This window comes from Ambystoma mexicanum, chromosome 1p, assembly GCF_040938575.1.
Source record: "Ambystoma mexicanum isolate Mex_15411 chromosome 1p, UKY_AmexF1_1, whole genome shotgun sequence".
NCBI lineage: Eukaryota > Metazoa > Chordata > Amphibia > Caudata > Ambystomatidae > Ambystoma > Ambystoma mexicanum.
Window position 1 is genome coordinate 713018876 of NC_090921.1, and position 576716 is coordinate 713595591.

At 46.7% G+C, this 576716-nt stretch overlaps 2 protein-coding genes and 1 long non-coding RNA gene across 5 annotated transcripts; 2 read left to right on the forward strand and 1 right to left on the reverse strand.

Annotated features, from left to right (window-relative positions):
• Positions 1-50577: 50577 nt before the first annotated feature.
• TRIM46 (tripartite motif containing 46) lies at positions 50578-292957 on the reverse strand. Of its 2 annotated transcripts, none has more exons than XM_069650138.1 (10): positions 292725-292957; positions 126123-126378; positions 123726-124069; positions 123432-123575; positions 117627-117722; positions 113934-114187; positions 94463-94587; positions 72716-73015; positions 70961-71258; positions 50578-58363 (listed from the first exon to the last, which is right to left on the reverse strand). In XM_069650138.1, exons 1-10 carry the CDS (start codon positions 292785-292787, stop codon positions 57988-57990), a joined length of 2256 nt encoding a protein of 751 aa, XP_069506239.1. In that variant the 5' UTR covers positions 292788-292957; the 3' UTR covers positions 50578-57987. The 2 variants fall into 2 exon arrangements, with proteins under 2 accessions (XP_069506239.1, XP_069506240.1); XM_069650139.1 differs by lacking the exon at positions 292725-292957 and adding an exon at positions 288148-288224.
• Positions 292958-534246: 241289 nt separating this feature from the next.
• On the forward strand, positions 534247-562183 carry KRTCAP2 (keratinocyte associated protein 2). Of its 2 annotated transcripts, none has more exons than XM_069650141.1 (5): positions 534247-534397; positions 534999-535153; positions 557894-557957; positions 560374-560440; positions 561938-562183. In XM_069650141.1, the coding sequence occupies exons 1-5, from the start codon at positions 534394-534396 to the stop codon at positions 562056-562058; spliced, it is 411 nt and encodes a 136-aa protein (XP_069506242.1). In that variant the 5' UTR covers positions 534247-534393; the 3' UTR covers positions 562059-562183. The 2 variants fall into 2 exon arrangements, with proteins under 2 accessions (XP_069506242.1, XP_069506245.1); XM_069650144.1 differs by having other exon boundaries at positions 534392-534473.
• Positions 535160-549094, forward strand: LOC138579921 (uncharacterized). The gene is made up of 3 exons (XR_011304157.1): positions 535160-541818; positions 541909-542022; positions 542110-549094. It is a non-coding gene; the product is annotated as an uncharacterized lncRNA (long non-coding RNA).
• Positions 562184-576716: the final 14533 nt, after the last annotated feature.

Sequence of the window (576716 nt, forward strand, 5' to 3'; positions counted from 1 at the left end):
ATATAAGAACCCTTTGTCCAATTTTGGTAACGTGGACGGAACGGCAGGCTTATCTCTGCAAGGTCATGGATCATTGGTTAGATGCAACACAACGAAAATACAATTATTACCCAATGATAAAAGGGACTGCCCAGTCAAGGTTGTATACAAATATCTACTTTATTATTACTACAACAGACAGTTCTAGTACACTACAAATATGACCCACCCTGAAAAGGAACACAAAGCACAGACAGTTTCATAAGGGAAAGGGTTGCACTCTGGATACTGACAAGAGGGTAGCTGGTAAAGTAATCAGTCTTACTGTTCAAGGTTATTCTGTTTCAGCTTCAAGGGGGCAAAGGGTGATAATTGGCTCTAGGAGCCTTCACAGAAGGACCGGGGGGCAGAACCACAATGTACCTGGTGCTGAAAATGTTCTTGGTGCTCAAGAGTTTCGAGGAGGTTCCAGGGCACTTTGCAGCCCTTGAGACAGACTTTGTGGTGAGAGACAGCTGCGGGTACCAGGCGGCAGGTAGTTCGGCAAGCAAGGCTGAACGAACGTCTGCAGGCTGTCCGGTGTGGCAGCTTGGGCCAAAAATCACTGTCTCTGTACTGGTTGGCGGATCTGGAACGCTGGTTAAGATGCCTCAGACGGCTCTGGTGAATGCAGCGTGACAACAGTCAGCGGTGTAGCCAGATGCGGTTCGAGGACTCGACTGTCTCGAAAATGTCCTTAAAAGATGTATGCTGGATGATGCTTATGTGGCATCCCTTCTAGCTTCTTCTCAGGGCTCATGTTCTTTCAAGGCAGACAGCCAAAAACTCAGGAGAGTTATTGCAGGCAACGGCCTTGTCCTTAGTTCAGATACTCTCTGGCACTTCCCACCTAGGAACCTAGCAGGGCACGTTGTGTGCTGGCTGGGTGCCAGTTCTGGAGCTGCTGGACAGGTCCTCTGAGTCCGGTATCTCCCTCTGTTGCCTGGGAGATGTTTAGGGGAGGGATCTTGCTCTTGGAACTCCTGGCCTTCCTTCACCGGTGGAAGATAGGTGGAAGATGTAAGGTAGACTGTACCTTCAGCTCAGGTCCAAATGAGTCCTTCTTCTTACTCCTTTTGAAGTCTTCAGATGATCTGCTAAGTGAGGGGTTCAGCCCTCTTTTAAAGCCATATGGGCCCCAGTGATTGGTGCAGGCTAAGCCCACCTCATTGTCCGCACCAACAATGTTCTGTTATGCATGATGCCAGGACCAGAGTGCTCTGCAACAGGACAGACAAGGGGGTGACAACAGATACCTAAGTCCCACCCATCTCTGTTGTAGATCAAAGTGTCTCACTGGTTAACCAAGCCCTCTGTGACTCTTGATTAAAGTGCAGGGTTCCCTTGAAGATTGTGTTAGGAGCAGACTTCCTATCCCCCCAAACCACATACTTCTCCCCTCTGAAAGGGGGCAACTCTGCAGGGGTTTGCCTATGGTAAATAGTGGACCCAGACATGCATTTCATGGCCTTTCATATAGAGGGGTGTGAACTAGGTTCAAGTTGACACATTGCATACCAACGGGGTGTTAGTCTGGCCTTCCTGTTGTCTGTCTGGCAACCAAACCCCTTTAGGCTTGCTTCAATTATCTCTCAGTTAGTATGCACTGCCACCAGCCGGAGGGCAAATGAAAGCAGATCCATGGGGCCTTTGATATTTAAATTAGGCTGCCCATGCTGGAGGAAGGTCTGCCTTCCCCTTCCTTTAGATGCTTTCATGTACCTGGGGCTGTCACATTCCAGCTGAATATGACAGGGGAAGGTGGTGCCTGTAGGCTGTGTCTTCCCGGAGTACATGTAACTGTGCATTTTGTGCAGGTAGCAGATGGACTGTGTGTAGAATGGCCTTACACAGTCCTTGGAGGTTGGTCTCCCATCATTCCTTTTCATTATTAAAAAATCAAAAAATCCCAGGCGAGCGCACTCTCCCCGTCCGGATGGTCGAATTCCTCATATAAACTGAGTCCGATGGAAGCAATGTATCTGGGCATACAGGGCAACGTATTCCATGTCATAGGAACCCAAAGATTAAAGCTAGCACCGCCCATACTCATCAAGGAGAACCGGGGTTGTGTCAGTAAGCTGTCTTTATTTGAGCGCAGGGTGATTCTGCAGGGGCAGTACACCAAGAAATGACTTCAGGACTCAGCGCCATCAAATACGTATATGTTTGGTTTTAATGATCAACCAGACAAACTCACACCAAAGCCATTTTTTGCAACTGATTCTGCAGGGGGTTCTCGTGATCCCAGTGAAATTAATTTAAAAAAAAACTAAGAAAGAGGAGAAATCTCCAATTGCATTTAGTGTTTAGTGTTTAACCTTATTTATTCATGACAAGCAGGCTCAAAATTTAATTAAACAAGTACCCAATAAAGAATTGTAAACATATACACATATATGTATCCAGTTTTCCCTTTCTAAAAAAATATATATTTATAACCCAATAAGTTCAAAAGATGTTAGAAGCCAGGGACTGAGAACGTTTTTACATGCTATTTATTTTTCCCGGAAACCTTGTGGTCACTGTACCACACTCCCTGCACACAAACGAAACACTCAAATCCCTTAACAGGACATCATCATGTGTTTCACACCAAAAGCATCAAAAGCCAGAGAAGACAGGCCCGATTAGGGCCTGCTCCTCATTCATCTCTCCTAAAAGTCCTCGATTGGCAAAAAGGACATCTGCCAAAGCTTGCCACAGCCAATACATGGGTTACCGCTCATTGTATTTCCCTCTTGAGAGGCCCATCTGCCCCCAGTAGGTCATGTAATCACAGCATGAGAATGTCTGGATCGTATCTTGGCGGTCCCCTTCCTGGTTATCCCCAAGAGTTCTAAAGGAACCCCCCCCCTCCTAGTCCTGGAACATAGCTCTGCTCCACCTACCTCTGCTCACAACATGCTCCATTGACAAAATCCATCAGGGCCTTATCTTAGAGTCCCAACTGTCAAACTACAGTCTCCAACCCACCTCTCTTGTAGGTTATTTTTCTTGTCACGCAAGTTGGGTCCTCCCAGGTTACATGCACTTCCCAGCACAGCATTGCCCCCTCAGGTGGAGAATGTGTCACCACAGTAGGCAGCAGCTGACAAATGGACTGTAAAGATGGTACTGCTCAAATCAGGAAGAGAGAGAAATGAAACCCTTTGCTCTCCAGCAACAGCTCACTGGGGAAAATGCATAGAGAAACTGTCATAGCCAAGGGATCAACAGACAAGAGACACAACCAAGGTCTGAGGTTCAAGAATCTTTAATACACCATCAGAAAACTAAACTACTAGGTTTGCTGAGGTCATGTAGTGGGACATTCAAGAAACTTAAACTGTTAAGAAGCAGCTCCCATCCTTCTTAGGTTGACATGAAAGGTTTATTACATGCTTCTTAGGATCATTACAGGCAGTCACTTAGGATACATTTGAGTTACATATATAGGACAATAACACTGGCAGCCCATCGCCCAGGCTTCAGGCTGACTAACTGACCTACGTGGAACATTCATACAGCATTCACACATCAACACTCCACATGACATCACAACATTCCTTCTGCAAAGCCTTCTCCATAACCAAGCCATACACAACACATCTCCTCCCCTTACATTGCAAATCAAACACAGCAGAGCATTACACAACACATTTCCCCTCTTCTGACAACAGGACAAGACATTTCACAACACACCTCCACCCACACCAACATACAGACCATTCACACCGACTCACATCATCGGGAAAATCACACAAACCATGCTATGGCACTCAAACACTCGCCTATTACCTGATGCACTGGCCAGGCACACCGGGACCAACAACAATTTTAATAGTTACGAACCGGACCCTGATGAAGATGGAAAGAGTCGGAATTGTGCACACAGAACAGCCAAAAACAGCTGTCCGTGTGCAAGAAAACAAAATAGAAATGGTGTAAAACCACTACGAACAAAGCACGTGTTTGAACCTGCATGACTGATACCCACAGTCACAGCCACACCATACCCAGGGTGCTTCCAACCAGCACACACACACTTTGTTTTATCATGCATGACTTCAACTGCAGTCACACCCCGACTCTGACTGGAGCGCTACCGCCCAGAAATAATAACCATTAGCCCTGCGTGACTCATATAACAGTCACACCCGCACTGAACTGGTGACGCTACCACCACAAACAAATATGCGTAGGCTAACCATGCATGACTTTTACCACTGTCACGCCCATACCCAACTGCTGTCGCTACCACCACAAACAAATATACGTAGGCTAACCATGCGTGACTTTTACCACTGTCACGCCCATACCCAACTGGTGGCGCTACCACCACAAACAAATATACGTAGGCTAACCATGCGTGACTTTTACCACAGTCACGCCCATACCCAACTGGTGGCGCTACCACCACAAACAAATATACATAGGCTAATCATGCTTCACTTACCACTGTCACGCCCATACCCAACTGATGGCGCTACCACCACAAACAATCGTACGCGGTTTAACCATGCGTGACTTCAACTGCAGTCACACCCCGACTCTAACTGGGGGCGCTACCATCCAGAACCATCATACACCTGCAATGCCTAAGATACTGACCTGGCAATCTCATACCATCTGCCAAATCAAACCCACAAATTAGGCATAGACTACTCCCAGGCACACAAATACATTGGAGGCTCTACCTCCACAAGAACCTTATGATATATCCACTCACACACAATTCAGATCTGAAGGCGCTACCCCCAATCTGACTTCTCTCCCACAATACAATGGAGATCCATACTTCATAGCGCACAACACAGACCTCTTCCAATACACTCATATAATAATAATATGCGCTACATTTTCCAGTTAATGCCTATTGACAAACAATGCTCCAATCCCAGCACATAATTTTTTTAACTTAAGTGCCCATGTTGCATCCTTACAACATCGCTTGGAAAGTCTCACAAGTGTCCTTTAAGCGTCCTTGCAACTTCCCTGCAAATCCTCGAAATAGTTAGACTACTTGCATATTTAACCATGCCTCCTGCAATCACTTTGCACACTACCAAACATTTTATTCGCTGCTAGGAGTCTATTCGCGCTGGCGCGACCTAAAAGCTGTGAACAAACAAATAGATTTTAAAATAGCCTTCAGATATGAGACACATGACCCTAAAACATCCATCCAGTCTAAAGCAAGCAAATCGTTACCCGCAGTGCTAATGAAACAATTACTTAAATTACCACGTCCACCTAGATGTTGAATGTCCCATGTTCCTGCAAACTCTCATGCTTGTTACTCCCTACAACTATATGGCTGACAAATTTACACCCATGTCCCCATGAATAAAGGATACAAGTATTGTATGTTCCATGTTCGACCAGCACCATGAAGTCCTCATTGTCCAGCCCGCAGCTCGTAATATCTTCTCCTCAGGCAACAATCCATATTCCGCCAGCACCATGAAGTCCTCATTGTCCAGCCCGCAGCTCGTAATATCTTCTCCACGGGCAACAACGGATCTGTCCCACGTCGGATACAAACAACTTAATGATCACCCCGCCTCACCAGTCTCCCATTTCGAACCTAGACTTGTCGCAAACCGGCATTCTGCAATTAGACGCCGCAACTCCATATAGACCCAGATCACGGTGAACCGCAGCTTGTTTCCCCGTTAGCAACAACCGAGCTACCGCGGCACTGGGTTGGCTGCCCTATGCTTCCTGATTACGTGGTACATAGTAAGGTCCTTTATTCACATAGCCCTGGCACCCCTTCCTTTGCTGCTAATACAAACGTCCTCCATATTAATGGATCGCCAATGGTGATACGTTATTTTCTTTTGAAGCACTTTGAGCATTCCACAGCATCGCCAGCTTCCTGCACCATCATAGTGACATCATCACTTCACTCAGAGCACGACACAGTGCAGAGCTCTGGGATCAACCATCGGTTCGTGCCCCTGCTGGTACTTTTACTCACTTTCCGGATGTCTGTGCTGAATTTACACGCACCTAACATCGTGACAAAGTCCAGCTTACACATTCCTTCCCACATTCACAATTTCTATGCTCCACATCCAGCACTGCCCTACCGGGATGTCAATACACGCGATTTAGCAACTTCCATAGAGTCACGTATTAAGTGTAGCTGTAACCGGCTCTCTCCAGCCCCTTCAATGCTTTCCTGTCAGTGGGCACTAATCATGATGGTGCTTGACTCCGGACTATGTACAGTACCTTCCCCTTCTCCTTCTTACAGGGATTATAACCTTATGGGAGCACTTCCCTTTCCGCTCTGAGATTAGTGCATACATATGGGGCTATGTCTTTCTCCTTCCCCCTTCCCGCCCTGGGTAATGGGCCATACTTGATGTGGGGGCAGTGTTGTCCTTCTCCGTCCTCCTGCACCCCCTGCAGCAGGTTCACCAGCTTTCCTTGAGCAGATTCTTCTTTGTAAGACCGACTCGTCGCCATTGTTAAGAAGCAGCTCCCAGCCTTCTTGGGTTGACATGCCAGGTTTATTACATGCTTCTTAGGATCATTACAGGCAGTCACTTAGAATACATTTGAGTTACATATATAGGACAATAACACGGGCAGCCCATCACCCAGGCTTCAGGCTGAATAACTGACCTACGTGGAACATTCATACAGCATTCACACATCAACACTCCACATGACATCACAACATTCCTTCTGCACAGCCTTCTCCATAACCAAGCCATACACAACATAAACAAATCAGGATTTTCCTCTCTCCCTTAGATGCAAAAAGAAAAAAATGATTTGTTTTTTAGGAACAATTTGATGACTAGATGATTTGCTTAAATAGGCTTAAATAGGCTTTCTCTCTCTTTCATCCATTTTTGTCTTGTCCTGTTTCTGTCCTGTCTCTATGTAGCACCCTGATGCCTGTGGGCTTTGGCGCTCAACAAATATAGATAGATAGATAGATAGATAGATAGATAGATAGATAGATAGATAGATAGATAGATAGATAGATAGATAGATAGATAGATAGACACCACTTACCTTATAGGTACAAAAAGCACAAAGTCTTTGGGGTTTAAGTAACTCAGCAATCCTTTCTTGCCTCTTGAAGTTGGTTGCTTGAATTTTGTAGCAGCTGTCCGGACTTCACTCTCCTCTTGTAGCAGAATTGGCACCCAAATGCATGGGGACATCTAAACATGGTCCAAGTGCCAGACTATTTATGATCTTATCAAAGATTGCAGTGAGGCATGGTGTTATCATGCTTGTCTCCCTTTGGTGTGGCCACAACCTTCCCAGATACTGATTGATTCTCCCTGATGTTTGAAGTCTTTCCAGACAATTGTGTCTCAACCTTCCTCCTCAATTATAGCTCCTTGTATTTGGTGCCTCTTCCTTATCTCTTCCCTCTTTCTCCCCTCTAGCCTTCTCCTCCTTTCACCTCCCCTGCTGTTTCTTCTCCTCTTTGATCCATCAAATCTGCTCTCCTCTTTCTCCATACCTGCCTCACCCTCCTTTTTGTCTTCTCCTCCTCTTTCCTCTCTTGAATACCCATCTTCTCTCTATTTGGACTTGCCTGCTTCTCTTTAGTACTCTGTGTCCCTGCTTCACCTTTTGCCCCTCTCTCTTTAATGTTCTTACCTTTTCCTTTTTGCTGCTTCTCTTAACATTCACCTCTACACATCCCTCTATCTTTGATGATGTTGTCGCCATCACCTTCTTGCTGTTCCTCTCAACCACCTCCTTACTCCTCCTGACACCTTTTAACTCTGCTTTTTCTTACCCAGTTCCTTAGCAGCAGTTCTCCAACCATGTAAGTAAGGCCTCTCCTCTCCTGATGCCAGGGCTGTCTGGAATGACACAGACCAGACTGGTAAAAGGGAGGAAGGACCCAAAGAAAACCTCCCGTAAGAGTAAAAGAAAACCTGGCAGCAACAGAGCTCCTTGCAGAGTGGACACTGGGTGGAAGTCAGCTTGCAGAATCAAACGTGAGCGATCTGAATTAGCCCATGAACTACAGGATATATGTCAGGTAGCAGCTCAAGGTCCACACAGATCGAAAGGTACAGGCAGAGGTAAGCAGAGCAAAGGTAAGCAAGAGAAACAGAGCAGCATGGAAGCAAAGGAAGAACACAGGAGAGCGTTACTGGCAACAGGAGTCACAACGCAAAGCACTGTTGTCAGCTGGCAGTTTTTAATGCAAGTGAGTGGAGGCTCCTCCTTCAGATGCGAAGGGTGACGTATCTAACGTGGCGCCAAGTTGGAACTGGAAGTGCTGCGTTAGGTTCTCGAAAGGCAGGGATAAGGAAACAGCGTCTTGTGGCTGACGTTGCGTTCTGCTCCTGGTTGGCAAACAGAGTGAGGGTCCATGTTGTGGTTAGCGGGACGCATACCACCTGTCCAGTGATGACCAGGCACGGATCTGCATGCTAACACTTTGCTTCTTCCTCTATCCTTGCTATCTCCACCTCCTCCTTGTTGCTTCTTCTAACCTCCTCCTCACTCCTCTTATTTTCCTTCTCCTTATTGATTCTCTCAGCATTCGCCACCTGTTTATACTCTTAACAGGTTTACTGTGGCGCTTGTAATTGTGTACTTGACTTCATATTTGATTTCACATGGTTGTGCATTGTAAATTAGCACTGTGGTTGGAGCGCTTTCTGGAGAATTGCAAATGCCCCAGCTGTCATCATTTGCTGTTAGTGTCCTTGCACGGCTCCATGACCCGTGACTGCAACTGTGTGGACCTCTGTCCTGCAAGCTATCCTTGATATGCGGCGGGTCATTAATAGCTCCATCATGCTGTGCTAGCCTCTGCAGACGCCAACAGTTTGGGTTTGCAGTCACATGACAGATTGACGACTGCCATTGAACGTCTCCTTCTGTCAAGCCACTCTGCCAGTGCCTCGTTCTTTGGTTCAAAGAGACCCACTGTAATGGGTCTGTGGGCTGGTGAGACTGGAGGTTAACACTTCTTTTTAGACAGTTCTTTCACATGTATATGAATGGCAATACCCCCTTGAATGGTACAACTGGCCTTTTTTTAAATCAAGGAAAGTAACATGCTGTTTCCTACCATTAATAAGGGTCTCTGCCTTAGTATGCTCAAACATCGTCCATGACATAAGGGATGGGTTTCTCTATGAAGCCCGGGGTTTCTGGGGTGCTCAAGCAAAGCAGGGTAGGGGCCGTGTACCACCTGGAGGAAATAGGGCCAGGGCTGAGTTTCTAACCTTGACAGGGTATTAGAGGGAGTGTGTAGGGGCTTTCAGTGTCACAGCTGGAACATGCAAGTTATTCTCCTTTCTACCCATCCCTTGTCTCTTTGGCAAAGTTCCCATTGGGGAATCATTCACTTAAATGGTCGCATTTTGTCTAGCACTACCGACCAAGGGGTTGGCACGCTTCTTGGAGGGGTCTCTGAACCTAAGACTGGTGAGGAACTGTGGAGGGCAGGTGGTTCCCCATTTATGTTCTCCTGGGCCTGTATCACAGTGTGGGGTTTTGCTCCCAGCCCCAAAGATAATCCCAATCCAATCACCTAACCTCCATCATGGGATTTCAGAGTACCGAGCAAATTAACCTTGGCAATATAATCCGTTTTTACACTATTTTATGGGTCCCTGCACATCAGTGGCAAACCAACCTATTTGACTTGCTTAAAACAGACAAATACCACCAGCATAAATTAATAGGGAGCAGAAATACTCCCAACAGATAATAGGAAACAACGGACACGTAGAGGGCATCGCCTACTTGCACTCACACTGCTCCATGGATATTTTCAGATCAGTGGTACCAGCAGGGCAGTGCCAAGGAAAGAAAATCAATTATTAATGCCTGATCTGACGATAACAATGAAACGCAATAAGGCTTCTTTTAATGTGCATGAAATACTGGTTGTAAAATATGTTCTACAACAGATATTGGTTAGAGTTGAAATATGTTTTACTAGCCTTACAAATACCCCCATTGGGATTGGGAAACCATTTTGTACTCCCAAAAATGCTTGTACTCCCATCTTAAAAAAGTAGGCATAAAAAGTCTCCCTCGCGCTCTGAGTCCTGCGGTTGGTGGCACTGTCACCCTTAACATGAGGAAATAATACCTACTTGCCCTCTAACCTTTTTCCTACCAAAACTCACTAGCATGCTATGTACATGTCCCCAAAACTTCTAACTCAACCGTCTCAATTCAGAGAGCAACCTCTAAATACTTGTCATTAATATGAAGGTGACGAAGGGGGGGTGGGGAGAAGCAACAAGACCCTTAAGGTAACCCATCTTACAATAACGGCTGCATAACACTACCATGGCAGATTTAGGCAAAGGGCCAAGTGGGCAAAGATGACAGAGGGCCCCAGTTGGACGGGTCATGGAGGCGAAGCCTACAGTTGGCAGAGTTGCACAATGATGAACCTTAGGGACAAATGCTTAATTGTATTTAAATTGTGTTTTTTTTTTTTTACAGATTTCTGTGTTTGGGGTCTGACTGTAGCTGGAAACAACTGGGCCTCCTGGCCAGGTTTAGCTGTCAATGGTGGTAATATTGAAGGATCAAGCCTGGAGCTAATGTTGGAAATGATAGGGTTCAAGGCAATGGACAAAGGGAAGGGACAGTACAGGAGGTGACATCACAGGATAATTCCTACAGCATGAAGAACCATTTAGTGCATGTTCCCAGTGTTCTTACCCCACACACTTGAAATGTCATTGAACATCAGAGACTTAAAGGAGTTAACCTTTTAATCTCAAAAGATACCATGGATTACATGTTTTTGTGGGTGTTGCTTGTGGTACTTGAAATACCCCTTAACGCCAGCCCACCACCTCCATAGCTCCTTCAGCTCCTCAGGGTCCTGCTGCAATGGAGAGGGAATAAGGGTAGGGTAGTCAGGGAGAAAAGTAGAGATGGTGCAGGTGACATGAACGTGGAGGGGACAGGAGAGTGGAAAATGAAGAAGGGCAGAAGTGTGAGGGAGAGATTGAGAGTGAAGGAAGGCAGGAGATAAGGTGAGAGAAAGGAGCCAGGTGCAGGTAAAAGGGTGAATGGCTTCAGATGGTGAACAAGGGCAGGAGCATCAGGCAAAAGTTAATGAGGCACAAGAGTGGGGGAAATGCAGGGTAAAGAGGATTAAAGGGAGGGGAAATGCAGAGCAGGGGGTTCAGGAGTGTAAGGAGAATGAGGAACAATGACAGTGGCCCTCATTACGACCCAGGCGGAATCCGCGGTGCTAAATGCACCGCGGAGCATGGCGGAAAGCCGCCGATAGCGCCATGGGGGTTGGCGGATTTACCACCCCATGCCGACCTTGGCGGAGCGGTAAATCCCCAATCCCCATTTTACCCTTCCCCATTCCCATTCTTGCCCCATAGGGTATAATGGGAGTGGGGAAGGAGTTAATTACGCCGCCGAAAAGTACGGCGGCGTAATTAACAACGAGGTCCCTTAGCGCCATGGTTTTCTCCGCCCGGTAAAACCAGGCGGAGAAAACCTCCATGGCGCTAAGGGAACTCGTAGTACGGCGGACGGGTCCGCCGCGATTAGCGCTGGCGGAAACCCACTCTGCCAGGGTCCTAATGAGGGCCAGTCTAAAGAATCAAAGAGTCAGGGAGAAGTGAAGAATAAGGGAGGGCAGTAGAAAGGGACGTGACTGAGGAACGGAGAGTGGAGGTGCAGCAATGTAAAAGCAAATGGTGTGTGATGTGGGTAAATGAGGGAGCGGAATCTTGAGTGAAGGAAGGCAGGTTAGTATCCAAATAGCAGCAACATGAGGAAGAGAGTGGGATCTTTATAACAAAGAACATTTGGCAGAACTGGAGAAAAAAAGGCAGGAGAATTAGGGGGGTGAGGCAAGAACAGGGGATGACATAGTGTTCAAAAAGAGCAGGAAAGAACAGGATGTTAGAGAGGAAATGGCTGGTAAGGAAAAAAGAGGGGGGACAAAAAGAATGCTATATAGAAGAAAAAGGAAGCAGGAGGGAAAGGAGTAAAATGGGAGCACGTTTGTGATATGGGGTGAGCACATGCTTGGCCTAGCTGCCCACCTATATGCAATCACTATCTGCAATCACAGCTGCAACAGATAAATGAACAGGGAAACAATTGAAATACAGCCACTTAGATAAGGTTATATTGAAATGGGTTAAATAGATCCACATGGATGGTGAAAATCTCCTTTGTGTGAGTTCTCCGTGTTCACCTTATATCTAGTTGGCAGCTAAACAAGCCCAGATGAAACCCAAGTTCAGGAAACAGGGTAGGGTGTGTCTGTAGGGTGGCCAAACATCCTGCATTCTGCAGGACTATCCCAATTTCATAGGCTATGTCCCGTGTCTTGCAGACAGACAGCTCAGGACAGGAATAAGGCCTATCTTTTCTCCCCTGAAGCAGGATCAGCTGTTCAAAGTCTTCCCAGGTCACACTTTTCATGTGACAGTTAAAAGCAGAGGGAAGCACAGCATCATTCCCACTGCTCCCCCAGGATCAGCGTTGTGTCAACCTGATTTCAATAAATCCATTAGAGTTTCATGACCTAAACACAGGGGAGCCTGGGTAAAGACTGTTGTCCCTTAAAAGGCGAAATTGGTGGGTGAAAATAAATGGAAGGGTGTATAATGTTGCATGCTGTGTAAAATAATGGCTCAAGCAGATGACCTTATATTGAATTCTCTTTCACTGTGAATACCTTTTTTAAAACCAAATGAGATTGTTTTAGGTATACATTCCTTTGCAGGCTGCTACTACAGTCGTGTATTCAGGAGTGGTGAATATAATGTTCTACGTGTCTTTTTGTTTGACCTTGTAGAGGAGGTCCCAAATAAAGCCTGCTCTCCCATCACCCATTTTGAAGTACCAGGAACAAGTACCAGGAACATTCACACTAAAATATGTGATGTATGGTGAACAAATAAATCAGCAGAGAGCCTCAGTAGGGCTCTGCCCAGTACCCATCAGAAGAGCAACACCTAGTGAAGTACCAATAACCAGACAACTATGGACAGTAAGGTATCCATTGCGAAAACCCTACCAACAAATGAGACGAAATGAAGATTGCCTAAATACCATCCCGGAAGAAACCAGAAAGGTCTTAATGGAAGACGAATGGTGACATCACGAGAGCCCGGACGGACTCACAGATAGAACAAATGATGAAACAAGAATGACACAAGGAGACGAAACACCATGAGAAAAGAGATTGTGATCTTATAGTGATAGGAAGCTATTAAAATATAAGAGAGTTAAGCTGTAAGCAAAATGACTACAGTCGATCAGTTTACGCCTGTACATATGCTTGAAACACAAGAAAGCTAAGAAAACAGTACAGCTTGCTATGCTTAGTAGAAGAATAACGCGGCAAGCGCCATGTTTACATAATTTACCTCAAAACGAAGCAAGCATTATAAGTGTGAGTCCACTTTACATGAAAAATAAAATCAACTTAGGTTACTAGAGGCCAAACATGACAAGATTCATATTCTAGCAAAATAAGAAGAGATGCCTGAATCGAAACTCAGCAGATGCAACTCATGCCAAAGGAGCCAAAGTCATACCAATAGAAGGAACGAACAGTAGCTATGTCTAATTGAAACTTAAGAACAGAATATCCTGCCTCTGAAAGGTCAAGATAAGGAAGTGTAGGCAGGTGGCAAGCTGAATAAGAGTTAAATGCACAAATTGAGAGAAACTAGGCAAATTCACGGTGTCTGCATCACGTGGCTAGCCAAGCGAGGAGAAGCACAAGTACACACCTACATGTGGCATCCGCCCAAGCTAGAGATATCAGAACTTTTGCAGACAGAAGATGCAGTTTCGAGGCCAACCACAGTAACATAATTGACATATTGTTGCTGAAGTGATGATTGATTGTAACCTTAATTGGAGGATGGCTGGGTAGCTGAGGAGGCACCCTGCACCTGGCTCTCCATTCTGCGTGCTGCTAAGCAAAGAAGAAATTTATGCATGGGGTTGGTGCCAACCCAATCACAATGGACCAAATAATCTAGGGTCCTATAGTTAGAAGAGCCAATGTGACGTCGTACTTTTGGTGACGTCCACAATGGTCATTTTCAAGGAAGGGCTTAGACGCCCACCTGACAGTGTTTTACCCAATCCCTCACTCCATTACCATACACAGATATAGCACCTATATTAAAGTTACCTTTTCCTAACCAATAGAAATGCTTATTAACTTTTTAGTGTTACACATCACTTATGATGAATTTTCAGTATAAATGATGTGTTTTGTATGAAGTTCAGTGGAGCTGAAGCGAGACGGACGATCGCATCACTGCTGATTGCCGTGATTCCCCGTTTTTTGTACTTGTCATTAAACGGACTCCCTTTGCCAAACCATTGAGTTGTCCTTATTGATTGGTGTTGGAGTAATAAATCTGCACCCTCATCCATCTCAAGGTGCAGCTATCTCATTTTATAGTACTTTTGGAGCAAACCCCAACTCTATGGGCCAGCCGGGGGTCTCCTCTGTACACCTGGTGGTTATCGATTATCGATTATTGATTTGAATAAGACACCTATTGACCGTCGACATAAAGTAACTCTAGGTCTTCGGCAATATCACGAGTCCTTTGCCATTCGGCCAAGTAGACCGTGAAGCTCCCGTAGACAGTGGTAGATTAAAGAGAAGTACTGCAGACGTGAGCCTGAAGGGACCCGTGTTCCCCATGCATCGCTTCCCATTCCTACGTTCCTACGGGCAGCTGAGCAGGTGAAAAGTCAAAGAAGGCGGTAACAAAGGCGGTGATCCCGAGGGTCCAGAGAGGAACCATGCGAACAGTGAGTGAAAAAGACTAATGTTCTGGCAAAAGTGCATGCTTTAGAACAAGTAACAGGAAAAGGTAACGGAGGGAGGCGGGAAAAAACTAAATATAGTTAAAAGTAGAGAATACTGTATATATATATATATAAAGGGATAATGACTAGAGAGTAATGAAAGTAAACAAAAGATTACCGGGGAAGACACCCAAGAAGAGAGAGGATACCGGGGCTAACACCCGAGAAGAGAGACGATAACGGGGCAGACACCCAAGAAGTGAGAGGATTCACCTTATACCTACGCTTTTAATACAAGCGGGTAGAAGAAACATGTACCCATAGTCCCACATAATAGGGAACAGATAGACTACCACAATGTTTAAAGACGTCGTGAAAGGGGTACGTTTACACCCCAGGAAGGGGTAATAATTAGAGGCAGAGATATCTATGTCCAGCTGGTGTCTGTCAAGTCTGTCAAGCGTCTGTCATACATGTTTTGTTGTGACGTCATATGTAAAAAAAAAAATGTAAGAAAACAGTTTTGAATTTTGTGCGATTGGATAGCTGAGATAAAATCGCATATGAATTGATGTTTTTAAATACATTTGGATTGGAGCTTGTGGTGTTTGTGGTGTTTGGTGCTCGCTCGTATTGTTAGAAGTTGGTTAAACCACACAGAAAGGTTGATAAGTATTATATAAGAAGAAAGGGAACGATTTAAGCATGGAAGACTTGACTCCATTGGCACACTTATGCAAGCAGTTGCCAAAACACGCACCCAAGCTAAAGAAATACAATACTGAGTGGGTTAAGGGTACTGCCCACAAGATGTTTATGCCATGGCCACAAAATTCGTCTTTATCTAAAGCCGTCTTACAACATATGAGGACGTATTTGCATGCCACATATACAGGCAAGAAGTTAGAAAAACACCTTGCTGTTCTCGAGTTGTGGAAAATGTATGACCAGGGAATGGAGGAAGAGCCACCAACAGATTGGATACATATTGTATGCACAGAGGTGGGTGAGACACCTACCGCGCCACCTGCCCCACCCGAAACAAAATGTTGAAGAAAGTAAGGAAGAGGGGTTATACCCGCTAAGAGAGCTTAAAGCAATCACGGGGTATAGCAACCCCGCATATGAGTCACCTACACATACTAGTGACGAAAATCAAGAGAAGGCTAAGGATAAGAATATTACCTCTGCAGTCCCAAGGGACAAGGAGAGACGTGATGACCAAAGAAGAGATCAGGCACAGACAAACGCATCTCTCGACAAAGAGAGAGGAGGGAAGCAATGGAAGGGAAGCAAAGATAGAACTGATGAGATAGCATTCGCAAAAGACGAATGGATGGGAGGAAACATTTTGTTGAAAGTCGATGGCAAAGGGATTCATGACGCGAACCCAAAGGAGAGGTTAGATGAGACACGAAGAAAGGGGAAAGAGAGGAGGTTAAGAGATGAAAAGATAAGAAAGAAAGACAGACAGAGGCGAGAAAAGTTATATCGCGAAGAGCAAGAGAGACAGCTCGATTGCAACCCAAGAGCAGCCAATGAACAAGACATACAGAAACCACAAAGGTTAGAGGAAGAGCAAAGGATACGTGAGAAAAGAATTAAAAGAAAAGAGATGAGGAAATGTGGAGGGCAGATGAACGTAGAAATGAAAAGAAAAAGGAAGAAGGTAGCGTCAGAGAGGAGGCGAGGAAACGCAAAGAATTTGATGACAACGTGGAACGCAAGCGAAGATAGAGAGCACCCGATCTTGAATATTTGGGGAAAGATGTTAAAAAAACGCTCCAGTTGTAGACTGGGAAGACATCAAAGAATTATTTCCTGAGTACGATTCAGTACCAGGCACGTCTAGGGCAAATATTAACGATGACTTCGACACCAGGAGCATCGGAGAAATGATCGATAGAATATATGATGAAATGGGGCTAGAACAAATACCCCAAGGAGAGGGGGATGACGAGCGCTTAGAGAGCACTCAGCTGTATGACGCGGAGGATGTCTCCTGAAGTAGTGGGAACAGGGAGCTATCCCTGGATAGATTAGAAATAAGTAGGAACAAAGAGGACACGAGAAGTCACATTAGTTGGTACAGACAATGTCTGACTCCGAAAGGGAGGAGAGCGAAGAAAATGAGGAAGAGGGAAGGGACAAAAGACTACTCCCGAGGGAAAAAGGAATAAGGTGGTGAGACAATAGCGAATCTGCACCAAGAGCATCAGAGTCCGCCACACAGCCTGACTGATATGAAGGAGTATCTCAAGGTCCGAGTGGGGTGTCTTCGTCGCCCTATGTGGACAGACTAAGGGCATTACTAGGTAGACGGCGATGCAGGAATATTACCCCTGCAATAGACAGGAGAACAATGAGAGAAGAGAGAGAGGGCTGCACGTTCCAATTTCCGTTGCTCGAGAAGGGGGGAGTAAGACCGCAATATATACCATGGCCACACATGGATTGAGAACATTTGAAAAACAGGCTTCCAATTCTGACATCAGAAGCTGGAAAGTGGATACATGAGTTAGAAAAAATGACAGGAGGAAACAAATTAGCTATAGGGGATATCAAAGGTCTCTTAATCACCATACTTGGTAAGAGAGCAGATGACGTCTGGGCACGAGCAGGTTAACCTGGTGTAACCACAATTAATACCACGCATGACATAGCTCCATTTAACAATTGTAGAGACGCTGTATAGAAAGCGCTATGAGTGCTTTACCAGACACTTCTGATATGGGAGCTGTAATGACGCAAAAGATGAAGGAGTCTGAAGATCCGTTAATTTACATACAGAATTTTCAAGACGCATGGGCGCTCGAGACTCATGAATCTTGGACGAAATCTATACATGTGTTTTACCATATATTGTACCAAGTGTTGCCAGAGCCGATACAGAAACAACTCAAGAAATTGAAGCCAAGCCTTGAGCTGAAATACAGTTGAACATTGCACATTATTGTAGACTGCAGGAAAAGAATCACAAAAAGGAAGCAACTCGAAAGGGTGAGGAAGCGAAACTGGTGCAAAGGAAATTGTCAAAGTATGCTCTTGAGGGAGCCATGATAACTAGCGCATTTGAAACAAGCATGCAGCAGGTGGCTAGTCCACAGCAAAATAATCAAGGCAATATGAGGTTTTTTCCCAGGTGAAGAGGATTTAGGGGAAGGGGATGGCAGAGCAATCAGGGAGGTTTCCAAAACAATCAAGGAGGTTTTCAAATATACGCAAAATGGTAACCAAGATATGGCAAATGGGCAAATGATCCGACCACCGCCAGTATGTTGACTGTGTGGAATGACAGGGCATTTGGCGGGCACATGCAGAAATCAAGGCATGATGCAGAACGGAAAAAGGAACAGGAACAGGCATGGCAAATCCACCTGTAGTTTTACAGCAGGGTGGTGCACAGAATCACACTGTACAGCAACAAGCGCCAGGAGCACAACAAGGTGTGCAACCGCAAAGCATGGGGAATTTTTCACATGGACAATCCTAACAGGCACTGCTGCAACTATCGCAGACGATGAGCACAGGGCAGACCATGCACCCTGAAATGGGGGGTAACAGTGGGAATGGGGGAAATGCACCAGCACATGGTGGGCCAAAGCTGTATATGGACTAGGACAGCTCACTGGGAACCCTGATGTGTTCTAGCCTATCAGTGACACCAGACCCTCACAGGGAACCTAGGGTGGATGTCATTATAGGGGATAAAGAATATTCCTTCTTAGTTGACACGGGTGCAACACGCTCGTGCATACGTGAAGGCAAGTTTTCCTTGTCCAGCGAGGCTATAAATACTCAGAGTTACACAGGTGCGAAGAGCCGTGGTCCCTTTACAAATGCACCCCTAGTCTCTATAGGAGAGTGCGAAATGAACGTGCCCTTATTATACTCGCGTCAGACACCAGTAAACATTTTGGGTCGAGACTTGATGATGAAGTTAAACATGACAATCTCATTTACGAAGGAGGGCATAGTATGTTCAACACCAGGAATGCACTATTCAAACGTGTGCGAGATAAACAGAGCATACGCGGGACATCCAGCCATGAGGGCTATAGCACTAGAGCCAGAAATATTCGCATATGGTATGCGTGTGCTTATGGCAGGGCTGCCAGACCTTGCAGACAGAATCATGAGAACCCCTGTTGATTTCCCATTTAGACCAAGAATACCCATGCACGAGGAGGAGGGACAAGTATTTCCCTTGATGATACACACGGCTGCAGTGAAAAGGAGATTGGCCTTGATTGATGATTATGACGACGATGGCCGACAATGGTGCGCAGTAATTGCCATCGAAGAGGGATATCGATTGACTGACGTCACCGATGATGAGCTGTTTGAAGAACAAACAGAAATGGGAGAGACAAGGGTGGAAGTGAGTCTCACCTTTTGGGTAAAGATGATTAAAAGAGAAGTACTTCAGAGAATGATGTTGGCACAAACCCGTCCTTTTGATGACGGTAGGACCAAGGTGCCTGTTCCAGTATGGACTACAGGACCCTATGACGTAGGCCTTGTGAAGGGGGTTGGAGAAGTGAAGATTAGGCTGAAACCGGGAGCAATTTTACCCAAAGCACGACAATATCCCATGTCCAGAGAAGCAGATGAGGATATTTTTAAGACAATTTCTGCAATGATAGAGCAAGTCATTTTAGTGATGTCAGAGTCGTCATGTAATACGTCAGAGTACCCTGTCAAAAAAAGTAAAGGGGATTCATGGAAGCTAATTCAAGACCTTAGGCCAATAAACAATATTGTTGAGGCCGAGTTCCCTCTAGTCCCGAACCCGACTACAATTCTATGTAATATACCTGTTGAGGGAAAATATTTCACGGTGATTGACCTGAAAAATGAATTTTTCTCAATCCTGTTGCACCGTGACTCACAAGATCTGACGTCATTCACATTCAGACAAATGCGTCTGAAAAGCACGAGGCTGCCACAGGGGTACTGTGAGACTCATTCTATCTTTAACAGATTCCTGCAGATGGACTTCAGCAATATTGCACTAGAAAGTGTCGTCCTGCAATACGTGGATGATATCTTAATTTGCAGCACCACAGAAGAGCAATGTAGGCACAATTCTGTTCAGCTATTGACTATACTGGCTGAGAAGGGATACAAAGTTGACAAGGAAAAGTTACAATATTGTCAACAAGAAGTGCTGTACATAGGCCAGTTGATCTCACATGAAGGAAAGAAACTGACTGCAGAAAGGGCTGAAGCCATATTTAACACAGCCAAGCCACACACGATAAAGCAGATGCAGAGCTTTTTAGGCCTATGCAACTATGTCAGGGCATGGGTCTTCGACTACAGCTCTTACACCAAGCCTTTACTTCAAGCCCTAAAGAAGGCCCAAGTGACGAAGGAAAAGATCGAATGGTCTGAGACCATGGAGAAAGGGTTTATGGAAATCAAAAAAGCCATCTGCACAGCACCAGTTCTAGGGATCCCCAATTATGCAAAGGAATTTTACCTGTTTTCACACACAAATGGCAGCGTCATAACAGCAGTGCTCACTCAAAAAACCTTGTTCGGCTACAAACCCCTGGCATATTACAGCGGAATATGGACTCAGTGATGAGAGGACACTTCCTGTGCGAACAAAGTTCAGCTGCAGCAGCGTTCGCCATAGAGAAGGCGATAACCATTGTTATGGGATGCTCAATGACGTTGTACGTCGAGCACTCACTATTTGCCATTCTAGAGAAACCAAAGGACACATTGACATCTCAGAGAGCTTCTGCTTATGAAGTGATCATATCAAATCCATCGATTAAAATAGTTCGATGTTAGATAGTGAACCCAGCTATGTTTATAGCAGAGCCAGTCACTGAAGGAGAGCCCATACATGATTGCACAAATTATGAAGAATTCTATGATGAAATCCCCAGGGTAATAGAAAATGCTTTGGAAGGAGGAGAGATCATCTTTATCGCCGGGTTTTCGAGAATCGACCAAAATGATGGGCAAAGATACACAGGCGTTGCTGTAATGAAACACACAACAAATGGAGAGTTTTGAGTGCTTCTTATTGCACGAATACCATCTCAGTATTCAGCACAGGCTGCAGAATTATTGGCGTTGATACTCGCCATTGAGAATCACGCAGACCAGGAAGTAACGGTGTACAGTGACTCCGCCTATGTGACGTCAACAGTGCACGAGGCTTAGCGCACTGGAAAAGGAGGGGCTACCTCCGAGCAGACAGCACGACAGGACAGGATGATCAAGGCACTACAACTCCCAGTGGGCCTTACATGAACTGCACCTGAAAGTTACAGTGATTTGGGGCAAACACAGCTAATGGAACTCCAAGGGGAGGCACCGCAGGAAGAGAAGAATATGTGGAAACGTCGAGGGTGTTCTTTAAACCCCTCTGACAGCTTGTGGCGACAAGGCAACACTGGTAAACCAGTAATGCCTGTAGCCGTATTAAAAATAGCACTGGAGCAGTTACATTACCCGGCGCACATGACAAAACAGAACCTAGCAGCAACACTCACAGAAGACTGCTTTAAACCGAATTTAACCGAGCATGTTGCATTCTTTATAGTGAACTGTATAATTTGCCATCAATTTACAGCGGGGCACACATTAAAAGTAATGAGAGGAATCATCCCAAGGCCAAATGGGCCTTTTCAACACTTGCATGTCCATTACGTCGACATGATTCAAGTATGTAACGGGTACAGATACTTAATTGTTGTGGCGTGTCTGTTCTATAGATGGATTGAGGCAGGTCCATGTACACACCCAGACTCTACGAGTATGCGAGGACCTGTGAGAAGCTCAACGGCTTGTTAAAGGAAAGGATAACCAAGTTGAAGCTTACTCTAAAGAAGGGATGGTTGCACTGCCTTCCACTGGCACTGTGTGCTCTTCGGATCCAGCCTGGGTCCAACCATCATCTTACGGCACACGAGATAGATACAGGAAGGAGAATGAGAACTCCTCTGACACTCCTCTGACACCCCGAAATAGAATTAGATGTGTTGCCCAGTGAACAGGAGAGGTTTTATGGTCTGAAGTGCAAAACTATCTGAACTGCATGACATCTTGCCTTACTGTAATTTCAGACCATCTGCAGCGATGACAAAAAGGGTGCAGTGCAGCACAGAACACAGAAGGAGACACTACAACAGACCAAGTTCAAGGTCTACATGTTCCACCAGCCTTCCCTGGAGATGCCATCCTTGTAAGGAATCACACAAGGAAAAAGTGGGACGAGCCAAGTTTCAACGGTCCTTTTACAGGACTGCACTCTGTCCGCATTGAAACTGCAAGGCAGGAGAGCTTGGATTTTTCTTGGTGATATAAAACCCTACATCGGAGTAGGCCCCATGCCTGCACCCCAATGAGAGGAATCATCGAGCGATGGGGAAGAACCACAGCATGTGCAGACGAGATCCATGATGCGGAAGAAGGACACATGACCAGCCAGACAAAGACAAGCTTTTATTGGACGTTTCCTCTAAGAAAAAAAAGGGGCTAAGGACATAAAAAACCAGACACTCTGTGCATCCGAGTCGCAGGGTGGTGACGAAAATTGCACACACAACCCAGTCGGATGACTTTGAACTTTGGACTAAGGTACACTTAAGCCTTGAGAAAAGAGTATGCCAAATTTTGACTGAGGACACTTACATTGGAAGCAAATACAGTATCCCGACTCGTTTAATACTGAGACACTCTTCGAAATCACTTATGGTGTCCCACAGTAGAGACATCACGAAGGACATAATAATTTACCTTGATCTAGTGTTAAGATCATACCCGTCATTGGTAGGGAGGCTCACCAGTGTCACTGACTTCCTAAAAGATCATAAAAATGAAAAGACAATAAGAGAACTCCACTCTGTCATTGCCGAACAATTTATCCTACTCCCTAAGTACAGTGAAAAAGAATCAATTGATCCCAACACAGGCGGAAATAGATGAGCTCATCAACACACTGTTCTTTCGCATAATCGAAGACGCATAATCGAAGACTGTCCAACTCTTGTCGGAAGAACAACAGACACACTCACCTTTCTTCGAGATCCAGCAAATACAGAACATTTAAGCCATCTCTTAAATAAGATAATCATTCTGGTTGCACTCCATGTGACCGAACAGTGCAGACATTGTTCACATTTGGGAGACAACAAATAATCCTGAACCTCAGCAGGGCAGGACGGATGTCCCTGTCACCAGAAGAGACCAGGTTGGCCCATAATGTTCTCTTTCGCCTAGTCACTGACTTTCCAGAGCTAGTGGGGAGACCAATCGATGTTGACGTCCTCACTTTCATCAGAAACCCAGCTAATATTGGACAGATGGGAATGCTCTTACACGGAATCGTACTCCAAGTGGAACTTTCTAACCATCAGAGGAGCTATCTGAGGAGATTCTGAGAACCTTACGCTGAGGGACAGATCAAGGAAGCGGTGCCAAGAACTCCACGTGTCACATTTGTTGTTATTTTTGTCCCTAATCCTTCGTATTGACCGGCATACACCATGTCATCAGGATTGAAGCAAATAAGGGGAGTGGATTGGGAGCTTACCTATTTTGAACATGCACAGTAAAAGGACTCACTAAAATGTTATTTGAAGTTTGATTTTTCCCATAGTCTAGCAAAGGAACTTTATCCTGATAAAAAGAGACAATTTGAAACTCACGAGAGGAGGGACAATTGTGAAGTACTGAACACTCTTAAAACACAAAAACAATAAACACTGACATTTGTTGAATGATCGAGATAGGGGTCCAGAACAGCAATCTGGTTTTCCCACAAGAAGAGAGGCAACCCCGCTTCTCTGGAAGAAAATGCTGTCGCCTGACCTACAGGGGCATAATGTACTGTCGAAAGAGAAAGTATATCGTGCCTCCTATTGTAATAAATATATTAATATTGGCCTACGCCAAGCTGCTCGAAAGTCGCTTGCGAAAGAGATCCGTGTTGCAAGGTCCTGACCTTAAATCCATGTAAGCCGCCATTATAGGTCAAACGGCCATTTTAGGATTCGCTGTGTAAAAGTCACCCTGTGAGTTAAAATGGTGGACAATGTCATTCCAGAATACAACATGGCTGTCTTGACCTCTGTACATAGCTAATGTGTAACTTGCCTGCAGGCCACTTGTTGAGGTCGTGAACTGAGACCTTGTCCTTCGTTGACCTATGTGTAGAAGGATTACTCGTGCAATGAAACTAATCCACAAGCATATGTTGAGACAACATATTCAAATACTGAACGAAGAACATCTGTTTAACTACATTGTATTAATGTTTAAGAAGGCCTGCATGGAAAATCTTAGAATACACAGTTATTGCATAGGCTTGTTGATACATGTATTAAAGGCAAACCAGTTATATGTGGTTGTTTGAGACTTGGCACGAACCCTAGATCGGTGATGTATTAAAAGGAATATTAACCCGAAGTGGGGCTGGACATTGTGCCCACCAAATGTATAAAAAGCGAATGCATTCTAATGTAAAATGTCTCTCACTGAACACACTGAACCACGCCGGAGTTCGTTGTGTTGTGCTGAGGGCCGAGAGCTATCTGATTTTGCTCTGTTTTTCTAACTGGATTCAGTATAAAATAAAGTACTTTGTATGCTCCTTTGTAACCCGTGTTCGGTGTATTTCCTTTTGGGGTACTCAGCCTCAATATTTTGATTCTGGTTTCACAGTTGGCGCCCGAATAGGGACCCTCAAGATTGATCCCGGATTGTTGAAGGTTGACGCACGCTATCGGACCGGGATCGGACGGTGTGACATAAGGGGCCCCCTGAACGAGACGCGACACCTCAGCAGCTCTGCACAACCCGATCCTTGGACGATAAGCGTGTGGTCCGAGATGGCATCTTGACGAGGGTCCACTTATCGAGGCGGGCAGATTTGTTGAAATCACCATACACGAGGTAAGATTAGTTAGGTAAGATTCTTAGAAATCCGATTGGACTTCCTTAGGTTTGGTCAGGTGAGTCGTGACCCGATTCTTAATTTAACCCTGACAATTTGAATTTTGGCGCATTGTATCTGCAGACACAATTATTGACCAGGTAACACCAAGAAGAGATATGCCTGGGAAATTGTCTACCTGCTTTAGGGCATTATTCCGCAGTGATAGACAATCTTTAGAATTTAGCCATCCTGCACCACAGGAGGGGTCGTCGGCATCTACTATGTACTCTAAGCATGGCATTGGAAGTATAGTATTTAATGACATTTGGCACAGACAAACCAGACATGCGTCCGAAACTCCAGTGGCCAATCAATGGTAGTTTTGAAATCCCTCGTATTGAGTATTTAGAGTCAATTCTATTAAAGAAAAAGGCTAGACCTCCAGCATTTGAAGTTTTGCAAAAATGGAAAAAAGATGCGTTGCAACAGCTTAAAAGTAGAGAGAAACATGCACGCCATCATAAAACGAACGCTGAAAAAGCATTGTTATATGATTAGGACAAACAGTCTGAGGCGACTAAAAATATGGATAGGGCTTTCTCACTCGGTATTCAGAAAATCTATCCTTCTAGGGATCTTCATATTTCTGATGAGTTTATTGACAAAATATGAAATGAACGAAGGCCTGGTGCCTCTGCGCCACCTCCGTATGTTCCTCTTCCTGCAGCTTTGCCTCTTCCTCCTGTTATTCCTGCTCCACCTGTTGTTGTTCCCGTTGTTCTTGCTTCGCCTAATGTTCCCCTTCCTCCAGCTCCCCCACATCTTTTTATCGCACCAGTTATAGTACCTCCATCAAATATGCCTGCTCCCTCTCTTCCAAGTGGTCTTGAGCTGCTTGTAATCGATTGAGGTATAGGAACAAAGGTTGTCACTCGCAATACTGTACCGCCGGAGAAGAAACGTGAGTTAATTGCATGGGCTAAGCATTGTATGAAGAAGGATGATCAAGCTAGCGTTTTTGCCACACTTTGTAATACGGATAATTTTCCTGATAAAAATGTTTTTATTGAAGGTTTAGGGATTCAGTTATGCATAATATGGGGAAGATTAAATAATGCGGATCTTCCGCAAAGGTTAAGGGATCTAAATACTCTAGCACTTTCTAGAGACACTGTGGAGAAGGTAAATGAGCATGTCGAGAGGTTATTTGGGTATAGAAAGGAGTTAGAAAAGTTACAGAATGAGGATGATGAGGAGGAAAATATGTATGTACAGAAACGGTTCCTTCCGTGTCGTAAATCGATATCTGAGGAAACGCGAATTTGTAAGAAAGACTCGATTAGATGGATTTCAGACATATCGATAACTCCAGTTGAGGTATATGACACCCTCATTACAACTCAGGCGTTAAGGGTTAACGCCGTCGTTAACCCTTAACGCCTGATTCCAATTTTAACGGCTGCTTTTAGCAGGCGTTAAAATCCATGGCGCTAAACCGCCTTGGTGCTAATTACGGCACTGTAATTAGCGCCTTCCCCACTCCCATTATGCCCTATGGGGCAAAAATGGGAATGGGGAAGGGTAAATGGGAAATGGGGATTTACCGCCCCACTCACCTTGGAATGGGGCGGTAAATCCGCCATCCACCATGGTGTAAACATAGTTTACACCATGGTGGTAAAGTTGGTGTACTTACCGCCTGGGTCGTAATGACCATAGTCAATATACGCTAGAAATGCAGAGGAAAGTGATACAGGTAATGGTAGAGTACCTGCAGGATGAGTGTGTAAAAAGGAAGATTAGTTGTCCCACAGAGTTATTGAGCCTTTATAAGAGAGCTTTTTCACTTGACACTTCTTCGACTGCTTTAGCGCTCGACTTGGCTCTGTTGCTTAGTAAGCGTTCGGAGTCACCTACTTCTCAGTTGCCTACGACAGAGGTTCCTCCGACATTTGACCTGAAGGTTGAGATTGCGGCTGATCCTGCACATAATATAGTCGCTGTGAACATTCCTGCACATTTCACAGTTTGTTCACATCCCGTTTTCACGGCAGGAAGTGAACACCATTAGACAGTTTATTCCTGACATTAGGAAAAATCCGACAGGGTTCTATAAAGAGATAGAGTCCATTTTGCAATCCTCAGTGTTCACCATAGGGGACATTGATTTTTTGTTTCCCGTACTCTTGCCCGTAGATTTATGGAAACAAGTTAGAACTATTGATGACATACCCGGGTTGGGAGATACATGGGTGAATATAACTAGACTCGATGGGGAAAGGCCAGCTCTGGAAAGACCGCCTCAGGTGATATTAACTTTGCCTGACAGAAGCGTTGCTAAACTAAAAACCATAATTCCCGAAAAGAGAATTATTTGGGGCAAGCTTACGGCCTGTGTCCAAGGAAAATCTGAGGGTGCTACTGAGTTCTTTAATCGGTTCGAATAGGTATTCTCGGATTTCAGTGGACAAGACTTAGACACAGAGTATGGGAAAAGGTTATTTGTGGACACATTTGTACGTGGATTGCTGCCTGACATCCAGTCACAAATGATGTCTTCTGAGAGCGCCCGGGCGAAATCACAATCAGAAGAACTGCACATGGCTCAGTACTACGAGAACCGTGTCAATAATGAAAAAGATAGGATTGAAAAACAGAAAAGGCGATTTAAGAACTAAAGTGCTATTGCACCAAATTGTTAGGGGCCCCATAGGGGGTAGTTCTCAGGTTAGAGGTCAGTATGTCCCACAGGGGAATGTGCCCTTGGGCCCTGTGAACATTAACCAGTGCGCTTATTGTCGTCGAGAGGGTCATTGGCGAGCACAATGCCCCGTCCTTCAACAAAGGTCAAATAATACATTTGGGAATATGGGTAGGCGATCCAGTGGTCGCCCGGGCGTAGGGGGCCCTGGTAGAGGTCAGTTTACACAGGACCCTCAGCAACCTTTCTCGCAGAACAATCAGGCTCCGAGTGTGGACACCAGGAACATATTTGATCATCCTTCCGCTGCATATTTTTCTGAAGAGCTTCCTTTTGATGATATTCTGTTTCGTTAGGATTGCCCGAATCAGGGTTTGGAACCTACACCTATTCCCTTCAATCAGAAAGGTCCCTACGTTGAAATGGTGGTGGGAAATAGGAAACATCAGTTTTTGATAGACACTGGAGCACAGAAGTGTTCCATTGATCATTCATGGGTTCCAAACATTCCACTGTCAGGGCAAACCAATGTTTCTGTAGGGTTTTCTGGTACACCAGTTGTTTGTCTGGTTTCTATGCCGGTACCTATTTCTTTGGGTCCCTTTACGGACCGTTGTCCATTTCTTTTGACTTCGGATTGCGGAGAGAACTTGCTGGGGTTGAATCTGTTAAAATAATTAAATTCAGTGATTTATTGTTCTTCTGATGGAGTGCTTTCTTGAATTCTTGACTAGACCTTTGCCTCCAGAATTCATTGATGTACCAGAGAGCTTGTGGGCTGTCGACGACAATGATGTCGGTGTTTTACAGATTGAGCCTGTCAAAATAGTTTTGAAACATGTAATTGAGCTGCCACTCATTCCCCAGTATAAGATTTCGGTTGAGGGCGAGCGAGCTTTGAAATGTATTGTTACCGATTTTGGGCATCGTGGGGTGATTGAAGAAATTTCAGGAAGTTTGTGTAACAGTCCGATCTTACCCGTGTACAAGAAAGGCAATAATGCAATTCCATTCCGTTTCATAATTGATTTACGTGCCATTAATAAAGTTGTGGCACCACAATTTCCAATTGTGCCTGATGTAACAACAATCCTAACCATGATTCCAGCTACATCTACTGATGTGGACCTGAAGAATGCTTTCTTTAGTATTCCTATACACAAGGATAGTAGATATTTATTTGCGTTCACCTTAGGGGACGTCCGTTCACATTTACTTGTGCACCTCAAGGGTACACAGAGAGTCGTAGCATTTACAGTAGTGCTTTGAAAGAACAGCTTGATACCCATGAATTGCCCTCTACCTCTATTTTGCTTCAGTACGTTGATGATTTGCTTCTAGCTGCTGACTCTGACAGTGCCTGTAAGGAGGGCACTGTGTCATTACTTATTCATTTAGCTAAGCATGGTCACAAAGCTTCGCTTAAAAAATTTCAATATTGTTGTCAGGAGGTCGCCTATTTAGGCTATCTCCTGTCAAAGGAGGGCAGAAGATTGACACCTGAAAGAATAAAACACATTTCTGGCATGTCTGTCCCAAATACACAGAGGGAAGTTAGGGCCTTGATAGGTATGGCTTCTTACTGTAGGTTGTGGATCCCACATTTTTCACTAGTGATCAAACCGATGTTGGCTTTGACGAAGAAGGGCATTTCTTTGCCATTGCCATGGAACACGATACACCAGCAGTCGTTTGACTTGCTTAAGAATGCATTATGCTCTGCACCACTTTTGGGCACACCAAACTATGAAAAGGCCTTTGTGTTGTTTGTGCATGAATGTGATGGATGTGCTTTGGCTGTATTAATGCAGGAACATGGAGGGAATAAGAGGCCGTGCGGTTACTTTTCTTCCACCCTTGATCCTGTAGCATGCGCTTTGCCAAGATGTTTGCGCGCTGTCGCTGCTGCTGCCGCATCTGTAAAACAGAGTGAGGGAATGGTCTTAGGCCATGATCTAACCCTGATGTTGCCTCACTCTGTAGATGTTCTACTGAACCGAACTCAACGCAACACCTCACTTCTGCACGGTTGACAAGATATGAATTGATCTTGTTTGCTCCTCACATTCAAATTAAGAGGTGTTGTGTTCTTAATCCGGCTGAACTCCTACCTTTCCCGCAAGATACTACTTGCGGCGATGAAGTGCCACATGATTGTTTGTATATGACCGAACAAGAGACAAAGGGTAGAATTGATTTGAAAGATACTCCCTTGGATAATCCGCAAGGAGAACTGTTTTGTGACGGCTCCTGCTTCAAACTTCGGATGGTACATCCACAGCTGCTTATGCGATCACTACATTGAGCACGGTTGTGGAAACTAAGAGAATCACGCATAATTCTGCGCAGGCCGCAGAGATTATAGCATTGACCCGAGCTTGTGAACTTTCTGAAGGGCTCCCAGTAAATATATATACTGATAGTCAGTATGCCTTTGGGGTGGTCCACAACTTTGGGAGACTTTGGTCAGAGAGAGGGTTCCTAACTTCGCATGGCACCAAAATTCAACATGGCTCCCTAATAGTACAACTACTCTCAGCGCTTGCGCTCCCTACTCAGTTAGCAGTTATGAAATGTGCAGCACATCAAAAGATTACAGATGATATAGGGAAAGGGAATGCTTTCGCTATCAGATAGCTATGCAAACTGCTACTGATCTCCTTACGGAGATGAATGTTTCAAGGGAATCTGTAGATGCTTATGCAATAGATGAGGGTGTTGGGTCTGTACGGGATATCCAAGCTGATGCCACGTTAGAAGAATCCAAAAGGTGGGCTGAAGGCTTGGGGAAACTTGATGATGACGGATGTTGGGTGGACATAGTAGAAGGGAAAGGGCTACTCCCTGACGCGTACGCCATGATGATGGTCATAATGGCCCATGGCCCTACGCATGTATGTGCCCAGAAAATGACAAAAATGTTAGAAAAAGTTTGGGTAAATGACAAAATTTCGAAAATTGCCCAACGCTACATCCGGGAGTGCATGATTTGCCTGTAACACAACGTGGGAAAGGGGACAGTAACTCCAAGGGGTAGTTTTGGGCCACCCTCTCTCCCCTTTGAAGTGATCCACTTTGATTTCATTGAAATGGAACAATGCGATAATAAGAAATATGTACTGGTGGTTATCTGTGCTTTTAGTAAATGGGTTGAGGCTTTCCCTGTTAAAGATGCTACAGCTATGACTACTGCAAAAATCATGTTAAAAGAATACTTCCCACGGTCCGGTTTGCCAAGAGTTATCTGGTCGGACAATGGCCCACATTTTGTCACCGCTGTAATTCTGCAGATATGTACAGCATTACGAATTGACAAACGGTTCCCTTCGGCCAGACATGCTCAGAGCGCCGGACTAGTAGAAAGACACAACGGTATCATCAAGAACAAGCTTGTTAAGGCGTGTGCCGGCACCAAACTAAAATGGCCGGACGCCTTACCGATCATGTTGTTATCTATGCGCACACACCCTCAAACTAAGACTGGGCTCTCTCCATTTGAGGTGGTAATGGGGAGACCTGACAATATTTGGAACCTTCCTAAATGTAACTCATTACGAAATGTCGAAAATGTACTACTTTCAGATTATTGTAGCCAATTGACTAAAAATCTGTATTTGATTTATCACCAGGTATGAGATGCTTTACCTGTGCGATACGAGGTCCCGGGCCACAGCATACGGCCTGGAAGTTGGGTGCTCATCAAATCGTTTGAACACTCCTCTTGCCTTGCGCCTCGCTGGCGTGGGCCATTCCAAGTCCTGTTGGTCACCCAGACAGCGGCGCGGGTCGCTGGGTGAACGAACTGGATACACGCGTCCCACATCAAGAAACTTCCTCACCCTGTGCCACACGTTACAGAAGAAACAGAACCCCTTGCTGACACTGCAACCAATGATCCCAAAGCAGTAAGTGTCATTGAGAGTGTGTCGGAGAATTTCTCTGCGCCTGTGAGGCTTGGGGAAGCTGCCATTTTGTCTCCACACTTTCCACAAATTTTGCATCCGGAAACTGCTATTTCGAATTCAGTACCTTCACTTGCTTCCGACACGTTGCTTGTGATGACATCTTGTTTCTGGATCAATCAGTACGATATAATCTACGACCACGAGATAGACTTACTGCACGGTTTTGCTGTGCATTTGATAGACTTACGGCACGGTTTTGCTGTGCATCTGATAGACTTACGGCACGGTTCGGCTGTGCATTCGGAGAAGGAAAAGAGCCATTGAGAGCTTACTTTTGCCCAAATTTGAGAAAGGGGATTCTGTTGGCTAGGGTTGTGGAAGGACTAAGAAGTCGCTTGACCGGGAGGTCGCCAGCAACAAACTTTGGAGTATCCGTTTGAAGACTACAATGCCCACTACCGCTCGTATGGGACTTGTAAATAAGGGGGTGGCCAACCGGGACAATGGACAAAATGCCTGGGCCCCAAAAATGTATTGCTGTATTTTGATAATGATATTTGGGTTTTTAATAGTCGCTGCCTTAGGATGGTGGTACCTCGAGGAAACTCACTCTTTATAACTTTTGTTGCCTACTGAAAGTGCACCCATTGTCCCTACTCCCTTTCTACATTTGCATACTCTATCCCCTCGGGATTCCCAGCACAGACAAAGGTACCCCAATAACACTTTACTGCTTATCGTGAATGCTACACATGCCATTTTTAATAAATCTAACTGTTGGGTCTGCTCACATTTACCGCAACACGGGGATAAGGGGCTAGGTTGGTATATTCATCCTTTACCATTGACAACTACTTGCTATGCTTCTCTTAGAGCACTGTTTTTAGGCCGATGGAATGATAGCATCTCAGGGAACTTTGATGACACCAATTTGAATAGTTTTGAGAAACATGTTTTGACTTCCCTGCGATGCTCGCTTTTTGCAAATAGGAGTAAACCGAATGTCGCTTCTATTAGGCCTTATGATAAACTGTCTCGTCCTTTCCAATCTTTGATTTCCTTTAAAATGGCTCCAATAGGCAATAAGGATGCCATGCCTCCTTCTTACACTGTTAACCATAGCCCCGATTCAGTTTCTTTTTGCATACAGAGGAATGGAACTCAGTCAATGGGAAATTTTCTAGGTTGTGCCAACGTTGCAAATTTGACTGGGGAAAACAGACCTTTGTATGTAGGCGAACCTGTCTACTTTGTCTGCGGTAATGTAGCATTCCCATGGTTGCCCAGGGATTGGCAGGGAACCTGTTATTTAGGGATCCTGTTACCTGGGGTTTTTATAGCTAGTACAAAAGAAGTTTCGAAGGCTCGTCCACGGCGGGACGAGAATAGTGACACCCCAGCACAAATCTTGGGAGATATAGCTAAATCAGTTGTGCCATTTTGGGGGCAGATAGCGAATTCAGAAGATATCAGAAAATTAGTGAGAGTACTGGAGAGAACCATCAACCGGACCACGGACATACTCTATAATATGACGTTAGAACAAAAGGCGATAAGATTAGTAGCACTTCAAAACTGAATGGCATTAGATGTCATTCTAGCTGAGCGTGGTGGAGTGTGCAAATTAGTGGGGTCTGCTTGCTGTGTTTTCTTACCAGATTCCTCCCCAACTATCTTCAAGGCAATACAGAATCTGCACGTCCTTAGTTTCGAAGTGCATGTTCCCGAGGGAAACTGGGATCTAAGCGCTTGGTTCTGGGACTTCTTGCGATCTTGGGGTTGGAAGGTACTTTCGGTCTTATTAATTATTTTGGGAATCCTGTTGTTTCTTTGTTGCTGTATTCAGTGTCTACCTGGTATGTGTTCGATGCTAGGGGGATGTTGCGCACAAGTGATAGGTTCGATAGGACATAAAGTGTATGCCCCGAATAAAACTTCCAAAGAATATGTGTTGAAAAATATTGTAGCAAATGACCTAATGGCAATAGATATTTCCGATAGTGATTTAGGGTGCATGGACGATGATGCATGGAGTTATTTGCAAGGAGATCCAAAGTAGTTTTTAGCACTTGACATAGGCCAAAAGGAGGGTTTGTCAAAAGAGAAAGTATATTGTGCCTCCTATTGTAATAAATATATTAATATTGGCCTACGCCAAGCTGCTCGAAAGTCGCTTGCGAAAGAGATCAGTGTTGCAAGGTCCTGACCTTAAATCCATGTAAGCCGCCATTTTAGGTCAAACCGCCATTTTAGGATTCGCTGTGTAAAAGTCACCCTGTGAGTTAAAATGGTGGACGATGTCATTCCAGAATACAACATGGCCGTCTTGACCTCTGTACATAACTAATGTGTAACTTGCCTGCAGGCCACTTGTTGAGGTCGTGAACTGAGACCTTGTCCTTCGTTGACCTATGTGTAGAAGGATTACTCGTGCAATGAAACTAATCCAAGAGCATATGTTGAGACAATGTATTCAAATACTGAACGAAGAACATCTGTTTAACTACATTGTATTAATGTTTAAGAAGGCCTGCATGGAAAATCTTAGAATACACAGTTATTGCATAGGCTTGTTGATACATGTATTAAAGGCAAACCAGTTATATGTGGTTGTTTGAGACTTGGCACGAACCCTAGATCGGTGATGTATTAAAAGGAATATTAATCCGAAGTGGGGCTGGACATTGTGCCCACCAAATGTATAAAAAGCGAATGCATTCTAATGTAAAAAGTCTCTCACTGAACACACTAAACCACGCTAGTGTTCGTTGTCTTGTACTGAGGGCTGATAGCTATCTGATTTTGCTCTGTTTTTGTAACTGGATTCAGTATAAAATAAAGTACTTTTTATGTTCCTTTGTAACCCGTGTTCGGTGTATTTCCTTTTGGGGTACTCAGCCTTGATATTTTGATTCTGTTTTCACAGTACCTATGCATCGTATTCATTATTGTTTTACTGTCATTAATGATCAGAACTGCATTCTTTATTGGTGCACAAAGCGTTCCAATTTCAGTACACTCACTTAATGATGCACACATAAAACCCACAAAGGCACCCAAACCTTATATAGTCATTCCAGTCCCTAGAACATCTGACGGTGGAGTGAATGAACTTGAAATGGATGTGATTAGCAATGATACACACACACTTGTGGTAACGAACAAAAGAAAAAGCCAAGAGACAGGGCCGGCAAGGGATGAATGAAGTAACATTATTGACAACTACACACACGCAAACACTGAATGCACACAAAACAGGCCTAGTGTCAATGACTGCAGAACCACAAGCCGAAACAGTGGAAAATAAGAGATTATTTGCCACAAGAAACTCCACAACAGACATTGTGGAAAGACAAGAGGAATCGGAAAAGAAACCAAGAGAAATGATAATGATAAACTAGAGGAATTGAAGAATAAAACCCCAGAGACAGTAGTTACAAATATATATGTTCCAACACAAGGGACAAGTACAAGTTCTACAACACAACCATACACCGGACCAGCATCGGGATGGTTGGAATGGGTTATTTGTAACCAGCAGGAGAAGGATGCATGAAGAGAGGGAAAGAGCTGCCAGATGTTTGTCCACTCAAATGGCGCAGATGATGAAGCCTGCACCATGGACCAGGATACCTGAGAATCCTCCAGTAAGAAAGAGCCATACAGATGCATTTAGGGATGTAGTTATAGCAAACTGCAGGAGAACACTAAGAATCAAGACTAGCATACATGGAGATGACAATGAACTTAACGACTACCTGGACAGCACAGCAATTCCGGGAAACAACATTTGGTACCAGCACATGAAAGAAGTTGTAAGACGAAGTTCGGATGGGGAATGCTTTGTTTGCGCACTCCTACCATACAGCATGATCCAAATGAAGACAATTATGTCCAGGACATAAAGACAAGAAACAATGGAAAGATGAAACACATTGTGATAAGATATGAGAAGCCTGGAGTTAAAGGAGCAGAGATTAGAAGAGAAGCAGATCAGAAGCTAAATGTCCAAAGAAAAACTCCAGAAGAAGCTCGGAGATGGAAGAATAGAGGCCAAATGCAAATTTGGGGAACAGTGCTTTCACCAGACGGTTGGGAAAAAGGAGTAGTGATTAGCAGAGCATGGATGGTCTTCGGTCACTACGAGCCAAACATCAACATAGTACTAAACAGATGCAAGCCATTATGGCCAAAACTTGCAAAACTACTGATATGGGTCTAAGACAGAGGAGGACCCTTGCAGATAGTGCCACTAGAAAGTTCAAAGTTTTGCTTTAGGAACAATGGCACAAGGAAAATGGGAGAGAATCATAACTGTGGACGAGTTTTTGACACTCCAGGAATGGTACATGGAACTGCAGTAAATATGGATCATCATTTGGCGTGTGGATCCAAAGCATACATCAGACTGCCAAGAGGCTGGGGAGGCATATGCATAATAGTGAACGTCCATGTTCCAGCATTGGTGATCCCGAAAAGTGACCTGAATATTGACAGCTTCCCAAAAGCAGATGCTCACCTGAGGAAGAAGAGATCTCTGGAACTGATAACTCAAATGAAGAGAGAGAACTACTTCTCTGCCAAATCAGAAGAAGCTTTTCATGCAATCCCATATGAACACACGCTGTTCAGCCTCACCTCATCAGTGTTCACAACAATTTTCATGCCAAGATTCCAAGTTGGAGCAAATACTAAATGGTTACAGATAACCAGATGGGAGTTACTGCAGACCATCAATATGACAATAAAAGGATTCAATGCAATTAAGGAAGAATTAAGAGCCATCCGACTGATGACTCTCCAGAACAGATATGCGCTTGACATGATCACAGCTATGGATGGAGGAGTTTGTGCAAAAATAGGAGAATCATGTTGCACATTCATACCCTCTCACGACGAGGAAAATGGAACCTTAACAGAAGCCATAGGGATGCTGATGAAGCTGCAGAACCAGATGACCGACGAAACTGACGAGGTTGATGATGACAGCTAGTTTGGAAAATGATTCTCTTGGATCCCACAATGGATGGTAGATATATTCAAGTTTCTAGGAGCCCTACTAGTGATAATATTACTTTGTCAAGGTCAGCAGGCACGCGCCAGAAGGTACAAAGTTTCTCTATCCCAGGAAGCACAGAAACTATGTGGGAAGATGGGTTTATTGTAGCCCAAATGGACTATGCCAACTAATGACATGGAATAAAGATGAACATGTAAGACAGCAGGAAGCCTGAAAGGAGTAATAAAGATATGGACTCCAAAGAAACACTTCTTCAAACTATCATGTATAGATCCAGAAGATGAAGAAGGAATAAACCCAGGTGATGAAGTGAAGATAAATATAGAAGAATCGAGTGAAGTGCATCCAAAAGAGGAGGTGAAAGTGGTCGATGAATCGCCCAAAGGGGGGAGTGTACAGGAGGTCCCAAATAAAGGTTGTACTCCCTTCACCCATTTTGAAGTTCCAGGAACATTCACACCAAAATATGTGACGTATGATGAACAAATAAATCAGCAGAGAGTGCAGTAGGGCACTGCCCAGTTCCCATCAGAAGAGCAACACCTAGTGAAGTACCAATAACCAGACAGCCATGGACAGCAAGGTATCCATTGAGAAAACCCTACCAACAAATGAGACGAAATGAAGATTGCCTAAGTACCGTCCCAGAAGAAACCAAAAAGGTTGTAATGGAAGACGAATGGTGATGGACTCACAGATAGAACAAATGATGAACCAAGAATGACACAAGGAGACGAAACAGCATGAGAAAATAGATTGTGAGCTTATAGTGATCGGAAGCTATTAAAATATAAGAGAGTTAAGTTGTCAGCAAAATGACTACAGTCAATCAGTTTACGCCTGTACATATGCTTGAAATGCAAGAAAGCTAGGAAAACAGTACGGCTTGCTATGCTTAGTAGAAGAATAGCGCAGCAAGCACCATGTTTACATAATTTACCTCAAAATGAAGCACAGTATTATAAGTGTGAGTCCACTTGACATGAAAAACAGAATCATTTTAGGTTACTAGAGGCCAAACAAGACAAGATTCATATTCTAGCACAATAAGAAAAGACGACTGGATCGAAACTCAGCAGATGCAACTCATGCCAAAGGAGCCAAGGTCATACCAATAGAAGGAACGAACACTAGCTATGTCTAATTGAAACTTAAGAACAGAATATCCTGCCTCTGAAAGGTCAAGATAAGGAAGCGTAGGCAGGTAGCAAGCCGAACAAGAATTAAATGCACAATGTCTGCATCATGTGACCAGCCGAGTGAGGAGAAGCACAAGTTCACACCTATGCGTGGCTTCCACCCAAGCAACAGATATCAGAACTTTTCCAGACTAAGATGCAGTTTTGAGGCCAACCACAGTAACATAATTGACATAGTGTTGCTGAAGTGATGATTGATTGTAACTTTAATTGGAGGATGGCTGGGTAGCTGAGGGGGCACCCTGCACCTGGCTCTCCATTCTGCGTGCTGCTAAGCAAAGAGGAAATTTATGCATGGGGTTGGTGCCAACCCAATCACAATGGACCAAATAATCTAGGGTCCTAGAGTTAGTAGAGCCAATGAGACGTTGTACTTTTGATGACGTCCACAATAGTCATTTTGAAGGAAGGACTTAGACGCCCACCTGACAGTATTTTACCCAATCCCCCACTCCATTACCATATACAGATATAGCACCTATATTAAAGTTACCTTTTCATAACCAATACAAATGCTTATTAACTTTTGAGTATTACATGTCACTTATGACGAATTTTCAGTATAAATGATGTGTTTTGTATGAAGTTCAGTGGAGTTGAAGCGAGACGGACGATCGCATCACTGCTGATTGCCATGACTCCCCGTTTTTTGTACTTGTCATTAAACGGACTCCCTTTGCCAAACCATTGAGTTGTCCTTATTGATTGGTGTTGGAGTAATAAATCTGCACGCTCATCCATCTCAAGGTGCAGCTATCTCATCTTAAAGTACCTTTGGAGCAAACCACGACTCTATGGGCCGGCCAGGGGTCTCCTCGGTACAACCTATTTCTATAACAATGCATATAATGCCAGGTTGATTTCTTTTGCAAATTTTGTACTTTTCAAGGCATTGATAGAAATACTAATGTTTTGTTATTGGAAAGCAAACCTTTAAAAATATGTGGGACTTATCACTGGGAAGCTATGTAGTCAAGTGCTTAAATCGCAGCCTGAGTCCATATACTGATTTCACCACTTTAACTAAATGTGTGACCCTGGGCAAATCTTTTAATCTCACTGTGCCTGATCAACTGACATTGCATGTCACTAGAAGTGATTTAGTTTGCTATTTTTCCTATGAAGAAAAACCCTCATGGTTTAGTAAACTATTGAGTTGTTGCAAATGAATAATAGTGAAAATGTACATATTGCACAGCACATTATTCTCCTGACTTACACTTGAAAACCTATGTTAATGTCTTTACCAATGGTGTCCTAGAGTACTCAAGACTGATGCCACTGAGTTTATTGTTATTTACTGTGATGCTGCTTCTGATCATGTCAAACCATATTGTGAAAATTAGGGTTCTGCATATCTTGCTGGACAGGTCCGGAAGAAATTAGAACAGTACACAGTGATTTTATCACTGAACAAAATATCGAGGGGCACTCAAAATGTTTAACCCACTTACCCAAAATATTCTAGGACTTAAGTTTGCTTATATAATTGCATCAGTCCTAAATTATGTTGGGAAGGGTGTTTAGTGGATTATCAAAAATATCAAGTACCCCTCAATGTTTTATCCCAGCGATGAAATCACATATAACCATTAGAACATGTTGGTGCCTTGTATGCCTAACAGTCCCACAGTGTGTGGTTTTGTTGTTCTGTTTGTGTTCAAGAGACTCAGGGGAAGAAGGGGGACAAGCAGCTGCCCCAATTTTGGCTACTACACAGAAACATATTTCTTACTTCAATGGCACTAAATGTGCACTTTGCCTTCTGTGCACCTTACAGGGTGCCCCTTGCCACCTGCTGTCACCTTAACTGAAGACTTTAAATGTGCGCTTTGCAGAAAGTTACAGACTGACTTTGATAGCACCCAGCAACCATCAGTGTTATCACCTCTTTTACTCTTCGTTTCATCTGTGTTAGCACCTTGCTGTCAGAGCAATTACAAACTTGTTTTAGTGGCAGTTTAGTGTTTCAACTCCACTCTGGCTGCCTACCCCTTGAGATCAAAGAACATAAGGAACCCAAGGGTTCTACACACTGTGTCCACCCTCCACCTGTAAGCAAGGGGGGCCCCATTCATAGTGCAATGGGCCCCCACTAAAGCTGGTCTCTGCTATTCCAATGTGCTTGACTGCCAGCAAGGAGGGAAGAGGGTGTGTGTGTTGTGGCTAGTGTGAATAGATTTGGCTGGTGTCACCAGGACACGACAGGGCCCACTCGCTCTTTGTCTGTCCTATAAGTGCTAAATCCACCTCGGCGTGCCTGTAATTCTTGAGACATGCAGCCAAACTAAAACCTCGAAAAATGACTCTGGGGGTAGGGATTGCTGCATCAAATCAGTGTTCATCCCACCATGTCCCGGTTGGGCCCCTTTCAGGGATCTCACCCAGAACCATCTCTCTTGCCGCCCCGCAGTGAGGCATCCTCTGGTGAAAACCATGGTCCATGTCCCCAATGCCCACCCCTTAGTTGATCGTTTACATGGTCATGGAAAGTGACACTTATGTGGGAAAACCAACATTCTGCATCCGTACCATTTCGGAGCATGAAGAGAAACACATAGCAGGAAATGTGGTACAGGTGTTTCTCTACTCCATGATGGCAATCCATCAGTGGCACCTCCTGCATCACAATTTTGATAGTGGCAGAGGCAGGGTCCATGGACACTCTGCCCGCTCTTTTTCGTGTGCAAAACGCAGACACACTCTGCAGGGATCTACTGTAATGGGGGTCTACCTTTACCCATCAGTGGTGTGTGTGTTGTCATATACCCATGCACCGCCCAGATTCCCATGCCTAAATTCATTCAAAACGGATCATCAGGAGAATCCGTCTTAGTGGATGGTGGATGAGCGCCAGGATCATTTCGCTGAATCTTTTCAGGTGAGAGCAAACCGAGGCTGTTATTCATGCGCCCGATGAATGGCAGGTAACCCCATGTCACCACAGGTACAAGCAGTCTTAGGTCAGACAGAAAGAAAAGTGATGAGATAGGTGGAGAGAGCAAAGTTGAGAGGAAGCATGGATAGAGGCACCCTTGGTCAAAAAACAGTAAAAATATGGGAGAATTTATAACAGACACAATTACTGTAGCACTGCAATTTATTGGTATAAACCATGAAAATACATTTATTTTACAGGATCCCTAAGGAAAAACTACATTAGATGATCGTTCAAGCTGGCGCCGGAGTGGAGGCCACCGCACCTGACAGGACAGTTTTTTTGGCACATCAAAGAAAGGTATAAAACATGTTTTTGTTATTTTGTGTCTGCATTTACAGTTTTACATTCTTCAGTAAGTTACCATAAAAAATGTGCAGGTCATGAATGAGAAGTGCTGAACTCGCAACAAAGTGTGCGGCTCACTCAATAGGTTTGGCACGCAAGCTTGAGTATGCAGCCCGGCACTCCGCTCAGGAGCCCGCGCTGGGAAAGGAACTGCTACTTGTGACTTAGTTGGCCGATGTGGTGGGATTCTAGCTTAAGCTTAATGAATGGTTGGTTTGTGTTGGACCAGTGCAGTCAATATTCTAGCATGAGTAATAAAGTAGATTGCTGTAGGTTTTAACAAAAATGCACTCTAAACATGCCATGACGAATGCGCTGGGATAATGTACTCTCTTATAGAAAGCTTGCAGCAAGCCTCCATAAGTGTTCCTTTTGATTATGCATGCTACTAACAATATTTTTTCTGCAAACTTGCAGGAGACATGCTCACTATGCATTTGCTCCACCTGCAAGCATGTTGACAGTGCAATTGTTTTTTTAGCATGATTGCACCAAGCATGTTGCTGTTGCCGTTAACTTCCTAAATCATGCTGATAAAATAAGCATGCTCTCTGCACACTAGCAGCAAGCACACCTTGATTACAAAGATGCGGTCTGCATGCTAGCAGGTAGCCTGCTTATAATGTAAACATAATTTCTGCAAACCAGCCACAAGCGTGCCTGTAATGTAAACGTTCTGTACTTTTTCACTAAGCATTGTTGATATATAAATATAATCTTGATGTCTTGCAGCAACCCTGAAGATAATGTCAGCATTCCTTCTGCAGGCTTGCAGCAACCATGCAGATAAATGTAAACATCTATTCCTTAGGCTTGCAGCAATCATGTTTATTGTTAAAGCTTGTGTCCTACAAGCTTTCGGGAGGTATGCAAATATGGTAAACCTGTCTTCTGCAAGCTTGCAGTGAGCATGCTGAAAGTATAAATATGTATTCTGCAGGGCTGCAACAAATTTGCAGATAATCATAACATTTGTTCTCCAAGCTTGAACCAAGCACGCTGACAACTAAAACATTTAATTTGCAAGCTTGGAACAAGGACACTGAATATTCTAACTGTTCTCTATGCAAAAGTGTGCATTCAACCTACACAGAGACTGCCTCTTCAAAAACTACCTGTGCACATTTTTTTGTGAGTACTCTTACGTAATCAATTTTGAAAGCTTACTTTCAACTCTAAATCCTTTTTGACAGCTTGCTGCAAGTGGGCCACAGACCAATAGGGGATAGAAGTGTGTCCTTTCATTAAGAGGAAAACCCGTCACGGGACCCCTATTGGAATTCTATCTAAACAGAGTAGTTGTTGCAATTGTTGCATTTGTGGCGACATAGATCCCATTGTAGTGAGTATACACAAAATATCTGTAACATCATTTGATTCTTTTCTTCACCTGTAACATTACAGACCCATAGCCCCTCCATGCAATAGCATACACATACAACATCGACACTTCTCTAACCATACTATACCATAGTAATAAAATTGCAGCAAAAAAGTTGTCTGCAAAAATAAATCGCTGCAAAAATGCTGTGGTTTGACCTGGTAAAGGTGTACCCGTTATACCATTTAAGGGGAGCGGAGGTTGCGGCAGTTTCCCCGATCCCCTAAAATGGTATAATGGGCCTGGGGGTAGCACGGTTGTCCCCCACATCCATTACATGGATTGCGCTGCAAAACCATATCCTTTTTGAAGCGTTTTTTTGTGTAAACAGCAATTTTTGCTGCGATTTTAACACATCGAACCCCCTCAGGTTGGTCACTGTAAAACCTTTTATTACAGCTCATAGAAGTGTGAGGAATTCGACTTGACTTGCGCTAGAAAAACAGGATATTACTGTAAGCAGTGTGCGAGGAAGCTTGCTGACAATTTCAAAGCTTGCTGAGCATCCTGGGAAAGAGCTTGCAAGCTTGATTCCTCATTAAAGGACCCATTGCATTAAGTGGGATAAGAAATGCGTTGTGTGCAATATTTGGGGGTGGGACCTAAAAAGAGTATTGCACAGTCTCAAATCCCAAGTAGCTAATAAAGTTTTAAAAGAGAAGTGGCCAGTGTAATTAAAAGAGTGACCTAACAGAACCAATCAAGTTTAATTATGTGCAATGAAAGGGCAAACATTCTGGTTTAAAAGATGTATTTAAATAAGGTTAATGTGTGTACAAATGTTGACCAAAATAAATATATTAAAATATGAAACAGAACATCAAATCAAAAGGGGTCAGTATACTATGCAAATCCACAGTTTTTCTAAAAGAAATCCATTGTTCATACATACTAATCAAAGGCATTCTAATGATACTTTATTTTAATACAATGTGTGGCAAAATCAATGTTTTCTCTTATAATTTCCATTTTCTGTTTGAAAAGTACCTCATTTCAAATGTCTTTAACTGACGTTTTGATTCTAAACATTACTGGAGGTGATATCTACTGGCAAAGAGCAGTATTGCCACTCATATTTTTAAAGATGTTTGGTAAGGAAGGTCAGTTCGGAGAACCCTAGCAGTGCCCTAGCTCAAGAGCAATATTTGAAGACTGCCAGGTCTGAGCCCTGGCTAGCCCTGGCCCACTTAAAGCCTTGCCAGGAGGACTTGGTGGTTCATCATATTGTATACAGTGTAGATGTCAAGGAGGGTTAGGGCTAATTTCTTTGGGGCTTCACTAATGTGGGTAACATAGACGTTTTCTATTTCACAGACATTTTTGCAATTGCGATATTGAAATTTGTCAAGGATCTCGGTCAGGTAGGGAAGGATGGAGATGGGCCAAAGGCTGGTGATGGTCCCAGGGCCGCCGTTTGCTTTTCTCATAAGTGGTGTGAGTGATGCAGGAGAGAGGCATTGCATAGGTTTGTGTTTCTTGGGGCTAGGGATTCTCTGTTGGCTTGCAGGGATTTCACCACTTTGATGTTTTTGGGTGTTTTAATGGGTTAAAAGATCGCACATGCCATGTCTGTCTTCGGTGGTGCTTGCTGATTGAAGTGGATGGTCGCAAGAGTACATCTCAGTTTGAATAGCATGGATTTTGATGTGGAAATAAGTGGCAATTTTCTCAACGTAATCTGCCGCGTCTTGGGCATCTGTAGCTTCTTTGAGCCCATAAGCACAAATTCAAAGGAGACCTAAAGAAACCACCAGGTCTGTGTTAAAGTCTAAGTCAGCTGTTGGGTTTCAGCCTAAGTTGCCTGGAGAGGAAACAGCTGCGCTCCTTTTGGGACAGGGGAGTAAATCCCCCCCAAACCGCTTGCAGGTGAGTATGTTCTTTGTGTATTTCAGCATAAAGACACTGTATAAGTTGTGATGTTTGCTTTCTCGACAGATAGACTCTTGTTAAAATGTATGTTACAAAAGTATCCCCAAATGGTCTTGAAACCTAGAACAGTACGAAATGTAATTGAAGATCATTGAGGTATGGAATGGTCAGTGAATTATAAGGTGTACTGTGAGATTGCCACCCTCCTGGAACTTCTGGGAAGGGTTTGTGGTCTCTGTGGGCCAGGAGCTGTGGACAATCACTCAGAGACTGCTCAGTCAGCAATGACCACTGACAGAGGTACAGTTTACCTCAAAAAGTCAATATTTGACGTGCAACATCAGCAAACTTTCGATGATTACTAGTCGGACTGGGGGGTGGGAGGTGTGTGGGTGTGTGTGTGTGTGAGAGAGAGGGAGAGAGAGAGAGAGAGCGAGAGACAGAGAGAGAGAGAGAGAGAGAGAGAGAGAGAGAGTCATTACAAGGAATTAACATTTTATTTATAATCACTTGTTTGCAATCTGCTTTTCATGGTTCTGTCTGTAGAGAGGCTTCAGAGGTGATCAGAGTATTACAAGGTTGATATCAATCGGTTGAAGCTAGATGCATCATCCCCAAAAGCTCGTGCCTAGTATACGGAGAGGCGAAAGCAGGTTGGATGGATTATCTGGGTTACTTGCCATGCTGATTGCAGGTGTTGGCAAGATAATGTGATGGTTGGCAGGGCTGTGGTCCGGGAACAGAGTGTCTTGCTTTGGTTTCTACTTTTGCTGGACTGTGTTGCGCTGACCACATCTATCTGGAAGGTGTGCGATGGAATATACGTGGTCGTTAGAAAAGCAATACTTTCACCTTTGGAAGGTCAATGGGGGAATTGTGGTTCCAAGTCTTAGAAACTGATAGCAAGACTGTTGTTATTTAGGGAAGGATTTTGCAAGGTAGAATCTTCTGGTGAATAAATTAGTTCCGCCACGTGGCACGTGAAGTAATTCACAGGCCAGCTGATATATATTTTTAGAATGCAAAAGCAGCATTTTTTCTGAGGAAGGTTTCTCAGGATCTTCTATAGGTGGCAGGTAAGAGCAGTGGTCGAAGTGGGTGGAAGTGGATGGGAGCAGTGCTCCTCTACTTTATTAAATTGAGTTTTACTGTTCCTATACTTTTATTTTAAAAATAAACCGTTCTGGAATGGTTTACTTTTAAAATAAAAGTGTAGGAAGAAGTTGAAACTTGCACTTCAGTGCACTGCACTGAAAAGTCCCTAAAACGGCAGGCTTAGAGGAGCAGCTGGGTGCCTCTGCAGGAATCCCTGGCCTCCCTCCCCCCCATATGTTGGAGATCTAAGATTGTGCCGTGTGTGACCCCAGCAGTTGTGCCAATACTGCAGCGTGTGTTTGAAAGAAGATACCCATTGTGACAAACCCTATCAAATGTATACCCGATGTGGTGACAACCTATGGGAGGAACTCCCTGAAGGAATATGAAAAAGAGCAAGGAAAGAAGCTGGTGCTGTCACAAGAAAAATAAAACAACGCCCTGAGATACTAGCTGAAGAGGATGTATGGATCCTACAGAAACTAATTACAAAGTAAAGAATCAAGTATGAAAAAGAAGATTACATGCGCACGCAAAGAATTAGCCGTTCAATAATTGTACAGATGCTGAAACACAAGGTAGACTAAGTCATCATAGAAGCTGGCTATACGTAGTAAATAGAATGCAGACATAGCCGCCATTATATAGGAGCTGGACATCAGTATTGTGTATTTAGTAAGCCAGGACCCATGAAGAGGAAAGGGAAAATTGTGTTGCAGCAAGAACAACCTGAATCGTGGAGCTGCATGGCAAGGCTGTCTGGCCTGAAGTCAAGATTGAATCAGCCAAGGTCAGTTATCTATTCTGGAAAGGTGCAAATGTGTGAAGTATGAATCATCTTGTTAAGGTGCAGATAAAGAACACCAAGAGTGCTAAGTTTTATTCATTTGGAGCATTTAAAACCTGCAAAATGGACCAAATTGTGGTGTCCTGTCACGTAGGCCAAGGATGGAAATATAGAGTTTGTACTTGGAGTCCCATAGCACAATAGTGAGCGCTTGCACTCACATGTATTCTGAAGACAAGTATACGTTTGCAAGGCCAAGTTCAAAGACAATCTTCATGGCAGAAGGCATGGGTGATGAGAGATACTGGGCTAGTTGGCTGCGGAGGTAGTGTCATGCCTCATCTCCCTGCACCTTGGTCTGGGCTTACATGCTGCTAAGTGAACTGAATGCTCCAGACCTGGCACAAGCGTGCCAACCAATTTAAGTGGTCCATATAACGAAGGACCTTATAGTTTGAAAACCATTAGAAACCTTGTATGTACTTTCTCTGAAGATTATATGTTTTAGAGGTATGCATATACTGTCCACCTTTGTGGGCAGCCAATCACAATCCTAGTCCCTATAGATAATATACTTAGATGTCTCCCGTTAGCCAATCCCAATACTTAGTAGGTTTTCTATTATTTTCCACATAGTATGGCGTCACCTCTGACGTATTTTTGATATATCACCTTTGTTTTGGGAAAAGATTGCTGCGAGAGAAATCGAGCGTACGTCTGTTGATGTCTGTTGTAACTCCCTGTTTTAGATAATTGTTAATAAAACAGTACTTTGCCATCTCCCTGAGTTGGTTCGGTTATTTGGACTCAGAGTTATTCTGTATCAACCCATCCATTGCATGCACGTTCCTAAGGGGCCCTAAGCTCACAGGTGTGTTTGGGGGTTTGGATTGCACATGGGAGGGGGCGGGCCAGCAGGGAACATATTTCCACTACTTCTTTACCTACACTTTGACCACTGGGTAAGAGGAAAATGTTTAGTTCAAATAGAAGCAGAGGATTGTCCCAATGCACTTCCTTTCCCACGCTGTTTATTTTGAAAAGGTATCCCTGAATTTTCCTAGACCAAATTTGAGAGTGGAGGCAGAGGACCACTGTGGTTAAACACCCTACTCGTAATAAAGAAGTCATAACGTTGAAAAACACAAGATGGCAGGACAAGAAAAGGTCGTCTCCAGACCGCTGCTGAGTTCTTAAAGTATTGGGATGTGTGAGGTGGCACCATGAGCTTTTGCGCATGCTGAGCAGTTGCCTAATTAGAGAAGAATTCCTACACTACAAAGTGGGGATTGTCTCGTTGTTGGGGCCTACATGGTGTTTTTTTTTTGTTTGATCTCATTGCACTTCCTTTTTATTTTCAATGATAAAGAAGCCAGGCTCTGGTTGGCAATATTTTAAATCGTAATTAACAAAACAGCGTCTGTGCATACAGCAGCGGAATAGGTGCAGCATCCAGTCTAAAGGGCACATGTGGAGCACGGCGTCCATCCAGAGGAGCAGTGTTGGGTCCTTGACGTAGACAGAAGAGTTGATTTGGTAATAAGGACTTGGATCTGTAAGTCTGTGTCATCGTTGGCTAGTGCCAGCTAGTGACACACATCGCTTAGCCATTGTGAGCTAATGACTGTTACCCGGGACTCAAGGGGTTAACGCTCGTGAGCCCCCTCCGTTGTAAAGGCGGAGTTTGACTGGGCAAGGGGGTTATGGGGCACGTGCGCTGCGAGTGCCAGTTCCAGTTTGGTTGTGAAAGAATAAAGAAGTTCCTCTTATCTCTCCGTGTGTGCGTCCTTCATTTGGGCCTAGATCCCTAGGCAACATTTGGCGACGAGGATCTCTCCCGCGCACCGGAGTCCTCCTCCTACGGCAGTCCGCCTGTGGTGGCCGATCCAGCGAGCCCCCTCCTCCTGCTCCACCTCCGCGCAACACGGCACTCCGCCGAATCCGCCTTGCCGGACCTCCTCCGTCGAACCTCCGCGGAAGCGACCCCGCCCGCGCACCCGTGGGCCTTCTCTCCCAGGCGCCATGAGCACCTCCAACCCGGGGTCCAGCCAGGGCTCGCCTCAACTGCCACGGGTGGCGAAGTCGATTCAACTACGACTGCCCCCGCCGTTCACTATGACTCCTCAGGCCACCAAAGGCCCCAGATGGACCGACTGGATGGACGATTTTCGACACTTCGTGAGAGGTTCCGGCGACGGGGACTCCCCCAATATGAGAGACATTTTCCTTAACCTGGTAGGGGGAGAGATCAAAACGGTCGTCAAGGCCATTCCGCCCACAGACCAGGACACTTTTCCCAAGCTGATCGGCGCTTTGGACAAACTGCTTATCATCGAAGTCAATCGGGACTATGAAAGATACCTGTTCAATCAATGCACCCAACTCCCGCAAGAGACCGTCGACGAATTCATCACACGTCTACGGGTGAAAGGGGCGAACTGCCAATTTGATGCGTTCTCGTTAGAGGAAGCTATCCGGCTGAGGGTGATCGAGGGATGCCTCTCCCCCGCACTCAAGAAACAGCTCCTCAAGAAACCGCTCACCATGCCCGAGGTCAGTGAACTCGCCCGCATCCACGAGAGGGTGGATGCGCAGGCCTCAGCCATGGGCCATTCCAACAACGCGAAAGTGGACTCAGGGGAATTCGTGGCCGCCATACTGCCCCCCCGTCAAGGCGACAGGGGCCCTCAGCCATATAGACCACCGATTGCCCCGTCGATGTCAACCCCGCGTCTGCAAAGACAGTGCTACCGCTGCGGGATGTCCTTCCCCCACTCAGGGTCTTGCCCAGCCCTGTCCCAGCGATGTACCAACTGCGGGAGAGAAGGACACTTTCACTCCGTTTGCAGGGAGGGCGTACCATTTCCACCGATGCGGCCCCAGGCGGCCCCCAGAATGCCGTTCCGCCCGCAACCCCTGCAATACAGCCAGCCGAGACCATATCAACAGGGCCTCGGCCAGAGGCGTTACGTTCGTGCGATGGACGAATACCTAGCGGCAGGATATGCCCCTCCGTATGACCAGGCCGAACAGCCCAGACATTTCACAGACGAATACGACAACCCGCCTGCAGAATACAGGCCGGAAACCCTCTGCCAAGACGACCAGGCGGCGGCCTACTACGCGCCGCAGGACCACTACGACCAGGATGAGTTCGTGAACCTCATCCTCGACAACAAAGAGGCCAGGGAGGCCCCGCAGATCCCGCTCAAGATGGCGAATTGCCAATTTCAATTTATGATCGACTCTGGGGCCACAGTGAACATCATGGGTGAACAAGACTACGCCAGGATACCATGCCCGCCACAGCTCAGTCCGTCTCGCTCCAGAATCTTCCAGTGGGGTGCCGCCACCCCGCTCCAAAGCTAGGGGGTATCCTTATTCGGAGCCAGAGGCAGCCTGAGTCTCAGCCTATAGATGCCAGAGACACCCTCCTTCTCATCTGCCATGAGCTAGGGAGAGCCTCCATTACCGCCAGTGTTAAGATAGCTTGGGGTAATGCAGGACAGACGATGTGAGTCAGCAAAGTCCAGAGTCAAGTCACATCAGAGTGCACAGAAACGACCAATCTCAGATAGAGACCTTCCATATGCCCATTGTGGGACAGAGACATCCTCCATTGAATCCAGGATGAAATGGGCATCCCCAGTCCGAGGTACTCTGAGGTCAAGGCGCTGAAGGTATGGACTACACAGACTGCATCATGCCATGGATGAGGTGAATAAAACCTTCCATTTCGCCGAGTCCGAGTCTGTGTGAGATGGAAAAGCCTTTAGACCTGACCTAGTGTCAGCTAGAGACACCCTGCAGCCTAAACCAGCACAAGCCCGCCTGAGGGACCTTCATCCTGACTTGCTTGCCTAAAGTAGGATATTGTGAGTACCTGACGTCCCCAGACTCACTCAGTGTATGCCACAGACACCCTGTATCCCAGCCAGGGTTGGACAGTCGGAGGAACCCCAGGTCAGCCCATGCAGATCTAAAACACAACAATCCAGAATGAAAGCATTCCTAGTCAGATCCAGAGTCAGGCATTGCAGGGGCCTCACATTGTAATTGGGTAGGCACCTGCATAATGAAGGCAGAGCCGGTGCAAGGACTTATGCTACCAAAAGCGAGGTGCTATTTTGGGGTGCTCACCCCATCTCATTCAAATCTAGCTGCATTTGATGCTTTAGGACCAAGCTCCCCTTGTTGTAGCATTCCTAGAGACTTCTTAAAAATTGCTCTGAAGGTAGGGCGAGGGTAAGTGAACGCGTTGGGCCTGTTTAATGCACCCCCAAGCAAGGAGGGGTTCGTGGTAATCTATGCATTCAGGGCCATGCAGAGCTCCATCCCTAAGGCCAGGGGAAGCATTTACTCTGCATTCTAGATCTGGGAATAGCCTAATCTAATTACCATTCACATGGCGGGGGGGGCGGGGGGGAGGAGAGAGAGAGAGAGAGAGAGAGAGAGAGAGAGAGAGAGAGAGAGAGAGAGAGAGAGAGAGAGAGAGAGAGAGAGAGAGAGAGAGAGAGAGAGAGAGAGAGAGAGAGAGAGAGAGAGAGAGAGAGAGAGAGAGAGAGAGAGAGAGAGAGAGAGAGAGAGAGAGAGAGAGAGAGAGAGAGAGAGAGAGAGAGAGAGAGAGAGAGAGAGAGAGAGAGAGAGAGAGAGAGAGAGAGAGAGAGAGAGAGAGAGAGAGAGAGAGAGAGAGAAAAAGTCTGGATGAGCTCAAACAAGATTTGAGGGCAAGAAGAGAAGGGGAGGAGGGCAGGGGTTCCCGGTCAGGCAAGTCTACCTTTTTTGAAGTGAGTCATCCTCTTATTTTGCTTATAATCTTCCCATTTCACATTTTTCATCAAATCCTTCTTTGAGTATCCATCACTCCTGATTTCCTTTTCTCTATCACCCCTTCTGTGTTCCATTCTAAGCCTTGTTCCTGTACTCCCTGCCATTAAAACAGCTTCATTCCAGCACGAGTGCTGTGCAAGAGGCCAAACTGATATGTGCATGCACACACATTTGGTTGTGTGTGTATAGCCATGTTTTTGTGTTCTCTGACTGTATGGGCGTGCACTTTCTGTGTATTCTGTGCATATGTACATAAGGATTGTGTTTGTATATGGTCTGAATATATGTGTAAGAGTTCTGACTGTGTGTGTGTGTGCTATGGTTCTGTACAGAATGTGTGTGTGTCTGCATTCTCTGAGTCTGTGCACTTGTGTGTATTCTCTGACAAAGTATGTACACCTGTGATGAATCCTTGGATGTTGTCACTTCTCTCAAAGGGGGAGCCCCTTCCCATGAGGTCAAGTAGGTTAGTCCGCTACCCAATAGCCCCCCTGGGGGTGTTACTCAGCGGGAGATCCCATGGGGAGGGAACCCCCTTTTGGGATTATGGACAAATATACAGGGAGAACGCAGTATACTTCCCATCAATCCCCCTGACCTAACCCTCTTTGCCTTGCTATCCCATGTACATGTGTCATGTACATAGTAGTAGCAGTACTGAGAAGAAGAAGAGTCAGTCACGCCTTAGAGAGAGCTCTAAGGGAAATACTGGGATGAGCATGTGGTGCAAAGGTATGAAGAGCGATCAGCAAAACACTATGGCGCAGTCTCGTGTTTCAAAAGTTCTGATTGGCCAAAGTCAATAAAAAATAAAAGAAGAACAACCAAGCAAGGTGTCAAACCCTCCCAGAAGGATCCACTAGCCTGGAGGATGTTCAGTGTGGAGCAGAGAGGAAGCTGCTCACCGGACGCGAGCACAGGAGAAGAGGCATCCCTACCCAGGCTGCAGATGCCCCAATGTCCAAGCTGCTGAAGGGGACATAAAATGAGCTTGAGAAGAAAGGACACATAGAAGTGGACCCAGCAAGCGGCTCAGGGCATGGCAGGCTAGAGAGTGAAGTGGAGAGCACTGTAAGAAGAGGAGAAGGCAGCAGGGGTGGGGTTTAGAACCTGAGAATTAGACACTTTGGTAAGATGATCCTTGGTAGGTGACCCCAAAGTGGTAAGATAGTTACAGAGATGTAAGCTCTCGCCTTGGATCGGTTTGTGCAACCTGCAGTCACATGTTTCAATCCAGGAAGGCAGGCTAAGCCCTTCATTACTCCAACACTGATTCCGAGTACCTCTAAACGGGGTAAAAACAGGAATTACTAGCGTGTTTCAAAACAGGAGGAATCCGCATGAAACACCAAAGAAAAACCTAATGTTTTTAAGCTGAAGACTGTGAAACCCAAAGACCAAAGTTCTGATCAATACTTCCCCCACGTGACGACACAGGATGTTCTCAGACAAATGATCTGATCTCCTTTGCCTCATCTCCGGTGTCTGTGTAAATTGAGGGAATCCTAGTTTTATAAAAATACGAAATGCGTCAATTATATTATCATTTAAGACAACGCACATTAAACCCATCGAGGAAGGAATACATAGTAAAGCTGGTGATGGGAAGGATCCCGCGAACATTCAAAATGGAAAAAGGGAAGCTGCTCAACCTAGTTGCTGGAAAACACAACACGGTGGTGGTATCAGATACCAAAGTATCACTCAGGAGCAGCGTACCCAGAGAGCAAAAAGTTGCCTGGAGAAGATAGTTGGTTCCAAATTGGGCACCCCCACTCCAGCCTTTTATTTCTAGCAGGGAAGAGAGTCATGCATCCATAGCTGGAGCCAAAGAGGGCCCCTTGAGTCAAAGCTCCTAGGAGTCTGGGAAGGTTTGCATGCCACCGTCCCATACGAGCTGGAGCTGAAAGAATGGAACTGGAAGTGGCATGAGGCGAGGTCTTTTAAGGTTGGACATAGAAAGATCGAGCTACATAGAGCTCGCAGCCGAAGAAGGCCGAGAGACGACGAATATGAGTGTGTAACAAGGACACGACTAAGTTCTCCAAAACGAGGAGCTGGGTCATGACTCAGGAGAGAAAAATACTAGACTTCCAAGATCAGAAAGCGGGAGACGGGCCGAAAGCTTGCTCTCCGGCCAGGCCAATACAAAGAGGGACAGATGATCTAGACGGTACTCACTTATTCAGTTATGGATTACTATGGGGGCTCCGCAGACTTACATATACTCTCCGTATGTTTGAAAGACAGTGTATGAAAGACAATCTGCGAGTGTCCGCCATCATCGGTTACTAGTTTTTCCATCGAATTTTTTTCATTGAATAGATTTTCCATCAAATGTTTTCCACCACATTTCTTTTTCATCTAATGTGGTTTAATACCACTTTCCATCGAAAACCTGTATAACAATTTTTTTTTTAATTGGGGGTTCCCCCGAAAACCACGTTTTTGCCATTGAAAACACCCATTCCCAAAGAATGATTATTATTATTTTTTTATTGGGGTTCTCCCCCCAAAACCCTGCTGTCCAGATGTAACCATTTCACCCTTTAACCAGCAGTAGCAAATGTTAGACCAGTGATGGAAGCGCAGCCTTGTTAATGGCCGGGCAGAAGTCAACCAGATAGTGCTATTTGAGCAATTTTACTGGGTTTTAAACCATCAAATTTGGAGGAAGATTCAGAATTTTGACTCTCAGATCGAATAAGAGACTGCCAAGATGGCATAATGCTATGGAAACCCACGGATATTGTCAAAAAGAGTGCCCGAAAGGGTGATACTGAGAAGAGCCAGGTCATGGACTGCCTGCCCTTCACTGGCCTATAGGGCAATGCTGGAAGTGGACGGCCAAGATGCACGTGTGGGACAGTTTTTTCGTCACATTGGTCACGTTTGTTGAGTTACTTGACGAGGCAGCTAGAGGTTTAGATCAGTGCTACTGCGACTGTGGGACACTTTTTAATTGGTGCCAACGCCAATTTGAATCCCCAGTCCGACCCTGTTCATTGCTTATGGCTTTGCATAGCCCTGCTGCCTGGGGGGCGGGGAGGGTAGACTGCAGAACCAGCAGGAGCCACAAACAGTGTCCTACTGTCCCCATTCTCTTTCCGTCTCCCCAGTGCTGCTACCTTTCGCAGAAAAGCACAGTATGCAAATTTGGCACGCTAACAGCAGAGACGTTGTGCTTGTTAGCCGGCGTGATGCCTCTCAGACAGGGCGACTGGCAGCAACAAGGCAAAGTGGGTAAAGGTTCTGTGCCTCATTCTCATTTCGGTGGCCATTTTGTGAGGCTCTCCAATTTAACAGTTTCAAAACTCTGTTGAGACCCGGGCACCAAGAGAATACTCTGATGCATTCTAGAATCTGTATCTCTATAAAACAAGCCATTGCTCCCTCTTGGTGGTGCTACAACAGACTGCATGCTCGACCGGTTTCACCTGGCATAGTGACTACACAATAAAGAAATAACAAACGGCTTCAAGCTGGGGCACATTTTTGTACAGGCACATGACAAAACAGAAGTCACCAGGGCATAGTGGTGGTTTTGGTTTACAATTGCCCATTATGCGCTCGAAATGTCCACTGCCATGTTCCGAAGACAGGTGAAGCCGATTTAACAAAGGACTGGGCGTTATACAGAGACTTGCCTGCGTGACAACTCAGTGCACGGTCACTTCATGGACGGTGACTTCTATCACATGACAAATGTCCTAAGGCACGTTCTTCTATCAGGAACCATAATATAAGCAGGAAAATGTTAACTAGTAGCAGGGGGGGTCATAGACCGATGACAAATATTGACAAATGATACCTCTGCCTAGTGCAGGCTAAAGAAAACCCCTCACTTAATGGTGTACAGGAAAGGGGCTTAATGGCCACAGGTATTACAGAATGCCCAACTGAGAGACCTAAACAGGAATGGTACACTGCCGATGACAAATAGGAAGAGTTGCACCCAAGAGACCTTCAAAGGTAGCCTAATTGGCAAATCATAGCCCTAGTGATCTTCAATATAAAAATGGATGCCTCAGTTCTAGGGCTAGGCACAGTATTCCGACAGTTGCAGAAAGAAAAACAATGTAAGGGGATCCCCAGGAAGTGTACTTGGCTAGAATTCATTGGGTAGTGAAGACTGTAATCGGGGGTGGACTGGGAACCAAAAGAGGCCCTGGAACTCATTTTCAAAGTGGCCCCATATTACACATGTTCAGTAAGACCAAGCCTTTTCCTATGGGAACATTGGGAAATGCCACACAAAAGAGGTCCAGAGTGCAGAGGCCTACCGGGAAATCTCCAGAGTTCCCTATAGGTCAGTCCACCGCTGACTGTAATGCATTTGTGGAAAACGTTCTTCGCAGCTGTTGAAAGCTGCACCTCTAACAGTGCACTCCCCAGGTGGACCACGCCCTGCGTGTATTTCACATGGCTGTCACTCAACGGGGATGTAGATGGTCTGCCCCACCAGAATGCGAGCAATTGTGTTATGGACGACAGTGGCTGATTATTAAGTGCCCATCCTTTCGTCTAAACATCACATGGAAAGGTGAAGACAAACACCTTTTGGACTCATAAACTGGTTTCAAGCTGGAGGAGAGAGAAGCCACCCTTAAGTTCCAAGCCAGAGAGAATTTGCCCTACCAGAAGGTAAGCCATCAAGTTGCCAATGATGGTAGATAGGTTTGCGGTAGAGGGTCCGTTCCTAGACGGGATGCTGCGAGAGAAATGGATGATGGACCCAGCCAGAGAAGAGTTAATTTCCTAAATAAGGATTCTACGAAAGGTTGGTTACTTGTTCATCTGAGCAAATCCGTGGCTGCTAGAGGAATTGCCTTCACCATTCTCTCAGTTTAAACAAAGCAATACAATCCCTTACCTTGATATAAATGCTACTCTGCTTCTCCCCAAAACACTCCCTAAGGGTTTATTCAGCTATAGGACCTGTGATCCCCGACATTATAAGTTCAATCAAAGACATTCCACCTTCAGATTCCAGGAGACTTTAGATGCAGATAAGGAATCTGAAGAGATGCTTGCAATGGTACATCGCTGCATTTTGAGGTTCTATATCTAGGAGCAGGATTGTGCATGGATAGTGTGGCTACGCAGACAACTGCCAAATCTCCAGGAATCTTGAATGTCGGTGTCGCAGAAGAGTTTGTGCTTAAAGCTACTGAAGGCCTTTATCTCCAATACAGGTAACCAGCTATTGCAAGTATGTTGAGTACCTTTCCTAACTACATGACTCATACGGTACCCAGTCAGTATATCGAAAACGGTATGCAGTAATAAAATCGTGTCAAAAAATATCACCTTTACAAAAAATGGCGGCAAAAATGCTGTGGTTTGACCTGGTAAAGGTGTACCCCATTATACCATTTAATGGGAGCGGGGGCTGTAGGGGTGTCCCCCGCATCCTTTACATGGAATGTGGTGGCAAAACCACAGCCTTTGTGCAGCAATTCTTTGTCTAAATTGCCATTTTTGCCACGATTTTAACACATGGAACCTCGAAACATTACCGAGTGGTACATAAATAACAGAGTGGACTCTAACACCGGAAAACACTGAAAGCATTAAATAAATATATAAAGGGTAGTGGGGTAAAGGGTTCAAATGTTTCGGGATGGGGTTGGGGTGGATTTATAAGGGTGGAAAATTAGACAGTTTGGGGGGAGGACCCCCACCAATTAAAAAGAAACCTGTGTTTTTCAGTGTTTTGACCGCAATGAAAAGCAACGCTCTGTAATGTCCGTCAGTGAAATCACATATTAGCGATTCATACGTATCAGTACCAGTTAACTGCAAGAGGGACACTACAACATAACTCTAGAGTGTGGCACGTCGTTGCCAGACCGGAAATCAAGCTTTAACATTATAGGATGTGGCTAATTGTGAAGACACACTTGTCCATCATAATTTGACTACTGCATTGTGTTCAGCTTCTGGAATCCAGACTAGTAAAGCACAGAAATCTCATGTTATCTGCAGAATGTCTGACATCTGCCCCTGGGGGTAAGATTACCATGCAATTGCTAATCAGAAGTAGGGTGACATCTCCTAGCTGAGAAGGTCCGGGATTGTCCAGCTAGTGCACAGGAGGGTTTGTGAAATCTAGCCACGTTCCAAGTCTTCGGGATTGGTTGTCAACATGCTACAATGTGTTGTCTGATACTTAGGTTGCACGAGTATTATCTGGTTGTGTTTGTGCATATCTATTCGGTCACCCCGCTCTCTGTCTCTATGTTTGTGAGTGTATTTTTCAAATCAATGCATAATGTAGCTTTCTTGTAATATGTATATAAATTCCTTGGCTCTTTTTGTTCTTTGATTGTGTGTACATTCTCCAAGTGTAAGTGTGTGTGTGTGTCTGTGTGTGCGCGTGCACGTGCGTTCTCCGTGCGTGGTCTCTGATTGCATGTGTTTTCACGTGTGCTCTCATTCATAACAAAATGTGACATACAACAAGACACCAAGACTTTGCCTAACACACACATTCTGAATTGGACATAGACCTGTCACACTGGTGGATGAAGGTCAAAGGATGAGATACCTCTTCTCTGTGACGAGTGGCCTCGAGGGTATGTGCAAGTGCCATGTTGGAGGTCTGTGGGGACGAGGGAAAGGCCTCATGAAGAGGAGTATCTTTGAAGGCTCTGAGGTAGGATTCCAGCCCTCGCGATAGAATTCAGTCCCATGAAATCGCCTGGCCCTCTCACGGGCCATGGGTAGCTTTTTCAACACCCCAGGAGCAGGCCACGCATCTTAACCGAGAACCCTACGGTAGCCCAATATTAGGTGACATACCAGTGGGCAGCATACAGTAACCATCCACTGTTGTTCTCCCATGAACACTTTCATCCTCATTCCTGTGTATTATGTACGTGGGCAGGTGCAGGGCATTCTGCTCTGGAGTAGAATGAGATTGTCATCTATGTGTATTTCCTTATGCCACCCTGATCTCAGGAAGCTCCTCCCCCATGTTGGAGGCCAGGCCCATAAATGCAAAGTTCCAGCTTTGACAGAGTTCCATCTGCATCCTTTTCTATCACAAGTGACATGTGCAAAGGTAGCTCGGAACCACTAACTCTGCTCCAGCACCACGGATGCCCTCTGGTCTCTCCGCTAGTCCAATGGTCCTTCATTTTCTTGCACCTGCAAGCCTCTGAACCAGCGAGTCTGCATGAGAGGTGTCACCTTCCAATCTAGTTGGTGAACTGAGGGGTGGGTCAGTCCGTTTTGGAAAATCCCCCTATAGTCACTCTGCGCTCCTGTTTGTTGGTCACCAGCTCCTGCAGGTGCAGTGCCCCTCCCCCGATGAAGCAAAAGGCAGGACAGACTGGCCCGGAGCAGTCCACGCTGCTCTCCCACAGACTACGGAAGGACACTGCATCGTAGAAGCTGACTTTGCTGCGCTCATAGTCCAGGCAGATGCCAATACGGGGAGGCAGAGGAACGGTGCAACCATTCGGGTCGCGTGAGGTGAAGGACGACCCATGCGACAGGAGGATCTTGCCCATGCCTATGGTTAGGAAGGAGTATGGGGGTGATGTGTCAACTGTGGCATCTTCGGCTCCGCTGTCGTGTCCACTGTCGGGGTCACACCTACAAATAAAGGAGACAGATCAGCAGTCAAGCAGACACCAACCGTATTCAAACCAAATAGATCCTTTCACGACAAGAAGCGGCGAAGAATCACTAAACAGAAAAGCTTTTCCAAAGGATGACGAGCTTGCAAACCACCACCCAAAACTCCCAAACCCTATGCATAGACCTCAGAAACATCTTCTTTTAGAAATTGCAGGCCAAGTGCCCAGAAAAAACCAACAATATGTGCCCTCCCGACCACAACACTCCCTCCAATCCTATTCTACTTCAATGTGCATTCTCACAGAAGAGGTAATGCACTTCTTTTCCATGCCCACACTGCTCAGGTCCACATCGATGCTATCTGAGGCAACCTAACTAAGGCCAGGGCTGACCAAGTAACACCACCTATCAGGAAAACCTCCATCTCTTCTGAAGTATTCCCCAAGTCCAATGGGGAGTCTGCGCTAAATGGTAGACACAAATCACTCCATTGTTGCCTTTCAAAACTCTTGGTATCGGTTTAAAACAACATAGTTCCCATTACTCATTTTACATTCCCAGCAGGTGCCATCATAAGCAAGATGTTTTTGCAACCAATTGCGTATATTTTATTCAGTGTTGCCCATCTCAGGTCTAACAATCAATTTATGTATAAGACCTATCTCACTTTCTCCCATTCCTCTACCTTCAGCTTCAAACAAAAACATGTATAACTCGAGTACAAATAAAAACAAATACAAAAATTATGCTTTCTCAAATTTGCGAGAGCACTTTTGAATTCAAACCCATCTGAGTGTATTTAAAATTATCCCAACCTGTTTCAGTCCTATGCAAATTGACAGATCTTCAAGGAGAATGCTTCAATGAAGGTGGAGATGCAGAGCCCTTGGATTTGCATTTGTAAATTGTTCCAAATGAATGTGATGTGTACATTTTCGGACAAACGCTCTACCGTCACTGCCCTTTTCCCAAAACAGATTTAGCGCATGCCGGGTAAGCACGTGTAGAAGTAGGGTGGTACTGGTAGCACAGGCACCCAAAAGAGTGAGTTAAGTAGGAAGGGGGGCAGGTGAGAAAAGCACAGGAGGATGAGGCGAGGGGAGGCACACGGAAGGGAGACAGAGCTGCACGAGTTAACAGAGAGGACAATGCTAAGAGACCGGAGATTGTGGACATGCCCCCCATTTCAGAAAATGGAGGTGGGGGGGTTGCAGTGATTACAGGTGTAATGAGGTTTCCCCTCATTGGAGGAGAACGTGGAGGGGGAGCGGGCGCAAGAATGTTGTTCTCCTGCAGCGCCATAGCCAGGTCAGAGAAAACAGGCTTTGGCAAAACCAGACTATGGGAAAACATATTAGATCCATCCTCTACATCAGGGGTGACCTGTTCTTGTAGGAACTGGTCTTATGGTTATATCCCTTTTTTCTTGTGGTGCTGTGTCTGTGCCACTTTTGGGGGGCATGCAGGTTGGTCTTTTCTATGCCCCTTATTTCAGAATCAAAGCTGTTCGTAATTAGGTAAGATGCATGCTTTAGAGTCTTGGGTGAAACTCTAATGTTTATGTTAAAAAAATAGCTACTCACCCCAAAGTATATGGCCCAGGAGATCCTATATAGCATATGCAAGTGGGAAACTCAATGGTTGCACAGCTCCATCAATTAACACCACAACCTTGATACAAACATATCAGCATTCTGAACTAGACACAATACCAAACAATAGTGATCACACTCTGGGAAACATCCAAGCACAAGATATCACAAGACTGATAATTCTGAGCCTGTCTGAGGGGTCATGCAGTTCTGAGTCTCACTCTTATTATCAGATGTCAAAAGACCACAGGGAGATGAAGACCCTCAATTGAAAGGTCCAGGCCCTCCCTCAATGACAGAGGGCAGCGATACAAGCTGGAAACCATGGTCCATGAAATCACAAAAAACACACTATTTAGTGCTAAAACGCACTGTGCCAATTTACTGCACTCAATCCTCCTAGAATGACAACATATCCATATCCTGAAGGTCCAGATCTCTGCCTGGACACCCTATGTGTGTCAAAGAAAAGAGACACTATCACATTAATACTAAGACCCAGCTAGTTAGGGCGTGGTGTTCTGTCTCACTAACAAATGCTTCTCTGACACAGCCTCCCCCTCCTCCCCCTGCAAGATTCCAGCCAGTTTCCACAGCACAGAACCTCTTAGATGTGCCACAGCCCTGAAACCCAGCACTGCTATATCCAATCACATAACCTGAGAAGAATGGTGGGTCTCCCTCCAGGCTTCCAACTCTGGAACACCCACACACCAAAATACCCTTCGCGTCCCATGGGACATTGCTATTTGCTCATACCTGGTAAACCAGAAACAAAATCACGTCCAGTTAAAAATGGCCTTGGAATTGAGACTTACTAAGAGATTATTTGGTTCCTAATGTGTGCACTTTAAATCACTTAAAATGAATAGTATACAGACTATCACCTTTTAATTAGGAGAATAAGTCTTAGTTGCATTTACTATACTTCTCTGCAATTAGATTTTGTGAATACCTAAGAGGGACAACTGCAATCTATTGTAGTAAATGCAAGTGGAATACAGATTTGCACAATCCTCAAGTCTAATGTTCATACAGAGAGGCAATATGCACTAGCCGTCTCCTCTCCAGTATTGTTTTATTAAATTAGATCCTTGGACGGATCAAGCACATAAATTGCTCTTCATGAACCCAGTCCCACGTGAACTGCTTGAAAGAGTATGGGAACACACATCCCAAATGTTTTTTTACTACTCTTTTTATTACCATTTGCATAGCTAGTAATGATAACCTGTATCAAATCCATTGTAGTAGTCGGGTCAGTTTACCTCTTCCTATCCCTCTCAGATAGGCGTTGCAACAGCGCTACCTAGGACAGGTAACCTCATGAAGGGAAATGGTGTTCTTTTTGCTAGAGTGAGTGTTATACAGTCAATAACAGTGTGTACAAAAATGATTTGCATAACTGAAGCCTTACCTGTCCTTTGTTTTCTGTGACATACCCCATTAGAGGTGTAACTACATGCAATAATTCACATCCCTGTAATGGTTGTAGCATACACATGAGCAACATAATGTAGATAGTTCTGCATCATACACTGAGATAAGAAGAAAGAATGCAATCAGCACAGACCTTGTGCACACAAGGATGATTTTGGGCACAAGCAACACAAAGAACCCCCTCAGCAGGTGTTCATTCTTATACCTTTGTGGCCATGCATTGGTTGAACTGCTCGTACCATGCACTGGATAAACAATTGTTACCAGAATCCTGTTGGTCTCTTTTCATTATAAACCGGCTGAACTGATCCATTCTATACTTTTGCATCTTCTACCCCAGATCCATTTACCTCTGTTTGGCGTCTCTTTTTTCTATGGCCCTGTATCGACTGATTCCTTTGCATGTGATCACCTAGTCCCCATTTAAAGGGCATTTATGGACCGGCGTTCCATTTGGCGTTTCACTGAACTTTGCTGGTTGGAATAATATACCGGCCCTTTAACGTGAGGAGCTGGCTGACTGCACCCCTACCACGGTAGCGGAGCAGAAGTGGTGCACAAGTGTTGTTTCCTTGTGTTCCTGGGGGTTTGCGGTTGTTCACGCACCACAGGAGCTGCACGACGCTGAAGATGGGGACGATCGATCTAAACCCCGCCCAGGGAGAGTTGATAAAGGAAATGGCGGGTACTAGAATTCGTAACTAAGGCAAAGATTATATTCAATGCTGACGCTGGCTCCAGCTGTCCCCCCTGTCCTTCCTGCTTGTTCAAAACTGCTCAAGCAGTCACGGCTGTTGTTCCCAACCCATGAACATTCTAGTGCGGGTGAGCTGAAGCACCGGAAGCCGCAGGGCTTGTTGCCCCTGGAGGCTCAAGCCGGTAAAACGAGGGTCGATAGAAATATGGAGCCTCAAAGTAGAGAGGCAGTGGGATCATCGGATGACTCTGTATTTATCATGCCAGATTCTGAATGTGAATGTACCAAGTTGGCGCACATGAAAGCGATTAAAATGACAAAAACACCAGTGACTGTAAATGTAGTTGGGAACACATCTGGCCTGGCAAATATTGAAGCAAACACATCAGATGCTCTGCTTCTCTGCCAAACAAGTGGAGCTCTCTTCCTGGGGAATCAAACCCTCCTGATGGGCAAGGGTTGGAAGAGCTTATAAAGGATCAAAGTAAACAAGATCAACTGCTTCTGCAAAACCCATTGATTGAAAACATTGGAAAGAACATTACGACTGATATGCAAACATAAAAAGAAAACGAGCAAGTGCGACCAATACAGAAGGTGATATCATCTGCACCATACATTGCTCCTCCCATGACTCCCCCTGAATGGAAAATCCATGAGCTGGAAGATGGGAAGTAAAATAAGTGCAATGTAGACAACCTAAAAGTAGGGTGCCCTCTCAAGAGCCGACAGTAAATCAGTAGGGAAAGGTCTGGGACTGCCCAAATGGGACAATCTGCCCTGGGTCGTGTACCACGGTCTCGAACAGCAGTGAGACTGGTTGTCCGTCTTGGCAACACCTAAATGCAACAGGTACGGAGTTAGTTGATGAAACTAGGTCTTCCCCTCAAAACGGTCTGGCTCCCCTCTCGGATTTAGAAGCCCTGTATGCAAAGGACGAGAGGGCTTGTGCAGCGCACTCTCAAAATGACATGTTATTTGATTTGGAGGAGCAAGGTGGAAATGACCAAAATAAAGACTTCAACATATTTGAAACTCAGTTAAATAACAAAGTACTGGGAAGGATACCAAATTCAACATTGGTGGAAAAACTACTGCAAGACATAACTGCCCTAAATGGGAAAATAGCCAGAGAAAAATGTCAGAGTCTATCATTTATTACAGAAAAAATTGCGGCATTAGATGGTCAAATCATGACATCCTCCCCCATGAGAGTTGAGACGAGATGGGGAGGGGGGTATTACAAGTTGGTCCGCCGACCCCCAGGTTGTTAACCCCAGGTGTAACAATACCAGCAAGAAAGCTCTATACAAACAAGTCAACCAGGACTCAAGGGAGGGCTTTCAATAGCCAAAATCAGGACAACAACAATACAAATAAAGACCAAGATCCCAGAGGTGAAGACGCATTAAATAAGAACCAAAACAACAATATTGTGCATGTGCATAGCACAATGATGGCAGCATTAGCAATATCCATGGCCCCATTTCTAAAAGTCTATGAGAGTATACATTCGTCACTTCAGGACCTCCAATCGGGAAATGTAATGGCCACGGCAAAATTGCAAGAAGTAGAATGCTTCATGAAGACCTTGGAGCAACGCTTAGACAAAGAAGCAGAACTGACAAACACATGGCAAAATCGGCTGTGTGATTTGGCCAGGAGTGAATGGAATGACAAGAACTCTCTAATTGAGGCAGACGTAGAAGACTGTAAGTGGATGAGACATTGTCTCAAAAAGCTGATCTAAGTCATCTGCAGACTGGTCAGGTAGAGAAGATAGCTGCAGGACATTCTCAGCCGGAAATTGATCTAACAAAGGAGAAGGAGACAATTCAAGCCCCTCCTTTAGATCCTGTAATATAAAAATTGCCAAGAGGGTGTCCTGAAATACTGGGCATAGACCCGGCAAATCAAAAGGGGAAAGTCTCCCAGACTCCATCTAGCTTTTCAATTTTCCAAGGTGCAGGAAAGACGAAGTTACCAAATAAAAATATTAAAGATCAAGGTCAGGTCGGCCTGACCAAGTTAAAAGATCTGAAAAAATCTAAAAATATGAAACAGCCAGCTAAAAGGAAATTAAATGGCACAAGGGTCTTTTTAAGGAATATGAAGTCTCTGTTAACTACAGAACCTATACACTGTGCAACGAAAGCTCATACTGAAATACAAGGAAAGCCATGTAAAATAAAGCTTGTGATGAATGACACTCTGATTTAGACGACTGTGAAGCTGATCTGAGTCACCTAGTACAGCTGATAGAAGACAATAAAGCTGAAGAAGACTGGAGTAATTTAAGTGACTCAGAATGGGAGAAAATAGAGGAAAAAGTCCATAACATGATGACCAAAGGACAGATGTCCGATCTCAAAGCAAAGAATAAAAGGAAACAAAATTATGAAGTACATGACTGTTACAAAGAGAAGGAGAAAATAAAGGTACCAAATAAGAGGTCCGACAAGGCGGTCCAGTTTAAAACTTTTTGAAAAAAAAGGAAGATCTGTAGAAAGAGCCCTGAACACACTCAAGAACAAAAAACAAAACATAGGATACAAACAAAGAACAAAGCCTGTCCGGGAAATAGGCAGTTGAGTAACCAAAAGGAAACCCGACCCCACTTGAAAAGGAAAGGTCTGGAGATAAGAAATGAGGGAACTAGATTTATGATAAACTTGGAAAGAACAGTGCGAGAACCTAAAAGACTAATTCTGAACAGAGAGCAGGTGATAACATTTTTCCAACAAATCCCTGCGACTAGGTTCATACTCTCAGAAGACATAAAGATAGTTGAATTTGTAACTGAGGATAGAATGGACTGGGCCACGTTGCATTTGGAATCACAGGTGATTAAAGAAACATTGATGGAAGCTCGAGGGAAAATAGCCCTATTAGGTTATACCCTGAGAGACGAGAATAGTAGGGATAATCCTAGGGAAATCGGAAAAAGAGCAGCAGTGAGAATGGGTGAGACTGACCTTAGAAGATCAAATGAGGACTACGACATTCCAGATGATGGCAAGTGTGGAAAGGATAAATGGCTAAATCCTGAAAAAATATCTAAGGAAAGGATAAAAGTTCTTAAATCCTCTGGTAAATCGAGAAGCGGTGACTTCCAAAAGGAAAAACAACTGGAAGATGAAGCTTACAAGAAAGAGGGTAGAGACCTTAATTTCACAATTGACAATTCAAGAAACCAATTGAAATCACTGAAAACTAAACAGCAGGCCAGAGAGAAGCTGTATGATTGGTCCTGGATGGCTGAAGCTTTGGCAGGAAACAAACAATAGACTGCGTTGAATGAACAGGGAGAGACACTGGGCCTCATTAAGAGTATGGAGGTAGCCATGGTGCTATTAGCGCCATGGTTACCCCCATACTGCATACCGGGTCTGGGTTCTCGGTATGGGGACTTACCGGTCATTCCTACCTTGGTGGACCCGATAAGTCCCCATTCTGGAAACCATTCCCCATTCCCATTTGAGTCCCCATAGGGCTCAATGGGAATAGGGAAGGAGCTAAAAACGGGCCCGCAAATAGCTGAGAGACCTAAAGCGTTGGGCAAGCTCAGTTGGTATATTAGATCCAAGGCAAACGGCCTTCCTCCTGGGTGTGGACACAGCCCTGAATATTTTCATATTGAATCTGCTGAAACAGAGGTCAATCGATACTAAATCACAAACCTACTTATGTTTTATTGACCTTGAGCAGGCTTTTGATGCCGTCTGCCGCAATCGTCTATAGAGAAAACTTGAATTATGGGATTGCCCAAAAACATTGATGGAAGCAATGCAAGCACTATATATGGACACTTCAATTCAGATCTGTTTAACAAGAGAAGGTTTTCTTTCAAGCAAGATCCCTACATATTGTGGTATTAAGCAGGGTTGTGTGCTAGCACCTCTGCTGTTTGTCCTGCATATGATAGACATGGGAGAGTCCCAAAAACAAACACAAGCTTTTCCACCAAAAATGAATGAAAGAAGTGTCCCGTAGATATTATACATGGACGATTTGGTCTTTATTGACCAGACACTGATTGTCTCACAAAGACGTTTGAACACATTTCAATGCTTTCTGGAAGAAAATCTTATGAAGGCGAATGTTAAGAAATCAAAAATATTGATCATGGAGTCAGCTTGTGTTACTAAGAAGAGGGCCGAACCGAATGCATGGTTTCTGAATAACCAAAAGCTGGAAATAGTCAACTCAATTATCTACCTGGGAGTAAAAATAAATAAAAATGTAAATGAGTCAGGCCATTACCAGCTAATGAGAGATAAGCTGGTTAGGCTTGCAAACCAGGGAAGAGCAATACATAACCGATAAAGGACTTACTCTATGATGCCCATCCTAACGTTCTATAAGCAAAAGGTGGTGGCAGTCCTTGCTTACGGAGCTGAGGGTCTGATAAATCTGTCCTGGAAGGTGTGGGGTGTTTGCGAAGGTTATTTTTGGAGAAAGGTCCTGAGGCTGCCAAACTCTCTCCCGAGATGTAGGATTAGATTTGTATTGAGATTGTATTCTCTGCTATCTTCAGTGATGTGGAAAACTATTTCCATATATCGGAAATGTATAATGGATTGCCCTCCGATACCCTTTGTCATTCTAAATAATCCATCCAGGGGCCATGACAAATATTTAAATGATTGGAAAGAATGATGTAATACTTTTTTGACAGAAACATTTATTGAAGAGGAGATGTTGAAGACAAACCCCCTTAAAATGAAGAAGTCATTTCAGATTGGCTGTCAAGATACCATGGATCAAAGAAATAAATACCAATTGTGCAATAACTTCATCTGGGAAATAAAGAAACCGAATGTGTTGTTAAACTATCAAAAAAAAATGTCCATCGGCCTATTTTTGAGATTTACTTATAAGAACTAGACTCAATATCCTCCCTACTGGAGAGGTTAGACTGATGAGAAAACAAATTGATGGGAAAGAAGTCAGATGCCGACACTGTGGGTGTAATGATAGTGTGGAGATGATTAAGCATCTAATGATCTCATGTCCAGCTTTAAGAGATGTGCGGGGGAGGCTTTTGGGTGCTTATTAGCAATGCTATTACCCAATATCAGATGAGATGTGGTGGGAGGGGATAATGTCATCAGAGAACTTTGGTGTAACAATTGCGGCCATTAAATTATTGGAAGATGCAACTTTGGGAAACCAGTAGATAATTGCAATACTCTGGGCTTTGAGTGTATATGAGTGAAGTGTACTTTTTAGTACTTGATGGAATAATGTTAAAGGTTTATACTGTATTAACCAATAAAACATTTAAATAAAATACAAACATATATGGACTGTACATCCTGGTAAAATGTCTGATTTACTGTTGTTTTGAATTGTCAGAGCGGTAGCTCTATTTTCTATAGATCAGACTGATCATGTATATCAGTCCATCTTACTTGGCTCCGTTAGTATTGGCGAGTGGGGATGTCCATTCAACGAATATAGCTGGATATGCGTTTCTCTTTTTCTTTGGATTCTCTTGGCCTGTACTCATCTGTTGTTATGCACTATGGTCATCTTTGACAAGAATGGACCTTTTGGTTGGCATTGGTGGATCCTGTTCATTTCACCTATGTGTCCTTGATTGGTTGGTAAGCCTGCTCAATTTTCTGCAGTGGAATACCTGAAAAGTTATTGTTGTGCATCGATTGGCCTGGATTGCTTTGTCAACATATTTGTAGAGCATTGCGACCTTAACTGATTGCTCTCCCAGTTTCAGTTTCAAGTGGAGATTCAATACATTCTCATTATTGACCTCAGTTTTTTCCCCTGTTCACTTATGTGGAAATTGTCAATATCTTTGCTCATCCACCAGTGAATCAGCTTGGATACTTGCTGGACATGATTAACCCTGGTTCTTATCTGTAATTGGTCAGCGTGTCTTGGCTGACCTTGGTCTCTCTTCTTTTATTAGGAAATGAATGCTCTGTGTTCTCTTGTCTGGAAGTGGTTGGTGCCTCTCCTCTTTGCTGGAAATGGTTGGGCCCTCTGGGCTACTTTAGGATTGTACGTGTTTGTGCAACTATTTGGAAGGGATTTGTCTCTCTGTTGTTAGTTAAAAAGATGGTGGTTTATCTGCTCTTGGTTAATCAAGGATGGTCTCCCAGCTCATGTGCGGGGTGTTTGCCTCTTTCTCATCTAGAACAGGTTGTCTACATTGCACTTAGCAGGAAGTGGATGCTCTACCAACTGTCAGCCAGAAGAACTTGGTCCCTGCTCTCCCCTGAAAATGTTTTTTTTCACTCTGAAAATTGGCATGTGGTTGGTGAACCTGCTTTTGGATATACGTGGGTGGCCTCTGCTCTTGGATGGAAGTGATTGGACACTTTTCTTGGCTAGAAGTGGTTGATCTCTTCTTTATTGTATGGACGTTTTTGATAGGCAAATTTTGTCCGGGCTGAGTTGATTTCTCGATGTCTGAATGCGTTGGTTTCCTTCTCTGCTTTGAGTACAGTTGGTCTTTTTTCTCCTCTTGGCTAGAAGTCATTGTTTCTTTGCTATTGGCATGGAAGTAGTTGGCCTCCCGGCGTTTGACTGCAAGTAGCTTGTGTATTTTCCAGATGGCTGATTCTTCTATTCCTGTATGAAAGTAATGTCCTGTTTAGGGTGAAAGTTTTTGATAACTTAGGCATTGGTTGAAAGTTGCTGTCTTGGTTGGCTGTTAGTCTAAAAGCCCTAGTCCAAAGGGTTAAGCCCAAGTCTTATATGATCTACTTTATCCTGGAGTACCATCAGTGTACATCAACGAGCGGCTGCTAGAAGGGATGTTCCCTTCACTGCTTTTTACTGGGCTTCATGAAGAAATGCCTCTCACCTGGAATCCTTCAAGCTCAACACAACAGAATGAGGTTGGGAGAATGCATCTTGGTGTTTACTCAAACAGTAAAAGGGTCTTTCTAAAGGACTTCCTAGCCTTGTCAGAGTTCTCTAATCTAACAAAGAGTCTTGAGAGATGTATAGTGTTCAACTCATCTTTTGGTGCAAGACTTAAAGGGATAGAGCACTGATCACTCTTCCTCATCCCCAGTCCCTGGGATTTAGCACCCAGTGCCTGACTTGTGAATCCAAGGGATGTGGTGCCATGCTTGATTCTTGCCATTCTCCCAACAGCAGATATTTCCTCTCCCCTTGCATAGGATATAACCTTGGACACAACTCCTCCCTCTTGCTTTAGAGTGTTACCTTGACACACGCCTGCCTACAAGCAAGTATTTCTTCTGCCTTGCGTAGGGTATTTGTAAGACTGTGATTCTCATCCACAAGCTTCAAGTCATTATCCTGGGCCATGGTATTCAGCCTTGTAGGTGTGTAGCTTTCCTTACAGTTCTCTGGGTCCGGCCAGGCTCTGAGATATAGCCCTCAGCAGAGTTGCAACACTTTCCTCTCCTTTGTCCCTGGTCTTAGCCAGTGTCTGAGAAACAGGCGTGCTGCTTTCTCTCATGCTCTTGTCATGGCCCCGTCTTATCTCATCTTGCTTCCAGGTCTGAGGCCTGAACTGTATGTATCTGAGCATTCGGCTGTGGTGTTATATAGTACTCATGATTATCCTGCCCACCCACTCAGTAAGCCCCCTGATTGGTGTCTCTTCAGCCTCTCTCTGTTTAGATCTTGGATTGGCTAGGCCTCATTTCTATGTGATTATTATCCGATGTACCTGGCTTTCCCCTTTTGACTCCCCAGGTGGTAATGTCAGTTTCCCTTACAGAGTAACAGGATTCAATTACCCTTTTTACTAAATAGCCCAGGGATACAAAAAAAACCTTGACCACAGTAATGTTGAAGCCACATGGCCCACAGAACAATTCCTGACTCAGGGTGTGGAGTTCCTCTTGTGCCATGTGTCAATTGCAGTTTAGTGAGTATTGAAAGATTCTCCTCCTGGCCTGGAGTGGGGACCTGTGAGAATCTGCATGTGCCATGTACATGTAATGTTTTTGTGCAAACACTTGCTCTTCGGGTCTCTGACTTTCAATCACTGCTAAACTGCATTAATGAATGCTGGACCTCTTCTGTGACCTGATTGGGGTCTTCTAGGATGGTTTCTCCAGCCAAAGGAAACAAATGAGGCATGCAATACTTTATTTGTCTGACTAGCACTGTATTAATGCTGTTCAACGCTCACCTTGGAAAGGAGAAAATAGTATCATGGGTGAGTGGTAGAGTACAACCCTACGTGGCCATAGGAGAGGTTGGGCATCCCAGGGACCCCATCCGGACTCCAATTTCCCTAACTGGGGAATAAAGGTTGCATATCATTCGTACCTGTTCTCAAAAGCCATATCGGGTTGGCAAGTGTGAGGAGGATTCCGGGGGAATCCCCTGTATACTGCTTCCTCCACTTAGTGTGTGGGCATGCCTGACCCCCAAAGTCACACTCAATCCTAATTGTAGCCCAGACAATGTGACATTTTCACCATCCTTGAAAGTTGACTTTCCTCACATTATCTATTTGGATCTTGTACAACTCATAGGTGGCCAACACATTGCAGCAGATTTCCCACATTCTTCGGGCATTTGTATGGGTCGCAAGCCCTTCATAATTTCCCATCCTTTACCCAAGCACCCCTAGAAAAGGGGAAGAAAAATATACCCTAACTTCGCACCACCTAAAAATTCTGTGAAAAAATTTGCCAAAACGACCACGATGAGTTGCTCCATATGCGTGAGGTCAGTACCGATCTGTTTTACAAACTCAGTAATGCTCCTGTCTATTTATTGATTTATTTCACAATGGTTCTTTGCATTGTTTTATGTTTACAGTGTGCAGAAGGGCACCGGTATGCATATGACTCTATATAAAACTCATGAACAAGCAGACAAGAATACTTTTAAGTGTATATCACAGATTGAGTTGGGCTCCCTTACCTAGGGCTGACCACATCTTGAGGAGTCTGAAACCATTCCTGCAGCTTATTCTCCAATCCAACACCAACCTTCACCAAGTAGGAGCTGGGGTCCACCGAGCATGCCCAGTAATGCTTGCCTTGGGTTATGGCCACATCTCCGATGACAAGGTCGATGGACAGGTGGCAGGTAGACATGAGTCGCTCTGCGGCAAATAGCATGGGGATGCCAGGAACACTCCGAACAGCCCGCTGGTCCTTGCTGATGGCAAGGCGATCCCTGTTGAAGCCCCATCTGTTGTCGAGGAAGAAGTTGAGTACTAAGGAGTAGAAGAAAGTAGACTGAGGTTTCACAGCATGGAGGGAAAGCAAACCACGTGGCTCTTCACTCTGTGTCCCTAACTCAGATTTGTATGAATCTATATCACATCGGATCTAGCCGGCCCTGTGCCAGAATGATCTCACCACTGCTATTTATTACCTTGACCTTCTTGTACACCCCTGGCCGAATATTGTATTCTCTCTGTATTCACTATCGCTATATATTATAGCCTAATACTGTACCCTCTTTGTTTGTATTCATTATCACTATGTGTGCTTGTTGACTATTCTGTAACCTGGTCAACAAGTCGCTGTCACCCTTTACTTCTATGTACCTGTAACAAATAGTGTATGCTCAAGCGCCCAGATTCCTCAGGGTTCGGTGCTCTCTACAAATAATAAACTAAACTAAACTAAAAATCAACTCGTACCTTCACAAAAGTCTGAGTTTATTAACATGAGTAGAACAGATGATGCCCTGGAGAAGCTATTGTCTGTGAAGCAGCAACACACTTTAATATAATTTCTACCTGTTCCCCCTTTATTTTATGTTCTCTAGCCACCCCCATGCCTGATAGCTTCGGGCAGCACAGTGCAGGCTTGATGTAATTAAGTTAATTGCAAAGGGTTTTTCTATACAAAGTACTTTGACCCTCACCCCACTTGAGCCAACTGATTACCTTGAGAGTGAGTGACAAAATGAGTCGAGGGTGGCATATGGAGAACATCCTTATGTGACCAACAAAGGGGGGGGGCACACAGATGTAAGCTCGTTGATATCTGTCATAAGTCAGGAAGCATTGATCTCAAGCCACCAGGTCTAAGGAGGTATGAAGGAAGATGTTATCTTACAAAAGGGGCCATCTTCCACGGTTCCACATTTTGGAACCTTCGGCATCGAGCTGGCCAATGCCTTTTTTCCAACTGCCCAGCCAAACATTCTTGGTACTTTATTGCACCGGCTACCAGCGCAAATCTCAGACGGATGCATTGGAGAGTTTGGTCCAATGTCCAACCTGTGACCAATTTAGCAATGAAGCACCCTCCAATGTTTTACTATTGTGTGGAATTTATATTGAATGATACGGTTTACTCAAATCTTTTTCATTCTAAGATCTTTGTAAACCAACATCCCAATGATACATTTGTAAAGTCTGCATCAACCCCTTATTACTAAATAATGGTCACTTTAAAGATACTTTGTAATCATTCTGATGTGAAAAAGGGAGTAGTGTGTGTGCTTCATTCTTGTCAAATCGAATCCTTCTCTTTTTACCGTGGCTCATATTACATTTTAGTTATTTGGCCTAAGCTAGATTGTGTCTTTTGTACATGGAATCAGGCCCAAAAAGCTAGATATTAATATATTATTGCGCAAATATTTGTGGAGTTATCTAACTGGCCACTGCAAGTTTGGGTATGTAAATGAGACGGATAGGGGTGGTAGTAGACTTACCTGGCGCAGGAGGGGTGTGCAGGTAGATGTCCTCACTGTATTCTCCAAAGCCGGCTTTGTTGTAGCCCTTCACCCTCAGCACGTAAATGCTGTCTGTGTCGAGATACTCCACCAGGGCACTGACACCCTTCACATCTTCCCGTCTCTGCCACAGTTTCAGGGCCTTGGCCTTCATGTCGGTTTTGCGGTACTCCACTGTGTAGTGCCAGGCAGGCGGTGAGTCCTGTGGCAAGCGCCAGCAAAGAAAGATCTGGTCATAGGCGTAGGTACGTTGGGTGTCGATGACGGGCGCCTCGGGCACTGCAGAAGAACAGGGGAGGGAAACATTCAGGACACAACTAAGGACTAGACATTGGGCCAGAGGACAAAGATAAATCGGGGAGAAAGAAGATGGCAGACGCAAGGAAACACATTCACCCACCTCCCCGAAAGGATGGCAGGCTCAAGCAGGGGCCTGGAGTGGTATCAGGGCACAGACAGAGGACAGCGAGGCCCTGCAAATGCAGATCTCAACTGGGGGGGGGGAAGAGGGATAAATCAATGGAAGCCAAACTACACCTTTGGGTCCTCGGTAAGGGCAAGACCAAAATAGGAAGGACATTTTGGGAGACCAATGAACGGCAAGAGTAGGGAGAGAGAGATACGAGAGGGAGAGAAGGCAGAAATATATGTACTGTATCTATATATGTATTTATATTTCATATGGGAGAAAGGATTTAAGACAATGCACATGCAGAGAATGTCAGTGGGTATTAACAGAAGTGGAGGAAAGACTGATGGATGGCATGGCTGAAGTAATTCAACTTAGAAAAAAAAATATTTTATAATGTATCTCAAGCTCAATGAGGTTTGGGGTGAGGCACACGATGGGATAATGCTGAGGGTAATGAGGATTGGTGTATTAGGAGAACTAGGAGGAAAAGAAGGAGAATGAGAAGGATTTCCAGAAAAATGAGAGGAAAGAACATGATTGGTGGAGGAATAGATGAAGAAGGGAGGTGAAAACATTGTTTGAACATGCAAGCAAGCAGGTGAAGGGTCTGGCAAGGCAGGGTATGGGAGTAGGTGACATGGGATAATGTGGAAGTTAGTAGGCAGTCCAGGAAACAATGCAAAACAGGAGGGAATATGACAACAGTGAGAGAGAGCGAGAAAGAGAGTGAGACAGAGTGAGAGAGAAAGAGAGAAGGGAGACGAAGGGAGAGGAGCTCTTGCTTGGAGGTAGAGTAAGTGACTTGCCTCTTTAATGCTACGTCTGGGGTGCTTCAGCAGCAGCCACTGCCTCCTATAAACAAGCAGAGGTAGAGTACAGCTGTAACGTGTGAATATTCAGCCCCGGGTGGGGCTTCAACCAAGGCTCTGCAGGTGGGTGTTCGGCGGTGCTGTCCCTGCTGCTGGGATGGGCACTGTTGCTGTGTTGTGTGCCGAAGGCCACATCTTTGGCTCCATCACTGGTGCTTGTGTTTGGATCAGGGTGGTGGGTGTTTCGCAGTGCCATGTCTCCTGATGAGATGGGACTTTTTCGCTGTGTTTTGTGTTGCAGGCCAGGTCACTGGCTCCATTATTGGAACACCATTGAGTGTGCCTGTGTTTGGAACATGGTGGGTAGATGTTTGGTGGTACCAGCTTTGCTGATGAGATGGTAATAGGTGAAAAAATACTTTTAAAAATATAGATAACAAAAAAAAAGATTGATTTAGAAAGACTGCTCTGTGACCGTGCAGAATGGTCTTTCGAAATCGAACTGTCAGCCCCTGCAACACACACGAGTGCATGCAGGGGCTGATAGGCACGGCGAGAGCCAGCGAAGGAGCTGCGGCAGTGTGAGGTGAGTGAGAGAGAAAGCAAGAGAGAGAGAGTGTGAGAGAGAGAGAGAGAGAGAGAGAGAGTGTGTGTGTGTGAAAGTGCACGCGCACACGCGCGCGACGAGAGTGAGAAAACAAATGTTTGAGAAGAGGAAGGGCGTGGGGAAGTGAAAGTGTTTGTGCGTTCGTGTGTGTATGTGGTGGGGTTGGGGGAGCAGGGTACCAAGGAGGAAAGGAGGTTTGGTCGGGGGAAACCCTCGAATACAAAATACTCAGCCATGCCCTTTATCGGCTTTTTGAGGGCCGCACAAAATCGACTGAAATAAATCGGTCTTCTTTATGTGTAGCCTTGAGAAAGCAGAGCAATTACATAGACCCTTTGAGATGGGGCCCTGTTGCTGTGTTTTGTGCTGCAGGCCACTTCATTGGCTCCATCACTGGATCTCCATTGAGTGTGTCTTTGGGTCAGGGCCTTTGTAGTGTCTGAGAAAGGACCTTACAGTTGAACCCTTAATGTTTAATTTTACTGTTCAACCATGCACTCCATCTACGCCATCAGTGCTTTAAATTGTATGGACAATTTAACATATGAAGGGTTTCATAACTCATTGTTGACCTCCTTCATATTATTTTGGTACTATTATGATGGTAGAAATGTCGGGAGTCCCTTTTTTTCAAAGTAGCAGGGATTTTCCAGGGAATTAATTTGTAAATAAATGTCCGTTTTATTTTATACAATATTTTTGCCAGTAAGGAAGGTTCACTTATTGAAAGTGGGCCAGGGGCCTTCAAAGCTATACCGGCCTTGGCTTGAAAATGGGTCACAGATATAGTCCATTACTCTACCATACCCAGTGTATGCCTGTGGCGCCTATGACCACAGAGTTTCAGGTTGTCGACCAGGGCTCTACCATAACGAAGGGAATGCACGCAGGGCCAATTACTCTAGGTCACACAGAGGTCACAGACATAGTCATAGTGCATTGTCCCACCATACCTACTGGTCACTTTTCATAGTTTTCTACAGTGCATAAGGGTTGCTAGCAGGACTCATTGATCTCTCTCAAACAGATGTCACTGGAATCACCCATTACTCCATTTCATGAAGGGGTTGCAAGCTTGGTTCATTCATCTATTTGACACAGATGTCGCAGGAACGTCCCATGGTCCCAATGCGTTCTCCAACATGAGAAGACCAAGGGCATTGCCCACTGTTTGATCTCATTCAGGGGTCATATGCAAGAGCACCCAGTCGTCTATTTAACATAGTGGCTAAAGCAATGGTCTATTTCTCCATCTCATGCTGGCATCTCAGACATGCTCTACACACATACCGTTGCACAATGATCCCAGCATTCCATCTTGCGCCTGGGTCGCAAGCGTGGCCCATTGTCCTGTCTCCCACAGCAGTCAGAGGCGTGGTTCATAGCCCTTTTCATTGCAAGACTGCGGGGTACAGAAACAGGCTCCAGTTCTCTCTTACACATGGCTCTGATCAATGGACCATTACTCCGGGTCTTCCAGGGGCCCATTCCTCTGAAGCGATCATGGTCATAGTTCATTTCATTATCCCATGCAGGGGTCAGATGATCCACTGATTAGTTTTAGACAGGGGCTGATGCAATCGTTATTTGTTCTTGTGCAGACAGGGGACATCGTGAGTGTCCTTGTCTCCATGTCAAGCCATCATGAATAGGAGTGGTCCATTGTTCCATTCCGCACATGGTTCACATACATGCTTCATTGATGTATCTCAAGAGGAGGGCAGGGGAAAAGTATATTTCTTTTTCCAAAGAGGGGAGTTAGTTTGGGTTCAGTGGCATAGTCCATGGCTCTTTATCATACAGGGCTTAAGGTACTGGTCAGATGCTCCACATCACGAGGTGATGTATCCAGAGTTTCATGATAGGGTGGACCTGCATGCACTGTGTACACTTGGGCCTACGGGAGGGGTTACCTGTGTGTAGTGCCGGTGCTGCCAGAATGGCAAGTAGGTCCTGAGGAACAAAGGAAGGGCCATGTTCCTCAGGCAACATGCTCTCTATGCCTCTGCGAGGAGCTGTAGGAATGGTCCGTTCATCTATTATGCAGGAGATATGGCAGCGGTAGAAGTGTCAGAAAAGAATGGTGGAACTGTGTGACCCTGAGGTGGTGGAAGCACAGAGCAACACATGTATTAGAGGGTTGGGGTTTCAGAGACCTGTAGGTAGGATGGGCAGAATAAGGTTGCTCCTCCTGATATGTTTAATTTTATTCTCTTTGATCATCACATATTCCTATGGGGGTGTTTACTTCCTGAAAATTCTAGAAAACATGGCGGAGAGGTGGCTATTTAGGTGAACCTTTTGTTGTTCGCCCAGAGATGACATTTGGTATTATTGTACCACAGTTCCACACTCTTTCAATCTATAATAGTTCCAGTGATGAATCAAACTAGTGGTACAGTGGTCTCTGTGTTTTCCGAAACAATAAATATAATGGCAACAGGGAAAGCCCTGACCGTAATATAGCTCACTATTTATTTTAAAAAGCTGTCTCTGTCTCTGTTATTGATAAGTCCCCTTAAAGGTCCAGGAGTAGATGCGCTTATGAGAACACTAAATACACATATGCAAATGCGCACGTGCACAAGATCACACGCGCTCCCACTCTCTCGCAAGAAAAAGGAGAAAAAACACAGCTAAATACTTTCGCAAACAATCAATGCTGAGGTTGACAGTCCTTGAGAGCTAGGATGTCACACTCCAGTGTTGCCAGACATGCTTTCAAAGTAAGGCAACATTCAATCCGATAACATTAATAACGAAAGAATACATAGATTCAAGAACTTGCCTCTTTGTTTTGGGCAAAAGAACAAAGTAGATTCACAATGTGCTGAATGTGTCCTTCTCCACTTGTATAGCATACTTCCAAACATTTGCCTCTTCAAGCAGAGCAAGTCCTCCATACAATTAGTGCCACAAGAACGTGTTCAATGTTTGATTACCTTCAAAGATCAGATTAAGTAAAATGCTGCAACTGTGAAAAGTACTGTTCGGAACATGGCTATAGAAAGTAGAGAGCCTATGAAAGAGCAAAATAAAAGAAGTGGATCTCAGTTCCCCTTAGCTCCCGCTCACTTAGATCTTTGTGTTTTGGGCATGGGCTCAGCTGGCGGGAAAAGCTTTTGACAAAGTCAGCCCTGGGGACTGCTGATAGGGAAAGGTTTGTCACAAGCCAGGCTCCTACTCATGAGGCAATTGAGTCCCATTCGTGGTGCAGTGAATGGGAAATAATGCAGAGAGACATAGCTACATCCAGTAATCCTCCTGTGTCGGGGGACAGAACACTTCATTTCAGTTGTGTTGCAAGGAGTCAGTGCTGTTATTCATCATTGTGCTGAACCCCTCTATGCTCCGACAGCAACCCGCTAAACCTTAGTTTACATGGGGCTTTTTAATGTCAACAAAAGCCATCTAAATGCATGCCCGCTTGCAGCCATTTCAATGAAAGACACCCAAATTAAAAGTTTTTTTTTTTGCCATTTAGCCCTACTGTATATCACCACATTTTGGGGTGCGGTTTTTCCTTTTCTTTAGGATAACCACATGCCACCATTATGTTTGCCCCTAATGACCTCACCCTCCCATGACGTCACTCCTTCTTTTTACAGTTTCTTGCATTGCTTCTTATTTCCTCTTTCTGTGCCCGAATGCTATTTAAATGTTACAGTTCATTTGTATCAAAATTTCAGTGAGTGGCTCCCTTCTCCAGGTATATGGTTCTCAATGTCCTCACAGAGCCCGGGAATGACTCCTTCTGCAGGCCTTCTTTTGACTGGTTTCACAATACCCAATCTTCTGGGAAGACACCGGGATGTATTGTTTCCTTCTCCTGTGATCTCCTTGCTTTCCATTTTACAAGGGCTGGGCAGAATGACTCCCTTCCCATAAACCCTTCCCAGACTTTCACATTTCACACTTAATACACAATCTTCTGGGAAGACACCAGGGGGTATTGTTTCCTTCTCCTGTGATCTCCTTGCTTTCCATTTTACAAGGGCTGGGCAGAATGACTCCCTTCCCATAAACCCTTCCCAGACTTTCACAATTCACACTTAATACACAATCTTCTGGGAAGACACCAGGGGGTATTGTTTCCTTCTCCTGTGATCTCCTTGCTTTCCATTTTACAAGGGCTGGGCAGAATGACCCCCTTCCCACAAGTCTTTCCCAGACTTTCACAACTCACACTTTATACACAATTTTCAGGGAGGAATACCTTCCTTCCTCTGGTTTGCTTTGCACTTGAAACGTTCTTATTTCACATGAGTTCCCAATCTTATGTATGCGTGTGTTCCTCCTGACTGGGTGCAGTAGTCCTGGTTACTATGCTGCCAGGTACTGTGACTATGAAGATGACTGGGCTTAATCTTCATAAGAAGATGTGGGTGCCAGACCCGTGGGATTCTTCGTTTTTGGTGCTGCAGACCTGGTTCACTATCCTGCCTGGTACTGTGATTATGAAGATGACATAGGTTACTCTTCATAGAAGGATGCAGTTGGTCCCAGGCCCATGGAAGTCTCTCCCCTTGGTGTTGCAGTTCCATTTTGCTAGTGCTCTTAGCTTGTACCCCAGGGGCTTCCCTTAGGCCCCAATATTATAGCTCCACCGTCTGACAGTGCCTTCTGGTACCCATTCCAGCTGCCCCGGCAACCCTTGTACCTTTACGGTCTCTGTCATCTCGGCCCGGTCTCTGGGCATCTCTGCTCATCCGATTTGCTGCAGCGTCTCCGCAGCACTCGCACATTCTCAGCGGGTGCACCTTTCTGCTTGACTGGCCAAGACATCCGCTGCTCTGATTTGTTGGGTGGTCCTTCCATGTCAGACCAGTTACAGTGACTCTTTGCCTGTCCAGTAAGCTCTCCTGCAACTGCTTGACTCCTTTGCTGAGCCGAGCGTTCTCCATGCTTGCGGTTCCTCCAGGGAGGGCCTCTCTCCCCTTCCTGATTTCCTGCTTCAGCTTTGAATGGGTCTTGCCGAATTAGCTTTCGGGAACAACTAGACTGTTTATTCAGGTTCTAATGAGTTCTCTCTATGCTTCTGCACTGCTTCTTCATCCCAGTTCTGATCTTTAGATCTTCCAGTGAGTCAACTGGTCTCTCCATCATCTCAGTACTTAAGGGATACATGCTCCTTGAGGAGTCCACACTCTTCCTCGTCCCAGTACTTCCTATATTGGTGGCATGACAAAATCATATAGGAACACTAGGGAAAGTTGGTGGGGGTGAGGGGGTAGGAAGGTGTGTTTGTTTTAGGTGGACTAATGGGATATCACGTGTCCCCGGCTTGTCACTAATCCCATGGGGGTCTTCCCATTCCTAGAGATCCACCCACTTAGTACCACTCCTGGGGAGGCTTTCAGGTAGGGGCTCCACCTTGCTGGCCTTATGGGAAGGGGCTCCCCCTAGGGGAGAAGTGACAACATCCGGGGATTTGTAACAGGACATATTTTTGGGCACTAGCAGCATAACAGTGTTTTAACCTGGCACTAATGACATATAATGTGAACATCAGGATCATTGAACACTCTACAATGGCAATGATGACATATACTGTGGCCACCAGCATCATGAAAGTGTTTTAAGTGGCAACAATGACATACAGGAGTACCAGAATCATGGTTATGCCTTACAATGACAATGATGATATATACTGTGGGCATCATCACCATGAAAATGTTTTACAGTGGCAATGATGACATATACTTTGTGCACTAGCATAATCTTTCTTTGTTCATTGATATTTGTAGTTTTGATAGCACCAACTGTGATCACAGCCTTTTCATAGCACCTCTAACGTAGGGAATGGGGAATAGAGAAATAAATTGATCTTTCACAAACCTTGGAAGCATTCACATCAGTAAGTGGAAGGGGCAGAAGGCAATTTGACTAGGTTTCTGAGAGCAGTAGAGGTGGGGGAAGAGTAAGAGGGGCAAAAAGTGACAACAGAAATAATTCCCAGGGTATAAGCATAAGGAAGCTGAGCCGGGGGAGTTGGAAAACTGAGCATTCATAAAATAAGTGCTTGGATCAAGAAGAGGAGATTAGGGAAGGGAAAGGCAGATGAAGGATGAAGGGATGGAGTGCCAAGTCAGAGTGGGAAATTATTAGGTTAAAGAAGGCAGACATCTATACAGATTAGCTGACAAGCTATTGAAGGAAGAGTATGGTTCAGAAGGGAATAGGTCCAGGAGACAGGAGATATCAGAAGAATACAGCTAGATACATTATTGACAATTCAGATTAAGACCTCAGCATAAATTAGTTTATAAATAGACATTTATTATGACTCTTCGTTAAGAATAAGTCATTTTCTCCCATTCTGATGTCCAGTGTTAGGTTGTTCCAAAGGGCTGTACCAAATACCTCCAAAGTCCTACTTCCAAACTTCTTCTGAAGGTTGCAACAGCAATATTCCTCACCGATGGATCTAAGCAGCCTTGGTGGTCTGTGGATCTTAATATTCTGCTTCAGGTGGGAAGGTCTTCATTCCTATAGGTTTTATGAATGATGTGCAACGTTTTGAAGTTGATGTGAACTATATTAGGGAGCTTATTAAGGCTGGGGTGATGCGTTTGAGTGGTTTTAGACATGGTATTAGCCTGGCTGCTTTGCTCTTGATGGCCGGAAGCTGATGGATTAAGCGCTTGTGGAGCCAAAAGGAACAAACTGTTGCAGAAGTCCATTGTTGCGATTACCAAAGCAATTGCAACCTGCACTCTTTGCAAAAGGCTCTGCAAAAAGAGGATGTGTTTCAAAACATGTTACTAGAAATGTGATCTTCTGGTAATTTTCCTGGATTTGGGGTGAGAACGGAATGCTGTAAAAGATCACACCTGGATTTTGTGCCCAGTGATTCAGTCAGAAAGAGTGTCTATGGCACAAGGCCATGAGAAGGGCAGGGGTGGCCCGATGGCGGGCCAAAGAAAATGGTTTACGTTTTAGTAGCATTGAGCCAGAGGCACTTGTCAGCCATGAAATCTCGTATCTGTACCAGGCAGGAAACAATACTATAGGTGCCAATGGAAGGGCCATTGAGACCGACGGCAATGATGACCAGCATCATGAACGTGTCCTATAGAGCCACTGGTGACATACACCGTGGGCACCAGTGTCATAAACGAGTTTTAAAGTGGCAATGATGACAAAACGTGTGGGCACCAGCATGATGACAGTGTTACAGTAGGATCGATGATATAGACTGTGGGATCCAGTGGCATGATAATGTTTTACAATGACAATGATAACATATGCCATGGGCATCAGCACTGTGAAAGTGTTTTACCGTGGCTGTGATGACATATAGTATGGGCAGAAGCATTAAGAGAATGCGATGAAAAATGCAACTGCGCACCATTGATGACCTGGCATGGTATCCGCAAAAATAATCTAATGAGAACATTTCGAAGGAGAAATTACCAAATTTATTTGGTCGAATCTTTACGAATTTTGTAAAATTTGTAAGTATAAATAGATGGGGTTTGGGGTAAGGGTATAACTAAAGGTGGAGGAAGTGTGGGGAGGAAGGTTCCTGCATTATTAAAAATAAAGTGCAAAAACACAAAAGTAATTTTAGTTTTTCGACCCAAAAATAATGTTGTTTTATTGACCCCAAAAAATAGGTAATTTCACCATTCGAAATTGATTGTAAATTGTATGTCATTTTCATGAATTTTTACAAATAATTTGTTCTAAAAATACACCCTTTTAGCTCATTACTTTAAAAAGTGTCCTGGCTGGGATCCTCTGTGAAGTCCCAATGATTGGTTACTTGCGTCATTTTAGAGGAAATATTTATGACCCTCCAATGAAAAAATTAATCAGCCACCACTCATACACTGGTAGCATGCATGGTCCATATCCCTCTTTGCTAGGGCTGAGCTATGTCACTTTTGTGAATAATTAAATGCGGTCCGGTGTTTAGGATGGCTAGATGGGTCATATATGAGACAAATGTGCATAAGAGTATTTTTTGGGATGATTCTTTGCTGATGCCCACGGGCTGTGGCGCGTTAGAAATAGATAAATAATAATTGACTGTCATGATGAAAGCACGAATGGGTTTAACTAATTAGTGGACCACCAAGCCCAGCCCTCCCTTACGCAAGGTTCACAGGACAGTGCATGTCTTGATTTCATACAAAGGTGATAACGACGCACCATTATGTCACAGGAATGTGCTAGTACTCTGTCTCAAGCAGGGGTCATAAGAATGGTCATAGGAATGGTCCATTGATTTGTCTTACACAGGGATCTGATGAACTCAAAAGAGCGACAACTGTAGTCCCTCAAGATGGCTGAGATCGCAGAATTACAGTCATTCCTGATAGGAATGAGAGGGCGAGGGGCCCAGAGGAGGGAACTAAACATGGGGAACTGTTGATAGCTAGAAACACCTGTTGCAGGAGTATGGTAGCAGCACTGGAAAAACACCATCCCAGGTAGGAGGAATGCCCTACTCCTCCACACAATGTTTTAAGCAGCAATGTGAGGGAAAGACTAAACATTGCAGGCAGTGGATCCTTCACTAAGCGACCAATACATGAATGGTGCTATCTGCATAACATATCCATGGTAGTAACCCTGGTGCTGGCGAAAGGCTCTTCGAGGATTCTCCATTCTTGAGACCTGACTATGGATGAACGATCATGGGTCCCAGTGGACAATTTCATTCGAGCATTCCAGAATAGTAAGCAAAGAGCAAATGTTAGGAAGTAGATTATGCTTCCACAGGCTCTTACTAGCCAGGAGCATCGCGGTTTACAGGTACCAGCGTGGAGTGGACGGGGAATGCAGTCCCTGCAACTCAACATTCCTTCAAGGAGCAGAACGGGTTCTGTAAAAACAAAGATACAAGATGGCGGGCCGACCTGAAAAGTGTTGTCCACAGCAGCCAGCTGAAATTTAAAACCAGGTCATCCAATCCCCACACTTGGGTAGTTCTACTGGCCAGCTGAACTTAATGTCCCAATTACTGATCCAGCGTGGGAACCAGCCAAAAAATAAAAGCACACATGTCACCGGGGGAAGTGTGGGGGATTAGAAGTTGGAAGCTTGTATAGAAGCAGAGGAGAAGAGTTGAAGGAAGGGAACACTCGAAAGGAGGTAACATCAAAAAGAGAAGAGGAAAAAAGGGAAAAGAGGCAAAAGTGAAGATAGGGAGAGAAGAGGAGGGATGGGGAGTTGGAAGACATCATGAGAGAAATGAAGGTGTATAGTTGTATATATACAACTGACAAGGAGACAGAGGAGGATACAAGTAGGTGGAGTAAAGGAAAGCTAAGTAATTGAGATTGAAAGGAAGAAGGAAAAGTCATCAGAGTTGAAGGGGGGAAAGAGCTAAACCAGGAGGAGGAGGTGCCTGATGCCAGGGAAAAGCCCTCATGAAAGGATGATCACCTACGTGCTGGTGGAGGTTTTGGCAGAGTGAAGGAATCACGCTACCAGGAATGTGGTAAACAGTAACAGATGTGAATTGGTAGCACTGGACAGGCACCATCAACTAGGATCAAATGGCAAAGCCAGTGTCCTCATATTAATCTTCATTAGGCGTCTCACCCTTCAACATCCTTTGTGACATCATTTGTAATTCAGCATGCATTTTGATTTCACAGCAGCATTTGTCACCTGCTCCACTGGCCTTGGACCTTCAGCACTTCCTTGAGGGGGAGAGTTTACAGCAAGTCAGAGCTGATTGGTCAAAGGCCTATTTGGTTGTTGTACTTCATCCGATCCTCGCAGCTGTCTCTCCTGCCAAACTGTGAAAAGATGGATCCTGTGAAGAATCCTGATGTTCTGAGGCCTTCCCTGTTGTAAAGGAAGCCCCAGGCATGATTTGCACCCCAGCCCCTCCTTTTGAGGTACCTGGAAGGTAATCGCCAAGGTACATGACGTATGAAGAGCAAGTTAACCAGCAGAGAGTTGCACTGGGACTTTGCCCAGTGTACATTAGAAGATCTGTACCTGTTGAAGCGCCCATAACCAGACAACCCTGGGCAACACAGTACTCTATCAGACAGCCATACCAGCCGCTGATACAAAATGAGGAGTACCTACAGACGGTCCACAAAGAGACCCCAAGAGTCCTAATACAAGGCCAGTGGAAATGACACAAGGGCTTGAATAGACTCATAAATGAACAAAAGCCACTATCGAAAATAGCACGCCGGTGTAAGTGATTACGAAAATAAATGTAATGTATACAAAGACGAGACAATGTTAAAACGTGAGAGAACGGTGCTACAGGACAAGATGGAAGCAACCGACCTGTTAACCGTGTGTAAATAGGCTTGGAACGCAAGATGCTAAGAAATCAATACTGCTTGCAGTGCTTAGTAGAAGATAGGGCGGCAAGCGCCAACTATATCTACCTCAAATAAGGCACATTATACAAGTGCGACTCCATTTTGTGAAGCAGAAATGGGCCCAGGCTGCCAGAGGCCTGGCAGGCTAAGTTTCACAACTCAAACAGAACAGAAGGAAGAGCGGAATCGAAACTCAACAGAGAGCGGCTCTCGCTTGGGAAATCGAGGTCACCAGAGAAGGGGAGGGGAGCGTCAGCTCACAAGAACCGAACTTCAGAGCATACCAGCTCACCCATGAAGGTCAAGATCAGAGAGGCCCAGGCAGGTGATAGGGCCGAATCAGAATTAAATATAACAAAAGGCTAGAAACTGAAGCAGATTCACGGTGAACCAACACGTGACCAGCCAGGTGCGAGGAGGTACCACCGCCTGATGTCATCCAGAACCCGAGGATGCCATAACTTTTCCTGATAAGAGGCTACAGTTCCGAGACCATATTCAGCCAACTAATTGACACATAGCCCTAAAACACTGATTGATGGAAAGGAGGAAGGGTGAATCTTGGGGCACTAGGCAACTGGGTGTCTATTCTGCATGCTGCTAATTAAAAGTGGAGATTTATGTTTAGGGGTGTAACTTACCCAATCACAATGGACCATGTAATCTGAGGTCCTATAGACACTGTAGCCAATGAGACGTCGTACTCATAGTGACGTCAATCACGTGTGTTGTAGAGGATGGGCGTAGACGCCCACCCGATAAGAGTTATCCAATCCGCATGCTCCATTATCATATACAGATATAGCACCTATACTTAAGTTACCTTTCCTAACCAATTATATTGCATGATGAGTTTTGTAGAATTAGATGTCAATTATGACAAGATTTGCCTATAAAAGTTACTGTTCAACAGAAGTTTGAGGAAGTCGGAATGAGACAGGAGATCGCACAACAGCTGATTCCCATTTGTTTCCCTGTTTGATGGATGTATCATTAAACGGACTTGCCTTTGCCAAACTACTGAGTCCTTGTTATTGAGTCGTGTCGGAGTAAGTGAATCCTGCACCCCCTGTCCTCCCATGGTGCAGCTATCTTGTTGTACAAGTTCTAGAGGATGAGTGCTGACCAATGGGCCCGTCAGCAATTTCCTCTCCTCCAGAACACTGTTCATTAAGTTGGTAGACTTGGAGATTGCCCAACTGATGATCTGCGAGGAAAGGCTGAGACTCTGACTTGTCGTTGAGCTTGTTCCTGCCCCTAAGATGCAGACCAAAACACACTCATCTGGCTGTAGTGCAGCAAACTTCGCAGTGGCATCACAGAAGCATGTTTGATTCTGCGCCGTCTTCTTTTCAGCTTCCGGGGTGAGGTGGTGGGCTTGCTTAAACTAGCGATGGAGCAGCCTCATCTAGCTGGTGTCGTTCTGACTGCCTGTTATGTCAGGCTTCTGGTAACTCTGGGGATCCACCAGGAAACTAGGAGTGGCCATGTGTACTGCCACAGAATGGGGAGCCTGTCCACTGCCCCACCTGGGTCCTATCAGCTTAATGTTCAAGGACTGCAACCTTCTTCTGCTGCGCACATAGCCACGGGGGAGGTAGATGGTCTGATGAGAATGTCCATGCTCTAGTCACAGGTGGGACAAACAGCTCTTCTAATGCCACATGTCTGACTTCCTGTCTGCTTGTGGCTTCACTTAACTGAGGCCTGCAGCTCTCCTGATGCTGCATGATAGACAGTGTCATAATAGGAGGCTTCCCGCAATGGAGGTGTGCAAATCTCAAGATGTCACACACACCACTGAATTTGAGCGGCTGCGTCGCCCAAGGGTGATACCCCCTTTACCCAGATTTCACCCTTGCTCTATCTAAATAGATAACCTGGCCCACAATAAGGGCCAGTGGCACAGAAATTGTCTTTCATTTGGCCACCTCCCCACGGTGTTAAGGGGATAGTGTGGCAGGACAAATAGGGAGGGGCCTACGACAAAATGTTCCTAACTGAAGATGCAGTGAACCACCATCTGCCACCTTCCAGGCTGGCTGATGAAGTTTGCCTTCTGATAGTCACGCTGCTAGTAGCTCCCCCTCCTAAACAGGGATCTGTTACACAGTCCTTGCTCCTGAAACCTCCTTGGGTGGCACAGGGTCACACTGGCTGTTGGGTGCAGTAACGCCAGGCATGGATCTTGGTTCTATCTCCTGACAGGCTAACAGGAATACTACATTCCTCTGTCTGGGTTGGGTGGTGTCACAGGAAATGTGTTCCTCCCTTCTGCGTGTGAGACCACTGGTGAGGTTGGTGGCATTAGAAGAGTGTGTCTGCTTTAGTTGCTGGTAGGGACATGCAGCTCTTCTAATGTCACAACATCCGACCTCCTTCACTGAGGCACATGGTTGTCCTGACGCCACGTGCCAGACTCCACCACAATGAGAGGCTTCCCTCAATGGAGGTGCACCACCCTCTAGATGCCATGCTCTCAAATGAATTTGAGGGGTTGAGTTGCCCGAGCATGGTGCCCCACACCCAGCTCTGCACTCCTGCGTCATCCTAATACGTGCCATTGTCTGGCCACCTACTGTCTGACCCACCACCTAGAACACATCCAGTCCTGGTGCCTCTTGATATAAAAGCATGTTATGAAATTGGCGGATGTAGGGTCCACCTGCATCATGACATAACAATACATATGCAATGAATAAAAGACTAAACCCAGACTACTACATAGAGTCTGGCAATGATACCAACGGCTCTATGTTTGCCAATCCATGATATGAGGGCCTTGCAAAACAGAGGCAATGGAGAGGCCTACAGAGGAGAGCGACATTCTGACGAAAGACCAAGATTGTCCTCGACAAAATCCAAGAGATAAGTGATGAGCCACATAAACCTCAAAGACTGTGAGTGACTTTCTTTGACCACTGGCAGGCGCAGCATAAAGAAGATAAGGAAGGTCTGACAGACTAGGGCTCCTTAGCAAGTTGGTTTTGTTTATAGGTTTCCCATTACCCTGTTTCTATGTCATCTTAATCCCTTGTAACATTTTCATTGTACAAAGAAAACGCTTAAATGTAATAATCTGGCAACCGAGTTGTCTGTTGCTTCCTGGGCCCTGAAAAGTCACAGGGCTTACCTATTATACTCTCAAACTTACTGTAGGGAGTCACATGCATGTGTATCTCCTGTTTCCCACCCCTGGTCCGTGCGGGATGGCTCTCTTCCCTTCCCCGGAGCAAGGACAGCTCCCATGGAACACCACCACCCCCGCTCCCCAGTCCACTGGGTAGGGAGGGGCGCTGCACCTGCTAAATACATTTGCTGTTAACAGGAGATGGGCTACACCCTGAGTACTTAGATGACTAATGGACACACACACACCAGTTTGAATTTTATCGGGATCCCAAGGGGGACCCCTCTTTATTAAACACCCTTAATCTTTACAACCTTTACTCTAGGATTCCAATGGCATGAGCTCCATCTAAGTGGGTACCGGCTACGTCAGCTCACCCTTCCTTGGAGGGGTCTCAAGGACCCTTAGGATGAGCCAGCCGCAACCAATCTCCTTCCTAACCTCAGGCACCACCCACATGGAGTGTGAGGCCAGAGGATGGCCTCCGTGGGTGGTCCCATCTTGCTAGGAAGCAGGCAGGCTGCCAACCTATCCCGCAACCTCACGCCTCAGTAGCTCTCATATAATGGCCATCCAACCATTCTAACATACTTAGCATTTACCCTACTTAACATACCCCCTAATAATTACCCCAACTCCCTAACACCTTCCACTTAACATTTAACCTACATAACAATGCTTAAATAAAAGTACACAAAACTATACATACATATATACATAGACTCACGACATGTATAAAACATAAAGCGCTATGCCACAATGGGGTGACTGCTGCAGTCAGTCACCCCTTCACAGTACCTTGCAGCTCTGTCCTTGTGGCTCTGTCCAGGGCAAGTGGGTGCAGGTCTGAGAAGTGCTGATTTCAGGCTGGGGTTTGGTCCTGTGGACTCCTGGTGGTAGATCTTGTAGGGGGCCTGGCGCCTCTTCTGTCTTCAGGGATGGCCCTGTACGCCACATGGGGCCACCTGCACTCAATGGCAGCCCGCGCTCTTGATGGCACCTACCTGGGTGGCCCCCTGCGCGTCTGGAGGCAAAACCACACTTCACCACCGCACCTGCAGTATAACCAATATTCTGGGTTGGCCCCATTGGCTGGGGGGCCCACCGCACATCACTGCTGAAACCCAGGTGACATTTGGGGTTTGTTGGGGGTCCCTGTTGCTATGGGGATGCTGCCATGCTCAGTGTCACTCCCGCGACCTATCAGATCTGGCTTTCTTCAGCCTGGCCGCCCAACGGAGCAACCTGGGACTTCACCTCCTACCTGTCACCCAGGCTGGCCGCCGAGTCCAACCCAGGACTGATTTCTTCACTGCTCCACCCTTTGGGCTGGACCGGGCTTGCTGCTTCTTCTCCGCTTTATCTCCTGTGCTGCTTCTTGCAAATGCAGCCCAGGAGGACTTTGATGATAACGGCCCACCTCACCACGAGGCAGGCCTTTCACAGACAGCCTGGTCTGGGCCGCCCCCCACACAAAGGTCTGGCCTGGCTGTTCTTTGTGGGCCCAGGAAGCCCTGCCACACTGCCTGCACCCTGAATTTCACTGGGCCTGTCCAGTCTGGACACTGTATGAACCAACAGGTGCCTGGGGTGGCCACGCTGCCCCAGGCATAGCATCTGAACCCCCTTGGAATCAGTCCTCGGGGGTGGAGTCCCCTTGTGCCGCCTCGCACTACTTTAAGGATAAAGGCCCCAGGGGGCCGCTCGAGGAAGGGCGCCCCCCCATCAGTCTCTCTGCCTCCCTTCTTTAACTGTCTTTTTCAACTGTTCTCTTTTCAAATCCTCCTGTCCAGCTCATTCTTGGACAGGGGAGTTCTTTTATATTGTTTCTTTCTTTTTTTCTCCTTCAGAATTCCATCCAGCTCCATGGTGGGCTGGATGGTTCAGCCCGAAGCACAAACACACACGGAACACATAAGTAAACACACACTACACTTTTTAAATAAACCTTTAGTATCCTGGTATCTGGGTCTTCTTTCTATGTCCCTACACATGGTTCGTTGACTATCTCACCTAAGGATCAGGTCAATGGTCCACTGTTTATCTAATACAAGAATAGCATAAAATACCCATTCATATACCTCATGCAGGAGCCACACACATGTTGCTCTAACTAACTTAGTGGTGAATTAATGCCCCATTTCTCTATCTCACACAAGTGTCGCACCTCTACTATTTTGCTATTGCTGCCTTACACTGGGGTCATCAGCGTGCTCCACTGTTCTAGATGATAGGGTGACCACAGGAAGGTTCCCATGTGTCTTTCTCGTGTTCTGCATCACACACGGGTCATAGGGAGGGGTCTTTGGTATGTCTCCTCATAGGCTGGCAGAAATACTATATTCCTCTCTCTGGGATTTGCGGTGTCACTGGAAATGTCCTGTGATTAGGGTGAGGTCACTAGAATGGTCTGCTGTTGTCTCGCATAGATATCCAATGCATTTCCCATTGCATGAGCTCACACAGGAGTTACACGCATGATCCATTGTTGTACTGAATGAAGAAGTCACAGAGAGGCTCTCTTGCCTTGTACTTATTGGGGGTCACAGAAATGTCCCATTGTTATAATTAAAACAGGGTTAACAGGGATGATCTGCCACCCTATCTCATGCATAGGTCTTAGGAATGGTCCATCTCATTGCAGGTATCCCAAGCATTGCGCATTGCTTTACCTCATGCATGGGTTTGAACCATGGCCCATTGTACAAACACCCACACGAGCTAAGGAAATGGACAATTGCTCTATCTCACGGGCGAAACCCATGCAGTTCCCATTGATCTATCTCAGTGTCACGCAGGGTTCTTGGACATGGTCCCTTCCTCTGCCACATGGAGGGGTAATAGAAATGGTCCATTCTTCTATATCACACCGAATTGACAAGCATGATCCATTGTTCGATCACACGAGGAGGGCAGAGGAATAGTCCATTGCTCTAACTGAAGGGGTGTTTACAGGCATGGTCGATGGCTCTTATCATGCAGATGCCACAGAGATGGGCCATGTATCGGTCTCACACCAGCGTTATTGAAGGCTAGTTTATTGCTGGGATCACAGGAATGGTTCTATCACACAAGGGGTCGTAGGAATTGCCTAATCAACCGTTTCTTGTAGTAGTCAGAGATATGGTTAATTGCTTTCTTGAACACACATGGTCCACAAACATGGTCCATTTCTATATCTCATACAGGCGTCACAAGAGAATCCATTGCTGTACAAAGTACCATTGTCCATCGAGATGGCTGCTGAAGATGGACAGCCCCAAAAAGCATGCAACAGACATCTGCTCGCTGGGACTGACCCTCGGGAGGTCTAATGAATTAGGCAGGTTTCAGGAACTGGATCCTAATGCCCGGCCCTCGGCTCCTCGAGAAAGCTGCTTTGAAAGGTCTTCCACAGAGATCTGCACACCAGGCTGCTCGTCGTGCTACCCCTGGGGACGGAGCTGGGGACGGATGTGCCAAGTTGCAAGGCTCCTGCTCATGAGGCGATGACATTGACCTAGTTTTCTGGAGCAGCGATTCGAACATAAGGCGGAGAGATACATGTGCTTCCATTAACCCCTTGATGCCTGAGGACAGTGTGCTTTCCGTTCTACCATTCTACCCACTGGAAATTGCAGTGTTTCCCACCAACCTTATGCTCAGCAAACCTGCAACCCCAGGCCTCATTACAAGTCTGGCAGTATTAGCTTTGCGAATACTGCCAAACTGAATTACTGTTACCATATATGTAGTGGTGACTCATTTTATTTTGAACTTATTGATATTTTTTTAATGATCATGGTGTTTTTCTTGTATGATATTTTATGTCGAAATAAAGAATTGATTGATCGGTTAACATATAGGTCAGTAATTTACCACCTGATTCAAGGTTACTATTACACCCCAATTCAGAGCCCTATAGGACTTCATAGGGAATAGGAGTAATAACTTCATATATTAATTCTCCCTGGGTTATTTCCGCTATTGTAAGAGCCTCCACTTTAAACCTGGTGTTTTTCTTCTATATGGATGGTTGAACCCAAATTGTGAAGAGTGGTAAAATAAATGATATTCAAAAATACTGGCTGTTTTACGGGTACTACATAACTTTCCGTGTCACTAAGCCTGTGTCCCTTCATCTTTCTGAAATAGTACACTAAAGCACCCTATTCTTATAATTTGGGATGCTCAGGGACTGAGCCTTGTACTAAGGAACTTTTGTCCAATTCAAGGTCAAGTAAATGTCTCAGGGTCATCCACATTTTCTGACAATGCGTGCCGTTTCTCTATATTTCAGTAGTATCTTATTTTCTGCTCCGTTAAACATGTAGAGTGAGTTTACGGATGACTGTATTAATATATACATTAAACATTCCTCTGATGTAGGTTTGAAATATCAGAAGGGGGTGATAACCCTTCCCCTTAGTGCTTCCAGGCCACGTCCAATCACGCTTGTGTATCTGCTAACTCCATGCAAAATCTCAGTGTGCTTCAACCTCAATGGTTCCCAGTTATGCTCCTCCACCCCAAATCAGCTTTGCACTTATCCTAGGACACTGAGGAAGCTCAGCTGGTTTATCCACTTCCTACACTGAGGATTGATCTGATATTCCAGGTGTGATAGAATGCCATCTGTGAGGGCACACTAGCCAGAGATTTTTTGTTTTGTAATATAAAATGATGCAGGTAGTGTTTCCAAAAGTGTGGTCTGCTCATCAGACCCCCTTTTTCATAATGCTCCATGCTAAAAAGCATGGTTCAAATATGTAACGCTGCTGAGCCTGTCTACTTGCACCTCTCAGCAGCTACCTTATGGTTTGGCAAGGTGGCAGTCACAAAGTGACATGTATATTCCTGCCAACAGCTGATGGAACCAAAATTCCTGCAGTCAGGTGCTACCTTTAACCATGGGTATTCCTGACCCTAAATTGAATTATATAATTGTGAGCCCCAGAAAATGGCGACAGGTGAGAATCTAAATATAAGCCATGTCCAGCTTTGACATGGTAGCCTCCTGGAAGATACAGCTATAATGGCAAAACCTATGCTTCGAAGGCATTCCCTGTCTGGTCAACAGAGAGCTTTGATGTAGGTAGATAGCAGAGGTGTTGCTAGGGGTGTGTGAGGGGGCTATAGCCCCGGGCCATTTGGCTGTAGGCCCAGATAAAAGCTCAGGGGCTATAACCAAAAGACTAGCTAGCCCCGAGTCCTGACAGTCCCTACAATAGCATAGTCCCAGATCTTTTCCAGACCTAGCAAAACCCCTGGTAGATAGGAGAAGGGAGCGGAGTAGAGGATCCCAGGAGATGACTTTCTAGCAAGAGCTTGTAATTTCCTAAGTCTTACAAACTTCCAGTGCCCCCTATCCATTTCGGACAGACAGAGCACTCCTGTTATGACATCAGGCAGATGATTCTGAACACAGCAGCCAGGAATGGACCCCTTACAGAAGGCTACAAGTCCCCTTAGCAGATTGCCTTTTTAAAGGGGTGAGACCAACACCCCTGGTGAATCATTTATGGACTAATGAAGAAGAAAGATTACACCTGGAGTACAGTCTACTCCAATATACTCTTCCATACAGTTGAAGATAAAGGCTTCCAAAAAGGACCAGCCTTTTCTATCAACCATCCCAGGGGAACATTTGGGGTCACCCCGGACAGGTCCTACTGTAAACTGACCACTGGTGCCACCAGACACCACATGCTACCAGTAACGTTTGACTGCCCAGGCCAACTGGTGCCGTACAAAGATACTGATATGCCAGTGCCTCTGTGTACTTGGGAACGTGTATAAAGAAGCATTAAAAACATCTAGAAGACATTTACATCATTATGCAAAGTCGAAAAAGCTCAAGTTTGCATCTCATGTGGCAGTTAGTTGTGTTGCTCACCTTGTGCTACCTCCTAGTTCCTCAGCGGCAGCTCCTGCCTGCTGGGTCCTGCCCAATACCCAGGAGCTGGTTTAAGATCCTGATCATGGAATCATAATATCGATCCCTGCAGTATTACGACCCTTCTAGTTAATTCTCACACAGTAGGACATGGCTACCACATGATAATCCAGAATCCCATTGAACAGTTTGAGGGAATTGTCTGCTGTCCCACCATTTCATCACCGGCTCAATGGCATACACTCCCTCCACTCATACCTTCCCAATTCCCAGCTGGGTGTAGATCCTGACACAGCCACACCCTTTCACCTAAATAACACAGTGACCATTGAGCATTGATATCAGGGCGGCGCTCACAGTTTCGTGGAGATGTTAAGGGAGGCAATATGCATATTCACTTAGTTAGGATGTTGGCCTTCAATTCCCTGACAGGCATTTTGTGCAACTTGCTGAAGGACATGTTTCGGGTTCAATTAGGCCCAATCTAGCCAATGATCTCTTGGGAGTACCTGGGTGCACAGACAGAACCTGCAAGGTAGGTAGTTTGGTAAGTCCAGAGGCAGATCATGCTTGCCTCCTAAGCAATACTCACCCCTGGCGAAGGTGAGGTCTCGGAGTAGTCGCATCTCCCGGCCCACGTCCACTTGAAAGCAACTGAAGGAGGCGCTGGAGGAGGATGGTCGAAAGCTCTGCAGCGACTCGGTGGCCCTTACGATCCTGCGGAAGTGTGATCAAGTCAGAGAATGCAAGAGTGAAGACAGCGTTCAGGCATCTTTCATGCACTTTGCGCATATGCAAGCATTCTTATTAATATGTAATGTACTTCATTATTTGATATTATGAGGTATGTTGTCCTACATTGTATGGCACAGTGTTGTATGGATTTGTTTGGTATTCATATAGCATTGTATGGTAGAGTTGTGTACAGCAGGAGGCACAGTTTGGTACTTTTCACACTGCTACACTACTGTACTGTATTTTATTAGACTGCCTTCCAATATATGGCATTGATCTCTAGAACAGTGCACTTTGCATTATGATAGGTTATTTATAACGTGCTTAATACCTGGCGGTTTCTAAGCGCGGACCCGGGGATCGAACCTGTGATGCTCCTTGTCGTTTGCTTCCAAGGCAATCACGTTGCCGCTGAGCTATTCTCCCGAGGCACCATTATGTTTGGCATGGGTGCTATTGTATGGCATGGTGCTGTACAAGGGAAGACACACTGGAATGGGTGCAACTGATAAGCAGTCTACTGATTCAAACGTGCCAACCCCAAGCACTGTTCGAAGATCAAGAGGGTTAGGGCGCAGCCATTTCTTTTTCCTGCAATTCCCCAGAGGTTACTGCTTTGGAAGAAAGTCCCTGAGGACCAGTGTTGGGTCGGGCGTCAAGCAATTGTATTCTCTTTGCTTTGACTGCTCTTTGAGAAAGGGCAGGATTCCCTACTCCATTAAATAGGGCCTGGTCAAAACATAATCTTGATCCCCAGGTCCTAGGAAACTATCGTCCCCTTTATTGGCCACATTGATAGAGAAGGCCTTTTTCATTTGTTTACCGGATTTTCTGGAGTCATTTGAGCTGCTGTGGGCTCTTTCATCAGACCGAAAATCCGGCCATGAGACAGAAACTGCTATGGGTTCAGTTTTGGACACTCTGACCATCACAGATTTTGGCAGTATCTGCATTGGACATCTCGGCCACACTCAACATGGTCGACCATTCAGTCTTATTATCAGGGGTGGACTGAGAACCAAAAGAGGCTGTCACGCTCACCTGGTCTCCACGGGGGCATAATGTGTCTGCACTGGCGTTGCGCGGTTTAAATGAAGATGCTAGCCCGCGTGTTCCCTTCGATCTCCTCTCAGGAGGCATTTTCCTGCAAAGTCAAAGCAATATATTAGCCAACTGAATGGAGCTGGTTTTGGCTTCACCTCCTTCCGATTTCCCTCTCTTCCTCTGGCTCACCTTGGGTTTCTTAAAAGTGAGCACTCTGTCCTGCACACTCTGGCAGGGGCACGGTTTGTACAGTCTGTCCAAAGATCTAGTTACTTCACTGATCCGATGGAGGTTGCTGATTTGGAAGAACTTGAGTAAGCAGGTAAGTCTCTATTCCAATAGCTTCTTGGAATAGCTGCATAAAATCTTTCTCGCTCAAGTTTAACTAATGTTCGTTCTTTTCTTTCAGGCGCGGTGTTGAGCGGGTTTTCGGATAATGGACTGACTCTCCTTACAATGATGAGCAGGATTCCTGCAGGCGAGTATGGCGCTGTGCGGGGCGCTCTAAATGTTCTTTTGAATAGCTTTCCTTTGTTGTGCGTGACTAACCTGCTGTGTCTTTTCTGTTCAGCAGGTGCGGCACAATTCCAGGAAGAAGATGGAAGAACCGCTCGATGGAGTTCCTGGATGATGTCGAGGTGCGGTGCAATTCAGGATGATGCAAGAAACGCTTAATGGAGTTCCTGGATGATGTCGAGGTGCGGCGCAATTCAGGATGATGGAAGAATCACTCGATGGAGTTCCTGGAGGATGCCGACCCCAGCTGAGTGTAGCTACCCACGTGTGTACCTTCTTTTCTTCTTCTGCAGATGCGGCGGTCCGTGAATAAACGGAAGGCGAGGCAGGGATGTTAGACTGCAGGTAAGGCCTTTGATGCTTTAATAACTCCTGTTCTTCTCTTTTCACAGGTGTCAATGGACGGGAAACTCTGGACGGGCGTGGCAGAAGAGGTGCAAGAGCTGAACAGACACGGTGAGTGTTACGCTGCAGGAGTGCAGAATAACGCGAAGCGTGTTCTGTTTGCAGGGTGCGTTTTAAATAGCCTTGCAAGTAGTTCCAGGCAAGTAAACCTCTTAACCGTATCCTGCCTCTCCAGGTAAAGTAGTCCCAAGCCACATCCTGCACTGAAAGGCTCAGCCTCCCTAAGCTGAGAATATAGTCCCATGAAGTCAACACCTACTATGAGCCTGGCGCCAGCGGCGCCAGGTGTGAGTCCAGGAGAGTCTATTTGAGGCTTGATAAGCCCTTAAGGATGCCAGTGTCAGGGATGGGCTCACCAGTTTCAGGGGTTTGGGAGCATGCACCATGACAGAGGCCCTGGAAATAATGTTCAAAGTGGCTCCATATTACACATTTTCAGCAAGCCCAACCCTTTTCCTATGAGAACATTTGGAAATAAAATAGGTTACCACACAAAAGTGGCCCAGGGTGCAGAGGCTTACTGGGAAATCTCCAGAGTTCCCTATAGGCCAGTCCACCCCTGCTTATTATCATGCTTGTCCCAGATGTCACAGGGCAGGTGTTGGTCTGGGAAGAAGCAGGTGGGCCCAAAGTGTTTTGAGTGATAGGCTGCAGCCTGTGGCCTTTGGCCCATTCAGTTCTTCTTCAGCTGCAGTCTTATGTGGCACCTTATGTTTCCTAGGTGATGTTTAATGCATGCGTATCCCCTCTGATCTCTCCATTGACAATAGCTTAGGGTGGTAAGAAGTTTAGACTTGTCCTACTATCCCTACTTGGTAGATTGTGAAGTGCCATGCCCACAGTCTTAGGTGTTGTCAATGACCTTGATAACCTCTGGCAGAAGCCCCCCTCCACTTTGTCATTGAGAAACTGATGATGTGGGGGAGTTTCAAGGGACTGTGTTACTTCGAGCATGACAGTGAGGACTGTGCAGGGGCTCTTTTCTGTACAGGAGTACTTCAAAGTCTAATCAACTCACTGTTGGAAGCTTCATATCAAAGGGTTTTGGTTGACAGTCCAATGTGAATGACACACATTTCGCCATTACGCTTAATGGTGAGCCGACATGCTATGAAGTCTTGCCTTTGACCCTGCTGCTGGTGGAGAAGCGGTGTAGCTTAACAGGTCTACGGCAGAGGTCATCCTGTTTAGTACCTGACACAAACTCACCACTCACCATCGGTGAAGCCAATACCACAGTTCTTCATTAAAAAAAACTGGTGCTGGTGAAAGATAAAGTGAACAGGCGCTGGCAAAGCTGGTAGGTTTAAGCAGCTATGTGTACAGTGCAGTCTCAAAAGCTCCAAAAACATCAGGCCCAAACTAAAGGACGTTGCTAAAGATCACAGCATTGCACATGTTGCTATTTATAGCACAAAACAGGCCCACGCTTCAATGGAAAAGAGCAGTGCGAATAAGACCCTGACATCTGGGATTGTTTCCATTTAACTGCGAGCACAGGCAACCAATTGCAACTCAGGCACACACAGTGACTCTCACTGAGTTCCACAAAGAAATGTCCATAGAATGAGCTTCTTACAGATAGAATCTCAGGGGCTACAACCAAAAGGCTAGCTAGCCCTGAGTCCCGACAGTCCCGACATTAGCATAGCCCCAGATCTTTTCCAGACCTGGCAACACCCGTCATAAAGTGCTAGTGTTGAGGTTGTTAGGTAGCCAAATTCGGGAATTTGCAAATAAACTATCGAGGATCCTATCCCTATTTCGCCAATGGACAATAAAATCATCCTGGAGACATCATTTTATGGCAGTGCATAGCAGTGTGCTGTTTTCTATGACTAGGTTGGCCTGCTGACGTGCTGGTGACATTATTTAGCGCATTGTCTGCTCTTTATTCCTATGGAGGGAATTCGCATGGAGGAGATGATGGAGAGAAGCGATCCAACCCAATGCCCCATCTCTGGTAAGCTTATGTTCAGGTCTGCTTATTTAACAAAAGCCAGTATGCCTCTTTGTACATTTTAAAACATTCTTTTTCACTTCATTAATAACAATCTGCAAGTCTCCATGTTGGGTGTTTTAAAGCTTTAAAATACCATAGAAAAAACCCAGATGAGATTTGTTAGGCTCATACCAATTAGTCTTCATTACCTGTATGCTTGCCATGATGATGGAAAAAACGAAACTAAAGTTCTTCCTTTGCATAAAGTGCTTCTATAAAACTTATTTTAAAAATATTGTCATGTTGAATTACTATGCAATTTATGTTCTTTACACCTCATATTGACAAAACTGTATTATTTTAGTTCAAGAAAGTCAAACATTCACAAATAATTGCACTTTGCTGACATCGATAACTGGGAAACAAGAAAAAGAGGGGGCTCAAATCCCAGCTTCACCTCTTAACCAAAGTGTATAATCCTGAACAGCTCATTTAACCAGAAAGTTCCTAACTTGTCAAAATTGCCAGTCCCTAAGGGTTTCAAAATGTCCACCCACTTCATTTAGTACACAGGTTATGGTTTAAAATAAAAAGGTCACTCAGTTTAAATTGCTATAGTGCTACTTTCTGTATAATAATAGGGACTATTGAGATAGTGCAAACCTGAAAGTCATTTGTGTCTTTGCTTACTAATGGCAACACCGTTTGCAGAATTGGCCCATTTCTGATCTCAGTCTACACTGAGATATTGGCAGCTTTCCTGGGAGCTATACAACCGGGTCCGTTATCTATGGTATGGTATCTGCGCCTTCTTGGTAGCATACAGGGTTGTCCAACTCCGGGCCTTGAGGGCCTGCAGCCTGACAGGTTTTCAAGATATTCTCCATTAATATTCATGAGGAAAAATGTGCACACATTGGGAATCATTGTATGCAAATTTATCTCATGATTAATAATGAGGGGAATCCTGAACACCCAGCATGGATCCAGCCCTGGAGGCCTGGAGTTGGACAATCCTGGACCATGTCCACTATCTATGCTATCATGGCATGTGCACATTCCTGTTGCTTCGTATTCGTTTCCTGCATCCATGCTTGAGCCAGGGCCGTCACGAGGGGAGTGCAGGGGGGGCAAACTGCCCCAGGCCTCGCGCTCAGGGGGAGCCTCGCAGCCATCTGGATGACATTTCATCTTGCGAGCTGCGAGGTCATTAAGATTGAGAAAAAAAGGATTTAAAAAAAAAATGTTACACGCCACACACAGCATGGAGGGCAGGGCGGGCCATGGCCCACTGGGGATATAGTGGGCACTGTGAAGGCGGAGCCGGCGCCACTGTACAATGTAAGAGAGGATATTTTCATTGAATAATGTTTTTGAAAATGTTAAAAGGTGTGCCCGATTTAAACTCCAAAACCAATACAAATGTTTTCCCTGGAGTTTGCAGCACTGAAATGGGACATTTCACCTTTAGGTGTTCGTTACTTTTCATCAGCTTTTATAGTGCAGTGGTGAAGTGACCGACCTACAAACCTGATGACATAAATTCAAAGAGGACATTCAATGTTTCTCATTTTAGATGGGGGGACTGAGTCCACCCTCTGAAAAAAGTGGGTGGACTCCGTCCACCCGCGTGTACCCTCGACTTGAGCCCTGGGTGAATCAATCGCAACCCGTGTGTGTGTGGTCAGCACCATCAGCGTGTAAACTATTAGTCCCAGAATGCAACACAAAGAGAGATATGCATATTCGTTATCCCAAACTTCCAGCTGATAGTTGCATAGCACTCAACCTTACCAAGGTGGGTGAAAACACCAGATTTCATTTTTTTGGATGAGGTGAGAGCCCAATGAAGTGAATCGGCGTATAGGGGGCTTGGCTAGTGAGGCAGTGGATTGTAAGGAGGGTGACACCCTGCAAAAGCGTGTCAGTTGAGACCTATGATAACGCCAATGCATCCTTCTGTTTTTCAAATACATTGGGTTGGTATGTACTAGATTTTGCTCGCGTTTAATACCTCTTTCAGTTTATCGACTATAAGATCATTAGTTTCACTTTTCTCATAATATGTACAATTGTGTGGATCCGTCACGTGCACAGATGCTCTGCTGCCAGCTGAAAACCACCACTCAGAACCTAGAAGGCCCACTTTTAGGCATTCCTATGGTGGAAATGAAACAAACAGCATATCTAGGTGTGCACCATCAAGCTGCAATTGATGGACCCCTTCCAGCTTTCACTTCCCTGGGGTACATAGAAGTGTTATCATCTTGTTGCCTTTTGACACCAGTTCCTCCTCATCATCGACTTGCTGACAAAGTAGTATTTAAAGATTTTCAGTGGGCATTTAGTGTTTCAGCTCCCTGCTAGCTGGCTGTCTCACCAGGGCCTTTCAGCTCTTTCAGTTGAACGTGGCTTCGGGGGACCCCAGCAAATGCCCCAATGTTGCCAGTCGGCAGTTTTGTAACATGGCAATATATTCCTTTCTATATTCCTTTCATTCTGGGGCTTGAAATGAGCGCTTTCAAACGCTTGTTTTACAGCTGTGTTTGCTGGAGGCCTTTCAGCGTTCACTTCCCTGAGGTATACAGAATTGTTATCACCACATCGCCTTTTAACACCGGTTCCCCACATCAGCCAACTTCTGACAAAGAGGGATTTTAAGATTTTCAGTGGGCGTTTAGTGTTTCAGCTCCCTGCTGGCTGGCCGTTTTGTGATAATCAGTGGCTATTAACTCTTGGCTGTTCTTCTTTGTCTCCATTATAATGTATGCACCCAACGGTGGCCTGAGACTGTTTTCAGCTGTAAGCAATGGGGGCCCCCAACCGTCATGTTGAATTGGGCCCCGACTCATCTTCAGCCAGGCCTAGGTAAAGAAAACATAAGTGTTACAATTTGGCTAGACTGGCCTACATTAAATATTGGCCAGTCTAGCCAGCAATAACACTTATGGTGCACAGCTGGTCTGTATGTTCAGTGGCATGTTTTTTTTTTACTGGCTGAGTCATTATATGGTAATGGCGGTCCAGATGCCTTTGGGTTCGGCGCGCTTTACAAATGCCAAATAAATAATTAAATCAAATATATTGATGCAGCCTGCATGGATATGTTTTCATACTGGCATATGATGTGGGCAAAGGCAGCATTAAACGCAATGGAAAATGCTCCTGTGCATGTTTCGTGACTTACATCTACTGGGTTTGTCCGTGGGCTACCATACAAACCAATCGCAAACTCTATGGCTTTTCACCCTAATTTATAAACAAAGTGCTGTAAAACGCACAATTTTAATTTGCTTCAAAACAATTTTGGGGGCGGGAAACCTTCTCAAGCATCCCTTGTTTGGGCTCCCTCACTGTGCTCCGTCAGTCCCACATAATAGGTGCACACATTTAAGCTTCTCCAGTTCATAAATTCATCAGCTATCACTGAACATCATCTACCTGTCACTGTGTATGATGTGTGTTTTAATGCGCACGAAGGGGCAAGGCGCTCCTCCCTAAAGCTGGCATCACGCACCACCCGCCGTCATGCCATCCTATATATATTTATGCATATGGCAAAATTGTTAATCTGGAGTGAACTTGTCTTCAGTACAGAAACATAACTTTGCTGTAGTTGATTTACTGTCATAATAATGAACCATATTTGGGTTCCTCCACACAAACTCAATGGGAGATTTCTTGCGTCTCCTGTTTGCGGCGGCAACGCTGGCCCAGTGCAAAAAATTATAAGGGGGCCTCACCAAACGTTTTGCCCCAGGCCTCACCACACGTTGTGACAGCCCTGGCTTGAGCACCCTTACATTGTTCCAGGGGTGTTCCAGAAGTCATTGATCACAAGAAGAAGTCAGGTGATGCAAGCAGGAGCAGAGCTCTTCAGGGCACTGACGAGAAAGTCGCCATGCTTCCGACAGATCTTTCTAGATGGCCCTCGCCCCTGCGCCCGGCCTGCGACAGTGGAGAGCGGCGCAGGCCTGCTATTGGTCAAAATCCATCCGTTGGTGACTCGGGATGCGCCTGGACCTGGGACAGACCAGCCCCTGCTCAGGCTTCTTCCAGAACGCATGTGTGTGTTACGGTCACAGGGCACATGCACGTGGAGAAAACGTTTCTGAGTCCACCTCATGGCTCATCTGCCTCCAAGCACATGTTTTACAAGCTGTAGTGCACAATGCTTGTCAAAGCTCTCCCTCCTCCAGACCCTATCTTTAATGGAAACACATAAATAAAATGTAAGCTCCAAAACGAACTTAAAAAATGTTGTGGCATAACCCTAACTTCAACACTTTTTGTTTTCAAATATAGATTAGCTGTGTTTCAATGATTGCATTAATTAGAGAATAGCAACACTAAATATGTTACCATTATGTTAACGTTTCTCCTACTTACTAACTGTTGGGGAAATACACGGACATCACTTTTCTTCATAATACCTTCGTCAGTCTGGGTTTCTACATAATTGTTTCTTTGAAATAACACAACTCCGAACGAATCTAATGTTTTTAGTCTGCAGAGTTAGCTCTAGCGCCAAGAATCATCTTCAAAGGTCTCCACGCATTCAGTGAACATAACTTTATTTTGTGGTTGCTTGTTTTTGTTTCATAAGCGACTTTCAGTCTGTGGTTTTTCGTTCCATTTATTTGAGTGTATTTAGTTCAATAGAGCGCCAACACTTTTTCGATTTTAAGAAGACAGCCTACACAAACGTAGGTTGAAAGTGTAGCTTGTCTGACGCACTAAAGCCGCACCAATCCAGGCGTTGGTAGAGATAAACAAACCACCCGGGCTTATTTGATGTGGCATACGCTGCAATTACATTCAGCGCCATGCCAGTAATTGCCTCTAATAACATGTTTATCAGGCCTTAAATTACTGGATTATGAAGTCCTCGTTGTGTGTTTATATTTTTGCCAAACTGACTTATAAATTATTCGAATGAACTTTTCTCCTATTGCGTCACTTCGGTCCTATCAGTCTATATCTAGGACTGTTACTGTGATTTTGATTGACGTCCGCCAGTGTAGTGTTCAAATATACAAAAGTCTGGGATTGGCACAAACTGCACCACGCTAAGGAGCATTCACTCATGCACAAATTAAAATATGCTGTTCTTGGATGATGTACATTGTGCTGTGTGTAGACTTTTGTATTTGTGTCTAAAGTAAATCTGGTATTTGTATGCATATACACATGCCAGTGAAAAAACTTAGTTAAAAGACATTCAAGGTGAGACAGTTCAGTGCACTGCATGGCATATTGCATTTGTGCTAGAATGCACTCTATGGGCCCGATTCATGGAATCATTTGCGCAGAAAATAGGGAACTTGTGATCCAAACTGCGTGCGTAATCCCATTCGTCGATCCATGGAATCGAACATGCAGGATTTTCCTTGAACGTGTGTGGATTTCGTAGCGGCCCAGCACGCCACTGCGAGCGGCCAAGTGCCTTGTGCGAGGCACCACGCAGAGCATGGGCGTGGCTTGCGCAGAGGTCCGGAAAAGGGACAGAACATCAAAAATGTGGAAGAACATGCAAAAAAGTGGGCGTTACATTACATGGGATGACACGCAGGCAGTTCATTGCACGTCCACTAATGCGTGGAACAATATGTATTCAGGGATCTGACAGTGCAACCTCCCGGCAGGGAAGTGTGGCCATGCAAAGCCCGCATACTATCCGTCACCCGAAGACAGGCGTACAGACAGCTGCACATAGGAATCACAGCGCTGAGGTAAAATCGGGTGTCGGATTTATAGGTGCATGCACACAGCCGGGGTACCGATCTAATTTAGGGGTGCTCGTATGCAGTGTAGCAGGGTGCAGGAACTGTTTACAGGGGTTCGCACGCAGATTTTCTGAGTTTTACCTGAGTTTCGATAAATGTTCTGAGGGTGCATGTACTCGCGCCTGGGGAGCATGCAAAGCTGGCTGTTTCTGGCTGCTTATGATTTGCCTGCGGGTGCTCTGGGGCGTTCCGGCCACGACTTGCGTATACGGTTTCTTTGCGCAGACAATTCCAAAAATATGCAGAGCATGCAGAAAAACTTCGGCACGCAGGCTTGTGCAGTGATTTTCTTGGCACATGGGCATTGCGGGATTCCTGTGCGCTTTTCTATGAATCAGGCCCTATATCTTCAAAAAGGTTTCCCTACAGTAAGGTAATTGTGACTTCGAATATGATGTCGTCACTGATAGCATCTGACATGTTCAAATTAATGTAATATGTGATGTCAACAGTGATGTCATTTGTGATGCCGTTATTGTGATTTGGGGCTGCACAATGGGCACCTCATGGTTAAGGTGGCATAGATTTCAAAGCCTGCCAAATTTCAGGGGTTTGTTGCATTATATCAGCACTTCAACTAAAGTTTTTTCACTGTATTTCACGGGCTTTGTTGCACTGAACCTATTCACATTAACTGTCCTCAACTAAAGGGTTTTCATTGAATTTAAAGGTTCTGTTATGCTATACCTCCCACCACCTGTAATTTGATTTTTTTTTCTGATAACTTAACTGATGATATATCATTTGTTATCAATATCTGTTCTTCAATTATGCAACATTGGGTTTAGCACATTTTTTCATGTCCACTAGATAAGAATGGATTACTAAGGGTTTACTGGGACGACAAATAAGAATGTGGCAGTAAAGGAAAGACTACTATTGAGTACTGGGATGGGGAACAGAGATGTGGGGGTAAAGATAAGATTACCATTGGGTACTGGGAAGAGGAAGAGGGATGCGTGGGTAATGACATGGATTACTATTGAATACCGGGGTGAGGTAGTTGGTGGTGACAGTAAAGGTAGGATTAATAATTTGGTACTGGGACGAGGAAGGGGGATGTGGGGGTAATGCTAGTGATTACTATAACAAGGAAGATTGAGGTGTTTGTAGTGGGAGACTGTGACAAGGAAGAGTGAGGTGGGAGTAGTGGGTACTGTAATGAGGAACAGTAAGATGGGGTTACTGGGCAACTGTGACAAGGAAGGGTGAGGTGGGTAGCGGGGACTGCAGGAAGATTGAGGTGATGGTAGTGAGGGACTATGACAAGGAAGGGTGAGGTGGGTAGCGGGGACTGCAGGAAGATTGAGGTGATGGTAGTGAGGGACTATGACAAGGAAGAGTGAGGTGGGTTTAATTGGGGACTATGAGGTGGAAGAGGGTATTGAGGGACTGACAAGTAAGAAAGAGTTGGGGATAGTGGCGTGCGGTGATGAGGAAGAGTGGGGTGGGGATAGCAGGGGTCTGTGACAAGGAAGAGTGAGGTGGAGTAGTGTGGGACTGTGAGGAGGAAGATTGATGTGGGGTAGTTGGGGACTGTGACTAGGAAAATTTAGGTGGGGTAGTGGGTGACTGATGAGGAAGAGGAATGTGGGAGTAAAGGTAAGACTAATCTTGGGTAGCAAGGTAGCGAAGATGGATATGGGGTAAGGGTAAGATTACCACTGGGTACTGGGACAAAGAAGAGGGTTGTGGAGGTAATTATGTTGACCACTTTTTGGTACTGGGACGAGGAAGAGGGAGGCATCAGTAAAGGTAGGATTATTAATTAGGTACTGGGATGAGGAAGAAGGATATGGGGATATGCTAGTGATTACGATTATGGTACTGTGATGAGGAAGAGTGAGGTGGGGCAGTGGGGGACTGTGATGAGAGAATTGTGATGGGAGAATTAAGTGGTGTAGTAGGGGAGTGATGAGGAAGGTGATGGAAAAAGGGAGGTGGGAGTTGTGGGGCACAGTGACGAGGAAGAGTGAGGTGGAGTAATGGGGGACTCTGACTATGAAGAGTAAGGTGAGATTAGTGGGGACTATGACAAGGAAGAGTGAGCTGGGGTAGCAGGGACTTTGATGAGGAAGAGTGAGGTAAGGTAGTGGGGGACGGAGGCAAGGAAGAGTTTGGTGGGGTAGTGATGGACTGATGAGGAAGAGGGAGGTGGGGGTACTGGATGACTGATGAGGAAGAGTGAGGTGGGGTTAATAGGGGACTATGGTGAAGAAGAGAGTTGGGTAGTGGGGGACTGTGATGAGGAAGAGTGGGATGGGCATATTGGGGGACTGTGAGGAGGAATAGAGAGTTGGGTAGTGGGGGACTGTGAAAAGGAAGAGTGAGATGGGGATAGTGGGGCACTATGACAAGGAAGACTGAGGTAGGGTTAGTGGAGGACTGTAATGACGAAGAGTGAGCATTAGGGTAATGAGGAATGTGATGAGGAAAAGGGGTGTGGGGGTAAAGGAAAGAATACTATTGGCTACTGGGATGGGGAATAGGGATTCGTAAATCATACTAACATTTAAAAACCAATTGTTTTCATTTTGCAGTTTCCAATAGTGCTTGTATTTTTTGCCACATATGGTATACTGTAAAATTCAAAACCGTTGCATTCCCTGATAATATTAGTGCTCATGATTCATCCGAGGTATAATGAGCCAGTTCATAGCTCAGGTTAAGATAGCCCTTTTTATGTATGTCTCCCAGCTTGTCACAGTTTTTGTTAATACCTGTCTCGAGGTCTCAATTTCTATGTTACAAAATCAACACAGCCTTTTTGTGTATAGGATGTCATTACATGCCCCAGTTCTTGAATAGGTTGGGAGCAACTCCAATCTGAGCATCATCATAAATCTAAGGGGTAAGATAAGATAAAGGTTTAAAGGTAAGATTGCCATTGAGTACTGGGAAGAGGAAGAGGGATGTGTGGATAAAGGTAAGATTACCATTGGGTACTGGGATGAGGAATAGGGATGCACAAGTAATGACACGGATTACTATTGGGTACTGGGATAAGGAAGTGGGAGGTGATGGAAAAGGTATGATCAATAATTAAGTATTGGTACGAGGAAGAGGTGTGTGGGGGTAATGCTAGTGATTACTATTGGTGTACTGTGACGAGGAAGATTGAGGTGTGTGCAGTGGGAGACTGATGAGGAAGAGTGAGGTGGGGCTACTGGGGGACTGTGATAAGGAAGAGTGAGGTGGGCTAGCGGTGGACTGATGAGGAAGAGTGCAGTGACAAGGAAGAGAAGTGAGGTTAATAGGGGACTCTGACGAGGAAGGGGAAGAATGGAGGAGTGAACCCGAACTACTAAAAATTGCAAAAGCTTTATTCACAATTTGCAGCTCCATTTTTAAAGAGCAACAAACACTGAAAGAAGGCTTTACTAAATTGATGGACATGATATTAGATATGTCAAAACTTCACCCTATAATGGTTGAGGCCCAGGTAAACATAGCAAATGACTATCAGGTGAACACAGATTGTTCAAATGGCTGCAGTTTAAATGCAGATGATTCTATATTGAAAGTACATGATGAGATAGATGTTTCCACAAATAGGGACACAATTTAGGCACACTATAATGTACCTAATTCTCCCAATATGCAGCCAATAACTAACAAGATGGCCAAAAAAAGGAGCCAGACAACCACTAGAAATAAAAAGAGAAATAATATTGGGAATACAGCGTTGCAATCCCTGACGAAATCAACTCAGAATACAGTAAAATGTATAGAATCAAAGACAACTTTGAATTGGTGGAAGATGAAATGCGTAATAAGACAGGTAAGCCCTATCAAAATAAAGGTAAAAGTAGGAAGTCTCCCCAAAGAAATGTAAACAGAAGCAAAGTGGGAACTACACGAGGGACAATAGAAACATAGTTATGCAATGAGAGCCTCAGCAGACTCGGGCGAACAAGGTTAGATTTTCCGAATTGGGAGGAGAGGACGAGGAACAGTCAATAGATGAGAAGGTTTATGAAACTGATGAGTTTGAAGACTGCAAATCTCACATAGATTTAGATAAGATTGCTATTAAGACCACAGGTTCCGCTATGAGTAAAACAAAAAAGATTACAATTGTTGATATGCATGCCTCCTCTCATAGCCCATTCTTAAACAGAACAAATGCTCTGGAATTGTTACACTAAGTATCTGACCTGATAGTCATTGCCTCACAAGAGACCACACTTGTGGAAATCCCTAAAACAGCATGTGAACCGAATTGGGCTATAGTACACCTGGTGTCCCCATAGTCTGTGAGTGTATAATGGCTTATGCTATACAACTTAAAGAGATGAGATACGAGTTGTTAAAAATTGCTGTAAAGATGAATATGGTACATGGTGCTAAACCAAAACAACCCAAAGTGACAAAATGGAACATGAGAGGATGGAGTATGGAGAATCTGGTACATCAAATTGTGGAGGAACTTAATGCTGATGGTTTGTATACCCCCAACATAAATAATGAGCTATCAACTATTGGAGAGTGTGAGGATATTGATTGACAGAAGGATGTATATAAGGAGGATTTAAGCTTTATAATGTGGAATTCCAGGGGTTTTCTATCATTCCTTTGCCACCAAAATGGAGGGAATGTCCATCCTACTGGGCGCAGATGTTTTTGCTATTCAAGAGACTTGCCTATGTTATGATTTCATTTTGAATGATTACAAAATAATACAAAAAAAGACAAATACTTGCAGTAGGGAGGGCCGACTGGCAGCCTCATAATAGGTGCCAAGAATCATCTAATTTTAACAGAATATAACAAGTCTGTTCCTCACCCATGTATATTGGTGCCCCCCCCCCTTTATCTTAAGATCAATGAGTTGATACAAACAATACTTGTGATCAATGTATATAACCCACCCAATGACATCACTACAGGGTCAGTCATAAAAGAATTGGGTAACATCATTGATGAATGGACCAATCAAGATATTGGGGCGCTATGTGGGAGACTTCAATTATACAAGATTCACAAACCCTAGGAGAGAAATCCGAGAGAGCCTATTTATAACTGTGAATCACTGGGGAGCCACCATTATACAAGAGAGAGAGATTAATGTTGAACAAATGTATGGGAATCTTTTATATATGCCAATGGTTTGTGCCAACTCTATATAGATATACTGCAGGAGGAAAAGTGTTCATACACATGGTACGCTAGCGGCATATATTCATGGATAGGTTCTATATTTATGTCCAACTCAATTACGGTACTTATGGGCCAGCTATCCCTTCACCCCACACACCTAAGCAATCACATAGACCAGAAATCTAGTATTCAATCTGCAACAACAAAAAATATTGGTCTCCTAGATGGATGCATAGTTAAACAAGGTGGCAATAGAATTACCTGGTCAACTAGGAACATAGAGAGATACATGTCTTTTTTCGATAATTTATTGAAGGAACATCACCTGGAAGATAATTTTGGGCCAGAAATGTTTAGCTCAATCTCAAATAGTGCTGAACAGTTTAGACAGTGCCTAGAAACTAGATATGGGGACAAAACTATAGTAAACAGGAAATCATATAATGTAGTGATTGCAAAGGAAAAAAAGATACATAAGAAAGAAATAAAGAGTGCAATGAGGAGGGATAGCAGATAACATTGCTACTCTAAAGGAAACTTACCTAGATACAGATATAACTCTGGATCTCTCAAAGGAAAATATTTAGAAATTGATAATCAAACTGAAACCATCGCGATGGGTTCCCAAATCAGCTATATAAGCATAGACCTCAGTATTGGTCCAGCATACTCTCAGGGCTGTTCATTTCACTTCACATGCTATCACAGGAATAATACCAATGAGCTGGAAAGCATCAATTGTGATACCAATCTTCAAAAAGGGGGCAAGAGATACCCCCAATAACTATAGATTGCTAGCCATGTCAGATGCTTGTTCTAAAATGTTTGCACAAACTCTATTATCGGAACTAAATCTATGGATTAATAAGAATAATATACTACCTAGACAGAAAATGGGATTCAGACGTGGGAGGGGAAGCTGTCCAATATTTGGACACTTATGTATTTATTACGCCAGAGCATAAATCAGAGAGGTAAATCTTTGTACATTTGTTTCATAGACTATTAAGGAGAATTTGATACTGTGGATAGGCACATTTTATGGGCAAAGATGAGAGAAAGAAAGCCGAGACTTATCATATTGTACTTCATCCAAGAATTGTACTGTGATAATGTGGTGCAGGTTCGACTCAGTCTGGAGAGTTACCCAAGTGAGGAAATAACTACAAACACTGGATTAAAGCAAGGTTGTCCAATTGCGCCCACATTGTACAATATATATGTGTCAGATATGAATGACAACCTTAGCCAAGCCCAAACCTTCCACCAAAAGTGGGTGACACCCTCATAAGTTGGTTAGCCTATGCGGACGATACCATTCTGGTAGATCAAACTCCGAGTGGGTTACAGCAAAGCATTAACAAACTCTGCGAATTCTCCAAAAACAACAAACTAAGTATCAATTATAATAAAAACAAAATTATGAGGAACTGCCCACACACAAAAAAGGCCCAAAAATATAATTGGAAGATGGATAATGTGAATATTGAGGTGGTGCACAGTTATATATATTTGGAATTGTTTATCTCAGACAGAATGAATGATACTAGGTTGGAGAATTTCACATGCCAGAAAATTGAAAAAAGGTTTCAGGTAATTACGAATGTTATCAAACATAAAAATAATCTATCTATTGAAGGTTTTGTGAAACTGTGTAAATCATGTTTAATACCATGCCTAGCATATGAATTGGAGGCATTCACCGTAAAGGAAATAAGGTAGGTTAATAAATTGGAAGGGAAATTATGGCAGAGTGCTGGGACTACATAGAAATGCCTCAGTGGAGGCGACAGACTGCGTTCTAGGCCTGACATCATGGGCTACACAAATGAAAATAAGGATGGCCATTTTTTATACCCTCATGCTGCTTAAGACAGACAAGGAATCTCTGTTCTCAGTCTTCAGCGGCTTGCTGGAGGAGAATGACCCGGGAGGTAGTTTGAAAGGATGGAAAAATTACGTCATGCTGTTCTTTGATGAGATTGGTTTTAAGGTTGAGAAAGAAACCCTGGTAATGGTAATGGAAAGGAAAACAAAAAATATGGAAATGGTCTGGGATTGTGATACAAATATCACGAAACTGGGAAAAATGAAAAAATATGGGGTCAAACAGAGCTTCCTGGTCGATAAACCATGTACTTACCTCACAAACCACTATGACATAAAAGATAGAAGATTTATGATGATGCTCAGATTGGAGTTACTTTTAACCTATTCAAGAACTGGAGCATGGAATGGCATCCTCTACGCAAAAAAGGCTGTGTCGATTTTGTAACATAGAAATTGAGACAGGTATTAACAAACTGCGACAAGCTGGGAGACATACATAAAAAGGGCGATCTTAACCTGAGCTATGAACTGGCTCATTATACCTCGGATGAATCATGAGCACCAGGGCTGGACTGGGAACTAAAAGTGGCCCTGGAAATAATTACTGGGGACCAAAAGAGGCCCTGGAAATAAAGTTCAAAGTGGCCCTGTATGACACCTTTTCAGCAAGCCCAATGCTTTTCCTATGAGAACATTTGGAAATACCACATAAAAGAGGCCCAGGGTGCAGAGGCCCACCGGGAAATCTCCAGAGTTCCCTATGGGCCAGTCCACACCTGATGAGCACTAACATTATCAGGGAATGCAACGGTTTAGAATTTGACAGTATAGCATATGTGGCAAAAAATACAAGTACTATTGGAAGCTGCTAAATGAAATCAGTTGGTTTTTAAAGGTTAGTATGAATAATATACAAGGAGCATACTAGCTATTGCTCGAGATTATATATCTAATAGAGATGTATGGAAAGTATGTTATACACAGAATGAAGATACAGTGAGAGGAAGGAAGGAAGGAAGGAAGGAAGGAAGGAAGGAAGGAAGGAAGGAAGGAAGGAAGGAAGGAAGGAAGGAAGGAAGGAAGGAAGGAAGGAAGGAAGGAAGGAAGGAAGGAAGGAAGGAAGGAAGGAAGGAAGGAAGGAAGGAAGGGAGGGAGGGAGGGAGGGAGGGAGGGAGGAGTAAGGGAAGGAAAGAAGGAAAGAAGGAAGGAAGGAAGGAAGGAAGGAAGGAAGGAAGGAAGGAAGGAAGGAAGGAAGGAAGGAAGGAAGGAAGGAAGGAAGGAAGGAAGGAAGGAAGGAAGGAAGGAAGGAAGGAAGGAAGGAAGGAAGGAAGGAAGGAAGGAAGGAAGGAAGGAAGGGAAGGAAGGAATTGTAAGGAAGGGTAAGGATTCCTTTCGTACTCTGTCCTGACTACTGCACTGGCAGCAGACTCCCGAATTGGCATATGTGGGACTAGATCCCCCTCACTGGCCGCCGCAGACCAGGCCGATCATGGAAGTGCCTCCACCAGCTGCACTTCATCAGATTGTTGGCCCTGTACCTGATTGCCCCTGAACAGGTTGTGCAGTTGTGCCAAAGTTGTGTCATTGGACACGTCTTCCTGTGTATCCATGGTCCACTGCAGCTGTAGGTCCCTGCGCCTGTAAGCTTTGCCAATGTGTTGCAGCTTCAACCCATTAACTGAATGTTGATCCAGGGTTGGACTGAGATAGGCCCGGTCACCTAAAAAAAATTGGCCCACCCCTCGCCTCAAAAAAGTGGGCCACCCCTCGCATCATGACCCTTGACCTCTGATGACATCACCAGAAGTGATGTCATTTGACCCCACCTCAAATTGACATCCAGGGAAGCAATGAAACACGACCTTTCACCCCTTGACAAAACAGGAAGTGCCATCAAATAGCATTGTCCCTAAGTACACTAAATTACTGTGAATCCAAGCAGACGTCCAAGGCCAAATGATATGTTATTGTATAGCACTTACGCTTAAGCTCTTTTCTTCCAAAACGGCCCAGGCATGGCCAGAAACTGGGCCACTCCCCAGGGACGATTTCGCCCGGCCACGGGCCGAAAGGCTGAGGGGCCATCCAACCCTGTTTTGGTCACAGTGTGTTTCAGTATGAATTTAGCACTGTATGGCAGAAGCCTGGCTACCCCCTGCACCCTATACCAGTTGTGCTGCAGTGCCACCGTGAATGAGTGTTGATCATCGTATGTTTTGGGCAGCACTGGCGATTATATCTTTTGTCTCCTGTACTAGTTGTGCAACTGCATCATTGAAAGTGCATGCAGGTCTTGTGAGTGCTGGTCATGGTGTGTTTTGGGCGGCAGAAGTCCCTATACCCCTTGCCGCCTGTAACAGTTGTGTAATGGCCTCATTGTAAGTGATGGTCATGGTCAGGGGTGGACTAGGAACCAAAAGAGGCCCTGGAAATAATTTTCAAAGTGGCCCCATATTACACATTTTCGGCAAGCCCAACCCTTTTACTATGTGAACATTTGGAAATACCACACAAAAGAGACCCAGAGTTCCCTATAGGCCAATCCACCCCTGGTCATGGTGTGTTTTTGGCAGCAGAATCTTCTATACCCCGTTTCGTCTATAACAGTTGTGTAATGGCAGCATTGTATGTGAGTGCTGGTCTTTTGAGTGCTGGTCATGGTGTGTTTTGGGCAGCAGAAACCCCGGTAACCGCTGGCCCGGTACCTGTTATGCAGCTGCTTGGCCACCTGCACGAAGCAGGGGTGGTCGGTCTCCTTGAGCACTTCGTGGCTGTAGCCCACCATGCCCGAGTTCTCCAGCATGCTCCTGTGCTCCTGGATCTGGGCGTTCAGGTTGGAGAGCCGTTCCTGCTGGCACTCCTCGATGGCCTGCAGCAGCGTGGCCTGCTTCTCCTCCAGAACCGCACACAAGCTTCGGATCAGGTGCGTCACCTCGTCCTTGGCCTTCGCGCCATTCACCTACCAAAGGAAACATAGACATGATTAATGATGGCCTTGTCACCCAAAACAAGAGGTAGCCCACACCAATGGGGGCTGTGAAGATTGAAGGAGCAGGGTCAAGCATCTTTGTCAGCAAGGCAGGAGTTCAGCATCCATTGAGGGGTTTCTCAGTGCCAGATCTGCTTCCGGGGGTACCCAGTCATTTTACCGAAAATAAAACAGAGTCTCAAGTAAATACCGAAAAAATAACTAAAATGTTAATTAAATATATATGGTAGCGGGGTAAGGGGTTAAAATGGGTGGAGATGGGGTTGGCGTGGGGTTGAAAGGATAGAAAAATAAGGAGGTTGTGGGGGGGGGAAGCCCCGCAAATAAAATAAAAAATAAAACAATTTGGTATTTTTTCAGTATTTTGGCCACTCTGAAATTTACCACTCTGATTTTACCTTTGGAAAAATCAGATATAACCCTCCCAGGTTGATATGTGGCATAATAAGGCACTTCTCTATGAATCTCCTTTGTGGGTTCCCATATTCCATAGAAAATACCCTAATGAGTTTGAGGGTGAACTGGAGTACAGCCTCATGCTTATATTAGACAGACCGTCAGCCAAAGTTCAGATATTTGGCATTATCTGAATATATTACCTTAAAATATTATATTAAAAAAGAAATGAATGTTCCATTGCCTGCCAGTCTTGCACTTGGTATTTCAGAGGACACGCGTATGCATGTATTTCCCCGTCCCATTTGTTTCTGCAACATCGCTAAAAGCCTTGGCGTGGCATCGCAACTCACACATGTATGCTCATTTGAACCATTTTGCACTTTATTACATGCCCAATATATGCATTATGTTCCCCTAGCCAGGAAATGCAGAGGTATACAGCCCTAGTTCGCTATTTTACTCTGATCGCAGGGCAGGGTCCCCCTTTTTAGAATGACACCATCACTGCCGTCACTGCAGACGTAAGCATGCTTGTTATGGGTATAATACAAATAAATGTCTATCTTTATTTGAATATCTTTGGTGGACATTCAATTTATATCAAAATTATCCAGACAGTGTCAATTACATGTATCTATGATGTGAGGTGAGGGCTCTGAGATGTGAGGAATTGTTCATTTTTTGTGCTGTTAACACTCAATGGACATTTGAAACCTGAAATATGAGGAATGCTCTTCTGGCCCTATGGATGGATGGCCATCGCCCCGCCTCCTCGGCACATCTGTCAGGGTCGCCTTCCAAGGCAACATCCCTCTGCCTCTCACGCCCGCTCTTCTTGCATGAATTCCCCAACCCCATTTTCTATTCTATTCTAAAGGGTTCTCATAAAGCGCCACACACCCGAAGGCCTCAGGGCGCTCACACAAACAGAACAGACAAAAAACATGCAAGGGGCAACGCTACATATCTCAGAGCACCTAATCATACACAGGTGGCAGCAGTAGATGTCTGAGAGCGATTATTTCCCCCCCAAACGGTTAAAAGCTCTGTCATGGCGTTGCATCTCACAGATGTTTGTGCTCATTTTAACAGTTTTGTAAATTAAAAACCAAATAAAAATTGATGTAGGTAACCACCGCATTCAGTGAAACAATTACTGTGCAGATGGAAAGTAAATGGGCCTCATTACAAGTTTGCCGGTCCGGTAACAACGGTGCCGCTAAGCTACCGGCACCATTGTTACCGGACTGGGAAACTTGTCACCAGACTGGCAAACTTGTTACCGGACCGGCAAACTACGAGTTCCGCGAGCGGGTGGCTTTCTGGCCGCCAGGTCTGACCTGGTGTGCGGAACGGCAACCGCTCACAGACCTTGACGGATGCACTGGCACCATTCATGAATGGTACCCGGAAATGGGCAATTACCGGGTCCGCTGGGGCTGTAATGCACCAGTAATTGTCCATTCCCGGGTGCCAAAAAAATCATGACTGCGGCGGCAGCCGTGCCGGTATTTATCAGCATGGCTACCGCCAAAGTCATAATGACCCCCAATGTCATTGATACTTTTGCATTCCACATGTTAAACCGAAGATTTGTGGCGCGGAATGAACACAGACTAAAAGAAACGAGTAGACGCGCTTTCATAAGAGGGCTTTTTACAGTGTGTTACTCAGATTGTCCATGTTAGATATAACAAGAAAGAACTATTTGGCTTTGATCGAATATTCAACACCCTAATGTGCCACATCCTTAAATATGTGGTGTTATTATTTTGTATATAACTGTGCAATCCAACATTTGCAATTTCCACGCTACATAAATTAAAGAACTGTTCTTCGTGTGATGCTTTGCAGTAAAACGCCCCACATTAATACACAACTCGATCTCAAGATTACAATAGCCTGATTCATGGAATTTTTTGCACGGTGCAAAGTCCCTTTTCACTGCACTGCCAACAAAACACCCTGATTCATGGAACAGTGCAACCTGTCTTTTTGCTGTGTAAAGTCACTTTGCACAGTTGTGGCAGTGCAAAGACACCTTTTAGCAGTGCAAAGTCACTTTGAACCGTGCAAATAAATCCATGAATCGGGTCCACTATGACTATGACATTGTCGCAGAGAGACATAAAAACCTCTGCAATTTTACAGCCAATTAGTTATAGTGGAGAAGGTGGCTAATTTGCGGCCTTTATAAGTGCCACATCTGTCACACATCTCAGTGACATTATCTTCCGGCGTCCACTCCTGGCACCGAGCATTCTGTGGCTTTCTTAAGCTCTTTCTATTGTGGCAGTTTCTACCCTTCCCTGTTCCAGGGCTTAACGTGCCAGCTACAAACACTCCTTAACATTGCCTACCCCAGGAATATCCTTGGCCCATTTCAATGCACATAGGAGCTTCAGATATAACATAGCATTGGCCCTGTGGAACACCAACACCGTTCTGAAGTGACAATAAGGCAGCACATATGTCAAATTTGCTTTAACAATTATTTAGCATATCATTTAAAATGAGAAGCAATTAACATTAGATGGTTGCCAGCGCAGCAATGGGTGAGTCATTGGCACTGTGCATAGTCTTTAGTACGTCCCTGGCAGGGTATGAATGTTGAGTGATTTGAAATGAGAGGGGTGCAAGAAACTCTGTATACTGTGTGAAACAATGACTCCAAGCAGGTGAATAGATCCGGCATCTCTTCATCATGTTTCTTTAAATATTGATTGTACAGTTGTAAAACCCAGGGGAGATGTTTTACAAGTCTATCACTTGCCTGCCATACCTCTACCCCGATCCTCATCCCTTAGCCCTGCTCCCAATGCCCCAGTCACAGTCACACACAACCGCATGCCCACAGGAGGTAGGTTTCCAGACTACATTTCAAGCATTGTGGATGGGTAAGATGACAGAACAAAGCAACCCTTTATTTGATCTGAGTGGCAATTGCTGTGCTACTCACAAACCATTGGCAGAAATCATTGTACTGCTACCTCTAATGCCACCATCTCACCTCAGTGTGTTTGACCGCATCCTCCAGCTCACTAATCTGGTTGTGCACAGTGTCTTGGTTGGAAAGTATGTAGGTGAGGCTCCGCGTCAGCTTTTCCTGCAAGTGATGAAAATATAGATTAGAAAACTATGGATTAATGTAGGGGTGATCAGCACTGTGAGACTATGTTCTGGTATGTTATTATCGGTTAGGCAGTGTGCTCTATGAAGTGATCAAAGCTAAATAGTGTACTGTGCTTATGATATGATAGGTTATTTATAACGTGCTTCATACCCAGAGATTTCTAAAAGCGGACCCGGGGATCGAACCTGTGTTGCTCTGTGTTGTCTTGCTTCCAAGATGAGCATGTTGCCCCTGAGCTATCCTCCTGAGATCCTCCCTTAAGCCATTAGCAGGGGAGAACGAAGACACAATGTTGCTTACATAATGCATCCTGCATTGGCCCCATGGGTAGGCCGGCGAGAGCAAGCACAAGTAAGCCTTATGCTTAAACATGGTCAATGAGAAGTATCACTGTAGCATGCTGGAGCCAGCTCATGGAAAGCATATACTTTAAGGTGTGTTTTTAAAATTATTTTTCGTTTTTGATTCTTGAAAAAAATAGTCTAATGGGTGGCGCCCCAAATAAGTCTGTATACAAACTTGCACAGAGAGCATTTTCGTAAATCTTGTGATTTAATTGGAATTAGTTTCAAGCTCTAACTAGAAGGAAGTCTTTACTGTTTTGACAGTTCAGCTAATTTTATTCAGGAATCCTTTCAACAGCTTAATAAAATCCCGTGGCAGGTCCTTTGGGAAATATGTTTTCACCCTTCCATGAAGCTAAACCCTTTATTACTATGGAAGCATCCTTTATTGAGTGGGGAAGGAGCAGAGCTCTAGACATGCAATGCTCATCTGAGTATGATGTAAAAAAGTACAAACTACATGGAGACCGGCCCTCTGGTGAAGTGGATTACGGTCCCTTAAAACCACAGCTAAGAGAAAGGCAGATATTACAACAGTTCAACTGCAAGCAGTCATACGTCAGTGGGAGTAAATGATTTCTGAGATTTGTCATTAAGTATGTATACGCATTGTAAAGTGTGTGGACTGCACAACTTCCGCGAATATCACAGTGGTCCGATTAAAGGGTTGGCATCCCTGAAATCCTTTGCAGAGGTTTCCCATATATAATACTAAGCTGTGGGCTACTAACTTTGAACACTCTTTGTGCTACAAGCCCCTTGATAAGCTATGAAATGGTTGTTTGACTAAATCTCTGCCATAACTTATGGCTAACTTCAGATCAGAAACACTTCCTTTCTGATACTCGTGGATGGTGAGGGAGTCTTTGTGGGGTGTAATCAAAGGCCCCACGCAAACAGAACTGAAGGGACCACTGGAAAACTGACCTACCACCATTCATAATAAGTTAACAAAGCCTGCATGCTGAAAACGGCCTCTTAAGGCAGACTGTAGGGTTTCTGCAAGTAACACAAGGAATGGCCATGTGAAAAAGGCCTACCTGTCATTTTGGTTCACAAGTTGCAGAAGAAATTCAAAGGTCTCTTTCACGTGAAAAACAGGAGTTTCAAACATTGACACCAAAAGAAGTTTTGCATGTGTGTTTGCAATTTAAAGCAAGACATGAGAAACATGTTCCCCGGCCAATATAAAGATGTCAGGGAATAGACTTGGTGTGCATTGGCAAGATGAAATGTATCTTATGCGTCACATGCAAAATACCAGCAACAAGTGAAAAGAAAAACTGTTCCATGGTTCACATGAACATTTCCTGTAGGCCAGAGGCAGACCTTTTTGCTTGTTGTTGGGCAAACTTCACAAAGGACTCCCCCACTGAAAGCCTGGATTGCATCCCAGCTGTTTACACCTGCAATAAAGTGTGGCTGCTCACGGTGTTGAAAACAAACTTTCCTCAGACTTGGTGGCTCTGAATGCGCATTTATGTGCAGGGCAGATGGCCTAGCCAGTACATGTCCAGAATGCAGTGGGAGGTGTGCAAACAGGGGCTGCAATCAAGGCTGAATTCTGAATAAAATACTGTAAAATAGAAGCTTTCCAGATCAAAATGGTGGTCTACTTGTGAAAAGAGGACAGGGTGCCAGATATTTGCAGTGGGGGATCTCTGTGTTGGCCGGTGCATCCCAAGTATTTACAATCTGCCGTTTACACTTCAAACAACAAAGAGACTAATAAAAAATAAACTCTAGTCACAGGCTATCCCAGGCTGGCCAAGAATGGCAAATGACCTGGAGACCAGAGAGCTATAATTTGCATAACATGAAGATTCAAATTTAATTTAAAAGGACTATTATCACTTAGCCATTTTTCTCAGCAACCATAAGTAATACTGCCTTCATTTATCAGATAATTCACAGACGATTTTGTAGAAATAAAATTCATCCACCTGCGACTTAGGGAATTGTAATGGGCAGCTAAAAGGTGTTCTTGGCTGCACTGAACATGCCCCAATTTTTTTTTAATTGGAATGATGGTGGAGTGTAAAATTAGGAATGTGGGGAGTAAATTGCATGTGCATACCTAATATACATTTTTGTAAAAATTGTGGGAAATTGCCAAACGCCTGTGCAATATAATAATAATAATAAATAATAAAATAATAATTAGGCTTTTATATAGCACTACAAACCCTCAGGTATCCGAGCGCTGCTTATTATTACCCACGGTGTGTGGTGCTCATTTATCGACCTCGGAAGGATGAAAGGCTGAGTTTGGCCCCGCCGGGATTCGAACCTGCGTTAACAGGCTCTGCACGGGTGTCAAAGCGAGCGCTCTACTCGCTGTGCCACTTGACCGGCTGATTAGCTGAATCAGAAATCATATACATTATGGCAGTTACTAGTAAATCAAAAAGTTTGGAACATAACTATTTTTTGCTAAAAAGTTAACATAAGAAAAATAGGGGAATTTCAAAGCGGAATTACCATATGTCTGCTCTAGACTCCTAAACCAATCGGGTAGGTCAACCTCATATAATATAAGGCAGATATTCATTCTCTTGCATCTTTTAAGGCCCAATCAACAGGCAGTGGCAGTATTTCTTGATGCAGAGAAGACCCTTGTTTCCATTGTGAGCCCTTCATGTTCACAATTCATTGAGAAATAGGGATGGAACATGAGTTTATATTGATGGTTCAGTTGCTGTATACTAATCCCACCACTAGAATAATGGTGCATGGAGCCATGTCAAGGGTGCTGCACATGGACAGAGGTGCACAGCAGGGATATCCTCTTTCCTGTTGTTATTTGCCATTGCTTCCATTCTGATAGTCATACATATGCATAAAGATTCAATCTATATTATCATAAAATGGTAGTTTCACTTTATTTGGATGATATGATGCTGTATACCAAAACCTCACAGTAATGGAGGACATCCAAAAATTCAATGAGTGCTTAGCACTATGCAAAAAACCGACAAAATCAATCTATTTCCCCTCACTTAAGGGATGAAAAGATCTGATGACTATTATGGTTTCATCTGGCAGCTTAGTAAAGTAAAATACTTAGGTATGTGGAAATCACATAATTTGGATATCTTATGACCAGATAATTATGGGGTAGCGTTAGAAGCTCTTAGCCAAACAGTGGTGAAATCAAAAAGTTTCCCTCTCTCGTTGAGTGGAAGGATGTTCCTAATAGTTGTGCTTTCTAAGTTTCTGTGTTTATCTCTTAACATGCTGATTATTCTCCCCCGGAAACTCTTTAAATCCTTAGGGAGTACTCTCTTGGGTTTAATGTGGGCTGGTAAAAATACCCAAATAAGCTGGAACAGACTTACAGCACCGGAAAAAGGAGGCCTGGCTTTGATGGATTTAAAGAGTCTTATTTGCTTGGCAAAGGCAAAGAATGTATCCTTCTGGTATGCAATCACTCCTATTAGGCCACATGTTGAGGTTGAAAGGTTGAACAGTCATACTGGGGGACTCGGCTGCTGTATGTGGGGAAGTTAATATGGTAGCCTGTACTCATCGTGCTTAGATGATTTTAGAAATGAGAGGCAGTATGGAGCAAAGGTATTCCTTGCTCTTTCTGTTGAAAAATGTGTCGAGACTGGATATATCCTCTGAAAAACTTGATGTAAACGCCATGTCAAAATTACATATACGTATGTTTAGGGATCTGTTTTCTAAAGGTCAGTTTCTTTCCCATGTTACCTCTTCCCTGGAAATATTTTAGTTTTTTGGGTTTGAAACTCTCTTAAAGATTGTTTTTCAGTATTCCCGGCTCAGCTTAGACTGATTGAGGTGTTACATGAGGCGAATATGATGCACGGAGAAGGGGGCCTTGTTTCAGCACTATATAAAAGGGTTATTAAAGAGAAGGTATGGTGTGCCAGTAGCAGACGGATAAACTGGGAACTTTGGTTTCAAATGTCCATAACTGATGAGGCGTGGGAGTACATTTGCAGGTAGACGAAGCTTGTTTCTTTAAATACTAATTTTATGTTAATACATTTAAATGTATACATCAGTTGTTCTTTACACCAACCTGCTTACAAAATATGTCCCCAAATATCTCCTGAATGTGAAAGGGGTCATGCGGATAATGCTAATTCTTTGCACTTAGCCTGGATAGGCACTTAGGGAGCAGGTCTTCAGTGTGATAAGTGAAATATTGGGGGAAAGCATTGAACCTTTGCCTATGGTTGAGCTATAAGAGTACACTAAGAATGTAGCAGGCCACCTACGGAGGCTGGTGGAATTAATGCTGGTCCTGGCTCAACGCAGAGTAGCAGTAACGTGGGCGAAAGTCCCTTCACCAATGGTGAGGGCTTGGATGCAGGACCTGTTCTATTGGTATGATTCTGAAGAATTCCATATAAGAACACCGGCATCATCTGCAAGAGCCAATGACATTTGGATTCTATGGCGTCAATCCCCCGTTGCAATGGCTGGAATGGGGGATCACGGCTCGGCAGCCAAAATTAATGGCCCAAGCTAAGCAAGAGCAGATATCAAGGGCTTTGGGCTGTTATCCTCCAGTCCAGCCATTGGTACAGGGGATTAAGGCTATTAGCAAAGCGGTAACCTGGAGTGCTACGAAAAAAGGGTTTTCATTTGTACAAAGGAACACGCGCGTCGTCCTTTCGTGCAAAGCAAAAGCCTTTTCCAAGATGGTCACAATGGAAAGGAAAACGCGGCTCCTTGTGGAGCCCCTCTTCTCTTTCCATGACAGCCTGCGAGGGATGAGGGGAAGGAGCGGATGCAGAGGTGACACTCGCCGCAGTAAAAATAAGGTAAGTAGGCGGGTGGGGGGAAACAACAAGTGGATGGAGGGTGGGAGAAGATGGGGCAAGGGGGAGCCAGCCGTCAGGCGGTTTGGAACAATGGCTTGCACTGGCAGTTAAAACCTGCATTCCTAGCCATCTGATTGGCTGGCTCTCCCGCCATGGTGCTAATATATTGGAACTACCTCCTGACTAGGCCGAGTGATAGTGAGTCAGAGAAAAAACAATTCTCTGGACTTGCAACCAACAGTATCGACATCAGGAACTGGTCGATGATCTGGAATTATTTTAGTACAAAAGAGTAATCTATGAGGCATGGGCACTGTGATTATTTTCAAATGGTAAATGTATGCTCTCTTGAAGACTAGGGGCTGAGGCCACCGCATGACCGCACATATTATGATGGCGGTTTTACATGTATCAATGATGCTGCTGCAAATGACGCCATGGCAGGTAGTTTACATGTGACGTATTGACACTCACCTTTGAATTAGCAGGCTTGTGCACAAGGACGAATGTTAATGCATGCTCTGGCAGAAGTATGACCTTACCTTTAGTGCTTGGTAGGCACTGATGACTGGTGTGATTTTGTGCCCAGTGTGCGTCCTTCGGACTTTGCAGAGCTGGCATACCAACCGTTGGCAAGTCTTACAGTAGTGTGAAACCTCTTCCTTGTGCTCTGGGCAGGTTAACCCCTGTATCAGAGAAGGATATCAAGGGATTAGAAGTTGGTGGGAGACAATATCTTGTAACAATTGTTACTACAGGGGATTATTGGGGTTTAAGATGGTGCAAGTGGCACTGAATCGATAATTAATCCCCTTGCATTGGAAGGCGTCAAATACCTTTGGTCTGAATGTGAGGGTGGGAGGCGTGGGTTCGTGCTGGGCCTTTTGGGTGCCCCAGGGGTGGTATAACTTGAAGCACTCATTGCAGAAGCTGGAGCGGCATTCGGTGCAGCCCTTGGTGGCTTCCAGTTGGGGGGGCTTGCAGAATTGACACACTATGGCTGTGTTAATATTGACTGTCTGCCGGTATCTCTCAACAATGCGCTCCAAAGTCAGATTGCGGAAGAGGTTGCCCAGGCCACGCTCCCCCAGGTCTACGTCTCGCTGGCAGGCTGGGCATGGGAAGATCACCGTCTGGGTCTGGGTGGCGCCCCTCTTCCTGCCGGGGTAAGTCCCAAACCCTGCCAAAGGAAAGATTATCATGAAATGTTATGCATGGGGAACTAAGATTTGACTTGTGAGATAGTTGCTTGGAGGAAATGAAGGGTGGATGGCTGCATTGATGGTCTGATGGATGAACATTTTCACAGTTGTTTTCAGGGATGAGTTGATGGATCAATAGAAGGGCGACTGACCAGATATATGGTTTGGTACAATAGTGGGTGTAGGGTGTGAATGTGTTTATTGGTGGTAAGTAGTGTGTTTGCATATTTGGATAGAAGACTGAGTGCCTCATCATGAGTTGGGCAGCAGCACTTAAATGCGGTGGTAAAGGGGTTACCGCCACACTTAAAGGTCTGCCCAATCATGAGTATGTCATGGTAAACACCCCCGAAAATTGCCAATTTTCAGCACAATTACTGCACGTTAATACCACCAGTAGTAATTGTGCCGGAAATTCCCCATTGGGTCAACCCAATGGAGAATAAAATGTACAACCCTACCCGTGATCCAGCAATAATACCACCGGACGGGTGGGCGGTAACGCAAATAAATTTGGGCGGTATCCCATTGGGATATCACCCAACTCGTGATGAGTCCCTCAGTTTGCTCATTGGTCAGTGATCAAACGTGGATAGACATTTGGGGTGCAAGGCAGTTTGTGATTTAGTGGGTAGATGGCTGAGTTTGCGGTAGAGTGATTAAGCAAGCTGGTGAGTGCTTGTATAAACAACAGGATGAATGGGTTTATAGTTGCCTAAGAGGTATGTAAATAATTGTGTTCGTGAATCGATTGAGTAATTGATTGTTTGGTTGGGGTTATGGCTGAACAGATCGCTTGATGGATTAATGAATGAAGGGATGACTGGATGATTTAATAGATTATGCTAGATATATGACTCGAACAAATGGAAGCAATAACAGATATATGCACTTATGGAAGGAGGTCTTGGACGCTCTATGGTCCAACAAAAGTGATTGGATTTGTTGATGCGTGACTAAAGAAATTGGATGAGGCTATATGGGTGGGTGTAAAATTAACAGCCCTAAAATGGTTTAACATCTGATGAAAACATTTTGTAGCAATGCAAAGATTTCAAGTTTATAGCAATGTCAGGTGCAAGTAGTTCCCCAGTCCTAGTTTTGGCTTTGTATTCTGATACATGTCGCTTTTCATCTTTGTAAATGCAGAACTACAGTTCCCAGAATTCAAGGCAAAGAATGTGACTGGATAAACTATTATGATTTGACATGGAACATCTCTTTCCATAATAAACGAACATGCACAAGCTGTTGTTAAGAAAAGAAAATCTCATTTAACATCACTGACCTTTTGTCTTCAGGGATTTACAGAAGTTCCTGATATTGTCACAATCATAAAGTAATTTCAACTTGTGAGCTAGCGGCATACTCTCAAAGCTGTTCAATAATCACTGACATTCCTCACCCTCTTTGGTGTGTGCCAGCATTATGTAGTCGAAATGCTATGAGAGTTATGCAAGTTGGTGGGGACTAATGTCAAACAGCATAGCACAGAAAGGCATAAGTGAAAAAGATGGGGCAAGCCAGAGCGAATCAGGGAGTTAAGAGGGGTTAGCGTAGAACATGGGTGAATGTGATGGTTTTTCAATATAGAAGGGCGGAGGGGAGTCAGAACTTTGATGGAAGTTCATTTCAGAATCTATGGGTATATTTTGGGATTTAGATTTGGGACAGAGTTTGGCTCAAGGCAACTTAGCAAACAACTGGCAACTGAATTTTTAGTTTCATGGACATAATGCAGGAGAATGTTGTAGCTATTCAGTTCCATGCCCACACTGACAGACATCACCCTATTGCATCTTACCAGTCAGTATTCCTGGTCCCTTAGGCAACACTGAATCAGCCACAATAAGAGGGACGGATCCTGCCCCCAAAAAATACCAAAAGACTGCAGCCCAGTGACAAGGATGACCTATTAAATGTGTTTCTTGACCTGAATTTCTGCACCAGACCTGAATTTCTTTACCCGAGGACCAATGACCCCACCACAATTGTTTCTTGATTGCCGGCGTCAGCTGCAGTTATTCTTACCTGACTTGATAAGGCGGTCAAGGCGATCAGGCTTGGGCACCACACGTCGACCTAAGCGTGGACTGCGTGTGGCAGGTGTGGAGGCGGGAGAGGTGGGTTCAGAGTTTGGGTCACAGCAGATGTAACCATGTTGAACCAGAATCTCACTGGCACACAGATGGCACACATTGTGCAGGCAGGGCAAGATCAGGGGCTGCTTGTACATCTCCTTGCACACAGGGCATGTCAGCTCGGGCTCCATGTTCTTCATACTGGTCTGTGGAGAGAGGGAGAGAGAAAGATCAAAGGGTCATATAGAACCACACGACTTATAGTTATTGTTATATAGTGTGAAATACTCCCCCTGATGCATTGAAATGTTCCACAGAGTTTCAATGTGGATTTTATTATCAAGCGGTCGTGTTCCATATTTTCAGGAAGAATTAACGCCGGAATCGAGTCAATCCACAGGAGCCATGACTTTAAACATGGGGCCTGTGTGTTGCACATACCTTCCTGATGTACGAGAACTAACCCACTGACTCACTGAGCTGTCTTACCCTGCACAGTGTGAGGTGACAGACAGAACTAAGAGGGCACCAGGTAGGATGAGTGAGACTCACAAAAATGTATTGATGTCCACTATTTAGTTGTTGCTTAAAAACAAAGAAGACCCTGCTTTTCTCCATTTCGTAAACCTATCCTTAATAGCACTGCATTGCTAATTTATTTATTTCTTTTATGTATTTAGTAATTTATACAGTGCACCTAGTCCGAGGGCACCTGGGCGCTTTTCTTGACAGACAACGAGCATAGCGAGTTGCAAAGGTTACAAAGTTTGCATGATTGTTATAGTCATTAATGCAGTACAATACAATAGTTAATGAACATAACAAGTCAGGTATAGTAGATACAAAACAGTGCATAGTGATTATGCTAAGTCAATTTCCACTTTACAAGCTACTGGTGGAACAGGTAGATTCTAGTCATTACAGCTATATAATACAAGTCAGGTGTAGTTGATACAATAGGTATTGTACCAAAATGTCACCCTCATTTGTGCGCCCCCGCAGTCACTGCGACTTTGGAGGCGCAAAAAATGAGGGCGACATTTACTGCACCCAAGCATAGTGGGGGTTGCGGGGGTGTCCCCTGCTCTACTCGGGTCCAGTAATGGGGGTCAGGGTTGTGGGGTTGTCCCCTGCTTACCATTTCAGAAAGAAGAAAAATAAAAGCACCCTGCGGCGTCAGCTCCAACCCACGTTCGTGGGAGAAGCTGACACCGCAGGGATCGCAGAGTGCGGGCAGCACACACAGAAGTGTGCCGCTCTAAATGTAAGCGGAGTTGGGGGGTTGGGAGGGGTAAGGCAGGCTGGGGGAAGTGGGCACAGTGATTGATATATGCATATGTAAGCACATTTTCTTTGTTTCTCTTTCCTTTTTTCTGTGATGATGTAGAATACACATAGTTCAATAACAACACTTCCTCCTGAATAGGATGTGTGTCTAAGCAGTGAATGATGTGCTCAGATATGTTGAGGAAATGGTTCTTTTGATAAAAATCCAATAGGGAATATCCAAAAAATAATAACACCATAACACAATTTCAAAATCAAGGATCTGCATCCTGAAGTCCATTTGTCTGTAATTCAATGGTTTGTAACTAGTGCAATTTGCAACCACATAATTAAACCCCTTCTATGCAAAGATTCATTCAATTAGCATATGCACGAAGTTTAAGAGGGATGCCGGCATTGATTACAAAACACACATTAAGAGCTTTCTGAAGGTGACGCAATAGAATGGACTGTGGGGCTAAAATTAGTCAGTTAACGCCACAGAAATCTGGCAAAAGCGTCTTCTCTCTGGAATATAGCTTTGTCACTTATTCTGGTGTATTGGTTAGATGTAAATTCTCCTCTGCACATCGGTTTATATGAAATCATTGTTGTGTTGTTCTTGGCCTGACCTACTGTGCCCATACAGTACATACTTGTCTGTACCTTCGAGTACTTTTTTTCTCCCTCAGGACCTATCAATGTTCCTTACATGTTATATTTGTGTGAAATTAGTTCACAGCTACATTTATATGATGTTGGTGGGGAGTAGCCATTTTTAACAGGATTGGCTTACCACAAGTTACGAGCCAGCCACTCTTGGGGTCTCAAATGATGAACACCTCCATCACATCTATTTAAAAAAAATTGTTTTCCTTATTTACCCCTCAACTTGTAACACCAATTTACAGGCCTAAAAGAGCTCACGCTGAAGTGCAACCTTGGACTGGCCGTTGTGGACACCTTTTTGCACTTTGCTTTCACCCTATGCCCTCTCTCTCTCTCCAAGTTCACTGTTTCTGACTTCCCTTTTTGAAGTGGAGGCTCCAGATTGAATGCATGCAATCTGGGGGCGAAACTTTGCTGTTAGCTAAGATGTACTGTCATGGGGCAAGTCAGCCATATACACCTGCAAGTCTTTGACGCCATGATTCCAGCCCTCACTGATGCCCTCGACAGCCTCTGAAACCATCATAATTTGATAGAAGACAATCAACTCAACAAAAGGCCCCTACTAGACCCCTATGAGGAGGACACCAGAGGAAGGCCACCTTTTCTTCTCTGATCCCTCTATCACCAGTTAAGAATCTCAAACCTAAGCTAAGCCTCAATGTAGGAATGATTTACTCAAGGTCCACCACTAAACATGCTGCCAAAATCCATGTTCTCCTTGAGGACATTGGCATCCACAGACTTTCCATCAATGAGACCTGGTTCACCTCCAACTGCACCCGGTCCCTTGATATTCTCATTCCAGGTACAAGAACCTCCTGCACCAAAGAGTAAATCACATTGGGGTTGAGTGGCAGTCCCCCAGTCATTTTACTGCCTCGTTCTAAAGTCTAGTGTTCAAGTGCTCCCTTAACCCAAACACTTGTATCCTCATAGGAGTTCTTTACATACCTATGCACAGACGTCATCCTTCTGGATAAAATGGATTGATTTTGTCACCAGCATACGGTCAATCTCAAATAAAATTATGCTTTGAGACCTGAATAGTTGGCTGGACTGCCCACTGAACCCCACCACAATCTAATTCTTTGACTGTGTCGAAATCTTGAACCTCACGCTCATTTCTAAACCCGATCCCCATGCTGGTGGCCATGCTTTGGTTGACATCTTACCCTTATTGATCTCCCCTTTGTGCAACACAGTTACCACTCTTCCCTGGATAGACCACTACATTATCTCCATCAAATTACCAAGAAACATAACAAAGGTTGAGCCAACCACTAAAAATGGAACAGATCCCATTCCACTCTAACATATGAAATGGATCATTGTCATAAACGTAATGCCCTTTGTGGAGGCATGCCTCTATAACATTAAAGAAGACATGATTAAGGTTCTGGACACCATGGCAAAGTCATCTAAAAAAACTCTAACCTCATTCACCAGATCCCAAAATAAGTTGGATGATGGCGAACAGGCGCTCCTAAAAGGACCAAGTGGAAACTTGAACACAAATGGCGTAAATATAGAGACCTAATAAATAAAGCAGACTACATTAGGCCCCAAAGAGCAGGGGTGTTGCTAGGTCTGGAAAAAAATCCGGAGCTACACTAATTTTGGGAATGGGGGCTAGCTAGCCTTTTTGGTTGTAACCCCTGAGCTTCTATTCGGGGCTACAACCAAAAGGCTCCCTCATCCCCCCCCTAGCAACACTTCTCCCGAAGAGGATACTGCTATACCACCTTCCGGAAAAAAGACATCCCTGCCCTGAAACCGCATTTCTTTGGCCTGAATCAAAGCATCTGAGATCTTCAAGATCCGTAAAGATTTGAGAACGCCTACCCAATGTTGTTCTATCATTCTCCCATCCCAAAGGACTTGCAGAACATAGGGAAACTTTCATTCAAGAAAGGTGAATTAAATCCCCAACAATATTGCACCCCAGACTGGACTGATGACCCAGTACAGCTATGCCCTGCAACAGTACCTTTAGCTCAGGTTTATCTCCTCCAAAGACCTAATTTAGACAGTTACTGGTATGAATGCCTCATTTCAGCAGACTTAATCTTGCCCAGCCACCAAGATCCAGGAGAACATCTCTGCGTTGCCTCCAGCACTAACAACATTCATAAACTGCTCTCTCATCCACATTGAAATTCCAAATAGTCTTAAGATGGTCACCATATCCCCTATGTTAAAGACGCCATCTTGTATTCTTACAAACATCTGCTCCATCATAAATAGCCCACCACAGGTTTATACTAAAATACTAGAGAACGCAGCTCCAAAACAAATCAGGGACGTAAATGCAAATAAATTGATGTATGACAAACAATTAAGACCTTTATGAATATTCATTAAGAGTAATATAGATTTAGATTCAGAATGGCTAACATTGGATGATCAGATGAAACACCTGAAGGATCTTTTATTAATACCACCAGCACAGTTGCTTAATCTATAAGTGACTTAATAAGAGGGATGTGCCTGCAACACCTGGATGATAAACCTCGACTATTAATATTCACTAGATGACACTAGGTTTGAATGCCATCACCAGGAGTGGAACCTCTCTTTCCTCTTTGACAATAAGATGGCCCTCAGCAGACAGACCTCTCAAATCATGAGACAAAAACCACAGGACAAAATCACCCGAGCATTGATAGCATTCTACGGACACTGCAAACGAAAAGCGAGACATCATATCACTGTTTCAAGTACAGGGCCTTCACTGCTACCGCCCTAAATACCTCAAACTCTACATAATGAGGAATAGTCCTTTGTGCGGGCTTAGATCTACAACTTCATGAAGACTACCCCCTTCCACTTGCAACAAATGGAGACTAGTGCTTAGTTCCATTGGATTGGGGCCTTTTGATCTGGAACAATACTGTCGAGCATCAAGTTGGAGGTAACCACTTGGAAACTGAGAAAGCTGTTTAAAACTTGTTTCTTCTGATTAGTGTATCACCTTCAAACCGCTATCCTTTAGGTGAGCCAATCCTGGTGCCAAATAAATAAATTGAAGCTTGGCCCTGATTGTGACAGGTCAGCACCTCGGTCTATTCTTGCGTCACATGTCTGCCTCAAACACCCTGTTCACTTTTGAAAGTTCACCTATTCTAGCTCTGGAATCTCCGTCAGTCACCAACAAGATGGCTCCTGTTGCTTGCCATCCACGTCTTCGCTTGCCTTTCTCCTTTTCATGTCAGTCTCCTAGCACACTGTATAGAATGGCATACTTTCCTGCACTTATTCTCCTTCACACTTCCATTGTATTGTATTGCATACTGTATACCTTATGCATGTCAAAATAAATAAATAAAGTACATCTCATGCACTCACATTTATGTAACCCAATGTAGTAGGTATTTGTTAATCGACCTATGAAAGATAAACGGCAGTACTGGCCCTATGTGGATCCACGCCTCCGACCCGGAAGTGGCTCCCCAACGCCTGCAGCAAGCACATTCATGGACTGCCATTCTTCTCGCCTACCTGCATTATGGTGGATTTGTAATTTTACCAATGTAAGCAGGGCGTGGAGGAGTAGAGGGACTAAAATGCTGACCCTTCAGAAAGCCCGCTAACATTAATCATCCGCGAGTCAAAAGCTTGCGCTCTGACAACGCGTTCCCGGCCATCTCCTGCACAGCACAGCACAGCACGTGCTGTTTCCCCTGCCGGGGAGAGAGAGGAAGGGAAGTGTATCTTTGACGCAAATGAAAGCCCTAGGGAAAATGGGAAGCAAAAGCGGTCACGTGCAGTGCTGTTTCCATGACTGTGTCTTTCGTCCATTCATGCGCAGAGGCACGGGTGCCTAGACTCCTCTGCTCAGGGTGGGGACAACATCTGCAGTGCTGGCCCAACCATGTCAGATATGACACATGCAGGGTAATTCATAGAATTTCGCAGAAAAGTGTCGCAAGCGGCTGGCGCAGAGTGTCCGCGTGCGATTGACTGCGCCAGGCACGTGCGCTAAAACCGATTTCCGCGCACAGCGTATTCATGGATTTTAGGCTCCCAAACCAGCCGTGGCGCAGAGAATCGCAGCGACCCTGCAGCAGCGCCAGTTACGCCCCCAAGAACGCCCTCGCGCAAGGAAAAGCCATCAAAATCGCTAAATCATCGCAAAGGGCTGCGCTAACCCTGGACCAGTTCACCGGGCTGGCAAACAGCAAACGCCAAGCGGGGAACGTGTATTTCAGGGGTGCGCGGGAAGTTCCACACGCGATTGGCCCAGTGCGAGCAAGGTATGTGTATTTCAGGGGTGCGCGGGAAGTTCTACACGCGATCGGGCCTGGGGGAGCGGGCTACGTGTGTTACAGGGGTTCGCGTGAACTTACTCACGCGATCGGGCCTGGGGGAGCGGGCTACGTGTATTTCAGGGGTTCGCGTGAAGTCTCTCACGCGATCGGGCCTGGGGGAGCGGGCTACGTGTATTTCAGGGGTTCGCGTGAAGTTTCTCACGCGATCGGGCCTGGGGGAGCGGGCTACGTGTATTTCAGGGGTTCGCGTGAAGTTCCTCACACGATCGGGCCTGGGGGAGCGGGCTACGTGTATTACAGGGGTTCGCGTGAACTTTCTCACGCGATCGGGCCGGGGGAGCGGGCTACGTGTATTTCAGGGGTTCGCGTGAAGTCTCTCACGTGATTGGCCCCATGCAAGCAGGGTACGTGTATTCCAGGGGTGCGCGGGAAGTTCCACACGCGATTGGCCCAGTGCGAGCAAGGGATGTGTATTTCAGGGGTGCGCGGGAAGTTCCACACGCGATCGGGCCTGGGGGAGCGGGCTACGTGTATTACAGGGGTTCGCGTGAACTTACTCACGCGATCGGGCCTGTGGGAGCGGGCTACGTGTATTACAGGGGTTCGCGTGAACTTTCTCACGCGATCGGGCCGGGGGAGCGGGCTACGTGTATTTCAGGGGTTCGTGTGAAGTCTCTCACGTGATTGGCCCCGTGCAAGCAGGGTACGTGTATTCCAGGGGTGCGCGGGAAGTTCCACACGCGATTGGCCCAGTGCGAGCAAGGGATGTGTATTTCAGGGGTGCGCGGGAAGTTCCACACGCGATCGGGCCTGGGGGAGCGGGCTACGTGTATTACAGGGGTTCGCGTGAACTTTTTCACGCGATCGGGCCTGGGGGAGCGGGCTACGTGTATTGCAGGGGTTCGCGTGAACTTTCTCACGCGATCGGGCCGGGGGAGCGGGCTACGTGTATTTCAGGGGTTCGCGTGAAGTCTCTCACGTGATTGGCCCCGTGCAAGCAGGGTACGTGTATTCCAGGGGTGCGCGGGAAGTTCCACACGCGATTGGCCCAGTGCGAGCAAGGGATGTGTATTTCAGGGGTGCGCGGGAAGTTCCACACGCGATTTCAGCAGGGTATGTGTATTCCAGGGGTGCGCGGGAAGTTCCACACGCGATTTCTGCAGGGTATGTGTATTTCAGGGGTTCTGGGGAGTACTACACGTGAATTGGCCGTGTGGGTCCTCCCAGGTGTATGCTCCACAACCTCCACGGCCCCTGCAGGCAGCCCACACCACGGGGGACTACCCTGCACCCCTGCTCATGTCCCGCAGGCAGCCCATCCACCATGGGCATGCCCCCCAGCCAACCCACATGTCACCTTGCACTGCTGATCAACAATGCATGTCTCCCACCACCCCCACCCCCCAGCAGTGCAGGGGCAGCCTCCACCAGGCCCCCACTCATGTCTCCCACCACCCCCACCCCCCAGCCAACAGGGGCACCCTCCACCAGACCCCCACTCATGTCGACCACCACCCCCACCCCCCAGCCACCAGGGGCATCCTCCACCAGGCCCCCACTAATGTCTCCCACCACCCCCACACCCCAGCCACCAGGGGCACCCTCCACCAGGCCCCCACCCATGTCTCCCACCACCCCCACCCCCCAGCCACCAGGGGCAGCCTCTACCAGGCCCCCACCCATGTCCCCCTGCACCACCACCCCCCAGCAGTGCATGGGCACCCTCCACCAGGCCCCCACTCATGTCTCCCACCACCCCCACCCCCCAGCCACCAGGGGCACCCTCCACCAGGCCCCCACTCATGTCTCCCACCACCCCCACCCCCCAGCCACCAGGGGCACCCTCCACCAGACCCCCACTCATGTCTCCCACCACCCCCACCCCCCAGCCACCAGGGGCATCCTCCACCAGGCCCCTACTAATGTCTCCCACCACCCCCACCCCCCAGCCACCAGGGGCACCCTCCACCAGGCCCCCACCCATGTCTCCCACCACCCCCACCCCCCAGCCACCAGGGGCAGCCTCTACCAGGCCCCGACCCATGTCCCCCTGCACCACCACCCCCCAGCAGTGCATGGGCACCCTCCACCAGGCCCCCACTCATGTCTCCCACCACCCCCACCCCCCAGCCACCAGGGGCACCCTCCACCAGGCCCCCACTCATGTCTCCCACCACCCCCACCCCCCAGCCACCAGGGGCACCCTCCACCAGGCCCCCACTCATGTCTCCCACCACCCCCACCCCCCAGCCACCAGGGGCATCCTCCACCAGGCCCCCACTAATGTCTCCCACCACCCCCACCCCCCAGCCACCAGGGGCACCCTCCACCAGGCCCCCACCCATGTCTCCCACCACCCCCACCCCCCAGCCACCAGGGGCAGCCTCTACCAGGCCCCCACCCATGTCCCCCTGCACCACCACCCCCCAGCAGTGCATGGGCACCCTCCACCAGGCCCCCACTCATGTCTCCCACCACCCCCACCCCCCAGCCACCAGGGGCACCCTCCACCAGGCCCCCACTCATGTCTCCCACCACCCCCACCCCCCAGCCACCAGGGGCATCCTCCACCAGGCCCCCACTAATGTCTCCCACCACCCCCACCCCCCAGCCACCAGGGGCATCCTCCACCAGGCCCCCACTAATGTCTCCCATCACCCCCACACCCCAGCAGTGCAGGGTCACCCTCCACCAGGCCCCCACTCATGTCTCCCACCACCCCCACCCCCCAGCATCCAGGGTCACCCTCCACCAGGCCCCCACTCATGTCCCCCTGCACCCCCACCCTCCAGCAGTGCAGGGGCACCCTCCACCAGGCCCCCACTCATGTCTCCCACCACCCCCACCCCCCAGCCACCAGGGGCATCCTCCACCAGGCCCCCAATCATGTCTCCCACCACCCCCCACCGCCCTGCCACCATGGGCAGCCCCCACCAGGTCCTCACAATCCCCAATCATGTGCGTAATGGTCAGCCTCCACAGCCAAAAAGCCCTACCAAGTAACCCATTCACCCACATGGAAATGGAAATCACATGTTACACCCCCAATGTTCATGAAGCTAATGAAGCCATGTCCGTCACACACAATGGTTGCAATTGAATGGGAAAACACACAACATGACATGCATGAAACCAATGAGATGATACCACACAGTGAAGTATGCAAACAAAATTGTATTGAAAAAAAATAAGAATGCTAAAGAAAGAAAACTAACTACAATGTGAATGAGAAAAAAGTAAGCTGCATGTCCGTATGAAAAAATGAAACTTGAAATCCAAATAGAAAAAAATTTTGTCCAAAGTCAAATGTAAAAAAATCTCCATGCAATAAAGAACTATGTACAAAAATAACAAGGGTCCATGAGCCCAACTGAACAAAGGAAACCTACTAAAAAATCTACCTAAAAATCAACTATATACAAAAAGTGGAGCAGTGTCCGTCGACTCCAAATCATAATACGAAAGAAAGGAAACCTAAAACTAAAGAACTATATACAAAGGCGGCGGGCATGTCCAGCGGCTCACTCTGTGGTGTCCCGGGCCAGGGCATCATCGAACTCCTGTTCGATGTCCCGGAGGCGGTCCAGTTCCATGGCCCCGAGGGTCCGCAGGGACGACGCTGTGTCCTCCTCCAACCCCCTGCGGATTGCCTCGAGACACTCGGCCCGCCTCAGGGCCCTCCGCATGGAGTTCTCCGCCCTGACCATTGTGAGCCGCGCCTCTTCCGCCCGCCGCCGCTCCGCACCTATGGCGTGGCCCAACCGCTGCCACACGGAAGACACTCTCTGTCCTGGGTCCCCCTGCCCTCCGGCCGATGCCTGCCCCTCCGATGTCGAAAGCCCCGAGCCTTCATGGCTCCCACCATGTTGCTGCTGCTGCTGCTCTGCCTCTGCCCGTGCACTGCCTCCTGCTGCCTGCACATCCTCCGCCGGCTGGGGTGCACTTGTTGATGTGGCCACCCCTGCTGGACCACCGACTCCCGACTGTGGCAGGGATGCCTCCTCCACCAGCCTGGCCGCACCGTCAGAGGCAGCTCCACAGGGCACCCAGGTGACTGATGGGTGGGAAGATGGCACAGAGGACGACTGGCGCGTAGGGGGTCCAGTTGAGGAGGGGGTCGGAGCAAGCCCCATCAGACGGAGGAATCCGGCCTGGGTGACCTGTCCCAGCAGGCTGACGTGGTCAACGAGCCATTCGAGATGACGTGCAGTCTCTCCATGAAAAGACTGCAGGTCACCTCGCATGGCCCGTTGACGCAACGCGACACCAGCCAGGACAGGCTCAACCCGGACCTGGATAGCCAGGTCCGCAGGCAGAGGAAGGCCAGTTGACGTCAGCTCATCCCCTGCCTGGAAACGGGTCTGGACGTAGGCATCCCTGCTGGTGCAAGATGATGCAGGGACAGGATCGGGGACAGGATTGCACACAGGCACCTCCGCGGCGGCCTGTGCTGCCTCCTGTCCCTGGTCCTGGACTGCACCACTAGCACCAGTGGGATCCCCACCTCCAGACCCCGTCTCTGGTGCTTGCACGGCCTCCTCCTCCACCAGACCCCCCACCAACCTGGGTGACTCCGTGCCATCTTCCCCTGTTGGGCCCTGTGGGGTCCCAGCTGCCCCTTCTGCTGCCGAGGAGTCCAACTCCAACCTCCGCCTCTTGGACCTCCCCCCGGCAGCTGCGGCCTGGGACGCGGCACCGGACTCCTCACTCCCCGACGAGATGACAACACGGGAGGGGAGCCGGGCCTTGCGTCTCGGGCTGGCGGTCGGATCCCCGCCGCTGTGCTCCACAGCACCTTCTCCGCCCTCTTCATCAGTTGACGCTGCAGACAGGGAGAAACAAATCACAGGCATCAGGGCACTGTACAATGGACACATACACACATGACAGTTGCACATGAGTGGCATTGGCAAACCTCAGACATGTCATCACAATCCCCAACACACATGTCATTGCAACTCGCACACATGAGCCATACCACAGCCATATCGCAACTGCCACCACCATCCATACACATACAACAGCATGAGCAGCCAAAGTTGACCCAGACATCACATGCAACACAGGAAGTGCACCACACATGTACACACACCACCACACTTGCATGCATGTGTACACCTCGGCCAAGTGTCGCACTGTTCAGACGGGCATCCATGTCACATCTGCCAATCAGGCTTACACATACCGCAGTCACATGCATCCATGTTGCATCACTGTTGCACCCTTGTCAAATACACACACATGCACATGTACACAGTGCTCATACATGCAGCCCAATACAACATACATGCGTGACATCACGGACATGTCTACTTACATACACATACATACAAACATGTGTGCACGCACAACTGCATTTGCCATGCAAGCCTACACACACAAGCACCATCCATGTCTCACACATTACAGCCCTCGCATGTGTCAGCCCCACGGCCATGTACACCCCCACCCATACTCGACCCCATACAAACAGATGTGCAACCTGCACAATACCGAATAATCAACACACGCACTGCTCACAATCAGGATGCATGTACACTCACCGCTCGACTCCAGACGGGTCTGCTTCTCCAGGACCTGGACGTGGAGCGCTGGGGATATGCGTTCCAGGACCCCCATCTGTTCTTCCGACAAGTGGCCCCGGCGCCCCTTGGCATCCGCTGCCTTCAAGAGGCGCCGGGCCTTGTTCAGGGTCCTGGACCTGAAGTCCTCCCAGCGCTTCCTGACATGTTGTAAGTCCCGGACTGCCACCCCCTCCGCGTTTATGGCAGTCACGATGTCAGTCCAGATCCGAGTCCGTCCTTCCTTGTCGGCGCGGGAACTTCCGAAGAGGGCATCATACTGCCCCAGGACTTGCTCCACCAGGACACCAACTTCGGTGGCACTGAAGCTGGTGCCCCTCTGCCTCTCTGGCCGGGGGTTGTCAGTGGTCACAGATGGTGTTTGCCCCGACATGACAACCCCAGAGGCAGGAGTGGGTGGGCAACTGGGTCCTGGGGCTGGGCTGTGGAGCGATGGAATTCCAGTCGGGAGTCTTCGGTACCAGCAGGGGTGGTCACAGCAACAGCACCCCTGGCTGATGTGCAGGCAGCAAATGGCAGTGCACGTGGGCAGCAGGCAGTCAGGCAGCAGCAGATGGTAGGTGGGAGCGTGCTCGGGGCTCTGGGGGGCAGTAGTTCGGCCTTCTGGGCAGGAGCGTGGTCTTCCGTGTGCTTATGCGTGGCCAGCTTGGTACGGAGTGATTTGGCACGTGAAAATCCTGCACGTCAGCGTGAAAATCGAGGAAAGGCCCTTAGCGCGTAAGCGCGTCAGCACGCATACGCGATTCTATTGGACCAAAGGCCCTCAGCGCGTAAGCCCGTCTGTGACGTGACCCGCACGGGTGTTTCCCACACAGCACGTGATGACAGAGCACACGTGGAAAGACTGCACGTCAGAGTCTCATCGCGTGTGATTGGTGGAAATGGCCCTACACGCAGAAGTGACAAAGCGTGTAATAGGAGGAAATGTCCCTACACGCAGAAGTGACAAAGCGTGTAATTGGAGGAAATGTCCCTACACGCAGAAGTGACAAAGCGTGTAATTGGAGGAAATGTCCGTACACGCAGAAGTGACAAAGCGTGTAATTGGAGGAAATGGCCGTACACCCAGAAGTGACAAAGCGTGTAATTGGAGGAAATGGCCCTAGCGCGTACACGCCGCGTAAGTGACGCTGGACGTGTGGGCCTGTATAAAAGGTACGCGTAGAACACCACTTCCTTGTACGTGCTTTTCGTGGAGAGCGAGTGGGTGAATTCTGTACTTCTTGTCGTTTCACACGCGATTTACTTCACGGCGTTTCAAGTTCGTATTCCCTGTTACCTCTGACAGATTTTTCTCTTCTTTCGCTTTTACTGGTTTACCTGGGCCTGTTCCCTCAAACAGTGTTCCCTTCTACTGTTGTCCTGTCTCCTCAGACAGCGTACAAATCTTCTTTTGGCGGGGGTGTTGCCAACCAAACGTGCTCCTTTTACACGCTCGTTTACCAGGCAGACGGTGAGTCACGCACGTATCTAACATCTGTGCTTGCCCCGTGTGTAGCCTACCCCTTCAGAGGTCATTCTAGGCTGCGTGTGACACGCATACGTTCATTCTTGTGTTTCTGGGTGCCACAGCGTAGTGCAGGTTTTTCTTTCTGCACACGTGGTCTAGGAGGGGTTGCGTGCACGTCATCTCCCTTTTTTGGGCCTCCTGTGCGTTGCGTGACCCGTCATCTTTCCCCAGGGGTTACATTCAGCCTTGCTAGAGCACTAGGGTACAATTACCATCTGGTACCCAACCCCTTTGACCCCCAATTGCCCAGGACAATAGTCTACATCCACTCCCATACGCACATTAACATCAGTGCCATGGCTGGGAGGCGAGGATTCCGTAAGGGTGGCAAAGGTGGAAGAGCCACAAGTGGTGGCCGTGGTGGATCCGGTAGGGGACGTGGTCGTAACTTGCAGGGTGAGCCTGTCCCCCCATGTGTGGAGGACCAGTCACGGGCACCCATAATCCCCCCCCTTCCCCCCTCCCATTGAGGCTGATGTGGCTGACACCATCCATGCTCAGCCCTTGTTGGACCAGCCCATTGTGGCACCAGACCTGGCTGACTCCATGGCTGACTTCCAGGTCAGCAGGGCTACGACACGTGCGCTGGTGCACGTTGATGCCATCATGCCACGTGGATCTGGGGCAGCAAGGTCATCTGCTGCACCAAGGAGGCAGGGCGGAGAGGCTGCAGGGGCAGCTGCGGCTCCATCCACCCCAGCCCTCACACACCCAGCCAGGACAGTGTCGGTCCTAGTCCATGCTGCTGACATTCCCCCTGACACCATCACACTAGACCCAATGCCTGCATCAACTCCCATGCTGAGTGTGCAATCCCACACTCCTGATACAGAGTCCACCAGGGCTCCTGCCCCTAGTGTCCAGAGCGGCGCAGGACACTCAGGATCACCACCACCTTCCAAGCGGAAGAGGAAGAGTGCTCGTCCGGCACAGGCTGATGCCCCAGACACTGCTACACAGTCTGGCCCGTCCAGGAAGCCCAGCTTCACGGATGACGAACTGAATGCACTTGTCGAGTATGTGTCCGGACATGACAACGAGATGGTCATTGTTGCAGGATCCAAGACCACACCTGCACAATGCCAGGCACACTGGCAGACCGTTGCGGACATCGTAAGTGCCCTTGGAATATTGAGGCGCACAGCCAATGATTGCTATAAGCGCTGGAATGACCGAAAGCGCAGGGCAAAGAGTAAGCTGGCCTCAAGTCATGCCGCAACTCTAGTGACTGGAGGTGGGTCTCCAGTAGTAGACATGGAACTCACTCCACATGAGTCAGTCGCTGGGACCTACGTCACGGAGGAACAGATCCAAGGCGTGGGAGATCTGGCTGATTACGAGGCATTGTCCGGTGAGTGCACATGCATGTGTGTGTCATCCATGTGCATGGTGTGTGTGTGAGGGCTTCTGTTTGTGTGCCAGGTGAGAGTGTGTGCGCCTGAGTCGTATGGGTCAGCCATGTGCTTCATGCAATCCTTCCTGCGCAGCTGCATTTGGCCATAGCAGTATCCCTTCTGCCAACAGTAGACATCTAGGCCAACTGCACGCCAGTTGCCCTTGAAGTGTCACCTTGCCACAACATATTTGCTTATTTTTCACTGTTCATTCAGTCAGTTTGTTTGCATTCCACCACTTTCACTAGGCATGTCGCTGTCCACTAGTCACATGTCTGACATGGGTATGGTAAAGTGGAGTGACTTTGTTACCTGGATATCATTTGTACACACATGTCCCTGTGCAATTGGACCATTTCAGACTGGCAGCTCCAGGTGAAAAATCTGACCTGTTAGAATTAGAAAAGCAATTACATGCGGGAACTGGACTGAATGAATAGGTGCTGCCCTCCTCTCCATCTTCACTCAATTGCAATGGTACATGCCATCTGTGTGATGGCATGTGTGTTTCACCTGGCAATCACAGGCCAATGTGTGATGCCACTGCCAGGCAGCATGCAGAAAATGTGTTCATCTTCCATCTTGGTGTCATCAGTGTGTGCCTTTTGCCTGCACTTCATACGCAGTGAGGGTGCATGCATGGGAGGGTTTTAGTCATGTGGGACATGTGTCAATCAAGTACTGGTTCTCTTGCTTCTCAGCCCTCATTGTGTGCCATGGTGCTAATGCCTGTTTCCATTTCTTTGTTTTCATGTCTTTGCAGGGGAAGACGCACCTGATACTGCTGGGGTTGTGGAGATGGTGCAGACCCAGGAGGGGTCCGAGGGCCGACCAACCACCAGTGAGGGACGTGGTGTGGTGGTGGGGGAGAACCCACAAGTGCTGCAGGTCGTGCTCTCAAGGGGTGTCTCTGGCTGCACCTCCCCCGAGCTGTACTCAGGTGTTGATTCGGATGAGACCTACGTGCCGTCGCAGGTGAGTGTTCCAGGGAGGGATTCTGTTCTGTCTCACCCACCTGCACCAGGGTCAGGACCCTCCATGGGGATGTCAGTGTTGGCAGCTACGCCTTCGGTGGTTACGGATGCAGGGTCACACTCCGCGACATCTGATCCTGTTCCTGGGCCAGCAGATCAGAGGGGGAATGCAGTCCTGCAGCCTCAGGCAGTGCCGGCACAGCAAGGCGCAGTTCGCCTTGCCCCAGACAGGTGTGGTGCCCGCCGACGTGGTGGCCGTACGCCACCCGGCAATACCGCATGGGAGCAATCCATTTACGGTATGGCAACCCAACAGGCTGCATCATCCGAGATGATGGCTCAGGCCATGGATAGGGTGGCCACTTCCATTGTCCCCCCAGAAAGGCTGATGGAGCGACTAGAGCAGGCAACCGACTCCATCTGCCAGTCACACAGGGAGGACATGTTGGGGTCCAACAGGGACAGGCGGGCGGCACTGGCGACTCTGCAGGAGGCCATCTCCATTGAGTCCCAGGGTCACAGGGAAGCCCTGAGGCAGGAGCTCCTTCACCTCAGGACGACTCTTGTTGAGCTTGAGGCTTCTACACACCAAAGGACAGAACAGCAGCTGGAGCGTCTCACCCGTACGCTCTCAGCTGAGATGCAGGCAACAAGGGCGGAGGTCCGGGCATCCCGTGAGTTGTTGCATGGGGACCTCCGCACACTCATCCTCCAGAACCAGACCTACCACACCCGCATGCTTGCAGCCATGGAGGAGCAGACTAGGGCCTTGCGTGGGCTGCCTCCCATAGTGCAACCACCTCCGGATGCAGCTGCACAGGGTGATAATAGCGACAGCAGTGATACTCCCACAATAGGGTAGCCGTGTGGGCCATGAGCCCATGGAGGTGTTTTATCTTCCCAGGATCCACGCAGGTGGGTTCTGGTGTGCATCCTGTCCTCGGACCTCCTGGGTGGCCTCCCCAACCCCCCCGGGCCCATCAATGGCCATTTTTGATTGTTTCTTATTTTTATTTTTATTTTGAATTCTTTTATTCCCAATTTTTTTGGGACGATCTGTTGGCTTCGATCTGTTGGCTTCCGTGGTTCCTGTGGGCATACGCTGCATTGTGGCTGGGCACATGCAGGCTTGTAATGTATTTGGTTCAGATGCTTGGGTTTGAGTCACACACACCCCTCCTGCTTCCCGTTTCCATGGGCTTGCAAAGGGTGTGCCCAAGTGACAGTGAATTACACAGTGACGTTGGACTCCCATGAGCTGTGTGGCCAGTCTGTAGTCAATACTGTGTATACATTCATAGTGCATATTGCTGTTGTGTTGTACACTGCATGTTGCATTGATGTGTAACTCTTCTTCTGTGTCTACCTCCCAATTTGCAGGTCCCTTCCTCATGTCCACACAAGGACCTCTAGTCTGGAGATGGGGACCATGTTGGCAGCAGTGCACCTACAACTCTACATGGCGACAACACTGCACAGTTGGTAGTGGTGGGAGTGCAGGCATTTCCAGGTGGTGAGACTACTAATATGTAACATTTGTGATGTCATGTTAATGGTACTACGTGCTCAAGTATGTTGTTGGTCCGGCATTGCTGTGAGCATTTCAGGTGTTGCAGGTTTATAATAGTGCCACTGTACATAGTGAGACTGATGTCATGTTGTGGGGATTACTTTGTTTACCTGCAATTAGCATGACATGGCACGGTGTGTCGTGTGGCGGTGCTGGGGTTGGGTTGGCTGACATGGCACTGTCCTCTTGTTGCATTTTGCAAGTGGGTATTCATTTTAGCTGCTTCCATGTGTAACTTCACAAAACTGCATTGGTGGTGTCTGTGTGGGTAGGGATGCACACATTGTGACACTTCCAGGTGAACAATCTCAGGCTGACATGGTATTCCCGGTTCATTCTCCAGACATTCAGGATCAGTGTCAGGTTGAGTCATCATTGATTGTCAGATGGAATGTGCCAGGCCAGTGTGCACTCCACAGGGGTGTGATTTCTACGTGAAGTAATTAGCCACTAGCTGTGTACGGGCTGCCTCCCCCCGTGCCCTTTCCCCTCCCATGCGCAGCGGCTGTGCATGTGGTTGGGGATGTGGGGCTACCACCATGTCCACGGCCAGGCCCCGGCATGTTGCAACGTTGTGCAGGACACATGCTGCCACTCTGATCCTGCACACTACTGGGGGAGCGTACAACAGCTGCCCGCCAGAACGGTCAAGGGAGCGAAAGCGTGACTTTAGCACTCCGAATGTGCGCTCCACTATGCCCCTGGTTGTAATGTGGGCTGTGTTATATCTTACCTGGGGTGGCGTGGTGGGGTTCCGAATTGGCGTCATCATGTGGGGGCTGAGAGGGTAGGCACTGTCCCCTGTGGAGGTGGTGATTGGTATCATTGGTGGGGTTGTGACCTTGCTCAGTATCCAACATGCATGCATGTGCAGTGGCATACATACTCACCAAGCAGCCATGTATCGCCATGCCGCCCAGCTTCTAGGTCCCGGCTTAGGGTGGACATTCGGTAAATGAAGCTGTCGTGGGTGGAGCCGGGATAGTTGGCATATACTGAGGTGATGATTCCCTTGGCATTACATGCTACCTGCACGTTGATGGAATGCCAGTGCTTGCGGTTCCTATAGATGTGCTCAGATGCCCTGGGGGGACGTAGAGCCACATGGGTGCAGTCGATGGCACCTAGCACTTTGGGGAATCGTGCCACAGCGTAAAAATCCAGGGCGGCAGCATGCCTTTCTGCAGGTGTTCTGGGCAGGTATATGTGCCTGCGGACTGATGGGCGTGCAGTGATGATGTTCAAGATCTGGTGTAGGCAGCGTGACTGGGTGGCCTGTGACACCCCACCCACTATGGCACTTATCCGCTGAAATGATCCAGTGGCTAAGAAGTGAAGTACATTGAGGACCTTCTCCAGGGGGCTGAGTGCTTGGGAGCACAGGGTGGGTGATGTGAGGTCATCCTCCCACTCACTCACCAGGTCCAGTATGATGTGTGGTGGAAACCTGTACCTCCCATACACCTGGTCATCAGGCATCCCGAAAAGGCTGGTTCTGGGTGTGAATATTCTGGCCCTGACTATCCTCCTCCTCCTCCTTTGGTAGCCCACTGCCACTGCTGCTAGGAACGGTATGTTCATCCTGCCGTCTGAGCTTGTTATTGTTAAAGTCCGCAAATTTATGCTTTGCGCGTGTTCTAGGCGAGCGTGTGACCCGCGCACCCCTGGAATCCAGTTCCAAGTCCAATAGCGTGTGGAAATTCACACGCACCACGGGATACAGCGTGTGACCCGCGCACCCCTGGAATCCAGTTCCCAGTCCAATAGCGTGTGGAAATTCACACGCACCACGGGATACAGGTTCGCTGACGTACTTGCGTGTGTGAGTGCCCGCGCACCCATTAAATACACGTACATAGGCCAATCGCGTGTACGCGCACTTTTGTCCAATTACACGCGATGACACTCTGACGTGCAGTATCTCCACGTGTGCCCCGTCATCACGTGCTGAGTGGGGAACACCCGTGCGGGTCACGTCACAGACGCGCTTACGCGCTGAGGGACTCTGGTCCAATAGAATCGCGTATGCGTGCTGACGCGCTTACGCGCTAAGGGCCTTTCCTCGGATTTCACGCTGACGTGCAGGATTTTCACGTGCCAAATCACTCCGTATCAAGCTGGCCACGCGAAAACACACGGAAGCCCACGCTCCTGCCCAGAAGGCCGAGTTACTGCCCCCCAGTGCCCCGAGCAGCCTCCCACGTGCCATCTGCTGCTGCCTGCCTGCCTGCTGCCACCGTGCCCTGCCATTTGGTGCCTGCACATCAGCCATCTGCAGGGGTCCAGTTGCTGTGTCCACCCCTGCTGGAACTGAAGACTCCCGACTGGGATTACATCGCTCCACAGCCCAGCCCCAGGACCCAGTTGCCCACCCACACCTGCCTCTGGGGTTGCCATGTCGGGACTTCCACATCTGGCACCAGTGGCAACCCCAGGCCAGAGGGGCAGAGGGGCACCAGCTTCACTGTCACCGAAGTTGGTGTCCTGGTGGAGCATGTCCTGGGGCAGTATGATGCCCTCTTTGGATCGTCCCGCGCCAGCAAGGAAGGACGGCAGAGGATCTGGGCCGACTGTGTGGTTGCCATCAACGCGGAGGGGGTGGCAACCCGCGACGTCCTGAAGATCAAGAAGCGCTGGGAGGACTTGAGGTCCAGGACCCTTGTGAAGGCCCGGCGCCTCGTGGAGGGGGGCCGGGGCCGCATGAGTTCCATCCAGATGAGGGTCCTGGAACGCGTACGCCCAGCGCTCCACGCCCAGATCCTTGAGAGGGAGGCCCGTCTGGAGTTGAGCGGTAAGTGTCCATGCATTACTGTGTGAGACAGGGCATGTTGCGGTGTGCTGGTTCTATGATACTTGCCTGTATGTGTGCCATAGGCCATGTATGCATGTATGTGTGCAGGGACATCATGGTAATGCATGTGCGACCAGTGATGTGTGATGCACATGGTTGTTGCATGTGTTGAAATGCCGCATGGGGAGCCCTATGCAGATTTTGAACATGAGAGCATGCCAGTCTCTGTACCTGGACATGGGTGGGGGTGAGGGATGGGTGCTGATGCCAGGTACATATATGGTAGCCATGTCTGTGTGCCTGACCTGCGTGTCTGTGACTTGTGCATGCCATGGATGCATGACACATGTGTGTGACAATGCACAGATTCAGTAAAGCAGCCAAATTACCCTTGTATCCGCTGTGTTTGGTGTGTTTGGGGCCAGATGGATGTGACTGAGGTGAAGTGTGTGCATGTGATGGGCATGAGCCATGATGCATGTGAGTTACATATCATTGAATGTTTCAAGAGTCCATTGGACATGCATGGAAATGTCCATGGCATGCACCATGCCTGTTACTGTGTGTGTTTTGCCTGGACTGACCCATGTGTTGTGGAGGGACATGATGGAAGTGTACTTTGAAAGTGGTGCTCATCTGCTATTGCTTCCTGTCTAGGGGACCATTGTACAGTGCCCTGATGCTTGTGTTCTTTGTCTCCCTCTACGCAGCGGCTAGTGAAGAAGAGGGCGGAGACGGCGCTGTGGAGCAAGGCGGCGGGGATGCCCCCACGGCTGCAGCGGAAGGGGTGGGTGAGCCCCCACAGGGGCCTGCTACGGTGGGAGACGGTGAGGAGCCATCCAGGTTGGTGGTTTGCACAGAGGAGGAGGAGGCCGCCACTGGGGCACACATGGGGCCTGGTGGGGGCATCCCTGCTGGTGCAAGTGGTGCAGTCCAGGGCCAGGGGCAGGAGGCAGCACAGGTCACCGTGGAGGGGCCTGTGCATGTCGCTGTCCCTGACCCTGTGAGTGCACCACCATGCACCAGCAGGGATGCCCCGTCCCAGGCCTGTCCGCAGGTAGAGGGGATGTCCATGTCACCTGACTCCCCTCCACCTGCGGACGTGGGAACCCCTGGCCGTGCGGAGAAGGTCCTGATTGGGGTCGCGATGCGCACGGCTGTGATTCGTGATGCCGTGCGTGCTTCCCGGGAGGAGCACGCACGTCATCACGAAGTGCACCGTGCCGACGTGGCCCAATTGGGATCGGCCATGTTCGGGGGTTTCCTGCATGTGTTGGCCAATGTGGCGGCCCTCTCCTCCTCTGTGCAGGCTATCCACCAGTCGTTCTCCTTGCCGTCTTCCAGCCCAGATGCCACCAGGGCCCCCTGTGGACCTGCCCCGACCAATGCAGCCAGCTCGGTGGGGATCCCATCCCTGCCACAGTCGGGAGTCGGAGATCCAGCAGGGGTGGACACCAGAGCAACTGGACCCCAGCAGATGGAGGATGTGACGGCATCATCGGGCAGGGCACGTGCACGACGGCGTCAGTGGTTTCCATCAGCCTGGATGCCGTCGTGCTGGCACAGGCAGTTGCGTCGGAGGCAGCAGCAGGCTCAACGTGGGAGGCATCATGGCTCGGGGCCATCAACAACAGGGGTGCAGGCATCGGCCGGAGGGCAGGAGAACCCTGGAATGGGAGTGGCTTCCGTGTGGGAGCGGTTGTGCCAGCGGATAGGTGCGGAGCGGCAGCGGGCAGAGGAGGAACGGCTCACGATGGTCAGGGCAGAGGACTCCATGCGGAGGGCGCTGAGGCGGGCTGAGTGCCTCGAGGGTCTTCGCAGGGAGTTTGAGCTTGACACTGCGTTATCCCTGCGGGACCTCGGGGCCAGGGAACATGCCCGCCTCCAAGCCATTGACCAGGAGTTCGATGATGCCCTGGCCCATGACAACAACCAGTGAGCCGTCCGAATAGCCCGCTGCCTTTGTATATAGTTGTATAGTTAGGGTTAGGTTTCCTTTGTTTTTTTGATTTTTCTTTTGGTTGCGATTGGACAATGCACCACTTTTTGTATATAGTTCAGTTTTTAGTTAGTAGTCATAGTTAGGTTTAATTTGGTTGGGCTCATGGACCCAGGATGATCTTCTTCATGGTTCTTCATTGGCTTATTTTAATTTTTCAGATTATTTTCTTGGACATTCATCTTGTTTTGTTTGATTTGCTTTGTGTTTTTTCTTATTTCATTTCCATTCTACTTGCTGTTCAATACATATTATTATTTTAATCTTCAATGTGTCGTATCATCTCATTGCTTTCAGGCATGTCATGTTGGGTGTTTTGTCATTCACTTGCAGCCATTGTGTGTGACAGACATGTGTTGAATTGCATTATTTAAATTGGGGTTGTAACATGTAATTGCCTTTGATATGTGGGTGGGTGTGATAGTTGGTTGGGCCTTTTGGCAGGGGAGGATGGGCATTACGGACATGATTGGGGAATGTTGGGACCCAGGTGCAGGGGGGCATGGATTGGACATGGGTGGAGGCCTGCTGGCAGGTGCCCCACAGTGCTGGGGGGGTGGGGGTGGTGGGAGACATGAGTGGGGGCCTGGTGGAGGGTGCCCCTGGTGGCTGGGGTGTGGGGGTGGTGGGAGACATGAGTGGGGGCCTGGTGGAGGCTGCCCCTGCACTGCTGGGGTGTGGGGGTGGTGGGTGACATGAGTGGGGGCCTGGTGGAGGGTGCCCCTGGTGGCTGGGGGGTGGGGGTGGTGGGAGACATGAGTGGGGGCCTGGTGGAGGGTCACCCTGCACTGCTGGGGTGTGGGGGTGATGGGAGACATGAGTGGGGGCCTGGTGGAGGGTCACCCTGCACTGCTGGGGTGTGGGGGTGATGGGAGACATGAGTGGGGGCCTGGTGGAGGGTGCCCCTGGTGGCTGGGGGGTGGGGGTGGTGGGAGACATGAGTGGGGGCCTGGTGGAGGGTGCCCCTGCACTGCTGGGGTGTGGGGGTGATGGGAGACATGAGTGGGGGCCTGGTGGAGGGTGCCCCTGGTGGCTGGGGGGTGGGGGTGGTGGGAGACATGAGTGGGGGCCTGGTGGAGGGTGGCCCTGGTGGCTGGGGGGTGGGGGTGGTGGGAGACATGAGTTGGACATGGGTGGGGGCCTGCTGGCAGGTGCCCCACAGTGCTGGGGGGTGGGGGTGGTGGGGGACATGAGTTGGACATGGGTGGGGGCCTGCTGGCAGGTGCCCCACAGTGCTGGGGGGTGGGGGTGCAAGGGGACATGAGTTGGTGGTCATTACTTCAAGGAGACATGTGCCTTTGCTGGGGGGCATGCCCATGGTGGGTGGGCTGCCTGCGGGACATGACCAGGGATGCAGGGTAGTCCCCTGTGGTGTGGGCTGCCTGCAGGGGCTGTGGAGGGTGTACAGGGTACACCTGGGAGGACCCACACTGTCAAATCACATGTGGAACTTCCCGCGCACCCCTGATATACACGCGCCCAGGCTATTCGCGTGTGGAACTTCCCGCGCACCCCTTAAATACACGCGCCCAGGCTATTCGCGTGTGGAACTTCCCGCGCACCCCTGGAATACACGCGCCCCCAGGCTATTCGCGTGTGGAACTTCCCGCGCACCCCTGAAATACACGCGCCCAGCCTATTCGCGTGTGGAACTTCCCGCGCACCCCTGAAATACACGCGCCCAGGCTATTCGCGTGTGGAACTTCCCGCGCACCCCTGAAATACACGCGCCCAGGATATTCGCGTGTGGAACTTCCCGCGCACCCCTGAAATACACGCGCCCAGGCTATTCGCGTGTGGAACTTCCCGCGCACCCCTGAAATACACGCGCCCAGGCTATTCGCGTGTGGAACTTCCCGCGCACCCCTGAAATACACGCGCCCAGGCTATTCGCGTGTGGAACTTCCCGCGCACCCCTGGAATACACGCGCCCCCAGGCTATTCGCGTGTGGAACTTCCCGCGCACCCCTGAAATACACGCGCCCAGGCTATTCGCGTGTGGAACTTCCCGCGCACCCCTGGAATACACGCGCCCCCAGGCTATTCGCGTGTGGAACTTCCCGCGCACCCCTGGAATACACGTAGCCCGCTCCCCCAGGCCCGATCGCGTGAGGAACTTCACGCGAAACCCTGTAATACACGTAGCCCGCTACCCCAGGGCCGATCGCGTGAGGAACTTCACGCGAACCCCTGTAATACACGTAGCCCGCTCCCCCAGGCCCGATCGCGTGTGAAACTTCACGCGAACCCCTGATATACACGTAGCCCGCTCCCCCAGGCCCGATCGCGTGAGGAACTTCACGCGAACCCCTGTAATACACGTAGCCCGCTCCCCCAGGCCCGATCGCGTGTGAAACTTCACGCGAACCCCTGATATACACGTAGCACGCTCCCCCAGGCCCGATCGCGTGAGGAACTTCACGCGAACCCCTGATATACACGTAGCCCGCTACCCCAGGGCCGATCGCGTGAGGAACTTCACACGAACCCCTGTAATACACGTAGCCCGCTCCCCAGGCCCGATCGCGTGTGAAACTTCACGCGAACCCCTGATATACACGTAGCACGCTCCCCCTGGCCCGATCGCGTGAGGAACTTCACGCGAACCCCTGTAATACACGTAGCCCACTCCACCAGACCCGATCGCGTGCGAAACTTCACGCGAACCCCTGAAATACACGTAGCCTGCTCCCCCAGGCCCGATCGCGTGAATAACTTCACGCGAGCCCCTGTGATGCACGTACCCTGCTGAAATCGCGTGTTAGACTTCCCGCGCACCCCGGTATACACGCACACGTATTTTTTGTCAGCGGGTGTCCGTGTTTGTGGGTACCCCTTTGCACGTCATTTTTCCTGGAGGGCCACAGTATGGGACATTCATCATGGCAGTATATAGGTGCTATTTGTTGGCGCACCTTTTGGCGCACATTTCTTACAGCCGCAGAGACGCTACCGCCTGCTTTCTTGTGGCGGTCGTGTTTGTGCCTGTGCGCTGGTTTGAGCGTGCACTTTTTTGCCCTATTCTATTCCATGAATACATGTTGTAGGCGAGCGTGTGGGCGTTCCGCGCACTTGTGCCCTGTACTTCCCCCGTGACGCCCACGTTTTGGCAAGTTGTTCCCCATTCCGAGTGTTACGCCCGTGTTCCGCCTACTTTTGTTGCGTGCGCCGCGCTATGTGCGAATTTCGCTGTGGCCTGTGCGATTTTCGCTGTGACCTGGCGCACGCTGTTAGATGGCCTGTGCGCCAACGTGCGCCGCGCACTTGTTTATCGCACATCCGCTGGTTTTCTCGCGCACGGCCTTCCATGAATCGACGTGCGCTGCTTTTCGTGCGATTTTCGCAATTGCACTGCGATTTTCGCTATTCCACTGCGATTCGAACGTTTTTGCCCACTTGCGCCGCGCTAATTATTCCATGAATCGGCCTGTAAGGATTTAAGTGAACCAGGGCTGCCAGGGGCCAAACAGTGCCCTCAAGGCAGGGATCTGTGGGGCTGCCCAGCCTGATATCTCTGTACAAAAAGCCAATAAAAAGATGAGTGACAATATTGATTTTTAATTAGTTGGTGTTTTATATATTGAACTTGGTGCAGACAAACTTTTACTAGGCGCTGTGATAATCTGTGTCATTACTACCCACTGGTTGCCCCATCCATTCAAAACCCAGTAGATGTCACAATCACCCCTGATTTTTCAGTTTCAGGAATTTGGGGTTAGATTATTTGTTTTTCAATACTTTGAAGAAATAATATACAATAGAGAATAATTTTTCATGTTTATTATAATGAAGTCTTGACATAAGAATGATTAGATAAAATGAAAACATAAGAATCCTGGGTTTTCTTCAATTAAATAATGAATTCATCTTGTATAGCGTGCTTAATACCAGAGCCAGTCTTTAAGCATCGGAATGGGGTTTGAACCTGTGTTGCTCTGTGTTGTCTTGCTCCAAGACAAAAGCGTTGGCCCTGAGCTATCCTTCGGCCCCTAAAAAGAACTATTATTAAATATGTCATTTTTTTTTTATTTTAGCCATTTGTTCGACTGCTGATTTATCATTTTATATTAATCACGCCTTTACAATGATTTTTGCTCCCTTTCATGCCGAGCGTGAAGCCTGGATAGCATCTGCAAGGCCACTCCTTTAGTTTGAAAGGCCACACATCTAAGTTCCCTTAGCTATTTGCGATTCTGAAGACAGTGCTTGCGCTTCTTAGACCCTCCTCAAATATCATTTCGAAACTTGCCAGGGCTCCCCTCGATTATCTAAGGCATGTGCAGCCTAAAGGGGCAAATCACCAGGTCAAGGCAGGAAACCTGTCCCCAAAAGCAGCCTCGGATGGGTAAATAGGGCACTGCCCGAAGGGGCAGCACAACAGGACAGTGTGGGCAGCTTTCTGGTCCACTGTGGGCCATGTTACTCTCTTACTACACTGTGCAGTCAGCATTTAGAATTTTAGAACTAACGTTGCTGGCCCAATGTGCTTTGGAATGTAGTTTCCCACAAATGTACTCTATATACTGCTCATGTGAATTGTTGTGAAATATCGCATATGAATGTGGTCTACATATTTTCTTCTTTTGACTATTTTATGTCCCAGTCTATCGCTGCCGTGGCAAAACAAGGTGCTGTGTTTTCACTTTAGCACCTGGGGCGTATTCACCTTTAAACCCAGGGATGTAATTTAGGGTTAAGCGAAGAGTAGTGGGTGCAACCTCTGGCTTCTGCTTTGGTACCACAAGCACTGCACTTGTTAACCTGGCTCTGCCTGGGACAGAAAACAGACAGTGTATTGTGTGAATGCTTCTGACCTCTCACAAGTTAAACGCCAATGGAAACTGCGCTATTATCAATCTGGGATGACCTAAAGACCAATGCAGACTCCAACACTAACTCTACACTAGTACTACTCGCTCTCTCAGCAGCCTTCAACACAGTCAACTATGACACTCTAATCAGGAGAATAGAAAACATTGAAATCATCAAAACCGATCTCCTCTGGTTAAAGTCCTTCCTGACAGAAAGAACAGAGACAATCTGGCTGCGGCCATTCAAATCAGCACCTTGGGAAACAACATATGGAGTCCCACAGGGCTCATCGCTTTCACTGTTACTCTGACATCTATACGACTCCACTGATCAGCCTCATCAAAAAACATGGCCTCGCCTGCTACACCTATGCAGATGACACCGAAATCATCCATAAAATCAATGCCAGTGAAGAGTAAAACCCAACACTAACCAACTGCTTCACTGATTTAAACCAATGGATGAGCACCAACAGCATTAAACTCAACTCGGACAAGACCAAAATCATGATCAGAGTCAACGGACTGTCAAACAACCAGCACATTTCATGGCCTGCTGAACTAGGCACCTCACCATACCCCTCCAATATAGTCAAAAATCTTGGAGCTAACACTAGAACCACAAGTAAACAAAGTAGTTAAGAAATGCTTCTTCCACCTAAACACAACAAAGAAAATATTTCCCTACTTCTCCTTCACACAGAGGATGCTCCATCATCTCTCTCGTCATGTCAAGAATAAACTATCCCAACAGCATCTGCATCGGAATGCCAGAATACGGCTGAGGCAGTTACAACAAATACAGAACGCAGCTGCACGACTGCTCCTTAAACTCACTAGAGGAGAACACATCACACCAGCAGTGAGAACAGTGCACTGGCTGCCAGTCAAAAAATAAATCTTATTCAAAACGCTCTGCATAACACACAGAGCGATAAACGGCCAAGGAGCAGAATGCATAGAGGAGAAAATCACCATTTACCAACCCACATGAACTCTGAGATACAGTAATGACATCCGCCTCGAACACAAACAATACTCAAAACAAAACAAATGGGGGATCAGTATTTTCCATAGCGGTGAAACTCTGGAACTCGCTCCCAGGGGAACCCCTGAAGTTTATTTTTTAATACTTTATTATTCATTTTGCAACAGCAACCAAGACAAACAAGGAGTCCAAACCAAACTGTGACCCACCCTGAGCATGACATAGCATATATCGGCAATGTTCATTATACGGAAACCTGTCCACAATTCCATACAACATGCTTATTCGACTGCTGTAATCAGATACTGCGCATACGGTGCCCACACCTCTGGTGGCCAGGCATGTAACGGTAAAGTCTGAATAAATGTTATTTCTGTATCATGACAGTACGCCACATACTGCAGCAACACCTGCATGGTGTCCCGATGGGCCTTACCCCAGGACATAGCTACCCTTCTGCGAGCCACCAACAGGAGCAGGCCATCCAGGCACATAATCGTGTCAGGGACCTTGTGCATCCCAGGAGCGCCACCACAGGATCAGTCTCTGACTGTTCCCCAATAATCAAAGGGACTTTTGCCAGAACGTCCACCCAAAATCGCGATACCTGTGTGCACTCCCTGGCAAAGTGAAGAAACCCTGCTGGGCCATCCCCACATCTTGCACACAAATCTGCAGTAGCAGGGAAGTGGATGTGGAGCCTGAACAGAGTGCTATGAACCTGATGTAGGAAATTAAAGTGTATTAGCTTAAATGTGGATTTCAGGGACACTTTCTGGGTTTGACGTAGCACATACTTCCAATCCTCATCCGATATACCCCTGCCAGGAACCTTTACCCATTGCCACCTCAGCGCGTCCTTCTCCCATGAAATATATCTGTCATAAGGCTGCTATATATTCGTAAGCCCAGATGGCCCTCACCCTGCAACTGAATCACCCCCTGCAGCAGTGCTCACATGGGGAGTTTTCAAGGAAACCAGGGGAGCATTGCCCTAAAAACATGCCACACCCGGAAGTATAATAAAATATCCACAGTGGTGCTCCCTCTATCCTTTGCCTGTTGCAGTGAAAACAACACATCATCAATGAAAACATCCCTGAAGGTGTCCCTTAGGTGCAATTTTCCCTCGATTTGTGAACCCCCCAAATTGTTTGTTTTTTTCTGTAGTACCTAACCTGACTTTCTCCAGTGGAGCACAGCCTTCAGCTGCATTCTCGTGGGCTTTCGCTCATTTGTTATGGGGAAACCGACACGTCTTTCAGGCTGTCAGTACTGGGAAACTATGACTTTGTTGCCATTTCTTGTTAACTTTTTACCTATGTGGCAAGTACCTTACAGTACCGCGGACAGGGGTTGTTTTGTTTTATGGCCCTAGCCAGCCTCTAAGGATTTTATGGTGTTTGTACAAGTGTGTCTAGGACGAACTGGTGGCCACAGTTTACTTTTCAAGTATTTTTACTTCGTTTTTATGGATCATACCATGTTTACCGTGTTTGGGCCAAGACTGCAGCCAGTGCTGAAAATGGCCATGCCACGAAACCTTTTGTTCTGTTCTTTGGCCATTTTGTCCCTTTTCCTTGCCCCTGATCGAGAGGTATTCATTATTTGGGCATGGAGCCTCCCACAAAAACCGCAACTTTCGTGGGCTCTGGCATATCACGTGTGCTAGTGCCCAGGAAGAGGGCTGGGACTGTCTGCTCCCAATCCACACTACTGGTGCCAGTATATCTGGTAGCCATGGGTGACTGGAACCACTGTGGGCCACGATTGGCCCAAGCCTGGAATGCATGCAAGAGAGTAGATCTTCCAATGGCTATTTGAGATTTGAGCACAAACCGAATCTTGGATAAGAGAAGGGGCTCTGCATCCATTCCAGGTTGATCTACTGAGGTTCACAGTGAACCTCATAAGGAGCCAAGTATCCTTAACCAGAAATCAGACTCAAGGAACTTCTGGTGATGTGCTAGGAAGGTTTGGCACCCTGACCCGGCTGTTGTCTCGTCAGACCCCTGTTTCTTCATCGAACCAAGAATCCCTGCAAGGGCGCTTCACCCCTTTGAAGCAGTGGGAACAACTACTCTTGGCTTCTCCTACTTACTCTCACAAAGAGCCCCTTCGGAAGTGTTCCTGCAGCTGTCCCGAGTTGAGACTCGAGACTTAGGGAATCGCTAGCTTGTGGTCCTGGGCCCTTTCCTGCCAAAACTTGTTGTCCTAGCTCCTCTGAGTTGAGATTTATGAGAGTGCACCACGATGTGAGCATTTGCGATCCTTGTGTCGCCCCCCCTGTGGTGACCATAGCTGAAAGTGCCTGTAGGTCTTACCTAGCATGTCTTGAGATGTGCTGCACCAGAATTATCCTTCTTCCTTCGATGACTGAAAAAAGCAAATGATCCGACACAGACGATTGTACCGTACTGCGGCCACTGAGAGCCGGAGCATCCTGAAACTGCATGTTTAACATGTACAGGCGAATTGGGCTAGAATGCCAAAGTTTGGTCCAGACTGTGTCGAGGGTCAGTGAGTACTTTCCCAATTTACCGGTGGCCCTCTGGCACATTAATTCATTTTTACGCACAAGTGTCCCTCAAAAGATACTAACCTTGGCTGGGATGGCCTGCACTCCCCAGGTATTCCTGAATTCCGAAAGTCACTCTACTTGCTAGGGTAAACCCTCTTCTAGGAATAGGAACTTATTCTTCATTGCCTCAAGCCACTTCCTGAGCAGCTACAGCCCCTTGAAGAGAACCAGGTTTTTCGTTTACGCACGCCCCAGCGTTGTTAACCCACAACTGTATTTTGAGTGCTAGGATCCTCTCTTTGTGTGGCTGGACTATGTAAGTTAGGGATTCTTGATGAAGGATGGCCTAAACTGAGATTTGTGTTGATTTAACCCCTTTCTGTTCCAAGTCGTGGTTATTTTCTCACCCCCATCATCAGTGTTAGGCTATTTGCAGGATTGTATATATGGTCGATAGTGAATGATCATGGGTGATATTGTTTCTTCATAACTGTGTTTTAATTATAAAGGCATATAGTAAATGTATTTGAATATACATCTGTCTAAAAGTGATCTGTGGAGTTTTACTGTCACCCCTCCTGAGACTTAGTCTTGACCGCCTGCCAAGCTACCATAGATTGGGCTGGTATGTCCAGAAGGTTCCCCTGTTTCTCTAAACTAGGGTGGCCTCCTAAACTTCTGCCCACCAGGTCAGAGTTTAGAAATCCATCGTAACAGTGACGACACCCAGATTTTCCACCCACTGCAGGTAGGCTCTCTCTCCTGTTATGGCCATCCACACCATGTACCCAGCATGAAGGAGGGGTGACTATAGGGTGCTGACGCCTATCCTACCTGCTACCTTCCTAAAGATTGCACAGGTGATCTTTACTATGTTCAGGGGGCTGGGCGCCACCCCTGAAGCCTCATGCACCACTGAGCACAGCAGATCAGGGGCATCCAGCACCCTCTCCACCTACACATGAGGCCGGAAGAACTGAGTGGTGTCCCAATGCTCTCGGTAGAGTACCTGCTCCGCCCAGTAGTAGCATACCAAATCCGGCAGGGCCAAGCCCCCCTCTCATATAACTACATATTTGTGGCGTACGCCACCCTCACCGGCTTCCCGGGCCAGAGAAAATCAAGAATAAGCACCCACAGCCGTAAGAAAAATCCACCGGCTAGGAGCAATGGGATGTTAAGAAAGAGGTATAGGAAGTTAGGGAGCACAATCATTTTTACAATCAAGATTCGACCCAGCAGCATAAGTGGGAGCATCCAACACCTCACCACCGCATCCTGGAGAAACTCAATTGCCGGGTCATAATTATCTCAAAAACAGTGCCTCACGATTACGCAACACCTCCACCCCCAGGTACGGGATCCCAGAAGACTCCCAGTTGAGGCCAAACTCGTCTTCAAACTCTCTTGTCCCATCCATAAGGCGGAAGACCACCGATCTACTGTGGTTAATCCTCAGGCCCGAGAATTTCCCAAACCTGAGCACCTCCCACATCACCGCGACCAGGTTGTGTAACAGGTCACTGAGAAAAAGCACCACATCATCCGCATACAAGAAGATAATCAGCCTATGTGGCTCCAACTGTAGCCTCCGTTGGATGTGCCTTTCCCTCAGGTTGGAGGCCTTTGGCTCCATCTCTAGAGCAAATAGGAGTGGGGATAGTGGGCAGCCCTGCCGCGTCCCCCGCCCCATATCAAAGCTCTCAAACAGCGTAGGCCCAACCACGATCCTCGCCGTCGGGTTAAAATATAGGAGGGACACCAGAGAGGCAAAGCGAGGACCAAGCCCAAGTTTATGGAGAACTGCAAATAAGTAAGACCATTCAACAGAGTCGAATGCCTTTTTGACATCCAACAAAACCGCCACCACCTGTGTCTCCGGCTCAAGCGCCGCCGAAACCCCCGAAAATCAGCACAGGCCATAGGTCATGTTCGTCCCAGGCACAAATCCGGCCTGATCTGCCAGCACAAGTCCGGGCATCAAAAGGGAGAATTTGATTAGCCAGCACCTTGGAGAAAATCTTATATCCACGTTGATTCAAGAGATTGGCCGGTAGGATGCACACTCCTCGGCCGGCTTCCCCTTCTTATGCTATTCGCCTGTAGCAAGGGGGGGGAGCGCCCCGAGGCGATTGACTCAGTGTATACTCGCAACAAGAAGGGGGCCACGATGGGGCATATGCCTTAGAAAACTACCCCGACAGGCCATTGGGCCCAGGGAACTTGGACCCCGGAGCTCTTTAATCACTGCCAAGACCTCCCAGAGCCGGGATACCACCCAGTACAACTCCACCTCCTCTAAATAGCGCTGAAGGCTCTCTGCATCCTGTGGGTACCTGGACCCATAGAGGCACCCATATAAAGTGCAGAATTCAGCTGCTATGTCTTCCTCTGCACACACGGGAGTCCCTAATGCAGTCTATCTGTGGAGGCCTCTTGTCTGCCGCCAGCAGCTGGGCCACCAAGGCCCGGGCTTCTGCCCCTCCCCATACTGCTGCACTAGGGCCACCTAGAGATCTATCCAGCAGGGTCTCCGTCACCAAGTTAAGGTCCCCGCCCCACACTATGGTGGCATCCCGACACCCTGCCAACTGAACCATCACTGAATCAAAGGAAGTACTCAGACTCCAGACAAATACAAACCCCCCTCAACTTTACCCTCCTGCCCCCCAACACCACTCCCACCCCAATGGGCCCCTCACCACCCACCTCCATGGGCAACCCACAACCCTCCCAAAAATCCCCCCTGCTCACCCAACCAAACAACATAAACAATGCTGCACTCAAGGCGCTAGTGCCCATCCAGGCATGTGTCGTCTTGGCCACCTGGGGGTAGCAATTAACACAATCCCAAGGTGGGCCAAACCACTGGATAGTTAGCCCGGCATCACGTGGTCAGTCATCAAGCATCCAGACTGTCTCTCCCCCCACTCCTCCACAGTGGTTGCATGTGTTAAAATCATGGCAAAAATGGCTGTTTACATAAAAAATTGCGGCAAAAAGGCTGTGGTGTTGCCGCCGCAATCCATGTAAAGGATGCAGGGGACACCCAGACCCATCATACCATTTAAGGGGATCGGGGGACACCCCCACAACCTCCACTCCCCTTAAATGGTATAATGGGGTACACCTTTACGGGGTCAAACCACGGCATTTTTGCCACAATCTTTTGTAAAGGCGACATTTTTGAAGCAATATTATTACTGCATACCTCCACAGCTGTGTCCTCCGCCTTCAGGGGTCTTCCTGGCTCTCCCAGCCTTGATTCCTGGCCCCATTTTGGTGTCTTGAGTGATTGGGGCGATGCAACCTGCTGATCCACTCCAGGAAGGAGCTTGCTGACTCTGGGGACATGAAAAACAGAGCTGTCCCCTCACATTTAATGCGTAACTTTGTGGGGAACAACATGGAATACTGGATATTGTTGTCTCTAAGGCAGCACTTAACCACCACAAAGTACCTCCTCGATGCTTGCACCACCTCCAAAAAGTCTGGGAAGACCTGAAATGTATCGCAGTAGTATTGAAGTTCCCCCTTCTGTCTGGGCAAACAAAGGATCAGGTCCCAGTCCCTGTAATTCAATATGCGGGCTATGATGGGACATAGTGGTGCCCCTGGCACAGGCCACGCCGCTGGGATACGGTGTGCCCTCTCAATTACAGGAGGAAAGCTCTGTCACCAAAAATGTCTCTGCAAATGGATTTGACAAACTCCTCCATCTTTGTCTGCCCCCGACTCTCCCTGATCCCAAACAGCCTGATGTTATTCCTGCAGGCCCAATCCTTCAGCACCTTGTTCTTGGTGGATACTGACTTGAGTTAAACGTTCAGTGCTGACAACCTAGCCGTAAGTGCCACTGATCCATCCTCCAGTCCGGACACTCTTTGCTCCACCTCATCCAACCGGTCCCTATGCTTATCCAGCCGGTGTTGTAACATGTCTACCTTAGAGGAGAGCAAGTCCAGCTTGGAGTCCAGAACACCGATGCCCGCCTTGAGGTCTAAAAGTATCTCCCTGATGTCCACCTACGGCACCGGGCGGCTCCACTGGAAGCTGACTCCATTGTTTCCACCTCCCCGGCCTGGGATTGGACCTGGGGCATTTTCAAAGAGAGGACCCCCTTCGAATGTCAGCTTCCACTGAAGCGCATCAGTTTTTGCCAGGGTGGAGCCCAGCAATCTCTGACACAACTCCGACCGAAGGACCAAACAAGGGAGAAAAAGGTGTGGGGACTGTGAGGGTCAGCTATTGAATGTAGTCCACAGGCTCAGTCTTCTTCTCCCCACAGTCACCACCGTGGGCCACACCACCAGGCTAGCAGACCTCCCAACAGGACAGGATTTTTCCCCTCAGTGTCTCACAGCCACTTCCCCTGTCCAATGCTGCAGGCCTCCGGATCCTCTCTACCAAAGGCCGGTCCCCAGGAACAAGGCCTGCAGGCCACTCAGAGCAGCCTTCGCGCTATGGACAGAGTAGGGGAACACCACCCTCTCTTCAGTTCAGGACAACTCCACTGCACTTCCCAGGAGTCGCCAACCCCAAGCCAGCATCACATTCCACCGCTGGGACCCAACCACTTCACCACTGGCTCCAGCAGGAAACCAATCAGGCCACGCAGTGGGTGCCACACCAAGGATGAAAGGTGATCAACAGCCTCAGTACCCCAATAGCAGGTCTCCTACAAAGAATGGCCACCACCAAGGGAAGTCATTGACGGGCTCCAAACCACCTCTGCCTCTGGGCCACTGCAACACTCTCTGCTCACCAAGGTGGGCCGCTCCGGGGCTCACCAGATGTCCAGTCCGCTGCCCATCAATCAAGCAGGGGGCCCGCTCTCCAAGTCCTGCGCCACAGCCCACCCTATCGCCAGCAGGCCAAGGCCACCACTGCACTCCCGCACCAGGGCCTCCCGCCAGAGCACCATGGGTCCCAGCAAGGGCGCAATCCAGCCCGGCACCGGCCGCCTCACTCGTGGACTGCAGGATAGGCTGTGGACCCCCTGCAGCCACCACGATAAACAGGCCAGGATTGGTGCACTCACCTGCTGCACCGAGAAGAAGCTGCTGGCAGGCTTCAGAATGCCTCCTCCCTCCTGGCTTCCGCGGCCCTCAGCACCTGTCAGGCTGGCCTCTCCTGCCGCACAAAAGCCTGCTCTCCCCCGTGCCTTGCCATGTGCACCATCCATGGCTGCCGCACACCTCCGGCCGTTGTTTGGGGTAACCACCCTGTTGCTGTCCACTGAGGCCGGCCCGGCTCCACCTCCGTTCTGCTGTCCATGCTCAACTGGCAAGCGACCTGCTCCCGGACAGGCATGCTCAGGCGGCGGCTTCACTGAGTGCCTCAATGATGATGGGGTTCAAACTGGGACCCGATCAGTTCTAGGAAGGCTGCTGCATCGGAGCAGCGGCTCTGCTTCAGGGGCATGTTTGTACTGGGCACTCTCCAGCACTGCCAGGCCAGCAATTGCACACAGCGCGGGTCAGTCCGCCTTCAGACCCATGCAATCATTGGTAAATCACAACGAGCCACCGCTATGTTGCCGTTTGTCAGTATATTCGTAAGCCAACACATGGAGTTCATCGAGAGTCCGCCATTCCTGGACAAGCTCTCTAGCGCCACCACAAGGGGATCACCTCAACATAAGGACACTATTAAAAACATGGCTCTTCAACACTCCAAGCTGAAGAAAACTTCGGAGTGACAAATATTCCACCGCTACAACGTGAGAGAACTCCACGAGAATCGACAACCCAAATGTCAACCATCAACACACCAGGAACAAGATTAAGATTAAGTGGGAAAGCAAACCCCTCCCAACAAACCCAAAGAGCCCCTACCAACCCTGATAATAACTCTCTTATTCTAATCCTCTAACACTCAGCATATCCACCACTCATTACATAACTGACTTGCACACACCTCAGACACGATAAACCAAAACCAATAAACTCTACCTTCTTACACAACACCCTACACCCTATACACCCTGAAAACGTCTACATACAACACACAAATGCTAATATATAACATCATACCAGCACACAGTGACCACTTTTTCCGAACTGAAACTACCAACAGCACATCAAAGCTCTCTTGTACGTTTTCCTCTCAACCCACTAACCTTCACAACCACCCTTTTTTCAGATCTGCCCGACTGCCTGGAGACCATGAAAAATGGTGGCGGTGAATGGTACAAGTCCCAATAACATGACATAACATATATTAGCATAAGGTACTTGAGGCTGCCCTTGCCATATGGTAGTAGCAGGTTTGGATGTGAGGCTGCAGCTTTCTACTGGTGACTGCAGAAAGCATACAGTCGAGGTGCATGGGTCAACATGCTAAGTGATCACTCCTCCAAAACAAATGAGGTGGTGGCTGGAAGGTTTAGAATGAATCTTAACCTCTGGCACCACTCTGTGCAACCCTCCAGACCATTGTTCTTCGCCTGCCAAGCCATTACAAAAGGGGAAAGGCCATATGCAAATCAGGCTTGGTCCCACCCCAAAAGGGGCAGTCCAGCCTGAAATGCTAGGTCACAACCCTTCTGCACAAGACCACAAGCATCCCCAAACATGTCTGGGTTTGCTTGTGTTACCGTGCAGAGGGGACCTGGCCTAGCAGTTCGGGCTGGGCTGCTCCCATTGGTGGCAGTACCTGACTGATTTGCATATGGCTGTACCCCTTTTGCAATGGTGCAGACGGGCTAAAAAATGGTGGTGTGGAAGTTTGCCCAGAGCAGTGCCTGTGGTTCAGATTAATTTAAAACTTTCCACCCATCACTTTTTTGTTTAAAGTGATCACTTCTGACATGGGTCTAGTATGCACTTCAAAAGTTTGAAACTTAACAGGACCAAACTCAGCCTTTAATCTTTCAAAGTTTGATCAATTTGGTACCATTAAATTGTGTAATTATAACCAATATTGTTACAAAGCTTAGAAGCCGGGGCAACTGACATGAAGCACTTTTGTTATCTGGCATTGCGTGGCATTACAGAGGCAATTGAGGCAGCAGTCTGCATATGTCCGTAACAACTGGACATGTGAGGTTGTGTCCTCCATGTGATTATACTAGACAACCCATATTTGAAGGCATTTTTGAGGCATTTGATACTGTGGTTTGCATTATGATGGCAGTACCTGCATTTGTAAGTCTGTATCTTACATATAGTCATTTTGCAAGTCACAAGAAGCCTTTTCTGGCATTAGATGCGATTGCAGGGGAACTCCAGGCGCACTCGGTGTGAAATGGCAGCCCTTAAACATAGGAGACTGAACCTTGCATATGATGACCGTACCATGCATAGGAGGCATTAACTGGCATTAGATTGCATGTATGAAGGTTGTGAGGATGCACTTGGCTTATGATGGCAGAACCTTCACATGTGGCACTACACCTTATATATGTTGATTTTAGGAAAGATTTTCTTTTTGCTGCTTTCCCTCCATAGACATATATAGAAACCCCCAAATGTCTGCTGTTTCTTTGCACCTGCCCTGACTTCTGGAGGCAAGTTAAGCATCTTTACTTCACTTACCTGCTAAGCTCCTCTGTTCTGGGGGCACTGATCAGTCCCTATAACTATCAATGCAGGGAACATCTGTTCTACATTAATCTGTTTGTTTTAAACTGCTCTCTTCACCTTACAGTGAGGTCCAGTAGGGATACTTTGTGTCCCTTTAAGTTTGTTTTTAGTACATTTGTGGTTACTTGCGTGATGTGTCCAAGACGAGCTTGTGGTAATCGATTTTTTTTTACCATATTTCTTTCTATTCCTGCGTGCACTTTTGCATTTTACATATACTCTAAAATGTCTGTGCCATTAGATTTTCACCTGACCTTTGGTCATCTTGTATTTTGTCCTTCCTACTGCCTGGTAGGGCCTGGATTTGCCATATATGGTAAGCCTTTTTCCAGACAAAGCATCAGCTTTTGCAGTAAAAATGGCAGCGTGTCTGTGGCGGCTACGGGGGCTGGGACTGTCTCGTCCCAGTCCACATCCATGCAAAAGTGTGTCGTTGCTGGGCATATGTGGTGGCCACGGGCTGTCAAGCATTGGACTGCCCCTGCTAGTGTGAATGGATCCTTACCATGGGTGTACTGGGCGATGACTCCAGCTTGAATACTGGGTAAAAGGAGGACTTTTGCAGCCATTCATCAGATTGTCACTCGAGCCAAGGCACCTCCGAAGAGGAGCATTCCTCTGAAGATCCAGAACTCATTGGTACAGCCATCCAGACATGTCTTGATCAACTGTCCCAGAAAAGCCCTGCTCCTTTGCTGATCTCCAGAAGTCCTTCATCAGCGCTTCAACCCCTGGACTAGTGGGAACTATTACCGACCGCTTCTTGAGGATCCTTCCATCAGAAGTCTTCGGAAGTGTTGCTGAAGCATCCTTGGACTGACCAGTTTCCTCAAGGGGTACTTCGCTGCATCGGTCACTGTCCTGAGTTCAGACTTGGGACTTTGCATACCCACGACTTGTGAAATAAGAGGCCTTCCTTTGGAGTTGGATACTCTCCAGCATAATGAGCATTCTTACAGGACCAGTTTCTATGTTTCCACCATGCGGGTCGACTTCTCCCTTTTCTTTAGAGTGGCCATCGCTGACCTCCACCTGCATCGTATCCTTGGTTCCCATGAGGGCAGCAACAATTTGGTGGTCCTTTCTTCAGTCAGGGTTTGTTCAGCTGTCCTTTGGCTGGAACTGTCTTGTTTTGGCATGGAATCACTGACTAGTTGGATCTAGCGCGTGACGCTGAAAGTGACTTCTGTACCATAGACCCCTTCTGGCGGTAAGAAGATTCGAGACATGGAGACCAAGTGATTTCAGGTACCCTAGAAGTAGTCCCTGAGTGAATCAGTGTACAAGAGGTGAGTAAAAATATCTGTTTGTACCCCCTACCTCTTTAGTGTTTAACAGCTGTAAAGCGCGTGCCCTACATCTCCCTTATATGGCTGTGATTGGTGGTGTTCTGGTTAACGATCTTCCCCAGGGCTTCCTCAAAGATGGTTAGATTGGCAGAGGGCCTGCTTAGAACTTTCCTCCACTTGTTCTTCAACTTTGAAACACTCTTAACTGCCTGTTTGTTTTTCCAGCACATGCTCAGACTCCTTGCCTCATGAAAAGAGTTGTATTGGCACCTGTGACTCTTAGGCTACTCAGGCCTATCTTTTCTAGCCAGGGAAGGACTTTTCAATTGTAGCGCCTTATTTTTATAAGGCTTTGCATTGTGTTTTAAACTCCTTTCTTTCTTACCTATTAGTTCTCTAATGTTGTTCTTACACACCTTGTTCTTAATTCACTTGTTTTGCTACACTATAGTTGCCAAGATTGCTTGAACTGTGTTCAAAAGTAAAATATTGGTGCTCTGCAGCCAGAGCGCTCAAAAAAGTGAAGGTGCATAATACAGTAGTATGTGTTTAGTGTGATATGTACCTGTGGTTTTAATTGTTAAAAGTTGTCAAAGTACTAAATAAATAACTGCATATGTATACATTCTGTCTAAGTTAGTTGTCTTAACATTTGTTATTAAGAGTGCTCTGTGTGTGCTTAACTGAACCCTTCGCCACTCTAACACTCTCCTAAATCCAAGCCTTACTGCTCAGTCACAGAAACTAGTGTATTTCCCTGTTCACCAGGACCGATTCTGAAAATCCCTCTAAGCATTGACCACATCAGGCATATTAGACATTAAGTGGCATTAGATGGCATATCTGAGGAATTGAAGACTGCAATTTTACATGTTGGGCTGTTCCTTATATATGACATACCAGCTATGTGACACTGCAACAGGCGTAGGTTGTCACTATATACATACAGTAGACTACAGTCGGCAGGTCTCACTGGGAGCAGAACCGGACTAGTTTGAGTGAGGTTTGAGAAAGTATCCATACTGCCATCGAACATTCTGATAAAAGTAAAGTGAGAGCCTGAGCTTTCCAGATCTCTGGCAGCTGTTCTCTGAGCCTACACGCTGAGCCTCCTATAACCCACAACACTCTGCTTATGACAAATGAGTGGAGCCTCCAGACTACCTTCTGCCCTCATCTGCCAATTCCTACATCATTGTTGTACACAGGGGTGGACTGGGAACTAAAAGAGGCCCTGGAAATAATTACTGGGGACCAACAGAGGCCCTGGAAATAATGTTCAAGTGGCCCCATATGACACATTTTCAGCAAGCCCAATGCTTTTCCTATGAGAACATTTGGAAATACCACACAAAAGAGGCCCAGGGTGCAGAGGCCCACCGGGAAATCTCCAGAGTTCCCTATAGGCCAGTCCACCCCTGGTTGTACACAATGTATCCATTTGAAAGAAAGAGAAAGAGACCAACAATGGAAAGTGAAATTATAGCTGTCTGCAGAGTCCAGTCGTAGGAAGGTGGGGAAGAAGGAGACCTGGCTGCTTTGCCATGTTAAGTCTTTACGTGCTTTGCTATGACTTCCGATGCTGTGGTATGCCTTGACATGCCCGTGCCATGCCTTGCTAGGCCATGTTATGCCATATGGGGCTCTATTGCACCCCTTGCTATCTTGCTCTACATTCTACTATCTACCAGTGCCGGCCCCAGGTGTCCTGGCGCCCTGTGCAAAATGTTTGGGTGTGCCTCCCATGCCCGCTGAGAAAACGGGGGCTGACACTGCGGCTCACCCCCCCCCCCATTCGCGCCCCATGAAGCTGTGTGGGAGTTCACCACCAGGGGCTCCCCAGCACAAATTTATACATACATACACAAACAACAAAAATCATTTTTTTCACTTTCCTGCTCAGTCTCTGCTCTTCGCCTGCAAGGCCTCCACTGCAGTCTGCAACGGACTCTTTCTACCGTGCTCAGCCGACTCCCGCTTCCACAATGCAGACAGGAAACCAGGATGCAGGGAGCACTTCCTGGTTTCTTATGATGCACAGTGGGGCCAGAATGAAAGTAACGTTCTAATTGCAGGGCGACACGCGCTGTGCTGAACTAGAATTCTGAGCGCATGCACTCTGACTTCAGAAAGAAGTCAGATCATTTCTTTCTGGAGTTGGAGCGCATACACTCTGACTTCAGAAAGCTTGCTTTGTCAGCTTAACGAGCGAAGGAGCGATGCAGTGTGCCCCCTGATGTGCTTGGCACCCCTGTGTGGCCGCACCGCTCGATCTCCCCTTGATCCGGCCCTGTTTCTAACTTATAGTGTACTGTTCATAGGTACTCCACTGTGATTGTTCCCATTGAGATTTGCTCCCAGGTGTCCTACTGTCATTTTGCAATTTTCTCATTTACAGTCTAGATGCCGCATCCCTGGAAGCCAAGGACACAAAAGGGTTATGCACAAAAGCATGGCATGCTCTGTGTCGGGCTCCTGGGGACACAGCATCCAAAGATCTCACACAGAGCAGGAAGCAGGCAGCCAGAGCCCGCAGCAAGTAAGCGGGGCAAGGGACAGGAGCAGGGTGGGTGGGTGCAGAGGATGCAGCATAGCGGTTGGAGGTTCAAGGGCAGAACCCCTGACAGGGACCAGGAGAGGGACGGTTACAAAAGCTGCACCTGCGGAATGCAACCTTTTGTGCTTGAATCCACAGGTGCAGCTTTTTGTACGTGGCCTACGGACATAGATTACATTTTTTCCCTCTGAGGTTTGACTCCTATGTGTCTCACTGTGATTTTACCCAATGCACTTAGTACCCTATTGTGTTTTTCTGTCTCCAATGTCCAATTTAATTTGTGTATCTGGCGCCCAGATAGCACACCTTTACCTCTTAGCATTCATAGGGACCCCACCAGGACTCTGTCCTTTAGAATGCCTACTGTGAACTTCACCTAGGAACTATTCTCACCAATTGTTTACTTGGTACCGACTGTTGCATGCTCCCTATGGCTTCCACTCCTCACTGCATTCCCTGCTCTTATGTAGGGGCAGCCGCCGCTACCCACTATCCACTGCCAGGGACAACAGCCCACTCAAGAGACTCAGAAGATATCCTCAAAAGTACAGAACCTGATGGGCAAAACTACCTATTTTCCGATCCAAGGGATACACCTAATGATCCGGCACCATAGCCACACGGACGGTTTCTACGAGTTTCCCACCTGACTCTCCATATACATTCCTGTGCAACCACACCACTCAAATATGGCAATTGAATATTTCTTTGTTCATGGTAGATTTACAAGGTACCACCTGTGAATCTCAGTCCCTTTAAGGTGCTATGATAGCCTCCCCGAACAGATATCAAACAACAGAATACTGCACATCTGCAATTAACCTTCACATCACAGTTCCGGCCAATGAATCTTAGCACCACAGGCACGCAAGGTTCTCCTCTAGACACAAACAGCTATGTGCTCTTGTCACATGAAACAAACACGCATGCAGAGCTTAGGGTACTTTCGGTTTCCTTGCATCAGCAGAACGTCAAAACGTTCATGCATTTTCCCTCTCTCCACGCTGACCTAACCCACTCTCTTCTCTTTCAGAACTGCAAAGGGAACAGTGTGTGAATCTCAATAACATAACATATTATGACAGTTCCTGGGAGTGTGGGCTGCATTAAGCATTTAATGGCTTCACCTGCAGTGTGAGGCTATAACTACCATCATATGAAAGTAACTCACCTTATGAAACTTTACTGTCCTAGTAAGGTAGTGCCCCTGGCCTACGTTGACTACACCCCTGACATATTAACCCAAGTATGGCTAGCAAGGCAGCACCCAAGGTAAAATATAGTTGGTAACCAAATTAGTCTTTTGTCTGCTTTAGCAACTGTTATTATGTTAGCATAAGCCTGTTTTGTCTTTACATGGGGCTGCAGGGTGCAGCGTGAAATACAGGTTTCCTCATAGGGCACCAAAGAACATTTGGAAGCACAGCGAGCAGGGTGGGGAGTGTGGCGGGCCCCCATCTAGGCAGGGACAGTTTGTTTGTGTGGGGCACGCAGTTCGGAATTCGGCTGGCCTCATATGGTGGGCTGAACCACCCCAGAAGAACAGACTGGAGCACACGGGGGCATCACAAAGCCATTGGGGCAGACCCCCTCAAACACCAAGGACAGCACCGGGGACCAGGTACTGAGAAGGGGTGGCTGACTGCAGAAGTCATCCCTATGTAATATAATGTTTTTGTATTTTAGCCCCGGCTTGCAGTAGGTAAATCCCCTGGATCTGTGACCCTTTTCTTTGTAATTTTGCTCGCTTTTGTTCGTTTTAGCAGCATTTCTGCACACCTTTAAGCCCTTCTGGCAGTCGCTTCGAGCCCGCTTCCTCATTGGTCGTGTCCCCTCCTCCCTCCCTCCCAGTCCCTAATTGGGCCTAGTAGCCTTGTGAACACCATCAATGGTCTTTCCCCCTCAATGCCTGGTAAGGAAGGCACTTTAGCTACGGCTTGCAGCACGTAATTTTGCTGAGTCTGCGACCCTTTCTTTTGTAATTTTTCTCACTTTTGTGCATTTTATCAGCATTTCTGCACGCCTCTAAGCCCTCCTAGTGGTCGCTTTGAGCCCACTTACTCATTGGACGTTTTCCCTCCTCACTCCTGCTCACCCACTCCCTCATTGGGCCTAGCAGCCCTGTTAGGACATCCTTCAAGGGCCGCCTCTGACTTTGCAGCCACCGGCTAAGGACCACAAGGCAAAGGGCAGCTCTAGAAGAAGCATCTCCAGTCTGTGTTTGCCTGTGTTCCCCTGGGAAGCCTGCCTCAGTCAACCAGCAGCGACTGACAAGGTAAGTGTGATTGGGGTGGGGAGTGCAGCCATTACTGTACTCCATTAAAGCCCCACCACTTTTATTACCAACCAGAACATAAACCAATTGTGTTAGTCAGCCATATCTTGCATTTAGCCCACCTGTCTTAGCCTTATCCTTATCTTGGTGAGCTATATCTAGCATGGACAGACCTCGGGGCACATGGGACCCATCACCCCTGGAGGAACCCTTGGGGATAGTAATTGCTACACACGAGAATGTACGGCAGGGGAAGAGATATGGGCCGCATTTAGTCAAAATATTGGGGGTAGGAAGGGTACTGCCAACAAGTAACCCTACTAAAAACACACCCTTCTGCATACACCTCCCAAACTTTGAACTAAACACAACCATATCTCTACAGCACAATAAACCACACACACTTCTCAACATCACAACAACAAAACAAACCACACATAGTCTTGTCCAACACCACATGGTGGCTACAAACCGAAAATCACACCTACGCTCAGTAAACAGTGTCACGAACTTAAGCTGCCAACAGCACATGACAGCTCTCTTGCTCCGTTTCCTGCTCAGTCTTACTAACTTATCTGTCTCCCCATTGCTTTACAGATCCGCCAGAGCACCAAAAGACCACATAGGTGGCAACAGTGCGCAGTATAAGAACCTTTAACATAACTATGTTAATGTATGTTTAGATGTATATTTAGGTGCATGTTTATATCTATAGTTATGTAGTATAATAGATATGAGTTATGGTATAGTGCATGTTAGTATTTAAGTAAAGAGTTCAATAGTGGAATGTTTCACCTGTTACGTAGTTGTGTATAGAAGGGGCAGCGGATTGGAAAATTAGAATGTTATGTGCCCTGAGTAGGATCCCTAAAAAATCCACCTTGGTGGCTGTGTCCCATTGGAATGGAGCAAGGTAAGAACTCAGGCCAATCTCCTGTTTAACAGCGATTTTATTTGCAGATTGAACTGTGCCCTTTCCTTCCCAGCTGCTCTGGGAGATGGGGCTGGTTTGTTTCCTGTGGGGACTGCCCATGGTCTGGGGTGAGGGAGGTGCACGCCCTTTGCCTGGACCAGGGCCAGAAATTAGAGGCCACATGTGGTACTTGCTAGCCCTGCCACTCATGGTTACATGGTACAGAGAACTTTCCATGTGGCCGTGTACCTCCTGTAAGGAACAGCTAAAGCTGAACCTTTACTCTATGTTCATACTGGTCTGAGGGAAACATAAAGCATCTCACTTCAGAGGCCGCTGCCATCTTTCTTCTGTCTGGCGGGCCTTTAAAAATTCCAGAGGGACACCAGTTCCCTTAGACAGCACAATTTGTAACCCATTTCCCGAGACTATTCCTTGTCTTTATCTGACCTGACCCATTCCTGTTGCATGAATAATTTAGAAAATTCCACATTTAGGGTATTCTGGAGTTTGTTTTTAATGAGAAAAGCTTGTATTAAAACATACTGGTTTTATTTTGACGTTGTATCGGGATAAGACTTGCTTACCATCTACAGACTTATTTTCAGTTAAGAAAATGACATTTTTAGCTTCTTTCCTTTTATACTGATGTTATTTGCAGGGTTTTTGTACCGTTCCTTTTAGGCAAAAAAATTTGTTTTAATATTGAAACATGGGGTTGTACACAATAAGAGCTTTTACTGCCTAGTGGGGTCAAAGATCAAATATTTTGGTCAGGTTTTTTGATGTGGGTGACAGTGAAGCGAGGCACGTTCAGGTCCCGGGTTTAGGTTCTGGGAGAGGTCTCCGTGGCGTGTTCAATTAGCTCCAGCAATTGGAACAAAGTAAACAGGTAAAACGGGCTTATAATACATTTTGTAAAGGCCATCAAGCAATGATATTGCAGAAAAATGCCGAGCTAATGCTTTGTGTCCTGTTAAGAAGAGACTCTGGAGCCTTCTGGGAAACCATGAATGCCTAAGAGGGAGATGTTTCCACAGCTCAATTAAATGCATTTTCCGAAGATTAAAGGGTACATTTTTAAGAACTTTGCACATGTTGGGGGGGACCCCAATAGGACCTAACGATAGGTTATATAAACTGGATGGCGTATGGAAGCCTGTAATTGATACTGAATTGGTAGCTGATTTGAGTAGGCATAGTAAGCCCTCCGGGCCCCAGACCACTATGGTCTGACCAATTATATCTTGAAGTGAAATCCTCTGCTATGGGCACTTATGCTAATCCTTCTTTTTAAGAATAGGCGGTCAAGTGATCATTTTCCTGAATCTTGGTGAACGGGTCTGGTAGTACCAATATTTAAAAGGGGCTCGAGGACCAACCCCAAGAATTATCGTCCTATTACGTTGCTTGACGTGGACAATAAAGTATTTGAGTCCCTTTTATTAACATATCTGCAGGAGTGGGTACAGTCCGTTGGGAGAGTAAGTAAGCTGCAAATCGGCTTTCGGACGAACCACTCCACAAACATAAATCGCCTCGGCAGACAAATTAGGCTGTACTTATGCTGCCTCAATAGACCTGTTGGCAGCCTTCAGCAGAGTGGATACAGTTGGATTATGGGCAAAATTAGCAGGTTGGGGGCTGCAAACTGGTCTATTGAAACTGATAGTTGGGTTGCACGAATGGTTCGGAATTAAAGTGTGTTTTGAATAAAGACAGAGATCTGTCACAAAGCATTAGCACTGAATCAGGTCTTAGACAGGGTGAGGTTCGGCTCCTTGTCGTTTTAACTTATATTTATCTGATGTCAGTGAGTTTTAAAAAAGACTTTGTTTTTATATCTCCAAAGCTGGGTACTCTGAGAATTCCCTGGATTGCTTACGCTGATGACTTTTTAATATTTGATAACACTATAATAGGTCTTCAGCGTCTTTTATCAGCTTTTAGTGAATATTTGAAACTGAACGTTCTTATAACCAATCCAGGGAAAACCAGAATACTACAGTTCTCAAAGAAGAAAAAACTGTGTTCAACTAAGTGGGTTTTGGAAAATAATATTCCAAAGACCACTCAGGTTTGGAACATTTCAGATGTGGCCCTAGTATCACCTATTTGGGTTTTCACATAACTGCCCAGCAGGGATTTGCGAACGTGTGTTCAGCCTTAAATAAGAAAGTTTCTCCCTTGACAAACCAATTATTAAAAATGTACAGGAAATTTGGATGTTTTTCTGTGAAACCAGCCATTCATTTTTACAAAGGTAAAATTATACCAAAAATTATATGTGGGCTGAAATTGTGGAATAATGTATCTTTTAGTTTGTTAGATAAATATGAGAAATAGATTTGGAGGCAAACCCTGAAAGTGCTGAATGTTGTTCCATTGGTCGCAATCCGCTACGAGTGAGTCCTAATGTTAATTAAGGTTTGTGTCCAGTGGAGATTACTGGCTCTCATCCACAGATTAATTACTGCACCTAAGGGCTTGCTGTTTTATGATTCAAATGTGTATATGGAAATGCAGCTCACTCAAGGAAATTCTCAGTGCCTAATGGGAAGGTTAGCAGTCTACTGCACCAATCTCTTGAAAGAGATCGACTCTGACATTTGAAAGGTAATCCTGGGAAAGTGAAGCTGCTTTGTATGATGGGGATTGGTTCGCCCCAATTGATAATTCAGAGGAGCAGCTGAATGTCTCTGCAGGAAGTCCCGCCCCCCTCCTTCTGATATGTTGGGAGCCTGAAACTGCACCATGCTTGACACCAATAGTTGTGACCACACTGCGACGGGTGTTTGAGAAAAGGTATTCACTGAGAAGACCATACCAGATGTATGCCTGAAGAGATTACAATCTGAGGGAGGAACTCCCCGAAGGAATATGAGAAAGAGAGAAAGAGGAGTTAGCGACGTCACAAGAGATGAGAAGTGACAAACTAAGAAGGTCAGCTGAAGAGAATGTATGGATCATATTGAAACTGATGACAGAATTAAAAATCAAGTGAACATCCATATGCAGAGAAGATTGCACGTATGCAAATCTTTGAAGAAAATGCAAGTCGTTCAATACCTGTACAGATGCAGCAACGCAAGTAGATTAAGTGATCATAAAAGCTAGCTATATGTAGTGAATAGACTGATGGACATCAGTGTCACATATTAGTAAACTCAAAAGCACGGAAAAAGAAGGATCGAGAGCTCTGCCACAGGAAAGAATTAGCTGAGAATGCGGTCTTGATGGGTAAAGTTTCCTGGCTTGGTATCAAAGTTAAAGCAAGCCAAGGCTAGTTATCTATTCTCAAGGCAGCAGACGTGAGAAGCTGAATACCCCTTGTCAAGGTGCAAAGATAGAACACCATCAGTGCCAGGTTTTATTCATTTAAGACAATTAAATGCTGCAAACCAAGCCAAAGTACGGTCTCCTGTCACATGAGCCGAGGATGAAAATAGCGTTGGGCATTCAGTTCTAGAACTATGATAAGAGTGTGCTCCCACTCCCTTATATCCCCAGAGACGAGGATACTTTGCAAGGTCAAGTTCAAAGACAATCTTCATGGCAGGAGGCATGGGTGATGAGAAACCTTGGGATAATTGGGTGGGGAGGTACAGTCAAGTCCACCTCTTGGCACCTGGGGTATGAGCTTACGTGCTGCTAGAGAGCCAAATGTTCCAGACATGGCACGAGTATTCCACCCAATTGTAGAGGGACGTATAATGAAGGGGCCTATAGTTTGAGAGCCAATGATGTACCGTGTATCTAATAATTGTTGAAGAGGACTTGCACTAGGAGTGGGCATGAGTGTCCACCTGATTACAGATACCCAATCACAACCCATCCCCATATAGAAAGTATACTTAGACGTTCCCCTTGAGCCTATCATAAACCCTGTAGGTTTTTCTTATTTGCTACGTAGTATGGCGTCACTTATGACAATGTTTTAATATAAAAGAATGTGTTATGTGATTTGCGTTGACAGATGCTGTGCGACGTCCTTTGATGTCCGTTATAACTCCCTGTTTTAGACAATTGATAATAAAACAGTAAATTGGACTTTGCCATCTTCCTGAGTTGGTTTGATTATTTTGTGTAAGAGTTATTCCTCCTCCCATCCACTGCATGGCATGTTAACCACAAAGCACCATAAGTTCAATCAGTTTCACAGTTAACCCTCACTTTCCCATTTGTCTCACGAATATAAGAAACATGGCCTTGTAGCCCCATATCTGCTTTTATTTCCTAACCGTTTTTCCAGGCAACTTCTTCTGCACTTGAAATGGAATCTATTGCCAACTGGGGAGGTGTGGTTAAGAAGCAAACTGATTAGTGTTGGAGAAGACAGTTGTCGATTTTGTAATGACAAAATGATCATTGAAACAAGTAAACATTTCTTTTTGGAGTGCCCTGCACAATCACTACAGAGGACGGCATAATTTAGGAAAATGTGTGTTAATCCAGTGGGCAGACATTCAGATTTTAGGAAAAAGCTGATTGAGCCCCATGTCTACAGCTGTGGGAATCCCCGTAGCTGGATTTCTTAATTCCCTGAAGCTGCCGTATTTTAAAGATATTGGAGCTTAATTAGGGTGAGATAAAGAAGATAAGTGAAATTGGTGACTAAATGACTCATAACATTAAATGTTTTTTGCTCGGAGGAGATGGAATAAGAGGAGATTAGGTATTCATTGATTTGAAAAAGAAAAGGTTTCTCTTTTGAATCAAATTTTAGGATTTTGATAGGTGTGTTTTTGTAAAGATATGAATTTGAATACTATAATTAAGGGTACAGTAAGCAAAGCTACTGGTTTTAATCTGTGCTTAACCTGTATTTGTATCTGTTTTTACCTGTATTTCTTGTCAGCATGAATTTTTGCCTTGTATTTAATGAGATGAATTGTAAAGGTTTATTTTAATCATACACTGTAAAAAGAAATGTTTTAAAAATCGATGCAGCAAGTGATGAACACCCTAAGAAGCTGTGAAAAGAGCACCACTTTTCAAATACATGCGTGGGGTTAGCTTACGGAGGCCCACCGGTGTACAGAAGAAGCACCAAATGGGGAACAGGCACGGCTACCACCCTTTCATGAACTGAGTCAAAGGAGTTCAAGTTACATTTTTATCTCTAGAAATAAAAAGTAGAGCGCCTAGGAATCGGACTTCAGTTAGCATTTGAACCCCAAAGTGTTATTGACACATAGCTACCCGAATTTCCATTTGATTCACAGCCAAATTAAATTAATTTGTGGAAGAAATCAGGTGTCAGTTGCAGCGTGCCGGAGAGCTTAAAGGAATAGTGTGCTCCAAAATATTATTGTCCCAAAAGATGGGCAATAATCAAGAACATACATTATACATAATTTTAAAGAAAGTTCCTATGTAAACCTTTGAGCAAACAAGGCTCAAAGCGTTTACATGGGAGCATCCATTTTGCCATTTCTGGCAGCCTCCTTAGCTCATGTTAAGCTCTGCCCTGGCTTCACTAAACAAGCAGCAAAAAGCCCCTAATGGGAGCTGTTGCTTACTGCAGCCAGAGCAGAGCTGTACATGGAGGAGGCTACCTTCACTTTCATTTTACGTTTTCGGTGCTCCCCAAGCCCAGGGAAGCACAAAAAACGTAAAATGAAAGGCAAAAAGCAAAAGCGCGGCAATAATAATTACAAGGTTGTTGTATTTCTGATTGCCGTGGTTACAAAACCACAGAAATCATAAATACAACAATGTTGTATTTCTGACTGCGGCGGCTTTTGCTTTGAGTCTCCTGGGCTCCCCCAGGTCAGGGAAGCCCAGGAGACTCAAAGCGAAAGATACTGCAGTCAGAAATACAACGTTATTGTATTTGGAAATAATGCAGAAAGAAAACCGGTCTATTAAAATGGTCTGGGATGATGCAAATAATAGCACCTTATTTTCAGCAGGCAAAAAATCCAAGTGTGCGAGCACCCGCAATGGGCAGAAAGCTGTATCCAATCTGCAGGTCACAGGTTTGACTCTTGGTTCGACAATTGAATTATCTCTAAGCGCTTCCATAATAACTTAACATTCCCAAATTAATGTTACCCATTTTATCAACTTCGGGAAGAAGAAATGAGAAGTCATCCATATCAGATGCAAAACGGTGTCCTGCTAGTTACAGAGACGTTAAAAAGAGGCATGTCAACCCACTAAAGAACAGTTCAGAAGGCAGGGGTCAGGGACATTGCTCATTTATACACTGCACACCTCAAAATAGTTTGCCTTGTTATCAATAGGTGTCATGAGTCATCATTGTATTGACCAATGGAAAATATAAGCATGAGTCTGCCTCTTCTGGAATGAGGCCTCTCCTGCTTTCAGGTGTCTGGAGCAGGACAATAACATAACTAAATGTCACAATGGGATGTAGAAAAGGATCTGTTGTTTACCCACATGCCTGCGTGTCTAGTGTCTTAACCCATTGAGCTTTCTTACTGGGATTAGAAACGTTCAGATCTCTCCCAGGACTCTGCACTAGTTACCTTAAAGAAATAGGCTATCTTTCTGTATTACGTGCAGTTAAATAGCAGTCTCTGCATCAGGGACGTTCAAGAGTTATACTCCATAGGTTTGAATCTGTGACCTGTAGTTTGCACACCGAGTTTTTACAGCGGCCAAATTAATTCATGTATATCTCTTACTATATGTTACCAGCAGACAGTTGAAGAGTGGTGTGTGTGTTGCTCTGTTGCTTCTTCTCTGTCTCTTAAAGGCATGAGCCTGTCACGAAATGTAGAGATTCCCTGACAGGGCATTGCCTAGAAAGGCTGGTGTGGCTATAACATTTTTCACGCAATTCTGTCCTGAAAGTGAGATCTGCTAGTCAAACCCACTTTCATAACTCTCCATGCCTAAAAGCATAATGCAACCGTACCTTGTCGTTAGAGCCTGCTGACGATCCAAGCCCACATGTGCAGTCCCAAACACAACTGCTGGAAGCAAAAGTTCCAACAGACAGAGGTGGCTGTGAAACTGTATGAACCACTGGCTGGAAATGTCATAATTCTGTACCAAAGCAGCCTGGTAGCAGTTGTTAATATCTAAATATAAGCCATGTATACTTTTGACATGGATGTTACTAGAGTGACACAATTATACAGCAAACATTTTATGTCATTTATTGTCAGCTTGTTGAACAGTGACTCATTCATGACAGGGCATGGTGAGCATTAAGCTGTCTGGGCTGGGTGTACCCACAACAGCCCTGTGAATCCAGCCCAGAAAGCCTTTTCTTTGGTCTCCCTGGGAAGGGTTGTCACCTTCATCCAGAGACCACCTACACTCCCTGTGAGGTCCCCAGGGAACCAGTGCTCCAAAGACAGCCCTGTCATTACAATGGCCATCTCACACCAAGGTGCTGATTACTGAGGATCTGTTGATGTATGCTTACTGTGATGAATTGAGGGAATCTATCCCTTCTCCCCAAAGGGGAGCCCCCCCTGTGAGGCTAGAGAGGTGAGCCCATTGTGCAACACCGTCCCAAGGGGTCGAGGCAAGTGGGACTTCACCAGGAGAGACTCCCCCTTAGGGGACAAAGAATCCCATTCCCATGAGGAACTACCTGATGGACCGCAAGTGATGGCCTCTATGGATTTATATAATAACTCAGAAGGTTATCAGTCTCATGAAGATAATGTGAATCTATATTGTATTGTAAATTTGATGGGGGGTTATTTTCAGGAGGTCAACTTCTTTGGCCCCGCAACCTTTTAATTGATTGGTCTGGGGGTGATGCGTGTGTGTGAAAAAGTTTTGCGGAGGAACCACTAACCCACCTCCGAGGTTTGCAAATGGATTTGGTACTTTCACACATGAACTGCGCCATACACATTTTGGTTTGGTTTCAAATTCTGAATTTTTTTGTTGGTTTGTGATCACCGATCTCCCGAAGGAGAGCCCTTGTTGCAAGTGCATGAGACTTGTAAGGTGTTCAGCTGGCCCGAATTTGTCATATTGAGAACCCACCTGTTTTGCCTACCAAAAGAGTAACAATCTAAGGAATTTACTAGTTGATACGCATAGGAAGCAAAAAGACAAACAGAGAATGCAAGATAAGCATCCGGGTACATACCCGTGCATGAGCTGTGGAAACTGCAATAACATAATGAAAGGACCACTCATATCCCACCCTCGAACAGGAGAGCAGATTAAGTTGAAATATCATGCAACATGCCTGTCAGAGAACGTTATATATGCCATCAAGTGCCCTTGTGCCCAGTATTATGTAGGAGAAACCGCACGCAAAGTACGGGTTCGCATTAATGAACATAAATCACGTATCAGACTCAACAACAGAGCATCATCAGTAGCAAGACATTTTCATGACAGTGAAAACACTGTCGCTCAACTCAAGTTTGCAGTTCTGGAAGTTATACCAACCAAAGGCCAAAACAGAAACATGAAGAAATTGAGAGCCCAGAAAGAGGCGCAATGGATAGAAAGGATGGGGTCGATCGCTCCAGATGGAATGAACGAGGAGCTTGATCTGAGCTGTTTTTTATGAACAATTCTATTGTGTTTTATGGTTGAGTAACACCGAAATGTAAATATTTGGGCACATTAGTATGAATACAGGAAGGGAAATGCTTTTTGCATTTTGATGGATCTTTGAGCTTTATTTTCGTTTATTCTGTCGATTCCCAGTGTGATACATTTCATGTCCCAACAATCCATCTAAGTGTGATAGAATTCCTAACCCCAACAATCCATCTCAGTGTGACACATTACATACCCCCAACAATCCATCTAAGTGTGATACAATCCCTACCCACAACAATCCATCTAAGTGTGATACATTTCCTACCCCCAAATATCCATCCCAGTGTGACACATTTCACACCCCCAACAATCCATCTAAGTGTGATACAATTCCTACCCCCAACAAGCCATCTAAGTTTGATACAATTCCTACCCACAGCAATGCATCTAAGTGTGATACAATTCCTACCTCCAACAAGCCATCTAAGTGTGATACAATTCCTTCCCCCAACAATCCATCTAAGTGTGATACAATTCCTACCCCCCACAATCCATCTAAGTGTGATAGCTTTCATGTCCCCAACAATCTATGTAAGTGCCATACATTATATGGTCAACAACAAGACGTTGAGGATGTCCCTTTAAATGAGAGTCTCCAATGGACTGCACCGAGGAGGCTGAAAAGGGTTGAGAGATCAAAGAACCAACGAGACAGGCCAGCAAGCGGATAGAGAGTGCAAGGCCAAGAGAAGCACGGAAACCCCCTGTGCATAGCAGAACGGAAGAAGGCGTGGATATTGCCAAACGCAGATCCTACGTAAGCCAGATCAGTGCCGACATGGCTCGAGAAACGCTGTGTGAAACCAGAGGTAATTCCAAACCGGTTGAATAGAGAGGTCAGTGGTGACCACAAATCAGACATGGTGGGCAGCTCAATGGATTCCTGAGTAAGCAACTCCCGATTTGAGTCACAGCACTGGTAACATCAAGAGAGAAAGAATAATTATATTATAATAATAATAATTTTGATAAACATTTAGCGCTTTTATCCAAAGCACTTTACATAGCACAAATTAAAATACAATATTATTATTATTACCCAAGTAAAATTGGTACTCACTTTATCGCCCTCGGAAAGATGAAAGGATGAGTCAACTGAGCAGGGATTTGAACCTGTAACCTGCTGATCAAACACAGATCACAGCAACAAGCGCTTAGCCTGCTGAGCCATCTTACAGGTGAAAAGAAGAGAACAGAACACAAAAGAAAAAGACACCTCTGGAAGTAAGCCACAGAGCTACAAGGAAGCTGAGAGAAAGTCCTTCAGGTACCAACAACATTATCCCTGAAAATAGAAGCTAATACAGGGAACGGGAATATTGGGAAGTCAGCAGAAACTCATTAAACGTTCAATGAAACCTGTCCCAGTATTAATGTGACAAGGATTGAAGGGAATTTGTTGAAACAGAACTATAATAATGAGATAAAGAGAAATAAGCAAAATACAGAAGGGGAGAGACTAAGGTCCCTGTATGTGCCTGTCTGTGCTGGAGGAGCTGGGAGCTCAAGGGAACAGCCTGCTGGAAACCCAAATAAAAGGCTGTATACATTCCTGCTAACAACAGTAAGGAGAACCTGCCTGCCTTGTCCAGCTTCCTCCTGACATCCCTATCCCAGCTACGCCCCTCCTCATAGACTGTTAAACACTAAGCCTACACGAGTTCTCCCTTGGAGCCAGACACCTCTAGCTGTGAACTATACCTAGCCGAACTAAGACTACAGAATCCGCTATGCACCCTCCCTCAATTACATTATGCTGTTTCCCTCAAATTATCTGTACCTGCTGTACCCTGCATGTTTGCCCCTACTAGTGCCTATAGGAATTGCAAGTGTGTGGTAACCCCTGTTGTATTGCACATTGATGTGCCACATTCATTACCAGCACCCAGCATTACCAATGTGTTATCGCTCCTGAGTTGCATCCCTTGCTGATCTGTATCTTACAGAGTTAAAGGTAGGATGCCAGGACCGGCGGGAGCCATTACAGAATGCCGGGATCGGCGAGGACTAAGGCAGGACGCTGGGGTAGGTGAGGACTATGGCAGGGCGCCGGGATCAGCGAGGAATATTGTAGGATGCCGCGATCGGTGAGGACTATTGCAGGACGCTGGGATCGGTGAGGACTTTTGCAGGACGCCGGGATTGGCAGGAGTCATCATAGGACACTGGGATCGGTGGGAGTCATCACAGGACGCCGGGATCGGCGGGAGTCGTCACAGGATGCCGGGATTGGCGGGAGTCATCACAGGGAGCCGGGATCGGCGGGAGGTACAACAGGATGCGGGGATCGGCTAGAGACGTCATAGGACTCTCCCGGACTCCCGCGGACATGTGCGGGTACATTTCCCCTCGTCGCCATTTGTTAGGCCCATGTCGGATTGGGCCGCATAACCCATGGATGGATGATACAGTTTCATTATAACAGATGGGACGGAGCCATTTTAAGTTGCAACCTCTCTTTATTATCCTCTACAACTTACTGCTGATTCCCGGGCTCTACTAGCCCTTCATCTTCCTCCCATGACGTCCCCTTCCTGTCCCTGTCCTTTAAGGGCGTACCTCACTTAAGGTAGTTCCCTGTTGCTTCGCCTGCAACAGCTAGAGGCTACTATAAGTACCTGGGAGCTACGACTTTGGTGTGGCCCCCCTCATTCAGCAGCTGAATACACATAAGCTCTGTATCCCTTGTGTAGCCATGCCAGTATTCCATGTGGCGATTACAAAATATGTACCTAGATGCACCTACATGATACCTAAATGCTTATAAGACTGCCACGTCCTGTCGTGTATTAGCAATCTGCTCTCCAAAATGCCTATAGGCAGCCAAACACTCACAAAATCGGTGTCCCCACTGTATGTTTTCATACTAGTTTTCTGCATTTTTCCAAGCCAACCACAGAGTGTGCCTCCCACTTTTAATCACTATGCCGACCCCATCAACAAAGCTGGCCACTGCCATTTCCAGCCTCCAGGGTGTACCAATGCAAACCATTGCCCGCAGGGATACCGCACACCAAGGTAAGCCGAATGTACTGAACTGTACTGGTGCCTATGTGCAGGTCGGAAACGGCCTTCCTCGCCTTTATTGCGAGCGCCACCTCCTTAGCCCATGCACAACACCCTTCCTCCCAAAGTATCACCATTCGTACTGCCCTTCACTCCGCTATCTGATGATCAAATAACAGCTTTTAAGCAGCACATTCAAAAATCCACCCGTATAACACACCCATCTCCCTAGCAGTTGATCAACACACTAACCCTACACCATTACTCACACACAACCCTTACTACAGTACAGTTAGGACCCACCATTCAATACACAGGCACAACTCGTCTTGCACGCCTCAGCACTAGAACACCAGCAACCCCCCAACATTCCAACCTACCTGCACGAGGGCCAGGCAGACAAGCTAGACTCTCATCACGCACACGCCAGAACTACCACCATATTTTCTCAACCTGCCCCTTCCAACACATTATTAACACCATATTGGCGTGTACACCCGCTTCCATAGCCCAAGGTGATTCCCCCCACTCCACAGCAGAAGCAGGGGATGACAACACACATGGATTCTAGCCCCACCGATCCCAGCACCCTGTATACGACACCGTTCCCCACTTAGTAGCCAATAACACTAGTCTTAAAGGTGCCATGATTAATGCTCATTCATTAGGAGCTCATGCCATTGAAATCCACGATCTACTACTGGAACAACAACTAAACTTCCTCACCATCACTGAATCATGGTTACACCCAGCGTCGGGTCCTTCTCTGGCATTACCCATCCAACCTGATTACACAATCCTCAGGGCAGACTGCCAGGAAAGCATAGGGGGTGGAGTAGCAGTAATCTCCAAAACTACTATGCAGTTGAGATCATGCCCTACAGACCCTGGTCCAGGTTATTAACTCCTGCTCTTGAAGCTCACTACTGACCAAAAACCACATTTAACCTCCTCCTTATCTACAGACCACCCAATAACACCAACACTCCTGATCTAGACATCCCTTTGCTCATCACCCCTCTCCTGAAACCATGCACCAAATTAATTATCTTAGGACATATCAACCTCCCCACCCACTAGTTATAGCTCTATCTCTATTAGAAACACCCGTAAAATCACCACAGAAAATCTCATCCCTATACTTGCAGACAAGTTCAAGGCTCACTCAACTTCAAACACTAACCCGGACAGTATTTCTACTCTTTATCACACATGCCTGAAATCCACTCTTGACACAGTAGCCCCAATCACCTCTAAAATACCTCACAAATCAAAGCGTGGTAACTTCTGGTTTGATGAAAAACTCATATTCCTACACCGCAAAAAAAGAACATTGGAGCACATTGACAAAGAGAACCCTTCCACCAACACAATGAATGCGCTTATAGCAGCCGATAGAATTTACAAATCAACAGTGGTAGCTCACAAAGCAAACTCCCTCAACACCTGCATTACCAATGGGTCTTCAAATACAAAAGAACTATTCTCTATAATTAAAGAATTAGAAACACCCATACAGACAGCAGCCCTGACCCAAACATACAAAACCTGGTGTACTACCATTCAAAATGCACTGGCTCACAAAATCAAGAGAAAATAACTAACAAGAGAAAACTACTAGCTGGCAAAAGTATGCCTTCATACCTACGTAGTGCTAATGCCGATACCACTGCGTCCTAATTCAAATTCAGTAAAGTATCCCAAGATCAGGTCCTGGTCACCATCTCTACCCTTAAACCCTCCAACTGCAAAGGCGACAGCTTCCCCGCCCGGTTGGTCAAACTCTGTGCACCAGCCTTAGAGCCCATTATCACCAACTTTATTAATGCTTCTTTTACCACCAACTCAGTCCCGTCCTGCATCAAATCCTCTTGGGTAACCCCACTACTCAAGAAACCCTCCCTCGATCCTACCACCCCTACCAACTGTCGCCCCATCTCTACCATTCCATTCCTACTGAAGATAATTGACCGAGTAGCCTACAATCAAATCCAACATTACTTGGAAAGCAACCAACTGCTAGGCGCCAGACTCGACAACACTTTTCACTAAACTACTATTTGCAGCACTTGACACCATGGGTGTCATCTACACCAATTTTGCAGATGACTCCCAGATACTGATTCCTATCACTGGGGACCACAAACAAGACACTGCCTCTATTAACAAGATATATGCAATCATCCAGAACTGGATGACCACCCATAGCCTATGCCTAAATGATGAGAAAACAGAGATCCTCATTGTAGGCTCTCCCGCCCGCCTAAAATCCCTAGATGATAGCTACACCACCATAAATATTGATGGTACATCCATCCCAGTCTTACAACAAGTAAAAACATTTGGCCTCTACCTAGATGCTAATCTCTCCATGACCAAGCACATTAACGACCTGTCTTCCTCCACTGCCTATACTACAAAATGTATCTCACTCAGCCGACAATACCTCACACCTCAGAACTGGGTTACACTTGCACAAGCCCTCATCCTCTCAAAACTAGATTACTGAAACATCCTGTTACTGGGCACCATGACAACAAACGTAGCCAAATTGCAACTACTCCAGAATAAAGCATTACGTGCCGCCTTTGGCCTAAAACGCAATGATCACATCTCCCACATCAGAAGTCCACTGGCTTCCTGTCAAAAATCCTCTTTAAGACCCTGATCACTGCCCACAAATGTATCCTTAATGATGCCCCCTCCTATTTGAACAACAGCATAACCCAAAAGGTTTCAGCTAGGCCCTTAAGATCCTCTACCAGTACTTACCTGAATGTTCCCCGCTACAAGAGCAAAAGGGCGGCAGGGGCTAGATTCCCAGTAGCAGCACCAAGGCTCTGGAAAACTCTACCGGCACACATTAGAATTGAGCAATCACACCTGAAATTCAAGTCAATGATCAAAACCTGGCTCTTTGACAAGTTTGATTAAGGCCTCAACTACCACTGGCAATGTTCCTAACATGTTGTAACTGATTCTTGAATGTAACCAGAATCCTAATCCTTGTAACTGTATATATGTATGCAACCAGAATCCTAAGTCTTTAACAAGTGAAGTAACAAATGCTGTAATACCTGTGGGTTTGGGCGTGTAACAAATGCTATAAATTAAAATAAATATATATATAAATAAATAGATAGATAAATAAATAAATAGAGATGAAAGCTCGTCACCTTGGGAAAAGGGGAAGTTCAACCCACATCCCAATAATAAGAGACAATATAAGCAAGCCAAAGACGTGGGGAATACAAACCTGTGCGATCACTAAGAAAAGATTCATACACAAAACAGCACTGTGGAAAGGGCTATATAGTAATTGGAAGTTGAACTACCAAAGAGGCTCTAAGAAAGAGAGACCATTGAGGTCACAGATCTTTGAAGTCAGAGAGAAATCCTTCCGACATGAAACAGCACCTTAGGAAAAGGGGAAAAGGGGAAAGTTAACACATATCCTGAGGATAAGAAACAGACTGTACAAAAGAGAGAGACATTTTGGGAGTGCCAACCTGCAAACGCAGGAATAAGAGACTCATACCTAAATCAGCATTCTGGAAATGGGTGAATTATAATTGGAAGCAAAGCTGCCAAGACATCCTAGATCAGTGTAATAAAATAAGGAGTCTGAAGCCCTGCGGAAGAGAAAGAAGGAACCTGCACAAAAGCAAAAGAATCCCTAAAGAGGAGGCAAGGGAAACTATTGGTCCCATAGAAGAACTTCAGAACTCGATCCAGCAGATAACAAAAGACTGTCTGCGCATATGATATTGAGGGGATCATAATAATCAAGACAATCCCTGTGATAAAACACAGCAACCAGGAGAAAGGAGTCATTCTCTGGCCCTTAGTTAGTTATACTAGTGGTAGGGTCAGATAGGTTAGATTTGGAGAGCGAACAGACTTGTTTTTGGACATTCACACGGAGGGATGAGCATCTTAGTTATAAAATAGGCAGGGAACACCCCATAGTTATAAGCAGAGATAGTCCTTATTTCGTGTTAAATAAACGTTGTAGTCAAAATCTCTATACAGCGTTTTTGTCCTTCTTCTGTTACTCCATATTACATAATAAGGGTGCAGGGTTAGGGTAACCCATAAGAGAGCTTCAGTCCTTGGAAGGGTCTCACCATATTGAATTTTGCTAGTGCTAAAACTTCCTGTCACACTCCCCATTTCCTGCAGACAAAGCACTCCGACTATGACATCAGCAAGCAAAGGACACTTTTTACAGCAGCCTGGATTGGACCCCTAACAACAGGCTTGCTGTGGACCAATCTGCAGTAGAATTCTGACTATTTGGGGGGCCCTCTTCTCACTCTATTCAACCTTGGGCACCTCTTGAAGAATGATTCACTGGAAGCTGAATTGGGAGTACCGCCTCCTCCAAAGTCATCTACCAAAGAAGTGAAGACCAGGAGCCTCAAGGCAGAAGAAAGCTCTTCTCCATAACCATCCCAAGAGCCTTTTGGGGGTGTCCAGCTGGCTAGAGAAGGCTTACTGCAACTGAGACCCTGCAAGTGACAGAACCCTGCAAGTGCTCTCTACAAACCTTTCTATTTGATAAGTGCAGAAAAAGGACTTGCCTTTCCCCTCAGACCTTAGATTGGGTCTCCCAGTAACCTCAGAACCAAGGAAGCGACCCCCAGCTCTCCTTGCATCTCTGAACCGCTTTGATGACAGTATGGGCACTTAAATCACGACCAAGCTGCTGCAAGGGAATCACCCGATGCTGAAGCTCCACTGTCTCTGGCTCTGAGACCTGCTGAGTCTTCTAGTGTCCCCAACTCTACACCACCTGCTTGGTTACCAGCTTCTTTGAGCATAAAGCTGACATGCTGCAGTACCCCCTCCAACATGTCGAGCTAGCCAAGTCCACTTTCCAATAAAAGCCGATCTCTGCTTCTCCACGCCGCAGGCTTCCGAATCTTCCAGCAACGCCGGCCCAACACCACATGCCATCTTCAGCATTTATAACCCGCGGGCTCTCACTGCTGATGAACAGTGCTGCATCGTTGGAACCCCGTGCAACCACTCCTCGACCTGGCGCCAAAAGCATCCAGACTCCCAGGCTGATGCTGAAAGGCCTAGCTCCACACTCTTGAGCCCTGGAAGATAACAATGAAAACTATTTGAAGCTGCCCTGTCCCCTTGCTCCACTTTAAAGGACCCTTATGACTTTTAAGCCTCCGTCTTTATGTTTTTCAAGACATCTTCATAAACATAGACATTTTGCTGCTGAAATCTTTGCCTATCCCTCCCTTGCCTTCAAACACAGAGTGCCCCTTTTTTCTTGTCTACTTTCATTTCGTTTTCCCTAAAAAGGGTGTGCCAGTGGTGTGTTTGCATTTTTATAAGTTAATTAAAGATCCTATTTGTATACAACCTTTAATGGAGTTTGTTTTATTTTAGTACGCCAGTTCTACTGTTTGTGTTTCTTTTGTGCCAGCTCAAACCCCTCCTAAAAAGTATAACGCCTAGATGCCTACGGGCGATGCACGCTATACAAATGACAGACAAACAAATAAATAAATAAATAAATAAATAAATAAATAAATAGCCTGCCCTCTGCATGTGCTACCCCAAACGGCAAAGGATGTATTCCTCCCTGGCTGTGCCTGTTTCAGCTTTATAATTTGGATTACTGCTGCTTTAGCAGGAGTGTGGGGCTGAGTAGGCCACAACTCATCCCTGTACTCCTGAGGATCTGGAGCCATTTAGTCACAGTCAGCCACATGTTCAAGGCCATCTCTGAAAGGCTGTTTCAGGCACGCATCACATGTGACTTCCTCTGCCCACCTTCCTAAGGCCTAGCCATCAATAACCCCATTGTCTGTTCACACTCTTTAGCTCATGTTATCATCCTCGCATGCATGAAAGGCTAGGCCATGAACAGTGGCAGAAAAGCGGCTCTAAGATGAGAAGGGGTCAAATATGTGGGACAAAGTGCATTTCACCTATGTGCATCTGAACAAGACCGATACAATATTAAGGGTCGATGTGCTTGTTGCAAGCAGGGGGAGCATTGCAATGTGTGAGGGTGTGTGTCCGTCAATTAAGGTTATACTGATGGTAAAACATATGATGTAAAGAGTAAATAGGAGCTTTCAAAAAGATGAAACATTAACACCATAGGGCACTGCACCACAGAATCCTGTTGGCTGGAATGCGGGCCGGATTTGCTGGTATAAACCTGTGTAGCCCCCTGCAAAATTGAGATGTACAAACCATCCATCTGCAACACAGAGGGAGTGATCTGTGGAGCCCCAGACCCCGACAGGCTGGTCACACCGTGATGTGCCAGTACAGAAAGTCTGAAACATCATTCAGGCAAGACCTGCCCAAAGAGCAGGCGACAAAGGAACCATGTGTGCGGCAATAGCAGCGTTCACACATTAGAAGCTTGCTGGAGAGGAGCGCCTGCTACCTTTTTTGAAATATTTGCAAGGAACTTGGGGCTGGTCACCCTGAGTTACCTGGGGGCCCCCAGACGTGAACTCCCTGCTCACTGTGCTCAGAGAGATACAGCTCCACCTCACTGATAAGGCCCAACAAGGCTGAAACACGTGTATGGGGTTGCTGTTGGTACTCTTGTTCAGAAGGGACTTTCCATAGCATTTCGGTGCTGGCCTGCCCATATGGGCGGGACAAAGACTGATATGCAAATGGATATTTCCCATCTGTGAAAGGTACAGTGAGCAAAAAAGCGTTTGCTGCAAACTCTCATCTCAAAGTGGGAAAAACCACAGAACAGGTTAGGTTATAATGCCATGTACTTTCTGGAGAGGAGCGCCTGCTACCTTTTTTGAAATACTTGCTGAGAAATAGTGTGCTTTAACGGTACGTTGAACTATAGTCACAGCCACATCTTTGAATGGAAGCAATGTGTCCTATCCTACACCCAGACTTGACTGCTGCTGTTGTGACTCAGCCGAGATAGCTGTGTCCCCTGCACCTTGGACTGTGAGAGAGCTGCCCCAGTTCCAAAGCCTGAGAACCAGAGAAGAGTGAGGGAGAAGACCCGCTACACTGCCTCTACTGCTGTCAGACCTGTGAAATGGAGTCCTGTGGCCCCAGTAACGGTGAAGAGAAGGAGGGTTGCTGTGGCTGCCCCTCACCACACCTGGCTATGATCAAAGAGCGAAGGAGAAAGAAAGGGTATCCTGATCGCTGGGAGCATGGTCAGCACTTTCTCCACTCTGCGGGAAGAAGTACAGTAGAGCTCTGCTCTCTGCTGCTATATAGTCCTTATAACGAAAATGTTGTGTAGACATGCACATATACCAAATCTTTCACAACGACAAAACAAAACGAAAATGTGTGTGGGGGTGGGGTAAAGGGTTAAATCGTGTAGGGGAATGTTTGGGTGGGTTTTTAGGGGTGGGAAACAGAGGTTTTGAGGGGAACCCCCCAAAGAAATTGTTATGTTTTTCATTGTAAAATGTTCAGTATAAGTGCATTCTACATCAAACGTGTCATTATAAAGACATTTAACCCTCCCAGCTATACTGCTCCCCCAAAACTAACCCATGGCGGAACCCCTTAAGCTCTTGACACGGCCAATGTTCATTCCCCCTCATGTACTATTTGGATAATGTCATATCTCTCTAAAAATCAGGGAAGTTACTGCAAATAAGCTCCGGGTGCTGTACTTCAGAAATTGTAGGTGAATAATAAGAGGTTATTGCGGGTGGGTCCACTCATTGCCTTCTTGTTTTGGAAGAGTATGGGGTTAATATGATCCCCAGCATAGTTGCTCTTAGGTTTATACTTTTGGAAGCTGAAGCTGTGTTATTCCTGTGTTTTCGTGTGTTAAACATATGAAGTATGTTATAGTTAATGGTGACACATAGTGACCGTTTCAAGAAATACAGTGTGCTATTCTATGAAATATCTCATGGGCAAAGTTAAAATCTATAATATTTCATGAGGACATTTTCAGCTGCTTCTGCTACGATATGGCATTTATAACGCGCCTATAAACAAGTGTTTCAAGGCGCGAGTACACAGAATATCCCCTGTGTATATTGCATGTATTCTGCTTGTGTAATGTTGAACCTGATGTGCAGTTTTGCCCTTTGAACTGAGTTAATACTACTGTCATATCATCTTACCCATGTCATATCAAGCTGCTGTTATCATGATTTGATGTATATCATTTGCATTTAACTTGCATGTTACTCTATCATGCTGTATATTATTTGCATTTACTTTGCATTGTAGAGGGGCGTGGCTAACCGCCATGTAAGCAGGACTCTCTCCTTGTAGCTCCGCATGATATGCCCTTGATCCTGCTGCCGAACTGCGACTTCACCCCACCACTGCCGCTACAATTCGCTACGACCGGAGCTGAGCACCCAGAGCGCCTGCACACCAAGTCCGGAGACGCCACGACCTTCAGGAAGGAAGATATTCGATCAATACTGGATCGCGTCGGCACCAGGAAAATGGCGCCCACCTAGCCGAGGACACTGCACGGGAGACACGATACGCACGAACCGAAGCGCCGAGGACGAGCGTTGCCTGCTGCGCCCGGGGGAAAGCTGTGCACCCCCCCCGCGGAGTCGCCCTGTGCTCCGGTGCCCCCCCCCGAGCCCCAAGGAGACCTTGTGGGGCCCCGACGTAGAGTGGCAAAGCGACCAGCGACACACCCGGGAGGACAAAGAGGCGCGAACGGCCCCATCGAGCCAGCCCACGAAGAAAAGATCATCAATTCAGGGCTGCTGGCGAGGGCAAGGCAAGGCGAGGGCAGGGCGAGAGAAGGGAGACCAGATAGCAATCCGGCCCCGGGCGGCCCGAGACGTATCGCTGGAGCCCCCAGGGACCGGGCCTGCCCCGGGGAGGAAGCTGAGCACCGGACCAGCACCTGAGAGGAAAGCCGCACACCCTCCGCGGCGACGTCCTGTGCACTGGTGCCCCCCCCTGAATCCACGGGAGGCCCCGACGCAGTGAGGCCGGCGGCGCGTCGCGGGGCCCCCGGGAGCTGCTGGCGAAGGCGAGGAAACCGGACTGCAATCTAGCCCCGGGTGGCCCGGGACGAGCCGCCGGAGCCCCCGGGGACCGGACCTGCACCAGAGTGGAAAGCTGCGCACCGGACCGGCACCCGAGAGGAAGCTGCGCACCCTCCGCGGCAGCGTCCTGTGCTCCGGTGCCCCCCCTGAATCCCCGGGGGGCCCCAACGCAGAGAGGCCGACGACGCGTTGCAGGACCCCCGGGGGCAGCTGGCGAGGGCAAGGAAACCGGACAGCAATCCGGCCTAGGCGGCCCAAGACGAGCCACCAGAGCTTCCAGGACCGGACCAGCACCAGTGGAAGCGAGCGCGGAGAGGTCCGCCCAACAAACGGGGTAAGGAGAGGGCGGAAAAGGGGATCCCAACCACCACCACCAGCACCCCACAAGAATAAGCGCCCCCGCCTCCCCCCCGCATAAGCGCCCCAGCTTGCTACACCACATCAACCACAGAGACTACCGAGGCCCGCACAGCACCATCAAGAACCTGCCCCCGGGTTAACGCACCGAGAGGAGTGCCCACTGCGAGCGGTGGCCAACCCTTGACCCACCTTGCCGCTGACCTACGATCGCAGCTACTGTCCGGGGCACGTACGCCAAGTCCAGAGACACAGAGATACCAGGCGCGCCCCTTCTCCACCGAGCCAAAAGACACAACACCCATAGACTAAGGGCGTCACAGCCAAAACGCTCCACCGGCCCCACGGCGCGCAGCGGCCTGCCTGGCCTGGCCGGTCGAAATGTCAGCAAGAGGCAACAACAAAAATAAACAACGACAGACAACTATGGAATCATATGCGGCCTGCGGCCCAGCCAACCAGGACACCGACACTACCGACATAGCAACGCCACAGGAAAAGACCCTGGAACCAGCAAACTCACAGCTACTGGAAGCCATTAAAGCCCTGCAGAAGACCATGGAGACCAAAATCGATGCCGTAGCAATCGACCTGAACCTACTACGACAAGATGTCCGTGCCTTAGCTAATCGCACCGAAGCACTGGAGACCCAGGTCCGCGAAAACACGGAGGCAAAAACCCAGATGCTTAAGAACATGGACGCATTGGAGCAAAAAGTAAAAAATCTAGAAAACAGGGCAGAGGAAGCCGAAGGGAGGGCGCGCAGAAACAACGTCAGACTCCTCGGACTTCCTGAGGGTATTGAGGGGAATGACCCTACGAACTATATTGAGAACCTCTTGCTACAGGAAATTGGAGCCGGCAAGCTGTCACAGGGCTTCACCATTGAACGGGCGCACCGCTCCCTCACCAAGCGACCACCCCCCGGGGCCCCACCCAGGCCTGTAATAGCCAAGGTACTCAATTACAGAGATAGGGAGGCGATCCTCGCATTCTCAAGAGCGGGGGGCCGCATACAAAGGGACTCAGCCAAAGTGGCCATATACCCGGACTACACATTCCAAGTCCAAATGGCTAGAGCCCAATTCATTACTACCAAGGCGCGACTGAAAAACGCAGGCCTACGCTATATGCTACTTTACCCGGCCAGGTTGAAGGTGCTACACAACAGCAAAGCGCTACTGTTCGATACAACAATGGAAGCCAGCGAATGGATGGATAGGGTGCAGATCCCAGATATCGAACCCAAAGAACACAAGCCGCGGAAGCAACGCCCCAGGTGACACAGGCCGCCCAACCCTGAGACTAAACTGGCATGAAAATCAAGACACACCGCACCGCAGCAACATCGATACCCATAGGAGCGACATGGGATTCCTAACTCCCCACAAGGAAACAACTGGAGAGTTCCTGTTGAAGTACCCCTAGTATTTTGGGTGCATTAAACCCACCCGTAGGGCACCTGAAGACCTTGGTCAATGGTGCGGAAACGGGAAAGTCAGAACGAGGGAAACCTCGCTAGACGTGTTAAGTTAAAGGGAAGTTTAAGTTTGTTGGGAAGGGAAACCCAGTTTAAGGGACCTAGTTGGAATTTAGCGAACAATCAAACCGGAGTCCGGTCTAGAAGGAAGTTGGTAGTTACTGTTCACGGGGAAGGGTATCCCAGAAGAGGTACCCAGTTAAGGTTACATGGGTTACAGACCGAGTCCATCCGCTGCAGGAACACCTCGGGGTTTGCCGAGGCCACCCACGATCCCACCCAAAAACCACCCACAAGCCCACAACAATGCTTAGACCATGGCTGACAAAATTAGAATAATGTCCTGGAATGTCAGGGGTCTGAACAGTTATGTCAAGCAACACCGCATCCTTTCCTTCATGAAGCGCCACAAAGTTGGTATCGCCCTCCTACAAGAGACACATCTTAACGCACCCAAACTCGCCGCACTGGCCAAAGCCTGGAGAGGAACCTGTGTGGGCACCACGTTCTCCACATATGCAAGAGGAGTCTTGATTTGGATTGCACCTTCTGTCCCCATTACCCTATCACACACCAAAACAGATAACGAGGGCAGAATGGCCCTGATACAAGGCACCATAGAAGGAAAAGATCTGTGCCTAATCTGCACTTACGCCCCCAACCACAACGCCACCGTCTTCTTTCGTTCTCTATACGCTCGCCTGAGCCCTTATAGGGAAGACCTAATACTATGGGGAGGTGATCACAATTGCACCCTAGATCCGCGCATAGATAGAGCAGATAGCAAACACTCCCATCCCTCCCCTCCAGCCAAAGTACTAAATACCCTAACACAGCAACTCGCCCTGAAAGATCTGTGGAGATCACAACACCCTGACGCCAGAGCCTACTCCTTTTACTCCCCACCGCACAACGTACACACTAGAATCGACACCCTCTTTGTCAGCGAGGAACACTTGCCCCACTTTGAACACACACAATACTTGGCTAGGGTGCTTTCAGATCACTCACCGCTGATCACCACATGGTCCCTGACAACCCCCAGGCCCTCCGTCCCAACATGGAGGCTTAGAAGCGAAGCGCTCCTCGACAAATCCTTTAACGAACAGATTCGACAAGGCACAACCGACTACTGGCAAACTAACATTGACAGTGTCCAACATATAAGCACAGCGTGGGAGGCATACAAAGTAGTAATAAGGGGCGAAATGATAGCCGCTACAGGAGGGGCCCAAAAGCACATCACATCCCTACTCGAGCGCACTGAAACAGAGTTGAGGGACCTGGAATCTGCACCATCCCCTGACCCCTCCCACTTGCATAATATGATTGAACTCAAACAGGCGTGTCTAAAACACTGGGAGACACTGGGAAAGCTAAGCCATGCAAAATATACCGAAAGGAACCACGCTCTAGGTGACAAGCCCGGCAAACTACTAGCGTGGCTATACAAACGTGAGATCCCTAAAACGCCCATCTGCCTACTCCGGGGCGAGGAAGGCCAGAATATTCACACGCAAGCCGAGATTAACCTAGTGTTCAAAAAGTACTACCAAGCCCTATATTCCGACCCCACCCCCCCTAGAGATACGGACATAGAAGATGCCCTCGACAGTATCAGGCTACCACACCTAGACAAACACGTAACCGAGGCCCTAGACAGCCCCATCACGCCTGAAGAGGTCATGGCCACTATTAGATCAATATCCTCTGGGAAAACACCAGGACCCGACGGACTCCCGGGGGAGTTTTATAAGAACTACGAAGACATATTGGCCCCCCTGCTATCCCAGGTATACAACGAGGCATACGAAGTGGGCCACCTCCCCGACACCATGAACGAAGCGGTCATCATCCCCCTACTGAAGCCCAACAAAGACAGCCGGGACTGCGGTGCATACAGGCCCTTGTCCATGCTCAATGTGGACTATAAGATATTAACAGCACTGCTAGCTAGGAGACTACAGACGGCCATCCCACATCTGATACACAAAGACCAAACCGGGTACGTGCACGGACGTTCCATAACTGAAAACCTGCGGAAACTACACCACGTCATACACAGCACAGACAACAAACCCGATAGGAGCGCGGTGGTGTCCCTCGACGCCTCTAAAGCGTTCGACTCGGTCAGGTGGAAATGGCTCTATGCCACCATGACCAAGATGGGAATCGGGCCCACCTTCCTAAACTGGGTCAAGCTCACCTATGCACATCCCACTGCCAGAGTCCGAACCAACAACACCTACTCAGATAAATGGAGCCTCTCCAGAGGAACCCGGCAGGGGTGCCCCCTATCCCCCTTACTCTACATCCTAGCCATCGAGCCAGTAGCTGCATACCTGAGGCTCGAATATGGCGATGGAGGCATAACAATAAACGGGGTATCCCACTTGGTATCCATGTACGCGGACGATATGCTCCTCTACCTGAAAGACCCCGAACACATACTACCATACATACTTGAAACCCTAGATGGATTTTCCAGATGCACGGGGATCCTAATTAACCACGATAAATCCTGCCTATACCCCTTAGCAGCCCTAAGCAACACCAGGAAAGAAAATCTCCCCCCATTAGCACTTCGGTGGGAACCCACCACATTCAAATACCTGGGCATCAATATCCACCGTGACCCCAGAACAGAGCATATAATAAACACAGTACGGGCTAGGGAAGGCCTATCCAAATCAATCGGCTTCTGGAGCAAACTGCCCCTTTCGGTGGCCGGCAGAGCAGGACTGCTCAAAATGGTGGCACTACCGCGACTGCTGTACTACTTTACCAATGTCCCGTTCTACATCCCGCCACAATTCTTCAAAGAACTTAACAAACTCTGCCGGAAATTCCTATGGCACGGGGGAAGATGCAGAGTAGCCCTAGAAACCACACAAAGACCATATGACAAGGGGGGCCTCAAAATCCCCAACTTTGAGCTCTATTATTTGGCGGGCCAACTGAAACATGTGATACAGTGGATGGCGGACGATGCCACTACAGATACTCACTTACTACAGCCCAGGAACTCCCCATGGCTGCTCAGAGACTTACTTTGGACTGAGTTGAAGAGGAATCACCGAAACTCATACCTAATTTACCTGGGCATCCGTACCTGGAAGAGGGCCTGCAGAGTCGCCAACCTGGTGGACCCCTACTCCCCACAAATCCCGATAGCCACAATGATGTCGCACAGACCAGAAGATCAGAAAGTGATCAGAAGCGTATGGGAACCCCTGGGCATAGCCACCCTGGGAGACCTGGTGGACGACCAAGGCATCCTCAGTTTCACTGAACTGCAAGAAACTACGGGAATACCGCCCGGTCAATTCCTCCTACACGGGGCAGTAGCGAACAAACTCACAAAACGATGGCCAGAGATGGAGACCCTTGACACCGGCCATGAAGCCATCGAGAATCTACTATGTGCGGCGGAGGGAGGCCACGAAACCTCAAGGCTCTACGAAACCCTACTAAACTGCGCCACGCAACAAAACCTCAAGAGTAGGGATAAGTGGGAACTTGAACTTGGTGAGAGGTTCGAAGACAAAGAGTGGGATGCAGTGATGCGCTACCACAAGAAAGTATCCCGGAACTCACGGTTCCAGCTCATACAATTTTACATTATCCATAGGGCTTACCTCACCCCACGCGTCATCTCCAGATTCAACAACACGAACGCCGCGACATGTCCCAAATGCCTGGATACCTCGGCGGGAATGACCCACATGTTCTGGGGATGCCCGACAGTCCAAACCTTCTGGTCACAGATCCAAACCAAAGCAGCCAATGCGGACATTACGCTAGACGTGCAATCCCCCAAAGCCTGCATCTTGGGCCGATACCCCAGGAACAAAAAGAACAGGGCACTGAACAAACTCAAAGACCTTATGTACATCTTGGCAAAAGAAGAATTGCCATGGCCTGGAAAAGCCCCAAGGCACCCGATGCGGCAACATGGTGGGAGGACCTACGCAGATGGACCACAGCCGAGACGGGAGCATGGGAACTGGCACAAAGACACCAGAAAATCGACACCTCAGACGACCTACTACAGTGGGTGGCCCTTACGGTATCCTTATTCCACCCTACGGAAGGCAGCTCCACCGATGGAGACATAGACTGCACAAACTAACCTAGAGGCGCAAGACTGCAGCGCGCGGTTGTATACTCGGTCTTGGGGGGTGGAGGGAGGGAAAAGGAGTCGATACCAAGCCCCCATTGGCTTGGGGGACACTATGTTTGTATGTTTTTATTGTTATGAAAATAATAAAAAAAATTTAAAAAAAAAAAAATACTTTGCATTGTATTCTGCCAATTCATGTTTACTAAAGTTAAGTTCTTGCCAGCATCCATGGTGTCAGTAATCATTTCCTTGGGGCTGCTGTTGTTCTAGTATGCGCATTAAGTCTCTCATTATCTCACTTCATTGAGAATGTTTTTCATTTTCTATAGTTATTTCACTTTGGTTCTTCATTGCCCATGGTGTTCCTGTTGTGAACCAAGTTCCCAGTCCGCCAGTCCAGCAACTCCCCTCTTCTAGATGACGCTATTGGTGAGGTTTTCACAGTAGCTATCCCATCTGCACTGTTACGAATTCAATAACATTTAACGAGTTACCCCTTTTTCATTCACTAATTTTGTGGAGGCACTCCCCAGTAAGAACCCTGGTTGGTCCAGGACCTCGCCCAGCGAAGGCCCTTTGAGTAAGCTGCACTCCTTTGCTGCACCTGCATTAACACTGCAGGCTGCCAGTGCCACTCCTCAGTCCGTCATTATTCCTTCTGGGCCCCTCTTCTTTCCTCCTCCATTTTGTCACCCAGACCCACCAAGCCCCGCATAACTGCCTCCCTCTCCCCGACCCATCTCCTCCCATGTTGCCCCATGTACCTGGAGGTCACTTTCCCTGGTCCCAAGATGGCCATCTTGGTTTGTGTTTTTTTTTTTATTATTATTAGGAAATTGGGTTAACGCCGTAAGCGTGGACCAGATTTCCTTTAAAAAATACAAATATGAGCACCCTGGAAGAGCCCCGGGATGCGAATCATCTTAATCCATTTGGAGGCGGGATTGGCTGGTAATGGCCCTAAGCCTTACTATGGCGGAGTCTAGTTGACAGGTACCAATCAAGCCGATCCTGCCAACGCGTTGATTAACGCTACATTAAGCCACATACTCAATGGTTGAGAGGCCATAGAAGACAGAGATGCAAGTTAGGCACATGAGATCTATTTCACAAAGATGTTTACTGGAGTAAATGAGGCCACAGCAGCACTTGATTTCTTATATAGGATTCAAAAACAGTACAATTGCAGAAAATCCGGGAATTCTCATGTTCAGCGCCATTCCCAAAGTGCACAATGCTTCAGGCATCAACAGATATGCTTTGTGTTCGTCTAAAAACTGTTGAGGTACATGACTGTGCAAGTACTAAAATAGTAAAGAACTACTCAAATGTTGAAGCATATAAAGTGTCATACAAAGGATGGGGCAATATGCTTCATATCACAATTGGCAGGGCTTTTCAACTTGATATATTTACCATGTAGTCTTGCCTAATTTCATGTCTTTTCATTGTGTCGACACGGACTAATTGGAATTCCCCTTTCTCACATATCTACACTGTTTGCCTTTGTTGGTAATGGAATGCTGGCATGGGATGGAATGTTGATAACAATAGTAAGACATGATATCCACCATAATAAGGCAGACATCAAGGATCAACAGTGCTTTATTATGTATAGCTGGGAAAGGTACTTCAATTGGGTGGAAAACAAGTATTTTATTTATTTAGCGCCACGGACCCTCAGGCATCTGAGCGCTGCTAATTACCCACGGTGTGTGGTGCTCATTTATGAACCTCGGAAGGATGAAAGGCTGAGTTGGGCCCTGCTGGAATTCGAACCTGCGTTGGCAGGCTCTGTACGGATGTCAAAGCGAGCGCTCTACTCGCTGGGCTATCTGACTAGCAATGTGTCACTTAAGCAATACCGCCAGGGCATGCAGGAAACCAACACCTTCCTCTGTCGAGCAGATGAAATGTCTCCTTCACCCAGGACAGGTGGCAGATTGTGAGACCCCTCTTATAGAAGAGGACATTGGAGCCCTGCTATAATCAAAACGAGAGTATCTATGCGCACAACTGATAGGTCAACTCAGATTTGTTTTCAACACAGCAGACGTGGTCTCGCCACTAGTCACTGGCTAGTGACATTTTACTCGTGGCGAATAAGAACTAGTGTGCTGTGTGTATATGTATATAATTGTGGTGCAGAGGGACGTTTTATGGCTGGCTAGTAGCTTGCAACCACACCGTTTGCCCCTACATGGTGTGTACTGAAGGGGGTCAGTTATCTGGAACTCTCCCATTCATAAGGACCCGGATGTGGCAGATTACATTGTTGCTAGTGGTTGATCTCTGACCTTTTCTTTGACTATATCCCATATTAACATAAGGACAGCTGCAACATCTAAATGCCACAGATCTATTCCTTCTGCAAAAGTTATTCCTGTAAGTTTCAGTTTGTAACTTGCTCAGGTTTGGATAAATAGACAGTAGGTTTGCTACTTTTTCTGAAATACCTTTACTACCACTAACCAGGAATTTTAACTGGACAAACTGTCACCCGATACAGTCTTACAGTTAATATGCAGCATTAAGCATTCACAAAGCAGTATGGTCAAGAATATTTTCTTGACTATGCACTGCCTGACATACATAATAACATCCCATCAAATATGCCAGGAGTTATGTGGCAATCACTCTGTAAGAATCAACTAATTGAAGTGATTTATAAAAAATGCACAAGACTCACAGTTTAAGTGGTTGGCAAAGCAGCCGAGAGAAAAAATGAGTAGAGAATGTAGACTTGCTAATTGTTAAAACATTACCAATTATCATTATAATAGTTTAAGCGAGTGCTTGTCCTAATATTTACAGCTATACCAGTGTTACCTACAAACAGATCAGAATCCTGAAAAATGATGAGCTGCCGCATAAAGCTAGAGGCTGAGAGATAAATGTGTCTCTCCTTCGACTCATGTGGTGATGGCGCTGAGAGAGAAATGTGTCTCTCCTTCGACTCATGTGGTGATGGCGCTGAGAGATAAATGTGTCTCTCCTTCGACTCATGTGGTGATGGTGCTGAGAGATAAATGTCTCCTTCGACTCATGTAGTGATGGCCTGTGTCTGCTCTGCTGGCCAACTATATTGGGTGAAATTGGTATTTAGGAGGTATGCAGTTGTGGGTCAATGGATTGGAGATGTGGCCCTGGGTACCGAGCCTGGGATTGGGGTTCAGTGCTTTGGCTGGTGGATGCAGCCGCAGCTTAGATCAGGCCTTTGCAGGTTTGTTTACCATTCCAAAATTTAGGCTGAATTTCATAACATTGGTTTTCCTCTCTAAATATATCCATAACGAAGTTCAGGTCATTATGGTCAACTTGCATGTACTTCATGTCAGGTCACAAAATGACATAAAAAAGGGATATTAGCAGGAAGGAAGTTGTATTGCAACTCTTCTCGTTCTTCGCCTACATGGATATTCAGTTATGGTTATCTTATTGGTCGCTGCTGAAACAGTGTTTGCCAGACGGTTGTACTATAAACAGAGGGTTGCACAGCTGAAAGGGGTACCCCTGGAGCTAGAAGTGCCTCAAATGATTTCCTCAAATTACTTGAGTGGAATATTTACCTTCGTGGATTACCATGTATAGATTTCTTGAGCAAGGATTTTATTGCATTTCAAGATTTTGGGCACTGTGTGTATAGCTATGAGACTTTATTAAGCCATGTCTGCTGAATACCACCTACAGGCCAATGGGTAGAAGGAAAGGCTAAATCATACATTGAAGCAGTATTTGCAATGTTTTGTGGTTGCTCCGCAGTCCAATTGCAAGTCTTAATTGACCCTAGCAGCGTTTTTAATTAAAAATAAATGCTTTGCATCCTGCTACACAGGTGCTGCATTTGTGCTGCCTGAACAACTTACATCCCCCCAGGTTCTTCTCAAAGTTACTCCCCAACACACGATATTCCCTAGATATAAGACATTTTTGGATTAACTGTATAAAGTAGGTAACACATTGATGCTTACGGTGAAAGCTCTGGCTTATGCGATTGATGAGAAGGTGTAGATGTTGGACAGATTTGTACTTTGCCAGTTAGTGTCAGTCATACATTCCCCTCAAATGTTTAGTTCTTTCTGGGCGGATTGGATCAATAATCCTGTGGCTATTCATTTGCTTTTTTTTTTTTTTAAATTTGTTTTTTATTGACAATATACAAGCCAGGGTGGGCCAAGTGGCACATCACCTCAACAATAAATGCACAAGAAATCACATTGTCAGGAACATTTTCTGATTAACTCCCTACCCCTATTCCCCCCTCCCCCCGAACAATTGTCACGCCAGCTTTGGGGAAGATGCAACTACATTAAGCATAGGGAAGAACATTCGTATAGCACTCGACAAATAAAAGTGATCCTTGAGACAGTGGGGTAAGACCATGAAGCGATTGGGCCAGGGCAAGACCAACCCTCTGAGGAGTGTGGGGACGCGCGCCTTGCAACCAACAGTTTACACACTTGTTCAATCGCCCCTCTACAATCGCATAGTAATACAGTCATTGTGCAGCAGCACTGCTGTCCATTCTTGGACAAAGTCAGACATGGTATCGTTTGCTATTGCCGAGAATTTTTCATAGCTGAAAATCACCCTGAGCTTGCAGAGCCATTCCTCTTTGGAGGGGGCCAGGACACTCTTCCATTTTTGCGCAAGCGCCAATCTCCCTGCCCGCAGCATGGCGCCGATGACCTTGGGGAAGGCATTCACCTCTGACTCAGGCATGGGGGAGCCCAGTAGGATTTCCAGCGGGTGCAGCGATGGACCATAACCCTCGATGTCCTTGATCCAGCTAAGAAGCTCCGTCCAGTATACCTGTATGGACGGGCAGCTCCACCACATATGAAACCAGGTTCCCCGTTGGTGACATCCTCTGGGGCAGAGGGGGGAAACATCTCGGTACATTCTAGACAATAGAGCCGGGGGGCGGTGCCATGAATGAAGGATCTTAAAGCTATGTTCCATAGCTGCTGTGTATAGGGAGCCCGTGAAGATGCACTTGAAAACCGCCCTCCAGGTGTGATCATCTATTGACATTCCCATCCTCTCTTCCCATATGCGCTTAAAGGGTTGTCTGCCTTCTAGGTCCGCTGTAATCAGCACACTATAGAGCTTAGATAGCGAACCTTTGCGGGATCTACTTTTGGCCAGAATAAGTTTGAATGGGGTGAGGGGACGAGTAAGCTGCTCGGACCACCTTGGTTGGGTGAGTATCCCTTTCATCCGCAGGAATTCGAAAATCGTGGGGGGCCTATCCACCAGAGCCTCTGTCAAACTGTCGTATTCAATAAAGCCCTCCTCTTGTGTAAGCTGGGAGACTCTTTCCAGTCCCATGTCAGACCATGCCTGCGTGTCCCGAAAACCTCTCATGTCCAGATCGATGGGCGGGCCCCAGAGAGATGACAGGGGAGAAGGCCATGTAGATAACAAATTGTTGGCTTTGCTGGGTTTCCATAGCGTCCAGAGGACTGCTAGGGTAGGATGTGTCTTGAGTTGTGGGGGGATTGACCTGGGAGAGGCCCAGAGATAGTCCCTAACCTTCCTCGGATGTGCATGGGTGTCTTCGACATACGTCCAAAATGTACGCATATCGTCCCGCATGTGCTCCAACATCACCCTGAGCTGAGCTGCTTTATAGTAAAGCCGGAAATCGGGGAGTCCAAAGCCACCATGGGATTTTGGGAGGGTCAGAGTGGAAGTTTTAACCCTGGGCCTTTTGCCATTCCAAATGAAGTGGAGGACACGGGACTGGAGCGCCTCGAAGAAGGCCTCAGGTATCACAACGGGGAGAGCTGAAAAGAGATAGAGAAGGCGTGGTAGAACGTTCATCTTAACCGAAACCATGCGTCCAAGCCAGGAAAGTGTGAGGGGGGCCCATCTTTTGAGATCGCTACTGACCCGGGCAAGGATTCCAGGGAAATTCCATTGATATAGTTGTGACAGGTCTCTGGGGATGATGGTGCCCAGATATCTTGTGGATTCTCGCTCGATTCTAACCCCCTGAATGTCGGTTTTATTCTCAATATCTTGTTCCCCTGGGCCCATTGGCATGATGCTTGATTTGGATGTGTTTACTCTCAACCCCGAACAGGAGCCAAATAAGTGTATGAGATCAAACAGCCTCGGTAGGGATTTTGGAATGCTGGTCAGGTATCCTAGTATATCATCTGCGAATAGGGAGAGCTTAAACTCGCACTCACCACATCGTATACCCATAATTTCCGGGTCGTTCCTAACCGCTATAGCCAGGGGCTCCATGGCCAGGGCATATAGGAGAGGTGACAGGGGACAACCTTGCCGGGTGCCTCGGGAAAGGGAAAAAGACTCAGATCTACCCCCATTAACTAATACTCTCGCCGAGGGCGAGTTGTATAGTGCTGCGACCCACCTGCAGAAGTTAACTCCCAATCCCATTTTCCTAAGAACCTTGATCATGTAAGGCCACTCGACCCGGTCGAAGGCTTTCTCCGAGTCGAGTGAAAGGAGGTACCCCTCCACTCCCTGCTTGGTTGCCTCATGCATCAGGTCGAGGGTTTTTCTGATGTTATCTGACCCCTGGCGCCCGGGATAAAGCCCACTTGATCTCCATGAACCAGGGTAGGGAGGAAATTTGCCAATCTGTTCGCCAGAAGTTTCGCCAGAATTTTGACGTCAGTGTTTAGAAGCGATATGGGGCGGTATGACTGGCATAAGGTTGGGTCCTTGCCCTCCTTAGGTAAGACCACTATTAGGGCTGACATCATTGTGGGTGGGAGGGACCCTTGGCTAAGCGCACTGTTGAACAGGTTGGCCAGAAAGGGGGCGAGTGTGGATCTATAGGTCTTATAGAATTTGACTGAGAAGCCGTCGTCCCCCGGGGCCGTACCACTTTTTAAGGAGGAGATAGTGTCGATTACTTCTTCCGGGGAAATGGGGATTTCCAGAGTGTCGGCTTTGTCCGGTAGTAGGCCCGGGATAGGGAGGGAATCCAGGAATCTATCAACGTCTATCCCATCCCCCTTGTATTCTGAGCAGTATAATTTTTCATAATATAGCCTGAATTGTTCCGCTATCTTGGAGTCCCTTGCAGTCGAGTTACCATCCGCAGAGTGGTAGAATTCACTCTTCTGTTGTTCCTAAGTTCGCGAAGTCTCCAGGCCAGTATCTTGTCGGCCTTTTCCCCTTTTTCCATATATTTTTGTTTCAGAAAAGAGAGCTTCCTTTCCATTTGCCCTACTTGAAGGTGAGCCAGTCTAGTACGCAGCTTCTGCAATTCCTCCCACTGCCCGGGGAACATCTGTGTTTTCAGCTTACCACCCGGTTGTATGGCCCCTATCTTGGATTTCAGGTCTTTCTCTTCCCGGTCCCTCTCCCTTATTTTCCCTGCCCCTATGCCAATCAAGGTACCTCTAATGGTTGCCTTAAACGCCTCCCATACTCCCATAGTGCCTACCTCCCCGTTGTCGTTCAGGGCGAAATAATCTTCTATGGCTGTCAGAAGAGTTTGGCGCGTCTCCTTGTCATGCAGAAGGAGGTCGTTACAACTCCAGCGGGAGCTGGTTGCAGGGGTAGGGGGGAGGCCAATCCTAATCTTAACCATGTCATAGTCCGTCCAGGGGACGGTTTCCACCCCCGCGCTGGAGACCTCTCCTTGCATAGTTGAGTCTACCAGAATGTAGTCTATGCGCGAGAAGACATCATGAGGCTTAGAGTAAAAAGTGTAGTCGGGGTTTAGGCCTTTCCTGGGTGTACTCGTGTCACACAATCCCAATTCCCCATTCACTTCCTGGAAGGTTGATGCCAATTTTATGTGGAGACGGATGTTGGGGCAAGGGTTCACAGCTTTTCTATCCCTCTCGGGACACAGCACCATATTAAAGTCCCCTCCCACCAGGAGGGTACCCTCCGTGAATGCCATTATCGTCCCCTTCATGCCTTCCCAGAAGACGTCCTGCGACTCATTTGGGGCGTATATGCAGACCAAGGTGAACAAACGACCCCGCACATCCCCTTTTACCATGAGATACCGACCCTCAGGGTCAGTTTGTGCCACCTTGAACCCAAAATGAGCCCCGGGGGACACCAGCAGAGCTACTCCCCTCTTCTTGGACTGGGTAGAGGCTGAGAATACCTGATCTATGTTCTTAGCCTTGAGCTTGGGCTCCTTCCCCCGAACCCAGTGGGTCTCTTGCACAAAGTGGAACTGTAGTTTCATCCTCGTGAATTCCCGCATGAGCAGCGACCTCTTGGTGGGTGAGTTGAGCCCCCGAACATTTAGAGACCCCACTGACAAGGATTGGAGTGTGTCATCCATTAGGACGCGTTTTGAAGCACATAACTCCAATTTCAAGGATGCAAGTGCCGTTTCTCCCTAGTTGTTTCAATACCTCGCAGGGGGCTAGTAACGACCCCCAGGGTGTGATCAAATCCCCAAACTTGGGCGTGACATAACAAATCCCCCAACATCCCAACTTCCCCTCTTCTCTCCCCCCATCCCCCTCCCCCCAGATCGCCTGGTTGTGTTGAGGCATCGTCACGAGGACACACAACCGGCCAACCATGTCATCCCCCTCCGGGCTCGTTACCTCATTATACAAACCCAATCGAGCCCCCCCCTCTACGGGATGAATGCAAGGAAGTAAAATCTAGCAACATCCCCCCTTTGCATAGTCAAGTGGATAACATTTTCATCGGTTTCCAGTAGTTTGATTCAGCCGTTCTGAGGGTCCGGCGACGCTGGTGCCACTCTCCTGAATTTCCTTTGGCCTCGTACTCTGCGCCTCTCCTTCGGAGCGTTGCTCTTTTTTGGGCCCTTCGGGGCGCGCTCCGGATCTCGGTCTCCCGGTTCCAGACCCGAACTATCTAGGAGTTCGCCCGTCACTCTTTGGATGTCATCTTCGGTGATCAGGGTATACTTATATCCTTCGAGTTCGAAAGAAAGTGAAAAAGGATACCCCCACCTGTATCGGACTCCCTTGGCTTGGAGCATTTTCGTCAGAGGGGAACACAGGCGGCGTCTTGCCAGAGTGAAAGCCGACAGATCCTGGTATACCGAGATCTGGGTCCCCTCCCATTCCACCGGGCCCTTCCTGCGAGCCAGTTCGAGGATCCTGCTTTTCTCTGAGAAGTAATGGAAGCGGACTAGGACGGATCTGGGGCCTCTGGAGGCTGCCCCTGCTCTATGGGCCCTGTCAATAGTGGGTTCGTTAGTGTTAGCCCCGTCGAAAAGGACTCTCACCACCGCGTTGACTGCCTTGACAATGTCTGCCTGAGTTTCACCATCTTGTTCCGGGAAGCCTAGGAAACGTAGGTTGCAGCGCCTTTCCCTGTTTTCCAAATCGTCCATTTTTAATGAGCATTTCTCTTCTCTTCTCTCAAGCTCCGACAGGCGCATGTCAAATTGTGTCTCGAAAATGTCACTCGAGGTTGTAGTGTTCTCCAATGCCTGCACCCTGTCTTCTATATTGTCCACCTTTTTGTCTAGGGTGTCCAGCCTAAGGGTGATATCTGCACAGAATCCTCTAATTTCATCCAGCAGGGCCGCCATACCCCTGGAGACTGAATTGGCATCTGTCGCTTCTTGTTGCGTTTGGGCGGCCATTTCAGGGGCTGTAGGGGGCTCAAGGGACGAGCGCCGAAACCTCTGCAGTGTTTCCCTCCAGGTCATAGGCCTTCCCTGGGCGCTCTTGCTCCCCGGTGTCTACCACCGAGTGATTGAGGCCAACGGGGCCTACTCGTCTCCTTTGCGTCCTGGGGGGAGCGGGGGCCCCTGGTAGCTCTGCGGCCGAGGGTGGGGACAAGGTTGTGGGGGGGCTGGAGCCCCAGTCAATTCCCCTGTCGAGGGCGGTGGTTTCCCTTTCTCCGATTTTCCCCGCTGTTTTATCCCCGTAGTTGGGGGCCGTGACCTGTTGCGTTTTTGCAGGCTGTCCTTTTGCGGCATTTGCGGGGGGTGGGTGCCTCCGATTGAGCTCCGTGCCCCTCTCAGTCTCAGGGAGCATCCGGGGCTTGTGTGGGCAGTCCCTGGCTTCTCTCCTCCTTCCCCCTTATGGATTTTGTTTCCCCCGGTGGGTGCCCAGCCCCGGGGTGGGTCTCCTTACCTCGGGGGGGTCACTCCCCCACCGCTCGTGGGGTGCTGTTCCGTTGCTGTCTCCCCGCTGGGGGGGTTCCTTGACCTGTTGCGGTGCCTCCTTCTCCCGCTCCTTGGGCCACCTCCTGGGCCTCGATCGCCTGGGCCTTTGCAAGTTTTCTTCGGGCCCGGGCTCGACGCTGCTTTCCGCGGAGCCGCAGGGCCGCAGGGGGGAGGGGCCTCGCGCCCTCGAAGTTCGCAGGCTCAGAGCTCCGGCTCTGGTCCACACTCGGCTTTCACACGGGGGGGGGGTGTCGCCGTCTCGCTCCGGGGGGGTCGGGGGGGGCTCAGGTCCCTCGATCAGCGCCCTGTTGGGGAGACGAGCGGAGATGCTTCAACACATCTCAGCGCCCCCTGGTGGATCCCTTCATTTGCTTTTGAATAAGACTTGAAAGGTCCATGTGTTTTTTTGCATCTCCCAGGTGAATATTTGTGAGGTGTTTTCTTATGGTAATCCTTTGGGAACACAATCACTCTTTATGGTCAGTGGCAATGGAAATATAAAGAGGGGTAGGTGTCTGATTCTTACATTTGCCACAAAACCCCTCAAATGCTGAACTAAAAACAACCACATCTCTACAGCTGAATAAACTGCATGCACTCACCACACTGCAACAACGAAACAAACCTCACATAGCATCGCACAACAGCACATAACGGCTACCAACCGAAAAACACACATACTCTCAGCGAATGGTGTAAACCGAAAAGAAGCTGCCGGCAGCACATCACAGCTCCCTTGTTCTGTCTCCCGCTCAGTCCTGCTAACTTACACCCCCCTTACCTCTTGATTTACAGATGCACCAGAGCGCCCAGGGACCACACAGGTGGTGACAGTGCGCGGTATAAAAAAACCTTAAACATAACATAACATGAAAAGTTGCAGCATTTAGATGGATTTAAGTATTATGTTGCTATTTATTGGACTTGGTAGTCTGTATCCACATCCAATATACATTCAGCATTGTTAGTGCAGCAGTATGGCAATACTGTGATTTCCATGACAGCCACACAGCGTAAGGCCTTGTGATAGCATTCATAAGATTTACAGGCATCAGCATTCGAAATGTGACCTTTGGTGTTGGGTCAGGATGAGGCTATATTTGAGTTTGTGATCATGACTGGCGGGTGGGTGTCATGGTGGCATGAATTAGGACTCTCACCTTGAATGCTTGTTTATCATTCAAAGATTATGTTGTGTGGGGGAACGTTGAGGTTCCTCAAGGTGGGTATCTGGGAATGAGTCAACATTTTGGCCAACATTTACTAATTATCTTTAGGAAATTTGCTGCGCATATAAAGGGCCTCCCTGCAGAACTGAGGTCACATTGTAACTCTTGCTACTTTTCGCCTTCTTGGCTTTCGTTTTATGGTTTTCTGCTTAGCCTCTTCTTGAATGGTACTGTGAGTGCAAGCTGATGGTGCCTAAGGATTTGAGTTTTTTTTATGCCTTGTGCTTTTTCCTCCACACAGTGATCTCACCTTAGGGTCACTTTGAAAACCTCTGTGTTTAGTCTGGAGGCTGTAGAGTGGCTTCAACCAAGAAGATCCCCTTGATCCTGACAGATTGAATTGGACAGCCACCTTAAGTAACTGGATGACCTAATAATGGAAATAGCAAGTCGATTTAGATTTTTTAACGAGTTAAGGATCCTACTTTTACAAATGATGGTCATGCCAAAATTATGGTACAAAGACTCAGTCGAAGCATGACAAAATGTAATGTCTACAAATGTTGGGATTGCCGATGTTAAGGTACAAACACTCAGTCCAAATTTACTAACTGTTCAAAACACTACAAAATATAACCTTAACGTACACTGTTTTTCCCCGCTGATTTGCCCCCTTTTTTAAATGTATTTGTTTAACTCTTCATTCCATGAGTATGGTATGTGCGTGTTCTATTTATTATATTTAACGAGGAAGAACAGGGTGTCATTTCTAACAGAAATTACTTACAAAGTAGGCAATTCAAGTGAATGGATGCACTCCTTGCAAAGGGTGCCGGTGCCACTACATAAAAGCATTGTTTTATTGGGTTATGTGTACCAGGTTATGAAAGGGAAAGAGTGGGAACATCCTGGGGCAGGGACATGAGAACATATCAATATTTTGTACATTGACAACCAGAGGTCAGGATTTACACAATTCCAAATTACATGGTGGTCCAGAAAGCAGAATGCAGGAGAGGTGGGTTGGGTAGTTAGTTTGAACAGCAGAGTGGCTCCTTCTTCCATCAGGAGGGGGTGTTTGAGCTGCATTTTGAAGACTTCCACTGAAGAGACAGCTTTGATGGTCGGCCATGGGGAAAGTTGAGGTGGCATGTTGGGGACAGGGGACTGAGAGGATGTAAGACCATGTATGGGTTCATAGATGAGTAGAACGAATTTAAAGACAGAACGATTTTAGCATGGAAGCCATCTAGTGGTTTGATGGTCCCTTAAGGTGTAGAATCTGGATCGGTTGAAAGGGATGCATGAAGCAAAGTTGAGGTCTCTGGTGAAGGAAGCAAAAGAGTAGTGGTGTGGACCAAGCGGCAGACTTGCACAGTAGTTCAGTTTGCTGAGCACAAGAGTAGAGATACGCATTTTGTTGAGAGGTGTGGAACGATTTTCCTAATTCTTTGGAGGTTGAGTCCCTCTGCTATGGCAGTTTGTTTGATGGATTGGAAAAGTTTCCGGTCACTGCCAAAGATAACCCAAGGTTTGCGAGCCATGTTTGAGGGAATGAGGAGGCCAGGAAGGAAAGAGATGGGAGTGAAGAGAGTAGGGTTGGTGTTGAAGGCCAAGAGAAAGAAGACTTCTGTCTTTGAGGAGTTGAGCATGGTATAGCCATCCAGTGTTGGATGGGAGTTAGGGAATTGGTAATGCAGCCATAGATTGTCGTAATGATGGAGGGGAAAGAGAAGAAGAACTGAGTATCATCAGCAAAGAGGTGATAAGTAAAGCCAGAGAAGGAGATTTGTTTGCCGATGGAGGAGGTTTATATGGTGAAAAGAAGAGTTCCCATGTCTGATCCTTAATGAACGCCCCTTGGGAGGGTTGTCGGGGACGAGGTGCTGGAGTCCCATGAAATGGGGAAGGAGCAGACTGAGAGATAATAGGACACCTAGTTGAGTGCAGTGCCCTTGAAGCCAAGGAGGCAAAGAGTTTGAAGAAGGGAAATGAGCCACAGTGTCAAAAGCAGTGGAACGTTCCAAATGGATGAGAAGGGAGGAGAATGGTGAGAATGGTGAGCAATTGATGAGGGCTTTCTCAGTGAAGTGTATGGACCGGAATCCAGATCAGAGAGGGTTAGTAAGTGACTGTAACTTGAGGTAGTTGAACCTGCGATAGAAGAGAAAAAACTCTCATGGATTTTAGAGTGGTAGGGAAGAGAAAGACAGGTCTGCAGAATGAGGGTTTCTTGGTATCAGCACTTGTTTTTTAAGAGAGATATGACCGTGGCTGTTTTACAACAGGGTAAAAAGATATCAATTGAGGGAGAGGGAGAGGTTGAACACAGTGGAGAGGTGAACGCAGGTGACTGGCAAGTTCCTTATTTTGTTGTGCAGAGGGATCAATTGGGGCACAGAATGGGTTGGGAGAGCAATTTATTTGTGCCCTTTATGCCCCCCTTTAATCCATGTGGAGTCTGTCTCAATTAGGGGTGTACTGAATAGCAGATTTAGGAATCAACCAAATACTAGCTTGCTAAGTATTCTGCCAAAGCCGAATAGTTGTTTTATTTAAACTCTGTACTGTGCCGCGCTGCTCTCGAGCTATGTCTGCGCTTTAAACAATAAAATAAAAAATCATATTCATACTTGAAAAATACAATTTTTCTTAAATTACGAAAGCACTATTTGAAACACGTGTTCCTATTTATATTTGTATTTCTCTTTATTTGAATCAACATCTCATCCTTATTTAACACCCAGCAGCCAGAAAATAACTGATTAACAAAAAACAGGAGCCATATGTATGAAAGGATGTTGCATGCGCAAAACCAGTGCAGGCTTCATGAATGCACAGTGTTAAATTGCAATGAGCAAAATGGATTCTGCAGCTTGCAAATGCTTTTGCAATTCACACACATTCTATCTCTTGCGGGTTGAACGGTAGTGTGACGAGGCCAGTAGACTGGCCTCGTCAAGAGGGGGCAGGAACCCCTCTCAACCAAAGATGAGAGGCCTACCAAGAAGAGATGCAGAGCCAGTCCTAGTGATGAGGGGGACGGAGGCAGTTGAGAGGGCCCACATTCCTGTCCCCCCTCTTGTGCCAGCATGCTACTGTGCAGGGCAGTTTTTCCTCAGTCACGCCCCCTTGACAAGATGCTTTCCAGTCTTTTTTCTATCTTTCCTAAATATACAACAACAATGCAAGAAATCAACATGAAGCATCACAGCGAGATCCTGTGTCAAGCTCCCCTCAGTAGCAACAGACAACCCCCAACCAGACGCCAACCAGCAGTTCCTCAATCTCCCGCAAGGTCAGCCTGACATGAGAGAAATCAATGAAGACAGAGGAAGAACCCACAGCACCTGTGTCTGACAGCAAAAACAGCTGTGAAGTTCAGTGGCTTGTGGGTGGATTAAATCCCCTCAGCCACTGGGAACTTAGCAGCACAGCCCCCTGACTGGGGCACTCTAACACGCACAGGGACATTGGACATTGGAAAAATCTCGCCATGCAAAAATATCGCAGAAAAATGGCCGTTTTTTGTGGCGACATTATAGCATGGAACATATGGGGGACACCCACTCAACCCCCAAACTTTTTTTTTTCATATATAAGGGGATAATATTACCTGATACCCATTGGAATTCCCAGGCCGAGATGGACCTTCCGCGGCGGACCTGCACAATGAAAGTGGACTGGACTTATCCCACTGTTTCTAACTTCACAGAGCACATCAAAGCCCCAGGTGGAGAAAACAGAGAAAGATTGGCCAGGGAAAGAGGACCGATCGCAGGAGGGAGGGGAGAACATAATGGAGCAACAGGAAGCAGGAAGTGTGGGTTACCCTGGTGAGGTCAGAGGAGGACGTGAACGGTCGAGAGACCAGCAGCAGGGCAGAAGGAGCGGTGGAGTAGGGAGGTGATTTTGGAAGAAGGGGAGGTATTGGCTTGTAAGTGAAAGTGGTACAGCTTTGCGAGTATTCGTGCTTGTGTGCCGATTGTGGTTAGATAGATAAGTCTGGAAGTGGATGTTACTGAGGGAAAGGAGGGTGTTTAAGTAGTGTGGAGAATGGAGTAGTAGTGCAGAGCAGGGAGCAGTAGTATCATCACGTTTGTTTTGTTTGAATAATTTTTCATAAAACATAAAAATCCAATTTCATAGAACACTTAACCCAGTACAACACGATGCTAAAATAAAACCATAAAACCAATGTACATATAACACAAAGACAGTTGCAAGAAGAGAATTACATTAAAACTCATAAGCCCTGAGAAGTTAAACATAGTGTATGTCCCAAATACTAGACAAATGTATACTGCCCGAGTACGCTCGCATTCTCTTAATGTATGTGACAGAGGGTACAGTACCAGCAGGGCTCTAATCCTTAACATGACAGGACTGTGCTCCAGGGACCAGCAAACTCTATAATCATGGGCCAACAATAAATAATGACATGCTTCGCTACATTGTCGAAAACCTAATAATTTCATGAGGGGGATTAGATATTTGCAACGAGGGTACTCATACCAGGGTAAAAGAACAGGGCATGCATGTTTGTTTCCTGTGAAACATTATCGACGCAACTCATGGGGTCGACTTGCTGTTTCCACTTTTTTTTGCAGCAAACGGGAGCTGCTTCAATTGCAGCCTTGTTATTAATGTTCTCGTCCCTGTATTGTAAACACAAGATATGATATGATATGATATGATATGATATATGATATGGCATTTATAACGCACCTGTACACAAGTGTTTCTAGGCGCCACAAGACAAGGAGGGGGAAACAGAGGGAGGACAAAACAACGATCTTACTGGGTCTTGTGTCCCTCAGATCACGCAAGTGCAGGGAAGTGGAAGGGGAGAAGTGCCGATGGGGAGGAGAAGTGCAGGTAACTCAATAAGTGCAGCCAGCGAGTGGCTCATAAGACCAGAGAGAAGGGACTGTAGGATTGCAAATAGAGACCATAAGAGTTTGGGGAGCCCGGAGGCAGTGAAAGGGCAACTGGACATGTAGAAGCCTGGGCCCGAGTTCAGAGGGTAGCCAGGTGACCAGTGCGTGGAGCAGGTAAGATAGGTAAAGTTACTTACTAAAATGAAATGCATAAATGGAAAATGCACCCTTACCTCTGGCTTCTGAACTCCATTCCATGTTGCCTGAATTGACTGCTCCCTTTTCAACAGGTCAATTATATTTGTTTATGGATGGGTAAAACAGAGCGATGATTTGTGGCCAGGTCAGAAGAGCCATGGGTAAATGAGAGGTTTTAATTCTAGAATTAGCCCACATGGATCTCAGTTGCTTCTCGAGGCCACTTAATATAAAAGGTCACTTAATATAATTTTATATAGAAAACCCATGTCATTATTGGAAATTGAAATCTATAATGACAGGGGACACATTTTTGAGTAGTTTGCCCACGTAAGTAATTCCATGTTCTAAATGGAGGAGTTCTACTGTTGTAGATGGGGAAATGCCCAGTAGGGTGAGCAAATATGTGTGTTCCCTCTGTGCAGTACTTGACGATGGTAAACCCCCAGATGCCAGCACAACAATGGGCGAGCCCCCCTAGATATGCCTTGAGAGTAGGAAGAGCTGCGCCTGCACCAAAATTAGCAGAATAATGCAGTAAACCAGCATTTCCTTGATTACAGAGAACTGCTATTTTTGCCACATGTGACGACCAGGTATTCATTTAATAAAATCTAACACCTATGCAATGAAACACCTTAAATCTTTTAAACGTTTCCTTACCTAAGAGAATATTTGAATTCACCTTTCTGTGTCTGTTAAAAACCATAAGAACCGATTTTGAGCTATTCACATTTATATCTCTAAAATTTATTTATTTATTTATGTATTTATTTATCTTGCGCTTAAGCCCGCAGGCGTCATGAAATCGGCTTAAGAATGTACTAACAATTTGAGGGCTTTGGGCGTTCTCCCCATTAATATCAAGTGATCAGGATATGCAATGCAGGGGGTTTTGTAACCAGAAAAGGAGGGAACTTTGACCACAGAAATCAAAATAAATGTTTTGACCCATCAACATATGAATTAAAGAGTACAGGGGCCATAACAGATCCCTGGTGGACTCTGCTAGGTAGTTTTAACAAGCTGGTCTGCTCCCCAGTCGGCCTATAGGTTACAAATGCAGTAGTGCTGGAATAAAGCTGCATAATAATGTCTGAAAGGCCACTGTCGTTTCCCAAGTCACAGAGAGTTGACCAAAGCAAAGTCCTATTTACCCTGTTAAAGGTCTTAAGTGGTCCATGACAACCAAGCACACGGCTCCCCTTTTAACCTCAATATATGTATCTATAGTGAAGGAATGGTTTGTTCGAGGGTTCCCAAGAACTTATGTAACCATAACCGCAAATCAGACATATTTTTATTTTACTTCAACCAGGCTTGGACTCTGTCTACCAAACCCCTTCCCAATAGTTTCAGTGAGATATCAATGAAGGCTATAGGCCTGTAGCGGCAGGGATCTGTTTGTTTGCCCTTTTTAAATAGAGGGATAATGTTCAACATGAACCATGTGGTAGGCAACCTCCTGGTGGTGAGGAGAATCCCAAATGATATAAACAATTAGGGTGATCTCCAGGCACCTCGTCAGGCCCAGGCATCTTATACGAATGAAAGCCCATGAATTGGCTTATCAACATCTGTTAGGCATATATTGCTTGATATTGCTCTTACCGGCCGACTGAAAAAATCCGACAGGTCCAGAGTCTTGACACAGGAACACCCATAAATACTAGCATAAAGAGTAAACCATTGGGCATTTTCTGCCTTTTTCACCATGCACGACCTCTCGTTCTTGATGCCAGTGGCTACTCATTTCCAACATTGCCTGGTCTCTCTAGAGGAGCATGCTTCCCACGTCAGGTTCCAGGAGTGTTGAACCCATAGGCTCTTTGCCTCTAGCAAACTGCGCATATAGTCACTTCGCGCAACCCTTCTATCCGATACAGCAACATCTAGATTCTTGACAGACTTTAATAGACCTTGTTTTGCGTCTCTGTTCCTCGCATTAAACCAGATTGGCTGTCATCTGGCCAAGCCCACAGGTTTCTTAGAGACAAAAAGGCCACTAATAATTCCATTAACAGAATTACAACAAAGCACCATGATTGAATCATCAAAATTAGCCATAATGTAGTTCTCTATCAATTCAAGGCAGGATTTAACAATTCCCATTTGAGCCCCCCCTCCCCCATGAATTGGGTGTTTTTTACTAAAAGCAATAATCACATTTTTAGGTTTCTTTCGCTTGAGTATACAATGTTAAAATAACTGGATAATGACCGCTTTCCACGTGCATCATAACCACCTCATCAGGTATGTGCCACCAACCCCCATGCCATATCATAAAATAATGAATCGAACCTTTTGTGGCTCTTACACATGTACATTTTGTAGGAGTGTCATAAAGAATACGCCCATTGACTATAGAAAGGAAATTATCTACCAAGAGTTGCAGCAAGATATTTCTTGGTTTCTGTTAAATTCCACTCCTTGAACCATGTACGGGATACCCCACAATGTTGCCTCATTAAGGTCGGCAAAATCCTCCTCGTGAGCTGGAGCATACCATACCCTCAAATTCCTGTCCCGACCAATCGACACAAACGTGTCTGTGTCGCTCAAAAACCATGGGTTCTGCTGGAGTGCATGTAGAATTGCATAGTACTATACATTAAATAATACTCCCTGATTCTTATTGTTGGTACTAATTATAAATAATTGATTGTTAGGATTTGACATAATCCATGGTAAGGGCGCAGTGGAATACCATGTTATATAAGGCCACCATTTTATCTGCCCCGTAATGATGATATTGCAGGTGTGAATATACTTGAAAAACGTGGCATAAAAAGGGGTCTATGGCCCATTCTTCTTGGAGCAACACATTGTCAACGGTGGAAGTACATAAACATCACACCGGATCACTCATTTTAGCAGACACACCAGGTATATCCCAAGAAAGAATCCCCAGGTGGCTGTGGGCACATGAGGAATGTCCATCCATGGTTACAGGTGAGGAACAGACAGTAGACTAAAGTTAGAAGTAACCACATAAGCACATGACCCCACTCAGTACACTTCATCAAAAACTCAGAAGATCAAAGCTGTTTATAAGAGCGACGTGATTAGCTTGAAAAGTGACATTGCTTTGAGATTGTCACTTCCTGGTCATTTCCACAGGTTTCCTTGTTGCCACACCATAGGCCTCAACAGATCCAGAGAGTGACCCATACCCACATGAAAAGCATGGTTTAAAAATGTTGCAGCAAAAGAGTTTGAAAAGAACCCCAGGGGAAAGACTCTGATCCCAAACCGTGTGTTTCCTATGGGGGACATCCTCGACAATATATTGGCTACTATAGATGGGTTTTTACAGGTGATAGCCACCAGTCTATGGGCCTCATCAGGAGTTTGGCAGAATCCCGACTGGGATACCACCCAACTTTATTTGTGTTAGCGGCCACCCGTCCTGCGGTATTATTGCCGGATCACGGGTTGGGTGCTAAACATTACTCTGCATTCCCCATTGGGTCAATGGACCAAATGGTGAATTTTAGGTGCACTTATAATACCGCCAACAGTAATTGTGCCAAAAAAGGTCATTTTTCTGGCATGTTTACCCCCAGCTTTTAGCTGAGGGTAAACACGCCGAACTCGAGATTGGGTGTAGTGGTAAATATGCGGTAACACCATTAGTGTTGCATTTAAGGGCTACCGCCCAACTTGTGATGAGACCCTATGTCTTAGGGCCTTTTCCAACCCATCCAACTGCTTCCCATAATGATGTGGCGAATGGCTTTCACAGCTAACTCCGTTTTAGAATTAATATAGTGGATTGACTTTACAATTAAAGAGGCTGCTGACTCAGGCTTACCTGGACTTGGCACTGGTACCTGGGTAAGAATGGCCACTAGTGGTGCTGTAGCATGGAGGGGAGGTTTGGGTGGGAGGCAGAGCGTGGAACTATGGGAGTATTGACAAACCCTCTGCTCACCCCATTTCATGGGATCGATATGGCTAGCCCTGCCTGCCTGGGATCTAATCTCAGGGGGCTTGCTAAATATATTAAATATACTAGACTAAAATGATGTATCAGGAGAGTTGCATGAGTTTGTTGATGTATGAGGATCCATGTTAACCTCCCTAGTCAAGTCTAACTTTGACACCCGCCAAAGTTGACGAATAAGGCATTGTGTAATCCCGCAGAGGGTCCTTAGGCAGTTATTGGGATCACTATTGGTATCTCCATCCTTTCCTTTTCTAAAGGGAGTGAGAGACGTTGCTGAATAGCCTACAGCAGTCGCCATGTGCATGGTCATCTGAGGGCTCAAAGGACTATTTAGCTAAGGCTGGGATAGAATGTTGAACAACCACTATCAGCGATTCAACCTTGACTTTGACTTCTAGTGATTTAATCCTCGAATTTGCAGCATTCAAAGATTCTTTCAGCGGATCAATGACCATCCCATCATTTGCAATTAATTTGCACAGGGGCCCCCAGCTTTCAAAACAAACCTTGTCATGTGGGAAACCAAAGGGTGTCTCACCTGCTAGTCCCCAGGAATCTCTCTCTCAGTTGGCCAGGGCACGGCCATAGCCTTTGGATCCAGACCTTGGGGGCGGACCAGTGCGGTAGGATCACCTGGGTGAGGGGTCTTCAGGGAATGGGGGTGAGGCAGCCGATGGTGAGATGCGGCATTACCTCTTTTTTTGTACATCCAACCCCTCCTATTTTGTAGGATCCAATGTCCCAGCTCTGCCTCCCCTTTCCGCACAAACACTAGGCCGAGGAAGAGGGCGACTGAGAGTAACAAGTCTAACTCTAATACATCGTACTGGACATGTTCTGCTAATCGGGTCAGGCAAAGTCAGCCACTTGACTTCAAGTCCATACACCTGATTCCAATTAGCTCTCCTCACATGGATAAAAGGCGGAACCTAGTGACACACTCTGAGCAAGGTGGAACACGGGTACGAGCAGAATTTCCAGGACGAAGGCGAACCCACGGGAGCAGAGCGATGGGCCAAGGGGCAAGAGCAGCAGGTCAAAAACCCTAAGAGTTCCCTACAGGAGGTTGTTGCCTCCACAAGGGCGCAAAGGACACGTGGAGAAGACCAGATCCCAATATCAAAGACTGCATTGTGTTTTAAGGATGGCAGTGACCCTCCCAGGTGAACGACAGAGTTGGGGAGGCGAGGCCAAGCCTGTGGTACTAACTTGGACTTGTGATTTGGAAATCGGAAAAGCAATAAAGAATGGCACACAGCCGGTGAGTTGGCAAGCGACCTGAGAGACCGGTGTATACTAAGAAAGATTGAAGTTTGCAACAATATACCACAAGTGAAGAGTGCACATGTGTGGATGAGACGTGAGGAAAGGCAGGCCTGTGAATGAACTTTAAAGTACAGACAGCTGGGGAATTAGTGTTACTAAGTAATGGATTGGTCCAGCGAAAAGGAGTAGCCCACTCGGAAGTCTCTGTGAAAGGTGCATTGTTTGAGGCGATAAAAGTGAATGAACTGTAAAAGTAAAAGTGAACACAGTTAACCCAGAGAGAAGGGGAGAGGAAAAGCTGAATGTTGAAACTGAGTCGAAGTAGTCCTGCGTTTGTCTGAAAAGGAAGCCCTGCACATTCAAAAGTCTTCAACATTTCGAAAAGCCCGACTGAGGGAGACTCAAAGTGTTAAAGGCATGTGGAAGGGAGCCCGGGCAAGTGTTGTTGAACTGTGAAAGGTCTGAGCCCAGCAGAGGGGGACCAATGATGAATGGTGAACGGTCTGAGCCTGGCAGAGGGGACCAACATTGAGCTGTGAAAGGCCCTAGCTCGGCAGAGGGGGACCAACGTTGAACTGTGCAAGGTCTGAGCCCGACAGAGAGAGACCAGTGTGCACTATTTGTTTCATTATTTAGAGAAGACTGGAACAAGAGCCTTTAACACGGAAGGCCAGGCAGGCCTCGATCCACGTTCCGAACTGTTTCAGTGTTAAAGCCCGAGCCAGAGTGTGTCAGAGTCTGCCTATAGAGACTGCCCTATTCTGTGCTGTCTAAACATGGGGAGAACTGACTCAGCCATATTTATTCTTTGTAGAACACTGATTTTCATTTTATATACATACCTCCTTTAAACACTTTTTGTACAAGAGATAGGGCAGGCATTAGGTTTTGTTAGCATAGGCAATTTTGATTTGACAGACACGACTAAGACTGTTTTCTTTATTATTTGATGGTCGAGAAGACTCCAATCATAGTTATAGGGCAAAGTAGGAGTTATTCCAAACCCTATGAAGTTAATAAAGGTTTTACAAATTGTATCTTTTGTGTCAGTGTCATACTTGTAATACCATGCCTCCCCTACAGTGGGAAGTATTGATGTAACTGGGTGCATCTCCTGCAACATCTCCCACAGCATAATATGGCCCATCATCACTCTTGCCTTTTCAACTTTACTATTAGAACCAGAGTGACATGAATCTGGGGACCACTTGACAATCCGTGAAGGCGTAGATGCTAGAGCAGCCAATTTGGGCAAAGACAGCCTTTCTGAGCACAGGTACTCACTTATCAGAGAGCCCAAAATTAAAGCAGGTATGATCCGTAGAGATTGAGAAGGCTGCCATATCCAAGGCTGATACTGCTTGATTGGAGTGGTGGGTTTACACAGTCACAAGACACTTCTGCCCACCCTCTTGAACACAACGTTTTGGAAGCTCTTCAAAGTCTGTTCACTGGCAAGTGGGGGTACTGTTTGCTGGCCAAACGTTCTGTTGAGGCTGGATAGATTAGGTGAACTAGGTAGACTAATCCCATGCAAAGTTAACCCAGGGCCTTGAAGAATGGTACCTACCTTAGCCTGTTTATTACTGAAGTCTCCGCCACCACATTGCTCCTAGGGTTTGTTTGGCCCCTTAGAAAGGGAAATGGCAGTTTTAACTTCCTGCCTCATCAGGGCTTTGTTAGAGTGAGTAACAAGCCCAGAGTTTCAGGTTTCCCTAGATTTGTGGGGGATATGGAGGACGTTCTAACCAACAGAGGATTTGTTATCCCCTAGGTTGCCATTTTTTAGTTCTGGGGTTGTGGACAAGTGTATAAGAGGTCTATGCCTTTAAGCCACCTCCCACCGGCAGGAGCCTTGAACCACATGGATTTCCATTTTTGCATTAATCGCTGCCTAATCAAAGATCAGTCTAAAGCCAGTCCAAAACCGAGCAGTTCAATAAACCCAACCTCCTCCTCTTTGAACGGCACTTGCTGTCCCACGTCAACTTCCTTCCCACAACTGTTACTCCTTCCTCCATTCTCTCTCTGTCCCACCCTCCTCCGACTGGTGTACCATGCCCCTATACCCCTCATCGAAAAACCTTCAAAGGCAGTGACCTCTTGCATCTAGCCATGCTTAACGCATGTTCTGCTACCAAACGACCTGCAACATCTGTCTCCTGCTTGAAGACTTGACCTCGATATCCTCGCTCTTACCGAGACGTGGTTCAATGCCAGCTCAGTCAACACTTTTGACTCCCTTCTCCGAGATGGCTATAAGATCATCTCCAAGTCCCACCCTAACCGGGTTGGTGGTGGAGTTGCCCTGATCCTGCCTGAGTGTGTCCCCTCTTCTCTCATACCCACCCAGCCATACTCTTCCTTTGAGAGCTGGTCATCTCTCCCACTTCCTCCCTGAACATTACCACTATCTACAGTACACCTGGATCTACCACCCTGTTCCTCTCTGAATGGGCTGATTTATCCTCCTCTCTCCTCACAGCCACCTCTAAACTCCTTCTCCGGTGTGACTTCAACATCTACCTCGACTCCTCAATCACGGCATCCACTCTCTTCCGTGACCCCTGCACTTCACTCTCCCTCTCCATTCTGTCCTCCGGTTCTACTCATTCAGCTGGACACACTCTTGATGCTGTCATCCACACTGATTGTTTGCTCTCCTCTCCACTCATCACCCCATTCTCCTGGTCAGAACATTCTCTCCTCTCCTGTCATCTGGGTCCGCTCTGCTATCTGACCGCTCCTCCCCCAGCCCTACCAACCTCGTTCACGAACATCTGTCTGATGAAACGAGTGTCAGCTGCTGAATTTGCATCTACCACCATCTCCCCCTTCTCCCCACTGCAGACTCTACCTCTGACTCCGCTCTCTGCAACCTCCATCTTGCCATGATTTAAAAATATGTTTATTGTTATTTGTAGTTTGGTTTACAAACTTGTACAACATTCCTTAAAATTATGGCATTTTCAACAATAAAAACATTTTTTTGATTTTTCAGAACAATTTACAATTTACAAACATATTTCAAAATAGGTCAATACATTTCACCATAACTGACATTATTAACACTCTTGTCCCAGCCTGAAACATGCTTCCAAGTGTAACACCTGGTATGACTCCGAACTTGCATCCCTGAAGCGTAGGTGCAGAGCTGCGGAATTGAAGTGGCAGACCTCAGGCTCACCCTCTGACAAACTGGCCTGTCGCCTACTCCAAAGGCAGTACCGACTCTCTGTTCACTTCAAGAAAAGGGCCCACATCCAGGATTGCACCACTGGTGCATCCAACAACACGGCTGAACTCTTAAAAATCTGCAAGGAACTAGCCAACCTTACCGCAGTCTCCACCTCACCTCTTCCCTTCCAGGCCCTCTGTAATGCACTGGCCATACACTTCACTGCAAAAACTCAGGACATCTTGAGCACCCTTGCTTACCTTTTCCCCTCCCCTTCCTGCACACCCCTGCCTCCCATGGCCTCCCACCACCCCCCTCTGCCTCTCTCTCCTCCTTCTCTCCTATCACACCTGATGATGTCACCAGAGTTGTCCGCTCCATGAAGGTTTCCTCCAAACAGGTCTCAACTTCTGCAGGCCCTTCTTGTCTGGCTAACTACCATCCCATCTCTATCTTGCCCTTCTTTGGGAAACTCTTGGAGAAGCTGGTCTTCCCCCAACAGACCGAGCACACTAAGCCTTTTGGGTGCCTGCACAACCATCTATCTGGGTTCTGAGCACGGAAACTGCTCTTCTAAACACATGTGAAGAACTTCTCACATCTCTTTACTTCAACTCTCCAGCTGTTCTCATTCTACTTGAACTCTCCTCTGTATTTCACATGGTCAACCACTCCATCCTTATCAAACGGCTCCACAATACCCGAGGTATCTCGGAGCGGGCATTGTACTGGCTGACCTCCTTCATCAATGACCTTCCATCCCAGGTCATTCTGGGCTCCTTTTCCTTCCCCATCTCTATCTCCAACTGTGCCGTCACCCAGGGCTCTTTAACATCTATCTTGCTCCGCTTGTACACCTAATTTCCACCTTCTCCCCTAACTTCCAGTGTTATGCAGATGACACACAACTCTTCTTCAAACTTCCCTCTGATCCTATCCTTACTTTCTCCATCATTCCTGACTGCATATCAGCCATCCAGTCCTGGTGTGCCTCCAATGATCTCTCCCTCAATGCCAGCAGGACTAAGATCCCTCCCATTGGGGCTCCTGCTCCCTCTTTCTTCCCCTCACCCCGGCCACCCTATATGGGCTCTCCCCCTTCTCCTCAACCTGAAGCCAGAAACCTTGGAGTCACCTTCGACTCCTCTCTCTCCTTCTTCCCTCACAGTCAGGACCTTGCAAAGAAGGTCCACTTTCAACTCCACCTCCTCAAAGGAATCGTTCCTTTCCTCACTTTCCATCATAGCTCAATGTCTCTAGAGCCCTGGTTCTCTCAAGGCTAGACTACTGCAATAGCCTCTTCCTTAATATAGCCTCTTCTTCTCTATGACCCCTCCAGCTAATCCAGAACAGAGCTGCAAGACTTATCCTTGGCCTCAAGTCGAGGGACCGCATCTCTCCAGCCCTGAAATCACTTCACTGGTTCCCGTTTGACGCAAGGATCAAATTAAAATCCCTCTGCATCATCCATAAGGCTGTCTGGCAACTGACTCTCACCAAATTCTCTCCCGCTAGATCTTCACGCTCCTCCGGTATCAATTCTCTGTGTGTCAAGCACTTCGATAAACAGCGAGATGGTGCTCGATCTCTTTCCTCAGCTGGCTCCCTCCTATGGAACAGCCTCCCCCCTCCTCTTTGCCTTGAGCTGGATCTCCTCAGATTTCAGAAGCTCCTCAGGACCTTTCTTTTCACCTCCTCTTTCCCTTCCTCCCACCTCTGCTAAATCCCACTGTTTGTGAGATTGGTGATCAGGGCCGTTCTGTGTCCACCTGGGTTCTGGCCTCACACACCCAATTGCCTCAGCCTCCGTGCGCTCCCAGCACTTGCCTTGGCACCCACTGGCCTGTGCTATCAAAGGCCACACTTATCTATTTATTGGCAGTTATAACCACTCTCTTCAAGTCACTTAACAGCTGCCTGTCCCCTGCCCTAGCACTTCCCCCATGGTACCCCTAGCACGTACCCCTTCCCTCTTGCCTTCTCTCTGGTTGCACTTGCACATTTTGAATGCTCACAAGGCCTTGTAGGATTGTCTCTATCTTTCATTGTTATATTTGCATCTCACTCCCATGTTACCTCCCTGTTCTTCTGTGGGTGCTTTGAAACACAATTTGCTTGCTGTATAAGCGCCTTACAAATGCACAAAAAAAGAAAAATTAAACCCACCAAACCAGGCTGAGACCAGGTGGAGCATGTGCCAAAATCGCAAGCACCCCAGACTTCCCCCGCAACGATGCCACAGACAACTTAAGGTCTCTCAGTTAGGTATAGGGCTTCATAATTAAGTATGGAGATAACATGCCTTTGTATACATTATAGGTAACACTGTGCTCCCTGTTATGTTTTCTATGGAGAGTTTGAGCTGAGTGGTCATTAAGGCAAGGGATAGAGGCATCCTCCAGCCATCCAGCCAATAAATGAACCCCGCTGCCAGACTCCACACCAAACTACGCATCCTGGAACACTGATAATGCTACCCACCGCAGCTCACAGTGCTGGCTGGTATTAGAGGCGGGTACCTGCTCCATACTGCTGTTGAACAGTCAAGTCACACCAGACCTACGGACAGCCATTTCCGACTGCTCGTAATCTCATTCCACTGAATGTGAGATGAAGTAGTAGTGCACAGGAGGGAGTAGTTGTCTGGAAGAGGGTGTAGTAGTAGTGTGGATGAGGGGGTAGTCATGTGGAGGAAGGAGTAGGAGTTTGAAGGAGGGAATAGGGGTGTGGAGGAGGGAGTACTAGAGCAATGGAAGGAGGATTAACATCAAGGAGTGGAGGCATGGCCTAGAGGGAGTGAGAAACATCAGAGGAATAGATGACAGGAGGGAGGAGTGAACCCAATGGAGTAAGAAGAGTAGGAAAGGGAGAGGTGAGAGTGAGCAGGACAGAGGAAGGGCTCATCCAACAAGGTATCTGTAAGGTAGCATCTCTGTATCCCGATAGAACACTAAACACTGGATAGAATAGGGAAAGTTAGGAAGTCCCGGAGTGGATGTAGAGCGATAAGGCATTCTGCCTTTAAGTCCTACCCAACTAGCCAAAACAGAACAAGGTGTAGAGGAGCAGATGTATACATCTGCAGGAGATCCCACCCCCTACTTCCCCTGTATTGGAGACATGAGACCGTGCCTTGCTTGACACCAGCTATCGTACCAATCGTGCAGCGAGTATTTGGAAGGAGATACCCTTGAGACAACCTTATCGAATGTACTCCAGAAGTGATGACTACCTGCAGGAGGAACTACCTGAAGGAATATGAAACAGAGCTAAGTAAATGAACTGATGACGTCATAAGAAAGTGTGCCCGACATCCCAAGATACTTCATGAAGACAATGTATAGATCCTTAAGGACAAATGACTAAGAAATAAATCGAGTGAACTATCAACGTAGAAAAGGAGATTACATGTTACCAAAGTGCTGTAGACAACACAATCTCAATAAATGTACAGATGCTGAAACACAAGGTAGATCCAGTTATCATAAAGGCCAGCTATTAGTAGTGAATAGAATGCAGGCGAAACTGCCATTGTACAGAAACTGGACATTGGTATCATGAAATAAGTAAGCCAGAAGCCATGAAGGGAGATTGGAAAGTTGTGTCGCAGCCGAATAGCAGGATCATGGAGCTATGTGGCGGGGCTGTCTGGCCTGAAGTCAAGATCCTAGAAATCGAGGTCAACTATCTACTCTAAAGTAGAAATAGTGTGTGGAAGATGAATCTTCTGACATTAAGGTGCAAGAAACAACACATAGGATGCCAAGTTTGAATTCATTTAAAGCCTTTAAAAGCTGAAAAATGGACCAGATTGTGGTCTCCTGTCACATGAGCCAAGGATGGAAATAGAGTTTGAACTTGGAGTTCCAGACATGAGAGCGAGTTCCTCTCTCCCATCAATTCCCAAAGACAAGAATACTCTGCAACGCCAAGTACAAACACCATTTCATGGCAGAAGGCATGGGTGATGATAGATGCTCAGCTAATTGGGTGGTGATGTAGCCAATCTGGGCTTGCGTGCTGCTAACTGAACCAAAGGTTCCGGACATGGCACAAGCATGCCAACCAATTCTATTAGACCGTATAATGAAGGACCTTATAGATTGTAAAACCAATGAAAAACTGTTTCTGAAACTAAGGGCCTCATTACACGGTAGGCAGTAAACCATGGCGCTATTAGCGCCATGGTTCATGCTGGTAATTTACCGGTACCGCCTTGGAGGAAAGGGGAATTACCGCCCTATTCCAAGATTGGTGGGGCGGTAATTCCCCCTTCCCCCATTGCCCTTCCCCATTCCCATTTTTGCCCCATATGGCATAATGGGAATGGGGAAGGCGCTAATTGCGGTACCGTAATTAGCACCCTGGTCCCTTTGCGGGTTGGATTTTTAATGCCTGCAAAAAGCAGGCGTTAAAATCCCCAACCCGCAAAGGGACCTCGTAGTAATGCGGTAAGGATTTACCGGTACTGGTAAAATACCGGTACCGGTAAACCCTTACCGCCTACCATGTAATGAGGCCCTCAATGTTTTAAGAGGTAGGCATAAATTGTCCATCTGATATCGGACAGCAATTAGCAATCCTAGCTCCTATACAAGTGTATATCTAAATGTTTACCATAACCAATCCCAACCCTTGACAGGTTTCTCACTATTGCCACATAGTATGACATCACTGTGATGCATTATTGAGTATACAATTTGTATTATTGTGGAGATCATTGTGAGACTGAGCGTACGTCTGTTGAGGTTCGTTGTAACTTCCCTGTTTTAGACAATTGTTAATAAAACAGTGACTTTCCATCTTCTTGGGTTTGCTCGGTTTTTTGGACTCAGAATTATTCTGGTGTAATCCCATCCATTGTATATGCATGTTCCAAAGGGCCATAAACTCAAAGGAAGTATACCTGAGTTAGGGGGGAAGTTCAACACAAGATGAAAGAGCGATGGATGTCCAGAAGGCCTTCACAGATTTCAATAAAAAATTTTGACCTGCCTCTAAGATTTGGAGGGATCGTGTGCCCTCTGTGGCAGTAGTTTATGTGGATAGTGAATTTCAAATCCTCCTTCCTGCTCACACAGAAATATATCAATGCTTTCTATCTGCTCATGCACAACACAAGTCAAGGAGACATCCAAAATGATTGTACTCTATCTCCCTACTAATTTTAAAGAGGGGACTCACTCCGCTGTGCACCAAACATGGGAGCAGATGCTCCCAGAGAAGACGCTCCCAGAGAAGAAAATAGGGTTGGAGAAGAGGTAATCACACATAGGTCAAGCTCTAAAAATGTGCTTTCCTGTTGGGCAGTCGTTCAATTCCACCAAATCTCAATCCACAACCACTTACCCCAGTAGAGGATGCAAGGTTTTATGGCTTTTTCTATTATTCTCACTTTTCACCCATCCATCCCACAGCTCCAGTAGATACAGTGCTTCTCATCTCCTAGTGTCTACAGAGAAAGGTTCCCTCGTCTTTCACACCATTCCCATTGGACAGACAGGCCTGTTATATTATTAAAGCGACTTCCCAATAAGCAAGTTCTCCGAACAGGCCAAAAGGGGTTAGGAAATGCTGGTTGCATTTTGTACTGCCTGAGGTGCAACTGACTTGTCCCCAGCACGATTGACCTAGAAGAGGCAGCCTTCCTGTTGGGAAGACTTGTGATTTCCAAATAGCCCGCCTTGTAACCAATTTCACCAACAGATTGCTACGTCCCAACCAGAGTCCCAACACTGAATTCTTTACACTCCCTCTGGCCTACTTCCTACAAGGGGATGCGGAGAGATTTTCCAGCATGAAGTTTCCCTAAACTCTCCTAGGCATGGGAATGTCACTCTTCCTGACAAAAACTGGTTATCTCAGCCATGCTGGCCTCGACTACCTGTTATGAATTCAAGTTTCTCCATAGGCATTTCCCATAGGAAGAAACCATGCTCCCCTCTCTCTTCCTCATCACACCACTCCAATATACAAACATATGCACCTTGTTTTTATACTTAATAAGTAATGCTTTTAGAAAATGTTTATTTCCATCCCTTTTTGCAATCTGCAATATATCTATGCCTCTGAGTAGTTGCACTGTATTAAAATAGGAAGGCGTAGTATTCGGCCGAATAGTACACAATTATTTGGCCCGGAGCTGAATAGCTACTTTTCTGCCAGAAATAGGCCGATTGTTTACTCGAAGCCGAAGTTCGTTACACCCGTAGTCTCAATATATTCATCCCATGGATGCCAGTCCTGAGTATCGTTCCCTGTATGCGCATCTATACGATTGTCTGTTCATTCAGCAGTGATCCTTATTACATGTGGTTGACCGTAATATTGCTCCCCTATGGTGGGTGCATAGGTTTGTTTTGACTGTGTTCTTGTTGTTGACATCTCTCTTCTGGGTATGTGCATACAAGCATATGTGCTTCCCATTGCGTGCTTGTGGGGGTGTTCATTTCCGCCATTCATTCTTCAGTTTGGTGTTATTTTCCAGTTCATCTTATATGATATGATATGATATGGCATTTGTAACGCGCCTATACACAAGTGTTTCAAGGCGCGACGAGGCAGGGAGGGGGGAGCAAAGGGAGACAGACAACGATCCTACTAGGCCAGGTGTCATTCAGATCGCGCAAGTGCAAGGTTAAGGGGACGGGAAAAGTGCAAGGCGGTAAAGGAGAGGGGAAAGTGCAGTACACGGTTAGTAACGAACAAGATAAATAATAAGGGCCAGCTGGTGGCAAGTGCAAGATAAGTGCAGACAAGTGCTGGGAAGAGGGGCTGTAGGGATACAGAGACAGTCCCACAGTGCAGGGGTTGCCGGGAAGGCAGTGCAGGGGAGAGTGGCTGGGCCAAGGACCGAGATTGGAGAGTGGCCCAGTTGCTGATTTAGTACAATTTCAGTGATTTAGCAGGGGAGAGAGGGAGAGAAAGCAGAAGCAAAGAGGAGGGTTTCGAGGCGCTTCCGGAACCGGAGATGGTTCTCCTCAAGTTTTAGAGAGGCAGGGAGGCTGTTCCAGAGGGAGGCCCCTGCAGCAGAGAGAGATCTCCCACCAACTCATTGCTTAGAGAAGCGGCTGACCCTGAGGGCGTTGGAGGCGGATGAGCGAAGTGCGCGAGAAGGAAGATATTTAGGAAGGGAGAGTTGAAGGTATTTTGGCCCCAGAAGGCCTTGTGGACAATCCAGAGGGTGTCGAAATGTCTTTGTGTGTTTGTGATATTTTCATGGTTCATTCTCTCTTTGGTGTGTTGTTCCATTTCATTCAACGAATGTCTTCATGTATTTGTGGTGTTGGTATCCATTCATTTCACACGTTGGTGTTTTGCGCTGTGAGTGCATGCAAGTGCCATTCCGGATCTGTGGTGCTTTCACCTGTTCAGTGTGCACTTCCTTTTCACTTAGTTTAATATCACTTGAGTACTATTGCACAACTACAGATGAACTTAAACACCTTTATTTCAATAAAGAAATGAATATCTTGAGATTGGCTGATTAGATTTTTGTAAATTGTGCACCATGCACACTTCGTGGTAAGGGCTAGGTGTCTATCAGCGGACCTTGTCTTGCAAATAAAACAGCCCTTTTTTTCATCTGAGGGTGGAATGACCCCAGAGGGGTCAAAACCTGTTTGAATCCTTTCAAACCTGCAAAACCAGCTTGAACTCGCAGACCAGGTAGTCTCTGGTCCTACTATAGACAATGGGGGAAATGCCCCTAGCAAAGTGGCAACTAGGCATGGTCACAGGACACATGATCACATGTCATGCCCAGCGGGTGTCTTGGGGTGCCCAGGACATGCATGCTATCTTGTGGGCACTGTAACCCCCTAATGGATGTCTGTTACTTCTACCAATGTACAGCTCTCCATTGCTTCCTGAAGCTACGTTCCCACTCAATAAACCCCCAAAATAAATAAAAATACATATTATTCCATTCCTCTGGCACAGTGGCCACTGAGCAGAGCAGAGCCTCTGGTCATGTCCAGTGTCCATAGTGGGTGCCTTGACGGTGCCCTGGGCATGTCCTTTGGCACAGCAGTTCAATGTCTGCAGCAGTTGGCTTGGAAGTGTTCAGTGCCCACCACGGTTGATTTTGAGGGTGCCCTGGGAACAGTGACCACTGCCATGCCCAGTGGCAATAATGAGTCGCTTGGGATTACCCAAACCAACAGCGAATGGCATCGCACGGCGGAAGACAAAGCCGAAGGACACTTCCCTAGCAAATTGGCCACTGGCCATGGATGCAGTTAGAATGAGGCAACCGGATTAAGAAGTTGAAAATAGCCAGTCTGATTGGGTGCATTGATTTGGGGGCCGATAAAATGTTCCATGGGACTGCGATCCTTGCTCATGGATTTTTTGCATTTCCGGGAGGTGTGTTGCAGCTACTGCCATTTTGACTGATAACCATACTCCATCCATCTGAGGCCCACATTACCCTCCATTTTGTGGGCAGGGGACCTCCACTGAATTTGAACTGTGGTGAAACCTGCTGGAATTCACAGACCTGGCACAAATATGCTTACTAGGTCTGTGGGGATAGTGCTATAGGCATGGTTGTAGGCCATGTGGTAGCCCATAGATCCTGCAATGGGTGTGCCTACTGTTCCGGAGATGGCGTGCTTGTCCTATTCCAACATTGTCCACACCCGGATCCCTAAGAAATGGATTGACCAACTACAGAGTGTGCATAGCCAGGGTGCTGGCAGAGTCTGTCTGAGGCTCCAGGAATCAGATACAATGAAACCTGTGCAGAAAGCACTCCACTGGCTCCTCAGGTAATCTAGCATTGACCAGGATATGTATAGGCACGACATCCTGGCATGGACTGTGCGGTCATCGAATTCTAATCTGATCCGCTGACAGGTTTTCAAACTGCAAACACATTGAGGCAGGGCAATACCTCTGAAATAATGTCCTGAGTCCTAGTCTGGAGGCATATGCCAACCATTACCGCCTTTGAAAACCTTTGAAGACTGAAATGTGCAGGCTTGCTATTGACTAAAAACCTTGGTTGCAAACGCTAGTGACTGAGGAATACTTAAGATGGACTCCACCCTCGCCTCGGACACTGACTACCCTCAAATCAGTGTTTTCTTAATTCTAGGGAAGAGGAAAAAAAGAATGAAACAAAAAAAGAAAGAAAGGGAAGGGAAAAAGAAAAAGAAAGAAAGGAAGAAAGAAAGAAAGAAAGAAAAGGGAAGTAATGAAGGAGAGGGCAGAAGGAGGGGAGGGAGGGAAGGGAGCAGGGAGGGAGGAAAGACAGGAAGGAGAGTAAGAAGCTAGCAATTAAGACAGGAGTGGGAGTGAGGGATGGATAGAGGGAGGAAGGATAGGAGAGGGGGATGAGGAAAGCAAAGAAGATAAGGAATGGGTGTGGAGGGAAAGAAAGGAGAAGGGGAAAGGAAGTATGGGGTTGCTAAATATGTGCTTTGAAACTGGTGAATTCAGTTTGTGAGCCTCCTCTTTTGTTCTGTGCACCCTCTCTCCCCCGAGACCGTGGTAAGCACTATACGAGATATTCATATTCCTCTCTCTCTCTCTCTCTCTCTCTCTCTCTCTCTCTCTCTCTCTCTCTCTCTCTCTCTCTCTCTCTCTCTCTCTCTCTCTCTCTCTCTCTCTCTCTCTCTCTCTCTCTCTCTCTCTCTCTCTCTCTCTCTCTCTCTCTCTCTCTCTCTCTCTCTCTCTCTCTCTCTCTCTCTCTCTCTCTCTCTCTCTCTCTCTCTCTCTCTCTCTCTCTCTCTCTCTCTCTCTCTCTCTCTCTCTCTCTCTCTCTCTCTCTCTCTCTCTCTCCCTTCTTTTCTCTGTGCATATCACTCTCCCAGAGAGTTTCATTCTCGCAGATCCATGTGAGAAGACAAAAGATGCACTTCTGGCCGCATATTGCAAGGGTAATCAGCACTTTAAAGGTGTCAAGGACTTTAAGGGCTCGTGCTAATTAGGCCACCTAATGATCCGGACTGAAACCATGTTGTGCACATCTCACACATTGATTGAAGCCTGGGCAATAGCGCCCACCTGCGTGATAAGTCACAGTTGGTGGTGAGCTCCAGTACAGCTGGCCTGGCTACGCCAATGTTCGCTATGCCTCCGATTCCGCAGGAAGCTCTAAATCAGGGTTGTCCAACTCCAGGCCTCGAGGGCCGGAGGCCTGACGAGTTTTTAGAATATCCCTCATTAATATTCCTGAGACAAAATGTGCATACATTTAGAGTCTGTGTATGCAAATTTCTTCCGTGAATATTAGTGAGGGTTATCCTGAAAACCTGTCAAGATTCTGACCCTTGAGGCCTGGAGTTGGAGTCTACTCATGTGAAAAGCGCTTCCTAACTCTCATCTCTTCACCATAGATATTAGTACCTCAACGCCCTCATGAAGGGTGTAATATCGCATTTGTGTATGGTGCTTCATGCCACCTTCTTTTGTATACTTAAAAGCCCCGTAATTCATTGTGTGTTTCAATGGTGCATCATTTATTGAACTCAGACGAATAAAAGGCACAGTGGGCACTGCCTGGGTTGCCAGAGGTCAGAGGTGAGCACTTACATTGCTGAGCTATCTTTCTAGCAATGAAGGCATGACAGGCTGCCAAAACCTCAGACAGAAAAGGACAAATTATGACAGGCTGCCAACACCCACCGGAGGTGCAAGGGGCCTGTCACTGTAAAGTGCCTTAGAAACGTGCTCCTGCTTGAGGCATAGAAATCTAGTGGGATAGCAGTGGTTTATACCGCTGCTGTTCCACGATAAATAAACGCATGAAGGGGTTCAAAATGACCCAGTCATGCAACATTCACCCACCGGTGCGTGTTCCAAACAGGTGCAGGGATGTGCCTTTGTTCTGTGCACGTTTTATAGCGAACCCCACTTGTGAACGTGCGATGCACTTCAAAAAGTGCAGGTATGCCATGCTTTGCGCACCCACAAGCCTAAGTGTTCTGATACTTCTACAGAGGTGATTTGGCATGGTGTCAAAGCATATTAACGTAACATAACATATACGCGCACAGGGGAAAAAAATTGAATGCGCACGTTGAAGTGCCCTTTGTTATCTGGGCGCATCACTTGCACCAAAATCTCTTTGAGGAACTCGTCCACGAACTTCGCTTTGAATGGCAGACATTTCTCACAGGACTTGGAGCTCCCAATTCACAGAGGAAAGGGACCAGAAGATGCACTGTTTCCATTGTCAACCTGGAAAAGGAATTCCTGTCACCAAAGCCACTGACTTTCCTCTGTTGTTGTGTTGCCATGCCCCTGATTTGGCGAGGTGGAATGCAGCCACTTCTAAAATGTCATCGAGATATCGACAATTTATAACCCTGCATCAACTGCACATGGAATATTGTTTTAGCTTATGCCTCCTGGATCATGCCACCATAACAATTAGAAACAGACCCATATGGAAAAGTCACAGACCCAATAATTACAACGGACACACCTTCCTTCTAAAAACACAAACACATCACCTCTCTGCCATCCCTTATTTCAACACGGAGGGCACTCAAACATGCACAGGCTTATTTGTATTGTTTTTCACCCACCCCACCCCCATCTGAATCCTTAAAACATCTTGTGATGCGGCTGAACGGGAGGGAGGGAAGGAGAGAGGATTGGGCGGCGACTCTACAACCAAAAGATATCTCGGCACGCATACTGAAAAAATGAAACGAGTATAAGCGAGGTTCCCAAAAGAAGAAAAGGATTATATAGGCCAGGGGCTCCTTACAAGTTGGGTGGTATTCCGGCAGTAAATCTGTCGAAATACCGTCCAACAGAATTATCGTTACGGCCACTTGGTCTGCCGAAATTACCGCTTGATTACAAGTGGTGGTGGCAGAATTAATCCTGATTTTTTATTAGAGTCTGTTGGACTCTATATGGCATTTTTGGCAGAATTACCGCCGGCGGAATTACTGCCATGGTCATTTCCACCGATTTTGTCAATTTTTGGGGTAAGTGGGAGGATTTACCTCAAGCATGATGGTGGAGGTAAATCCCCCACTCCAGGGCCATACTCATATTGTGGCAGAGCGGTAATTCCTTTACAGCCGCCACTTTTTTCCCCCACTGCCATACTTGAAATGAGCCCCAAAGTTACCCAATCAGAGAGCCATCAAGCTTACAGAACAAAAATGTCTTAATACATTTTTCGAAAAAATGTAAACATGGATTTGGCGTAAATTTGAGAATGGCCAAGAGCTCTGGTGCGAAGGAAACACAGACAAGTCCTGGCATGTCGGCTTGATGCTCTTTGGGGCCTCAGGGAATTGTGCTAGTGCAGATGTCTTTCAGCTAAGTTGGAGTTTTGTCGAATAAAGCTTTATGTGCGAGGGTTAGGATCTTAAAGGAGATTTTGGCCTATGTGGGAAGCCAATGCAATGCTTTTCATTCTGGTGGGATGTGCGCATGCACAGGAAGAGGTTCCCAGCAATGAATGGGTGCTTGGATGGCTCCAGCATATGAAGCACCCCAATAGTCCAGTGGCAGGAGATGCCCTTATGCTAGCAATACTCTGAGAACATCAACTTGAAACATAGTAAAGTAGCAACACATTATCCCTTCCTCTCGCCCATCACCCAGCACTGGCATTACTCATTAACACCCTAGTAGACCTAATCCTCATTCTGCACACACAACCCAAGGACATCACACAACCACCTGCAATTACCCACAAGCAGCCACCTTTCCCGGTCTAGATTCCAATTAGGAGAACACAGCCAATTTTTAATTTGATATTGTGCTTGCTATTTTTAGCCATAAAAGGTATCAGCAAATAGAAGGAAAGTGCTTGGTATGTTCATTCACAGAGCGGTGTTAAGTGTGATAACAAAGAGCATGTCCGGTTCAGCATCTCCTGCATTTATTGTGTCAGACTCTGTTTGATTATGATGTGATGTGATGTTTTGGCAACTTTATTATTTTAACGTTGTCAGTCATAGTCCCACAACAAGCAAAAACTGTGTGTAATGTCTAGGGACTCTGCATCCTGGGCACGGTCCTTGTTATTCACGACCCTGATGACTGGGCACTGGTAGTTATTCTTTTATAACAATGAGTTGGTGGGTGAAAACACTGGGTGCTTGTGTTGGCTCTTAGCACATATTCTTCCAGTCAGCCCGCGTGGTATTGGTGCACCTTCACTGCTGTGATAACCAGAAGCACCGCCAAAGCAGGGTGAGTTCACAACAACAGGAGTCACCAGCCATCGGCACCACAAATGAGGAAATGCCAGGGAAAATGCCAATGTTGAAGAGAAGAAGTGTCTCTCATTCGTGACAGGGCCTCATTACGACGACTGCGGCGCCGTTAACCCATTAGCGCCTGATTACGAGGTCCCTTTGTGGGACCCGACCTTAACGGCTGGTCTACACAGCCGTTAAAGTAGGGACCCGCAAAGGGACCTTGGTGCTAAGTATGGTACCGCAATTTGCGGTACCGTACTTAGCGCCTTCCCCATTCCCATAGAGCCCTATGGGGCGAAAATGGGAATGGGGAAGGGCTATGGTTCAATGGGGAATTAACGCCCCGCCAACCTTGGAATGGGGTGGTAATTCCCCCTTGAACCAAGGCGGACCCGTTACAACTCCGGCACCAACCATGGTGCTAATAGCGCCATTGGTTACCGCCGGTGTTGTAATGAGGGCCTCTTATTAGAACATATCATCGCAGTGTTTACGAGGCAGGTTCATTAGTTCAGAAAGGATTTTTCCTGCATGTATTTGTCTATCAATTTGCCATAGGGGCAAAGCATGTTGTGGATGGACGGTCAATAAGTTCCATTTGTCACCTATACAATTAAAGCAAAATGTTAATGAAGATGATGTGTTTAAAAAAGTGCTTAAACGTTTCTCTTATTTCAAGGCACAGCCGGTATATTGTGCCATTTGATATTAGGTTGATTGGTATCTGTAAATCACACATCTGCCCGGTAGTGCATTTATCACCCCCAATTAGCCGTTGGGAGTTTCTGCTTTCACCCCAAATATGCCCACACTGTGGGGAGCGGCCATGGGTGGTAGAAAGTGAGTGTGGGGAGCTGCCTGCCCCAAACTGTCACAGGCATGCTACAAAATGTTTGAGCCCTGCTACTTATTTATTTTACAAATTAAGCACTGTTGGGTGAGCTGCTTTTAGCTCATGATTACAGTTTTCCTTTTTGCATGCAGATGACATCAATGTGAGCCAGGGGTGCTGCTAGGTCTCGAAAAGATCAGGGACTAAGCCAATGTTGGGACTGACAGGATTCGGGGCTAGCTATAGCCTTTTGGCTGTAGTCCCTGAGCTTCTATCCGGGGCTACAACCAAAAGACCCGGGCTATAGCCCCCTCAGCTCCCCCCTAGCAATGCCTCGGATGTGAGCTTAAGCTAATGCTGTGGAGAGGGGAGGGCGGCATCTAGGCACTAATACATATCTGCGCATGCACGTTGCTAACCTTGCAGCCCATCACACTCGTGTCATACTATCATTTGTTGTGGTTGCATGTCATTGTATTGCATGTGTTAGGCATTTTGTATTGGCCAATTCAGTTGTCACTCCTTGATTATTGGGTTTCAGTTTTGTGGAAGAGTTCATTGTTACATTTCACTCAGTGGTGCTCGCACATTGCACTCCTTTCTACCTACCCGACATGGCCGCCCACCTCACACTGACCAGTCTGCCCGCGGACAGGATTAGCATCTCAGGCACAGTTATCAAGTGTGTCTCATCGTAACTCTGGGAAAGGCACCGGCCATCCAGATGGTAACTTCAAGTCAGACTGCGACCAGGTCACCTGTGGAATCCCACAAGACTCAATGCTCTCCCCATACTTCTTTTATCTGTACGCAGAGCTGTTGGGATCACATCCCAATGCCTAGGACATCGCACAGCACCAGTGCATGGAGGATGCCCAATTACACCTAAAAGCCATTCGTACCCTGTTCTTCTCATGCCTTAGGAATTGTCTCGCCTCCATCCAAGCCCGGATGTCAAACACATACACCTGAAGCTCAATCGCATGAAGATGGACGTCATCTTACTCGGTCACTCATTTAAGCAGAATACCTCTCACGGTGGCTAAACGATATGCACCTTGATGGCTTCAAACTTCACGTGCACGGACATCCCAATCACTCATAATCACTATGCACAACACCCCTTCCTTCCAACAACCTATAAACAATAAGGCGCGCATACCTATAAACAATAAGGCGCGCATAGCCTGGTTCCAGCTCACCCTCCTCTGGGAGAGAAAACACTTCCTTCCACCCGAGCACTTCAGAACCACAGTCCAGGTCCTGGTGATGCCCCACATTGACGGGGGAGTGCCCTTCTTACCGGCAACAGCTTGGCCCCACTTAAGGCTGCTTAACATACCGCGGCACAATTAGTAATGGGATACAAGAAGTTCAAACATATTTCTCCCATCCTAAGGGAGGTTCACTGGCTTCCCATCCCAGCAAGAGGGTTTTTAAGACTGCATCCATTGCCTGAAAGACAACCACTACTTTCAGGCTTGCACACATGGGCATAGCCCATGGAGGATACAGGGAACAAATCCCCCCCACAATTTTAAGCGGGGGGATATAATGTAATTTATCCCCCCCCCCAGAATCTCTGAGGTGTGAATTGTGCAGTGCCACTGCTGCTGCATATTCCTGGCTAGAGACAGTTACCACCATGTACATGACGCCAGTTCTACTAGCAGTGCGCGCTTCAGCGCCTGCGCATTTGTTGCGGGCACCGCTCAGCCCGGGGAACAAACTGCACATGCCCTGCTCAGTGCACTGCAGCGCAGCCCGGGCGCATCCCGAGTATGCTGCTGACTGACTCGTCATCGTCGACATTCGTCACAGAGGCTGAGAGCAGGAGCAGGCAGCAACACGTGCTCTGTGCTCAGTCAGAGTCAGGCTGGCCTTATATTTGCAGCAATCAAAATTCAAGTGGTCGCTGGCTGGCAATGGCTGCTGAAGATTCTCTTGAGTCGCGTTTGTCTGATTTAGAGAGACTCAGACGGAGACGAGCTAAATGTTAGTAGTAGTGTGGGAAAAAACATATATAATATGCTACTGCGTGTGCAAGGTACTAGGTGGGTTAAACGCACCGCACTGTCCGAGGAGAGTATCTTTGTTTCGCTATAATCGCAGCCCCCTGATTTATGGGTGGCTGAAAAGGAGAATGCTCCTACCCCCATGAATTCCCCAAATTGGCTGCTGAGGCTAAGCATATGGAGCACTGGTGTGTGCATGCCTATAAGAACTTTTAAAAGCCAAAGACAGGCTAGATTATTTCTACTTGCGGCTAACTCCTAAATACCAAACGTGGTTTTTCGGGATTACATTTTTTGTATATTCCCTCAAGAAAGCTCCGCAGTGAGGTTTTTCCCAGCTTCCAGGCGTCCTCATTTAAGCTTGCTGTCTGTAGTCGACTGCATCTCCCCTGGAAAGGACTTCAAATCGTGCTGAGACTGTCTTTGCTGCAAGCAGGATCCTGAGACTGTCTTTGCTGCAAGCAGGATCCTGAGACTGACTTTGCTGCAAGCAGGATCCTGAGACTGACTTTGCTGCAAGCAGGATCCTGAGACTGACTTTGCTGCAAGCAGGATCCTGAGACTGTCTTTGCTGCAAGCAGGATCCTGAGACTGACTTTGCTGCAAGCAGGATCCTGAGACAAACTTTGCTGCAAGCAGGATCCTGAGAATGACTTTGCTGCAAGCAGGATCCTTCCGCACCACATGCTTTGCGATTGCGCCACACAGAACCAACCATCTCTAGGAGGGAGTCGTTACGACTTGTGTGTATTTGCATATACATGTTAGCAGCTGATCCCATTCCTTTGTAAAACTTAAATCCAGGACTGAACTGGTTGAGTGTTGGTGACACGGGTGGGTTCATTTTATCAGCCACACCTTCTAGCAATTGACTCTGAAATGTTTCTTAATTGAGAAACCATCACCGCCACAAAAAGCAACACCGTTCCGAGAGGAATCTCCCTTTGGCATCTCCAGCATTTTTTCACCCCTTTTCCACTTGTCACAATGAGTTGCAACAGAGCCCTCAAATAGTTGCAAGATTATTGTGCTTTCTGTATACATTTTAATACATTGTTTGACATGCAGGTACAGTCATTCTAGCGTGTGTGATGATAAAGTGCTGTTTACGCGCTAGGCCACAATTCCTGTTTGGGCTCTTGAACAGTTTTCTGGGGGCGTGCGTTTATTTTCAGAACCCCACTCTTCAGATTCTGCAGACTGCAGCACTGGCCAAGAAAATGTCAATGTCATCTACAATTTTGTACAACAAAACAACATTCACATCCTACCCTCGCATATTCTTCCCTTGTTACCTGAAAATGTAGGAATTATAAAATGCGGTTCAATAGAAGTGTGTTTAGTGTGTAATCATTCCATTGTGCATCGCTGACACAAGTCAATACGTGAATATGCATTTTTCTAAATGAATTATCTGGCAGTCATTGCCAGATTGTTTACACATCACTCCACGCCTCAAAGTTGAAGGCTCGGTTTGGCGCATAATGTCACTAGTAAACATCTAATGGTGTTCCTTCTTTGTCTTTCTGGGATCATAATTTTAAAACCTTGGTAAGTATTTAAGCTGCAGAGCCTAACTCAATAAAAGATTGCACCTCACTGAGGCTCTTTAACTGAGACTAATTTGGCAAGAGACAGAGAAATTCTGCCAATCGTAGGTCGAATGCTCTTTTCTCAGGCATTTTAATCCATTTCCATTCACAGAGTAGTGTAAGGGGACGCGGTGAATTAACGTTTTTGCGTATAAGCCCATCAGGGTAATGTTTTTTTTTTGCGGTGAACATGCAGAGGACGTAGTGGGAAATGCAAATAGAAAAAGCAATCTTTTTGGCTGCATATTATTACATCGTCACACACAGGTTCCTTCCATTTTGATAACAGTGGCTTGGAGTAGCTTTTTTGCGTTGCCAGTCTGTTAATGTCCCCAGTAGTTGCTATAATCTCGAGCATTGTGCAAATTGACCAGGTTGCAGTGCAGTCAATAACATGCTGTTAAATGTGTCAGTGTCAGGAGTCCTGCTCCCTACAGTCATGGTATTCTCAAATAAACTAGTATGTGTTACCTACCATCCTACATTGTTCAGCACTCTTTGGGCCTGATTTTCAAAGTGTTTTTTAATGGGATTGCTCCATTGTAAAACGCGTAAAGCCCTTTCTTTCTAGAGCCAGAGATGTAACATTACAATATATTTCTGAGAGATCGCATGTACCTGTTGCAGTGTTGGGCAAGTCTCAGGTGATAGAAAGCTAGTAATTGCAATATGCATGTTCCAAAACTTTACAAATAAATATGTTGTACTGTGCGCATCATAACATTGTGTTTCATTTGTCTTTAGTTCAAAAAGGAACTTTGAAGTGAAACAGTGCAACTCATGTGCAGGTAGAAAGCAGAAGCAGAGCTGATTTTCAATTACTTGCAGCAACTAAACCTCACACAGGAAAGTCGACAGATTACACGGCATATTAAGTGAGTAAAGGTGATTAACAGACTTTGTGATGTGTACCGAAAGCCGCAAAAAATATTAGTTTCTTTGAACAAATGTGCATGACAATCACTCACAAAATAAAAATGACAGTTTTTACTCCGTGGTTCGTTTGTGTCTGTAGACAAGTCCCCAAGGTGACCCCTGCCCCCCCAGATTGTATGTGTCTCCTATGCCCCTGCCTGCACACTAAGCTGCAAACATCTGTAGCTCAGGTGGGTTATGTTCCTGCAGGAGCCTGGCTATTTCTAGGTATGTGTCAAAACTGGAGCATAAGGAATAAATCAAGACAAACGCCTCTCGATTTCCCCTGCCTACTGGAGCAGCGTCCCAATGGCCATCACCTTCCCTAGATTCCCCTGCCTACTGGAGCAATGTCCCGATGGCAATCACCTTCCCTAGATTCCCCCTGCCTACTGGAGCAGCGTCCCGATGGCACTCACCTTCCCTAGATTCTCCCTGCCTAATGGAGCAGCGTCCCGATAGCAATCTCCCTGCCTACTAGAGCAGCGTCCCAATGACAATCACCTTCCCCAGATTTCCCCTGCCTACTGGAGCAGCGCCCCAATGGCAATAACCTTCCCCAGATTTCCCCTGCCTACTGGAGCAGCGTCCCAATGGCAATCTCCTTCCCCAGATTCCCTCTGCCTACTGGAGCAGCGTCCCGATGGCAATCACCTTCCCCAGATTTCCCCTGCCTACTGGAGCAGCGTCCCAATGGCAATCTCCTTCCCCAGATTCCCTCTGCCTACTGGAGCAATGTCCCGATGGCAATCGCCTTCCCTAGATTCTCCCTGCCTACTGGAGCAGCGTCCCAATGGCCATCACCTTCCCTAGATTCCCCTGCCTACTGGAGCAATGTCCCGATGGCAATCGCCTTCCCTAGATTCTCCCTGCCTACTGGAGCAGCGTCCCAATGGCCATCACCTTCCCTAGATTCCCCTGCCTACTGGAGCAATGTCCCGATGGCAATCACCTTCCCTAGATTCCCCCTGCCTACTGGAGCAGCGTCCCGATGCCACTCACCTTCCCTAGATTCTCCCTGCCTACTTGAGCAGCGTCCCGATGGCAATCACCTTCCCCAGATTCCCCCTGCCTAATGGAGCAGCGTCCCGATAGCAATCTCCCTGCATACTAGAGCAGCGTCCCAATGACAATCACCTTCCCCAGATTTCCCCTGCCTACTGGAGCAGCGCCCCAATGGCAATAACCTTCCCCAGATTTCCCCTGCCTACTGGAGCAGCGTCCCGATGTCAATCTCCTTCCCCAGATTCCCTCTGCCTACTGGAGCAGCGTCCCGATGGCAATCACCTTCCCCAGATTTCCCCTGCCTACTGGAGCAGCGTCCCAATGTCAATCGCCTTCCCTAGATTTCCCCTGCCTACTGGAGCAGCATCCCAATGGCAATCACCTTCCCTAGATTTCCCCTGCCTACTGGAGCAGCATCCCAATGGCAATCACCTTCCCTAGATTCCCCCTGCCTACTGGAGCAGCGTCCCGATGGCAATCAGCTCTGGCAGGTCATTATGGATCTCAAAACATTATCTCCAGTCAATGCCCAGGTGCCACCTGGCCTCCTTGCGTTCCTGCATCACATTCCACTCCCGTGGCCGAAGCATCCCATGCCACATATTGTATCCCTCCTCCTTACCTCGTATGTTACCCTCAACGACATGTACAGCGCTCTGTTGCTTCCTAACTAAGTTCTCACTTTATAAAACCCCAAATACAAATACGAAAATACAAATAATTAGTCCGTCCCGCACACATACCTTCGCGGAATGCATTGCTTTCATTATTAAGAGTTGTAGTCTGTATTTATTTTGGGTGAAAACATAGCCTAGACTGTGTTTTTACCCAAAATAAATACAGACTACAACTCTTAACTTGCCAACTTTTTTGGCGCCGTGTGGCCGGGATACTTTGCTTTTTCTGTTTCCTACAGTGGTAGTATATTGGCAGCATAGCCACACCTCCCAGACACCCGCAGCCCTGTGCCACCAATTCCATTTCGTACAAGTGCTGTGGACAATTGACTTACTCTGCCAATAGTTGTCTCTAATTGCTTTCATTATTGCCTCATGATTTTCGTGCAAATGTTTCCTTTTCGTTTCTCTGGACTGCATGTACTCAAGCAAAACGAGCATTTTGTAACTAACTCTTGCTGCTATTTCATTAGTTGTAAGTATGGATATTTCTGTGTGATGCTCAGCTAGAATTGCAAATGCTCCACTGCCACTAGGATCTGCAGTTCAGTCTAGTCCCCACATTCCCATTAAAAGAGTACAATACAGTAAAGTACTTCACAGTACGGTATAGTACAGTATTAACAAGCCGCACAGTACTGTGCAATTGGCAGCAGTACTGCCCTACAGAACACTTTCAGTATACTCATTACAGTACTGTGTCAGTACTAACAGCAGTACGGTTACATGTGTGTCTCCATGACTGTGCGCAATGTGCATTCTACTCAGCTTTTCTGTCTTCTGGGGTTGATAATTTGTCTTGAGTAATCATATATATTCATCTTTCTGAGGTTAACCCATTAATTATATAAATTAGATATGTTACATTTTTAAATCAAACTTCAAGAATGAATTCTCCTCCTTCAGCTGTCACACATCTAATAAAATACAAGGACTGGAATCTCTAATAGGATGAATAGGAATGGTCCACATCATCATGTCCGCCCAACATACAATAGCCGAAATCAACTCAAAGGTGCAGCCCTGCCCAAATTTCACACACCAGCTGTCAAATACATGAATTCACATACGTTAGTAGGTACGTTACTGAGAGTGCATGGTGCAGATTGCTGACCACATCCGGCAGGAGAGATTGGGGACACCAGTGACCTCACATCAGGGCATTGGAACTGAAGGCAGAGGTCATACAGGGAAGATAGTGAGCATCTGATTCGAGGTGCCCTCACCAAGATGAAGGGGGCTCCACATGTGCCTGGGAAATCATAGGGTGGAGATCTGTTGGTGGTAAATGGTCAAGAGCTCGCAAACGAGGCCAAGGGAGCTCCTGAGAGGGGAGGGAGAGTTTTGTCAAAGCAACCAGCCAAGCAGAAGTGGAACCTTTCTGGAGACATCAAGACCATGATGCAGGGGCAGGAAGGCTCTAAACGCAACCAACCAACAGACGGCGGTGCAGATCTATTCCCCTCACACCCCTGAACCCGCACCTGGAACTGGAGGATCCGCCTACGAGGAGATCAGATCTGCAGGAGATGTTGGTGGAGATCAAAAAAGAAATAAAGGACAGTGCTGACAGCATGAACAAATCGATCGCTGATCTCAATAAGCATGTGCAGGCAGTAGAGAAGCGGTTGGACGAGGCAGAAATGGCCTTGTGCGAGCAGCGTTATGAGCAGGACGAATTGGCCATGCAAATGGGCAGCCTGGATCAACAACTGGAGCTGTTTGCGAGTAGGTAAGAAGATGTCAAAAACAGATCCCAGAGAAATAATATTAGGTTGCAGGGGATACCCAATGCTGTCACAGACTCTGAGCTGGGTGATTACGTTTTAGCACTCTTCCAGCACTTACTGAATGCCCCTCCAGATGAAGACATAGTGCTGGACTGGATGCATCGGGTATACATGTCCTTCCAACAGAGTAAAATCTGATTCCGGGCCTCCTTAAAAGGGTCCACTTTTATCACATGAAAGAAAAGATCATGAGGGAGGCAACAAAGCAAGAAGCAATAAGGTCCCGGCACTCTGCTATCTTACTGTTTCAGGATTTAGTGCAAGCAACTTTATTGACAAGGAAGTGTCTGTGAATGGTAACCAACTGGCTAGAGGCCAAGGGGATCCACTATAGATGGACATTTCCATGTGACTTGAGATTCGAGATTCAAGGAAAGGCATGCAATATCTCTAAGAAAGAAGAGATGGAGGGCAAAATTGGAAATGTAGAGGCCCCACAATCTACAAGATTCTATCCAGTGTGCACTACGTTTGCCACAAAGGGAAGGATGGAAGTTGGGGCATTTACATCCTATGGGGAGGGGTGGAGGGTCCCGTAATGAAACCGTCACCCGAATCGAGGTGGAGCCCTGCTGAACTGATCGAGAGAGTTTTGGGTGTTTGGGGGGCTGGTGATTTAGAGGGTCTGGGGTGGAACTAGGAGATTGTGGATTTTGATAAAGGTTGTGGTTCATCCAAGGCCTGTGTGTCTAACGGGTTGTGTTGGATTACATCACAGGTCTGAAAAGGGGGTTGAGGGGGGTAACATGGGGCGTCAGAAACTGGCCCCGTGAAACTCAGGCGCTATTCAGGTCCCAGAGTGTATGTGTGCTGAAATGTTGGGGAGCTGGGTTTCACTGAAAATTTTGGGGGGTGGGGGAGTTATGTTTTGGGGTTTTATTGGTGGCCTGATGTTTGATCCATGGGCTGCTCGAAGGAAGAAAGGGTTCGGGGAAGGCACAGAACCTGGGATAGGGGAATCTGGCGAATGGGAGATGGCTGAGCTAAAAATGATTTCCCTGAATGTTCACGGTCTAAATTCCCCTGTTGAGGGACATTCTATTCTGAGGTGTTTGGTGGAATTGAAGGTCTCGGTCATCTTACTGCAGGCGATGCATTTACTGCCAAGGGACGAAATCCGTATGAAACACAGAGGGCCTGATTCTCATGCAGGTGTTAAGTACCGAAAAGGATGTTAAAAGGCTTAACGACCTTTTTGGTACTTAAGACCTATTCTGAAGGCGGCGCATTCTTCCAAAGTTGGAAGGAATGCACCACCTTCAGAATACATGTGGCGGTTGCTAGGATGGGTTGGAAGCCTATTCTTGTGGCACACCTCCAGTTTAATATGTGCGCTAAAGTAGCGCACATTTACGGTACCCTTTTGGTGAGATTTCGGTATATCCAAGTAAGGCATTGGATCACATAGAGGGCACTTAAAAAGGCGGCTATAAGTACCCCACTGGGCTTTGAAATGATGATGCGGGAGGGGCTGCTATGGAAGAGCATATCACTGGATAGGACATTAACGGAAGATGAACTTCCATATATGAGCAGATGGGAAAGGGATCTGGGAGTCACAATCACAGAAGAGGAACAGGGCCAGATCTGGGGGAGGGCCCGTAAGGCTTCAAAGTGAACAGCCATCCAGGAATCAGCCTATAAAGTACGCTTCCGATGGTACTCGACCCCGCGGCGGATTCACAAGATGAACAATAGATGTTCCCACTGGTGCTGGACGAATTGTGGGGAGGTGGGAGACCTGGGCCACATGTGGGCCACATGTGGTGGTGCTGTCCAAAGGCTCAGATTTTCTGGAAAGAGATCGAAGGACACATCAGATATATAGTGGGAGTGCAGCTGCCTGATACCTCGAAGACATATATGCGGCGAGTGGGCCCGGGCGACCCTCCTTATGCACTTGCTGGCGGCAGAGAGAATGGCTCTCGCCCGGCCAGAGGTGGAAAAAGGAGGAGGGCCCAGTGGTGGCCCTATGGTGGGTTAAAATGTGGGGGTTGATAGCGATGGGGTAGAAAGTGGGGGCCTTGACGACTGGAACTTATCGGAGGTTCCCTAAGGTGTGGCTTCCCTTTTTTACGAGCAAGCCAATGATAGTGAACCCCACTTCCACAAACCATTGCTGCTGAAATGATTGTCGATACTCTGAAGGTTGAAAGTAGGGAACCCCGAAGGGATAAATGTTTTAAGGACAGAAATGCCAACGACTAATGTTGTGCCATAATTGTTATACGATGTTTCGGAAGTTTGGAGGGGTTGAAATTGGTTTAATGGTAAAACGGTGTCATTGTTCCTGAATTATTGCATGAAGACATGAGCAAATGTCAACTGCAACCACGGACAGGCTTATATATGTTGGAAAGATATGGTTAATGCTTTCGGAGACAATGTACAAATAAATGAAGCTTTTTTAAAAAAATGAAAGTTTGTCCCTGTGGTTCGCTGCCCCAATCTTGAAAGCACTTATCAACTAAACTAAATGTCTTGCCACTCCCCCACGACAACGCATAATAGCAGAGCAGCTGCATGCACAGCTTGGATAAGGATTGGAAAATAAAGGTCTTGTGGATCTCCGGGGAAAGTAGCTCAGCGAGTTAAGGACTTGCCTCTGACATCCATCAAAGTGCAACATACCATTGCACAATGTAATCCATGCAGAATCCCCTCAGGACTTTCTTGCAAGATTAATATGTGTAGTTTCATTCATTTGTGTACATATGTTACATATTTACATTTGACAGAAATAATGTGCATGTTATATGAGTACCTGGCATATAATGACAGTCTCTTTGCTTACCTGGCCATCACTTTTGACAATGCAACATTCACACAGCAAGTCAATGCTCTAACAGAAATATGCACTTTCAAATTCACACTAGTAAGCAAAACACTTCCCACTTCTAACCACAGACTAAAAGAAAGAATTATTTTGGTACCCGGTTCTATGCAAATTACACGTTTGCAACACCCCTAAATAGACCTAGCCAAACAGCTTCAGACACACAGAAGAACAGAATTGAGCAGCCATGCTGATGTTTGGTCTTAGCAAATTTGACCACATAGCCCCCTGATTAAGACCTCTCACATGGTTGCTGGGGGAGAGGATGCATATCAAACGCAAAGCACCATCTAAAAGTGTTCTGAAAGAAAAGGCTCCAGTATCTCGCCCACGGCCTCAAACAGTACATCCCAAGGGCACTTCCGTGCCCTCGACATAAATGAAAACAGAACACGTCATTCTCAAAAATGAAGCCCAACCAACCCATACCCCACGGCTCCGGGACAAACCCTGGGAAACGGCAGCAGAGCAGAACTTAGATTCGGACAAACCCCCAGCGGCTTCGAGGGAGAGCACGGGGAAGAGAAAAGCTCAGGACAAGCCAGACCACAGCCTGTATTCTGCATTAACCTGAACCCCGACAAACATTTCCAGTACTGTTGCCCAAATGCATGCACTTAGCATGCACATTGCACATAGCATGCACCCTATGCATTCCCCTGTGTGCTTCAATGTATGATGAACACGATGGCACTCTTTACATGGCAATGTCATGTCAAGTATAACTCCTCAGCTGTCTTTTATGCGAGTGCCCTGAAGCGAATGGATGCAAAAATACAGTCTCGTCTTCCATCTCATGTCTCCAAGAGTGACAGTCTTTCCTTGTTTCCCAAAGCGCTACTGATTCTGCGCGTTAGCTCTGGAGCTATCGACGAGGTCGAGCGCTGCAATACCTTCTCTCCACATGAAAAAGAAAATAGAACTACAATCTTCTTTGAGTGTGGCGTACATATAAATCACACCATGCATTGGTAAATGATAAGCATCCGATGCAGGGATGCGCGCATTTCATTGAGGTATGTGGGCATTTGATGCAGCATGCCATCTGAGTATCTGGGTGTAGTGTGTCACCCATCCTGGGAGCATGTTTCCCACCAGGGCTCGTGCAGATGTCTCGTGGCATTGACCACGTGACTGGATTGAATAATGGTCTGTGTCGTTGGTCTGTGTCGTTATTGCCATGCTGGGCAGCTGGCTAAGGGCCTGCCCTGCAGGGCCCTCCAACAAGACAGTGTTCCAGCCGGGCAATACTGTCCCTCATGAATATCCCCCACGCTTGTAGAGGCCTTGCTGGGCAACTCTGCTTATGGAAGCCTGTGCCCCTGCTGGGCAACGGCGGCGCTGTTTGCTGGTGGAGGCCTGGGTGCCCCCAGGCCATGCAGGAACCCATATGCTCATGGGCTCATGGGCCGGAGATGTCCGCTGGGTGCCCCCAGCATTGGTGTCACTTCGGATAGTCCCGACGTAGGCAGGGTGACCCCTTGCCTCCCATCCGTCTGCGTGATCGCAGTCTTAATGTCTGCTGGGTGCCCCCCAGCTTCGGTTCGCCTGCCTGGTTGCCCCCGGGCCAGGACATCACACTGGGCAATGTATGTTTTATCACGTACCGCACTACGTTGGAATGCACAGTTTTCCTATGTGATGATTTGCCAACCATCTGTAATGTCATTCACTGCACATGACTCAGTGGGTGGGAGCCTTGCACTGTTGGTCTGTCTGGAAAGAAAGGTTTTGTGTAAGGCTAGCTCTCTGGGTACCTGGGATCCCATTTTTCTGGGGCAATATCCTGGTTTCTCACTGATGAATGGTCCAACTTCTTTTAATTGACAAATAGCCTTTAGGATTGCATCTCCCTAGCAGAGGCATTGCTAGGGGGGGAGCTGAGGAGGCTATGTCTTTTGGTTGTAGGCCCGGATAGAAGCTTAGGGGCTACAACCAAAATGCTAGCTAGTCCCGGGTCCCGATGATCCAGACATTAGCGTAGTCCTAGATCTTCGCCAGAACTAGCCACATCCCTGCTACCCAGTATCCAAGACGTTTCTATAATCGCCAAATTTCTCTGGCAATTGCTGAAGCTCCAATTACTTCGGGGGTAGAGCCAATCTAGACAAAACCTCTGCATCTTACCCTAACACCTCCGAGTCACTGTACGCAACGTATATGTTGTGAAGGTTTTACAGCGACGAATCAGCCATTAATGTAAAACTCATACAATGTACTAACCGGCCAAGATTGCAATATCTGGTAGGCCGGAAACCAGTATTGTGTACCATGCAGTGCCGGAAATGGGTCATATTTCCTTGGATTCAGAACCGGGGGAAAATGATCCCCTCACGTTCCAAATCTGGTGAAACGGAACGATTAATGGTCATTACAGCCATAGACGCCTCAACACATTCGAGTTACCGTCCTTGCCTCGTGGGCATGAACCAGGACAGTGTTAGGACCCTGCAGGAATCAGGCAGTGCGCTGCAGCTGACACCGTGGGCGCGCACCTTATAAAGATTTGTTGTAGTGATTCAGCACCACACCTTTCAAACAAAAGTTGAGGCAGGCGCAGTGAATGAATGCTTCAAAAAGTGCCCACCTCTCCAGCTGAGCTGAGCCCCTGGAGTGGGTGTTCCCTTAAGTCACCTGATCGAGTCTCTGTGCATTTCAATCAAGGCGTGAAGGAGTAGCCCTACATTTCACAGAAAGGGCAATGCGTTATGGGGAACGTAAGTTAACATGATTTCCCAATAGGATATGTAGCACCACATACAGTGACGTGTTTACAGTAATGCTGAGTAAGGTCAAGGCAGAGTTCAATAGAGCAGCATATTTTCATTGGCATTCATTATTTCTTAACTCATTTTCAATGGATGGATTCGGATTTTTGTTCATGGCAATATTAATTCTCGGAGTTGGCCCACTGTCAGCTGTGAAAAAACCTTGGCTGGTCTAGTACGTGGCACCGCACGTGTCGTGTATTACACCTGCCAGGTGGCATTGCTTGTGATCTGCAGGCAGCAGAAGGTTCAGTATAGCCAGTGGGGTGGAAGCAAACGACCGGCAGGCTTATGGGCGCAAAACAAACAACACCAAAAAGAGGGGCGTCCTAAAGGAATATCAAAAACTCATCAGGCTCGCAGTGCCATGGTTGAGGATTCTGAGAGGCCCTCTATGGATAGCCGTGTCTTCAGTTTCTGCTTGCATGATTCCATAGTTTTCTCCTCTCTCAGATCGGGTGGAATAGCATTGCAGGCTTTAGGGGCTGCAGCAAAAAAGGCGCACTTGTTAACCTGTGTGAGAACACATCTGGGGTCCGTAGTGTTGGATCTAAGAGTTCTTATGTTAGATGTGTTCGATAGTGGCTGAGATAGGTAACTGGGCTTGTGCCAGCTAGGCGTTTATGAGTGATTACAAGCAGCCGGAAGTCAGTCCTGGTCCCGATTGGTAACCAGTGGAGTTCATGTATTGCCTTGGTAACATGATCTATCCGTCCCAGGTCAGCAATGACCCTAGCAGCACCATCCTGTATCACTTGTAATCTATTGTATTCTGACATATTAATACCTAGTAAAAGGCTGCTGCAATAGTCAATTGCGGACCCAATAATAGCTCTCGCCACTGTCTCACAGTTAGCCTTGCAGATATGGGACGTATTTGGGCGAGCAGCTTAATGTAATAGGCAGACGAGGAAACCAGGCAGTTCACTTGGGGGTTCATAGTCAGATTTGGATCCCCAAGGGTTTTACCTTCTTCTTTGTCGCCATCTCACAACTGGCCAATTGAAATGTCCTGTACCCTTCTCCTCACTTAAGGATTTTATTTGATGTTCCCACAACCATTCATTCAGTTTTTTCTTTATTCAGTGCAAGGTCATTTTCGACCATCCAGATCTGAATTATATCATAGACATCATTAACGTTTTTTAACATCCTGCTCGTAATTGCCACTTAGCGGGATGCCACATTGGGTGTCATCAGCATAGTTTGTGAACTTAATGCCCTTCTCCTCCCACAAGTTAAAAAGGGGGACTGTAAACATTTTGTAAAGAGAGGGCGAGAGGCATGCCCCTTGGGGATCCCCGAACTGCAAAAGTGCAGGTACTGCCTCAGCGATCTCACTACACACCCTACAGTCCTGAACCTGCCTTATCGTTTCGGCCCCCTGCGCTCCAGTTAGAAGTCTGGATTGGGTGCGTGATGTCGAGGAACCCAGAATTGCTCAAATGCGTGTGTGTCAGCGGGTCAGGCATCTCAATTATTTATTCATTTATAACTTATATTGCGCGGCCACTGACCCAGAGGCTTAAGGGCGATAGACAGACAAGACACAAATAGATAAGTAACACCTCTTAATAGCAGTAGCAGTAACACAGAAAGCTCTCGGAATCAGGCTGGGCATTAGTTAAACAGAAGGGGTTTTTAAACCCTTTCTGAAAACTCTAATGGAGGTCTCCACTCTAAGATTAACAGGCAGACCGTTCCACAAGGCAGGAGCGGCAGAAAAGAAGGCTCAATTTTTCACTTGTGTTAGCTTGCATGAAGGGATTTTTAGCTGAGAGCGATTGATGGATCTCAGACTGTACTTACTTACTTTTGGGATCAGGGATTTAAGTAAGAGGCACCAGAGTTTTTCAGACAATTGAAAGTAATCACCATTAGCCGGAAAGAGATCCTTTCATTGATAGAGAGCCAGTGTAGATCTCTTCTGGCATCTGATATGTGATCTCTACTCTTCCGGTCAGTAATAACTCTCACTGCATTATTCTGCTTGACTTGCAGTCTATTGGTTTCGCCTTTCGATAGACCTATCAAAAGACTACTACACTAGTCTATTCTAGAGCTTATTAGAGTGCAAGCAAGAGTTTTGTGACTTGTTCTTGAGAGGAAATGTGAATGAAGTGTAATATAATATATGGAGGATGCAACAAGGCTGCTAACCTATGCCTTCATGTTCAGGTTGCAATCCAAAAAGACCCCTAGTGTTTTTACCTTCTTTTGACATCTATAGTACAATCTCCAATTTGGATTTGTGTATATTGACCATGCATTTTACACATTTTTGGTTGTGTCCCTACTAGTATTAACTCTGTTTTGCTTGTATTAAGTGACAGACCATTGGCACACATCCATTTGTGGATAAGCTCATAGATTCTGTTAATGTTAGCTTCATCCTCTGAGAAGACTCCAGTGAAGGGGATGACACATTGGGTGTCATCAGCATAATTCGTAAATTCGATCCTCCAGAAAATCTAGGAACGGAACAGTAAAAATATTGTAAAATATGGGGGAGAGGCGAGCTCCCTGTGACACTCCCTGAGCCAGTTCATTCGGAGTAGCATCCGCTATGTCACTGCTTACTCTCCAGAAACGTCCCTCTAAGAACAATTTGACCCACTGAGCTGCCGACGATGAGAATCTCACTACCTCCTCCAACCTGGTGATCAATGCACTATGGTCCACCAGGGCGAAGGCGGCAGATAGATCCAACAACATCAGCATACTCGATTTTCCCTGCTCCATGTGTCGTAAAATCCTAGATTTTAAATCCAGCATGGCCGTTTCTGTCCCATGTTTTTCTCTAAAGCCAGACTGCCTTTGGTACAAAATATTGACAGATCTTAGGTGGGCAAGAACTTGTGTATAAGCCACTCTATCTAAGATCTTCAGCAAAGATGGCGCATTAGAGATTGGGCGGTATTTTAGCGGATCGGCAGGAGAGAAGCTGGGTCTCTTCAGCAGAGGTGTAACCCACAATTGCCCCACGATTGCTTAATGCAAGCCGGCACCGAACAATCTCTAAAAGATGCATTTATAAACCTACACAGAATGGGTACCATCGAGGTGAAGCATGCTTTGATAGCTAATGCGGGACAAATATCGCCCTTGCATCTTGATGGTTTACGTTTTTCTATGATCACCTTGAGGTCAGCTTCACTTATTCGTTTAAAAGAGAACAAATCTTCTGATTTCATGATTTTAGGATTAGGCAACATAACGTTTTGTTTGTTTGGTAGGTCCATGTTGTTGGATAGTAAGATTCCATCTTTGATTTTGCGATTATAGAAATCTCATTTTGTTTTAAAAATATATATATTTCTGCAAGGTCGATTGAAACCATGTACGTTGCTGCTTATATGTCACTGGTAGATACCCCTATGCTATCTGCATCTAATTCTGATTTGGGTTGCGTAAAGCCTTCTAACAGTTGGCAGGTGATCGTCATGAGAAACCCAGCTTCAGCACACTCCACTCTCTCAATTCCAATTGCTAGACGTCATTTCCCTTGCAACCACTTGGGGAACCTCCCTGACTCAAATGACAGGGAAAGCATCACAGAAGAGAAGCTTATACATGAGAAAAAAAGAAGACGACTAAAGAAAATGGTAAACCTCAATCAGGCGAGTGCTTGTAAGGACCAACGTAGTTTTGGGTGTTTAATGTCAAGATGTATGCTGCAAGAATCTGTAGTAGAGCCCGAGTTAGAGACGTCCATCACTGGAGGTGCTTGGCTTCAGCATTTTAGCAAACTGCTTAGAGTAGATGGTTGTGATCCTAAAAATACACGTAACACTCCCTTTAATCACTCAGTGCCACTCATTATGACCAAAATAGAGGTTTGGACAGCTCTAAACTTCCAACAAAGGGCAAAGTGTCTGGTGTCGAAAAAGGACCAATTGATATTTTCAAAGAAGAGCCCTCTACCTGGTGACCTTTCCTACCTGTAGTCTTTTAGTATAATGAACAGGACAGGAGATATGCCCCAAAGTTGGAAACTGGGCAGAAACCGTCCCCATATTTAAGAAAGGGAACATGCTACTACCAAGTAATTATAGGTCGACTTTACTTATTAACCGCTTATCAAAGGTGAATGAAAAGATTATTTGTGAGTGCCTAGAGAGTTGTGCTGAGGAAGAAATAGAATCTCTGACGTCCAAGCAGACTTTCAAAAGAAGGTTAGCACAAATGATTAGGTTTTTTGTCTATTCTGTGTTATAAGCAAGTTTCTGTTTTTATCGAAAGCAACACTGTATATTGCTTTTAAAGATTTTAAAACTGCTTTCAATTGTGTAGATCATAAAGTACTCTGGGAAGTTTATGCTGATTTTATTTATAGGGTATTTATAATGCGCCTATACAGCAAAAGGTATCAAGGCACCACAAGACTGGGGGGGGGGGGGGTCATGGAAGAAGAAAACAAAATGGCTCTATTAGGCCTTGTGTCATTCGGATCATGCAAGTGCAGGGAGGGTGGGGTGTGGAGGAGGAATTTGCCGGTAGAGCGGAATGCGCTAATGCTAAGGAGGGAAAGGAAGTGCAGGTCGGAGTGGCGAGTGCGCAAGTGCTGGGAGGGAAGGAAGTGGGAATGGGGGCCCATGGGTTAGGCGAGCGCTAAGGGGAGGCCAGGTGGACAAGTGCCAGGGGAATTGTACAGAATGCAGGGCAAGAAGGCCCACGTGTTAAGTCTGAGGATGGATGGGTTCAATAGGGGTGCAAGCCCAGCCATGCTAGTGCAAGGTGAGCCCAGATGGGGAAAGAGTGCAGATTGGAGGGGTCAGGGGAGACAAAGAGCGGGGTAGACTGATTGTGGTGGGCCTTGTGCCCTGTAAGAATCAGAAGGAACCAAGCAGCCAGTCAAATGAGGCAGAGGGGGACATTAGCAAGGGAGTATGAGCGGGAAGGAAAAAGAGAAAAGGAGAGTCTTGATAAGATTCCAGAATTTAAGGAGATCCGGCTCAAGTCTGAGAGGGGGAGGTAGGCCATTCCAGAGGGAAGCACCTGCGGAAGAGAGAGATCTGCCCCCCCCCCACTCTCTGCTTGGGAACACGTCTGATCTGCAGAGAGTTGAAGCTAGTAGACCAAAGGGCTCTAGCATGGAGGTATTTATGGACGGAGAGTTGGATGTAGCGGGGTCCCAGGCCCCAGAAAGCCTTGTGGATGATGCAGAGGGTCTTGAACCTGATCCTCGCAGTAACCCGGGAGCCAGTGGAGAGATTTTAGGGCTAGAGAGATGCAGTCCCTGGGCTATTGGCCAAAGATAAGTCTTGCAGTCCTATTTCGGATTAATTGAAAGGGGTGAAGGGAGGACTTGGGTAGACTGAGGAAAAAGCTGTTGCAGTAGTACAGCCTAAAGAGGACCAGAGCTCTGGAGACATTGTATTTCTGGGGGAAGGTGAGTAAAGGTAGAATGTCTCTGAGGAGGTGCAGCTGGAAGTGGGCCTTCTTGGCAAGGTCTGTGATGTGAGGAGAGAAGGAGAGAGAGGTATCAAAGATGACACCAAGGGTTTTTGCCTCACAAGAGGGTAAGGGGAGGGGGCCCATGGAGGGCAGCCAGAGAGTAGGAGGGAAGGAGGGAGCTGGGATCCCAATGAGAAGAATCTCAATCTTACTGGCATTAAGGCAGAGACTGTTAGCAGTGCACCATGCCGGAATCGCAGTCAGACAGTCAGGAATGAGGAAGAAGATGAGGCAGTGGAGGGAAGCTTGAAGGAGAACTGCATGTCATCCGCATAACACTCAAAGTGAGGAGAGAAGGTGGAGATGAAATGGGCTAGAGGGGCAAGGTAGATGTTAAAGAGGAATGGCGAGAGGATAGAGCAATGAGGGACACCACAAGTGGAGAGTGTGATGGAGGAGAGAAAAGAGCCCAGTTGAACCCTGGGATGGTTGTTTAGAGAGGAAGGAGATTAACCAGTCCAGTGCCAGGTCTGTGATGCCAAGGGTATCACAGAGCCGGTTTATAGGGGTGGCATGATTGACCACATCAAAGGCAGATGAAAAATCAAGAAGTGTGAGAACAGAAGGAGAGTTGGATTCGAGATTAGAGAGCAAGTGTTCACAGGTGTTCAGGCATGCAGTTTCCATGCCTCTGGCTGCTCTGAAGCCAGACTGGTGGCCGTGGAGACAATCAACAGTTTTAGTGTGGTGGAACAGCTGGGAGATGATCAAAGATGTTTTACATTTATATATATAGATGTATTTCCATTGGCAGAACTGACATCAAATTAGATATAGTTGAATATAGTTGAATTGTATGAGCACTTTATGTTTAGATGACATTAGATATTCAGCTATCAGGAAGACAGGACTGGTTATGATTTTGTATACATTTTCTAAGAGGGAGTTGAAGAAGGCATCAGCATTATACAAATGTATATTATCACCTGATGTTGTTTTTGCAAAAGCCAGTTTTATTAATAATGGTAATGCATGCTGTTGCAGAAGAAGAAATAAGAGCTATGTTGCCATCAATGTATCCTAAAATGTTCACATGATTTTTGGGGAATTATTAATTTCTTTTTATGGTCTTATGTTTTAATGATGTGCTCATTTTTTAAGAACTGTTATTTATAATTGAATTGTTTGATTCTGCGAGATGGTTTCATATTTTCCAGAATTTTGTATAATTTCCCTTTTTTGGGCTTTGAATCCGAAATATTGTTTTAGTGACTAACAGGCACAGAATGATTTACATGCCCTCTACACTTTCCTTTTGTGACACTGTGAGCTAGTACTGGATTTTAACGGTTAATTCTTACACTTGTAGGCCCCTAGTACTGGATTTTAACTGTTAATTCTTACACTGGTAGGCCCATACTTACAATGGGAAAATTAAACTAAAAGTCCCAACATGCAATGGGAAAAAACCACTAGCTCAAGGTGTCACGTATTAAACAAAGGGCATCTTGACAGCTACATAGTCTTATGTCAGGCGCGGTCTCAGACGTGACTCAACAGGCATCTATTTAGAAAAGAACACTTCGAAACTGCTATTAACACTATGTTGATATACAGGGAAAGTTTTTGCACTGGAATGGCTGAGAGTCTATGGATACGGGCTACAGGGTTTGACTACAGTGTCTCCTAGTACTTTGGTTAAGTTTGAGGAAAAATGGGATTCACAGTACAGTTGTGTATCTAGGTAAACTGAAAACGTTCCTCTTTGAAAAAATCCCTTCCTGCTCTTAATCCTGCTGGAGCTCTTGGTGTCTTGTCCGCTTTGTGTCTGTCTCACTTGTGTCTATGTTGGTGTGCGCTAATGCCAAATAAATAAATAATAATAAACTGCAGTTAACATAGCGAAAACAGAAACGTTTTCTATTGTTTAATATGTATTCAAATACAAAAAACACAATTCTTGATTCCTCTTATGTTAATCTGACTACAGATGAGCACTTTTACCAGCTTTTCAAGTTAGTATTTATGTCACATATTTAACAGCTGTTTTTACTGTTTGCTCAATAGCAACTCAGGGTTTTAAGGTGTCTCTGGGCCTCATTCTGAGTGTGGCGGTCCGGAAACAAGGGTACCGGTAAGCTTATCGGCACCCTTGTTTCTGGACCGCCACACTATGAGTCTGCCTGCAGGAGCCGTTGCACCCGGCAGGGTCAGACCTGCTGGGCGCAACTGCCCATGCAGGCAGACTTTTCACAGGACTGCACGGGAATGGGGAGTTACCGGATCTGCAGCCTGGTTTCCTGCGCTGCAGGCACTTGTAATGTCCCTGTGTCACTGGGAAGTCTGGCAGCGGATTCAGTGTTTTCGGGTCGGCAGCAGCCTCGGAATGAGGTCTCCGTATTGGATACGGACCGTGGCATTCCTGATGGTGTGGACTCGGTGCGTGTGAGAGAACATTCTTCAGCACGTCTCGCAGGCTGATATTGCGTGGACATAAAGGGGACACATGTCACAGTTGGGTGGGGTAGGTAAAGACCTGAACCCCTTTCATTATTTAGTTACCCACTCGGAGGGAGCAAACTCCATTAGCTCACATATTTTTATAATGTTACTTGATGGTGTATTAGCAGTAAATACCATGGCCAGCATTGGGTTCTGTGAGGTGAGTATGGAGAAAGCTCTTTGTTAAAGCAATGAAAGATGTGTGAATGCCCAGTAACACCAGATGAAGCCTTGGTGTGCCCTTCGTGCTCAGATTGAGTGTCTGTCACCCATGTACTGATTCAGCCAATGTGTGTGCCTGGCGTCCTACTATGCTTTACTGACATGCGCATTCATTCCCCCTGAAAATCTGGGAGATCATCGTTTAGAGCGACCTGAAGCTATTAAACCAACAGTAAAAAGTAACAAACGGAAAACTTACAAAGGACGGGGATGAGAAACACATCAAAAGTGAAGGGGAGTACAAGCGTATTACTATTTCTGTTTTCATGTCTTTAAGATACGCAGGGACGAGGGGGGTGGGGTCTGGAGAACAGTCAGAGTAGAGTGGGAGAGACACATGTACTTCATTGGGCCTAGAACAGCAGGAAGCCTAAATAGGCCACGGGCTGCATAACATGAACGCTATGATTTAGTCTGTAATCTGATTTGTCATTATTTGTTGTGCAAGGGAAATGCGACATATTTTGACCTCAGGTAAAAACACCAGCTACGGTCCCAGAAAACATGATTGGTGCGATGTGTAAACTGGTCAGTGTTTTTGTGGGAAGGGGGTGGGAGAATTTTGGTCAGGTAAAAACACCAGTTTAAATAAAAGATAGTAAAATGCAGTGTGAGTGTTGACCAAACGCATGGGTGGTTTGGGCCCGCCTTCAATAACCCATATGTTGCAACAAGTCTACGGCTGACAAAGAGGAGCTACAGTTTTACTCAGTGCTGGAATCTCGATTTAAAGGGGCATTAAAAATGAACAAAGTCTACACTCCTGCTCGGAGAATGTGTTAGGGAAAAGTAATGCTGAGGGTAAGGCTCGCCCAGGAACGTAGGCACACAGGGAGGCAGCATCTGACCCATCCAGGGCACCACAGGGAGCAGAATTGCAGAAAGGATGAATTATAGTGCATTCAGGGCACACAGGGAGGTGCATCCACTTCCCTCAGCTTCTCACTTGCCTGACAGGTCCCTCCCTCTAGCTACAGCCTCACCCCTTCGCTCCTCCCTGGCACACAGGCCACACACCCACCTCCAGAGGAGGTGGACTCCCAGAGTGGTTTATTTCCCCATTTCAATCACTGTTACCATGAGGAATGTGAACCAACTCGGCCTGTTGAAACGTATGCACCAGTGGCACAACACCTCCCACAAAAGTGACACTCACTGCAAGACCTGCCCATTCCAGCATTAAATGCGGACTATGAAGATAAGGGCCATTAAAGTGCATGCACGCTTCCGCGTTTAAGGCTATTAAACTCTAGGAACCGCAGGGCTACATTTTAATGTAGGGTACATGAATCCTTATGGGGTGCTGTGAATTCATAACATTTTAACCCTTACAACAGGAAAGTGGAACCTGGGGCTCACCAGATGTTCTGGACTAGGACTCCCTGAGCCTTCCCCATTGACTATGCTGGCTGGGGATGATGGAAGCTGCAGTTCAAAACATCTGGAGAGCCAACGTTTGCAGACACTAAACAGTGATAGAGGTTTCATGATGCGCCTTGACATTTGCTTTATCTTGCACAACTTGGCAGAACAACTGGTAGAATGGGGGAATTCAGTTCCCAAAACATATCGGCTATTCTTGCCTAGCTCACACTTTATGTTTTGCACTAGTCTACTAGTTGTTAGATTGTGTCCCAAGAATAAGAAGGGTACATGGGTGTGGCTCCCTTAAAAGCGTTGTACTACCTTGTACATATTACACTTTCTAATGAACATGGCATTTTTTATTCACCTGAAACACTTGTGTACGAGCGCGATATAAATTCATTATCATATCATATCACCTTGTAGCTACTGGCGTGGATTGCAGTGTCCCTGTTGCTCTGTAAGATCCCACATTCCCCTAATACTTCTCTCACTAGAGACCTGTCCTTGGTGTGGGCTGTGAAGGTATAGGTGTGTGAGCCAGAAATCCTTCTGCTCGCAGGGGATCCTTCACACCTCCTTGCCTTACACATGTCAAAGCAAAGGCCTGGTTAGATGCAGCAGCGCTGGTTTAGTTCATCGCTGCCTCCTGCTTCAATGTCATGTGTTCTTCTCTGTTGCAAATGCTCACCTCCGAAGATCGCCCCTATGTGGGCTTCAACGGTCTACTCATTCTGAGGTTCAGCTGTAACATATATCATACTCGAAAGATCCCCAATTCACATGGGAGATGCGGCTGGTTTGCCGTGTCAGGATCGACACTTTAATTTCAGCTGAAAATCATTATTATAGACGCTGCGCGAAATTTGGATTGTTAATTGAATGTAAATCTGCTAATGCCCCAAGATAAACCCATGTAAATCCACACACTCAGTCGCGGCAAAACTCTTATCATATCCCGTGCGCTCTCCATTCATGTGTGCAAAGTGCTCTAATGCCCGGATCCGGGTTTGCTTTTTGCTGTGGCCACACATGGAAGTAGGTCACATTAAACCGTCATGAAATGCAATGTAAAGTGGCCTTATATAGCGCCACTCTGCCAATGATGTTGTGCGTGGCTCTGTAAGAAAGGACGGCATGGTGTGTTAGTCGGATAGTGGGAAGGCAGATACAGAAAAACTTAGTGTGGATAGATGCAGGTCAGACGTCCCTGCTACCTGTATGTCGATAGGAAATACTCTGTGTTCGTGGTTGGTACCGACCAGGCAGGTTAGCCATATGGGCAGCCCCCTGATTCTGGAGTACAAAACAATTAACAGCATGGTTGTTGAAAGAAGATGGATAGGGGTTGACTCTGTTAAGAACACTAGACTGAGGAGGTCTAGTAGACTGGAAAATGTGTGGATCTCACCCAGATACATTAATATAATATGATCCAGCCATGCTCGCCAAACAACTCCCCGTCCTTCTCTGAGAAGAACCTTAGCAGCTACGTGATGAAGCTGATGAAGCTGATGAATCCAAAGGTCAATGGGTGCAGGCCTCAAGCCCCTGGTGCTCACCTCCCCATGACACACCTTCAGCAAAATCTGTGTGCTGATTGCCACCAACAAGAATTGGTTTGTCAAGAACCCGGGAGACTGTGCAGGGCTTGGCCTCTGAAGGTTGTGTGGGGTGGGTAGAATCAGTCACATGGCAGGCCTGATTGCATCTGAAAGTCCTATCGGTTGGGGAGAGAGATAGGCACACGTGACTGACCAGTCCCCATCAGCCTATCAGAGGCACCAATCTGTCAGCAGATGTGTCTGCTCTTTGGAGCTAAAGGGGCAAGATTTCACAAAATGAGAGTGCTTGCTTCGGTGTAAGGTAACATGGGCAAAGGACGACTATTCAATGTGCTATATGTGTATGCAATGCTACGCATGATGGAAGGGTGCTGGGAGAAGACTGCAGACACTGTAAGACAGACAGTTAGAAGCTGTACAGGGCCCTGCCTCCGTATGACTCTCTGCAATGTTTAGTTGAGCTGTGGTCAAGTAAACGTAGCCTCTGGAGATAGGGCTACATTTATAGGGCGCAATATATGGCATGACTGCCGAAAGGGTTTCTCTAAAACTAAGTGGGCATGACATTTAAATTGGATCTCTTTCTCTGTGGAGAGTAGCTCTGTAGGCGTGCACCTGTGACGCTGGTTGGTGACGGCTTTTTCCTGTATTTGTGGGAGGTGAGCCTTTTGTTTTTCGATTCCGGGAGGAATCCCTCTTCAAAGCTGTTAGAAAAGTACTTCTGGCTGTAACAAGGAAACAAGAGCCCTGTTCCCATTGGGTAATCGTATCTGCATGTATGTGTTTGCCTGGCTCGAAGTACGCTGAAGAGAGCAAACTCGGGGTCAACAGCCTTGTTCCCAAAGTCTAACCGTATCTACATGTATGTGTTTGCCCGGCTCGAAGTACGCTGAAGAGAGCAAACTCAGGGTCAAGAGCCCTGTTCCCAACTGGTAACCATATCTACATGTATGTGTTTGCCTGGCTCGAAGTACGCTGCAGAGAGCAAACTCAGGGTCAAGAGCCCTGTTCCCAAAATGTAACCGTATCTACATGTATGTGTTTGCCTGGGTTGAAGTACGCTGAAGAGAGCAAACTCGGGGTCAAGAGCCCTGTTCCCAATGTGTAACAGTATCTACATGTATTAGTTTGCCTGGCTCGAAGAGCGCTGGAGAGAGCAAACTCGGGGTCAAGAGCCCTGTTCCCAATGTGTAACAGTATCTGCATGTATGTGTTTGCCTGGCTGGAAGTACGCTGAAGAGAGCAAACTCGGGGTCAACAGCCCTGTTCCAAAAGTGTAACCGTATCTACATGTATGTGTTTGCCTGGCTCGCAGTACGCTGCAGAGAGCAAACTCGGGGTTAAGAGCCCTGTTCCCAAAGTGTAACCGTATCTACATGTATGTGTTTGCCTGGCTTGAAGTACGCTGAAGAGAGCAAACTCTGGGTCAAGAGCCCTGTTCCCAATGGGTAACCGTATCTACATGTATGTGTTTGCCTGGCTCGAAGTACGCTGAAGAGAGCGAACTCGGGTCAAGAGCTTTGTTCCCAATGGGTAACCGTATCTACATGTATGTGTTTGCCTGGTTTAAAGTACGCTGAAGAGAGTGTACTCGGGGTCAAGAGCCTTGTTCCCAGTGGGTAACCGTATCTACATGTATGTGCTTGCCTGGCTCGAAGTACGCTGAAGAGAGGACTCTGGGTTAGAGCAGTTATCTATTCTAGAAAAAGCTTCTTTATTTGGACAACGGACTCCCACAACACAAAGGGCACCACATAATGCCGTCCTCCATCCCCACACCACCAGGGAAATATTTGTTTGCGTGTGTGATCATGCAAGGAAGTGTTGACCCCTTTGCAAATATGCTCCCATCAGGCACCACAAGGGGCTATAGTGTTGCCAAACCAGGTTTTGTAGCTAGAAGCTGAACAAACACTGCAATAACAAAACCGACATCCCATAATACTTTGACCATAATATTCATCCCATAATCTGAACATGCCCTTCAGACAGTTTGTCTGTTTGTTTGCCTGTCTGACATCACTACTTAAAATACCTTGTCATCTTGTAGGGTGTGTGTTTGCGCGTGTGTGCGTGTGTGTTTTCCGTTTCCTGGTTCACAGCCCTTAATTTGAACTTAGTTTTAGGTCCTGCAAAATAACATGCCACTTCAGCAGATGAGGCTGTGGAACTTACAGTATTGTGCTAAGCTTTGCCAGTTGTCTGACTACGCGGAATAATCAGCATGAACTTGGGAACAAAGGACATCATGCTTCTTCAACCTGTCTGCTTTCCCAGAAAATACTCTCTACGGATTCTTTGAGTCTGATTGCTTTCCTTTCAGAGCCAAAGTTTGCTTCTTTCACTCATCAAATGTCCTTGATTCACAAAACCTTTCTACCATATGGAAGGGTTTGGAGCTACTTTCTGGCAAACCTCGTCCACACCTCATTTGCGCTTTCAGACCCCATTATGAACAACAATAATCTCCACAGAGAAGCTCCTGGGTTGGGTCTGCCATGCTGAGTGACATGCCTGCATCTCCTGGTGTGAATCAGCTCAAGGATTTACTGCGTGGAGAAGCACTGTGCTTCCCCCAGGAGGATGCTGAGAATCCAAATCAATATGTCCTGGAGGACCAGGAGCATTCTGGACCACCCACTCCGGAAATGTAGGAACTGCTTGGATAGCTGACCAGTCAAAACTCTTTACTCCCGATCTAGGTTCAGAAATGTATTAAGATCAAATTAAACATCTAGGTTAAAATTGTGGATTGGTCTAACCAGCACAACCCTTCATTGGTTCTAGTTCAGAACATTTAATGGAACCACAAGGGTACTAGCACCAAAGCCATGCATCATTAGATCACAATCCACACTTCATTGCTTTTCAGAGGGTATTTCTGCCCCTGATAGATTTCTGTCTTTGAGAGGCTGGACATTACCTGCAGTAGTGGCTAAATAGTTCTGGTTTTCTGGTCTGCTGTAGACTGACGAGAATATTGGTAGCGGCACTACCAAGTGGGAGTGTGCAATCATTTCTCCCTACTTGAGAGACCTGTGTTAGTTCCACAGACACTCCACCGCAGGCAGATCCCGTCGTGTCCATGAAATTAGTGGCTGACTATTCGGCATAATATTTAGGATTCCTTGATGAAGTCGTGGATTCAATAATTCCAATAAGTCAAAACCAGTCGCAAACCGAAGATTGTTGGAGACAAGATCAAATTAATTTTGTAAAAATGATTAACCAGATCCACTCCAATATTTGATGACATGTTCTTAAATTGCTGCTTTATATGAAATTTGTTTCAAAATACTTTCATGTTGTCACCTGAATGCCCTTTTTACATATAGATGAAACCTTTGTGTAGATATTTTTGTATTTTTGTATGTGTATGTGCGAATGAAAATGTATGTTGATGAATGATTGAATTGCTCACTGCGGAAATGAGTTTGGCGATCTGCATTGTTTTTTCAATTCTGTTTTTCCTTGACTTAAATGTGTTTTAGAGTGTTGATTTATACATGATTGACTCATTTTTGTAAATTTCGTATCAAGTGAAATAAATAATTTTGAACATAATATTTGAATAGAGTCCTCTGGATGCTTTTTCAGTTTCCTCTGGTATGGTAATGCCCTGGTCAAGAGCGTTGGGTCTCCCTGCTTTTTTCAGTATAGTAATACCATTTAGTGACATTGCTGATTTACTGACTTTGATGTTGCTTTGTTATAGTGTATGACACTCCGCTAAAAGTGCCTTGTGTAGAGCTTGACCTGGTTGTAGGACTAGTAAGGAAGCAGTGCTGTTTTTCCTGATGACTATTGCAACTGTGACCCCAGTACTACATGATAGCCTTTGGGACTTTCTACGTCTTCCATGTCGGAATGCACCAGGGAAACCCAGATGTTGTTGCCAGATGGAGAGTCTCTCCAATAGAAAATAAAATGTGCCATTTTACTAGAATCACAGTAAAGAAAATGAACAGCTTGGAGACATGGCACGAATGTTAAAGCAGCACAATATTAGAACTCCCTTCCCCCTGCTCTAAGGGAAGATCTCCCCTACTGGCAATTCAGATCCAATCTGATTCAACGGCTAAAAGATCATGATGCCTAACTTCACCCTAATGTCATCTGGGATCTCATGTATATTTTGTATATTTGACCTGCTTTATTTATATGTTACACCTGTATTCTTGTAAACGTATTGTATATATTTCTGTGATTCCCTGACATCACATGTCTACAGCATTGTAACCGTAGCTGTACCAACATGTCCAATCTTCAACCTGTAACCTAAGCTGAACAACCCTCTTGCTGCCTTCGCGCCCGAATACCCCTGGGTCTGGTGCGCTATATAAATAATAAAACAAACAAACAAACAAACAAACAAACGAATGGGTGGGACACTTGATGTTTGCTTGCTCCCAGTCTGGAAGGTCACAGGTGTGAGGGGTGTGTGCTCCTCAAAAGGGTAAGCCATAGTGAACATAAGCTTATTTGACCATAGTCAATTGCTGGGTGACCCAGAAACCTACAAGTTGATGGATAGTTGGAACATTTTCATACCCTCTAGGTTAGTCAGACAGTCACTGGTAGCCCACATACAGCCTAGTAATAATTATGTAAATATGATGTTTTATAGTTTCGCTCTCAGGCATAGCAATGACACATGTCCTATTTTTAACAGAACAAATTACTAATACTTAACATTTTGCAATGCCTTTTTGATATGGGCTAGTTGCCTCACTGTCTCAACAATAAATGCATTTCAATAATTCAATTGTTACAATTTCTGATACAATCCTCTAGGTGAGCCAGACCAGTTCTGGGTACCCCCCTCCTTGAAGCTAACAAGAATGTTTCCTACAATTTAGTATTAATGCTGTCAACTATCGCCTGATCTCTTAATGCAGCTTATTCCATATTTTTCACTCATGAAATAGAGTTTCCAAACACAATCTGAACTTTCACATCCTTTCTCTGTGCTTAACAAACTAGCAGGCTGTCTTTATAGGAGCCCCATGCTGCTCAAAACCATGCTTATATTTTCTGGCCATGGGTCTTTGGAGTTTGCATATATCTCATGTCTCTCTATTTTAAATATCACTGTAAAATAAATCAATAACTCCAGTGTCTTTAAAAATAAAATCCCTTTTAAACTTTAAAAAAATTACTGAATTGCCATTTGGCACCAATAGTTCCACCATGTATACTCTACACTCCTTGTGCCTCTTAAGCTTTGTCTAAAGCATGCAAAATCAAAATGTTTATTCATACCTCAAAGTCTTAAGCTTAAAAGTTCATGTATCCAATATAATGCTTTGCTCTTCAATCGTGAAATCCGATTTCTCCATGTACTGTGTGTTCACGCGTTCCAGTACTTAAAACTTGAATTATTCAACATTGTGTGCAATGATTATTTTAAATGTTTCACAGCAGGTGATTTTAGATTTCCTTGATGTACATTAGAGTTCAGTAATAAGTTCTTTAAACATTGGAGAAGTTTCCCTACGTAGTCTGTGAAATGAGCATGTTATCGCTTATACAACATATATTAATAAACATGTTGTAAAGTATTGAGACTTGAACCCCTTGCTCACTGCTCATAGAGAGGCACAGCTACCACCCTACTGATGAGGCACAAACAGGCCGAAACACGTGTCTGGGGTTGCTGTTGGTACTCTTGTTCACAGAAGAATTGCCCAGCATTTCGATGCTGGACTGCCCCAGGGCAGGACAAAGACTGATATGATATTTCTCCTCCGTGAAAGAGCAAGTGAGCTGAAGAATCTGGCTAAGACTCTCAAAATCGGGACTAATGGCTAGCAGAGGGACTCCCAGAACCCCCCTTCTGTTTGCATAATTAAAGTAACTCACCCTGAGTTACTAGGGTAATCCAGATGTGGACCCCTTGCTCACTGCTCATAGAGAGGCACAGCTACTTCCCTATCTATGAGGCCCAACCAGGCCAAAACACATGTCTGGGGTTGCTGTCGGTATTCTTGTTCAGAGGAGAATTGCCTAGCATTTTGGTGCTGGACTGTCGCAGGACAGGACAAAGACTGATATGCTATGGATATTTCTCCTCTGTGAAAAAGATATTGAGCGTAATAATCTAGCTAAGACTCTCAAAACTGGGACTAATGGCCAGCAGAGGGACTCCCAGAATCCCACTTGTGCTTGCATAGTTAAAGTAACTCACCCTGAGTTACTAGAGTAATCCAGATGTGGACCCCTTGCTCACTGCTCATAGAGAGTCACAGCTACCACCCTAATGATGAGGCCCAACCAGTTTGAAACACGTGTCTGGGGTTGCTGTTGGTACTCTTGTTCAGAGGAGAATTGCCTAGCATTTTCGGTGCTGGACTGTCACAGGGCAGGACAATACTGAAATGTTATGGATATTTCTCCTGTGTGAAAGAGATAGTGAGCTAAAGAATCTAGCTAAAGGGCTCAAAATTGGGAATAAGGGCTGCCAGAGGGACTCCCAGAACCCCTCTTGTGTTTGTATAATTAAAGCAACTCACTCTGAGTTACTAGGGTAATCCAGACATGGACCCCTTGCTCACTGCTCATAGAGAGGCACATCTACCACCCTACGGATGAGGCCCAACCAGGCCGCAACACATGTCTATGATTGCTGTTCGTACTCTCGTAATTGCCTAGAATTTCGGTGCTGGACTGCCACTGGGCAGGACAAAGACTGATATGCAGGGATATTTCTCCTCTGTAAAAGCGATACTGAGCTAAAGAATCTGGATAAGACTCTCAAAACCAGGGCTAGTGGCTGGGAGAGGGACTCCCAGAACCTCCCCTTGTGTTTGTATAGTACATTGATTAAATATTTAAGAAACTAGTGCAATTTAAACATTGGTAAGTGCCTCATATGGTCAGTAAAAATCTTTGCTGTGCATCTCTGCTAGAAATTATGTTCACTTTTAGCATCATCTAGCAGAAAGGTTGATTGCATTTATATGGTATTCTTAGTAACGTATTAGAAATATTATTTTCGAATTATTTTGCTGTACTTATTATTGATACTAAATTATTAATTTCATAGTTAATAGTTGATTGGTAAGCACGTGGTTTATGATCATGTGCCTACTGGTCTTTTCAACTGTTGTAGGTTTTCTATAGATTGCTGATTTTCTATGTTTACAACTCTAATCAGTTTATTTCTGGTGTACCGCTGGAAATAATTGGTGTATACTGTCATCTGTTTTTTTTTTAACAATGTCAATCACTTTAGCTGTTTCACAATTCTGAATTGGGTAATGACTTGTTGGTGCCATAAGGATGATCTGAAGTATAGCTTAATTATGTGTTTCCATATGTGTCTTGGTTTTACAGTGTGATCATGAATGTTCCATCCTTAAACGTTGCCATGACATCCAAAGAATGTACTTGTTTATGACTTATGGCCACACTAAATTTAATGTGTGTTTGAATTTCATTTAGCCAAGTTTAGAATCCATTTGATCAGTGTATCCTTGCCCAATGCCAATAATATCACACATGTATCAACCCAGATGGCTCAGTAACGTTTCCATTTCTCTGTGTTCAGAATCTTCCCCTGTACAGCTCATGACTTGTAGATATCGTCAAAATATGCAGCACATTTTGATCCCATGGATGCTATAGGATTTTGTCTGAAGAATATGTTGCCACATGTGAAAAGGTTATTTGTTAATGAAAAGGCTAATAGCCAAATCAAGAAATCATAGTCAACTTTTTATAAAGATTCTTGATGCAAAAGGGGGGCCCTAGCGGGAACACAAAGCATTTCCCCCCAGGGTGCTTTTGGGCGCTGCACAGGCGCTGGCCTGCGCATAGAGCACTGCAGGTAATATAAAAGGGGGCAGGGAAGGTTCGGGAGCAAGCGACAGTTGGGACGAGAGTTTGTCCACACCCTCCTTCCCCTTGTTTCTGGCCAACATTGTGGGGTGGGGGGTTCGGTCCTTAATTAGAATTTTGTTTTTCCCCCCATTTTCAGGACAGGTCTTTTGTGAAGGGTTAGAAAGGGACAGAGGGGCTGGTAGTTTTGTGTGACAGGCTGGGGCATTAAACAGGGCGATGTGATGTTAGGTTCATTGTTGCTGCTGTGGCAGGTCAGCCTGGCTGCAGGTCATAGAAAGGAGGAGATTGCTGTAGAGGGGAGTTTACGGGGGTAAGAAGTGGTTGGATGCTGGGACATGGCCCTTTGGAGGAGGAGGGGAGCACAATGGGGTACTAGAGTGGTAAAGCAAGGGGTTAGTGCTGTTTGCACGAATGGGAAACCCCGGGAGTACAAAGGGGGGGAACAGGTATTGAAGAAGGAGGGGCATGGTCTCAGAGAGAAGATGGGAGAAAGCAGGAATGAAGGTTGAGAGGATTTTGAGGAGACGGAAGGGAGCAAGGGATAGGAACTGAGGAATTTGAAATTATTTAATTATTTAATCATGGGGGAATGAAAACTGTTTATTTATTTAATTGATTGGCGATTTGATGAAAACGGTTATGTTAGTCTGTAAGACGCCAGGTTAGCGTTTCTTTGTGAGCTTTGGCCTGTCACATTAAAGCAACCTTTTCCACTTTAAAGTGAGTCTGGGTACTTTTGTGCAATAAGCCCAAACTCTTCCTACAGTTCACCTAAAAAAGGGTGTGTAGCCCACCACGGTGTGGCTCAGAAAGCAGGGTTTAAGAAAAATGTAACGGAAAGAGTGAAGTGTATTTAATGCTAGGGCAGTGAGGACACTAGCCATAGCACAACAGGAAAACACAAAATTCTTATAAATAAATGGCATATCTCAAATAAGGAATGTGCATTAAATCTGGTTGTGCAAAACAGAGGGGGTTCTGGAAGTCTCTCTACCGGCACGAACACAGCACATTGACCTGTTCTTGGGTGGATGGCCCCCGGGAGAGTCTCAACCAAATCTCTAGCTCACTGTCCCTTTCACAGAGGAGAAATATCCCTGCATATCAGTCTTTGTCCTGTCCAGGGGCAGTCCAGCACCGAAATGCTAGGCAATTCTCCTCTCAACAAGAGTACCCACAGCAACCCCAGACACGTGTTTCAGCCTTGCTGGGCATCATCAGTGAGGTGGAGCTGTGCCTCTCTGAGAACATTGAGCAAGACGGAGTATTGACTATTACAAATGTGTTTTTTAAAAATTACTGCTGATATACTCCCTGTTTAGGGTGATGTGCTACTGCCAACCAGTTAATAGAGCGCTGAGACCTTATAACTGATTCAGTTCACACATGCAGGATGGCTGCCTGCACAAATCAAATCCCAAGACTGCTTGGCTTGTCTTCCTCTGACTCTGACTTTTGCTTTCAAGCACATGCAAAATGAGCTGGACATCAGACTCACCGAATGATAGACCACCAACAATTGTTCAAATTGAAGCTGAGCTAGGAAAGGAATGAGCAAAATACCCAGTGTTTTGAGCAAGCGCAGTAGCATGCTGGATTAGGAAAAAACATCAAATCTGCATCCACTGCCAGAACCACCTCCTGAGGTCCTGAAGCTAAACTCTGAAAGGGAAATCATGATTATGTGACCGCAAGAATGACCTAATGCATTTTTTATTTAATGTACTCCAATTACATTTGCAGAATTTCTCAACCCTGTAATACCCCACATCATTCATATTGTCCACAGGAATCCTGGCCTTCAGGCTGGCTGGTGATTTCAACACCACTTACTGTTCCAGCACACGATGGACCATCTTAAGACCTTAAGCTGAGAGCCAATTGGAAAAACATCATCAGATGCCTACCCTTTGTTCACATCCACAGCTCGTTCAGGATAGTTTTGCCTGGGCAAACAAAGAAAAGGGCAAGTGCTGTGGTGCTAAAGGATAGGGACTGTCAATCAACTGCAATATATTAACGGATTAAATATAATGCCTCATATTAATTGATATGAGGTCAGAAAGGGATTCCACATTGAAACAGAAGTTACGATCAACATACAAAACAGAGTACAATGAAATTCACCAGTCACTCTTCTCAAAGAAAGGTATTCTGTTTAAAGTGTTCAAAGCTGGTGAAAAGCAAGGGCTTCTGTAAGATAAGTATTCTAATGTTCAATTTCTATACATGCAAGCAAAGTAAAGAATGTTATTATTTATTTTGTACATGTTTAGTTGTTGTCTGAAAATATTTGGTGTAGTGTTAGTGCAGTTTAAAAATTCAAATGCAGCCGTTTGCAATAATAATGTGGCTACATTTAGAAGCAGCAGGATTCAATCAATTGTAGTGTGGCTAAATTCAGAGCAGTGTTAACTAACTCAGTACAATTCTAGTGCTGCTGAATTCAGAAGCAGCGTTAACTAACTCAGTATAATTATAGTGTGGTCAAATTCAAAAGCAGCAAGTGACAATTCTCGTGTGGCTAAATTGAAAAGCAGTGGGTTGCAATTGTAGTGTGGCTAAATTCAAAAGCAGCAAGTAACAATTCTATTGTGGCAAAATTGAAAAGCAGTGGGTTGCAATTCTAGTGTGGCTAAATTCAAAAGCAGTAGGTTACAATTCTAATGTAGCGAAATTCAAAAGTATCGTCAACTAACTCAGCACAATTCTAGTGTGACTAAATTCAAAAGCAGTGTTAACCAACTCAGTTCAATTTTAGTGTGGCTAAATTCAAAAGCAGGGTTATTCAACTCTGTTCAATTCTAGTGTGGCTAAATCCAAAAGCACCGAGTTGCCATCCCAGTGTCGTGGAATTCAGATGCAGCATTAAATAACTCCATACAATTCTAGTGTGGCTAAATGCAAAATCAGTGGGTTGCAATTCTAGTGTAACTAAATTCAAAAGCAGCATTAACCAATTCAGTTCAATTCGAGTGTGGTTGAATTCAGAAGCAGCATTAACCAACTCAGTACAATTCTAGTGTGGCTGAATTCACATGCAACATTAACTATATGAGAACAATTCTAGTGTGGCTAAATGCGAAAACAGTGGGTTGCAATTATAGTGTGGCTAAATTCAAAAGCAGCGTTAACCAATTCAGTTCAAGTCTAGTGCGGTTGAATTCAGAAGCAGCATTAACTAACTCAGTACAATTCTAGTGTGGCTGAATTCACAAGCAGCATTCACTATCTCAGTACAATTCTAGTGTGGCTAAATGCAAAAACAGTGGGTTGTAATTCTAGTGTGGCTAAATTCAAAAGCAGCGTTAACCAATTCAGTTCAAGTCTAATGCAGCTGAATTCAGAAGCATAGCTAACTAACTCAGTACAATTCTAGTGTGGCTAAATGCAAAAACAGTTGTTTGCAATTCTAGTGTGGCTAAATTCAAAAGCAGCGTTAACCAATTCAGTTCAATGCTAGTGCAGCTGAATTCAAAAGCTACAGTAACTAACTCAGTACAATTCTCATGTGGCTAAATTCAAAAGCAGCAGGTTACAATTCTAGTGTGGCTAAATTCAAAAGCAGCATTAACCAATTCAGTTAAATTCTAGTGCGGCTGAATTCAAAAGCAGCGGGTTGCAATTGTAGTGTGGCTAAATTCAAAAGCAGTGGGTTGCAATTTTAGTGTGGCTAAATTCAAAAGCAGCATTAACCAATTCAGTTAAATTCTAGTGCGGCTGAAATCAGAAGCAGCGTTAACTAACTCTGTACAATTCTAGTGTGGCTGAATTCAAAATGGAGAGAGACTATTTTAGGGGCGCTTCGGAGCTGAGGCGAAGGAGGATGAGGTTCTGTATGTAGCAGCAGTGTATCATGTTCTGAAGGCCTTCATATGCAGCACATTCACTGTGCTCATAGACATCTGGACACAGGGGTATTTGTGGATGCATGGAGGATTTGCTTTCAGAGAGCCCAGACAGAAGGGGCTGTGCGTCAGGAGTGCGCAGAATTCCAGAGGGCTGAGCTCTGTGCACTGCGAGAGCCATGTGAGTTGGTCACGTGGTCCTAGATGTGAGGGAGTGGAGGTGGTTGCAGCGTCAGTCTCTGGGTGCTCTTTTGTTTTCCACATTTTATGGAGCACCGTTTTGGCCCTAGATCCATCCGTAGTTGGCTAGGCCCCTCAATCCACGGATGCCTGCTGTTCACTATGGGATTTTTGGCTGGCACGGAGCTGGAGGGCTCACATGGGCACTTGCGTATCGCCAAAGTCTAAGGGGATCGGTATCAGTCAATCACTGAACCACAGAAAATTTCGAAGACGAAAATACAAAATTTCAAAATACCATTTTCCCTGCAATCATATGTGGGTGGGGTTTAGGGTAAATAACAATATGAGGGTAGTATTGTGGATCAGCGGGCGGTCTCTCCCTGCATATAATTGCAGAGAAATGTGGGGGGGGAATTGGGTATTTTTGTTTTCGATTTTCTTTTTCGAAGTGATCACATAGATCCAGGGGATCAGGTGTGGGGGTCCATGCAGGCATATTTTTGCACTGGGACAGTGTGGATTGAATAGACTGTGACCATCTCATTAGGATTTCTCTCCTTAGTTTGGGAGAAATCTTGCGATTTATGAAAAATACAGATAAATAGAATTCTCACATTTCCCCGCAATCATATGAGGGGGGGAGACCTGCCACACCCCCACCAATACTCCCCTTATATTGCTTATCACCCTGTACCTCCACACATAATTGCAGGCAAATGTGTTTTTTTGAAATTCTGTATTTTCATCTTCGAAATGTTCTGTGGCTCAGTAATTGACTGATACCAATATATTGTGGAAATCTCTCCTCTTGGTTTGAGAGAGATCTTCTGATCTCTAGTTGATTTATGTTTGGGCCTGGGGAGCTACCGTTTGTTGTGGAGAACTATATGACTGCTTGATTCTGCATGTGGGGTTGGTGCTTATGCAGGAGTCCTGGTGCTGTGCAAAAACTTTGGAGAGGAGTGTGGCGACCAGACTATAAGTGGGGGCTGGATGCCACACACACACACCATGGATCTAGAGAGAGCCGAACGATTTTTCACATTATGGATGATTTTTAGGGACACGTTTCTGTAGTGTAGATATAGTCTTTGGTAGGATCTTGGAGTGAGACTCTTTTTTACAGGGGCTAGTTGGGCTAAACAAACCCAAACTAAAATTATTGAAGATAGGGGTAGCCATAACGGAGGGAGCCCCTAAGTGTTTGGCAGGCCATAAAAAGGGAGAGCATGTTTGTACAGAGGGCACCCTTGCAGACTGCAGAATGGAGCACCAGGATGGAGGTCCTGCATAGCCAACAGGCTAGCTAGGGTATCCACGTAGGCCTAAATTATGCAAGGACGTGTTATATTGTCTTACATTGTGCTGTGTTATCTTGCATTATTCTTTAATACTACCTTGCAGTGTCGTTTCGTAATGCAAGACACTGAACACAATTATTACCTTGACTTCATCATAAATGTGACATAGATGTGCTTATGCAAAAAATATTCTGGTGAGAACCATACATTTACTTAGTGCTTACCAAGATTTGGGAGCTCCAGTGGTTTCACACAATCTCTTGTTTGTGCTTGGTGTTCATGGGTACTTTCTTTTTGGTGCATACCTGATTTATACAGTGGGCGCCTTTGTATAGTTTCTTTCTTTTGACAGCTCTAAACATGGAAGTAGTTTAGCAGTTGCCATCATCTAACCTTGTACTGCTTTTGTAATGCAAGCCAATCATTAAGATTAGTACAAATCCTTCCACCCATCACTTTTTTTGTGTATAGCTTGAAATACATACTGCAGCCATGCCATTGTTGCATATGTCTGCATCATCTAAACTAGCTGTGTACACAGTTGGAGTTTCCCTGGATGGAACATAGAGAAGTTCGGAGTTACATGGCACTCAGATTTAAAAGTCTATACCCAGATACTGCTTTACATTTTTCCCAGCTCCTAACATTGGTCACATAATCGCATCCCTTCTCAAGTGGCCAAGCTGGTATGGCTCTTGGGTGATCAAGGCTAACCCTTCATTCCCTTCAGTCTTTCCTCTTTTTGTTCACCTTCATCCTGCCAACTCCTTATATGTACAGTTTGGAGGTTAGGACAGGAATTCGTACTTGAAAGACTCTCAAGGGGAAAGGTTTGATTCTGCCAGTCTGCCAACTATGCACGCAATGTACCTTTTGACATGCATTGCCATCTAATTGATCGTGTGTGAATGGCATGTTTACCAAACGTTCATATAGTGTGCATGTCAATACTGGAGAGCCCTTGGTCAGTTGCTGTATGGATAGATAGATCGTCCTGGTGGGTGGAGCTGCTTTCTCGACTCAGATGCACACTGTGGGGGTCTGTGGGGTGGAGTTGAGCATCAAACTGCTATGCTTGGGTTTGAAGAGGTCACAGTGGGTAGTTGTGTGATGACTTGAGCTTAGGGTGATCGGATTTTCAAGACAGAAAACTGGGACAGCCAACAACATAAAAGAGGGACAACAACACTCCCTTCCCACACGCCTCTGCACCCCTTCTTTAACCCGACCCACCTCACCCCCATTTCAAAGTATCTGGACATAAACGGCAAGGTTTTGTCTGTGGTTGTAAGCACGCTACTAACAAATGGAGCTGTTGCTCCGTTTGACGTTACACGTCTTGATATACTCGCTCAATTTGCAGCCAGTCTGTGTGTCATAGGCAGCAGATGCATGTGGATAGTACCTGGAAGGTTGGACGTTCAAGCCCATCCTCAGATGGCAAAATGTGAAAATATTATGGTGTATATTTAGTTTACAACTGTTGGCGACATTCGCCCATGCGCAAAACTGGGACGTGGTATTGTTTTTTAAACTCTTGGGACGGGAGGACAGAGGGCCCAATTCCGGGACAGTCCTGGCAAAAACGGGCTGTCTGGTCACTCTACTTGAGCTGGACGAGCAGAGGGAACAAAATGGAGTGTAGGACTTCAGGCACATTGTCAGGGCAGTGCCTGAGTATGGGTCTGCATGGGAGGAAGCAGGTGCCTAACTCGGGATTCCTGGTCTCTGCATGGAAACTGAGGAACTGATCTTGTCACTGTCCTGGCGTGGGTATGTCTGGCGGTGGGGTAATTTGTTCTGTTTTTGGCACAGGCTAATTGGGCAATCTTAAGTGCAGTCTACCAGGAGATGCCTGATGGTCTCCAGGTTATCCAAGTTTTTACAAAATCTGCAGCATCTTTGTTGAGTGCCATGCTGCTCTAATGCCCAAAACCTAACTGCACAAGAGCTCTCCTAAAGTTCTTGTCAGGATATTTCTGGAAATACTGTGTTATATGATTCAAAGTCTTTGCTTCATCCTTAAAGTTTTTAAACACTTTATAAGCTGTACAATGATCAAAAGACAAACCAGTCCTGCGAGGCGAGATCATATCATGGACTTCCGCTAAGAAAAAGATGCAACGTGAAATGATCACTGAAGCCGAAAGAGAAGTTAAAAATCTACATAATCTGTCATTAGATTGTGCCAAAAAAGCACACAGTGCCATGAAAACACGGCTATATGAAACAGGGGAAAAAGCAGGCAAGATGCTCGCATGGTTAGAAAAACGTGATGAAGGGCAGCGTACAGTAAACAACATTAAGACAAGAGATGCAAAAATAGTCTCCACCGAACCAGAAATAGCAGAATGCTTTGCTGACTTCTACGAAGGACTCTATGCGCCTCCCATTCACACAGCAGACAGCTCCATGTTGGATAACACTAATCTTCCAATCCTCACCACGGAACAATCTGATGCACTAGACAGTAAAATAACAGAAGAAGAAATCTCAACAGCCATTGCACAACTCCAAGTAGGCAAGACCCTGGGCCCCAATGGCTTCCCAATCGACATTTGGAAAAAACTAAGCCATCTAGACATACCCACACACCTACTCAATCTGTTCGAACATTCCTTAATAAAAGGTGAGCTCCCGCCAGACATTCGCAAAGCCACAATAATAGTAATTCCCAAAAAAGGCAAACCCACAGAGGAGTGTAGCTCCTACAGGCCCATATCACTGATCAACAGCGAAGCGAAAATACTGGCCAAGGTGTTAGCGAATAGACTCCAAACGGTCATCACGGCATTGATCCACCCGGACCAATGCGGCTGTATGCCCCAAAGATCAACAAGAATGAACATCCGCAGGCTACATCTCGCATTGGAGAGAGCACCCACACTACAGCAGTCAGTAGCGTTGTTAGCCATAGATTTTGAAAAAGCCTTTGATTCGGTGTATTGGGAGGCTCTATGGGCAATCATGAGAAAGATGAATTTCGGTGAACCATTCATAAAATGGGTCCAGCTCCTCTACAACAACCCGCTGGCAGAGGTGAGAGTGAACGGGCGGCCTTCACGCATCTTTCAACTGAGGAAATGCACCAGGCAAGGATGTCCCCTCTCGGCAATGCTGTTCGCCTTAATAATTGAGCCAATGGCAGTCATTCTGCGAGACGCAACTACATGGATAGGTTTCCGCTAGAACTCGGAATGGGAGGATAGGATATCACTATATGCGGATGACCTCCTGATATACCTAGGTGACCCGGCAATCTCAGGCCTCATAGTCACTGAAATCGTAATAAAATATGGAGCCTTCAGCGGCCTCAGGATGAACTGGCCCAAATCCGTGCTCTTCCTGGTGAAGGGTGTAGACTGCATACCATCACAGGGCTCCCTATATGAAATTGAACTCACACAGTTCCGGTATCTAGGCATCGTAATCACCAATACACTCGATACCTACATATTCCAAAATCTTCACTAATCAAGAAATCCGCCCAAGATGTGGTCCATTGGGAAGCATTACCATTGACACCACTAGGCAGAGCAGCACTCTTCAAGATGTTGGCTTTACCCCGGTTCCTGTACATCCTTCGAAACGCCGCTCTCCACATCCCCACTGAGGAATTCCGTAAAATAGAGAAAACAACACGTAAACTGCTATGGGGAGGGAAACATCTGAGGATAGCTCTCAAAACCCTCCAACGTTCAGTCTGGGAGGGAGGAATAGGTCTCCCCAACATCCAAGTCTACTATTGGGCGACCCAAATGGTGACAGTCAACGATATACTTCATGGCAATCCGAAACTCCCCCACATACAGGTGGAAATAGCTGCACGATACAACATGTCCCCAATCGAAAGCCTTTACGGAAAGAAGTGTCGCCCTCCCGAGTGCTCGATAGTGGCGCAGACAGCCCAAATATGGAAAGAGGCACACAAACATATCGGCTGGAATAACAGAATCAGCTCCGTCCAGCCCATCTGGAACAACGCCCATCTCACAGGACTCAGTAAACTCCCCAAATGGCCTAACTGGACATCAGCCAGTATACAAACTTTACAACAAATATATATGACTAACCAGCTTATACCATTTGCCGAGATCTCCGTCAAATATGGCCTCGCAGCCACCGAGTGCTACCACTATGGACAGCTGCATCATGCACTCTCAGTACAAAGGGACAATTTTGGCAGACATGCCGGAATGTACACCAATAGAAAGAAATATAGTCGTAGACAGTGTGGAGAACAAAGTCACATCCACCATGTATAACGCCATCTCCTCATTCGCCACGCCCGAACTATTGAGCCTGAAGCTGAAATGAGAAGGAGATGTAGGACCATTAGTACCCGAAGAATGGATTTCGGCCCTAATGTATCCCAGAGACATTGCAATCTCGGCCAGAATCAGGCTCATCCAACTGAAGATCCTCCACAGAATATACTACCCACGATTAATGATGTACAACTGGGGAAAAGCGACTGACCCCAACTGCTTACGCTGTAAACAGGAAGAAGGAACCTTCTACCACATCCTATGGCAATGCACACAAGTACAGCACTTTTGGCGACAATGCAGTGAAAGACTCTCGAGGGTCATGGGCCGCCCGATACCAACTGACCCCAAACTCCTCCTCCTGGGGATCGAAGAAGAAGGAGAACTGTCGCGTTTCGAAAAACTGCTACTCTCAACGTCCACAGGAATTGCCAAAAAAAACATTGCACAACTGTGGGGATCAGAAACAACCCCAAACTATGACCAATGGACTACGGATGTAGATGCTGTCATCCTAATGGAACGCCAAATATATCAAGCACGTGGCTGCCCAGGCAAGGCGGATAAAATATGGGGAAAATGGGAACAAATATCATAAGCATGCAGAGATCGTGCGAATATGCTTCAACGCGCATCCTCGCCACCATTTCAGGACACATGTCAACTACCTGTTAACATCCGGCTGTGAGAATTAAGAATGTGCCGTAACTGGCCTTGTATATGTATAATCCTTCTCTATATATGTATATATATATATATACACACACACACCAACTATTCATAATGCTCTTTCATACGTATGCACAGTTATATTTCTTTTGTTTGGTTGGATATTGAATGTTTTGTATGTACGAACAAAATTCAATAAAAAATGTGTTATAAAAATTATTATTTTTTAAAAAGTCCTGATCCAGCCAGTCCTCCACATTTTTGTTTTTACCTGTTGAGGGTTTGAGATTAGACCTGTTTCATCATAGCCTGCTTCCCTTAAAGTCTCCTTACCGTCCTCTCTCCATTTCATCGGGTGAATGCTATCTCCTCTCTCTAGGGACTCAGTAATGTTAAAGAACAAAGAGGAGTCATTAGCCAACAAGCACTTTCTATAAAGATTTAAGTGTTTCCACCTCACCACTGCTTGCAAGGACAGCAACCCCAACTCGTATGTCATAGTTTTGATAGGGACGCTATTACATAGACCCAATCAGGGGGATGTTATTTGGAGTTCGCCCTTGTAACCACTAAAGATATGTTTTTATTTGTATTTTTTACATTGAAGCTCCTAGGCTGTGGCCAGTGCCATGTGACTCTTTGTTTTTGGAGTGGCTGGAATTTCTGTTGCGGCAGGGGCGTTCCACAAGTCTAACACTTTGAGCCGTGACCCGAAATAAGAAAGAATAGGAATAACAAATAATTTGTCTTTCTGGAATTCTATACAATAATTGCTAGACTCATTAAAGGGGTAAAAGGGCATATTCTATCTCTTCCCATGATGGCACTTTGGGGTGCAGTCAAATTACATCACCTCCTGTGATGTCATCAGAGGTCAAGGGTCATATGATGCAACGTTAGCTACCCCTGGCATTTTGATGAAATTACATCCCTGCTCCCAATACTTTCTTCCAGAAAATCCCTTCAAGTCTATTCCAGTTTATGGGTGTTGAAGATAGGAGCATATCTGCTCCATAAAAAATGATAGGGACATATTTTAATATGTAATATTGTTTCACCGGAAGTAAGGTATATTTCCCAAATGTTGTTAATATAAGTAGCCCTTGTGAGGCTAGTGACTACAATTTAGATCTTAATATAGAGGCACAGACAGCTTCTCCTGTTTCGTTATTGAAATTATAGCCCAAATAACGATGGACATTAACTCTGGTCATTGGTGTGTTTGAAATAACCCAGGTGAAGTTTTCTTTTTTCTGTTTTTCTTTGGTGCAATTACCATAATGTTTGATTTTTCAATATATACTTTTAGGTGGTTACACCCACTGTAACCTTCAAGGGCTTTCAGAGACCTTTGCAGTACAATTAGTGTTTGATCTAATACCACCAGATCGTCTGCGCACAATAGCCACTGGATTTGGTGACCTCTAATTGTAGGTGGAAAAGCCATGGGCCTAGCCATGTCTACTTTTATATCTAATACAAATAAGTTGAACAGAGCCGGAAACATGCTTGTTTGAGGCCTCTATAGTCGGAATTTGTCTTGACAGTGTACCCTGTTTATTTAACCGGACATAGATTGAAGTGTTGTTGTTTAATTGAATAATGATGTCTAAGAGGTCCAGAGGACAGCCCCATTCTTTTAGTTTATCCCATAAGAGAGTACTGTTGACAGTACTGAAGGCACTGGCAAAGTCAATGAAAGCCAAATAAATAGAAGATACAGCTTTCAAGGCTTTCTTTTTCAGAAAGTTTCAAAGAAAGCCGTTCAATGGAGTACCAGTCACTCGGACGAAACCCGACAGGTTTCTGTCATAATGGTGGGACCTAACAACCCAATCTCTGAGGTCCCTCAACACTAACAAGGCAAATAAGTTGCCTGGCGCATATAAGAGCGCTGTGGGGGTAGTTATACGTTCACGTTCTGATCCCCTTCTTAAACGTGGGAATCGCAACCACTTTCTTCCAGGAAGTAGGTATTGTTTTAGATCTTATAATACTATTATATTTTTTTGAAATTATAATCGCCCAGGTAGCCGGAGCTGCCTTTAAGACAAAATTTGAAAGCCGGTCTAATCCCGGGGCTCCAGAACTACTACTTTTCCATATGAGTCTACTGATATCTTCCTTATCAAAAGCCAAAGCCCATGGCTCTTTACTTGGTAACCTCTCGAGCATATCGTTGGGATTAAGGCTATCAAATATTTTCACAAATTTGCTGCCCAGATATCCTCGGCAATTGGATTTACTACAGGGGCACTTTGTGGGCTGTCAAGATTTTTTAACAGCTTCGAGATATCTGATGTATTCCCATTAGCCATTACACTTAGCATAGCTTCTGCATAATTTTGAAAGAGGGCTGATGTATATGCCCAGAGATAGTTTTTTAATCTTTGCTTCAGTTTCCTTACTGTAATAGTTGTAACTAACCCCGTTCTCAGTTCTCTCTTTTTTTTTATCCTTAAGTCAAAACTATGCGGTTTTTAAATGGGTCTACCTATACTATAATCACAGGTCACAAATAAATCAAAGACAGCTCTATATTCCTCCTCCTGTCCTTGTGTGCTTGTGGCCTATCTAGCCAGTACCCCATCGCTAGTCATTTCTCTGTCCATCATATCCTATTCTGACCACCATTAATTTCAATTACAGGGTTATATACCTAGTCCCTTTCCTCCATTTTAGGAAAATTCCAACAAATGTGTATAATATTGTGCTCACTATTAATGGTAGTGACTATGTTCATTTCCACTGCATGTATTTGTATGTTATTTGAAATAAATAAATAATCAAGGACAGCCTGTTGATTTAATCTAGCCCAAGTGGCCTTTGCTGGTATGTCACCCCACACAGCTCCCTTCAACATGTTAAGACCTCTGATCTCAATCGTGTCACGCCGTGTATTGCCCCGTTTTCTAGTAGGGCTCTGTGTGGTTAGCTGCCTGAGAAACTGATGATCCAATTCCTTACAAGTAATATTTAAGTCACCACAATGATCAAGGTCACATATGTAGCAGAGAGGGCTTTGTCAATTAGATTTGGTACAATATTAAAACTTTGTAACATAACATAACATAACTTATTCTATGCTATTAAAATACACTAGATCAAATAGAAAGAGCAGAATTCTGAGCAGGAAAAGCAGCCTGACCAAAGGGAGTGGAGCGCCCATGAGGTTAGGCCATGAACTCATAAGGAGGGTCAGATGAATTAAAGGTCTTTATGGTTGTTAATAGTTAATGGTTTTCTTCGGCACATTCTCTTTCTAAAAGCTCTCGGGTTTTCAGTGATATAAAATATTTGCTGTGCAATATAGGGCAATGCGAGGAATGCTGAGACAGCCTTGAGACGCTATGCAGCTTGTTTTCGTTAGGTTCTATTTTTGGAAACCATCTTTGTCTTTTCAAGGGAGACATAGACATTTAAAGGCAATGGATGTTGGTATGCAGAAGAAAGGGTTCATGTAGTTGGTGATTATAGTGTCTCGAACATTCTGAACCCTAATCTCATGTAAACGCCATTCGCAGTGATTCACTGAGCACAATAACGACTCAGAATCAGTCACGGGAGAAAGGTTTGTTTTCTTCTTGTGAATGTTGAATAGAAAATTGGGTTGAAAATCCCATTAATGTGCAATTTTTTCTGGTGGATATAGATAAACGAATAGCAAATCCCTTTTGAAATAGCAAATCCATTCATTTCTGTGACAGATTCGTTATTATTGTTTCCATTATTAATTTGTCTTTTTAAAAGAATCAATTATTTTTTACACACTGATTAGATTCTGGAAAGAATTAACTTGGTTTTAATGAATGGTCTAGTTGTTCATGGAAATGATCTGTTTTTGCATGTTTGTCCATGTGATATGCAGGCATAATTCATGTGATGCACATCTTGCATCGACCTGTGTTTTCGGTTAAAGTGCCTCACATTTTCTTTTTCGGTAAATGTAATTCATTTTAATACAAATCTTGAAATCTAGAAACAAGTGGGGAAAATGTTATGGCCCTGATTGACATGGGGGTTTCCTACGGGATTGTGCCATTATAAAACACTTCTGTGAATTAGGCCCCTATGTGTTTACATTTTTTATGGTGAAACTCTGTTTTCATTCAGTAGATAAAATATCTCACGATTGATTATTTTAAAAGAATAACTCTTCTGTTTCCAGATTCTCAGTGAAGTGCAAGAGAAAGCTGTCACTTGCTGACATAATTGGGCCTCTTCAACAGAATGTTCTGGAAAATGCCCAATGTGGCCCTTTTATTAGCTGTTTCAATAAGCTGACAAAAGTCTGCCAAGTCGCATTTGAATTGTGTAACTTGGTGAAAGTAAATTATTTTTTTTCCACTTTAAGACACAGGACAACTCAATTGATTGTTCGGCAGTCCGGCAAAATAGGAGATAATGCCCACCGACTAATGCAGTCGACATTATAGGGCCAAAAGCTAAGCATGGCATACATCCTGCAGTTTCAGAATCAGTCACCAACATGGCCCCCAGTTTTCAATGCAGTACCCTCTCCTTGGTGGGGCATGCAGATCTCAGAATAGGGCCCTGCATTCAGTGTGGCATCCCGCTGGGAAAGCACTGACTAGTGCTGCCAATCATGGCATGTAGCCTGCGGTGCAAAGACCAGTTCTTAACATGCCATGTAACGTTCAGTGCATGGACGTGTGTGCTGCAGGCATGCACCCTGCATTGTGGGCCCAGTGCCCTGCATGGCATGCAGCCTGCATTGAAATGAGCAGCCTTAGGATACCATGCAGTCTGCAGTACAAGTCACAGGTCCAAGAATAGCATGTAACTGTGAAGACTCCCCTAAGGGCCAGCTTAGCAAGCAGTTTATGGAGTCTGCAGTACATGTCACAGGCCCAAGAATAGCATGCAACTGTGAAGACTCCCCTAAGGGCCAGCTTAGCAAGCAGTTTATGGAGTCTGCAGTGCAAGTCACAGGCCCATGAATAGCATGCAACTGTGAAGACTCCCCTAAGGGCCAGTTTAGCAAGCAGTTTATGGAGTCTGCAGTACATGTCACAGTCCCAAGAATAGCATGCAACTGTGAAGACTCCCCTAAGGGCCAGTTTAGCAAGCAGTTTATGGAGTCTGCAGTACAAGTCACAGGCCCAAGAATAGCATGCAACTGTGAAGACTCCCCTAAGGGCCAGTTTAGCAAGCAGTTTATGGAGTCTGCAGTGCAAATCACAGGCCCAAGAATAGCATGCAACTGTGAAGACTCCCCTAAGGGCCAGTTTAGCAAGCAGTTTATGGAGTCTGCAGTACAAGTCACAGGCCCAAAAATAGAATGCAACTGTGAAGACCCGCCTAAGGGCCAGTTTAGCAAGCAGTTTATGGAGTCTGCAGTACAAGTCACAGGCCCAAAAATAGAATGCAACTGTGAAGACCCGCCTAAGGGCCAGCTTAGAAAGCAGTTTATGGAGCCTGCAGTACAAGTCACAGGCCCGAGAATAGCATGCAACTGTGAAGACTCCCCTAAGGGCCAGCTTAGCAAGCAGCTTATGGAGCCTGCAGTACAAGACACAGGCCCAAGAATAGAATGCAACTGTGAAGACCCGCCTAAGGGCCAGCTTAGAAAGCAGTTTATGGAGCCTGCAGTACAAGTCACAAGCCCGAGAATAGCATGCAACTGTGAAGACTCCCCTAAGGGCCAGTTTTGCAAGCAGCGTATGGAGTCTGCAGTACAAGTCACACGTCACAGGCCCAAGAATAGAATGCAACTGTGAAGACTCGCCTAAGGGCCAGCTTCGAAAGCAGCTGATGGAGCCTGCAGTACAAGTCACATATCCAAGAATAGCATGCAACTGTGAAGACTCCCCTAAGGGCCAGTTTAGCAAGCAGCTTGTAGCATTCTACCCAGTCCCACAAATGGCATTCAAGCTCACAGTGCCGCTCCAGCAGTGTCCATGTCACCTACATTGCTGGGCCTTCAACGCAGGTTCCACTGCTCATCACAGTATGCGGCCTGTAACTCGTGGCCTGGGTGCTAGGGATGCCGTGCAGCTTCAAAGCAGGCTGCAGTTGCTGGCAGGGCATGGCAAGGACCATGTGTCAGGTTGGTATGCAGATTTCCGTGAAGAGCCAGTGCCCCTCAGCAAGACCTTCAGTAAAGGGTCCAGTCAACAACAATATGCCACCAATCCCTTAGTTCAGGGCCCAGTACCCCTTTGCAGTGAGCATAGCCGGTATTGCAAGACCCTTGGAGGTGCATGACTTTCAGCCAGTAGTGCAGGACCTAACGCCCCTTGGCATGGCACGCAATCTGCAGTGCAGTGGCTCTCGTGCATTTGGCATACAGCCTCCGTCCAGTTCAGGAACCTGACCCCAGGGTGGTATGAAGCATACCATGGCCTCCCCAGTCTTCAGAATGACATGAAGCCTGCAGTACCCCTCCCAGCCACTCATATGGCATGTACCCTGCAGAGTAGGGACCAGTGCTCATGTGGACATGCCAGTGCCTAGGCAGTCTTGGCATGCCACCTGCACCAATGAGCCCAGTCTTCAGCCTGAAACACGGGGCATCGGACCTTAGCAAGAAATGCCGCCAGCAAGCAGGACACAGAGCTTGGCCTGGCATGCAGCGCGTTAGAGGACCTGGAGAAAGCCTGAAATGTAGAGCTGAGTGCATCAGCATGGCAATAACCCCACAATACAAGTCACAGATTTTCCTGCAGCTTGAAATGCAGGTCCCAACCCCCAGACTGGAGCACAGCCTGCAGTGCCTCTCTCAGACCTCAGCGAGGCAAGTAGGCCACAGGAGAGGACCCGCTGCCCGTCATCAATACATGCATCCTCCACTTCAGAGCCCCGATATCAGCATGCATGCGGTCTACATTACCGGCCCCAATCATCAGCATGAAATGCGGGGTGTAGTGCATGTGCCAGTTTGCAACATTCCATGCCCTTTGCAGTGGATCTCTCAGGCATCAGCAAGGCAAGTAGCCCGCGGGAGAGGACCCGCTGCCCGTCATCAGTACATGCACCCTCCACTTCGGAGCCCCGATATCAGCATTCATGCGGTCTGCATTACCGGGACCAATTATCAGCAGGAAATGCAGGGTGTAGTGCATGTGCCAGTTTGCAACATTCCATACACTTTGCAGTGGATCTCTCAGACCTCAGCGAGGCAAGTAGCCCGTGAGAGAGGGCCCACTGCCCATCATCAATGTATGCATCCTCCACTTCAGAGCCCCGATATCAGCATGCATGCGGTCTACATTACCGGGCCCAATCATCAGCATGAAATGTGGGGTTTAGTGCATGTGCCAGTTTGCAACATTCCATGCACTTTGCAGTGCATCTCTCTGGCCTCAGCAAGGCAGGTAGCCCGCGGGAGAGGGCCCACTGCCCGTCATCAATGCATGCATCCTCCACTTCAGAGCCCCGATATCAGCATGCATGCGGTCTGCATTACCAAGCCCAATAATCAGCATGAAATGCGAGGTGTAGTGCATGTGCCAGTTTGCAACATTCCATGCACTTTGCAGGGCACATCTCAGTCCTCAGCATCGCACCCAGCCCATCTGTTCTAGTCCCTTAGTGGCATCAAACATGCAGACATGGAGCAAGTCCTTGCATGACATGCAGACTCCAGCACAGATGCTTAGCATGGCATGCAGCTTATGCTTTAGTGTCCTGTTTTGAGCACAGCATGCAGTCTGCAGTGCAGTGGCTACTCCTCAACATGGAATGTACCTTGAAGGACAGGCTCTCCTTATTGCATGCCAACTGCAGTGCTGGGCCAAGTTCTCAACACGGCGTAGGCCTGCAATGACGACAAGCCCTTGGCATGCTGTGCAGGGCCAGCTTAGCAGGGCTGAGTCCTCATAATGGCAATCAATGCATGAATGCATGCACTGCAAGACATGCAACTTGCAGCAGCTGAGGCTGCCTGCGTCGTGTGTACAGCCTCAATGGTTGAGCAAAGCATGCGGCCTGTTCTGCTGGGCCCAGCCCCCTGCAGCACAGCCTGCAGTGCAGTGGTCAGCTTTCCGTGTGGCATGCACACTTCTGTGCAGGGCCGAGTCTCGAAGAACAGCATAAACCCTGGAGTGCAGTGTTTATCTTTTAGCATAGCCTGCAACCTGTCTAGTGCAGGCCCATTCCTCTTAATGGCATCAACCTACATCGCCGAGCGCAGCCCCATGAGAGGCCTGAAACAAGCAGTGCAGAACAGTAGTGCTCCACGGTACCGCCCGCAGCGAAGGAGCCAGGATAGAGCAAGCGAGCCCAGCAAAAGCCACCCACCCCTGCCGCGCGCCCATGTGTGTGCGGGGTCAGATGGTTTGCAGCAGGACGCCGAGCTCCAGCCTCCTCCAGGCCGTGGTACAGATCACCCTGCTGTCCGCTCTTTCAGCTTAGCCCCCAGCCCCGCAATAGCCTAGCCTGCCCTGCTAGTTACGTCACCCCTGCACTAACCTTGCCTGCTCCCTTACCTCTTTTGTATTCACAGTTCCTGCTCTCTCGTCGTCGCCCCCCCCCTCCTTTGCACTCAGCCACTCTGTCAGACCCCCCTGTTCCCGTCACACCAATGCACCCGCCTCGCCAGGGCTACGCGCTCCAGCTCCCGTGCACTCACCTTGCCCGATGCACGTTCTCTCGCGCCTTCTCCCCCTCGCCATGCCCTCTTCGAGTTCCCATCCTTCCGCTTCGCCCTCTTTGGCGGCTCTGCTGCCGGCTGATCTCCTCTGCGCCCATCCATCTCACCCGTTCTGCTTTCTGCCACTTCTCTGTGCCTATGAGATCTTGCTGCACTCAACTTGCCTGCCCCCCTACCTCCTTCATTTCACTGCACTCACCTTGCCTGCCCCCCTGCCCCTCACCACCTTGCTTGCTCGCCCTGACCCGCCTTGCCTGCTCTGCGGCCTCCCTCCCCTGCACTCGCCTTGCCTGCTCACGGCCGCCCTCCCCTGCGCTCACCTTGCCTGCTCACGGCCTCCCTCCCCTGCACTCACCTTGCCCGCTCTCCTAGCTGCCATCTCTCTCCCCGCGCCGGATGATGGAGGGAGGAGGAGATAGCAGAAAGCTCTTGTTCTAGAGGAAGGGAGGAGGGAGAACAGGCTGGAAATATTCCCTCGCAGACTACCCCGCACACCCACCGCCACCCCGCCATCTCCTGCACGCTCCTGCCTCCAGTAGCCATGGAAACCGCTGGATCCGCAGTGATGCCCAGTGTGTCAATCACAGATAGGGCAGGTCTCCAGATTCTGTTTGTCCTTCTCTTTCCGAACGTAAAATTAGCATCTTGGAAATATGAGGGGAGTGCTGTTTCCCTGTGTGTGTGTGTGTGGGGGGGGGGGGGGTGTACAAACCCCTGCCCAGTAGCCCCTCCCTCGTCCGTGTTTATCTTCAGACACTTGTAGGGTAGCTGCGATCCCAAACCACGGAGACAAAGGCAGGGACAAGGGGCTCTAGCAGGTGACCGTGTGGCTCGCATTCCCACAAATTCCCTACAAGAAGAATTATAACTCGTCGCCAGCATCTCCTTTTCTAGAACATCTTGTGGTATTTCCACAAATCTCGCCTCTTTAACAACACACTGCATACAAATATCCACAGACAAAGTATATACATCCCTTACTCATGCGTACATGTGGGCATGCATACAGTGATGATCCTATGCATTCGTATAGGCAGCATGACGCTTTTATACACATGTAAACATAAATGTACAGACATGGGCACATGTGTGGGTTTCCATCAAACACATATGCACTTAATACACACCCGAGGGCGTGTGAGGTTCTTGGGACATGAAGATGAAACACGAGGCTCACGGCAGAGAGGTGTGTAAGTGTCATCAGCCCAGACAGATGACGTCATTGGAACACAATACACATATTAACGGTGGCGCATTTTTGATACCATATGAAAAAATCCTGTGGTTCCCTTGGTTGATATCAAGTGAGGTAATTCCTGTGAATTGTAGCAGCTGCCTCACAGTTATGCCACCATTTCAGTGAAGGGTGGTGAATGCAAGCCCTGCTGTCTGTGAAATGACAATAGCCACGTGTGTGCATAACATGCTCTCCAAGCAAGCTACAAATACACATACGCTGTAAGCCACGCCTGTGAGCACTGCCCCCTAGATCCCCCCTACCTTATCAGTACCTACTTCTACTAAGGGAGGGACAAGGGTCCTCCCCTGAACTCTTTGTGAATAGTGAAGTGCCCTTTCCCCTGAATCTAACCACCCGAGCAGTACCTGAATGGTTCCCTCTCCCTGTACCTCTTTTTTTTCTAGAAATGAATCCCACGTTACTCTCTTCCTCATATCTAGGCTCTCTCCTCCTGGACATTTCCTACTCAATAATTCATAAGCCTTTACCTTCTTACGGGTCTCCTCTAGGGCAAGACACATGACATATTCCTAAAATGTGTAGCCCTTTCTCCTCGAAAATCTCTCCTCCCAAAAAATCCCATTGTCGCCTAACATGGCTCCTCTCTCAAAATGTACAGAGAGGTATCCTCCATAATCGTTCTCCTCTGGCAATGAAAGTTCTCCCACATAATGCAGAGCGAGCTAAACTTCAATCTTTTCCCAGGCAACCTTGAAAGGGCTTATCGCCCCCAAACCCTTCCAGACAAGGTGGAGGGGGTTACACCCCAAATCCCATGAGCCACAACATCAGCAGAATGGAAACAAAAAACTTCAAGAGGGAAAAATATAGTGACCTTTCCTGTTACACACCCTGTCTCTGGAACAAATGACCAATGAACATAAGACTGGCCCCCACCTTTATAGACTTCAGGAGCGATCTGAAGACCCTACTCCTTAAAGGGCATCTCGGCAATCAGTGATCACGCCACTCAACCCTACTGCTTCCCCTTCTGAACTACCCTTCTCCTGATCACCCTAACCAACCCAGTTCCTCTGCTACCGCAACATCTTTACTATTAACTCCCAGGGGTGGGGGTTCCCTATGTTCACCGCCCCATTGCTTCCCAGCTAGGTTTGTGCTCTATAAATCCTGTGCATGCAGACTTGCAAAGCCTTCACAGACAATGCGGAAGGGGTTAGCCCCAATGGCCGCCCAGACACTGTGGAGGGCTTTATCCCCCAAAGCCTTCACAGACAATCTGAAAGGGGTTAGTTAGTTAGTCCCATGCCGTCCCTGACACTGGAGGGGTTAGCCCCAAAGCCTTCACAGACAATGTGGAAGGGATTTACCCCCAAAGCTCTCACAGACAATGTGGAAGGGGTAAGCCCAATGCCCGCCCAGACACTGTGGAGGGCTTTATCCCCCAAAGCCTTCACAGATAATGTGTAAGGGGTTAGCTCCAATGTCTTCCAAGATACTGTTGACGGGTTGATCCCCAAAGCCTTCACAGACAATGTGGAAAGGGTTAGTCCCAAGGCCCTCCCTGACACTGTGGAGGGGTTAGCCCCAAAGCCTCCACACACAATGTGGAAAGGATTTACCCACAACGCTCTCACAGACAAAATGGAAGGGCTAAGCCCCAATGCCCGCCCAGACACTGTGGAGGGCTTTATCCCCCAAAGCCTTCACAGACAATGTGGAAGGAGTTAGCCCCAATGTCTTCCCAGACACTCTGAAGGGGTTTATCCCACAAAGACCTTCCAAACACTATGGAAGAGTTTATCCCCCAAAGCTCTCACAGACAATGAGGAAGAGGTTAGCCCCAAGGCCCTACCGGATAGTGTCAAAGGGTTTACCCAAAAAAAATCCCTCACAATGTGGAATGGGTTAGCCCCAAGTCCATCACAGACAATGTGAGGGGTTTAGCCAAAATGCCCTCACAGACACTGTGGAATGGTTTATCCCCAAAAGCCCTCCCAGACATCGTGAAAGGGGTTAGCCCCAAAGCCTCCCAGACACGGTCGAAAGGTTTATCCCCCAAAGCCCTCATAGACAATGTGGAAGGGGTTAGCCCCAAGGCCCTCACAGACAATGTGGAAGGGATTGGCCCCAAGGCACCCCCACACACTGTGGAAGGGTTTATCCCCCAAAGCCCTCCCAGACATCGTGAAAGGGGTTAGCCCCAAAGCCTCCCAGGCACGGTCGAAAGGTTTATCCCCCAAAGCCCTCATAGACAATGTGGAAGGGGTTAGCCCCAAGGCCCTCACAGACAATGTTGAAGGGATTGGCCCCAGACACCCCCAGACACTGTGGAAGGGTTTATCCCCCAAAGCCCTCACAGACACTGTGTAAAGTGTTAGCCCCTAGGGCCTCCCTGACACTGTCAAAGCGTTTATCCCCCAAAGCCCTTACAGACAATGTGAAAGAGATTAGCCCCAAGGCCGTCACAGACAATGTGGAAGGGTTTATCCCCCAACGTCCTCACAGGCATTGTGTAAGGGGTTATCCTCAAGGCCCTTTCAGACAATGTTGGGGGGTTATCCCCAAAAACCCCTATAGTCAATGCAGAGGGTGTGACCCTCAAAGCCCTTCAATACGATATTTTTTGGGTTATTCTCGAAGTCCTTTCAGACAAAGCGGGGGCCGGGTGGGGGCATTCCACAAATACTTCCCAGGTAACATAGTGGAAAGTTCCCCAAAAGCCTTCTAGTAAGTGCAGAGCACCGTATCCCCAAATCCCTCACAAAGAATGTAGAGGGGGAGGGGCTGGGGGTATCTCATAAAGTCATCGCAAACGGTGTGGATGGGCTTATTCCTCAAAGACCCTCACCCACATTATGCCCCCAGACAATGTAGAGAAGCTACCTCCTAAAATCTAGACTCCCAAATAATTGAGAAGACGTCATCGATTAAAATATATATTTTAGTGGTTTATCCCGTGAAATGTTCGTCCCAGAAAATGCAAACCGGATTTTCTCGCCTGGGACGAGTGCCCTCAGACAGCATGCTGCGGTTTATCCGCCAAAATGTCCTCTCACGTTTAATTCAGAGGTGTTTACCACTGTAAAACGATTCTCCAAACAGTGTGCGTAGTCCGTTCCTTAACATACTCTTTCCAGAAAATGTATTTACAGTTTATTGCACCCTAATTCCCGAAGGCCTCCTCACAGGAACGTGACGTGTGTTTACACTCTCCTCGCGCTCTCCGCAGGCGCCCCCAGCAGCGCTAAGCCTGGGCGTCGGGGAAGGCGGGGGTGTGTGAGCGCGGGTAAAGGGTATAGGAGATCATACAGATACACGAGGGCACATTCCAAGGCACCCCCACACATAAAGCCTCCCCGACTCCCACCCTTCATCCCGCCTGACATAACCCCGCCACAGCCCGTCCCGCAATCGCCCCCTCCCCACACCCGGCTTTTTCAGGTGAGTCGGCTGAAGGAAGCACTTGGACTCTGTCGAGCAAGCGTGTCCACGGGGAGCGGGGGAGGCAAATGGCGTTATCATTCCCAGAAGGCCCCGAAAGAGGCATCCCCACCTGATGTCCCAGCCCCTCCCTTTCCAGGTGAGACGCGCTAATGTCATTCATTCCAATCAGGATTAGGGTGTCCACTCTGAAGGGCAATAGCTGAATCACCCCGGCCCTAAACCCATCGGATGTTCCAGATGACATCCCCAGGCCCCCCATCGCACTCCCCGGGAGATGGACTTACACTGATCCGAACCAGGGCGTCCATGATGGAGGTGAATGTCTGCAGTTCCTCCCCCTCTGCCATCTCACCCAGGGCCACGCTGACGCTGCTGCTGCCACCCCTGCCGGGAGGGCGTGTTGGCGGCTGGGTACCTCTGGTGCTGGGGTCGCTCCTCGGCAGCCGCCGGGGTCTTCAGGTGGCAAGCGCTGGGGGTCTACGGCAGGGAGATGCTCTGTATCCGTCACGGGAGAAGGGGGATGGAGAGGATGCACGGAGCATGCGCAATGGGCCGGCGGTACCCAGCGGCACTGCTGAGGAGGGTTCGGGAATGTGAGATATTGATAAGGAGCTCGCGCTGCCCCAGTTAGAGCCGCTGCCGCGTTGCTCAGGACGCTTAAAACCAACGCATGTCCCAATTCCTCCTTGTGTTCAGTAATCTGTTGCTTTTTGTTAGAATTCCTTTCCTGCATTTTTTTTCAGTACGTTTCCCATTAGCATCCCATGACCCAAATGTGGATGTTTATATGTACGTCACCTTCTTTTAATCCCGTTAACAGGGCTTATAATACTTTAATTTTCAAATAGTGTTTTCTGCCACTCTCTTGCAACTGCAAAGCGTTGTCAGCAGCAGGTGTTACGGTCGTCCAACCAAATGGTGATCCTTTTGCTCATCTCATAATGATGAAAGGCTGAGCTAGCGGCAGCGCTGCCTGGATTTCAATCAAGGACTTGCAGTTGGCTGACCCTCTGGGCTATCTCCTGTGCAGATGGAAGTAGGACTCATGGTTTTCTGTCGTTTAATTTGCTTCTTTGAATTCCAGGTGCTTACTGCCCCATTAGTTTGTTTGTGTTGCTTGTCTGATATAGCTCACTGTTCTAGCAACTGAACGCATAGCGAATGAGACTGGACTGTCACAAATTTAGATATTTAGATGAGGCTGGGGCCAAAAATTTGGCAAGGCCTCATTCATATTTTTTTGCTGCACTGGCTCCGTGGCGTTGCGGCGCAACGAAAAGGAGACACATGAACCCTCCTTTGGGTTTTTGGATGGAGGAACGCAAATTCGTTTGTCATTATGACTGACAATAAAAGCAAGCAAAGCCATAGTCAAGCCACTGATCAAGGGACAGGCTACTAGCTTCAAAGAAAGGACAACCAATTGCCACCACCAGACTCCAGAAAACACAGATCGCCAACTCGTCATTTGGTTCCATAATAGTGCAGAAGAGGACCAAAAACCAAAAGGCCACCAAACGGAAACCAATAAAAACCAGTGGTTGGCCTGAAATGACACAAAGGTAAAAGAGAAGGCCAGCCTCTTCAATAGAGGTTCACTTAAGAGCCTTAAGTAGTCAATTATTGCTTGCACCCCTTAATGGTTGCCCTAGAAGTGGCATATTTATTTGCACCCAAATATCCATACCCTGGACTCTTAAGCGCCCTTGATTTGTTTTTAGCAGATGCTTTTGCACCATATGACACAGCCATTTAATATGATTAAAAATACTGACTCTAGACATTAAGCTTCCTCAGAATAGGTAAGGATTGGTCGCCCAATGTTAATAGTGGATTCCTGTAATTGGCGTCCTTATTCCTGCTGGAGCAGTTCACTGACATGCTTGGAATCCTCAGATATGGTGTTCAGGGTCGCATATGTAAATGTGCATATGTTCTAACCAAAATCTCGCTGCATACAGGTTGCCCAAGTCTCCCATAATTGCAAGGAGTCTCTGTGATTGTCTAGCAGTCTCTCTGATCCTAGTGTTGTTGCCAAGCTTTCCTGAAATGGAGCCAGGTGACAACATCACTCCTAAACGGTTCCATATAAACACCTACTTGAAACACTTGTGTACAGGCGCATTATAAATGAACAATAAATAAACAAATACAGTTGATACAACCTTGTTAAACCTTTCCCTTGGTCATCTCCAAATGGTTTCTACTGGATCCGTTTTCAGTGTATGGGGTTTTGACATTGAGCAAAGACTCAAAAAAGAGGAAGTCTTTAAGCATAAAATCATATATATGTGCTCAGTCTATGATTAACAAAGTGTGAATGCTAAATGTTGCAAAAACACCTTTTGTGATAGTGGGTAAGAAGGGTGACTATTTATTTTACACCATGTGTTTAGGATATCTGATGGTCCAATAAAGTATATTTTAGCAACTGGATTCTGTAGAAGCTAACTGATAAAACCCAGAATTGCTGTGAGTGGGCTCAGATCTCTCATGCTTTTCACCTGAAACCAGGATGCGCAGGTATAAATTCCAGTTAATTGTTTCCAAATGGTTTCTCTTTGGATCCAGTTGCTTACAGATGGATGCCTGTACATCTTCCCAGTGGAAGCCCTCATGCAAGACCTCGACAACTTCCACCTCAAATTGATTGATCTACTTCAGTTGAAACAGGACTGGGACTAGCTTCTACAAGAACTCAACACCACCCTCACAACCAACACCAACCACCATGCCCCGGTGAAACAATGCACCCACAAGCCTAAACCTTCCACACTCTGGTACACGCAAGAACAAAACCTCAAGAAAAGAACCACCAGAAAACAAGAAAAGACTTGATGACAATCCCACAGTGCATCTGACCTCACCGCACCTTTCTCAAAGAGCTCTGTGCTGCACGCAGAGACATCTTTATGTTAAATGTTAAATGTTAAAGGTATTTGTACCGCGCACCGTCACCAACGGAATTGGTCCCCAGGCGCTCAGGCGGATCTGCAAACGATAAAGGTGGGATGGGTTAGTAGGTTGAAGAAGGGAGTAGGATAGTGAGAGAAGTGGTGTGCTGTTGGCAGCTTCAACTCAGTATACACCGGGTGCTGAGCTTTGGTGCAGGTATCGGATTGGAGTCAGTCCACGTGTGCTGTTGTTCCGGTTTATGTGTTGTTGCAGTGTTGTGAAGTGCGTGCGGTTTGTTGTGCGAGAGATGGTTGTGTGAGTTTTTGAGTGAGATAAGTATGCAGAGTTTGAGCTTATTGGTTAGTGGGTTACCTGACCTTTACCAATGCTAGTACTCGCGGTTCTGGGGAGAGTGGCACTTGTTGGCCCTCGCATTCCCATCTAGGCGCGGCGCAGGCCAATGATTGGGGCTCCATACTGGTGTGATCATGCCAACATTCACACTTTTATCTGGTCGCGGCGCAGGCTAGTGTTTAGAGATCGGTCCAGGAGTGGGCAAGCTAGCGTTCACAACTCCATCCGAACGCCACTCAGGTTGGTGTTCATGGCTTTGATTGTGGCATAAGCTAGCATTCACGTTTCCTAGGCGCGGGCGTGTTATCCTTCGAACAGCGGGCAATAGCGGCAGGTGCACGGGCCACCGCTGTGTGTGGCAGGGGGGTACATGACTGCCTCATTGAAAGCAGTCAGTACCAATTTATTTATAAAACTAAAATAACACACACCAATAAGTTTTATGGTGCATTGCTGGGACGCCAAACTTTCTGCCAGACTCTTGCTGACAAGTACATTCTGCTTTGATAAATTAATTCTATGTTTTTTGTGTTCACTGTAGTACACACATTTTTTCCATTCACAATATCACAAATCCAGTAGCCCTGTCGCCCTTCTGTGTGGAAAATGTAGATCATGTGTCAAACTGAAAGTTGAAATGGATATTGATACATTTGAGTGCCATTATTGCTCAGAAGATAGCTCAGTTTGTTAAGCACTCATTACAGAGATTTGTGTTTATATGCCCGATCATCGTATTAAATTCCAGCAAGTTCGACTCAGCCTTTCCTTTGTCTGAGGTGGATAACTATATATATATATATATATATATATATATATATATATATATATATATATATTATTTTTTTTTTTTTTTATATCACTGAAAAAACTTTTGTTAAAGTTTTGCTTAGTTGCCCAAATTTATTGCAACAAAACCCCTGAAATTCAGCCCATTTAGGAATACTGGCTTAACTTTGCACGTTCTCGTTGATGTCCCCCATAATGCCATTTTGTATTTCATTATGAATCCATTCTCCTATAATATGTATGTACCAATGGGCTTGCATTGGGAACGCGAGTTAAGCCGGCCATGACTTCCCAAATGCGCTGATTTTCAGGGGTTTTGTTGCGATAACTTGCAGATTGGCTCAAATCTCAGCTTCATGTCCTAACCAGCATGTGTGATCGTCGGCAACACATTTAATCTCATTGATCCTGTAATGTCTCTGGTTCAGAGGGGGGCCCCAAAGGAATCTGTGCCCCAGGCTCCAGAATTCATTAAGATGGCCCTGGCTACATGCAGAAGACTCATCACCACTGCCAAGGCCAACTACTACCAGAACACCATAGCCAAGTCAAATAACAAAAACGGAGCATTCTTCAAAGAGATTAAGCATTTCATCAACCCTCTGCCCAACCCACCCGCACTGCACTCCATAGAAAAACCTATCACCATCAACTCTTTCTTTCTTTATTTTATTTATTGGAAATTTGAAAGGTTCCTATAAACAAGTGGTGTTTCAAGGTGCCACATGACAAAAAAGGGTGGGGTCGGGGGCGGACAACAGAGTAGATAACAATAGCGGCCCTACATGAACTTCTAGTTAGAGGGCATGACTGTATTTGGGGAGAGTATCAGAGTAAGAGAGTGTATAATGGTGCTGCTGCTCAGATGATGATTCCCGGATTTCCCTTGACTGTATATAAACCACTAATAATACCTGAAAAGCAATACTATATTGTGTGCTGTGTTTCTGTGAGCGGAAGGTGAAGGAGCTGCCCTGAAAAGCAAGTCTTTTTTTGCTTTTATTGGCTTGCTGGAGGAGGAGACTTAAATACACAAACCGGCGCGGAGCGCGCAGGGTGCGCAGTGTGTTTCTGTGAACTGAAGGTGAAGGAGCTGCCCTGCAAATCAAGTCTTTTTTTGCTCTTATTGGTCTGCTGAAGGAGTAGCCTTAAATACCGACACCGGCGCAGAGCATGCGTGTGTGCAGTGTGTTTCTGTGTTCCGGTGGGATGGGGGGTGGGCGCAGGACGCTCTTCCCGTCACATTAGTGGGAGGACTACCTTGATTTAGCTGTGGATGCTATAAAGGTACTTTCTCTGCTCTACGCTGATCAGACTATTGTGATAGCAAGTGTGTGCCTGTTTTAATCAAACCAAATTATCTCTTAAATAGCACCCAAGGGGGGCCACAGTGATCTCTATTCATTGTGCCATTTTGCCGTTAGTGGAGCCCGTTGGGGTGACTTTGCTTGAAGAGTCAGCTGTTGTCTGAGTCGTAAAGCTAAGTTCTTGGGGCCCCCATCTGCTTCAGCTGACAACAAATTGACTCTCACTGGGGGACATCCTCTTTTTTTCTTTGCGGAATGCGGCAGAAGTATGCTGGGTAAAGTAGTGAAGAAAGTCCACGATTATAACCTATGTAAAGGGAAACCAAAACAGAATGCAGAATCTCGTAAGAAAACAGCAGTACAGGTGCCAATGGATACTGTATATGTAAACACGACAACAGGGGCTCCAGATGCTAATGACCATTCAAAGGTTCACCAATTGGTGAAAATCACTGGTTTCTATTTGCCCCAATAAGCAGACATTACTATGATAAACGTGTCAATGGAGGGTGGCCCAGACAGGGTCGAAATACAAGCGATTCAATCTCAGACTTTGGGGATATAGACAATAATTCCTTGTTAGAACTGTGTTATTCCATCAGGTACACCATCTCGGGGGGCTTGGGAAATGCCCCGACTGAAGTCAAAGCAGTTAAAGGAACTCCCATTCAAGATGTTGTACAGTCTTCGAGGGGCAAAATCCTGAAGCTACCCTGGGAGAGTGACAACGTTGATCTGCCTCTCCAAATTTGTATCAGGATTTTAGTGAAGGAGATTTAACCGGAAGAGCGTGTATGCGCAACAATTCAGTCAGCAATGTTGCCACGGGCACGATTGGCATGTCTAAACCAGCGTCCAGGGTAGTACTTTGCTGTGAAAATCCCATGGAAACTACGTGGAATTATATTGAAGAGGTACAAAGCACAGAGGGGCAGTCGCTGCCTTGGACCGTAGGCTGCAGTGTATGACAGACCTAGGTCTTGGCACGTCTGCAGCGGCACCTGAGGAAATTGTGGTCTCGGTAAATGGTGAAAAGAGTCTTTCTGAAGCCACCACAATGCCGGAGTGTCAAGTGGTGGAGGTTTCCAATCCAGACCTCTCAATTTATATGACCAGAGGTGAGAGACGAGCGAGTAAAAGGGGTGTCTTGGCCCCCAGTAAAACCTTGGCAGTGCCAGGCCTTTCCCCTCCCCATTCCACACCTGAACCACTTAACTGCACCACTAACAAAGTGCAACCACTTAAAACTAAGAAAATCAAAAAGGAAGCCACCAGATGCCAAAAGCGCCTGTGTAGGTCCACCGGCACTTTCACTAGTTGGCTTATGAAAGATGATAACGTGCGAACCTTGGAGAACAAAGTTGACAATCAAGCTTCTGAGCCACCAGCAGAGGGTGGACTAGAGAAGGGGCTTTTAAGTCGGGATGGTCCCATCTCTACTACTGAATTAACAGCTAATCAAGTGGTATTGAACCAAGGATCTCATGATGTAGACCCACTTGTTTTCACAATTGTCTGAGTGCCATTGACCTACTCAGAAAACCCGATTTAACAGATCCAATTTAATGTCTTTGTGCCAAGAAGTGTTGCCTTGAAGAGTGCTATCCTCCAGTGATTTTAGTTTTGTTAAGCCTGTGAAACAAAGGGGGCTACATTGTATAGCCCCTGAGGTGCCCCAACTTATATGTGCCCATCAGGCTGATTTAGTAAATTTAGGATGTAAGATTGATAGCTCGACCCACGTATGCAACTAGCTAGTATAAAGTCCCCTTCACCTGGACAGGCTAAAAGGGGTAAAGACCCAGTAAAGCCATTAAAAGCCCCCTTACTGGATGCCCAGGGATGGTAATGGTTAAAAAGATTCTTGGTTAAACAATTTACAGAAAATAAATGAATTGATAAGATCACTAGCTGGAATATGAGGGGCCATAAACACTTCCTGGGGGGAGAAGGGTCTTTGCGCATGTTGATGGAATATGATATCTAATTTCTTCAAGAAACATGGCTTACCTCGCCCATACATTTGGAGTATACATTGTTCCAAGGTCTGGCCGAAAAAGCCACTAAAGGTAGGCTGTACAGTGGCCTAATTACTGGGATAAAGCAAACGTTTCATACACATAGCTCGAGACTTACTACTAGTAACAAAAATGTGCTGGCTACAGAGGTTTGTGTTGTTGGTGAAGGGATAACAGTGGTGATGCTGCTGATAAACGTGTATGCCCCCCCCCTCCCCACACCCAGGACCTGGATAGCATTTGCGAGTGTATTGATTTGTGTACCAACTATAGGTATGTTAAATCCAACAGTACTATGGTCAAAAAGAGGGGTAATTCTAAGGGTGACCAGTGGGTTAACATCTTTAGGGAATGGGACTTGACTATGTTCAATGGGAGAACCCCAGGAGATTGCCCAGGGCAAACTACGTGGCGCCTAGGTAGTAAGAAAGCTACCCTTGATTACTTCTTTGGGAGTAACTTAGGTGCAGAACTAGTCCAGTCTCCGAATGTGAGTGATACAGACTTTAGTGACCCTTCCATACTTGTGTTGGTACTATCACTGCCTAATGTTCTTCACAGGTGTATAGGTGGGGTAGGCATGGAAGTTAAACACGCGGGTAACTCCCTGCGTTGGACGCAGAGGAATATACCACAGGCTACTTATATTGCCAGTCAACCCAAGGGGAGGCCCTTAAACTGTGGAAAAACCAAAGAGGGCAGCATAAAATTAGAAAACAGTAGGGTGTGGTTTTTCCCCGTAATCAATTACAACATACTGTTGATACTAAGATCAAGAGTATGTTGTAATTGATTACGTGGAAAAACCAGACCCTACTGTTTTCTTACTTATAAAGACAGGAAGATCTCCGCATGTGGGCAATTATTTTTTGGCCAGAAAACTGGTAACGAGATGGAAAGGCGATTAATGCAGTTGACAAGTGGAGTGGGGAAGTGGACCCTGGGTCATGCACTTATCTCAGTAAAACATGTGCATTCATTTGCTATTGTGATTGGTGATGCAAAACGAGAGCTGAGAAGTAGCATAAGGAAGGTAAAAGTCTCCAGGGGCTCCTTGGGAGCCAGGGAAGCAGAGACTAGGAAGTTAAAACAGGCCTTCAGACAGTGGCGGAAGCGGCACAGGCTATTGAGCAGAACTGTGCAGTGGTAGCAGATTTTTGCTGCGCTTTGCGGCGATGAGCCTTGGACTATGTGGTGGATGCTCTCTCCTGCTAAAGGCGACAGAAGAAAACATTTAGTCAATCCTATTCGTAAGCAGGGGTGGCTTGACTACCTGCGGGAACCGACCAGTACCGCACCGGTTTTTGCGGGAGGAATAGCAAAAAGGCATAGTTTGCCAATAAGTATTTGCTTAAATGAGATCTTTGGCCAAACTACAGTTAAAAAATTCCAGGGCCCTAGGGCCAAATGGGTTAGAAAAGGCAGTTTTGAAGGCGGACCCAGGGCGTTGGTCTAAAATATTAAAAACCTTACTTGACAAAGTCTGCCAAGAAATGGTAAAACCCGAGTCTTGGCAAGAAGCAATATTACTCGCTGTATATAAGAATGGAGAAAGGGAGTTACCTGCTAACTACAGATTGCTTCTATCATCTAGATGTATCAGGTAAACTATTCGCCACTTTTGTACTGGCTGCTTTGCAGAAATGGGTGGCTGAGAAAAGCATCTCGGACTCAATGCAAATTGTTTTTTGGCCAGGTTCTGCCACTGCGCACAACATCAGGCTGATGGACATTGATAAGGGAGTCAGGGGTTAGAGGCAGCCCCATCCTGTATCTGATCTACGTTGATATTAGTGGGGCGTTTGATTCAGTGAATCGATCCATTTTGCAGCAGAAACTGAAAGGGCTGTACTACCCGGACTGGCTGCGTATGATTCTAGTGGGCCACATACTGATATGGGTGCTAGAGTGTGATTGAAGGGGTGGGCACACTATCAGAGGTGGTGAGGTTGAGCAGGGGAGTCAAGCAAGGTTGTTTGATGGCTCCCCTGCTGTTTAATCTCTACCTGGAAGACCTACTGAAACTATTGATCACCGCTGGGCACCCAGTTAGATTGGGGACCAATCCTATATCTTGTGTACTTTATGTGGACGATCTGGTTCTTATGGATCGAACCATTTGGGGTGCCCGAGCTAAATTCCAGGCCTTGTTAGATCATGCCCAGAGCACGATTTGCTCATAAACATGAGTTGAACTAAAGCAATGGTAGTTGTGGGACATACAATAAATCTGGTGCCACTGGACACCCAAATTGGTAAGATCGAGTGTGTAGAGCACTACGCTTATCTGGGCCTGAAACTGAAAGTGAAAGGTGACTATAATAGCATCAGAGACAGTAAGCAAAGTAAAGCCCACCAATTGACACATTTGATTTATAAGGTTGCAAAGCAACCAGCAGGCTTTTCCATTGAAGGAATCCTTAGGCTTTATAATCGGTGTGTTTGCCCAACAATTTTGTATGGGTCAGAGGCTCTGGCAATGAGGGACCTGAAGTGGTTAAATGTGCTGAAAGGCAATCTCTGGAGGACGATATTGACATTGCCCCCCTCGACTCCTATGGCACATATCCACTTGGAAGTAGATTTGGTTTCTCTTGGGAGTCCGGTGTGGATACGTAGAGTGTTGTTATATATCAAATCTCAAACTCAACCTCTGTGTCCATTACTTACATTGTTGGCAGACAGGTATGATTCCGAACCTTTCTGCCCCACTGGTTTTGTGCAACTAAATAAAGAATGGTTTGCCTGTACTGTGACCCCAGACTTCAAAAGCAGTACCAGTTACGACACTTTGAAGAGTATGTTTTAGAATAGGGTTGAACGCTAAGACTGGATTTGTATTTATGAACATCTGTATCGTTTACAGAACTTTAAATATGTGAGTTGTGTTACTCGCACATACCTTAAAACACAACCATACTTATTGCGCAGTGCCAGTCCCGCTGTCTGTGACTTAATACTTCGGCTACGGATAAACAAGCTACCTTTATTGGTAAAACAGGGTGCATATACTAAAATTCATTTATAATCCCCAAATTGTTGCATATGAAGATTGCCAGACACGTTAGAGATAGCCTGGCATGTGTTTACTGAATGCACTGGGCTCCATCTACATGTGTGCGTTGGGTAAATTTGTGAGTCAACATGACTCCCTCAAGGCAATTGAATTCTGGGATTATTGTCTGAATACAGATTCCGAGTCTATGCACATAGCACTTTTCTGCCCGTGGAACCAAATTACTAAGCACCTTAAAGCCTGAGGGTCAAATTTGATAAAGAAACTTAAGGTATCTCTGTGCACAAGCCAGTTGTTTTTGTCCTGTTTGCTCTAGGACGGAAGCTATACCGTGTGAATGTTGCAGTGAAACTGATTGTTTTATCTGTATTGTACTCGTATTGTATTTGAATTGTATTAGATATATGAATTTTATCTGTAAATCGCAATTGATGTTTTAGAGGTTAAATATTTAATAATTATTGGGTGTTGTATTTTATAGAACGAAATTGAAATTAATTAGTTTTAATGTTTTGAAAAAGTTCTTTTGAACGAAAAACAAATAAATAAATAATAATGGTCCTAATAGGCCTTGTGACATTCGGATTCTGCAAATGCAGTAACAAGAAGTGCGTGGTGGGGGTGCAGGCTTGCGCAAATGCAAAGAGCTAGAGTGGGAAGTGAAGTGCAGGGCAAAGAGGAGAGTGTGCAAGTGAAAGGGGGGAGGAGGAGGTGTTAGGGCCACAGGGGCTAGGCGAGTGCTAAGGGGTGGCCAGGTGGGCAAGTGCAAGGGAATGCATGAGGTGCAGGCGTGAGAGTCCACAGTCTAAGTGCGAGGAAGGGGGTGGACTGGACGGGGGATCTGGTGCCCTGCAGAACTCAGGGAGAACCAGGTAGCCAGTCAGTGAAGCACAAGGGGGCTTTTGCAGGGGAGGGGGAGAAGGAGGAAGAGAAAAGAGTCTTGAGGTGCTTCTGGAATTTAAGGAGATCCGGCTCAAGCCTGGGAGGGTGAGGGAGACCATTCTAGAGGGAGGCTGTGCTTAGAAAAGAGTCTGATCTACAGAGAGTTGGAGATAGAAGACCGAAGGGCTCTAGCAGGAAAGTATTTAGAGAGGCGGAGTTCGATGTAGCGGGGTCCTAGGCCCCAGAAAGCCTTGTGGATGATGCAGAGGGTATTCAACTTGATTCTAGCAGCAACCGGAAGCCAGTGGAGAGAATTTAGGGCTGGAGAGGCCAAGGATAACTCTTGCAGGGAAGAAAAAGAAAAATTGAGGAAGAGGCTGTTGCAGTAGTCCAGCCAGTGGAGTAACTTTGCTGAAAATGTTGGGGGGGACATGACATCTGAAAAAAGGTGCCCCAGCCAAATGAATGGGCACAAAATAGTGTGCCATGAAAGTTGGGGGGGGCAAACACCCCTGTCCCCCCCTAAAATTACGCCCATGAGTCCAGCCTAGAGAGGACCAGAGCTCTGGCGACATTGAGTTTCTATAGTAAGTTGAGGAAAGGGAGAATGCCTCTGAGGCGGTGCAGCTGATAGTGGGCCTTCTTGGCAAGGTCTGCAATGTGAGGAGAGAGGGAGACAGAGGAGTTAAAAATTACACAAAGGTTTCTTGCCTCACAAGAGGGTGAGGGGAAGAGACCCATAGAGGGCAGCCGGAGGGTAGGATGGAAGAAGGGAGCTGTGGTCCCAGTGAAAAGGATCTCAGTCTTACTGGCATTAAAACAGAACTCTTTGACAGCACACCATGCCTGAATAGTAGTCAGACAGGCAGGCTTGATATAGGAGGAAGAGGAGACAATGGAGGGGAGTTTGAAGGAGAGCTGCATGCCATCTGTATAACACTGGAAGTGAGGAGAGAAGGAGGAGATCCGGTGGGCAAGATGGGCAAGATAGATGTTGAAGAGGCATGGCAAGAGGATGATTAACAAGATCAGCATGAACCGCCTGCACATAGACACCACCACCAAAATTGACAGCAATGACTTTGTTCATGGCCGGCCACCATAACAAAGAGCGGGCGGACCTGCATATGAAAAGGGGGTGGGGCTTAAAGCTAGTTTTATACTTTATTGCACTTGTAACCCGGCTGGGGGAGTGGGGTGGCGCGGAGAGAAGGCAGCAATTGGCAAAAGGAACCAGATGACGTAGAATGCCAATCAGAAGGGAAGAGGGAGGATGAAATAGAGCACAGGAAATGGTCAGTGTGGGTTTGTTCGGGTGGGGTCAAAGGAGAAAGAGGCAGACAGAGAGACTAAGAGGAGGAAGGATGGTACAGCACGGCCTGGAGGAAGATTGTCACACATGTGTGCAAGGTGAGGAATTGGTTGGTGATTGAATGTGGTACGTGCATGAGAGTGGTTGAGTGACTGAGATTAAGTGGGAGTGTAGGGGAGTAAATAAGGTTGAGGGAAAGCAAGGTGAATGAGAGAGTGAAAGTAGAGAGACTGGGGAAGAAGGTGTGGGTGAAGTATATAGTAGTGGACTGGGAGGAGAGACTAATGTAGTGGAGTAGCGGGAGAAAGTAGTGTTTTGAGAGGGAAGGATAGTAATAAAAACCTTTAAACTGGCTTAGAGAGTTGGTATTTTCTTGAGGCAATCTTTCACACACCACACATCTCATCTTGCAAAACCACCACTACCACTACAACTTTATAGACACTCACCATGGAAGACATGACAGCCACCCTAGCGTCCCTCTTGACCACATCATACACAGATGACAATCTCCCTGCCTCTGTACTCAAGACCTTTCCGACCTCCAACACATCGATGACAACAACCTCCTTCAGTCCTGACAATTTAGCTTCAGATCTACATGCAGCATGGAAACAGCAACAATTAATGTGATCAATGATGCCCTTCACGTCCTCATCAATGGCGATCCCTGCCTCATGGGTCTTCTCGACCTCTTAGCAGCGTACGACATATTAGACCTCCATACACTCACTGACATTCTACATCACCACATGAGGATCAGCAAGACCATCTAAAACTAGTTAAAATCTTACCTTGCTAACCGACATCAGTTTGTCTAAATGGATTCCTCAATAGCACCAACTCTGTCCATGATTTGTGGAGGAGTCCTGAAAATATCCATCCTCTCTCCTTTGCTCTTCAACCTTTACATGGAACCACTCAGAACCAGCTTGTCTCCACACAATATTCACATCTACCAATCCGCAGATGAAATGCAGCTATATTTCAAGATATTCTCCATCGAAGACCTGCACAGGCTCAAGATCGGCCTCACATTGATCCAATCCTGGATGTCCTATGCTTTCCTGAAGATCAACCCCTCCAAGACAGAATTCCTACTGCCAACCAACAACACCAAACACCCTAGCATCCAGGAATGGCTCTCCGCTATAAACCGATATGAAGCTCGAGTACTTTACACCCCAGCTGACCACCTGCACCAAGTCCCTTGGGTTCAACCACTCCAATATGGAATCCCTTCTGCTGACCAACAACACCAAACACCTTGACATCCAGACATAGCTCTCCACTATGAATGTTGAGGGCTTCACAACCCAGCTGACCACCTACACCAAGTCCCTTATGTTCCACATTGACAGACAACAATCTTCAACAGAGCTTATAACAAGGAAGACATACAGAGCTTGGTACTTACTTTACATGCTGTGGAAAAGCAAGCCCTCTATCCCAGAAAATAACTTCAGGTATGCTGTCTAAGCCTTTGTCCTGCTGCGGCAAAGCATTTCTAGAAGGCCTTTCGGCACCCACGATGACCCCACTGATATGTGTACTGCATGCTTCAGCATGACTCATTAGAGGACTCCACAAATTCAACTACTTCTCCCTAACCATCATTGAACTGCACAGGCCACCACTGCAAGCATGTATCATCTAGAAATCCTGATGTATTATCTACAAGGCTACCGCCCTCAAGTTCTCAAGCTACCTTGCTGAGCATCTTTGGAGTGCTACGATATACCAGAAGTAAGGACATGTGCAGACCTGGACTGCGCTGATACAGGAAGGAAATAACCAGAAGACATGACTTCTCTGTCTACGCCCTAAGATCTGAGAACATCCTCCCTACCAACATGAGACTTGCCCCTTTCCTTCTATGTTGCAGAAAAGAGCTCAAGAACCTCCTCCTCAAGGTATGGTTCCACCTTCACACCTAGGTCCGCACACCCTTCACTCCTCACCTAACCTGAGAGTGGGCGATCAGCTCTCCCCATGTTTCCTTCCCTGGCTGCTTGTAGATCCCTTGTTGCCAAATAGCCCACACTCCCCCATTGTTAGCTCCCCACTCCCTTGCATCTCTGCTCCCATCACTGTGTACTTGCCCCTGTGACTTACAAAGTGCTCTGTTGCTTCCCAAAACGAGAACTGCACTTAATAAATACCATAATAATAATCATCTCCTGAATTGATATCAAGCAAGGTCCAGGAGTGATTTTATTTGATGAGGTGAATTCCCATATTCTTCAACTGCATACAGCATAAACCATTTAGTAACAGCAAGAGCTACTCACAGCTGTCATGGAACCACTTGAGATCGTCAACCCTTGCCATAACCATCCTCTGCTGTGTAAACTATTATCTGATTAAATGTCATACTTTTTATTGAATTATAGGAGCGCAGAAGGGGATTCCACACTGAAATAGCAATCCGTTAATATTAACAGACAAAACAAGGTAAAGATGAAATTCACCAATCACTTTTCTCAAAGAAAAATATGTGAAGTGACCAGAGCCGTTGATAAGTAAGGGCTTCTATAAGATTATTATTCCAATATTCAATGTCCATTCATGCAAGAAAAGTAACGAGTTAACGATTGCATCCATGTATTAATTGATGTCTGAAGCAGATCTTCATTATTGTATATTGATCAAAAACCTTATTGCTAAAAAGAGATCTTTACGTGAAGCTTTGGGGTGTGTTCTTTGCAAATGAGGAAACCGGCCTTCAAAGCATGACATTCTTCCCCACAGAACATATCTTGTTATTTCACGCAGCTCTCTTGCAAAACCTCAATACATGTTTGTGTCCTGGAAGTCAGAGAAATCCTTCTTACAAAAATTTCCCAGAATAGCTACAATGAACTAAAATGTGTAGTCTCTATGGTGCCAAGGATTTAAGGTCTATTTTTGTTTAGGGCGCCATTATTCAAAGGGGATTTTTGCAACCCCCCAGATTCAGAAAAAATGTAAAGTGCATATTATCTCTTGTTGAGGGACACAGACAACCAGATGCTAAGGATCTATACTTCTTTACCGCACTCGGAGAAGTCCACAATGTAAGTGTTGTAAAGGCGTCAGAGGGAGTTCTATTGCTAAGGAATGTGTGAATCTTATATTCAAAGAATCAAGATTGTGGCTTTTGCTTGCAATGATGCATTGTAACTGGGACACGTGGAAGGCAGAAATTAAACCACTTTCACATGTTTTAAACAAGGCAGTTTAAAGAGAAACGTTTTCAAGAGTTAGAATCCTGCATAACTCCTCAACTATTTTAGAAAAAATAAGAATGTGACCCGCAGAAGAGGACTTTACAAATATGTTAGTTTGACATTGACGCCTCCATGTTTTAGTATGTGAAAACATTCTTAGATAACTTCATTTCTATTTCACCCTAGCTGAATTTAAATCACATTTCAGGAAACAGGTCACCTTGAAAAGTATGAAGCTGTTATTTTGAAGGAGGTGGAGTTGTTACAAACGTCATTTTGATAATCTCATACCTATTTGGCCAAACTGTCCTCTTGGTGATGTCATTTGGCTGAGAGGAGGGAAGAAGGGGAACATGTGATCTCTTCTCCAAAAAGTGGGAGGCAGAAATGTCCGGAATCCTCCCACACCAAAAAAGTTCTCATGCTCTTACCCAATTGTGCCCGGTTGTGTAATTTGTTGAACTGTCACGCAATCTGAACATCCAATCAAAATTGAGAAGTAATGACAATAATTTCATCACAAATACCTCATACAGGGAAGAGCTATACCCTTTAAAAGGCCCAAACAAGAGTACAAGAAGTATACCAGGTATCATATATGGAGGCAGACCTATTATACCATCAAAACAAATGAACAATTCTGGAAGTGAGGCTTCAAAGCCATGTGGTGGAGTCCCACCAGATTAGGGCTAAAGCAGCAGTGCTTAGGCGCAGGACCGGATTGCATTCAGCTTGAGTTTGTTCATGCGAGTAGCTGAAAGGCACTGTACTGAGGTCAAAGCACTGGAGAGAGATTTTCCAGAGGGAACCAGTAGAGTATCTAGCCTGTGTAGAAGCCTGTGCAGAATCAGAAGCCTTGTTTCCACTAAAGGGAACTTGAAAGTCAGTAAATGAGCCATGCTTAATTGAAATGAATGAATGAATGAATGCCTTTGGTTTATACAAAGGCAAAATACATCTGGGTCTCTGAGTTATGGTGTGAAATGAATCTTACTATTAACAGTGATCAAAAGCCACTTGACCTGGGATGACTACAATTTAAATAGAAGTATCCATTTGCCCATGAAGGGACTAGAAAAGGGGATGGTGAAAGGAGGAGAACAATCTTGATAGACACTGATGGGCTAAGTTCACCCCTTCATTTTTCATTTGAAATAAAAAGATATTTCAAAATGACCAAAATGTCTTTTATTTTTCAAGGGTTGTCTTTGGATTTGGAGAGTCCATGAACAAGTAATAGGTTCCATTGCGCAGACTCATGTGCCACCCCTATTGATGTCCAGTAGTGGTTGTCGGGGTGGTCAAGGAGGGTCCCCATTATTACAAGGGATTACGCACACCATATTGATGATGGAGGGATGGCAGCAAACTGGGGCAGTGTTGCAAATCATATGAATGGAATGGAATTAATTATGGATGGGATATGTTACTTTTAGTGTTACAATCCTTTAGAATGTATACATATTAGATTTTCACGCACATAGAAGATACAATATTAAAACTATAAAATACAACACAAAAACAATTCACACAATGGTGTGCTTTGCTCCACAGTTAGTTGTTGCAACTGAATTCTAAGTAGCAGGGACATTCTTGATGGAAAAAAGAATGAGTTACCTAGGAAGAAGGTCAGCGTACAAACAGGACAAGGTTCACAGTCCCGCAAGGGAACAGATGTTTTTGCGCCCCTTCTATTAAAATCTTTAGAGAGGGTTAGTCATTTGTTTGGTGGTAATAAACATGAGGGCCGAGGCTAGAGTATCCGGCGGTTAAGTGTTTTTCCCGGTCATCGGAGGCTGTATGTGGCTGCATAAATTAGAAGGTCTTTTAAGGTGCCAAGTGTCTGGGGAATTGAGGTTGCAATCAGTAGTTCAAAGAAGATCCTGTTTATGCAGACCTTCCTGCTAAAAATATGTATGCCACCATGTGCAATCACACTTAAAGTTAAAGGCCTTAGGCCAGTTATTACTAGCACTGAATTATTTTTTCAATACCCAATGTTTAACCACGTACTGACATCATGACCTACTACGGATGAATCCAAAGAAGAGGTGTGTTTTGAATATGGTCTGAAGGTAATACTCAAGATAATACTGGCCAATGAATATGGATGAATCGGGAAACTATGGCATTTCTTTGAAGAGGTTGTGTCCAATCATATTTGGGGGTGAGTTGTAATGAAGTATCTGGGAGTGTTTTAAATTGTTGCAAAAAGTATATAAGATGCCAACTGATGTAGAGGGGTGTGCCTTTGCAGCCATGCAGTAAGGACGTGTACCTAGCTGCTCCTGCTGATCCGTAATGATCCGATCGTGAATCAAGGCTTTTTTAGCATTGAGGTGACTGCATGCACGGTATCTGATGTCGGAAGGAGCCGTGCTTACTTGGGTGATGACTAGAATGAAAACGGCATGAGGTTTGCACGGAAATCACTTGGGGAAGTTTGTGATCCGGCATGTAACAAAGGATACAAGATGGCAGAGTCCATGAGGCTGCGCCCAGCGTACTAGGAGAAGACAACAACACAGTGACAACGCACTGCAGGAGCGAGTGCACAATGACCAAGTAAAGCAGAGCAGGCATGTAAGATCGTAGATACAGCTCGCCACTGCGTGTGAGGTGGCGGTACCGTTGGATAATGGCTACCCCCATGACTGTAAGGGGTAGCAGCGAAAGCAACAGTGACGGAGGAGTTCTGCACTGAATGCAGCGGCTGCAGGGATTAACAAGCAGAGAGGAGGTGATCCTGGTGCATGCGCTGCCCGGGAGGAGGACCGTCCCCGTGAGCCACTGCCTGCGTTGTCGGCCGGAGACTGGTAGACAGCAGGAACAGGAGCAGCCTCAGGCCTGACGGTGGCACTGCACCGGCCAGATCCCACGGTAGGACGGTTAGGGTGCGCCATGTAACCTGCTGGTTTGGAAGTACCACTCCAGATATATACCGACTCCCCCCACCCCCTCTGACATTAATACGCGCTGTGTGTATAGACATGGAACATTCGCCAAAGCGCGGGACGAGGCGGACTGCGGGGAAGACTGGATATGCGCTGTGTGAGCTCATGAAATAATATTTGCCTAAGCGCAAAAAGAGGCAGACCGTTGAGGAGAACTGAGCCGCAGACAAACAGCAGGGCAGACCGCAGAGGAAGGAGGCCTGCGGGGAAGCACCCAAGCGCAGACTTTGCCCGGTTTATGGGGCTGACATCTCAGCAATGGAATGGCAGATGCACTGGGAGCACTGCCCAGATGCTGGTAGAGTCTGCGGAATAACACTAGTCAAGCAATATAGTGGAAGGCCAGCACTGCACCCAAGTATATTGTCTGGCCACTGCAGAGTCGATGGTCTTGCAGAGCAAGTGGGGGCCACAACACGCACATGTACCCAGGCACAAATTCTACCTGGTCAAGTAGAACATTGTAAAACGCAAGCACGGAAGGTCAGAGAGAGGTGGTGCAGTCGGCTCAAAGCAGATAAAGGTTTAAAGTCCATGCAGGGTTGACATTGTTCGAGATGGCACAAGTCCTAATAGACACACCCCAATACCCCAGAGGACAAGCAGTGGAATAGAGACACGCCTGTAATCACATACTGGAGTGCAGTGAAAGCTACAAGCCTGGGCGGCATGATCACAAGCACATGTGCTGCGAATCGGGACGACAACAACCATGGCTTCTAAACCCGAAAAGGGTAAAGGGAAGAAACTCACCCTGGAAGCATGCACTAAAACTGCGCACCCAGCAGAGAGCACAGCCCAAGCGACATCAGCATCTCAAAGAGAGCAGCCGAGGGCAGGCATTGATCAGCAGATCCTAGCGGCCATAGCTTCACTGAAGGAGTCGCTTGAAGCTAAAATGGACGCCATCAGTATAGATGTGAACCTACTTAGACAGGAAGTAAGGCCACTAGCTGAACACACAGGAACACTCAAAAAGACAGTGGCGGAAAACACCAGTGGTCTTAAGGACACCTCTAAAGAGGTCAGGGTACTGCAGCAACAGGTGTGTAATCTGGAGGACAGGGCCAAAGATTCAGAGGGCATAGCTAGACGCAATAATGTAAGAATTATTGGACTCCCGGAAGGAGAAGAGGGTGCAAACCCGACAGAATACATAGAGACCCTGTTACAGCAAGAAATTGGTCGGGCGCCCTCACCCAAGGCTTCGCGGTCGAAAGGGCACATATGTCACTGATGAGGAAACCAGCGCCAGGGGCCCCAGCGAGACCAATAATAGCCCTGATATTGAACTATCGAGATGGGGAAAAGATCCTGGAATACTTCCGCAAAGGAGGGGCTATCCAACAAACATCTGTCACAATAACTGAATATCTGGATTACACCCTGCAAGTGCAGAAGCAGCAGATGAACTACATCTCGGTGAAAAAAAGACTAGGTGTGGCAAGTACATGTTGTTATATCCGGCTATACTGAAAGTGATTTACGATGGTCGCGCAATTTATTTTGATAATTCAGAGGTCGTGAGTGAATGGATGGACATGCAGAATTTGCCAACTGGGGCAGAGGCTGGACCGAGTAGAGCCGAATAGATGCACTTCGGACAACGGGCCCACTAAAGGACTACAGAGGTCAATTAATACATGACACATGGGCAGTAAGACCCGCCAGATGGAAGCCTCAGGAAGACGAGAGTGGCTGAAATGCAGGAGTCAACGACATGGTGCTTATTTAAGATCGCACCACGCAGGAGCGTCCTACACCTCAGATTGGATTTGTTTGTTTCGGATGCGGACAGTTTCGTATCTGCCTACTGTACCCATGTACCAGGACAAGATTCTGGGGCATAAGCGAGAAGTGGGGATGCCTGAGCACAAGGAACTGAGCTGGGCAATTGTTGTAAAGGGGGAGCGTGGGGGAGTTAGGGTAGTTAGTTGGGAGTTAGTCGATGAATCCACACTGTATATGCCGTATTTGAACATTGAACCATGGTTGCAGAATAGTACTGTTATGGGTGATGGGGGATCTTAGAATAGTATCCTGGAATATCACGGGTCTCAACAGTATATCAAGCATAATAGAATTATGACTTATTTAAGAAATCAGAAAATTGATTGTGCTCCTGCAAGAAACTCACCTTTCAAATGAGAAACAAAGCATACTTGCCAAAAAATGGTATGGCATGACACTGGGCTCGCCATACTCGGCTTACGCTAGGGGTGTTGTGATATAGGTGGCACCATCTTAACCTTTCAGGATATTGGAGACCTTTCGAGATAAAGAGGGCAGGATGTTTGTTTTACGGGGATGTGTTGAAGACAGATAATTTTGTATTATCAATATGTGTGCACCAAACCAAGATACGGCGGCTTATTTCCACAAGTTATACCCACTAATAAGTCCACATATTGATGGTACATTGATATGGGGTGGAGACTTTAATTGTACACTCAACCCTATACTAGATAGATCAGATGACAAATGTATGCACCCTGCCCACTGCCAAAGTCCTATCCACATTGTTGCAAGCATTAAAACTTGCATACGTATGGCAGACGCTTCACTCGCAAGGCTGAGGTTGCTCACACTACGCCTCACCCCAGGACTTGCATACTAGGTTGGATTATATTTTTACGAGAGAAGTCTGAGTGAATTCAAGGAGGCAGAATATAAAGCACAAGTGCTGTCAGATCATGTCCCGTTGTTGATTAGATGGCAGGTTTCCCCCCCAAGAGCTCGCATCCCCATATGGAGACTTAGAAGTGAGGCTTTAAAGGGCAAATCATTCCTTGAACGTTTAAGGCAAGGGGTGCAGGAGTATTTTACGCGCAACACTGGAAGCGTAGAATCAGCGGGCATGTTATGGGAGGCCTTCAAGGTGATGATCAGGGGGACGGCGATTGTTAAGGCAAATGGGGTGCAAGCCGCAATAGAGAACGATTTACGTAAGGCAGAGATAAAATGAGAAGCAATGGACGGTCAGCAAGATTTGCCCAGAGGGAGTGCCCGCGAAATGATTGCCCTCCGGCAAGAGTGTTTAGTAGGCTGAAGGGGACAAACCGGGATGCTTGCTAGCCTAGTGATACAAAAACAAAACAGAGCGTAATGCGATTCGGGCAGTCACAGCTAAGAATGCAGAGATCTGTGAGATGCAACAAGACTTCTGTAAGACACTATATGAAGAGACATTGGATACTCATGAGTCAGACATAGAAGAAGCCTTAACACTGATAGATCTTCCACAGTTAGATGCAGAAGAAGTAGATAAGCTATAAGTTCCCATAACCAAAAAGGAGTTGAAATATACCATAAGGGGGTTGCCATCGGGGAAGGCTCCAGGAGTGGATGGTTTGTCAAGTGAGTTCTATAAAGAATTCATGGAAGAGATCACACCAGCGCTGTTGGCAATGCTGAATGAAGCACTAGATAAGGATATTTTGCCGCTGTCTTTAAGGGAGTCAATTATATTTCCTTTATTGAAACCTAATAAACCCAAGATGGATTGTGGCTCTTATAGACCCCTGTCACTGCTCAACTAAGACAGAAAGATTATGATGGCTAACAGGTTGAAACCAGTAATTCACAAACTGGTACATCCCGATCAATCAGGTTATGTTCCAAATAGGAATATCTCATTTCATTTAAGACGTCTGCACCATGTCATAGACCAGATGCAAGACAACGCACAGCTTCTGGCAGTGACCTCGCTAGATGCAGTCAAGGCATTTGACTCGGTCAGATGGCCTTGGCTACTAGCGGTATTGAAAGGGTTTTGTATAGGCCCTACATATATCAAATGGGTAACGTTACTATACAGAAACCCAATGGCGAGAGTCAAGGCAGGATCCACTATATCAGAGCAATGGAGGTTAAGCAAAGGCACAAGACAGGGCTGGCCCTGGTCGCCTATGTGCTTTATATTGGCCTTGGAGCCGCTGGCAGTATATCTACGGAAAGAATACCAGGATGCCGGCATAAGAAAACTGGGCGACACGCACTTAATCTCCCTGTATGCGGATTATATGCTTCTTTATATACAACAACCTGAGACCGATCTAGAATACATATTAAACATGTTTGAGCGTTATGCAGACCTTTCTGGGATTACAATAAATGCGCAGAAGTCAAGCTTGTTCCCTCTTGCAGGGTACAGAGTGAAGACTGAGGGCGGGTTACCAAAGTTACCAATTAAATGGGAAATCGATACATTCAGATACCTCGGAGTAGACATTTTCCATGACCCTAAAAATAGAATACATGCAGAAGACACTAAAGGCAGTGAACAAAATCGAGAACTCTATGAAATTTTGGGGCAAGCTGCCGCTTTCGCTGATGGGAAGTGCTGTGCTGTTGAAAATGGTAGTGCTTCCGAGGCTGCTGCATTATTTTACGAACGTTCCATTTAATATCCCAAAGCCTTCTTTAAGAAACTGAACACTACTTATCAGAGCTTCCTGTGGCACAACTTGAGGTGTAGGATGTCGCTGGAGAAATTGCAGAGACCATACGAACAGGGAGGGATAAAAGTGCCGGACTTTGAGGGGTAAGTTGTGGTGTGCCAACTACAGTTTGTCACGTACTGGCTGTCATATGAACAGACCCTAGACACGAGATTGCTACAACCGGCATGCACCCCATTATTTTTAAAGGAAATGGTATGGACCACAGTGCCACAGGATCCCAAGCCCCCTCTGTTGCTGAAACTATGCATGACGTTGTGGCATAGAGTCTGCCATTCTTTTGGGTAAAGGAACACCCTACTCGCCCCAGATCACACTAGTGACACTAAAAAGAGATGATGAGCAATTATGGCTAAATGTTAGGAAATACTGGGAAACTAGAGGGGTGGCGATATTGGGAGATACACTGAAAGAAGGACTGCTGATGACCTTTAGTGAGGTGGTTTCTGAATCAGGAGTTCGGGAGGGGCAATACATAACCTGTGCTACAATTGTCCATAGTATAAAATTGAAATGGCCAAGAGCAGAGGGCATAGGGGTAGAAGATGAAACAATTGAAACACTCTATTATATCTCTGAATGGGGACACACAGTGTCGAGATTGTATGAGATACTGACGGAGAGACCGGATAGCATAGCATAGCAGAATACAGATTCAGCGGTGTTGGGAAGTAGATTTGCAAGGGCAGCTGTCAGATTCTGCCTGGTGTAGGATGATGGAGTACCACAAGAAAGTGTCCAGAAATGCAAAACTACAGCTATATGTCACTCATAGAGCATACTTAACTCCAAATAAAATCGCAAAATTTGGTAACACAGCTGCACAAGCTTGTCCGAAATGTGGCCTGATTAACGCTGACCTGTTACACATGTTCGGAGCCTGCACAGAAATATGTCAATGCAGGGAGGAAGTGGCCAGGACCCTAACTAAGGTTGGATTGTAGTCAGACTTGGATTCCCCAAAGGCGTGCTTGCTAGGAATCTTTCCAAGACCTAAGCAGGCCAGACACAGGAGTAAACTGAGAGATCAAGTATACATCCTAACGAAGCACTGGATAGCAATGGGGTGGAAGGCTCGTCACACAATACCCCGACACATCAGATATAGGAGCTATCACGTCACACAAGATGCATGAGGATGAGGACCCTGTTGCTTATATTCAAGACATTCAAGAGCTTTGGCGCCTTGAAACTCAAGAGCCGTGGGACAAAACAATAGCAATATTTTATCACATCTTGATACAGGGATAACCAGAGCCTGTACAGAAAAGTTTGGAAAAATGTGTGGGGGTGGAGGCAAGAGGTTGGCCTGAAATACAACTCACCATAGTGCATCATTGCAGGCTATGACAGAAGGCAAAACAAAAGGCAGAAGAAAGAAAATCAGATGAAGCAAAGTTAGTTCAAAAGAAGTTGTCAAAGTATGCACTCGAAGGAGCATTAATAACAAGCCCTAACCTGCAAACACAGGTACCTAAAACCCAGCCTCAGCTTCAATACCAACAGCAGATGCCATACAACCCCATGCAACAGTATACAGCATCCATGGGAGGGGGTATATGGGGAGGGGTGGATACCAACAAAATTACAGAGGGAGTGGAGGATTCCAGAGGGGGCGGCAGTTTGGACTACAGTCACATCAAACAATGGGGGGCTTTAGTGTATACACACATAAAATAGCACAAGTACCAGGAGAAGGAAGGGGAGGATGCCCATGGCAAGCGAGAGAACCACCCCAGTGCTGGACATGCGGGTAGCTAGGACACATTCCCGGGCATGTAGAAGCAGGGGGTGCCACAAGGTTGAGGGGAGCAGGGGCATCAGGGCTACCAAGGAGGACAGGACGGCTTCTAACCACAGGACATGCAGCAACAAGAACAATTACAACACATGCAACAACAGGCCACACCTCCAATACAGACACAGCCTCAAGCAGCACCAACAACAACACCCATGATAGCACCCCAAACAACAGTACCACTACCCCAATACTCACAAGCAGCACAACAACTGGCACAAATACAGGACCAACACTCCCCAGAACCAATGTATATGATAGCAACAGTACCTGTAAAGAGGATGGGAGGAGTAACCAAAGTGGGGAACAACCCTTACACAGGGAACAGACTGTCATTATACCCACCATAGGACAGCCCATAGATGAACTTGTTGTGTCCCATCCTGTCGCTCACACCCAATCCTGCAAAGGAACCTCGCATAAGGGTGGCAATATGTGACAAAAATGTTTTCCTTTCTTGTTGACACTGGGACAACTAGGTCATGCATCCGGGAAGGGACATTTACGTTGTCAGGCGATGCCATGAACACTCAAGGATTCTCTGGGGCTCAAGAAGTGGTTACTTTTACTGATAACATCTCCTTATCTATAGGAGATCACGACTTATCTTTACCCTTGCTTTACTCCAAACAAGCACCTGTAAACATATTGGGATGCGACATCATGAGCATACTGCACATGATTATCTCATTCACAAAGGCATAGTATGCTCTACACCAGGAATACACATGCTCACTGTAAGACAGATTGTTCAAGCGTATTGTGGGAATACAGTCCAGATGGGGAACCAGCAGACCCCGAACTGTTCCAGTACAGGACAGGCATGGCCTTTGTATGGCTTACAGGTATAGCGGGAACGGTGTGGTGGAGACCAGGGGAGTACCTATTTAGGCCAGAAACACCACTAGACGAGAAAGAATGATCAATTGTGTCCATAGACATCGAGGGAGTAGTGGCAAGAGCAGATTGGGTGGCAGTACACGCAGTTGATGATCAAGGGAAGGCATGGAGGGCAGTAATTGCATTGACAGAGGGATGCAGGCTGATGCAGGTAACGGATGAGGAGCTTTTCTCCTAAAATATAGGGGAGGCAGAGATGATGTTGGAGATGAGTGTGCGCTTGTGGCTACGTATCAAATACGGATAGGTTGCACAGAGGATGACAATGGTACTCGGGGCACCACCTCCATTTCTTGAGGAGGATCTTGCCAAAGTACCCGACACACTATGGACCACGAGTTCCTATGATGTGAGGTGCATAAAGAGCATAGGGGGAGTGAAGATAAAACTGAAACTCATCGCATTCCTGCCACGGGTAAAGAAGTAGATGAGCACATTTATGAAACCATCAATGCCCTCATTAAGAGAGGCATTTTGGTACCATTAGAGTCTCCATGCAACACTTCAGTGTACCCTGTGCGTAAGACCAACAGGGGGTCATGGTGTTTCATACAAGATTTGCGCCCTCTAAACCACATTGTAGAAGCAGAGTACCCTGTAGCAGTAAACCCCGCAATGATCTTATGTGGCATCGCAGCAGAAGCCACATGTTTCACTGTTATTGATCTCAAAAATGCCTTTTCTCAATAACTTTACACCCAGACTCACAAGATCTGACAAGCTTCATGTACTGTAACCAAAAATGGAAACACACAAGGTTACCACAAGGATACTGAGAGATATTCTCGTCTTCAGCAGAACACAGGAAGAATGCAGAAAAGATTCAGTACACATGCTCACGGTACTAGCAGAAAAAGGATACAAGGTAGACAAGGCAAAACTCCAGTACTGACAAACTGAAGTATTATACATTGGGCAGTTGATCTCCAAAAATGGAAGACACATTGCCCCAAAGAGAGCTCAAGCAATATGTGACATTCCACAACCTAAAACAGTAATAGAGTTGCAGAGGTTTCTCGGCTTATGCAACTATTGCAGAGCATGGGTTTTATATTACAGTTCCTACACATACCCACTCTTGACAGCTCTCAAGGAATCACAGAGAGAAGAAAAGCCGCTAGGTTGGACAAGAGAGATGACAGAGGCATTCAATGAACTGAAAGAAGCAATATGCACCGCTCCAGTGCTAGGGACCCCAGATTACAACAAGGAGTTCTTCCTATTTTCACATGCTGAATGTGAAATTATGAAGGCAGTTCTAACCCAAAAAACAAGCATGGGCCATAAGCCAATTACGTATTACAGTGGACATCTTCACCCAGTAATGAGAGGGCATTATCAATGCAAGCAATCTTTGGCTGTAGCCTTCGCAGTAGATAGGTCTTCAACAATAACAATGGGGTGCACACCACCCTTTATGTAGAACATGCCTTCTTTATGATGCTGCACTAGCCAAAAAGCACACTGACAACACAAAGAGTATCAGGATATGAGATCATCCTCTCAAAACCAGAATTAAAGATCGTCAGATGCAAAAATGTAAACCCAGCACTATTCTTGGCAAATGTCTACAAACCAGGTGAGTGGGCCATGACTATACCAAAAACATTGTGCAATTCACTGACACTCACAAGGTAGAGGAAGATGCACTGGAGAGGGGAGAGGTCCTGTACATTGATGGGTCCTCGACTATTGATCAAATTGATGGCATCAGGAGAACTGGCGCTGCTGTAGTAAGGATGAAAGAAGATGGGACAGGTGAGGCAGTAGCAAGTGTTCAATTGCCTTCCCATTACTCAGCACAAGCAGCAGAATTAGTGGCACTGATATTAGCATTGCAAAACAGTGTAGAGATGAGCGTAACGTCACCTCAACAGTAAATTCAGGATTAGCCAGATGGATCCGGAGAAGATTCAGAAGAGCTGACTGAACTCCAGTACAGCATGCTCTGCTGTTAGGAGAATTAATAGAGGCAATAACATACCCACATGAATTAGCCTTAGTGAAGTGCCAAGCACACACTAATGGAGAAGATGATATATCAAGAGGAAACGAAGCAGCAGATCACCAGGCAAAGTGTGCATCATACTTTGGGGAAATGTGGGAATTGAAGGGGGTACAAAAAGAAAGAGGGGGTGAGGAAGATGATGTTGAAAGAAGTATACAATCACCTCCCAGAAAATCAGATAATGGACCTACAGTGAGCCGCACCCAAAGATGAAAAGGAACTCTGGGTAAAAAGAGGATGTTCAATGACACCTACAGATGCCCTATGGTGACAAAACAACAGAGGGAAAGTGGTCATTCCGCTTACGTTACTGAAAGCAGCACTAGCACAGTTGCATCAGCCTACACACACAGGGAAAGAAGTCATTGCTGCATGCATTGGAGAATCATGGTCCTGTCCTAATCTAAATGAGCATGTGACAAGCTTTATCAGTAATTGTTTGACATGCCAGCAGTTCACCGCTGGGCACACCGAGAGTAGTGCAAGGAACTATACCCAGACCTGAAGGCCCATTCCTGCATCTCCATGTTGACTATGTGGACATGATCCAAGTTTGTCAACGCTACAGCTACATTATAGTAGTTGTATGTCCCTTCTCAAGATGGGTGGAGGCTGGACCCTGTTCTCAAGCCAATGCCCTTCGAGCTGCAAAATTTCTAGTCCAAGAAGTATTCCCAAGATGCGGCGTTTGTGAGGTCCTGCGGTCTGACAACGGGCTTCACTTCGCCAATTAATTGTTACAACATTTAACTACCCTACTCGGAATAAAATACAAATTTGCATGTGCATATCACCCGCAAGCAAATGGAATGTGTGAACGCCTCAACAGACATCTGAAAGAACAAATTGCAAAAACTCAGCAAAGCACCAAGAAAAACTGGTTGCATTGCTTGCCCTTAGCCCTATTTGAACTGCGCAACAAACCAGGGTCCGACCTCCATTTAATGCCCCACGAGGTGGTGACAGGACGATGCATGCACCTCCCACTGGCCCCACCCACTAGGTCATTTAAAGACTGTCAGAATGTAGCTGATGTATTGGAACAGGAAATGTACGATTACGTAACTTCACTAGTTTCTAGTGCTTCTTTTATCTCTCGCCAGATTCAACAGATCCTGGGCAGGCCTACAGACAATGTACAAAAAGACACCGATGAAAAAGAAAAGGAAGCTCACAAAGAACAACCTGTGCAAATAAGAGATCAAGTGCTTCTTAAGAGTTTTGTTAGATGTTGGAACTCACACCGTTTTTCTGGCCCCCACACAGTTGTGGCAGTTTTTAATAGAGCAATGAAATTGCACGGGAAAGCTGTCTGGAACCACCCCAGGGACATCAAGCCTTACAAAGCATGGGACTCACCCCAACAACCAACTTCCAAGATCAACAGTACCAACACTGCAACTGTCAACGATCCCCAAACAAGAACATCTTCCCAAACACCCCTGAACTAGAGACTACTGGCCACTCAATGGTCAGGCGCTCCCAAACTGTCCCCACAGCAATATTGGTGCAAGTTGGCCAATGAAGAACACTGCCTTATCCCAAGTAAGTTGATCCCTGATTTGAGACTACCCTGTCCCAAATATCCAGATATCTGAATTTGTGCCCGACTACAGCAGTAACACTGTCTTAACATTGTTCTTTTTCGCACCTGCAGAGTGCTACGACTGTGATATAATTGTTAGATTAGACTGTCTGATGTTGCCTCCTAGCGATCACCCCGAAGCATTCTCCAACCAATTTGTCCATGCTACAAGAAGACCCCACCATTTTAGAGCACGTACCCCGGAAATATACTACTTAGTATTCATAGCATATTTGGCCCAAGTATACCCACAACTTGAAAACAGTGCATACCCTGTCCTGCCCATGCTACGAAACTCCTCTATACAGAGCTTAAAGTAACCACTCACAAATACTAACACAGTAATGCTTTTTACCCGATTTTCAGGCGGGCAACTTTATGATCTCATCAGCTGCTCAATAGCGGCGTAACTAATTATAGTAAAAATAATAAAGATTGTTATGCTTGTGGACTTCCCTCCATGCATGTGATCCCCGTAGTTTGTTGGCTGTAAAAAACCCCAGTCGTACCTTGCTACTTGTGTGGACCCTACATTCTTTCAGAAAAGGGAAGGAGTTAGGCCTTCCATGAGTTCGACATCCGCTGACTCCTAGCACGGCTCTGCCTGCCTGGAGGTTCACCCTAACTGTGGAGTTTGGTGGCCACAAAGAAGACGTAATCGAGAAGGCCTCCTGATTTGTGCCTCGTGTCAGGAGACCAGGACAGAGAAGGCAGCCTCACAGAGTGCTTCACATGAGAGGAAACAGTTCCAAGAAGCACACGTCCATGTATCAGGACGGGAGGCAGAAATATCTGTGGTGCCTACAAGTATAAGGACAGGGTGCAGTGAAGTACCTACACCATAACTAAGTGGCGAGGTGACATGGCAGTCAGAGGGCACCAGAGCAGCGCTCCAGGCATACAAGATATTGGAAAAAGACATACCCGCCACAATTGCGGCACCCTCACCAAATGTTGTTCCCAGCACATATCCAGGAGTCCTTGATACTGCAATTGGCAGGCCCTTTTGAATTAAGTGACACCAGCAACATGGGCCACAATGAGTGTGATGGTTAAGGGATTTATAAGTGTACATCAACGCCGTCGGTCCTCTAGATGATGTAATGAGGCAGATGAATATGCAGGTTTCACCTACTGCCAATACTCAGATGAATATGCAAGTACCAATTCCTACCTCTACTCCTCACCATTACCGTACAGGTGAGGAACAATACCAGCTGAGGCAGCCCTAATGGCCCATGAATCTAGGAGTGAGAGACGAGACATACTAAGGCAGGATCCAAGGAACAATACTTTGAACAGTCAATGTTCAAAGTATTCTATCATGGATAGAGGAAGGGTGCCTCAAGTGGTCACAAAGGGTACAACATGCATGTTAGAATTAGCTAAAAGCTCAGTAAAAAGCAAGAAATTAATTCTCCAACACAGTCCCCTAAAACGTGATCAAGGCATGAAGCACACTGGCTATTCATTAAAAGTCAAGTACAAATAAGACACATGCTGAACTCCATAGCACACACACAGACGTGATGATACACAAGTCCAAATACGAGGAATGGATAGGCCACATGGCCTCAGAAAGAATGATGGGGAGTACTTTTAATTGGAATTAGTGCAGACAATGGACTTCTCTCCTCCCTACCCTATGTGTCTCTCATATTTTGGCATCTCGTCAATGTGTCCAAGGATGATGAGTAAGGTGCCAACTAAAAGAAATTGTGCTTGCCACACCGCCCATGATCAATAATGGCAGTCAATTAGTGGCCAATGTAATGATGTAGTGAAACTATACTCTATGATGGGTTGGGCTCAGAAGGAGACATCAGAGAAGTGTAAGCCAATGAGAAAATTAACACTTATGCATTCTATATGTATCTTAAAATATTAACCAATGCTAACCAATTATACGTTTGTAACTGATATCGTATTATGGCATCATTGCATACATATTTTTAGTATAAAATCTGCTCACACTCATTGTATGTCGAGAGCTAGTTGTATGCTGTCCCAGCCAAGATTCTGTGTTTTGAATAAAGCTGGGTTTTACTGTCCATTTGAGTACGCCGTTATTGAGGATTGTTTTTTACGCTAGTGCAGCAATTTGGGCCCATCTCTCCATTTGGTAGCAGAGGATGGTTCCCTATGTGTTTTGCAGACTATCGAGGATTCCTCGCCGTCACCCTTGGACAGCGAGGGTGGCTTGTGGAGAGCGTAATACCGCACATCTAAGTAGAGAGGTTGGCAGGTACCCTCTTTGATGCAAAATCCTGCCCGGTCTCCCAGGCTGACCCACTGGGCACGGAGGGTGGAGCAGGCAAATAGAGGAGACTCAGCACCAAAGACCTCAGGGGATCCATGCTGTGCGTCTAAATGCAGTTGTCAGACCACACGGTCCACCCATGACATACCCGCCACAATTGCCACAATTGCGGCACCCTCACCAAATGTTGTTCCCAGCACATATCCAGGAGTCCTTGATACTGCAATTGGCAGGCCCTTTTGAATTAAGTGACACCAGCAACATGGGCCACAATGAGTGTGATGGTTAAGGGATTTATAAGTGTACATCAACGCCGTCGGTCCTCTAGATGATGTAATGAGGCAGATGAATATGCAGGTTTCACCTACTGCCAATACTCAGATGAATATGCAAGTACCAATTCCTACCTCTACTCCTCACCATTACCGGACAGGTGAGGAACAATACCAGCTGAGGCAGCCCTAATGGCCCATGAATCTAGGAGTGAGAGACGAGACATACTAAGGCAGGATCCAAGGAACAATACTTTGAACAGTCAATGTTCAAAGTATTCTATCATGGATAGAGGAAGGGTGCCTCAAGTGGTCACAAAGGGTACAACATGCATGTTAGAATTAGCTAAAAGCTCAGTAAAAAGCAAGAAATTAATTCTCCAACACAGTCCCCTAAAACGTGATCAAGGCATGAAGCACACTGGCTATTCATTAAAAGTCAAGTACAAATAAGACACATGCTGAACTCCATAGCACACACACAGACGTGATGATACACAAGTCCAAATACGAGGAATGGATAGGCCACATGGCCTCAGAAAGAATGATGGGGAGTACTTTTAATTGGAATTAGTGCAGACAATGGTCTTCTCTCCCCCCTACCCTATGTGTCTCTCATATTTTGGCATCTCGTCAATGTGTCCAAGGATGATGAGTAAGGTGCCAACTAAAAGAAATTGTGCTTGCCACACCGCCCATGATCAATAATGCCAGTCAATTAGTGGCCAATGTAATGATGTAGTGAAACTATACTCTATGATGGGTTGGGCTCAGAAGGAGACATCAGAGAAGTGTAAGCCAATGAGAAAATTAACACTTATGCATTCTATATGTATCTTAAAATATTAACCAATGCTAACCAATTATACGTTTGTAACTGATATCGTATTATGGCATCATTGCATACATATTTTTAGTATAAAATCTGCTCACACTCATTGTATGTCGAGAGCTAGTTGTATGCTGTCCCAGCCAAGATTCTGTGTTTTGAATAAAGCTGGGTTTTACTGTCCATTTGAGTACGCCGTTATTGAGGATTGTTTTTTACGCTAGTGCAGCAATTTGGGCCCATCTCTCCATTTGGTAGCAGAGGATGGTTCCCTATGAGTTTTGCAGACTATCGAGGATTCCTCGCCGTCACCCTTGGACAGCGAGGGTGGCTTGTGGAGAGCGTAATACCGCACATCTAAGTAGAGAGGTTGGCAGGTACCCTCTTTGATGCAAAATCCTGCCCGGTCTCCCAGGCTGACCCACTGGGCACGGAGGGTGGAGCAGGCAAATAGAGGAGACTCAGCACCAAAGACCTCAGGGGATCCATGCTGTGCGTCTAAATGCAGTTGTCAGACCACACGGTCCACCCATGACAGGTCGTGCAACGAGGATCCCCAGGCTCTTCAGCACACGCAGGTTCTTCTGTACCTGACCCTGTGTTCAGAGTCACATTCACGTAGCTCCTCTTTGTTGGCCTCTTGGCTTTATATGCAGGTTTACACTTTTCTGGCTTCTCCTGGTTAGCATCTTGGCTCTTCCATAACATGTCATACCTCTTGCCAGTCCTTGGTCTTGCTGCACTGCTTTGACTCAAAGTGAAACCACCTTGCGGTGGCCTTGCTCATGCTCCACCTGTCTATGGCACTCTTTCACACTTGCACTTTTTCCTAAATGTTGTTTTCATATGGGCACTTTCACTTTGGGTCTCCACTGTTATTTGCTTTGGCCACAAATGTTTTACTCAATTCCATATTCAATAAGCTTAACTGCAAGATTCCTTTCAGTTCAGTAGTCAATGTGCATTTGTTATGCTAAATTTCAAGTTTTCCTTTAGTTCGGTATTCAATATGCATTCAATATGTTTAATTTTAAGTTTCTATTCAGTTTGGTATTAAATATGCATTCATTACCTATTCACAGCCCGCTAGGAACGCCACAGCTTTTGAGTACCTTTACCCAACACTCACTTGTCCTTGCATTGTTTCTGAGCAGCTCCTGCTGCTTCTTTCCTCTTTGTGGGTCGGCGGGCCAGCTTATCTGAGCTTGCATATCGGGGCCTGCCAGGCACACGCTGGCAGCTCTGCTGCCTATGTATGGACGCGGACGGTGTCCTGCTTTCTCCTGTACTTTTGCAGCTCTGGCTGCTGATTCCTCGACACAGAGGCTCCCTCTCTGGGCTGCTGGATGGCACCCTGGCTCCTCCACAGGTCCCACCACAGCTGCCTGCTCCTGGAAAAAGGGTCCCCTGCTGGTCTCTCGCTCCCCGTGTCTCCTTTTGTTGTTCTCTGGCTCTCTCTTTATACATCTTCCACCACTTAACAGGTTGCTGGTGTGGATCCTTTGTTAGGTTGGCCAGACTATAATTAAGGGGATATACCTGACTCTCACCATACTCTGCAGGCATCTTCCTCGTCCCAGTACCAGAGTGGTAAAATGAAGATGTAGGGCCTCATTACACGTTATGCGGTAAGGGATTACCGGCACTGGTAAGGGCACCGGTGCCGGTAATCCCTTACCGCCCTACTACGAGGTCCCTCAACGGGTCCCGTCCTTAACGTGTGGTCAGACCACACGTTAAGGACGGGACCCGCTGAGGGACTTCAGAGCAAATAACGGTACCGCTAATAGTGGTACCGTTATTTGCTCCTTCCCCATTCCCATTGAGCCCTGTGGGGGCTCAGTGGGAATGGGGAATGGTTCCCGGAATGGGGACTTACCGGTCTCGCAAAGGTCGGAATAGACCGGTAAGTCCCTATTCCGGGAACTCGGACTCCGACGGCGGTAGGGGGTAGCCCATAAAGGGAAATGAAGGGAGAGGTCTTGGAGTATCCCATAAAGGTCGGGGAAGGGTTAGGTTGGTCATCAATAGAGAAAGAAGGATAATATGTCTCGCCTGTGGGTATCTGTGATTCTGGAAATGCATTGGAGGGACAGGTCTTCCATGTCATGTCCTGTACTTCCTTACCTTGTGTGTTCTGTGTTGTTTTCTGCACAGGAGTCCAGTTGGGACTCCTGGCAGTTCAGCTCTTCCTCTTTTTGTTTGTGGTGAACAGAGACCCTTAGGATACCCCTATGGCACCCATGGGTGGGGGTACAACCCTGTACCCCTAGTGTATATTTTTGGGCACCTGTGGGTGACCCACATAGCAGGGTATGGGCTGGTGGCAGCTCATGCTGAAGTTGGCACGTGCTCTCATTATCCTCCATTTTGGGATACCCAGGCCCTGCCATAGGAATCAGTGGATTCCTTATAGGGGACAAGATGGCCCATGTGGCCTCTTGGTTTCTATTACCTGTTACCTTGTTTTCCCAAAGTCCTGGGAAGCCCTGACTATGTCCCTTCCCCTGACTGCTGTTGGGTGGAAGAACCATATATGGTATTGTGGGGAAGTCCAGGACAGACTGGCTGGAGCCTTCCCAATGACTGTATATTGTGGGTACACCCTTGGAGTGGGACCTGTGTGAATGGAGTGTGTGACCAATATGCACTTCATGTTATGGGTGTCTGGTTTCTGTGTGTGTGACACAATGAATGAAACAGCCCTCCCTGAAACTGACATGAAAGCAGTGTGGTGTGCTGAAAGGCTGGGTGCTTGCCCCAATCCACATTCCTTGTTATGGGTGTCTGGGTGGAAGTGAATGGCCTGAATGCACTGTAAGCCTCATTGGCTGCCTGCCTGCATGGATGCCCTTCTGATTGATTGCCTGACTGAGCTTGGCTCAGCAGTGTGAATGAGGGACAGATCTGTATATCTGGGAACCTCTCACTTACCAAGATTTTTCAGAAGCTGAAGATGAAACGTGAAGCTGCTTATCCTTGAAGCCCGGCTGGAAGAAGAAGAATTGCTGCTGCTTTCCTTTGACGAAATCTGACAGCTGTCAAGTGTGTCGAGGACTGATCCGAGCTAGGAGACCTCTTCCCGAGCTACGAGGGAACATTATAGAAACTCTCCTAACTCAGGTACATTGGGGTAGTTGAACATTTTAACCAGGAAACAAGACTATTTAAACATTAATGGACTGGGCTTGTTAATACTATTTATTACAGCTTGCCCAGGTGGGGGGGGAGCCTCAAACAGAACTGCATCTAGATAGCTGGGGTCAGCATTCTGCCATTGTATAACCCAACTTGTTTACATTCCTATACTCTATGCTGATACAAATTGCTGTGGATTTGTATGCCATTATAACTGTCAGCAGTTGATGCATTTTAAAGGCGTCCATAGCTAAGTGTGGTACCACGTAGACATTGTATATATTTGCCATATTAGAATTGCCAGGGTACAAAGTAGGTTATTAATTAATATATATATCTTGAACCTTATTTATATATAATGAACTTTGTTAGCACATAACATAGTGTGTGGAAATTCCTTTGTGGGGGGCTTGGGGACTACACTGTACTTAAGAACCAGCCCACATCACCTCCTGAGAGCTTAAGCCTTGGTTGCTCGTCAATTGCTACCCTATAGAGAACCTTGACTGGGGTGCTCTTTGGGTCTACTCTGCCATATAGAGGGCAGGTGTACAAATAACCCCCTCCAGTCCAGTCTCTACAGTACCCCACTCCCAATCTCAGAGGACACTCCACCCAGGTGATCTTCCTCTCTTCTCCACCTCCAGGGTCAGGATCCAAAAGTAATGGTCTTTCCCTGGCCACCTGAGAAGAGTTTCCAGGGGGGCTAGGAGCAAGGCTACCAGCAGGTCTCTCACAACAGCTGTATATTTATTTATGTTAATGATTGTTGGTGCCATTTTATTTTATTGAGGTGTAGCATAGAGCAATAGAGGTGTTTTGTTGTATTAGTAGAAGGGGGAATTTGAGTTGTTAATGACCAAAAATGGTTTAGAGTGTGAGCAGTGTTTTTGTGGTGCTGCCTAGGAGAGGGATTTTGGGCCATGTGGTCTTGGAGGGAGACGTGGGTGTGTTAATGTTGTGGAAAAATCTTTTAGGGGAGGGGTAGGAACAAAGGAGAGACTAGCGTGAGCGAGTGTTGAAGCAGGGTTTATCGATCATTGGTAAATTGTGTTTTATATTGTTATTATGGCAGACACACCCATTGCCCATTTGTGTAAGTCACTTCCCAGATACAAAGACAAGATACATAAGTACCATGTGGGTAAAAGATACAGCCGGCAAGATGTTTATGCCATGGCCTCTAGACAGTACTCATTCCAAAGAGGTGTTGCAACACATGTGCACATATTTGCATGCAGCACATAAGGGAAAACAATTACAGAACAGATCTGTGAGAAATGTTTGAGGAAGAGGTAGCGGAACCAAGCAAGAAAGAATTAATGCTTACCCAGCATGACAAAGTGTGCACACCGCCCACGGCTCCTCCTCCTCCTCTACTGAACAGTGTCCCGTCCTTGACTGCTCAGGGACTATACCCATTAAAGGCTGTTACAGGGTATACCCACCCTAAATATTTGCCCCCAGTGTATAGTGATGATGACAGCATAAGAGGAGAGAAGGTGAACAAGCAAAGACCATTGTAGCTGCAAACTGAATATGACATGCAGTGTAATTTACAAGCAAAGCTAACAGAAGCAGAGGAAGAAGGTCATGGAGTGAGGGGCATGCAGGGAGAATAGGGTGCGACAACAATTGTGTCAGATAACTGGATAGAAGGGCAAATCATACTTAAACTTGATGGAAAAGACAGACGATTCTAAAGAGAAGGTGTTAGAAAATGGAAATAGACAGGAGATAGAGAAAGAGAAAAGGGGGAAGGAGAGAGAGAAAGAGAAATAACATGGAAAGAAGAGAGAACGAGAAAGAAAACAGTCAAAAGAGAAAGGAAAGGAGAGAAGGATAGAGAGAGGGAGAGGCACCGGAAGGAAGTTGATGACATAATTAGCAGGCATACATTGACTGACAGATAGAGGGAAGACGCTACAAGAAGGAACAGTGACAGCCTAAATAGGATTAGAAGCGATAGCATGAGTAGAAGAGAGAATTGGAGGACGTCTCCACAGTATGGGTAGGAATGTATTGGAGGAGATAGTAAGTGGGATGTATGTGAGGGAGTGCCTTAGAAGGCTAGAGTTTGAGGAAGAAGATGAGGATGAAGATGTGGAGGAAGAGGAAAGACAGTTTTATTGGGAAGATGACGATGAGAGTGGGAGGAGGAAGCAATTATGAAAATAGAGATTGATTGGGTACAGCCCTAGAGTCCATTAGGTATCCATTGCTCCTAGAGAGATGTCCGATGAGTCCAGAAATTAACACACCATGTGTAATCAGATTAAGAGATCTACCAGGTCGTAAAAAGGTTTATATAGCAGCAGCACCAACGAAGAGAAAGGGTGCGACTGACAGTCTAAATAGGAGTAGAAGAGATAGCACGAGTAGAAGAGAGAATTGGAGGAGGTCTCCACAGTATGGGTAGGAATGTATTGGAGGAGATAGTGAGTGGGGCGTGTGTGAGGGAGCCCCTTAGAAGGCTGGAGTTTGAGGAAGAAGATGAGGATGAAGACGTGGAGGAAGAGGAGGCAGGGAGGCTAGAGCCTCCCTGCCCCCTTGAACCATGAGGAGAATCAACCTCAAAACCTTTCTCTTTGCTTCTGCTTTTTCTCCTCCTCTCCCCTGCTGACTTCCTGGCTGACACTGAAACTGCAAGGTTACCTGGCCACCCTGTGATCTCGGGTCCAGGTCCCCCCACCCACCAGTCGCACTGCTGCACTGCCTTCCTGGCAAACCCTGCACTTGGGGACAGTTTTCTGTATCCCTACAGTCCCACTACCAGCACTGACACCTGATGTATGCACTTACCCTTGCACTTGCCACCTGCTGGCCGTACTTTTACTTATTGTTTATTTATTTTCTGATCCCATGTACTGCACTGTCCTCTCCCCTTTTTCCCCCGCACTTCTCCTCCCTCCCCGTCCCATGCGCCTGCGCGATCTGAATGACACCTGGCCTAGCAGGATTGTTGTCTGTCTTCCTCTGTTTCCCCTCCCTTGCCTCGTCGCACCTTGAAACACTTGTGTATAGGCTCGTTTTAAATGCCATATCATATCATCATATCATACCCATGTGCAGAAGAGGATTGACACAATTCCCATTATTGCAGAAAGGCAGAGGATTAATACAATATATACCCTGGCCCCAGACAGACATACATAACTTTATAGATAAATTGCTGTCACTTACAGCGGGCACAGGGAAGTGGATTTATGAGTTAAAAAGGGAGACCGCAGGCATGACTTTGGCAGTAGGAGACATGAAAAGCATGTTTTATGCCATATTGGGTGAGCAATCAAAAGACATTTGGAAACAGGCAGGGTAGCCTCCGGTGAGAGTCCAAAATACGAGACGTGAAGGTGTCAATGATACACAATAATGGGGAAGAGAATTCAACACTCTCCCCCAAACCACAGAAGCCGAATTAATTCGACCCTCCCACCATGGTTGGCACAGGTACCTGATAGATAAAAAAAACAGGTCACCACGTGGCAGCCAGTGGGGGGGGGAGAGGAGTTAGGGAGAAGTTGTGGATAGATTATGGGATTTTAGGAACACTGGATAGAGGGTAAGGGAACACCTAGGTTGGGTAGGAAAAGGGTAGTATCAGGGGAAAAAACCCTAACCTAACTAGCTCTATTCTCAGTAGCATGTAATTACCATGTACATTGAATTCCTACAATAACCACGCACCATGCATTTCCTGCCCACTAGTACCAATAATAAGCACACCTTGATACGTGTACTACAGTCTACCTAATACATGAATAGCATGACTGGCTAAGCAAGATGAACACACACAGATGGGAATCTTCCCACAATGATAGACAAAACACATGGCCCACAGGGCAAGCAGAAGCAACAAGTACAAACACTAAACATAATCCGTAAATCCCAAATGAGGTTGTCACATGGCTTTGACATTGAACATAAAGGATGCAGCCTCCACGTCCAAATCCCGAACCCCTAACTGGTTAACAGCACTGGTTAGTGGTAAATTGCTGCACACTAAGACCTGAGCTCCCAATACTAAAATGGGAAAAGAACATGCTTGAGATTTCCCCTGGTGAGTATGGACACTTGTATAGGCAGCACTGAGCTCACTTTGATTCATTGATAACGTTGTGTCAGAGTCACCATGCCCCATGTAATGAATGCAAGTTCGTGTGATAGCTATATTATAGTTCAGAGCGCATACACGTTCCACCCCTTGAAAACCCTTCCAGCACTTATCTGAGGTCTGTGAAGCCCCACGAGACTTCCCGGACGAAGTCTTATACAGCAAAAGGCAGCCGACAGCGTCCTTTCCGCCCAAGCTGTTGAATTGTTTGTGCCGTTAAGAAACGCTGGAATCCATACACGGGCGAACCTCTCTTTCCTGCTCCGACGCCAGCTCCATGAAGAAACAAAATAAGCCACACCTGCCACGCGCCGTTGTCCCGTAATAAGCTGTCCTCAATCAATGTCAGCTGGCCAAACGTGTGCACGGCTACCAACTGAGCCGGTCAAGTGGCACAGCGAGTAGAGCGCTCGCTTTGACATCCGTGCAGAGCCTGCTGACAGGTTCGAATCCCGGCAGGGCCAAACTCAGCCTTTCATCCTTCCGAGGTCGATAAATGAGCACCACACACCGTGGGTAATAATAAGTAGCGCTCAGTTACCTGAGGGTTTGTAGCACTATATAAATGCGAAATTATTATTATTATTATTAACTACATATTTCCCAAGCGCTGCCCAAGCGCTGCTGGGAATTGTAGTTTCTTTGTCTATTCCGTGCCCTTAGCCCTTTCGGAGCCCTCTGCGCACCCCTCTCCTACTCCAAACCTTATTCCTGACAGACGGGCACCTTTTAACAATTGTCAAGCAGACGTTTGGAGGGAACTCGGAATACAATTTCTAGACACATCAGACAGGAGCGCAATAATGACATGAAAAATGGGGCCAGATGAAGACCCAGCTGCTTACATGCACGACATACAAGAGAAATGGTGTTTAGAAACAAAGGAAGCTTGGGATGAAAATATAACAATGTTTTACCACATTGTATGTCAGGGACTCCAAAAACAAGTACAAAGGCAATTAAATATAATTGTGGGGATTGAGTCAAAACCATGGTCCGAGATACAATTGAACATTGTTCCTCATTGTCGATTAAAACAATAGAAAGACAGAAAGAAGGTTGAGCAAAGAAAGGTAAAAGAAACAAAGCTGGTACAAAAGTAATTGTCAATACTGCTAGTAGAAGGAGCAGTATTAACAAATGTTGGGAAAACCACTGTGGCAGGAAGCACAACAAATGCAGCCAGGTTTGAAAGAAAATTTAGCAGGAAGAGGAGAATATAATTATTAGCCCCTGGGGTGGGGCTTTCTCTAAACCCCCTCCACCGGGGGAGGGGGTTTAGAGAAAGAGGGTTGAATTTCAAGCACCGCAGACAGGAAGGAGGGTTTAATGGAGGACAGCCACAATTTGGGGGTGTTGGAGCACAGTGCTGTAAATATGGAAAAGTGGGACACATTGCATGGCCTTGTAGCAGTAGGGGAGGAATGCAACAAAGTTGGCAGCAGTTTGGCCAGAAGAGCAGGGGTCCGTATATCCTCCATGATATAGCGCTACTCAACAGGATTACTGTGTCCAAGATTACACACATTATTAGCCAACCCATGCACAGGCTCAACAAATACAGCAAACACAACAGGCAGAACAGCTGCAAATACAGCAAACACAACAGGCAGTACAGCCTCAGATGAAGCAAGCACGCGTACAACCACAAGTACCACAGAATACAATAGCACAATGGGATGCAAACATATTGCCGTAAGCACCGCCGGCACCGAGGGTAGGTGGGGTTGACCACGAGCATCAAGACTCTTTCTTTCTTGGTTGACATTTGGGTGACAAGATCCTGTGTTAGAGAGAGAAAGTTCTCAATGGATGCACTAGGATTTTCTAGGGCTATGACAACAGTTTCTTTTTACAGATAAATTGACCATAACAATAGAACATGAGATGCTATGCCAGCTTTATATTCTCAGAAAACACTAGTTAACATATTGCGAAAAGACTTGATGAGCAAATTAAACATGACCATTTCTTTCACTGAAAAGGGGATAATATGTTCCACACCAGGTATCCATTATGTGAACGTGTAAGAATTTGTAAAGGCAATGTATGGCCAGAAAGCACAATGAGGGGTGCCACTAAACCCTGAGGTTTTCCTTTGTGAGGTACAAGTGGTATTGGCATAGATTCCACAAATACAGAATAAATTGTTGAGATTACCCACAGACTTTTTGTTTAGACCAGAGGTACTCACCGATGTGGTAGAAGGGCAAATTATTGCAATTACATTAGAGGAAGCGATAGTGAGAGAGAACATAGTGATATTGCATGCAGTTGATTATGAAGGAGTAACCTGGCGCACAGTATTGTGAGCTTGACTCAGCACACCACACAGACTTGCTGACTTGGCTGATAACAAACTGTTTGAAGATGATTTTTCAGATGACGAGGTGATGTTCAACACCTGTATTACCTATCAGTTGAAAATAGAGTACAGATAGGTTCCCCAAACAATATTGCTGGTGAGAAAAGTACCATCATTTTTGTCAAAGATGCCGAGTTCATTGTGGACCAGCAGTGCATATGATGTTGGTATATTAAGAGGAGTAGGAGTGGTCAGGATAAAAACTGAAAAAAGGTGCCATTCTACCATGGGTAAAACAGTATATCACGTCAAAAGAAACTGACAAAGGTATCTATGAAACTATTTCTGCCCATATTGCTACAAGGTATACTAGTGCCTTCAGAATCTTCATAAAATACGGCAGTGTATGCAGTCTAAAAGGCGACAGGGGGGGGGTCTTTGAGATTTATACATGATTTATACCCTTTGAACAATATTGTTGAGGCAGAATTTCCATTGTTGCCAAATCCATCCACAATATTATGTAACATACTGACTATGGCCCAATGTTTTACCGTGATTGACGTGAAAAATTCTTTTTTCTCCATCCCCCTGCATAAAACCTAACAATATTTGACCGTGCTTACCTATCGCGTTATCAGGTTGCATCGCAGTCGCCTCACAGTGTTTTCGATAGGGTGCTTCAGATGGACTTGGGAAATGTACAGGTGGACAGCACAGTAATACAGCATGGGGGTGAATTTCTAGTTTGCAGCACCACATAGGAAGAGTGCACGACGGACTATTGACAGTATTGGCTGAAAAAGGGTACAAAGTAGACAAGGAGAAATTTCAAAAGTGTCAGGAAGAAGTATTATATCTAGGACAGATAACAACAAAAGAGGGGAGAAAGGTGACACCTGAAAGAGCAGAAGCTATTACCAGAATGCCCCAGCCAGAGACAATAAAAGTGTTCCAGCAGTTTTTGAGATACTGCAATTATTGTCACATATGGGTCTTTGACTACAGCACATATGTTTGGCCCCTTTGAGAATGACTGAAGGAAGCACAAAAAGACAAAAGTGACATTGCATGGACAGGTGAGATGATAGGTGCCTTTGATGAATTAAAAGAAGCAATACACACAGCTCCCATGTTAGGATCCTAGATATAAGGAAGATGTTGTCATGATGCCTACCCCCGGACTTCCGGATCAAGCCCATCAGTCCAGAGGGCAGACATCCAGCCCATTATTGGAACCCACAAAGCCCCGGTTAGGGGCTCTATGGATTCAGTCCTGGCGCCATAGGCGCCAGGCTCATACAGTCAAACTTACCTCATGCAGACCATGCCGCAAGGAACTCAAGCATTGGCCTTTGTGAGGCCAGGGAAGGACTACCTTTTTTCAGGGACTATTTTTTACTTGGGTGTGGTGCTTGGAACTATTTACCTGGGACTACTTTGGAAGCTATTTAAACCACGCCCGAAGAGCAGAACACGCTTCGCGTTATTCTGCATTCAGCAGCGTAATGCTCACCGTGCCTACAGCCAGCATCCTGTTACCTGCAACGCCCGCTCCGAATCTGGACCGCATCCTGGGAAGAAGGGAAGAAAAGGTTAGAGCAAGAACTTACCTTCTAATCCTCATCGGCACCTGAATCCACCGCATCCCTGCACAAGGAAAAAGACTTCGAAAAAATAAAAGCGTTGCACCGCTAGCAGCTGCGCCGCACCATATTTACCAGTCTTCACAGCATCTACACCATCCGGCGCAGCTTACATCTCTTCGTAGCTGCATTCTCCGCACCTAGAGGAAGACAAGAAAAAACAAGGTGAGCCAAGAGCAAACCTAGACAATCTTGGTTAGCGCCAGGCACTTACTTGATTTGCCGCCCGAGGCATAAGTCTTTCGGCATCCAGCATCTTCTTACGCCGCACCTGTAAAAGGACAAAAGCACTTGGTTAGAGACATTTAGCATCATTATTTTCTACCGGACAGTGCTGGGTAATACAGACTCTTACCTTAGCGCGACCTGCTGCCAATCAGGAGAATTACTTTTGGACCAAACTGCAAGATAAATAAAGGAAAAGGGAAATGAGTGAATAGCAGACATTGGAACACTAAAGACTATATAATTACGGCTCCACGCCACATTCTCAAGAGCCCTATTTCGTCTGGAACTCACCCTATTCCTTCGATCCAGTGGAGTAACTGGCATTCTATGTGCCCCTGCAATCAGCGCAGGATGGAGAGCTCATCATTTCCAGCACTAATGTGAGGACATAAAGGAAATATCGGAGGTGTTCAGTGGGAACGAATTGGGTGCAGGTATCCTCGCAATCCGCGGATGGCTAACTCCCTTCTATTGTTTTCAGGAAACTACTCTTACGGCTCAAGCAAACAAAACTAGGAGGGCCAGTCGAGTCAGCCATCTCCGCCCTACGAGTCACGCTGGTGGAGACCACTGCTGTTCAGTCCCGTTCAACGCCCCTGCGGGAACCAGGTGAGCGTAACAGAATGCGAAGCCTTAATACAAATTCCCACCTGGGCATTATGGAGACCTCAGAAACTGACCAACTAGCCGAGTTACTGGGAGAACTCAGGGCCGAAGTGCATTCCGCCCGCCAAGAAACCAATGCTCTCCGTAGAGAGCTGATTGTGTCTAAGGAACGCACTGACGATCTTGCTAGGCAACTATTGCAAAACCAAGCTGGGCAAACACCCCTACCTGGACTCGGGGGTACCCCAACTCACGCTCAAACAAGTAACCCTGTGCAAGTACTTTTACCAGGAAATATTCCCTTAGCACCACCTGAACGCTTTGCAGGGGACCCAAAAAGGTTTGCTGTGTTTATGAACCAGTGCTGCTTGCATTTTCTGTGTAGACCAGGAGCCTTTCCGAATGACCAAGCAAAGGTAGCCTTTGTTTTATCTTATCTCAGCGGTAGGGCAGCAGATTGGTCAATTTCACTAGTCAATCAGGATGACCCTCTTCTTCGGGATTTCCAGGGTTTTCAATTAAGCATGGAAAGACTGTTTGCCCGACACTCACAAGGACAAGCCGTGGATAACAAACTTTTGTCCCTACGTCAGGGTAACCAGGATCTGTTGACCTACATCACAACCTTCAATAGGTTGGTGGTGGAAACCGGATGGCCAGAGGCAAAGCGGATCACGTTATTTCATCGAGGACTTCGAGGTGAGCTCAAAGACGTTTTAGCACAAGTGGTGAATCCACCTCAGGAGTGCTCTGAATATATAGATCTGGTGGTCCAGTTAGATCACAGACTTCAGAATAGAAAGACTGATCGAGCTAAATTCGAGAATCAGGTATTTGTTAAGCCCAAGGATAATGTTACCCCCAAGGAAACAGATGCATCAGAACCTATGCAGATCGGGGGGGTTAAGGGACCTCTGACTCAAAAGAAAAGAGAAGGAGATGGCAGTTTCAACTGTGCCTGTACTGTGGATCTTCGGGACACTTCCTATGGGATTTCCCAGTAAAACCACCCAAGAAGGTGGTAGGAGCTGCTGACAAAAACCTCAAAGAGTATGATTCGGGAAACGACCACGCCCGACAAGCATAGAGGTCCACTTGCCGAGCATGAAGAAGGATGCTCAGACCTCGCTTCTCATCATACCAATGGTCCTTATTGATCCGAGGCAGCCATCTCGTATGCATGCAGTAAGAGCATACATTGATAGCGGAGCCATAGGAAACTATATGGATCATGAATTGGCCTCAAGGATGAACCTACCTCTTTGCAAAAAGATCGCAACAGAGGTCATCACAACTGGCGATGGAACTGAAATTGCCTCTGGAACAGTAACTCATTCCACTACAGAGATGACGCTGTTGGGTCAAGATGGGCATCGAGAAAGTATTGTGTTTGACTTAATCAAGGCCCCACAGTTCCAAATAATTCTGGGAATGCCATGGTTGGAAACGCATAATCCTTGTATTGAATGGCAAGAAAAGAGAATGACCTTCCCGGATTGTGTGCACACTTGTTATCCAAAAAAAACTTTGAACAAAAGCCTGGCCTCAGTCACGAATTCAACTACTCAGTTACCTCAGCAATACCTAGACTTTCAGGATGTTTTTCAGAAGGATCAAGCAAATACGCTACCACCTCACAGATCATACGATTGTCAGATCGGTCTCATACCAGGTGCCCAAGTTCCATGCAGTAGAATTTACGCCCTTACAGAACCCGAAAACCTTCACCTTCGACAATATTTGGATCAATATCTTGCCAATGGTTTTATTCGCCCATCCAAGTCCCCAGCAGCCTCAGCATTATTCTTCGTGCCAAAGAAAGAAGGTGACCTTAGAACGTGTATAGATTATCACGCTTTAAACCAAATTACGGTAAAAAAGCAATACCCGCTGCCTCTTATCCCGGAACTACTGGACCAAGTAAAGGATGCTCGTATCTATACTAAGTTAGACCTCTGAGGGGCATATCACCTGGTACGTGTAAGAAAAGACGATGAATGGAAGACCGCCTTTCGCACCAAGTACGGATTGTTCGAGTATCAAGTGATGCCTTTCGGGCTGTGCAATGCACCGGCAGCCTTCCAGTTTTTCATGAACGATGTTCTTCGAGAACTCATGGACGTCTGCGTCGTTGTTTATATAGATGACATCCTAGTGTACTCTTCCTCTGAATCAGACCATGTTAAGCACGTTCGTGCAGTCCTTGAAAAACTACGCCAGCATAAGCTATATGCGAAATTGGAAAAATGCACTTTTCACTCTACAGAAGTGGAATTCCTTGGATTTATTCTGACCCCAAATGGAGTTGGAATGGACTCTTGAAAAGTGGACGCCATCCTTAAGTGGCCTTCACCCACCTCGGTTAAAGAAGTACAAAGCATGCTTGGATTTGCTAATTTCGACTGCAGATTTATCCCTGACTTCTCACATATTGTACATCCCATCACAGCACTCTTGCGAAAGAACAAAAGCTTTTCATGGACAGAAGAAGCAGAAAGGGCCTTCTAGGATGTAAAACAAAAATTCACGTCTGCACCTGTCTTAAGGCACCCACGTCCCGAGCTTACATACGTTGTTGAAACAGATGCGTCCAGTTTAGCCATGGGGGCTGTTCTTTCCCAGAGGGATCCTGAAACTGGCCAATTTCATCAAGTAGCATTCTGGTCAAGAAAATTTTCGGCACCCGAATTAAACTATGCAGTTACCGACAAAGAACTATTGGCTATCAAGTCTGCATTCAAGGCCTGGCGGCATTATCTTCTCGGTGCTAGGCATACCATCACTGTAATCACTGATCACAGAAATTTGCAATATTTAAAGACAGCCAGAGCCCAATCTTCACGTCAACTTAGATGGGCCTTATTCTTTGCGGAATTTGACTTTGTGATTACTTATCGACCAGGTTGTAAAAATGGTAAAGCAGATGCCTTATCTCGTATTGGAATGGGAGAAGCATATTCCAACCCCGAACCAGTGCCTATCATTTCGGAGAAAAGAATCCTGGGCATAACAACTCTACAAACCTTGGAAGACATCCATTTAAAGGTCCAACAACTTTTCGATCAGGCAGCCTTACAGGACCGGTCGAACAAAGGCCAGGATTATTCAGTTAACGATCATCTACCGTACTATCAAGGTCGTCTATTTCTACCAAACAAAGAATTACAAGAATTAGTTATTTCCAATTACCATGATGCTCTAATTGAAGGACACCCTGGAATCGCAAAGACAGAAGCCAAGATTAAAAGACAATTTTGGTGGCCAACTGTTCTGATCTTGATGGTCGTGCAGATTATTGAACCTCCGTCCCCAAGTACCGCACAGGCAGAAAGGATACACTGTCTGTGCAATCTTTGAGGCCACAGGTGTGTTGAGCCGTCAATCAGGTAGCAGGAACGCCGGAAGGACCCCTGACCGCTGCAAGGCAATAGTTAATGGTCAAACAGGAGCAGTGCAATTGATACGGGTAGCGGGTAACAATCAGTATTAACAAGGCTTACCCAGGAGTGTTGCAAGTGGGGTCCTAAATGTGGTAAGAGCCACAGATTGTTGGTAGTCGTGAAAGAAGCGTTCTGCACGGCTCGAAGGTGGGACACACCTGGGTCTGATGTAGATGGACCAGTAAGAAAAGAAGTTCAAAAACCAAGTTCCAAGATTCTAGATTCAGAGAGGATGATCCAGAGGTAGTCCAAGAGAGTTCCAAGGTCAAGGTGCCAGGGAAAACAAGGTGGAATCCAAGAAACAGAAATCCGAGGGGCAGGCAAGACAAATCCAAAGAACAGTCCGAGGTCGCAAAATCCGTGATCAGAAACAGGTAAACCAAGGCGCTACACAATCCTCAAGAGATCAGCTGTGAAGCGCTGTACCCACGTTGCCAAGATGCTTTTAAATTGATTAAGTAACCACGTGATGTGTCTCACGGACGTGTGAGACGTGACGTGATCACGTGGTCACGGGACGCTGGATGTTCATTGCCGTGGGAATCTCCGTGGGCGTGACCAGCCGTGAGCGCGCCTCCATGGTAACTGCCAGCGAAACAAAGGACGGTAGAAGCCGGGGCTACAGGCTGGTGTCCTCCTACGCCAGGCAAACTGCTGGTTCTTTCTATGTGCAGGGACTGCTCTTGTTGTTAGGTGTGGTGTGGGGCTTGTGGTTGTGTGATTCTTAATGGGGCGAGCAACGGGAGACATGACACCAACCTGGTGAAAAGACGTGAAAACATTTGTGATGTCCTGTGGCATTTGCGCCCAAAACAAGACCTTGAAGAAGAAACCAGCTGGCCTGTTACAACCTTTGGACACTCCACCCACACCATGGCCACCTTATCTTTAGATTTTATCACTGATCTCCCTCCGTGTAACGGATTTAACACCATCCTCGTCATAGTGGACCTTTTTTCCAAGATGGCTCATTTTATTCCTCTGAAAGGGCTACCTACAGCCTCGACCTTGGTCAAGGAATTTCTTGAAAATATAGTTTGAATACACGGATTTCCTTTGGTATTGGTCTCTGATCGACATAGCGAGTTTATTTCACAGTTATGGAGAAAATGCTGTCAATTGGCTCAAATCAATGTGAGGCTTTCAACCAGCCATCATCCCCAGACCGATGGTCAGACGGAGAGGACCAACCAAACCCTTGAACAATACCTACGTTGTATGTTACACCAAACTGAAAACAACTGGAAGGAAATCTTATGGATAGCTGAATATGCATATAACAACTCTTTGCATTTCGGAACCGGACAAAGTCCCTTTTATACCATATATGGGCGTCACCCTCGGACCTCCGAACTTGACTCACCTCAACACTTAGAAATGCCCGCAGTGAATCATCTACACGCTGCTATTACACAAGCCTTTGAAAGAGCAACAGAACATTTGAGACAAGCTAAAGAAAGATACAAGAAAACTGCAGATCAACATAGAAGTGAAGCCCCGCATTATAAGATTGGAGACCAAATTTGGTTGGCTACGAAACACATACCTTTAAAGGGAACTCAGACCTTTAACCCTAGATACTTGGGACCTTATACTATTAAAGCTATTAGCAACCCAGTGGCCGTTAAGTTGAACTTACCTCCAACTATGCGTATTCACCCCGTCTTTCAGGTTTCACTCCTGAAACCAGTACAACCCGGAACATGACTAGCCAAACCACCAGGCCCCATCTTAATAGACGGGGAACCCGAATTTGAAGTTAAAGACATTCTGGACTCTAAAATGGTCAAATCAAGACCTTTTTACTTAGTCGACTGGAAGGGTTACGGCCCACAAGAAAGGTCATGGCAGCCTAGCGATCACGTTCATGCACCCCGGTTGGTGAAGAAATTCCATCAGAATTTCCCAGATAAGCCAGGACCAGAGAGAAGGACAACCTTAGGAGGGGCTTTGGAGAGGAGTGCTGTCATGATGCCTACCCCCGGACTTCTGGATCAAGCCCATCAGTCCAGAGGGCAGACATCTAGCCCCTTATTGGAACCCACAAAGCCCCGGTTAGGGGCTCTATGGATTCAGTCCTGGCGCCATAGGCGCCAGGCTCATATATGGAATCAGTCCTGGCACCATAGGCACCAGGCACATACAGTCAAACTTACCTCATGCAGACCATGCCACAAGGAACTCAAGCATTGGCCTTTGTGAGGCCAGGTAAGGACTACTTTTCTTCAGGGACTATTTTTTACTTGGGTGTGGTGGTTGGAACTATTTACCTGGGACTACTTTGGAAGCTATTTAAACCACGCCCAAAGAGCAGAACACGCTTCACGTTATTCTGCATTCAGCAGCGTAACGCTCACCGTGCCTACAGCAAGCATCCTGTTACCTGCCACACCCGCTCTGAATCCGGACCGCATCCTGGGAAGATGGGAAGAAGAAGAAAAGGTTAGAGCAAGAACCTACCTTCTAATCTTCATCAGCTCCTGAATCCACCACATCCCTGCACAAGGAAAAAGACTTTGAAAAAATAAATGCATCGCACCGCTAGCAGCTGCGCTGTGCCATACTTACCAGTCTTCACAGCATCTACACGATCCGGTGCAGCTTACATCTCTTCGTAGCTGCATTCTCGGCACCTAGAGGAAGACAAGAAAAAACAAGGTGAGCCGAGAGCAAACATAGACAATCTTGGTTACCGCCAGGCACTTACTTGATTTGCCGCCCGAGGTATAATTCTTCGGCATCCAGCATCTTCTTACGCTGCACCTGTAAAAGGACAAAAGCACTTGGTTAGAGACATTTAGCATCCTTATTTTCTCCGGACAGTGCTGGGTAATACAGACTCTTACCTTAGCGCGACCTGCTGCCAATCAGGAGAATTCCTTTTGGACCAGGCTGCAAGATAAATAAAGGAAAAGGGAAATGAGTGAATAGCAGACATTGGAACTCTAAAGACTATATAATTACGGCTCCACGCCACATTCTCAAGAGCCTTATTTCGTCTGGAACTCACCCTATTCCTTCGATCCCGTGGAGTAACTGGCATTCTATGCGCCCCTGCAATCAGCGCAGGATGGAGAGCTCATCATTTCCAGCACTAATGTGAGGACATAAAGGGAATATCGGAGGTGTTCAGAGGGAACAAATTGAGTGCAGGTATCCTCGCAATCCACGGATGGCTAACTACCTTCTAGTGTTTTCAGGAAACTACTCTTACGCGTCAAGCAAACAAAACTAGGAGGGCCAGTCCAGTCAGCCATCTCTGCCCTACGAGTCACGCTGGTGGAGACCACTGCTGTTCAGTCCCGTTCAACGCCCCTGCGGGAACCAGGTGAGCGTAACAGATGTTTTCCTGTTTTCACATTCAAATGGATTTGTGATGACAGTTGTTTGTACACAAAAATCTTATAAGGCATGCAAACCACTAGCATTTTATAACAAGGTCTTAGACCCAGTAATTAGAGGTCATTACACATGTGGGTAAGGTTTGGCTGTAGCAGCTTTTGCATTTGGGAAGTCGTCCACTATAACGATGGGCTTCAGTTGCAATATATATTGAAAATGTTCTTTTTGCCATTCTTGAAAAGCTCAAAAGCACATTGACTACACATAGTATCAGGCTACGAGGTTATAATATGAAATCCATCAATGTAAATTGTGGGGTGCAGCATAGTCAATCATGCAAGATTCATAGGAGGACCAGTGAGGGATGGAGATAATGTAAATTACTGTACTACCAACACTTACTATTATGATGATGTGCCTAATGTCAAAGAAAATGCCTTAGGAGGGGGAATAATTCTCTTCATTGATGTTGTATCAGTGATAGATCAAAGCAGCAAAGAAAGGCATAGTGGGATGGCAGTGGTGAGGGCAGAAGAGAGCGAAAGGGTTGAGATAGTGAAAAGTGCAAGATTACCAGCACATTTCTCAGCAATATTGGCAGAATTAGTAGCCATGATTTTAGTGCTTCAAAAGCATAAGGATGGGTAGGTAACAGTGTATTCCGATTCCACCTGCGTGACGTCAACGGTACACTGAGGACTGTCACGTTGGAAAAAGACGAGCTTCCAGCATGTAGACGGCAAACCAGTACAGGATGCGCCATTGTTAGAGAGGTTATTAGAAGGACTTGAATGTCCCTCTGTGATCGGTGTGGTGAGGTGACACATACAAGAGGTGTAGATATGACTTCCATGGCAATGAAGCCACAGATGCAGAAGACAAAAGACCATCACATTTCCCTGAGATATTAGACATTACAACTGCCCCAAACAAATCTACACATGCACGTAACATGGTGATGAAAGAAGGTTTTAATACACTGCCAGTAACACAGATTCTAGAGTTACAGGGACATACGCTACAAGAAGAGCAGGAATTGTGGAAGAAAAGGGGGAGCTCATTATCCCCTGAAGAGCAAATTTGGTGACAGGGTAGCAGAAGGTAATCTGTCATGCCTGTCAAGTTACTCACAGTAGCGATAAACAGCTGCACTACCCAGCACATACCGCAAGGGAGTGTCTTGCAGCATCTATTTCGGAGAACTGGTTCATCCCGAATCTGAACGAGCATGTGGCCAATTTCATTGTCAACTGAATAATATGTCAAAAATGCACTGCTGGTAATATGTTAAGAACAGTGAAAGGAGCAATAATACCCCATCCTACTGGACAATTTTTGCATTCGCATATCGATTATGTGGATATGCTTCAAACTTGTAATGGCTACCAATCCATGATAGTGGTAGTATGCCCCTTTCCTCGCTGGATAGAATCTGGTCCCGGCACACATACAGATGCCATATCGGCTGCAAAATTCCTCAAATGAGAGGTATTTCTGAGATGGGGTGTGTATAAAGGCCTCTGTTCTGACAACAGACCGCATTTTGTAAATGAGGTGTTTGAGCACATTGCATCCCTATTGGGAATAAGACACGCATTCTTATCTGCCTATAATCCCCAAGCAAATAGAATTTCCCAGCACCAAGACAGCCTTTTAAAGGAACAAACTGACAAAATGAAAGACACTTTGCACAAAAATTGGTTGCATTGCCTTCCTGTGGCTCTTTTTTACCGTACTCAATCAGCCAGGCTCTGATCACCACCTGACACCACATGAGCTGGTGACAGGACGTAGAATGAATGTCCCAATTGCTCCTCCCACACAGGTCTGAACAGATGTTGAGAATTCAGCAACATTGTTTGGTAAAGAGATGCATGAATATTTGATGACTAAATGTCTGAAAATCTGAAAATCTGATAATCTCCAAAAAGGTGCGGGCAAGACAGGGGGGGCTCAGCAAGAATCATTGAAGATTTAAATTAACATTTTGACCCTGCTAGTTTATTAAAACCTCTCCCGCTATATCCTGGAGAACAGGTCCTCTTTTGAAATTTCACTAGAAAGGGGCATAAGCTAAGGTTTGAAGGCTCATATACGGTTGAGATAGCAACACATTAAGGTCCCAATTCTCAATTTGATGCAGTGAACGTGCTAAAGAGCATGATTCACTGCACCAAATCAGGACACTCAGGCTCCACCACAACTCTCAAGTGGGCCTGGACGTCCTCGTAGTGCACGACAGTGCACCTTCAGAATTGCGCCTGTTTTTTGTATAATGGGCGCAATCCTGAAATCTCAGCAGCATTGTTTTAAAATAACGACATATTTGTTATTTTACAAAAGTGCTGCCGAAAACACAGGTGTATATGAACACTTTCCTATATACCAAAGGAAGCAGCTTCAATGTTGTATCCTGCAACGCGGAAGCTGCTTACTTAGGTGTACAGGAAAGTGTTCATATACACACGTGCAGTGTATATGAACACTTTCATATACACCAAAGTAAGCAGCTTCAACGTTGTATCCTGCAATATTGAAGCTGCTTACTTTGGTGTATAGGAAAGTGTTCATATGCAACCGTGCAGTGTATATGAACACTTTGGTGTAAATGAAAGTGTTCATTCATATACACCAAAGTGAGCAGCTTCAACGTTGTAAAATACAGCGTTGAAGCTGCTTGCTTTGGTGTAAATGAAAGTATTCATATACACCTGTGTGGTGTATATAACTGGTTCAATTACCTGTTTTCATGTGTACCGACATGGTTGGCGAATGCATTCAAAATAGTACTCGCCATACTGGTACTGGTCCTGATAGCTCTATGTGTCATGAAAATAGCCCTGCACCAATGTAAAAAGGCTAGAAAGAAAGCACTGGAAATTACAATAATAGTAAATGTGGTTGATCAAATGCACAGATATACCCAAACAGATGAACTACTCCGTATGTATCCAATCTAATGACCTTTGGACCTCCTGGGAGAATGTTTGAATGTCCTGTTGACCCCCACAATTACACCGAACATTAGGTAGTTTGTGCAGGGGATGGAGACTGCTGCTTTATGATATGCTGTCCTGAAGAATACGTAGCACAAGGAGGTAGCCTGAGGGGGTGGGGGGTTCCAAAGTATGGCTACCAAAGGATGGCTATAATGGGATGGGCAGCAGTGTAGGAGTGCTCAGAGATTCTACCAGAAGGGGGGGTGTAATGTGGCAGATGAATATGCAGGTACCACCTACTGCCCCATGTCAGATAAATCTGCAAGTACCACTTCATGCCCCTTCTCCTCACCATTACCGTACATATGAGAACAATAACATCTGTGGCAGCCCTATCAGCCCATGAGTTATGGGGTGAGAGACGGGACAAACTAAGGCAGGATCCAAGAAACAATACTTTAGTCAATGTACATGCCTCTGCCATACAGAACTAGTTAGGTTCAGCAACATTAGTAGGGATTATAGTTAGATAGCAGAAGGGATAAGTAGTGTGCTGTATATAACATGGAAGGGAGGAGGATTCCGGAATACAAAGAGAGGGACTCACTAACCTGATAGGACAGATGGATTATAGACAGGATAGATGCAGCATACACAGGCAGGGAAACCCACGTATGGCAGATGCACAAAGTGAATGTAACATGAACAGATATGAATACAGGCCTCTAATATGGAGGCAAGAAGTGCAGAGGTACAGTCATTTTACCAGCACAAAGCCACTACAGGCTTAGGAGATAGCAAGGCCTCAGACAAGATGCTGAATTCATAAAAACAAACCTATTTTAGAAGCTTTGAAACTGACCTGACAGTAGTTTGCAACAAGCACCAAGGTCAGATGCAGCGAAGGGAGTAACAGATGTGCAGAATGCAGGGACAAGATAACCATTCCCAGGACAAGAAGCAGTACAAGCTAATTAAGGTTCAATAAGAGCATAACCAGCCATTGATGTCCAGGGGCATGAGATCAGTATGCCAAAAGGGTGTCTCAAGTGGTCACAAAGAGTACAAGGTTGGTGAGTAACGTGCCAACCAATAGAAATCCTTCTTGACACACCACCTGTAATGAATAACGCCAGCCAATTAGTGGCAATGTAATGATGTAGTGAAACTATTATCTATGATGGGTTGGGCTCCGGAGGAGCCATCAGAGAGGCATGAGCCAATGAGGAAATTAACACTTATGTATTCTATATATATCCTAATATATTAACCAATCCTAACCACTTTTACATTTTGTAACTGATGTCATATCATGACATCATTGCTTATGTATTTTTAGTATAAAATATGCTCACACTCATTGTATGTCGAGAGCTACTTGCATGCTATCCCGGCAGAGATTCTGTGTTTTGAATAAAGCTGGGTTTTACTGTGCATTTTGAGTACTCCATTATTGAGCAAGCATTGTTTTTTTATGCTAGTCCAGCAAATTTGGCCCATCTCTACAATGACCACTGAAAGAAATGTCTTCTCACCCTGGCTGTAGGCTCAGTTACCCGAAACATCATATACAAATTGTCAGAAGATACCACAGGCAGCTTTGGAGGCCTAAGAACAGCGCTTACAGGATACTTCACACTCCACACCAATGTTGAATATGAACGGCACGTATTCCACTCCACAAATCCGAACAAGGGGGAAACTATGGACACATTTGTAATGCATCTGAGAGCGTGACTGGAACACTGTCGTTTTCAAATTTACTCAAATGAGGAAGCCTTGCAGTCCCAAATAATAGCAGGCTGTGAATCCTCCACTTTCAGGAAAAAACTGCTGCAGAAACCACAGTCACTTGAAGAGATCCTGATGCTCGCACGCTCAGAGATGGCAATCGAACACCAAATTGAATCACTGGACAGACTAAAAGTACACCCGTCACACCTGGTGACAGTGAAGAAGATCACCTCCTCTCCACTCCAACAGGTATTAACAGATCAATTCTGCTGCAGATGCGGATGTGAATTTCCACACGAAGGGCGATGCCCAGCACCTTTGTTCCGCTTCTATTGGGGGAAACCATTTTCATGCAGTGTGCCGAACGGCACGGATTCCGCCAAAAGGGGTGATGCCAGGACCGCCTCTGATGGGAGCAAAAGAGAGATCCCAAGGGACATCCTCTTTGCAGTACCATGAGAGGCCACAAGGGTGACATTAAGAGAGTATAAGGAGGGAAGAGAAGTCTCCAGAAAGACAGACGTCACATTCATCGGCCACACATCAGTAAAGACTACCGAAGCGACTCATATGATATCTAATTGTGAGTCACCCTCGGAGAGTGAGCGCAATTCCTCCCCAGATAACCGGAGACGGAAGGGATACTTATATGGCCTAGGCAATCAACAGGCCATAGATCATAGCCAAAGTTGCTACTAGAGGTCAACGGGCTACAAACAGAATATATGTTAGATGTCATGATGCCTACCCACTGGCATCCGGATCAAGCCCATCAGCCCAGGGAGCAGGCATCCAGACATTTACAAAAACCCCAGCAGCCCCAGCTAGGGGCTGTCTGGGTTCAGTCCTGGCGCCGTAGGCACCAGGCTCATAGACATTACTTACCTCATGCAAACCATGCTGCAAATAAATCCAAGCCAACGTGTGGCCTGGATGGGACTATTTTACTACAGGGACTATTTTTTACTCGGGTGTGGTCCTGGGGAACTTCTTTCCTGGGACTACTTTGGAGGCTATTTAAACCACGCCCGAACAGCAGCACATGCTTCGTGTATTCTGCATCCAGCAGCGTGACTCTCAGCCAGCATCCAGTCTTCTGCCACGCCCGCGTGCCTGCAGCCAGCAACCAGTCTTCTGCCACGCCCGCCTCGAATCCGGAGCTCCTAGAATAAAGAGGAAGAAAAGGACAAGGTTAGAAAACAAACTTATTTCAAATTCCTCAGCAGATTGGTCCATTCCATTAGTCAACCAGGATGATCCTCTTCTCCGGGATTTTCAGGGTTTTCAAAGGAGCATGGAAAAAATATTCGCCAGACACTCACAGGGTCAAGCCCTGGACAACGAACTTTTATCCTTACGACAGGGTAACCAGGATCTGCCAACCTATATTGCAACCTTCAATAGGTTGGTGGTGAAAACCGGGAGGCCGGAGATAAAAACGAATTACATTGTTTCATCGTGGACTTCGGGGAGAACTCAAAGACGTCTTGGCTCAAGTTGTGAACCCACCTTAGGATTGCACAGAATTTATAGACTTAGTGGTCCAGCTAGACCACCGACTTCAGAACCGAAAGACAGATCGAGCTAAGTTCGAGAATCGGGTATTGGTTAAACCCAACGTTGCCACCAAAGGAACAGATGCATCTGAACCTATGCAGATCGGGGGGGGGGTTAAAGGACCCTTAACTCAAAAGGAAAGAGAAAGAAGATGACAGATGCAGTAGTGTCTGTACTGTGGAACCTCAGGACATTTTCTACGGGATTGCCCTACAAAACCACCCAAGAAGGTGGTAGGAATTACTGATAAAAGCCACATAGAGCCTGATTTGGGAAACAACCACGCCCAACAAGCGTAGAGGTCCGCTTGCCGAGCTTAAAGAAGGACACTCAGACCTCGCATCTGATCATCCCAATGGTCCTACTTGATCCCAGGCAGCCATCACGTATTCACGCAGTAAGGGCATACATAGATAACGGGGCCGTAGGAAACTATATGGATCACAAATTGGTATCAAGGATGAATCTACCTCTTTGCAAAAAGACCACTTCGGATGTCATCACCACAGTTGATGGAACTGAGATTGCCTCGGGTTTGTAACTCATTCCACTACAGAGATGACACTGTTGAGTCAAGATGGGCATCGAGAGACTATTGTGTTTGATCTAATCAAAGCCCCACAGTTCCAGATAATACTGGGGATGCCATGGTTGGAAACACATAATCCTTGTATAGAATGGCGAGAGAAGAGAATAACCTTCCCGGATTGTGCACACATCTGTTACCCGGAGAAAACTTTGAACAAAGGCCTGGCTACAGTCGTTAACCCAATCTTGCAGTTACCTCAGGAATTGTCACGCTCACCTGATTCCCACGGAGGCGCAGGTCTGGCTTCGAGTGCTGATGCTTCTTCAATGGTGAAGCGCAGGACTCTGATGATGGACAGGAAGGGCCCCTCTACTCTGGCTTTTCTGGCTCGCAGGAATATTCCCCTGTGCGTGAAAAGGGAGTATTACCTACTGACGGAATAATGCTCAAGCCTCCCACTCCCTTCCAACCCTCCTCGATACCCTTCCACGATTCCCCGTGAAGTCTCACCTTAGGGTCTGGAAGGATGAGTTCTCCATCCTGCTTCTGATGCAGGGGCGCGTTGAAACTCAGTTACTTCACTGGTTTGAGGTTTGATGGGAGTTCAAAATAAGCTTGACTATTCAGGTGAGGCGCTGTAAGAGTTCTGTTGCAAGTTCAAAAGTTGAAGCTTAATAATAATGTTCATTGTCTTATTGCAGCAAGCGCTAATGCTTATGTCTTTTTCCCCTTAGGGGCCGGGGTTCGGAATGCCGGAGATATGGCGCCGACCCGAAGTGTAAGTTCCGTATGAGCGTTGAGGTAATGTCTTTGCATTCGCTCATTCAATGTCTTTGTCTTTTTTCCCCATTGGGGCCGGAGTCCGGAATGCCAGGAAGCGGCAGGACCCGAAATGAAATGGGAATGACCCAACAGGTAAGTCTTAGAAGGAAAGTGAGCTTTTCCTATTTCCCTTCTTTCTCTCACCTTGTTTTCTTCTCTCTAGGCTCTGGGAAGTGGGTGCGGATCCGGATGATCGCTGCTGAAGATGGAGGTGCCCAGGAAAGGTGAGTGAAATGCAGCGCTGCAGCGATCGAAGCGAAATGCTTTTAAAATGATGTCTTCCCTTTCAGGATTGTCGGTGTGATGTCCCTGTGATGCAGCTTTAGCAGGTAAGGTCTTCTTTCTCCCCAATTCTCTCTTATCTCCTTTTGCAGGCGACCCATGATGCTGACAGGCGTGTCTGAAGTCCAGATGCAGGAGCTGACACGGTGAGCGTCCAGCTGCGAGGAGCAGAACAACGCGAAGCGTGAGCTGCTGATCGGGCGTGGTTTAAATAGCTTTGGAAGAAGTTCCAGGCATGTATCCTTCACCGATCAGGTATGTATCCTTCCCCGACCACACCCAGGTGGAAAGTAGTCCCACAGGTAAAGTAGTTCCATTCAGGCCTCAAGAGGGCCTGGATGTAGCAGCATGGTCTGCATCAGGTAAGTGCATATTAAAACACTTGAACATATGTCTAGCTTTATGAGCCTGGCGCCTAGGGCGCCAGGACAGGGGTCCAACATGAGCCTGGCGCCTAAGGCGCCAGGACTGTGTCCAAAGGGCCCCAGCTTGGGCCCGCTGGCACTTCCCTGGGGGGAATGATGCCTGCCTCTGGGGTTGCTGGGTCGGACCTGGCACCTTGGAGGTAGGCATCATGACAGGAATACCAAGAAATTCAGGATGTTTTTCAAAAAGAACAGGCCAATACATTACCTCCTCACAGATCATACGATTGTCAAATCGACCTCCTACCCGGTGCACAACCCCCATGCAGTAGAATCTACGCCCTCACGGAACCTGAAAATCTTCACTTACGGCAATACTTGGACCAATACCTTGCTAATGGCTTTATTCGTCCTTCCAAGTCTCCTGCATCCTCAGCTTTATTCTTCGTGCCAAAAAAGGAAGGTGACCTTAGAACGTGCATAGATTACCGCGCATTAAATCAGATTACGGTAAAAAACCGATACGCATTGCCTCTGATCCCCGAATTACTAGACCAAGTAAAGGATGCTTGTATCTACACTAAGTTAGATCTCCGAGGGGCATATCATCTGGTACGTGTCAAGAAAGGTGACGAATGGAAGACTGCCTTTCGCACCAAGTACGGATTATTCGAATATCAGGTGATGTCCTTCGGGTTGTGCAATGCACCAGCAGCCTTCCGTATTTTATGAACAATGTCCTTCGTGAACTCATTGACGTCTGTGTCGTCGTATACATAGATGATATTCTAGTGTACTCCTCCTCAGAATCAGACCATGTTAAGCACGTTCGTGCAGTCCTTGAAAAACTACACCAGCATAAGCTATATGCAAAATAGGAAAAATACACTTTTCGCTCTACAGAAGTGGAATTCCTTGGATTTATTCTGACCCCAAATGGAGTTGGAATGGACTCTTGAAAAGTGGACGCCATCCTTAAGTGGCCTTCACCCACCTCGGTTAAAGAAGTACAAAGCATGCTTGGATTTGCTCATTTCTACCGCAGATTTATCCCTGACTTTCAAGAAAAGCCTGAGAAAGGCCTGGAGAATGGAGACAGTCCCCTTACTTTGCAAATCATACCGTTTAGAAGAAGGAAATCATTCTTCTGGACCCTGAAGAGATGTATCCATTTTAGTTTTGCTAGAAGTGTGAGGGTTAGAAGTTGGATTTCGACACAGGGCGGTGGACTTCGTTATGAACATTCTGACATTTCTTTAGTTTTATTTGAGGCAGGGAAAGCCCTCTCTGAGTTAGGGTTAGATGGGTTTCTTGCTTTCTTTTGGTATAAAATAAAAATCATTGCCCAAAAGCATGCCTCCTGTGTATCTGTCTCCTCCTTCCACACCCTCACAGAACCACCATGCAAGGATAACTCCCGAAGATAGCAAGATGGGGGCTAAGGCTGCAGGACTGTGGGTTTTACATAATACACCTGCCAGGAAGGAGGAAACCCAGGTTGACTACCTCTCAAGTCACACTGCGGGGTCTGCGACTCCCAACCAATTGATTGCAGAGCGATATATCAGTTATGTGGTGCACCGGGCAAAACACTGATAGGCCTGGATTTGCTGGTGCCTCAACAAGAATCAGAGCGTGATCCTGCTTTTCGCATCATCGCAATTGCCTGGGAAAAGGGGTCTAGAAACATGCAAAGAAAATGGGGTAGAGGGAGACATTCACCACGCAAAATGACAAAGAATACTGTAGGTCAGAGACGAGTTATCACTATCAAAAGATAACTTACTTTTAAAAAGTACTAAACTAGTAGTGCCAAAGATGTAAAGTGATTGACCTGGCACATAAGGGCCACTGAGGAATCGTGTCCTCAAAGCGCATGATGCACCAGAAAATCGAGTTTCCCCAACTAGATACACAGGCAGAAGAGACATTGAAGAGATGCCCAATGTGTTGTTTCATAACCCTGCACACACTGCTAGAACTGCTACAAATGACAGAGCTGTCGGCCATTGATTTCTTTGGGCCATGGAGGGTGGATGTTATTTACTGGTAGTGATAGATGAATATTCCCATTTCCCAAAAGTACAAATAGTGGTGTCCATTGCTGACCCTTATGTCATACAAGATGGACAAGATGTTCACAACCTATGGCATCCCAAGAACAAATGAATCATGTAACGGTCACCCATTTACCAGCCAAGACTTCATGGTTTTCGCAGAATACATGAGATTCAAACACAGTAGAGTCACGCCTATGTGGCTCATGGGAAACGTGAGAAGAGCCCTTCGAGTAGCTCATTTAACAGGCAAGCCTCTTGAACAGCTCCTGTACCAGCTCATGAGGGACTATCGGAATACACCACATAGCACAACAGGGAAGTGCCTTTCAGAAGCAATGTTTGGAAGAAACATCAGGACATGGATACCTCATGTTGTGGGACGTGAGGAGCAGTACCCAGATGACAAGGACATGAGAGACCAAGATGCAAGAGCAAAATCCAAGGTGAAATCGTACCAGAATATGTGTGGAAGAGTCAACATTAGCAATAGGCGACACAGTATGTGTTTGCCAGTCAAATAAACACAAACACACCATTGCATTCCACGCGGACCCATTCATAATAATTCAGAAGAAGGCGTTAATTACTGCAGAAAATGAAGTTCGACATTTAACGAGAAACTCATCACACTTTAAAAGCTGTAAGGAAACGTGTGGGTGATGGTTACACCTGGAGAGTTCTTGGTGAGAGACTATGAATGGAAATATCATATCAAAGGGATGGAGAAGGTACACAAGACGAGGTGTCACCTGGGGTCGACTATGTCAGAGAGTAACCTGAGGGTGGAACAGCCCCTGAAGACTAACTGAAGAAATGAGGTCACCAGGGTCCATTAGGTTAAAAAGGGGGTGGGGAGTTTATTGTGCTCTGTGGCTTTAAGGAGCACATGACAGAGTGATGTAACTCCCTTGCACGGAATAAATGGGGCGTTCCTGCTATGGCACGCCAGTGCACACGGAGTCCGGACGGCAAGCAGCGTCTCTTGTGTCCCCTGTGGGTCTGGGGCTACCGTTGTATGAGGCCCACTGGGGGGCTATGTAACAGTTGCAGCATCCAATTTACTGTTGTTCAGGTACATCCTCCTCAGTGTGTGGAAGGCGGGCCAACTGTTGGTTCAAAAGAAAGGGAAAAGACGTGGAGGGCTAAAGTGCATGGAGATTGATGACTGAGGGGAGTAAAGAGAGATGTCTTCTCCTTACCTCTTTCTACAACTCTTGTGGTGTCCTAACGTTAGCCCCATTAGGACACAACACTGAGTACTAGGGGACCCATGCCCAAGGCAATGCAGGTGGGGCATTGTCATGTTGACGTCCCCAGGATAACGGGGGCGGGAGGGACAGGGAGAGCGAAGGAAAGGGAAGTGACGCGGAAGGGCGGGGAAACAAGGGAGTTCGTGTTAGGCATTGAATAAAGTTACAAGCATACTGCTAGCGCTCCGTGTCCGCCTCTTCATTACTGCGCAATGCGCCTGGCCCAGAGCGCCCACACTGCAATGGCGACGAAGGTGGGATGCGGGGCAGCGTGCCTCTATTGGTGAGAGCAACGCAACCTGCCCATCACAAATCTACGAGGAAAGGCAGAGCGCTCGAAGGCGCGTACACCCACCACACATCCTCAGGTCGAGGCGAGTGAATCACGCGGGGGAGCAGGGAGCCCCGCCGGCACTCTACACCTGGCCCGGGCCACAGCAGTGATCAGGAGCAGGTTGCCCAGCCTGCGCTTCACACCTCGCCCAGACCGCGGCGGTGATTGAAGTGTGACGGAGAACGCCCGCAGAGGAGCCAGGAGCCCTGCCCTCGTTTGGGAGGCCAGCATAAGGTACGGCCCACACACAGGACACGTGTTTTCACAAAGGAAAACACTGATGCCGCCCCGGACCCGCTGAGGGAGAAAACCTGCACACCAACACTACGGGGAGAGGGAGCAGTGATCCCACTTGGCACCCCGAACAAACGCAGGACAAGGGGAAGGGCAGAGCGGGTGCACGCACACCAAAAGGACACAAGATCACAGCAGGTGGTGCTGTAAACACCCTGTAAAGGGAAGGACAAGCGGATGGTGCTCGTGCCCTACCAGGCAGCCACCCAGCACCCGTGAAGGAGGATATTTGGCAATTTGAACCCCGTAAACAGACATACTCACAACAGCATGTCAGGCCAGGATGACGGGCAAGGAGCACAAGCTCCGGGAAATGGGCCCCCAGCACCAGCCGCCCCAACGCCCGATCACGTGCCATACCAATTACCAGACACACTGGCAGCCCAAATGCCGGGTGCAATTGACGTGACCGTCACGAGCAACATGGGTCCCAGATGGACCAAATGGATCAGGGACTTTGATCTCTACATGGGAGCCACGGGACCAGTCACAGACGCAAGACAAGTGTGCCTCCTGAAATTGGCTGTAGGATCTGCCACCCGCAACATCATTGATGAGCTGCCCCAAGATTCCATACACTCAATACAAGATCTCAAAGACGCCCTGGCAGCCTATTTCGCATCGCACACCAATGTTGACTATGAGAGGCACCTGTTCCACAGCACGAAACAGGCAACAGAGGAGACGATGGATGCCTATGTGATGCGACTACACACTAACCTGAAACACTGCGATTTCGCAAACTACTCGAATACTGAGGCCCTCAGGTCGCGAATCATATCTGGATGCGAGTCTCAAGTGTTCCGCAGGAAACTGCTCCAGAAATCCCGCACACTTGAGGAAATCCTAGCGCTGGCCAGGGTCGAAAGGGCTATTGACTCTCAAGTAGAAAACCTCAGAAACACCACTGCCGGAGAGAACCTAAACAGACTGCAGCAAGAAAAGAGATCAGAAGAACTCTTCTGTTACAAGTGCAGATTTGAATATCCCCATGAAGGAACATGCCCCGCCGTTGGACAACGCTGCACGTCTTGTGGCGAAGAAGGACACTTCAAGGCAGTGTGGAGGCTCTTCTGAGACCGAGGGAGAGAGCGAACCAGAGACAACGCATCTCGCACCAGAAGTCGATACGGGGGGGCGTCCAATGTCAACCCAGCCCAAGCACCTCCAACACCCAGAATCAGCCCCCAGGCGAACAAAAGGACAGAGACTCTGGAGAAGACCGACAGAGAAGGAGAGAGAGAAGGAGATTTGTGATGCGCATGCGACCTGAACGGAGATCAAGACGGCACGTACGCTACTTGGTAGAACAGTCCCCTACCGAGACAGATCCCAGCTCATCGGGGAGTGACCAAATAAAGAAGGCATACGTCTACGCCCTGGGAAACCCCACGATGACTGCTCACAGCCCGACACTCATCATCAAGCTACAAGAATGACCAACAGAGTTCCTCATAGACACCGGTGCCACTTTCAATGTGGTGAGTGAAAAGATATACTCAGAACTAATCCAAAAACCCAAACTCCAGTCGGCTACGGTCGACATGTACGCTTATGGAGCCAAACCCCTCTAAAAAGCCTGGGACAATTCAGTGGGCTCTGTTGATATAAGGGGCAGGAAATTAGGGTTCTGATACACGTTCTGGCCACAGAGACAGACAGCTGCTGTGTTCTGAGTTTCAAAGTGACCGCAGACATGGGCCTAATACACATACTCTACAACATAATGGTCCACAAGTACATAGACTGTCATGATTCCTGCCCCTCATGTCCCCAGCCCTCCAAGATGTCAGGCTGGATCCAGGCCACGATCACCTACATAAGAGCCTCTCCATCCCTCCAAAGACCCACTTGGAGTCAGACTTGGCGCTTGTAGCACCAGACTCACTCACTCCCATAGGATAACATTGGGGATTGGACTTGTAGTGCATTGATGGGGACAAGATGGATGCCCCCACATATTGCGGTTCCCAGAACTGCATGTGCAGTCTAGTCTTTTGGGTGTGGTTCAGCCCCGAGACACCTGGGATACCCAGAGACTATTTAGGCCACGCCCAGCCTGAGAAACATGCTTTGTGTTTTCTGCAGCATAACACTCACCGTGTTCGGATCGGTCTCCAGTGGGCCTGCATCTTTCTTCTGCGCTCAGCTCCTGCAAGAACAAGACCACCATTAGGAACAGCCTTACCTTGCGGCGCTTCTGCCCATCATTCTTCGCTCCTTCTGTTCTGCGGGCATCTTCGGCGGTGTCATTCCCATCCCGGCACGCCGCTTCCTAAGGAAAAGGGAAAAGAACAGAAAAAAGGCTTTAGTAAGCATTCTGGAAATCTTCGCTTATTTTTAAATACTGTACGAGCTTCAAAAGCTTACCTGAATCCCAGCCGCTCTGGGGGAACTCTGTCTCCGGAACTTGTCATCCATCTGCAAGAGGGAAAAGACACTCCAGGTTAGCGTGGAAACATCTAGAGGCGCTGCATACCGCGCTTACTCACCGCATTTGTTCTTCATAACCGGCATCCACGCTGAAAACGTCGCGGCACCTAAAAGACACAGGAAAATAACTCAGTTCAATACAAATACGAAAGGGGTGCATCGCGCTCTCACTCACCTTCAGCGCTACTCATCTCAGCAGCACGCCGCCATCCCCAGACGCCAGCCATCATCTAAGGAAGGAAAGGAACAAAGTTAGAGAACTGTTCAAAAGACTCATTATACTTACCTGTCGGACTTTTGCCAGTGAAGTAACTAGGCAGCAACGAGCCCGCATCAATTAACGCGCCCCTGCGCTGAAAGCAGGATGGAGAGCACACTATCCAAGAAAACAAGGTGGGCTGTGGATCAAAGGAAAGGGTTGGACCCCGGGGAAGAAGGGGTTCAAGCACACAGAGACAATAGGGAGTTAGACTCTACCAATCCTGTGTTCCAGGCCCAGTCTCCAGTCGAATAGCCTCCAGGGAAGGGTTCGAGGTCGTAAGAGGTCACAACAGGCTGAGTGGTGTCCCCGTGGGTACCAGATGAGTGTTACATAGACCCGGTGGAAATGATAAACAACCCATACCCTAAGATATTCAAAGGAATCGAAAGACTTAGGAACAGGCAAATCAAACTCCACGTGGACAATTCCATACGCCCGGTAGCCCAGCCATACCGCGGAATCCCCGTCAATATTCAAAAGAAGGTGGAGGATGAACTGATATGATATGGTATTTGTAACGACTACAAAAGTTACTGGAACAAGACATTATCGAGAATGCCACTGGACCCACCACTTGGTTCTCTCCAATCGTCCCAGTCCCGAAGAAGGGATCCAAAGCCATTAGACTATGCGTCGACATGCAACGCCTAAATCAAGCCATCAAAAGGGAGAGATACCCTGCACCCCGAATCACTGACATGATTCATCTACTGAACGGGGCAAAAGTCTTCCTCAAACTGGATTGACGAAAGGGGTACCACCAGCTGGTACTGCACCCCAAGAGCCGCAACATAACCACTTTCGTCACTCATGTCGGCCTCTTCAGCTACAAAAGACTAAGCTTCGGGGTGTCCTCGGCAGCTGAAACATTCCAAGCAGAAGTTCACAATATAATCAAACACATAACTGTCTCAACTATTCAGATGATATTTTAGTCTTCGGAACTGACGTGAACAAACACGATGAGACCCTCATGAAAGTGTGCAAGGCCCTACATGATGCCAATCTCACGTTGAATAAGGACAAATGCGAGTTCCGGAAGAACACCCTAAAATTCTTCGGCCATGTCTTCTCGGAATCAGGGATGACCCCAGACCCAGACAAAGTGTCAGCCCTGAACGATACCTCGGCCCCAACCAACGTGTCCGAACTGCGTTCTTTTCTGGGCCTCGCCAGTTACTGCAACCGATATATCCGGGACTTTGCTTCAGTCAGCGAGCCGTTACGGAAACTAACCCATCAGGATGAAAAGTTTGAGTGGTCGAGTGACTGTCAAAATGCCTTTGAAACAATAAGAGAGAGAGTCGCGAAGGCAGAGAACATGGCGTATTATGACCCAACAGGAAGACGGAATTAACAGTTGACGCCAGCCCCATAGGGCTGGGAGCCATCCTGTGCAATTCGATCCACAAGTCCCCTAACAGAAGCACATAGTGGCCTATGCCAGCCGCAGCCTGTCCACCACCGAGCAGGCGTACTCTCAAGCGGAAAAGGAGGGACTAGCCGTTGTATGGGCGTGCAAGCATTTCCATCTGTTTCTGTACGGGAAACCATTCCAAGTCGTCAAAGACCATCAGGCTGTACTATTTCTTCATGGCAACCCGCAAGCCAAAATGCCTCTGCGGATCGCCCGATGGGGGCTTAGACTTCAAGACTACACATTCGACATCATCCACAGGTCAGGGAAAGGCGACAACCCTGCCGACTTCCTTTCGAGAAGACCAAGTGGAGAGAGCACACCAGAACCATCAGTGGCTGACCGATACTTAAGGTATCTAGGCCATCAGACCACACCGGAGGGTGTCAACTTGGAGGAACTTGCCAGAGAAACGGAACATGACCCAGCCTGATGCATCATCTGTGAAGGACTAGAGTCTGGACAGTGGCGAAGAGCCAGAGAAAGAGGGAAAGCAGCGGGAGTCCAAGTATGGGAAGACGTAGAGAGTTTCCTGCTAGTGAAGGAAGAGCTGGCATTGTCAGACGATCATCTACTACTCAAAGAATGCAAACTAGTGATCCCTGAGGCCATGAGAGCGAAAGTCATCAAATTAGCACATGAGACTCACAGAGGTATAGTCTCAACCAAGCGCATGCTCTGCCAAAAGGTATGGTTTCCGAACATGGACGCCCGGGTAGAGGCAGCCCTCAAGGTGTGTCCCACATGCTGCCTCATCATACCAAACCGACACCCTGAACCTCTACGCATGTCAGAGCTTCCGCAGAACATTTAGGAGGCAGTCGCAGCCGACTTCTTTGGACCCATCGAAGGGGGGAAATATGTGTTAGCCGTGATGGACGAATACTCACGCTATCCCGACGTGCGGCTGATCTCTTCCACGGCTGCCCATCACATGGTCCCAGCACTGGACCACATGTTCTCGGCGTATGGAGTGCCTAAGGTGCTCAAGACCGATAATGGGGCCCCATTCTGTGGACATAAATTCACCCAATTTGCGGAGTATCTAGGGTATCATCACAGGAAGATTACTCCTCTGTGTCCCCAAGCCAATGGAATGATTGAACGGTTTATGGCCAATCTCAAGCGAGCCCTGCAAGTTGCTCGTCTAACAGAACAGCCATATGAACAGGTGCTGAATCAACTACTGAGGGACTACCAAGGAACTCCTCATAGCACAACAGGAAAGACCCCTGCCGAACTCATGTTCGGGCGAAACACTCAAACACGCATTCCCCAAGCCGAAGTGCTCAGCCCACAGCCGGTGTTAAATCGGGAGGTCCATGAGTGAGATGAGGCAGCCAAGGCCCGGATGAACGAGTACGCAGATGGTCGACGGCGAGCGCAACCATCCCGAATCAAAGTAGGTGATGTGGTAGCGGTTCGTCAACCAATGACACACAAACACACGGCAGCCTTTAGAGAAGAGCCCCTTCTCATCATACAAAGGAAGGGGTCAATGATAACAGCCCAAGGGCCCGCCAGATCTGTCACCCGTAATTTATCTCACTTCAAAGAACTTCCTCCAACAGAGACAAGACGTCTGAGTGGAAGGGTGCAAATTCCCCTGGAATATGAGTCCGATGACCCATGCGCAGGCGACCTGTGGGACCCAGACGAATCTGAGCTGGACGGAGAACAAGGAGACGCCGAAGGTGGAGCATCACCGAGACCAGGACCAGCACGACCACAGCGAGCCGGGAACAGACTCACCAGACTGCCGCCTGTTGCGAAGAGTTTGGTAACTGTTTAAAAAGGGGGGAGACGTCATGTTGACCCAGGACAACGGGGGCAGGAGGGACAAGGAGAGTGAAGGAAAGGGAAGTGACGTAGGAGGGCGGGGAAACAAGGGAGTTTGTGTTAGGCATTGAATAAAGTTACAAGCATACTTCTAGCGCTCCGTGTCCGCCTCTTCATTACTGCGCAACGCGCCTGGCCCAGAGTGCCCACACTACAGGCATGCAGCTCAGAGTCTCAAAGCCCTCTACAGGTTTGCTCGTTCGTTTGTTCCTTCGTTCCTTTGTTCGTTTGTTCGTTCGTTCGTTCGTTGGTTCATTTGTTGCTTGCACTAACCTGAAGGGGTTGACTGGCGGTCTGGCAGCTGTCAGGAATGGGCAAAGCAGCAAAGTGGGCTGATTTTATACTGTACAGTATTTCTTTCCTGCTGCTTGCCACCACTCTACCTCCCACGTGTGCATCTGTCAGACATGGCAGCATGGGTAGACTCTGTATTCTAGAGTGCAAGATAGAAGCCAAGCTGCATCACTTCCAGACCAAATTGCAAAAGTAAGATTAGCAGCAGGCCACAATTCTGTGCCCTGGTACAATAATTGGTCTGAACGTTGAGAGGAGAAGGGTGCAGAGGTTAGGACTCACTCTGCCGTTAGCTAATTTGTTACAGTGGTCCTGAAGGCTGGCAACCTTTAAATGCGATAGTGGGCATTTGAATTATTTTGTGACTTGGTGCATAAAGAATGAGGCACATGCACTGATGGGTGGCATTCCAGCCATGCTACAGTTCATATTGGAAAGCCTCAATAAGGGGTTGCCCATTTCTACTCTCAACACCAAACTCACAAAGCTGGGGGCCAGCAACTTTATGGATGTGCTGGGATCACCGGGACTTACAGTTTGTTGCAGGGCGGGACCTGATGGCCACGAGGACACAGGCCTGGGTTCCGGGGGTACCATGGATGCCGAGAGATCCGAGATGGAGGGTGGCTTGAGTGGACCCAGGGTACCAGGCTGATCAGGGGTGCCCAGACCAGCAGGGACCTGCAGGACTGTGACCACATGGTATGGGCCTGCAGGCCAGGGCTGCAGGACCGTGATCACACGGCCTGCAGGCCCGAAATGAGAGACGGGCACAGGGCTTCCATTGTTGGAGTCTGCAGCCATTTTGAGGCATGTGCATGCAGGAGCTCCTTTTATTAGGTTGGGCCGTGCCCGTCTCAAAAGGGCAATACACTTGGGAGGGACCCACACATAACACTCCTCCTTTTCCATAACAAAAAAAGACAAATGTTACTAAAACATAAAAGGTCCCCCCCCCATTACAGAATGACAATACTTATACCACTTGGGAATTGTAGGATAGATGAATCATAGGATACACCAATGATACAAACATAGGGACTCAGGTAGTTGCAGACATATAAGACATATCAAACACTCTATACATATTCAGCGGGTGACGGTCATGATTGGCGAACTGCTTGTGGTATGTTGGCATTCTACCACATTTTTAAGAGACCCTTTATTAGCCTGGGGTGAGTGGAACTTCAACCACTGATAGACACCATTTTCTGATACTGGCTCTACCTAGAGCATGCCAACAATCTGCAGGAGCACAGCTTCACATAACTATTCTTACTGAGACCACTTTGAGCATATACATGACATGCAGGCACACAACATCAAAATGCATGTATAATGAGTCCATTTTAAGCATCTGCAGGGCTGCAGATAGTACCTTTCAGCACGGCAGCCGGCAAACCCGCACCCGGGGCACTGGTGGCCACATCGGCTTAGACCCTTGATGTTGGTGCCAGCAGCGAGACACGCATAGCAGGGCATCTAGGCTTTGACACATTCAGGCTCAGTTCCTTGATGTTGGAGCAGGCAGTGAGACACTGGTAGCAGGGTGTCTAGGCTGCACCACATCCAGGCTCCCCCACCAGGCGGGAATGTATCTGGGTGTTGACAAGGCAAGGGTGGTGAGACATTTGTGGCATGGTGTCCGAGCCACACTCCCCCAGGCAGGTGTTCACTTTCATCTTGGTGGCAGGTGTGAGATGCTGGTTGGCAGGGTAGTTTCCTTTGGTCTCTCCCTTCTTCAGGCGGGAGATATTCACACTCCCTCCCACAAGCAGGAGTTACTGCTATTGATGAGGCAAGAGTCCTGGCCAGCCCTAGCTTCCCCTTCCCTTAGGAGGAAAATTGGGCAGTTCATGTCCCCGTTCTGAGGCCGGCAGAAACCAGACCTAGGGCCCATATTAGCCTGGTTCATGGATGGTGGGGCAGGCAGTGAGACACTGGTGGCAGGGTGTTGGGGTCTCGCCACTTCCTTCACTCCCCCAGGCAGTAGATGTTGGCAGGACACTACCGGTATCAGAGGGTGCAAAAGAACTCACACTGGAGTGGCAATCCTCATGTGATTTTGCAGTTCAGTTCTTCCTGGCAGGCCTGTGCAGTGCAGTACTGCCATGTTCCTTTCCATTACTGAACTGAGGGCACTGCTCCCCATCTTCCATCAAGCACCAGCCATCTATGAACACTCCTCAGAGAGAGACAAGAGAAAATCAGATGCCTGGGAGTTCTTTCAACATGGCCTTTATTTGCTGTAATATCAAGACACACACTCAAAAACATGTTTACCTTTAACCTGCTATTATAGTATTTTTAAATGATGCAACATGTTTATGTAAATGACCACCATGTACATGGGGTGCTTCTGATAGGTTCCCTTAATCAGAGAAAAAACAAGTCTTCAATCTCATTGGATGGCTTATCTTCTCTGTACACCAAGCCCACATTAGCATAGCTGGCATCCACAATGTTCTCTGATGCATGAAACTGGTAAGCTTATTTTAGACTTGGCTGGACACAACTATGACAGTGCTCAACTCCTGGCAAGAACATTTAGACGCACCGATATCTAATCCTTATCTGACTCCTGGTACCCTGCCAAGTTAGTGCTTGTACTGTTGGAGAAATATATATATATTCTATTTTATGTTTGCCAAAATAATACAGCTGGTCTCTCAGAATAGGCTGCATGACACATGTTGTGCCCTCTTCAATAAGAACATAGACAAATGTATCTAAACTTCCCTTACCTATCTGGCCTCTTCACAAGCTTGTCTGCTGTTTATGCCAATTTCCATTTTAAACCTAATTATCTCACTGCAAGATGCTGTCAAAGACTATGTTCAATGTATCAGCCTCTGCTGATTGTCTGAAAACTCTTGGCATGGGTCATAGTCCTCCACGCCTGGCTTTGGACTGGAAACCATTTTGCACTTGAGTTATCCATTTTGAAATATATTTTTGTCTTACACTGCATTTTCCTTCTGGGAGCCATTATTTACTTAACTAAGCATCTCTCACTTTGTATCCTTTATTTATAATATATAATTATACAATTATTGTATGTGTGTGATATTTAAAGTACCCTTCATTTCCTGCTCTACCCTAATACAAATATGCGCAGTGCCATGTGCACTTTTTACTTTTAATAAAGGCAATCTAATCCTGATTCCTACAATCATGTAAATATTTGATCTACCTATCATTTTATCTAAATTCAGTTGAGGCAGTAGTGGGTAATACACCCTATACATTTCCCCCCTCTGGTCGATATACAACAAGTGTTCAATATTCGACAACTATACCCAGTGTCCACCCTCCCCCATATGCAGTGTACCTATGCATCCCTATCTCAGTCACCCTCCTCAATGCAATGCTCTATCTCAACATGGGAGGTATCATAAAAAACACTTCTAAAGAATCAATAGTGTCTTCCACCATATTGTATTCTCCTAATCTAAGATATATATGTACTTCTTTTCTGTCAAAAGACTATGGCATATGTTTTGCCCTCTTTTAATCCTTGTATGTACGTATCCCCGAAGAGTTTCTTTGTTTGCTCCCATCTGGTTCCCACCCGTGTTACCCAATTAAAATGTTGAATAACATGCACAGCAAGTGATTTCGGCCACCACGAGAATCGGGAGAGATCATTAGAACATTTGCTCATTCCTTGAGGGAACCCACCAGCCCATTTTCTACTGTTCCTTCCACTTGCAACATTTGTATAATATATATATACATGTTTTCTTCTTTCTCCCACCCCACAACACTTCCTTGGACTTGCCCTCTCCCCATGCACATTCAGTTGTGTCTTCATCCTATCTGTCTTCCATTTGCGCATCTTCCACCCGATTCTTTATTTGCTTTATTCCAAGTCCAAGGACATTCTCAATTGAATCCATAGTTTATTTTTATTTGACCTTTGGACTGCCTTGCAGCAAGTTCAATGGCCCCTTAATTCAAAGGTCAGTCTTTTAGGATCTACTGTTGTGTGACCACAGAGGACTCAAACCCTCAATCTTCTGATTTGAATGAAATTGTCCGTTGGGAGGCATTAGATTGTTTCTGGAGAACACAAAGATGGGGGAGTTTCATAAAGAAAGTCTTCAGTTTTAGATGCAGCTTGGCATCTGGCTGGGTCCCTCAAAAACCTTATTCATGACGAGGACTTCTCTCTCTGCTTGCAGGATCGGTTGCCTTTAAATCACATGGGGTGCAGGTGCTGCTCGTCTATCTGTAATATAAAAACTGGGTGTGGTTCATTAAGAATAAGTGCATTTTGATCAACAGTACTTCCTCCTCCCACCTAAACCTTATAATAATTATGTCTCTTTCCTTAAAGCACTTACACCTCCAAAGACAATTGCTACTGAGTTTTCTCTTTTTAATATGATAGAATGGCTGCTTCGTTCTCCCTTTCATGCTTATCTTAGTGTCACCTATGCTATATATATATATATACTGGCTGATACCTGCTTGGGTCTGTGACATGAGACCATAAAGCACATATATAATTGATTTTCTTTCATTTTCCCCATCTTTTCATGGGCTCACACTTCCTTTTTTTTCTTATAGTGTGTTTATTTTCTAAGAGGCAAAGGAAAAATTTTCCCTGTGGTTGTTTCATTCTTCACACCACCAGAGTTACATTGTTTCCTTCTTTATGATAAAATAATAAAAGCCAAAACAAACAACATAGCAAATTCAAAATTCGAAAAAGGATGTAGCCTTCTTCAGTCGCTCTCCTTCTTTCTTCTTGGCATATCCATGACTAATATGGTTTCTTGCTCCCTGCAGAAACGGAAATAGAGGCAAAGTCATGATAAGCTAGCAAAGCAATCAGTTATTTTCTTAAAATAGGCCTCGGTTATTCATTTTTTCCTTCACTATGATGCTGCTAGGGTCATTTCTTTGTGTCCGTCCTCAGCTCAATAAAATGCAAAACCTGTTTTCTTAAAAAATGGAAATGACAATGCACTTTAACTAGTCTTTTCTTTTGAATTATCATGAATATAGTGGAAGGCATGTTTTTAATCTTTTCTGCTATGCTGAAAATGTTCTCTGTACCTTTGTATTCCTCCTGCTTGTCACACCCTGAAGTATACACAACTCCTTCCTAGCCACGGAAGCCAAATATAGTGACCCCTCCCGCCTTGGTTGGCAAAGGCTCCTGATTGTATACACACAGGTACCCTGAGATTGCCGAAGGGGAGACGCCGGTAAAGGAGAGGTTGTGGAAAGGGAGGGGGTGTTTAGGGTAACCAGAAAAGGGGAGTTGGATAACATACCAAACAAAGAACATGTAACATAACTTGTCTTGCTTCCTAACACCTACTGTTAGTCGCCTTCTTATTTAGAATACCAACTCTCCACCCTGCACTTGTGCAGACTTCTTGAGATAGCCACAAACATAAACACATAAAGCATGAATGAACAGTAACATAACACTTATACAGTCATGAACCCAGGATGATATTTCCAGGCAAGTACTTCTTATTTAGTAATGCCCCCAATGTATGCCTTAGTACTCCTATCACAGCACATGAACCTCCTGGTGACACAGAACAGGACTTGAAACATGATGACTTGATACAACGTAAAATGAAACAAGGAGTAGCCACAAACAAACAGTGTTACTTCACGATATGCTTAAACCCATGCTTTCACCCTGCCGAGTGTCTTCACTGTTCAGGAAATACCCACGTTATTCTTACACGCGGATATGTTGCAACAAAACGGTAAACCGTGTGCGTTCCTAACTGCACCTGAAATCAGCACAGTTGTGCGTAGTTCATAACAAACGTGTACTGAGTAGAACAAATGCAATCCTCACAAAACTCATTGTAAAAAGCCGCAAACATTCATGTGGGCACTTATCTGAGGCATGGGGGGGCTCGCCAGCACCTCCCCAGGGAGTGAATATCCCGCGTTGAATGAACTCCTGTCATTCACTGCTCTGCTCTTAGGAAGAGCTGCTGCGCGTCGCAGCATTTCACCGGCGGGCCCGGGTCGTATGAATTCACTGCCGGACCCGGTCCTGTCTGCCAAGATTCCTTGCAAGCACCGACTGAGCAGTTGGCACCTGACTCATTCCAGCCAACTTCTGCCAAAGGCTCATAGGTAGTGTCATTTTGTTCCCCCTTTCTTGCACCAACCACCCCTAATGAATGCCTTTTCCAGCCAAGCAAGCCCTTTTTCCTTACATTACCCCTCCTCTAAGGCCCTTCCCTGGACCCGCCTTTTCCGGATGCATCCGATTAAATTGTCTAAGCAACCGGGCCTCATGAGCCGCCTCAGCTGGCTCCCAAGAGTCATCCACGGGCCACACACCCCATCCAGGATATGAGATATCAGAGTTGTACACCTCGCTTCCTGGAGTCCAACATTTTCCGCACTTCGAATTCCTCCTGACCATCCGTCATTACGCCTGGGACATTCCTTGTCACCACACCAGTGACTGCGGATTTAATCAGAGAAACTGAGAACACTGGATGAATCTTCAAATGCATAGGTAATCAGAATCGTACTGCCATATCAGAGACACTTTTCACCACAGTGTAAGGCCCTAAAAAGCGGGGCAACAGTTTTCGTGACCCAAACAGTTTCACAACCACACTCAATCTCCAATTACATATTTAGGACTACAATGTCTTCTGCGATCAGCTTGTTTCTTATAATTCACCATAGCCTTATCCAGATTTTGGCATGCCCGCTCTTTTATCTCAAGAATCTCTTGCATGAGCTCAGCTACCGCCGGGATCTTTACAAACCGAGGCACCTTTTCTGGTAACATTTGACAATCTTGGCCATACAAACAGAAATGCAGAAGGCACGCCAAAACCGAGAGGTAAATTATGACCCCTGAAGTGACACAATCGTCTCACTATGTGCTGCAAGAATAACTCAGCCAATACACCAGCACTTGGTATTCCTTCCATGGTATAAAATGAGCCTGCTTGGTCAGATAGTCGACTATCACTAAGATAGTATCACAGTTTTTATTCTTGGGCAATTTGGTTACAAAGTCTATAGATACACATGCCCAAGGTTCCGTAGGGGTGGCTAATAGTTGCAAGAGTCCTGCCTTTTTCACATGATCTGCCTTAGAACGTACACAAATCTCACATCTTGTCAAATATTCTTGTACTTGGATGGCCCATCCTTCCCACCAAAAATATCGGTGCACTATCTCCTGTGTTTTTCTTACTCCCCCGTGTCCCGCCATAGGTGAATCATGACACCTGCCTCATTATGAAGAAACAACTTCCCCTCATGATAAGGTAGGCCCTTCCGTATCACTCCTGCCTTTCCCGTCTGTACCCACTCTGTCCACCCTTCCTTGGGGAAACCCTCACGTACTTCTTCCAACACTACCTGCGTTACTTCCCCCACAATCCTTTCTGGTTGAATGATACTCCTTACCACCTGACCTTGCCCACCTAGATTCTCTTGCCGGGAGAAAGCATCAGCCTTGCCATTACTCCGGCCCGCTCTGTAGGTTACCGTAAAATCAAGCTCTTCAAAAGAATTGAGCCCATCTCAAATGCCACAAACTCAAAGTCCGGGCTGATCTCAAGTATTGTAAATGCTTGTGGTCAGTAATGACCATTACAGGATGTCGGGCCCCCCATGAGATAAAGCCACCATTCCAGGAAAGCCTTCCTAATGGCCATAAACTCCTTATCCATGATGGCAGAATTTTGTTCACATGGTGTCAATTTGAGAGAAAAATATGCTATAGGATTTAGCACATCCTTCTCATCTGCCAGTGACAGGATGTCCTCCACCGCAAAATTAGAGGCATTTGTCTCAATCTGAAACTGTTTTTCCAATTTAGGATGACAAAGAATCTGGGCCACAGTGAAGGCAGTCTTTAATCTCACAAAGGTGTCCTCTGCCTCCTGATCCCACCGAAACTTGGTTGCCTTTCTCAGCAATATAGTAATGGTTGTGATAATTGCAGAGAAATTATGAATAAACCTTTGGTAGAAATTTGCAAAACCCCAAAATGATTTAATGTCTTTTACACACTGAGGTACCGGCCACGTAGTTACTGCCTGCACCTTCCTCTCATCCATAACCACCCCAGAGTGGGTCAAAATGAAACCTAGAAATTCCACTCTGGTGGCATGAAATTCACACTTTTCCAATTTGGCAAACAAATAATACTCCTGTAAACAAATCAGTACTTCCGACATGCTTGACATGCTGTTCCTCAGTTTCGGAAAAAAACAAAATGTCATCTATGTACACAATTACAAACAAATCCAAATATTCTCGCAACACCTACTGCATGAAATGTTGAAAAGCGTCAGGAGCGTCACATAACCCAAAAGGCATCACAAAGTACGCAAATGAACCAAATTTTGTCCTGAGCGCCATCTTCCATTCATCACCCTCCTTTACCCTGATGAGATGATACGCGCCCCTCCAACAAATCCACCAACAAATCCCACCAACAAATCCAACTTAGTGTAAATGGTTGCCATCTTGACCTGATCCAGCAATACAGAAATTAAAGGTAGCGGGAAACGGTTCTTAATGGTTAGCCTGTTTAATGCCCCATAGTCGATAAAAGTTCTTAACGTGCCCTCCTTCTTTGGCACGAAAAACAAGGGATATGAAACAGGTTACTTAGATGGTCTGATAAACCCACAGGCTAACATCTCGTCTAAGTATGTTCTCAGATGTTGTGTCACTTTCTCAGATAAAGCTTACACCCGACTGCAAGGTAACCTCGCCTGCAGCTCCAACTCAATCACACAATCGAAAGGCCTATGGGGTGGTAACTGAGACCCCCCCTTGTCAAAAACCCCAGCAAACTCTTGATACCTTCCCGGCAAAGAAGTAACCACCGCCCCCACCTGAACCTGCTTGTTAACTCCTTCAACTAAAAAGGGAGTTGGTCCTCCTTTACCCATCAAATGGGATGCACACTGTTCCTTCTCAAAGGTTAAAGTTCTTCCTCGCCAATCTATGCAAGAATTGTGTGCCACTAACCAGGGCATACCCAGAATCACCCCGATTTGTGGTCCTGCAATCAAATCAAATGTGATTATATCTTCATGACCCTCACCACATCAACACCTCCTGAGTCTGGGTGGTGATAGGGCCGGATGTTAAACAAGACTGGTCTGCTGCCTGCACCAATTCCTTCTCCTTCTTGATTCTGGTGGAAATTCCTAACTTGGTAGCCAGGTTAATGTCCATGAAATATTCTGTGGCCCCAGAACCCAGCATCGCTGACACCATCTGCTTACTATTACCAAAAATCAAAGATGCCAATAGATATATGTGAGGGGCCTTGAGTTGCATAGTGTTTGCAACCACTGAAGGGAACTCTGTCTCCTGCTGGCTCAGTATAGTCATTCCCCCACTTACCGCGCCCTGTCTTTACCCTCCTCCACCTTCTTTTTCCCCCCACTTCGGATGGGAGTGTTGTGACGATTCCCCAAAAAATGCCCTGTTTGCCCATGATACCAACATTAATTGTTGGGCTCCTTTTCTGCTTTTCTTCTGCCGTTAGGGGTCCCCGGACACTCCCAATCTGCATGCGCTCCCCCAGATCCCCACCTGACCTGCCTCCTCCTTCTCTGCTCCTATCTAGACGCACAAAGGGCATTGCATCCGTTCTCCTTTTCTCAACTTTGCGCTCCCCCAACCAATGGTCCAACCTCAGAGCTAAATCAATGAGGGCACTGCATGTCTCCGGCTGAGGTTCTACATGAGCTACTGCATCCTTAAGTTCATATTTTCACCCTTGGTAAAATAGCACAGCTTGCTTAGGTTACGGCCATGCTGTTTCCACTACCAAATGATTAAATTGTGTCACATATGTTACAAAGTCTTTCATACCTTGTTTTAAGGCTATTAATTCCTTATCATGAGGCAAAGACACATTTCTTCGATCAAATAATCGTGCAAACTCCACTGAAACCCCTGCCCAGTCATGCAATATTGGCTCATCTTTTTGTACCAATGGAATTGCCCACGCCACGGAATCCTCTGTCAGATAAGAAATACCAAAAGCTGGGCAAGCTTGGGCGGACTCAAATGCTGTAGGTTTGCATAGGAAGTGTAACTTGCATTGGGTTAGAAATGTACAGAACTTCCTAGGATCCCCTGCAAATGTAGTGACCCCTCCCACCTTGGTTGGCACGGGCTCCTTATTGTATATACTCACATACCCCAAGACAGTCAAAGGGTGGAAGCAGATTAGGGAGAGGTTGTGGATAGGCAGGGGGTGTTTAGGGTAACCGGAAAAGGGGAGTTGGATAACGTACCAAACAAAGAACATGTAACATAACTTGTCTTGCTTCCTAACACCTACTGTTAGCATCCTTATTTAGAATACCGACTCTCCACCCTGTACTTGTGCAGACTTCTTGAGATAGCCACAAACATAACCACATAAAGCATGAATGAATGGTAACATAACGCTTATACACTCATGAACCCAGGAGGATATTTCCAGGCAAGTACTTCTTACAGAAGAGGACCTGAAACATGATGACTTGATACAACGTGAAATGAAACAAGGAGTAGCCACGAACAAAGCGTTACTTCACGATATGCTTAAACCCATGCTTTCACCCTGCCGAGTGTCTTTCACTGTTCAGGAAACACCCACGTTACTCTCACACACGGATATGTTGCAACAAAAAGGTAAACCATGTGCGTTCCTAAGCGCAATCGAAATCAGCACAGTTTGCGTAGTTCATAACAAACGTGTACTGAGTACAACAAATTCAATCCTCACAAGACTCAGCGTAAAAAGCCACAAACATTCATGCAGGCACTCATCTGAGGCCTGGGGGGGGTCTTGCTAGCACCTCCCCAGGCAGTGAATATCCCGCGTTGAACAGACTTCTGCAGTGCACTGCTCCGCTCTTAGAAGGAGCTGCTGCGCATTGCAGCATTTCAATGCCGGGTCCGGGTCTTATGAACTCACCGCCTGACCCGGTCCTGTCTGCTAAGATTCCTTGTGTGCTCCGACTGAGCACCTGCTTCCTCCGGCCTGTGCCACGCCAACAATCACCAACAGGCAGCACGGACCGAAGGAGCTCTTAAATAGCAGTTGGCTGCACCTGCCTCATTCCAGCCAACTGCCGCCAAAGGCTCATGGGAAGTGTCATTTTTTCCCCTTTCTTGCACCAAACACCCCTAATGAATGCCTTTTCCAGCCCAACAAGCCCCTTTTCCTTACACTCCTGATGGTGTGGGACTGCAGTCTCTTATTTCTTTGCTGTATTTATTCTTTTAAGACATAATTTTAAAAAATGTTGTCGCCCTTCCTACCCTAATCTTTCCTACCCATGGTATTTCGAAATAAGCACTGATCCTATTAAGTGCATGCAAATGTGGCATATAGGCATACAATGTTTTGCCTATCCGTTACGTTTCATGCATTTGCCAAATGTACCTATTTGACATTTCTTATTTTCAGGATTACAAAAATGTTACTCCACCTTTCATCCAAAAGTCTTCTTCATTTTCTTCATTAGATATGGTCATACTCGCATATATGTACTATTCTGTGCTCACACCTGTGTACACCTTTCTTTGGAACAATACTATCTATTTAAAAGGACTGCATCCCTTACTACCATTTCCTGCTCCACCCTAATCCAAATATGTGCAGTGCCATGTGCACTTGTTACTTTCAATAAAGGCAATCTAATCCTGATTTCACAATGATGGAACTATTTGATCTGCCTATCATGTTATCTAAATTCAGTTGAGGGGGTAGAGGGTGGCACACCCTATACATTTCCCCCCTCTGGTCGAAATTCAACCATTGTTCAATATTCGACCACTACACCCAATGTCCACCCTCCCCCATTTGCAGTGTACCTATGCATCCCTATCTCAGTCAGCTTCCGCAATGCAATGCTGTATCTCAACATGGGAGGTATCATAAAAGACACTTCTAAACAATCAATAGTGTCTTTAACCATATTGTATTCTCCTAATCTAAGATATATATATACCTCTTTTCTGTCAAAAGATTATGACATATGTTTTGCCCTCTTTTAATCCTTGTATGTACATATCCCAAAACAGTAACTTTGTTTTCTCCCATCTGGTTCCCACCCCTGTTACCCAATTAAAATGTTAAAATAACATGCACAGCAAGTGATTTTGGCCACCAGGAGAATCGGGAGAGATCATTAAAACGTTTGCTCATTCCTTGAGGGAACCTACCAGCCCATTTTCTACTGTTCCTTCCACTTGCAACATATGTATACATATAAATATATGTTTTCTTCTTCCTCCCAGCCCACAACATTTCCTTGGTCCCTGCCCTCTCAACATGCACAGTCAGGTTTGTCTTCATCTTATTTGTCTTCCATCTGCACATCTTTCACCTGAATCTTTATTCTCTTTATTCCAAGTACAAGGACTTTCTCAATTTAGTCCATAGTTTATTTTTATTTGTCCATTGGACTGCCTTGCAGCAAGTTCAATGGCCCCTTAATTCATAGGTCAATCTTTTAGGATCCACTGTTTTGTTGAAGCAGAGGACTCAAAGCCTCAATCGTCTGATTCAAATAAAATAGTCAGTTGGGGGCATTAGATTGTTTCTGGGGAACACAGGATGGGGTGTTTCATAAGGAGAGTCTTCAGTTTTAGTTGCAACTGGGCATCTGGCTGGGCCCCTCAAAAACCCTTTTCATGACAAGGGCTTTTATGCCTGCTAGCAGGATCGGTTGCCTTTAAATCACATGGAGCGCAGGTGCTGCCCGTCTATCTGTAATATAAAAACTGGGTGAGGTTCTTGAGGAATAAGTGCATTTTGATCATTAGTACTTCCTCCTCACACCTAAACCTTATAATAATCATGTCTCTTTCCTTAAAGCACTTATACCTCCAAAGACAATTGCTACTGATTTTTCTCTTTTTAATATGATAGAATGGCTGCTTCTTTCTCCCTTTCATGCTTATTTTAGTGTCACCTATGCTATATATGTACTGGCTGATACCTGGGTGTGTCTGTGACATGAGACCATAAAGCACATATGTAATTGTTTTCTTTTCATTTTCCCCATCATTTCAGGGCTCAGAACTCCTTTCACACCACCAGAGTTACATTGTTTCTTTCTTTATGATAAAATAATAAAAGACAAAACAAACAACATAAATTAAAGAAAAAAATCAAAAAAGGATGTCGTCTTCTTCAGCCGCTCTCCTTCTTTCTTCTTGGCATATCCATGACTAATATATTTTCTTTCTCCCTGCAGAAATGAAAATAGAGACAAAGTCATGATAAGCTAGCAAAGAGAACCGTTATTTCCTTAAAATAGGCTTTGGTTATTCATTTTTTCCTTCAATATGATGTTGCTGGGGTCATTTCTTTGTGTCCTCAGCTCAATAAAATGCAAAACCTATTTTCTTACAAAAATTGAAATGATGGTGCACTTTAACTAGTCTTTTCTTTTGAATGATCATAAATATAGTGGCAGGCCTGTTTTTAATCTCTTCTGCTATGCTGGAAATGTTCTCTGTACCTTTGTAGTCCTCCTCCTCATGGCATGGGACTGCAGTCTCTTCTTTCTTTGCTGTATTTATTCTGTTAAGACATAATTTTAAAAAATATTGGCGTCCTTCCTACACTACTCTTTTCTACCCATGGAGCACTGATCCTATTAAGTGCATGCACATGTGACATATAGGCATACAATGTTTTGCCTATCCCTAAAGTTTCATGCATTTGACAAATGTACCTATTTGACATTCCTTATCGTCAGGATTACAGGGTTACTCCACCTTTCATCCAAAAGTCTTCTTCATTCTCTTCATTATACATGGCCTTATTCGCATATGTGTACTTTTCTATGCTCATACCCGTTTACACCTTTCTTGGGAAAATGCTATCTATTTAAAAGGAGTGCATCCCTTGCATCCCTTGCTACCTTTTTTTGTAATCAGCTGGGTCCTCTTTGTCCTAATAATGATCAATGAGGTTATTCACACACTTACTATGTCCACTGCTATTTACCTTTTCTTTTTCTACTTGTCCACTAGTACTTACCTTTGTCATAATGATTCTTCCCATTATATCCCTATACTCCACTAAGGCCATATAGACATTCCTCCTGCGGTCCAACAATGACAATGTTTTCATCTGTAATAGATAAATCAACATTTTCATATAAACATAAACAATGTTCTTGTTACTTACTCACTTATGTTCTTTTGTGCAATTCTGCTAGAGCTTCTCTCATACTGTTAGATCAATTTTGGCTGTCCATACCTTCTTGGCCTTTCATTAATCACATTTATTTTATCAAATATACTACACTGATCAATTTAAACAGGCAACATCTATTGATGTTCATTGGTTGAGAATACAAATATTTTATCCACACCTTCCCCCATCAACCTTGTGTCACAATGTTATTTTTGTTCCTTTATTTACACCTTCTATCAACTTATATTTTTGTTGCTTTAATATTCCTTCATTCATTTTTCATTTTATTCTTTCTTTCGTTCTTTGTTTCTTTGTTCCAATCTTTTGGTTAGGGACTTCTTACTTCAGCACTTTAGTTTTAACTGTTTATTAATATAATGTCCGCCAGCACATCGCCATCAAGAAAAAGGGTCTTGGGTCATTGTCCCTGAATCTTATGTAGGGCCCCACATTTGGGCATCATGTGAACTGAGGGCCCTGCTCCCCATCTTCCATCAAGCACCAGATATCTATGAACACTCCTCAGAGAGAGACAAGAGAAAATCAGGCATCTGGGAATTCTTTCATCATGGCCCTTGCTGGCTGTAATAACAAGACACACACTCAAAGACATTTTGCCTTCAACCTGCTTTTATAGTCTTTTTAAATGATGCAACATGTTTATATAAATAACCACATTGTGCGTGGTGTGCTTCGGTTAGGTCCCCTTATTCATAGAAAAAACATTCCTTCAATATCATTGGATGGCTTATCTTCTGTGTAGACCAAGCCCACATTGGCATAGCTGGCATCCACAATTTTCTCTGACGCATGAAACTGATAAGCTTATTTTAGACTTGGCTGGACACAACTATGACAGTGCTCAACTCCTACCAAAAACATTTTGACACACCGATATCTAATCCTGATCTGATTGCTGAACTCCTGCCAAGTTAGTGCTTGTACTTTTGGAGAAGTATATATATATATATATATATATATTTCAAAGATAAGAAGAAGTAGTTCCACTTCCTCCAAAGAGGGACAGCACTCTCCAAGTTTAGGTCGTATGCCAGCTCAAAGTTCCTCAAAATAAGGCCATCACACAACGATAATTCTGTTCAAGTATCCAGTTTTATTTTAGGCATCAGTGAGGTGAGACAGATTAACCACCATACAACGCGTTTCACAACGCTCCCGTTGCTTGATCACGTACAAGAGAACAACTGTTACACAAAGCAATTAAATACAGGTACATGCAAACTCTATGGTTCCATTGAGCTCTATTGTCCGTTTTCGCTTTCTACCCAGGTAAGGTTCTATGCAATTATTCAGTGAATGCATTTGGCATTTTGTAATAGGTTTTGTACTTATTTAACCATATATATATATATATATATATATATATATATATATATATATATATATATATATATACATATATATATATATATACACATATATATATATATATATATATCCTAGTTTATGTTTGCCAAAATAATACAGCTGGTCTCTCAGAATAGTCTGCATGACACACGTTATGCCCTCTTCAATAAGAACATAGATAAATGTATCTAAACTTCCCTCACTTATCTGGCCTCATCACAAGCGGGTCTGCTTTTTCAGCAAATTTTCCATTTTTAACATAACAAACCTAATTACCTCACTGTGAGATGCTGCCAAAGACTATCTTCAATGTATTAGCCTCTGTTGCTTGTCTGAAAACTCTTGGCATGGGTCATAGTCCTCCACACCTGGTTTAGGCCTGGAAACCATTTTTCACTTGAGTTATCCATTTTGAAATATATTTTTGTCTGACACTGTATTTTCCTTCAGAGAGCCATTATTTATTTAATGAAGCATCTCTCACTTATCCTGTATCCTTTATTCATAATATATCCTTATACACTTGTGATAGGTGTGTGATATTTAAAGCACCCTTCATTTCCTGTTCCACCCTAATCCAAATATGTTCAGTGCCATTTGCACTTTTTACTTTTAATAGAGGCAATCTAAACCTGATTTCTACAATGATGGAACAATTTGATCTGCCTATCATGTTGTCTATATTCAGTTGAAGGGGAGAGGGGTTGTCACACCCTATACAGTACTCAACCAGCAGAGTTCCTTTATTTCAGTGCCACATATCTGTGCAATGGCATAGTACGCTATGCAGGTGTGAGGAGCTAAGCAGTGTGTGCGATGTTGGCAAGGAGCGCTCTCAAGGAGCATTTTTCCCCTTTATATTTTCGCAAATGCCCTGGTCACCGGAGTACACAGGAGGCACCTTTCACTCCTTTGTTATTATTGACAAGTCCGAACTCAGGAGCACACACACACTCAGCAGGTGCTTTATTATTTTACTTCTTTCACTGCCCTGTCATGGCTTGGGTCCTTCAGGGAAGTGGCACACTGCTTTCTTCAGCTTGACGTGGAGCACTTTACTTTTCACCGCCAGGCAGCCCGAGATTAACTATGGGGGCTGCAGGCACAGCGAGAGTGCAGGAAAGTACTGCAGCAGCAACCCAAGAATGTGGGCAGCCGCACTATTGATCTTTCTTCACTCCGACATGGAGCACTGTGTAATTCATGGCCGGAAGGCCCGGGTCACTACTGAGCAATGAGGAACATCAGTGGGGGGGCCGCATCATGGCAGAGAGCTCTCATGCCCTTCAGTGGCGTAACTGATGAAACGCAGTATATCATCATTGCCCCGACATGGAGAGCTGTTGATGGTTCACCGCCGGCGGTGCGGGATCGTGTTGGGAGTGCACACTTCAGCTCCGACACTGGAGCAGATCTTAGTTCATTGCTGGTGCCCAGGGAATGCTGTTATGGGTGCCAGACTGCCGCCTTACCACCCGCCTGGCCCGGGATCATCCTTGGGCTCAGGAGGGCGGCAACATGTATGCTCGAATTGCCACTTTGGTTGTGGCCACTGGGCTAGTCTGCCACTCACGGCAGCAGCCACTTCTTTCTGCCCCGTGGGAGCCTTGACCTATACGGCAGGGTTCCTTGCTACCTCCTCCTTTCCCGCGACCCGCCCCAGGATCACTGTGAGGGCATAAGCGCAGCAGGCTGGGCACTCATCTCCTTTCTCTATAGAAAGAGAAGAATCTGCTCATGGAGCCGGTACTTCCTCATTTGTCGGGAGCAGGCAAGGGACATGAGCGGTGGATACCACAGGGGCTGAAGTGTCACCTCCCCCGTCCGCATGAGCACCCTCTTGACTGAGGGCTGTGGCTGGGGTGAAGCAGACGGTAGGGTGTTGGGCACCCACTCATTTTTCTTGTGGCGGATGATACCGCTTCCTCCTTCCCCCTCCACGGTTGAACGACCACACCGTGGGGTTCTTCTCCCTCATCACCATTGTTCGGAGTCCGGTGACAGTCACATGGCCGGCCTCCCACTGCTGGGGGTCAGCACCTTTATAGATGTCCCGGGATCACCCAAACGTACCGGTTGTTGCAGTGCGGTACCCTGATGGGCGTGAGGACACAGACCTGGGTGAGGGGGTACCGTGGATGCTGGGAGCATCCAAGATAGAGGGTGACCTGGGCGGACCCCGGGCACCAGACTGATCTGGAGTGTCCAGACTAGCAGGGACCTTCAGGACCATGATCGCACGGTGTGGGCCTGCAGGCACGAAATGAGAGACAGACACAGGACTTCCATTGTTGGAGTATGCAGCCAATCTGAGGCACGTGCATGCAGGAGCTCCTTTTATTACGTCGGGCAATACACTTGGGAGGGACCCACACATAACACTGAAGTCTACCCACACATAAAATTCAATGAAAGGGACCAGTGGTAAACTAATAATAATAAACAAGATAAAAACTGCCCCTTTCAAGTTTTTAGAGGAAACCAATAATTTCTATACTAACAGCATTAAATTGAAAAAACATTTTCTTGCACAATTAATTATTTGTCATTAACAAAATGACAAAAACAATCACAATATGCAAAACTGCAAGTGCATACTCCCTATAAGTGACAAAAGGTCACACACTCATCCCAATCATTCAAAACTAATTCTTACAACAGAGATACTAGAAATGGACCATAAGTCTAAATGGATCACAGGAAAGAACAATTGAATAATTCCCATGGCCATCACAGCTAAGAAAACACTGCATTAAGTAATTTTCAAACAGACCATCTGCATGTAATTACATTCACTAAGGCCATAAACTATATTAAAACTAGATCACGTCAGCATAGTGGAATTCTTGCCAACTTGAATTTTGGCTCTTGGGTCCCTCCTTTCTAACTAAGCCAGCCTTCTTCAGGACACAGAAACTTTAGATCACAAGGGAATGCATCTTGTCATCTGAAAAACAGCCCACAAAAGGGGTCAGAATTAGTATACTGTGCTTATGCAAATAGATTAATAACTTGTAAAAGCATTAACAGGAGGCTTAAGTGATTCAAACGTGCGAAGAGAAGGAACGCTTTACTTGATTTTAAGAAAAGACTCTGTCTGACGACGGCATGATGCGCGTAATTAAGTGATTGAGATGTGAGCATGCGTTTCAACTTTACAGAATTATTGGTGGGGTCCAGGCAGTGATGTGAAATTGATTGCCAGAAGGGACATGGGTGCAAGTGTCAGTCTGCAGTCGCTACGAACCCTGTTGGTTGTGCTTTGCTCGTGTTGCTGTGCTATCCCTTTGAATCTGTGCATGGAACTTCTGCAGAGAGCTTAATAACATCTATACCTTTAAGTCAGCAACTTGCCCGGGGACCCTGTGTAGAGCAGACGTGGAGCTCCACTCCCCAGCTGACATTTATAATCTCTCGGGACCGCGAAGCGGCCACGAAGTGCTGGCAAGTGTCAGTCTGCAGTCGCTACAAACCCTGTTGGTTGTGCTTTGCTCGAGTTGCTGTGCGATCCCTTTGAAACTGTGCATGGGACTGCTGTGTAAAGCTTAATAACATCTATACCTTTAAATCAGCGACTTGCCAGGGGCCGCTGTGTAGAGCAGACGTGGAGCTCCACCCTCAAGCTGACATTTATAATCTTGCAGGACCGCAAAGTGGTCACAAAGTGCTGGCAAGTGTCAGTCTGCAGTCGCTACAAACCCTGTTGGTTGTGCATTGCTTGTGTTGCTGTGCTATCCCTTTGAAACTGTGCACAGAACTTCTGCAGAGAGCTTAATGACATCTATACCTTTAAGTCAGCGACTTGCCTGGGGATGCTGTGTAGAGCAGACGTAGAGCTCCATCCCCCAGCTGACATTTATAATCTCACGGGGCCGCAAAGCGGCCGAAAAGTGCCTGCAAGTGTCAGTCTGCCGTCGCTATGAACCCTGTTGGTTGTGCTTTGTCCGTGTTGCTGTGCTATCCCTTTGAAACTGTGCAGGAACTGCTGTGGAGAGCTTAATAACATCTTTACCTTTAAGTCAGTGACTTGCCTGGGGATGCTGTGTAGAACAGACCTGGAGCTCCACCCCCCATCAGACATTTATAATCTCGCGGGACCGTTAAGTGGCCGCAAAGTGCTGGCAAGTGTTAGTCTGCAGTCCGCAGAGCCGTCTGAGTCTCAGCCGTAGCCATAAGAAGAACCGTAAATACTAACTCTACCTGTAAGTACATTTATTTCACTTGTGGATCAAGAGTCTCCTCATATCCAGTGGAGCCACAGGAGAAGCTGAAAAGAGGTTTTCCCTATTGGGAGTCCATTGAAGCGAATGCTATCCTCTAGTAGTAACTCGTGCTTTTTTAGAACATGACCAGCGATTCGGTAGTCCACATGGACCCCTCTGTTCCTAAACTAATGGAGGCCCAATCACAGAGGGGGGAGGTGGTCGAGGCATCGGCTTTACCACGCAGCCCAGTGGAGGTCCGCTCAAGCAAACACCACAATTTAACGCAAGAACTTTTAACTGGGTCGGCAGTGGAAACATCCTCATTGAGTGTGTCATAACTACTCCTTTTATCGGGTCAGACCACTCTGTTGTGTCTTGCTTGGTGAAACGTCCCAGCAAACAGCACAGAACGCATGAACCTGTGCCTAAAATAATGGCCGGCACTTTAAAGCCATCACACCTACTGCGCTGGCAGAATGCATGAGAAATTTGATGAGGAAAACAAATTATTCCGATGGTCCTGAAATCCTCATTAATAGCTAGAACGAAGAAATTCTAGGTATGTTAAATCAGCTTGCCCCATTAAAATCAAAAATGGTCAGAGACTCGCCTAACCATCAGAAATGGTTTTCTCCCTCCCTAGCTGAACTTAAAGCCAGTAAAAGGCAAGCAGATCAAGTATGGCAGAAAGCAAATTCCCCAGAAAATCTAACTGCTTGGAAGCTTAAGGAACGAGATTATAAAGGCAAAAAAATTCTTCTATAATGACCAAATTAATCTCGCTGGGGATCATACCAAGGAACTTTTCCGACTTTTTAGGTCTTGGGAAAAACCTGTTGTCATGAGTCCCTTGGTTAAACCTACAAGTGACGACTGCAACATTGTGCAGAAAGCATTTGCTGATAAACTGCTAAAGGCCCAAAAAGAATCATGGAAGAGTCTATGTTAAAACCCGCCCTCCCCCTGGCTTCCACATTTAATCTGACTATGGGACAGATAGATTCGGACAGCCCCCAGAAGAGGCCATCATGTATGGAATCCGATTTCCCCCATCCAGCCAGTTCCAGATACCGGGTTCAGGTTTAAAGATGTGTCCATGGCAGAGATATATGACACTCTCAAAACCATGCATCCCACAAACTGCCCTGGAGAATTGCTCCCCTCTAAATACATTCTGGAGCATAGAGACTTGTTTGTCCCCTTTCTCTGCAGGTTTGTCAACTCCTCTTTTCAATCCTGTCACATTCCACAGGCCATTAAAAATGTTGCGGTTTCCCCACTGCTAAAAAAGGTTGGGCTAGACCCTAGTGATGCAGCCAATCTCAGGCCCATCACTAATACCTTATTCTTTCTGAAACTTATTGATAAGGTCGCTACAGTTCAGCTCCTATCCTATGTTCTGGAAGCTGGCATTCTGCACAGGAAACAGTCTGGCTTTCGGTGTTATCATGGTACTGAGAGCGCACTGCTTGGCCTTCAGACTCATATGCTATCCAAGTTAAAACATAGCAAGTCAGGGCTGCTGATGCTATTGGATTTATCAGCAGCTTTTGAGTTTCTGGATCACTGAATTTTACTGGACCGGATGGCTACTGTGGGGGGCCTTTCTTCTAAGGCAATTAGTTGGCTTAGGTCCTTCCTTGAGGGTCGTCATTCTCGGGTCCACTGGGGCTATAGTGTGTCCAATATGGAAATAATGACTTGTGGAGTACCACCTTGTTGTTTAATATATATATTCTCCCTTTGTGTAATGATTTGGAGTGCCTGGATCCATTTTTTTTGTAACTACGCCGATGACTTCCAACTTGTCTTGGAGATCAGTGGGAATTACGAGAAAGACCAGGAGGTACTAGACTCAGTGTACCAGACTATTAAGTGCTGGATGTCAACCAACTGGCTCTGTCTAAATGCGTCCAAAACCGAGCTCATGTTGTTCGGCCCTCGGCATAATAGAGACAGCCTAGATCAAGTGTATGCCAGTTTCGAGATCGATGGCAGCAAGATCCTGGTTGTACATAAAGTTAAGACCTTGGGCACTTACTTGGAGGACAGTCTGGATAGTGAGGCCCATGTAGCTGCCATCACTAAAAGCACTAACTACCATCTAAGAGTACTACGGCAAGTGGCTCCACTGGTCTGCGTTGAGAACTGCACCAAACTTGTCAGAGCAGTTATCCTCCCTGGGTATATTACTGTAACGCCCTGATGGGAGGGGCCAGTAGAGCCAATATTCAAGGACTACAAAAGATACAGAATGCCGATATTCGTGTTATCTTTCAGATGAAACGTTTTGAGCCTACTTCCATAGCATATAAAACGCTGCACTGGTTGCCTGTTGCAGAGCGTATTCAGTTCAAACTGTTGTCTATCTGTCACAAGTGGGTTTTCGGTAGTGCTCCAGCCTATCTTAAGGACAGGGTAAGCACTTACCAATCCACTAGAAATCTGCGATCATCTAACGACTGTCTCTTAAAAGTTCACCGCGTCAGGCGAGCCCATGGCCTTGCCCTTCACGTGCAGGCCGCTCGTGCCTGGAATGCTCTACCAGTACACCTGAGCAAAACGGAGAACTATCTGACTTTTAGAAAGCAGCTAAAAATCGCTCTATTTTACCTTATAGAATAATTAGTTTTGGTTTCATCATCGGGTTCTCTCCCATCTGCTTTGGCACCTGGATGCCTTCGGGCATTGGCGCGGTACAAGTGCAATAACATAACAATGTGCAAGTTCATATCACAGCTAAAACTACCTCGTCCGTGAATATTTTGGATGCTGACTTCATGGTACTAAACCCTCTATTATCTACTGAGTCACAGCTTCAAGGGAGGGAGCAGGAGGGAGGGGCTAGGGTACATTGACCCTCAACCAGCACACCTTGTTGAAGAGCAAAGCCCAGCGACTCTGGGCATGGCTCTGGCGTAGAGCAGCGCCCAGAGACACACAACATTGCATCTCAAAACTCAGTACCTGTATTACAACTCAATAATCAGGAGGGAGAACTTGCCCCAGAGGCAGGGGCCTTACTGGCTTCCTCGGCAGTGACTATTTCCCAACAGGCCATTGGATTGGAGGAGGGTAGTAAGGTACAGTTTCAAGGTGTCCAGTTGCCTTTGACAAGGCCCCTGCAGTTGAATAGCTTGCAAGTGGGTTTGGGAGGCACTGAGCGGGTCTGGGAAGCCCAAGCACGTATCTCCCCTAAAAGTCAACCAAGGAGTCCTCAGTGGCAGTTATGTGAGACCCTTGTTTTATTGTTTCAGAAGGTGTGGAGGATACATCGATAATTCACTCAAAGAATAAATATGACATTTTCTCTAAATTATCTGAGAGTGATAGGTCAATCAATAAGTCGCCGCAAACCAAGAGTCTGGCACTGTAAAGGAAGTTGACAAAGGATAAGTGTGCAGCAAGCACGCATGCCCCTAGGCGACTTCCTATAGACCCCTCCCCATCAGCAATAGCGGGAGGATAAGGCAGTCTATTATGAACTTACTTCCTCCCTCTACTTCAAAGCCAGAAATCCTGGTGGGTTTCCAGTATACATAGAGTCTCAGATCTTGCCTGGTCCCTGTCTAGGGCTGTGCAATTGAATAATGTATCGAGGCAGTCGGATGGCCTAACAGATGAAGACTCTATAGATTTAAGCAGTCAAGCCAAGCGATTCAATGCGTTGCCTCTAGCCCGAGAGAGTATTTAAGTTTGGATGCAGGCCTTCAGGGAGTTCATCCTCAAAGGCCTGCTAAACCTCTTACAAAAAAATGGACCTCAAGGGTCACTTTTTCCTCAGATGGCATTAGTGAATACAGTAGCCTGGACCCTCCTGTCAATGAGGTACTGTGGAGGAACCTCAAAAGGTCTCCCCACGAGGAAATGTTATCTGTTCGGTAGACAGTGGATTTAAAACCCTTGAAGAATAAAGATTATGTCTAAACTCCATCAAAAGTCCAACTCATCCTCGAGGGAAACCAGCAAATAATCCACCTATCTTTCGTCACATTAAAATAAATTCCAGTTGGGAAAAAGATGATCAGGAGGAAGAATCTCCCTCCAAAGGCTGCACTGATAGTGTGACAAGGGGCTATACCTTGTCACTGGAGAGAATACTTATTATCAAGGACAATTTAACGCTGAATAGAGCAAACATCATGCGTCTATTGGAAACTGTTCCAGCCTTCAACGAAATTGAATATAAAGAGCTGCTGCTAGCGTAGTTCCCGGACGAAGGTCGATTGGTTCGAATAATAATACACCTTTTGTCAATAAGTAAGAAAGACATACTTCTAGCAGACAGTGCAAAATTACAACCGCTGGGTTTTAGGTTAAAGGACTATGGGACACAAAGTCCAATGGGCATTAAACACTACCAAATTAGGGAAAATTGAGGGAAGAGTTTCCTCATGGACGGGGAGCTGAACGAGCAAATGCACATGCTTTCTCTGTAAGAAGGCAGACAAAAGAGGAAAGAGTACCCTCAAGGCAATCACACCAGTCATCACTATTACGATCAGCAAGGTCTTCACGAAACAATAACTTTTGTTATAACAAGGCTCAGAGAGCCCATCAGGAGTCTCGCCACAACGTGGCTAGAGATGACTGGGGCTGGGTGGCGGGGGCTGTAGCAGAAGGAAATGCTCACGCATAGCGTGGGGGAACGATGGGGGACCTAGGAGCCCACATCATGGGGGGGATCAGGTGAGACTTTGCAGTTGGAATAGTCTGGGTTTATGCACCTGTTTGGAGAGGGCATTCAAAACCTCCATGATTTCGACATAGTCTGCCTCTTTTGGAGGGCTTCTCTATACTATTTAACCTGGTAGAAAAAAAGCCTAACTGGCAGACCCATGGCTGGCCTCTTAAAAGCTCTCAAATCTGCCAGGGGTTATGAGGTAATTCCGGAAGTTCATCCTTCTCCGCTGAGTCAGTCAACAACAATATCAATGGGCCCAGCCGCAACTGGGAACCCGACAAAGGTCATGGTGGTTAACCTATATTGGAATGTGGCATCGCCCTGGAAAAAGAATTTTGTGAAAACAGTGGCTTCACTTATTGATGAAGCCATGGCCTTATACCCTAATTTAGGGATCCTTTTGTGTGGGGACTTAAATATTCGCTGTTTTGATGACAATTTAAATATCATTGAAAATCCACTTCCATCGGCAAAGCCGCAAGTGTGGAGTGGTTTATAATGGAGACAAGAACTGGCAGATAGAAATATATTTCTGGTGAATGGGCATATTGATAATGATCATCCCCCAAGGACAACATGGAAAAGGGGGTTGGAGGCCAAAATCCTGGATTACGTTTTCGCATCAGAAACATAATTCTCTGAACTAACAAATTTAGTAGTCTTGGAAACCGACCGGAGCAATCACAACATGATTATGATTACGGCTGGAAAGTGGCAACCGAAGAAGTGTTTGAGGCAAAACATTCCCTTGGAGATTGTACTGGGAAGAAACCGGTTGAGGGTGAAACCAGCACCTAATATTGCTTCTTCACAGTCAGATGTCAATTATGCTTCACGCCAGTGGACAGAACCTTTTAGGGCCTACGTTATGCAGCCAACAGCTATCAAAGTTGGATTTACTACACGTCACGAATATGACGCAGAAGTTGCAAGGAAGAAAATAGTCCTAAATAAAGACCTAAGAACAAACTCCCTAAGTAGAATGGCAGAGGCACTTGAAAGCTCTAGACGGCTCAAACAAGCCTTTAAGAATTGGCTTAAGTGCAATAAGCATCAGATGTTGCAATTCAATGCTGATTTTCTTTTAGGATTTCTCCCTTCTAAGAATACAGCTGAGATGTGGAGAGCCATCAACCAACTGCATGCACCTCAAGGCGCCTTACTTTTAAATCCGATCTCGGCCGAAAAATTGGCAGAAGCATTTAGAGGCTGTCTTTATAGGTCCTAAAAATTATCAATTTCAGAAAGACGCTTATTCAATGGGCCCTTGGACATTTTCTACATCACGAAGTGAAATCTACGATCAAATTCGCAAGGCAAGTAATTCAAGATCGGGAGGCCCTGGCGGGATGACAAATGTAACTCTTAAAGAAGATCCTGAAAAATGAGCGGACCACTTGTGTCGTTGGTTTGAACAAATCAAAAGAGAAAAAAAAAATCCGACCTCCTGGACTTGCTCAACCATTGTCCCAATCTATAAAAAGGGCAACAGGGCGAATCTGGGTAACTACAGGCCCCTTGCCCTTTTAGATGTTAGTGGCAAAATCTTTGGATCCCTGCTCCTTAAGGCCCTTGCCAACTGGGCAAAATCTACATTTCATATAGACCTGTGGCAAGCAGGGTTTGTTAGGGGCGTGGGAACATCAGTGAACCTATTCCTTTTGAATATTCTTAAGCTGAAGGCAAAGATAAAGAACAGTCAGGAACTATATGTGGCATCAATAGATCTGGCTTTACAAAGTATATGGGGGCAAATGATTAAGTTAACAGGGAATGCCCTTCTTAAATCAGGTGTGTAACACGAAGGTTTGGACATTTACCAACTGTATTCAAGTTGAAGTGAGAGTAAGCAAAGAATAGTCTGTTTTCCAAAGCCAGGTAGTCCGCCTGTTCTTTGGAATAAAACCACCATGGTTGAGGGCACAGTTATTTCTCACAGAAAAAGAAACTACTGTGGGTTTTAATGCCCACAGGGGCAAGGCTGTGGGCATTAAAAGGAAGACAGGAAAGGAAGACAGGAAAGGATAGATTTGAGTTCTAAATGTCCCTTCCTTCTGGACTCTTCTGAAGTCTGGGCCGCCTACAAAAACAGGGGATAGAATAAGAAGAAATACCAACTACTTCTAGAAGTTATGCACCATTCAGCCTTGCATGAATGTGCCCGTCAACCACTCTCTCCCCTATGTGTTAGCATGGGGAAAGACAAATACCCGATCTAAAAGCAGTGTTTACGTGATGAGGCGAACATACATCCACTGGGTTGTGTACATTTATTTACCCAAGGATTGTTTGTCACACCCCGTCCACTGTGAATTTTAAAAGGACTACCACAAAGTCAGGTTGCAGTCACTCTGAAATTGTGTTAGACCAACATCAAGAGACAAACAATACAAAACTCTCCACTTGGCCGTCTTCCTATAAGTATGGCAGGTGGAGGATGGTAAAAAACTGCTCATGTATAGAAGATATCTATCATATGTAGCAATTGCTGTCTACCGGTTTCAGCGACTCATGTTTGTTAAGGACGCTTTCTTCAGGACAGTCTTTTTCTATGTATTGACAACACAGGGGTAAGAGAGCTAAGTTCTGTACCTCGGTGTGTAATTTCGAGTCGGGAAAAGTGGATAATAAATACTTTACCACCTCCTCTGTGCGGCAGGGCTGTAACAGACAGGTGACCTGAAAATAGGTCTTTCCGTCTGACTCGATGTGTCCACAGGTGACAAGCACCTGGTGTTTCTGTGATTCAAGTGAGGTGTCGTGCTCCGTTCTTGCAGGAACGACACCGAACTGTGACTGCTCCGCACCGAGTACAACCTTTTAAAATTCACAGTGGACGGGGGAGAGAGTGGTTGACGGGCACATTGATGCAAGGCTGAATGGTGCATAACATCTAGAAGTAGTTAGTGTCTCTTCTTATTCTATCCCCAGTTTTTGTAGGCGGCCCAGCAGCGCTACACAGGGACAGAAGAGTCCAGAAGGAAGGGACATTTAGAACTCAAATCTATCCTTTCCTGTCTTCCTACACAGCCTTGCCCCTGTGGGCGTTAAAACCCACAGTAGTTTCGTTTTCTGTGAGAAATAACTGTGCCCTCAACCATAGTGGTTTTATTCCAAAGAACAGGCTGACTACCTGGCTTTGGAAAACAGACTATTCTTTGATCAATAGATCTGGCCCAAGCCTTTGACACCATAGACCGACATTGTCTATGGAAAAAACTGAAAGCCTGGGGATGCCCATGGGACATCAAAGACCCTTTAAAACTATTACATGATCAAACATCTTTACGAGTGAGACTGGACAGAAAGGGGCTTATGAGTGACCCAATTTCAACGTTTAATGGGCTAAAACAAGGATGCCCATTGGCCCCCGCTGTCTTCAATCTTTTCATTTCAGACATTGAGTCAGCATTTGTTTCAGTAAGATGTTTTCCACCTAGATTGGCCGGGGTTCCAATTGGAAGATTACTCTATACGGACGACCTAATCCTCCTCGACCAAACCCAGGTCGGTCTGCAAAGACAGTTAGATGCTTTGGGGAAATATGTGGCGTCAAATGGGTTCAAAATGTATGTAAAAAAAATCAAGGATATTAATTTTTGGCCGGAAGAGAAAGAAGAAAACAGGTGCAGCCAAGGTATGGTACATTAAAGGTGAAAAGATTCTGGAAGTATCGGCTCTCACTTACCTGGGTTTTTGCTTAAATGACAGTGTGGCCGACTCCCAAAGGGAAGCAAGCTTGAGGAGCAAAACTAAGAACTTGGCCACTCAAGCCTGCATTATTCAGAGACACAACTGCACATTTTCTCTGTTACCAGTAATTGAGTTTTTTCATCTAAACGTAGTACCGATCTTGACATACGGTGCTGAAGCCTCTTTCTCATTATCAGCCACAGTGTGGGGTAAACTTGAAGGACTATTTTGGAGGAGGGTTTTACCCTTGCCTAATTGTGTCCCAATCCATGTCAATAGGTATGGAACACCCTTTAATTCTACAGAAAATGTTGTGCAATGGAGTTGGAAGGGGCTTTGCTACAATTGGCTCAGCAATGTCAGAGCCCTCTGAGACTCTTTTGAAAACTTGGAGTTCAATCTGTAAAGAAATCCTGATTGACCTGGAAGAATCAGAGGACTTGCTATGGATAAACTCGGCAAGGGTAAAAAAAAAAGCTTTACGACTCTGACTGGATCCAATCATTGGACTATAGGGCAAATTCTAAGCTCTATGGCAACAATGTTAAAGACATCGGAGCAAGGGGTTCATTACCACCTTAAATTGTCAAATTTTCATGCACACACAAACGTGCCACTTTTTTAGGGGTGAGGTTGAATTTGTGTCCAACCAAGGAAGTTTTAGAGGTGCACAAACCAGCTGATATGCAGGACTTCCAATGTAGGTTGTGCACTTTTAACAGAGAAACATTATTCCACCTCACCTTAAACTGCCTGGGTGTGAATGACTTGAGATTAAAATGGCTGGCAAAGTTTTTTAGTACATTTTCAACGATGTCAGCGGAAGACTGGTGGAGGTGGCTGATGTCGTCCTCTCAAATCTCTTTGACGCTAGCTCTGTTGGCCTTCTTGAAAGAAGTTTTTGATCAACCAACGGAAAACCAGAAGCTCCTTTTAGGATCTAGCACCCAGGAAGAGAATTGAGGAGTCTTTCTCAGGTAAAATTCAATATGCTATTGTGTGGACTGTATATTTTGATATTGTGAAAACTAAATTACTTGTATTATTTCTTGCTCCTGATTTTCTAGATTCTTTCTTCTCAAAATGTAATCTTCTTTTGATTTTTCATATTCAATCTTATTTATTAACTTGTTTAACTCAATTCTGGTTTCTTTCTAACATATTGATGTTAAAGATTAGGTTTTATTTTTAAAATAAAAAAATGCTGATAAAATAATAAAAGGAATCCATGAAGGTTGCTAACTTTATTCTGAATCAACAGTAAATATGTGATGATATTGTGCCACATTGGTCAATAGCTATGCGCCCATCTGTCAGCTCACTATCAAGAGACAGAATGCAAAGTCACTGGGAGACCAGTGGCTCACATGCCATTTATTTAGTGCACCCCAATCAGTGTGTTACCAAAAAAGATTGAACATACCTAGTATTACAATCAAGGGCCACACAAGTTCAGGAACTGTTCAAACATTGTGGCGTCACAGTCAAGAATGATGTATGCCATCATATCAATGAATCGATGTGTATAAAATATAGAGAAATCAGGGCAAGCATATAGTTGAACTGATAGGTGAACACTCAAGCAACTGTGTCACCCCATTACTGTCAAATGCCTGTACACTCACAAGAACTTACTATGTAATCGCAGTCTTCCAAAAGTGCGTCCATGACGCATCCACCAAACAGAGGCAGCTCTGTCTGCACTAGCAGAGAAACATTATTTATCAATCAGAACACCCATGAGTCTGGGGGCGACCTTGAAGGAGAACTAGACCTGCAGACTCAAATATGCCTGCAACAAATCCTGTCAGCCATATTGAGTGTGCTGTGTGCTTAAACTGAGCCATAGCCCAGAAACGCAGCAATAAAACTTCCCCAAGAGTCAATGCGAAAGGCAAAAATAACAATTCCATATTGCTTTGAACAGTTGAAACAAAAGACTTTGACCCGTATCTATTTGCGCTGGCCCATACTGTATAGCCGTGCTACCTAAAATGGAGAAATAAGGTTCAAACATTGTGTCGGCCAGAGAAAAAGCACACAAAGTCCCATGGTTACAAGGCACCACAACTAGAGTGACTAAATTGAATGATGCAAGGTTAAGAAAGTATATCAGCCAACAGAGGAGAGATCATAGTCATTCGGAAGGCACGTCACAGAAGCAGGTGATGCAGTAGACAAACTAGATGACAGCTCATGCCAGCATCAATGACCACTGTAATTCTTCATTTAGTCAGAATTCCTGGGTACGCAAGCAATGTATCCATGTTTGCTGTAACTTGAGCAACCGTTTTATCATAGTAAAATTATGGTGATCAGATTTCAATTGATCGATGATAAACCATATTATATCATCTGCACTGTGGTTTGCTTGCAAGAAACTTTGGACCAAAGGGGCTGACATAGTAGCCATCTAATAGCTGCCTTCCAGTGGTCATGCCTATACATATATATCAAGTCATACAGACATTTGATAACATAAATCACGTTTGTAGATTTACAGTTGCTAAAACAATTGAAGTTCCATCTGAAAGAATTGTGCACAAACACTGTGCTTTTCACTGTAAACCAAAGGTTACTGCAATCGCCACATGGGTGATGTCCTGTAACTGGGGCCAGCCCACATGCCCACGATGATTCCAATGTATTCTGCACTGAACTGGAACAGCTGGACCGAAAATATAGAATGGGCCAATCGTCCTGCAATTCTTGCCTCTTTCCAAGAAAAATACAGGTGCCCTGGATGCACATCTAGTGCTGGTCAACAAATGCCAATTTTTTTTAATCGACTTTTTAATCTGTGTTGTGTATCTGTATAAAGTTGTCACACATACCAATTAGTTTTGATAACTTTGTTTGACTCGTGGTGCCAACATTGTCTCCCTATTCGTGAAGCATGCTCTCTTGGCCAAACGTTTGACCAATTTACGTGAATAACCCCTTTCCAAAGGTTTGTCTGCCGGTATCAGAGCTTGATGCTCAACATCTGAGTAAAATGTGCATTCTGTTTTATGCGCAGGAATTATTTGCAAACAAGATTATTTTGTAATGCTCTTGGATGTTGGTTAGTGTAAAGTAATAGTGTGTTCCGATCAGTTTCGTTGTTACAGAGATTTGTATACAAGTGTCCATTTTGGTGGCAGATACATAAGTCTAGAAATGATAGAGGTTCTGTATCAAATTGACAAGCGAATCTCAAAGTGTTGTTGCATTGGTTGGGCCAAACAACAAACTTTCCAAGGTCTTCCTCAGTCCCCTGCCAGATGAAAAATAGACCATCAATATTGTGCTTCCAATTTAAAATCTGCCTCTCAAAAGGGTAGTTGCTATAAATGAACTGTTTTTCAAAATGCGACATATAGATGCTTGCTAGGCTTGGTGTGAAATACGCTCCCATAGCTGTCCCTTGTTTCTGAAGAAACAAGGCAGTGCCAAATTCAAAAAAGTTCTTACATTGTGCTATCTGCAGCAATTCAAGGAGGAACCTAGTTGGAACACTATGGGGGATGGCTCTTCTGTCTAGCCTGTTTTCAATGATGCTTAGTCTTCCACTTGAGGAATGTTAGTATACAGCGCAGCTATGCCAAGGGACACCAATAGGTTGGCATGGATATTGTATTGTAACCCTTCGAATATGATAATAGCTGCCATTGTGTCTTTAAGAAAGGCACAGATGGTGGCTGTGGAGGTTTTCTGGGAGGCATGGTAGGGCACCGCTGAGGGTGAGAATCTGGTGCATCATCTCTTACAGAGTTTTACTCTCTCTGGGCATCCCCTCACAGTCTGGGTATAAAGTACCTGACTTGCCCCATTATCCTTCTGTTCTGCTTTCTATCATTGCGGACAGTGAATCCTGTAGAGACCAGGTTGCTTGTTCTCTGGTTTTCCTGAAGTTTGACCCTGCTGCTGGGCTTTATGAGTCTAAGAATACTGTTCATTATTCCCCATTTGCCCCTGCTGGCTTGGACTTTGGATAGGGATAAGGGAGGCACGGTATCACAAGTATGATACTGACACAAAAGTTACAAGTTCAAAACCTTTATTAGATTCTAGTGGTTTGGAAACCTGCTCCGTTGCCCTATAGCTATGATGGGAGTAGTCTCTACCATCAAATAATAAAGAAAACACAGTCCTAGTCAGCCTATGCCAAATCAAAAGGTCCTATACTAACAAAACCTAATGCCTGCCCTATCTCGTTTACATAAATTGTTTATTGGGGAATGTGTATGCAAAGAAAAGTCAATGTTACAACATAAAGGATCAACGTGGCTGAGTCAGCTGTCCTCCCCACGATGGACAGCATGGAGTAAGGCGGCCCCCCTAAACAGGATGACACACTCTAGCTAAGATTATTTTTTTAAAAAGCCAGTTGAAAACGTGGGTCGAGGCCTACTTGGTGTTCCACTTTAAAATTCACTTATTCCAGATTTTCAAATGTTCTTTTACAGGTCAGCAAAAGTTCACCTAGGTCTCCCTCTGTCGGGTTCGGACCTCTCAAGGCATAAATATTTGATGTAGGCCTCCCTCAGTGGGGCTCGGACCTTTCAATCAAAAAGTACCTGATTCAACGTAGATCTCCCTCAGCCGGGCCTGGACCTCGATATCGCAATCACAGCACTTGCCAAAGCTTACTTTACATTCTTTAGGGGTTTCATGTTTCCGGTCTCCCTCATCCAGGCTCAGACCTTTCACTGGTGTCAAAGACTTTTGAATGTACGAGGTTTTTACCATTTACCTCCGCAGGACCACTTCGACTTTCACTTCAGCTTTCCCTCAATGTTATTTGCCACAATGTCTCTTGGTATTGGTAGTTCTATACCTCAATCAGAAAAGTTCAAAGAAATCTTCCTCTGCAAGCAATTACCTTTTAACTTCCCCTTTTGTCTGGGTTAATCTTGACCATTACGCATTTCAGAGTTCGTTCACTTTGCTGCTTTATAACAAGACATGAAACATTTTGCGGAGACTTTTGAGTGGGCTATTTCCTTTCGCCAGACTGTGGTGTTCCTTTAAGAAACACATGCGGTGAAGTGACGTAACTCTGTTGTGTGTGGAAGATAATAAATGCAGTGCACACAAGCCGCTAGGGGCCATACAACATTGGTGACAAGGAGGTCCTCTGCTACAACACGGACACGCTGGGCTAGGTGGCAGTGATTCCGAGTTGCGACTCAGAGGATGGAACGTTCAGTGGCTGCAGAGCTGGCGCTTGCAGTGAAGTGGCCGTCATCTTGTTGTTTGAGTCACAGAGGTTGCGGCTCCCGAGAGCAGTGCTTGTGCCCCTCCCAGGTGACATTTTTGGACGCTCCACAAACACGTGGACATTTAAAAAATAAAAGGAATACAAAAGTTGGGAAGAGAAATTATGACGTTCTCCATGATCTTGATGTTGTTTTGCCTGCAACTATAGAGGCGATAGAGGAAGGCCTGAAGCTTCATTTTGTGCATAAGTAAGGAATTTTGTTTTCACTATTTCTGACGGAGAGCCAAGGGGAGGATTTTTCACAGTGACATTTTCTACTAAACTGGTGGAGGCGGGCCCAGGTGTGTCGAGGAGGGGCTGTCCTGGCCAGTGAACTTGAAGTGGACAGTGAAGGGGGTGGATGCCCAGATTTTTATTCTCTTCTTCCTTGATGGGTTGCATCCCCTGGTTTTCGAGGGGTGCTTGTGAGCCCATGTGCACAGTGAATCACGTGTAGGAGGAGGGCGTGAGTCAGCATACAGAAGGTTAAGTGCCGGCTAGTGCCATCCACATGATGGGTGATTAGGATGAAGGAGGTGCTGCTGCGGGGGTTGCGCAGGTGGGAGTGCGGGCACTGTGCCAACAGGGTTCACTGGCCCTGATGATGAAAGTTTACTTTCCAGGAGCCCCATCCAGCCAGGGTGGAACTCGTGGAATAACCGGATGGACATTTATTTCAAGGCCGCAGGGAGACTGATGATGAAAGCAAGGTGGCGACCCTCTTGTACTTGGCTGGCCTGGCGGTGCATCAAATATTTAAGACTTTGCAGCTAGGAGATAATTCCTATTACAAAGGAAAGAATGTGCCACGGGAACATTTCATGCCCTTTGTTTCTGGAAGGTTTCTGATGTGTAACACGAGGCAAAAAGACGATGAATCCCTTGACTCTTCATAACCAGTAGATCCAGGGGTGTGCATCTGGTAAGCTGCATCGTCAAGTGCTGAGGGAACCGGCCCTAACACTGCCCCAAATCCTCAAACCTGGACACTCCCAGGAGGTGGCAGACTTACTTGCTACTGCCAACCTTGTAATGAGGCACACTGTCCTTGCCATATTGACCCAACTCCATGGACACGGTAGCTGTGAAGGGATCCATGGTAACTGCCTCCAATGGGACGGCAACAGTCATGTGAAATGCAAGCTTCTTTAAGAGAATTTGGGAGAATGACCAGACAGGAGGCGTGCAGAAGAGTCCAATGAAGGTGATGGGACTGATTGTTCTCTGAATCCCCTGGACCAAGGGGATGCAGGTGAGGAGAGGCACAGCTGGGAAGGGGGCCGGTGGTATCTGCAACATGCAGGTAGGAGGAGACCTGTTCACCCGGAGGATTATGTGGTGGACACATGAGCTAAACACTGGCAGCGGTTCTAAATGACTGAATAACTACTGGCTGTTTCTGAGTTTAAGTACCAAGTGTTTATGTGGTGACATAGGGGGTCATTCCGAGGTTGGTGCTAAGGGAAAAACAATGCTGGTAAAGGCATACAGGCATCGATTACCGCTACGGGATATTTTGACCAGCCCGACCGCTATTAGCGGCATCGTAAAGTACAATGCCGTTAATAGCAGTCTGGGCGCGCACGCGACCCATCATGCCGGCATTAGCGGCATGCCCTAAATTGGAGGAGATCACAAGTAAAGCGGACATGCAAATAAAGGCCTCATGAAGGCGAAAGAAGTGCTTACTGGCATGCCGTAAATACCGGCATCGCCGACCTACCATAAAATGCCCAGAGCAGTGTTCACAACTGCCACAGGTGCACACAATCAGCACAGGTGGAGGCAATGAAGTCAGGCCCAGTGCAAAAGGAGCACACCCACACACCACACTCCCTCCCACACCAAGATAATCCAACAGTAGTAGCATTACTGGAGCTGGAGATGGAGGACATGCTTGCATTGCCACAACATCAACAACAACAACAGCCACCACCCACCACCACAGAGGAGACGCACGAGGGGAAGGAGGGTGAGACAGGCCCAGCATGCCCCACCAGTGAAGCCACCGTCACCACGCCAGCAGCCCCCAATCCCTCGCATCAGAGCCAGTCCTTTCAACGTAAGACCTGAGCAGATCCACACCCTGTACCGTCTGGACCGGGACACCATCACTACCATAGTGGACCTGATACACGACGACATAGTGAGCCTCATTGAAATACGCACCGCCATCCCGCTTCTACTGAAGGTAGTGTCTGTGCTCCACCTCCTTGCCAAAGGCATCTACCAGCACACAGTGGGGCACATGCATGGCATATCACAACCCTTATTTCCTCAGATTCTGAACCAAGTGCTGGATGCCCTCCTCAAGCACAAGGGACTACATAGCCCTACATATCCCTACCACGGACTCCCCAGGAGATATGTTATACAAAGGTTGGCTTCCATGCACTTGCAGGCATGCCAAATTGTGTAGGTGCCCTCGACTGCACCGACGTGGAGTTGGTGGTCGCGCATGCCATGGAGGTGGTGTACCGCAACCGCAAGCAATACCACTCTATCAATGTGCAGATGGAATGTGACTCCAGCAAGATCACCACACATTGTCGTGCCCGATATCCCGGATCCACACATGATGCCATGCTGCTGTGGAATTCCTTGCTACCCCGCCACATGGAGCGACGTGCCTGTCTGCTCGGTAAGTCGCCTGACAGGCATGGCAGTGCAGTTGGGGGGTTTGATTGGTGGGTGAGTGGAGACAGCACATACAGCATAACACTGTGGCCCTACATTTTCCGACCTGAATCAGACCCAACAATGCCTTGCATCAGACCAATGGTTCACACCGATACGCCATACGTAGAAGCAGGCCACATCCCCCAACGCGTCCACTGCACATCAACTGACCATACCCTCTGCGACACAATCCAGCAACATGCAGTGAGTATGCCTAACGCACATGAAGGCAGCAAAGCACAATACAGGACATCTGCAAGAGCATGCAAGGGAACACCCTGAAACATGTGGACTACGCAATCCACACACAATGCGACAAATGTACCTGTATGCATACACCCAGGGACCTGTGCATGTGAACACCAAATAGCTTCAGCCATGACAGTGATTACTACAGGTGTAATGCCACAAATTGAGTCGCACATACCTCATTGTGCCCCCATGCAGGTGATTTTGGCTATACCTTGAAGCCCTGGCTCCTCACCCCTGTTTGGATCCCGCAGACCATCCATGAAGAGGAGTGCAATGGGGTCCATATCCGTACCCGTGCTCTGATCGAGCAGACCTTTGGCCTGGTGAAGGCATGTTTCCGCTGCCTCAGCAGGTATGGTGGAGCACTCCTTTACGGGCCTGAGAAGGTGGACAAGATCACCATGGTCTGTGCTATACTGATCAACATGTGCATCCGGTGGAACTTACCCCTCCCACCTGACATTTAACAGCAACCACCGGGTGAAGATGGGGATGATGAAGGATAAGACTAGTACATCAGCCATGTGCCAATGCACATGAGGAACGTGCAGGTCGCCAATCAGTGATGGACATTTACATATCATGCACTGTGATGAAGAGGGTGCATCAAATCATGCTCACAGTGCACTGGGTTTGGGGGACTCTGGGGAGTGTACACTGTTTGGCATTGAATCCTGACACACTTAATAAGCAATGTCCAGTCATGTTATTTGTATCAAAATGGAATGGAATGATCAATAAAACTATTTACATAGATGAACAGCCCGCCCACGATGCAACAGAGTCTACCAACCCACCCCTGTCCCCTCCCACCACCCTCTACCACTCATCCCTCTAACCCCCACCAAACACCTCCCATCCCACAACTCCCCCACACACCCACGTCCCGGCACACATCATGAGTTCTAACAGCCTCCATCCCGCATGTCTGTCCGGCTACAGTCAGCCTCTTTTGCATGGAGGCTGTGGCTCTCCTGGCCGGAGCATGGTGCGTAGCAACCTACGCACTGGGCTGGTCTGAGCTGAGCTTACAGAGGTACTGCTTGTGGATGGCAGAGGTCGTGACTCCGCAGGTGCTGCAGGGCATTGTGCCATGGTGGCAGCCAAATGTGTGAGTGCCTGGGTGACTGATTCCATGCCCTGGCGCACCCGCCTAGCAACACGGTTCACAGCACGGGTGAGTGCCTGTGTGCTGTCACAGTGGGCCTGGCGTGTGGCTTCCCCTACTGTGATGAATTGTCGCAACATTTCGTCCATGGACTGCTGACGCTCCTCCATGCAGGTGATGCAGGCCTCTAAGTCACGCATGTCTTTGGTGGCTGGTGGTCGCATGGGAGCTGGAGATGTACTGAACTGAGGGCTGAATACGGCTCCAGCCGTCTCCTCCCGGAGCTATCACCACACGACCCATATCCCAGGGAGTGCTGTGGTGTGTGCCCCATCAATGGCGTCCCCTCAGTGTCCTCTGACATGCATTGCCCTGCCTTGTCAACCTCATCCTGTTGGACATCATCCTCTGCAGTATCTCTTGCAGATTGGGCCACCTCTCCTGGGTCACTAGTGGCCGGTGACTAGGTGCATCACCATTGCTGGCCGTTGCTGTACCTTCCTCGTCCACATGTGTTGGCTGCAGTGGTGCAGGGGCCGTTTGGTCTGTGGGATTGGGAGCCAGAGTGGCTTGTGGTAGGTGTGCAGTGATGGCACCCAATTTCCCAGGCCGGTGCTCATTCCCTTGTGTCGGGGGTGGATGCTCCTCAGGTCCTATGGCCTGTGACACCTGTTTACCAGACTACTGTGGCATGGGGGTGGTTGATTTCATCCTCCTGGCCTGGTGCCATCATCTTCCCCTCTGCTTCTGCCTGGTGCTGTTGGCTTTGTTTCTGCGGTGGGCCTGTCATCGCTGTCTGATACTGTCCCTTGTGGGATGGAGAGGCAGAGCATGAGTCATGGGTGTAGGGACATCCGACATATATTGATATAGGTACATTCTGGGTCCTGTGCATTGCTGTCTGCATGTTGGAGGGGCAGACATGGTGCTTATAGGTGTTGGGTGTGTGGTGCAGTGTCTGTGCGTCCTTCTAGTGCATCCATATTGTGCATGCATTTTGCCTCTTGGATTACGGGTGTGTAGTGGATTGCGTGCAGTGTACATGCCTCAGGGTGTGCATTCCATGTGCTGTGTCTCCAGGGCTCTGGTGTAAATCTGGTGGTGGAGCTGTAATGCACCATGCAGTGGGATGTGACACTGGTGGGGTCTGCTTCTCTGCAGTGCTGCATGTGTGTGGCTGCATGCTGGTGTTACTTGTGTTTGGAATTGGACGCTGGTGGTTTGTGTCATTGGGGTTGGTTGTGTGTGTCTGTGCCAGGGGTGTGGCATTTCTGTAGGGCAGTCATTAGGTGGGTGGTGATGGGCAATGTACTTGTTGTCATCAACTTGCCATTTGGACTCAGCCATTGAATTTGTTTTGGTTGTGTGTGTTCACTTTTGTGTAGTGCCAACGCTCACTCACCTTCGTCAGCCGATGATGTTACTCCTGTCTCAGCACGCCTGACCCCTTCTGTGGTCTCCATGTGTAACAGGGAGCAGCACGTTACCTCCCACCATGCTAGCTTGATGGGTGTGGATGGTTCAGTTCCTGTTGCCTGGGCCTGCTGACGGTTGGCAGTCAGTATGTTTCGGACACGCAGCCGCAGGTCGTCCCACCTTTTCCAGCATTCTTTTGTGTTGCGTGTGGTTGTCCCCACTGCGAACACCTTCTGGGCCACCTCCTCCCAGATCTGTTTCTTCCTCATTTGTGTTGCACGGCGCAGGTCTGTGCTGAACACCACATCTGCATGCTGGGCCAGGGTGTCAACCAGCATGATTAGCTCCTCGTCGCAGAAACGTTGTTTGCGCAGACGAGGTGTGCCTTTGAGGGTGGACTGTGTCATTTTCTGACAGGCTGGGATCTCAGTTTTGTATTTCAGTGCCTGTAGCCATGAGATTGCAATGGATTGTGATTTTAAAGATGGCCGACATGCACTTTCCCGTTCCGGCGCGATGATGCTACTTCCGGTTCCGCCTATTAGCGGGCACCGCTATTAGCGGGCACCTCTAATAGCGGTGCGCGCTAATGCCGTATCCATTGATGCCGATAGTGCTATCTGCGGTTTCCATGATGCCGCTAAGGGCCATTTTCGGGTCTTTAGTGGCATGCCGGTAATGCCCTTACCGGCATGGCGCAAAGCTCGTGCCCGCGAAGTCGTAATAGCCCTCTATTAGCGGGCTCTTACCTACACGGACATGGTATTTGCACCATGCCGGTAAGGACAGTTACTTACCTCCAAACTCGGAATGAGGGCCATAGTTTATTTGTTTTGTTACGAAAAAGAGGAGTGTGGTGTTCCTTTAAGAAACACACGCGGTGGAGTGATGTAACTTCATCGCATGTGGAAGATAATAAATGGGGTGTGTCCCATGGTGCCTCAAAGCATGTGTGAAGCCCGAACAGAGAGCAAGGTGCTTTGTGTCATCTGTGGGGCTGAGGGCTCCCCGTGCACACGACCCGCTAGGGGCCATACAACATGGACCACTCTGCTACTCTGTATCACTGGCTTTACAGTTATATGTAATTTACAAGTTCATTACTGGTTTGTTTTCTTTCGTGTCTCATTAGCACACGCGCAACCTTCAAGCGTGTGATACATTGTTGTGGCTTCAATCTTTTCTTGACACAAACCGCCCTTTCATTTCTTTCGCTAAGTCACCAGTTGCGTGCCTTCCTTTCTTGTCTTTTCTGCTTTGATTCACGAGTCAATGTTGATTTATTTTCAAATTTGTTTATTGGCATTTATCATAAAATCAGTAGCACATAGCCGGTCAATCGTGCCAAATGAAGCTAACTCTTTGCAGTAATATCTTAGTGAACAAAGGTGAGGGGGGGGATGGGAAGAGGGGGGGAAGGGCGAAAAGAAAAAAGGGGGGGGGAAGTAGGGGGGGGATAGAGAGAGAGAGGGGAGAGGGAGGGCGCGGGGAAGAGGGGGTGTTCCAAACAATAAACAGTAAACCAATAACATTAACATAAACCGTCTCCGTATCTAGTCTTCTTCGTGCTTTTGCCAAGGCTTCTGTAGAGGGTGGTATAGGGGGGGGGGGCTCTTGAATGCAGCAGTTTCCATAGGTGTTTGGGGGCCTCCCACATGAGTTTCTAGGTTTTGCAGTTCAGCACAATCTAGCTAGTGCCTGTTCACGGGGGTTTATCGTCCGAGGGGTATGTAATAGTTCTAACTATCTCCCTCCATGCTTCTAGGGTGGAGCTGGAGTCATCGGTAGATCTGGAAACGCTGTCTTCCCAAGCCTTAGTTTCTGCATCGGCCCATCTGATAAGTTCGCTGTGCCAGGCGCCATGTCTGGGGCCTGTTGGTTTTTTCCAGGACATGGCGATATGTCTTTTGGCCAGAAGGCACGATAGGTCCATTAGTTTCACCAGGTGCTTAAGTTTGGCCGGTCTAGAGTACGTTCCTAGGATGCATTCTTCAGGAGTCCATCTGTATTTGGAGGCTCCTGCCTTCTCAAGTGTTAGCTTGACTTTTGCCCAGAAGGATTGTACTTTGTTGCACTTCCAGAACATATGTGTGAGGTCAGCCCCTTCTGCCCTGCACCATGGACAGTCAGAGCTCGCATTCCTGTTGAATGTCGCCAGTCTGTGCGGGGTGAGATATGTCCGATGCAGGACATTTAGTTGTATAAAGCGGAATCTGTGGTTTCTCGACACAGCCTTAGGGAATATTAGCGCCCTGGACCATTCTGCCTCCGAGAGTTCTCGGCCAATGTCCGTTTCCCATTTGTTTTTCAGGGCCTCTCCCTTTGGGTTGGGATTATCGTTGAGGTGGCTGTATATTTGGGAGACCGGCCGTTGCCCCTCGCCTAGGTTATATAATAAAGTTGTGAGAGGATCAGATTCAGGTTCTTCTGGCCAGGTGTCCCATTTGTGTCTTGCTATTTCGCGTATCTTTCGGTACCACAAGTATTGACTAGTGGGTATCCCGTCTACATTGTGTAGTGTGTTGAACTCTTTAAAGGAGCCTTCTTCATAAAGATCTCCCCACGTGTAAACCCCCTTCTTCTCCCAGGTCCTGAGATGTAACAAGTCCGAGTCTGACCTACACAGGTCCCAGATCAGTGGTATTTCTGGGGAGTACAGGTGTGTTAGATTCCTTAGTGATTTCGTTCTATGCCAGATTTGTTTCCCCAGAGTGGCTATGAAGGGTGTGTCTCTCAGCAGGTGTTGTGGCGCCCAAATGAGTTCTTTAAGTTGCAGTGGAGAAATCAGGGACTGTAGCAGGGGAGTCTCGGATGTGATCTCGTCAGCTAGCCATTTGGACACAAAGCTGAGCTGGGCTGCTAAGTAATATTTTTCGAAGTGCGGGAGTTGGGTTCCACCTTGAGCGTGTTGTAGAACTAGTGTGGAGTGTGCTATTCTGTGCCTGCCCCGCCCCCAAATAAAATCTCGTGTTATGGACCCCAAGAGGCGGAAAAATGAGTTCTTGATGTAATATTGCACATTTTGGAACTTATACAAGAGCCTAGGGAGGACTATCATTTTGGTCACCGAAATTCTCCCCATTGCCGACAGTGGGAGCTTTGCCCAGAAGGACATTGATCTTCGCAGCGCGGGTATTGCTGCATTAGTGTTATTTTCGTGCATCAATTGGGGAGTGTGCATAATCTGGATGCCCAAGTAGCGGAACCTGGTGGTCTGCCACTGTATCCCTAGTGTTGGAAGCTCCTCCGAGCATCTGTCCCTAAGGCCAGCTAGTGGGAATAGGCAGGATTTTGCCCTGTTGAATTGTATGCCTGAGACTTTGGAAAAATTATCAAGGACGTCCAGCATGGTTGGGACGTTGAGGTGGGGGTCCCTGACATACAAAAGCACATCGTCCGCGTACAGTGAGATTATGTGATCTGTCGTCCCTAGCCTTATTCCAGCATCGAAAAATTGTTTCCGAAAATAGATAGCTATGGGTTCTAGTCCCAGTATGTAAAGCATGGGGGACAGCGGACAGCCCTGACGGGTACCTCTGCATATCTCCCAAACTTCTGACACATGTCTCCCAGTTTTTACCCGTGCTCTTGGTTCGGTGTATAGTATTCGGATCCACCTGATAAAGCGTGGGCCAAACCCGAATTCCTTCAGAACTGCTAATAACCACTCCCAGTATATGGAATCGAACGCCTTGATGGCGTCTAGTGACAGCAGGGCGTAGGGTTCAGTGATCGTATCAGTTTGTGCAATAACATGTTGAAGTCTGCGTAAATTCATGGTTGTATTTCGGCCTGGGACAAACCCACACTGATCTGAGTGTACGATGTCTCCTATCTGTCTGGACAGTCTCTGAGCCAGGATTGTGGTTAACAATTTAACATCGTGGTTGAGCATGGCCAGCGGGCGGTATGAATCGCAGTGCTCCGCTGGCTTGTTCGGCTTAAGAACTGGGACCACTAGGGTTTCCTTCATGCTGTCGGGTAAGATACCTCGCTCATATATATCCGGGAAAACCTCATGTAAGAGTGGTGTCAAAGAGGAGCTATAAGTTTTGTAGAATTCCGAGGGCAACCCATCGCTCCCCGGGGCTTTAGCCGCAGCTTGTGCCTTGATCGCTTCGGCAATGTCCTCTGTTGTAATATCTGCCTCTAGTTCCTCGGCCTGCTCAGGGGAGAGCCTAGGCAGCCCTATCTCGTCTAAGGTGTCCGCTATGTAGTCCCCAGATATTTCTGTTTCGTGGGAGTATAGGTGTTCGTAGTAATTCTTGAAGGTGTCATTTATTTCCTGTTGAGTCTGGTGTGTATTGCCCTGTTCATCTTGGATCAGGGTAATGGTGTGTCTGGGGTGCTCCTTCCTGCAGAGCCAGGCCAGGAGCCTACTAGGTCTATCTGCTTCCGTGTGCGTCCTGTTCATTCTGGTGGCAAAGTCGAACTTAGCGAGCCTATTCCAAGCATTCGAGCATTCTCCGCGGAGTGTACGAAGTCTGCCTTCATGCTGTTGTGGGTCTATGGGGTCCGTGCTAAGCTTCTGAATCTCCGCCTCGCCCAACTCTAATTCCTTGCGTAGCGATCTTCTGATGCCACCCGCTTTCGCCAGTATCTCTCCCCTGGTCACCACCTTTAGGGCCTCCCATGTCGTGCTTACATATTCTACGCTTCCCTTATTTAGCTCTATGTAGTCGTCTATCGTGCCCTGCAGTTCGACTCTGAATGCCTGGTCCTTCAGGGCCGTTATTGGCATGCGCCACATAGGGATGGGGGGCCTGGGGCCAGCACGATTCCAATTTACAATTAGGGGGGAGTGGTCTGAGATCGTTCTTCCTAAGTATTCTGCTTCTTCCATCTGGGATAGGTGTTCCCTGCCGACAAAAATGTAGTCTAGCCTCGTGTGGAGGCCATGCGGGGATGAGAAGTAGGAATAATTCCGTGTATGGGGGTGTAGTTCTCTCCATATATCAGCCAGTTCTAGTCTGTCTATCAGTGTGTTTAGTGCTGTCGAGGCTGCCATAGTGGTGGTGGGCGGTGGTAGCGACCTATCTAGCATGGGATCTCGTACACAGTTGAAGTCACCACCCCAAATAAAAAGGCAGTCTCTGTGTAGGGTGGTTATGTCGTACATCGAGGCCAGGTATGCCGGGATGCTAATGTTGGGTAGGTAAGAGTTCACTATGCATAGCTCTTGTTGTTCGATGTGTCCCCATACAATCACATACCTGCCCTCAGGATCGGTAATAAATTTGGATAGACGGAAAGGGAGCTGGGGGTGGATCCATGTGTATACCCCTCTAGCATATTTCGAGTAGGCAGTACCAAATCCCTGTCCCCCCCAGTGCTCCTGGAGTTTGCCCATAGATGTCGTTGTGCAGTGCGTCTCCTGTAAGAGCGCTATCCCAACCTTCTTCCTCTGTATATATGACTTAATTCTATTCCTTCGGAGGTAAGTACCGAGGCCCCTCACGTTCCATGTCATTATTTTCGTGTTTCCCGCCATTCTGTTTTAGGTTGGAGGTTACTGATCTCAATGTTTCGCAGGGAGGCTACCCCCAGGGTGTTGCCCCCTCCAGCCCTCTCCCCCTCATTCAGGTTGATACATTCTGGAGACTTACCAACGGTTGTAACTTTCATCTGAACGGATGAATAACCAAAAATGCCTAACTGCAAACTGCCCCCAGCAGTTGCTTCTAACTTGCAGCGCTCAGGGGCTCCCGGGCCTTCTGGGCCTCTCCAGGCCTTTCTGCGCGGGTGGTGTGTAGGCATTTGACCTGCACTTGCCGTGGAGGGGCGTGTCAGCGGTGTGTTTGCTCGTGGTTCTTCGTGGTCCTGCCCGACGTAGCTATATTCTCAGTGCGGTCCCTTGTAGTATCCGGTTGAGTGTCTCATCATCAATGTGGGACATTTCATGGGTGTACATTTTGTTGTCCATTTCGCTCCTATCTGTTTTCTTGAGGGTCCTCTCCATTCCCGGCCAAGTTGTTGTGCTCCATCCACATGGTTGCCGCCTCCGGGGTCTCCAAGAAGATTGCCTTCCCTTTGTATAAGACTTTAAGGCGAGATGGGTAGAGCAGCATGTATTTTATGTTAAGCGTTCGTAGCCTGGCTTTCACTGGTATAAAGGAATTCCTGGCTCGTTGTACCGTGGGGGTGTAATCAGGGTATACGACTATTCTGGAGTCCTGTCTTCTAATCGCTTCGCCTTCCCTGGAGTGGCGTAGTATTGTTTCCCTGTCGCGGAAGTTGAGGATTTTTGCTATTATCGGGCGCGGGTGCGACCCCGGGGGGGGCGCTTTTGGAGAGATCTGTGGGCACGCTCCACTGAGAACCCCTGGGAAAGTTTCCCAGCTCCGATTTCTTGTAGGAGCAATGTCTCTACAAAGTCTGTGGGGTCCGAGCCTTCCATGTCTTCCGGGACCCCCAGGATCCTGACATTATTGCGTCGTGCGCGGCCCTCCGCATCCTCAGATCTCGCCTCCAGCCTCGCTACTTTCAGTTCCAATTCCGTTACCTTTGCCTTTAGGTCTGAGGTGTTAGTGACGTTGTCTCGCAGGGTAGCTTCATTCGTGTTTACTCTCTCCGTTAGGTTGCGGGCATCTTGTCGCATGAGTTGCATGTCCGCCCTCATTTCCCCTATTTTTGTTTCGATAGAGGTGCGCAGTGCTGCAATTGCTTGAAGGACCACTGTGTCCTTGGGTTCCGCCTCCGGCTGCGACTGCGCTGCATTGGGGTCTGGGGCCTGTTGTAACGGCTGTTTGGGCCTGACCGTCGTGTAGGAGTCCATTGTCGTTGACAGTTTTGTCTTCGCTTTAGTTGGGGGCATCTCTGCCTGTAGATCCAGTGTTAAGTAGGGTACAAGCTTGCTTTGAGCCACGATTTAGTTCCAGTCGTGGGCTTATGCGTCGCCTCAGATTGCGACTGTGGGGTGCAATCTTCGTTTGCGTGTGTGCAGCCACACAGTTGCAGTGGGGAGAAGCTGCTCCGTAGGTGTCGCGAGCCTTTTCCTGCTCGCGGCAGTCAAGGGATAAAGTGTGGCCTCACTGGGGGTGGGAGTGGCGGGAGCCGCAGCTTGACCTCCTCGGCGGCCGCACGGACCCTGGACTCACCTCCCTGCGCGGTAGGCCTCCGCGGACGCCACAGTCTGCGTTCCGTTCTCCAGCTCCAGGCGCCTCTCCTGCTCCTCCTCTGGCTCAGCACGACGGGGTCGCGTGGTGTGTCTCCCAATCTTTCCAAGTGGTACCGTTGTTTCGCCGCCTTTCGCTCGAGGTAAGGCTTCCGAGGACGCCGGCTGAGGGGAGGGGCACCCGCTCGCCCAGGTGTCCGCCTCTCGCTCTCAATTCACACCGCGGCCCAGCCACACACTTAGCCAGATCTCCAGCAGTTCGGGGGTGGGTCTTCACAGCGTTAGGATGGGGCAAGCGTGAGGTGGTCTCCGCTGGTCCGCCAGGGTCTCAGAGTCTCTTCGTCCGGGAGCTCCAGTCCCCCTCCCCCATCAGCGCCACGGGCGCCGCCATCTTGTGGGGCCGAGGGGCGCCTCTTCGCCGGTCCCGTTCTTAGGCTTGCCCGGCTCGGTTTTTCTTGGGAGCAGGTTCCGGGTAGGGGGGAGAGGCTCCCCTTTCCGGATATGTTGTTTTTGGGCGCTTATGGGGTAGTTAGGTCGGCGCAATTTCACCCGTACCAGGATCGCGGGCAGGAGCTTCTCGAGCACACGTCTTCACGGCATGCTCGCTGGCCACGCCCCCTTCACGAGTCAATGTTGATACCACAGGCTTGGCCTTACCTCCCCTACTCTGTCGTTCACCCGGGAGGTGCACTGGCATCCTTGATACATAATCCAGGCTTCTTCTTGTTTGCGATTTGGCTTTCTCTGTGTCTCCTTCACGGTTTCCCGTAGGCAACAACCTCCTGCAGGGTTTTCCTTCCCCTCGCTCTGGTCCCTCAATCGGTCGTCCTGCTCCAGTGGGTTCGCCTTTGCCCCAGAAGATCTGCTCCTTCTCGTGTCTCACCTTTCTCAGAGTGTGTCTCTATGTTCCACCTTTCATCCGTGTGTGGGGAGCTAATGGGTATCAGATGTATGTGATTAAGGACATGTCCAATGAGTTATGTAAGGGTTAGCCTCTTTACTCCCCAGTCTCCCTCTTCCTCAGCCCAGTGTTTATGTATAAGCGGGAAGTTGGGATGTTGGAGAATCCTATAAAATAGCATGGGCTATCGCCACGGGAAAGGGGGGGAATACCATGTCTCACCATCGGTTGCCTCACCCCCACCCCCCCAAAGATCCCCCACCCAGGTGATCCTCCCGCACTGGTCCACCCCCAGGGTCTGTATCCAAAGGCGATGGCTGTGCCCTGGCCACCTGAGAGAGAGAGCCCCGGGGACTAGCAAGTGAGACAACCTTTGGTTTCTCACAATGGTCTGGAGAGTATGGTGAATCCCTATTCTCCTTGCTGGGCTGGGTGGCTGCAGATGACTCTCCCTTGGCCTGCAAAAAGCAAGGCATAGGTATTGAGCGAAGGAAGAATTCAACAGCGCCGGGAGGATTGGCAGGATGTTGCTGGTATCAGAGGGCTCACAAGCACTCACCCTGGAGCTGGGAACCCTTGTGTGATTTTGCAGTTCATTTCTTCCTGGCAGTGCAGTACTGCCACATTCCTTTACAATACTCAACCAGCAGAGTTCCTTCCTTTCAGTGCCACAGATCTGTGCAATGGCATAGCACACTGTGCTGGTGTGAGTCGCTAAGCACTGCTTGCGATGTTGGCAAGGAGCGCTCCCAAGCAGCATTTTCCTTCTTTTGATTTTCCCAAACGCTCTGGTACACAAGAGGCCCCTTTCACTCCTTTGATATTATTGACAACTCCGATCTTGGGAGCACACACACACTCGGAAGCCACTTTATTATTGTACTTCTTTCACTGCCCTGTCACGGCCCGGATCCTTCAGTGAAGGGGCACACTGTTTTCTTCTGCTCCGACATGGAGCACTTTACTTTTCACCCCAGGCAGCCCGATATTAACTGTAGAGGCTGCCGACACGGCAAGAGTGCAGGGGTGTGCTGTGCTGGCAACTCATGAATGCGAGCAGCCGCGCTATTGATCTTTTTTCGCTCCAACATGGAGCACCAATGTAATTCAGCACCGGAAGGCCCGGGTCACTACTGAGCAGCGAGGAACATCGGGGGGGAGGGTGCACCACGGCAGAGAGCTCTCATACCCTTCACAGGCGTAGCCGATCAAATGCAGCTATATCATCATTTCCCCAACATGGAGCACCTCACTTCAGCTCCGAAATTGGAGCTTTTCATGGTTCACTGCCCCCGGCCCGGGATCTTGATGGAAGTACGCACTTCAGCTCCGACACTGGAGCAGAACATAGTTCACCACCGGCAGCCCGGGAATACTGTTAGGGGTGCCGGACAGCACCTTGCCACCTGCCCAGCCCGGGATCATCCTAGGGCTCAGGAGGGCGGCAACATGCACGCTCGCACTACCACTTTGGTTGTGGCCACCGGGCTAGGCTGCCCCTCACAGCAGGACCCACTTCTTCCCTCCCTGAAGGAGCCTTCGCCCATATGGGCAGTGGTCATTGCCGCCTCCCTCTTACCAGCACCCCGCCAGACCCGGGATCACTGTGAGGACTAAGGCAGAGCGGGCTGGGCACTCACCTCCTTTCTCTATGAAAAGAGAAGACTCTGCTTGCAGAGCCGGTATTTCCTCCCTCGGCGGGAGAAGGCAAAACACATGAGCGGGGAAATGCCCCAGGCTCCGTGCCATACGAAGTACGACACGATGAAGGGCCTGGGGGGTTAGGCGCGGGGTGGGGGTGAAATGGCGTGAAAGCGACCAAGTGACGCCCTCACCCCAGCGTTGCCAGGAAATGACACGGTAATGACAAGGAAAGTTGTGAGGGGAAACAACAGGGGGGCCGGGGGAAGTCCGGCCCCCCAAAGGAAGAAAAAAGGGCCCTGGGGGTATAAGTAGCCCAAGGGAAAGCAGATGTGCACAAACCAGGTCAGGAGCTCACCTCGTTCGGGTAAGCTCCTAGTGCCTGGAAAAGGGAAGGAAAACGTTTTGTTTCTTTTTCATCTCGCTCACCTCTGTCGGGTAAGCTGAGGGGATCCACCGTGGGACTGAAGCAGGAAGGAGAAGCGGTCCGCTCACCTCAGTCGGGTAAGCCACAGCCGAATAGCGAAAGGAAGATGCCGGTCCGAGGGGAAGATCCGGCTGGAGAACTGGGACGTCTTCGCCTGCCAAGGGAGGAACCAACTGGAGGCCCGGGACGTCGCCCGCCGAAAGGAAGTAGCAGCTGGATTGTGAAGCTTCTCCTACTGAGGGAGGAACCAACTGGAGGCCCGGGACGTCGCCCGCCGAAGGACGTAGCATCAGGAGGGATGAGACATCAGTCACCCGGGGAAGAACCAGCTCCGCAGGAAGAAGCAGCCGAAGGACCGGAAAATCGTGGATGAGAATCCGGGGAGAAAATCCAAGGAGGCGAAGGGAAGGCAGAGGGCACACGGCGGCACCCGGAGAGCTCTACGATGCAGTGGTCGGAACAAGCAGAGCAGGAGGGAGAGGCCACCCCGCCCACAGGTGCTAACGAAAACAATTGTAACTCCTGCCCGGGCAGTTGCCTGGAAACAACGATCGAAGCACGAGCAAACTTTGCAAAGAGGGGCACGCTCGCAGCCAAGCTGACACAGTCTTAAAGGGGCAGCCATGCAAAAGTAATTTTGGAAGTGCAACGGCGCCTGGGGGGACAATAAAAGTAAATATCATAAAATTAAAAGATGAAGCACACAATACGTGTTTGGGAACGGCAACGTGCAGGAAAGGACCGGCTGGGGGAAGGACAGCAAATTAATTAAAGGAACAAGCACAAGGAGTAACAGTGCAGTAGATTGCAGTAGAAGGAAGAATTCAAACAAGAAGAATGGCAGAGGAAAGAGCAAGAAGGGCACAGGAATTCAGCGAATGGGCCAGAAAGGCAGAGAAGGAGTATGGGGCACAATGGGTGCTGGAAGTCATGCAAAAGGAGGAGAGGGCAAAGGTACTGTCACCTTTGTGGATCGAGGAGTCCAGCGGCAGTGAAGGAGAAGATGCAGTACCACAAGGACAGAAGAGGGGGAGAGAAGAGCCAAGGAGATCACAAGACCAGACGGAGGCACCCAAGAAGAGGAAGAGGAAGGAAAAGAATAAAGGTACTGTGAAAAATTATGATAAAGTGGGGAGGCAAATTGTAAAAATGTTGAAAACCTGCATCAAGGGTACGGGTAAGTCGCCCAAAACCACTGGCAGGAAGGGCAGAAGGCATAGGAGACACAGGGAGGAGCAAAGGGTTTCATCATCAGAAGTAGAAAGCAGTGATGACGAGGAAAGGGATCATCTGAAGGCATGGGTGAAATGGAAAGGTGTCGTAAGCAAGGAAAAGCAGAAGGGCTCGGAGCCACAGGGGAAAGGAAGAGGGGCAGGGGCAGAACACATAGAGACCCCGGTCCCAACACCTCAGGGGGCACCGATGGTACCGAATCCAGACGGGGTCCCGCATGGTACCAATCCCCAGGGGACAACACCTAGCCAGCCAATAGCACCTATAGGAGCAACAGGGATACCAGTGGCAGGGAACCCAGCACAGGGGGTGGTACCACCAGGGGTAGTGGCAGCAGTTACAGCGGACAAGGAAGGGGGGCCAGCCATGACTAAGTATGGTAGACCAACAATGGGAAAGGATTCACAGGGCCGGTCCATGAAAGCAATGGCATGGTATATAAATGACAAGGTAAAGGAAAAGATATGGAGAAAAGAGTTTATTGACATTTTTTCCCTGCTAGAATGTCAAAAGAGAGGGATGAATGTGTCAATAGAGGATGTAAAAGAAGATGAGAAGGGCCTGCTGAGGAGGGTGACAGTAGCAAAGAGTTTCGACAACTGGATGGCAGCCTTCCAAATAATGTCCACTATCATATTGCAGAAATACCCAGAGGACGGGGTAGCATTAGTCGCCTATCAGCAGAGGGTGTTAAAAGTGTACAAGGCATTCTGGGGGATGCATGGGAGGAATACGACCACAAATTTAGAAAAGAAATGGATTGCTTCCCGGATATGAGGTGGGATGAGGAAAACTTTAATCTATACATATTTAACGTCTTGAAAGAAAAATGGGACTCGGGAACAGAGCTCGGGAGGGCAACAGAGAAGGCAGTACTGGCAGAATGATTACAGAAGTGACTATAGATATAATAACAGGAGATATCAAAGTAGCTATAACACATCAAGGGAGCAGAACTTTCGGAATAGGCAATATGGGTCACAGAGAGGTTGGCAGAGCAGCTTACCGCCAACGGCACAAGGGGGCGGAAGCGGTAACACGTGGTCACCACGCACAGAGCTGGGGCAATGTCGGAATTTTGAAAATGGAGTACCATGCAGCTGGGGTTCGACATGCAAGTACAGCCACAAGTGCGAGAAATGTAAAGGAGACCATAGCAGCTCCAAGTGCACCAGATCAGCAGCACCTAGCAGCAGAAACAAGGAGAAGCGGGATTAGGGGCTGGGGCGAGAAGGGGGCTACAACAGTAAAAATTGAAAAGATGAAAGAGTAGCTCCAAGCATTCCCAGACCAAGAGACTGCCAAACTGATCAGAAAAGGTTTCCAAGAGGGGTTTAACATTCCATTTAGAGGGCAAGGGTCGCAGAATACCCCAAAAAACTTGAAGTCTGCTTTGGACAACAAAGGGATAGTGACCAAAAAAATCCGGAAAGAGGTGGAACTGGGTAGGATCGGGGGCCCTTTCACAACTTTGCCATTCAACGAGTTCATATGCTCCCCGCTAGGGCTAGTCCCAAAGAAGGAAAAAGGGGAATACAGACTGATCCACCATCTCTCATATCCCCCCAGGGCTTCAGTCAACGACGGTATCCCGCAAAATGAAGCAACAGTAACTTACACGGATTTCCAGGAAGCTGTGGAGGTAGTCAGGAAGGCAGGCAAAGGGGCATGGATGGCAAAGGCGGACATTAAATCAGCATTCCGGCTATTGCCGGTAAACAGCGAATCACAGAAATGGCTATGTATGCAATGGGAGGGGGAATATTTCATTGACAAATGTCTGCCTATGGGTTGTGCCATATCGTGTGCATATTTTGAGAGGATAAGTTCATTTCTACAATGGGCAGTCACAAAGGAGATGGGGGAGGCCAGGGTGGTACATTACCTGGATGATTTTTTGTTTGTAGGGCCCAAAGGGTCAAAACTATGCAAGGCCACTTTGGACAAATTTGTAGAGATAACAAGTTATTGGGGTTTTCCGCTGGCAGGGGAAAAAACGATGGGCCCAACACAGACAATCCAATTTTTGGGAATAGAAATTGACTCAAGGCAGGGGGTATGCCGAATCCCAGAGGATAAAGTAGCAGACCTGCTGGAAACAATAAATGACCTGAAACGGAGGAACAAGGCCACGGTGAGAGAAATGCAAGCATTAGCAGGAAAGCTAAACTTTGCTAGAAGAGTCATACCACAAGGGAAAGTTTTTCAAAGAGGCATTGAGCTAAGAACAAGAGGGGCCAAGATGGGGCACCACAGGGTCAGGATAGGGAGAGGAGTTAAGAGAGACATGGAAGTTTGGGCGGAATTCCTGAGGCCATTTAATGGGTCGGTCATTCGGCGCTCGCCCATCAACGAGAAGGGGAAAAGAGTGTTGTTCACGGATGTGGCAGGTGGCTTTGGCGCAATACTAGGCAGAGAGTGGTGCGCAGAGGAATGGCCAAGGTCATGGCAGGAGGCGGCATGGACTAGGAACATCACGCTGTTGGAACTTTTTCCGATCTGGGTAGCATTGTGTGCATGGGGAAAAGAGCTGAATAATAAAGAAATGGCGGTGTGGTCGGATAACATGGCAGTGGTGCACGTGTTGAATAGAGGGAGTGTATCATGCGCAGTAGTGCTGGAATTAATGAGAGCCATCACCCTGGAATGTCTGAAGAATAATGTATGTATAAGGGCGAGGCACATCTCTGGTGAAGCAAATGTGGTAGCTGATGCCTTATCTCGTTTTCAGTGGGAATGGTTCAGGGAGCTGAGGCAGGACGCCAAAAAGGAGAAAACGCCCACGCCAAAGAAGGCATGCGTCCCACTAAAAGCGCTGTAAAGGGAAGAACGGTTGACTGCAAAGGTCATAGACAAGCTGGCCATGAACGCCCTAACGTACAAAACGGGTAAGCAGTACGGGAAGCAAGTAAAAAATGTATTAGTGGAAACTGGAGTGCAAAATGTGGGAGATATTTCGACAGAAAAAATGTGTGCATTTTTGGAAGGGGCATTTGCCAAAGGGAAAAAGAAAAGCTGGGCGGCTGCACACTTGGCCGCAGTTGCATACACCGCAAAGGTAGCCGGGGTACCGGATCCAATAGACAGCCCACGGATAAAGTATGCAATGAAAGGTTGGGCGAAGTTAGAAGGAAAGATACCGGACAGCAGGAGGCCCCTACATTTTGGGAAACTAGTGATTTTGCTGAAAGTATTGCAAAGTACATGTGGCAGCATATATGAAACAGCCCTGTTCAGAGCAACTTTTGAATTGGCGTACTATGGGGCCTTCAGGGTTGGGGAACTGGTGGCCCATAACACGATAGCGGGGGATGGCCTGGCAAAGTGCGATGTTAGCATGGGAAGTAGGGCATGTCAATAAAGTTGAGAAGATCCAAAACTGACCAGACAGGTAAAGGGAGAGCAATAGACCTCAACTGAATCAGTGAGAAGGACCACTGTCCTAGATGCATCACCCAGGCTTTTCTGGATATCCGACCGGAGGTCGGCGGGCAATTTCTGATACATAGGGACGGCAGCGCACTCAGTAGGTACCAGTTCCAGGCTGTATTAAAACAAGCAGTAGCCAAAGCAGGGTGGGATCCGGCTGAATTTGGAACACACTCATTTCGAATAGGAGCAGCTACTTCTGCATGGGCAGGAGGTCTGGAGGTCACAATGTTTTAAGAAATACATAAGAGAGGAACTGATATGAACCTCTTCCCCCCCCCCTTTTTCTACAGAGACGGGCCCCTACAAGTCGGCATGGATAGTGGGGCATTCCTTCGTGACACAGGCAGGCAGGTGGATTGAGGAAGTCAAGCAAGAACTCCACTTCAAGAAAACCATCACGTCCTGGTGGGGCCTCCCGGGGATGCATTGAGAGGACATTCACGACAGGTTGTCAGATTTGATCGGCTTCAGGGACCCCCCTGAGTACCTGGTGATACACCTTGGGGGAAATGATCTGGTCAGTACAAATAGGGGAGAATTACAGAGAAGCATTGAGAGTCCCTGCATAGCATAGCACATTGTTGGTGGAAAACTGAAATGTTCATGTCAGAAGTGATAGCAAGGAGAATCTGGTATGGGGCACATCGGAGGCAGGCCATCGAGACAGCAAGAAGAAAGCTAAACAAAGCAGTGGAGAAATACTGCAGGAGCACAGGGCTCCATTTCATAAGCACGGTCTCTCCCAAAATAACCCAGAGATGTTTCATCAGGATGGGGTGCACCTGTCTACTAAGGGGATGGGGGTGTTCTCTGACAATATTTTCAGGGCGCTGGAGGAGCGGGATGCAGATATAGGCGCTTTTGGGGGGACCTGAGCGGCCGAGGCAACACCCACTCAGGTGTGGCGGCACGTGTCCAGGTACGGATGCCTAAGGGTAACAAAGACTTGATGAGGAGAAGCTTTGGGCAACTACAAAGCTGGACACGAAGTGCCCAAAAGCACATTATTGTGATATATGTATTTTTGTGTATTTTCAGTAAGAAAATAAAAAGCCTACGGCCTGTAATTTTTCCACAAACATAAACTGGTCTGCTATGTTATTCCGTAGGTAGGGGTCAGGTAACAAGAGCAGAGGGAGCCCACACTACTCAGCCTAACAGCAGGGGCTGAAGTCTCGCCCCTGCCCCCCGGCCGCATGAGCACCCTCTTGACTGAGGGCCGCGGCTGGGGTGAAGCAGACGGCAGGGTATTTGGCATCCACTCCTCCTTTTTCTTGTGGCAGTGGATGCCACTTCCTCCTTTCCCCTCTACGGGTGACCGCCGGCCACACTGCAGGGGTTCTTCTCCCAAGTCGTCATTGTTGGGAGGTTGATGCAGTCACATGGCTGGCCTCCCGGGGCACCATGGATGGCGGGAGCATCAGAGAGGGAGGGTGGACTGGGCAGACCCTGGGCACTTAGTTGATTCGGGGGGCCCAGACCAGCAGGCACCTGCAGTACCGTGATCACTCGGTATGGGCCTGCAGGCCTAAAATGAGAGACGGACAAAGGACTTTCATTGTTGGAGTCTGCAGCCGTTCTGAGGCACGTGCATGCAGGAGTTCCTTTTATTAGGTTGGGCCATGACTGAGCCATGGCCATTGTAAAAGGGCAATACACTTGGGAGGTACCCACAAATAACATTGAGGTCTACCCACACATATAATTCATTGAAAGGGACCAGTGGCAAATTAATAATAATACACAATATAAAAACGGCCCCTTGCAAGTTTTTATGGGAAACCAATCATTTCTATGCTAACAGCATTAAATTGAAAACGCATTTTCTTGCATAATGAATTATTTTAAATTAACAAAATTTTAGATTAAATATAAAACATCAATCACTGAGATATGTATGAAACATGAATTTAACATAGCATGTAACAAAATTATAAAAACAATCACAATATGATAAACTGCAAGTGCATACTCCCTATAAGTGACAAAAGGTCACACACTCAACCAATCATTTCAAACTAATACTAACAATGCACATACTTGAAATGGACCATAAATCTAAATGGACCACAGGAAAGAACAATTGAATAATCCCCATGCCCATCACAGTAACAAAAACACTTCATTAATTCATTTTCAAACAGGCCATCTGCATGTAATTACATTTGTTAAGGCCATAACCTATATTAAAAATAGATTGCGTCAGTATAGTGGAATTCTTTTTTTTTTTTTTTGGAAACTTTTTTTTTAGATTTCAGTATGTACAATAATAAGCATTCAGAAGAAAAAACTAATTCCAAACAACTATTCATAGTGCACAACCTGTACATAGTTACAAAACCACCACCCCACCCACACCCAAGGTTCACATCTATCACCAATTTGTAGTCAGTACATAGTAAGGAATTTCCCCCAAATCTTATCAAATAATGAAAGTTTCCTGTTTCTTCGAAAAATAACCCTTCCCATCTCCGCTAAACCATGCATTTCATCAATCAACACTTCAATTAGGACTGGGTTCGTCGTCTTCCAACTTCTCAAGATAATCCTTTTACCCACCATCGCACCTCGATAGATCCATTTCTTCTGACTCATTGAAAGATCCTCCAGGAGAAGGTCACAACTGAGTATTAAAGTTTTAAAATCAAAGGATATTTTTTCATCTAACACTGCATCACAGATCCTACCAAATTCAAACCAAGAACCCCGTACTCTGGCACATGTCCAAAGCATATGCTCAAAAGTACCGGCATCATGAACACATGACCAGCAATGAGAGCTATCAATCATACCTCGACGGAATAGCCTCTCAGGAGTCTAGTAGACCCTATTGATTATTGTAATTTGTCAGGACCTTTCAACCAAACTTAAGGAGCACAACCTTGTATTTGCGCACATTCGCACCCAGTGATCATCCTCAATATCGGCCCCTAACCTTCTATTCCATTCCTCTCTTAACACATCATTGCTTTCAAATTTTCCTGTGATCAAACCATAAACTTGACTCACATGGCCTCCCCCACCCACATTTTGTTTCTTCCATAATCTGTCAGCATTCAGACTCTCCTCCAAATCAATATTATCAACAGATTTTCGAAGTTTACGGTAATCACTCAGATTGAAATGTGATATATTAAATTTAGATTGTAATTCTTTAGCAGTCAACCCACTCCCATTCTCAAAGAGGTCGCCCAACCACTGAACACCCGGCAGAAACCATTCAAACCAAAACAGGGTCTTCCCCATCACATTTAACACCAGGGTTAAACCAAATTGAGGTTTTAGGATCACTCAAAGCATCATACCCCAAACAAGTATTCAGACTCAACCATGAATTGAACAGGCATTTAGTCAGTGAGTCTTTACACTGGGTATTTTCTGTATAGGTGTCAACAAAGCTCTAGGCTGCAAAGGACCAAAATGACTACTCTCAGCACACAGCCATTCATCTGGATTTGGTTCCAAAAATTCCAATAAAGTCAGTGACATAAAAGCCAAATGGTATGATCGATAACTAGGTACACCTAAACCACCCTTTTCCAGTGGCATATGTAATTTACTTAGCTTTAACCTTGGTTGTTTATGGTCCCACAAAAAACTTTGAGTAAGCCTATCCAGTTCCTGCCAAAAACTCTTTCCAATATCCAGCGGAATTATACTAAGCACATAATTGATCCTTGGCGTGGAGGCCATTTTCAGCGCATTAACTTTACCCCATAAGGACAAACGCAAAGCACTCCATCTCTCTAAATGCATTTTATATGCTGTACAGACCATACTCATGTTTTCTGTTACGTAATAATTTATATCCGGTAAAATACAAATCCCCAAATACAGCAGCTTTCTTGCACACCATGTAAACCCACAATGTGTAACAAAATCCTTGTCACAGGATGGTTCCAACCAAGAGAAGAACTTCTGACTTGGACCAATTTATTTTATAACCCGAGAGGTGACCAAAGGCTGACAATACCTCTGTCAGGAATCGGCCCGGGAGCCGCAGGAGTCTAAATAGGCTAGCGCCGTCCCCGCCGTCTCAGAGAAAACAGGGTCAGGCTACATTGCATCAGCGGTCACAATCCACTCGGTTACCTCGTATTAAAGGCTTAATCCACGGCGGGGGGCGTGGCTTGATGGCTACGTGAGAGGACGTTCCTTGGAGGAGCTCCCGATGATCCGATCCTGATCCTGGGAAAAAAGTGATGGTTTTTGGCGGACTTTCGAGGCCACGGTGCATCTAAAGGCGTATGAAAGTGGGGGGCATACGGTGCGTGCCCTCCCCAACGGCGAGACTGCATATTCACGGAACTAGACCCCGAAGAAGTTGGCGGTCGCGCAAAGGAAGGGGAGCACCCAAGATGGCCGTCTGTGGACAAAGGGCCATAAAAGGTCCGACGAGCTGAGGAAGACAAGGTTGGTCGGAACGTGGGCGAGCCCAACCAGATAGACGGGTCGCATGCGCCTCGGGCTGAAAGCAAGAACATAAGGGCGAGCCCCTATTGCAGAGGCCATTGGTTGTGGCAGACTAGCAGAGTGAACCTGCGAGGATACAGCTGGGCGCATGGGCCCAATCGACGCAACAGGATGTCTTCCAAGGTGGTGCGACCCCAGATCAAGCAGCCTACGATGGAGACCTATGCTAGGTCGCCCTCGGGCGCGGAAGGGGGCAAGAGCAAAGAAACCCCTGCGGCGGCGACGGACCCACCGGGTACCATCCAGGAGGTGCTGGCAGCAATTGCTGACCTGAAGGTGGCCTGGGAGACGAAGCTAGGCCTGGCCATGAAAGAGTTGCAAGAGGGCCTAAACCTCAAGATAGGAGCGGTCCGAGAAGAAGTGAACCTGTTGCGCCAGGATGTGCGATCGCGGAGCGCACTGGGAAACTGGAGCAGGAGTTGGCCCGTGGAGGCGTGCAATACACACGGCAAGGAACTTCATGCCCTCGTGCAGCGAGTGGGCAATTTGGAGGACAGAGCAGGCGGAGGGGCGGGCCAGGCGCAACAACATTCGCATAGTGGGGGTACCGGAGGGAATGGAAGGATCGTACCCCACGGATTTCGTTGAAACCATGCTTTTGCAGGAGATTACAGGCGGAGAGCTGACCCAGGGGTTCGTGGTCGAAAGGGCGCACAGGGCCCTGACCAGGAGACCGGCCCCAGGAGCCCCCCCGCGGCAGTTGATTGCAAAGATCTTGAACTATCGTGACCGTGAGAAGATTCTCGAATTTTTCCGGAAAGGGGGCACGATAGAAAGGGGGTCAGCGAATATAACAGCGTATCCGGATTACACGCTGCTTGTACAACGGAGTCGAATGAACTTTGGAACGGTGAAGAGGAGGCTCAGAGAGGCAGGCCACCGCTACATGTTGCTTTACCCCGCTAGGTTAAAGGTGATCCATAAGAACAGATCCCTCTTCTTTGAGACGTCGACCGACGCGATGGAATGGCTGGATATGCAAGGTCGACCACAGGAATCGGATGCCCAGACAGAAGCGGATGGAGATAAGTAGCACGCTGCAGAGGCACCCGTGAGGCCATAGCTATGACATTGGGACTAGAATATAGTTTGTTATTGTGCTTGTGTGGGTGAAGTCACGGCATCTGCCGGCGGGTCCCGTTGAATTCACTTCTCCTAAATATATGACTGGAAGCTCCTGGGGAGCAACCTCTGCACCCGATAGTAGTATACTTAGTTAGGTCACTGTTAGATTGGTGACACCCCGCGGGGTCCTTGTTCTTGGTCACGAGACGGGTCCAGACGTGGGTAGGCCTGAGATCCAGGGATGGAGCTGGGCTATTGTTGGGGGTTGGTGGGGAAGGGGGGGGGGTTGTGTGCAGTGGTGTGAGGTTGGAGAAGGGGGGAGGGGGGCACGGTTCGTTAATAGTAGGGAATGAGCCAGGAAACGACCCTACATGGGGAACATTATGGGGAGGGATGGGACGGAGATAGACCGACTAGATGGCATCGGGTAATCTCAGAATTGTGACCTGGAATGTACGGGGCCTCAACAGCTACCTTAAACGCAACAAAGTGATGATGTATTTAAAGAGGATGCGCGTAGACATAGCCCTGCTGCAAGAGACCCACCTCACTAGGGAAAGGCTGGAGGTGGTCGGGAGGAAATGGAAGGGCACCGTTGTGGGGGCGGCGTACTCTGCATATGCCAGAGGGGTCGTCACTTGGGTGGCGCCCCACGTGCCATTTCGAGTGCTTGATTCTACGGTGGACCCGGAGGGTAGAATGGTGGTGGTAACGGGTCTCTTGGAAAACAGGAAATACACATCATAAATTTGTACGCCCCCAATAACGATACAGCGGCTTACTTTAGGACCCTCTACGGTAAACTTGGCCCCCTGGCGGGGGTACGGTAGTGTGGGGGGGGACTTTAACTGTACCGTAGACCCCAGTATGGATAGATCCAAGGATAGGGCAGGAAAAATGGCACTGGCGGCTAAAGCGCCGAGTACCCTACTGAAAGACCTAGGCCTAGAGGATGTGTGGAGGACATCCCACGGATAGACAGTACTCACACTACACAGCGCCACATGATTTGTACACAAGGTTAGACTACATGTTTGTAACAGCCGGGATAGTGAGAGAAATAGAAGGAGCAGAATACAAGGCCCGAGTGCTGTCGGACCACTCGCCCTTGGTGGTAGACTGGACACACCAGCCCCCACGCCCACAGATCCCTACATGGAGACTTAGGACCGAGGCTCTGCAGGATGAGTGGTTTCGGGAGGGCCTGAGGGACTCCATTGAAGAATATTTTGATAAAAACACGGGAAGCGTAAGCTCTGTGGGCACACTGTGGGAAGCGTTTAAGGTGGTGGTGCGTGGGGTAGCTATTTCCCAAGTTAAAGGGCTACAGGGGGGGGTTGAAAGGGAGCTCCGGGAGGCGGAAAGAGAGCTAGAGGAGCTCACGCATTGCGTGAGCACCGCTCATGATAACAGAACCAAAGTAGAGGAGCTACAGTTGTCCTGTATTGCACTCTGGGATAGACTGTGCAGACTCAGCTACAGGAAATATACGGAGCGGATACACGCAGGGGGCGATAAGCCGGGCAGATTGCTGGCTTGGCTGTACAAGAGTGAGACCCCCCGCTCGGTGATTAGTGAGATTCAGGGCGAAGGAGGTAGCATATGCAACACCCAGAAAGAGGTAAATGAGGAATTCCTTAAGTTTTACAGACACTTGTATGAGGACACGGGGGAGGATATGGGTCAAGACATACTAGACACATTGGGGGACATTGAGCTGCCCACCTTAGAGGATCTAGAACGCTCCGAGTTGGACGCACCCGTCACCTCGGATGAGCTGGAGGTAGTGATTCGGAACTTGCCCACTTGCAAGGCGCCGGGTTCGGATGGGCTGCCTAGCGAGTTCTATAAAACATACCAGCAAGAGTTGCTCCAGCCACTGCTTGCCACTTTCAACGAGGCCTATGAGAAGGGAGAACTCCCGTTGTCTCTCCGTGAGGCCGTACTCGTCCCACTCTTGAAACCAGGCAAGCCGGCCGTGGAGTGCGGGTCTTACAGACCGTTGTCCATGCTCAACCAGCACAGCAAAATACTCACGGCGGTGCTGGCTAATAGACTGAAAAGGGTGATTAAAAAACTGATACACCCAGATCAGACGGGATATGTTCCGGGCAGGAACATCACCGACAACCACCGGAGGCTACACCATGTCATGGACCAAACTGAGGAGGACACGGGCGAGCTGGCCATAGAGTCGTTAGACGCGGTCAAGGCCTTCGACTCGATACGATGGCCCTGGCTGAAAGCGGTCCTGAAGGGGTATGGAGTGGGACCCGGATACCTCAGATGGGTACAGTTGTTTTACAGCACCCCGATGGCGAGGGTCAAGACAGGGTCCACGGTCTCAGATTCTTGGCAACTGGGCAGGGGGACCAGACAGGGATGTCCCTGGTCACCAATGCTATATATACTGGCATTGGAGCCGCTGGCAATATGCCTGCGTCAACAATATGGGGAGGTGGGCATAAACACGGCCAGTGGAGAGCATTTGATATTATATGCAGATGATATGCTCCTTTATTTACGCTATCCAGAAGAAAACCTACAGTACGTCCTAGAGGTGATAGAACAGTACGCCATCCTCTCCGGTATATCGGTGAACCCTGGAACTCCAGCCTGTTCCCTTTGGGTAGATATAGGAATGTCCCGGTGCAGAGGCTGCCTGTTCTGCCAATACCATGGCAGCCCGTAACATTTAGGTATCTGGGAATAAACATTTACCACAAGATCGAGACAGAACACAAGCACAACACGGAAAAGGCGATAGAGGGGATTAGGAACAGTATGGTATTTTGGTCCAGACTGCCCCTGACCATGATGGGGAGGGCGGCCTTGCTCAAGATGGTGGTCCTGCCTAGACTCTTGCACTTTTTTACAAACGTCCCGTTTCTGATACCCAGAAGCCTATTCGCGAAACTTCACAGCGTGTGTAGGGGTTTTGTGTGGGGCAGCTCTAGGAATAGGGTGGCTCTGTGGAAGCTCCAGAACCCGTGCGACAGGGGGGGAATAGGCCTGCCTAACTTCGAACTCTATTACCTGGCGGGGCAGCTGCAGTACGTGGCCAGGTGGCTCTCGACTGAAGATTCAGCGGAAGCCAGGCTCCTGCGCGAAGATACAGCCCCATACTTTCTGATGGAAGTGGTGTGGTTGGGCAGAGATAAACTGGTGGGCAAGGGGCGGTTACTGAGGTTGGGCTGGGAGATCTGGCACAGGACATGGAAGATTGGGGGGGACTCGGAACCATACTCCCAGCAGGCCCCTTTGGCGGCTCTGTGTGGGAGTGACTCCCAACTACTTGAATCGGTCCGCAGATACTGGGAACAGGTAGGTCGAGCCACCCTCGGGGACATATGGCAGGAAGGGGAGGCGGTGGACTTTCAGCAGCTGCAGGAAGAGACAGGAGTACATGGTGGCCAATATATAACCTACACTAGGCTGGTGAAAAAGACTAGAGAAAGATGGCCGGAGACAGTGCTCGCAGAGGATCCAGATGCCTCCCTGGAAACCATGTACGATGTATCGGAGGGCGGGCACGAAATATCGAGGATATATGAGCTCCTGCGGGCAAGGGCAGGGAAGGAGTTGCTCCAATTGAGACAAGATTGGGAGGAGGAGGTGGGAGGACCCATGACGGATGGGCAGTGGGAACGGGCCCAGAGGTACCATAAAAAGGTGTCCCGTAACGCGAGATTCCAACAGCTTCAGTTGTATGTTACCCACAGGGCTTATTTAACCCCCGGGAAGATTGCAAAGTTTGGGGGATCAGCTATACAGCAATGCCCCAGGTGTGGGGAGGTGAACGCGGGACTGCTACAGATGTTTTGGGCTTGCCCGGAGGTGCATAGATTTTGGAATGAGGTCAAGACGAAACTGGCTGGCGGGGGGGTAGTGCTGGATGTGGAATCGGCCTGGTCATGCTTGCTTGGACTATTCCCTAGACTCCGGCATTTGAAACACATAAGCAAGATGAAGGACCTGGCCTATGTCTTCGCCAAACGTAGGATCGCCATGGGCTGGAAGGCGGCCCATAGACCCAGGGTGGAGTTGTGGTGGACAGACCTCTTGAGATGGGCGGAAGCTGAATCCGTAGTCTGGTTTGAAGCGGTCACCAGGGGGGGCGAAGAAGAAGTAGGGCCCTTGTTGGCCTGGCGGCAATTGGTGGCCTCGTTGGCAAACCCTCACCAGGGTGACAACGAAACAGAGGACCCGGTTGATGGCAGTCTAGGTAGTGTGCCACCCAGTGATGTTCCCGTAAATGATATGTGAGAACTGGCTCTAGTTTAAAGGGGGAGGGGGGAGTTGGGGAGTTTGAAAATGTGTTGAAATATGATGCTTTCTATGTTTTGAAACGGTTGTAGTGTGTTTGTTTGACCTTAAAAAATAAGATAAAAATATATTTAAAAAAAAAAAAGGCTTAATCCACGGCCATAAGAACTTGGTACAACCTCGTCCTTCAGGGTTCTTGCATTGGCGGTTACCATGGAGATTAGGGCAGCGACGTCGACCCGCACCACGGCTGCCGCACGTTCAGGTCATGTGATCGCAACTTGATAAACTCTAGCCTGCAGTAAACTCGTTGCTTCTGATTTTGAATTTGGAGTCTGCTACGTGCCTTGCAAATATCCTTGTTTCCCTGTTCCTTGAACCCTTGTTTTCCTGTCTTGCCCTGCTACCTTGCACTCTGAGTACCTCTTGTCGGTGCAATTCCCCCTCGCCTTCTGCCTACCTGCTCCTGTCATCTTTCCAGCCTTCCCGCGGAACTAACCCCGTTCTGCCCCACTGCTAATTGTTGCCGAACCGGACCTCGACCAGGATTTGCCTTTGTCTCACGTTTTTGTATTCTGAACTTTTCTCAGCTACCGACCTGTTTTGCCTTATGGATTGCCACTGCCTCTCAACTTGATCAACCTGGTTTATACTCACGCGTGGACTGCATAGGAATACCTCCTGCTTCTGGGGATCCACCTGACCAGTGCTCCTCATCAAGACTGCCGGTACACTACTCCTCTCCGTTCCCCGGTACGGACTAGAGACTGCCGTGGTACCATCAGGGGCGGAGGTCGGAGCGTCCTCGTTTCATCAGGGATTGTACTGCCGACCCTTAGGCGTACCCGTGCCGGCGGGAATAGTCCTACACCCCTGTACCTGGCGGTCTTACTGGAGCATTGGTTGCCCATGGAATTCTTGTTACCAGTCCCATGGTAAGAGTGTCTGTCCTATTTCATGTTTCTGTTTTTTGATGTCCCTTGTGTAAGCATTAAGGATTGTTTTTCTTGTATATTATAACAGCTATTTCTGCTCCTTGTGACGTCGGCATAAAAAGCATTACTGTTTTCAACTGGAATACGGTCGCACACGAGGGAGTCTGCTGCCACGCGCGTTTGGGTCCATTCTTCCAAACAATTGATCCCTGGTGCTGGTTTATTTTATATCCAGACACAGGGTTACATTGTAGGGTAGAATTCTTCTTCTACACTACGAGGGCATCCTAAGAAGGCAATCCTGACATAATCAGAAGCCTCTTAAATCACCTTCATGGACCCAAACGATGCTCTGACCCAGATTATGCAAATGGTTACTGATTTACGGGCGGATATGACGGCAGCTCATACCGCTACCCAACAGCGCATCAATGAGATACAGGCAGGAATGGTTTCTACTGCCCCTCCTGTAGTCGACCCTATGGTCCCCTCAGGTTCAGGAATGGCTGGGTCTGGACAGGAATCGGGTCCTGTGTTTATAACAGCTCATTTCCCTCCAGCTCAACCAGAAAGGTTCACTGGAGACCCTCGTACTTATCGTACCTTCCTGAATCAGTGTTGTCTGAATTTTTTATGTAGACCTTCCTCGTTTCCTGATTGTAAAACAAGGCGGCTTTTTTCTTGTCCCATCTTGGTGGGACTGCAGCATCATGGGCTAACCCTTTACTTGAACAGGGTAGTCCATTGTTGTTCGACTGTGATGCTTTGATTGCGGCAATGAGTCAGGTATTTGATACCCGGTACAAGACCCAAGCCACAGATATTGAACTTTTGAACCTACATCAGGGCGATTCCCCGTTGTTGGCATATTTGGCCCGGTTTAATCAACTCGTGGCTGAAACCGGGTGGCCTGAGGACAAGAAGGCCTCTATGTTCTATCATGGACTATCCGACTCCCTGAAAGATACCTTGTCTACGGTACCTATTGTACCCACAACCTTTCCGGAACTCTTAGATATGGTTCTTCAGATCGACTCAAGGAGAGCCGAAAGGAAAGGAGAAAAAAGGGCTTCTACACCCTTGGCTATGTTACCTCCAGCTCCCGTTAAGGGGGGACCGGAACCAATGCAGATTGGAGCTATTCGGGGTCCTTTAACTCCTGAAGAAAGGGAGATCCGAAAGAAGAACAACCTTTGTTTCTATTGTGGTTCATCAGAACATCTGTTAAAAACCTGCACTAAGAACCCCAAGCTTCAGGGAAACGCCAAAGCCCGGCAGTAGAGGGAGTCACTCTGCCGAGCTCACCATTCCTTGACTCCATGACTAAGAGGCCTTTCCTTGTTCCTACCCGTTGCGCCCTTGCCTCGGACCAGGAATGGTTCATTGATGCAGTTTTGTATTCTGGAGCCACCGGTAATTATGTTGATGAGGCGTTCGCTAAGAAACTAGGCATTCCAGTAGTTACCAAGTCCCAACCAGAAATGGTTAATACTGTGGATGGTTCGATACTGCTTTCTGGCTTAGTTACGGAACAAGCGGTGGATTTGGTGCTAACCACCTGCCAAGGTCATGAAGAGACGATTAGTTTCGATTTGATCGCAGCACCACAATATCGGCTAATCTTGGGTCTACCTTGGCTGAGACGTCATAATCCGGTGGTAGATTGGAACTCCGGGGAACTGGAATTTGTGTCTGCCTATTGTGAGACCTCATGTTTTTCCTTGATTTCCGAGTCAAAGAATCTGTGTCGACCATTGTTGCATGGCGTTTCCACTATCGGAGCCATTGTTACTACACCATTACCCGAAGAATATGCGGCCTTTGGGGATGTATTTGATGCGAAAGGAGCAGAAAACCTCCCTCCTCATAGGCCATATGATTGTCCTATCGATCTGATTCCTGGGGCCAAAATACCTGTCGGTCGTATTTACTCACTGACGCAAAAGGAGGAAGGTATTCTAAAGGAATATATCGATAAATCCCTAAAAAATGGATTTATCCGTCACTCACATTCACCGGCTGCTTCTCCAATGTTTTTTGTACCCAAAAAGGAAGGAGATCTCAGACCATGTATAGACTATTGTGCTCTTAACGCCATTACCATCAGAAATCAATATCCGATTCCCCTAATATCTGTCCTTCTTGACCAACTCGAGTCTTCTAAGATCTTCACCAAACTAGACCTATGAGGGGCTTACAATTTAGTCAGAATAAGGGATGGGGACGAGTGGAAAATGGCTTTTAAGACCAAATATGGTCTTTTTGAGTATTGCGTAATGCCTTTTGGGTTGTGCAACGCCCCGGCTACATTTCAACATTTTGTTAATGACGTATTCAGAGATATGAGTGATCGATTTCTTGTCCTGTATCTTGATGATATTCTCATATATTCCGACTCCTATGAAAACCATGTACAACATGTTCGTCAAGTTTTACAACGATTAAGGGAGCATTGCCTGTATGCTGAACGAGTAAAATGCATCTTTCACGTGAAATCTGTGGAATTTCTTGGGTATGACATAACAGACCAGGGAATACAGATGAGTAAGAACAAAGTAAAAGCAGTTTTGGATTGGCCGGTTCCAAAAGATCTAAAAACATTACAATTGTTCTTGGGATTTGCCAATTTTTACCGGTGCTTTGTCCGTTCATTCTCTGAAATCGTCCTTGACTAACAACAAAAAGGTTTTTGCCTGGGATCAAAAGGCTCAAGACGCTTTTGAATCCCTCAAGTTAGCTTTCACTACGGCCCCAGTACTCCAACATCCTAACCCACTTCAGCAATTTGTGGTCGAGGCGGATGCCTCCGATACGGCAGTAGGAGCCGTTCTATCACAGGCCTATCGTGACTCTACGGCCCTACATCCTGTAGCCTACCACTCCAGGAAACTCTCCGTTCATGAACGGAATTATATAATCACTGAGCGTGAACTCTTGGCCGTAAAAGACGCGTTCACCGTCTGGAGGCATCATTTGCTTGGTACCCAGCTTCCTGTCCAGGTATACACTGATCATCGCAATCTAGTTGCCATTCGCTCTGTGAAATGTACCACGGCCAGACTAGCTCACTGGCATGAGTTCTTTTCTGCTTTCAATTTCACGATCACTTATCGTCCAGGTTCTTGTAACACCAAGGCAGACGCTTTATCACGTATTCCGGGAACCGATGCATCAAAACCGGTTCCTACTCCAGTATTACTCCCCAGTCAGGTGATTTGTGGTTGTACGGTCAATCCTACGTTAAGGGCTCTCCTGGAGAACTGGGTTAAGCAAAACCCACAGGTCATTAAGGATGAGAATATCAGGGTCATGAATTTGCTACCCTATCTTCATGAAAAATTATATCTTCCCACTGACGCAACTCGTTCCATGGCATTGAATTGGTGCCATGATTCTAAGTTTTCTGCACACCCGGGGATTAGAAAAACCATGGAATTACTGGAGAGATGGGCATGGTGGCCTACCATGAGGTCCAACACTGTCCAGTACATCAAGACCTGCGCTGTTTGTGCTCAGGGCAAATCATCTCATGCAAAACCTATGGGGTTGTTGCATCCCTTGCCTGTCCCCAGGTTACCATGGACTATGATATCTATGGATTTCATTGTAGAGTTACCTCTAATCGATGGCCACAATACCATCTGGGTTGTTGTCGATTATTTGACGAAGTCTGCCTTGTTTATACCCTGTTCGGGATTGCCTTCTGCCCCAGCCTTAGCTGAATTGTTAATTTCCCATGTATTCCGACGTTTCGGTCTTCCTAGTATCATTGTCACGGATCGGGGGTCACAATTCACTTCACGTTTTTGGAGGGCTATCACAACGTCCTTGGGCATAGAAGGCAGGTATTCCAGCGCCTATCACCCTCAGACTGACGGGCAAACGGAGAGAATCAACGCAACTCTAGAACAATACCTCTGTTGTCTTCTGCTCCATTATCAGGGTTCTTGGACATCTTGTTTGGCCATGGCTGAATTTGCGTATAATAATTCCTTGCATACTGCCACAGGGGTCACCCCGTTTTTTGCTCTTTATGGACATCATCCACGTACCTTGCCATTGCCTTTGTCTGCTGGATCCAGTAACCCGGCTGCTAATTCCTGTGTCCAGTCAGTTACGGTTCTGCATACCCAAGTGAGACAACATCTGTTGGAGGCTCAAAGGCTTAGTAAACAGCATGCGGATGTCCATCGTTCGGCATCTCCAGCTTACTCCCCATATATGCAGGTCTGGTTATCCACACGAAATTTGCGCTTACCTGGTCGCAGTTCCCTCATGCCTCAGTTCTCTGGCCTTTTCACGGTCTCTGAAGTAATTAACCTGGTGGCTGTCCGTTTACAGCTTCCTCCCACTTGGAAGATCCATCCTGTCTTCCACGTCTCGCTCCTGAAACCTGTTCAAGGTGGTTCACGGTTACTAGTCCCGAAACGTCCCCTACCTGCTATTGGCTCGGACGAGTACGAGGTTCAGCAGATTATGGACACCAAGGTTCGTTGTGGTGTCCGCCTCTTCCTTATTGACTGGAAGGGTTATGGGCCGGAAGACCGGACTTGGGAGCCTTTGGAAAATATACACGCTCCGACCTGTTTGCGGGATTTTTGGGTTTCCCGTAGAGGGAGGCATTCTTTGAGGTGGGGTACTGTCAGGAATCGGCCCGGGAGCCGCAGGAGTCTAAATAGGCTAGCGCCGTCCCCGCCGTCTCAGAGAAAACAGGGTCAGGCTACATTGCATCAGCGGTCACGATCCACTCGGTTACCTCGTATTAAAGGCTTAATCCACGGCCATAAGAACTTGGTACAACCTCGTCCTTCAGGGTTCTTGCATTGGCGGTTACCATGGAGATTACGGCAGCGACGTCGACCCGCACCACGGCTGCCGCACGTTCAGGTCATGTGATCGCAACTTGATAAACTCTAGCCTGCAGTAAACTCGTTGCTTCTGATTTTGAATTTGGAGTCTGCTACGTGCCTTGCGAATATCCTTGTTTCCCTGTTCCTTGAACCCTTGTTTTCCTGTCTTGCCCTGCTACCTTGTACTCCGAGTACCTCTTGTCGGTGCAATTCCCCCTCGCCTTCTGCCTACCTGCTCCTGTCATCTTTCCAGCCTTCCCACGGAACTAACCCCGTTCTGCCCCACTGCCAATTGTTGCCGAACCGGACCTCGCCCAGGATTTGCCTTTGTCTCACGTTTTTGTCTTCGGAACTTTTCTCAGTTACCGACCTGGATTGCCTTATGGATTGCCACTGCCTCTCAACTTGATCAACCTGGTTTATACTCGCGCGTGGACTGCATAGGAATACCTCCTGCTTCTGGGGATCCACCTGACCAGTGCTCCTCATCAAGACTGCCGGTACACTACTCCTCTCCGTTCCCCGGTACAGACTAGAGACTGCCGTGGTACCATCAGGGGCGGAGGTAGGAGCGTCCTCGTTTCGTCGGGATTGTACTGCCGACCCTTAGGCGTACACATGCCGGCGGGAATAGTCCTACACCCCTGTACCTGGCGGTCTTACTGGAGCATTGGTTGCCCATGGAATTCTTGTTACCAGTCCCATGGTAAGAGTGTCTTTCCTATTTCATGTTTCTGTTTTTTGATGTCCCTTGTGTAAGCATTAAGGATTGTTTTTCTTGAATATTGTAACAGCTATTTCTGCTCCTTGTGAAGTCGGCATAAAAAGCATTACTGTTATCAACTGGAATACGGTCGCACACAAGGGAGTCTGCTGCCACGCGCGTTTGGGTCCATTCTTCCAAACAATTGATCCCTGGTGCTGGTTTATTTTATATCAAGACACAGGGTTACATTGTAGGGTAGAATTCTTCTTGTACACTACGAGGGAAACCTAAGAAGGCAATCCTGACAACCTCCATGAGAACTGGAATTGAAAGTTGAAGATCTTCTAGTACCAGAAGCAAATCACCAGCATAAAACCACACCTTTTGTTACATGCCCCAACAACTCACACCTTTCAGATTCCCTTCCAGTCTCAGCACCACTGCCAGAGGTTCAATACCTATGATGAAAAGTAAAGGAGACAAGGTACATCCCTGTCTTGTTCCTCTCTCCAAATCAAGAATTTCAGATCTTAAACCATTGGTATTCACATCAGCCGTTGGTTTGGTGTAAAGTAAGGTAATCCAGAAAATGTAGTTCGAACCAAACCCCATCTTTTCCAGGACTCTGAACAAGAATTGCCAGTTTACCCTGTCAAAGGCTTTTTCAGCATCCAATGAAAGAACTGCTGAGTCCGTCGTGGACTCAGCAGCTACAGAAATAGTATGCAGCAGCTTCCTAAACTCACTGGCAGTGCTTCCCCCCTTTACAAAGCCCGACTGGTCAGGATGAATCAAGCTAGGCAATACATTTTCCATTCGCAGAGCAAGTATTTTTGCCAGTATCTTGTTATCAACGTTAAGCAGACTAATCGGTCTATAGCTGGAAGCTAAAATCTCATCCTTCCCCTTTTTCAACATTGCATGACGTGTAGTAGATGGGAGCAAGCCACTCGAGTGGGATGATTTATACATATCCAACAAGAGGGCCAACGCAGAATTAGGTAGCCACTTGTAAAATTCAACAGGTAGACCATCAGGTCCAGGAGACCTTCCCGTACTCAATTTACCAATCGCTCTCTTCAACTCATCCAGCGTTATATCCTCCTCTAAAGAATCCAATTACACCCCTGAGATCTTTGGTAGCGGTAATCTTGCCAGGCTCCTCCATCATCATCCGAAATATATGTTTCGTTTTTGCATAAATCGGAGTAAAAAGTTTGAAAAACTTTGTTAACCTCTTTTGGTTTAAAAGTGATACAGTTGTCCTGTCCCCAGCTCGCGGTAATAGTCTTTTCTGACTCTCTTTTCCTCAGTTGAAATGCCAACCAACAGTCGCATTTTTCCCCTTTCTCAAAATATGTACATTTCTGTTGGAAGAATTTTTTATCCTCTCTATCAGAAATCAGATTTCTCAGTTCCAGTTGCAAGTGTTTAAGTTTCTGAATCACAGTTGAGTTCCCAGGATTAGACACCAAATCATTTGTGACTACTTTAATACTCGACTCCAGTTCCTGCTGTCTATGGTCAGATCTTTTCTTCAAGCCACTTGCCAAACTGATGAGCATACCACGTACCGTACATTTAAAAGCTTCCCAAACTGTGCCAGGACAAACTTCCCCAGTACAGTTTTCCTTCACAAAGAAATCTATTTCTGTGGCAATCTTCTCAATGTCTTTTTCATTGTCTAATACCCTAGTGTTCAACCTCCATGTATAAGTCTTGTTCAAAGTCAAATCAAGTTTCACATCCATGGTAACATGAGCATGGTCCGACAATACTATGTTTCCAATGTTGGATGTTAAATCATTTTCGGAAATCCTTCCTGATGATAGCAACATATCCAATCACGAATAAGTAATATGCGCCCTGAAAAAAGGGTGTATTCTTTGGCCACCGGATTCTCCATTCTCCACCCTTCTTTTAAATTATGTTCTACCAAAAGATCTCTCAGAGCTCTGGAGTGCAGAGCAGTAGGTCTGCCAAATCGTGACCCTGACCTATCCAAATCCTGGGCCAGAACTGTATTAAAATCCCCACCCAGAACAATATTTCTTGACCCCAGATCTTGGATAACTTGAGCCACCCTCCTGAAATAGGAGCCATCATCCACTGTAGGTGCATATACATTACAAAAAATTACCTCCGTTCCCTGAATATTCGTTAGAATCGCAACAATTCTACCATCAACATCATTAAATGTTTTCAAAACTTTGATAGGGGCATTTTTCTAATCAGAATCACCACACCCCTCGACCTTGAGTTGAAAGCTGATCCATACACTCTACCAACCCATCCTTTCCTTAATACATCAAAATCTTCCTTAACAAGATGCGTCTCTTGCAGGAGACACACATCACCCTTCAGATCATTCAGGTAAGACAAGACTTTCTTCCTCTTATGCACATTATTTATACCATTTACATTCCAAGTGATCACTCTCAAATGCCCATCCATATTGCACATTAGACTATGAATAAGTATCAAACTCTGCAATGACTCACCACTCAACACTAAGACCACAACAGGATAGTTAGATGTGAACACCAGCCCCCCAACCCCAAAGTAGAAGCAAACAGCAAAGAGCAACCTAAAGTAAATGTTTGTATACCACATAACAAGATGTCCGGCGCCCTGGACACCTCTCCCCAACCAAACTGAACTCATAAACCAAAAGCTAACTATGAGTAATTAAAATAATTATTCTAAACCTAAGTCAAAAAAACGTTTCTTAAAAAACCCATATCATCACTTGAACATATTCAAATCCTATTACCCATTCCCAAAATGGCCCAGAATCTGCACATTTAAAGGCATTTCAACGATGACAATAAGAAAAAGCCCTGGAAAGCTGCGTAGTTTAATTTCTGTAAGATTGTCAATAGAATGGACCAGAGCTTTGGGCCATAACAAAGTTCCATCAGATCAAGAAGACAGAAAAGAGAGAGGACACATAAGCAAGGCACTATAGTAAAAGAAAATTTGACTCAAAATGTTCAAAGCCACCATCCACCCAACTGCCCTTAAACACAACCTGCATAAGTGAATGTTAGTACCCCAATGACCAAGCCCATCACCCCAAGTGTGTGTTGGTACTGTACCAACTGTCACTAATCATAAAACCAACCCTAAAAATAACTAATATGCATGGAGAAAAAGAAATGAAAATTAGCGTTAAAAGCAGTGTATCGCCCTCCACAGGAAAAATATCATACATCAGAGCTATAGTCACCAAGTTACCCCATACATGGCGCTCAACCAGCAAAAACATTCAAAATCTATGAGCATATATATCTACCCATAAATTGATTGTTTGAATGCACCTTGCCCCCCACGTCGCGCTCTGCACCTGGCTATTATATTTCAAGACGTAATCAAAACGAAAATCCATCAATTTGTGATGACAATTTCGAAACGAGGAGCTCTGTAACATAACATAAAAGCCCCAAAGTATCCCATAAATGTCATTACCCAGATCCAGCCTGAAAAACAGGTCAGAACATATTCACTCATTTACTGTTGCAAGAAAACAGTCCCGAAGCGCGACCCAGTGCCCAAAATGCATTCAATCCTCAGTTGAAAAAGTAGTTTACTGACACACAGGAAGCAACAGGGAAAACATACACCCATTCAAAAAACAATGAAAAACATTAACTTTCGCAAAGTCGCCTAAACATTACCAGGGAGAATTAAAGATGTCAAACAGATCAACTACTGCTAAGTATAAGCTCCAAAACGCACAGAAACACAATTCGACCAAAAGACAGCGTCACACCTCCTCCATGTTCATGGATGCGAAGAAAGGGGATACTGTTTTCTAAGAAGTCAACGGTTGTCTTTAGTGTAGCACTGAGTCTTGAGGGTAAGATGTTGAAGGGTTAATGGAGACCATCTCTAAATCGCAGCACAGACTGCACCACTGGGGTCTTCTTTACCAAGTCTGTACATGAAGCACCCACTGGCAGATCTCAATACTAAAATATAATAGCCTGGTCCCCCTCGCACGCCAGCTTAGAAATACGATGCTGAACAAAATATCAATGGCAGTGCGCTAATAAGTGCTAAATGTGATTGGACATGCACAAAACACATCTGCATTCTGTAATCATTTCAGTAACCCATAACCCACAATTCTGCCGCAACAATTCTCGACAGGAAAATGGGGAAAAAGCACTTTGGGGACGAAACCGCTGACCTTTAAAAGTTATAACATGTCTTGATCAGCCCCAGCAGTCTTTAGGCCATGTGTCCCCTGAGGCCCGTCTGACAATTCACAATTCATAGAGCCCATTCTTATTCAAGCGTGCCTTCACGTCTCCGCTCCATTGTCCGATGTGCAGTGAGACTGCAGAACCTGCCGGGGGGCGTGATCACAATTGCAGCGTTGATCATGAAATTGTATCTTGCCGCCATCCCACTGCAGAACTCACCAGAAATCCTGCAACAGACGCGTATCGGGATCCGATCCAATTGAGGAGCGATAATACAAAAGCTGCAAGGTCAGCTAATCTCCTTCACGCTTACGCTCACGTGATCCATGACGGGTCCTTTACTCCAGTCCCAGAGCCTCCGGAACAAAGCAGTATGGAACGGAGATGAGAGTAAGCAAGCATTTTTAAAAAAGCTTGTTTAACTGCAATGTTGAATCGGCACCATTTTGATGCAAAAGGATATGAAAAAAATAAGGCTCAATATGTTATTAAACAAAAAAATAAGAAAAGGTTTAAAATAAAATTAAGGCATAATCACATGGATGATATCAAAAGAGTGTTAGGAAATCCCAGCGTTCATACTGGAAAACATGGAAACTACACCATCCTTACTACCTGCAACAGAAACCAAGATGGCGCCTATTTGGTTCCGTTTTTCCCACTTCTAAGAGCGGGTCTAGTTTATTCCAAGATGGCGACCTCTTCACGCCAAACGCTTTATCTGTCTTGTTAAGATCCAGGTAGGTGTGTCACTACTCGCTCCACACCCTGTGCAGCCTCATAGCAGCTTTCGCTCCTGCCTTTTGCATCCTTTTCCCCGCCTTCCTGACTTCGGTCTGCCTTTGTTATTCTCTCCGTTATAGCCTACTTTCCTTTCTCCCTTCCCGCGGCTGCCTTTCTCTGCCGTGTACTCCCTCCTACCTCTGTGAGCGCTTTGGCCCCGCTGTGCTTCCTTGCCCCACCTTCTTAAACTCCTTGCAGCCCCGTTGGGCTTTCAGTTACTCCTCTCTGGGCTTCGTGCAGCCCTACTGTGTAACTTCCGAGCACGTTTAACAACTTCACTCCGGGTGCCATTCTGCCCTGTTGAGCTTCCTGATTACTTACCATCTCCCGGATTCCTTCCTGAAGATAGTCCTGTGCCGTACCTCTATTTTTCCCGAGACTCGACTACTATAGCTGGACACTTCTGCTCACGGCACAAAGGACTGTTTACAAGAAACCTTACCGGACCTGCACGTCTTTTTGGAGGAATCCAGATACTTCATCGGGTTTTATTCCCCAGAGGGTTTCCCAAGGGTGTCACCCACGAGGCGCTTGGAGCCCATTCTCTGGTCTCTTCAGCGCCTTCTGGGAGGCATACCACAACTTCAGTACCACAGGAACGAACCAAGAAGCCAAGGGAAAAAGAACACCAGTTCTGTGAGTACCATTTTTGTCTATTTTATTGAGAGTCTAAGAAAGAGGGCTAACCAAGATCCCAGCATCACTTTGAAACGGGCCGATAAGGGAGGCGAGATCGTCATTATGGAGACAGCTGACTACAACAAAGAATGCTTGCGCCTCCTGGCTGACGTAACATTTTACAAGATCCTGGAAAAAGATCCCACTACTAGACTCCAGGAAGAGATTACCAACTTAACCAAACATGCAGAACAAGAAGGGTGGATATGCGAGGGAGAACGCCAATTCCTAAACAAAACCCATCCAAGAATCCCTGCATTTTATGTTTTACCCAAAATTCACAAGAACCCAAGACAACCACCAGGAAGACCTATAGTTTCTGCATGTGACTCCTTACTAGAACCTTTATCCTTGTACACCGATTTTTTTCTGAAACCGTTTGTGAGTAAGATGCCCTCCTACATTAAAGACTCCACCAACGTCATATCAATACTACAAGACCTGGAATTACCACAACATTGGATTTTTGCCACCATGGACAATGAAACTCTATACACTTCGATACCACAAAGAGAAGGCCTAGAAGCTCTCCAAATGTGTCTCAACAAAAGGATTGATGTGACTACTACACCCACAGATTTCATCCTAGAATGTGTCAGACTGGCCATGTCCGAGAATTTCTTTCTTTTCAAAGATACACTATACCAACAAATCAAAGGTGTCAGCATGGGGGCTACATTTGCCCCTGACGTGGCCAATTTGTATATGGCTCAGTATGAAACAGATCACATACACAACGATCACAATCCCTTCAAATCACAAATACTCCTATGGCAACGGTATATTGACGATGTCCTACTCATATGGACCGGTACAGAATCTGATTTGGGCCTCTTCCATCAATGGCTGAATCGATGTAATGATTATATCAGATTTACCATAGATTGGAGTCACCAGGCTGTGGACTTCCTCGATCTGCACATCTATAGATCAGGCAACCACCTTCAAACCGAACTTTACAGGAAGCCAACCGACCGCAACAGTTTACTGCATTTCTCAAGTTATCACCCCCAGGGTCTGAGATAAAATCTCCCATACAGCCAGTTTCTAAGGATCAGACGAAACTGTTCAAGCAAAGAGAAATACGAGCAACATGCTACCGACCTACAACATCGACAAAAAGAGAGGGGATAGCCCAAAAAATCGATTAAACAGGCAAGAAAAAGAGCATCAAACACCGACAGAACCATATGCCTGACACCGAAGGAGAAAACCGAAATGAACAGATTGGTGTGTGTGACCACATATAGTCCTCTAAGTAACCTTACCAAACAAACTATCAACAAACACTGGCACTTGATAAAAAATAAGGGGACCCTGGATAAAAAGCCAATCTTTGCATTCAGAAAGAACAAGAACCTAAGGGATACTCTAGTCCACACTTACATAGAAGAAAAAAAGACACCAAACACATTGTGGGACCTCCCGAGTGTGGTGGGACACTATCGATGTGGTACTTGTGTGGCATGTCGCCACACCAGCCCGACAAAAACTTTTGACTACAAGGAATACCACCGTATTCTACAGACCCACACCAACTGCAACAGCAGGTTTGTGATCTATGGAATACAATGCCCATACCACCTACTCTATATAGGAAAAACCACTAGACCAGTGAAACAGCGGATTTCAGAACACAGATCCTGCATCAAAAACAAGGTACCGGACAAACCCTTGGTTGACCATTTCAGTCGACTAGGACACACAAATGATGACATTTCCTGGACTATTATACAGCAACTCACTCTGCAGAAAAGAGGAGGAGACCGGGATAAAGCACTGACGAGACTCGAGCAACAGTTAGTCCATAAATTAGACACGTTTAGAACAGGTTTAAATATATCTGTAGAATGGAAGCACTTCTACAGCCAGTGCATTTTATTGAATGGCCTAACCTCTATGATGACCTCAACAGATCTCAGAATTTCTGGTACCACGAGTACATTATTTGAGGGTGTATCACCGGGGAATAACAACACGTCATTTTCATTATACATAGTTGGTTGTCACAAGATGCACTGTATGGTACCCATTGCGCACATGAATCAACGTGGACATATCGCTATCTGTATTTATTTCTGTTTGCTCTGAAATATGATGCATAAGTGATTTACATGTCTAGATTGATTACAGATTGCAAGCCACACTTGACAACATTGGGCGGCTTCACACAAACTCCGCCCATTCCATGACATCACTTCTGCTAAAATCTAGGCGTTTGCTCGCTGTCCCGTTCACCCTGCAGCTTACGTGCATCTAACGTGCACTATGCTTGCCTCTCTTTACACAGTTTGTTCGCTCCCAGTTGAGGCGTCCAGAGAGTCCGCCCCTTTGAGCCCCCGTGGCTGTATACGATTGGCTACTGGACGGACGACGCCTCACCACGGGAGCGCCACTTCCTAACCAACACGATTGACGGGTTTGATTACCCGAGGTCGTCATGGCTACAGTTTCACTTTCAATGCGCTCGTGTCCAGAGACACTGCGCACCCTCGCCTAGCCCAGACAAACTCATGAAGGTACGAATGCAAGCGAATCCTATGTGCTCTGATTCTAGGCCATGTAACAGTGCCCAACACAGCACTTTGTCCTCATTATACCTGCAAAACTATATTTTGGCTCACAAATTAGTTTCCTTAACTCATGCGCGTTTCTCGCACACAGATACTGTCACGTTTGGACAATATGGGGTAGGAACCACGATTTACAGTGGGTGTCTCCACCATTCTGAACCTAGAAGACACATCTTACAATTTGAGGTAAGATTTTACCCAATTATCCCTTACTCATATAAAGACACCACGATCTGTATAGAACTCTTACAGATCTTTACATGTCGTTACAGGTAAACAATTGTTCCCTCAACGACGCATTGAATGCCTCAAAGATATCTATACCTATGATGGATTTTCTTACTTACCCTTACACTGGATGAGTTTTTGGTAAGATCTAGGCTCCTCTACCAGGGAGTCTCCTGTTTTTAATAAAGCATCCTACGGGAGCCTTGTGAATTATCATTTTATTTGAGGTCACTGTGCCACTTACCCCTTCGCATTTGTTGTTCATAGATAGAGACCCCAGGACCATTCATTCCATCACACGTCCTGATGAAGGCCTGCCCAAAAAGCTGCACTACACAGCTCCTCGAGGCTGAAACACTGTTGTGTCGACGATATCACCATTTGAACAGTGCACATCTGAAGCATTGTTAATGTGCTCTTTTGTATATGTCCATTGATGTGGGTTTATGTTTATTCTTGCGATTGCACAATTGAAATGATCAACCAATAGTGGCAGTTATCTGTTGTTGTTATTGCATTGGGATCCAGCCTGTCTCACTGGATCATACCTATATGTATTGTTTTTTCTAAACATCTCTGGGTGCTCTATCCCCACCAACTTTATCCAGATGTCATTAAAGGAGAGTTCCGGGACTTTTTTTTTATTGTCCCTACGGTTCGGCCATGTGTTTTTAAGCATAACTCGGTAGATCGTAGAAAACTTTCCTATGGACCTTACCCGACTTTTCGTCCATTAACGCACTCGAAATCAGCCGCCATTTTCTGATAATCCTATCATTTCCCCCCATCGCCCTGGCTCACCTGCTTTTGCGGCACTAAATCAAATCCCCCGCCCCTGAGCCTGACATCAGCAGACGCGTACCGCCCATTTCCCAACGCCAAAGCACGTTTCGTGTCAACAATCGCTGCGCCTCAGCTAATGACGTGTCGCCATGGAAATGGCAGGACGCCTCTTTCCTCAATAAGTATAAACACACCGTTTCACAACACACAGCAGCAGATTTTCGATTCCATTACTCTCTCTGTGTTTTTTTGAGTATTCTGTGACTCGTTTCTGTGCTCTGGTCAGCTACCTTCATTGATTGTAGCCCGTGTGAACAGATACCAGTACCACCGCTATAAATTATTTTACTTTCTTTACCACACAATGGCTACAATAATGCCGTATATGTACGAGCCCGAGTACACCGAGGAAGAACTACTGGAAAGGCAAGCACGCGAAAACGATGGGGATTCGGACGGCAGTTGGGAGGACCAGTCAACGGATGAAGAGCCTGGACCATGTCGCATGGACGGCGTCTCCACCTGGTGCACGTGCAATCGGTGCGAGCTAATGCCAACTGAGGAGGAGAACTGCTGCTGCCGTGAAAATTCCGGGTGCTTGGCCTACATTTCGGAAGGCGAGCCAAGTCCGCAATGCATCACCGAGCTGCCAGAGTTCAGGGAAGCCTGCCTCTCACGGACCGTGTTGAGGATGATGATGGTGCTTATGCACGAACTTTGCGGCACTGTTCGTCCGCGTAATCCGAGTAACGAGTAAGTATACTCTGGTTGTGATGTCAGTGATGCCACTACTATTTCATGGTCGTCTCATCATTCGAATGCATGTAAATTGGTTCCATGTTGTGCATTTTCTAGATAGAATTTTTTTCAAAGCAGAATGACATTTTTTACCTGAATCGACAGTGATAAGAAAGTTGTCATTTTAATACAGTTTGCATCTTTCATTTTCACAGGTGGTACAGGCTGGTGGCCTATCGTTGCTTCACTTGGTGGCTTCACTGGAGGCTCGGACACCGCGTTCGGAGAGTAATACCTGCCTGTGCGGTACTTGCCATTAGACAACATTTCCCCAGCGACAGTGGACAATACCGCGGATTTTCCCTGGATGTGCTGCAACCGCAACTTTACAATGTGTAATGTTTATTATTTATGTTCAATTGAAATTAAGATCTAAAATAAAACCCAACATATATTTTAACAATGGTTGTTTTGATTTTTTAAATGAATCTAGTGTGTCTCCATTGAATAGTCTTCCTGTGCCTTGTCTTGTCACACCACATGTCTCCGGCCAGCATCCTCCCTCACGCTGGCTGCCCACCTTCAATCCACATAACCGTTGAACCCATATGCAGCAGACATACATATGTTATTTTGCGGGTTGGCATCAAGCCTCCCGGCCTTGCCTCCGACCCCAAAAATACTTACCACACCACTTTGTTCAAGCGTTGGCAATAAAAGGAAGGCCGTTGGACTTTATTGATACAAAACATGGTTATAGGTAAATAATCAATATGGTTGATCATAATAAATCATCCTTTTGGGCACCGGGTACAGAGATGACCCCCTCTGGCCCGTGCCGCCTTGCCACCACAGGCCAGCCTGCTGCTGACTAACTGCCTAGGCATCCAGGGTCTCCAGGGTGAACTGCACCCATATATTCTCCTGGGAGGGTGAGGTATTTATAAACTCACCCCCCTGCCTTCCATGTACTAGATCCTGCAGCCTGCCTCTTACATGCAGTTAGATGGCCTCTCCTTGGTCAGGCCCTGCGGCAAACGAGTCTTGTCTGCATGACCACCGCCCCAATCCACCCCCGCCCTATCAAAGGCAGTTCGCACCGGGGTACTTGTGCTGGCAAGTGGAGCTGTCAGGGAGCGATAAAGGCCAAGAGGTGCCAAAGACCATGTACACTTCAAAGTGGTCTATAGAGCATGGGTTGTTGTTCCCATGTCTACCGCCAGACCCCGTGTCTCCTGCCAAGCATCCCCCCTCACGCTGGACGGCCCCCTGCAATCCACATAAGTGTGTCTCCATTCACAAGTCTTCCTGTGACTTGTCTGCACGACCACCGCCCCAATCCACCCCCCGCCCTATCAAAGGCAGTTCGCACCGGGGTACTTGTGCTGGCAAGTGGAGTTGTCAGGGAGCGATAAAGGCCAAGAGGTGCCAAAGACCATGTACACTTCAAAGTGGTCTATAGAGCATGGGTTGTTGTTCCCATGTCTACCGCCAGACCCCGTGTCTCCTGCCAAGCATCCCCCCTCACGCTGGACGGCCCCCTGCAAACCGCATAATGCCACGACATATACACGTCATTCATTCACAAACACACCCCTGTTTCGAATTCTTTATAACCCACTTCATATTTCTAATGAGAACTTCTTTGCACTGATGCAGTAAGAAGTGACTGTCATATTTGCTATAATGTTGGAACTCTGTGACCTCTCACCCTGAAGTTTCTGTTAATTTAAGTACACCATCATATCGATGTGTAGAATCTACAGAGAAATCAGAGCAAACATATAGTCGAACTGAAGGGTGAACACTTCAAATGCCTGTATGCTCACAAGAACTTACTATGTAATTGTGGTCTTCCAAAAGCACTACCACGACGCATCCGCCAAACGGCAGCAGCTCTGTCTGCACTAGCAGAGAAACATTATCAATGAGAACACCCATAAGTCCGGGGGCCGCCTTGAAGGAGAACTAGGCCTGCAGGCTTAAATATGCCTGCAACAAATCCTGTCGGCAATTTTGAGTGTGCTGTGTGGTTAAACTGAGCCATTGCCCAAGAACGCGGCAATAAAACTCCTCCAAGAGTCAATGAGAAAGGCAAAAAACCAATTCCACTTTGCTTTCAACAGTTGAAACAAAAGACACATGACATGGTTTGGACACGTATATATTTGTGCGACCCATACTGCATAGCTGTGCTATTAAAAATGGAAAAATAAGGTTCAAACATCATTTCGGCCAGAGAAAAAGCAGACAAAGTCCCATGGTTACAAGGCAACACAACTAGAATGACTAGATTGAATGGTGCAAGGTTAAGACAGTACATCGGCCAATAGGGCAGAGATCATAGTCACTCGAAAGGCACAGCACATATGCTGGTGATGCAGAACCAAACTAGATGACCGCTCATGCCTGCATCAATGACCACTGTAATTGTTCATTTAGCCAAAATTCATGGGTACGCAGGCAATGTATCCAGGTTTGCTCTAACTTGAGCAACCAGTTTATCATAGTAAAATAATGGTGATCAGATTTCAATTGATCGATGATAAGCCATATTATATCATCTGCGCTGTGGTTTGCTTGCAAGACGTTTTGGACCAAAGGGGCTGACATAGTAGCCATCCAAGTTCTTGAGCAATACTACGTTTGTAGAGTTACAGTTGCTAAAACAATTCAAGTTCATCTGAAAGAATTGTGCACAAACATTGGGCTTTTCATTGTAATCCGACAGACACTGCAATCGTCACATGGGTGATGTGCTGTAACTGGGGCCAGCCCATTTGCTCACGATGATTCCAATGTATTCTGCACTGAACTGGAACAGCAGAAATCTAGAATGGACCAATCGGTTGTGCAAATTCTTGCCTCTTTTCAAGGCAAATAATGTTGCCCTGGATGCACATCCAGTGCTGGTCACCAAATGGCAATGTTTTTTTAATGAACTTTTAAATCTGTGTTGTGTATTTAGAGAAAGTTGTCAGACATACCAATTGGTTTTGATCACTTTGTTTGACTTGGGGTGCCAACAGTGTCTCCCTATTCGTGAAACGTGCTCTCTTGGCAGAACGTTTGACCAATTTATGTGGATAAGCTCTTTACAAAGTGTTGTCTGCCAGTATCAGAGCTTGAGGCTCAAAATCTTCATAAAATGTGCAATTCCGTCTAATTCGCAGGAATTGTCCGCGAGAGAGATTATCTTTTAATGCTCTTGGATGCTGGCTAGTTTAAATTCTGTTTCGTTGTGACAGAGATTGTATACAAGTGTCCCTGTGCGTGGCAGATGCGTAAGTCTAGAAATGATAGAGATTCTTTATCAATTTGGCAAGTGAATCTCAAATACACACCTGCACTGCCCCCCTGGCAACCCTTGCACTCGGGGGCTGTTCCTGTATCCCTACAGCCCCCTGCAACAACAAAAAAGAGACTATGAGCTAATTTAAAGACACAGAGGTTCTGCCCATTCAGCAAACAAAGAAAGTCAAAACCTAAGAACCAATGTGTCACTTCTCCTTGGAACCTTCTTTCTCAAATAATCCCTCCTTTCTCTTTCATAAAGAGATCGTCCAGAACATGAACCAAATAGGTACTGTGTAGCACACAAATGTAATCATAAAAATATTAATATCTCAATAAGCAATTTATTACACAAGTAAACATATATATATATATATATATATCTCTAAAACACAATTTTTCACAACCTGGTGTGGTTAAAAACATTCAAAATATAATGTAGACAAACATACAAAAATACATGTTTTTGACTGTACCTTTAGTCAATGTTTTTAAATGGTTGATACACCCACAGTGGTCGATTGACCACTAGGAATGGGTCAACCTTACAGTACAAAGTACAAAAGTGCAAAGTGCGAGGAGTGCAAAATTAGACAATAGTATCACAAAAAAAGTAGTGCAAACACTGCGTTGGTTTTTTACAGTTTTCTCTATATATAAAGGAACACTTTTTCTTAAACTAGGAACCTTTAAACCTTTATATTAGGATACAATATCTTGCTCCTTTCTTCTGAAAGGTATCTCATAATAAATAACTTTGATCTTATAACACTGTTATCGAATCACAGTGCTCCATACCCAACATGTTTCGTCCTATGGGAGAAATTCTTTGCTCTAACTATGAGAACTTCTTCAGGGGAACCAACGTGATCCCACTATACACTTAAAATGTCTGGACTTGTATCATTCAAATCCTAATTGGTGTTACATTCTACAAACCAAGTTTTTAGCAAACAATTGTGACTCATTCAAGCCTGTTACAAGTAAGGTTCTTTGGTTGATTTCCATTGAATTCTTGAAAGAGAGTAGCAAAAATCATGCATGCACTGGTTAGTTTATTTTATTCTGCGCATGGGAATAGCCATGCATCCTTTCACTGGACTGTGCCCTTGTATCCACAAGGGGTAAACATCCGCGGTAGGTGTAGACTTTTCCTTCCGTTTGTTCAATATAGGTGTTGATCTCACCCGTGAAACCACTTGGCCCGGATTAGTAGCTGTGTTAAACTCGAGCTGTTTGTCGCCGCTTACCACTCTGCTTGGATCACGTCCTCAGGGTCGTCTGTCGACTACTCGGCCTCAGTTGCCGAAGCATCCCTAAAGCCCCCTACCAGCACCTGACACCTTATGTCGGCACTTACCCTTGCACTTGCACCAGCTGGTCACACTTTTATTTATTGTCTTTATTTATTTTACTGTTATCCTATGTACTGCACTGCCCCCTCCCCTTTCCCCCTGCACTTTTCCCCTCCCTCCCTCCCCTGCACTTGCGCTATCTCAATGTCAACTGGCCTAGTAGGATCGTTGTCTCTGTCTCCCCTTTGTTTCCCCTCCCTTGCCTCGTCAATCCTTGAAACACTTGTGTATATGCGCGTTATAAATGCCATATCATATCATAAAAACAGCTCCAGCAAATGCTTCAGGTACAGAGCCATCAGGCACAAGCTGACCGCCAAGCCTTCCAACAGGCCATACAGATTCAAGCAGCAACTCAAGAGAAAAACCAGGAGGCCTTGAAGCAAATCACAGAGGTTATGGTAGCTTCGAGAAGCCATCAATGGCTCCAAGCTCAGTGCTGCAGAAGTATCAACTAGGCAAGGACCCTACATTCTTCTTTACAACTTTGAGAGGGTCGCCCGGAATGCGCAGTGGCCTGTGGACCGGTGGGGGCTTTGCACCCCTGTTGACAGGTGCCATGCAAGGCACATACCAGGCAGCCAACCCACTGGCTACCCAGAAATCAAAAGGACCATTCTGGAACGGCTGAGGATGGACAAGGAAGCGTGCCGCTTACGACTGGTGGACACTCGACTTCAGAACGGCGAAACACCACGCCAGCTGTATTACTGAATACAAGATTTAACTGACAAATGGCTGAAACCGACCACCAGCACGGTGCCTGTGCTCATGGAGAAGATAGGGCTGGAGCAATTCATTGATGCATTACCAGGGCCTATGCAGCGATGGGTTATTCAACACCATCGACCCACGCTAGCAGAAGCCATCGACATTGCTCCACATTTCAAAAGGCTGGCCCCTCCAAACCAAACCCAACAAACGCCAATGTGGACCTCACCAAGATATGAGTGATACGGACTACACCCGCTGACACAAGGGCTGTACGACCTGAAGGACATAGCTCCCCATGGCCCAGTACCCCGAGGCAACCGCAATGCTTTGACTGTGGCAAATGGGGGCACATTGCCCGTTTTTTCCCCCCGGAAACCTAAAGCCGAACCAATGGAGATCGGACTTCTACAGGGCCGCGAATATCAAAGACACAGAGGTCCATACATGGTGGACGTCGTAGTAGATGGGAAACCCAGTCAAGGTCTACTGGACAGCAGCAGTAAGCAAAGCACCATCAGACCAGAGGTAAGTGGGGCAACGGGTGGTGGGGACCATCCTATCCCAATAAAATGTGTGCATGGGGACGTAAAATGTTATCCCTCCAAAATAGTGAATATGAAAGTGAAAAACACCATCTCCAATGTAAGAGTTGCCATAATGCCATCGCTACCGTCCCCCGTGCTCTTGGGAACCGACCTCCCCTTGTTCAAGGAATGCACCGATGATATAGACTGGCTTAAAGAAGCACCTTTCTTTAAGGCTGATGTACCCTATACCAGGTCCAGGTTCCCCAAGAAAACCTGCAGCGAAGTGAGACTTGTAAAAAGAGAATGGGCTGAGGCTAGGACTATTGGAAATCTTACGGATTGGTTAGATGAAAATAAGGTGGAAACTTTCAGAAGCAAGACCCTCAAAGACCCCACCTTACAGAGAGCGTGTGAGCAGGCACTCCATGACCGACCACCTGGGACTACTGCCCCGTGATTCAAACCAAAAAGGGGGCATCTCTATCGCATGACTCTGGATAAGTCAAACACTGAAATAGAACAGCTTTTGGTCCTAAAGGAGTGCCGTCAGATCATCTTCCTCTTAGCACATGACGAAGCCTCAGGGGGACATCTCGCGAGAGAGAAAACTCAGGAGAAGGTTCTTAAGAGGTCCTATTGGCCTGGCATCTATCAAGATATAGCCAACTACTGCAAGGACTGCCAACCCCAGTCTTCCACTAAGGGCCCCTCTACAGACGATGCCTCTGATCAAGAAGCCCTTTTATTCGAATCGGCATGGATATTGTAGGTCCCTTAGAACCCACCAGCCATGGCTGTCAGTACCTTCTGGTAATCGTTGACTATGCAAACCGGTATCCCAAAGCCTTCCCAAATCAAGGAACCAGTGCGACCCAAATCTGTAAACTTCTTGTTCCCTATTTTGCCAGGGTAGGGATTCCTAAAGAAATCGTCACAGACCAAGGCCGAAATGTCATCTCGACTGTCATGAGAATAGTCTGTCAGCAGTTAAAAATCAAACAAATCAGAACTTCGGTCTACCACCCCCAGACCCATGGGTTGATAGAACGATACAACCAAACCATAAAGAAGATGCTGAAGAAGGTGACGCCCCCGACTGGCGCAAACTGGGACCGGGTACTCCCTTGGGTCCTGATGGTGTTACGGGATACACCTCAGTCGTCAACGAGATTCTCCCCATTTGAACTATTGTTTATTTATAGACCCCAGACTGTGTTAGACATCATCTGTAAGGAATGTGAAAACCAAGAAGAAGAGAAACCGCTGACCGATTAAGTGGTAGAGTTAAGATTGCATCTCACAAAACTACGCGACCTAGCCCAAGAAAACCTGGGAGGATCCCCACGAAACCAGGAGAAATATTACAACTGGTGGAGCCAAATGCGCACCTTCCATGTTGGTGACAAGGTCCTAGTGTTGGTACCAACCAGCCAGAACAAGATGCTAGCCAGAGGAGAGGGCCGTATTCCATGACTGAGGTTCTCGGGCCTGTGAACTACCTAGTGCATCAAACCGAGAAGTGTGACAAAGATAAGAACTATCGTGTTAACCTACTTAAGGAGTGGAAAGAACCAATGGTAACTCCCCATTCCTCTGTATGAACGGGGGCCCAGAAGAATCGCCAAAAGAAGTGACTTCCGAACTGGGCACCGTCCAGTGGGGAAAAAACATTAACAAGCCCGAAAAAGAAGAGCTAATGGCCACCCTCCGGCCTTGTGCGGATGTCTTCTCCAACTATCCATGAAGGACCACCTTGGTCGAACATTCTATAGATACTGTTCCAAATCAGATCATATGAGTGAAACCTTATAGAATTCCCGAGGCCAAACGAGTGGCAGTCCAGAGCGAAGTGGTACGAAATGTTATTCTTGGGGATCATTGAGCCACCATCTAGACCCTGGTCTTCCCCCATAGTCCTGGTACTAAAGCCTGACGGGTCAACCAGGTTTTGTATGGACTTCTGAAGGTTGAATGTCGTTTCCACCTACCAGGCCTATCCGATGCCACGAATAGATGAGCTGCTGGAAAAATTGGGTTCTGCTATATACCTAAGTACCATCAACCTCACAAAGGGCTACTGGCAGATTCCCGGCCTAGAGAAGACGGACACAAGACAGCCTTTGTTACTCCACATGGGCTGTACCAGTTTCCGGTCCTACCTTTTGGTCGTCATGGGGCCCCAGCTATATTTCAGTCCCTTTTGGACCTCGTTTTAGCCCCTCGCTCGGGGTACAGTTCCGCCTACCTGGACGACATCATCATCTTCAGCAATGGCTGGACGGAGCAATTGAACCACCTCAGGAGAGTAGTGGAAGCCCTCGACTGCGCAAGGCTGCATATTAATCCTAAAAAAACTGTCCTAACCACCAGACAGACCAGGTACCTCGGATATGTGGTGGGTGGTGGAGTAATCAGACCGCAACTCCACAAGGTGGACGCCATACTTCAGTTGCCGATGTCAGACACCAGGAAGAAAATCAGAGCGTTCCTTGGATTTGTGGGATATTACAGGCAATTCATACCACATTTCTCGACTTTGGTCTCGCCCCTTTCAGATGCTCTCAAAGCTGGGTACTCGGGGTGTCTGGGTTCCGACGCTGCGGCTGTTAGAGCATTCCAGGATCTGAAGAGGGTCATATCCAGCCTAGCTGTCCTACATTGCCCGGATTTCATGAGGCCTTTTTTCCTTCAAACTGATGCCTCTGGCACCAGTCTGAGTGCTGTGTTGTCCCTGGGTATGGAAGACACTCTGTACCTAGTTGCATTAATGATTCAGAAGCTACTCCCGCATGAGTTACAATACTCAACGATCGAAAAGGAGTGTTTTGCGATCAAGTGGGCAGTGGAATCCCTGCGGTATTATCTCCTTGGTAGGGACCATTTTTACGGTAGGGACCATTTTTACGGATCATGCACCCTTACAGTGGTTGGCCGTGCAGAAGGATTCGAACCAGCGGGTATTGCGTTGGTTCCTTGCGCTTCAGCTGTTTCGTTTCAGTGCCCTGCATAGGCCAGCAGCATTTCAACTGGTACCGGACTATTTGTCTCAGAGTGTGGATCGCACCGAATGGCTCAATTCATCGCTGGGGGGGGGGGGTGTAAAGCAGTCCCGAGCAACGGAATGCCGACAGGGACTCGCCTGCCACCTGAGAGATGAGACACGGCCATACCTGTGCAGGAAAAACAGCAGGAATGGCCAGCCTGCCTCAGAAGCTGCAGGGTGAGCTGTGGACAGGCCTTGAGGAAGCAGGCGAGGCGGAATGGGAGGAGGCAACCCCGGCAGGCAGACCTCAGCAAAATTACATCCCCCTGCCGTCTTCCACAGCGGGCCACCTGTGCCAATGTGAGTACAGCTCCTTACCTCTTGGACAGCTGTGCTGGTCCCCCTGTTCCCAGGGCACCGACACGTTGGTTCCACCAAGTTCTCCCGTACGGGCGTTCGGTAGCAGGGCAATGTGGCAACCACAGGAGAGGGGAAAAGGGGGCGGGGCCTGGAGGGACCTTTATGGGAATTTGTGTATATTCACTCCTGACTGGCCAGCACGGATCCAACCCCCCTTACGTGCCGAAACTGATAAAGGACTAAGAGAACTTTTCTCTGCTTCTTGCAGAACGAAAGGACTTTGGAGAGATGAGCATCTACCGAGTACCAGTGGACATATGAAGACTGACCGGAGGGCCAGGAGGCTCCTTCCATACCATAATAAGTTGAGAACTGCACAGACCCCAATAGACTGAGCCTGTTTATATATGATTTGAGCATGTTATTCCTCTGTTCTCCAATAAAGGACACAGTTTTGGTTCAGGCATCCCTGCATCTCTCATCCTTTCACAGATGCGATTGTGTCTTTAAGAAAGGCACAATTGGTGGATGTGAAGGTGTTCTGGGAGGCATGGTAGGGCACCTCTAAGGGCGAGACTCTGCTGAGTCCTCTCGTACAGAGTTCTTTTCTCTCTAGGCCTTCCCCTCACAGCCTGAGTATAAAGTACCTGACTTTCCCCATAATCCTTCCGTTCTGCTTTCTATCATTGCGGACAGTGAATCCTGTATATGCCAGCTTGCTTGTTCTCCTGATGTTTTGACCCTGCTGCTGGGCTTATGAGCCTAAGAATACTCTTTGTTGTTCCCCATCTGCCCCTGATGGCTTGGACTTTGGATAGGGTGGTCTGGAGAGTATGGCAAATCCCTGGACGTCTTGCTAGGCTGATAGCCAGGGGTGACCAGATTGTGGGTGGCTGCAGATGACTCGCCCTTGGCCTGCAAAAGGCAAGGCACAGGTATTGAGCGAAGCAAGAATTCAACAGCACCTGCGGATTACTGGGGCCCAGGCTTTGAACATGACTTAAGTAGAGGGCACTGCATGGGTATATGTGGCTTGAGGGATTGAAACTGGAAGGCAGGATAGCTTATTGGTTATTTTTGAAGCACAAGTCACTGGCTCAGAGTTCTTTGGTGTAGCCCCCATTATGCAGGGCACTTACTCTCCCCGTTGATCGCTGTTCCCTTTGTGGGGTCAGGTTCTTTGGAGTCCCATCCACATTTTACAGCTTCTTTAAGGGGTGCCTGTCCGGGTGCTTATTCGGCACCCCAGGATTCTGACAGTCTTTTTGCAACACATTTGGTTTCCTTTTTCCAATGGTTGGATGGACTGACACTTGGTCTATGGCAGGCGAAAGAGGATAGGGGAACTCCTGGATAAGGGGTCTTTAACTGGAGGACTCTTCCCGACCATTCGGCTGTAGGAATAGTGATGACTTTATTGCCCTTTTAGGCTGAAGAGAGTGATGGGACCCCGTCTTGACCGGTTTGTCCCCTGGGGCTCATAGAGTTAGAAGTTGGCCTGTGGATGCCTTCTTCCCAAGTCATTGTCTGAGACTCCTGTGATTTTCTGAAGGTTACAGGTTTTAATTGTACAGCTCAAAGGCCCTTGGCTGACCTGAAGTATTACTGTTGAGCGGCCTGGATATGTGTTTATCCATAGTGCCTTTTTTTTGTCCCTCCCCTGTTGGTCTCTTTTAGGGATGTCCACCAAACTTCACTTGCTCTTCTTTGAGGGTGTGCAGGGTTGTAATTTCTTTCCTGTGCAAGTATGTGCCGGTCCGATCATTGGATTTTTGGTATATTTCATGCATCAGTACTGTGAACAGGAAGAGGGACATGGAGGTAATGCTCCGATTGCTTACTCTAATCTTCATTACTCAAAGTCCTTATCTATCTCATCAGAGTACAGACACCCTCCCTGGTGGTGCGCTTATCCCAGTTTCCCTGGTATAGGCAGGCAGAATACGGGTCAGATCAGGTGCTTGATATCAAGGCTGTGAGGGGGAGGAGCCATAGAGAAAAGGGAAAAATAGAAGACATTTAAAAAAAAGGATTCTGTTGTGAGGCAGATCGGGGAAGAGTAGGACTATGAGTAATGAAGATTAACGATAATTAATTAGAGCATTAGTCCTAATCCTACTATTTCTTGTCACAGAACTCACAACCTGCCTCTCACTCCCAGAAGAGGATGGTATGGACGGACTAATGAACCTTTGTGTGAAAAGGTGTAAGTGCTTGTGGCAGAAGGGAAGTGTTGTACCCCCAGAGTGTGGGTCACTTCTCATGTAATTTTAAAGAAGCTGCTGATTCAGCACCAGACATGGGGGTCACACCTACCAATTGCAGGAATAAGGGCCATGGGCTGGGATACACTCTAGGGGGGAAACAAAGGGGCCCCATGGAACTGTAGCCAGCCTCAAGTATGAGGCATGAAGGGAAGCAAGGGGGGACACTCTACATAACACCATATGGACACAGGGGAACCTGCCACTTAGATGCAAGGGTGAAAGAACTGCAGGAAAGCACACTTCATGGGGGTATCACAGTTGGGCCTCACATCGTGGACCAGCATGAAACACATGGCCTGTTCACTGAGGCTAAGGAAGGGCAGAAGCAGACTCCAGGCTGATCGTCCCCAGCAGACCGCAGTCGCTGGGAACAGCACCCAGTTATGTAATCAAGGTCTGCGAGCCAGTCCCACGGCTAATCGTGGGAGTTGGGGAAATCGACCTAATCCAGAGGGCATTCGCAGGGCACCAAGGCAGTTTTCCAATCAGCCCCTTGGCCAGCGGGTATGGGAACGAGGATATGGAATGGAGGGGTTCTCCAAGAAGAGCCAAGCAGACAGTAAGTTTTGGCGTCCCTGGAAAGTAACAAGCCCTCAGAGTGTCCACAACAGTGTTTGCAAAGTTACTATCTTGCAGGTGCCGTGTGAATGTCTCCCTTCCAACTAGTTCAGGGTGTCTCGTGTTCCTTCCTTTGTGGTGTTGGCCAATGGCAGTTAAACAAAGAACCGGAGGTCAGCACAATTATGTTATTACTAATTGCAAACATTTTGCGGGCTGGAGCAGGAAGCAATGTGGCGCCACGCAGGGAGGAGATGGGCCGAAAGGGGGTATATCTGTTTGCTCCGATCATGTCTAACTAATGTATGCTTTGCTATAAGTGTATGACATAGTCCAACCAGTTAACTTCTTGGGAACCGAGAAGACGCAAAGCTTGAAGTGCAACTGTTCCTAACTGTACAAACATTGTATTAACGGGATAAAACTACTGTTCGTTGTGAGACAGTTTGTCAGCTCTCATCAATCAGTTATGTTCCACGGTGCTGTTTGATTTGTGCTCGCCCAACTCTAATAAACAGGATTCATTCTTTCCCGGTATGCGCTCCTTATTGGACTACTGGTAATTAATTTATTACGAGCCCTAGAGGACCCCTCATTCACTATCATGGAGGCTGGTGACTCAGACGTAAAGTACTACATACTTCTCAACTCTCCAGGGCAGATTAAATCAAATGATGTATGGACCTTCGGATGTTGAATTCCATTTCCAGCTATCAAGATAGAACTTAGAGTTATTAAGGATGAAATTGGCCTTTGAATATCGCAAGTTGGAAATAGATGCTGAGCTTAAGAAAGAGGAGCTGGCACAGCAAGTGGAACTCAAGAATAGGGATCTTGAACTCAAAGATAAGGCCCTTGAACTCAAGAACCAGGACACTGAATGTCAGCAAATCCAGTTAGAGAAAGCTCAAGTGGAGACTTCAGCTAAACCAGTTGAGAGTGTGAGGTCCCCAGCAACCAAGTTTATGAAAGACTTGGTTGGTGTGTATGCGGAGGGTTCTGATATCCTCCAAGGGATTGAAGCATTTGTGATTGCTTGTGCAATTCATGATGTAGATAAAAAGAGATTGGGCTAGGTGTTTGTTAAGCAGAGTGCCTCAGACTGGGTATGACTGTATTTTGAAACTGAGTGTGGAAGAAAGGGGTCAGTATGAGTGCATGAAGTCTGCTTTAATTGCCAAGTTTGGCAAGCCACCGACGCAATACCTTAAAAGGTTCAGGGATTTTAAGAAAAGAGAGAATGTGTCTTGTGTTGACTGGGTGAGTGATGTGCATATGAACATGATGGGATGGATTGATGGATACAAGGTGAAAACCCATTGTCCCCCCTTTTGATTTTTTAGATTTTTTCGGAAGCCTGTTCACCAGAGCTGCGTCAGTATGTTGCTGACCAGAACATTTTGGACCCCTTTAAGCTGGCTAGGTTGGCTGACAAGTGGATCTCCCACTGGGTGTCCCCTAAGGATTCCAGTGGGAAGGACAAGGACAAAGAAAAGGGGACCTCTCAGAAAGCTGAGGAGTCCCAGAAGCAATCACAGTCGGGTAAACCAAAACCTTCCTCCCCTAAAACCCAAATACCTAGTGGGGATGAGTCTGTTGTGGGTGGGAGTAAGAGAAGTGATCCGCCTGCTGCAAAGTAGGGTCCCAGTGGTTCCAGTACCGTACCCCGCACTCCCGGCACTTGTTGGAATTGTGGGGCTGTGGATCACTGAAGGGGTGACCCCAAGTGTAAGGGTAAGGCAATTGGAGTCTAGGCTGTCAGCCTGACCTACCCCTACTCAGTACCTGAGGTGGAGGCCACTGTCCTCCCCTCCTCTACCGGGATCACATTCGGTGCTCCTGTACAGATTTCCTTAGTGTCCCTTGGGGCCTGGGACCAGTACGCAGAAGTGCTGCCAACTGTTTTACAGAACACACGTAGGTCTTTGAGAAGTGTCCTCTTGAATGGCCAGCATTCTACTGGTTTGAGAGACACTGGTCAAGCATGACAGTGGTGGACAGGACCCTGCTCAAGCCAGAGGACTATGTACGTGCTTCTCTGAGAACCACCAGGTTAGCTGATGGGCATCCCAAATTATCACCTGTAGCCTTAGTCCACGTCACGATTGGAGACAGGGCAGCAAAGCTTCCGGTCCTGGTTCAGGACAACGTGCCTGTGAACATTTTGTTAGGCAACGATTTGGTCGAGTTGGGGATGATCACGGATAGTCTACCCATGGCTGCTGTGGCAATCACCCGATTGCAGGTCACACAGGGTCCGGCTGCGAGCCCGGTACCATCGCCGACGGGGAAATCCAAGGCACAAAGGAAACGGAAGACTAAGAAGGCCACCTCTGTGGAGGGGACTCCTGCTCTTCCTGCTGTTCAGACAGCACCCATTGGGATCCATGCTCCAGATGAGCTAGGTCCAGTGGTGAACCCTGTCTCAACTCCTGTGGGAGAAGAGCCAGAAGACTTTCCTGTGGGAGAGGTCCTCAATCCAGAGGACCGCTCCGACCTTCAATGCTTGTTAGCTGAAGGGGGACCCTCCCGGGCGGACTTCTGTAAGGGTCAGAGAGAGTGCCACTCTCTCTCGGGTCTGCGAAAACAGGCCCTGTCCCAGGCATAAGGAGAAGTGCCTAGGACATTCCGGATCTATTGGGAGGGTGAGCTCCTTGTTAGTGAGCCCACTAAGCCTGAACCTGGTGCCCTTAAGAGGGTGGTGGTACCCCAGGTTTACAGGCCCTTCCTGCTGCAGTTGGCACATGAGGTGCCCTTAGCTGGTCATCTTGGTACCATGAAGACCAAGCAGAGGCTCTCTGCCCCTTTCTACTGGCCCCGGATGGGAGTGGAAGTGGAGTCCCACTGCAAGAACTGCCCCACTTGTCAGTTATCTGGCAAGACTGGAGGCAGTGTTATTACCCCACTGCAGCCATTGCCAGCGGTTGGCACACCGTTTGAGAGGGTGGGCATCAACATTGTCGGTCCCCTTCACCCTCCCACTTCAGGTGGACATCGGTTCATCCTGGTCTTGGCTGATCATGCTATCAGGTACCCTTCCGACTGTTGCTGCCAAGGGGGTTGCCAAGGCTCTCCTGGGCATTTTCACCCATGTTGGATTCCCTAAGGAGGTTGTCTCTGACAGAGGATCCAACTTCATATCTAGTTACATGAAAATCAAGTGGAAAGAGTGTGGGGGAACCTACAAGTTCTCCAACTCTTACCATCTCCAGACCAATGGTCTAGTCTAGAGATTTAATAAAACTCTCAAGGACATGCTAGGTGCTTTGGAAGAGCCCCTAAGGAGGAAATGAGATCTCCTCTTGCCATGCCTGCTGTTCGCTTACAGAGAGTTACCCAATAGGATGTTGGTTTCAGCCCCTTTGAGTTACTTTTTGGACATCCCGTGAGGGGACCCCTTGCCTTGACCAGAGAAGGTTTGGATGCCATCCCTCCAGGTCCCACCAAGCAAGTGGGGGACTATATGTTAGGCATCAGACGCAGGATGACACAGATGATGGGTCAGGCGACAGCAAATCTCAAGGCCAGCCAGGAATTAAATAAGTACTGGGATGACCTTAAAGCATCACAAGTGGATTGGACTCCGGGAGAGGAGATCCTTATGATGGAGCCTACCAAGCCTCGAGCTTTAGCAGACAAATAGACTGGACCCTTCAGGATAATCTCCAAGATGGGCGAGGTCAATTATCTGGTTGACATGGGAGTCCCTGGGGTAGCCCCTCGGGTATTCCATGTTAATAGGCTCAAGCCTTTCCAAAGGCGAGCAGAAGTCTTGTGTCTCTTTCTAGGTTCAGAGCAAGAAGAGTATGAGAGTGAGCCCCTTCCTGACTTGTTGCATAGCAACCCTCAGGATGGCTCAGTGAAGGGAGTATATCTCTCTACAGATCTGACAACAGAGCAGCAGAAGGCCTGCAGGGCTTTGCTCTGGCAGTATGCCTCTGTTTTCACTGACACCAGGCCTTACACCATGGTGTAGGCACGAGATTGACACTGGTGACAGTGTGCCTGTCAAAAGCAGGTGCTACCGTATGTCAGATACTGTTAAGAACAGCATCCAGGCTGAGGTCACCAAGATGTTGGATCTGGGTGTTATTGAACCCTCAACCAGTCCCTGGTCCAGTCCCATGGTCCTTGTCCCCAAGGCAAGTACCCAGACAGGCACCAAGGATTGGAGGTTCTGTGTGGACTACCGAGGAGTCAATGCCGTCAGGAAAACTGACGCACACCCATTGACAAGGGCTGATGAGCTTGTGGACACCAGAGGTGCTGTCAAATTTGTGAGCACCTATGACCTTACCTCAGGCTATTGGCAAATAGCTCTGACGGACCATGCCAAGGAAAGGACGGCGTTCTCAACACCTGAGAGACTCTACCAGTTTAGGGTCATGTCTTTTGGGTTAAAGAATGCCACTGCCACCTTCCAGAGATTGGTCAATCACGCGCTCAGTGGGCTGGAAGCCTTTTGTGTGGCCTACCTAGACGACATTGCCGTCTACAGTTCCACCTGGGAAGAGCTTTTGACACATCTAGATAAGGTGTTGCAGGCCTTGAAAAGGGCTAACCTCACTATCAAGGCCACCAAGTGCCAGATAGCTCAGGGGAAAGTCACGTATCTTGGTCATGAGGTAGGAGGGGGTCAAATCCAACCTCGCCCCAGTAAAGTACAGGATGTACATGACTGGGAGACTCCCACTACTCAAACCCAGGTGAGAGCCTTTTTGGGCCTCATTGGGTATGATCGCAATTTCATGACAGACTATGGAACCATAGCTGCCCCACTGACAGCTCTGAAGTCACCCAAACAGCCTAGGAAGGTTCATTAGACTGAAGACTGCAAGAGGGCCTTTAATGGCTTGAAAGAAAGTCTGTGTAGAGCACCTGTGTTGTGTGCCCCTGATTACAGCAAGCCCTTTATCGTTCAAACTGATGCCTGCGACACCGGAAGTGGAGCTGTGTTGTCCCAGTTAGATGACCAAGGAAGAGAACATCCGATCATATTCATCAGTAGACAACTCAAGGGTAGAGAACCTAGGTAGGCTACTGTTGAAAAGGAATATTTTAGTATTGTTTGGAGCCTTAGGCGTTTTAGACCCTACCTTACCAGGTCTACCTTCAAGGTCCAAACCAATTAAAAGCCCCTGAAGTGGCTTATGCAGATGAAGGGTGAAAACCCAAAGCTGCTCACTTGGTCCATTAGCCTTTAAGGGCTAGACTTCACCATAGAGCATAGACCAGGAAAGAGTCACGATAATGCAGAGGGCCTTTCCAGAAGGTATGTTGACCGTCTGGATGAGGGCGTCTATCTCGTGGGCGATTAGGCACCCTAACCTCAGTCTGGGGGCGGCGACTGTGATGCTGGAAATGCATCGGAGGGACAGGGCCTCTATATCCTTGTCCTTTACTGCTTTTTATCGTGTGTTCTGTTGTGTTTTCCACGTAGGAGTTCATGTGGGACTCCTGGCGGTGCAGCTCTCTCTTTTGGTTTGGTGTACAGACCCATGGGATACCCTTATGGCACCCGTGGGTGGGGATACAACCCTGTGCCCCTAGTGTATGTTTTTGGGCACCTGTGTGTGGCCCGCAGACCAGGGTCCAGGCTGGTGGCAGCTCCGTGCTGAATGGACTGGTGCCCGGAGCGTCCTCCATTTTGGGATGCCCAGGCCCTGTCATTGGGATCGGTAGATTTCTGATGGAGACAAGATGGCCCCATGGCCTCTTGACATCCATCAACTGTTACCTTGATTTTCCCGAAGTCCCGGGAAGCCCTGACTCTGTCCCTTCCCCCTGACTGGCTGTTGGGTGGAAGTTCCATATATGGTGTTGTTGTGAAGTGCCGACCGGACTGTCTGGAGCCTTCCCAACGACCGTATGTTGTGGGTACACCTGTGGGTGGGACCTGGGTGAATGGAGTGTGTGACGAATCTACACTTCTTGTGGTGGATGTCTGGTATCTGGTGTTTGACACAATGACTGAGACAGCCCTGCCCGAAACTGGAATGAATGCAGTGTTTAGTGTTGAATGGCATGGTACTTGTCCTAATTCACATTCTATGATGTGAGTGTCTGGATGGAGAAGAATGGCCTGAATGCACTGTGTGCCTGATTGGCTGACTGACTGCTGAATGCCCTTCGAAGTGATTGGATGCTTGAGTGTGACCCAGCAGAATGAATAGGAGATCAACATTTTATCTGGGGACCTCTCACTGTTAGGAATCGTGTTCAGAAGCTGAGGTCCAAACCACGAAGAGTAACTGGAGTGAAACTGAAGCTTGACCTTGAAGCCCTGCTGGAAGAGAAGAATTGCTGTTGCTCTTATTCATCAATCTGAAAGCCGCTGTGTCTCCGAGGACTGACTCAGAGAGGACCTGGTAAGGCGCCCTCTTCCCGAGCTACAAGGGACCATTGTGCACCAGCTGATCTTTGCCAAAGCTCCCTGGTAGACGGACCTACCAAAGGCTGCCGACTGGAGATGGGGACTGCCGAGGAATCCCAAAGAGAACCACCCGGACTGATGTCCGCCACCGTTGACGACCACCGTCGCCGACCGGAGCCACCGTCTCCTGTTGCCTAAGAACTTTCGATTCACGGACACGCTCGTCTGCACTGCCGCCCGCCTTATCCCGTCAGAGAAGGCCAGGCCGTCGACGCGCCGAGGAGCATCCGCCGGTGGGTTTCCTGCCACCCAAAGACCACAGAGATGCCGACGACTCAACGCCCTTGCTGGGCCACAGTTCTTCAAACTCTTTGCGGTCCAGAACTATCGACATCGAGGTGCCCCGCACACCTCTTCGTTCACGCTTCCCTGTCGACGAGCACCGCTAGGAAAGAAGCTGCCACTTCACTGACGTAGTTCACTGTGTTCTTCGCCAGACGTTTGACGACCCGTGACTCATGCCTTAAATGGAGGGCACTCCAGAAGGGCCGTCGATTCCCCGACGAGGAACACTACAATGCCAGGTACTTTGGGGTTGCTGAACTATTCGAAAGACTCTTGTGAACAATATATGGACTGGGCTTGGAATATATCTTTATTCTACAGGTTGCCCAGGTGGGGGGATATCCACACAGAACTGTGCCTAGGTATTGTGCCAGTATTCTGCCAATTGTTCTAACCAACTGCTTTCCTCTTATATCTATTGTTGGTTTCCTTTACGAACTGATTTGTGTGACATTTAACCGTACAGTTGATGCACTCTAAAGAGATCTAATAGTAATTGTGGTACCACACAAAACTGTATAGATTTGCCATTATAGATAACCGAGTACAAAGTGAGTTATTGTGATATTGTACATAACCTTGAATATTAATTATATAAAGACTGTGTTTTAAATAATACAGTGTGTGGACATTCCTTTGTGGGTGCTTGGGGACTACACTGTACTTAAGAACGTGCCCGCATCACTTCCTGAGAAGCTAAGCTTGATTGCTCGTCCATTGCTACCACAATAGAGAATCTTGGCTGGGGTCCTCTGTGCCTCTCCTCTACCATATAGAGAGCAGGAGTCCAGACCCCCCCCTCCGGTATTTACAAGCTTGCAATGTGTTTGAACTATATCCATGGTGGGTGACACCAGCCAAAGGTATGCGAGTTGAGAGTTGTGCATGCTGTGACTAGGAATAGTCAGACTAGGAAAAACATGGATTACTGGAGAGTAATCTTATCAACACTGCTGCATTTTGTAACCAATATTTAGGCACTGCATCAGGGCCTTAGATCATTTGCTAAATAAATGGGCCCCACACCTTGGGGTCCACAATAACTCTGACAAACAAACCTTAATGGTTTCTTCGTAATTGGTCATTTAAGCTTCCATGCTGGCTGCCTTTCTTTGTTCTGCTGTACAAAGGCCAGTACATCTTTCCCATGCTAATCCATAGGCACTCGCCACCCCTATTGCTTTATTTCAGATTTGTTCACATAGTGGAGCCCTGAGGAGTGGCTAATATTATGCACATTTACCTAAAAACGTAGCAGTGGTAGATATTAAAGGTTTAATTTTAAACGTGCATTTGCTATCCAAAGGCCCTTCTCCAAAAGTCGGTCAATAATCACAGACATGTTTTCAGCTCTTAAGTGTAACCCAGTGAATATGATTGGAGATTAAAAAAGTTCAAGGTGAGACTCATATATAACCTTAATGATAAAACCAGGAAAATCACCCACTGAATTTTACATTAGGAAACATATTCTCCAATATAATGTATGCAACACAAAGCTGTTTGCCCAACCAAAGACCTTTCAAAATAAAAATCTGGGACAGACTATCAACATAAAAGTAGGACTATAAATGTACTGGGGTGTGAGGATCGGTCCAAACATTTACCGGGGGTGCCACTTCACAAAGGTACGGCGGTACCGTACAAAGGTGCGGCGGTCCCGTGCAACGGTGCGGAGGGCTATCCGCTGCTCACAGGCACCTGCCTTCCATTTTGGATACATCTGAAACAGTGCTTGCCCCGCAACCCGGGTGTACAATGCTGGGGGGAGGCTCACCTCCCGAGTCCAAGGGACCAACGATTGTGACGCCTTCAGGAGCCTGTGAGGAACAATGTGAATGAACGGGTGCATACCTACCGTTGTCCCTCTTTGGGTTCTGCAGCACTCCCACGCCACTTCCAGGACATCTCCCGACCGTGATCCTTTCCGGCACACAAGGGGCTCTCAGTGACTAGGACCAGACGAACGGTGGCCATGACAGGGGGAGGGGCGTCCACCAGAGTACCGGCTCCCTCTGATTGGTTGAATACCAGATGTCAAGCTACAAAAGGAAGCACAGGATCTGACCCAGGGTTGTGGGTCTTGTTTTCATGCAGGACACTCAACCGAGGGACCAGAAGCCAGAGGACTAGTGGGCCTATGCAGACTAACAAGAGAGCCAGACTTATGCCCAACAATCCCTTATTTTTTAAATTGAAGGACTATAATATTCCTGTGAGGGTGAAGAAACCTGGTTGGGGAAAGTCACTTCTTAAACTTCTAAGTGAATAAAGTATATACAAGAAGCACATCCTGACCGCCATACTTCTGTGTCTTCACAAGTGGCGACGAAAGTGGGATTTGTGACAGCACGATGGAAGGATTGGTTAAAGCTCTCACTGATGGACAACAACAGCTACAGTAACTGATACAGATACAATCCCAGCAGGCTGTAGCTGATCGACAGGCCTTCCAACAGGCCATCCAAATGCAGGAAACGCTTCAGAATACTGCCCAGGACAAACAACATAAGACAATATTGTGATTCACAGATGCAGTGGCCACCAAAGGCCATCTCATGGTTCCCTCTTCAATTTTGCAGAAACATAAGAGAGGGGAAGACCCAGCTTTCATTTTCACCAGCTTTGAAAGGATTGCCAGAAGCACCCAGTGACCTGTGGATCGATGAGGGCACTATGTAGCCCTGTTGCTGTCTGGGGTGATGCAAGGGGTATATCAAACTGTCAGTCCCAATGGGGAAACCACCTATGCTGTAATCAAAAGAGCGGTACTGAATCGGCTGGGACTCGACGAGGAATCCTACCGCATCAATTTGAGGGAGACTCAACTTAAGCCTGGGGAAAGTCCCCGACAGCTCTATTATCGAGTGAAGGACCTGCCCGAGAAATGGCTTCAGCTCCCTTCTGTGGCCATAAAGGAGGAACTAGACAAGGTGGTGCTTGAGCAGTTTTTAGAGGCTCTACCTGGACCAATACAACCGTGGGTCAGGCAACATCACCGACCCAGCCTAGCTGAAGCTGTGGATATAGCTTCTGCCTATCAAAAGGACAGGCTACAACAAGATGCCAATTCCTGGGGGGCTACCCTAAGAATTTCCCAGTGGGGCGGAGGTTATTCCACCCAGACCAATGAGGGCTGGATTCCCATGATGGAAATCAATCAAAGACAAACCCTTCAAACCAGAAGAAAGGAGGGGAGTGATGGAAGGCAAATCCAGCACTGAAGAAGGGTTTTGTCTTCCTCAGTGTTATGAATGTAGGGACTGGGGCCACATTGCCTGGAGTTGTCCAAAGAGAAGACCTGCTGAACCCATGGATATCAGATACATGCATAAAGAACCCAGACAGGACCCAACATATCCATACACCGCAGAGGTGCGAGTAGATGGCCACCCGACCGACGCTTTGTTGGACAGCGGAAGCCAGCAGACCGCCATCTCCCCACAAGTGAGTGACATTTCCTCTCTATCTCCTGTTGAATATGTCCCTATACATTGAATGCATGGCAATGTAAAGACAAATCCTGCTAAATGGGTACACACAGAACTACAAGACAAGGCAGTGAGTCTAAGGGCTGCCATTCTTCCTTTGTTTTCTACCCCGGTTGTGATTGGATAGGACATATCTCATTTCAAGGAAATAATGGAAGACGCAAAAAAAGAGTGATGCACAGAAGCCCCCTATACATGTGAAGAAATTGAGCCACCACTGACCAAGAATAAGAAAACCAGACGAGAACTAAGGGAGAACAGGCAGAACTGGACTTGCACAATGTATGTAACGCAACAAATTGGTTGGAAGATAGAAGACCATGAGCAGTCCATCAGGGCGGAGACCCTAACAGACCCTACCCTTCAAATAGCTTGAGAAAAAGCCACCCATGAGGCGAGCCCAGACACAACAAGGGGACCATGTTTTGCCTTCCGTCAAGGATTACTTTATAGAGTAAACCGGACGGAAGATGGAACAGACAAGGAACAGCTGGTGAGACCTAGTTCCCGGTATCCAGTTACATTTTCGACTGCACTTTTTCGAATGCCATTTCCGAATATATATTTTTATTTTGTACGGTTTTTTTTTGGTTTAGTTATTTTAAAAAAGTGTCATAAAAAAAGGGGGTTGGAGGGAACCCCCCATTAAAAAAATTAAATAAAAAAAAACATTTTAAAAACATTTTTTGGGCATTTTTCATTCGCCAAAATGGCATTCAAAAATGTGAAATTCGAAAATGTCACTATAAACCCTAGTTCCCATCGTAAGGCTGCAAACCGGCTCGCTCATAATCACCCTTGTGGAGGACACATGGCTTCCCTCAAAACACAACAAAACCTACTAAAATGGTTCTATTGCCCCGGAATCTATGGGGAAGTAGCCCGATTTTGTAAAGAATGTTCGATATGTCAACTGAATAGTGGAATCACACCATCCCAAGCACCACTTCAACCTATGCCATTGATAACTGTACCTTCCAGAGAATTGGATTGGCTATAGTAGGGCCCATGGGACCAACCAGTAGGGGATACCTGTAAAGACCGGAGGGGGGGAGTCTGTACTTCTGCTCTCTATATGGCAGAGGAGAGGCACAGAGGACCCCAGCCAAGATTCTCTATTAATGGTAAACGTGGTCGAGCAATCAAGGCCTAGCTTCTCAGGAGGTGATGCAGGCTAGTTCTCAAGTACAGTGTAGTCCCCACGCATCCACAAAGGAATGTCCGCACACTGTATTTGTTAAAACACAGTCTTTATATAATTAATATTCAAGGTTATGTACAATATCACAATAACTCACTTTGTACTCGGTTATCTATACTGGCAAATCTATACAGTTCTACGTGGCGTGGTACCACAATTACTATTCGATCTCTTTAAAGTGAATCAACTGTACGGTTAAATGTCACACAAATCAGTTCCTAAAGGAACCCAACAATAGATATAAGAGGAAAGCAGTGAGTTAGAACAATTGGCAGAATACCTGCCCCGATACCTAGACACAGTTCTGTGTGGAGATCCCCCCACCTGGCAACCTGTAGAATAAAGATATATCACAAGTCCATATATTGTTCACAAGAGTCTTCCCAATAGTTCAGCAACCCCAAAGTGCCTGGCATTGCAGCGTTCCTCGTTGGGAAATTGACCGCCCTTTTTGAGTGCCCTCCCTTTAAGGCAGGAGTCACGGGTCGTTGAACGTCCTGCGAAGAACAGGGTGAACGACGGCAGTGAAGTGGCAGCTTCTTTCCTAGCGGTGCTCGTTGACGCTGAAGCGTAAACGTCCTACAAGGAAGAGGTGTGCGGGGCACCTCAATGTCGATAGTTCTGGACCGCAAAGAGTTTGAAGAACTGTGGCCCAGCAAGGGCGTTGAGTCGTCAACGTCTCTGTGGTCTTTGGGTGGTGGGAAACCCACCAGCGGATGCTCCTCGGTGCGCCGGCGGCCTGGCCTTCTCCGGCCGGATAAGGCAGGCATCGGTGTGGATGAGCGTGTCCGTGAATCGAAAGTTCTTAGGCAACGGGAGCACGGTGGCTCCGGTCGGCAACGGCGGTCATCGACGGTGGCAGACAACAGTCCGGGCGCTTCTCTTTGGGATTCCGCGGCAGTCCCCGTCTCTGGTCGGCAGCCTTTGGTAGATCCGTCTACCAGGGAGCTTTGGTAAAGATCACCTGGTGCACGATGGTCCCTCACAGCTCGGGAAGAAGGCACCTTACCAGGTCCTCTCTGGGTCAATCCTTGGAGACACAGCGGCTTTCAGATTGATGAAGAAGAGCAACAGCAATTCTTCTCTTCCAGCAAGACTTCAAGCTCAAGCTTCAGTTTCACTCCAGTTACTCTTCGTAGTTTGGGCTTCAGCTTCTGAACACGCTTCCTAGCAGTGAGAGGTCCCCAGATATACTGTTGATCTCCCTTCATTTTGCTGGGTCACACTAGGGCATCCAATCACTCCGAAGGGCATTCAGCAGTCAGTCAGCCAATTAGGGACACGGTGCATTCAGGCCATTCTTCTCTATCCAGAAACTCACAACACAGAATGTGGATTTGGACAAGTACCATGCCATTCAACACTACACACTGCATTCATACCAGTTTCGGGCAGGGCTGTCTCAGTCATTGTGTCAAACACCAGATACCAGACATCCACAACAATAAGTGTAGATTCGTCACACACTCCATTCACCCAGGTCCCACCCACAGGTGTACCACAACATACGGTCTTTGGGATGGCTCCAGACAGTCTGGTCGGCACTTCACAACAACACCATATATGGAACTTCCACCCAACAGCCAGTCAGGGGGAAGGGACAGAGTCAGGGCTTCCCGGGACTTCGGGAAAATCAAGGTAACAGTCGATGGATGTCAAGAGGCCATGGGGCCATCTTGTCTCCATCAGAAATCTACCGATCCCAATGACAGGGCCTGGGCATCCCAAAATGGAGGACGCTCAGGGCACCAGTCAATTCAGCACGGAGCTGGCACCAGTACGGATCCTGCTCTGTGGGCCACACACAGGTGCCCAAAAACATACACTAGGGGCACAGGGTTGTACACAACAAGAAGTGTAGATTTGTCACACACTCCATTCACCCAGGTCCCACCCACAGGTGTACCCACAACATATGGTCGTTGGGAAGGCTCCAACCAGTCTGGTCGGCACTTCCCCACACTACCATATATGGAACTTCCACCCAACAGCCAGTCGGGGGGAAGGGACAGAGTCAGGGCTTCCCAGGACTTAGGGAAGATCAAGGTAAAAGGCGATGGAAGGCAAGAGACCACGGGGTCCATCTTGTCTCCATCAGGAATCTAGCAATCCCAAAGACAGACATACATACACTATGGGCACAGGGTTGTACCCCACCCAGGTATAGGGTGCCATAAGGGTATCCCATGAGTCTGTACACCAAACCAAAAGAGAGAGCTGCACCGCCAGGAGTCCCACATGAACTCCTGCACGGAAAACATGACAGAACACACAATAAAAAGCAGTAAAGGACAAGAATACAGAGGCTCTGTCCCTCCGATGCATTTCTAGAATCACAAAACCAATACTTACTAGTAATTGTGGACTATGCTACTAGGTACCCAGAAGCTTTCCCTCTCAAGGGGATTTCATTTTATGTCTACAATCATGAGTCAATTATGTCAATGTCTTCAGATTACTCATTTAAAAAACTGAGTTTATCATCCACAAACTGATGGGCTGGTCGAAGGGTATAACAAGACCATCAAGAAAATGTTACAAAGAGTCATAGGACTGGACGGGAAGAACTGGGACCAAGCCTAATGTTACTCCTCATAGTATTAAGGGATACGCCTCAATCCTCCACAGGGTTCTACCCATTTGACTTGTTGTTTGGGAGACAACCCCGCACTTTATTGGATGTCGTCAAGGAGGAGTGGGAACAAAGAGAGGCAATACCACTGACAGAATATGTGGAGAACCTACAGACCCACCTTGATGTCTTACGAGAACTGGCCAGGACACATCTCGAAAGGGCTCAAGAAACCCAAGAAGCTTCATATAACAGAAACAGCTGGTTGAGAACTTTCAAGGCAGGCAACAATGTTTTGGTGCTGTTACTGACCAGCAACAACAGGCTCTTAGCTCGTTGGAAAGACCATTACCTGGTCAAGGATGCGGTGGGTCCTGTCAACTACCGAATCGAACAACCAGGCAGAAAACAGTCAGAGAAGGTGTACCATGTTAACCTCTTAAAGGAGTGGTGTTAATTAATTTTCCTATAGGAATGCTTTTGGGTTAGAATTATTTTAGATGGGAGAAAGTGAAAAATAGCAATATTTTTCATTTAAAAATCGAGAGTCTGCAACCTAAATTGGGTGGGGGGTTGGCATGTATGCACCTGGCCATGGCAAATTACAGAACCCTGAAAGCGCTCCACAATTCAGGGACACTGCTTACAAAACCGGGACGTCTGGTCCTCTTTTTCACCTATGTCACAATTAATTAATTCTACATCAAGACTGGAGGCGAGCATTATGCTTCAACTTCTTTTATTCACTCTTCAGCAGTTTCAACTAAAAAACATAAGAAAAACTGAAAAGGTCTCTTTCCCTTCAGCACTTTTAGTCCCATGGTCTCTGTAGTCCTTCTAGCACTAATCCAGTCTACGACCATGTCCTGTTCTTATGCTCCTCAAGCAGATAAGTACATTTTCTTAACTACTCTGATAAGAACAGGTTTTGTACCAGTGAATAGACAGAGTAAACTGTCAGACCTAGGAGTAGACCTAGGAGTAGATATGTATATATGTATAAATATTAGACCTGTATCGCACAGAGCGCATAGAGCATAGATAACATATGCAGACTTTTAAAAACTTATATTAGCGTATGCCAGGTGACTCGCAGAACAAGTAATTACCCACGCACAGCAGCGTGCGAAAGAACGGGAGAAATCAAGACTTTAGAATGAACTATGGCACCTCTCCGTCCGACAAATTGCGGTAATCCGGCTGAGGGAGGCGAGCCCCGTGTTGCATTCCCGGCACGCCCAGGGGCTCGTCCTCCCTCCAAGCCAGATCACTGCTGCCCCCACCTTCGTGACAGAGGGGTGGAGCTAAGAGCCGTGTCGCATCCTCCAGCCCCACGCCCAGCTCCGTTATCACAGAGTGAATTAAGGATCATTCTCCTTAACACAAATAGAAAGCGATCGGCTGGGGAAAGCCATCGGAACGAACACCCTTGTGTCCGGCGGGATAGCGCATTGTAACGCGTGAGACATGTGACAGAGCAGGAGCTCTGCACTGATTGACCGACACACACGCTGTCAGTGCGAACAGCACGATAAGGCTGATTATAGCAGCAGAAAGCTGCGGCCAGTGCAGAGAGGTACACAAAAAAAAATGTTGTGATATATAGTGCACAATAACAATAGAGGGCCTAGTACAGCAAAGTCCTAGACAGGAGATTACCCCTGCCCTCCAGAGCAAGAGCCAACGTAGCAGTGTGCGTGCATTTGACACCACAAGGTATAAGGCACACAGCACTGTCACCATGTCTGAATTTGAATGGAGCAGGGAGGATCAATCCTTAGACCTCGCCTCCAGCTTTAAGGAAGTGCTGGGGAGCTTCTTGGCAGACGCAGTGGCGCAAGGGGTGAAACCCCTACACCAGAGGCTGGAGACCCTAGAGTCCATGCTGAGACAGCCCTGAGAGAGCACCTTAGAAAAGAGCAGCACGCCCACAGAACCAAAGGGGAGTAACCAGACCGGTAAGAGGAAGGCCTCTCATGATCCCCAGGGTCGACCATACGGGGTACCTGACAAGGCCCCAGGAGCTGCTGACGCATTTGTGAAGCTCAGAGAAGCGTTTATGCAACGATCGACTGTGCCACACCTCAAGGCCCCCTCCAAGGAGAAGCAAATATGGGTACTGATGACCTAGGCTCAGAAGAAGAGCCAGCAAAGGACGTGCGGTCCTCGCTAGAAGGAGAAGAGAAGGAGGAAGAAGAATGAGTAAAACACAACTACAAAAAGGCCCTCAAAGAAAAACACCTGGACGAAGAGCCAGAGGAAGATGCCGACATGTTTGCCCCCGATAACATTCGGAACCCGAGAGCCTCAGATTGGCAACCCTCTCCGAGGGTAACAAAGTATATGGCCAACAGATGGGGAAAAGCCCTAGACAAGGAGGTGAGACAAGGAGGTGAGACAGTGCCTCCGAACAGAATGCCCCCGTCCAGACCTGCCAGGCAAGGTGGCAGAGACACCGGACCTAGACGCGAAAATGCTGGCATTTGTCGCTAAAAACAGAAAGGATCCTAGAAAAGGGAACGATAGATCTTGGCAAAGCTGCCAAGAGAAGGTCCTGGATATTTCAGGACATCTGGCAAAGATAATGGACCTGGCAGAACGGGCCAGGGACCCAGAGAGTGGTATGCCTTCTTGGGAATGCCAACTGCGCCATATCATCTGAGAGAAGGAGAGGTCTCCTTCTCAAAATTGACCCCAATCTAAGTGACATAGCCGCCTATGAAGCTGGGGAGTCAGTGCGGGGACTCCTCTTTGGAGACACCCTTGGAAAGGAAATGGGCAAATTTATACCTCCTTGGAAAAGGCCCAAGCATCCACACGAAGGATTTTCCCAGGCAAAGTTTTTGCCGGGACCGGCCGACATCGGGGTCGATTGGCCGGTCGCTAACAAGGAGGCAGAAGACCCCATAATCCCAGAGCACAATACTGGGAGTCCAAACAACAGGACACGTTCTTCCCGGCAAGAGGACGCTTCCCAAGAGGATGCAGAGGGAGAGGAGCTGGTCGTGGGCAGAGCTTCACATCAGGTGAGAGAAGTGAACTACCCTCCAGTGATGCATGGGTCTTACAAACAGTAAGAGGGCTACAGATAGAATTCATACAGGAGCAGTGCAAGAGACCTGGCTGGCCACGGGAGATACAGATGCAACAAGCAGAACTAGACAGTCTGCATCACGAACTCTACAAGCTACAGCTGAAAGGAGCCATAGAAAAGTGCAGAACAAAGCCGAAATGTGTCAGCTCTATGTTTCTGGTGCACAGGAAAGAGAAAGTGCGACCAGTTGTAAACCTAAAGGAGCTGAACAGCTGGGTAGTATACCAACATTTCAAGATGGAAGGCATACACCAGTCCTGGGATACCCTGAGAGAGGGAGACTGGCTAACCAGGATAGACCAGGAGGATGCTTACCTCATGGTGCCAGTACAGACAGAGTTCAGAACCTTCCTAGCATTCTGCTGGAACGGACATCTGTGGCATTTCAGCACAATGCTCTTCAGGCTAGCCCCAGCGCCTTGGGCTTTCACCAAGTTCATGAAGCCAGTAGCAGCAGCGATCCGGGAGAAGGGGATCCGGATGATCATATACATGGACGACCTCCTACTCCTAGCAGAGGATCGACAGAATCTAATGTATCAGACCTCCTGCTTACAGGAGCTCCTATACTCTCTGGGATTCCTAGTGAACAGAGAAAAGTCAGAAACAAAACCAGTGCAAAGACTGGACTTTCTGGGATTCGTAGTAGAGACCAGAAAGGCAGCCCTAGAGCTACCGAGCAGAAAGATCAAAGACATCAAGAAGGAGATCAGGGACTACCTCAGGAAACAAGAGATATCGATCAGAGGTCTATCGAGGATAGTAGGGATGCTAGCCGCATCTATCCAAGCCATATTTCCAGGACCCCTGCACTACCGGGCCCTCCAAAGACTAAAGATCAGACACCTACAACAGGGTCTGAGATACCACCAGGAAGTGCCCCAGGATCAGGATTCTATCACAGAGCTGGCATGGTGGTTGAAGAATATGAACGCCTGGAATGGGTGTGCCATCTTTGGAGACCAGCCAGACATAGTGATAGAGTCAGACTCAAGCCGACTAGGATGGGGAGCGAGATCTGGATCTCTCGAGACTGGAGGAAAGTGGAGCAAAGAGGGACTTCGCCTACACATAAACTGCCTAGAACTACTGGCAGGTTTGTTTGCCATCAAGGCTTTCACGAAAGAGAGGGTGAGCTCCTGTATACTCCTCAAGATGGACAACATATCGGCTGTGAGATACATAAATCACGTAGGCGGTACCAGATCCAACCTGCTAGCAGAACTGGCAAAGGACTACTGGCATTCCTGCCTCTAGTCAAGAACGTCAGTCACAGCAGAGTACCAGCTGGGAGAACTCAATGTAGTAGCCAACTGGAACTCCCGCTATCTGACAGATTCCATCGATTGGAAGCTGGATCCCGGGACCTTCCGGCGGATGAATCAGCGGTGGGGTCCGGTGCTCTACGACCTTTTCGCGTCATGACTCAACACGCAGACGAGCAGCTTTTTCAGCTGGAAGCTGGACCCAGCAGCGCAGGGCACAGACGCGTTCCTGCACGTATGGGCAGGGGTGATACACTACGCATTTCCCCTCTTCACGATGCTCAGCAGAGTCTTAGCGAAGTGGCGTCGAGAGAAAGCGGAGCTGATTCTGATAGCCCCAACGTGGAAGTCGCAAGTGTGGTTTCCGACTCTGATGGAGATGACAGTGGACACACTGTGACTGCTCCCAGAAGTAGAGCATCTGCTCACAGACCCAGATGGGTCGTATCACCCTCTGAGAGTAAGGGGCATTCTCCCACTGATGGCGTTCACGATATCAGGAGATGCTGGGAGTTACCAGGCAATTCGGCACAGGCTGCAGAGCTTATCGCAGAGTCTTGGCCCCCCTCCACTAGGAGGAGCTACGACACGGCTTGGCCCAAGTGGTCAAGCTGGTGCAGAGGGAGACATTTTTATCAAATTTCAGCACCTATAGTAGCGATCCTAAACCTTTTGGCACGCCTCCTGCAAGATGGCAAAGCCTACAGGACAATCTGAGTTTACAGGTCAGCCATCTCTGCAGGTCACTTGCCAGTAGAGGGTATGCGGCGGGAGAGCACTCAGCAGTGACCAGACTCATAAAGGGAGTACGATACAAAGCGCCCCCGAGCTGAGATACAAACAGCTGTTGGACGTAACAGTAGTTCTCAGATTAATAGATAGCTGTTTTAGTGATAGGAATCTACTGGCCAGCTATCAGGCAAGCTAGCAATGCTCTTGTGCCTAGTGTCCTGTAAGCGAGTTGCAGATGTTAAATCCTTAGACATCCATAGGAAGGCTTTTGGACCCGAAGGGGTGACTTTCTCGATAGTAAGAAGAACAAAGACAGAATCCACCTCTGTACACTACCCTTATTTCCCAAATAATTCTAAATGGTGTGTCGCTAGATGCATTAAACAGTATGAGAACAGACCAGCAGAATGCAGAGCGGCAAGCACCCCAAAATTGCTAATAGCGCGCACGAACCCTTCCAGGCAGTGTCAACTGCCACCATAGCTAGATGGGTGCGTGAAGGGATGCAGCTAGCAGGCATCAACCTCAAAGAATACGGAGCACATTCAGTGAGAGGGGCCATGGCTTCCAAAGCATTTACAGCAGGAGTAACCTTGCACAATATCATGCAAGCAGAAAATTGGGCAAGCGATTGTACATTTAGAGATTTCTGTTTTAAACCAATCAGAGGTATAGCAACTGCAGTGCTAGGGAAGCTTAAACGAGCATAATGCTCGCCTCCAGTCTTGATATAGAACGAAGATTACCCTGCTAACTGCGCAGGGAGTATTAATTGTATTAAATACTAGGAGGCGGCCATTAATTTCCCGCCCTCATACGTACTGTATAAATGCATAAACTGTTGGACTATTATGAAGGATAGTGCATAAGCACCACCCTGACATTGTTGTTTTCATGCTCCCCAGGAGAGGACCAAAAGAATAATTGAAGACGAGGATGTCCAAGCAAGCAAGCAGGGAGAGTTACACACCACGCAGCGAGCATCGCAGCAAGAGCAAGCATCAGTTGAGAAGGTTCAACACATTGGATGGACCATTTGTTATAGAAGCTGGAAGGATGCAGTTCAGAACATCAAAAGAAGAGGAGGAGCATAAGAACAGGATATAGTCACAGACTGGACTAGTGCTAGAAGGACTATAGAGACCATGGGACTTGTAGTTTTAAACAAGAAAAAGAAAAGTGCTGAAGGGAAAGACACCTTTTCAGTTTTTCTTATGTTTTTTAGTTGAAACTGCTGAAGAGTGAATAAAAGAAATTGAAGCATAATGCTTGCCTCCTAGCCTTTAATAGAATTAATACTACCTGCGCAGTTAGCAGGGGTAATCTTCATTCTTCTCATTATGTATTTTATGTATTGGCTCTGTGCTCCTCGTATACGTACCAACTGAAACTGCTTAGGCCCTAAAAAACATATTTTCCATTTTCTACTGCCCTTTTGAAAATCTTAAACTAGACCAGGACAATGCATGTGTGTTGTTAACATAAGAAGGACGGTTTTCCCAGCTCTAGGCACTGCGTCATCATTTTTTGTTGTTTTGTCATTTCAAGGTTTATTGTGTTGTCTATGTTCTGAGCTGAACCTCCACCGGGGTGTTTTTATCTCCCTGCATGGCGCCTCCCTTATATAAAAAGGCATGGACATGGAGCTCATGTCGAACACGTTTTTATTCTTCGATCTTCCTCCGATCAACCCCCTGTTTCAGTACGTCACATCCTGTTCCTCCTCCTCCCTCTAATCCGTCCCCTTAATATAATGAGTGTATCGCCTATAACATATGGGAGGCACAACACTACAACCTCCCCCCATTTAAACCAAAAGTCCCATTTCTTCAATGAATCTGTCGGGCCCGGTCCTCAACGGTTGATGTGTCTCCAGCCTTTCTGCCTCTCCCGGTCGGTGAGATCTCACATCCTGTGCTTCCCCCACGTCCCTCTCTGACACTTCTCCATCACCTTACTATGACATGTGCAAGTCCTCATTTTTCAGCTCACTGATACTTTGGGTATGCATTGTCCATTCATCTCCAACCAGTCTTTTGAATTGTGAGGAATTCCTGGTCACCTGGCGACTTCCATGTGCCGATGTTTGTATTTGTTTATTATTTATATCGCGCACCGAACCCTGGTGTAACTGGGCGCTTGAGAGTCTTAGAGGTTACGTACATATAAGTCAATCTACAACGAGAAATAAATAAGTGACCGTGGTTACAGGCTGGTCCGACAACACGAGTTAGCATAGATCCCTTCTTCTGGATGACCACCATGGGGTCAGCATGAAATGCTGTAGTGTACTTATGAGTCTTGGGTTGACGGACTAACACCATGTCACCAAACAATACGCCTGACTCCAGTGCGTGTTGCCTGGCATCCGCATAGGCCTTCATCTTCTCTTTTGCTTTTTCATCTCAATCCCTCATGCTCTCATCCTCGTGGTAGACTTCCATGGACTTCAGATGGTAGGGGATTATGGTCCTAATGTTGTGCCTGAATATCACTTCTGAGGGACACTTCCCTGTGGTGCTATGGGTATAGTAACTGTACATGGCCCCAAAGTATCCCTTGCACGGTAGTGGTGTCTTGGACCCCTACAAATTGATGTCCACCTCTGAGGGTCATAGGTAGTTTTTTTTTGGGAAGCTTCTGTAGATCTCCTCACTGATCACATTTACCATGGCCCCGAAGTCTACCAAGAATTCAGCTTGTAAGTTGTTAATTTGTAATAACAGTGTTGGTCTGTGCTCTATCGCTTGCTGATTTCCCAGTGCATATAGGTAGCCCTTACATCGTTGGTCTTCCGGAGAAGAGTTTGACCCGCTCCGCGATGGAGATTGCCCAATTCGGTAGTGCACGTGGCATCTCGCCCTCCTGGGGTGTTGTGAAAACAATTAACAGGATGCCAGTCTTTCCAAAGGTCTTTGATCTTCTGGGAGCTTCTCTTCACTCCTCTGTCTCTCCTTGTGGCATCCTAAGGTTTTCTACGAGAAATGAGAAACTGGAAAGTGTGAAATCAGAGACGCCACTGACCTCTCCTTTAGTTTTGTGGATTATGGCGCCATCATATCCCCCTTCTTGGGGTTTTGAGACATTCAACACACTGCCTTAAAGTGATTTTCACCTCCACAGGCTGAGCATAGCTGGACGATTGCTAGGCAAGACCCATATAGACTCATATCTGCACTTGAAGCACAATTTATCTAGCCGCCGCAATTTTGTTATCCATGCCTAGGAGTGACGAGAGTATTTTCAATGTATTCATCACATCGACTAGGTGTTCTACCGTCACCTCTGAGCGAGCTAGCAACAGAATCTCTTTGACTGACCGTGGCTTCTGGAGTAGAATTTTCTGGAAGTTTGTGTATACACACCCTGTGATTATTTGAGACCGCAAGGATTCATCGTTGGAGTAATTGTGAAAAGTGCAGAGTTTTATACGCACTCTTAGCAGCATCACAAATGTGCCAATAGTTTCACCCTTGTTTTGTGTCGTGGTGTGAAACACATGCGTTTCATAATTGACGTTGGTGTGAGGAGTGAAATATTTTGTTAAGGCTGATCTGAGGCCGCTAAAGGTCTATGGTGTCTTCAAGTAGTTAATGTAGAATGTCTCATGCTGTATCACATCAAAGAATTGTTCTTTGGGAGAGAAAATCCTGCAATTTGTTTACAAAACAATGACTTAAAAGAACAAATGGGAACCCAGTGTGCTATCTAGCCCTATAGGAAGAACACCCTGCTCCTAGCTGGGGTGCCTGTGTAACGCTCACCTGATTCCCGTAGAGGCGCCGGTCTTGACTGGGCGTATACCGTATCTTCAAAGGTGATGTGTAACACACGGCTGGCTCTTTGGGCTGGACCTCTGTGCACTGTATGTCTGACTCGAAGGGTAAGATGTCTGCAGATAGAAAATATGGGATTAAGGAACTGGGTTATTGAATGTCTCTCTCTTCTTCCCTTTCTCTTCTCCTGTAGAACCCCAAAGGTTAACGCTCTCACCTTAGGTAAGTGAACGCCGTGCTCTCCATCTGCCTCGGGGCAGGGTGCTGTAACCAGTTTCTTCACTGGATAAGGGGAGCAGGCCTCTTCACTTCAGAGGACTGCTGTCCGTCGTTTACTGCACGAACGGTAAGTTTCGAGTAATTCTAATGTCTTTAAAGTCTTTAGTAATGATGTTTCTTGTTTTGCAGGGTTCCGGCGATGGCGGATGACGGGCTGAAGTGAGTTGAAGATGGAGCCCGTGTGATGAATAGAAGCGCCTGGAAGCACGTAAGTAAGCGATTGTTGCCTGCTTCACGATGCGCTCTAACTGTCTTTTTATTTTGCAGGTACAAGTTCGGAGCGGCTGCAGGGTGCCGGAATACCCACTGGGTTAGATGTGGAAAGGAGTAATGGCACGTGAGTATTAAAGTTCCCCAATGTCTTTAAACGCACCTTGTTTTGTCTTTCAGATGCGGGATGCAGCGCCGAAGGCCTCCGGAGCGTGCGAAGAGTTGGTAAGCTTTTGTCTTTCAGATGCCGGAATGCAGCGCGAGGCGTTGGTGACAGCCGATGGACCAGGTAAGTGAAGAGCTGTCACTGAAGACCGTAATGCTAACCTGTTCTTTCTTGTCTTTATAGGTGTTGCTGAAGACTGGATTCAGGATGGTAAGCCTTTTTCCTTAGGCCCAGGATCAGATGCAGAAGACACGATGAGCGTTCTGCTGCAGAGGATGCAGAATAACGCAAAGCAAGATTCATCCATCGGGTGTGGTTTAAATAGCCTCCTGTAGTGCTTAGGTGTCTCCTTCCACAGCCACGCCTAGGTAAGAAAAGAGTTCCTGCTTTCCAGAAGAGTTCCAGTGTTCTGAATCTAGGGAGTGGCTCCTGCCCCACCCAACAGGAAAAGTAGTTCCAAACAGAAGAGGATCAGATGCTCAACTGGCAGGCAAGTAAGCAGCATGGTCTGCTGCAGGTAAGTCCACCCAAGCATTATGAGCCCGGCGCTTCCAGCGCTGGGACTGGGCATATTTATGAGCCTGGTGCCACTGGCGCCAGGACTGGGTCCAAAAGGTCCCAATTGGGACTGGTTGGCACTCGGAACCTGAGTTATGGATCTGCTTCCAAGGGAGTTGGGAAAACCCTGACCTTTTGGAAGCAGAGATCATGACAGCCTGGCCCTAGATGGCATATGATGTAACGCCTATCTAATAGGGATAGATGAAGAGGAGAACTGTCCCTTATCTCACCAATTGTATGGGGAAACCTAAGTTTGTAGATATCTTGAGTCATAGAGGAGCCACCAATAGTAAAATCCAAACGCCTAAGCTGCTGCAAATGGCAAGACTGACTATTAGATCATTGTCGAGACAGCTTATTAGCTTGTATGTACTTTAAGGTAGTCGTAGGATTTCAATAATTTTTTTATACACCCAAGGGCATCTGGTTGGCCACATACAGAAGTTATGCTTAAAGTCTCTAAACACATTCCCATCTAGCTGGGATACCTAAAATGCTCATGTGATGTGAGTGATATACTAATGTCTTCCTTGTGTATCCCTCCTGGTTAATAGGGATAACTAAGTGGACATGGGAGCCCCCATGGCCACAGACGTCGACCGGTTTCGATGGACAGGGTGGTTCAAACCATCTTCTTCAGGACCGTAAGTTATCTTCTGAGATATATGAATCTTCCAATTTTGCCTTCAATTGGGGCAACACAAGGGGACGAACAGCTCTGCCTCCTGTAAGGGAGACAAAAACAAATAGGAGAGAATTGGATATGAATCAACCTGTTTCTCATCCGAATAAAAAGGGTAAAGTACCCTTTACAGGTAACTCACACACTGTTTATGGATATGGTGTTAATCGTCAAATAAATGTGGCATATGAATATACATGGCCACTAGTTGTGTGGCAGTGCATTAGTTGCACCTAACGGTCTTATCATTCATATTGAACCACAGATCTTCCTGGACAATCTAAAGTTCAGGAAGGACTGTCGTTCATTGCCAATAAGTGCACAAGGGACTGGCTGGTACTAATAATCAATACAGTGAAGTCTGTCACAGACCAACTAATTAAAGAACTGACTGAGAAAAGTGAAGCACTGAAAACTAAGATCTCTTTAGAAATATAAACGGCCAAACGTATCTCCCTTGAAGCTTCCCTAAATGAATTCAAAAAAATTAACCTTACCAAGAAAATCTTTAAATTGAAAAAAGACTTGCAGGCTTTTTATTGCATGTCAAAATCTATCCGTACGTTACAGATGAATATTTTGCAGGGGAAGCTAAACAAGCAAGACGTGATGCTGCCCAAATCCGCTTTTAGAATTCCCAAAGGGTGCAAACTAGGTCAAGGTCAGGTTCAAGTACCAACCTCAGTAACAACTCAAGTAGTTATATGCGACCAAACAGACATGTCCAATTCACTGGACCCCCGCTAACAATGTCCCTGAGGTTCCTTTTTTAGGCCAATGCAGGAGAGGACAGAGGCAACCACGGGGGCAGAACCAGCAACAACTACAAGTGGTTACCCGCAGCAGGGGATTGGGCTTGATACCGCCCCTTCTTCCTCCTTAATTGCTAACCAGTCGAATCACACACTTACACAAGCTGAAAAAGAAATATTACAAACGGGCTTATCGTTCATCCCCACTGCGAGATACGACCCTTTTCAGACTAGAGTCGAATTCACACAACTCATGCAGAAGATTCGTCTGAAGCTATTCTTTGCAGACAACACCTCTGACCAATTGGATGTTACAGGACTTCGCTCTCCTTCTCAATTTTTTCCTTCTTGTTTTACCAATTCAGTTGAATCTTCTACATTCGAGCAAGCTTTGCTCAAGAAAATTGCAGAGTTGGAGAGAAATATTCCTTTCCTTCATAACAATTGCACCAAAAACCAACTGGCAGCCCTCACGTATCTGGGCAACAACATTGAGATGACCATAAAGCCTGCTGACAAGGGCAGGGCCATTGTTATCCAATATACCATTGAGTACAACAAAATAGTAGGAGTCTTTCTTAGTGACAACATCAGCTACCAGGTTCTTCCTGTTGATCCCACATCCAACTTACAATCACTCATTGTACCCATCATTGAAGAAGCAGAGGCAGAAGGGTATATCATCCCTAGGGAGGCTGCTTTTCTGAGGCCTACCCATCCCCGCACACCAGTCATGTATGCCCTGTCAAAAATCCATAAGGGCCTCTCGCCCCCTCCTGAACGTCCTATTGTTTCTGGAATCAATTCCATTCTTGAACCACTATCTCAATATGTGGATTTTTTTTTATCAAGAATTAAATTCCAAAAATGTGTCCCTATGTTAAGGACTCGACCACAATGCTTGTCCTATTGAACACCTTGAGGTTTGAACCTGAAAAATACTGGTTGGTCACAATAGACATCGAGTCATTGTACACCCAGATTCCGCAACAAGAAACATTGATCATGCTGCACCATCTGTTAGACTCTGGCATAGACCTGCATGAAGTACCATCCGGCTTCACAGCCCATCTTGCTGAAATAGCCTTGACAAAAAATGTCTTCTTGTTTGATCACACCTATTAACAACAGGTCTCCGGCACGACTATGGGCACGACATTCGCACCTAGCCCGGCCAACCTTTATGTTGACCACTTTGAACACACTTACAACTACCCTGAAACCAATCCTTTTTGTAGTAATTTGTCCACCTGGCGTCGTTATATCGACGATATTTTTGTGATCTTCAGAGGCTCAAGAGACGACCTGACAAATTTCCTTGTGTGGCTCAACAACCAGAACCCAAATCTCAAATTCACACTAGAGATGGACCGGCAAAATACACACTTCTTAGATCTAGCCATCTCGGCATTCAATGGAGGCTTAATATCCAAGGTCTACAAGAAGACAACAGACAGAAATTCCCTCCTATGTTATTCTAGCTATCACCCGCAGGCACTGAAGGACAACCTTCCCTTTCGGCAGTTTCTCCGATATCAGAGGCTATGCACCGAAAACACTGACTACACATCCCAGGCAAAGACACTTAAGCAACAGCTTAGCAAAAGAGGGTATCCATCTAAGATTGTAAAACAAACATATAGAAGAACTAAGAACATCCCCCGAGCTGTAACTCTTGAACAGCACAAAAAGACAGAGGAAAACAAGGGCTTCACAGCCGTTTTCAGCTATTCGCCTCTACTAAACAAAATCAAAAAAGAAATAAAAACACTCTGGCCCATTCTCAATACAGGGAAATGTCCTTTATGGGTACCTCGTTTTGCTTTGAAGAGGCAGCAGAATGTTAGCGACAAACTGGTCAAATCTCTACCCTCAGGCAACCATCCCCCTCACCACATGCAGTCAACACTATGGAATATTAATCAACCGACAGGACATTCACCCTGCGGCCAATGTTCAATGTGTTCTCAGACCACTAGAACCACTACCATCAACATTGGCTGGCACACACCCTGGATACAAAGGCCCTATACAAACTGTAACAGCAAGGGAGTAATATATATGATTACCTGCACGTGTGGCTTGAGATATATAGGGATGACGGCATGTACAGTTAAGACACACATGAACATTGTTCTTGCATTAGAACAGGAAAATTGTCTGCACCCATGGTCCCACATTTTTTAACTGAGGGACATACAGCAGAAACCTTCAAATGGGCTATATTGGAAAAAATTAAGCCACCTACACATGGTGGCAATTTTCATGACATTCTGTTCAGACAAGAACAGAAGTGGATTTTTCGGTTGGACACATGCCGTAGAGGACTCAATGAATCCATTCAATGTCAAGAATTGGCAGTCATGACACGTTGAAACAACATCCACCGCTCATGTCCCATATTGTTCCACTAAGATTTTGGGTACACATATGCTTGTCGCACACGGCAAGACAGTCTATTCAGGTTTCTTTTGAGCCCATATGGCCCACTGGTGTACCATGGTTTACATGTATCCCATTATGCCATGTGAATTGTCCTGTTAGCAAGTTTCTCCATGACAGGCTCCCTCTCTGGCCCACTTGGCAATTTGATCCACTCTGCAGCCTATGAACACACGTGTGGAGATATACCATCGAACACGTGCAACCACATCAGTGGTCTCACGTGTTGTGCATCACCAAATTATTTTTCAATATAATATTTGCTTGTCATCTGCAATGAAACTGTGCTCAGCACTATTTAACATCTCTTGAAACAACATTTGCATGTCATCTGCAAGTTTGCCTGCATACGATTATATATCATAATGCATCTATCCAACATGATGGTTGGTTTTGAGTAACACCCAGCAGTACACTTCTCTCTTCTTTATCCCCCTTTCCGTACCTCCTCCATTGTTGTTCACTGGCATTTGCACTCCGTTTAGAAATGGCTGTTGGTTTTTCTTCTACACCCGGCCCGACACGGCATCGATTCCCGTCGCCCCGCCCATCTGCATGATGTATCCATGAAGTATTCCTTCCGAGATACGCGCAGCCAATTGAGAAGCAATTTGTCACTTCCAGCGGACTGAAGGTCCATTTGGTTACCTTGGCAGGAGCAGCACATTTCCCCACAAGGTAACTGTACACCACTGCACCAGCTGTTGATACATGGGCACATGTTTGCAAGAATGAAATCACGTCCCGAGCCGCACATTATTGTGATCTAGTTTCTATGTTAATGGCCATTGACTAACTGCTGCACATCGCTTTTTGCAGCTACCAACCTTTGTTGGTGCCCCCTATCCTGTATGTTGCACAATTTGTGTATGCAAGTGGGTACCCTTCTTAACACGGCTAGCACGCCGCACTAGTTCCCTGTCAGTTGCATGTTAGTACAGTCACTTGCATACCTCTCCAGACACGCCCCTGTTTTCTTTTCTTTATTTTACCCATGTCCCAGGGTGTTGGAACTAATGCACTGCCACACAACTAGTGGCCATGTATATTCATATGCCACATTTTGTTTTTCACGATTAACACCATATCCATAAACATTGTGTGAGTTACCTGTAAAGGGTACTTTTCCATTTTTATTCGGATGAGAAACAGGCTGATTCATATCCTGTTCTCTCCTATTTGTTTTTGTCTCCCTTACAGGAGGCAGAGCAATTCGTCCCCTTGTTTTGCCCCAATTGAAGGCAAAATTGGAAGATTGATATATCTCAGAAGATAACTTACGGTCCTGAAGAAGTGGTTTGAACCACCCTGACCATCGAAACCGGTCGACCTCTGTGGCCATGGGGGTTCCCATGTCCACTTAGATATCCCTATTAACCAGGAGGGATACACAAGGAAGACATTAGTATATCACTCACATCACATGAACATTTTAAGTGTCCCAGCTAGATGGGAATGTTTTTAGAGACTATAACCATAACTTCTGTATGTGGCCAACCAGACGCCCTAGGGTGAATAAAAAATGTATTGAAATCCCACAGCTACCAGAAAGTCCAGACAAGCTAATTAGCTGTCTCGACAATGATCTAATAGTCAGCCTTGCCATTTGTACCAGCTTTGGAGTTTGGTTTTTACTATTGGTTGCTCCTCTATGACTCAAGATATCTACGAACTTAGGTTTCCCCATACAATTGGTGATATAAGGGACAGTTTTCCTCTTCATCTATCCCTATTAGATAGGTGTTACATCATATGCCATCCAGGGCCAGGCACCCCCGCCAGGGATGGGGTGTTCTTCCTATAGGGTTAGATAGCACACTGGGTTCACATTTGTTCTTTTAAGTCATTGGGCCTCATTACGAGCATGGCGGTAGCCGTGTCTGTATGTCAGGCACAGCAACCGCCATGCTCGCTACTGGCACCACCTCCCGCGATTGGGCAATAACCGGCCCATTACGAGATGAAGGGGCCTGTAATTGCCCATTCGCGGGAGGCGGTAATGCCAGGTTCCCGATTCCCATTCTGCACCATAGGGCACAATGGGGGTCTGGAGCAGGGTTGCACCGGCACCGTTTATAACAGTGCCGGTGCAATCACGAGTTCTGTTCGTGGGTGCCGCATAGTCTGCCAGGTTAGACCAGGCAGGCTGTCAGGAACCTGCGAGGGAAACTCAGAATAAGGCGGTACGGTATCAAGGTGCCGATGTCATACTGGCACCGTCCATACCATACCGCCAGGGTCGTAATGAGGCCCATTGTTTTGTAAACAAATTGTTTGCAAGATTGTCTCTCCCAAAGAACCGTCACTTCAAGATTTCTCACCCATCTAGCCCATCTGGGTCCCATGTTGATTGTGTCAGTAAGATCGAATGCTCTTGGGAGTATTAGTAACAAAAAAAGTAATGGGTGGAAGGTTTTGAATTAACCCGAGCCTCTGGCACTGCTCTGGGCAACCTTCCACACCACAGTTTTTTAGCCTGTCTGCACCATTGCAAAAGGGGTCCAGCCATATGCAAATCATTCAGGTATGGCCAGCAATGGGAGCAGCCCAGCCTACACTGCTAGGCCAGGCCTGCTCTGCACAGAAACACAAGCAACCCCAGACAAGTTTCGGCCTTGTTTCTTGTGACAGCGACTCCTGTAGTTTTGCCTGGAACGGATTTTGAGGGGTTGCTGCCACTGTGACTGGTATGCCCTCTTCAGACATGATGAGTTTTTGATGGTGATGTCTTGGTCAGGTCTCCACCTTCTCATGATGTCCCTTTCCCTCTGGCTTGGTAACTGCCCTGTGTGCCTGTGTCATGTAAGGAACTCTTGGTGGCAACAGTAAAGACAGACACAAGTGATAACAGTTCAAGGGTGTTTGTTAAACTGTGTGATTTGATGGGAGAAACGCCTAATCTAAACCTAAAGCAAAGATGGGAGCAAGCTACGACCATCAAATAATAAAGCAGCCCTAGTGGTTTCTTGTCAAATAAAAGGGCCTATACTAAAAAATAAAATTGAAAATCCTTACCACTAAGTTACAAAAAGAGTGTGGGATAATGTTCATCAGAAAAGAAAGAAGTGTTCACAAAATGATAAGTCAGGATGGTATGTCTGAGGTCTCCTTTCCCCCTGTTTTAAGCATGGGACAAGGCGGGACATCTGAGCACAGCACACTCCTGGGCCTATCCAGCATGAGGTTCACTATTCCATTCAACAATATCAGGACCTTCAGGGGCCAAGTCTCTTGTGCCAAAGTCTCTTGCCTTAGAAGGCCTGATGGACAGAAATAAAAAACAAAAGTTCCTTCAGTGATCTTGCACCGTGGGCAATTGCTCATTGCCCCTTGGATCTCCTTCCGCCGGGCTCGGATCCTTCTTGCAACTTGGGCCTCCCTCCGTCCAGTTCACTACGGCCTTTCACTCTTAACACAATCTTCTCGGGTGTATCAGATCTCACCACAATTCGCAGACATCCCTCAACTGGGTTCACATTTGCCAATTTCACAGTTCACTTTGTTTGATCACATTCAGGATTTATTTTCTTAGCTTTTCCCCTTGGCTTCCGTTTGTCAGGTTCACTTAGCCATCGTTAACATAGTTCATGAGTTTCTAAACACAGTTCATGGTTTACTTCATATTTTCAGAAAGCGTGGTTCCTTTTCCCTAGTTTTCTTTCAGCAATGGGTCAGAGACTTTTGATTGTACAGAGGATTTTATGTGACCTCTGTAGGACTACTCTGACCGTCACGCCGCCCCCTCCTATGGCCTTCTGGGACTTGTAGTTTCACCACAAAACAAGGGGGCCAGCCAGAGTCCTTCAAATGAGCACTCCTGCAGCGCCTGACCACTCTGCAGCCGTCCCTTCTCTCGGTTTTCTCAAAAGTTCAAAACACATGTTCTTTGTTCACATAGAATGTTGCCATTGATTTGCTATCATCTTTCTCCGACTCATCGGCTGTGTTGAACCCGCTGGTCTGTTTCGCCTCTGGAGTCAAGGACGGTACGGTAGCCAGCGTGCCTCCCCACCTGTGTTAACCGTGCAGGAGGCCACCATGCACCCTTGACACCTGTCACACCACACGTCAGTTGTACTACCCGGTATTGTAATTCCCTTATCGGAGGCTTCGCAGTCTTGAGTTGAAAAGAGCAAGGGCAACTCCATCCTCGTCCTCCTTTCAGGTCTCGCTGCTTTTCTCCTCTTGAACTGCCGGTCTGGAATAGCTGTCCCCTTGTGTGTTGGGCTTTGCTCATTGTGTGCTCTCGTTCTCTGCCTTTTACCCTGTGGGGAAGGTAAGGGGCTGTCAGGTGTTGTGGTTCTGGTAAATTGCCTGACTCTGCCTGACCCTTGTTTTGTGACATGTCAGGTAAACGGCTCTGGTGTTAGTCCATTGTCTTTCTCTGTGTAAGAAAGTGTTCAGGTCGGAAAAGGGGGGGTAGAGCTTCTAAATATCCTACAGGGTAGGATGGGGAAAAGGTATTGCAGGGAATGGGGGACCGTGTCTCGCCCGTCGGTGTTCCACTTCCACTCCCCGAAGACCCCCATCCTGGAGATCATCCCCCACTGGTCCACCCCCAGGAACTGGATCCAATAGCGATGGCCGTGTCCTGGCCACCTGGGTGACAGATCTCCAGGGACCAGAGGGTGAGACACCTTCTGGTTTCTCAGTCCTTTTCCCTGGGCCCACACATGCTCCCAACCTCTGTTTTCCAGGCTTCTCGCTACATTTTCCTGTGTCTCCATGTTTACCGCCACACCACAGCCGCAACAGGCTGCCCACGCCCATGTCATGTGCTGCCTTTCACTCGGCACACAGGATGTTCTTGCCCTTCACTTCACTGCCGCATCCGTGGCTCTGTGTTCAATGGCTGGTGGCCACACACTTTCTGGACGCCTCTCTGGCATGGTGCGCATCAGCTGCACCTCCTTTAGTCTTCTCCGCCTCCACGTCCGTAGCAGGTGCCACCATATAGCGTGGGGTGTCTGCAACGTCACCAATGCTGTTCATCTTGACAGCGGAAATTCTGCTGGGGTGTTTCAACCTCACCGCAGTGCGCCTCCCTTATATAAAAAAGGCATGGACACAGAACTTCGACCTTCCTCCGATCAACCTCCTGTTCCTGTACGTCACATCTTGTCTCTCCTCCTCCCTCTAACCCACCCCTTGCCATAACGACGTGGATCACCTATAACATTTGGGAGGCACAGCACTACAGATTGAAACATTTTAGAAATACAATTGATTCATATAAATGGCTACAATAACATTATTAAAAGGGAATATTTCATAACAAGGAAGTGAAATAGAATTTAGCATTTCATTTGAAAATTCATCCTAAAGTGGAAAGCACATTATAAAAATAAAACAGCCACTGCTCACACGACCATCCATATCTTCTGCTGGTTCTGCCTATTTCGACACGCAAATGTGGTGGCCCCTGTACTAGGATGGCCATCCCTCCTGTTTTTTGCAGGACGTTCTCAAAATGACCGCTAGGGGCCCGCGTTCTGCAGACCCCCTCTCTGGCATGCTAAAGGTCCCCGCTTTGCTTCAGTCGTCCTGAGAGGGGGTCTGACGCTCATGCAGCCAAACATGACAATTCGGCCTTTTCAACGCTCGCCCTTTTGAGCAAAAGTTGGAGTTCCTGAGCAGAGAAGCTCTTCCTGTAAACAGAGCATGACAATGGGAGCAATTAGACACTGATGGGAGTGGGGCTACAAGCAGGGACTTTTGTCCCTTAAGAAACGTGAATGGGGGTGATAAGAAATGGGAAGGAAGCATAATGCTGCATGCTGTGTTAGGTAATGCCTATGGGTTTAAAACCCAAGTGAGATTAGGCTCACTTTAATTTGCCTGATGCTACCCTGACCTTTAATGCAGGATGGCGAGAACAAAACTAAAATGGTGTGACCACACCAGAACTGTAGACGCCTTGTAGGTAGTAAATAGTACTGCATAATATATATAACTCCGAACAATGTGGTGAATCCATTAAATGAAGGTGAGAGGTCTTCATAATTTGCATCCTTTAATAGTGCGTACACTGTATTCTCACAACAGAGGACGAAGCAACATCAGTCAATGCATTTCGGACCAACTTACTTCCAATAGAGTGCAAATCGTGTTTCTGGAGGACACCTGAAATTTACTTTACTGGACACTGAATTATCGCTATACAAGTGGTGCCCGCCCTTACTCCTATTTTGCAAGCAAAACTAAAGCCATACTATTATTGCGCAAAATATTTGCATGACTATTTATATATTGTATGGTTAGTATGTTATGGAAGGCTAGTTTATCATGTAATGTGGGTTCTTTTCAAGTCATTGCTATAAAGAAAGTATTATTTAGGCTCATGAAACCCAAAGCAAAACCTTAATACATATTTATATCCACTAAACATGGGAACATATGTGTACATTTCTTTAATTGTTTGTGTCCCAGTTTCTCAATTTAACCAAATTGTGTGATCAGGGGAAAATCATGTAATCTCACAGTGTCTTATCTGGAGCCTCTGTGAGTGGTTCAGTTCTTAACATATGTTAATATATCATGCTATTATTTTTTTTTAAAAAGCCAATCGAATGTAGAGCTGCTCCTTATGCTATGACTAGTAGTACCCACCCAGCGTTGCCCCGGTCTATAGCTGACATGCACGTGGGGGTCTGCTATAGCCTTGTGTATGTAATATTGTGTCCTAACTTCCTATTTTTGAAAAATCGCAAAAACTTGGCAATCTCCCGAAATTGTCTATACTGATAGCACAGGGCCGCACCCCACTCCACCTCTGTTCAGGGCGGAAGGGTGGGGTTGGTCAAATTTCACCAACGTCAGTACAGACCAGACTGGTATGATGACCGTGTGTCCAAACTTCGTATTTCTGAGTAAGTCGCAAAATTGGCAATCTCCCGAAATCGCCTATGCTGATAGCACAGGGCTGGACCCTGCCCTGTGCATGGCGAATGGGTGGAGTTGGTCAGATTTCAGTGGGGGCTCATGGCACGGTGCAGGGGATAGGGAAAGGCCCCACGCTAACACACAACATTGGCGACGAAGAGGTCGCTCCAATCACACTGACCTATAGGATCATTGCAGCAGTGAGTTTAAAGTGCGTCGGGTGATTTCGAGCGTTTGTCTCACGCCGCTGGGTCCAAACATGTGATTCGATCGGCCACCATTTTGTGATAATGTGGTGAGGAAAGTTGCGACTCCTACAGGAGTGCTTGTGCACCTCACAGACACCAATGTTTGGATCCCCCATGGGGGGGGGGACATTTATTCACACTGGTGTGTGATCCTCGTGCTACGGCACCATAAGCAGCAGGACATTTTTGATGAAAAAAAAGGTAGACAAAGTGGGGAATTTAATACCCTGAACAGAGGAGAAGGTAGTTTGGGGGCATTTAACATATACACCCATCCTGAATGTGGTCAGGCAGACTATGTGGGTGGCAGTACCAGCACCCAAAAGCCTGCTGACCTGCTCGATTTTTCCTAGTAAGTTGTGGCCCTTGGATAGGTTAACTAGGGTGCATGTGCGCTCTCCATAATGGCAGACGACCAGCAAGTGGCTGGGGCAGCAGCAGCCCTAGAGGTACAGGGTGGTGCGTGAGTCCCGCGTCAACAAGGGGCTCTGGCGCAGATGCCAGAATTTGATGTGTCTGGTGCCCCATCAAGTTTGGGCCCGAGGTGGAGAGCTTGAATAGACCATATGGACATATACTTCGAGTTCACGGGGGAGACAGATGATGAGAGCAAGGTAGCAACGCTGCTGTACTCTGCTGGGCCGGCGGTTCACCAAATCTATCAATCTCTTCAGCTGCCTGATGAGACCTATGTGGGGGCCAAGAATGCACTACAGGAGCACTTCATGCCCCTTGCCAATATAGATTACAAAAGCTTCATCCTGTGCAGTGCGAAATAAAAGGACGGTGAGTCCCTGGACATCTTCCATGGTCGCCTCCGATGCATAGCAATATTCAAGCATGGGATAATGAGCAGGTTATGATATGTAACCAGCTCATCCAAGGGTGCACATTTGGCAAACTGCTGCGTCAAGTGCTAAGGGAACCTGGCCACACGCTGCCGCGAATCCTGGAGCTGGGGAGGTCACATGAGGTGACGGAAACAAGGACGTCTAAAATGGATGCTGCACTTAGCCCTGTGGAGGGTGTGGAAGTGTGTGCTGTGGGGCGTGGCCAAGGCATGAGTGATGCATGTCGACTGGCAATCCAGACCAGGGACAGAGGTGGTCGGAACCCTAAGTCATTCCTGAAGTGTGGTTACGATCTGCCGCACACAGCGGAGTGCCCCACCCAAGGAAAAACGTGTGGAAGGTGTGGACGATGGACCACTTTCCGTGCATGTTCCATGCAGCGCTGCCGGTTGTGGTAGAGAGGGGGCCCATTCGTGCTGGGTTCTTCAGGCTGCAACATCCATCGACCGTGGCTCTGGTGGACCAAGAAGAGGAGAGGGCCAATGAATTGCCTGAAGAGGATGAGGATGACGAAAATATGTTCTTCATTTCAAGCGTCAGTGTGCTAAAGTCCAAGGTCCGACGTCAGCTGAAATGCACTGTACAAGTGGACGGATCACTGATACCGGTAGTAGTGAACACTGGTGCCTCTGTAAACGTGAATGCCAAAGTGCACTACGAGGCGATGGTGGAGCCCCTAGGTCTGCATCAGCCTAAGGCCTGCGTATTTACATTTGGAGGAGAACAGCCAATCCCTTTGTTGGGGGCCTTTGCTGCGAAAGTTGTGCATTCTGGCAATTCAATCAGAGCCTGCCTTCTATGTCACAGAGGTGAGCCACAATACAATGCTAAATTGCGTGTCTGGAGAGGACTTATGTATTCTCAGCTATGCCTGTGGTGTGTACGCCAAGGATGTGCAGGACATTCTCCAAAGGTTCGGGGGACTCTAGTTGGTTGGCGAGCCGGTGAGGCTCCAAATGAATGAATCAATACAGCAAGTTGCCTTGAAAAGTCGAGGAATTCCATTCCACCTGCGTGACCTAGTGGACAGAGAATTGGAGGACCTGATGATATTAGATATCATCAAGAAGGTGGATGGTCCGACACCCTGTCAGTCCCCCATAGTGGTTGCCCACAAAGCAAAGCAGCCTGACACGGTCCGGATCTGCATCGACATGAGGCTACCGAACAAAGCCATATAAAGGGAGAGGCACCTAACACCAACTATAGATGACATTATTGCAGAGTTACAAGGAGCAATGTTTTTCTCCAAACTCGACCTCTGAGCGGGCTACCATCAGGTCGTTTTGGACCCAGACTCAAGGTACATAATGACATTCACCATGCACGGGCGCCTGGGTTCCGAGGTGTCTTCGGCAGCCAAGGTCTTTCAGAACATAATACGTGGGGCCCTAACTGACTTGGAAGAGGTCCTGAACATTAGGGACGACATCTTGGTGTTCGCAAAGTCAGAAACGGAACACATGGCATGCCTCGTGACGACCTACAAGCGCATTCAGGAGTTGGGACTCACCTTACACCAGGACAAGTGTGAGTTCCTGCGAACGAGCATTGAATTCTTTGGGTTCGTGAGGGGGGGTGTCGCCAGACCCCAGGAAAGTCAAGGACATTGTGGAGGCAAAACTACCTGCAAACGTGACACAGGTCCGCAGCTTCCTGGGCATGGTCACGTACTGCGGCTGATTCATTAAAAACTTGGCCACATGATCAGAACTCCTGAGGAGCCTGTCTAGAAAAGACTCCAACTGGCAATGGGGTCCTCTAGAACAGGCGGCTTTTGACGATGAGAAAGGAGTGCTGATGGCTCAGGACACCATGGAGTACTTTGATGCTGCTTTGCCTTCCGAGGTGGTAGTCGACGCCAGCCCATTAAGGCTAGGAGCGGTCCTAATGCAAAAGGACAGCAGTGGAGAGGACCGGCACGCAGCCTATGCAAGTTGGGCACTGTCTGATACGGAGTAACAGTACTCTCAGATAGAATGGGAGGCTTTGGCAGTGCTGTGGGGGTGCCGGCATTTCTGACTGTACATACTAAGCTGGCCAGTGACCGTCATGACGGACCATAAACCTTTACTGCTGATCTTGGGAGGGTCATCATCCAAACCACCAGCGAGGATCGAACAGTGGATTCTAGCCCTGTTGGAGTACGGGGTGTCGCTGATATACCGGCCGAAAACCAACAATGCCGCAGATTATCTGTCGCGACATCCCTGGGCTGAAGGAGAGGCAGAGGAAGAAGCAAGCGTGGAAGATGCTGACGAGTATGTCCAAGTCCCGGTAGAATCAGCCACCCCAAAGTCCATGCTGATCCAAGAATTGGTGAAGGCGTCCGAAGGTGACAAGTGTTTTCAGATTTTGCAAGACATACTCCAACGCGGAGACTGGAAGTCAGTGCTGGAAGGCTTGGGGAAGAGGACGCAGGAAGCACGTATGACACTTGAGCAACTCTGGCGAGTACGAGAGGAACTGACACTCGTGGAATCCAGCCTATTGCTGCGGGGAGACCGGATGGTGGTGGCAGCGGGGAAAATACACCAAGTGATTGAACTGGTCCACCCAGGACATCAAGGGATAGCTAAGACCAAGGCGCAGCTGTGTCTCAAGGTGTGGTTCCCTGACCTGGAGAGGCGAGTGGAGAAGTTTGTTGCATCGTGCGTGTGGTGCCAGGTGGCCTCGCCAGTGCAACGCAACCCACAAATCGAATGCATGCCCCGGGGAACATGACCGTGGGAGACGGTGCGTGCAGATTTTGGTTTCACGTAGAGGGGCGGTCCACTTCCTAGTGGTGGTCGACCAGTGGTCAAGATACCCGGAGGTGGAGTTTGTGGAGTCTGTGGCCTTTGAGGATGTAGCGGTGGCTCTTGAAAAGATATTTGCGACACACAGACAGCCCCAGACTCTGTGTTTAGACAATGTGCCACCGTTCCAGGCTGGAAGTTTCGCCCAGCTGAAGGACGAATATGGAATACATCACAGGAAGGTCACACCAGTATGGCCCCGCACGAATAGTGAAGCAGAGAGGTTCATGAGAACACTAAACAAAGTATTCCGGATTGCTGACGGACAAGGTTAGGGCCTACGTCGAGCACTGTATCAGTTCCTTCGGGAGTATCGAGCGACTCCTCATGGTTACACTGGAGATGCCCCAGCGAAAGTCATGTTGCAAAGGTGCCTAAGAGGCCTTCTGCCGGAAGCGATACCGAGGAAGCCAACGATGTTAATATTAAAGGATATTTGTACCTTGCACTATCACCACCAGAGTGGTCCCCTGGAGCTCTGGCGGCTCTGAAAAAGGGAGAAAAGGGTGGGGGTGTGTTAGTGGGCAAAAAGCTGGAAAAGTGCAAGAGAGCAGTGATGTGCTGTTGGTGGCCTCAGCCCAGTGGGTCCGTTGGCTGGGCTTAGGGTGTTTTACAGTCGGTAGTCGTTGTGTGCTGTTGTGCGAGTCTATGTGTGATTTGTTTTGTTGTTGCAGTGTGGTGAAGTTTGTGCAGATTGTTGTGTAGTAGGTTTGTGGTTGTGTTTGGTTAGAGTTTAAGAGGTGTATGCAGAGGGGTGAAATTTTTGGTGGATTGGTTGATTGGCATTGCTGTCCGGAAGTGAGGCGCTGAGTTTCCGTGTTCTCTCCAGGTGGGGTGTGGGAGCATCTCTGCATCTTCTGTCCTGATCTGGGCTGTCCGATATTGACAGTCCCTTTCACACATGACATCCACTCACATTCATAACCCACCCAAGTTCGGATTAGGCCATCTACTTGGCACCTGTCTGTATGCGGGGCAGGCATGCATTTGTGCATCCCTTACAATCTGGCCCAGAGAACATTCCCAATCCAGTCGGTGTGCAGAATTGTCTAGCTAAGGCTACTCCGTCCATATGTGGCGGGTGGTTGGCAATCGTCATCTTATTCCGTTTTTCCTTTTTTTGTTTTGTGCAGGCTATCCCCTTTGAAACGTAGCACATGCCATTGCTTGCAGTTACGTCCCGGGGCGGCATCTGCTTTCATTCATGACTCTATACGGTCAGTGCCAGTGCCAGTACCTTAGTTAAAGTGTGGCAAGTGCTACCATTCACACAACTCTATACAAGTATGATGCTTGGTAGCGATTATGGGGTGGGTGAGGTTGTTGGCATTGAGTTGGCTAGGGATGGCGATTCCTGTCCTCAATGGTGTCGTTTGTGTCCTATTTGACTTAGAATCGTCTCTCTTGTTGTAATAAGAGTTTCTCTGGTCGGTTCTCGGTGTTGTCAGTGTCCTTCTAAATTTTGTCAACCTTTTTCTTTGTGTTTTCCGTTCGGTTGTTTCGGTTTTTCAGTTTTGGTCTGTGGTGTTGAAGAGCCAGGTTTTTAGTAATTTTCTGAATTGTAGATGATCTTTGGTGTTTCTTATTTCTTTCAGGATGTTGTTCCAGGTTTTTGCAGCTAAGTGGGTGAAGGAGGAGCCCCCAAGTTTTTTCTTAAGGTATGGTTTTTGTTCCAGGCGGATTTTGTTGCTTGATCTGAGGAGTCTCATTGGCTTGTAGATTGTTATTTTCTTTTGTAGGAATTCAGCTCCTTGTCCGCTTATTGCCCTGTGTGTTATGCACATTGTTTTGAAGGTGATGCGATGTTTGACTGGGAGCCAGTGCAATGTTTTTAGGGCTGGAGTGATGTGGTCTCTTCTGGATAGTTTGAGGGGCAGTCTGGCTGCTGTATTTTGGATCCATTGTAGTTTCTTCAGGAGATATTCTGGTATCCCAAGATAGAGGCTGTTAGCATAATCGATTCTTGAAATGATGAGGGCGACGATTGTGAGTGTTTTGTGGGTGAAGGAGAGGAAAGGTAGGATTCTTCTTGTCGTGTGGAGGAGGAAGAAGCATTTGTTGATGATTGAATTTATTTGTGGTTCTAAGGTTAGGGTGTTGTTCATCAGGACTCCTAGATTTTTTACTACTTTAGATGGTATTGGTGCGGTTCCCATTTCCATTGGCCATGGAATGTAGATGTTGGTTTTTGGATACAATCATGATTTCTGTCTTTCCTGGCATGATTTTCAGATTGTTGGCATTCATCCAGTTAAATACTTCTTTTAGACACTCGATTAGTGTTGAGTGATCAGTTTGGGTGTCTTCAATTTTGTAGATGATTTGAGTGTCATCTGCGTAGTTGTAGCATGTAATGTTGTATTTTTTGAAAATTCTGATTACTGGAATCTGGTAGATGTTGAAGTACAGTGGTGATAGTGAGGACCCCTGTGGTACTCCACAGTCGTTAACTTGTGGGGTGGATTTGAAGGGTTTTATCCATACGGTTTCTGTTCTGTCTGCTCGGAATGATTTCATCCAGAGTAGTGCCATGCCGGTTATGCCTATGTCTTCTAGTCTTTTGGTTAGGGTGTCATGGCTAACTGTGTCGAAGGCTGCAGAGAGGTTGAGCAGAATCAGGGCTGAGGTTGTGTTGGAGTCTGCGTTATTTTTAAGGTCCTCCCAGATGGATAGTAGTGCTGTTTCTGTTTCTCTTGCGGGTCTGAAAGCGACTTGTGCTTGGTCTAGTAGGTGGTGTTTTTCTACGTGTTCTTGGGTTAGTTTGTATGCTTAGGTTTCAAGGAGTTTTGCTGGGTAGGGAATGTTTTAGGGAATGTAGGGATGATCGACGATGACCAGGTGGAACGAGAAAGGAGGCAGCAGACAGAGAGTGAGAACATGAGAAGGGGGTTCTGCCAACACTAAATGGCTTTGGGCGATGAGGTGCTAATTAGAAACCGTCACCTACAGGAAAAATGTCACTGAACTATGAGCCTACTCCCATGGACATTGTGGCCATAAAAGGGTTGATGGTAACCACGTCAGATGGCTGATCGACAGTCACCAGGAAGCCAGCTTCTTTAGGAAGGTGGGGGAGGCTGTCCAGTCGGAGGCCACCCCGAGGAGAGAGTGCATCGAGGTACCAGATGAAGGGGGAGGTCCTGCAGCTACACCCGCTCCCCTGGATCGAAGGGACACAGGTGAGGAGAGTCCATGCTGAGAGGGGGCAGAAGGTATCCCCATAGAGTGGCAAGGGGAGGCCTGCCCACCTCAGTGACTATGTACTGAACTCCTGAACTGAGCTGCATGGTCGCATACAGACCCAAGCCACCTGTTGTGGTACCTACAGAAAATGTACTGTTCACATTAGTGTAAATGTTGGGTAGTGTTATATGGTGTGCTGTGCTTTGTTATGATAAAGGAGGGGTGTGGTGACTGTGTCTTTAAGGAAGACACATGTGGCGGAGTGACATAACTTCGCCACGTGTGATTAATAAAAGGGGCACATCACGTTATTGCCAGATCGCTCGTAGAGCCCGGAAGTGTAGCACTGTCTGGAGTCTGCTCTGTTCACTGAGGGGGCTCGCGGCGTAGCGCAGGGGCTAGGGCATACATGCAAACCCTCCCTATTTAAGCAGGAGACTCCCGATTTTCTATTGAAAAATCTGGCTATTTTTTACTGTCTCCCATCTAAAATAATGATAACCCCAATGCAATCCTATGGTTAAAAATACATTTTATCGATTGTTTGGTTGTGGTGTCACGTGCCGGAGAGTAGCCTGTCATGTGACAGGGGGGCAGGGAGGCGGAAAATAAAGAGATCACCGGAACAGGCATCACAGCGCCAGTCTGGGTTTGTGGACGGCAACAAGTGGTCGCGTCTCCTGTTTTCCTGCGCAGCGACGCACCGCGCCACACTAATTGAGCCTGGGCCTGTTCGGGGTCAGGCCCCGTTAGATGTCCCTGAAGACATCACACTGGCGACGAGGTCCAAAAGAGCCCCGCGCGCCATCACTGCGGACCTCAACATTTGACCAGCAAGGGGAGAGGGAGAGTGAGAGGCTGCGTATTAACAGACGCGCGCACGCAGGGCCTCACTCTCACTCCCCCCACGTTCCATCACACGGCCCGCTTACAAACAAGGAAGCGGAGCCTCACCCTCGCAACCCCAATGTTCTGAAGCCATCAACAGGAACGGATAGAAGAAAAAAGAAAAAAAACACAGTTCTCAAGCCCCTACATTCAACTGGGAAGCACACACACAGCCACAGCAAGCAACAAGACCCCTCTGCATCACAGGCCAAGGAGACAGGGCTGAAAGCACCACAGGAAATTGCAAACACCCAAAGCACCAACCCTGACCACTGGTGAGTGTAATCCAGCCAGCCTGGGCCCACATAGGACATTTTCTCATCCAAATAAAGACTCCATTTGTGAAACGCCACAGCGCCTACCATGTCCAGCACTGACACAAGCCCTGCAAGGGCAGGGGCCAACCCGTCAACAGAGGAAACACCAATACAGATCACTCCGACCCAGCACTGACCACCCTCATGCCGCCTTTTGACCCTTTCACCACGGGTGCAGCCATTCGGTGGGAGATCTGGCTACAACAATTTGAAATGCACCTTGATGCGAGAGAGATCACTTTACCAAAGAAGAAGCGCGCATTCCTTCTACTCAACATGGGAGCGGCAGCACTACACCTGTTTAACGCGGTCCCGGACCGCGGAGATGCAAACAACTACGGTGCTGCAAAGAACGCACTCACCAACATGTTCAGGCCCGACCTCAACCCGGACTATGAACGCTTTCATTTCTGCATGGCCAGACAGCGTGAAAACGAGACAGTGGACAAATTCCACGCACGCCTGTGAGAAATGGCAGTTGGCTGTGAGTTCCCCAATGAAGAGTTTGCCATCCGTCTTCAAATAATAAATGGAATTTCATCCGAAAAACTGAGGAGGGCCATCCTATCAGAGAGGAACATACACCTGTCCCGAATCCTAGAAATGGCATGCCTGCGCGAACAAACGGAAGACCAGGTGGCAGTAATCTAGGTGGAAATCCAAAGACTCCCGCTCGACAACCCAAAGCCTACAGAAGATGTTGTGCCCATATCGAGGCACCAAAACACCCGAGCACAAAGCGAACGAAGAGGAAACACCACCAGACCCCAAACGCCACAAGGGAGAGACAATGCATGCAAATGGTGCAGCGGCCCATGGCACAAAGGAGAGTCCTGACCTGCATGGGGATCGACATGCCACAAGTGCAACCGCCTTAACCACTACGCGGCTGTCTGCCTAAACCCACCGAACAAAGGCGATTGAGAACAAACACTGCAGCAGACACAAGAACGCTGGAAGAAATGTTCCCCCCAAAAAGCACCTCACCAACCAAGCAAGAAAGGAAGGGCAAGAGCAGTAGACCACTCCCAGAGATCACCGAACACAAGTGAAAGCGAAGACAGTGAGGACAGCGCATCCCCTGATAGAAGGGACCACGGCAAGCGAAGAAAATCAAACAAACGAGTGCACTGCGTACATCTCATCTCGGCCGTAGATCCGCAACGGTCCAGACAACGGAAGAGACCATCATGCACGGTCATCTCTGATGGAGAACCACTGTGCGTGGTCATAGACACAGGTGCAACCATCAATGTAATGCCGATATCAGCATTCAACAAACTCCACCCAAAGCCCAAACTCCAAGAAAGGAAGGTCAGACTGTATGCATACGGCTGCAAGAAACCACTGCCCGTGCAAGGGTCGTTCAAATCCGACTTTGCCCACAACAGCACCACGTGCCGCGCACAAATCTACGTCGTCGATGCGGGCTGCGAAACACTGCTAAGCTGTAGAACCACCTAGAAGCTGAAACTAACCCACTTTGCCTTCAGCATCCAACGCAGGAAGATCGACGACCTACTGGAACAACATCACAAAGTATTCCAAGGCATCAGGTGCCTAAGGGGCAGATCCATCAAAAGCAGTACGCCATCGCCAAGTACCATTCCACATGAGAGAGGCGGTAGAAAATGAACTGGACAAACTGAAGGAGCGGGCATCATAGAGAAAACATCTGGCCCAACTCCGTGGGTATCCCTCATGGTAGTTGCAAAAAAAAACAAACAACCCAACGCAGTACGACTCTGCATTGACATGAGGCTCCCCAACGCAGCCATCGGGAGAGAACGCCACATTACACCGACCATAGACAAACTTATTGTCGACTTAACGGGGGCAACCATATTCAGCAAGCTTGACCTCAGGTCCGGCTACCATCAACTTAAACTAGCCAAGGAGTCGAGATACATCACTACGTTCTCCTCCCACCTCGGACTGCGACGCTACAAGCGGCTAAATTTCGGAATATTGTCAGCTGCTATAGTATTTCAGCACGAAAATTTGGAAGGTCCTCGCCGGCTTAGAAGGGACGACGAACATCAGCGATGATCAGCGATGATATCATCATATATGCATCCATCGAATGTGAACACCTCAACCGCCTTGCGGCAGTCCTACGCAGGTTAGAGGAATCCGGACTGACCCTGAATGCCAGTAAGGTAAGGAAGAACTAAGCTTTTTTGGATACATATTTAACGCAAGAGGAGTGTCGCCAGATCCGTCCAAAGTTAACGACATCAAAAACACCAGGCCCCCACTATCAGCCACGGAAGTAAGGAGTTTCATGGGAATGGCAACGTAGTGCGCGAGATTCATTCCAGATCTCGCTACCATCGCAAGCCCCCTCCGAGAATTAACCAAGAAGGAACAAAAGTGGGAGTGTTTGCCAACCCACCAACAAGCGTTCCAGCGAATAAAAGACACTCTATCTGCCTCCACTACAATGGCCTTTTTCGACATCGAGAGACATACAGAACTCCTAGTCGATGCTAGTCCAGTCGGCCTAGGGGCCGTACTTACCCAGACAGACAACAATGGAAACATCTACCCAGTCGCTTTTGCTAGTCGTGCGCTTGTAGAGGAGGTCCCAAAAATGGCCTGCACTCCAGCCACCCATGTCGAGATGCCAGAAGCATACTCGCCAAGATATGTGACTTATTTATAAGGAGCAAATGAACCAACAGAGAGCCACGGTAGGGCCCTGTCCAGTACCCATCAGAAGGACATGTATACCTATTGAAGCGCCAATAACTAGACAGCCATGGGCTGCAAGGTATCCACTGAGACAACCATACCAGCAGCTGACACGAAACGAAGATTACTTACAGACTGTCCCCGAAGAGACCCAAAGAGCCTTAATGGAAGGCAATTGGTGATGACATAAGAGCCCAGACGTGACGTACAGATAACATAAAATGATGAGCAAAAGAAGGTACGCAAGGACGAACTGTAAAGAATAATGATGTGACGGACATATAAGAAGATACCACGTTGCAGCACAAAGAGCGTATCCAGGATCGAATTGTGCAATTGACTGAATGCATGTAAATAGGCTCGGAACGCAAGAAGCTTAAACGGTACTGCTTGCAATGCTTAGTAGAAGCTTAGAGCGGCATGCGCCAATTATACATCTACCTCAATGAAGCACGCTATACAAGTGCGACTCCATTTTGTGAAGCAGAACTAAGCACAGGCTGCAAGGGGCCAGAAGGGCCGAGATTCATATTCCAGCTAAAAACAGAAGCGAAGAGCGGAATCGAAACTCAGCAAGAAGTAGCTCATGCTAGGGAATTCGAGGTCAACTCCAGGAAGGGAGGAGAGCAGCAACTTTGAAGAACCGAAACTTCAGAGTATGACTGCCAGCCAGTGAAGGTCGAGATAAGGAGTCCCCAGGCAGGTGGCTAGGCTGAACAAAGAATCAAATATACAAAAAGAAGGAAAATGAAGCAGATTCACAGTGAACAGACACGTGACTGGCCAAGGGCAAAGAGGTACCAAAGTCTGATGTCACCCAGAACCTGAGGATGCCATAACTTTTCCTGATAAGAAGCTACAGTTTTGAGGCCCTCCTCAGCCAACTAATTGACACATAGCCCTAAAGCGCTGATTGATGGAAGAGAGGCACGTGAATCTTGGGGCACTCCGCATCTGGGTGTCAATTCTGCATGCTGCTAATTAAAGTGGAGATATATGCCTTGGGGTGTAACCCACCCAATCACAATGGACCAAATAATCTAGGATCCTGTCATGTCCCCCGTCCCTTCTGTCCGCTTACCCCTTCCACTTACCTTCTGGGGCTCACGTCGGCGGTCCAGACCACTCTGCACACCGGTACAACATCGGCCTTTTGCTCACACCCTGCAGTCACGCTTGCGACCGTTTTTCTATTGGCAGTTGCCGTGGAGATTAGGCCACCATAGGAGCAGAGGTACTTCTTCGCGTCGCGTTGCTGTCCGATCACGTGACCTGGATTTGCAATCACGTGATCGAGACTCGTGAGCACGTGACGCGGTTCCGCATCGCGTGACCAGGAAGCGAGCGGTACTTAAGCAGTGAAGTATCTCAGTACCGCGCTTCACAGCTGTTTTCCTCTGAGACTCTGTTTGGCTTGCGAATCTTGCTCTGCTTCATGGCTTGTCTTGGACCCGGCTAACGCTTCTTGGATTTTCTTTGGATTACGCCTTGCTATTGTTCTACCGGCTCGGACTGCTACTCTTGGTTCCTGATCTCGGATTGTTATCACAGACTTCTTTTTGGATTACACTCTGCTGTTGTTCCACCGGATCGGACTGCTACTCCTGGCTCCTGACCTCGATTTTGTTATCACGGACTTCTCTTGGTTTACCATTTGTTACAGACTCTGGAGCACTGTACGGACTGCTCTTCTCCATCGCCCTTGCCTAGAATCTTGTTACCTGGCTCAATCTTGCTTGCAGGAGTTCACCAGGTGGGGTCCGGTTTGACTATCATTAAGTGTCTCCTGTTCAGGACCTCTGCCCACGTGAGCCCCGGAATTATCCTTCCACTAGGTTTACATCATCCCTTCCGCCAATTCCCGGTAAGATCCTTGCTGTTTCCTTGTTACCAGTGTATTACCCTGTTTGCTTGGTACTTAACGCTGTTTTCCTTCAGAGCTTCCTTGGGGCTTCCAGTACTTTGTGGTTCCGGATCTCTCCACCTGCGGCCTCAAAGGTTGCATAGAGAGTGAGTCAGTCATTCTCCCTGTGCGGCACTTGAGGGCGGAGGTCTCACGTATCTACACGACACTCAAGATACAACAGTCTGTGAAGCCTTGTCCTGTCAGATATGGAGGGTGCCACGGAGGACCCCACGGCTGCTATAATCCAAGCAATTACGGTACTACGGGCCGACATGGTTGCTGCCAACACAGCAATCCATCAACGCCTTGATTTATTGCAGAGCTCTCAACATCCCTTACCCGCGGATCCGGAGTTCGGGGACGCTGCTCCAGTACCACCACCCACTGCAACCCCGACTCCTAGTACCCCTACTCCCATTCCCGTTGTTCTACCCTCACCCTTTCCCTTGGCAGCCCCAGAAAGGTTCCATGGAGACCCCAGAAAGTTCAGGACCTTCCTTAACCAAAAGAAGCTACATTTTTTGTGCCGGCCTCTTGCTTTCCCTGATCCCACCACAAAGGTGGCTTTCGTCCTATCACACCTGGCCGGTACAGCTCCTGCATGGGCGAACCCCCTATTAGAAAATGACCACCCTGCCCTCTATGATTTTGATCAGCTGGTATCGGAAATGTCACGAGTGTTCGACACCAGGTACAAGGCGCAATCTCATGATTTAGAGCTACTGGAACTCACCCAGGGTAGGGGGTCCCTCATTGATTACATCACTCGGTTTAATCAACTAGCGGCCGAAACATCATGGCCAGAAAGCAAGAAGTCAGTGGTCTTCTACAGAGGGTTAAGTAATTCTATGAAGGATGCACTAGCAGTGGTTCCATCCCTACCAGTTCAATTCCCGGCCCTTGTGGATTTGACCCTCCAAGTAAATGCGCGGCGCTCTGAGCGAAGAGCTGAGGCCGGTTTTCCCCATTCCACAGGCCCTGCCACCTCTTCGTCCACCTCTGATACCACTGGAGAACCTATGCAGATCGGAGGTATCAGGAGTCCTATCACATCAAGGGAAAGGGAACGCAGAAGGGCAGAGAATGCCTGTTTCTACTGCGGGTTGGGTGGCCATTTCGTGAAAGAATGTCCCCGGAGACCGAAACCCAAGAACCAGGTTTTTCATGCTGCTCGACCCTAGACCCGGGGGTGGGATCGAGCTCCTCATGTTTCTCCCCGGATCCTGTCCCGGTGTTTGGTAGGATTAGACCCATTCAGGTACAAGCCACTCTGCAACCCACTAATGACATCATCCACCCTGTAGTGATCATCATTGATTCAGAGGCCTCCGGGAACTACATTGATATTACCTTAGCCCGAGCCTTGAACCTGCCCTTGGTAAACAAGATCCGACCTGAACTGGTACAAGCAGTTGATGGGACCGAACTTACTTCTGGTCCCATCAAACAGCAAACAGCACCACTCATACTGACTATCCAGTCTGTCCATAAGGAAACCATACATTTTGATTTGATAGCCATGCCTCAGTTTGGTGTCATACTAGGAATGCCTTGGTTGCGGGACCATAATCCACACATTAATTGGGGAACGGGTCACGTGCACTTTGAATCCGAGCTGTGCCAGAACTTCTGTCTCCCCACGAACGGACAGGAGGACACGCCTGCATCGGCATTAGGCGCTGTTGCCCAACTCAGTATAACGGAAAATAGTGATCCCTCTGATTTGCATGTAGTGGGTTTGGTCACCGTAAACATCCCTGCGGTGTACCAGGACTATGCTCAAGTGTTTGATCAAGACTCCTCTGAAGCCCTTCCCCCGCACCGTCCCTACGATTGCCCGATTGATTTGATCCCTGGGGCCTCTATACCCTCGGGTCGTATCTATTCCCTGTCCCATTCCGAAGACCAAGCCCTCAGAGTACATTAAGAAATCCTTGCGCCTGGGTCACATACGTCCTTCCAAGTCATCAGCTGCCAGTCCAATATTTTTTGTCCCTGAGAAAGAAGGCGATCTTCGTCCATGTGTGGACTACCGTCGCCTCAAGGCCATTACCATTAAGAATCGGTATCCAATACCGCTCATTTCTCCGCTATTGGACCGATTGACCCATGCCTCTATCTACTCCAAGTTGGATTTGCGAGGCGCCTACAACCTTGTCCGCATCCGAAAGGGAGACGAATGGAAGACCGCATTCTGCACACGATACGGTCTCTATGAGTATACGGTCATGCCTTTCGGACTATGCAACGGCCCAGCCACCTTCCAGCATTTCATGAATGATGTGTTCTGTGATATACTGGACGTGTACGTGGTAGTATACCTTGACGATATCCTCGTCTTTTCCCACAACCTAGAAGAACATGTACAACATGTTCGAGAAGTACTGTCTCGGTTGCAAAGACACTTGCTGTATGCGAAACCTGAGAAATGCCAGTTTCATGTGACCAATGTTGAGTTTCTAGGGTTCAACATCACACCCGGTGGTCTGGCAATGAATTATTCCAAGGTACGGGCAATCCTCGAATGGCCAACCCCACAGACTCTGAAGGCATTACAATCCTTCCTAGGTTTTGCCAACTTTTACTGGCATTTTATCTCTGGGTTCTCCTCCATAGTATCACCTCTCACCTCCCTCACCAGACCTCCCTTCAAATGGTTGGAGGTTCATCAACAAGCCTTTGAGGATTTAGAAAACGCCTTTACCACCGCCCCTGTGCTCCAGCACCCTGATCCTGACCTGTCTTCCATTGTTGAGGCAGATGCTTCCTCTTTTGAGCTGGGGGCAGTTTTGTCACAAGTCTGCTCCGCTACTGGACGTTTACACCCCGTGGCCTTCCATTCCCGCAAATTTAACTCTGCGCAAGCCCACTATACTGTAACCGAAAAGGAGCTCCTGGCGGTGATGGATGCCTTTCGGACTTGGCGACACCATCTGTTGGGGGCCAAACATAGGGTCACAGTGTTTACAGACCACCGGAATTTACAGGATCTGGCCTCCCTGAAATGTGTGAACAGCAGGCAGGTCAGGTGGCACCTGTTTTTCACAGCCTTCGATTTTCAAATTAAACACCGTTCTGGTTTGGCACACGGTAAAGCCGATGCTCTGTCCCATTCCCCTGGGGGTGTTTCGTTGCCCGTCTTTCCCGACACTCTTTTGCCTCATGAGAACGTTGTATGCACATGTACACCCCCTTTGGCGTTACTAGACGCAATCCGTACTTGGGTCCAGCAGCACCCCGAACAATTATCCGAATGGGACCCTGTGTACTATGATGGTCTACCGTATGTACAGAATCGCCTAGTTCTACCTACCACTGATACCAGAAATCTAGCTTTGGAATGGTCCCACGTCGCCCCCGTAAATGGCCACCCAGGCCAGGTCCGCACTCTGGACCTTTTGAAACGCTGGTGTTGGTGGCCCTCCATGAAACGAGATGTTGTCTGTTACGTAAACACGTGCGCAGTATGCGCTCAAAGTAAACACTGCAGGGGTCGTCCGCTTGGCCTCTTACAACCACTACCTATACCACCAAAGCCCTGGCACACATTGACCATGGATTTTGTGACTGACTTACCTAGAGTCCAGGGGTACGACACGATCTGGGTGGTGGTTGATACTTTCACCAAAATGGCCCGTTTCATCCCTTGCCGGGGTATCCCGTCTGCCCCTGTGCTAGCCAAGTTGTTCTTTGAATCCATTTTTTGCCTCTTTGGTCTCCCTTCTGTGCTTATTTCTGATAGGGGTTCCCAGTTCACATCTCGGTTCTGCCGTGCATTGACCAAGTTGCTTGGTATTGATACACGGTTCTCCTCGGCATACCACCCGGAGACCGACGGTCAGACCGAGAGGACAAACCAGTCCATGGAACAATAACTGCGTTGCTTGACTTTACAACAGCAGGCAACTTGGTTGCATGTCATCCGATTTGCTGAATTCGCCTACAACAACGCAGTTCATTCCTCCACTGACTTTTCCCCCTTCTGTGCTTTGTATGGTCAGCACCCCCGGGTTCTCCCCATCCCTGACACTTCCTCCGCTGCCAACCCTACCGCAGTAGCCTGCGTTAGGGATATGTCGGCCGTCCATGCCCAGACCATTGTCCATCTCCGAGAGGCACAATCCTCCATGAAATCATTTGCTGACTCAAAGCGTAGCTTGGCCCCTTCATATACTGTGGGTTCCCGGGTCTGGTTGTCCACCCGACATCTTCGTCTAGTGGGTTGTCGGAAGCTTTTACCCCGTTTTGTGGGCCCTTATGTTGTTTCCCAGGTCATTAATCCGGTGGCCTACCGCCTTGTGCTTCGGTCTTCTTGGCGGATACACCCTGTCTTCCACACGTCCCTCCTCAAGCCTTGTCCAGACTCCTCTCGTCTTCGTCCCTCAGTTGCCCCGGTGTCCCTGGAGGTCCCTGATGTCTTTGAGGTTTCCGGTATCCTGGGTTCGCGCCTCCATAGGGGCAAGTTACAGTATCTTATCGACTGGTTGGGTTATGGCCCAGAGGAGCGTCCTTGGGTCTCCGCTTCGGATGTTCAGGCCCCCCGGTTGGTTGCTCAGTTCCATCGGGAGCATCCTTCCTGCCCATGCGGTCCTGGGCATTTGGGGGGGGCTCTGTCATGTCCCCCGTCCGTTCCACCAGTGATTTCCCTTCAGCCCGCTTACCACTTCCACTTACCTTCCGGGGCTCACGTCGGTGGTCCAGACCACTCTGCACACCGGTACAACAGCGGCCTTTTGCTCACACCCTGCAGTCACGCTTGCGACCATTTTTCTATTGGCAGTTGCCGTGGAGATTAGGCCACCATAGGAGCAGAGGTACTTCTTCGCGTCGCGTTGCTGTCCGATCACGTGACCTGGATTTGCGATCACGTGACCTAGACTCGTGAGCACGTGACGCGGTTCTGCATCGCGTGACCAGGAAGCGAGCGATACTTAAGCAGTGAAGTATCTCAGTACCGCGCTTCACAGCTGTTTTCCTCGGAAACTCTGTTTGGCTTGCGAATCTTGCTCTGCTTCATGGCTTGTCTTGGACCCGGCTAACGCTTCTTGGATTTTCTTTGGATTACGCCTTGCTATTGTTCTACCGGCTCAGACTGCTACTCTTGGCTCCTGATCTCGGATTGTTATCACAGACTTCTTTTTGGATTACGCTCTGCTGTTGTTCCACCGGATCGGACTGCTACTCCTGGCTCCTGACCTTGATTTTGTTATCACAGACTTCTCTTGGTTTACCATTTGTTACAGACTCTGGAGCACTGTACGGACTGCTCTTCTCCATCGCCCTTGCCTAGAATCTTGTGACCTGGCTCAATCTTGCTTGCAGGACTTCACCAGGTGGGGTCCAGTTTGACTATCAGTAAGTGTCTCCTGTTCAGGACCTCTGCCCACGTGAGCCCCGGAATCATCCTTCCACTAGGTTTACATCGTCCCTTCTGCCAATTCCCGGTAAGATCCTTGCTGTTTCCTTGTTACCTGTGAATTACCCTGTTTGCTTGGCACTTAACGCTGTTTTCCTTCACAGCTTCCTTGGGGCTTCCAGTACTTTGTGGTTCCGGATCTCTCCACCTGCGGCTTCAAAGGTTGCATAGAGAGTGAGTCAGTCATTCTCCCTGTGCGGCACTTGAGGATGGAGGTCTCGCGTATCTACACGACACTCAAGATACAACAGATCCTATAGTTTGTAGAGCCAATAAGACGTCGTAGTCGTAGTGACGTCTATCACGAGTGATGTAGTGGGATGGGCATAGGCGCCCGCCCGATAAGAGTTATCCAATCCGCACACACTGTTCCCATATATAGATATAGCACCTACACTTAAGTTACCTTTTCCAACCAATAGAATTGCATGTCAAACTTATGAGTTTTACACGTCAATTATGATGCGAATTTGCTATAAAAGTTACTGTCAGCATGAAGAAGTTGGGAGTTGAAGCGAGACAGGAGATCGCATCATTGATGATTACCATTTGTTTCCCCGTTTTTTGTACTTGTCATTAAACGGACTTCCCTTTGCCAAACTACTGAGTTGTCCTTATTGAAGTGTGTCAGAGTAAGTGAATCCTGCACCCTAACCTCCTCAAGGTGCAGCTATCTTGTCTTAAAGGTACTAGAGGGTGAGTTCTGACCTATGGGCCCGTCAGAGGATGCTCCGCCCTCCTGTACACTTGGTAGCAGAGGACGGTTCGACCCTCAACTATTGATTGATTAATACTAAGACACCCATAGACTGACGGCACAAAGTAACTCTAGGTCTTCGGCAATATCACAAGTTCTTCGCCATTCGGCTGAGCAGACTGAGAAGCTTCCCGTGGACAATGATAGAGTAAATCCATCAAATCTGCAGTAGGTCTGAAGGAACCTGCCTTTCCAAGCATAACCCTGCTCATTTGCACAGGCAGCAGATCGGACGAAAAGACTGCAAAAGGCGGGAAAAAGGAGGGGCGGTGATCCCAAAGTTCCAGAGAGGAAAAGATGCGAGCGGTGAGTGAAACAATAAACTCGTTACTTTGGCAAATGTCTTGTAGGCATTAGAAAAAAGTAAGGGAAAGGTAACAGAGGGTGCAGAGAAAATAAAAATAGTCAGAAGTAGAGAAGACTGTGTATATATATAAGGGGTTAATGACTCGAGTATAAGGGATAAAAAGTAAGGTTAACGGGAGGACACCCGAGACGAAAAAGGAAGGTTACCGGGAGGACACCCGAGAGGAAAAAGTAAGGTTACCGGGAGGACACCCGAGAGAAAAAGTAGGTTACCGGGAGGGCACCTGAGAGAAAAAAGTAAGAAGATTCGCCTTGTTCCTGTGCTTTAATACAGCGGTCAGAAGAAACGTGAATGGGGGACGATTAGACTACGGTGACGGGGTATTGATTAGAAGGCAGGTATATGTGTGTCCAGCTGGTGTCCGTCTAGTCTGTCAAATGTCTGTCATGCGTGTCCTGTTATATGTCAAATGCAAAGAACTGTATCAATGATTGTTTGAAATGAAGTTTGGGCTTTATGCGATTCTGTAACTAAGAGGGAATCGCCAATGGATTGATGTGCTTGAGCAAATTAATGATATAGAATTTTGGCGGAAAAGATTGGATTGGAACATGCGTATTTGGTGCTCGCTCATACTGTTGGACGTGTGAAAATTGCATAAAATATTCTTGGTAACGAAATTTGAGAATGGAGGAGGTTACCCCACTTGCCCATTTGTGCAAGCAATTACCCAAGCACGCACTCAAGCTTAAGAAGTATAGTGCGGAGTGGGTTAAGGGTACCTCCCACAAAATGTTTATGCCGTGGTCACAGAACGGGTCTTTATCTAAAGCCGTTTTACAGCATATGACGACTTATCTGCATGCCACATACACAGGCAAGAAACTAGAGAAACGTCTTGCTGTTCTAAAACTGTGGAAAATGTTTGAACAGCCAAAGGAGGAAGAGCCTCCTGCAGATTGGATACTAAACGTATGCACCAAGGGGGTTGAGATGCCTACCGCGCCACCAGCCCCGCCTGAGCCACAAATCGAGAGGAGTAAGTCAGAGGGACTCTACCCGTTAAGAGATCTTAAGGCAGCTGCCGGGTACAGCAACCCTGCGTATGAGTCCCCTACGTATAGTAGTGACAAAATCAAGGAGAAGGAGCAGGACATTAATCTTACCTTCGCAGTCTTGAGGGGCCAGGAGAGACGCGATGAGGAAAGGAAAGATGAGGCACAGATTAGTGCACCCCTCGTTAAGGAAAAAGAGAGAAAGAAATGGAAGGGAAGCAAAGGCAGAAATGATGAGATAGCATTCGCAAAAGATGAATGGATGGGAGGACAGATATTGTTGAAACTTGATGGTAAAGGAAGTGATAATATAAGGCCAAGAGGGAAGACTGATGAGGCACAGAGAAGGGAAAAGGAGAAGGAAAAGGAAATGAGGGATGAGAGAATTAAAAAAGAAAGATAGGCTAAGGAGAGAACAGCTATATCGCGAAGAGCAAGAAAAACAGCTTGATCGCAAACAGAAGGCAGCCTATGACCAGTACAGACAGAATCATTAAAGGTTGGAAGAAGAGCAAAGAGTACGTGAAAAGAGAGTAAAGAGATGGGAAGATGAGGAATTTAGAAGGGCAAAGGAACGTAGAAATGAAAGGAAAAGGGAAGAAGATAAGACTAGAGAAGAAGCAAGGAAGCGCAAGGAAGTTGATGGTGATATAGAACGCAAACGTAGACAGAGGGCACAGGATCTTGAATATTTGGAGCGGGAAGTTAAAAAACATAATCTTGTTGTAGAATGGGAAGACATCGAAGAATTCTTCCCTGCAAATGAGTCAATATCAGGCACGAATGGGGCAAACATTGAAGATGACTTCAACCCCAGAAGCATCAGAGAAACGATTGATAAAATATACGATGAAATGGGGCTGGAACATATTTCCCAAGGGGGAAGGGAAGATGAGTGCTTGGAAAGCACTCAGCTGTATGACACTGAGGATGTAACCAGAAGTAGTGGGAGCAGGGGACTGTCCCTGGATAGGCTAGAAATGAGTAACAATGAAGAAGATGTAAGGAGTTGCGTGAACTGGGAACAATCAGAATCCGACTCCGGTGGGGAAATGGAGGACGAGACACACGAAGGGAGACAACGCGAGAAGCGGCTCACAAGGGACCAAGGGGTACGATGGTCAGACACTAGCGAGTCCGCACCTAGGGTATCGGGGTTCGCCGCGCAGCCTGGCCGATATGAGGGAATACCCCGCGGTCAGAGGGGGGAGCCAGCACCTGCCTATGTAGACAGATTGAGGACATTGCCAGGTAGAGAGCGATGCGGGACTGCTACCCCAGCGATAGACAGGAGAGCTACGGGGTAAGAGAAGGAAGACTGCGCATTTCAGTTCCCGCTGCTAGAAAAGGGAGCACAAGACCACAATATATCCGATGGCCACACATGGATCGAGAGAACTTGAAAAACAAGCTTCCAGTGCTGACTTCGAGAGCCGGGAAATGGATAGACGAGTTAGAAAAAATGACAGGGGGTGTCACATTGACTATAGGGGACATTAAAGGTCTCCTGATCGCCATACTGGGTGAGAGAGCAGACGATGCATGGAAGCGGGCTGGGTACCCTGGGGTAACCATAACTAACACTACCCATGACGGAGCACCATTAATAATTGTAGAGCAGCAGTGTGTAAAGCGTATCGAGTGCTGTACCCAGACACTTCCTTTATGGGAGCTATAATGACTCAAAAAATAAAAGAGTCAGAGGATCCCTTGATTTATATCCAGAATTTTTAAGACACATGGGTGCTCGAAACGCATGAATCTTGGATGAAATCTATCCCTCTATTCTACCATATATTGTGCCAAGGGTTGCCAGAACCGGTGCAGAAACAGCTCAAGAAATTGGTAGGAATGGAAGCTAAACCATGGGCCAAAAATACAGTTGACAATTGCACACTACTGTATATTGTTGCAAGAAAAGAACCGCCAAAATGGAGGCAACTCATAAAGGTGAGGAAGCGAAGCTGGTGCAAAAGAAACTCTCAAAGTATGCTCTTGAGGGAGCCATGCTGACAAACCCAGCTGAGCCAAGCGCGCAACAAGTGACTAACCCATTGCAGAATAACCAGAGTAACGCAGGTTTTTACCAGCGCGGTAGGGGATTTAGAGGAAGAGGATGGCAGAGTAATCAGGGAGTATTTCAAAGTAATCAGGGAGGTTTTCAGAATAATCAAGATGGCTTTCAGAATGCGCAGATGGGCAGTCCAGCTACCCCAGATGGACAGATGCCCCGACCACCGCCAGTGTGTTGGCTGTGTGGAATGACAGGACATGTGGCGCACATGTGCAGAAGCCAAGGCATGTGGCAAAATGGCCAAGCGATGGGAACAGGCATGGTGAATCAGCCTGCCGTCCCACAACAAGACGGTGCACAGAATCATGCAGTGCAGCAGCAGGTGCCAGGCTTGCAGCAAGGTACGCCACAAGGGGTTCAACCCTCAAATATAAGGAATTTGCCACAGGGGCAATCCCAACAGGCACCGCCGCAAATGTTGCAGGGCACTAACTCCGGAGGGGGAGTCAACCCTGGAAATGGGGGAAATCCACAAGCATACAGTGGCCCAAACCTATATATTCAATAGGACAGCTCACGGGAAACTCTGATATGCTCTATCCTATCAGTGACACCAGACCCTAACAGGGAACCTAGGGTAAATGTTGTCATAGGGGGGAAAGAATATTCCTTCTTAGTTGACACGGGTGCAACACTCTCGTGCATACGAGAAGGCAAGGTTTCCTTGTCCGGCCAGGCCATAGACACTCAGAATTTTACAGGACAATCTCCCAATCTCTGTGGGGGAATGTGAGATGAATGTGCCCTTGTTATATTCACGCCAGACCCCAGTAAACATTTTGGGTCGAGATTTAATGACAAAGTTGAATATGACTATATCGTTCACAGAAGAGGGCATAGTATAATCCACTCCAGGAATGCATTATTCTAATGTATGCGAAATGGTCAGAGCGTACTTCGGACGTATAGCCATGAGAGCTATACCATTAGAACCGGAAGTGTTTCGCATATGGTGTGCGTGTGCTTATGGCGGGATTGCTAGGCCTCGCAGATAGATCTATGAGAACCCCTGATGAGTTTCTATTCAGACCAAGAATACCTATGCATGAAGAAGAGGGACAAGTATTTCCCTTATCGATACATATCGCAGCAGTACGAGGGAAGGTAGTAATAGTCGAAGGCTACAATGATGAAGGCAGACAATGGTGTGCAATTATCGCCATTGAAGAAGGTTACCGGGTGACTGACGTCACCGATGATGATCTGTTCGAAGAACACCAAGACTCAGAAGAGACAACGGTGGAAGTAAGTCTCATATTTTGGGTCAAAATGATTAAACGTGAAGTGCCACAGAGAATGATGTTGACACTGATCTACCCCACATACTTTGATGACGATATGGCCCAGGTGCCTGTCTCAGTATGGACTACAGGGCCCTATAACGTAGGCCTCCTGAAAGGAGCAGGAGAAGTGGAAATTAAATTGAAACCAGGAGCAATTTTACCAGCGGATGAAGGATTGCAAAGACAATTTCCGCCATGATGGAGCAGGGCATCCTTGTGACGTCAGAATCACCCTACAATATGGTGATTTACCCCGTCAAGAAATCAAAGGGAGGGTTGTGGCATTTAATCCAAGATTTAAGAGCATTAAACAATATTGTTGAAGCCGAGTTCCCTATAGTGCCTAATCCATCTACGATCTTGTGTAACATACCGATCAAGGCGAAATACTTCACGGTGATTGATTTGAAAAATGCTTTTTCTCAATCCCCCTGCACCGTGACTCACAAGATCTGACGTCCTTCACGTTCAGACAAATGTGCCTAAAAAGTATGAGGTTGCCGCAGGGGTACTGTGAGTCCCCATCCATTTTCAACCAAGTCTTGCAAATGGACCTGGGCAACATTACAGTAGACAGTGTTGTTTTGCAGTATGTGGATGACATTCTGATCTGCAGCACCACTGAAGAACAATGCAGGCGCGATTCTATCCAGCTTCTGACTATATTGGCTGAGAAAGGATATAAGGTTGACAAAGAAAAGTTACAATATTGTCAACAAGAGGTGCTGTACATAGGCCAGCTAATCTCGCATGAGGGGAAAAGGGTCACCCCAGAACGGGCAGAAGCTATCATGAACATGGCTAAGCCGCTCACGAAAAAACAAATGCAGAGCTTCCTAGGCCTGTGCAACTATGTTAGGGCATGCGTCTTCGATTACAGCTCATATACCAAGCCCTTGCTCCAGGCCCTAAAGAAGGCCCAAGCCACAAAAGAAAAAATGTAAGTGACTGAAGCGATGGAAGAGGGGTTCACAGAACTAAAGAGAGCAATTTGCGCGGCTCCAGCTCTCGGGTTTCCTAATTATGCAGAGGAATTCTACCTGTTCTCGCACACGAATGGCGATGTTATGACGGCAGTACTCGCTCAAAAAAACTTGTTAGGGTACAAGCCCCTGGCATATTACAGTGGGAATCTGGATCCAGTAATGAGAGGCCAGTTCCCATTGCGAACAAAGCTTAGCTGCCACAGCGTTCGCCATAGAGAAGGCGACAACCATTGTAATGGGATGCTCCATGACGTTATATGTTGAACACTCATTATTTGCCATTTTAGAGAAACCAAAGGACACATTGACATCTTAAAGGGCCTCTGCCTATGAGGTGATCATATCAAATCCATCGATCAAAATAGTTTGATGTAAAACAGTGAATCCAGCCGCGTTCATAGCTGAACCAGTCACTGAAGGCGAGCCGATACATGACTGTGCAAACTACAAAGAATTCTATGATGAAATCCTCAGGGTGAAGGAAAATGCCCTGGCGGGAGGTGAGATCGTTTTCATTGATGGATCCTCGAAAATCGACCAAGAAGACGGACAAAGATATACGGGCGTTGCCGTAATAAAACACATAGCGAACAGAGAATTCCAAGTACTCGTTAGTGCACGAATACCATCTGATTATTCAGCACAGGCTGCAGAATTACTGGCGTTGATACTCGCCATTGAGAATCATGCAGATCAGGAAGTAACGGTGTACAGTGATTCAGCCTATGTGACGTCCACAGTGCACGCAGGACTAGCGTGCTGGAAGAGGAGGGGCTACCTCCGAGCAGACGGCACGCCAGTGCAGCACACAGCCTTATTGGATAGGCTGATCAAGGCACTACAGCTCCCAGTGTGCATAGCAGTCGTGAAATGCGCCGCTCATACTCACAGGACAGATTTCTTGTCATGTGGAAATAACGCAGAAGACACGGAAGCCAAGCGTATGGCATCCAAAATTGAGACAATCATGGAAGTAGAAGGGGCACGCACCCATGAGCGTATGATGATAACTCGAGCCACACCAGAGTCTTATAGTAATATGGGGCAAACTCAATTGATGGAGCTAAAAGGGGAGGCACCAGAGGACGAAAAGAACCTGTGGAAATGACGAGGGTGTTCTTTGAACCGCTCGGACGGATTGTGGAGGCAAGACAGCACTGGTAAACCAGTAATGCCTGTAGCCCTACTAAAGATATCACTAGAACAATTACACTACCCGTTCCATATGACAAAAGAAAATCTAGCCACAACGCTTGCAGAAGACTGGTTCCTACCGAATTTAGCAGAGCAGGTTGCATTTGCATTTTGTTATAGTGAACTGCATAATTTGCCAGCAGTTCACAGCTGGGCACACATTAAAAGTAGTGAGAGGAGTCATCCCCCGGCCAAATGGGCCATTTCAGCACTTAAATGTCGATTATGTCGACATGATTCAAGTATGTAACGGGCAGAGGTACTTAATTGTAGTGGTGTGTCCATTCTCTAGATGCATAGAAGCAGGTCCCTGTACACACCCAGACTCGACCTGTGCTACTAAATTCCTGGTGAGGGAAGTATACCCTAGATGGGGGGTGTGTGAGGTGATGAGATCAGATAATGGGGCTCATTTTGTAAATACAGTTTTTGAACAGATTAGCTTGTTGCTTGGTATAAAGCACAAGTTCTCGTCGGCGTATCATCCAGAGGGAAATGGTATATGCGAAAGGCTCAACGGCTTGTTGAAGGAAAGGATAGCCAAGTCGAAGCTTACTCTAAAAAAGGGATGGCAGCACTGTCTACCACTGGCATTATATGCACTTCGGAACCAACCAGGCACCGACCATCATCTCACGCCGCACGAGATAGTGACAGGAAGGAGAATGAGGACCCCCCCTTACTCCTGGGAACCGAGTTGTCGGAATATCTGAACTGCATGACATCAAGCCTTGCTGTCATTTTAGACCAAGTGCAGCAACGACAAAAAGGGTGCAGCACAACACCAGACCCAGAGGGAAATGCTGAAACAGACACAGCTCAAGGGCTACGTACGCCAATCATCTTCCCTGGTGATACAGTGCTAGTGAGAAATCACACAAAGAAAAGGTGGGACGAGCCGAGATTCAACAGCCCATTCATCGTAGGGGACTGCACTCACTCAGCCGTGAAACTACAAGGCAGGAGAGCTTGGATCTTCCTAAATGACATTAAACCTTATATCAGTGAGATCCCATTAGCTGCACCCCACAGCGAAGAACCTACAGACAACGGGGAAGAACCTCAGCACGTGCAGACGAGTGCTATGACGAGGAAGAAGGACGCATGAGCAGGAAAACTAAGACAAAGAACCCGGATGCAAGTTGTGGCTTAAAACTGGACAGTTCCTCCAAGCAAAGGGGGATAAGGACATAACGAACACTCTGTGCATTCTAGTTGCAGGGTAAAGAAGAGAATAAGCCACAACGCACTGATGATATGAACTTTTGAATCAAGCCATATCCAAGCATTACTAGTAAACGAGACTTTGATGAACTAAGAGCAAAAGTTAAGATCATCACACAGTCACCTGAATCAACCAAAACCCAGACTTTGTTTTGCAGAAACGTATGACATCCCACAACAGGAATATCACAAGTGATGTGCTATCCTGTTTTCAGTTAATACTAGAGACATATCCATCGCTTGTAGGGAGAGTTACCAGCATCACAGACTTTGTCCAAAATCCTGCCAACAAGAAGGTGATCTGGCAACTACTGACTGTCATCACGGAAGCCTTTGCTGTGTTGCCAGAATACAGTGATAAGGACACAAATGCTTCCACCACAAGTGATCATTGATGAGCTGACATACACGCTTTTCTTTGGCATCATAGAGAAGTGCCCAGGACTCATCGAGAGAACCACGGATACCCTAACATTCATCAGAGACCCAAGAAACAATGAATACCTGAACCAAGTGTGGATCAAGCTAAATTACGTGATTGCAATCCACGCAGCAGGAAAGTGCAGAGACTGTTCTCGTCAAAAGAAAGACCTGTGATCCAGAACCCAGCCAAGCAGGACAAATGTCCCTGTCACCCAAGGACAGCCACCTGGCGCATAATGTCCTGTTTTGTCTAGTCACTGACTATCCAGAAATGGTGGGGAGGCCTGAGATGTTGACGTCATCACCTTCCTCAGAGACCCAGCTAATGGGCACACTCCTCCACGGTATCATGCTCCAGGTGGAGCTGTCCAACGTTCAGCGAGAATACCTGAGGAGATTCCAGTGAAACTTATCGCTGTGGGACAGATCGAGAAAAGCAGGGAAGAGAACTTCACCGCTTGTTTTTATTTTTATTTTTTCATTTTTATGGTTATTTGACTCCCATTTTGATTTGATTTTGAACGATACCATTTTTTCCAGTTTTTCATGTTTTCAATTTTCTAGTTTTTCCATTTTTTACAATTTTTTCAATTTTTTCTATTGTTTCCAATTTTTTCCATCTTTTTCGCATTTAAACAAGATTCCAGCATGTCTTCCGGGCTAAGGCAAATTCGGGGGGTGAACTCGAAATTGACCTCGTCACCCTCGAGAGGGGGGACTATTATGAAGCACAAGACACTTTACGTCCAAGACCTCCTGAAAGACCATAATGAAGTAAATGAAAAGAAGAGATCTTTACAGAACTTTAACTATTGATATGATTGAAATGGGGGCCCAGAACAGTAACCTAGTCCTCCCACAAGCAGAGGGGCGCCCCCAGTTCCCTGGAAGAAAATGCTGAAAATTGTCTTATCGAACGATAATGTGCATATGTATAGTTATTATTATTGTTTTTCTGTCATTAACAATCAGAACTGCATTCTTTATTGGTGCAAAAAGTGTCAATGGCTACAGAACCTCGAATGATGGCAACAGAAAGTAAAAGACTGCCTACCGAACAACCAGTTCCAGAAAATAGTGGAAGTGACCAAGAGGAAGCAAGCGGAAGGCCAACTGAAAAAGATATAATCAAAGCACTCAAGAAGACAGCGACTGCTACAAAAGAATTCACTGCAAAGACACAAATACTGATAGACCATTTGTTTCCGTTTATAACTGAAGTGAAGAAACTGCATGAGGAACTGAAAAATAGAACCACAGTGACTATCGCAGCAAGCACATCAGTTCCTACAGGCACCAGGCCCACAATGAGGCCACACGTAGGACAGACGATACACAGATGGTGGTTAAAGGAGCCCTATGGGAGAATGCAAGAGGAGAAGAAGAGACACACAAAACCTTCTCCTACCACAGCTATACAGGTAATGAGCCTGCTCCTCCAACAAGCATGTCTGAGAATCCTCCAGCAAAAAAAAGTCACATAGACGCATTTAGGGACATAGTTATAGCTAACTACAAAAAGACATTAAGAATCAAGAGAAACCCACATGAAGACAACAATGAACTAAACGATTACCTAGACAGCACAGCACATCTAGTAAATAACATTTGGTACCAACACATGAAAGAGGTCGGAAGAAGAATAGCTGAAGGAGAATGCTACGTCTGCGTACTCCTACCGTACAGCATGGGAAAGTCCAAGATCTTCGTGGCTGTAGAAATTGATGTCCCGACAGCACACTGTTTGTCACACGTAGCAATGTGCAACACCAGAGGACAATTCATGGGGAGAGATGCCTCAGTGATATGGGCAACAGAAGAAGCATACCCTGATGAAGACGACTATATCCAAGACATCAAGACAAGAGACAGAGCTCACACCAGGAATCACCTGATGAGGTATGCAAAGCCAGAAGCACAAGGACCAGGAACAAGATGGGAGATAAACCCAAGACTGAACGTCCAAGGGAAAACTCCAAAAGAAGCGCAAATATGGAGAAATAGAGGCCAGATGCAGATTTGGGGAACAGTGCTTTCCCCAGACGGATGGGAAGCAGGAGTAGTGATATGCTGAGCATGGATGGTCTTTGGAGCCTGCAAGGTAGCAATAGAAAACTCTCAAAAACTGTGCAAACCCCTATGGCCAAAATTGGTGAAGTTACTAACATGGGTCGAAGATAGAGGGGGACCCCTGCAGATAGTGCCAATGGAAAGCCCAAAATTATGCTTTAGGAATAATGGCACAAGGAAGTTGGGAGAGAATCGGAGCTGCGGACGGATCTTTGAAGCTCCAGGTATGTCTCACGCAACCGCAGTAATTATGGATCATTACTGGGCATGTGGATCCAAGGCATACATAAAGTTGCCGAAAAACTGGGGAGGCATATGCACAATAGTGAATGTCCACGTTCCTGCACTAGTGATCCCGAAGAGTGACCTGAATATCGACAGTTTCCCGAAAGCAGATGCTCACCTGAGGAAAAGGAGGTCTGTGGAACTGGTATCCAGAATAAGGAGAGAGAATTACTTTTCTGTCAAATAAGAAGAAGCATTTCATGCAATCCCATACGAGCACAGGCTGTTTAGCCTCACCTCAACAGTATTCGCAACAATGCTTTTGTCGCACATCCAAATAGGAGTGAATGCTAAATGGTTGCAGATAACCAGATGGGAGTTATTGCAGACCATCAACACTACCATAAAAGGATTCAATGCAATCAAAGAAGAACTGAGAGCAATCCGATTGATGACCCTCCAGAACAGATATGTACTTGACATGATTACAGCAATGGATGGAGGTGTTTGTACAAAAATCGGAGAATCATGTTGCACGTTTATACCTTCACATGATGAAGAAAATGGAACCTTAACAGAAGCCATAAGTATGCTGGCAGATCTGCAGAATCAGATTATCAAGGAAAATGACGAAGTGGATGACGACAGCTGGTTTGGAACAGTGTTCCTATGGGTCCCACAATGGATGGCAGACATATTCAAAATTCTGGGAGCCCTGTTAGTAATGATACTACTAGGATTTTGTGTTATCAAGATAATCATAACACAATGCCAGAAAACCACAAAGAAAGCCATTGGGATGAAAATTATGGTCGATGTCGAACCAGGATGGAAGCCCAGAGACCTAACAGATGAAGAAATAACAAACTTTGTGAAGGCCAGCGAATTTGTGCCAGAAGGAACAAAGTTTGCATGCCCCAGAAAACAAAGAAGGTATGAAGGGAAATGGATTTACTGCAGCCCAAATGGGCAATGCCAGCTAATGACCTAGAACAAAGACGAACACGTAAAAACAACAGGAAGTTTGAAAGGAGTGATAAAAATATGGACTCCAAAGATGCACACGTTCACACCATCATGTACAAACGCAGAAGACGAAGAATTGGACATAGAAGAACCAAGTAAAAATATTCTAAAGGAGGAAGAAAAGGTGGTCCATAAACCGACCAGAGGGGTGTGTGTAGAGGAGGTCCCAAATCTGGCCTGCACTCCATCCACCCATGTCGAGATGTCAGAAGCATACTCACCTAGATATGTGACTTATAAGGAGCAAATGAACGAACAGGGAGCCACGGTGGGGCCCTGTCCAGTACCCATCAGAAAGACATGTATACCTATTGAAGCGCCAATAACTAGACAACCATGGGCTGCAAGGTATCCACTGAGACAACCATACCAGCAGCTGACACGAAACGAAGATTACTTACAGACTGTCCCCGAAGATACCCACGGAGCCTTAATGGAAGGCAATTGGTGATGACATAAGAGCCCAGACGTGACATACAGATAACCATGAAATGACGAGCAAAAGAAGGTACGCAAGGACAAACTGTAAAGAATAATGATGAGACAGACGTATAACAAGATACCACGTTGCAGCACAAAGAACGTATCCAGGATCGAATTGTACAACTGACTGAATGCATGTAAACAGACTCGGAACGCAAGAAGCTCAGTAAACAGTACTGCTTGCAATGTTTAGTAGAAGCTTAGAGCAGCATACACCAATTATATATCTACTTCAATGAAGCACGCTATACAACTGCAACTCCATTTTGTGAAGCAGAACTAAGCCCAGGCTGCAAGGGGCCATGAAGGCCGAGATTCATATTCCAGCTAAAACCAGATGGCAAGAGTGGAATCGGAACTCAGCAAGAAGTAGCTCATGCTTGGGAATTCGAGGTCAACTCCAGGAAGGGAGGAGAGCAGCAACTTTGAAGAACCGAAACTTCAGAGTATGACTGCCAGCTATTGAAGGTCGAGATAAGGAGGCCCAAGGCATGTGGCTAGGCTAAACAAAGAATCAAATATACAAAAAGAAGGAAAATGAAGCAGATTCAAGGTGAACAGACACGTGACTGGCCAAGGGCAAAGAGATACCAACGTCTGATGTCACCCAGAACCCGAGGATGCCATAACTTTTCCTGATAAGAAGCTACAGTTTTGAGGCCATCCTCAGCCAATTAATTGACACATAGCTCTAAAGCGCTGATTGATGGAAGGGAGGCAGGGTGAATCTTGGGGCACTGCGCATCTGGGTGTCAATTCTGCATGCTGCTAATTAAAGTGGAGATTTATGCCTTGGGGTGTAACCCACCCAATCACAATGGACCAAATAATCTAGGATCCTATAGTTTGTAGAGCCAGTAAGATGTCGTAGTCGTAGTGACGTCTATCACGAGTGATGTAGTGGGATGGGCGTAGACGCCTGCCCGATAAGAATTATCCAATCCGCACACACTGTTACCATATATAGAGATAGCACCTATACCTAAGTTACCTTTTCCAACCAATAGAATTGCATGTCAAATTTATGAGTTTTACACGTCAATGATGACGCGAATTTGCTATAAAAGTTACTGTCAGCATGAAGAAGTTGGGAGTTGAAGCGAGACAGGCGATCACATCATTGATGATTACCATTTGTTTCCCCGTTTTTTTTTACTTGTCATTAAACGGACTTCCCTTTGCCAAATTACTGAGTTGTCCTTATTGAAGTGTGTCGGAGTAAGTGAATCCTGCACCCTAACCTCCTCAAGGTGCAGCAATCTTGTCTTATAGGTACTAGAGGGTGAGTTCTGACCTATGGGCCCGTCAGAGGATGCTCCGCCCTCCTGTACACGCTCACCAAAACAGAACAAAATTACGCACACATAGAGAAAGAGGCCCACGCCATTCTGTGCGGATGTAGACATTTCAAAGTCTACCTGCTGGGTAAACATGCTAAAGTATTCTCAGATCACAAACCACTTATCCCAATTTTCAGAGGATCAGCGCCCCATCCACCAGCACGCATCGAAAAGTGGATGCTTGAACTCCAGCCTTACAACATAGAAGAAGAATACCGACCGGGAACAGACAATCCAGCAGACTACCTGTCTCGACACCCACGGCCCGCCACAGATCAAGAAGAGCACCACGCCCGCCACAGATCAAGAAGAGCACCATGCAAAAGAGACGGACGAACATGTGTGCCCTGTGGTAGCCTGTGCCCGACCGCAGGCATTGACCCTGCGAGAAATAGCCAATGAGACAGAGATGGACACCATTCTAACCCACACCATAACCGCCATCCAATCAGGGAATTGGAAGAACTTCCTCACCTCCATGGCTCAGCGCACCGCAGCTGCCGAAGTAAAACTTCAATCCCTGTTCGGAATCCGTCACAAACTTACCTTAGCCCCCGAAGGGGTAATACTCAAAGGCCACTGCATCGTGCTATCCACGTCATTGGAAGAACAAGCTCTCAGACTAGCCCACAGAGGGTACCAAGGTATCGTAAAAACAACAGCATTCCTGAAATCCAGGATGTGGATGGCCAACATGCAACAGCGAGTGATGGAGCTGGTGGGGTCTTGTGCAGCCTGCTAAGCCATTAGGAGAGCTGAGAACCCAGAACCCATTATCAGCACCCCGAGAAGCAGCAAACGGTGGGAAGCTGTCAGTATCGATTACTGTGAGAAGGGTGGAAGGTGCACACACTAGATTATAGAGACACTGTTTCAAATAACAATTTGACAACAATTGAAAATATTTTAGGGTGCAGGGGAGGAAATGTAGCCCTGGCACAGGGTTACTAAAGGTATAAAAAGGGGAAAAAAGAGGATCCAAAAACGGAACCCTCCCGTCCATTGCACACCTTAGTGTGACGCCTTGAGATTCACTTTCATCGGGATAAATTAGATATATATTCCAACGAACTTCAAATAATAGTACACTTCAAGGAAAATACAGTAATGGCACCCAATGTAAAGAGGATTCTTTATTCCAAACGCAAGAAACAAGGAGGATTCAATTCATTTGATTGTGGCTGACGCGTTTCGAGAAATTCATTCTCTTCATCAAGAGCCCAGAATAATGAATTAAACACTGCAAATAAAGAAATATGTACAATCAGGTATTTTTGAACTCTCCACATAACTGCATCATGCATTAAGTGTTTAGCGTTAAACAAATAACGTGTTCCCAGGAACAAGTGATCAACTAAGTCTTCATGATTCTTTGTTAAGGAAGCAAGAGTAAGGTAAAAGAAATGGGTCAACATGACCAGCAACTGTATTTTAATAGAATCCAGAGTCACAGACTATCGAGACAAGGGATGGCCGCTTTTCAAATGATAAAATGTAAATGCATTATAGATTACATAGGCACTGAACTACTACCGAACAATTATAAATGAATTGCTTACCAAGACTAAGGAAGACCGGTAATTCAGTACGTATGGAAAGCCGCTCAATATGTGCGGAGAAGTGATTCTGAGTAGAATTCCAACATGGTTCATCTAACGGAGAACAGCGGAATCTTGTACACTGTAAAGGATAAGTTGTACGTGCAGCAATAAGTGTTACATGCCAAAAGCAGCAGGACATAGAGAGTGAAACAATACATGGACAAACACTCAACGCTGAGGGTTGCCCGATAGGTTCAGGACAGGACCAACGATTACATGTAACGATGCTTGAATGGCTCGCAGTCAAAGAATTCTAAAGTTGTAGACAATGGGCTGGCTGGGTCTATGAAAGAAAACAGCGGCCACTGGAAGTTAGTGTCAGGATGACACGTGTGCAGACAGCGCTGCAGAGTCACGGCGAAAAACGCCTCGTGTTGCTAATAATTACTTACTTAAGCTTGTGATTGATGTGACATCGGGTAATGAATCGTGAGCTGCGGAGTGAACGGAGCTCGCACAAGCCCATCCAGCAGAGAGGATGTCCCCAGAGACTGTTGCTATGCGCGAGACGCTCGTTCAGAGTTGCAAGACCCTCAATGCAGCGTCGGTCCGTGAAGCAAGGTAGGTATGCATAACAATGGAAAAGGGACTATAAGGGTGAATATGAGTGAAATGGCATAGTGGACACACGCTAAAAAGCGGCGGCCATCTTGGAAGGTAAAAAAATATCTAAAGGTGGATGGAAACACACTGAGTCTAGGTGCGGACTGCAGTTGTTTCAAGTCAAATAGATTGGAACTATATCAATACGAAAAAGAGATCAGCCATCTGAGTTACGATGTGGTGACTCTGGATTTACATTGTTTGAGGAACAGACAAATGTTCTTAGGGTAGCACTTAATTCACTTCTGGTGGCAGTTTAAGTTGGAGAGAGGCACCATATGGCTGTGGTATCTAATGAAGAGAGTATGGTTGCATAACGATACATGAGAAAACAAATATCTTTCTTGAAGTGTCAATGATGTTGATGGGACAATGTACAGGAATACATTAATTGCATACAGAGCTAGCGTATATAGAGACACAATGTTATGTTATGTTATTTTGCATTTATATAGCGCCTTATATACCATTGGTATGGTTTGAAGGTGCTGGTAGGTTGAACGCCCTTGGAAACCGAAGTTCGGGTCAGTAGAGAGATTAGAGAGAGTCCAAAGGTGCGTGTGTGCACCGGGTATGTGTGCAGCTGGTGCGGAATTCATGTGGTAGCTGCTTCTTAGCGGTAGGTGTGGTGGTTGAGAGATCAGGAGTATGTGTTCGCTCTGGCCGGAATTATCCAGACCGAGTGTGGCAGCGTTAGGCCTGAGGAGAACGCCTGGCTGGGGGTGTGAGACCAGCAATGTTTACTTAGAGTGATGGGGAGTGAGCGGCAGATGTTGATATGAGAACAGTTACACCGAATGGTGTCATAGTATCTCTGTGTTCTATTTGAGTGGTGGTGTAAGGAGAGAGTAAGCGTGGGGTGTGATATGAAGTATGTTCTTTCAAAGGTTCCATGCATTCCAAGGCATACTATGTACGTCACGCAATTCTGAGCGGCCAGGTCTGTTCTATGCATTTTTGGTCATTTCAGGCATTCAAGATTGCACTACACACTCACGTGCTCTGGTTTACCATGCGTGTTCTAGTCTATGCTTCATTCTCTAGTGTGCTCCATTTGTGTTCTCCAGTATTCCATACGCATGCACTCTGATCTACACACTCATCCGGTCTACACACTCATCCGGTCAACATACTCATCTGCTTTATGCACTATTCTTCCGCTCTACGTACTCATCCATTCGTCATACTCATTCGCTCCATACACTCATTCGTTCCATGTGTTCATCCCCTCCACACACTCATCTGCTCCGTTTTCATCCGCTCCACACACTCATCCGCTCCATATATAATAATTCGCTCCATATACAATCATTCCTCCATATACAATCATCCGCTCCATATACAATCATCCGCTCCACTTATACTCATCTGCTCCACGTACACTCGTCTGTTCCGCGAACACTTGTTCGCTCCACAAACTCGTCCGTTCCACACACTCGTCCGCTCCACACACTCGTCCGCTCCACACATACGTCTGCTCCACACATACGTCCAATCTACACATTCGTCCAGTCTACACACTCGTCCAATCTACACACCCATCCAATCTACACACTCGTCCAATCTGCTCATTCGTCCAGTCTACCCACTGGTCTATTCTACCCATTCATGCGGTCCATAACACTCATCCGGTCCACCCTGACAATACTACTCGTCTGCTCTACGTATCTATCCGTTCCACACACTCAGGCTTAAGTCACAAGCCACACCTCATTGTTCTATGTATTTATCCGCTCCATACATTCATCTATTCCACATACACATCCGCACCAGACACTCGTCCGATTCACATACTCATCCGCACCACTCACTCGTCCGCTTCACACACTCATTCGCTCTGAACATTTATCCGCACCAAAGACTTATCTATTTTATTTATTTATTTATTTATTTTCCCTGCATAATCATCTGCTCCACCTACTCGTACGTTCCATGCATTCGTCCGCTCCACGTACTCGTCTGCTCTACATACTCAGCCGCTCCTCCACACTCAGCCGCTCTCCAATACTCATCCGCTCTCCACGCTCATCCGCTCTCCACGCTCATCCGCTCTCCACACTCATCCGCTCTCCACACTCATCCGCTCTCCACACTCATACATTTTCCAGACTCATCCACTCTCCATACCCATCCACTCTCCATACTCATCCGCTCTCCACGCTCATCCATTCTCCACGCTCCACACCTATCCGCTCTCCATACTCATCCGCTCTCCACCCTCATCCGCTCTCCGCGCTCATCCGCTCACCGTGCTCATCCGCTCTCCACCCTCATCCGCTCTCCATGCTCATCCTCTCTCCACGCTCGTTCGCTCTTACACGTTCGTCTGGTCAGACGTCCATCCAGTTTATACGTTCGTCCGTTCAGATTAGTCGACTGTTCTACGCCCTCCTGTGTTCTGTTCACTTTTCTGTTTTCGCGTTCTCGTCAACTCTACACGTACTCCTCAACTCTACACGCTCGTCCACTCTACACACACAACCACTCTGCATACTCATTGGCTCTAGTATGTTCATCTATTTCCTCTGATCTCTATATTCATTTGATCTTTCTAGTCGTCTGTTCTTCCACTCTCGCACCCTTCCACTTAGTGTGTTCATCTGTTCTATACGCTTCATCCATTCTAAATATTTCATCTATGTCATTCATTACGTTCCCTCCTCATTCATTATGTCCATTTCATCGATTCAGATCTCCTAGTTTCCCGGTGATTTATTCCTATTATCCACTTCACTGTTTTGATCTAAAATACTCGTTTAGTACTGTTTGTCTTTATAGTTTATATTCAAGTTTATTTAGTTGTACATTTCTTGCTTCAGGTCGATTGCTGGGTCGGGTGTTATTGTGATGAAGCTAGTTTGGAACTGGTTAGTTTTAGGGGAAGAGCCAGGTTTTCAGTAGTTTGCGGAAGGCCGTTAAATCTTCAGTTAGGCGGATGTGGGGTGGGAGCGAGTTCCACAGGGTTGGGTCCAGGGCTGAGAATGATGATCAGCCTAACTTGACTGAGTTTGTCTTAGGAATTACTAGGAGGCCGGCTGAGCTTGATCTTAGGGTGCGAGTGGGGTGATAAGGTATTAGCTTGTCTTGAAGATGTTGCTGTCCAGTTTTATGCAGTGCTCAATGGGGGAGGCGTAAGGTTTTGAAAGCCACCCTACGGGCTACTGTAAGCCAGTGCAGTGTCTTAAGGGCTGGGGATACGTGGTCTCTTGGACCGAGCGCAAGTAGCATTTTGGCTGCCGTGTTTTGTGCTCTTTGGAGTTTGTTTAGTTGGTAAGCATGAATTCCGAGGTATAGGGGGTTTCCGTAGTCCAGTCTTGATATGACGATTGATTGGACCGCGGAGACTCTGTTGGGAAATGAGAGGTATGGAAGGATGCACCTAAGGTTTTTGAGGTGGTAGTGGCAGGATTTTGAGACATTGTTGACTTGGCGCGAGAGTGTTAGGTCGGAGTCCAGGGTGCATCCAAGATTTTTCACTGTGTTGGAGGGTGTCGGTGAGTTGCCCATGGTGGGTGGCCAGGGTAGTGGGTGCGGAAGAAGATCGGAGTTGCCGCAGACCATGATTTCTGTTTTGGAGGGGTTTAATAGGAGGTGGCTTTGGGTCATCCAGAGTTCTATGTTAAGGAGGCAGGATGCCAGGTCAGGTCGGGAGTCGGGTTTCGAGATCAGGAATTTTAGAATTAGTTGAGTGTCGTCGGCGTAGCTGTAACACAGGATGTTGTGTGAACGAATTATTGGTGGGAGGGTGATCAGGTAGAGATTGAACAGGAGGGCGGATAGACATGCTCCTTGAGGGACTCCCGTGTCGACTGGTCGGGCTTGTGAGGTAAAGCTGGAGAGTGTTGTTATTTGCTGCCTGTCTTTGAGGAATGAAGCTATCCATTTAAGGGCGGTTCCACGAATTCCTAGGGAGTGGAGTCGGTCTAGGAGAATTGAGTGATTGATCGTGTCAAAGGCGGCCGATAGGTCGAGGAGGATTAGTGCGGCGCATCCTGCGGAGTCTGCTGTCATTTTAAGGTCATCCCAGATCGAGGTTAGGGTGGTTTCAGTTCCGTGACGTGATCTGAAACCTGATTGGGCGGGCTATAGGAGGTTGTTGGTTTCGACAAAGGCATTTAGTTGGGAGTAGGCGGTTCGGTCAATGAGTTTGGCAAGGAACCTGGTGTTTGAGATTGGGCGGTAGTTTTTGGGCTCGAAAGGGTCGAGCGAAGGTTTTTTAATTAGAGGTTTGGCGTGCACCATTTTGAATGTGTCGGGAAAGATACCGGAGGAGAGGGACGAATTTATGATAGATTTATGATAGATCTTGCGTGTTAGAAAAACAAGTCAGATAAAACATTTTAGAGAAAATTCATCATTAAGTCCTTTTGGTAATAATGTGTTGAGTGTGTGAATCCAATATTTCTCTCTACGTGAGAGCACTGATGCATAATCACCTCCCCTGTAGGGTTTTTTTTACTATTTCAAGGATTTAAAATTTTAGTTGTGCAATTGTGTGGTTGTTCTCCATGAAATGTCTGGAGAGGGGGGATTTGATGTTTTTACATCTAATATTGGATTTGTGCTCTGTAAGGCGTTCTTTGACAGGTCTTGTGGTTTGACCAACATATAATTTGCCACAGGGGCATTTGATCGCATAGATTACCCCGGATGACATGCAGGGGGCGTAGTGGCGTAGCTTGATGTTCTTCCCAGTGTATGGGTAAACAATTTTGTCACCTTTTATGACGTTGTGACAATGGGTACAGCAGAGACATGGAAAAGTACCAATTTTTTTGGTGTGTAGGACCATCTGCTTGTCTTTAGGTGTTCTGTGAACATCGGATCTGGACCACGGTCTTCCACAAACCCACTGATGCGAACAACCTTCTACACTTCACAAGCCATCATCCCAAATCCATGCTTAGAAGTCTATTCTGGGCTCTTGATGAAGAGATGTTCTGTGAACATCGGATCTGGACCACGGTCTTCCACAAACCCACTGATGCGAACAACCTTCTACACTTCACAAGCCATCATTCCAAATCCATGCTTAAAAGTCTACCATATAGTCAAGCCTTGAGACTAAAACGGATAATCTCGGATCCAGCAGGTCTTGACACAGAAAGCAACACTCTATTGGAAAGATTTTCAGCCAGAGGCTATCCCAACACCCTCCTAGAAGAAGCTAAGGAAAGGTCTGGACTCATTAATAAAGAACAACTACTGGAACCCAAAATCAAATTGAAGGATATGCCACTACTTCATATCAGTAAATACTCAAGACAGAGTTTCCAGATAAGTAAATCCATCAGGAAACATTGGAGTATTCTCCACAACGACCAGACACTGAAGGAACTCTTTCCTAAATCTCCCATGATGGCCTTTAGACGTGGTAGGAACTTGAGGGACACTTTGGTCAGAGCAGAAATACCACCTAAAGACAAGCAGATGGTCCTACACACCAAAAGAATTGGTACTTTTCCATGTCTCTGCTGTACCCATTGTCACAACGTCATAAAAGGTGACAAAATTGTTCACCCATACACTGGGAAGAACATCAAGCTACGCCACTACGCCACCTGCATGTCATCCGGGGTAATCTATGCGATCAAATGCCCCTATGGCAAATTATATGTTGGTCAAACCACAAGACCTGTCAAGGAACGCCTTACAGAGCACAAATCCAATATTAGATGTAAAAACATCAAATCCCCCCTCTCCAAACATTTCATGGAGAACAACCACACAATTGCACAACTAAAATTTCAAATCCTTGAAATAGTAAAAAAAACCTACAGGGGAGGTGATTATGCATCAATGCTCTCACGTAGAGAGAAATATTGGATTCACACACTCAACACATTATTACCAAAAGGACTTAATGATGAATTTCCTCTAAAATGTTTTATCTGACTTGTTTTTCTATTGTGTCTCTATATACGCTAGCTCTGTATGCAATTAATGTATTCCTGTACATTGTCCCATCAACATCATTGACACCTCAAGAAAGATATTTGTTTTCTCATGTACCGTTATGCAACCATACTCTCTTCATTAGATACCACAGCCATATGGTGCCTCTCTCCAACTTAAACTGCCACCAGAAGTGAATTGAGTGCTACCCTAAGAACATTTGTCTGTTCCTCAAACAATGTAAATCCAGAGTCACCACATCGTAACTCAGATGGCTGATCTCTTTTTCGTATTGATATAGTTCCAATCTATTTGACTTGAAACAACTGCAGTCCGCACCTAGACTCAGTGTGTTTCCATCCACCTTTAGATATTTTTTTACCTTCCAAGATGGCCACCGCTTTTTAGCGTGTGTCCACTATGCCATTTCACTCATATTCACCCTTATAGTCCTTTTTCCATTGTTATGCATACCTACCTTGCTTCACGGACCGACGCTGCATTGAGGGTCTTGCAACTCTGAACGAGCGTCTCGCGCATAGCAACAGTCTCTGGGGACATCCTCTCTGCTGGATGGGCTTGTGCAAGCTCCGTTCACTCTGCAGCTCACGATTCATTACCCGATGTCACATCAATCACAAGCTTAAGTAAGTAATTATTCGCAACACGAGGCGTTTTTCGCCGTGACTCTGCAGCGCTGTCTGCACACGTGTCATCCTGACACTAACTTCCAGTGGCCGCTGTTTTCTTTCATAGACCCAGCCAGCCCATTGTCTACAACTTTAGAATTCTTTGACTGCGAGCCATTCAAGCATCTTTACATGTAATTGTTGGTCCTGTCCTGAACCTATCGGGCAACCCTCAGCGGTGAGTGTTTGCCCATGTATTGTTTCACTCTCTATGTCCTGCTGCTTTTGGCATGTAACACTTATTGCTGCACGTACAACTTATCCTTTATAGTGTACAAGATTCCGCTGTTCTCCGTTAGATGAACCATGTTGGAATTCTACTCAGAATCACTTCTCCGCACATATTGAGCGGCTTTCCATACGTACTGAATTACCGGTCTTCCTTAGTCTTGGTAAGCAATTCATTTATAATTATTCGGTAGTAGTTCAGTGCCTATGTAATCTATAATGCATTTACATTTTATCATTTGAAAAGCGGCCATACCTTGTCTTGATAGTCTGTGACTCTGGATACTATTAAAATACAGTTGCTGGTCATGTTGACCCATTTCTTTTACCTTACTCTTGCTTCCTTAACAAAGAATTATGAAGACTTAGTTGATCACTTGTTCCTGGGAACACGTTATTTGTTTAACGCTAAACGCTTAATGCATGATGCAGTTATGTGGAGAGTTCAAAAATACCTGATTGTACATATTTCTTTATTTGCAGTGTTTAATTCATTATTCTGGGCTCTTGATGAAGAGAATGAATTTCTTGAAACGCGTCAGCTACAATCAAATGAATTGAATCCTCCTTGTTTCTTGCGTTTGGAATAAAGAATCCTCTTTACATTGGATGTCATTACTGTATTTTCCTTGAAGTGTACTATTATTTGAAGTTCGTTGGAATATATATCTAATTCATCTCGATGAAAGTGAATCTCAAGGCGTCACACTGACGCAACCGTAAGGTGTGCAAGGGACGGGAGGATTCCGTTTTTGGATCCTCTTTTTTCTCCTTAGTATCGATTACTGTACCATTGCTGGGGAAGGTTACCTACTTGTCCTGATCGACGAGTTCAGCAGATATCCCGAAGTCGAACACATGGTGTCCACCAATGCCGAGACCATGACTCTCGCATTGGAGAAGATATTTGCAATACACGGAATCCCATCAAAAATCAAAAGTGACAACAGGCCGCCCTTCACCAGCCAAGAGCTACGCCAATTCTTCCAGGATCTCAACGTACGACACAAACGGATCACCCCAGGATGGCCACAGGCGAACGGCGACGCCGAACGATTCATGGGGTCACTCAACAAAGTCATCCGTATCGCCAAGGAAAGGGGACATTCATGGCTGAAGGCAGTGTATTGATTTCTGAGGACCCACAGGCAGACCCTGCACTCCTCGACAGGAATCAGCCCAGCAGCACTCATGTTTGGAGTACCCATACAGGCAGAACTCCCCATACACCCCAGGTGGGTAATGCCTGAGCCAGATCTTCCAACCATAAAGGCTAAGAGAGCAAAACAGAATGAACAAGAGAGTACGTCTCGACGAGCTAGTCACCGAGAGCTAATACCCGGGGGCACAGTCATCGTCAAGAATCGGGCCACCCCCAAGAACATGTCCCTCAACTTTGAATTCCAGCCCTGGACGGTCAGCGCTGTGAATCACAGCATGATCACGGCCGCCAGAGGAAGTGAGACCGTGACGAGGAGTATTTCACACTTCAGGAAAGTACCACCACAGCTATGGGAAGAAAGCCCAGAAGCCGCGAGAGAAGGATCCGGATCGCCCTGCCGGTCGCAAAGCTCACCGACACCCAGACTCTATGGAACACCAGGAGAACCGAGATCTCCCAGTCGACAAGGAGATGAAGGCCAGCCCCAGAGACCCCGGGTGGTCAACCAAGAGAGAGACAACCCCCGATACCACCTGAGGGAAAGACCAAAACCATCGTACCGCCTCCGGGGATACGTGGTAGATGGAATCTACCAGCAGGTGAGCCTGCCCAGATGAGCCCTGAGGGACTAGGAAACATTGCACCAGTTAAGTTTTGTTAATGTTAATTATTGTCAAAAACATTCCAAGTTGGGGTGGAATGTGGTGTCAAGTGCCAGAGAGTAGCCGGTCACGTGACAGGGGGCAGGGAGGCGGAAAATAAAGAGATCATTGGAACTGGCGTCACAGCGCCAGTCCGGGTTTGTGCACGGCAACGAGTGGTCGCGTCTCCTGTTTTCCTGCGCAGCGGCGTGCCGCGCCACACTAATTGAGCCTGGGCCTGTCATATCTCTCAACCTTTCAGTAGCCCTCAGCGGGTGAAAACACCCGATTTTGTATTTGGCGGGTGAAAGGCCCATTGATTCCTATGGGCGTGTGTGAAGCTTGGCGGGTGAGAGAGCTGCCTAAGTGGCGGGTGACACCCGCCAAAAGCGTATGAGTTGAGAGGTATGGCCTGTCCGGGGTCAGGCCCTGTTAGATGTCCCTGAAGACATCACAGTGGTGAAATCTCCCTCTCAGGGGCGCCCGAAAGTTGGCATGTCTGCTAGGCATACCTCTCAACCTTTTTTGATACCAAGGCAGGTGAAAACCCAGAAAGGCCATAAACATAAAAGTAGGACTGCCGTAAAAACATGAAACGGCAGTCCTACTTCTATGTCGCTGACCTTTTTTCAGGAGGGGGGTGGGGAGGAATGCTCCCAGGCACAATCCTCTCATTGGAGGAGAGCGCCAGGGAGGGGAAGGGGGAGGAAATGGGGGCGTGAAAAGCATGACACTTGCTTTTCACGCCTCCATTCGCGCAGGAAGAGTCGCGCCGGGACCCGATTTCGGGATTTCGAAATCGGGTCCCGGCAAAAATATGAATCGTAGCTCCCACCTTTGCCAAGGCGGGTGAAACAGATGAGCTGGCGGGTGGGCGGGTGTGTAGATGCTTTGGCGGGTGACACCCGCCAAAAGCGGGTGAGTTTAGAGCTATGGCTAGGGCAATTAAGGCCCCATGCTAACACACACTAGAGTGCGCAAATAAAGTATGTAATCACGCACACCGCAGGCTGCTTCTGATGCGCTACCAGGTACAAAGTGTCCTTCGCAACCATTTTGTAAAGTTGGCTACTTTACCCTGCACCACGCCAACATACCTTTCAAATCGAAACTAGCATAACATGAATGTAGCCTAATGAAAAAGTCCCCTCTTGTGTGACTCTTTGGATGTGGGTGGTCTATACATTTTCCCCCAAAGTCTCCGTTTTACAACAAAACGGACTTCTCGTTTATCCACTCAACAATAGTCCTATTTTAAAACGGTCAAACGTAGATAAGACGTTCCAAAATGCCTGCTGGCGCCGAAAATAGCCCATTCTAAAATACGGAATGATTTCTAACATAAAACATTCCAAGATGGTTGCATCAAGTTCCAGCGCGTTTTCCTGTGTCCAGACCACCGTGTTCTTTCTTGTCCTTCATCTATGGTTACCTTGTACATTCACGCAGCCCCGCCTCTCGCTCTTTGACCCCTTGGTCTTTGAGTTGCGCGTGCGCGGAAGGCGTGTTGAAAGTTAGCTGTCGTGTCGCTTCAGTTTTGGAACACCGCGGAGGGGGCATGGGTAAGAGGTTCTATCAGGGAAAGGGGAATGGCATATATGATGAGCAGGCACAGATGATTGCGGATAGGGAGCATGGGTACGGAATGGTGGTATTGAAGGGTGAATGCGAAAGAAGGAATATCGATTAGAGGCTATGGGTGAAATGTAAAAGTTGATTGGGGCATGAGCGAGTAAACCTGAAAACTGTAAACCCAGTAAAGACGTGTCGAGGGTGAGCAATCCATGGCAGAATGTGGTATCGGTCACGAATGCATGAGGGCAGCGGGATTAAGGTTCTGGTTAGGAAGATTGGGTTATTGGGACCAGAGAAAGGGGGCGTGTATTACTAGGAATTCGAACGTAGCAGGTCTTGGGGTTAGGTCGAGAGGAGATAAAAGGAAGGAGTGATGGCTTTAAAGGGATTGAGTGAGTGGTTGTCCTGTAATGGTATGGTTAAAAGGAGGGGACACGAAAGGTTGAATATATAGGGTTACACGTAGCAGGGACGTGACCCAGACTACAGTTGACTGATCTTATATTGCAATCTTTGAGCGATCTTTGGTATTTGTGGGGTTCAGCAGTGAAACCTGTAAGCATGTTGTTCTTGTTTTTCCTTTCTCAGCGGCAAGTACAGGAACATCGCTGGCTCTGTCCACTCTCCTCTCTGTGCTGCTATTTGCAGGAATGCAGATGTACAACAAGCAGCTGGCCTCCACGGAGTGGCTGACAATAGTGGGCGGTTTGCTGGGATCTGGACTCTTCATATTTTCATTAACTGTATCCTTTGGTAGTTTGGATAGAAGCATGTTATGGATGCACAAGGCCGTCTGAGATCAAGACTCGGACAAACTGCATAATTCTGGAAGTGCATTTGAAATGTTGAACGGAAGCAGCATATGGCAAGCAAAGAAAAGTGTATTTATTGTTAAAGACAGAGGGTGTCTATTGAGTGCAAGTGAGTCTGATTTCTAAAATGTTTTGGATTCAAAGTGACCTGTGTCCAAAATAAAACAAGCGGAGTGAGATTTTGAATTTGCATAAAGATACTGGAGTAATTTGGTTTGCCGTTTCTCCCTGATTCATTCACCAGAATTATTAACCAAGGGTCCCTTGAGGCTCTTTTCTTGTGCAACTGTTGCAAGTAGATTTGGGTCGTGGCCTAAGTCCCACACACCCGCTTAGCCCTGCATCCAAAGTGAAAGGCGGCCAAAGAAAAGGGCAGTTTCTGTGTGCACTTTTACGACGGGAAGGATCCAGAACCCCTACTCCTGTAACATCAAGTAAGCTCTCTCAAATGTGTTTCACCCATCTCTTCCAACAGCTTGTACCCACCATCACTCCTTCCCAACTATGCCACTCGCCAGTATGCTTATGGATACCATATCGCAGCAAACCTCACTCGCGTCACATTGGATAGCATCAGCACTCCCATCATACACCAGTACACGAAATTTGATGCTCGTCCGATGTCCGACCAGCATCAACCACACAGAAGACATCGCTGACCTCATCACGCACATGACTTTGCCATCTTCATTATCTAGATCTGAATGACATCCAGCTACATTATAGATGTCCTCATCCCCAATGGCTACACAAATCTTGCCATCATTCACAGGCCTCATGATTGTGCAACAAAGTGGACATCTCCGCTGTCTTCACTTGCAAAAACCTTTCCTGCCACTTCCCGCCATCCCCTACACAATCACCACCTCATCTACAGGTAATCCAACATTGGTTACCACCATGTCTCACGCGCGCCAACAATTTCTCAGTGACTTCACCATCCTTGGCAATATTAATGTTAAAGGATATTTATACTGCACACTGTCCCCATCTGAGTGGTGCTCTGGTCACACTGAAAGGCAAGAGGGTAGGGTAAGTTAGTAGGTCAGAGGGGGAGAAAGCAAGAGGGCTGTGATATGCTGTTGGCAGCTTCAGTTCGGTTTACATCGTTTTCTTTGCAAGGCTATGTGTGGTTTGTTTTGTTGTTGCTGTGTGGTGAAGTGCGTGCGTTTTGTGGTATGGGTGTGTTTAGTTGAGTTTGAGCCGTGTATGCAGATGGATTAGTTTTTGTTAGTAGGGTTGATTGTGAACATTACTATCAAGATGTGACGCAAGCCAATATTCACATTCCCGGCTTGATGTGAAGCAAACTACCATTCATGGTTCTGTCAAGATGTAACACAGGCCAATATTTACATTCCTGCCCAGATGTGACGCAAGCCAATATTCACATTCCTGCCCAGATGTGACGCAGGCCAAAATTCACATTCCTGTCTAAATCTGACGCAAGCTAATTTTAACAGTTCTGTCTAGGGGTGACGCAAGCTAATGCTTGTAATTCTGTCTTGATGTGACTTAAGCCGACATTTCCAGTAGATGCAGCCACACTCAAACTGATGGTTAACAATCCGGCTAGACAGGGGGTATGGCTAGTTAAACACATTAAAGTTAAAAATGAGGATATGGCTACCTAGCTGCAGTCAGGCTAAGTGTGGATAGAGTGAGGGTGGCCCAATAGGTAAACGCTGCTCCCCCTGTCCAGGCTTCGTCTATCTTGTCAGTCCCTGCTCGTTGACGGCTGCAGGCTCCATACTCAAACACGGTCTGGAGCTATTTCTGCAAGAGCTGTCTTTTGGTGCCGGGCAGAGGGCTGCCTTGCATGGGTGGCTTAAGGAGCCTATTGGGGGTAGGAGGGCGGAGGCAGGCTGGAAGGCGAGGAGAGGAGACAAGGAAAACTGCTTGGAGGACTGAACAGAGAGCTAAGGTGCACGCACTCCGAAAACGGGTGCACAGGCCAAAATGGCCACAACAAGTATGCACCAGGGGATGTTGGCTTCTCGAGGCGGCCGCAGGATGTTAAAGGAAAGGCCCAAAAGATTCCATGAAGCGCAGATTTAAAGTTAATTAGAACATCAAAAGCAGCTGAAAATTGGAATGGGCAAGGGGTAGACCACGAGATGGAACCCTTCACCTGTGACCTCCAAGTGAAATGAAGAAAGATCTCCACTGCCTAGTCAACACTCTGAACCTCGCACAGCACACAAGAGGCAACTAGCAGGAAAGGTAATGTTGAGCTAATCATTACTGTTCTTCCCACCTCTCAACTGTTCTCAACATCACCCTCACAGCCCACATCACCCACCGTGCCCCAGTGAAACATGCCCCCGACCCCAGCCTAAACCTTCTGCACCCTACTACGCCCAGGCACTCAACTTAAGAGCCATCAGAAAATAGGAAAAGCAAAACAAAAAAAGAAAATAGTTGACTTAACGAAAATTCTGCAGCAGGGCAACCTCACCCTGCTCATGGATCTCTGGGCTATACGCAGATAACTGATCACTGTCAAAGCCAACTACAACCAAAATGCCATAGCCAAGACCAACAATGAAAGCCAAGCCTTCTTCACAGCCATCAAGCATTGCACCAACCCTCTGCCCAATCCATTCGTACCACACAGTCCATCAAAAGATCCACCACCATCAACTATTCTGCTATGATCAGCACGATTTACCAGCACATATGCACCAAAGCCACAACTGGAGGCACAGTACATAAAACATCCCTTCTCGCACCACCTCTACCTGGACAATTTTCAAGACCATCGCTATGCAAGACCTCACTTCCTCGCTAGCGTCCTTCAAGGCCATATTGTGCACAAACAAAATCCCCCCCTGCCTCCGTACTAAAGACCCTTCTGACTGAAGCATGCATCCCTTACCAATACAATAATTAACAGCTCCCTCACTCGGGCACTTTCGTATAAAGACCGTCCAAATCCTCCCAGTGTTCAAGAAACCAACACTGGACACAGACTATCAGCAACTACTCTCCATGACCCATCTTCCCTTCCTAGGTAAGATCTTTGAGAAAGTAATAGCCACACAACTCCCTCCCCAAACCCCCCCCCCCCAACACATCAAAGCAAACAACCTCCTCCAATCCCGCCAATCTCCCTTCAGACACTGCACGGAAAAGGGTTACCATGATGCCCTTAAAATCCTTTATGATGGCCATCCTTGCCTCCTGGTTCTCTTTGACTTCACAACAGCATTTGGCACAGTAGACCATCAGACACTCGCTGACATTCTACGTCGCCGCACTGGGATCAGCAAGATCTTGAGCTGGTTCAAATCCTACTGTGCTAACTGACACCATTTTCTTCCAAATGGATTTCTTCAGATCTCCAACTCTATCCATCACCTGTGCAGTCCCTACAGGATCCATCCTCTCCTCTGTGATAACCTTTATATGGAATCGCTTTGAACCCTCCTGGCTCCAGCCAGCATCTGTGTCCACCAATACGCAGATGAATTCCAGTTCTTCCTCAAGATATTCTCAATTGAAGACCTTGACCAGCTCAAGGCATGCCTCGTAGTGATCCAGTCCTGGATGTCCAGTGCTTACATGATGCTGAATTCCTCCAAGATACAATTCCAACACTGAACACCATGATATCCATACCCATTTCTCTGCTGTGCACCCCAAGGGCTTCACACCCCTGCTCCAAGTTCCTTGGGTTTGACATGCACTTTTCCTTAAAGAAGCACATAGCAAGGAAGACGCAAACGGTTGGTAGTAACTTTCTCTTCTGTGGAAAATCAAGTCCTTCATTCCAGAAACCAACTTCAGATCTGCTGTCCAAGCCTTGGTCCTCTCCCATCTGGGTAGTGGCGTTGGCTTTCTGGAAGACCTTCCGGCGACTACTGTGGCACCCTTCATATGTGTTACATGCTGCAGCATGACTCGACCACATCACCCCAACCCTCCACAAACTGCACTGGTTCCTGCTGCAAGCATGCATCTTCAAATCTTGCTGCATAATTTACAAGGCTGTTGCTCTGAAGTCCCCACACTACCTTACTAAGAAACTCAGCATCTCCAGGGACCTTCGATCCACCAGAAGGACTTGTGCAGACATTACAGGAAGGAGCACAAGACTCTCCCCTTCAAGGAATGCCCCCCCCCACACACACACACATAGGTACACACATCCTCCACTCCCCACCTAACCTGAGACTAGCTGATCTACTTTCCCTTTTCTCCCTTGGTATCTTGTAGATCCTTTGCTGCCGAATTGCCTGCCCTCCTGCTCCTTTATTGTTGGCTCACCTCCCTGCTATCACTGCTTCCCTCAGTGTGTCGCCACCATGACAGCACTTTGTTGCTTCCTGAAGCTAGGTCTGCGCTCAATAAGTACCCTAATAATAACATGGAAGATTAGGGACACCCTGATTGGCTTAATACTCCTGTCACTTAATTTCTACCACTACCTTTGGCACCTCCCCTTATCTGCTTCATACTAAAAATTCCTAATGTGTAGGAAGGAATTTCCTTCCATTTGTATTTATTTATTTATTGGCAGCGCCCAAACCTGTAAGTACCACAGCGCTGATAAACTTGGGAAATAAAACATAAACTTAGGAAACAAAAGAGAAATCCGGTAAATAAGCATGATAGTAAATGCTGCAGAGAGTCAGTTAGGGGGGATACCCTGATTTCAGGTTAGTTGTATTTGTCAAACGGCCAGGTTTTTAGCAGTTTTCTGAACATGAGTTGGGATGCCTGCTCTTGGCTGTGGAGAGGTGGGGCATTCCACAGGGTTGGGGCAATGACCGTGAAGCAAGTGTCCCCAGCTTTATTTCTCGAGAATCTGGGGATGGCTAGTGACAAAGTGGATGAGGAGCATAGGCAGGGGAGTTTGGATCTTTTGAAAGTGCGTTGGGTGAGGAAGAAGGGTGCCATATTGTGGATGCATCTGTGTGTTAGGGAGAGCATCTTGAAATAAAGACATGCTTTGATTGGCAACCAGTGAGCGTCCGAGCGCTTGAGGCCCCAGACGGCCCTAAGGGCATTGTTTTGGGTCAGCTGAAGTTTAACCAGATTTTTTAACCATTCCCTTCTTTGCCCTGCCCTCTATCACACTCTCATCCATCCCTTTTATGAACCTATGCTTTTACATGCCATTGGCACTCCTTTTGGATGGTGCTTCTTGGCTGCCTCAGTGATGCCCAAGACATAGCTTGCAGCCTTTCCATCGAGTTGGGGTCTGCAGAGTACAGTGGGCACGGATACTTAGGAATACTGCAGGTAATGTCACGTTGATGCCCAGTGTTGGAAGGACCTGTGAGGGATACCAGTCAAAGCCATTTTGTGAGGAAGCACTATGCTTCTGCTAGTGGCAGCAGTGAGATGATGGACATGGTTCACTCTAAGGGCATGACACCGTCTTTTAATGAAAACGCTTACCTAAATGTTTTATCCCACAGATATGGCATTCACCACAAGTAAGTCTTATCAAGTTAATGGCTATGCAACTAGTGCCAAGCTGTGGAGATCTAATTCATGTATTCACAGCAGAGCTGGAAGTGACAGGTCACTATTTGCCTCATGGATTTTCAGTAGCTTTAGGAGATGGCCCCCTATTCTGGTCTTTTTTTTATGGAATGCTGTTCTGGTTTTAGGGCTCGTGATCAGATGCGCTCCTTTCAGTCACTCAATTATCATGCTAAAGAAGCATAATGTGTGATATGCCCTAATCTACCTGCAGATATGTTTGATGTGAACTTTGAAAATCCGGCAGACGCCAACACAAATTGGGTTGCTATGTCTAGCGTAAATCACTTTTCTACGTGTTTACCTGATGCCATGAGTTCAATTAATAATTAGTTCAAGTAACAAGTTATTTGTCAGGGTGTACCACAAGGGTATCACTCAAATTTGTAGGCTGTAGCAGACTGAAAGCAAACAGGGTAGTCTGATGATTGAAAAACCGTAAAAGATATTTATTTAACAAAGAACTAACTGTGTAAATAATACGTAAACAACTAAACATAAAGCAATGTAACAAACATATATAAATTCATTTGTTTGATGGTTGGAAGGTTAATAGTCAAGAGACACCAAACATAAAAACCTAAATATAGGTTTTTCTTCAAACTTTTGAACAAAATAGACAAAAGAGAATTCTAAAAGAAACTGGACAACAAACTGCCAATTGTATGGTGGCCTAGATCCCAGCCAATATTCTTATTTATGGCTTATATTGGGCCACTGCACAAGTTGTTCTCAAAGAGTGCCATGTCCTATGATTTGTTGACAGGTCTGCCTACGTGTGCGTGTCATAAACAGTACATTTAAATTGACATCATTAGACCACGTTTCGGAAAAAGTGCCACCTGTCTGGCCAATAGTTCCATGACATAGTTAAAGTTGCCTTCCTCAGGAAGAAATGCCATACAACAACTCGACTCAACTACCCATATTGCTTAAAGAGAAAGTCAAACTCAATTATTTATGCCTCCATTTGCCTTTTTTTCTCCCTCTCTGTTCAGAGGCAGCACATTTCGCTCTCCCCTCTGCAGGCAAGAGGCTATCTGCCCTTCGCAGGCAGCAACACAGCTAATCGCTAGCTGGATGCACCCTTTTTCCCCTCTAAGGTAGGCATATGCCATTTTTTCATTGGGACACGTAGCAGTTAAAGGGGTTTTCTAAAATCATGCATATTTACATGCACATTTAATTTTTAGGTCAATTAATTTGATGTCAACTGACGGACCTTAGGAGTCATCCCAGGTATTCTGCAGAACGCAACATTAGGAATTCATTCCCTCCAGCGTTCCCTATTAAACATTTTTTGAAAGGTAGTTACCCACTTTTCAACAATATATCACCTGTTTAGCATCATTTATGCACCCTTGTTTCTGAAACTTCTTTCATTTACTTGTCAGAGCGTGTTTTCTCCGGTGTGACCCCTTGTCTGTTGATGTAGCCCTGCCGTGAGTCACCCCGCTTCCACCCATCCAGACGCTCTGCGCTGGGATTCCTGGCTCACTACGCGCCTGGCTATGTCCACTCACCCGCAGCAGATTGATTTGGTAACTTTTATGCCTTTGGGCGTTTGACTTCCCTTTAAGCAATATGGGTAGTTGAATAGAAAGGGTTCATCTCTTTCATATAATTTACTTTGTTTACGTCTGCTTCCCCACAGGGTCCAGTTGTAATATGGTATTTCGCCCTGAGGAAGGCAACTTTAACTATGTCATGGAACTATTGGCCAAACGGGTGGCACTTTTGCCGAAACGTAGTCTAATGATGTCAATTTAAATTTACTGTTTGTCACTAACTTTTGACACGCACACGTAGGCAGACCTGTCAACAAATCGTAGGACATAGAACAATTTTATTTCTGCCAACTCTTTGAAAACAACTTGTGCAGTGGCCCAATATAAGCCATAAATAAGAATATTGGCTGGGATCTAGGCCACCATACAGTTGGCAGTTTGTTGTCCAGTTTCTTTTAGAATTCTCTTTTTGTCTATTTTGTTCAAAAGTTTGAAGAAAAACCTATATTTAGGTGTCTCTTGACTATTAACCTTCCAACCATCAAACGCATGCATTTATATGTTTGTTACATTGCTTTGTTTAGTTGTTTATGTATTATTTACACAGTTATTTCTTTGTTAAATAAATATCTTTTACTTTTTAAATCATCAGACTACCCTGTTTGCGTTCAGTCTGCTACAGCCTACAAATTTGAGTGATACCTTTGTGGTACACCCTAACAACTTGAACTAATTATTAATTGAACCCACAGCAGTGCAGACCCTCTTGTTTTAGTCTAGTTCTTAATCCCTCTCCTCACTGCTTATGGGATAATTCCCCCCTTTTCTTTGTGTTAGTACCTGATGCCATGGGGTTCCAAGGTGAATTCTGTGCTGATGATGCTACTGCACTCCGCATTGAGCATTCCCAATCAACCGTGCCCCCGCTCTTGTTTTGCCAAACAGTCTGATATCCTGGTTACTGTCAATTCTGGTGTTGTATGCATGCAGACACTTAATTTTTCCTGTTGCAATCTAAAGGCTTTTAAAGAATAGCATGGTGTCACCTGACAGTTGTGGTCTATCACCCTTAACATACACAACCTTTGAATTACTAGCAATGTTTTGGAACCTGTACGACCGCTGTTAAACCCCCAAACTGTTATAGGATTTGTATAGAGACGTATTACCCGGCTTCTTTCTCATTAGTGTTTTTTCATCAGCCTCCCTATATATAACTTTCTCCCCTTTCCTCTCCAGTCCATTTTTGGCTATCTCCTCTATCCTCCATTCAGATCATTGCACTTTGCTACCCTTTTCTAAATAGATCTGTCCTCTTCTATCTCGACTTGAAAAGAGGCCTAAATACAATATATCATGTTCGTGGGGAGCGTAGGATGTCCTTTTTCTCACAACCAATTGTCAAACTATCAGTAGCTTCTAATGTGTCCGATGCAGAGATTTGTGCATTTTTCATGTAAGAAAGCTGGAGTCCTAGTGACAAGGCTAACCTGGCTTCTTTTTCTTGGAGATTGATTTTGTACCGTTGCTATGCCATTTGCTAATGAACAGGTGGTTTTATAGGCAACATGCTATGAGGTAGGGGGTAGGGTTGACACTGCTATCCTCATTTGACCAATTGGAACATCGTATTAAGTGAAACTATCATGTCTCTGAATCTGGTGTAAATTGCTGGGTTTTGATGGCAATTGTACGAGTATTTAATGTTTGGAGGGTAATTTAAAGTAACTAAATCAGGCTGACTCCGTGGCATGAAGGTATTATTTCATTATTAGGAATAGCCTGGCACACCACCTGGTTCTCATCCTCTGCTCGACTTTACCACTGTCCACACCAACCATTCATATCTGCAACCCTACTGCCTAGACCACTCACCAAACCTCCACTTCCTCCTCAAACAGCATTTCTTCCCCCACCCCTGACTAAACCTTTGTTCCTTGTGCGCAACTCTGACTCATCCCCTTGCCACCTCCTCTCACTAATGCGATCTAAATTCCAGAAGGTCCAACCTTGAACTCTGACTGCACATTTAAACACTTCCACCACCTTCACCGGGTCCGAATATTTGGACTCCTGTTTCCTAACAACCCTTCCTTTTTTTTTATCCTGACAAAATCACCTGGAAATATCCTCAATCTGAACACTCCGTCATGAGCTGCATAATCTGATGTTCCCTTTCACTTTCCTATGATTAACTCACTCAGGATTCAAAATCGTGTTAGGCTCTCTGCCCCTCATAGCAAACGGTGACTTGCCAGTGTCACCTCTACTGACCGCAATCCAACTGCTCCATATTTTTTCCCAAAAGGCTTCCTCAACTTGCATATTGTTATATAACGCTTGTCCTATGGTCTCCACGATCACCCTGTGGCGCCTTTCCACCAGGACATTTGTTGGGGGATGGTAATTAGCCGAGAACCTCCACTCAATCCCCATACGCTTCACAAAATCTCTCCTCTTGAACTGAACACCATTATCACTTATTGTTTTTGGGTAACCCTCTTTCCACGCAACATTAACTCGATGACCTTGTGCATATTAATGTGATTCACTAACTTGACCTCCATTCAGTTGGAGCAATAATCCACCATGACTATCAAAAACCTCTTCTCATTTGCTAGGTTTTCATATGGTCCCACAATATCAATGCCGACCATCTCCCATGGTTGTTCAGTCATACGTATCTTTATTGGTGCATTTATAAATACCTTTCAACTTTTGTCACAGTTCTGGCAAGGCCAACAATTTCTTAAAAACCTTTCCACCATGATATCAACCCCAGGCCACCAATATTTCACGCGCACATTGTTTTTGGTGCCTGAAGCACCAGGATACCCTTGATGAGCTTTTCTAACTAATTCTCCACTCAGGCTCTGAGGCGGTATTGACTTGTCCCCTCTTAACAACAACCCATCCTCTAAAGAACATTCATCTTTTACCTCCCCAATATTTCAAACAACTGTCCTCCTCTCTGGCCACCCAGTTGTAGTGTACTTCATGACCTTAACCAGCATCTGATCCTTCATGAGCTCCTGTAACCACTCTTCCCTTGATGTCACTCAATTACTGCAGCAAACCCTTCTATATCCTCAACTTGAATGGCATCTGACTTATCCAGCGGTAACCTCGACAAAAAATCTGCAACTTGGTTCCTCTTGCTTGGAACGTACTTTACTTCATAATAGTAATCTTGGAGCTTCAGACTCAGACGAGCTAACCTAGGGGATGCCGTGCACATACCACATACAGAAACTACTTCTACCAGAGGTTTGTGATCTGTGTGTACTATGAACTTGTTCCCCCACAGATACTGCCTGAAATGGTTAATTGCCCAAACACAAGCTAACATCTCTCTCCCACTATTACAGAATATCTGCTTTCAATGTCTGTGACTGCCCTAGATGCATTACATATATTCTCTCCTGACCATTTTCTGACATTTGTGACAACTCCCTCTAATCCAATGCCACTGGCATCCACAGTTAGTTTCGTTTGCCTCCTGAATACAAAACCGCCTAATTCTATGGACTCACAAATGCCCTTCCTGATGGACTCTGCTGAATTCTTGCCCTCATCATCCCACATAAATTTGACATCCTTATTCAGCAATCTCCTCAAAGGCTCAGTCATGCTGGCAACACTTTCTACAAACTTATTATAGTATTCGCATAGCCCTAGAAATGGCCTCAATTCATCTTTTGGGATCAGGTGATTCCTTGATCGCTTTCATGGCCTCCAATTTAGGTTTGTAACCCTCACCATTAACGTGTCCCAAATATTCAACTTGTGCCATCTTGAATTTACATTTACTTTGCTCCTCTTTCAACCCCGTCTCACTCAGTCTGGACAACACTTCTTGCAACCTTCCATCATGCTCACTTGCACCCTTCCCAAAGACAATAATGTCATCCTGATAGACTAAGTTCCTTTGAGTCCTTTTAGCATGTGAGACATGACCCTTTGAGACATGGCTGCCGAAGAGGCCAGAGCAAACGGCATCCTCTTATAGCGGTACAGGCCAAAAGGTGTGATAAACACAGTAAAGTCTCTTCATTCTTCTGTCAGTGTGTATCTGGTGATATGCACTGGATAAATCCAAAGTGGTGAACGTGTCCTCCCCTTCAATATAGTTCAGCATTTCTGATTATAATAGGTAATGGGTACATATCTACCACAATGTTCTTGTTCACGTCTCTGAAGTCTACACAGATTCTTAATTTGCCATTTTTCTTCATAGCGACGACAATGGGACTCGCCCAGAATGACGATTCAATTTTTTCGATCACGTCGTCCTCTTCGAGTCTGTTTAATTCCTGTTCCACTTTGTCCACCAAGGCAAATGGTATAGATCTAGCTTTGTTGTGTGCTACTGGTATCGCTCCACGTTTCATCCTTATCCTGTGAGCAAAGTTTCTTAACAAACGCAACCGTGATAGAAATACATATACATGGTCACCCTCTGGCCTCTTCGTACATTCACTGCTGCTCTTTACAAAGAGTACCGGCTCAATCTCACACTGGTTTAACCTTATCCGTAAGGCGGCTTGGTCCCTCCAACCAAGCACATTTACTCCTTTTTTCGCCACGTATATGTTCACGTGAGCTTGGAGGTCTTTAAATTGAACAATGCTGTTGAACCATCATGTGATGTGGATCCTCGATCCTTCGAATCTCCCAGGGTTTTTGATATCCGGTGGTCGCAAATTCGACTTGAGACCGTCGTGAGTGAGCTTCTCCCAAGTCTTGTGTGATGATGGTATATGGCGAACGGCTGTCCACCATGACCAGAAGCTTCCAGTTTTCCACAATGATTTCACATCGTGGACACATTTCAATTCCTCTCCAGGTGGTTCTCGAACTAACACTTCCCTTTCTTGGCCTGAGTCTTCGTCTTCTTGTACCACAGACACTCTCTCCTTGTGCCTGCATACCACTGCAAAATGTCCTCTTGTTCCGCAGCTACCACATTTTTGCCCTATTTCGGGGCAATTTCTTGAATAAGCATACTGTCCCAATCTGCCACAGTTAAAACATTTGTCCCCATTTCTGGGTTATGGGGAATATACCTTTGCTTCATTCCTTACCCAAGGTCTTCACTTCTCTGTAGTCCAAATCTTTAGGTTTACAACTCCTACTGTTGGAGTAGTCTGTTCGCTCCCTGTCCTCCTTGGTGCAGACTGCATTCACAGAGACTTACTCTTCCTGGTCTTGTGCTGGTTTAATATTGCATTGTGCTGCAGTTTGATTGGCCTCTAACTTCTTATTCTTAATTTCTTTGGAGCATCATTGGGTATGCTCCACCCTCTTAGCTATGGCAATGGCTTCAGGCGGCGAAGGATTTCCTACCATCCAAAGTCTGTCTTGTATTAAAGAATCTTTGGTATGGATAATTATCTGGTCCCTGATCAATTCGTCCAAGTGATGCCAGTTATGTCTGGGCCAACTTCCTTAGGGCCGATAAGTATTCTTCAATGGATTCTTCCTCCTTCTGTGCCCTAGTATGAAAGTTGTATCTGTTAATGGCCTCGTTTACTTCAGGGGCGTAATATTTGTCTAGTCTCGGGGCCTTCTCATGTTCATCCGTATCTCCCGCCTCGTCCCCTGATAGTTCTGGTAGTTCTCTGTATTTCTGTTGCCCCTCTAATCCCAGGGCATGTAGCAACAATAACTTGTCTTTCTGGGGTGTCAGGCCTTCATGTTCACCGTTTTTACATAATTGATCCAGAATTCTTTCCATTTAGGCCATACCACGGTTGTTGACCTGGGCTTGGCAGGAAACTTGCAGGTGGTTGTACAGTAATACCTTGCATGGTATCTTTTGTCTGCAAATCCAACTTTCTCTGCGTCTGCTCTGTGAACAATTATTGTATGTGGTGAATGCTGACTCAAAAACCAAAAAGGAAGTGTCTTTTTTTTTTTTTTTCTCTAGTACTGTGACAAGGAGGAGCCTGATAAGCTCCAAAATGTGAAGATCATTGCCCGACTCAGTGGCATGAAGGTATGTTTCTTTATTGGGAATAGCCGGGTGCAACACGTGCATCTTGACGCCCTTGCCCAGCAGCCTTCAACTGACTCTCCACTCCCCTCGCATTCCACCTCGAACCCCCCGGCACTTCTACCCATAACATTCCAGCGTGCAGATGCAGGCGTGCGTCAGAGAACCTATTAAATACCTTACAACACAATTCCTGGTGATTGTGCAAGTTCCAGGCTTTTGATGACACATGATCAATACATTCATAAGAAGAAACACTCCGGTGTTTAGTCGGCCTAGTCCATTTGGGAATATGTTTCACCAAATCTTGGCAATTGATTAAAAAAAATGTACCCCAATTTCGATTTTGCCTAGTGACCAAAAGCATGTATGGGTGTCAGTGTTGAGGTATAAATATGATGTTGGTGGAGAGGCAGTGGAGTGTGGGTCCTCTAAAGACATCGGTCTGCAGCCTTTGGATCTCCAGATGTGTTTGATTACGGCTCCTGTAGTATTGACTATGCTGCATAGGGCTAATGGTAGTTGTACTCAAAAACATCTGGAAAGCCAATGGTTACAGACCCTATTTCCTAAGACAAATGTGGGGAGGAGAGGAAAGGAAGAAAATCGAAGAAAAAGATAAATTAACACAAAGTGGATCTTGGCATTTCTCCCCCCCCCCACCCCCTATTTATGGTATTTATTTTCTTGGCTGTATCATGCTTATTCTATTCTGCATGCTTTATTCCAAATAGCTTTAAATAACTTGGAAATGTTTATTATTTATTGAACATATATATAACACAAAGTTTCCAGGCTCCACAAGAAACTGGGCAGGGGGAGCAGAGGAGGACAAAACAGCGGCCCTACTAGGCTTTGTGACAACCAAATTGTGCAAGTGCAGGGCGAGATCAGGATGGAGGCGGGGGGAAGAAGTGCTGGCGGGAGGGGGCCCAGTGATGGGCAAGTGCAAGGAGGAGGGACAGGGGGGGGAGGGGCAGATAAAGTGCGAGGAGGAGGGTGGACCAGCTTCAGAAGGCTAGCCAGGGTAGAGTGCCACAAGGCAAGTGCTGGTAGGAAGGCGTGCGGGGAGACTGGTCGAGGGAGGCCTGCCCTAGTACGACTCATAAGGGAGCACAGGCAACTAGTTGCAGCGGAAGGGGAGAGAGGATGGGGGGGGAAAAAATGGAAGGTCTTGAGAGAACCTAAAGAGATCCGGCTCAAGTCGAGAGGGGCAGGAGGACATTCCAGAGGGAGGCTCCTGCCGAAGAGGGAGCTATCCCACGGTAGCCCGTGGTCCCATGCCCCAGAAAGCCTTGTGGATGATGCAAAGGGGCTTGAATTTGATTCTTGCAACCACCAGGAGCCAGTGGAGAGATTTTAGGGTTTGAGTAATGCAGTCCCTGGGCTTGAGGTCAAAGATGCGTCTTGCAGTCCTATTCTGGATTATATGACAAACCTTCCTTTGTGATGGTGCTGGCGGTAGGTTATTAACCATAGGTTGTAGCCTTAGATCACCTCACCACACCACCCATCACAGCCTTGATAAAGACTACGGTCGAAATGCGCGTTGGCTCTCGTTTCACCTTCACCTAGCGTACCTTGCTATACCTGTGATTTGTGCGTTACCACATTAAACCCCTTTTGATGACAAGAAGTCAGGAGTCCCTTCTCCATTATTTCAAATATTTAACAACTTAACCAATCTAAGGCTACAACCTATGTTTAACAACCTACCGCCAGCGCCATCACAAAGCGAGGTTTGTCATATCAGCCAGCAACTAACCCTTTGGGAGCATTGGAATTTTGGTTCCCCGACAAACCATGTGCCAGGACGCAGGTACCACTATACCCACCAAATAACTCTTGCCGGTTGCGCGGGGGACCGCCATCCTTTCAACTCCAACCAATTGAACCAACTTCACAGGAATTGGACCCCGCTACAACAAAGAACGCTGTCTAGCCATCATGGCTGACTACCTGGAATCCAGAAAAACGGATATCATAAACCTCTTTGCACCCTAAGGCTCGACAATACATGCCTTCCCACCAACACCAAGTGTGCCTGATAACCTACGGCAACAATTCAATCCAACTAGAACATCTGTGTACCAAGGAAATAAATAGGTTTTGGGAGAGATTTACCCTTGGAGCTTCCCGGAGGGCTCAGGATATCATCTTTCCGGATTTCACAAACCCAGAGTACGCCGATCTAGCAGCCAAGTGAGAAGAGAAACCTGATCATGGGTTCCAAAATCATGATGGAACATCTATTTGAACACGCTGATGGGGCACACAAGAAATTGGTCACTGAAATCAACTAACTCAAAAACCGACATAGAAGCTAGCAATTCCCCTACAGCAACAAAGGAAAATAATTACAAAATAAATGTATGAGAATACTGAAAGCTCAACAGGATGAAGTTAAGATCATCAGAAAATGTAGGAAATTTGCGAGGGATGAAGGAGATTAGCACAGGGCACAAACTCCAAGGGGAGCACTCTCAACAAACAGCTCGCCAGCCAGTTCTGATGCAGAAAGCGGCCCTGACCAAGTCACAGAAGAACCTGAGAACAACACAGCAGAACCAAGATAAAGTCTTACCAGACCCAATGAAGCAAGCGGAAGCATCAGATATAATTTTTTTAGGCGAAATCCAATGCTACAAAAAAGGACACGTGCACCAACACAGAAACAAATGTGTTTCCAAGATCCGCCACCAGACAATGCACTACCAAGAAAAGATGCAAGAGAGGCAAACGAGCGGGGACCACGAAACGCAATAGAAAAACAAAGTGCTATCAGACTGACAAGATCACAAACCCAATTACAACAGAGAGAAGTGAGAGCCCGGAACTAGTGATGAACCTATCAAGCCAACTACTAACTACCAGCGACATCGACGTACTATAAGGCCTGTCCTTTGCTCCTTTCTCTCCAATCAATCTCATCAAAGCACACATCGATCTTTACAAATATACCGGTAAACTCAAGCTAAAGAAATACTTTGCGAAACAAGTTAACTGGCTCCCTACAAGAAAGCCAACGATAACATCAGTGAAATGGACATGGAACACCTAGAACACACCTTCTAGCAACCCTGGACGAACAACATGGGATACCAGTGCAGACCATGCAACAAACCTTACAAGATCTAAATATATAGGAAAACAACCTCAAGATCCCGGAATTGAAGACTAAATCGAAGTTCACACCTAACCTACAAGGGGACAATGCTATCGATATCTTTACTCTGGCAATAACACGTGACCTACACGCATTGAAAGATCGTATGAAATCAAGACGGAGCAGGAAATGGGATAACATCACAAACCAGGAAAGACTGGCACTCGAGGCTCTTCAACAATGAAGTCATAATCAAAGAAGCTGATAAAGGCGGGAATGTTGTTATAAGGGACAGAATGTACTATGCAACCATGGCCGTGACACACTTGACAACACCGGGGTGCTATGAAACACTCCCGAGCAACCCCACCAAGGATATAGTACTTGCTGCTAATACTTTACTAATGAAATGGCATCAGCAGGGCCTACTGACCATATATAAATACCTGCAACCTAAACAGCCCAGGATGCCGACGATATATAATGTCTTGCCCAACTCCACAAGATCCCAGAAGGACGTCCAATTTTAAGCGCGATCGGATGGATAACTGACACTTTCTGCAAAATACATTAACAATGTACTCGCTCCAGAGGTTCTGAAAATCTAACATTCCTACGGGACACTATGCACACTCTACTATTGCTACAAGATGTCACTTGGCAACCCAACTACATTCTAGTGGCGCTGGACGTCGAGGCTCTTTACACAACCATTGACCATATTATAGCTCTAAAAGCCATATACTATGCTTTTGCCAAGGCATCGGCATCTTTCTGTTCACACCTGGAGTTAACCAAGGAACTCCTGGAGTTCTCGTTTACAAACATTGTTTCTGTTCAACCAGCAATACTTTAGACAGACCAAAGGAATGGCCATGGGGGCGACGTAAGTCCCGCCCATGGCAAACCTCTTCATGCATCAATTCGAACAGGTACATGCCTTCGACAACCGAGACTTAAGCAAATATGTGCACAAATGGTTTTGCTACATTGACGATTACCTGATATGGTCATATGGTCTGGATCCATGGAACAATTGGCATGTTTTCAAGAATATCTAAATGATAATAACTTTGGGCTTCAGCTGACCGGCACATCAAACAATACTTCCATTGACTTTCTTGACATTGCGTTCAGTCCTGTTGGAACCGAATTGACCACCACAACCTACAGGAATCCGACTCAAGTTAACTCTGTTCTCCACGCCACCAGCTGTCATAGAAAATCAGTCATCAATAACATTTCCAAGGGCGAATTCATTCAAGCCAAACAGAATTGCAGCACCCAAGCGCATTTTAAAAATGAATGCTCTATCCTTGAACAAATATTTTCTGTAAGAGGCTACCCATAGCAAGCTATTAACTCAGCCATCAACATGGCACGAAAGAGAAAAAGCCCAACACTACTGACGCCTAGGGAAACAACCAGAAGTACCACTGGAGAGACTGACAAAACCCGATACATCACCAAGTACTGCAGCAACAGCCATCATGTTCAGGAGATGGTTGCCGACCAAGCCATCGCTGAGATACACCAAGGCCAAAACCCTTAGGACAATCCTGAGCCCATCCTTTATGGCTCCTTCTCCAAAAGCCGCTGAGAACTGGCTCACAAGTATCAAACCACTAGGCTTCTACAAATGTGGGGCTTGCAACATGTGCAAGCGTGCAAGAAACACTATCACTTACTTTCAATGGCACTGACAAACATGGGATAAACCAATATATCAATTGTAAATCAAAGTTTGTTATATATGCCATAATCTGTGTATGTGACCGCAACTACATTGGCAGTACCAAGAGGGAATTAAGAACCAGGATTCGCGAACACCTAGGATTACTGCATTCTCAAGAGTCAAGATATCCACTTGCAACCCACTGGCAGGAGCAACATCAGCATGACAACAAAGAGAACATGAGCTTTGTGGGACTAGAAACTGTACCAACCGATGGCGGAGAGCTACGCCTCCGACAACAAGGAGCAAAACCTATCTGTAAATACAGATGTCACACTTGGTCTCAAGAGCGATCATTAATTTTTTCTGTGAGAACTGAAAACTCCTGTTTACGTGCACCCTAGGCAATCGCCATTATGACCTCTGTCCGCTTTCAGATACACCACCCACCTTTATTACTTCGGTCTAAACCCACCCTTTTGTTGTGACCTTGCACAGACCAGGCCCAGGCTCTCCTCGGCCCTCACCTGAACTATCCACTCCAACCCTGGCCTATCCATTTTTCTCATTGCCACGCCATCCTGGCCATGTCACCAACAGGCATGGCGTACATTTTGTATTCGTGTCAGGCAACCCTTTGGACCACCAACCCTTGGCACTACCAGCGTCAGCCTCCGGCTTATCTTTGCCCACCTCCCCTTTCGGGTTGCTTCAATTCACCCCTACTAGGCACACTGGAGCACGCCCTTGTCATTGCTTAACATGATCTGTCCATCTAGCGATGTAACACTGTAATCCTCGGCCTCCTTGCCCTACGACCATGCCATGAATCCATCTCCCCCTGCCCGCAGCACCCCTCCCTTATTCTGGGGCACCTTATTGTGCTTCCTCCCGTGCCTTACTAGCAATGAGGCATGTGGCCTCGGCCCCCTCCCCTCGCAGGACTCCTGAACCAGAGACCTCCTCACCCACACACAACTTTCCCCTCTGAATGTTGGCACTATACATACATAACTTTCCAGCCTATCTGCCCAGCTGAACTAGACAGGAAACCACACACTCCATTTCCATCCAACACCTGCCCATTGAGCCAAGCCACCCTGCCCTCCTCGGACCCCCTGTGTCACAACCTTGCCTTCCCTTTTCCCCAGCCCTCGGCACACCGAACGTCAGCTAGCGGAATTTATTGCTTCACCAGCACTGCCTAAGCGACCCTTGGCCACCTGCTCACACGTATCTGAACCCCTTGAGATCGTCCTCCCCCCAAACATAACACTCAATGCTGGTTTGGGCTCTTTTGTTGCAGCCTCATGACCAGCCCTACTATACAGGAACCCACTTCCTCTATCTCACTTCCTACAGCCAATAGGTTGGCTTTCCCGCCTTGCATACCTATCAGGGTGCCACTCGCCTCATTGTTACACTGCACCTGGCAACCGCCTATTGGTGGAGTCCTTCACTTGTTCAGCATGCTGTTGTAATGTGTATCTGAGGTGAGGTGGTGACATCACCGTTACATGGAATGATGTGATGTCAGAGTAAGTGGAGTGTTGGGATGTTATGCTCTGAAGCTGGGTTCTAAGATTTACAGTTGTTATGCTGGCTTAAGGGGACATGCCAATGTTGTTCCTGGCAACTAACATGCAATAAACCTACTTATATTTTACCTGCTGGTCCGGGTGTTACTCCAGGTATCAAGTTTTTACACATGCTGATGGCGACCTATCAGCATGCCCGTCCTTTCAACCAATAAGGCAGCTCGGCTTATTTAACCCGGACTCCTTGACTTTCTATGTGTCCGAACCACAGGTGTAAGACTCCTGAGCAGCGCCTCCCAACACGCGTCCTGTGCGGTCTCCACGCCGACAAACCGCGGGTCCCGTAGGTTGCCGTGCCTCCAGCATGGGTTATGCACCCCCTCCCCCATCCAATTGCATGCATCCGCATCAGGATGCTTGCCCAGTCACTCCCTTGACAGCCGGCCTAATTTAAGTCCTTGCATGGCCACCAACACTTCTCATTCCACCAGGACACTTATTCAAGCTCACAAGCCTGGACCGCTTATGTCGTCTCACAGGCTCCTTGCTGTACTCTGCTCGGACAAACTACTTCCCTCATCCACCCAGCCTGACTCCTATGACACTCTACTCGCAGCAGCATTTCCCAGCCCACCTCTTCGTGGCCTCATGATCCGGGAAAAGCCTGGGACTAGCCGCACACCCGTGGCACTCGCCACATCATTTAGAATGGAAACGGCATCTTGTGCCCAACTGGGATATTCGACTCTCTCCTTCTTATCTTACGTATTAACCTGGGGACACCGGCAGCCTCTCTTTAACCCAGACGGCACTTGGTTCCCACCATGGCTACCCCCACCCAAGCCGCACCACAACGCACATTAGCATCTACCAGTCTGACCCTCGACCGGCTCCCTTTTGCCACTCCGCCTTGTGGTTGACCCACTCTCACGGGTGACCGCCTTCCCCGATCTACACCCACTTCAGGGACATGCGTAACCAACCACACAACCATGTCTTCTTCTCGACGGCCCATGCCAGCCACCTTTTATTCATTGTAACCCGCCCAAACTTATCCCACTCTGACCTATTGCTCCTCGCCGCTAATCATCCTTGCTTGGCTAGACTAACGGGAGCCCCTGAATCTTTAATGATCAAACATTGGCTCATCTTCCCCCAGATTGGCTAACCAGCCCACCGCCCACAATTACTGGGAGGTTTCTTCAGGCACTCCATTCCTATTCAGGACCAACTACCTATCTTCTGGTAAGCACCAGCCCTATCGATCTACATCAACCAGCATACACAGCTCCTCTGTATTCTAATCCTCTCCCCTTTGCTTTCCCACCTTCCCCTTCCCGTTCTTTTCTCCTTGTTACCTCGACACTCATGCAACCTGCCTATTGGCCACTTGCCAAATGTATAAATGAGAAAATATATTTGCTTGTATTCACACATGTGCTGCTATGTAATTACCAATTATATTCGTCATCACCACCACAACTCGCACACACACCGCCACCTCAATGCGACATGTAACCAACAATACTGTATGCTAACTTTATATATATCTAATGACCTCGAACCACTGCGCCGATATGCGTTTCACAACTATCGCCTCACCACACCACCCTACACAGCTTTTATAAAGACTATGGTCAAAACGCGTGTTGGCTCTTGTTGCACCTTCACCTAGCATACCTTGCTATACCTGTGATTTATGTGTTACCACATTAAACCCCTATATATGACAAGAAGTCAGGAGTTGCTTCTCCATTATTTCAAATATCTCACAATTTAAGCAATCTAAGGCTACAACCTATGGTTAACAACCTAGCGCCGGCGCCATCACAAAGCAAGTTTTGTCATATCAGCCAGCAAACCTTTAGCCCTCTGGGAACATTGAGTTTTGGTTCCCCGACAAACCATGTGCCAGGCTGCAGGTACAGTATACCTACCAACTAACTCTTGTCGGTTGCGCAGGGGACTACCATCTTTCAACTCCAACCAATTGAACCTATTCTGGATTAGTTGAAGAGGACGAAGGGAGGAGAGGCAGATTAAGGAAGAGGCTGTTACAGTAATCAATCCTTGAAAGAACCAGAGCTCTAGAGACATTGAGCTTCTGGGGGAAGGTGAGGAAAGGGAGAATCCCTCTGACAAGGTGAAGCTGATAGTGGGCCTTCTTGGACATAGTACTTTGGCGTGTGATGCCCATGCCTGATGCCTATAGATCAGCCCAACTATTGGCGTTGCCAATATTTGTTCTTCTTTCTACCACAAGAGAGTGAGACAAGGATGCCCAAATATAGCTGTTAGGATGCAGTGGATTCATGGGTTGCTGTCTGTCATGGGTCACCAGAACCATGACTTATTCCCATCTTGCAATTGGTTTCAAATTTGATGGATGCATGCATTAGTCTGTCCCCCAACTTTCCTGCAACACATATTCATAGCAGAAAGCATTTTGTGGTAGTTTATGTTGGCCGCCTGTGCCCAGAAAGCCAACTACAGATCCTGGAGCCAGAGTAGGTTTCAGCAGCAATCACATTGTTTAGCTCTGTTCACCACTTTAGACTAGCCTTTGTCATCTTGCATTATTTGGCTCATTGGTGATAATCGCCTGCCACTGGTAGATTCTGCAGCATGTTACAATGTCATGTAAGTCCCAGAGGAACATGGAATGGAGCAAAAATTCCTCACCCTGTTCTTATTGGTAAGTAAAGATGACTGGTCGTTCGGCATACCAAGATGGCTGTATGTAATTGGGCTCTAGAAAAGTAGTGGAAAAGTGCAACAGCTCTATTTGAATAAACACATATCAAATTAAAAATGTTCTTCTTTGCTGCTATCCTAAAAATCGTTACTCACTGGTACCTCCCCCCTAAAAAGAAATCGCACTCTAAAGAAATCTCTTCTGATAGAAATTTCTATTTGTTTTTGCAAACTGTTTCGCCTTTGTAAACACCAACTCTTTATATATCTTTATAGCTCTTCATGAAAGGAAAATAGTTTAGATCACTTGATATTTCCTAAAACTTAAAAGCATGATCAGTCGTGGACAGTTGGCAGAGGTGGGTGGGAGGGGTTATTGGAAGATATGGTTATTGAGAGTGATCTGGTTTTGGACGAAAAAGGAAATCCACTTTTTACTTGCTGGGGTCTTAGACCCTGTTGTCGGGAACACCATAAAAATGTTGTCTGGAGTTTGTTGGATGGCAAATGCAGCATTCAAGACTAAATAAGCCCACTAAATTGTGTTCTGCGTATTAAGGGCAGCAAAACAGTTAAATGTGACATGGGGCTCTGGTATTCAAAAGTGCATACGTGGGCTTCGTTTTTCTAGATTTTTTTTTTTCCTTAATACTTTTTTCCAGGCCTTCAACAATCTGGAGGTCCTTGTCTTTGGGAAAGGATTTCAAGCAAAAATCTTCCCTGAAGGTAAGTTTAAAATAAGTGTCAAGTCCTGCTTCAACTATTCATCCCCCTCATGTTTGTTTTTGAAACAAACTTATAACTGAGCAAAAATAGTCAAACTATAGGTTTCATTTTTAAATTTCCGCCACCCTTCAGCCACTTATATAAGGATGGCAGACCTCTCTTTGACTAGCTATGTTATTTTGTTTTAACCAAGGCATGTTTTTTGTTTGCTTGATTAGTTTAATAACCAGACAAGGAGGGCTAAATGAGTAATTGAGTTTGCTAGCTTTGATTGGGGTACTGTTATGGCAAACGTAGAGACGGAGGACTGTGGTCCATACCATATGTATGGACACACACTATGTATGTGAAGGTGAAGGTCAAAACCCTTATGTGCACCTATGTATGTCAGGAATGTAGAGGGCCAATTTTTAAGTCCAGCTTCTTCCGACCTAATCCTATTCTACATCCTTTAGACAGACAGTTTTCCTGAGGTGGTCTGGCTAGCCAATCTGGTTGACATGTGTACCAACAAATGGTATGCCCTCAGATTTTGCCTGCTCAACGAAATGTATGCTTTTGCTACATTTCATGTGGTCAAGGGTTCATTTTCACCTCCAGGGAGAAAGCACTACATCAGTTCTTTGTGAATTTTCTGAAAATTGCTGTGAATTTTCTGAAAATAGCATAAAAAGTATGATTTCTATTAAACTGCACCATTTCATAGTCCTCTATCTCAACATCTACTCTGTCTACCCGTACTGCCCACACTCTTCAAAGCAGGCTATTTATTCGCCTAGCCAGAGGGACATAGTCGGGCCTCCTCCAAGTTCTGGCAATTGTGTACCAGCATTATTTCATTTTTTGGCAGAAGCACTTGGCAGTTACCTGTCCACTCCTTCTGGTCCGGCTTTGAGATGCTGGGATAGGCAGGGATTGGATGCCATGGACTAGCAAACCTATTTTCTGTGTAACCTTCGGTCTTTACCCTATGAACCATACCCTGCCCCATGCATGGTTTCTCTAGCACAGTCAGTTGTCACCTATTTACACCAAATCTCTTGCTGAACTGATCGTTATTTGACCTTCAGTTTTATTCCCATGCTGAGGAAACGCAGATCTTCACATCACATGAACGAGGATAATCGGTCACCACACAACCTTTAAAACCGTCAAATGGGCAAGTAATGAGTGGTTGGCCAAGCACTAGCTGAAACTAATGGAGGTTGAATTGTGGAAGGCCACAGGAGGGCCTGTCTGACTTTCAATCTTTTGCAATTTGAGCCCCACCCTATCTCCTGGCATCTGAAATCTGGGCTTTAAATTTGAGATTGCTGTCTTTGCTCTTCCAAATGAACTCAGTCACCACCACCACCACCTTTTGTCACTTCTAATTTATCCAAAATCCCATCTTTTCTGCCCATGGTGCATCAACCTTTGTGACTACCATATTATCCCCTAGATTGTATTCTAGCAATTCCATTCATCCAGGCCTCCCAAGGACAATGATCATGCCTTCTCTGCACGCCCTTTGAGGAAAAAGTGCTTAAAATGGAGACTTTGGATCACATTTAACCTAATGAAGGGGAATCCCCACTAGGATTCCTTGAAATGTGCATGCTTGTTCAATGTCTCGATACTTTGTCACGTTATGACAACGATTTTATGGTCATGTGGCTTCTAGGAGATTCTTTGCTTTCTGAAAGATCTTAAAGGGCTGTAAATGTCTATTCCCACACTTGGTGACCCGTTGGAAAACCTGGGTCCACCTTCCTCTGGTAATAGGTAGGCTGAAGAGAAATGCCTTTTTTTTTTTAAAATATATTTTTTTAAATGTTATGCAACAAGAACCAATAAATTCCACTTTTTCACAAGCTCTGTTGGCTGCCAAACAGGAAAAGCAAAGTTTGCAACCTACCAAAAGTGTTTCCCAATTGTATAGAATTTGAACATATAATTGTCCTATGTTTATATGTTCCAGGGGCACACAACTACTAGTTATCTCCTGGCTTGGGCCGTTCAGAATATTTGCCAGCTCGGTGTTCTTTGATTGTTGGTCCGACCGAGAACCATAACAAAATATTTACCTTTTTTGTGGAATAAAACTAAAAACGTCAATTTTGAATCATTTTAGCATGCCAATCGATATCATCATTTTAGTTGTACTGCTAAACATGCCGGTCCACATGGAGAAATGTTGCGTTTGGGCAGTTCAGGATCCATGTACAGGGTGTGGCCTTTGCGCCAACCTATCAATATCAGCGTGCCATGCTCATACCCTTTGCACCAGTTCTGTAGCCTGGAGCATTGTTTTGTGTGTTTGTAGCTCTGCATTATTTGTATCATTCATTAGTGCTGCACTGCCTCTCACCAATTCTAATTGTTTTTTCCCCCCATGCGTTTGTGTTCTGATGATGATTCTTCTGTTTCCCTACAGTTCTTGTCTGCCTGTTACTTTCCCTTTTTGCTTCAGGACTCGTCCACAGGGTCTGTGTTACTACCTGGTAAGTTCCGAGAATGCTGGTCTAGATGTATGTTTGCATTCTGGAAGATTTAAGGTTTGGTTGACGGTAATTTAGTTAATTGGTTCCCCAGAGTCCATTTATTCATTTTGGCAGCTGATCAGTGGAGTGTGTTTACCCAGCCTTCTCTGCTACATATGGAGCTTTCTGCGAGTTGCATTTCTAGTTCCACCTGTTATTCATGTTACTGAGGACTGCTTGACTCGCTGCCTGCATTCCCACATTGTTGTCCTTCCTCCTCCCCTTGCTTTCGTCTATGGACTTGCGCTATCAGAATTGTCCCTGGACCTAGTCTGATAGCAACCTCGTCTGTCTCCTCCCCTTATTCGAACCCCTCCCCCCCCCAGCACTGTCTGAAATGTTGTCAGGCCTAGTAGGACATTTGCTTGTTTTGTTCCTCCCCATCAACTTTTTAGAAGTGTCGTCAGGCCTAGTACGGTAGTCGCCCGTCTTTCTATTTCCTTCCCACTCTCCCACTCCCTTCCTTATCTATATCTGAAATGTCGTCAGGCTGAGTACGATAGTTAATTTCACATCCTTACTGTTCATGGCCTGTAAGAATGTCATTGTATTTTCCCTTGTTCCCTCCCTTGCCTTGAAGCGCTTTGAAACCCATTGTGTATAGGTGCTATATAAATAAACTATCATCAGTCCCCAACGCTTGCAGCTCAACCTCTCTTCATCCCGTTCCAGTTCTACTAATTTGCAAATCTATTACTGGTCCCCCATGTACCTTGCGTGCAGTGTCTCCTAATCTGTGCACCGCAGGTGAATATTCTCCCTATACAGTGTATTTGTGTGTTCTCTCCAGGGCAACGTCATTGTTAGCGGTTTGGGGATGTCATCTACTGGTTTCTACTTTTGTGGAATGAGCACTTTACAAGTGAGCAAATTCAGAGACCAGCATGCCATTCAACATTTCAGGCATTGTAGGCCTGTATTTGCTTCGGAAAGCTGTACCTTTTTTCTTAAGTATATTGAGACCCATCTAGCATCCATTCAATATACGAATAGAGCAGTGCTTGGTAAGCTGCGTGGGTTAGCATTTTCTATTGCACATATTCTTTGGCTGGTGGAGTCCAAAAACTTAATTACCTAAAGTCTGGCTTTATTTTAGTAATCCATTGAAATCCAGGTCATGTAGATTTTGTATATCTCTAAATTAAGGTTGCTTCTTTTTTGCCGACTAGTAGAATTGTGTGTCCAAACCATGAGGGCATTTATTCATCTCCATTAGAAGTATAATTTATGCTGTGTGCCTGTAGGCACCTTGATGATAGTGTGCTTTGAACTTGTAGTGGCTGTTGCGTGGGCACCTGATGAGGAGCCTTCAAATATTTTACTGGGGTCTCAAAGCTTTTAAGCGGTCATATTCTTATTTTCAGATATTGTTTCCAAGTCTTGCCTTGTCTATATATGTACTTTATTTTCAGATGATGCAACAGGTCAAAACCATGTTTTTTGTGTTTCCCTCTCCAGTTTTCTCTTCTCTCTTGTTGACCTTTACTACATCAACAAGATTTCCTCAGGACTGTACCAGTCTGTGGCTATGGCTGTGACCCCGGCCAAGGTCCTTACCAAAGGCAAGAAGAAGAACTGATCCTGTTCTCGTGCATCTTTCTCATGCCCTGTGGCAGGGGCATGTACACATTCCTGGTTTTTCATGAACACATGCCATGTTGTCTGGACTCTTGCACTGACAAATAAAGGTTTTGGTATTTCGTACATGTGAGTAATTCACTGAACTCTTGTCCCTCCACTCTCTCAAATGTTTATATGACAAAGGTTCGTGGCATTGCTGGAGTAGATGCCTGCCTATATATCCATCTTTTGTCGAGAAAGCAAAACGGTTTTTAATGTCTTGCCAAGTCGGCAATCTGATCATTTCTTTCCTCTAAGATGCAAAGATGGATTTGTGCCACTGAAGTTGTTGGCAAGACTTTTTGAGAAGCTACATTTTACAATTCACCACATGTCGTTTTGCAAGCTAGTCTAATTAGTCGGTGTGTAGACCAGTTAGGAGGAGACACTTATAGAAATGTTATGAGAGTAAAACTACTGATTATGGGGATGGAGAAGAAGCGGTTAGATGTGCAATTCCATTCCAACATGATCATTGGCAGAGGACATGGTTCTGTGGGTGAGTATGGGAGGATGTTCAAATACCCCTCTTGTGAAATAATGGCGACCATGAGAATCGAAGGTAATTATCAACCATTACATCCAGCATTGTTGCTTGTCTCAAATCAATAAAATATGTACATCACTTTCTTAAACTGTAGTCGGTGAGGTCTTTCTCATCAGATTTACTTTAGCAATTCCATGGATTATAGAACTTATAAGAAAACGTGCCTTTGACCAGACGCAAAGCTTAACTGCCTTTTTGAAAGATTTAATGGGAAAGAAAATTTAGAAAAACCAAGTTTAAAAACCCTCCTTTTCCATCCTAATAGAACCCATATTATAAATACAAACTTCACTTCCTAGATTGTGGATCAAACTAGACTCTTCGACTGCTATGATATCAAGGCTACTTTCATAGCATTAACAAATTATATCTGTACCAGAGCTTTGCATAGTATTGATTTACTGGCTATTTCGGTTGCTTTTGACACTGGACATTAGATAGTTAAATTACCTTGGGTCAGTTGCTAAGGAAACTGGTCCAGTGCTGGCCTAGTTCTTTCTTAACCGAACATTTCAAGGTGACAAATTAGCTGCCCTGGTCGCATCTGGGTTACATCAGGTGTGTGGCACCATCTGATTTTGTCTTTATTATCCTTAATATGTGCTAGTGTCCAGCAAAGACTCTGCATGGCGACAACCAGTCCTACCTGCATTTGGAGTACTTAGAAGAGATTGGGGGAGTGGGGTTTGATCTTCTGACAGATGTTTTTTTTTCACAAACCTAACTGAATTAAATTCAATGTAACTGAATTTGCCGAAAAGGTCCCTGAAAACCACATGCTCTCTTCCAGCTGTGCTTTTTGGAATGGAGTCATTCAATTGTCTTAAGGTCACAATGTGTTCAATGTCAAAGCAGAGTACTATCTATCACTGTTCAATCAACAGCACGTTCTTAGTTTGGCGTTTTCTGCCCTGCCATTTGAAAAATGTACACTATTTCCATGCAAACAGTAAATTCTTTCAGAAATTGCTTTCTGTGACTGTTGCCTTTTGCACTTTTTACTCTGTAATAGTACAAATGTGACTGTAGAATTGCCATTTAATCGGCAATACGCATGGAAAACGTGCCAAATGTACATGGAGAAATCTCCACTGGTTTTCCAGAAAGGAAGTGGACTGAATGACTCTATTTTCCAGAAATATTATATATTGCAGAAGTTCCATAAACTTGGAAGATAATGCGCTCACATCAGCCTAGGGAAATACTACAGCTGAGGAGAATCTCCTTGCCTTGCTTTGGTTCACATGTCCATCTGTGATGGCACTATAAGCCTTGGTGAACTTGTTCAAACCTCTCAATATGCCAAATCAAGTTCCGAACGTGCACTGGTTCGTGCAAGCAAAGTGTTTTAAAATAGTATAAATTGGGGTGTATGTTGTTTTGATTTGAGGATCCAGTGTTGGGCAAAGGCAGAAACCAGTTGAGGGATTAGGCTTGAAGTCTTGGCACATCTCTGTGCAGCTTGTTTGTGTCTCAAAGTGAACATGCTCCTCTATATTCAGTGTTCCCACAGGACCTTGCAGTAGCCAATAATGGTGCCTGGTTTGGGTGGACTAGTTTTCCTTAGCAGGCCTATCGGTCACTGAATCTACCTGCAGGGTTCCAAATGCTCTGCGAGTCTTGAAAAAGAGTCATTAACTTTAACTTTTTCTATGGAGTTTTTGTCAAGCTGTTGGGAGTTTATTTGGCAATCTTGCCACCTGTTTTAGAGGCATTTTGAGATTGTTTGTGTGACCGCCTAAGACTTTAGCTGTTTTATCCACTGACCAACCTTTTGTCTGCCTTCCTTTGTACCCTTCCTTTCCTGATAACAATGCCCCGTCCTTCCTTCTTAGTGTCACCCCCTTAAAGCTGTAAAGAAAAAAAAAGCCCCTTTTCACCTTTGTAATCCTAATTGGCCGTTTGTTTTATTTGTGCGCACCATTAAACTCACCCACCCCCAAAAGAAAACCATCCCTTTTGTGCGACCCAGAGACCCGGGATGTCTAGGAAGTGGAGAGGAGGCAGGGCTGATTGAGCGTTTGCTACTGCCGTTGATGTGTGGTGGAAGAGAAGGCTGGGTAGACCATGCACAGTTTGCGCAATGCACAGGGGAGGGCTGAGCGGGAGGTAGAGTAAGTAGGCCTGTGTAGTCTGCATGCCAGAGGGGTTGCTGCTAAAAATCTGCCAGGCAATACTTGACTTACTGCAGGAGATGGGTATTATAGCTGCAGATCCACTCAGTTGTTCTTTGGCAAACCGTTAACTAAGTTGGAAAGGATATCCGTGTATTTTAGGGGAGGCTACAATAGAGGTGTTGTATTGCCCAATGCCAGATCATGAGAGGATGCAGGGAGGGAAGGAAGAGTACGGCTTGGAGGAAGGGAGAGGTGCTGTGAGGCAAACCGCTTGGTGCACCTCTTATTTATTGTTTGCTTGTTAGGCGCTTATACAGAAAGGAAAAAGGTGGCAGAAGGTTCTGTAGAACCAAATTCACAAGGAAATCTCAGTTCAAAGCGGTCACAGTGAAAGATCCTCATTTGTGATGTAAGCAACATACAGTGTTCACACCCCACCATCATTGGCTACCACCTATATACATACTACCAGTCCCTATGGTCCCAATTGGCCACACTATAACCTTCCTCTGTCCCATAACATGTGGTTCTTCCTCCGTCACTCTGGTTCCCCGCTACTGGATTGGTGGGTTACTTACCCCATGGTCTTGGTGACATTGGGTGCACTTGGTCATTATAATGAGCTCAGAGGAAACTTTGGAGGTCAGATTGGCCCTTCCGAATAACGGAGTGCTTCTCTTGATGCTAGACACAGAACTTCCTTTGTTGATATCCCCTCTTGCTCCTTGTGTCTCAAATCACAGGATGTTTCACTCTTTGCTCCCCCTTAGCCGCTACCCCTCACCGGAACTTCCATCGGGCCTCTCGAGGACCACACTAATCAACCAAATTCCGATGGATTTAGGTCTTCTATTTTATGGTCGTCTGGCAGTTCAAATGGGATGGCTATTATTCGGGGGGGTGCTAGTGTCCTAAATCTATGCCAGGTGTGTTGGTAGTTCCAGACCTCTGCCCTCACTCCCATGGATCCGTCATTCAGGACGGCTGCAGCCCTTCCTGTGCTCCATTCACATTCCTTTCTTGTTTCGCAAACCTACAGCTTGATGCAATTAAACCACTATCTGACGCATGTTTTTCTCAGACTGGGACATGGGAAAGCGAAAATGATTCAAACTATTAGTCATGCTTTGCTGCTATGCTTCCAACAAGGAATACAAAATATTAGACCTTGCTTCTAAAATGTCAGTACTTCAGTGTGTCCTGGACCCAAGCCCTGTCAGCATCATCACATGACATTTCACTATTGCTTCACAATATTACCCTTGCCCTATACCTGTGCATACCTACATACCTAGGACTATTGTAGAATAACTGTACCTGTTATTCCTGCTTGCAAACCCCCCCTCCCCATTGCAGCCGCACACATTCACTTTCACACACGGCAAGTTTTTTTCTGAGCATGAATCGTTGGGAAGGCATGGAAGCTGAACGTGCATGCCAACATCCCCAACCCCTTTAGTTAATCCTCCATTAACTAACCCAGCTGCTTCCCTTCTTCTACAATCATCATCCTTGGGTACCCATACTCTGACGTAAGCTTTACCCATCTTGTTCATTCTTCTCTGTGGTACATGTGAGATAAAGTCAATATCCACAGCTAGGTCCACCCTGTGTTGCACATAAGGGGTCGGTGGAGGTGACGTTAAAGTCCCCAGTGGATCTTTAGGGCGGTCAATCTACACCATGCATGGTTTATTTGTGATAGGAGGAGCTTCACCTGCCCTTATCGAGACAATCATCGTGGCACTGTTCGGGAGAGTCTGTGCAGCACCAATAATATTGGCACACACATCAACAGGAGTACCACGATGGGGATCAACATTTTCACCACCATACCTAGCGAAGTTGGGGCCCAAGAAAACATTGTGTCGCACCAAACTTCAGCTTTCACTCCTGTTTCCATGCCGGTCTTCATTTTGTGTAAGGACCCATTTTCTGCATTGTTATGGGGGCAGGGGGTGTATGTCAGTCCAATTATTTTGCACACATCCCCCCTACATGGCCATCAGTCAGTCTAAGAAATACCAATTATTTTGGAGAGTCCTCAATCTCGAGGGCATGCATCTCAATCTAGATGGAATTCAGCCCTTGCTCTCTATCGTTCGCCTGCTGAATCATTTCCCACAGTACGATCTTCAGCCATTGAGCGTTGGCTTCATCCTGGACATCCTGGCAGCAGGAAAGGAGCAAAGAACACTTCTGCTTTAGTGTACAGATATTTGTCTGGGATTGCTTTCAATAGCTTGGAGGAGTCTCGAGATAGGTAATTGGATCTTTTTTTTGTCTTCGGGGGGGGGGGGCGTTTCTTGCTTTTCACTTGTAGGGGTTGGGATGACTGGTTCTGTGGGAGGCGCGTGTGCTAATGCCAAGTGGGCATTGGGAACCACTAGAATGATGTAGTGCCGGGGGGTCAATGAATTGGTTCCTCTCCATGATGGTGGGAGATGCATGTAAGCCTGCTGGCCGCACACCCTGATGTCCATAGGTGCTGCTGTGCCTTTGCTGAGATTGGGAATTGATAATGTCTTGTTGCATTTACTGTTGGTGCCGACAGGAACAGTTCCGTGCCCTTGGAAACAAAACGCATATTTATCTACTTCTTGCACCTTTATTGGGGTTTGTTTGGTATCGATCTATGTCAGTTTTGGAACATATGTGGCCCAGATTGTGGTCTTGTTCACACTCCACATGACCTCTCATTCATCTTCAGCAATGGACGGGTCTTGCACCAAGGGTCTTCCCCCCCCCATCTTTAGCACACCTTTCTTCATCCTTGTCCATTAGTACAACTTGTACTCTGTGACCTTTGAACATACTCCAAACCAGACAGCGCTAAATGAACCAAACACTGGGCTTCTATGGGGGGGATGGGCAGCATTTTGGGTGCCCTGACTCATGCGGAATGAGAGCAAACGCAGCAGCTCCAATTTAACCTCTACTTCCCCACTGAGTGCATGTGACCGTACCACAAGTTACTGAATTCTGGATGGTGCGCATTGGTCACTATATCAAATATTAGCCTCGTTACATTGACTGTTTTCGTCTTTTTCCTCAACCCCTCTCTTAACCTGTAGCTTCCACTACCATGTTAGTGTATCATGTACCCATATCCTTTTTATATCCTAGATCTTTTTGAAGAACTTCGTGCCTTGCCATATTCAAAAAGGTTATGCTTTATACACCCCTTATACACCCCTCTAAACCCCCCCCCCCTTATGTTATGTCTCAACCGTATAAACTGGCTGAGCAAGTATAATATCCAGTCCTGAAACAAAAACCTACACATACATACAATACCATAGACATTACACGATTCTTTTGATGAACAACCTGCATGGGGTGAGAAGAATGTTAACCATGCAATATTTCTCATATTATTGAATGCTAAAAGTATTACTTTATACCGACAAAGTAATAATACTGTAAAAGGAAGTAACATTCTTTAGTAGCAAAAGGTTTAAAAATGAAAAATACTTTCAGAACAAACAGCTTTATGTTCACTGAGAAGTTGAGGCACAAGGTAGATACATTGTTGAGGTAGTGAATGTTGTTTTGAATGGCAAGAGATTGCTACTTTTTACTCAGGAGGGCAAACCTAATCTGGCGAAGAGTGTGCTGTATGGGAGGCCCTTCGGACATCAGAAAGGGGCACCCAATACCTTGACCTTTACAAACAATGGGAGTGGCAAATGCTACCTTATTTTGGCCATTGAAGCAAGGCTTGCTCCACCTGCGAACAAAGTTCCCTCTAAAAACCCTCTCTCCCGGCTGTAGCTGTAGGGGTACTGAGCTCACATTGTCCAGTGCAGCTCTGTTTTCTTCTGTTCGTGTTGCAATCTGACGAGAAAGAAGCTTTATCGACTTAACTGTTCGAAATATACAGTAATTTACGCATAGATGAGATTGGCCTGTGCATCCTCTGCTCCATCACAATTTCGTTGGGAGTGAGGTGGTGATCCTTAAAGGGCTGTGTCCTCAAACTGAATAGATGGCAAGTGGCAAACGGTGGACCCAATTCTTCTTGAGGGTGATGCACAGTTTTGACAATTTTCTGTTCAGGTGGCTATCCTCTCGACAATGCATCCATCGGGAGAACAATTCTCTCCTCACAAAAAATGTAGCCGTTGACTTGGTGTCTGGATATGCACATGGTCCAGCCTCCACCCAATGGGAGAACGGGCACACGACCATAATGGATCTGTACTTATTGCACCTTTCCCAAACGTCAACAAAGTCTATATACAACTCTCGAAATAGTCCACTGGGGCATGGTAAGGTACCACGCAGCATCCTTGATGTTTGCCCTGTGTTGTATGACAGGTTTGCAACAAAGGTATTGAGCAACTCTTGGAGGTTGGGTATGAACCAATCTTCTTGAACGTCTACAGCTATGTGGTGCTTGGAGACGTGTCAAGGGTAATGCAGCTGTTCAAACGCCACCATGGCCAATTCTTGGGGCATCACAACCTTGCCTGTGATAGCCTGTCTCCACACCAGATGAGTGGGGGGATATCTGAAACCCTTTCTTATTCCACAACGCCTCATCTTCTGGGGGTGCCTGTATTTCTGTGATCTGTTCAGTTGGGGTATGTCGTCTGTGACCTCTAGCTGTAATGGCACCCTTGCAGTTTATTGCTGGATGGATATCCATTTCATGCACTGGGAAGTATGCTGCTATTTTGGTTGCTTCATCTGCTGCCTCATATCCAAGGGAAATCATGTCTGTGTTGGTAGTATGGGCAGCACACTTGACGACAGTGACAAGTGCGGGCCGTGGAAGTGAACAGATCCACCTATCTAATAGTGCTGCATGCAGCATGGAGAGCCATCAGCACGCCAAAAGCCCCTCCTCTTCCACTGGGACAGCCCAGAAGACAGACATAAGCTGAGTAGGAGTATACTGTCACTCAGCACCACTGGGATGCTTCTATTTCCTCAATGAGGTCTGACACTTGGTTGGGCTGAATCTAGGCACTGTAGTAGATTTGCTACCTACCTGTGTCCTGCCACTACCCAGCATTAGTCACATGATCTGTCTTCTCCGGTCACACACCAGCTGCGCACCCACACATAAACTCTCCACTATCATGATGCCCAAGAGTTCACCCTCCACTCACAGCATAGACTCACACTCCCGTTCTCTCCCTGCCACACCCCGCCCAGCCAGCCCAACAGCCCTCTATATAGTCCTCGCAATAATGGCTCTTGCGCATCCCCACATACACCCTACACCCAGCACTTAATTCACATGCCACAGCACCAGACTATAACATCACACAGTCTCAGCTACCTAGCCTAGCTGTCAGACTCTACAATCACAGAAATCAATCACTTCCTAGGTTCTTACTCTGCTCACCCACACCCATCACATCCAGAAATACCAGACTAGGCACCCGGACCGCACCACTACCCCACACCAAGATGAGCAAATGCACTGCCCCTCTCTCTCCACCACCCCAACTTGCCTCAACACTACCTTGCACTAAGTCCTTCACTACCACACACCACAACAAGCACACCTCACCCCATACTAGTATAAACAAAAATGTCAAAGGCACACAATAACCACCTCTCAAATGTGTACTACTGAACGTACGCTCCCTACCTGCACATGCCTTGGAGATAAATGACCTACTTTCCACACACAATCTGGATCTTCTATGCATCACCGAAACCTGGCTCAATTATGCCTCCTGCCCAGCCATCGCACTAGCCCTCCCCCCAGGCTACACCATCCTTAGGCAAGATAGACATGTTGGGTTTGGAGGATGAGTCGCCATTATCCACAAACACTCGATGTCCATTAGACTAGCAGACCATAGTACATGGGGTGGAAATGCTGATAGGATATCAGCCAAGCTTATGCTCTCCCCCAATAATCTAATCAATATCCACATCCTATATAGACCTCCCGGCAGACTTCCAAGAACACCTCTCCCACCGGCTCAGTAACATTAAAAAATCCTTCTAATAGGAGTCCTAAACTTCCGCCACAATCTTAGCTAAAGAACTTGCAGACCTAGGATTCTCCCAAGAACCCCCCCCGCCCCCACACTCACTCCAAAGGCCGCACCCTTGACTGGGTCACGGATCACAACTGTGCATCCAACATTACCTCAAACACCGCCTTTCTATGGACAGACCACACGTGCATTGAATTCCTTAGCCCCACCTACCCCACTCCCAAGACTCTTACCCACGCTCCACCTGCCATAACAAGAAGTTCTTGCGACCCTACCTCAAAAACCCCTGCCTAGCACCACCTTTCTCTCCGGACCCAAATATACTATCAGCTATCTTTAATGATACTCTCACCAATGCCATAAATTCTATAGCCCCACTTGAAAGCGAGAAAGAAAAAAAATAATTTCACTGCAACTCTTGGTTCTCCGATGAACTCCAAACCCTCCGAGCACAAAAGCGTCGGTCACTAAAAAAAACTGGCAAACGGATCCCAGTGACCTAAATAAGAGCCTTTTCAAACAGATAGCCCTCCAATATAAGAAAAGCTATCTTAGTAGCAAAATCCAACTCTTTCAATGAGAGGATTTCAAAGGCCAATTCCCAAACAAAAGAATTATTTGCTATCTTTAATGAACTAGTCACACCCCCGGCTACTGCAGACGAGATAACCAAAGACAAAGCCTGGTGTGCGAGCATCCAGTCTGCCATGCTCAACAAAATAAAACGCCAGAATAAAATCCAAAACCACTGCAACGCCCTCCCAAACCTAAAAGTTAACTGCCCTACACAAGACAAGGGTAGTAACTTCAATCACGCTTAATTTGCCTTCAGAGACATCACTGAACCTGAGGTCCTTGACTCATCAAAAACCTCAAACCATCTATCTGCAAAGCAGACATCTGCCCTCCCAAAATCGAGGAATGCGCTAACGACCTAGCACCCCTGATTACTGCCTTCATTAACGCATCATTCCAAATAGTTACTGTCCCAAACAATCTCAAGGAAGCCTGGGTGGGCCACACTTGACCCAGCGCAACCCAACAACTACAGACCGATCACAACAGTCCCGTTCCTCTTGAAAATCGAGGACAAAGCAGCTCATAACCAGATCCAATCATACATAGAAGCTAATTCCATACTAGGCAAAAGGCAATCTGGCTTCCGTGTCGGGCATGGAACAGAATCCGCCTTATTGGACGTAAAAAATCAAATCTCCCAGATCATGGACAAAGGCAAACCTGCCCTACTCCTCCTCGGTATATCAGCAGCCTTCGACCTAGTAGATCAACAAACACTCACCACCCACCTCACTCATGCAGCCCATTTCTCTAAACGAGCAGCATCCTGGATCACATTCTTCCTCGAAGGAAGAGCCATGAAGGTCTACTCCGACACAGCAAACGCAGATACTACCACCATAAACTGCTGTGTCCCCCAAGGATCATGTACAGCCCCCACCCTCTAAAACCTCTTCACTAAACCCCTCTTCGACCTACTTGACTCCATGGGTGTTGCATATACCAACTATGCAGACGATATTCAAGTACTTATACCTCTATATGGACTCGATCACCAAGATGCCACGGCCCTTCACAACATCTATGCTACTATCCGAGCATGGATGGCAATCAATGGCCTCTGTCTTAACGGGGAGAAGACTGAAATTATCATCCTTGTGCAGAAAAACAAACATAATCACGAAGCCAAGCCCCCAATACGCCAACTTCAACATAGATAACTCAACCATCTCAGTATCATCCTCCGTCAAGACTCTAGGTGTTCACATTGACGCAAATCTATCGATGAACAGACAAGTCAGCGCCATAGCCTCTGCATCTGCTCTCGGCACCAAACTCGTCAATGCCATTAAACCCTACCTATCCGCTCCCAACAGTTTGGCCATAGCTAGAGCAACTATAGGCGCTAAACTTGATTATCGCAATGCTCTCTTAGATGGCACCTCAGCCAAGAACATTCATAGACTGCAAACCACACAAAACAATGCCCCAAGAGCCGCTATGATTATCCCAAGAGACCATATATCCCATGCCAGACTTGAAGCACAGTGGCTACAGGTCAAAGACTGCATTACTCTGAAAATCCTTACCGTCACACACAGATGCATCAATAACACTGCTCCCACATACTTATCTGAAGCAATATCAAGAACCACTTCCACTCGCCCCACCAGAGCTCAGTACACCAACCAGCTACACATACCACGCATTAAGAGAGCCACAGCTCTAGGCTTCTCATATATTGCACCAAAACTTTGGAATTCACCCCCTGCCACCCTTAGAGCTGAAACTTCCATCTCTGTCTTCCGCAACAACCTCAAGACCACTTTCCTCAACTAGCACTGCGACTTCCTCTTCTATTCCTGTCATGTATATTGTAATATAAACACAAATGTAACATAACTATTTTGTAACCTTGTATCCCTGCTCAAACTGCTCATTATGCAACAAATGCATGATTCATGACTCTAAGCATTGTACTGTAACGAGTGCCACAATGTCCTCGGGCTGTTGTGCGCTATATAAATACGAATAAAACAATGCATGGGCAACCTCTTTTGTACTATCACTTCATATTCTCCATTTACTAGATGGGCCACTGTCACGCCATTGTCTCTTGCCTGTCTCCTGATCAATAGTCGCTGACCCCGTCAATTAAAAATATTTCCCTTGCCTTGGGCATGCCATCCTCTGGACTTTCTTAGGTAACCGTCATGTACATCCTCCTCCTCCGTGATTGACTCCGTAATGAAGGTTGCAGGGTTTACCGTCTTACACCCAACAATGTGAATGGAGAGGCTGGATAGAATTATCTCTTATGCGGAGGCCCTCTGTGTTGTGATGTAGATTTGGACCTTTCCAATATGGCGAACATTGCGTGTTCCACATATAGCATCATTTAACATCCCACTGTAATAGTTGCTGACTTCTCAATAGCTAAAGCTGCTGCTGCCATGGCCTGTTGACAGCAGAACTGACCCTGCATTACTGAGTCCAGCATGCTGCTGTGGCCCATGGCACTTTTCTGTGTAAGCACTGCCATCATCTGTCCACCTGAGTGCGAGAACAAGTACAATTCTGGATGTCTAAACTCTGACCTGGTGGGCAGAGTTTCAAAGGCCAGCCTAGTTTCTTGGAATAGGGTAAGGTCGCATTGGCGGCGGTCAAGAGGTGAGGGTGACTGAAAGCTCACAATGAGCACACATAGTAAAGGACACTACAAATCACTCCCAGTCAGGTTTATATATTTTAAAAATAAATGTACATGTATTCAAGGCCTTTGAGTTTCAACACACAGTAATTATCAACAGTAATACCTTTTAATCAATACAACACTACTACAATACATATATACAATACCAAGTGGCCTAAATGGTTGATGCAAAGAATGGGTCCACAACCTAAAAGGAAATGGAGCAAATTATACTTTAGGCAGTTCTGCAAAGATCAATTCCTAACTGTGAGGCAGTCCAGTCCCTATGAAGGGTAAAGCCTAGTGCTCAAATGTACTTTCAAATGCTGGTGCACACCATAGTACAGAAGGGCGAAAATGGGGTCACTTGTAGGGTTGTAGCAGCTCAGGAAGTTCGGTGAGTGTGATGCTGGAAATGCATCGGAGGGACAGGGCCTCCGTATCCTTGTCACTTACTGCCTTTTTTATCGTGTGTTCTGTCGTGTTTTCCATGCAGGAGTTCATGTGGGACTCCTGGCGGTGCAGCGCTCTTTTTGTTTGGTGAACAGACCCATGGGATACCCTTACGGCACCCATGGGTGGGGGTACAACCCTGTGCCCCTAGTGTGTTTTTGGGAACCTGTGGGTGGCCTGCAGAGCAGGGTATGGGCTGGTGGCAGCTCCATGCTGACTTTGACAGGTGCGCTGAGTATCCTCTATTTTGGGATACCCAGGCCCTGCCATTGGAATCAGTTGATTCCTGATGGAAAACAAGATGGCCCCTGTGGCCTCTTGCTTTCTATTACCGATTACCTTGTTTTCCCAAAGTCCTGGGAAGCCCTGACTCTGTCCCTTCCCCCTGACTGGCTGTTGGGTGGAAGTTCCATCTATGGTGTTGTTGTGAAGTCCAGTCCAGACTGACTGGAGCCTTCCCAGTGACTGTATGTTGTGGGTACCTCCTTGGGTGGGACCTGTGGGTGGGACCTGGGTGAATGGAGTGTGTGACCAATATGCACTTCTTGTTGTGGTTGTCTGGTTTCTGGCATAAGAGACAGACTGAGACAGCCCTGACCGAAACTGGCCGGAATTCAGTGTGTAGTGTTGAATGGCTGGGTACTCGTCCCAATCCACATTTCTTGTTGCAAGTGTCTGAGAGGGAGGAAGATGGCCTGAATGCACGGTGTGCCTGATTGGCTAGCTGACTGACTGCATGAATGCCCTTCTGTATGATTGGCTGCTGAGAGTGACCCAGGAGTGTGGATGAGAGACAAGATGGTATATCTGGGGACCTCTCACCACTGGAAATTGTTCAGAAGCTGTGTCTACACTTTAAGAGTAACTGGAACTGCTGATCCTCGACACCCAGCTGGAAGACGAAGACTTGCTGTTGCATTTGCTTCGACCTGATCTGAAAGCTGCCAAACTCGTCAAGGACTGACCGAGAGAGGACCTGGTAAGGCGCCCTCTTCCCGTGCTCTGAGGGACCATCTAGCACCGCTAACCTTCGCCAAAGCTCCCTGGAAGTCAGCCCCTCGAAAGGCTGCCGACCCGAGATGGGACCGCTGAGGAGAACGAAGCAAAGCACCCGGACTTCGCCACTGGCGAAGTCCATTGCCTTCGACCAGGGTTCGCAGGTTTGTGTAACTGCTGGAGGCCCGTCGAAGTTGTGTTGACCAGCCGTGGGAACCACTTGACGCCGTGCTGCAGACAACCGGCGCCGCCTGCTCCCTTTGCCTAATTTGAATCCAAGGACTCCCTTGTCTGCAACATCGACCGCTTTGTCCCGCCGGAGAAAGTAGAGGACGACCAACGTGCTGAGGAGAGTCCACCGGTGGGTTTCCCGCCACCTGAAGGCCACAAAGACTTCAACTTGACGCCCTTGTTGGACCACAGTTCTTCCGAAACGCTTTGCGGTCCTGAACAAACTATCGCTGAGGTGCCCCGCACACCTCATCCTCGCAGGACGTCGCTGACGAGCACCGCCTGGATTGACATCGGGGTCTCGGCACCCTTGAACTTCTCATCGCCGCCGTCGCCGACAAGTTCACCATCTTCAACGCCTCTCGACGATCCGTGGCTCCTGCTTTAAAGGGAGTCACTCAAGAAGGATCCTTCGACGCGTCTTTGAAGAACTCTACTCCACCAGGTACATTGGGGGGGGGGATAAACCCTTAATAGGAGGAAATAAGGCTATTGAACAATATATGGACTGGGCTTGTGCTATACATCTTTATTTTACAGGTTGCCCAGTTGGGGGGGATCTCCAAACAGAACTGTCTATCGGTAGGGGCCAGTATTCTGCCTATTGTTTCAACCATCTTACGTTCCTTCCTATCTCTATTGCTGGTTTCCTCGTTATTGATCTATGTGACATTTTAACTGTACAGTTGATGCACTTTAATGAGATTTGATAACATTGGTGGTACCACTTTAGAATTGTATATATTTATCATTGTTGATTTCCGAGTACAAAGTGCGTTATTGTGATCGTGTACATACCTTTGAATATTACTTATAAAGACTGTGTTTTCAGTCATACAGTGTGTGGACATTCCTTTGTGGGGGTTCGGGGACTACACTGTACTTAAGAACCAGCCCGCATCACCTCCTGAGAAGCTAGGCCTTGATTGCTCGTCCATTGCTACCTTATTGAGAATCTTGGCTGGGGTCCTCTGTGCCTCTCCTCTACCATATAGAGAGCGGAAGTACAGGCACCCCTCACCAGTATCTTCACAGTGAGGTGATGCAGAATAAGTTCCCACTATTCATGGAGGGTCTCCCCAAGAGGACAGAACAGGTT

Bases quoted from the DNA above. Each gene is read 5' to 3' on its own strand.
- TRIM46 (XM_069650138.1), bottom strand. From the start codon at position 292,787: ATGGCAGAGGGGGAGGAACTGCAGACATTCACCTCCATCATGGACGCC. The intron at 73,016-94,462 runs GTGAGTATTGCT...GTTCTTCTGCAG, and splicing joins AGACCTCACCTTCGCCAGGG to TGCCCGAGGCGCCCGTCATC. The intron at 58,364-70,960 runs GTAAGGGAGCCC...CTTTATTTGTAG, and splicing joins CAAGATGTGGTCAGCCCTAG to GTGTGACCCCGACAGTGGAC.
- KRTCAP2 (XM_069650141.1), top strand. The intron at 535,154-557,893 runs GTATCCTTTGGT...ACTTTTTTCCAG, and splicing joins TCTTCATATTTTCATTAACT to GCCTTCAACAATCTGGAGGT. The intron at 557,958-560,373 runs GTAAGTTTAAAA...GTTTCCCTACAG, and splicing joins AGCAAAAATCTTCCCTGAAG to TTCTTGTCTGCCTGTTACTT.